General features: G+C 41.3%; 2 protein-coding genes and 1 long non-coding RNA gene across 6 annotated transcripts; 1 reads left to right on the top strand and 2 right to left on the bottom strand.

The window, feature by feature from the left end:
• Positions 1–13,750: 13,750 nt before the first annotated feature.
• Positions 13,751–107,534, bottom strand: RPGRIP1L (RPGRIP1 like). Of its 2 annotated transcripts, XM_035025200.1 has the most exons (26): positions 105,543–105,907; positions 103,934–104,025; positions 102,009–102,153; positions 98,401–98,699; positions 94,962–95,064; positions 93,512–93,655; positions 83,997–84,102; positions 81,755–81,901; positions 80,413–80,486; positions 74,559–74,698; positions 69,502–69,608; positions 69,147–69,197; positions 68,284–68,463; positions 67,424–67,541; positions 62,895–63,347; positions 59,699–59,850; positions 56,824–57,202; positions 53,929–54,119; positions 53,737–53,820; positions 49,631–49,732; positions 48,617–48,770; positions 47,288–47,361; positions 31,211–31,394; positions 23,647–23,731; positions 17,831–17,964; positions 13,751–16,058 (listed from the first exon to the last, which is right to left on the bottom strand). In XM_035025200.1, the coding sequence occupies exons 2-26, from the start codon at positions 104,016–104,018 to the stop codon at positions 15,913–15,915; spliced, it is 3,837 nt and encodes a 1,278-aa protein (XP_034881091.1). In that variant the 5' UTR covers positions 104,019–104,025; positions 105,543–105,907; the 3' UTR covers positions 13,751–15,912. The 2 variants fall into 2 exon arrangements, with proteins under 2 accessions (XP_034881091.1, XP_034881092.1); XM_035025201.1 differs by lacking the exons at positions 13,751–16,058; positions 17,831–17,964; positions 23,647–23,731; ... (19 more) ...; positions 98,401–98,699; positions 105,543–105,907 and adding an exon at positions 107,462–107,534 and having other exon boundaries at positions 102,002–102,153.
• A 243-nt stretch (positions 107,535–107,777) lies between these two features.
• Positions 107,778–480,798, top strand: FTO (FTO alpha-ketoglutarate dependent dioxygenase). Of its 2 annotated transcripts, none has more exons than XM_035025197.1 (9): positions 107,778–107,869; positions 211,214–211,291; positions 225,747–226,371; positions 240,849–240,992; positions 266,828–266,907; positions 273,703–273,846; positions 281,246–281,365; positions 322,490–322,614; positions 478,465–480,798. In XM_035025197.1, the coding sequence occupies exons 1-9, from the start codon at positions 107,825–107,827 to the stop codon at positions 478,616–478,618; spliced, it is 1,515 nt and encodes a 504-aa protein (XP_034881088.1). In that variant the 5' UTR covers positions 107,778–107,824; the 3' UTR covers positions 478,619–480,798. The 2 variants fall into 2 exon arrangements, with proteins under 2 accessions (XP_034881088.1, XP_034881090.1); XM_035025199.1 differs by lacking the exon at positions 478,465–480,798 and adding an exon at positions 323,514–326,755.
• Positions 435,195–442,537, bottom strand: LOC118023783. 2 transcript variants are annotated; one of them, XR_004682892.1, is made up of 3 exons: positions 442,451–442,537; positions 442,192–442,312; positions 435,195–435,277 (listed from the first exon to the last, which is right to left on the bottom strand). It is a non-coding gene; the product is annotated as an uncharacterized LOC118023783 (long non-coding RNA). The 2 variants fall into 2 exon arrangements; XR_004682893.1 differs by lacking the exon at positions 435,195–435,277 and adding an exon at positions 441,555–441,638.
• Positions 480,799–500,170: the final 19,372 nt, after the last annotated feature.

The raw sequence follows: 500,170 nt of genomic DNA, 5'->3' as shown, positions 1-500,170 counted from the left end.
CCGCATCGGGCTCCCTGCTCGGCAGGGAGTCTGCTTCTCCCTCTCCCACTCCCCGTTTGTGTTCCCTCTCTCGCTGTGTCTTTCTCTGTCAAATAAATAAATAAAATCTTAAAAAAAAAAAAAAGATGCTATTAGAGTGAAGTGAGTTGAAGCTGTCACAGAACTGGCCACCGAAGCCACAGCTGGGATCTGAGATGTGGCTGAGAGGACAGGAGGCGGGGCCCCACAGGCATCCAAAACGCACCCCATCTGCTTTGGTTCTATTATCACAAATTGATTTAGAGTCTCTGGCTCTGTCTCTATCATTTTGGGGAGAAAACACAATGATCAGACTTGGGAGTGCTGAGCAAGAGACGTTGGAGGATCTCTAGCCATGGAGAAAACATGTGATGCCGTTGTACGTTCGCTGTGTTAAAACCTTTCATTCCAAGATTTATTTTGTTGCTTGTGGCTCCCTCCTTTTAAGGCTTTTCTTTCTGTACATATGCCAAGAGTTTTCCCCTCTGTATTCCTGCAAGACGGTTCTGGAGCTCCAAGGTGTCCTTTTTGTAATTCCTACTGAATTTTTTAAAAATTGAGAACTCTGTTCCATTTACTGTAGATCATTATACCAATATAAACTCAAAGACATTCAGTGGGTTCCTGACATCAGTCTCCAAGTCTCCAGTTCCTCATTTTTAAGAAACTGATAATAACTCCAAACCAGTGTTTTTCACGTTGGCCTTGTTCTACCCAATGTATGCTAGGATGCGTCCTGGTGTCTGGGCTTAGTTCCTGAGTCCTTAGTTGTTTTAATTAATGCATCACTATTTTATTCCCACCCACCCCCTCAGCTTTGTCTTCTCCTGCAACCCCTTCCAAAGCATTGTTAGCACTCTCATGTGCATCCTTCCACATTCTTCTCCCTGCTCATATAATCATCTTTCACATTTGTAGGTCATAGGGTCCGACAGTGCTCCCATTCTTCCTTGCTAGTGGAATCTTGACTTCATTTGCAATGCAGTGTGCTTAATCCTGGTAATGGGTCATGATTGGTCCAAGCCAATAATGATAGTCCTTTCTCCATATCTCCCAGCCTAGCCTGCAGCTAGAGGTGGCCACATGACCCAGCTCTGGCCAAGGACGTGATAGCTATGGGTGGGGCTTCCAGGAAAATTTTTGATGACTCATTTAGAAGAGTCTTTGCCCTTTGTCCTTCTTCCTGCCTGTATGTTGCCTGTGGGTGCTATAGGCGTCTCATGGCCATGCAGTGATAAAGATGGTGGTGTAAAAGGATCTGGGTCTTTCAGAGCCCTATGGAGCTGCCGAAACAGGCTAGAAACTGTCTATATTCAGACTAGCCCTCATGGAAGAAAAACAAACTCCTTTGTTTAAACCACTGCTAATCTGGTTTATTGTTACCTTGCATCCAAAACATTGATAACTGATACAAGTTGCATATGCAAGCACACACAAATATTTTGGTCTTCAATTTACAAAAGTACAATCATACATATTTCTCTTAGTTTACAGAATCTTGCTTTATATCCTGCATAATACATAATGGAAATTTCTCCAAGTCAATGGGTATAGTTCTAATTTATTATTTAAAAAATATTTTATTAATTGTCATGGATAGGTAATACTGGTACATGGTTCAAAATTCAAAATGTATAAATGGAAAATGGTGTGGTCACTTTGAAACACTAGCAGTTCCTCAAAAAGTTAAACACAGAGTTACTCTATGTTAGAAATTTCACTCCTAGGTATATACTGAAGAGTAATGAAAGCACATATCCACACAAACAACCTGTACATAAATGTTCATAGCAGGATTATTTATAGCCCCAAAGTGGAAAAAAAACTAAATGTCTTTCAACTGATGAATGAACAAAATGTGGTATAGTCATACAATAGGAATATTACTCAGGGGGAAAAAAAAGGAATCCTGACGCAAGCTACAATGTAGATGAACTGTGAAAACATTAATGCTAATGAAAAGAAGCCAGTTTCAAAAAATACAATATTGTATGATCATATTTATGTGAAATGTGTGGAATAGGCGAATCCAGAGAGATAGGAGATTAGTAGTTACCTGGGGCTAGGGGTGGGGGAGCTGGGAATGGAGAAATATCGCTAATGTGTAGGTGGTGTTTTTTTGGAGTGCTAAAGATGTTCCAAATTTTCATGTTGGTGATGGTTGCAGAACTGTGTGAATATATTTAAAAAAATCACTGAACTGTACACTTTATTTAAAGATTTATTTATTTATTTTAGAGAGAGAAAGAAAGAGAGCATGAAGAGTGGGGGCAGAGAGAGAGGGAGAGAGAGAATCCTCAAGCAGACTCCCTGCTGAGCACAGAGCCCACTGTGGGGCTCGATCTCACAACCCTGAGATCACGCCCTGAGCAGAAATCAAGAGTCAGAAACTTAACTGACTAAGCCACCCAGGCTCCCTGACTCCTTCTTTTAAATAGTGCCATAGTATTCAATTTCATGACTGTAACATAATTTAGAGTATTTAGAGTATTTCCAATTTCTGCCTTTCCAAAAAATGATGAAATAAATAATCTTGTCCAAACATCATTCCCTACATTTGCCAGTACATATTTGGGATAAAATGGTATAAAATCCTAGAAGTGGAATTCTTGGGATTAAAGGATAAGTGTATTTTTAAATTTTGATGGAATTGCCAAACTGATCTCCACAGTATCTGTGGGAAGTTACCCTCCCACTAGCAATATGTGAGTGTGTCTGTTTCCCAGAGCCCCAATAGCACCGTGTGTTACAACATTTTTGATCTTGTCAATCTGGTAGTTGAAAAATTATATTGCATTGTGGTTGTAATGCACATTTTTGTTATTGTGAGCACATTAAGCAACTTTTCCACATCGAATACCAACACGTTCAATAAAGTTAATGTTATATTCGTTCATTAAGTCATCTGAGTTTTCTTTTTTAGATTTTATTTATTTATCTGACAGAGAGAGACAATGAGAGCAGGAACGCAAGCAGGGGGAATGGGAGAGGGAGAAGCAGGCTTCCCGCTGAGCAGGGAGCCCGATGCGGGGCTCGATCCCAGGACCCCGGGATCATGACCTGAGCTGAAGGCAGACGCTTAACAACTGAGCCACCCAGATGCCCCCATTTGAGTTTTCTGGAAATCGTTCATATCCTTTATCGTTTTTCTATGGGTTTTGGTCTTTTTCTTATTGTTGTTTTCTTTAGGAGCTCTACTAAGGAAATTAGCTGTTTGTCTCATTTTTAGCAAATATTTTCCCAAGTCCTTTGATATTATGGTTGGTTTTGGGTTTTGTTTTTTTGTTTTTTTGTTTTTTTTTGCCATGAAGAAAATTTTACTTTTGGATATAGTCAAATTTATTACTATTTTCTTTTATAGCTTCTGGATTTTGTGAAATGGTAAAAATAATTATTTCTAGTGCATTTATGGTTTCACTTTTTAATATGTAAATATTTGTAGAATTTATTTTGCTTTAAGGAATGAGTAGGGATCCAATTAATATTTTTCTAGGTGCCTTTTTAGTGGTTCTGACTCCACTGTCAAGTAATCTACTTCCCTCCACTAACTTGGAATGCCACTTTTGATGTGTCAACTTCTTCTATGTATTGTCTGTGTTTCTAGACCTTGTGAGTGACATTGCATTCCTGGAATAAACACCTCTTGATCATGACTTGTTATATTTTTAACTTGGTGTTCAAGTCTATTTGCTAATATTTTACTTAGGATTTTTTTTTTTTTTAAGATTTTATTTATTTGACAGAGACACAGCGAGAGAGGGAACACAAGCAGGGGGAGTGGGAGAGGGAGAAGCAGGCTTCCCGCGGAGCAGGGAGCCTGATGCGGGGCTCGATCCCAGGACCCTGAGATCATGACCTGAGCCGAAGGCAGACGCTTAACGACTGAGCCACCCAGGCGCCCCTTACTTAGGATTTTTGTTTGTGTGTGTGTGTAGTGTTTATTTGGTCTACAGATCAATGATATATCCAGTTCTTTAAAAGATTATGGAAGTTTTTCTTCTTTTTATATCTCTGGAACACTCTGAAGGCATTAAAATTATTTAGTCCTTGAAGGTTATTAGAATTCCCTTGTAAAACCTTCTGAGCCTGGTGCTTTTTGGAATTAATACTTAAAAAAATATTTATTTATTTATTTGAGAGAGAGAGAGAGAGAGTGCATGGGCAGGAGGGGCAGAGGGAGAGGGAGAGAGAATCCCAAGCAGACTCCATGCTGAGCATGGAGCCCATAGTGGGGCTCCATCCCATGGCTGGGGCTCAATCCCATGACCCTAAGATCACGACCTGAGCTGAAATCAAGAGTCTGACGCTTAACCAACTATGCCACCCAGGTGCCCCTGGAATTAGCATTTTTAATATTTTATTTCTTCTGTGGAAATTGATCTTTTAAGCTTTCTTTCTTTACCAGGGTCAATTTTGATAAGCTGTATTTTTCAGAAATTTATCCATTTCATCTAGGTTTTCAATGTATTTTCAAAGAATTAGACAATTTAGACTCATGATATTTTAAAATAACCCGATTCAATAGTTGATCTCCCATTATTTCATTTGTACTTGTGCTTTCTCTCTTTTACAATGATTAGGTCCATTTTGTTGATTATTTCATAGAAGTATTTTATTTACTAATCCTACTATTTGGTTTTTAACTCAATTACTTATGCTTTTATTTTTATTATTTCCTTCTCTCTACTTTCATTAGACTTACTTTTTGTTTCTTTTTTAACTTTTGAGATAGATATTTAATTCACTTATTGTTATGCTTTTATTTTCATTCTTATGTTTAATCTATGCATTTTCTTTGCTTTAACTGTATCTCAAAGATTCTGATATATAGGGTTTTCATAATCATTATTTTTCTAAGAAACTGTTCGATTTTAATTTGTATTTCTCCATTGACTAAGGAATTGCTTAATAACATTTTATTTCCAGATGGAAAAGAACTTGTGCCTTTTGATTTTATTTTTCCATTTTATTACATTGTGATAAGACAATGTTGGTTTACAATATTTTTATTTGGAAGAATTTATTGAAGTTTCCTCGGTGACCTCATATATGGTCAATTTTCAGGAATGTTCCACATGTATTTGAAAAGAAGAAATATTCCCTTTCATAAGGGTGAAGGGTTCAGTATGTATTCATAACATCTATCTTGGGATTATGTTGTTTAGGCTATATATACCTGTGCGTGCGTGCGTGTGCGTGTGCAGTTACATAATTTATTTTCTTTTCCAATTTGCCCTGTGTTGAACTGAGAGTGGACCTATAGCCTGTTCTAATTAATGTACTTCCTTGTATTTCTCTTCTTATCTCCTGTATTTATGCGTTATGAAGGTTGTTGCTCAGTTATGGACACCATTTATATCTTCACTGTGAAGCATGGCCTTCAGTATTATGAAAGTGTCCTTCTTTTGTCTCGTTAAGCACTTTTCCCTCCACAAATTTTATCTTGTCAGATGTCAAGTTCACAATTCCTGCTTTCTTTATGTGCATTTGTCTAGTATAGTTTTGCCCATCCTTTTAATTTTATTGCACTTTGTTTTGGAAGTATCTCTCACAGTGTAGAGTTGGATTTTGCCTTGTGAGACAATCTGAAAATATTTTTCTTTTCATAAGTTTGTTAAAGCCATTCACATTTATTGTTACAACTTAAACGCTTGATCTTAAGTCCTGGGTGATTATTTTATGTTGTATTTACTATGCATTTTTACCACGTGTTTGTCATTCTCTGGTCTGTTTTCTTTGCTTTTTAACAAAAGAAATGTTGGTGATTAAAATGATTTGTGTTGGGCGCCTGGGTGGCTCAGTTGGGGGGAGGCTCAGCGACTGCCTTCAGCTCGGGTCATGATCCCAGAGTCCTGGGATCGAGTCCCACATCGGGCTCCCTGCTCTGCGGGAAGCCTGCTTATCCCTCTCCCACTCCCCCTGCTTGTGTTCCCTCTCTCGCTGTGTCTCTCTCTGTCAAATAAATAAAATCTTAAAAAAAAAAAAATAAAATGATTTGTGTTTTTGTTTTAGTAGTTACCTTTCCACTAATATGTTTATGTAACGCCCATGTTTTATTTAGGCTTCTACTGTTTGGTTTGTCTGCTTTAAATGGTGTCTTTGGCCCTCCCCTTATAATCTATGTGAAATCAATGAATTTATTCTACTTTTCCATTTTTCCCCTTTTCCTCTTATTAAAAAATTATGTTATCAGAGCACATAACACCTACATACTATTCTTCCACCTTGTCTCCCCCTCTGGTTGGTCTAAGACCTATAGTTAAATATAGTCAGTGCTTACCACGGTCCTTCTAACAGTTTCTCCATTCACTTCTTAGTTGGATGAAGGTGGTCTTCTAGTAGATTCCTCATGAAGAGCTCATTAGTACCATATTCCCCAAATTCTTGCATGTCTGTAATTCTTTTTCTATAAACAAGCACATGAAAGGATGCTCAACATCATTAGGGAAACACAAATCAAAACCATAATGAGATACCGCTTCACACTCATAGGAATGACTATTAAAAATGGAACAAGGAAAATAACACGTTTTGCAGGGAAGTGAGGAAATTGGAACCCTTGTACATCGCTAGTGTGAAGGTAAAATTGTTCAGTTCTTATAGAAAACAATTTGGTATATCCCCAAAATTTAAACATCGAATTATCCCATGACCCACTTCTAGATATACACCTAAAAGAGTTGAAACAGGTAATCAATCAAATCCTTGTACCAAAATGTTCATAGCAGCACTACTCGAAGTAGTCCAAAGGTAGAAACAACCCAAATGTCCATCAGTGGGTGCGTGGATAAACAAATTTTGGTTATGCATTCAATGGAGTATTATTCAGCCATAAATGGGAATGAAGTACTGATATATGCTACAATGTGGATAAACCTAGAAAAACAGTATGCTAAGTGAAAGAAGGCAGACACAGGTCACATATTGTAGGGTTCCATTTATGTGACATATCCCAAATAGGCAAATCCATAGGAACAGAAAGCAGATTGCAGTTGCCAAGGGCTGGGGAAGGGGATGATAGAGTATAAATGCTGAATGTATACAGGGTTTTGTTTTGGAGAGATGAAGTGTTTTAGAACTAGATAGAACAATATTGTGAATGTACTAAATGCCACTCAGTTGTTCCCTTTAAAACAATTTCATGTTATATGAATTTCACCATAGTAAAAATTGTTTTTCAATAGCCTTCATATTTGAAAGATTATCCGAGTTGGATAAAAAAAAAATCCTTGGTTCAGACTTGTATCTGAGTTTTTGGTAAGACTATTTGACCACTGCCTAGCTTCCCAAGCTGCTCTTGAGAAATCTAATGCCAACCTGACTTCATTTTCTTTATAAAAGACTTGTTCTTTTGGCCAAGAGGACCAGATTATTTTTTTCTTGATTTTGACTTGAATGTCTAGTTGTTTTATTAAGATATGTTTCAGAGTTGGCTGTTTTGAAGCAATTTTCCTACATGGTGGGCCATTTCAATATGTAGACTCAGGTCTTCTTTTATTTCAGGAGAGCTTTCTTGAATTATAGTATTGTAAGTTTGTCCTATTGCACTGTTTTCTCTTCAGCATCTCTATACTTATGTTCGTCTATTTTATCTATCATTTTCTCACAGATTCTTTTTGCCTCTTTCTTTCATTTCATATTCCTGGCTCCTTTCATTTCTACCCATTATCTTCTATTGTTGGCTTTCACTGGTATTTCTCTTAGGTACCTTATAATTTAGCCATCTCAAGGTTAATTTTTCTTTTCTTTCCCAATGTCAGTTCCCATTAGTTCCAGTTTGTCAGTTTCTATTTTGAGTTTTTAAATTCTTGATCTATGTTTTCTCCCCCCATCTGCAAATGCTTCTTTAATTATAATTAGCTCATGTTGGAATATGGTATTATATTTTCTTTTGCATCAGGGCTGGTTTTCTTGATTCCTTCTGGGGTTTTTCATCTACTGAAGTTTTTCTTCAACTTTAAAAAAAAATGGAAGTATAACATACATTCAGGAAAGTAGGTAGCTGATAACCTGATATTTCACTTTCCCCCTGCACTTACCTTAATCCACCATCATTAAGAATCTACCACATGCCAGGGGTACTGTACCATTTTCTGTAAATAATGTCATCCTTTTTGCCATCTGGTGAGTGACCCATAGTTTCCGAGTCCGATCCTACTGTTCTGCTTTCTAGGGCCACTCCTGGTACTTACTTTTAGCCTGGGTTCCCCAAAGGCAGGGCTGAAACAAGGACTTGCATGTGGGAACATTATTTGGGAAATGATCCCAGAAAGGAGAGACTGGGAGAAATAAAACAGAAAAGCCAAAGCAAAGTTGTGTTATCAAGATGATCACCTCTGTGAGGGATGGGGCTTGATCCTGCTGGAACCAGCAGAATGCACTTCAGAGGGATGGACAGGGGGAGTATTTATGCATTAGTTTATTATTATTTATGCATTAGTTCCTGGCTCCCATTGGTCGAGTTCTCTGGGGTGTTGACTCCCTTGTTTGTGAATAAAAGATGAAGGAGGAGGATCTGAGGTAGCGCCCAAGAAGGGTTTCATACTATTTCCTAATGGCTTCCACTGTTTCAGTTAAGTCAGCTCTCAGTCTTAGTGTTGTCTTATGTCTCTGACTGCTTTTAAGAGTTTTTTTGTCTGATTTTCAGCAATTTTTATAGAATGTGCCTTAAGTGGTTTTCTTTGTGCTTACCCAGCCTGGGCATAATGAGGTCGTTCTTGTAACTGTGCCTTATATGTATTCTGAAAAAGTCTTAATTATTATCTTTTGGGATATTGATTCTAATGCCCTTTTTCCTCTCCTGGGTCTTCAGTTATTAAGTATAACTGTATAGTATAACTTTCCACACAATCCCATGTCTTTTAATACACCCCCCCTTTTTTGTTACTTTTCATGCCTCAGAATGGATATATTTTTTAAAAGATTTATTTTTAGAGAGAGAAAAAGTGCACAAGGACATAGTGGGGAGGGGTAGAGGCAGAGGGAGAGAGAAATCTCAAGCAGACTCCATGCTGAGTGGGGAGCCCAATGTGGGGCTTGATCTGACAATCCTGAGATCATGACCTGAGCCGAAATCAAGAGTCAGACACATAAGTGACTGAGCCACCCAGGTGCCCCAGAATGGATATTTTTTAATAAAATATATTTTTTTTACAGTTCAGTAAGTCACTTTTCAATTGTGCCTGATTTGCTGTTAGATCCACCTGGTGAATTCTTAATTTCATTTATTGTAATTATAGTCTACATTCATTTATAATATTTCCAGTTGTTTTCTTTCGATAACATCCAATTCTATGTCAAATTTCTCAAGATTGCCTTTAACTCTATTAACATTTTTAAAAAGACTTTATTTTGAGAGAGAACAAGCATGAGTAGGGGAAAGGGCTAAGGGAGAGGGAGAAGCAGACTCGCCACTGAGCAGAAAGTCCCGGGTGGGGCTCAGTCCCAGGACACTGGAATCAGGACCTGAGCCAAAGGCAGACACTTAACACCCTGAGCCAACCAGGCTAACTCTATTAACATATTTGGCATTGTTTTTAGAGGTTCATAGATGATGACTTCATTTTCTGAGTTACTTGTGGGAGTTTCACTTGTCTGTTGTCTTAGTCTTCAGTCACATGGTCTTGTCTCCTCATGTGCCTAGTTATTTTTTAATGTGGACCAAACATTGTACATAAAGAAATGCAAGGATAATTTGAGCCTGAAGGAATTACTGGGGGTCTAAATTCTAGTCTTTGGTGGACTCTAAATTTCTAATTTTTGTTCTTCAAAGCCCAATGAGTCTGTTGAAAGCTCTGTTCAGCTTTGCACCCATGTTTTTAAATTGGCAGATGCCTCTAGAAGCAAATGAGCTTTAATGTCTGGCTCGCCCTCTGGGCTTCCCTCTGTTCCCAGATCTTGTTCCTGTGATTCCTTACAGCCTAGGTCACTGGTAGCATTTTGATGTTTTCAAATGCTTCATGTATAATACGAGTGTGTGTATAAAGTCAGATTTTCTAGTTATTCTCAAAAGGGATGCTGGTCCAAACTATCAAACTCATCATTCCTAGGGTAGAACTCCAACCTGCCAAAAAGTTTTCTTATTTTATTTTCTTATGCAATATGGATACAGGAGAGTTTAAGTAAAACTTGTTTTTGATTTTCCTAGACAGGCCAGGAGGGATAATCATATAGGTGGGGAAGAGGTTTGGGTAGCTGACAGGGTTTCTCAGCTCAAGAGTATCCTCTTCTTTTGCTGCAGTGAAGTTTCTTTAATAAAGGGTCTTTTAATGAGAATGATACCATTGAATGATACTATCTTGTTCCACCGGGGCCCATAGTTTCAGCTGGTTCTTTCTTTCACTACTGTGTTTCCAAGGATACCTCCCCTTTCAAAGTGTCTTCTTCTCTTCCAGGTGTCTTCCTAAGGTTACCACCTCTGGTTCTATGCACTTTCCAAGCCCCTTTCTTTCATTTCTCCAGCAGTCAATAACTCTGCCCCACCAGGCCTCAGACCTGTTCTCAGCATTTCCCCACTCAGCATGGCCTTTGTCCTACTGAGGGAACTTGAGTTGGTGTTACCTGTGTTCTACTGCCACTAGAATCCTGTCACACTCTCTCATGTTTAACCCTTGCCTTACTCCCCCTCTGGTGTGGGCTTCTGAGCTGATGTTTATTTCCCCTACTTACATGTGAAGTGAAGTTTGTAGAATTTTCTTTCTCCTAGTTATATAGTAGGAGTGGGTAATTTCCTGTCCTATTAGAACCCAGAATAGTAACACATATTTTTAACTTTTAGATAGTGTTATTTTTTAGTTATCTTTTTGCTATTTTCTAATTGTACTGTAGTTTGCTTCGAGAAACAGTCTACAAGATTTCAATTCTTTGGAAATTGAGGCTTCCTTTGTGGCTGGGTACATGGTTGAATTTTTTTTTTTAATGTTTCATGGGCATTCTATATTTGCTTGAGTTTAGTAAACCTAGTAAGCACATCTTCTAGACTTAATTTTTTTTTTATCTATCACAATTAAAACCTGGTAAAACTGATGTGGCCATAATGTTTTGTCCATAGTTCTGTCAAGTTGTTGCATCGTGTACTTTGAGGCTATTCTGTTAGGTGTATTTATGTTCAATTCTAATGAACTTGAACCAGTATAAATTGTCCTTTCTTTGTCCCTTGTTTTCCACCTTGAATTCTATTTTGCCTGTTACCTTGTTTCAGTGTTAACGTAAGACATCTATCTCGTTTTATAGGCTGTCTTTGCTCTCTTGGTTCGAAAGGGCTCCCTCATCTTGGGTTGTGTGTGGTCTCTTCAGTTTTCTTCTTAAAATCACCCAATTTCTCCTACTGTTATGATAGCATGTGTAACTAGGACAAAACACATTTACGCCGAATAAAGCTTGATTTTAATTACACATTTCCTTAAAAAACAACTCCTTACGCTTCAGCTCCTTACCAGTGATTCCTGAGAGCTTTGTGAGTTCCAGCCTCTGTTGCTTCACTACAAAAAGCAAAGATACACAGATTAGCTTGCTGTTTCCTCAGTTTCATAATGGCTGACTAGCAGTGCCCCTGTCATGTTTTTTTTTTTTTTTTAATATTTTATTTATTTGACAGAGAGAGACACAGCGAGAGAGGGAACACAAGCAGGGGGAGTGGGAGAGGGAGAAGCAGGCTCTCCGTGGAGCAGGGAGCCCGATGTGGGGCTCGATCCCAGGACCCTGGGATCATGACCCGAGCCGAAGGCAGACGCTTAACGACTGAGCCACCCAGGCACCCCCCCCGTCATGTTAAATTAAGAAAAAGGCTTCACACAAAGGCAGATTTTGGGAATGCCAATGGAGCTGGCACCAATGCTGGTATCTAAAGTAGTTGTGGCACCAAGAGAAGAGAAGGGAGAAAAATGTGCCGTGACTGACTAAAAATGAGTCTAGGTGGGAGGAAATGTTCAGTTGAATATAGGTGTAAACAGAATAGATGACAGAAGTAGAAAGGTCAAGATAGCGAATTTGCCTTACAAAGAAAACTAACGGTGTTCAGTGAAGAGAGGGGTGATGCCGTTACAGGGATGAGAAAGGTCACTCTCGACAGAGAGTGAGAAGGGGCATAAGGCAGAAGACAGGCCTGTTGGTGTCCACCACAGAAAAGAGGCCACATTCTAACTCTGAACCAGATTTTTACTTCAGAAAAACTGAAGGAGAAACATGGTTTAAAGATATAAGTCGATGTTATATGGAAAATGAGAGGGTAAGAACAGAAGGCGTAACAATACCAGGAACATGGGCCCCATTTTCCAGGAGGTTAGACTGTAAGGTACAGTCCACTAGTGGCGCTTCGAAATGGAACCAAAAAATCTTGCAAGATAAAAGAGATTAGGATGAGGGATGCTTTCTAATTCTGTATTTTCAGTTTTTAAAACACTTGTTTCTATAGCTTTGCTATCTTTTTAGTTTTCTGGTTGACCTGGAGGTTGTTTTTGTTCTGAACAAAGGGGATGTAAAGCTGTTTGCTCCCATTCATGGATCAAATTAGGCATGTTGTCCAATCTATAATAAATCATGGGTTTAGTTTTTCTTTGTTAAGGTAGTCAGAGGCCTTCAGGCATGAGTGACTTATTGAAATGTACTCTCATAGTTGGGGATGAATTATGATCCTGATATTGTCAATCACTCGGTAATTTGATATCCCCGGAGCTCTCCCCTGGTTGTTTTGTACTACACAAAGATGGCATTTTATTCTCATATTTGTCCACAGACATGATTCACATTTTGCTATCTAGTGAATAAGGAATTCATTCTAAATTCAGCAATGGTGGCAGTTTGACTAAAAAAAGTTATTTTCCATATCCACAAAAATGTTAATCAGATTCTTGTTAGAACATGTGTAAGAAGTGGTTTTCATTGTCAGAGCTTGATGTCAGATTACTAAAATAATTTATGTTTTGTTGTGGGAACACGCAGAACCTCCCAAGTCATATGACCACTTCTGAGCCCACACTTCTTCATAACACGTAGAAAGTATTTGTGTTTTGTGGTAACAAATGAACGGCAGGAACAGCAGAATTTCAATGTGGCTGTTCTTTATTTGATTAAATATATTCTCTATTTATTCTTAAAAAAACTAATTTAACTTAAATGGCAATAAACCATGATAATTTAGAAAACATGTTGAAATTGAGAGTGAAGAGAAATGTTCTCTATGTAAACCGCACTGCAAACCATAAAACTTATTTTTGTCAACTGCTTCTCATGACAGTGGCTGGGAATTTGACATTTCTACTACAGTAGGCAAAAAACCATGTAAAATACACTCTCCCACATACCACATCACATCTCTATTTGTATTTCCAAACTAAAAGCATTACAGCCCCTAAAAGTGCTGAGTGTACTGTGTACATTTACACCAAGAGCTGTAAGTTCACAGAAACCTTGCCTTAAGCTGGTATTTCTGTGGGGAGGCCACTGTTAGCACCCCCTCTCCCGCTCACCATACTTAATGGGTCAGGCTTGGCGTACCAAGGGAAAACCATTGCTCTGTAGTCCAAAAAGGTGGTGAAGCTTCTTCAATGAACTCTGGTCAGCGCAAAACAGGATAAAAAAACTGTTCTCGAACAGACTATGAAACCCACTTGGAAGCATCCATATGATGGCATTCAATACCACTTACCCACTTCAAAATATGTCGGCAGCTATTCTATTACTTAAGAAAATGAGCCTTGTAAGAATTTACGTAGTTGGAAGGTGAGTTATTTTAAAACTGGAAAAGGAATCTTTAATAATCTCTACGGCAAACATGTATGTGACAGAAACATGGCTAGTTCTCTAATCGTATCTGAGGTATACATTCCACCCAGCTGACGAGGTCTCAGAAGTTCCCTAATAAAAACTCCCCCTCTCTACTTAAAGATCGTAAGAAGTCAGCGCAATCCAGTTCTTTTCCCTGCAGAAAGGGTATTTAGTTTGGGATGTAACGTTTTAAAACAATAATACAAACCTCCTGGGAGAATACCACAATAAATGTCTCACAAACCACTCAGTTAATCCCAGGGTATAATCCGGCTGTTTTAAATTACTGCAGGGAATATCATGGCCCTTAATGACACCGTAACTGCATGAAGCCAAAGAAAGCTAGAAAGAGAGGCCAAAAAGATGAGCTCAGAGCCAGCTGAAGTGACAACAAACATGTGGCTGTTTACTAGGATTGGAGAGGTTTAGTCTGCAGATGTTTGTGGTCTCTAGAAGGTTCCAGAGGAATGAGTTATTATGAAGATTTGCAGAGTTTGATGAGAGCAAGATTCTTCTTGGAGATGGCGGGCCCCAGACAGGGAGGCCCAATGGTAGAGACAGAATTTATAGATTTCTGTGGTCAGATCGTACTCTACTGGTCCCACAATGTACATCAACAAATTAATATTGTACGGATGTCATTTCAAAGCCTCCTAAAGACGAGAGTCATTATTGAAGCCATTAGAGCACAGATGGTTCAAACTATATGCAGATATTCATACTTGCATTTTTGCATTATAGCTGCTTTTTTTTCCTGTTGAACTGTAATGAATTGTCTCATAATCTATTCCATCTTCTTGCCATTAGCAGGCTTTGAATGTTCACAAATAGGAGCAAAGAACTCATTTTCCAGAGCTTTAATCACACAAAGAGGGAATGCCTAATTCTCTAAATGAAATGGTCTGTGATCACTGAAGCAGAGATTTAATATATCACGGCAAATTAGGTAGATTTTAATAAATTACTTATCTCCCTGAATACTTTACATATGCTTAAGAAGGAACATAGCCTGTTTGCAAACAGTGAAAACCCACAGCCTATAAAAATCCTTTGAAGAAAATGACAAATAAAAAAGTAAATTAAAAAATGAAATGCATTATATCCTAGACCTCCAGAGACAATTCCTTTGCAGCATTGATTCACAGCTCCATTAAAAATATCAATTAAATCCTTCAGTGAGATTGGGTAAAAGCTAGAAAATTAACTTTCTGAGCTGCTATTCGAGGATCTGGTTATCCAGATACACCCCACCATTGTACAAGCTTGATGTAAATTTAAAAAATGATAAAAAAGATATTCCTTTCAGGTCTAACTAAGCATATCAGAATTTGAGCCATACTTCAAATAATTTCCTTCTGTGTCATAAGCTAAGTTTTCAAAACATGAATTTCATGTATATTCATACATGTATCTATCTATCTCCTCTTTACACACACACATCCCTGGATCCCATTTCACCATAACAAATCCATAAAAATCATACAAATGGGAAGAAGTGTGATTTTAAAGAAAGAAAACCAAAAACTTGCAGTAATTTAATAAGTCGGTGCCAAGTCTCATTCTTTATATTTAATTGATAGAAACTGCATGCATCAAAGAAAATGCATACTGAGGTTTAATGTGCATAAAATGGATATTAGCATTTTAAAGAGGAAGATTAACACATTAATCCAAGTAATTTTCATATATTGCTTCTAATAAAATCTTCACAGTATAAAACTCTTAATGAGGCTAATCATAGGCATTCCATTTAGTGGGACGATTAGGGATAACATAAAAGTATTTCTTTTCATAGGTTTTCTAAGATTTATCCTTTTTGCTTATTAAAAATAAAAATGGGAATTGCATGTCGGTTCTTCATAAGGAAGTGTTGAAAATGCAAATAGACTTTCTCATGCTATCATGTAGGTATAAATTATTGAGAAGGTACTGCCCATGGTGGAGAACTGAAGTCCTGAGGGGTGGCAGTCATGGGAAGGAGGGAATAGAAAAATAAACAAATGGAAAAGTATACAAAACTTGAACACTACCAACTCAGGCCTCCCCCTCCCTGCGTGCCATGAATTATAGATTATATACACCAGACTAATTACAGAAATCTCATCTCAGAGCTTTCATGTGAGCGTTTACTCAGGAGCAGGAGATGCCTCCGGAGCAGCTTCTTTCAGCCTCCAAGTCATCTCTGTATTGCTCGTAGACAGATTGCAGGGCATGGAGCGCTTCGACGGTTACCCTGAGCTTGCCGATACGTCCACCACCTGCCCGTGCATCCAAGACTAGGGAGAAAAATGGCAGAAAAGTGTTACTATCATTTAACAGATTTTTCTTCAGAGAGGTTACGTGAAACAGGAATTGCAAACATGAAGACGACTCTATGAAAGTCCAAAGTTCACTGGCACCTCAGAAATCTGTAAATTAAAGCCTGTCCTGTGTGTAGGAAGATACACATTTCAGGTGTACTATGTGTGTGCATCCTTACTGCCCGTGGAGCTCAAGACTCATGATATCTCCTGAAGCTGACCTCGTGGCAAGGCTGCAGGATGACGATTCCCGCACAGGATCAGAATTTCTAAGTTAGAAGAAATAAAGTCTAGAAGGGATCAAGATATGACAATTCCAAAATATTTTTAAGGAAACCTTTAAATGCAAGTTGGTATACAAAGACTTAGGTGGAGACCTGAGCAGGCAGGGAGGTCACGGGGCACGAGTGGTCCTCAGCTCATTCCCGAGTTTCCTTACACCTCTTCTTCGGGACTCCTCACTGCTCTGTCTGGCATAGAACACAGCATTAAAATCCTGACCTGACACCTGAGTGTTTAATTTTTTTGACTCTCTCTCAAAACATGGCCACAGAGGCTGTCTGTGACAGATTAGTGTGGCCATACGTGGATTCTCAGAATGAGACGATGGGCTGCTAACCAGAACTGACTGGAGAAAAGATTAAGAATATAAAGCATAGATCATTTTCATCACTTTTCTCAGACTCTCTTGGTTCTGGTTGTCTTTCAGAGGGTTTAGGTTAATATTTTAATCCTCTCATCTTCTTTTTCTGTGCCAAACAAAGTTGTGACAGATTGTCACGTAGTTAGATATGTATAGTTTATAAAGATTTCCCAGGATAGGTTTCCGATTTGGTTAATTATCTGGCTTGATGTTGACTTGTGAGCATGTAACACATATACAGGACAGACATATGAACCGCAGCCGAACTATGGGGTAACAGTGTCTGGCACTTAAGAGGTGCTCAAGTAAGTGTTCAGTGAATGCACGAATAAATGAGCAAACAAGCCATGTACAGTTTTCCAGAGATGGCTCTGGTAACTTAACACATGCGACTAGGTCTCAGCCTCATTGGCCCTTTATTGTGTACAGCCCTGGCCATCCTCATGATACTGTCAAACGTCTGATTTGGAAAGCACAATTCCTTCACCGTGTTCTAAATATATTATATGAGAATCTGGAGGGTAGAAACTAAGCCCTGATGGGACTCATGCCTTTGAGGTGAAAATCCAGGAGAGTACATTTTGTCAGGAATCCTTTACTCCTCTCTGAATCCTGCTAGGAAGTAAGTGACCGTTACGACTTGGAGTCATTTGCAGCGCCTCTACCACCGGATTGTAACACTGAGTTAAAGAGAAGCCTTACAAAAGACACTATAATGATGACTCAGAATAACATGCCTTGGTTGAAATAAGGCTTGACAGCATGAAGCTTCCACAAACAACATTAAAAAAAAATCCAATGGCCACATTTTTGTCACACACTCACCCCCAATACTAACAAAATGAGTAATTCCTTGTGAGGTGCAATTCATTATTTTAAAATTTCTGTTGATTGAAAGGAAGGCAGAGGGGGAGGGCGAGGGAGGGAGGGAGGGAGGGAGGAAACAGCTTCCAGCTTCAAAAAAAAAAAAAAAAAAAGCTTGAGTTGCAAAGGATTCAACCAATGTGTGACTCAATATCCCTGCAGCTAGCAAAAAAGAAGGTTTTAATAAAGAATTTGGATTTCAGCATTTGTTGTACAAATTGAGCAATACTTCCACCCATACCATCGATATTTTGCTCGATGATGTCTCTCCCTTCCTGAAACATGTCAGCGAGGTCAATGTTAGCAATGCCAATGTCCTCGCACTCCAGATCCTGTTCATCCTCTGGAGGGTCACTGACCACCGTGAAGCGAACACTGAGAAGGGAAAAAAGAGAAAATCCCCACAAAGTAAGGAAAAAAAGTCACCATGAAACACAGCTCCCAAATGGGGTTTTATCACTAAGTATGAAATCTCAAAGTTTCCAATTATTCCAATAAAAAGCAAATTACATGAGGTTAGATAAGTTATTGCATGAACTACTAGAATTATTATAGCATGCCCAGCCTTCAAATGAACATAAATCCACTTTTCTAAGCACTGATTAACATTTAACGCTAGAATCTGAGGAAATTACTAGGCAAAGAGAATAACCAGATGTTCTCTCTAATACACACTATCTGATCGTATTGTGACACATCTACTTTTAAGGCTAAAAGGATCACGTGAATAAAGACCACGGAGATCAGGGCACCGTTTTCAAAAGAAATGCAACATTTTCTGTAGAAATGTACAACTTCAGAGTGGCTACCAAGCAATTTATCCAACCCTCTGTGTTCTATGAAATACAGGGACCATGCTCCCCAGTAACATTCTGAGTCACGTTAGATAAATATTGTAGCTCTGCCCAACAGCTACACGGAATGTTTGTACTACTTCAGCAATCTTTTAACTTACAATCCTAGCATCCAAGTTTTATTTTACTTTTAGACACGTAATTGTAGGGTTCCGATGGAACTGATTTGAATTAGTGGCTTGTGTTGAGGCCAAACACACTTGGATTGACCAAATGACAGGAATTTACAGTTAAGTACTCTTTTGATATGTCTTGGCAGCGGAGCTTAAACCATGGATACTTGTAAACTACCACTTTAACCATTTTCAAAATGTAGCCATCCCAAATCAGAAACAAAACATGAAACTTGTTTCTTAGATCACATTTTGAGATGAAAATCTAAGTCTCTGAGAAATCATGCCTTGAACAATACATGCAAATAAAATCCTTTCCAAACACAGGTAAACATGATAGTATTTTTAACTAATTTGCTGAAAGTAAGCATTCGACATTTCATTCCTTTACCAAGTCCCTGTTTTTAACCAGCAATAAATTTTGATTAGAAAATAGAAATCCCAGGACACCTGGGTGGCTCAGTTGGTTAAGCGTCTGCCTTCGGCTCAGGTCATGATTCCAGTGTCCTGGGATCAAGCCCCACATCTCCGCTGAGCAGGGAGCCTGCTTCACCTTCTGCCTGCCGCTCCCCCTGCTTGTGCTCTCTCTCTCTGACAAATAAATAAAATAAAATCTTAAAAAAAAAAGAAAAGAAAATAGAAATCCCTTCCATTGAAACCAAATGCAACACCTATTCACACAATAATTGTGAGGAATACAGATCCTGATTTGTAACTGGCTGAGTATTTTATATGATGCATAAAACAAAGGGATTAAGACGGAGTGGTTAAAGGGCATCCATTGTGAGTTCAAATTTAGCTCTTCTACTATTAGCTGTGTAATGTTAGAAACATTACCAAACCTCTCTGTTCTTATCTGTAGAATGGGAAGGGGAATGTCTGTCTCACAGGGCTCTTATGAGGATCAAATGAGATGATACATGTAAACAGTGCCTGGAACATGTTAAACATCGAGGAAATGTTTGCTCTTTTATTACTATTATTTTTAATCTAGGTAGAGCTGCTTAAACTTCTACATTTCTAATGGAAGAGAAAACGAAGACATGGGGAAGACTTGTTTCAATTGAAAACTGAGACTGCCAAATTATACAATGACTGTATCAGTCAGTTAAACAAGAAGAATGGTGATAAAAGTAATTGTCCTAAAATGAATATGCTTGGAAGACTAGGACTTACAAGTGATATCTGATGCACATTTTACATCCACAAGACTTACAGAAAAGACAGAGGCTATGCAGATTGTCCTAATATTGTTAAGTGTTATCCTCCTATAATGTCTCATATTTAAGGATCCTATCTCTATCACTTTACAAATGCAGACCATTACCTCCACTGAACATATGAGAATTCTGAGACAAAAAGGAAAAAAAAAAACCCTTCTAAATGCCAGGGAAAGGGTTAAAAACCAAAATTCAGTATTCCTAGCTTTAAATTCTATAGAGAACAAAATGAGATGTCAAATACGAAATTAAGAAATTATGAAGTTTAGCTAAATAGGGAAGAAGGTACACTCAAATAATCTAAAAACTACAATTTGGCTTAGGATAAACTGCACATAAGATATAAGACACATTTTCTGTTTCCCCTTTAAGCCTACCAAACAAAGAGGTGGAAATCTTGCTTGTTCCGTGTCCTAAAGAGGCTTCCAGTCCAGGCTGAGGACCAGGGAAGACACGTGGGGTAGATTTCAGGTGGAACCGGAAGTGCCCTGGGAGCTGCTCCTGCCTCCCCTTCTCCCCTTTCCCTCCTGCAGAACTCTCCCCTTGCTGACCTCCCTTGGTCCTAGACACAGACCTCTATGTCTTCCTGCAGGCCCGCATTCCCTCTGCCTGCGATGATCCTCCTTGCATGGTTCACGACCTGGCTGGGTCCTCTCGTCCCCTCACTATCCAGCTTACTGTCACTGCCTTAGGCCCGCCGTCACTGTTACTTTCTATGTGAGCAACTTGTTTAACCCTCTCTTAACAACTTACTGTAAAATGTAATTGGTTTATTTGTTTACTTGTTGTTGTCTGTCATCCTCAGTGGGACGGAAACTCTGTAAGTGCAGGGACTCCACCTTGTCAAGCATTTCGCTCCTGATACTTATGTAGGGGATCATAAAGATTGTTGAATTACTACACGAACTGCAAAACGGACGCTCCTATTGAAGGCTGGCTCATTTGAAGCAGGTCAACTGGAGGAGGCAGGCCCTGGGCTGGGCATCAAGATTTAGACCTCAAATGTCACTTGCTGTTATTTAGGAAATCAGAAAGCACTAAAACTCCTTTCGTTTAACATTTTTGATTCTTTCCTCATTCTGAAATAATTCCTTTTCATACAAAACAGGATAGAAGACCCTAGGGGTTACCTGTGAGTTTTACATATCGGAGTGCTGATGGTTATGGTGGATCTGCTCAACAGAACATGTTAAAGAGAAGAAATGAAACCAAAAGAGAACCTTAAGTCAGTGTCAAAATGATGACTTCAAATAAATAATTTTTAAGTCCTGCTTCAAGGTGTTACCTCCCTTTGAAGGTGACACTTGTATACATGCAAATATGGCCAGGGCCAGGTGCAAAGGTACTGTATGTACTTGTTATACAACGTACATAAATGTATGTATGTCAGGGAGGACTGGCCAAACTTCTCTAACTGTGACTTTGTAAGCTGCCTCCATGCCTCCATATTCAAGGGGTGTGTGTGTGGGGGGGGTGGTCCTGCCTGAGAAAGCGAATTCTTATAAACTAGCAGCTACTTTAAAACAATGTGAAGTAATGGGACCCGTAAGTATTTGCAAAAGGTGAGAACATTCACTGGAATAACAACCCCCTTTTGGCTGTGGAAACTTGTAAACATAAACTCCCCCTTTCTCCTGAAGAAAATGATACTGTCAAGGGAGAAAAGCAGGCACGCCCCTTCTCTCCTGTGATGGCCCCGTTCCTGCCACAGTGGCCAGTGGTGGTCCGGGCATTTCCTCGGACCCCATCCCCTGGCGCCAGTCCCTCTGCGTCTCCAGTGCCTCTCTTGGTTTTTCTCAAAATGACATGAACATTTGTATCTCTGGGGATCATTTAGAGATTTTTAGAGAAACAGGGATGGGTCAGTGGAAGTCATTATGTTTACTGTGGACTTAAAAAAATTTTTAAGACAATTCGGCTACAAGGGGGTAGGTCTACTGAGCATTTACATTTAAATGTAAATTTAAAGCAGAACCTGTCTTTTTAAAAACACATTTAAAGCAGAACCTGTCTTTTTAAAAACACACACTTTTGAGGCAACAAAATTGCTCTCCCCTGATGAGGAGTACTACTTATAATATGTTCTAACATTCCAGAAACAAAATGAACACAGAGGTAGACAAATCAGACTGGAAAGATTGGGAAGTCCAGCCCAGGGTTTGTCCATGGGAACAGAGCTCAGTCCCGGACAGTAACGACCCAGCCTGTTGATCACAGAGAGGCATTACACAGCACTGACCAATGACATGGTCAGTGCTGTGTAATCACTTGTGCCCTGGGATAACCCTAGAACACTGATGGCATTCAGGGGGCCTTCAAAGAAGCTCAAGTATACAGAGTAAATAAGTAAAACTTGAATGATTATCTACCATGCTGGGAAATACAAAACTTCAGGCTAATTAACAGGGTTTTTAGCACCCCTTCTCCAGAACTGAGATCCAAAGAACTGATATATGTATTTCAAGGAGTTAATGAAAAAGCTACTATCAGATCCTAAGAGCTAAGAATTCCAGTTCCTTTCTTGAAAGATAAGATCAAATGCTAGTTTGTAAGCTCTTTTGAAAAACAATGTCTTGGGGAGCCTGGTTGGCTTGGTCAATGGAGCATGCGACTCTTGGTCTCAGGGTTGTGAGTTTGAGCCCCATGCTGGGTGTAGAGATTACTTAAAAATAAAATCTTAGGGGCGCCCGGGTGGCTCAGATGGTTAAGTGTCTGCCTTTGGCTCAGGTCATGATCCCGGGGTTCTGGGATTGAGCCCTGCATCGGGCTCCCTGCTTGGCAGGGAGCCTGCTTCTCCCTCTCCCTCTACTATTCCCCTGCCTATGCTCTCTCGCTCTGTGAAATAAATAAAAAAAAAAATCTTAAAAAAAAAAAAGAAAAGAAAAATAGAATGTCTTTAACCTTCCCTTCATGCCCTCTAGGAAAGGGGAGAACTTGAGCCTCTTTCTAAGGTGGGCAGGGGCGAGCTCCATTTCTGAGGCACTAAGTGTGTCATCTATGGGCCACAAAGGCAAGGAGAAAGAGACAACAGAGAGATAAAGGGCCCATCCTGGCCAAGGGAGGAGAGCTAGCAAATGGGCTGATGGGCAGCACCTTACATAAGTTCTCAAACTGTACACATGGGAGCTCACACAAAAGCAGGAAGTTACTAAGATCAGGAGTTTTCCTTCTTAAAAGGGTATCATTTCTCTACTGAACTAGAATCGCAAAATCTTCTGTTAAGATTTGCAAAAAAAAAAAAAGGCATGAAACATAACATGAAATGATGAATAATTAAACCATGATAGTAAGGTAAAATTAGTCTGGAAGGCTGATGAGCTAGTACAAGTAATAATACTGACATCACTACTACTTACATTGATGACAATGAATGCTTATTGCGCACTCTGTGTCCAGCACTATTCTAGCCATCTGCATATGTTATCTCGTGGAATCCTCACAACCACCCTATCTGGTATTATCTCCATTTTACAGATGAAGAACATGAGGCAGAGGGTAGTTGTCCAAGGTCAGACAGCTAGTAAGTGATGAAACAAGAATTTATACTCAAGCCATGTGGCTCCAGAGCGCACCCTCCTTGCAATCATGTCATGCTCTTTACCATTATACTTGAACAGTAATGGGATACTGAGTACACACTGTATGGTGTTTTGGTTTGCAAAGCACTGTCGGATCTTTACAGTTGCTCTGTATGGTACGCAGGGCTACTTTATTGCTAGGAGGAAAGAGACCGAGAGGAAACATACTCATTCAAGGACACAGGGTGAATCAGAATTCTGATTCCGCATCTTGAGCTTTCTTTCACCACAACCATGCTACAGAGATCTACTTTATATAAACCATCCGATAATGTAGAATGCTCACATGTACCTTCTGTAAGGCAGCTCTTGTTTCAGTAGTATTGCTTTTAAGATGTCTCTCTTTGCTTGGTTGTTTTCTTTATCCACGTAGATCACTATACCAAAAAAAAAAAAAAAAATCCACAGAAAGAAGTCACTCAGGAATATGCTACATTAGTACCATTCTGTATTTGTATAAATACCTGTTTTTAGAGACACGAGTCATGCCACCTCACTTGTATGCCTGGGAAAAGAGAGCAGCTCTGGAAACCAGAATCAAATCTGAGCAGTCATGTGATCTAATGTCATGTCACGGGCAGGTTTATGTGCACACTGTCAGAAAAGATACAAGCAACATCTAAGAGTGCCACATCGCTGTCACTGCCTGTTAATGGCACTGGCAGTCATGACAGTAAAAGCCAGCGGTCTTTATTGCTTTGTATTTGAGGGATTTACTGCATTTTCTCTCACCCAAGAAGTGAGTGATAATGATAATGTATGGCAGAGAGCTTGTCCTTCCTGACAGCCTCGGTAATTTAATCCTTCTCTCCTGCCACAACATGCAATAAAAGAGGCATCTAGTGTATTGGGTTGAGGAAATCCAGAGGCTGACGTTTGCTGATGTTCGGGGTGGGGGGGGCGGTACGGGAGAGAAATGTAGGGAAGGGAGAGAGAGGCTTTTTAGGGTATGAAGTTTGTCTTTGGTTTTTAATGGTGCGTGTTGGGGGGCCCTGGGGTGGCTCAGTCGGTTAATCATCTGACCCTTGGTTTGGGCTCAGGTCGTGATCTCAGGGTCGTGGGATGGAGCCCTGCATCAGGCTCTGCACTCAGTGGGGAGTCTGCTTGGGGATTCTCTCTCTCTCTCCCTCTGCCCCACCCCTGCTCACACTTGTGCACACACTCTCTCTAAATAAATGAATCTTAAAAAAAAAAAAAAAGATACATGTTGGCATGCAGGAATGTGGCCAGACTTTACTTGGCTGAAATACGAGATGAGAGAGCCGATCTAAAGTCCCACCAGGAAGAAGGCGGTGAACACTTGAAACTGTAAATAAGCACCTGCGCTTTGGGAAAATGGCATCTCAGAGTGCGAACACCAGTTTCCAACCTGATTATTTTTTCTCAGCTCGGCAGCCATGCAGCATGCCTTAGCTTCTGAAGACATTTCTTTTTCAGATGCCATTTTGGAGGTAAAGTGCCCCTGTGACCAGATCTCAATTTAGAGACTATCCCTGATCAAAAGTACACAAAGGGTGAAAGATACCATGACAATTCCAAAGCCAGACTCTGCTGAGAACGAACATATTTCATCCCGAGAATGTTTCCTTGGACAATTTTAGTCCAATCTCAAATTATGATACTATCAATTCATTTAATCATTTGGCTCAGTTGATGTGCTGGGCACTGAGTTAGGCATGCAGGGTGGGAGACACATCAGCGTCTGTGTAGGGGTGGGTTAACGGTTTAAGAGAAGTGAGAACCAAAGTCAAACAACGGCTCTTAGCTTGTTGCTACTGCATGATGCAGTACCAGTAAATTATACAGGTTATACTAATTATACAGGTTACTGAGTTTTATAGGAATCAGAAAAGATAAAAGGTTCAGAGTATTTTGTAAGTATAGTGCTTTGCTTATCAATGCTAAAAAGGCTTACTAAGAGATGTGTTCCACTAATGCTGGGAGACTGGACCTCATTTTGGCCACCAGTACACCAAGCCAAATGGGAACTTTTTCCCCCGAAATAGGACTTTTTTTGTTTTTGCTGTTAATCACCAATTCAAGATGTGGTTCAGCATATCTTTTTGACTTCAGAGTTCTAAAGCTTAAAAGCCATAATGGTCTACATTATTTTTTTTGTGATAATTTTTTGGATAATTTCCCCCCTAGTTTTATTGAGATAAAATTGACTTATAACACTGTATTAATTTTAGGTGTATAACATAATGATGTGATGTATGTATATATTACAAAATGATTACCACAATAAGTTTAGTTAACATCCATCACCTCACTGAGTTAACACTTTTTTTTTTTCTCTGATAAGAGCTTTTTAAAGATCTACTCTTAGCAACTCTCAAATACACAGTAGCCTTGTTAACTATAGTGTTCTACATTATTTGAAGACAAGGGTTATCTCAGTGATAAAGAAAAACAAAAAAGACTGAATTCAAAGTCCAGCAACCAGATAGTTTTGCAATTAAATTAGGCCAGTTCTGACAAATCTCAATAGCGTGAAAAAATTTTTTTTTACTGTGGTCAAATACACATAATATAAAACTTATCATTTTAACCATTTTTAAGCATACATTCAGCGACATTAAGTACATTCATACTGTTGTACAACTATGACTACCATCCAGCTCCAGAATTTTTTCATCATCCCAAACCGAAACTTGGGTCCCAGGTTCCCCCAGTCCCTGGTAACCTGTAGTCTACTTTTTGTCTCTATGAACTGGACTCTTCTAGGTACCTCTTATTAAGTAGAACCATACAATATTTGTCCTTTTGTGTCTGGCTTCTTTCACTTAGCATAATGTTTTTTAAGGTTCATCCATGGCATGTATCCAAATTTCACTCCTTTTGAAGACTGAATAATGTTCCATTTTGATATACAGATTTTGCTTCTCCATTCATCTGTTGATGGACATTTGGGTTGTTTCCAACTTTTGGCTATTGTAAATAATGCTGCTGTGAACATGGGTATTCAAGCATCTGTCAGGGTCCTTGCTTTCAATTCTTTTGGGTAGGTATCCAGAAGTAGAATTGCTGTACCATATGGCAATTCTATGTTTAACTTAAAAAAAAAAAAATCTTTATCACTGAAATTGGTAAAAAAAAAAAAAAATGGTATAGTTGGGACACCTTCTGCTTCTGCTTCATCCAGTTGGCCAGCACACTGTATTTCCTATTCTCTTAACAATGATACAAAGTGACAGCTATCATTTATTGAGTGATGTTTATGTACTAAGTACATAATACTCAAGTACTCAATACTTTTCTTATGGCAATCACATGTGTTAAGAACCATACTGTCCCACATTTGACAGATGATTAAATAGACCCAGAGAAGGTAAGTAATTTGCCCATGCTCACCTAGTTAGAAAGTGGCAGAACCAGAATTTGAATCCAGCAAAGTCTGCCTCCAGAGCCTGCCTTCTTAACCTCCATGATAGAACTTCTCCTTAATATGAAGCCAAAACTTTTCCTGCTGTTAAAGCTGCAACCATGTTGTCAGCACAGATGGGAGTGTGAGAGAGAGAGTTCTATACCCGCATCAAGGGAAGCCACCTGATCCTCCTTTCACTTTCACAAAGGGATATTGCTTGGGTACAGCTGGTCCAGGTGCCTTAAACAACTCTCTTGGGCTGAACGCTTTTTAAAATTCTTTTCTGAAAAAACTCAAGCTCCTTACCCATCAGCTTACTTCTCCAAAAGTATACCAAATGTGAAATCCAGCTCTCCTGCTTGCATAAACAATGCCTAGAATACGGGCGTCTTAATCTAGTTCAGCGATTCTCCGCCTTTAATGTACGCCTTTAATGTACCCTGGGAAGGCTGGTTAGAATGCACATTAATGAGCTCACCCTGAGTTACTAATTCAGCAGGCCTGGGGTAGGGCCTAGACTGTGCATTTTTATCTTCACAGCAGCTTGTCACACACTGAGAACCACTGTGTAGCTCAACATCCCTTCGCCTAATTTTTTAATAGGATTAGCAACCAGTGGACAATTTGTGGTGAACATGTGTGGAATCGGGACACTGGGGCCACCTCCAGATCAGGGTCCCAAGGATATCCATTTGGTGTTCGGAACTAGATGGTTAAAAAAAAATCTACAGTTTCAAAACTTCAAATAGATCTTTTTTTTTTTTTTAAGATTTTATTTATTTATTTGACAGAGAGATAGCGAGAGCAGGAACACAAGCAGGGGGAGTGGGAGAGAGAGAGAGAGAAGCAGGCTTCCTGCCGAGCAGGGAGCCCGATGTGGGACTTGATCCCAGGACCTGGGATCATGACCTGAGCCGAAGGCAGACGCTTAACGACTGAGCCACCCAGGCGCCCCTCAAATAGATCTTTTAAAAAGCAATTCTGGTGATTTAAAAAGTATCAGAACTCTCTAAAAATTAAGCCATTTATCTTTTTTTTTTTTAAAGATTTTATTTATTTATTTGACAGAGAGAGACACAGTGAGAGAGGGAACACAAGCAGGGGGAGTAGGAGAGGGAGAAGCAGGCTTTCCGCTGAGCAGGGAGCCCGATGCGGGGCTCGATCCCAGGACTCTGGGATCATGACCTGAGCCGAAGGCAGACGATTAATGACTGAGTCACCCAGGCGCCTCGCCATTTATCTTTTATTTTCATTAGAAATCACTGGTTTAGGACTTGCTAGATTTTGACAAAACTTACTGAAAGCATATGTTTCAAAAAAGGTACAAAATAGTAGTCCAAAGACATAGGCTGATTTTGAATTGTCTACCATTAAAAACCTATCCTTCACTTCTGCAGTTTGGAAAAATCCTTACATTCTTTATCAGTGTCATTTGGCAGAAGAAATGCAGATGGCTTAACTACAAAGGATTGATAAACTGTTTCTCAAAAAACTTTTTCTGTTGGAGTGTTATCATCCTCCTAATCCTTATCTTTGCCAAATTTCTCTTCCTATTAGTGACAAAATGTAAATTCTGTATTATTTTCATCTTCTGAATTAAATGTTAATTGTTCCAAAACATAGACTGTTCAGTGCTCAGAGACTAAGGACCCAGATCCATATAAGTCTCATAAAAACTTTGGATGATTTCATTAATCTTTTTTCTTCCCACTGTCAATTCCCTAGAAGGCTTTATTCAGCCCAGACAACATTCTTCAGACCTACCATTAATCTTATTTTTTCCAAACTATTTTCTTGCTTTCTCAGCATTCTCTGGGCAAAATTTTCAGGCCCAATAAAATACAAATGTTTTGTTCATGCGACAAATGTCTAGCAAGTGAATTCAACTTTGTTTTTTTTTTCCCCCCGCATTATTTTTTCCAGCATTTCCAGCCTAAAGAAGATGCATTTTTGTGTAAGTGGAACTGGTATTAACACCTCTTAATAAAGACTGAATCAAGCTATAAATAATTGTTGGGATCACTAGACTAAACCTCTCTTTTTATGTACCTAATTTAGGCCTCAGGATACAAATCCCTTTTGAAAAGATTCAAGCCATAATGCAGGGTAAAAATCATTGTGAGGTTTGGTCAACCTCTCAATTGGTATGGTGTTCAGATAGGAGATAGCATGTACTAATTGTCCTTTAGATTTTCCATCTGAATTAAAAAGTCAGTTTGGAAATAAAATTACTTTCATTAACATTTAATAAGATTTGGAAGATGTAAGTCTACATTATATTGACCTTTTACATCAAGTCACAAGTGAATGGCAAATTATTACAATAATTAGATGAGATAGTTACTTATTAACCAAAGATTCAAGGAGATTCTCCTGCACTGAAGGTGATGCAAATACGATAATTTAAAAATAAACATTTTCACTGTTATAATTAAGTGAAAACTAAAATAAAGCCTCCTACAAGGTTATTATTTCTCAAATTTGCTGATGACCTAAGACTACATTTTTTCAGATATAATAGATAAAAAACAGCATTATTTTGCTTGGAAGCACAAAATACATTCCTCTCCCTTCCCACCAGGAGGGGATTTAAATATCCTTACAATTCTTTTCAATTAGCCTTTAAAATTCTCATAGTCAAATCTCAATAGGTAGGAAGAGAAGGGGAGAAAAGGTATAGTAAACATTTCCATGGAATTCATTTCTAATAAATTATTGGTTTTCTTGTTGCATTCAGATGACTAATTATTCATTAGAAACATAAGCAACTCTTAAAATACCAATTAGAGAATAGGGTATCTTGCAGTAAAAGGAAAAAATATACTGAGCAAATGCCAACCAACTAACAAAAAGCCCCCCAGAGCCCTTGGTTACCATGTGAGAACGTTACAAAATTCAGGACACTTGAGCATGTGTTAACAGGTTGCATCCCCAGAATGATTTGCATTGCTTCTTAAGCAAATAAAAACAATCTGCTGTACAGCAGGCCAAATTTCTCAATGTACAATTTCTAAAAAGCAATTTTGTTGTCAGTCCAACCAAACATTCTACTGCTGACCTTTAAAAAGAGTAACACAAAAGCCAGAAGAGTTTGTCTCTTTTTTTGGGGTATCTTCGTTATAATTAGTTGTCTAATTAGTTCTTCCATTAGTAATAATATTTTGATATGGTTTACTTTTCTGAAACTTTGCAGGTAAAAGATCTCTAGGAAGCTTGAGAAAATATTTTTGGAAATGTTTCTGTTATATCAAGTCAGTGAAAGGAAGGAGGAATCAGATTCTTGTCCTGATCACACTATTTATTTCCCCTGTGATTTCTCAACCTATCTGTCATTATAGGATTATAGAATTTGAGCTGGAGGGGATCTAAAGAGCGCCTGATTCAATAGATAAGAAAACAGGATACCATGAGATTTAAACATCTTGCCCAAGTTCACATAACTAATAAGAACTGTGGATACAGGGAAGACTAGAACAGATTTGTGGATACTCATGATTATTGTCTCAAGCAATGACCACATTTCCAAAAGTAGCAGGTGTGTGCACATGCACGCACACACAAAGCAACCATGAGCATTTGTAATCTTACTGCATGATTGATCAGTAGCATGATATACATACAATCAATAGCATGATTGCACATATTGATTAAAATACCATTTATAAAACTGGTGAGAAAAAATATCAGTGTTCAACTCGCATAAGATGGCCTGTTTTTGCTAAAGATAATGCAACACTCCATCTTCATGGTTTGTTTTAATATAGGGCTTTAGAACTTAGTAAGCAGTTTTAACATAGGGTCATGTCAGCTTGATATGACATTTTACTCCTCTTTAATTATACACTGATATATACTATTCTTTAAAACATCTTAAAGTTGGCTGATCGAAGAACTTACAGGGTACCAGTTGGGTCTGACTTAGATGTCAACTAGCTGATAGATAAAGCCCTCAAAGAGAAAACCGGCCTGCAGCTATCAGTGCACGTGTGGGCTAAATCAGGAAAAGGTATTCTAAGAATTCATGTCATTCAACTAAAATCCTGAACATATAGACACTGGGAAAGATGTATACGTATATTGCAAAACATCCATGTGCTGACACTGATCAGAAGGGTAGAAAAAAATTAGGTCACTGAATTGTGTGAATCATATGATTAAAAAGCTAGTACTTTTTCCTCCCTGTGAAATATTGTACTTTTTGATTCAATTCCATTATAGACCTAGGTGACATTTTTCTACTGATACTATAATATAGCAGGAATGTCGAGAGACATTGTTTTTCTACCGTTTTTTGTTTTCTCTTTAGTATTACTTCAAATTTAATTTCTTAATCCTTATGCTACAGGTTTGACTTTTATTAATCCATTCCGATGAGACTTCCATGACTTTATGTGAACATTAGAGAATTATACTTTTTCCTTGTTCCTGCAACTACCTTCACAGATTAAGACAAAAATGAAAGTCTGTATTATAAAGGAACCATACATACCATTGCTATAATTATAGTAGACCCACTGCCCACTCTTGGGTTTTGGAAGTGACACAGGTGTCTCTTCAGCAGGAAGACTGTAGAATCTGCATTCAACGAACAGCCGCTGGATAGCGTCATCTGCAGTTACTCGAGAATCATTAAGGCTTAGAGCTATGATCTCAATCCGAATTTTTTCTGATGGCTGATTAAAAACAACAACAAAAACAACAAAGAAACATAAAACAAATGAGCAAAAACTTTCCTCTTTTTCACTATCAATTTTAAATAAAACATAAAGGCCAATGGGTTTCTTTTTTGGAACGCATTGTACACTACTGTATAGTTACACATGATAGATTATTCACGACAGAGAGAGACAGAATGAGATTCTAATGCCCCAGGGTTTGAAGTTAACAGTGTCATGGCAATAGTCTCCTGATTTACATTTGAGGCTATAAATACCCCACTAGTAGTCTATCAGGGGCGAAGATTATGAGATCTTCATCTCCGATTGCTTTCAGAATGACAAGTATCAGTTGGCCTTATTTCAAACTATGTAATGAAGTACATGTTTATCACTGCTTTTATTTAATCTACAGTACCTGAGAAAGTTTCGGTTATTCAGAGATCAAAGCCTGTTGAATACTTTATAGCCATTATGCTAATAAATGTAGCTATATGAATCCATATTAATAGAGCAGAAACTATAGTTCATCCTCTTATATATTCTGCCATAGCATATTTCACTCAATAAGTACTGTTTTCAAACAAAAGGAAAAAAACTGTTATCTAATTTACCACACATTTCCTTGGAATTCATTTTTTATCTCATTTTTACCCAATTAACAACTAAAAATATATTTCTTTTACGGTGTAATTTTCATTTCAATCCTTACTTAATAGATTTTGGTGTCACAGACATTATTAAACAAGCCGTATATGTTTCCTTGAGTAATGATTTAAAACAAACAACAGACTATGACTTAAAAATTAGATCACACCAAGACAACTCCTCGCTTAAATATTTGTTTTTACCATTTTAAATTTGTGCTTCATTCCCTTTTCCTAAATCCCTCCTTACTAAATTCAGATGCATGCTACTGTAAATTATATAATTTCAAATAATAATTAGAAAATCCTGAAACTAAGACCTGTCTATAAGACCAACTTTTAGGAACTTACTGTCAAACATAAATCAGTGTGCAAATTCAACACAGTGATTACTTAGATATTTCAAAGCATGTAATATAATTAATCAAACTGAAAAGCATAACTATCTTATTGTAAAAATATCCCCATAAAGAACTATTTCTATTGATGTCAAACCCCCTCAATATTTGATGAAGTAATTTTACCCCATTCTTTCAAAAGACATTTTCTTTTATTATGTATTCTAAGACACTTTAACTAAAAACCCAAATCTGAATATTTCAATAAGGTTATTTTATTATTCAGTAGATTCATGGAAATTTTACTAGGATGACAGAGAAAATTCCACACCATTCTGTCTCCACTAATACAGGTACAAGGCTGCAGCTGGCAATATTACTAGGATTAGCATAGTATGATGAAATATTTAAAGGAAAATTTTTTCTAAAACCTAATAAATCAAATGACTGCCAAATGTCATTAAAGTGATGGTCTTTGACTTGAATATGCTTTTCATATTCAAATTTGAAAAGAAAGAGATGAAAGCCTGGAAAGGTTACTCGGTTTCAACTAATAACCTCAAGCCCTCTCCGTTCACGTGCATAAAAAATGAAGTTGGCTCCATTGTCTAACCTCACTTCAGAAAAGCCCTTCTCTGCTTGCTGAAGACTAACATGGTAAAGAAAATATTTTAAGTGATACTATTTTTTCCTTAAAACGTATGGTGGTTGTCAAAATACCACACACGAACACCCATTTTATAATTGTACTTCAAATGCAGCACGATTAAGCCTTTTACATGACTTGTAATTTGAAAAACTCAGAATTGTTGTAACACTAACTTCTTATAAAACATTCCTGTTCGTTTCTGCACAAAAGAATTAAAGGAAATTAGCCATAAAAAAGGCAAAAGAGGCATATACATGGTTATTTCTACACTGTGAAAAGAAGAATTTAAAGTTGTTTATCATAGAACCCAACGAAGAGGCAAATGAACTTTTAAATAGCAGGGGAATCAAATTTATTTAACTGGTTATTTTATTAATAATATATTAAGTATATAGTTCCCATATGAAAACTTGCATTATTGTAAGAATGTATTCAGGTTGTTAAATAAGACTATATATAAAAATACAATTCTAAATGAAAGTAGATTACAGCCAAAGAAACAACCCAAAACATCAATACCAAACAAACCAAAAGAAAACCCACTGTATTATTCAAATAAATAAAAGAGCTTTAAAATTCCTCACATGGTATCACCTCCTTTCTGGTCCAGTTTTTTGTTGTTGTTATCTACCTGCCCCCCCCCCCCCCCCCCCCCCCCCCTACCTCCCTCCCATTTCCTTCCAATTTCTCTTTTATTTTTTTTCCATTTTATTTTTTTTATTTTTTTTTTTTTTTTTTTTTTTTTTTTTTTAACTTAAAATACATCAAAAAGGGGATAGGTTCCAAACCGTATATATTTAGGGAAACACACTCTGAATAAAGAATTTTCCAAACATGATACATTTTGGCTACCGGGCTAGCCAATTTATTTTTCAACATTGGAACAGTTCTGGTCGTGTTCTTGCCTCTGTGAATCAAAAGTTCAACTAGATTATATATAAAGATTTTGAAGATTAGGAAGCACTTCAACTGCATAACTGACAACTCCAACTTAGTGTCAGAAATGAACTCAAATTCCCTCCTCTCCCCCAAGCTCATTCATCCTCTGGAGCTTCCTATCTCAGGTGACACTGCCATCTACCTGGTCACCTACAACCAGGCAACCATGGAGCCACTTGCGCCATCCCCATTTTTCATACCCACCACATCCTACAGATTACCTATTCCTGTTCATTTTACTTCCTAAATATCTCAATGATTCATCAAATTATTGAAAGCTTATGATATTTCAACATTGTATCAGCTACTAGGGAGATACAGACAAAGCAGGATATGGTTTCTTTTCTCATTTTTATCTCTAGAGAAATTTCTTTAGGTTCTCATCTGATCTTGGGGGAAGAACTAATTCAACAGCTTTCTAGTCTTAGAATGCAGTTTGATAGACTAACAGGGGAGAAATCAGAGGGAATCATAAAAGATAATTGGTTGCAGAACTGTAAGCAGATGGATGGTATGAGACTATCAGCTCAGTGATACAGGGACTATTATCTTGCATGTGGTATCACTGGTGTGGTATGTAGTACACACTCAGAAACAAAGTGGATCTACTCTCAGGGCTGTAAAAGAGGTGAGGCACTCTTGCCCTTGATCCCTTGTCTGCAGCCGCAACTACTCTTCTCCTGGCTGAATTCTCTCTCTAAAAACCAATCAGGTATCACCTTCCTGCTTGAAAACAATTAACCTATACTCTAGCCATTTTCCCGGACCAGTGGTGTGCTGTTTATATAGCTCAGGTTTTGCATGGAAAACCTTCTCTATCAGACAAAATTCTACTTATTTTAGGCCCTGGGCCATACATGCTGTCCTTTTATGATAGCATCACTCATCTTCAAGAGCAAGCTGGTTCCTCCACTGGACGGACCCTCCCTGCAGTTTTCAGTCACATTTTGCTGCATAGATTTCTTTATCTATCTGCCTCTCTCTGGAGACTGTGAGCTCCTGGAGACCAGAACTCTATCTTAATAATCTTCTGCTATTTAACATCCTATCTGGCACACAGTAGGCTTTCAATAATCAGTTAAAGATACAGAGTTAAGGGAGGCTGAATATCTTTTATATATTCAGATTATCTTTTATATATTGCCAGAAATAGGTTAAGCTGCAATTATTAGTGTTTTCTCTTTTAACAAATATTTATTGTGTCTCCCGTGTTTGGTAAGCTGGTGATGAAAAACTGTTGAAAAATATACAGAAATCTTGCTGTTCTAGATTTTAGTTAAATAAGAGTATTTCAAAGACAGGTCAATATTGTGGAATTGAGATGGTAGGTTACTATTATTTCAACTTTTCTGCATGTTTGAAATTTTTCATAATAAAACAATGAAAAGAGTTCCATTAGGAGACTTGGAAGGGATAACAATGTTCAAATGACTAAAGCGAAGCCTCTGCAGAAAGATGCATAATACTGTCTGTTCAGAATCACTAGAACATGACGGGTGTACTTCAGCAGGGCACCAGTCGCCTTCACGTATAGTATGTTTACCATACGGTATAGGCTTTAGGCCTTTCCTGTTTCCTTTTTTTTGAGAGAGAGCTCCCACGAAGGGTGTGGGGCCACAGGTGGGGGAGGGAGAAAGAAAATCTCAGACTCGACCTCGGGCCTCCATTTCATGACCCTGAGCCAAAATCAAGAATCCGACACTTAACCAACTGAGCCACCCAGGCGCCCCTCCCGTTTTCTTTTCTATATGTGTGGACGTTTGTTACTAAGTATGATGTTACTTTTTTTTGTCTCCTTCACCAACTGCCCTATTAACTTCCCTAGTTAGCAAGATGTTGACGTCAGCATATAAAAAGAGCATTTAAAAATTCTGATTGTGGTGAACAGAGGTAATAGAAGTCACTCAAATATGAACTGCAAGCAACTTATTTTTAGTTGTCTGTATAGATGGACACTACATATTATGTGATTGAATGATCTAGAAATGTGATGACAGCTAGTATTAGTCCCAGAGAAAAAAAGTTATAGTTCTCATGATTTTGGCTCAATTCCACTATTGCTTTCCTGACTGATGCTAATTCACTTTTTAGGCCATATATTTCTATACTATTTACTTAAGCTTTTATTGGTTTGCTTAAATTTTTTGTTTTACTTCAGAGGATCATGCTGAATTCTTCCTTTGGTTTCCACCATCAGAACAGCCACATTGGAGTTGAATTGTTAGGCTCCTAAAAATTAATTATACTTGGGGCGCCTGGGTGGCTCAGTCGTTAGGCGTCTGCCTTTGGCTCAGGTCATGATCCCAGCATCCTGGGATCGAGCCCCGCATCGAGCCCCGCATCGGGCTCCCTGCTCAGCGGGAAGCCTGCTTCTCCCTCTCCCGCTCCCCCTGCTTGTGTTCCCTCTCTAGCTGTCTCTCTCTCTGTGTCAAATAAATCAATAAAATCTTTAAAAAAAAATTAATTATACTTGACAGCCCTTAAACATAGTATTCCTTAACTGAGAATGGCCTATGATAAAGGTTTTGCAACTTGTATCAATTAGATTTAACTCTAACTCTGGTGAGATTACCTATGAATTTTATTTCATTTTAAATTTCTACAGTGTATAAGCATTTCTGTAAAATTACAAAGTACAGAAAATAATTTGGCATATTCAAGGACTCAACATCTTAAACAGATGTTACCATTTTGCTGTAACTGATTCAAACTTTTTTGTTGTTACTGAAGAAATAAAACATTTCAGGTGCAGGTAAAGACCCCACCTCCTAGTTCCTTTCTTTCCTTCCTCATTCCCCCAGAGGAAACCAGTATCCTGAAGGTGATGTGTATTACTCCCAAACATGCTGGTATGTTTTCTGCAACATATGTCTATTTCCATAAACAACATATAGTATTGCTTTCTGTCTTTACATTTTATATTAGTGGTATCATCCTCTATTAATCATTTTGCAACTTGTGTTTTTTTCACTCAATACTATATTTAGAGATTTATTCATGTTTATAATTAAAATCTAATTCATTCATACTAGTTGTTATACAGAATTCCATTTATATGGCATATATAACATATAGTCCACTTATCTTTTTTTACTGATAAACAATTGAGTTGTTCACAATTTTTTGCTATTAGAAACAATATCGCATTGTCTATCCCTTTATGTTTTCCTGTGTATGTGAGTGATTCTTTCAGAAGAACTAAGTGAGAGAGATGAGAAATTCAAATTACTCCTCAAATGGTTACATGAATTTACATGAGTATTATATTTATCACCATAAAAATGTGTGGGGTGTGTTTGTGTGTAAATAAATACAAACAAAGCCTACCTCTTAGGAGCCACAGTAGGTAGAACTTGGTACTTTACAGTGAAATGACAGATACAAAATGGTAATGGAAGGTGGTGATCTATATCTATGCCCTTTAAGAGCAAACTTTTAATTGGGGTGAGCTCTAAAAAAAGCTCAAAATAGTTGGTTCAAAAAGTCAAACTCACTGGTACTGGCAGGCCATATGTAAGTAGGGTAGGAGTGCATACTGCTTAATGATGGTTCTTACAATTTCTCTTCTTCAGGCTGGGGGTGGGCAGAGTCATCACAAAACTTCAAAAAAAAAAATTTTTTTTTTTTTTTTAAAAACTCAACTCACACTAGGCTCCAAAACTTCCTCTTATTAGGAATCATACCCACTCTTCACACGTGTTTTGACTGAAAAGTTTTTGGTTTCTTAAAATAATTGCTCTTTGGGAGAAATAAGAGTGAAGAGAAACCCAAACTGTGGAGATAACGTTTTCAACAAACAAAACCAAAAAAACCCCAGCTTTCCTCTGTGGCAGTAACCTATCTTTTCTCATTGGTTCTGTGAAAGACCTATACTGAACAAATGTGATAAATATTGAAAACTTCAGTGATGGAGATAAAAATGGTGCTAGGGTTAAGAGTGCTTATTTTTAGAATATTTTCATGGTCTCCCTTATACACCATGTAAATTACTGCATCTATAATGGTCAGCAAATTACAGAAGCTTGTTACCACATGTTCTAAAGCAATGGCTGGAATATTTTTTCCTGTCCTAATATACCCGAGGGATAGGACACATTTCCATCATTAACTGTGGCTGACTATGGCAATAATGTGAAGGAAGGAGAGAATTTTAAAAATTACCCTCAATTTCAGGTGATTTTGATATGCCATTCCATTTTCACCATCATTGAAAACAGATGTTAGAGTACAGTGGCTCTCAATTTTGGCTGCCCATTACTATCACCGGGGGAGCTTTAAACAAAATTCGGATTTAGCTGATCCGGATGGAGCCGGGCCCTGGCATTTAAAAATGCTCTCTAGGTGATCCTAGTGTGCAGTCACAGTGAGAAGCACCGCTTTTCCCTCAAATTGTTCTCAAACTCTAGCATACCCCAGAATGACCTGAAAGGCTTGATGACACACGGATTGCTGGGACCCAGTCTCTGAGTTTCTGATTCATGAGGTCTGGGGTGGGGTCCAAGAATTTGCATCCTCACAAGTTCTCAGGTGATGCTGATGCTGCTGGTCTGGGGACCAAATTTTGAGAATCACTGCTCTAAACCAAAAAAAAAATTCAACCTACATTTGTTGACCCTTTCTAAGATATTTATTAAAAAGCTTCTACAGGGTGGCTCAGGTGGTTAAGCGTCTGCCTTTGGCTCAGGTCATGATCCCAGGGTCCAGGGACGGAGCCCCACTGGCTCCCGGCTCAGCGTGGAGTCTGCATCTCCCTCTGCCCTTCCCCCCTGCTTGTGCTTGCTACCAAATAAATAAATAAATAAAATATTTAAAAAAAAAAAGCTTCTGGGGCGCCTGGGTGGCTGTCGTTAAGCGTCTGCCTTCGGCTCAGGTCGTGATCCCAGAGTCCTGGGATCGAGCCCCGCATCAGGCTCCCTGCTCCGTGGGGAAGCCTGCTTCTCCCTCTCCTACTCCCCCTACTTGTGTTCCCTCTCTCGCTATGTCTCTGTCAAATAGATAAATAAAATCTTTTAAAAAAAAAAAGCTTCTATAATATTCATATTAAACTGTATTTTAGTTATTATTTAACATTTTAGTACAGAATTAGCTTACAAATTATTTACGCTCTAGAAGCAATCTACACTCATCGTTAAAAATAATCCAACAATATAAATCCTAAAAAGTACAGTATAAAAGTTCCTTGTTTTCTCCTAACTCAGGGGTTGGCAATTTTTTGCTGTAAAGGGTCAGAATGCCAATATTCTTTTGCATTGCAGGTCATATGGTCTCTGTTGCAAATACTCAGCTCTTGTACAGTGAGTGTAGAGCATAGGCAATACATATTTATATGTGATGGGTGTGGCTGTGTTCCAATAAAACTTTATTTACAAAAACAGGTAGAGGGCTGGGTTTGACACATGGACCATAGTTTTCTGACCCCTGCCCTGACCCATGTCTCAGAGATACTACTAATGGTGTTCGGATTACATACTTTCAGACATTTTCTTTGCTTACATAAACCTAAATGTTGTGTCTTTATGCTCATATAAAAATAAATATGTATGTATATACAAATATTTCCCATTTTTTGCTTCTTTGTAATGAAATTATCAGTGAGGTATAATTTCTTAACCATTAGTTTGGCAAAGGTATGATGTGGGGAAGCAGGAATTTTTATCCATTGTTATTTTAACCAGAAATGTTTGTATTTTATTTATTTTATTTATTTATTTGAGAGAGAGAGTGAGAGAGAGCACATGAGAGTGGGGAGGGTCAGAGGGAGAAGCAGACTCCCTGCCGAGCAGGGAGCCCGATGCGGGACTTGATCCAGGGACTCCAGGATCATGACCTGAGCCGAAGGCAGTTGCTTAACCAACTGAGCCACCCAGGCGCCCCTGGAGGGACTTATTTAACCTACTGATAGGATATCATATTTAATTCTGAAGTGGTTTAATAATTTTTAATACATGAATTCTTAAAGTAGTGAGTTGCTTTATGCCACTTTGCCCTTCAAATCTTTAAAACATATTTTGCTGAAGATCATTACTGCAATCACCTGGTAATGCCAGCTCATATTGTTCAAGAGGACCTGGTTTCTAGGTGGAATTGTAATTTAGTCCAATTGAATATGGCAGTTTTTATAAAACTGCTATTAGTAGAAACAGAGACAGATGTAAATATGCAATGCACAGAAGAGTCCATTGCTCTTTCAGCGTGTGAGTTCCCATTCTTACCTGTGGGCGCACTTTAAGAAATCTGTAAATTGATGGCCATACATTTCGTTGTGAAGATGGAAAGCTCCATTGCTTAAATGATAAAACTAGAAATACTTTGCAAGAAGGATTGTTAATTCTTTTTTTTTAATATCATGGCAGATGCAAATTTTTGGTTTTGATGTCTATTTTAAGGACCTAAAACAAGGCTTTTAATCAATGTATTATACATCAAATTGATACTGTTAACTTCTGATTATTCAAATTAATAAAATATTCATAGAGAAATGTCCAAAGTTTTACATTTCTCAGGCTCCCCCCTTTCCCCCCTTAATTATCATGCCTAGAAGCTTTTTAGTAGAAGCACAGTCATCAGGCTGACGGAATCTGACAGGCCAGCAAGGCCCAATTACACTGGTGCTCTGTGGTACTTTGATGTCCTGCAAACGAAGAGAGATAGGGGCAAATTGGGTAGCACATTATGTTAATGACTTGATTTAATCCAGCCACTAAACTTTATGTAGCCTGTTAAAAAAGATGCTAACACTAATTATGCCACTTTGGAAAGAAAAGGAGGGGACAAGCATTTCACTCTGACAAAGCGAAGCTCATAAATGTTGTAAATGAAATGAAACAAAATGAAGTAATCCATGATTAATTATACATCACAGACACGGAGAGAAGAGGAAGAACCAAGTAATATGTCTAAGTCCTGGGAAATCTGTTAGATTCTTTTAAGGATCAACATTTCTAAGGAGCTGTGAGATTCTGAATCATGAAAAAAAGAAACTGTGTGATCTTAAAGTGTTTACACAGTGTAGCAGGTAATTCAGATTCACAGTGTAACTGGCATAAATGATACTTATCTAGGACACTACTTCTAGTCTCACTTTTGTGACATTATAGGGTAGAGGCAATTAAAAAAAATCTATCAAGTGGGGATAACCACAGAGTAGGGTTCTCTAATTACTTTTTAATTAGTCTCTGTGCCTCTAATCTATTCTTTACATTATTGATAGCATGCTCTTTTAAAATGCGATTCAAGAGTGTAAACTCCCTAAGAGCAAGAGGATTATTTCTCTTCTTCACTGCTATATTCTCAGCGCCTAGAATAAACCTTGGAACGCAGCAAGTGCTAAATATCTGTTTAATGAGTAAGTGATCTTCCCCCTCCCTTAAAAGCCCTCATTGGCTGCTCATAGAACTTCAGGATAGGCTTCAACCTTCTAGGATGATACACAGAGGACTTAATGCTCAGGACATGCCTATCTTTTCAGCATATTCTCCTGAGCTTCCACAGGTGTACCATAATGTAGCCCATCCTAAAACCATTCTGAATTCCAGAAAGATCCATGCTCCACAGTCTAATTCTTTTTTTTTTTAAAGATTTTTTTTTAAATTTATTTATTTGACAGAGAGAGCACAAGTAGGTAGAGTGGCAGGCAGAGGGGAAGGGAGAAGCAGGCTCTCTGCTGAGCAGGGAGCCTGATGCGGGGCTCGATCCTAGGACCCTGGGATCATGACCTGAGCCGAAGGCAGCCACTTAACCGACTGAGCCACCCAGGCGCCCCAGTCTCTCTAATTCTTAAGTTATCGTTTCTTTGACCTATAATGATCCCTCCATGACCCTTACTAATTCCTAATCATCTTCAACACTTGGCTCAAGCTTCACTGACTTTAGGAAGTCTGCCTTGATGAGGGTCCCTCATTGTTAGGTAACTGCCTGAATGCTCCCATAGCACCCTGTGCATTCTATTCTCCTAGCGCTAACCACTATGCATTGATTGTGTTTCCCCTGCAGACTGTGACTTCTTTGAAGCCAGGGACTCCTTCTTTTATGACATACAGTAGATGCTAATGAACGCAGAACTGTGATCATAAAAGGACATATTACATAGGATGTGCTTATTAGCACATAAGAGCCATTCAGTAATACCTTCCTTCTGATGAAAGCCATGTATCACTGTCCTGAGATTTCTACCTGAAGCAGTTCTTGAAGAAGAGGTAAAGAAAGAAACTAATGAGCCACGAGGATTTTTAGGCTTAAAAAAGGTTTTCTGATAACAATACCTTCATGAAAGTTAACATCATCAACAATTGGACAGAATGACATCCTGTGCCTCCTGACATGATGTACTGGAAAGGACGTAGTACTACTTTTGTAGTATTCCTACCAAAACATATAACTGAATCTAATATGAGGAAACATCACATAAATCCAAATTGAAGGCTATTCTACAATATAAATGACCTGGATTCTTAAAAAATCTTAATCTGAAAGAACCCACATAAAGAAAGGCTGAAACCATCATCATGGAATACAGAGGCTAATGAGACAGGAAAGCTAAACACAGTGTGCGATCTGGATTGGATCCTGGACCAGATTAATCAAATGCTATAAATTATGCTACTGGAACAACTGGCAAAATTTTAATGAGAACTGTTGATTAAATAATAGTATTATATTATTATTCTGAAGTATTTAAGGGTAAAGGAGCATGACTTCTGCAACTCTGAAATGTTTCATTATAATTATGTATGCAAGAATGTGTATGTATACATACATAGGTGCACATACACATATATAGGAGAGACAACAGAAATCATAAACAAATGTACTGAAATGTGACAGCTGATGAATGTGGGTGAAGTACATTTAGGAGTTCTTTGTACTACTTTTGTGATCTTTAAAGAAAAAAGGTTCCATGACTCATATTGAACGACTGTTAAAGTAGCACACAGAAAAACTGGTATAATCACTAGAAAACACTAAATTTCATGATTTTGATGATCTCTTGAGGTTTGTTCCTATGTTTACAGATTAAACTATTTTACCATATTTGGTAAATAATTTTTTTCTTTTTTAATTAAAGATTTTATTTATTTGACAGAGAGAGACACAGCGAGAGAGGGAACACAAGCAGGGGAAGTGGGAGAGGGAGAAGCAGGCTTCCTGCTGAGCAGGGAGCCTGATGTGGGGCTCGATGCCAGGACCCTGGGATCATGACCTGAGCCGAAGGCAGACACCTAACGACTGAGCCAACCAGGCGCCCCCATATTTGGTAAGTAATTTAACACAACTAAATATCACCTATTAACATAAAATACTGGTTAGTACTTTCTCCTAAAAGTAGAATTTTTAAAAGCATGTGGGAGGTGAGTAAAGGCAACTGAGGCATAAAGCATTGCTTACAGCAGTTGCTTCGTTTAAATGATATTCACACATTTGAGAAAGCATCTTAAACCATTATAATAAATCACATTTGGAATGGCAGTCAAGACTGTAGCAGGCTGTAGCAAAGTAACACAAATTACTTTCCCAGGAATAAGAAGAAAAAAACCTCAGTTTATTCTAAAGGAAAAATAGATGTGTACGTTAGAACTAGTTGGATATTTTAGAGGGATAGTTCTCTTTCACTAAACATCTTTGTTAAATCGAAGTGCCTTATTCTGTCTTAGTCAAGGGCATTGAACAATTCCACTGAGACGCTAGCCATGTTGCCAATACACATGGTTCCACTGAATGAAGGATTTCTCAGCCTCAGCACGATTGACATTTCAGGCCAGATAGTTCTTTGCTGTGAGTCCTGTGCATTGTAGCATGTTTGGCAGCAACCCTAACCCCGACCTATTAGATGTCAGCAGTCCCTCCCAGTCTGACAATCCAGAATGTCTCCAGACATTGCCAAATGTCCCCTGGGGGACAAAATACCCACTCCCCCCAGTTGAAAATCATTTGGTCTAAGATGCTATAATTTAGATAACATTTTCCTATACTTTCAAAGTTACTTTTGAATGATGAATACAATGTTTAGAAAATAAAATTAACCATTACAATGTCTCCCTAGTATCTATTGGATAAAATCCAAAATGTTTAGCTTGTATCTAAAGTCTTCTACCCTCGTATATAAAAAGGCTGCTCTAGTTAGTGTATTCTTGACTTCTGAAACACACAGGCACCCCTGCACTAGAAGTGCACATAATTTTCTCTCTGCTGCCATATATACGCATCTTTGAGATGTCACAGTTAAAGCAGAACACCCCTTCTTACTGTGTGATTGACCATAGCTGAAGGGATCAGGGTATAGAACTGATAAAGATGGACCCAATCCAGAGGCTAGGCATGGCTAATTAGATTTTTCTCCTTGGGGCTGGGCATGTTTGTATGGCTATCTGTGGGCAATAAACAAGGAAAGCAGAGAAAGTCAGCTTAAAATTAGAAAAAGTAGACATGAAGCCCACAAGAAGGCAGATGGGCCACCTCTGGGCATATCTTCCATAAAGCCTACTAAAAAGTCACTTCAAATTTCTCCTTCCCCTGGACTTCCTTAATTAGTGGCAAGATTATCAGCAAGTCACTTTATCTCTCAAGAGCTCAGTTTATTCATTTGAAAAATGAGAAGGGGAGCCAGAAAACAGCTAAGTATTCTTTACCTCAAATATCTATTACATTAATTATTGGTACTGTCACCTGACATTGTTTTATATTATAATTTAACAGCTGAATAACTACTTGAATTTTCATGAACACATCTTCCCAGTTAATGAAGATGTTCCTTGAGGGCAGGACCAGAATACTGTGTTTACTTCCTTAGGAGAAGTGATGACAAACTGCAGACACTGAATCCCTGGGAATCACTGCGTTATGACAAGAGGGATGAGTGTTGCTTGTACTTTGACCAGATAAATACATCCCTCAGTAAAACCCCAGGACTGATTCAGTATCTCATTTCTCATAGTCTTATGTTCAAAAGGCTAAATCATATAGGTGTTCAAAAATCTTGATGAGTTAGGCAAAGTCTTCCAGAAGAACTATTGACACATGAGAAAGAAATGTCTGATTCAAACATGCAGGCTTACTACTCTTGATGTAATGAATGGATGGTTCTTAATAAAATGACGTCATCGTCAGATTTTTTAAAGATTGACTGATTTGAGAGAGAGTGAGCGAGCACTGAGTGTGAGCAGGGGGAGAGGTAGAGGGAGAGGGAAAGTAGACTCCCCAGTGAGCATGGAGCCCTGAGATCATGACCTGAGCCGAAACCAAGAGTCTGGTGTTTAACTGACTGAGCCACCCGGGGAACCCCGGATAGTTAATTTTATCTGTCAACTTGACTGGACCACCAGATTTTCAGACCTCTGGTCAAACATTATTCTAGGTGTGTCCATCTGGCTGTTTTTGGATAAGATTAACATTTGAATTGGTAGGCTGAGTAAAGCAGACTGTCCTCCCTAAGGTGGATGGGGCTTTCTCCAACCAGCAGGAAGACCTGAAGAGAACAAAAATGGTGAGAACTCCTCTTGCCTAATGGCCTTCAGAGGCAACAATGGTCTTTTCCTGACTTTGAACTTGACCTGAAACACTGACTCTTCTTAGGTCTCCAGCCTGCTTGCTTTCTAGCTGGAACTGATGCCATCGGCACTCCTAGTTTTAACAGCCCGGAACTACACCACTGACGTTCTGGGTCTCCAGCTTGCTGAATACAGTTCCTGGGACTTCTCAGTCTCCATAATGACGTGACTCAATTCCTTATAATAAATCTCTTTATATGTACATATATTTTTTTTAAGATTTTATTTATTTATTTGAGAGAGAGAGAATGAGAGACAGAGAGCATGAGAGGGAGGAGGATCAGAGGGAGAAGCAGACTCCCTGCTGAGCAGGGAGCCCGATGCGGGACTCGATCCCGGGACTCCAGGATCATGACCTGAGCTGAAGGCAGTCGCTTAACCAACTGAGCCACCCAGGCGCCCTATATGTACGTATTTATACGTATATATCCTACTGGTTCTGTTTCCCTGGAAAACCCTAATACAAATGGCTATGAAGCTAAATTCCACACAAGGGGCTCATTTTCCCTTTGATTCCCATCATCAAAAATTTCTAATAGAGAGCAGAGAATTTCTATTCGTTAGTTTGATAAATAATTTAACAATTTCAGGTTTGATAAAGCCAAAAAGCTAAATTGAATTGAACTAAATACTACAATTAAAAGTCTCTGGGCAACTATATTTAAGATTCCTTCCTTGATTTATTGATTTTGAACAATAAAGATTCCACATATCAGGATGCCATGTGTCAGGTGATATTATAATTAATAATGATAATAAAACTTTGGACAGATGAACTGTTCTGCTTGTACTTATCAATCATCTGTTTGTATTTGGGTTTGTTCTGCAGAGAGGTTAAGCTAAGAATTTTAAAAGTTGAAAAAAGTATTCCAATTCTTACCCATAAAGTAGAAATTCCAAAAAAAGGAGTACAATTAATCATTTCAGGAAAATCAACGTAGATGAATAGAAAAAGCTAGGGCCTTTTTACTTTACTTATATTTACTTTATAAAAACTACCCCTCCCCCCTTAAAATAAAAAAAAAATGCTCTGGTAAGGGGTATACTTTCCACATGAATTAAAGTATAATTTTCTTTTCAAAATTTCCTTTTACATACTGCTTTTCAGCAATGTGCTACAAAACAAGTACACCTATACAAGAAGTACACCTTCTATGAAGGTTTAATTTTTTGGTGGAAATAACTTTATCAGTGGACATATTTAGTGTATGAATGAATTCACACTTGAAGTATTATAGTTTTAAATATCCCATTTTGAATTCTTAAAGCTCAGATTGGATTTTGTTAAAAAAAGATTTTATTTATTTATTTGAGAGAGAGAGCACGAGCAGGGGGAGGAACAGAGGGAGCGAGACAAGCAGACTCCCTGCTGAGTGGGGAGCCTGCTGAGGGGCTTGCTTCCAGAACCGTAAGACCAGGACGTGAGCCAAAATCAGATGCTTAACCTACTGAGCCACCCAGGTACCCCTCAGATTGGATTTAATACATCTTTGTACAATCCTTCCGAAAAGGAGTCAGGGATGTCAACTGGTTTAAGCAAGTAATTATTAAAGCTGCTGCTGATAGGTATTGTTAACATGTAAGCAAAAATAACACAAGTTATGACCCATTACAGAATGAAACTACATATGAATTTTTTTTTGTACTAGATGATTACATGGGTAAGATTGTGAGGATACATAAAATTTTCCCAGAAATATTTTTGCCTTCAGATTTACATATGCGAAGACCCATACACTATGAATGAAAAGCAGCTTTATTTTGTAACATTTCTAGCTGGCATCAAGCTACTGACCTGTTTGATATTCTTGGAGATATGACCTGGAATAATACACTCATCACTGTCAGATGCTGATCTGTCTTCCTCATCTGTTAAAAAATAAAATTTCAGTGGTTCAAGTCTGTTAAACCAATTATATTTATACCTTATGAAATGGAGGGAAATATAAGGATAACCTTAAAAGGACAATATGATAATCATGTCTAGACCTTTCTTAGCAGCAAAGATATTTACTCTTACATTATATTTTAGAAAAGATTAAAAAAATGACTTAAAATCCCAAGTTTAGTTTTAGTAGAAACAAAAATAATAAAAATATACCTTGCTCTGAAATTCAAAAATAATCTCTTTAAAGAGAAGGACAGGATAATAGGTGTTTTCTAACAGCCTAACCAATTACATTGTGCAAACATCAAGTTAATTCTTTTTTTATTTTTATTTTTTTATTATGTTATGTTAATCACCATACATTACATCATTAGTTTCAAGTTACTTCTTACATTTAGAAACATTTAAAAAAAATTTGCAGTTTTATTTTTTAAGATTTTATTTATTTGCGAGAGAGAGAATGAGAGACAGAGAGCATGAGAGGGAGGAGGGTCAGAGGGAGAAGCAGACTCCCTGCTGAGCAGGGAGCCCGATGCGGGACTCGATCCCGGGACTCCAGGATCATGACCTGAGCCGAAGGCAGTCGCTTAACCAACTGAGCCACCCAGGCGCCCCGAAAATTTGCAGTTTTATTGTGGAAAAATTGCCATATGAAAAACTACACATATTTAAAGAGCAAAATTTGATATTTTGACATATGTATAATTCTGTGAAATATCACCACGATTAAGATCATGAACCCATCTGTCACCCTATTAAGTTTCCTCATGCCCCCTGTAAACTCTTTCTGTATCTCTCAGTTCCCATTCGCCCTTCCCTACGCATCACCTAAATGCTTTGTCACTATAATTGCCTCGTCTAGATATTTATATAAATTAAATCCTGTTAAGAGTTGTCTTGAGTTTTTAGTTTTAATTTTTAAAAAGTTAATTTCTCCAGAATAATTCAGATGATAGTATAAAACCCAAAGAAAACATAAAGCCACTTAAAACGTAAATTGGGGACACGGTCAGCAGTGAGTCGTGGATTGCACTGTGGCCCTGCAGGTTGAGATAAGAAGGTTTGCAACAATTCTGCCTGCCTTTAGCGGACTACGCTGACCTGTCAGTCAAGACATAGGTATCATGAAGTAGATCCACTATTATGTGAAGATGTCCTAGGAGGCACGCTCTAACAGATTAAAGAAAGCACACAATTAAGTAAATAATGGTAATTAAAGAAAGGAAAAAAAATCACCTTCTGGTTCCAATTCCTCAGTTATTTCTGTTTCATCTTCAGAAGAAGTCCAGCTTCGATCTGCAAGTTGACCCTCAGACAGGAAAGATACATCATCATCTTTTCCTTGTTGAATTTTCTCTTTTACCTTAGCTCCACTGCTTTCTTGAGAAACCTGAAGAAATTGCAAGCACACTGATAACACTGTTGCTTAGATCACGTGTGTGTACTTGCTGAAGCACCTGACTCAGAAAGAATGTAAGCTTGAGACTTAAATATATGGACATGCATTATATGTAAGTGATTCATTAGAAAAACCATCACTAAAGTTGCACAAATGATAATATGAAGATAAATGAAAATATTATTAAAAGCCAAGGATGAAAAATATATTAATATCAAAATGAATTTTACATTATTACTCTAATTCACATATCTACTTATTAGCAGCTAATATCAGCATAATTACAACACTGGTCGATCTTTCTGTCCCCAGGAAGTTATACACAAATATAGGATCAATGCTTTGAGTTCTTGATCCATTTTAAATTTTTTTTTTTTTTTAAGATTTTATTTATTTGAGAGAGAGAGAATGAGAGACAGAGAGCATGAGAGGGAGGAGGGTCAGAGGGAAAAGCAGACTCCCTGCCGAGCAGGGAGCCCGATGCGGGACTCGATCCCGGGACTCCAGGATCATGACCTGAGCCGAAGGCAGTCACTCAACCAACTGAGCCACCCAGGTGCCCCCTTGATCCATTTTAATACAAAGACAAAGCTTTTTTTTTTTTTTTAAGATTTTTATTTATTCATTTGAGACACAGAGATACAGAGAGCGAGAGAGAGCGGCAGTCAGAGGGAGAGGGAGAAGCAGGCTTCCCGCTGAGCAGGGAGCCCGATGCAGGACTCGATCCCAGGACCCTGGGACCATGACCTGAGCCCAAGGCAGACGCTTAACCATCTGAGCCACCCAGGCGCCCCCAAGACAAAGTCTTTTACGAACCAAATTAAACCTTTCAAAATAATTTTAATACATACCTCAGGGATATGTGAAAGAGTTGGCATATTAGTTTCTATTTCTGGCGTATGCTCCACTACTGATGACATTTCCTTCACATCTTCAGGAGGAGGAGGTATCTCCTTTTATTGATGTGAAAACATGCATATGTGTTATTTTGTATTTATTACTTTATTACTAAATCCTATATATATATATAAATCCTATACATATATATAAATCCTATATATATATAAATCCTATATATATATACAGATATACATATATACACACTGTATATATATATATATACATATTACCCATATGACCCTAATTTTAGTTAGCATATTTCAGTAAAATGGTTGATAGTCATCATGGTATATATACTGTTGTTCATTGAAGCATTGTTTATAATTGCAAAAAAAGTGAAAACAGTGCAAATGTCCAACAGTATAGGGTTAAATAAAATATGGTATATATCCAAATACCTGAGTTCTTTGCAACCATGAAAAAAATGATAATGCAGATCTGTACTTACTGACACTGAAGAGAGTACCCGATACAGTGTTGAGTAAAAAATGCTAGTTACAGAATAATACATATAGTTGTATACTGTTCTGTTAAAAAACAAACATGCAAACAATGTGTATGTTCCTATGGGAATAAGTATGGAAGGAAATTCACTAAAATTCTATCTCTGATATATAGATTTGGGGAAATTTAATTTTATTTTTAACGTTTTTTTTTTCTTATTTGTATTTTCTAATATTTTCATGATGATTATACATTACTCATGTAATTAAACAATATTGCATATGTGAAGATACATACTTTCTAGGATCAACATTATTTTTTAACTGTATCAAATATCAATTTATGGTCAACCATTTTCCAGGATTCATAAACTGGTTTATTTTTAAAATATAGCTTATCATTTTTGCTAGTTTAAAATTAAACATGTCCAATATAGAAAATGGGAAAGATAAACCAGAAAACAAAAGAAATTAATACAAGTCCATATTCTCATTACCCAATGATAATATCCATTAACAGGAGATTTTGTTACAATTTTTTACCTTTTCCTTTATGATTAATTTTTAAAAAAATTCTTTCAAGTTGATTTTAAAGATTTATTTATTTGAGATGGAGAGAGAGTGAGTGAGGTGAGGGACAGAGGGAGAGGGAGAGAGAGAATCCCAAACAGACTCCCTGGGGAGTGCGATCCCATGAGATCGTGACCTGAACGAACGGGTCAAGATGTTCAATGAACTGAGCCATCCAGGTGCCCCTTTATGATTTTTTTTTTTAAAGATTTTATTTATTGGGACACCTGGGTGGCTCAGTCGTTAAGCATCTGCCTTCGGCTCAGGTCATGATCTCAGGGTCCTGGGATAGAGCCCCGCATCGGGCTCCCTGCTCGGCGGGGAGCCTGCTTCTCCCTCTCCCTCTGCTGCTTCCCCTGCTTGTGCACTCTCTCGCTCTGTCAAATAAATAAAAATATAAAGAAAAAAGATTTTATTTATTTATTTGACAGAGAGAGAGACACAGCAAGAGAGGGAACACAAGCAGGGGGATTGGGAGAGGGAGAAGCAGGCTTCCCGCCAAGCAGGGAACCCAATGTGGGGCTCGATCCCAGGACCCTGGGATCATGACCTGAGCCAAAGGCAGATGCTTAACCAACTGAGCCACCCAGGTGCCCCTTTATGATTAATTTTTAATGCAAATAAAAAACTTTCTTGGTTACATAGTGGTAATTATAAATATAATATATCCTGTTATATTTTAAAAAAACCTTAATATTACAATATAAAATTTTCTCCTGGTATGAAACTTTGGGTAAACATTTTTAATAAGATATAATATTAAAATGAATGGATGTATCATAATTTAATGAACCATTTTACTGGTGTTGGACATTTAACTAATTCACTATTTTCAGCAATTGTGACTAACATTACAACAAACATCTCCATGTATATGTATGTCTTTTTTATACTTATAATTATTTATGTAGGAATCCAGCTACTTGTGTTCAAATTCCAGATCTAATATTTTGCCCTTGAGCAAGTTACTTAAGCTCTGTACATATTACTTTCCTGATCTTTTTTTTTTTTTAAGATTTATTTTTATTTGAGAGAGCAGGAGAGAGCAAGGAGGGGAAGGGTAGAAGGAGAGGGAGAGAATCTCAAGCAGGCTCTGCCCTGAGCACAAGCCTTGCACAGGGCTCCATCTCACAACCCATGAGATCATGATCTGATGTGAAATCACGAGTTGGACACTTAACAGAGTGGGTCAACGAGATACCCCTTACTTCCCTGATCTTTAAATGGCAATAATTCTAGTATGATCATAAGGTTGTTCTTAGAATTAAATGAATTTGTGGGCATAAAGCATTTAGTTCAGTGTCTGACACATAATGAGCACTCAGTAAGTGTTTGCTGTTAAATATGGCCTGAATAATAGTTTCTGAATTCATTTATTTAGCACATATATATTAAATGCACTGTATATGCCAGGTATCACCTTAAGCTCTGAGGAGAAAAAATATTTTTATTTTTTAATTTTTATTTTTTAAAGATTTTATTTATTTGAGAGAGAAAGCATGAGAGAGAGAGCACAAGTGGGGGGGGGAGGGGCAGCCAGAGAGGGGAAGCAGACTCCCCACTGAGCTGGGAGCCCAACGTGGAGCTCAATCCCAGGACTGAGATCATGACCTGAGCTGAAGGTAGACACTTAACGGACTGAGCCACCCAGGCGCCCCAAGAAAAAATATTTTCATCTGGGTGTTGTTTACCCAGGTGTGTACATAGGGAAAAATTCATTGAGAGGGGGCTTAAGTTTTGTATCTTTTAACTATTTAAGAGTTATATCTCAATTACAAGGAAAATATTTTTTTTAAAGATCCAAAAGAGATGATGGTGACTTGAGTGGTGACAGTGGAGATGATGTAAATACAGGATATGTTTTGAAAGCTATAGCTGACAGGTTTTGTGGATGAACTGGACGTAGGGTGTGAAAAAGAGAATGACAAAGGGATGCCTTCAAAATTTAATGACTATGGGGCTGCCTGGGTGGCTCAGTCATTAAGCGTCTGCCTTTGGCTCAGGTCATGATCCCAGGGTCCTGGGATTGAGTCCCGTGTTGGGCTCCCTGCTCAGTGGGGAGTCTGCTTCTCCCTCTGTCTGCCGCTCCCCCTGCCTGTGTGCGTGCTCTTTCTCTCTCTCTGGTAAATAAATAAAATCTTTAAAAAAAAAAAAAATTTAACGACTATGCAACTGGGTGAATGGTTCGTCATTTATTGAGAATGGGAAACAATGGAAGAAACATTTTGGAAGGGGGATGTGAAGTCACATTTGGTTTGTGACATGTTAAGTTTAGATTCCTATTACACAACTGGATGCATATGAAATAAGCGGGGAGAAAATAAACCTGGAATTTGGCAGCAAGATCAAGACTGAAGATAATAAATATGAGAGGGATTGCATCTAGATGTTTAAAACTATGAGACTGGCTAAGACTGGCTAAGACCTGTGAATGTAGATACAGAGTGAGAAGAGGTCTAGGTCTGCAGTGAAACTGCTGAGGCACCTCTACACTGAGAGATTTGGTCTGGGACAGTGAGAAGAATAACTGGTAAAGCTGGAGAGAATCTAGAAAGGCATGGTGTCCTAGAGGCCAAGTGAAGAGGGAGCAAGTATTCCACTGTGTCGAATGTTACTGGGAGATAAAGATGGGGACTGAGAACTGACTACTGGATATGGCAAAATCAAAGTCATTGTGCACTTAGCAAGAGTGGTTTTAATGAGGATGAATTTTGACTAGAGTGAGTTCAAGAAATGGTGTGAAGAAAGGGAAACAGAATTAAGACTTTCTGAAGAGGTTTCTTTTTTTTCCCGTCCCATAAATGGGGGAAGAGGATAGGGTAGTGGCTGGAGTTACAAATGGAGTCAAAAGAGGGTTTAGATCAGAGTAAGAAGAGTAAACATTTATACACAGCGCCAAATTAAGAGCTAACATTAAAGGAAAAAGAAGTATTTTATTCACTGGTTTCCTTTGAAATCAGGTAGGGTATACAACACCTACATCATTTATTTAAAATATTTGGTATGAGAGAAAAATATCAGTATTTTCAGTGTTTACTACTTACAGAACTCTGTTGTGGTGTGATATCCACAAAAGACACTTTCTTATCTACAGGTGTTAAACGCTGTCTTGGTTTTGGTGTTGGTGCCTAAGATAAATCAATATGTCAAACTGAGTATGATGAACATACACTTAGATAAAACTACAACTATTTTTTCTTTCTTTTTAAAATAAATTCAAAGTCACTGTTACTCACAACAACTAATGTGCTAATAGAGGATGTTGGAGGTACTCTTTGAACAACTTCTGACTCTTCTTTGCGTATAAAATTTCCTGAGTCTTTAATTGTTATAGATCCACTTGGTGGAAGGTAAGCAAATTTCCATTTCAATATAACATGGATGGTTCCTGCAGGATGCTTTTTATCATCTGTTAACTCAAACACTCCTGTCAAGTTACAAAAATACTTTTAATTAATGCTAGAGTGAAGTTTTATTACCATAAGAATTAAAGAAGAAGAACTACCCACAACTTTAAAAATAATTTTGGCTTTTACTCACACCTCAAATGGCTTAGAGAATAAAGACAAAATAATCTATGATAGGTTCATCTCTGAAGCAGACTCCTTTCAGAAGTTAAGGCCTTAGTGATAATACTGATTCCAAGAAGAGAAAATTAACTTATAAATATTTTAATTCACTGAAATTAAATTCAGAGATTATTCAGAATTCTTAGCCTTCCTCTAAGACATTATCTGGATTATAGCTCAAGTATCAACCTCCTTTTGCCTTAAATATTCTTGCAAAAGACTTGTCTCTGTAGAAAAATATATTAAAACTTCAAAATTTCAAATAATTTATATATCTAAGGAAGTCTTCATATTACCACATAATTTTATCATAATTTTAAATATATTTTACTGGGATTTGTTAAATTACTCCAAATTAATAGCAGCACAACAAAAAATGTCCAGAAAATAGACAAACTGCCCAAAACAGTAATAAAAAGTATCACCTAGCTGCAACTGTAATACAGAGTCACAAATTTTAGTCATTATATTAAGGTTTCTTTTCTTTTTTTTTTAAGATATTATTTATTTATTTGAGAGAGGGAGCACGAGTGGGGCGAGGGGCAGGGAGAGAAGCAGGCTCTCCACTGAACAGGGAGCCTGATGCGGGGCTTGATCCCAGGACTTCGGGATCATGACCTGAACTGAAGGCAGACGATTAACCAACTGAGCCACCCAGGTGCCCCTTTCTTTATAAAAAAGAAAAAACTAAATAGAAATTCTGGAGTTGAAGTTATAATTACTAAAATGAAAAAAAAATCAGTAGAGGGTCTCAATAGGAAATTTGAGCTGGCGGAAGAAAGAATCAGTGAACTTGAATACTGACCAACAGAGCTTTTCCAATATGCAGAGAAAAAAATGAAGAAAAATGTACAGAGCTTCAGAGAATGTGGGACACCATTAAACACAAATGTACATGTAATGGGAGTCCAAGAGGGGGAAGAAAGGGCAGAAAAAAATTGAAGAAATAACAGCAGAAAACTCCCCAAATTTGGTACCTAACAGTACCCTACACATAAAGAAGCTCAACAAATTCTAAGTAGGATAAGCACAGTGGGATCCACATCATAAACATCATAGTCTGTTTAAAGCCATACATAGATACACACATACACACACACACACACACACTAAAAAGAAGATATTGAAGATAGTAACAAGTACAAGGGAACCATAATAATAACATTTCTGATTTCTCATTAGAAACAATGCATGCCAGAAATTAGTCACCTGATATACTCAAAGTGCCAAAGAAAAAAATAACTGATGACTAAGAATATATATATATATTTTTTAAAAGATTATTTATTTATTTATTTGACAGAGAGAGAACACAAGCAGGGGGAGTGGGAGAGGGAGAAGCAGGCTTCCCGTGGAGCAGGAAGCCCGATGTGGGGCTTGATCCCAGAACCCTGGGATCACGACCTGAGCTGAAGGCAGACGCTTAATGACTGAGCCACTCAGGCGCCCCTGACTAAGAATATTATACCCAGCAAGACTATCCTTCAAAAAAATAAAAGCAAAATAAAGACATTCCTAGATAACAATTGAGAGAATTCATTACCAGCAGACCTGAGTTACAAGACATATTAAAGGAAGTTCTTTAGGTTGTAAGGAAGTAATACCAGATCTCAAATCAACATAAAGGAACAGAGACCAATAAAAGTAATCATTTAGGTAATTATGAAAGACAGTATAAATATATTTTTTGTCATTTCTTCTCTTAACTGGTTTAAAAGACAATTGCATAAAACAATAATAGTAAAATTATATTGTTGAACTTAAATAAAGATAAAAAATATATCATCATAACAGCACAAAGGAGAGAGTGGCAATGGAGTTATACTGGAGTATGGAAATAACACCAGACAGTAACTCAAATCCATAGGAAGAAATAAAGAACACCAGAAATGGAAAAAAAAAAAAAAAAAAAAAAGGAATACCAGAAATGGTAACCATGTAAGTTAATGTGAAAGTCTCCTATAATTATAGATATTCTCCCCTCTCTTGACTTCTTTAAAAGACAAAAAGTTGGGTGCCTGGGTGGCTCAGATGGTTAAGCATCTGCCTTTGGCTCAGGTCATGATCCCAGGGTCCTGGGATCGAGCCCCGCATCAGGCTCTCTTCTCGGTGGGGAGCCTGCTTCTTCCTCTCCCTCTGCCATTCCCTCCACTTGTGCTCTCTGGCTCTATCTCTCTGTCAAATAAATAAATAAAATCTTTAAAAAAAAAAAGACAAAAAGTTATACAATGCAATAATTATAACATTGTATTGTTGGATTTATAACATATATAGGCATTCTTTACATAAATATATGACAATAATAGCACAAAGGAGGGGGAAGGAAATGGAATTATACTGGGGCAGATTTTCTATATTTTGATGGAGTTGTCAGCATTAATTTTAGACTGGTAAGATACATATTGTAATCTGTAGAACAACTACTAAGAAAATAACTAGGAAAAAAACTGTAGGCCCAACGTTTAAGATTATCTGAGAACTTAGGAAGGTTAGTCATATCCATAACTGAAATATAATTTAGGTTTGTTTTTACAATTTCATAGATTCAATAAATATGCTTACCTGAGATACACCTGTCATGTGCCAATGAAATCAGAGGCACATTGACTTTTCCTATATATATATTCTCTTGAGTATCACTATCATCAAATACATAAAAACTCAGAGACTCTGACTTAAGGTATCGATCCAAATCCATATTCATTGGCACAGGGAAACACATATGATCATCAAACTGTGGATCATTGCTACTGGGAATGATGGCTGTATCATGGTCTGCAAAATCAAAAAACTTGTACACAACATATGGGTGTGGCTGAAGGCGGCTTGCTCGGGACTTCAAGTGGCTGCAACATCTGACTGTAATATGAAGTTCATTTAAGTTGCCATCTGTGGAATCAGTAGAACTGAGCTGAGCAGTTTTGGGTGCTTGCTGACTTGACTGGAAAAAAATACATATTTATATTATAGTAATAATACAATGAAAAGATAAATAGCAGCTGCCAAATCCCAAACAAAATAATTTTGTAAATGGACAAAAAGATGTGTATTTACACTTCATAGTGAATTTCTCAGTAAAAGACCTGATTCTTAGTCAAAACTAATATTCCCTAGAACATGTGTGAACAGGTGATCTTAAGCTATTAGCAATAAATATAGATGACTGAGCATACATGTAGAGACTGTTGTTAAAACAAAATAAAACCAAGAATTGATATTCTTTAATTCTATTTAATAACTAAGAGTAAAGTGAACAGATGAGTCCAAAGACAAATGTCCTCTAGTTCACAATTTTATTAAGAGCTAATCCTTCAACTGCTCCAGCTATTGTGATCATAACTCACTGTTCTGTAAGAATCCAGTGAATTTGATGGAGCCCACCCAGAGAGATTATTTCATTATATTTGGGTTGGCCCTCATCTTCAACCAATGGTGTTTGGGGACGCAGATACATGGCCTAAGATTATCCAGTAAACTGAAGTTCAACTAATATAAGAAAAAGAGAATAGGGTCAGAGATAAACATTGGACGGCATAAAAAGTTAGGATTGGGAGGACATTTCAGAAGAAAGATGAGTGAAAGGAATTATAATGCAGAACTAGAAGCTACTCTATGGCCCCTTATGGAACTATTGTTCACGTAGCCGGTGCATAAGTGTTTTAACAAACAATTGCCCTAATTAACTTGTTAAGCCACCATAGCTGATGCCCTGGGACAAAGAAATGTTAGTGTTCCTGGGTCTTGTTTAGTTTAGTGTTGGAGAATTCTCTATTTTCCACAAAGGGGCTCCTCCTTCACTGCATTTCTGAATCTGGATGGAGCATCTGGAACCTTTGACTCCAGCGAAGTTTACTGGAGAAGGCAAAATAGACCCAAACTCATAATGTCCTCAGTAGAGACATCTGGTGGTGTGCAGAGGAGAAAACTGAGAAGAAACCTGTATTCTGCTATAGAATGCTAAGTGGAATGATTTAAAAAGTACCCCCTCTGCTTCTTACTCCAAATCTACCCACAAAAGCTGGAATTCCAACAAATGACTCACCCAAGCCAGAAAGTGGGAGTCTAAAAACAATTAAACTACAAAACTAAATAAATAGCCTGGTCTATTTTTAATTCTCTTTTCCATTAACAGCATTTCCCAACGTCTGTTCTGAAGAATACTAGTCCAGAAAGATGATCTCTGGGAAACAGGTGTCATTCTTTCTTAAGTTTGGGAATCGATGTTATATTAGTCATGGTTCTTTAACCGAAAATTATAGAAACTAATTCCATCTAGCAAATACAACAAAAAGAGACTTTAATGCAAGTCCATATGGTTATTTCATGGAATTGTATAGCAGAAATGTGGGTGGGCCTTAGGAAGGTAAGAGGACTGGAAAACCACCAGAATTTACACTCGATCTAGTGGCCATTTTTCTCTGTATGCTTGCTCATTATTCTTTCTCTCCAGACCCATTTTCTTTCCTTTGCTGGTTAACATGGTAGAAGATGGCTACCCCACAGCTCCCAATTTTACATGTTCCAAGCACAGAGAGTCTTGCTTTCTCTTGAAAGCAGAATCCGATTGGCTTAACTGGGGTCAGGTGGATACCCCTGAATCATTAGTCATAATTGAGTACAAAGTGGGAGAGAACAGGACCACCAGACATAAATCCCCATAGACTGGGAGTGACAGTGGTCCAAATGAAAAAAGATAATTATGATTTGAGCAGGCATTCCAGAATGTTTCAACTATATTTTATCCCTTTGTTACTCAAATGCATACTTTAAGCTTTCCTCTTGGGATTCTTGTTATACATGAGAAGTCAAGGACCCTATTTCACTTTGCTCACTTTAGTACTTTCTGCATTCATTGGATCATGGAATTCTTTTGGAAGTATGGCCATTAAGACTACATGAAACACAGTTTGGGAAATGCTGCTCTGAGGAATTGCATTTAAACTTCCAATTCAGAGTACTGCAATTCTATTTTTCAAAAGTACCCTGGGTTGCACAAGGGAGTTCCTTTGTGGTGATGGAACAATTCTGAATCTTGCTTGTGGTGGTAGTTACATGAATACATACACATGATAAAACTGCACAGAACTCATAATACGCGCGCGCACACACACACACGAGTGCATGTAAAAACTGATAAAATCCGAATAAGGTCTGTAGTCTAGTTAATGGTATTGTACCAGTGTCAATTTCCTGGTTTTGATAATGTACTGTAGTTATGTAAGATGTTACAATTGGGAGAAGGGGGGTGAAGGGTACACAGAACTTCTCTGTACTGTTTTTGTACTTCCTGTAAGTCTATAATTATTTCAAAATAAAAAGTTAAAAAGAGTCACTTGATGGCTGTGAAAGAAAATGATTTTGGTTTAAAGCATGACATAAAAAGACATATTATAAAATTTCTGTATCATAAAAATGTCTTAAAGTCCAACCAGCTCACCCATTGCATTTGCTCTGGCCCCTTATAATTTGATGTTATATATCCCAAAGCCTTTGCTCGTTCTCGATAAAGTCGAATTGCTTGATCCATGGGAATCCGTAATCTGAACCAGTATTCCACTGTGCCAAAATTTGGGATGTCTCCTTTAGTTCCTACAAACCAATGCACAACTCACTGTTAAAATTTTATACTGAGTAAAATAATATATGACTTGCACAAATGATGTGTGATTGGCAAAGAACAGAGCTAAAGAAAATAAAGTTTCTTCTGCAAGTATGAGTTTCATTGTATGTTAAGTATTATTAAAGATCTATGTCAAATTATGTTTGAGATATTCCAATTTATACTATTTCAATCCTTCTAAAATATAAAGAAAAAAACTAAACACTGTATTAAATACTCCACAGATTCTTTTTGATGCTATAGTAGCTTGTTTTTAACAAGTTGTACTCAATGTAGACTGAGAGATACAACAGGAAATCTCAAAATTATAAATATGAAATTCCACATCATGATTCAACTTTTGAGAAGTCTTTGGCCCCTTCCCACTTCTCTACTGTGCCACAGGTGCAGGGACAAATGCCATAGCTATGCCAAATATATGCCGGATGTAATTCATACTCGCATGTTTGCCCTGTACACCCTCACTCTTCTTTTCAACTCAGGCAGCTCTTCATCTCTCTTTCTCTTGAAGATTTCCTCTACGGCTCCTGGGGGAATTAAGGGTTCTCTGCTTCCTTCAAAGAGGGGAAGGATATGTCCTCTCATTAGGACACGGATTCCTTTCACATAACTATCTGTTCACCAGTGTATTTCTCCACCCACACTATAAGTTTCTTGAGGGTAAGGACTGTGGTTTCCACTGATATATTCCTACCAGAGGGACTAGTATACAATGGTACTCAACATTTGTTGAATAGATGATATTCTATACATAAACTTTCCTGAGCATACCATATTATTAAAACTATTTCCCCATTCTCTTCTACTTCATCAATTTCTTTCTCACTAAGGGATCATTCTCATCAACATACAAACATGATTGAGATCTGCTATCATTTAAAAAAAAAGTTCTAAAATGAGAATATTAATGGATACACATATTTGCTTGTATATGCTTAAAATTTCTTTGGGAGAATTTGCAACCTTTGGTGAGGGGTTCCAGGGTAGCTAAGGGACAGGGTAGCTGAGGGAATAGGAGAGAGAGATTTTATAGTATAAACTTTTACACCTTTTGATTTGTGAATCATGTAAATAATATGTTAACCCTGTGATCGATCAATCAATAAATAAAATCCCTCCCCAGAAGCTAAGTCACCCTCTTTTCTTCTTGAAATGGTTTCTTTACTTGGCCTCTTTTGGAAGTATGGCCATTAAGGATACTGTATGCTCTTGGCTTGCCTTTTAAATCACTGGCCACTCTTTAGTTTCCTTTGCTGGTGTCTTGTCTTCTTCCTGAACTCTAAACTGTGTGGTTTTCCAAGGCTCAGTCCTTGGCCACTTTCTCCCCTTTGTGTACATTCACTATATGATATTACCTAGGCCAAACGCTTAAAATAGATTCCATATGGAATCTATGGACTCCTCCTTTCATATGTTTATCCCTGACCTTCCGGCTAGGGCTAGTGTATCCAACTGCCCACATGCCATTTCCACTTGGCTGTCCAACAGGCAGCCAGTCTTAACTTGTTAAACAAAATTCTTGATTTTCTTCCTCAGATTTGTTCCTTTCCCAGGCCTATCTCAATAAATGGGCTCATGATTCTCCTTGTTGTGCATGCCAGAAATTCTTGTCTTCTCCATTACCTTCATTACTCTCCATTTGATTGATAAGCAAGTCTTAAAGTTAATCAAACATAAACTGAAAATAACCACTTCTTGTCACTCTTCTCATTACCATCTTAATCCAAGCCACTATCATCTTTCCACAGATTAATGCAATAGCCTGATAACGGTCCTAGTTTTCCCTCTTGGCCCCGACAGACTATTTTTCCCCAGCATCCAGGCTGATTTTTTAAAACCTATGTGTGATCCCGTCACTTACCTCCTCAAAACTCTCCAATGGGTTTCATCACTCAGAGAAAAAAAAATCCATTTGCCTCACCATGACCTACAAGTTTCTAGAGCATGATCTGGTCCTTACATTGTGTGTGTGTGTGTGTGTGTGTGTGCTTTAAAGTGTACTTTCCTTTTTTTTTTTTTTAAGTTTTTATTTAAATTCCAGTTAGTTAACATACAGTGTAATATTAATTTCAGGAACAATTTAGCGATTCAACACTTCCATACATCACCCAGGGTTCATCACCAACAAGTACCCTCCTTAATCCCCATCACTTATTTCCCTATCCCCCACCCACCTCCCTTCTGGTAACCAGCAGTTTGTTTCTCTAGAGTTAAGAGTCTGTTTCTTGGTTTGCCATCCCCCTCCCCTTTTTTTCCCCCTTTGTTCATTTGTTTTGTTTCTTAAATTCCAAATATGAGTGAAATCATATGGTATTTGCCTTTCTCTGACTGACTTTGTGTAGTCATCCTTCTATTGCTTTAATCACATTTCTGCTTTAGCCACTGGCCTTCTTGCTGTTCATCCAACATGTCATGTTTGTCCCTCCACCTCAGTACTTGCTGTTACCTCTGCATGAAACATTCTTCCCCCGGATCCTGTCATGGATCTTTACTCAGGTCTTTATCACTGTCAACCACCAGGGAAGTCCTTATCTGAATTAGCAACCTTCCATCTCTCTCATTAGCCTGTTCATTTTTCTTCATCTGATGAAATATATATTTGTTTTATGGCCTGTCTTCCCCTCTAGAAGGTAAGCTACATGATGGCAGGGGCTCTGTCTGTCTTACTTAGCAGTGACCATTGTATTTCCAATGCCTAGTAACAGCAATAACATAAGCTCTTAAAAAATATTTGATGAATGTACTACAATTAATGTTTAATCAAAAAAGGGTATTAATATCGTAAATAAATATTTGCACTTATAAACTTTTAAAAAATTAATAGCCATTGCAATTGACATCACCAATGACATTTAGGATAGTCCAATCAACTGTGGGCAGATCAATTAGGGGACACTGTCCCACCCTCAAGGCATCTTGAATCCCTAGGAGAACACAGTAATGTAGAATACCATATTAATATATAAACCAAATTAGTGATTCAAATATCCAAAGCTTATAAGATTGTACTTACCAACCAAACTTGCTGTGCAAAATATTCGACCACTTTTTTCTAGAATTTCATGGAATCTCAACTGACCTGCCGCAATTGTTTCATAATCTGTGCTGTAAGCTTGGTGGACCTCAAGAGTGATAGTATTCTTCTGAATATATTGTAAAAATAAGTCATTAACATGAACGAGATATTGAGAAGTGAAGTTATATTCTGGGTGAAGGCCTTGCACTATGGGAGTTGTCTGTAGCTCAAAATCATAGAAAGCATAGGTACAGAAAGTGACAGGCTCTTTATCTCCAGATGCCTGTAAAACTTCAGAAGAAAAGGTTACTTTGTTGATATGGATTTCAAATAGGTTTTCGCCTCGTTCTAAGTGAACGGTTTCATCAAATTCATCAACGGAGTCATCTGGCGTGATTTCTGGTTTAAATTTATATTGCTTGGTGCCATAGGCAATATCCTTTAATTGGGCTGCAAGAGAAGACACACAGTTTAGATATTTTAAAATATTGACATATGAATATACAAACTGGCTTTTGAAGTGGTATGAAGTCTTAACTGCTTTTGTGAAGAGTCTCAGTCTTAAATTCTATGACTACACTGTTTTTCTGTGAGTAATGTTGTATTCTACAAAAATTCATCCTTTGTTTTGACATCACTTATTAACAACAAAATTACAACTCAAGTTATAATACAGCCTGTACCAGGGGAAAGGAAAAAGAAAAAAGAAAAAAAGGCTTTTGAATGAACAGCTGAGGTAAATATTTCGATTCTCCTTATTCCTCTGCTTCTGCTTTATTATATTCTCTCCTTTAAAGTCAGTTTCTCTTTCCACTGGCTCCTTCCCTTCAGCTTATTAAAATATCCACTTTTCTACTTTTGGGGTGATGGATATGTTTATTGCCTTGATTGTGGTGATGGTTTCACAGTGTAGCCATGGGCCCAAACTCACCAAGCTGTATGCCTCAAATATGTGCAGTTTTAAAGTATGTTAATTGTACCTCCATAAAGCTGCTTTTTAAACAGATATATCTCTTTCTAGATACACATTTTATCCCCATGTTACATCCAAATTTCTGGAAAAAGTAATGTATGCTTGTGTCTACAACTCCTCATCTAACAGACACTCTTCAACCTCCTCCAAAGAGTATCTGCCCTACTTTTCTCATGAAACTGCTTCAGAAAAGGTCACCAATAATGAAGTAATTGTTAGATGGAATAGACTTTGGTTCTTGTATCACTTGATTTCTTTGCTTCCTTGACATTGATGGTCACTTTCCCTTTTATGAACCTCTGTCCTACTTTGGTTTCCATGTCATCAGCTGCCCTGCTTCTCCTTCTACCTCTCTTGTTTTTTTAAGGGGTTTTTCTTTTTCTCATAGTTTGCTGGGGGCCCTGTTTTTATCCTTTTGTTAGTCTACATATTCTTATGGGTAACCTCCATCTTTTATGACTTCTGCTACTATCAATATGCAAAGACTCTCCTTTTTCCACTTTTTTTTTTTTTAAGATTTTATTTATTTATTTGAGAGAGAGAGAATGAGAGACAGCATGAGAGGGAAGAGGGCAGAGGGAGAAGCAGACCCCCTGCCGAGCAGGGAGCCCGATGTGGGACTCGATCCCGGGACTCCAGGATCATGACCTGAGCCGAAGGCAGTCGCTTAACCAACTGAGCCACCCAGGCGCCCTCCTTTTTCCACTTTTAATTCAGATTTATTTCCTGAACTCCAGACCCATACATCTCATGGCTTGCTGGGCCCACTGTCTAGATATCCCCTAGCTACATCAAACTCAACATATCCAAAATAGAATAGAGCCAATGTAGAGTATTCTCTTCTAGTTATTTCTGTATTCTGAATCTCAAGTGCTGGTATTAGCATTCATCCAGTTGCCTAAGCTTGTTGTTACAGAATCGTTCTAGTTTCTCTTTCTCTTAACTGTCCCCACATCCATAGGGTCACTACTATTCAACACTGTCTCCTAAGTCTTTCCAAGTTTGTCCCTGTCCATTCTCTGTCCACTAATGCTACCTTACCTACATTCCCAGTGTTTACTACCCAGATTATTATGGCACCCGAAGTGCTTCCTTCCTTCAAATCTTATAACTATAGCATAATCTAATAACTATAGCATAATCTCCAAAATGTAGTTCTGGGTGTATTACTGCCTACCTTAAAAATTGCTTAGTGGTTTTCAGGTTATTAAATTTCAAACTCTTTAAGGTGGCAAACAGGGCCTTCATGATTTGGCTCTTCCCAGCCTTACCTGGAGAGATTCTCCTCCTTTTACTAATTATGAGTTCCAATTAGATAGATCTGGGTGCAGTTTTGCAAATGAAAGGCAGTGCTTCACATTTAGGGCATTTTTACCTGCATCCTCTATTGTCTGGAATGCCTTTCATTGCTTTTCCTTAGTGGTGAATTCTGTCATCTTTAAAGATGCCAAACCTACTTTGTGGAGTCTTCTCTGAATCTTCAGGTTTAAATAGGCATTCTCTCCTCAATGTTTCCTTGGTATCTTTTGCATTTTCCTAGCTTCACACTCTTCATGGTCAAGTATAACTGTCTATGTATGTGCTCTTTCTTTTAAAAAAATATTTTATTTACTTATTTGAGAGAGAGAGAGAGTGAGCGAGCGAGCATGAGCGGGGGGAGGACCAAGAGGGAGAGGGAGAAGGAGAAGTAGAATCCCCGCTGAGCGTGGAGCCTGAGGCGGGCAGGGGCGGCAGACAAGACAACGCAGGGAGATCCCAGGACCCGATGAGATCACGATCCAAGTCGAAGTCAGACGCTTAACCTACTGAGCCACCCAGGCTCAGCACATAGGATAGCTATGTGCTCCATCTTATGAGTTCCTTGAGGATGGTACCTGAGCTTTTTTCTTTTTTCCTATTTGGATTCTCCCTGCCTAGCACATTGTTTAGGATGCATCAAGAGCCTGAGCATGTTTAAGGAATCAATCAATGAATTTAGGGGACAGACGAAATATGTTGGTGAAGATTTAGTAAGACTAAAAGCGATGAAAATCCCAAACTATGTGATCTCCTTGTTATTCAGGAAAATTCAATTAAGCAAATATTTATTGAGTTCTACTTGAAATAAAAGGTATATACTGCTCTTTGACTTTTAGAAAACACTGTTCGGGCAGATAAAGATATTTATTGAACCCTTCTACTTAAAGCAGTGGTTCTCAAAGTGTGCTTTGGGAACCCTGAGGGTCCCTGAAACTGCTCTGAAGGTTTGTGAGGTCAAACTATTTTTAAAATAATCCTGACATGTCACTTGCCTTTTTCATTCTTATTCTCTCACAGGTGTTTAATGGAGTTCCCCAGACTACATAATGTGTGGTATCATAACAGGCTGAATGCAGAAGCAGGTCTAAAAACCCAGCTGTTTTCTATTAAGGTATACACCAAAAAGTCTGCAAAGACGTCAAACAACTAAAAAAATGTAAAACAATTTAAAAGAATGTCACTCTTCTCACTATTTTTTTTTTTTGTATGGAAAGTACAGCTTTTAAAAAATAAATACTGTAATTTATGTTAACATGTAATGGGTTTATTATTATTTTAGCATGACGTAAAATAAATATTTTCAAAATTTCTCTTTTAATCCTTAGTATGGTAAGTAGAACCCATATAAGCAAGAGGACTTTGGGATCCTCAGTAATTTTTAAGAGTGTAAAATTACTGCTGGCATCAATCATTCGAATTAAACATTGTATGGCAGGGGACATGAAAGAGAAACTCAGTACTTAGCCTCACAGAATTTATATTGCAGTCACAGGGAATATGCAAAACTCCAACAGTGAAGAACACTTACATAATATAATCCCCACACATATTTTTTGGTACATAAGAGGAAAAATGGGAAGTACTAAGTCTAGTGTTTTTCAAAGTATAGTTTTGCACCTGCATCTGAATCACTCGGAGTTATTTCTAAATATATAGAATCATGGACCCCCAGATCTCTAGGGGTAGGTCCCAGGAAGTTACATTTGAAACAAGATCCTCATGTGATTTTCATGCTTGCTCAATTCTGGAAACCACTGCAAGGACATTTCAAGTAGAGGAATGGCTAGGAGTGATGGGAGCCAGCTTCCTGGCAGAGGCATGCATTGCATTTGGTTAGATTTCCAAGCAGGGTAAAAAGGGTATATGTTGGGTAAAAAGGAGGCTCAGGTGGAGCAAAGGTACAGTGATAGGACTGGGAAAGGTGAATCTGACAAAGAGCAAGCAGACTTGTTTGGATGACATACATAGCTTGCTTAGAAGAGAAATGAGGAATGGGGTGGTGAAGTTAGTTCTGCGGTACTCCATAAAGTACTCTGAAATTTTGCCTGCAATACTGAATTTGGAAAGCAATAGAAAATTACTAAAAATTCTTGAGTAGAAAAGAATCAGATAAAAACCACCTTTCTGGTAAATTCTCATTACAGCTCTGAACTAGAAAAAAACAGAGCGAAAGAAATCATGAATGTAGATTTGGATGACATTTTCAACTCCCGTAAAATCCGTTCACCTAGGTACTGTGGACAAAGAATTGTACCTTCTAGTTTCTGAATGCGTGCAGCTCTGCTATCAAGAAGATGAACATATTGTTCCACTTTGAGTTCATAATCTTGCTGCAAATTTTCCATCTTCTGGGTCACTGCTTCAACTTCCATCTAAAAAATATGAGATAACAAGTTTCAATACTTAGGATTAGTTCCATTTTCATTTTTTAAAGCAACTCTGACTCAAGCATTTCCTAGATCCTGGGGATCTCGGGAGCTGTAAACCATGATTTTCTGACCTCAAATAGCTTACAGTTTAGAAAATTATGCTTGGCAATGTTCTTAAATCAGAAACAAAATTAACAAGACCCCAGATTCCTTCTCCTGGGGGTAATTTTCCTGTTTGTTAAAGGCTAAGATAACATGTGGTTGTGGCAGGAGAGCTACGATGCATTCGCACGATGTGCTAATACAGCACAGGTAAATTCATGGCTGCTGTTTCTGCTCTAAAACCAGGGCCTTTAAAGAATTATTTGTTTTTGGGTGCCTGGGTGGCTCAGTTGGTTAAGCGACTGCCTTCGGCTCCGGTCATGATCCTGGAGTCCCGGGATCGAGTCCCGCATCAGGCTCCCTGCTCGGCGGGGGGTCTGCTTCTCCCTCTGACCCTCCCCCCTCTCATGTGCTCTCTCTCTCTCATTCTTGCTCTCAAATAAATAAATAAAATCTTTAAAAAAAAATTATTTATTTTTAAACTATTTACTCTAAGCACCTAGTTACAAGGCCAAATTCCAGCTTGTGGTAATACATGGTAAGAGATTATAACCGATGATAATACATAATACTGCTTAGAAAAGTAAATCATCAGTAGAATATCATAGGAAGCCTGTTCTCCTGTCTTCGTGCAGCACATTACCTGATAATCTTTATTAATTTTATGTTGCATAATCAGCATGTTTCGTGTCTTTTCAAGTTCTTGCACTGTTTCTGCATGAGTTGCTTGTAGCTCTCTCATGGAGCGTTCTAGATCTTTGTTAATTTTATTGTCTACTTTCTCTAAAAAGGAAAGGTCTCCATTTTTTTGTGATTTCTGAGCCTAAAACAAAAACATGTTTTATTACTGAAATAACAGTTTCTAAAACGTATCATGTGAATTAATATAGATATAGCAAAGAATAATCATTAATTAAAAACAGATATATTTCCATTTTCCATCAGGAACAAAACCATCCTGATACAGAAAATATATGTGGATAGTCATCTGGAACGATTACAGAGAATTCAAAAAACACTTTATTACTTCATGACATAAAGAAGAATCATGTACCTTTATTTCCATTTCTTCAACTGATTAAAAGCTACACTGTGTTGATCTAAAGGGAAAGAAATGTATTTTCTCGTGTCTTCTTATAAATAACAGAATATCCTAGGACTGAAAAATATCTTCTGGTAACATTTATAATTCAATATTTTATTTAAGATAATAGGGTGTACCAAGGTCTCTTAGGACAGAAAATTATTGATTAGTTTTATAGTGAGGTGTGTAAAAGTGAAATGTTTGTTACAGTTGGAGAAAGTGCTTTAAATAAGAGTTTTTGAGGTCTATTTTAATGTAATTTTGATGTCATTATGAAATATGTATATGCTGTAACTAAATGTCACCTGACCACTTTCCTGAATAATTCATTCTCCAAGTATAAGGGTTACAGACAAGGGTCATCATTATGCTGAAACAGTTATATGTAGACATGAAATTCATGGTGAAGTTCAGAAAGTTACCTTTATAAGCAGGAGAGCTTCACTCAATTCATCAGCATTAATATCACTCTCCTGCAAAAGACAGAGTAAGTAAAAGCTCACAATGAGATATTAATGAAAAGTACAAGAGACATTCCAACTATGCAGATTATCCTCATGGAGCATAAACTGCCTGATACCATGAATTAAGAAACTAAGTATAAGAGACATTCCAACTATTCAGAATCTCCCCTGAAGTGTAAACTGCTTAATAACCATGAATTAAGAAACTAAGTAATACATTTGTAATCTTTTGCTTTGCAGCATAGTTTCCTCCTGGCATAAAATATTGAGATAAAAATTTGGCGTTTATTTCCTAAATAAGAAAATAGTTCACCTGGTTGTAAAACTTCAGGCGGTGTTTAAGGTCATCAAGTTGCTGCTTTTGTTCCAGATACTGTAACTGTAGTTCTCTGTTTTCTTGAATGAGTTTCTCATTTTGGTCTTAAAAATAAAGTTGATACAATTAGAAAGGTAAGAGAGCATGAGGCATAAGAACGCATTTAAAATTAATTTAATTCCTGATATACACCAAGCTCAAACTAGTATTGCTCTGGTCAGAGAGGAAATTGTGCTAGCACCTAGACAAAGGCAGTGAGAGAATGAGGAACAAATGAACACTATCATGTGTCTACCATATGATCCAGTTGCTTATCAAAAACTGAAGACTTAAGTTCACAGCATTAATACAAGGAAATTGTGGCCTCTGGGACTTCAAAGGAACATTCTATCTAAATACCTAAGAAAATATGTTTCTAAATCTATGATTTTTACTTACTTATTAAGGGTCCTGAAAGGCATGCAAAAAAATTTGTTTTTGTCTTTTAGTGTTTTAATCGACTTCCTTAAGTTTTCTTTTCCCAATTTAGCATAAAGTCCTTTTATTAAAACAACATAATTTCTCTGGTAATAACTAAACCCATAATTTTAATCAACTACACTTTGAACAAATCTGTTAAGATAGGAGAAATGGATTCTCAGCCAGTGTGCATGGTAGCATCAGTAATAATTCATGTGTGCTCTTTATTCATTGAGTTCGTGCTGTTAATTGGTAGGACATGGACCCAGAGCTCTTGTTAAGGAGTAGAGATAGGTTACATTCGCCCAGACACTCATTCGCCTAAACCCATAAGCAACAGCACAGGGTAGAGCTACAGGAGACAGTAAATCCATAAAGAGACTAATTTTTTACTCCCTGCATTAAACATATGCTTAACTTAAAAGAAAAAAAAAAAAGCTAGCTACCAAATTTATTCTTTAGTCTCATGTTCTTAAGCGTACTCTTCAACAGAGTTCATTGTGGGGGTCAAGTATCCTTTTTGGCTCCCTGTAGCCTAGCTCTAAACCATGTCATCCAAAGTGTCTCCACTGATCTCATCCTATTTTCACAGATTTGTGTTTATCAAAAGTCCTCAATTCAAGTTGTACATTTTTGTTTCCATTTCTTACAAAAAAGCCAACACATTTGCCAAGAATTCCTTACATGAATATATTTGCACACTGAATGCATTTTATACAAAAATACATTTCTGACTTCTATAATGCTTTGTGTTCCCCAGCTAGAAATGCTACATGTAAGTGAAAATCGTAAATTACACAATTAAGAAGAAGGGGACTAAATTTGGATATTTTTAATGTCACATATTTCCTGGCAAACTAAAAGGGAAAAACACTGTGACTCTGGGGTATGCAGAGACATTTTAATATCAAATATATAAACCTTTTTCATCTTATCGATAAAAGGTTAAAAGGTTATACTAGAGGATAAATTGCTAATACTCAGTGACCTAAATGAGAGAGTTTCCAAATGAGAACAGTATTTGGAAATTTTGAAGGTAAGGGTCAAATACCTGTCTTTAAACTAAAAATTAGGATTAATAATAAATACGAATTTGTAGAGGAGATAAACAACTTTTTCGGTTACAGAGTAGAATAAGAATGCGGAATGCTTTATTTTATGAGGTTAAAAAAATCTAGATAGGAATGGTTAGGTAACAGAAAGAAGGTAAATACAGTAAGAAAAATGTAAAACCAAAGGTCTTGAGGATGATATAATTTCCTTCTCTGGCCTGCAAGAAGTGTTACGGGTTTTGAGAATGAGGTAAAGGGTAAAGGACATGATTACTCCACCTTCATCCAGACAGTGTATTTTGATTTCTAGTTTTATGCTCTAATTTTTCTATTCTTTCAATATTTCAGAGCAGGGTCCTAAGAATGATATGCTAGTAGGTATAAATAAACTTATTCAAATGTTTCTTCCTTTGCTGGTTTCTGTTTCCACAACAACGTCCCCGTTTCATTGATCGTTTTAAACCTAGGGTGTTATTACTGAGAAAATAACTTATTAGTGGAAGATGACATTACTAAATACCAGTACCTTTCTCTCTACTAAATTTTATGTAGAATTATCCGCAACATTTTTCCTTTCTCAAACTGTTTATTGGGGATAGAACTCCTGGCTCTTTAAAAAGCACGGAGACGCTGTAGTTCAAAAAAGAGATAGACTTGCTGAATTATAATATGAAAAATCAAAGCATCCTGTACAAGATGAAAAATAACCTCTTTACCTTATGATTTGACAAAAAGCAGGTTAAGCTAAACAGCATTTTATTTAAATGAGATAACATTTTACGCTTTCAAAATTATGTTCTTCAAGCACACCATTAATAAGCAGAGTGCAGAGAACAATTCAACTAAACAATTTTCAGAGCTCCTTTGTGCTAATATCTTCAGCTGTGATCAATATAACCATATGCATTATGCTGAATTATGCATTTCAGCTAAAGATAGAAAGGAACTTTCAAAAGCAGGGCCTTTAAACACATGCAGTTAATTTAAGCATTAACCAAATGCAAACTGCATTTACATATCCTTCTCCCACATATTCACACAATCTGAAACTAATTTGTACCTTGAATAAAGAGGTAAGTATTCTCTAAAAATAATTTGCCAGTTAGATGAATGACTCTAAGAACCCAGGGAAACATCTTCTGGCAAGGAACACTTGATACATGAAAAGGTAAATGTGTGAAGAGACTTCAAAGTAAAATGAAACAATTTCAAGATCTGTAATACAAAAAGGAACTTTCTAAATATTAAAAGACTTCCTCATACAGATCATTTCAGTTCTTTTTGTTTAGTATTTCCCTGGAAAAAATGGTTCAAGACTGTAATATTTTTCTTATAATCTATTGTAACATTTTCACAAAAAACCCCCAAACCTAAATCATTAGATCTATACATTTCAGGTAGTCAAGCGAAATAACTAAAATAACAATTGTATTAAAAAGATTCAGTTCTAGCAATTTTTCTTAACAAAACATATGAATAAACGTGTAAAGATTTGTGTAGAAAGATGTTTATGATACTTAAAAAAATGGAAGGTATTTAAAAATTCATCCACAGAAGACTGTTAAACAATCTTTGGTACATCCTCACATGGAAAACTATGACAGCCATTATAAATGATGATGATGTGGATTTACATTTATACTCAGGAACGATTTCATAATAGAGTAAATAAAAAAGCACATTATAAAACAGTATCTACGCATATAGAAACAACTCTGGAAGGACACACATAAAAATATTAATAGTGATTATCTTGTGGTTGTGTGATTGAATGACTTTTAGAAAGTTTTTTTTTGTTTACTGAACTTTAATGTTATACATTAATTATTTTTAATCATTCAAAAAATCCTAAAAAGACATAAAAACTAGTAAAAAAAAGATGAGGAATGGATTAATGGTGGTTTAAAATAACTTAGCAACTGTAATTTTAATCATTTAAAAGAAGCTTTGGAATTAATTCAACAACAACAGATAGGTTTAAAAAAAAAGCCCACCAAGTTTCTATCTCCTTAAGAGTTTCTTTCCAGAGACCAATTCAGATGTTTAGAGATAAAGAGCTTTGGAATTTTTAATATTTAGGGAAATACAGAAAGCACAGAAATAAGAGAGGTTTTTTTTCATTTCTCTTCCTTTAAGAATGAGCAGTTTATATTTGTCTTCGGAAAACAGGGAATACAGAGCGCTTCTGCTTCCTTCAGTCAGCAAGTATTTACTGAGCAGCTACTAAACAAAAGCACTGTTAAGTATCACATGAAAGTCAGGAACTATATATCTTTGACATCAAAACTTTTAAATACCCACCCAGTCACAAATCATGTCATCATCTTATTCTACTCACAATATTCCCAAGAAAAATTCATAAATAATTTTTCATAAAATTCAATCACTTGGTAGATAAATACTGCTTATATGTTTCACCGAAATTAAGACTACATCGATTTCAGACTTCTTAAAATATTAAAAAAGGTCAGGCCATAATTTTAAAATGTTATCATTTACAAGATGCATCACAACTTGAGATGTCAAAATGGGAAAAAAAAAAATCTCTCTTATAGTTAATAAAATATGGCATTGTGATCTAAATCAATATATAGAGTACTGACAAGATATGTAATTTTTATTTTTTAACTGAGCCTGCGTTAAACTTTGAAATGCTCTCATGCAACAGAATCGCAAATGTTCAAAAGAAGCAACCTTATTATCACATCACTTGGTTTATGTAGTGGATGAGCAACAGATACAACGTTTGAAACAAATAATTCAATTCCCCTGTTGTGCATTTGTGTGTATAATCTAGTAAATCAGACATCTACTTTAATTATAATTATTTTATTTCCATGAGATGAGAAGGGTGAGATCTGTGACTCGTATATGAAACTTATTAATGATTATTATTTTAACAGGGACATCCTGACAAGTCTTCCTGGTATTTAAGTTCACTGTCACAGAGTAGATTTAGACATCTAATTATCACAGAGATCTTCCCTGTTCGACCTACCAAAACTAGCAAGCAACTACTTCTGCTCCTCTGTCATCTTACGCTGCTTTGTTTTCATTCCCACTGCACTTGCCGCCACCTGACACGTTGCACATTTATTTAATTATTGTCAGTTTCTCCCTATTGAATTTATGTTGCATGAGGGCAAGGCTTTTGTTTTACTCATTGCTGTGTCCCCCAGAACTTCGAACAGTGCCTAGCACATACTGGTGGCTCAATAAATGCTTGTCGACTGCTGAATACAGCAAGGCTTGACATTTAGGAAAACAAAACAAAACAAAACAAATGAAAGGCAACCTGAATAAAAGTATCTCTGGTGAAGAAATAACTCCTTTGGCGTATATGCTAGGCTGAGTAAATGGAAATTTTGAGCGACCAATAAACTCATGAAAGTGGATGGCTGTTAATGCAAGCGATGTCCCCTACATGGAGCAAGGTGCCTGGCAAAACAGTAGGCGCCACAGTCGGCGCTGACTGAGCCGGTGAATAACCAGGAGTAACACAGATGTCTGAAATGAATAATTCAGTAGTTGTTTTATGTGTACCTCTTTCAGTTTTGAATCTGTCAAGGATTTCAGTTTTGTCTGTTAGGTCAGATTTTAAGGCAGTCTCGAGTTGAGCGATCTGTACTTTCAGCTGCTGTTCCTTGAACTTCCATTGCTCTTCGTGGGCAGCACTGAAGGCACTGCAAAAACACACATGACATGCAAGGAGAGCCTGGAAATCGGCCTCGACCGAAAATACGAAAGAGAAAAGCTTTTAGTGGTACAGAGACCACTGTCATCATGTCTTAGGAATTAAGTAAACATATGCTGGTCTGCTGCTGTTGAAACCAAGGCGCCTTTCTCAGGCTGCGGTTAGCAAACATGAAAGGGTTTGTGGGATGAGCAAAGGAACTGGCCTTAATTTAGAGCTCTACAGTCAGAGAAGTTGGCAGTGTGCAGCTTTTGTGGGACTAGTAAAGGAATTTAGATACTGTACATACTCCAGAGGAATCCGCAATTCCAAACCTCAGCCATCGGCTTCAGATAAAACTCTTCTCTCCCACATACAAACCCTCTTAATACAGAGAACAGGGGCTCGCCACCTGATCTTCACTGCTAAGATCTGAAACTTTTACTGAGTCTGTGCTAATAACACATTCACAAAATTCTGGCCATGAAATGATAACACACTGAACGTTGAGACAGTAATTCTGCTGTGAAGAAGTAGTGATAATGTAGTTTTTGTCCTAAAACACAAACAGCAACAACAGACTAAGAACAAAGTTTTACTTTGTTCACGACTAGGATGAAAACCCAGCGAGAACACCCTGGTAAGAAGGATGAAGACAGAAATGTTATTCCTCAGTAAAAGTGCAGCAGTTTAAACTCTCGTTACAATCTACTAGTGATGAAATCCCAGCATCTATTTGCGCCAGTGCTGATAAACTGAACACTGGTGCTAGACCAGTTGCACTGAAAACACTCAGAGAGATTTAAAAATGAAGGTCCTGGAGCCCAGGAATTCATAGTTTTATAAAGCTTCCCCAGGTGATAGCCAGGTTTTGGAAAAACTGATCTTGATCTGTATTTCAGCAGAAAACTATTATCTGCGAAGCTTGATTTGACTGAATAATTATCAGCAGCTTTGACCCTTCTCCTTGTTTTAAACCCGGTAAATGAAACAAAAATTTATAAAATCTGGTTTTGTACTGATGATGAAGTGAATGGAAGAAAAACCTGTTATTGAAAATTGCCCTTAATGTTGCTCCCAGCTAGTCTCGAGGTTTTATTCCAAGAGAGATACTATTCTGGGAGGCATAGCTTTCAAAGGAAAAGAACTGTGTGTCTATTTTACATTTTGAATATTTTTATTGCATTTAAAATAATATGAACATAAAAATAAATGGAATTCTAGAAGTTTCTCTAAATATGAAATCTGTTCCTTCTATCAATGTTCTCATTTCACATATGGAATCTTAAGAAATGCATGGACCTATATACCAGTATTTCAAGTTAATTTTATCAGAGGTACAATTACCTAAACTTACATGAAATCCAAACAAAGTATGCACTTTAAATATTAAAGAATATTCCTTTACATTTTCACTTTTTAAAATAAAGAACAAATACAATTTTTGTGTCTGGTCAAATTATGTAAACTAAACACACACACGTGTGTGTATGTGTGTGTGTTTGTGTCTTGTATTAAAAACATGTACTACCCGGAAAAAAAATTAGCATGATGAAGTAGGCACAATTATACATCATATCAGACGCCAAAAATTGGGAACAGTAGTGTTCCAATAGCATTAGTACCAGCAAAAAGATCACCAACAGTTAATCTGGCAGAAACATCAGAAGCTGTATGTGTTTAAATTAAGAACAATTTAGCAGCCTGGTTTTTCCAAACCCACAAAATACTAGTGTAAATCAGCGTAAGTCAATCTGAATTTGGTCCACTGCTATCTTCCCTCTAAATTTAGGATTACATTCCACTGGAGTTTCATGAGGAATTCCTTTTGAATTTACTGTACTCCTCTATGCTTGGAGCCGTCTGTGTAACTATAAATGGAGAACCACATCTGGCTCCGTTTTCTTTGTAAAGGCTGTGTACATGATTAAATCTGCATATGAGAACAGTTTGAGAACCTTTTATTCATGAAAATGTTTTTGTATATTGCCTACAGTGACAACGTGTGGGGGGGGATCACAGTTGGTCTGTGTGCACATTTCATTGTTACATTCTGTTGCAGAAGTGAGAAAATGTCAATCGAATGCCCACTGGTGCCTGTGGTCACTGCATGGCCACTGGCAGTCATGGGTCAGCATCCACACTGCTGAACAACAACACGATCAGACAGAAATAAGAGTGGAAGAATTTGTCTCCACCCTAAGGCCTTTTTTCTTACAGAAGAAATTCCATGTATTCCAATGTCTAAGGGCAACCTAATGTGAGAGAGAGGGAAGGATAAGCTCTACGTCATCCACAAAGAAATCCATAGGTACTTTAGTTAGGACCTAATGGAAATTAAATACGTATTTACATAGGGATATCTCACGTACTGAAAGAAAACGATGCTCCAAATGTACTCAGTTTGATTTCTGGGAAGCACCAAGTGCTCCCGTTTGATCGCATGAGCTTTCATGGTTCCTAGAAGATTGCACGGGACAGGTGCTCACTTCACAGAAATGGAGCCCAGAGAGTCTATGGGTGGTCAGCAGAGCTCCATTAAATTCTGGATAATAGATGCCTACAATTTACATAGTAGAAACCAATTCTTAAACAGTTAATACCATCTTCAAAAACTAGACCAACTCTTTTTTAAAAGCAGGTATTAGATGAGTGTCTCTTTGGGAGTCAATACCTTTTAAAATCACCTCTAACAGATTCCCTGGATCCTATCTCAAACTGACTAAATCTGAATCGGATGGTGGTGGGAGGCAGGGGAGGGAGGTTCCAAAGGTGGTGAAACCTACATTTTGCTGTTTTCCAGGTTATTCATATATACTATAGTGGAAGGACTATTGTATTCATCAGTTACACCACCCTAAAACTATACTAACTTTAAAAATGGGACATAGCTTTACAATATTGTAGTATAAAGTTTCTCTCTGACCACACAGACTTAACTGCAAAAAGTTTATTATGAATTTTTAAATGGACTATTTCTTAAAGTTATACTTATTTCTTGGCATTGTATCAAAAATGTTCTCGCATATTAAAACAAGCTCATACCAAATGCTAACATGAGGGTTTTATCTTACCAGATGATTCTCTAATATGCCATATGTCAAGTAATAAACACATTCAAAATTTCATTTGGAAAAGGAAGATGAGAATGTAATCTGCAAATCATATTTTTCTCCTGAAAACTAGCCAATTTTGAATAACAAACAAATGCTCTCCTTTAAAAAACATGCTATCACTATGACTAACCAAACAGGGAGTAAAATTTATTTAGTTTTTGATGAGCACTAGTTGTTGGCAATGATGAATAACAGTGCCATGAAACATAAAAGCTGTAAAGAATCTTAAGGACAACGATGATTTTTGTAGAAGCTTCTCCAACTCTGCTTCTGCAAACATATTATATATTAAAAATTTGTATTAGAGAATTTTATGGTTCTATTTCCTATCATATGTGCTTGCTGGGTTTTGTGCTTAAGTGACATTAAGTTTATTTTTGGCACAAAATGTTTTGACACTCATTACACACATTTATTTCCATATATCTCACACAAAATTCAAGTGTAAGCAGTATAACGAAGTCTGTTTTTAATGTGACAGGAAAAAAATGTAGCTCAAGCATAAAACATTAAAAAAACCCTTCAAAGTCAGATTTACACTCTCAGATCATCTTCTAATATGGAGAGATAAAGTTTCATGGTGATAAAGTAAATATGAGAAAAACATGTCTCCCTCAAAATTTCATTTATGCATTATTCCCGGCGAAGTTTAATGTTTTTTATTCCCAGAAGGTATATTCAGTAAATCCTCAAATTGGGAAGTAGAAAATGTATAAGTAATGGCCAAATGGCACTTATTTTCTTGTATTAAGACCATGTTAAATTATTTGAAATTACAAGATGTTGAAGATAAATATAAATCAATAAAAAATTCTGGATGTATGGTAGTTCTATTATTCCATGAACATTTCCCTTCCACAGAATCAGTTTTCCAATGCAATTAAAATCAGAGAGATAGTGAAGCACAGTGAAAAAAAAATTCAAGTTTTAGAGTCAACAGAATTGGGTTTGGGTCCTATACTGGAGTCTCAGCAATGCTGTGTGAATCTGTACAAGTTTCTTAATTTTTCTTGAGTCTCAGTTCCCTCATTTCTAAAATATGGGGATAACATTATTTTCTCTGCCCTATAATGCAGTGGTTGGGTGATCTACATACTGAAATTTGGAATTTTCGAACACGTAACTACTAAATACTTAGATATATCAATATAAACCTTGTATTGTTCTATAGAAATGAAAATATAAAACAGGAAGCATAATAAATGCTTTAGGTAAAATTAACCGGGGCTGATGAGAAAGAAGCCAGAACAAAGCAAATAAGGCCAAATGATCTGGAAGGGGTCCAAGGTGGATCCCACATAAAGATTTTTAGCTAGCCTATCCTTGCTGGAAAGCCCTAGGTATTATTTTAATTGATGTCTGAATCTGCTATTGATAACTCTTAATATAATGAGCCACTGTGCAAAGATAATCAACAGTAGTAGGTAAACAACATAGATGATCCATGCCACTGGAATGATGTCTAACAATTATCTAGGTATCTTTTCAAAGTAAAAATAAATAAAAGCCTAACCCTGCACTCTTTAGGTATGATTTGCTTAATTTATAAAATGTAAATTTAGTTTATAAAACATCCAAAACATGCAGTTAAAAAGAGGTGTCCCTGTACATCAGATGGCCACTTTCTGATGTTTCAGAATATGATCAATAGAAGCAACTGTTGAATATCAGCTCTAACACATATCTTCCAATATATGTATTAAATTTACTTTCATGTAAATTTGTATTTATCCTTTATCAGTTATTATATATTGAAAAGACTTAAAAATACACATGTATACACAGACACAAACACATACACATAGATATCTGAACTGCTTAACTAAGCTTAGCTGCGATGTAGAATTTTGTTTCTAACATTATCAGAAGGGTTTAATTTTTAAAATACCATCACCATGAAGTAGATTAAAAAACTAAACTGAAGTAGCTCTTTAAAATTTATCTTGAGGGGTGCCTGGCTGCCTTAGTTGGAAGTGCGTGCGACTCTTCATCTCGGGGTCATGAGTTTGAGCCCCACATTGGGTGTAGAGATTATTTATATAAGTAAACTTAAACAAATTTATTTTGAGATAAAGATACTTATGTTTCTTTTTATAAGGAACAGAGATGATTGTAAGTGGACACCTTTGTTTTCCACTAAGAGGATCACTCTCAGCTAATAGGCTGGGTAGCCCAGTGGAAGAGACCAGGGCTTGGAGAGACCTTGAAGAGTGTAGGCAAGTTACTTAATTCTGTTTTATTTTCATTGCCTGCAAAATGGGCATTTACACTACCTACATTTCCAGGTTGTTGTGAGAAATTTATAATAATGTATTAAAGAGTAGTTAGCACAGGGCCTGCTTGCTTACAGTCTATATTCAATAAATTGTAATAGCAATTGTTACTGGCAACAAAGTGATATGGTTTTCTTGTAATAGACTAATGCTCAGCTTAAAGAACTTCTTACCAATGCCTAGAAAAAGCTTATTTTTCTTTTATAACATATATATATTTTTTGCAATCATCCATTGCTAATTCTTTAATAAATATTAGATATTCTGACACCCACTGCTTTGATATATAAGATCTCAAACAAGAGAATGAGAGAACACATGTAATCATGATTTACCTGTTATAAAGTTTATCATAGTTTTCCTTTAAAAGTTCCCGTTCCTTTTCTAAATCATTAATTCTATCCTGCAGCTAAAATGAAAAGAAAATGACACATTAGGTGATTATCGAATAAAATCACACAGGGGTAAAATAACATGAGAGGAGGCTAAGATGTTTTAGTCTTGACTTCTAAATTGCAGCTGCTAACTAGTCAACTTTTATTGTCTGTATTTAATTTAGCATTGATTTTTTTCCAAGTTGTTAAGTAAACATGAAATTAATATTTCTGTTTTAATTTAGTAGAAACATATGCATTGCTTTATGGTGACATGTGCCAAAACTCAATAAAGAATGTGTTAAAAGTTTGCTGTGAAGTCTGGGAAACAGTATTTTTTACTTTCCTCCCTGATGAATTCCATCATTATATTCATTTTGTATTAATTTTCAATTGGCCCATAAAAAATAAAAGGATTAACTTTTCTTTTGGTTCATGGTTCAAACAAATTGTGTCAATCACAATTCACTCTGAAGACAAAATTTCTTTTGTTACCTGGAATTTACAAAGATCCAGTAGCACATCTTCTAAATAAATGAATGAATAAATAAAATCGTATACCTTGTTTTATCCTAATGAATATTTTTAGAAATAAACTCAGGATAATCATCATAGCTTTACGACTAAAATGTAGCTTTCTGTATTTATTCCTAGCATTCATGTTTAAGTTTTATTCACCAGTATATTTTGTAGTTACAACCTTTTCCCGTTGGGGTCAGTATTCTTAAAATTCATTTCCATGTTCATAATTCCCTTTTGATGCTAGTTTGAGACACAGTAAGGATTCTCTAAAGATCAGAACAGAATGTAGGTATCTTATTTCATTGCCATTCTCTTTAAGAACAAGTTTAAAAGACGACAGAAAGAGACTGTGCTAGCTGGGAGGCATGAGTAGCAACAATAATAGAGAGATGAGTGTTCAAACAACTTCCTAGAAAAAAAAGGAAATAATTTCACAGAACTGCTGACGTTGTAGAACACAATATACTTCTCTTCAGAAACAGATGTGTATTCGTCTAATGTGGTCTTGGTATCTCAAATGGCTAATCAGATGTTAAGGTTGAGAAAGTTAAGTTCCACAGGTAAGTTGCAAAATGTTATGTGTTCTTTTTCCTCAAGAGTCAATCCTTTAGGTAAACAGTGGTTATCAGCACATTTGTAAATATTTTTAGGCACTGAGTTGTCATGTAGTTTAGGATCTTTAAATAAATGTACTCTTTGGAATGTCTCTATTTTACTTTTTCGAAACAGTGACAGAGAAGTTTGAATGCAAGGAACGGCTAATAAATTTTTCGGAGCTTACCTCTTCTATTCTTCTTTCAGAAAATGTCATGGAATGTAACTGTTTCTCAAGACTGCAGCATTTTAAACGCTGCTCTTTGAGTTGCCTGTTTAGTTCATCCCCATTTGCCATCAAGGCATCATGGCTGATCCGGAGACTTCTTTGCTTCTAAAAAACAGAATCTTTTTTAAATTAATTTTGGATTCTGCATTAAATAAGTGATTACAATTTTATAAGTGAATTTACTCCTAAAGCTCACATTATACAATTCATTCTTCACCTCACAATGTATATGTGCTACTTGTCCATGGAGACACTCTTGACCCAAGTGTATCATTAGGGGAAAAAAAATACAGAGTTTTCTTAGCACAGAGTCACATAATGCAAACTTTTTGTCCTTTATTTTATTTCCTCCTAGTTTTTGACTGGTTGATTAGTGACCAGTGAGTAAATTAGTTTTAGCAAATTTTTTTTTCTTTCTGCTGTGGTTACAGTGGTTGGACATGCTGTCTAAAAATGCTGCCACATGGGTCAAAATAAATGCTGACCATAGATAATCAAACTTGAAAGGATTTGTCACCACAGCACATAAACAGCCTAACAGAAGGTTGTTTTAATACAATTAGGTTGAAATTTTCAATTCAGTAAAATAGTTACCGAAGTCTTCTTAATTTTTACAACAGATTTTTATTTTTACTTATTTATTTTTAAGTAATCTCTATGCCCAACGTGGGGCCTGAACTCACCACTCTGACCCAACCAGCCAGACATCCCAATTTCTTAATTTTTAAAATGGCATTTATGAATGTTTTAAATTCAAATGTATGTTCTTAAATGCCTCATGCTTTTTTTAAGAGATAAAAAGATGATCATACTAAAGTCTTTTCACAGAGACCATACGACCATAACATGTAATGGCTCATCTGCTAACTAATTTCACTTACATTCTACTGAAGTTCTCCAATCACTTAAAGGAGACATGGCTATGAGTCCAATTTTTGTTAATCTTGGTATTATCAGAGCACGCTATCTTTAACCAGCTTTTCCTGGGCTTCCTACCTCATTCATTGAAGCTGTTGGTCTGAACCTCTCAAATCTTTACCCAATATCAATCCCTCGGAGAAGAACCTGTGTCGTGGCAGACACTTGACCTAACAAGGGCTTTGAACAAATACCTGGCAGCACTGTTAAATGGAAGCCAAAATGGTCAAAGTGACAAAAGAAGGTAAGCTCGCTTTTTATTTCCTTTCCTAATTCCCCATGTTAGAAACAGCCCTCAGCTCCATGTTTTCTTAATCTCCCTCTTCTACCTATAGGCAGACAGTGCTATTATCTCCATTCTCCAGTTCCTCTTCTCTCTTTCATAAACTCTCACATTTATGTGGAAGGCAGTTATTACTTCACATTTAATCAGGGGGGAAAACACTAACCAGAATACATTTTTAAAATATTTATCTAATTCAATAGTAAATTTAGGTTTCAGAAGACCCTATGCTTTCCACCCATTTACTGCTTTCCTTGTCTCAGTACTTCAAAGAAAGTACTGCTTAATATGAGTTCTGCTCATCTGGAATGATTTGGAGTTCATTAATTCCAGAACTTATGTTAATTATGCAGTGCCAATAAATAGGAATCTTCTGATGGCACATTCCTGTGGGGCCACAGTCCTAAGGCAGCCGGGATGAAGAGTCCCAAGTATTGTCAACCTGAATGGTCAAGATTTAAAATAAGTACCCTGATAGTTGACATGATGGGTACTCAAATATTTTGTGATAATGGTAGATAGTGACAAAACAAAACACATTAAAGAAACATTGAACAAAACCTGATTACTCGTATTTTTAACTTGATCTATCTTGGATATCTCATAAATGCTTATAATTGAAGATAGATGGAAATACATCTAACCAGTGCTATGCGCCCATATGAATTCAGATAAAAGGAGTTAAAAATACATTTTCTTGGCATGAGATAATATATGATAAATAGGTTTTATTTTGAGATGACACAGATATTTATGAAAAGTCCAAGCAGTTATTTCTTTAGTCATTAAGTTATAAATTACAAATAATATATGAAGTGAAATCATACACATTTAAGAAAAAGAGCATCTTTAAAAATAACTTTTTAGTGTTAATAGCATTCTATTTAAAAAATACAACTTAAACACTATCTTTGATAGCGTATCTATGTATACACTATGTATACACATAGATAACTTTGTATTTATGTATTACCATAATAAAATAAATGATCACAGTACCTCTTGAAGCTGAATAAATTTTCCTTCCATTACTGAAAGAGCATTGCTTTTCTCCACTAGTTGTTTATGAAGCTTAATCATTTCTACATTGTCCCGAATGTTTGACCTTCAACAATGTGTTTAAGAAAGAGAGACAGAGTAAAAAAATGCAAGGCAAAAGAAAAAAAATCTGTGGTTGAATCACAATTTTTCATTGAAACGTTACCTAGATTTTTAGTTTATTATACACTTAGGATAGATTTATTATTTAAAACCAACCAATCAGGGCGCCTGGGTGGCTCAGTTGGTTAAGCGACTGCCTTCAGCTCAGGTCATGATCCTGGAGTCCCGGGATCGAGTCCCACGTCGGGCTCCCTGCTCGGCGGGGAGTCTGCTTCTCCCTCTCCCGCTCCCCCCTCTTGTGCTCTTTCTCTCACTCTCTCTCTCAAATGAATAAATAAAATCTTAAAAAAAAAAAAACCCAACCAATCATTGTTCTTTAACTTCTATACTCATAGACTCTCAGAGTTTGAAGGGAGACTCAAATTTGAGGACCTGTGTCTCCTCTACAACAACTGATAATAAGCACTTAAAACCCTTTTACAGCATCCTGAAAGATGGTGCAAAAGGACATCAGTCCATAGCACAGCAATCCTCCCAACCCCCAAACTTCATACTTATTTTAAGGAGGACGATCATACTATTTTTCCCTAAGAGAAAAATATGAAAGACAGCCACTCATCTTCCTACCACTCCCTTGAAACAAATGGTATCATAAGATTACCATTTATTGGAGTTTCCTCCTGGAGTTTCAACTTTTCAAAATATTTCCCAAAAAAAGTGACTTAGCATTTTATACTAATAATGCCCAAAGCTGGCATTTAAATATGTTGCAGATGTGCCTTTAGCTGGAAGAGATCATTTAACGTCCACAGGGTATATAGAAACTCTATATGCTGCAATACTAGTTTGTATTTTTCCTACTGAGATTAAAGCAAATGTAGAATTTAACAGGAAGATCTTGTTAAAGGTTAATCATGGATCTAAATGAATATCCGTTTTCAAAAGACATTTACTTTCCCAACAGAGAAAGCCTCCTTAATTTCATACGTTTTACATTCAAAAGTATTTTAAAAATTGTGAAGCTCAGTTTTAGACTTCATTTCTTTAAAAAAATAAACATAAAAATTTTAAATTCAGAAACTTATTTCAGGATTTAAAGTAAGTAATTTTACTTCCAAAACTTATCTAGTATACACATATTGGAAAAATTGTCACAATGCCCTACTGGAACCAGAAAATGGACTACAAAGCTCACACATCTGTAAACCAGCTGAGGACTTGAAATACTTAATTTTCCTCTTTGATATTTGAAAGTTCATTGTATTTTGGCATCGGACAGTTAGTTGTCCTCACACAGAAGATAAACAAGTCCAAGAACCTGGATCTTACCCAGGATACAGTCTTAACACAATGTTAAAATAATTATGTGTCTAAAACACGTTATCTAGTAGTTCTGAGCACACATTCAGCAGTACATTCACTATTCTTCCCCACAGCATGCTCTTTACTCACTTAAAAAATTATAATATGAAGGGAAAATATATTTTACATAAGTCTAATAAAGAAGATATTCACTTTTTCATAATTAGATGTCAAAATATAACTTAATGTGCTTTCCCCAGAATTACTTGGCTTGACCACCCAATGGTGAGTGACAGTTATTGACATGGAAGGACAGAATGCTATTCAAATAATTTCAAGTCTTTTCTTATATTTACAGTTGTCTCTGACATTTTATTCTTCTTGTTTTTAAGTATTTTAGTATTTTCAAGAAGATATACATATATGTGTGTGTATATATATACATATATATGTATATATATATACTTGGGTAATAATTACTTAATGATATTAACAAATAATTAAGCTCCAATAATCAATTCAGCCACACAGGGTCATAGAAATAACAGGTTTTAATTTTGAATTTTCTTTGTTAGGCGAAGGCTGGTAAGCATCTTTCAAAAACTTTTCAGTGTGGTTTAACTGGTGGATGTTTTCTTGAATATTTTCCCAAACTCCTTGAAGATTAAACTTTTCAAAATGCCAAGAAAAGTGACTTAGTATTTTACGATAATAATGCGCAACAGGTGGGTACAAATACAACTTCAGTAGCAGTTAGAGAACAACAAAAATAAGGTGGTCCTTTAAATAAAAAGTCAGTTTGCTTGAGAGTACACCTAATCTGGGATAATGCAACACCTGTAAGTCTTTAATGATTATTTTCAAGTGTCAGTTTTAGGGGCTTTATCTGTAAGAATCATTATTATGATTCGGTATTTTTTAAAAAAGATTTATTTGAGAGAGCGAGTGAGAGAAAGAGCACACAAGTGGGAGGGGCAAAGGGGGAGAGAATCTGAAGCTGACTCAGAGCTAAGCGTGGAGCCCGACGCAGGGCTCAATCTCACAACCCTGAGATCACGACCTGAGCCAAAACCAAGAGCCACCCAGGTACCCCTATAGTTAGATACTTTTAGAAGGTAATGGTGGGAAGGAAAGGATGGCCGGCTGTTCAGCTGAAAGTGCTAAGACATAAAAGATCAAAATCAACAAAGTGATAAATGTGGTCTGGCCTTTAGGAAGGTGTACAATGGAAAATCATCTCAAACCTGACAATCGACTCAACATTCTTCATAGATAAAATAGGATAAAAAAAAATAAGGGTTGATGGAGAGGGAAAAGAGGGAAAGGAATGTCACAAAAAGCTGACAAAGAATGTGAGGATGATGGAGGCAAGAGGGGGCTGGAGTTGGTGCTTAGAGGCTTGTCCTAGACCTCTGTGTACTAGGAGGGCCTCAGGTTGGTTTCCTTTGAAAAACAGAGATGGGGCTAATTTTATAAGCAGTGTTTTAAGTGACCACCACATCATGCTTTCTTGCTCTCTTTCATGCATGGTGATGGGAACATCAAATCTTCAGGATGATGATGTTCTAACAGAAAGAACAATCCATGGTAAAAACATTCAGATGAACTCTGACAGTCATGCAACAATTCATACATGCTGCATTACACTTGGTGAAATGATCTGCAAACAGATATCAAGCAGTCTAATTATGTGCTTTGTAAAAATAAATTTCTCAAATTTTTCAACAAGGATTTTGCAAAAAACCTTGGACAATTAAGTTGGAAAATGTGGTTTCTTTTCTTTTTCTTGTTTTTTTATAGACATATTATTTAGAATTATGATCAAATCTTCTAAAACTATTGGAAGAGTTGTTGGCCCATCTCTAGATTAAAAACAAACTGAAATAAATTAGATTTTATGTTGAAAAAAGTAATCCAGTTCAACAACCTATGTGCCAAGTTTCCCTCATATAATTGGAAACAGTCAAGCAAAAAATTCTGAAAAAGTAATTTCTAATGGAAGCCTTGAAAACACTTGACTCCAGCTTTGCTACTGGGTGCCATAATAAATCCAGAAACTTAAAACCTCAGATACACAGGAGAAGGAAAAACTTTCAGTGGAGCTATGTAATGTATAGTCTAATATGAAATCTTGAGAAGCAAAAATCTTTCCTCCAATGAAAGTTTCTTATACTTCATTCCCCAGGCATACAACTCTCTCACACTACCTCCCTCTCCCAGTGCCCATCACCATTTTACTCTTTGTTCCTGTAGAGTTTATGAATGCTAAAGAAAGCCTCTTGATTTTTTGAGACAAAAATGTTATAATGTAGTATTTATCACCATTTAGAAGAGGAGGCTGTAGGATATAGGAGCTAGGCTATGAGATTCTGGAAAGTAGTTGAGTAAAATATTTATGACAGAATGAAGAGGCTCTCTTTGTGTTTTTTCTTTTTTTTAAAGATTATTTATTTATTTATTTGACAGCGAGAGAGGGAACACAAGCAGGGAGAGTGGGAGAGGGAGAAGCAGGCTTCCTGGTGAGCAGGGAGCCCGATGCGGGGCTCGACCCCAGGACCCTGGGACCATGACCTGAGCCGAAAGCAGATGGTTAACGACTGAGCCACCCAGGTGCCTCCCTGTTTTTTTTTTTTTTTTTTTTTTTTTTTTTTTAAGAGGCTCTCTTTGAATCATAGTTTTAGGCTGACTAAATTTGGGGGATAAGGTTGAAAACAACTTTAGGTTTATAACACCTCTACAATAATTTTTTTTTTTTAAAACAGTGGCAGACATTCTGTAAGTGTATTGTTAAAAGAAATGTAGGTCATTCATAGCTTTTACTGGGGTACACAGACAATAGTCACTAGCAAGGTAACACTACTGAGTAAGATTACAGAAGGTTGCTAGTAAATTAAATGGAATAAATTTCACTAAGAGAGCTGAGGAAAGTTTATTTGAAAGGTAAAAGAGACAAACTGCTACCTGAGTTCATAGGTGAAAATAATGCTCCCTGATTTAAGATTGCATAAAGGAAAAAATTTGTCTGTGTATGTTTATTTGCCTCTGGATCATACCTTTCTTGTGGTGGTGGGTCAAAACAGAAATCAGAGCTCAATATTTTCTTACTCTCAATACCCACAAGGAATGGAGAGAAACAGTTTTGTCAAGCACTCTACATGCAAATAATCACTCTCTTATGAAGATGGAGGAGGCACTCCCAAGGACTGGTTGGAGACAGGAAGAACTGAAATTCTGGCTGATTTTCTAAAAGGGATCACTCTGAAGATCAAGTTTAATGGATTCCAACTAGTAGTGGGAATCTGAGAATTACATTCAATTTATCAAAAAGCCCAATGGGAAATGTAGGTTTACTAGCAATTAAGTTGCTGAAGTGAAAGTTTTATATTGTTTTTATTTTTTGATAAAATTATACCACGTCAGTTCAGTGACGCAGGTTACTTCACAATTATCAGAAGCAACAATTGGCATAATATAGGTCTTTGATGAATAAAAGGAAAAAAACCCCAGTAAGTTGATTAAATTAATAAATACCGCTTACTTAGTAGATAAAAATCTTTCAGAAACACAAGGTCCCTAGGGACGAAAGTGTGCTGTTTACACGGTAGGGCACCACGTACGCATTTCAGTCTCTTTACTTTACAGCTGAGGTAGCTAACTGAGGCTTAGCGAAGTAAAGAATTTGACCAGAGTCCTTAGTTGAGGGAGCCACCAGTCAAATCCAATCCTAAGAGATTACTTCTTCCCGTTCTTCTAGGTTGTCTCCTTCCTCGGAGATATTCCTAGTTCTAGCTGTCCCTCCACTTTCAAGTATGCACTAATTCACTAGTTACTATAAATTGTGATAATTTCTGTGGTTCATATGAAGTGCTGAGAAAATACATCAAGCTGCTATCCCAGAAAAAATCTTAGATACAATAATGATGATGATAATAATAATTAATAATAATAATAATAAAAACATAGGGATACTTTCCACTGGGCAAATTCTAAGGTTTTCAAAACAACAGCAAAAGCTTGGTGGATATATTTTTTAAAAATGACAGATCACCTGCCTGTGTAATAATAATGTGTGCATGGTTATCCTTGGCCCCAGTTACCCTTCCATCCAAGGACCAGATGTGCCCTCTAAATTAGGGGGCCGGGCAATCAGACAAATACAAATTGAGGGGCATTCTGCAAACAACTATCAATGGGCTGGAAATGGGGAACCACTCTGGAATAAAGGAAACCTAAAAGACATGACAATTAAATACAATACATGACCCCTAGTTGGATACTAGATCAAAACCAAGCTAAACAAACCAAAACCAGCTATTGAGAAAACAAAACAAAACAAAACAACCAGCTATAAGGGATACAATTGGGAAATTTGAATAGGGACTCTGTGTTAGATGATGCTACTGTATTGTCAAGTGTCTTGAGTATGACAGCTATACAGTGGTTATGCAGGAAGATGTCTTTGTTCCTAGAAGATACTTAGAAGTGTACAGAGAACGAAATGATACATGTGTCTAACTCTCAGATGGGGGCGTGGGAGGGAGGGAGGGTAGGAGGGAGAGAGGGTGGCGAAGAGAGCAAAGTGCTCATGCATGTGCGTGTAGAACGCAGAACAGGTTTCTGTCATTCACAGATACACAAAGACATGAAATGTATGTAAGTGTTCACGTGACTATTCCTACGACTTTTCTGTAGGTGTGCAATTTTTCAAAATGAAAAGCTGGGGAAGAACTTAAGAGTGTCAGGAAGTAACCCTGTGTGTGCCTAGAAGGGAAAGATGGAGCCCCTAGAGCCAAGCTGTTTCTTACACTGCATGGCTGCAAAAGGATTCTCTAAGATATGACAGTCTGCTGTCAACCAAAGGGAAGAGGGCCAGTCAGAGTGTCTGGAACATTTATAGGTTAAATTTCCCCCACTGGGATATGATGGAACTTACATGATTTTTAATTAAGAAGGTAAACACCCTAACATTTACTAAAAAAACCACTTAGTACAAACTAGTTACACATTTGGTAAGAGTATAAATATTTTTGGAGTTGAAAAAGCCAATAAAAGGTAAAATCATTCTGATTTTAATGTTCACGTACATGTGTTCACTGGTTACTGCTTTGCATTTAATTTAAGACGGCCTTTTTAATAAGCAGAAAATGTGCATTTTTATATTGTTTAAATTTTAATATGGATTTTTGTTCAAAACAACACAGACATTCAGGCTACTTGTAAATGATACAAGATTTTTTGCTAATGAGGCATTATGTAGAACATATGCAAAAATCACAACTCAGTCTTCCAAAATAGACCACAATAACAGGAAAAAACATGATTTTAATAAAAAAGAACAGCACTGGGCTTTTACTTCAAAGCAATTAAGGGCTTTGGATAACCAAAAGTTTATGTCAAGTTGATGCCAAACCAAACTGGTCTATTAAACACATACTATGAAGAGTTTCTGTAATATTCTATGAAAAGGCTCTTTGCCATAAATATCAAGCACCGCACTCTGAAGATTACGACTACGTTAGGTTCATGTTTGAGAACAAGGAGGCCAACATCCTGATCAGACTTCTAGAATTTCAAATTTGAAATAATGTATCCGTGAAAGAGAAGTTTAAATATGTTTTCCATTTTGTGATTTTTCTTTACAGTAAATTATACCAAGTTTTATATTCTCCCCGACCTTTTTTTCAACAGTTTTCCATTAGTCTCAAAAAATTGTTGTTACACATAAAATTTTGAGCTATGTGTAAACATACAAGAAAAAAAAGACTTAAAGACCTTTATTGGAAGTCATTTCTTCAGTTTTCAACAACTGTATTTCAAGGAACAATGTGCTATTTACTAAAGGTACCTTTCCTTTCTAAGCAAATAACGTGGTTTTCAATTATTATAAAATCAGTGAGGTAGGATACAAATTGGCTTATTTCTTTGGCCTCTGCAACAAAAGTTCCTTTACCTATCAGACTCATTTTGTCTTACTTCTAATTCCTGATGTGACAAAAGAGACTGCTATCAAGTGAGTAATATAGCTCCCTAAGGAGGGCCTTAGTTTAGTTTTTAAGGTGAACTCGTCTAGGTGTGTATGTTGGTGTCTCTTGCTGACAATATTTATAGGAGAAACCATGCATACCTGTCTATCACTCCATTTCTTCTGCTGTTCTAGTCCTGGATTGAAGGACTTTTGGATCTGTCTTTTAATGAACACTGAACACTTCAGTTCCAGACGATCATATCCCTTTGGAAGAGGCAATGGCCAACACAGTGTCCATCTTACTCTTTGGGAATTCAAGAAATATAACAGAGGAAGTAGTCTCTGATAACCTAGTACTCAGCTGTTGAGTAAAGGTGATAGGGGTGGGCTCTAAGCTTGGGCTTGGTCTAAGCATAGAATTTTTATATTTAGATAATATCTTAAATATGGCTGTTAGCAATTTATTAAGATCACATTCAGCGTTGGGGTCTGGTCTTTTATCACTGTTCCTCATAAGGAATCATGTCTTGGTTTTCCAAGAAGACCAAGTCTAGTCAGTTCTTCTACCTAGGGGAACAGAGATAACTCCTAGGTATTCAAGCTGGTTCAAAGCCAGGGTTCAAATTGTATCACCTAATATAATTCTCAAAAATACTCATGTTTCTTTTGCCCTGCCCTTAGAAGGGCATATAAATATCACTAAATATACAGAATTTTATTATGTAATTTAACTTTGTATATTATCAGAGATAATATTAATCAAATACTAATAATTTGAATCTTTGAAATATAAAGCCTCATATATTTTCAGCCCACTTTATTGTTTTAAAAATAAGTCTCATACGATGCATCTTTTCCTAGTTTTTTCAAATATTACCATGGCAGGTTAGTTTGTTAAAGGAGGATTAAACTCTGAATCCAAAAGGAGAAACCAGAAAATCATATTGGTTTTTCTAAATGAGAACCTAGCCACATAAGCATTAGATCATATACACTGGAGAGGGGAAAAACAAATAGAGGATCGAGGTCTGGTTTAAAAAACATTAAGAGAGAAATAAGAGACATAAGAGATGTCAAATGCAATGTGTAGACCTCATTTGAATTCCACTTCAAACAAACAGGGGAAGACACGCTCAGGAAGTATGAATATAGACTGCTTGTTAGAGGGTATCAAGGAATTGCCGTTAATTTTTTCACGTGCGATAACGGCATGGTGTTATGTTTAAAAAAACTGCCGATCAGGGATATATACTGGACTTTTCCTAGGAGAGATGACATCTTATCTGGCTGGGGTTAATTAACTGAAGAAAATAAAGGTGAAGGGACAGGTGAAACAAGATTGGGCACATGTTACAGATTGTTTAAGCTAAGTGCTGGGTACCTGGCAATTTAATGCACCACTCCCTCTACTTCTGGGTATCCTTGGTTCAAGAAAACAAACAGAAAGGCAAGAAAAGGAAACAAAGGGAAAGAGAAAAGGAAGGAAGGGGAGAACGACTCAAGGAAGAATATGGTAAGAAGATAAAATCTTGTTGGAAACACAGTGTGGAAGTACAAAACAGAGGAAAGGTATTAGGAACCAAAAATGACAGAGGAGGCTGGGAAAGAAAATACAGTACATTATAAAATATCCAAAATGAAGAGGCAGCAAGGAGACTGCTGAAGGGGCCCACTGGACTCCACAATAATCAACAGAATTTGAAGCAAATCTTGAATGTTAGGAGAGGTAACAAACATCTTTTTGGGACTAAAAAAACTGGTACCATGTTATGGAATTTTTTTACCTTTGAAAAAAATTATATGAGGCTGGACTTATTCACAAGATGTGTCAACAGCAGGGTCCTTGTCACACATATTTCCCTTGGTAGGTGCAACCAAATGGCATCAGAACTTCCTACAGTTATGGTAAGTGCAACAAATGGACAAATGAGTGGGGGAAACAAGATGAGGCAGAGTAGGTTAGGGAAAAATGCCCTTCCACTCGAGCTGTTGAGAGCAGTTAGTAGGTCTAGAGTAGGCTTATATGAAGAATGTTAAGTGAAAACATGATTTTTAAAATAGACTAGACTTATCCTTCTATGGCACATGATAAAGTATTTTAAACTAATTTTGACCTTATCAAAGTGATATTTCTGTTTTAACATACCTTTGATCTGTAGCCTGCTGTTCTCGAAGCTGAAGAAGAGATAACTCAATTTCATTTTCTTTTCTCCTCAACTGAGTTTTCAGGATCTCAGCCAAGTGCTCTAACTCTTCAATCTGGCCTCTCTGTGACTGAATAACATTTTCTCTGAAATAAAGAACCTTTACAAGAATTTGTAGTTTGAGGAAAAACCTGCAATATTCAAGATCAGTAAAAAGAAAGTTCTTCATAATAAAGAGCAAGCTAAAAATTTTAGCTCAAGTGCCTCTGCATATAGTGAATAGTAGATTAAATGGGACGATTTAGAAGTGCATATGGAATAATTCAAAATACTGCTTTTTATACAATAATGTCCTAGACGATAACCTGGACTTCGGTTCAATTCAATTCAATTCAGTATTTATTGGTTACCTACTATGTGCTCCACAATCTGCGCATCTTCAGATAATTTACACGCTTTTGTTCTTTCCTACGTACATCTGCCTAGATCACTCAATTTAACACTTCAGAGAGAGAGAGAGCAAGAATTTGCAAAATATAACAGCGTTTGTTTTTTTTTTTGCATGTATTTGTTTAACTCTACCATGTTTGGCAGCATCCCAGTGTAATAAGCCTCAGGAAACTCCTATGAACCCTGTTTTTTCAGCTGATTAGCAGGTAACAAGATTAGATTTAGTCTTTTGCTTTTATTCCTTTGCAGGCTAGTCATTGCTGTAACTGGTATTTAAAATATTCAAAAGAAGTAATTTGAAGCCCATATTATTCTTAAGCAACTGTCTAAAGTGTGATGTTATTTCATGTTTTCTTTCCTCATTCAGAATTGTTACTTTTTGATGATCCAGGTGAAGGCCTGTAGGAAAGGTGGAACCTTATCTTCATTTGTGTGACTCACAGACACTGAAACCATGAGGCTTTGATTAACTGGGAAAGTAAGCTAAATGTGGCAGAAGTAACTTTTTTGAAACCATAGTATGATGAAGAATGCAGTACCATAGAATCACAGTGAAACAAAATCTGAAATCCATATGTATTTGATAACTCCAAACTTTTAAGCCACTCCCTCCAGTTTTTTTTTTAACCGCAAAACGGCTAATTAATTCAGTATCTAAAAAAAAATTACCTGTAATTTTTCTGAGAATGGATATGTTGCCCCTAAAGCTTATACTATTCTAAATGACTGGGCTTTATGCCATTCCTTTGGGGAGAAAATTATAATATAGAGGACTATTCTATAAACCCCTCCACTGATGTAGTTGGTTAAGTTGTTCATTTTCCTCATTTTATTGGAAACATGTTATATAATATCTGTTCTTACCCCACAGATCTAGATGTATTTAGTGGAGCAAATTATTTGTACATAAACCAATTGTGTTTAAAATAAAGGAAAGGGAGGGATCAAAAAAGACATGATCAATAAACAAAGTTCTAAAATGACCACAAAAAGAATACATACAAATTTCTTATTTCTCCTCTGGCTTCTTCAAGTAAACTGTTGCCATATTTTGTAAGCATGGGTTGTAGAGTTTCTGCTACATCGACATCTTGGAATCTAATACCTAGAAGTCAATCAGCAAGATTATAAAAGTGAAGTTGGGAAAGAAGGGCTCCTGATCTGCTATCATGAAGAAATTTGCAATGTAAGAACATTTCTTCAGTACTGAGAGATGTGCTCTATAGTACAGAGAATCAGAAACCCATTGCCAAAGGGACCACCATTGGCATTAAATGGACACAGCAGCAGGTGTTGCAAATTAAACAAACTCTACCATGGAAACCAAATTACTAGAAATATTTTGATTCAACTTAGAACAACTAAATTCATTTCTGAAAGAACCAAGGTCAGGGCTTTACAATAGAAGCTAAAGTATGAAGGAAAAAGATTTCAAAATCTTGACTTTTTTTAGTATTTTTGATATAGATTTTTTAAAAAATTTTTCAGTAGTTATTCACAGTCCTTGACCTTATATATTGAACCTTGTCTTCATTTGTGTGACTCACAGATACGTGTAAGTCAAAATGTTTCCTGTACTTTCATTTATTCCATCTCAATAAGAAAATCCATATTTAAACAGAGATAATTCAAAAAGGGATCACCAGTGAGATTCCTTCAAATAAAACATTTTGCTGCTGCCCTTGAAGTATTTTTCTTGTAAAAATAGGTACATTTTTACAAGTCTAGTCCCATTGTTAAAAATGAGACATAATTTTAGTTATATGACTTACACTTACAAAATAAATTACTAGAGCTTAAGGTAGATAAAATTATGACAAATAATTCAGATTTTTAATGGAACATAGTCTCAGATATAAGGTACAGATAAAATTCATTCTTTTAAGAAAGTTTATTTTTAATTAGAATGGAACTATTACTTGCTATTTCCAAAATTTTCAACATCTATTGTTGTAGTCCAGACTAAAGACCAGAAAAGGCTCTGCCTAAAACCATTAAAATAGTTTACTGTGTTAAAATTTGCCAATTCTGGCAATAATGCTAATTGTTAAGCTTTTCCTACATAAATCATGGAAAAACTAAACATCACTAGAAAAATTTAAAAATCTACTTATCCTTAAAATAGTCTCATTTTTTTAAGATTTTATTTATTTATTATCTATCTATCTATCTATTTATTTATTTATTTATTTCACAGAGAGAGAGAGAGAGAGAGCGAGAGGGAACATAAGCAGGGGTAGTGGGAGAGGGAGAAGCAGGCCTCCCGCCGAGCAGGGAGCCCGATGTGGGGCTCGATCCCAGGACCCTGGGACCATGACCTGAGCCGAAGGCAGACGCTTAACGACTGAGCCACCCAGGTGCTCCATCCTTAAAATAATCTTAAAACTTATTGTGTACCAGTGGTTTGCCAATGGTTACATTTTAAAGCATACACAGCTTATAGGAATCTTTGTTCTACTGGTTCTTCACAATAAGGATTGTTTCTATATTACAATGATCACACCTTAAACCAGCACTTTCCATTCCTTCTCTTGACCAGGCACATATAGAAAAATGGAATATGTGTACAGCAGCTTGGGGGCAAGGCTGCCTTAGCCAGGGAGAGTCTAGTGAGTGTTCTCACCTAGCCACGCTACCCTGTGATACTTCTGACAAGTATGGCGCAAGTCCCAGGCTCAAAGGTGGTCTTGAAGAGGCTATTAAGATTACTAAGGTATCAACCCTGATGATGGTGTCTCAAGTTTACTCAGAAAGATAATGGTTGAGAAAACATTCATCACTATCGAGTGCTTTGTGCAGCTTCTACATCTTGGACTCTGTACCAAGCAGCGAAAAAGGTCTGAATTACTAAGAGTGTATAACCACAAGGAGAAATTTGAACTTTCTAGTCACATTTTAAAGACTGTGCTGCTCTGTGGCTCCTTTTTTCTTTTCCCTATAGGAGGAAACTTCCACCAGACTCTTCTATTTAAACAGCAATTCATAGCAGTAGATTAGTTTGCCACGTTAATCTACAATTTGGGCATTGCATCTTTATTTAGTATCAAAGACCTTACAGACCTTAGAGATCATCTTGCCTTGACAGATGACCAAACTAAGGTTGAGAGAGGGTAACTGACTTTTGAAAGGTAAAATACACTACCATGGAGTTGCCATCTTTTGACCTTTTTTCTCATCTGGTGTTATAACTCCATTTTACAGATGGGAAAAATAAGGCTCTGAGAGGTCAAGTGCTCTCTTCCAAGTAGAAAGTTAATCAGCAGCACAGTGTATTTCTTAACTTATAATGTGCTATGACTGCTTTGGTTATATCAAAGTCCACTGCCAGTCTCACAAGCTAGGTGTAGCTGAGCCCTTTCATTGTGCAGCTGCCTCCTGCCTATATGGAGGCCTTACTGAGTTCAAGGGAACTCTGCCTAGGGAAGAGATAGTGTCCATATTTTGGCTTGGAGAAAAAAACAGAAGAAAATTTTCTCCTTTTCTGTTTATATGGCATTTTTTGTCCTCCTCGATGGATTGAAAGTTTTACACGATTTTTTGTGTCCCTCAAAATGTTTGGTCTTTATGTGAAGCATGTTCCAAATGAAGATCAATTGCAGCTACAAATTTAATTCCTTCCCTAGTAGTTGAAATTTAAAAAATGTTACTTAAAATATTTATTGACTTTTCACCTCATTGTAAATAAAGTTTGTCCATGGGTGGGGAGAGTTGGGAATTTTTATTAGAAATATTTAGGTTCTTCCTACATTAAGTTTCATCTATGCAACTGAACTGCTTTGTGTGGGTAGGTTTTAGGTGATTCATTCTCAAAATGAGGAAAGTGATTGACCTATGATCATTTTTGGAGATGGAGGAGACCTTTATGGTCACTTGCATAAATCCTTTTATTTTACATGGAAGGAACAAGTTCAGAATGATTAGATGACTTGTCCAAGGTCACCAGATAGTAAGTAGAGGAGCAAGAACACAATTTTTTAAACCCTTGTTACGTGCACGCTGCATTGTCATGCTACCTCCATCCGATGAGAGATTTAAACAATTCTGCAAATTTTCAAAGAGGTCTTTTGACAAAGAAGTTAATTGTGATCATTCAAAACAGAAAGTGTGATCATAAATAAGCAAACTAGCTGGTTTCCCCATTTGCCTGAGTCAATGTGATTTCCGTCTGCAATACAGAAAACCAACTCAAACTAAACTCCTATTTTATACGGTTTCACACACGTCTCTCATATCAGGATAAAAAATTATGTTCAGTGTTTTACTCAACAAATATTTTCATGTTAATATTAGCATTTTATCAAAACGCAAGTCATAAAACTATTTTCCTATTTCTAAAGGTACTTAAAAACCTGAGAAATACAGAAATACTGTGTGTGTGCATGCATGTTAAAACAGCCTACTAAAAGACTTACATTTAGGATTTAATATAAGCTTATTTTACCTTTCCTGGGGCATTCTTGTACGCCTGCATTTTCATGCACTTTTCTACGCCCAGTGTTAACACGAGATTGCACATAATTGTATGGGGTTTGCCTGTAACCCTGGATTTGAAGTTGCTGTTTGGCTGAAATGAGTCTGTTTTTGAGGACTTCATTCTGTCTTTCAAGCTCATGAACTTTCTCTTGCAGCTGCTCCATCATTTCTTCCATTTCCACATCTCGTCCCAGCCGCTTGGGGCCGCCACCAACCTGCTCATATCTTTTCTTGTCATTAACTAGCCGTATTAACTTGGTGGCCATTCTAGGGAAATAATAAAAAGATGAAAAGGAATGTGAGAAGTCAGCATAAAATGCATTCTGTTGAAAGGAACATAATCACTGTGAGGACTTCAGTGCAGAACCTGAATAATAAATTTCAGGTTTTGATGTAACTATTACTGCCTGTGAAGAATCCTTTGATGATAATTGAAACCACTGGGCAACAATCTGCTTTATAGCACTGACAAATAACAGTTTCCTAAGGCTTATCATTTAAGGTTAGTAAAGAGAGGACACATATTTACTCCATATGTTCCCCAAATGCAATTTTTAACGCATGACCTTATGTAGGAATGCTGTATGCACTTAAATGCAGCTACAGATTGTGGATGTGGTGGGTTATAGATGTGAGCCACAGTAAGTTACAACTTTTGGAAAGTGTGTTAAGACTATGCAGCATTTAGGTGATATGTTTCAGGTGAACTGTTTTCAGGTTCTCTAAGATTAAGACACGTTACGAATACAAAAATGTTAGGATGCATAGGTACACACAGATAAAAAGCCCAGCGAAAAATTCAGAGAAACCGAAATGTGCCACTAAATGTTGCTTAGTGCCCAAGAAACATTCATGTTTAATGGTAGAAAATACTTAGATGCAGAAAGTATTACTTTAATGCTACCTTTAAATTTAGAGAGAAGTTGTGCTTTTGATATCTTAGGAGTTTATACCTTTCATTCTTTTAAGTTTTGATAAAAACTGGTTAGACAGAACAAAAGACAGAAAGGGCACATGGGGGTGATGTAATATACATGTACGGAAAACATGCCTGACAGTGAATGGAAAAATCTTGGCAGGACAAGAAAGAAAAGGTGGCTTTGATGAGAGACACAAGTTCAAGACTTTACAAAATTGGTCGCACATCTTCAATAGCTGATTCTAGTTTACAGTGAATCTATTTTTATAAAGAGCCAGACGGAGATTGAAAATAAAAACTCACTTCATTTTTCTTTAAACGGGGTTTGCTTTATTTTAGCATGGTTATGGACAGAAGCTTTTACTTAAGAGAACAAAAGTGAAATAAAAAAATGCTTAATAGCTTTGGGATGTCATAGAACAACCTTTTTTTGCCCTAAGCAGAGTCCTCTGTAAAAGCAGTAGTAATACATGTCTATCTACACTTCTGGCTACTCGGCCTACAGCATGTGGCATCAGGGAGAGCTATGCATAACATAATCAGTTAAGATTGTTTTCTCTTTCCCTTGAAGCAAATCCATTAAACATGCTTTATAAGGGATACAGGATAATAAAAACCAAGATCCAAGAGTACCACAAACACCCTAGTAAAATAATCAATGGATTAGTTCCTTTTCCACCGAATCCAGAGGATGATATATCATTGGGAAATTTGGGCAGGTATCATAAGCCCAGCAGAGCCACACATTCTATCTAGCCCTTTAATGAGTTTAGGATCCTTTGCCCCGCCCGATGGTTTAGCCATAGAAATATCGTTGCTATCTAACTGAGATGTCAACCTAAATATCTGAATCTTTTGTTTCAGAGAGACTATCACGGGATAGAGATCACATTCAAAAGACACAGGTATAATATAAAAAAAAAAGACAACATAAGGAGAATAATAAATGACCCAAATTTTTAAGGAAAGAAAAGCACATCAGTAGAGTGGTTTTAAATTCCTTCAAGGATGTTCAAGTCAACTTTTTGTCAGGAAACAAGATTACATGTTTGTCCAGTAAAAGCAGTAATTTTCATTTGTTTGATGTGCTTATTTGGTGGTATTAACGCATTGTATGTGATCTGGTAAAGTTTGAGTACTTACTTAAAAAGTTGGTTTATCAAATCTACATTTATGCTAATGTGATACTAATTGCATCTTAAGGATAAATTTAAAAGCAGTTCTGGGGCATCTGGCTGGCTCAGTTGGTAGAGCATGCGACTCTTGATCTTGGGGTTGTAAGTTTGAAACCCCATGTTGGGTGTGACGATTACTTAAAAATTAAAAAAAAAGAAAAAAAAAGAGCAGTTCTACATGTGCCTCTAGGTAATGTCCGTGGTGTGAAATTCAGGAGGATTTTAGAGCTTTGGGTCACAGTGGTCATTGGATCACTGCTCTCAGGGCTAAGTAAAATAACATCGCAGGAGGTTAAATGGCTTGAACATAATACCATAGGCCAGTGGCAGAGAAATAATAGAACACATGCATACAGCTGGACTCCTAGCCGAGTCCTTTTTTCATTAAACTACATGGCTCATTATTAGGTTGTTTTATATTTTCTGGCTAGGACAAATTGCTAATGAGGTCAAGGTTGTGAATTCAATTATTTTACTGACCAATTAGGCTTACAAAGGAAAAAAAATTGTTCAGTGGTCATAGAGTACATTCCTCATTCCGATAGGACATGTGTGTGTTACTGGTCAGAAAAGGAATCAGGCAAGTGAGTCACATGTCTTGAAAAAAGACATTACCATGACTCAAAAATGAACTCAAAGTAAAAGCGCCATACACAGTAGGTCAGTGGGTCATTAAAATAAAGTCCACAGAGTAGAACCTGAACTAGAATCACCCCTTTAGGATGCATTCTAAGCAGAATCCTCCCCCCTCACCCATCTTCTTTCTTCCATAGCTGTCTCACCTTTTCATTTTACCTAGAACATGAATATGAATACAGGCCTGTTGAAGCTTACAAATAGGAATGTGCTTTTTTGTTTTTAATGCCACACATTCATAAGATAGTCAAAGTGTTTCTTGAACAAGAAGGTATGAAAGAATATCTACTCTTAAGAAGTTATCCCAGCAAAAATTTTTTGCACACAAATCAAGTGATAACGTTTCTTCAGAAACAGTAGAGACTCTTTTAAATAGAGATTCTAGACTCATCCAAGCAAAGTTAAACATGTTCCAACTATTGAAGTGATGTTCACATTAGTAAACCCCAAATCTTAAGGGAACATGCATTCTAACAAATTAGAATAGCTAATTACTTTTTCAAACTTTCATTTTAAACCAAGGCATTTAAAAAACAGATGCTTTGGTCATTTGATTAAACTATAAATATTAAACCATAAGTTATTTATAGATATGATATACTTGTGGCACTCTTAGCTATTAGCTCTTTCTTTCAAATAGCAACTTCAGACATAATAAACACTCATCATCTTTTTGGTTTATTATTCTAGTTTTTAAGATCTTCCATCTTTAAAAATTGTATTTATTTACAACCTGCCTTGTTCCAAGAAAGATTCCAGGTGGAGTTTTCAATTAATTTTATAAAAAAGCATATCCTCCAAACTTCACAGAGTCAGGAGAAAAAGCTAAAAGCTTTTTATCATAACCTTTTAATTTTATCCTCTTGCTTGCGGGCATGCTGTTTAAGCAAAATGTTCTCATCATGCAAACGCAAAAATCTGTCTTCCAGTTCCTCACGACTGATACGTGACACTGCCTGGCGAGACTTCATTGTCCGTGTTGTTGAAGTTTCTGTAAAAATGCCAAGGTAATTAATAGTGGGATTACTTAAAATAGTCTCTTAAAATGATAACTGTTGATATTAATATAATCTCTGACCCACTCATCTTTCTTCCTTTGTGACCCACTATTAAGATTGTTTTAGAAAATGTTACAGTGTTGTTTACATCACCAATCAGAGGGAAGAATAATAATCTTTGCTATTAAAAGTTTACATGTAATATTAAGGATTTGAACAATAGCAGTATCCATTCAAAATGGTATTTAGATAACCATTCCTTAAGAATGTAAGATGGAACCCTGATTCAATAAGACTTTTCAACTTATATGCTCAATGTTGAAAAAAACAAAAGATTATCTAAAAGTATTTTTTTTTTTTTTTTTACAGAGGCAAGAGTTATAATTTGGTGAACATAGCATATTTTTCAGAGCTATGTATGGGTTTTGGGTTCTAGAAAATAAACTGTAATTTGCAAGTACAAACAACAAACCTTCAAAAATCATTTATAAGCTATCTTACTTTTTTTTTTTTTTTTTTTAAGATTTATTTGACAGAGCGAGAGCAGGAACATAAGCAGGGGGAGTGGGAGAGGGAGAAGCAGGCTTCCCAGCAAGCAGGGAGCCCGATATGGGACTCAGGACCCTGGGATCATGACCTGAGCCGAAGGCAGACACTTAACGACTGAGCCACCCAGGCGCTCTATCTTATGTATTTTTAAAGAACTTTTATGCCTTTTAACATGTATATATAATTTTTTACATATGCTTAAATTTGGTATTTTCCATATCACTGGCTAATTTGCATTAATCATCCAAAAGAAACAAAGAACAAATGGACAAAGGTTAAAGCCCCTATGGCGGGTTACTGAGGACAAGAGTTGAACTTAAGGTAGCAAATTCCAATAAACAGCTTTGCACAATTGACATTTATTTGTATTCGAATACCTGGTACTCCACCAAAGATCTAAAGCAAAGCTTGAACATACTTTTTACTTTCAAAAATAAAACCTGTATAGTCAAATTTATCTTTTTCAATGAACAATGCACTGACCGCCTTTCTGTGGTAGTTCAAGGTGGCCACTCGAATTGTTCTAATTAACAGGGGTATGAAGACACCTTAGTGGAATATATTTGATATCACAGCAGTCTCAATGACAAATGCAGTAGCATGACAGCAGAGCTGACACCAAACAACAAACAAAAACACAGCTCTACACTCTGAATTGTTCCTCAAAGCTGTGTTTTTCATTCTCAATTTGAAAGTGACTTTTTAGCTCTAGGGCAACCACTAAGTGATAAAAGGATAAAGGAAACCTTTAATGTATAGTAATTTGATAAAACAAAGTCAGTATCACTTGGATAAACAAACCATTTTGAGATACTCTACTTGAAAGGCAAAATTTTTTAAATATGGCATTTCCCCCCATATAAAATTTAAACATAAAGAAACATTTTAATGGTGAATGTGATTTAAACCAGGCAATTCAGTTTGGAGGCTTGATACTCTCTGTGTAGTTTCTACTGATGTGTGGAATTTTAAAAAGATGATTTATAACAATTCTTTATCAGAACAGAGGGGGATTTTACATTTTCTATGAGCTGTTGATAATTGATGCATGCAGTAAAATACCATATGTTGTTCTAAACTCTCCATGTTCCTGTTTAGTCCAATCAAGAGCTATATAGTTACTTAAATGGCTTCGTTTGTAAGGATATCAGAAATATTTTAAATTAAAAGAAAAGAAGTTACTGATCAAAGTTCATAACGATAATAAATAACAGCTGGCCATACCTTGTAATCCTCCCATTCCAGAGAGGTTTAGACCTATATCTTTCACAGGCAGGTCTCCTGCCGTCTCATCAGTGGGACGAGACATGGCCTATCTGTGGAGAAAAGAAAATTCAAGTAAGATCTTTCCAAAGTGTAACATTAACTATGCAATGGAATGAACCAAATAAAATGAATAAAGCATTATGACTTTAACGGACATCCATTGTCCAGATGTGCTGCTTGAAGAAGGTGAAAGCTTCTATTTTTTTTTATTCTTATGCTAATCCCCTACATTACATCATTAGTTTTAGATGCAGTGTTCCATGATTCATTGTTTGTGCGTAACACCCAGTGCTCCATGCAGAATGTGCCCTCCTCAATACCCACCACCAGGCTAACCCATCCTCCCACCCCCCTCCCCTCTAGAACCCTGTTTGTTTTTCAGAGTCCATCGTCTCTCATGGTTCGTCTACCCCTCCGATTTCCCCCGCTTCATTCTTCCCCTCCCGCTACCTTCTTCTTCTTTTTTCCTTAACATATATTGCATTATTTGTTTCAGAGGTACAGATCTGAGATTCAACAGTCTTGCACAATTCACAGCGCTTACCAGAGCACATACCCTCGCCAGTGTCTATCACCCAGTGACCCCATCCCTCCCACCCCACCCCCCACTCCAGCAACACTCAGTTTGTTTCCTGCGATTAAGAATTCCTCATATCAGTGAGATCAAATGATACATGTGAAAGCTTCTATTTTAAAAGCAATACTACATTCAATTAGTGTTCCTTTCACCAGTATATTTCCTATAGTTTGCTTAGGAAATGAGGTAAGAATATCATTCTTCCTTCTCTCTTTTTATTTCTTGATCTGAACAAAACCAATTCCCCCAAATTTAAGAAATACTTCCTCTCCGTCCCCCAGCCCCTTCTCTGCCCCCAAAAGTAAGCAGGTAACTTGGAAAAAATCTAGTCAGAAAACTTGATTCAAATGGTTGTTCTATTATTTAGTAGCTGGTCGAGTCACCGAATCTCGCTGAGTTTCAGTTCCTTAATTTAATTTTATTATTATTTTTTTAAAAGTCATTTTACTTTGTTTTATATACATATATATAAACATTTTATTTATTTGTCAGAGAGAGAGAGGGAGCACAAGCAGGGGGAATGGCAGGTAGAGGGGGAAGCAGGCTCCCTGCTCAGCAGGGAGCCTGATGCGGGACTCGATCCCAGGACCCTGGGATCATGACCTGAGCCAAAGGCGATGCTTAACCGACTGAGCCACCCAGGTGCCCCTATATATGTATTTTTAAGTAAACTCTACCCCCAACACGAGATCAAAAGTCACATGCTCTACTGAAAACTGAGCCAGCCAGTTGCCACAGTTCTTTAACTTTAAAAATGGAGAAAATAACAGCTATCTCACAGAGTTATTCCAAGGGTGAGATGGCAAATTAAAAGCAGTTAGCACATTTGCCTGGGACGTCAATATTACTTGAATATTAATTTTTAGCTTGGTGTACAAGTGAGCGGTCGGTCCAGGTTTTGTCAAAGATGTTTCATAAATTCACCAGCGGAGTTTGTCTTTGTTCTGTCCTTTCTTTGTTGCCATGAGGCCTAGTCCCAGGGCTTCCTACCTCAACATACAAGCTGTCCAGTTAATTCTGGCATCTTTACAGTTCCTATTCTTCAGAGATGCACCACAGTAACTCAGTTTTGTATGAGGTTATTATAAACGGTCCATGCAATGTCTAGTATGTGGAAAAAAAAAGATTTTATATTTTCATTTCAAACCACCCCAAAAGCCAAATGAAGATGCCCTAAGGCAGAGGTACGCAATCTCTAGAATGTTGGGCCTAGAATGTAAAGTCCAAGAGAATATCCAGCTTATTTGTCTTGTGCATCTCTGCACGGTATTCTCAGAGGCCAACACAGAGCTTGGCACATAGCAGGCATTCGCTAAATAGTTGCTGAATGAATGGAACCCATGGAGCTTTAGGGTCTGTAGACCCAAGAGATGGTTTATCAGATCTTGTATGCATATGTGTATATGCAATATCTTTAGGGAAAGGGTTCATAACCTTTATTATAACTCGTCAAAGGTCAACTGCATTTAGCTGTGGCATAAACAATGAACAGACATACACCTGAGGGATCACTTCCTACTTCTTTTGGAAACATTTCTACAGGAAAGATCAGTTTTAGGAACCAAATTATCAAGCAGTTTAAACATAGGACACTTGTGAAAACGATTAACTCTGCCATGGTAGAGTTATGGTAACTTTTATAACAATGATGGTGGTGGTGGTGGTATTAACATTTACTTAATGCTTACTAAAATGTGCCAGGCGCTCTTCTAAGTGCTCCGATAATACGAATTAATCAAATATCTCACAATATCCCTGTGAGGTTGTTACTCAAATGATTCCTTCTTTACAAATGAACAAAACCAAGACACAGCTTAGGTAATTTGCCCAACGTCACACATCTAAGAAGTGGTCGTCTGGTCATATTTTTGATTGTCATGATTGGGAAGGTGGAGGGCAGTGTTACTGGCATCTAGAGGCCAGAGATGATGTTAAACATCCTACAGTGCACAGGAACCACAACAAAGAATTGTCCGGCTCCAAATGTTAACAGCGCCGAGACTGACAAACCCTGCAAAGTGCTGTCACACCTCTTCAACACCATCTAATGTTATCCCTCCTTGCTCACCATGCTCCACTCAACTTTCCTCCTTTAGGTTCCTCAAATCCACGGTACTCTTGTCTTGCCCAAAGCCTTTGCATTAGCTGGCTCCTCATTCTCTGGGGCTCAGCTCAAATGTCACTTCCTCAGAGATGCCTTCCCTGATCACCTTCTGTCAGAGTACTCTTCCTCCCAAATTCTTCACTGTTTATTTCCATTGTAGCAATCATCTCTAGCTAAAATTATCTTATTTGTTTACTAGCTCATTACTAGTCTGTCTCCACTAAGAAAGTATAAGCATCTCCAGATGGGTATCAGCCCTATTCACAGCGGTAGGGAAGAGTGTCTGGGGCAAGGTGGGCACCGAGATTAATATTTACTTAATGATTAAATGAATACCTGGCATTGAGACTAAAATGGTAAACAGAATCCCTGCCTTTATGGGGGTAATAAGCTATGGGGGTAATCAGACGCTAAACACATAATTATAAATAATTAAGCAAACAATAGGCCATTCAGGAGTCTTAAGGGTCTACCAACCAACCCTTAACGCAGGGCTAATGAAAGAACTGTGTTTATGTGCCCTTCTGCTTGAAGGACTTGGATAGGCACGGCAATTAGCATCAACTCTCAACAGCTAGGGTTTATGGCTGAGATATATATAAAATTTCAAACCGGTGCTGGGCGTGGGGATAATGCGCGGGCTGTGATTCGGGCCTGAGGATGTGGTCTCGTGCTGGGCTGCTTTTCACGCGAGCAGAACTCTAGTGCCTTCTCTAGGGCGCAGAGCAGACCCCAGGACCCCGACCCGTGCTGCAGGTAGAGGGTGGGCCACCTCCGTCCCCCTCGACTCCCCCGGAGTACTCACCGCCACTCTCTCCCCGCAGCTAGCTACGGTTGCTATAGCGCCGACGGCGTGTTGGTCGGCTGGCCGAGAGGAGCACGGGAAAAACATGGCAGGCTCCGTTGCCTCCTGGGAAATGTAGTTTTGCTCCAGCCCTAGCCCGCCCGCTCGCAGAGGAGCTGTCGGCCCTGGGAAATTCTCGAGCCCCAAACCCCGAGGCGCTCTCGAGCGCCTCCGCCTTGCATCCTGGGAATGGTAGTTCTCGTGGCTCGGACGGAGAATGGCGCCGGGCGGGAGCAGGTCGCCGAGAGAACTACAAGCAGGAGGCGGGGTCCAGGGAGAGGGATCTACGCGGCTAGCAGTGGCGAAGGCAGTTGTAGCGGCAGCATGAAGCGGACCCCGACCGCCGAGGAACGAGAGCGCGAAGCTAAGGTATGTCGGCCTCTCGGGAGTCTGGGATCCTTCGTGCACTTGTAGCTAGGGGCCGGGAACCGGAAGGGCTTGGTTGCATGGCGAGCGGACGCAGGGTCTTAAGCCGAGGGATGACAGGGCCTTGTCAGTAAGGGAACCAGAGACATTGGGGGATATACATACATTCATGCTGGTCGGGATGCAGGCCTAGTCCTGTTGGATCTGCTCACCAAGGAGAATCACGACACCCATTTCCTTTTCCTGCTTCTGCGCCTCATGCCTTGGTCAAATTTGGAGCTACGCTGGTGCCTCAGTTTACCGGGATGACCGTGATCGTAACAGTTGTTCTTTCTCTTCAGTAATGGTTTCCGAGGACTGAGATTGGTTCAGATGAAGTATCTGTGCGGTCAGAGGTGTTTATTTGGAACAGTTGTCTTCAGTGGCTGCCTGTTGTCTTCAGCACAGCGGATATGAACCTAACTACAATCCTGTTTTCCACCTTTGGGGTTTAGCTTCTGGTAGTTGCCATTCCATGGATGGCAGTAATAAACATCTACAGCGACTTCTTCTTTTTTTTTTTTTTTTTTTTAGCTTTTATTACATGTCAGGATCTGCGTTAAGTTCGTAAAATTTATATTATTTCATGTTCTTACCATAGCAGATTGCGAGATAGATATTATGCAGATGGAGTACCAATAGTCCTGTTTTACATATGAAGACTTAAGGTTCAGAAGAATTGGGTGTTTTCCTTTCTCTCACTCCCCAAATCAAGCCCTGTTGGTTTGTTTACATATGTCGGTAACCTGTCCACTTTTTCTATCTCCACCACCTTGGACCAAGCTACCATTATCTCTTTAATGGATGTTGCAAGAGTCTCCTTGCTGGTCTACACTTACTCTACTCCCTAAAAACTCCCTTGTCTCCTTCCACACAACCAGTCTCTTTTGCACACTATGGAGAGTGGTATTTTCGAAGCGCAAATCGAATCATGTCCCTTTCCTTCCTCCCTCCTCTGCCAACCACCTGTTTAAAAATCTTCCATGACGTTCTGTTGCCCTTAGGAGAAAGAGAAGACTTCACGTGGCCTACAATGTCTTGCGTGGTTTGGACCCTACTTATTTCTACAGCCTCATGGGACCTGACACTCTCCCTGCTCTCTACCCATCAGCCACTTTGGCCTTCTTGAAAGGCCCTCTTTCCTGCTTTATCTGGTTACATAGCCTTTACACATGCTGTTATGTTGCCTACTCTATGTTAGGCAAATATTAGAAGTGAGGACCAATGGTAACTAAAACACACAATTCTTGCTCTTGTAGAATTTAGAATCCTACAAGTGAGTTTGTCTTAGGGCAATACTTCTATGGATTTAAAATATAAAGTCTGGGAGCGCCTGGGTGGGCTCAGTTGGTTAAGTGTCTGCCTTCGACTCAGGTCATGATCTTGGGGTCCTGGGATTGATCCTCGCATCGGGCTCTCTGCTCAGTGGCGAGTCTGCTTCTCCCTCTCCCTATGTGATTTCTCTTGCTCTTATTTATTAGATAAATAAAATCTTTAAAAAAATATAAAATCTGTCCTATAATGACCTGAGTTGTAACAGGGTTTCGCCAGGGGCCTGAAGTTTTCTTGCTAGAGTCTGCCTGTGAAATAGACAGTATACTAAAGATGGATTTAGAGGGGGGAGGATCCTTCTGCATTAGTCTACAGCAGTGCAGAGAAAGAGGTCAATGTCACCCAATGGCGTTGTATATGATGTCTTTCTCACCTTTTAGCTTTACATTTATGTAAAGACCTGTGAAAATTTATTGAGCATCTATTATTTACTAGACACTGGGATTATGACTTAAGCTAAGATAGAATCTCTGGACAAAGGAGCTTTTACTCTACTGAAACCTTACCCTTTGCCTGTGTGATAGTGACCTGTCATCCACCTTTTATGGATGTGGAAACTGAGGCGTGAGGAAATCATGACTTGCCCAAGGCAAGTGTGGAACTAGGGCTCAGAACCAGGTCTTCTGACTCAAAGCTTTTTTCCATTTTCAAGGTGTGAAACATGTTGAATTGACAGAGCAAGTTGTCTTCTGGTGTAAAGAATTCCTTTGATATTTATTTGAAATTTACTTATGAACATATTATTGGTTAGAACAAAGTATAGGCAATTAAGTTTTAAATTTTAAATAGAAAATGGTCAGTTACTCATGACTTTATTTTCTAATCAACTTCATTGAGGTATAATTCATGTACAATAATTTGCACCCATTTATAGTGTACAATTGACGAGTTTTGACAGGTGTATACACCTGCGACACCACCATCATAGTTGACATAGAGAACCTTTCAGTCCCTTCTAGAAATTTCCTCTTGATTTGTAGTCAGTGTCCCCCCCACTTTGGCTCCCAAGCAATCATCAATGATGTTTTCTGTCACTGTAGATGAGTCTGTATTTTCTAGGATTTCATATAAATAGAAACAAACTGTATGTACTGTTGAGCCTGTCTACTTTCACTCAGCATTTTTGAGATTTTTGAGATTCATTCATGGTGTCCTGTGTATCAGTAGTTCATTCCTTTTTATTACTGAGTGATAGTCTACTGTGTGGAACTACATGTATTGTTTATTCATTCACCTGTTGCTGAAGAACATTTGGATTGTTTCTGGTTTGGGGCTGTTATGTAAAAAAGCTGCTATGACCATTCATGTATAAGTCTTTGTCTTTGTTTCTCTTGGATAAACACTCAGGATTCCAATTGCTCAGTTCTTTGTTTAGCTTTACAAGAAACTGCCAAAGTGATTCTGACATTTTCATTAGTTTTTTAGGGCTGCTGGAACAAGTTACCACGATCTTGATGTCTTAAAACAACAGAAATTTATTCTTAGTTCTTTTTTTTTTTTAAAGATTTTATTTATTTATGTGACAGAGAGAGACACACACAGCGAGAGAGGGAACACAAGCAGTGGGAGTGGGAGAGGGAGAAGCAGGCTTCCCGCAGAGCAGGAAGCCCAGTGCAGGGCTCGATCCCAGGACCCTGGGATCACGACCTGAGCCGAAGGCAGATGCTTAACGACTGAGCCACCCAGGCGCCCCAGTTCTGTCTTAGTTCTAAAGGTAAGTCTGGATGCGGGGTTTTCACAGGTCCTGGTCCTTCTGAAGGCTCTAGGAGAGAATCCTTCCTTGCCTCTTTTAGCTTTTGATGACTCCTGGTATTTCTTGGTTTGGGCAGCATAACTTCAGTTGGCTTCTGTGTTCCCATGGCCACCTTCTCAGTGTTTTTTTTTTTTTTTTTTTTGTGTGTGTGTGTGTGTGTGTGTGAAATCTCCCTCTCCTTTCTCTAGTAAAGACACGGTCGTTATATTTAGGGCCTGCCCTAAATCCAGGATGATCTTAATCTCAAAATCCTCAGTTTAATTACACCTACAAAGACCCTTTTTTTCCAAATAAGATCACATTTACAACAACTGTGGATTAAGTTTGGACATATTTTGGGGAATGTTATTCACACCCAGTACACCATTTTATATCTTCATCAGCTGTGTACGAGAATTCCAGTTGTTCCATGTCCTCACCGATACTTAGTATTGTCAGTCTTTAAAATTTTAGCCATTCTAGTGGCTGTGTACTGGTAGCTCATGGTGGCTTTAATTTGCATTTCAGTGACAACTAATGAGTTTGAGTATCTTTTTTAAAAAGTTTTTGAGGTATATCTTATGTACTATAAAACCTCTTTTAAGTGTACAATTCAGTGATTTGTAGAATGTTTAGAGAGTTGTGCAGTCATCACCATAATTGCATTTTAGAACATTTCCATCATCTCCCAAAGAAGATGTATTCATTTGTAGTTTATTCTCCATTCCCACCTCCTATTCCTAGGTATCCACTAATCAATTCTCTTTTCTCAAAGTTGCCTTTTCTGGAGGTTTCATGTAAATGGAGTCAGACAATATGTGGTCTTTTGTGTTTGGTTTCTTTCACCCAGCATAATGTTTCGAGGTTCATCCATGTTGTAGCATGTATCAATACTTTGTTCTTGTTTATTACTAAATAGTATAGTATTCCAGTGTATGAATATACTGCATTTTATTTAATCCATTCACCAGTTGATGGATAATATTTGGGTTGTTTATGCTTTTTGGCTATTATGAAAAATGCTGCTATGAACATTCATATTCTACTTTTTGTACAGACACATATTTTCCTTTCTTTCGGGTAGAGGCCTAGGAGTGGAATTGATGGTCACATGGTAAATCTGTATTTAACGTTTTGAGAAACTGCTGTACTGTTTGTTTTGGTCTGAATGTTTGAGGCCTCCCAAAATTTTTATGTTGAAATCCTAATCCCCAAGGTAATGGTATTAGAGGTAGGGACTTCTGGAGGTGATGAGGTGACTAGGAATGAGATTAGTGCCTTTATGAAAGAGGCCTGAGAGAGCTCCTCATCCCTTCTGCCATGTGAGGACACAGCCAGAAGTTTGGAGTCTGCAACCCTGAAGAGAGTCCTCACTTTAACCCGACCATGCTGGTACCAAAATCTTGGACTTCCAGCCTCCAGAACTATGAGCAATAAATTTCTCCTGTTTATAAGCCACCCTGTTTGTGGTATTTTGTTATAGCAGCCCGAATGGACTAAGACATTGTTTTCCAATGCGGGTGCACCATTTTATGTTTCCACCAGCAATGCTTGAGGGTTCCAGTTTCTCCACATACTTGTCACTTCCTGTTACTGTCCTTTGTTATAGCCATCTTAGTCGGTGTAAGGTGTATCTCATTGTGGCTTTTTAAATTTTTTTAAAAAGATTTTATTTATTTGAGATAGAGCTTGTGAAAGAGAGCATGAGTGGGGAGGGGGTGGGGACAGAAGGAGAAGCAGGCTTCCCACTGAGCAGAGAGTCAGACACTCGATTCTATCCCAGGACTCTGGGATCATGACCTGAGCCGAAGACAGATGCTTAACTGACTGAGCCATCCAGCTGCCCCTCATTGTGGCTTTGATTTTCATTTCCCTAACGTGTAATGATGCTGAGTTTGTCATGTGTTTATTGACCATGTATATATTTGTTTTTGTGAAGTGGCTGTTCAGATCTTCTGCCCATTTTTTGGGTTCAGTTGTCTTCTTAATACTAAGTGTTATGAGTTGTTTATATTTTCTAAATGTAAGTTCTTTGTTGACAGTATGTACTGTGAACATAGTTTTCCAGTCTTTTAGTTTACTAAATGGTTTTTTGAGGAGCGAAAGTACTTAAGTTTGATAAAGGTCTAATTTATTGATATTGCTTTTTATCATTAATGCATTTTGTGTTATATCTATGAAATCGTTACCTGTCCCAAGGTCACAAAGGTTTCTTGTTTGCTTTTTAAATTAAACTCGATCATCCCCATAATGGGTAATATTACTTTTGGTTTTCTTTTCTCTTTGAAATAACTTAGATTGTGTTTTCTTCTTGTGATTGCTTATGCTGTAGACTTTTATACAGTGTCCAAGTCTGGAGGGTGAATGCAAAGGCTGGACTAAATGTTATCTAGTTTTCCAGATAACGTTTATTTGATCTGTGTTAAAGCCTAAGAATGCACCAAAGTATATTCATGCATTTTTAAAATGAATTTTTCTTGTAAGACATACAGTGGCATGGTCCCAATCAGTATTTGGTAGTCTCAGTTGGAACCACGGCCTTTAAAATTTCCTTGCTGCTGGGATGGAGGGTTGGCACCCCGTGCTTCAGTTTCTCCAGCCAGAAAATGGAGTCAAGCATGGCTTCTTGTGCGGGTTGCTGTGAGGATCCATCGTGATGAGGTTTGGCCCCTGTGCCAGGGACACAGTAGACTCGGCTTGGAATGAGTTTGGTTGTCCAAGGGGCCCTCTACTGATCCAGGGTTGCCCCCATGCTTTTGTTTTTCACAGGTAACATAATTTGTTATTTTAAAATAATTCAAAATTCATAGAAGGCTGCAAGAGCAGAACAGAGAGCTCTCACAGTCCTATCATGCAGATTCACAACTTGTTAACGTCTTGCCACATTTGCTTTTTTGCTTTCTCTCTCCCTATATATACACATGAACCATTATTATTATTATTTTTAAAGGTTTTATTTATTTATTAGAGAGTGAGCGAGCAGGAGCCAGAGGAGCGGCAGAGAGAGAGGGAAAGGGAGAAGCAGGCTCCCCGCTGAGCAGGGAGCCCAACGTGGGGCTGGATCCCAAGGCCCTGGGATTATGATCATGACCTGAGCCAGAGGCAGACACTTAACCGACTGAGCCATCCAGGTGTCCCTGTTATTTTTTTTAATGAACCATTACAGAGCAAGTTGGAGACCTCAATCCTCTTTACCCCTGAACACTTCAGCATTTATCTCCTAAGAACAAGGACACTTTGTTATATAGAAACATAGTGAATTGTCACATTCAGAAGAGTTAACATTGATAAAATATTATTCCAAAGTCCATATGTAAATTTTGCTAATTGTTCTAGTAATACCTTTTATACTTTTTTTTTTTTTCCTGGCCCAGGTTCTATTCCAGGACCACACATCATCTGTAATTGTCATGTGTCTGGTTTCTTTTAACCTCCTTTAATCTGGTCTCCTTAATTTGGTTCCTCATGCTTTCTTTCATGACATTGATATTTGGGATGAGTAAGGCATTGTTGACATTTGTGATGAGTACAGGCTGTTTGTTTTGTAAGCTATCCCAGTATTCCTGTTTGTCTGATATTTCCTTATGAGGAGATTCAGATTATGCATTTTTGGCGTGTGTATTTCTACAGAAAGATAGGGGCCATTAGAGATCACACATTTACAATTCACGTATTCATCCTGCCTGTAGATGTGTTTTCCTTGGCCCAAACTATGTTTGAAAGTTTCTGAATTATTTTCTAATACAAAGTGGTGATAAAAATCTGGATGTCCAGCTTTCTTGAAAAACTAGACTCTGGCGACACCAGGCATGCGCTGCACTAACTGGAGCTGAAGAATGGCTGCCCCTTGAGAGGGGAAATGGACTTTGCATTTTGCCGCACTCCAGCTTTGCCCATTAGCAGTTTTGAGTATGGGGCTTGAAAGGCAGCCTCCTAGAATCAAGTCCAGCTCCATCACTGATTTGGGCCCGCAGCTTCATTGCTCTGAACCTCAGGTTCTTCACCTGTAAAATTGTGATATTTATGGTCATGGTGAGGATTAAGTGAGATATATGTAAAGCACCTAGAACATTCCTGGCACATATTAAAAATAAAGGTGGTTGTTACCACCATCATGTCATCGGCCTCAGAGTTACCACCTATCCGGTCCCTGTACATATTTTAGCCTATGTTCAGGATATTCATCCAGTACACTTACATCGACTGTCTAATTGGACAGATTTTCTCAATTGGGGTTCCACTAACTTCTCTCCTGTGCATCCCAAATGGTATAAATTACGTACCAGTCTTGGGAGAATTGAGAAAATAGTCATTCAAACCATTTTCTGTGTTCTGTGGTTCAGATGAAGAATCTGGTTAAGTGCCAGGTAGCACTTACCTGGGACTGGGGGCACGTGGGTAAATATGGCGAATTTGGTTCCTTGGAACTGGCTGCCTTTCCATGAAAGGCAATAATTAAGTACCAACAGTAGAGTGGTGAGTTTTGTCATGGTAGCTCCCATGGAAGCTCCCATGTCCCATGGGAGCAAGGAGGATGTAATGTGCTATGGAGGTCACGGAATTCCTTCCTCAGGAAGATCTATTTAACTTGGTCTCGGGGTTATGGAATTCCTTCCTAAGATCTGTCTAAGGATGTATCCTTATGAGAGGCCTGAGACTCCTTTAGAAGTTGTTTAGAAATATTAAACCTGTTCTTTTTTCTAATTCCAATATATTTAACAGTGTTATATTAGTTTCAGGTGTACAGTGTAGTGATTCAACAATTCTATATATTACTCAGTGCTCATCATGTAAGTATACTCTTAATCCCCTTCACATATTTCACCCATCCCCCTACCCACTTCCCCTCTGGCAGCCATCTGTTTGTTCTCTGTAGTTAAGAGTCTGTTTTTTGGTTTGTCTCTTTTTTTCCTTTGTTCATTTGTTTTGTTTCTTAAATTCCACACAGGATTGAAATCATATAATACTTGTGTTTCTCTGACTTGTGTTTTGCTTAGCGTTATACTCTCTAGCTCCATCCGTGTGGTTGTAAATGGCAAGATTTCGTTCTTTTTTTTTTTTTTAAAGATTTTATTTATTTATTTGTGAGAGAGAATGAGAGACAGAGAGCCCGAGAGGGAGGAGGGTCAGAGGGAGAAGCAGACTCCCCGCCGAGCAGGGAGCCCGATGTGGGACTCGATCCCGGGACTCCAGGATCATGACCTGAGCCGAAGGCAGCCGCTTAACCGACTGAGCCACCCAGGCGCCCGATTTCGTTCTTTTTTTATGGCTGAATAATATTCCATTATATAGATACACTACTTTTTTTTTTTTTTTTTTTTTAATGAGTAGGCTCCATGCCCAATGTGGGTCTTGAACTGGTAACCTTGAGATTAAGAATCTCATGCTCTTCTGACTGAGCCAGCCAGGTGCCCCTACACCACATCTTCTTTATCCATTCATTTATCCATGGGTACTTGGGCTGCTTCCATAATTTGGCTATTGATACAGCTGCTGTAAACATGGGGGTGCATGTATCCCTTTGACTTAATGTTTTGGTATTTTTTGGGTAACTATCTAGTAGTGCGATTACTGGATCATAGGGTAGTTCTGTTTTTAATTTTTTGAGGAATCTCTGTATTGTTTTCCATAGTGGCTACACCAGCTTACATTCCTACCAACAGTGCAAGAGGGTTCTTTTTTTCCCATATTCTTGTCAACACTTGTTGTTTCTTGTGTTGTTGTTTTAGCCATTCTGACAGGTGTGAAGTAATATCTCAATTGTAGTTTTGCTTTGTATTTCCCAGATGATCAGTGATGTTGAGCATCTTTTCATGTGTCTGTTGGCCATCTGGATATCTTCTTTGGAGAAATGTCTGTCATATCTTATGCCCATTTTTTAATTGGATTATTTGTTTTTTGGGTGTTGAGTTTTGTAAGGTGTTTTTTTTTTTTTTTTTTTTGTATTTTGGATACTAACCCTTTAGTGGCTAAGTCATTTGCAGACATCTTCTACCATTCAGTAGGTTGTCTTTTAGTTTTGTTGATTGTTTCCTTTACTCTGCAGAAACTTTTTATCTTGAGGTAGTCCCAGTAGTTTATTTTTGCTTTTGTTTCCCTTGCCTCAGGAGACATATCTAAAAGGAAGTTGTTATGGCCCATGTCAAAGAGGTTACTGCCTGTGGTGTCTTCTAGGATTTTTATGGTTTCAGGTCTCACATTTGGGTCTTTAATCCATTTTGAATTTATTTTTGTGTATGGTGTAAGAAAGTGGTCCAGTTTCATTCTTTTGCACATTGCTGTCCAGTTTTACCAACACCATTTGTTGAAGAGACGTCTTTTTCCCGTTGCATATTCTTGCCTCCTTTGTCAAAGATTAATTCACTATATAATCATGGGTTTATTTCTGGGCTTTCTATTGTGTTCCATTGATCTATATGTCTGTTTTTGTGCCAGTGCCATAGTGTTTTGATTACTACAGCTTTGTAGTATAACTTGAAATCTGGAATTGTGATGCCTCCAGCTTTGTTTTTCTTTCAAGATTGCTTTGAGGGAGGGGTGCCTGGGTGGCTCAGATGGTTAAGTGTCTGCCTTCGGCTCAGGTCATGATCCCAGGGTTCTGGGATCGAGTCCCACATCGGGCTCCCTGCTAGGCGGGGAGCCTGCTTCTCCCTCTGCCTCTGCCTCTCTCTCTCTCTCTCTGACTCTCATGAATAAAAAAAAAAAAAAAAAAGATTGCTTTGAGGGGCACCTGAGGGGCACCTGAGTGGCGCAGTATGTTGAGTGTCTTGGTTTTGGTTCCGGTTGTGGTCTCAGGTTCTTGAGATCAAGCCCCGCGTTGGGCTCCATGCTCACTGCAGAGTCTTCTTGGGATTCTCTCTCTCTCTGCCCCTCCCCTCCCCCCAAATAAATGAATAAATCTTAAAAAAAAATTGCTTTGACTATTTGGAGGTTTTTTTTTCCTGTTTGTTTCCATACAAATTTTAGGATTCTTTGTTCTAGTTCTGTGAAAAATGCTATTGGTATTTTAATAGGGTATTAGAACCATTCTTTAGTCATGGAGTGGAAGGTATAGATGTTGAAATCCATACTAGTTTCAAAGGTTCTTATGTTGTCTTGGGTAAGATCATCTTTTTTAAAAAATACTGAAAATAGAACAGTTTAGATTTATTACTGAGAGGGTTATATACATTTAATAGGAACATAATTTAAGTAATGTACATTTTTATCAGTGAAGGAATATATCCAGAATAAGCTTGTTGTTTCAAATAAAAATTATTAAAAACAGTCTGTTTTTGGTGGCAGTTGTCTTAATATCATTTTATAAGGTAAACCTTAAGTTATACACTCTAGTGAGTTCTAAATATAATAGCTGAATAAAAGGAAGTTTGTTGTTTATGTATGTACTCATTAGGTCTTTTTACTTCAAATTTATTTTTTTTTTCCAGTTTGGCATTGGATTATTTTGCCAGTGTATCTGTTGCTAACTTAGGAAATTAAATGTAGAACATTTTTGGTGGTGGCCAATGACCAGGGGACTTAAAAAATTAAAACTTCTCCTGGCAGATTCTACTCTGTGATTTTTTTCCCCAAAAGTCTTTCTTTATTTTTCGCTTGATCTCTCTTCCAATGTATGGGTCAACCTTTAATCACCGCTTGGTAGTTTTGATTGCCTTCTCTAGATAGAAGGGTTAGTTTATTTGTTCATGGTTTCCAAACCACTTTATATACCTTCCTTGGAAAGTCAACTAGCTAAACCATTGAATCACTGTGAATTCTTGTCACTTTGTATGATTTCGAGGTCTGTTTCTTAACCATGTTAGTGTTGGTTTTGAAAACTAAATTTGCCATTTGTGGAAAGTCTTAAGACACTTTAAACAACCATTAGCTTCTTTGAAGATAGCATTGGTGTCCGATTCATCCTTCCATCTCTTCCGTGTACCTAGCAGAGTGTCTTGCACATAAGAGACATTTATATGTATCTGTTAAAGAAAGATTGAATGGTCGAGAGCCTCCAGTGTCTGATACAGGTTATGTGTGACCCTTAATAATTATCATGTCAGATCCCTGGCTGCCGATTGGATTTTATTGTGGCTGAGTTTGGCAATGCACTTACTGGTGTTTAGACTGTATGCTTTAGGAAAGGAGAGATGCTGTCTGGTTAGTTTGGTTATTCCCCATTCTATCCCTGGCACTTAGCATTGTGCCAGGCACATAGTAAGTGTTCCATACATATTTATCAAATGAATGAATGAATTCTGCGAAGCATCACCTGTTGTTGGTCATTAGGCTTTCCATTAGTGAGAGCTGAAACTGGAACCTGAAAGAAATAATGGAAAAGGGTTAAGGACTTCATGGATTTTAAATTACTTGTCATAGGTGTAGGTATAGGTATTAATTTTGAGAATCAGTATTCTTTTTTTTTTTTTTTTTTGAGAGAGAGAGAATGAGAGACAGAGAGCATGAGAGGGAGGAGCTGGTCAGAGGGAGAAGCAGACTCCCTGCCGAGCAGGGAGCCCGATGCGGGACTCGATCCCGGGACTCCAGAATCATGACCTGAGCCGAAAGCAGCCGCTTAACCAACTGAGCCACCCAGGCGCCCCGAGAATCAGTATTCTTCTTTTCAGCACATGCTTAGCAACTGCCAGCAATTGTTTTCTAGTGCTCTTTTTCAAATTTAAGATGCTAGTTTACCCTCGAGGGTTAGTGTATTTTGTAGTTGTTAGTTTATTATGGTAGATTTCTTGATAAAATTATATTTAAAGTGTGACTTTCTAACCTCTAGAAGACAGGAACTTTACAGTTGAGATGGTACTTTTAGAACTTCAGAGAAAGATACAGTTCAGAGGTAGATTTGGAGTTCTGCTAACCACATTCACTTGACCTTCTGTTATACACTGATTTTGTATTATTTTATAAATCTGTCTCACCAGTGGATTTTCCAGTGTAAGCTAGGAGGAATCTTGGGGGCTGTTGGATTGGATCAGGAAATGTTCAGGAGATGATGACTTGCATTGGTAGGAGCTTGTTTCCAAACCTTTGTCCTTGGCATCGTGTTTGTCTGCAAGGCCAGTGCATGTTTGAAAGCTGACTCTTGAATAGGTGCTATAGGCTTGCATTTTTGTTTATGCTATGAGCATCTGCCCTGTTGTCATGCGCATCATTTATTTGCTCTGTAATTTTGGAAATGACACGCTTTCAAAATGACCATGCCTTCCTTGCTGTTAAAGAACGGCCATATGACTGAGTGGCAGTCGAGATCCTTACAGCTGGTAGAAACCAAGTAGAAAACTCAGTCTGAAGGACCAAATTATGTTGCATCTGGTCTGAGGAGGAGATGTGTTGCCAGGGCCTGAGTGTTTTCATAACTGTTTGTGATCAGAAAATTTGGAGCTCTGATTTCTGCATTAGCCCTAAGTCTGCCCTTTGGCACCTTCATTTAGTGACTGGATCATTCAGAGCTGAGCCTCAAGGGCCAACATTTCTTTAATAATCATATAAAATGGGCTGATGTGGCCACCTTAACTCACTCTGCTGAACTGGGCATGATTAAAGTCTCAAGGCCGTATTAATATGGATTTTCTGTTTCTATGCACAGCAGTCCATTGTCTCAAGTGTTTTCCAGTTGGCCATTTTTTTGAAAACAGAAGGCCGAACATTTTGCTGATGAATCCCCGCCCCCCCCCCCCCCCCGCCCCCAGCACAAACGTTCTGTTTTTGTTTTGTTTGTGCTTGAGAATAGCACTGGACAAATGCAAACATTCCAGTTTATGTGGCCTCTAGCCTGTTGTCATGTCAGTCTTGTTACTTAGGTAAATAGTGTGCAGTTTTTTGTTTGTTTGTTTGTTTGTTTTGCAGAATCAGCAGCCACTGTGCTGTGAGCACTTTTTGTTTTAGTCACATTATTGACGGGTAACACTATTAATGAGACAATAATTGGGAAATCGGAGTCATTGTTCTCATAAAACATGATCCTTGTAGTGGAAGCAGCCCGGCAGAGGCTTTGCATATGCAGACTGCAGGGGAGGAAAGGATGAGTAGCCAGTGTGCCCAGCTTTTAAATTCATCAGACCCCTGCTGCTTAAATTGCCCCAGCTGTTAATGCTGGAACCATTACAGTAATGGACTCAGCAAATGAAGGAGAACGAAGACACGCACACTTTATTACCAGAGGGGCAATTTTCTCTTCATCTGTAATAGCAGCAGTGCTCATATTGATCAGACCATCAAGATACTAATCCTCTGTAAAATTACTTGTTATAACTGAAAATGTGTTAATCCAAATCAGTCTGTGTCCTGACTGTCTACTTACTATTGAATACAGACTATTAGATGGTTTATTTTTCATGATTTAAAGCCTTTGCCCTGAAAATGGTTGGCGTTTCCCTCGCAACACTGAGTGCTTAATCTTAGCTATAGCCCAGGGTTGTCTTTTTGTTTTAAACAGAACATCACCCACTTAATTAAGGAGTGAGTGTCTGTCTTGCTGTCTGAGTTATGCTGGTGTTTTATGCTCCTCTGGATTTATTAAGCATCTTGTTTTACATTCAGTCTGTGGTTTGTGCTGTAAATAAAAATAGGCCTATCTCGCACATATTAGAAATTTGCAGGTAGCAAATGTCAATAAGTACCAGGGATGTAAGGTTCTTTGATTTATATTTCAGGCACCACATTGTGCTTTGTCGATTGAACCCATAGGCAGGATGCATCCTGGTGTCTTCTGTGTAGCAGATGTGTTTTTGCATCGTTGTCTGAGAAAGTTTATGGTTATTTCTGCATCCTTGGTTCAGTAGATTGCTTTTTAGACAATGAGGCAGATCTACTCCCCCTCCTTGTGTTTTGTGAAATGACTACAGCTAGGAATTGTTATAAGACCTGTTAAAAACTGAGTTCTGTCGTCCTTAATATTTAGGATTATAGGAATTACTCCCTAAAATTTCCATTTTTTCCCATTATAGTTTCTGCCTACAGTATATGTTTATCTGTATACAGACTCAGACGCCCTCTTGGTAATATTTTTATTTATTCTCCTGTACTGTCATTGCTCAGAGCATTTGTATGGCATTCTCTGTAGCATTCATTCAGAAATATTTAATTAGTACTCTTTGTGTGACAGGAATTGTGTTAGAGGCTGGAGATTCAAGGATGAATAAGATACAATTTTTGCCTTTGAGGACCTCGGCTCAGTAGGTGCATAGGCATATGAATAGCAAATGGTGAAATCCACTTGTGAATGTAGTTCCTGGGAGCGGATACCAGTTATGGGTGTAATAGTAAAATCAGCCTCATCGATTTTTCTTGAGGTGTTACCAAAAGCAGAACTGTGCAGTTTAATCACGCTTAAGACTTGCATCTGAATGATTCCTAGCTGTTGGGAAGAAATCTCTTCTCACTGGAGACTTGTTTACTGCCCCCTGGAGACAGTCAAAGGAAGGATTTCCAAAAACGTTTTGATCAGTGACCACATTTTTGGTTATGTAGTTTCCCATGGAGACTACTTTATTTAAAGGGGATAGTGCTTATTCGATTGTTTATGTTCTGACATTTATATTATAAATCAGTCTTGTTGCTTTAGAGTATAGTTTATCAGGAGAGACAGTAGCCTGTTGTGGTTAAGAGTGTGGATTTTGGGCCCAGTCTGCCTTGTTTTCCCCCTAGCTTCCCAATACTTACTAGCAGAGCGATCTTGGAGTCACCTCATCTCCTTCAGCCTCAACTTCATCTGTAAAATGGGGATAATAATAATTGTGAGGATTAAATGATTTAATATATGTATTTAGAATAGTGTTGGGTGTATATAAGTGTTTCATAAGCATTAGCTGTTGTTATTACCAGAGGTGTGACTTAGGTAATAAAATTATTTTTAACATGTGGCTAATGAAAGATAACTTTGTAAATGTATGACCACAATATGTGTGGCATATAAGATAGTTAAGCATTTCTTATTTAAAATATTATTTTTTTCCTGGTAAATGATAGTTTGTTATATTAGAAAAATTTGAAAATACAGAAAAATACGAAGAAGGGGGGAAAAAAAGCCTATAATTTTCCAGAGATAACCACTGTATTTGTATATTGGTGTATTTGTTAAAGTACTGTATTATTATTGTGCCTGTTATATGTATAATATATTACTTTGAGCCCAGTTTTATCTAAAATATATTTATGATACATATTTCTATAAGGTATTTTAAACAAAGCTGTACAGTATTTCATCATATGGATTTTTATTATCTAGTATTTCATCTTATAGATATTTTTTTCCTGCTATTATAAATTATCTTTCAGTGACACAAATCTTTGTGTGAACCTCTGGTATTTTCCACAGGATAAATTAAAAGAAGGCAAATTGTCAAGTTAACATTTGTAAAGAGATTTGGTTTGCATTGTCAAATTGCCACTCAGAGAGGGAGTGCCAGTTTCTACTATAATAAACAGTGCCTAAGAATATATATTTGTTACAGCCTCTCCAACACTGGGAATTATCATAAAGTAAAAATATTTGACAATTTGGAGATGAAGTAGGAGCTCATTGTAGAGCTATTATATATATTTTTTCTAATTTGTATTTTCTTAATTACTAAGTATATGGTTGAATTCCCTCTCACTGTGTTTATTGGCCAAAAATATATTTCTTTTGTGATTTGTTTGTTTAAATAGCCTTTGTTCATTTTGCTAATGTGTGTTTATCTTTTCTTATTGACTTGTAACAACACTTCATAGATTAGGGATATTATTTGTTAATCAAGTGATGGAAATATTTTTCCTAGTTTGTTTATTGCCTGCCTTTTACTTTTGAATTTTTGTTATTCAAAAGTTTTTCAACCTAAATATCAGATTAGTCATTTGTATGTCCTAGTTATTTTGTGTTTAAAATTTTTCATGTCATTCTTGTAGTGCATTGAGAATTTAGTTGGTGTATAAAATGGAGTAGATGTCTAACTTTTTCCTTCCAATGGTTAATGAGTTTACCCCCTGCATTAATTGACTAATTTGAATGCCGGAATACTCAGATCTGCTTTTTTTTGTTTGTTTTTATTTTGTTTTATTGCTCCGTTTGTTTTGTCTGTTGTTCTTGATACACCATTTTAAGCACCAGAGTTTTAGGATGCCTTCCAATTTCTGGCAGTACAAGACCCCCATGACTATTCCGTGTTTTTGGAAGTTCCTTGGCTCTTCTTTTGTATGGAGAAGACAACAGTTTTTCCAGATAAACTTAAGAACTCACTTTTTCAGGGTCTCCCAGGTACATCAGCCCTTTGGTTTATAATTGTTATTGCATTAAATTTATAACTTAATTTGGGAAGAACTGAAATAATTATGGTAAAAATTTTTTCTTATTCAGCAGTGATATTTGTCTTTTCATTTATTTAAGCTCTCTTTTATGTTCCCAGAATGTTATGCAATTTTATTCAATTAAGTATTTTTTATTACTTTTTGGGTTTATTACTGGATATTTACATTTTTGATTACTGTTTTTGGTTATTACTGCAAATGGGTTATTTTTAAATTATATTTTTAAAGTGGCATATGAGAAACTTATTTTGTGTGCTGTTGTAATTGGTCACAAGATAGAATGATATTTTTTGGGTTGATATTCTTGGGTTTTCTAGGTATATACTAGGTAGATAATTTAATATCTGCAGATAATATATCTGCAAATATAATTTGGTCTTTCCCCCTTCAGTAGTTACACTCTCCTCTCCTTTTTTTTTTTCTTGTGTTATTACATTGTCTAAAACCTCTAAACAGAGGCAAAAGAAGATAGTCATGCCTTTACTAGTTGTGTTTTAGGATTCTCGTGGTAAGTATAATGATAGTTGTTGGCAATAATCTTTGATTTTTAAGTTTACTTTTTTACTAGGGACTGAGGTTGAATTCTTGTTGAATATATTTTTGACATTTATTTAGATGGTAAATGTCTTTACTTTTACTGATAGAATATAACCTATTAATATAGTTTCTAATATTGGTTCCTTGGCATAAATCCTACTTGGTCACATTATATTGGCTTTAACATACTGCTCAATTCAGCCTTTTAGTATTTCATGTAGGAAAGCAAGATGGGTCTGTAGCAGTGATTATCAAGGATGCTGGATGGTAGTACCCCCAGGGGGATATATCAGAATCTTAAGTGAGGCATATTTAATATATATGTTATGGTCATAATTCAGACTACAGTTAGTAAAATTTACTAAAGCTCTTTTGGGTGATGAGGATAAGCTAATGGGACAGGGAAGATATTTACCTCTTAAAATATTGGGGAACTTTTCTTTTTGTGCTTTCTTTTGTCAAGTTTTGGTATCATAGATAAACCTGTGTCATAAAATGAATTGTACCATTTTCCTCTTTCTGTGCTCTGGAGCCTTTTAAAAAGCATCAGAATTATTTTTCCCTTGGACATTTGAACTAAATGACTTGTAAAACTCTTCATGTGATATTGGGGAAGGCAATTTTGGGATAGCTGTTCCAATATCTTTTCTAGGTATTGGTCTTACATATAGTTTTTTTCCTTTTGAGTAAATTTTGGTCATTATGTTTTCTCAGAAATTGAAGTTTCATAGTTACTGGCATGGCACTGAACAGAACATTCTCTGGCTTATCAGGTAGAGTTGTGAAGTTTTAGAATTAAAAAATTGCATATTCATTTTTTATATCTCCTATAGAACTTTAACTTTCTGTATTCATGTACTCTCTTCAGAACTTGATTATATTTGCTTGTCGATTTTTTGAAAACTGTCTCTTGAATTTGTTTTGCTAATTCATTAATTTTTACCTCAATATTTTTTCCTTCCTTCTGCTTTGCTTAAACTACTTTTTATTTTACTAAATGCTTGAGATAAATAGTTGGTTCATTTATTTCCTTTTTCTTTAAATATGGGAAGCATTTCAAAATCCTAAAAATTTTTTTTCTGTGTTCCCTTAGCAATTTGTACATGTTTTTGTAGCACTTATCACTCAGTATTTCTCCCCCTTCCTTAGTTCTACGGATTATATTTTATCTTTTTACTGTGGTGCAGGCAGAATCTTGAGCACAACCCTATGTAGATAAATATGATTTAAAATATAAAACTTTTAGGATTCTTATCCACTACTTTACTAACTCTACTTACCAATAGAGTATCAAGTTTTTTTTGGAGGAGAAACTATTAAAAATTCACACACACACACATACACACACGTTCTCTGAAATATCTAGCACAGAACTTTGTTGACAGATATACAATAAATATTTATTGATTGAATGCTTTCTGAGACTTAATTTTCAAATGCTCATTACTAAGAGAGCCTTAAGTATACTAAGACCTAGGAGTCCTTCACCCACCCATAGAATTTCTAGTTTACTAGGATTAAAAAAATCTTCTATTTTACTTGGGGTGCCCTAGACAGCCACATCACCACATGGTGAAATGGATGTGCATTGCTTGAGGATGTAAACCTTTTGGTTCAATCACGTTTCCTCTGCAGAAGAATGCTGGAAACATACTCTTTTCTCCAAATAAAGACTGGAAAGCTAGTGTAATTTATATAAATTGATAGCAAATTATAAAGTTGATAGAAATTCTTTTCCATTTTTACAAGACTTAGATCAGTTTTTTTTTTTCTAAATTCTTATTTGGAGGAAAAATAAATATGATTATCTCTTCCCTTTCAGTTATAGTTAATTATAATTTCATTGCTTCTCTTGCACTGAGATTTATTTTTATTTTTAACTTATTTTGTTTATTGCTATGGGGGGTGATATTGTATCATTGTCTCTTACTTAAGATTGCCCATGTTTTTGGGGAAGTGAATGCCATCTGATAAAGTCAATCCTAGATTAACAGGTTGATTTTAAATTGCTAAGTGCCATACAAATGCAGAGTGATTGATAGATTTTTGTGTAGTTATGAAATATTTTCTTTTAGAATAATATTCATTGAAGGACTTCATGTAACCCCTGATATTTTTCAGTGTTGTGGTTTCTAGTAGAGCATGCGGGACTCCTCCCATGTCCTCCACCCCCATATTTTGGCAGTTCATTGCAGCTGGAAAAAGTGGGCATAACTTTCTGAAAATAAAGATACCCTTTAGGCTGTTTTTAAAGATTCCTGTGAGACTTTGTATCTCAGATAATGGATGGTAAATTCTGTTTGGTTGTTTTTAAGCCCAAACTATGGGGATTTACAAAACAAGCTTCATCTCAGAGAAATGAAAACTAATTTGATGATATTCTGTTAGATCCACTAATCCCTGAGGAATTGCCTCGAGTTCTCCCTCTTTCATGAAGCTTTTGGGGAAATATTTCTTTCATCTCTTTCCTTGCTGACCTTATTTCCTATGTCAGAATGTATGGTAACAACAGTAAGTGTGCATATGGTATACTTACTGGTGTATGGTACCCTACATCTTGACGCTTGGTCATTTTAAATATGGCATCCTATTATTGTTTATATCTGTTAGTGTTTTCTGTAATTCTCTTTTCCCTGGAGAGATTATAAGCTCCCTCAGGCCAAGAACCACATTATAAATTTATCTTATATATCTAGCAAGGTGCTAAAGATATGGTTGGCTCTCAACATTTCTTGTGAAATGTAAGTGTATATAGACTGGAAGGTTTTTTTTCCCCACACTTTATAGAGCATTTATTTATCTCTCAACACTCTATTTGTTCCCCATCAGCAATAGAAAATATTTTGTTTAGAAATGTTTTGCTTAAAACTATGTGATAAAAAAATCTCAGGAAACTGTATTTGTGGAACATAGGAAAATCTTAGATTTTGGTGGCCCTTTGCCTATCACTGTGTTTTTTAAAAGAGTTGTATCTGAATCACCCATGTGTCCGGATTCATTTTACCATTTCATCTACTGCTCTTTCTCCTGTTTTTATTTAAGACTATAAAGTTACTTTAGTGTAACTGCTGCTGTCACCTTTGCCCTTAGCTAATCAAATAGTTTACCTTGAGGGAAGCATTTATCTCCTACTTTCATTATTATTATTTTTGTAGCTGTAAAGATATATATTTTATGTCTGCAGAAGGCTGTAACAGTGAAACGAGGTATTGATCTGCTGTATTTAGCAATTTCTTTCCACCTTGCCATCAATAGCGTGTCAGCATCTGTCTGTACCGTGGTTGACCTCACAAATAGCTCTTTATGCTCCCATTGGATTCAAATGATATAGTATGCTGAAAACTAAATCAATGAATGATTATAAAGTTTTTAGTATTATTTCATGACCTGGAGGCAACTGGTACTCCTTGCACTGAACAGCTCAGTATACAGTGAATATGGTAAAATGAGTGTGTCTGGCTTTTGTTCAGCTGAGCGAAGGAAAGCAGGGCACCTCCTTGGGTTAGCTCATACTTCTAAGCTGATGATCTCAAAGCAGCACTTAGGCACTTCATTGAAGCATCCTGCCTCATGGAATCAGACATAGAGAAGAGGAGTCCCTCCATCGAGCTTTATTCTCCACCCTCCACCACCATGAGCATGTAGCAATGTTTCTAAAATTATTTGAACAAAAGGCTAGAGCCTTTTGGTTTCATTTACAAAAAAAAAAAGGTAAAATTAGATGCTGTGTTGTCATATCACTGAGGGCCCAATAAAAAGTCTAATGTTACAAGGAGGGAGAAGAACCTTTGCTCGGTCTAATGGGACTATCTGGAACAGCTACCAGGATACAGTTGTTGAGGCCACATTCTCGATCCCAACTCCCCCTGTGGAAATTCTCATCTCCACTGATCTGTGGAACAGTTGAAATAGCAGGAGTCACTGATTTGACTGAAATTAAATTTGGACAGAATTTAGCAACTTTTTGTAAATTCTTGCTTTATATATGTGGGTGAATCATTTAGGTAGTAAAATTTGGGCTATATGGAAAGGTGGGAGGAGGTGATAGTGAATGGGGGAAGTGGAGCATCGTAGTTGTCCTCCTGATCTCTTGAGGATACGAATCAGATGTATTTCTCTCCAAGAAAACGCCATTCTGGTGCATTCCCATTGTGCATCAACGCAAGAGAAAGTTTGACAAGGAGTATGGAGGAATTCATGCATCAGTGCATTCCTCAGACATTTATTGAGTATCTACTATGTCCCAGGTTGGAGAGATTGGATATGAAGGCTAGCTCTTTCTTTTGAATGTTCATGAAAAACTGTCCTGCTCAGCTTCATCTAACTCAGAATGAATGTGTCTGTGTGCCTTGTCTTATTCCTACCAACTGCCATTCTCTAGCCCCCCTCCCCAGGCCTCCCCAGGCTCCAGATATTTTGAAGAGGGGCAATGAAGGACGGGTTTTATGACCACAGGTTGATGTCAAGCCAACTTCTCCTTCTGTTTGTCATCTGCATGAAAGGATGAAGTGGGGGACCCCTTCATGCAAAGTCACAGAGCAGGAAGACCCAAGGAGGCAATTTAGCCTAGCTCTTGGAATCTGAGGTTGACATAACAGATTGAGGACCCACACTCTGTTTTTCCTACAGTATAGATCTTATTGATATTTTAATAATTTAAGCATTGGACTTAACCATGTGAAGTTTTTCTTGAGATCTGCCTCTCCTAAATTCTTGGTTTATTTTTGTTACTCCTTATGCATCTGTGACTAATTGATCAGCTACCCTGGTTTTGAAGGCATTTAAATTTTTGTTCTGTATTATCCTGTAGGAATATGAGTGCCATTAGTGGACTCCAGGGGTGTCTAAAGGAGTACTTTCTTTTATTTGTCCTGTATCTGTTCACATTAAGCTTTGAGGTTTGCAACTCAGGTCTAAAATAAAAGGATTTGGGGAAGAAGTTCCTATCTCTGAATTCAGTCTTTATGATTTCGTGCACCAAATATGCCTGAATATGAGGTAAGGAATTTTCCTCCTAAAATTATCCCCCAGGAACGAGAAATCATTTCTTATCAAGTCTCTTTTGTTGCAGAATGCTCACTTAGTTACTTTATTTTGAACAGTATTATTCAAGTAGTTGTCCCAACAGTATGTGAATAAGCACTTGTGGCTTGCGCTATTTCTCTTGATCAGAACTACATATAGTAATCTGGGTTTATACACCGTAATTTCTGGTTTTGCTTGAGAATGGAAGGTTGATATGTGCTCATACATTACTTAAAATAACTTGTGTTTGGTTTTCTGAGTCTCTGTGTTAGAAACTAGCTGTGTTCTTGTTGCTACAGCATAGGGCAATTGGTTGACCTCAGTCTGTACAGGCTTTAATGATGGGGTGTTTTGGCTTTGTTCCCTATCGTTGGTAGGTTATCTCCTCTCCCCAGGCTTATTTAAGGCAGGGCGAGTGATAGCGATCAGGGCTTAAAGAGTGACGTTAGTGCTGGAGTTGGTGTGGACCAACACCTTTATATAAGGTTCATTTTCAAGTTCATTCCATTAAAGGCTGTCTCTGATGAGGGCCACTTATGGCTCTATTTGTGGATAGAAATCCTATTGTTGGTGAAAAGGGTATAAGAAGACCTGTCCAACTTAATTCTTAATCCTAGCCAGTCACTTTTAGTGACAATCACATGGCTTCTAAATAAGACGAGACATTTCTTTTTATTCAATAAAGATGAAATCTCTGTTAATATATATTAATACACACACCTGAGTGGGATCATGTAATTCCATTACATAAAAAACAAGATTTCAAACTTAGAATTGTGGATGTGTTTGTGTCATATGTGAAACTCTGAATAATTTGTGAGTGATATTCTCATTAAAAACATTTTAAAATATGTTGATAAATTACTGAGTACTTAAAATTATATTGCATTCATTCAATAAAATTCTGCATATATAGTTATATTCTTATGCTCTCATAGTAATATGGTAATGTTAAGATGAAATGAGTCCTTTTTAAGATTATTTTCTTTTGTACACATTTGTGAACTTTTCTAGAAAACTGACACCAGAGTTGTCCTGTGCCATGTTGAATTATATACTTTATTAGGAACTCCCTAAAGGAGAAGAAGTTTATTTTGCATTTTCTTTCCTTTTTTAGGATCTGAGAATGTGTATATGTCTGAGGCTACGTATGTTTCTAAAAGCATGGCATGCTTAAAACCATGGCTGAAGAGTTATGCTTAACTGTATACTTTGCATGCATTTGTGATTTGCAATAGGAAAAGAAGTCAACTCGGAGACAGCTTGAATGGCATGCTGTCAGTTGGAGCTTCATGAATTGGCAGTGGTCTCATTTAGGACCTTCAGATGTGTCTCTGCCTGGACAGAATGAGAACGTTTTGCATGTTCTGGAGGAGACAGCCACTCCTTGCTGCTTCACAACAGGCAGTGGTGCATGACAGTTGCCCTTCATCGCTGGCTTCTTGGAGCTTAACCTCTGACCCTCCACTTAGTCGCTGTGCAGCAGTTGGAGCAGGTTGGAGATAGTGGTGAATGACGGGCATTGGCCTGCAACGTGCTTGTCATTATTGGACTGTCAAAAGGAGCCTGCCATTGGTTTCCATCAAGGTTTGAAGCCTCTGTGCAGCAGTCCATATTACTTAACTTCCAAGGCTGTCAACAACATGATCAAATGTGCATAAAAAATCCAAGGGCTGAATATCTCTTCAATCAGGAGATAGGAAGTTTTCCCTCTTTTCTTTCTCTCTCTCTCTCTCTCTCTTCATTTTCCTTTTGGTTGAATATATTCAGATGGCTTCCACAGGGCCAAGAGGTTGAATCTGTTGCCACGGTGAAAAAAGTGAACTGTTGTCTCCTGTGGTCTGAGCTTCCGATAACACGATGCAGATCTGAGCGGCTCTGCTAGTTAAGCTCAGCCCTGTCTTGAATATTCTGTCAGCTTTCAGCCATTGGTTTAAGGGAGGAGATGCCAGCCCAGTGGTACCTGGGGTTAGCTGACAGGATGAAGCATTTACTCTGGTCTTTGTGTGGTATTGCAAAGGGATGGAGAGGTCCGTTTATGTGATTTGTGAAGCACGGATTGAAATTTCAAATAAAGAACGAAGGGGGGGATATCGGTGGTAGGTGATGATTATCTCATTTAAGACATTTTTTTCTTCTTATGGTAAAGAAGTTCAAACACAGGGAGTCTAATTGGCTGGGACTAAGTCTTAGACACTTCAGAGGTCAGTCTCAGGCAGTACCTTTCTTGGATATAGAAAATTAATGGCAGTGAAAGCCATCTCTTCTTACAAATTTGAAACTCTGAATTAAAAATCATCCCAAAGTGGAGAAGGATGAGGGAAAGCCCAACAGTGTACTTAAAGTATATGAAAAGTTCTGGTGACTAAATTTGGTTTGCTTCTAGTGTTGTGTAGTAGATGGCAGGAGTCCAGAGACGTGAATTTTAGTTTGGCTTCTGCCATTTTCCAGCCGTGTCACCTTGGAAAAGTCCGTGAACCCCTCAGTTTCTGTGTCTTCAGATGATGTTAGTACTAGGAATACTAACGTTGTGCTGAGCAAGAAAGGAGATCCTGCTTGAAAAGTACTCCAGGACCTCCGCAGGTACTTCTTGATCTCTTTTTTTGTCTTTTAGCAGGAAAGACTTATTAAAGATTTAGCAGAGTGCTGTCCTTGGCCAGATAAAATATTCTAGAACCCAAAGCAGTTGATCTTTGCATTTCTACTCCACCCCCCTCAGCCCTGCCCATTAGCCTGATTTTAGTTCAGTAATACCCCATTTTAGTCAAGCACTCAAACCACAGATCTGAGTGGCCTGCCTGCCTTCTCTCTCCTTCCTTCTCTCCTAGTCACTCATTCATTCACTCACTCAACAAATATTTTTTGAGCCCTTATTATGTGCCAGGTACTGTGCTAAGTTGTGGAATCTAGCCATGAACTGGGCAGGCAGCACCTGTCTTCATGGAGCTCAAATGCTGTCGGGAGAGACAGAAAATAAATAAGGAAACAGGTGTCTACTTTTGGTGATTCTAAATGCTATGAAGAAAAATAAAGCAGAGTATGAGGGTAAGAGTCCTTTGGGTTGTCAGGGAAGAGCTCTCAGTGGAGGATTCTTTCCAGCAGACAGAACCGACTGAAGGAAGGAGAGAGAGTGAGTGCTGGGAAGATGTGGGGAGGGGCTTCCGGAAGAAGGAGGGCAGCCCTTCTCTCTCCTGCTTCTCATCCAGTTGGTCACCAAGTCCTGGCCTCTGTCCTAATGTCTTTCCTTCTTTCATCTCTTCATCTTCATGCCAGCCCTGTGTTCAGGCCTTAGGCCCTCACTCAGCCTGCTGTTTCTCTTCCATCAAGTTCTTTCTTGCCATCTTGAAAGGTCTGAAGTAGCCATGTCACTCCACTGTTTAGAATTTCTCAGAGATTTGCTCCTGGCTGCATGTTAAAATTCAGACCCCTGGGCTTGCCAGATGAGGTTCCTCTTGTTTCAGTCTCATTTATGATCTGTGGCGCCGACCCCCTGCCCCAACCCTCTCACCTCCGCCACCTCACACCTGATCCTCCCTCTGTGAGAAGGTGCCACCTCCCTGGAGACGCCAGCCTTTGTGCCTTTACAGACGCCCTTCTCTCCCCGACCCCCCTTTTCCCATCTCACCGGCCCCTAGGAAAGGAGAAAATGCAAGCATTTCCTCCAGTGCCACCTCCTCTGAGACTTTCTCTGATTCCTCAGTCCTCAGTGTTTTATACACTTGTTAGCTTTTACCTCACTGCACCCGTTTATCTGTTTGCTTGACTAGTTGGTGAGCGCCTTGAAGACAGGACTGGGTTTCCATTCATCTGTTGTAGTTTTAGTACCTGGCCTGGTGTCCGGAAGAAAATGGACACTCAGTAAACCGTCACCTGTTGTGGAATAATCTGCAGAGATATTTAGAGACACATTTATCATGGAGTTTAACTATCATGAGAGCGGGCATAGGCCTTTGGAAGAGCTCGTCAGTCAAAGTATTCCATTATTTTTATTTACTTTAAAAAATATTTTTAAAGATTTTATTTATTTATTTGATAGAGTGCGAGCAGGGGGAAGGGCAGAGGGAGAGGGAGAATCTCAAGCAGACTCCATGGCGAGTGTGGAGCCCGACACGGGGCTCGATCTCACAACCCTGAGATCATGACCTGAGCCGGAATCAAGAGTCGGAGGCTCAATTGACTGAGCCACCCAGGTGCCCCTTACTGGGACTTCTTCCCTTAGGCCCACCTTAAGTAACCAACCTAGTTGTAAAAGGAAAAGGAGGGTGGAACACGAACACTTAGAAAATAGAAACATTGTATCGACTTCCCAGTAATTACAATAATGCCAGGATATAGTGTCTCCCAGCAGGTTAGTCTTGAATAAACTTATGTTGATGTGTCTTCTGCCAGGGAAGATAGTACTGGATTTAGTATTCCAGTTCAGTAAGTAAATTTTATAGTTTGTCTGTCAGTCCATTCATATTTATATTTTCTAGATAATACTTTATGGAGTTATAATTTTTTACATTTTTTTGTTATATTAGAAGCATTGTAGTGCCAAAGCACAGTAGACACCATTATATGGATGTAGTAACTTATTTAACAATGCCCTGCTGTTGACCATTTAGCTGATTTCATTTGTTTTTATTAGCACAAATCCTGCCGTGTTTAATAGTTTGTTCAGCCATCCTGAGTGCCTTTTTTATTTATTTTTTTTTATGAAGAAATTCCTAGAGAGAGAACAGTAAGGTCAAAAGATAGGACTATTTTTTAAGGCCCTTTGATGCATATTGCCTTATTACCTTTTCGAAAAGGTGTATAAATCTTTGTCAAGATAGGTTGTAAAAAGTATCTGGTTTTATAGTGTGTTTCTTAGATTACCTGCAAGTGAATTTGGGATCTCACTGGGGCTTTTATTTTATTTATTGTTATTATTTTTTTAGAGACGGGAGGTGCAGAGGGAGAGGAGAGAGAGAATCTTAAGCCTGACATTGGGCTCCATCTCATGACCCTGAGATCATGATGTGAGCTGAAATCAGATGCTTAACCGACTGAGCCACTCAGGCGCCCCGACACTGGGGATTTTAAATGTACGAGGTGATCTCGAGAAACTACTGGCTACCAAGAGGAGATGAAAGAAGACATTGAGGAATAAAATCTCAGGTGTTGCCCTGGAAATGGCAGAGTGGTATGGAGGCTCACAGCTATACTTGTGACCTGGGCCCTCCTTGGACTCTGCTGCAGGAGGGGGGTGGGCTGAGAAGAGCTTGGCCCCTTTTAACATTTATACATTTATACCTTTAGGTAAGATTTCTTTCAAATTAATAGTTCAAAACTCTGACAAGTTTGAAAGGTACTGATTAGCAGATCACTTAGTTCACTAGTGCTATTTTCAGACTTGTGATTCAGAATGGACCTTGTTTCTGCCTCTGCTGTTTTCTTGAAAAGTCAGTGTTCTCATTTCTTGTTGCCTTTTTAAGAAAAGATTTGTTTGTTTATTTGTTTATTTTTTTAAAGATTTATTTATTTGAGAGAGAGAATGAGAGAGAGAGAGCACATGAGAGGGGGGAGGGTCAGAGGCAGAAGCAGGCTCCCTGCCGAGCAGGGAGCCCGATGCGGGACTCGATCCCTGGACTCCAGAATCATGACCTGAGCCGAAGGCAGTCGCTTAACCAACTGAGCCACCCAGGCACCCCTTGTTTGTTTATTTGAGAGAGAGAATGAGAGCACGAGCAGGGGGAGGGGCAGAGAGAGAGGGAGAGAGAGAATCCACGAGCAGACTCCTTGCTGAGCGCAGAGCCAGATGCACAGCTGGATCTCATGACCCTGAGAGCATGACCTGAGCCAAAACCAAGAGTCCACTGCCTAACCCACTGAGCCACCCAGGCGCCCCTCCTTGTTGCCTTCTTAAAGGAACCGTCTTGCTAGCCTGCAGGAGGGAGGAGTGGCCTCCAGAGTTAGGCATCTCTACTGTCCCTGCTGCGCTTTGCAACTCTCCTGTGAACCTGCTCGGGGTCTGTGTGGTTAGGGCAGTGTGGTGTCAAATCACTTTCCAGAGCCAGCTCCACTGTCGGAACTGTGAAGTATCTGTTTTAGGCTAGGTAGAGGTTCAGGCACCTTAAGGGCAGCCACTTCTTATCTTGCTTTTATTAGTATTGGTGCAACATGCTCTAAAATGCGATGACCTGCTCTCCTTTCTGATAAAAAGAAAATGACCTGCCTGGCATGGATGCGGAGAGAGGTGCCCGAGGCCGATTACATTGTCCCCTCTCATAACAACAGCAGGTTAAAACACACACACACATACACACGTGCACACACACACACACGCACGCACGCTTGCACACAGGCCTGCAGATTTCTGTTTATCCATGGAAATGTTTGACATTTTTGGCTCCTGATGAAATGTGCTGGATCCAGAGGAAGGAATGAATGAGTAAGGAGAAAAAGGAGTCTAGCTTCTTAAGAGAGATTTGCAGACACGAAGGGACTTAAATCGCGACCCTGGAACAGCCTGTTGGCAGAGCCCTAAGACCCGAAACCCTAGAGGGAGCTCCTTTTTCAGTCTGTGTTTTATTCTAACCTACATTTATTTAGAGCCAAGATCTCTAACATGGCTTGGCTGACTTCTCTAGAAGTGAACTAAATATAGGCCTACCTGTAGAGTTTATAGTCTCTGAGGAGATGACAGTGTGGAAAATTAGAGAGATAATTACCCACTCTCCAGCAAAGCAGGATTTTCTTCTCAGTTAAATGTATTTACTTACATGCTTTTGAGGACAGAGTCTGCGAACTCTTGGAAAAAGTTGTAGCTATTCTGAGATGTTTGGTGTAATTTAAGCCTTTTTTTAGACAATAATTGTGTGGTTTCACCTGTCATCTTGAAATATAAATTATATAGAGATAACATGAAAAGAAAGTTGTGTGTGGCACTTCAGGTAGCTCAGAAAAAGATTTGAGTTTGTCTTGTGTCTGTCATGGCCACGCTCTTTGAGTCGTTATAAAGCACATTATATAAGGATTTACTCTTCAATTTTTTTAAATTTTATTTTATTATGTTAGTCACCATACATTACATCATTAGTTTTTGATATAGTGTTCCATGATTCATTGTTTGAGTATTCCTCTTCAATTTTTAAAAAAAAATTTTTTTAAGGATTTTATTTATTTGACAGACTAAGAGCATAAGCAGGGGGAGTGGCAGGCAGAGGGAGAGGGAGAAGCAGTCTTCCCGCTGAGCAGGGAGCCCGAATGGGGGCTCGATTCCAGGACCCCGGGATCATGACCTGCGCCGAAGGCAGATGCTTGACCGACTGAGCCACCCAGGCGCCCCTCCTCTGCAATTTTAAATCGCAAAATGTAACTTCCTTTAGCCAGAATAAGAGTTTTACATTAATGGAAGACTGATGGGCAAAAAGGTAGAAAACTGTTAACAATAACAGTAATAAAAGAACAAAAGCAATACTGAACCCACATCATATAAGCACGCAGATTCTACAAATTGAAGCTGTTTTTGGAAATTTGTTTAACTCCATCCTTTGAATCAACTCATGACAAACCATTTTTCAAAAAGTGTACAGAATGGACAAAAACATTTAAAAAGCATTTCTTGTTGTAATGGTATTACTAGGTCAAATCTTAACAGGGCAATTCCTTGTCAGATCTCTCTCTCCTCCCTAAGATGTGAAGTTTTGCGCTTGTTAACATAATTTGCACGTGGTAAAAAAAAGGCGGATAATACCACAACTTCAGTTTCTGGATTTCTGGTCTTTTATTTAGGCTTCTTATGAATGAGAGATTCAGTCTCTTCTTTTTTAAAGGAAGTAATCTGTATTCCTAGCACTGTTCATCCTGTTCTGCAATGTTATGAATCCTTGGTACAAAATTTGAGAAGAAAAGACATTCTGTGGTAATGTAGGGACTCTTTAATTAATTTCCAAAATGACAGTTCTTTTCTCCCAGAATAGAAGAGTGTAGTGTTCACTTGATTGCAAATCCCAAATGTCTACAACTCAGGTTGGGTGGCCAATATCATGTTAGAGTGGATGTGCATTAAAGTATTTCATGCATTTGCTCAGTATGAGTTTGAAAAACCCTACTACATGTGACAATTCCCATTTATTTAGTTAGTTATTTAAAGGTTTTATTTATTTATTTGTCAGAGCACAAGCAGGGCGAGCAGCAGGCAGAGGGAGAAGCAGGCTCCCTGCTGAGCAGGGCTCCATCCCAAGACCCTGGGATCATGACCTGAACTGAAGGCAGACGCTTAACGACTGAGCCACCCAGGTGCTCCCAACAATTCCCATTGAACAGTGGCTTAACCATGACTTTTCTCACATCATAGAAGGAAGAAGGAGGTTCTTCTGGAGCAGTGGCTTAATCATTATAATCACGGACACTGGTACTTTCTAGTTTGCTGCTCTGCCATCCTAACCAAGTGGACTTTTTGGCCATTAGCTAGTGATCACAAGGTGGTTGTAATAGGGCCAAACGTGGTGTTCAAGGCAGGAAGAAGAGAGTGGGAAGACACAATATTAGGATTGATAAGAGAACTATGTGTTTGGTCATTTCTCATATATATTTGGTCTTCATCCCATATTCTCAGCTCACTGCTCCCCAAATTCTTGGGATTCCTAAGTGGTGAGCCTGATCAAGGTGTTTTTTTGTAATGTTAATGAGGTGACCTTTGGAAGGCACCTAAGGTGGGGCTGAGCATAAGGTTAGAGGGTTGGAACTTTCCCATTGTCATGTCCTTCCCTCGCCCCCCATTCAGAGAGCTTAGCTTTGGGGAACACAAGAGGATTTGGGGCACGTGGCGTACCTGGAGGGAGTGCAGCAGCTCCAAGCTCCTTTCTCTATACCTTGCCCTGTGGGTCTCTCCCATCTGGCTGTTCCTGAGTTATATCCTTTTATAATAAGCCTGTAATCTAGTAGGTAAACTGTTTCTGGGTTCTCTGAGCCACTCTAGCAAATTAATTGAACCTGAGGAGGAGGTCATGGGGACCTCCGATTTATGGCCAGTTGGTCAGAAGTACAGGTAACAGCCGGGCTTGTGACTGGTGCCTGAAGCCCATGGTGGGTGTGGGAACCTCCAATCTAGCCAGTTGGTCAGAGACACAAGCAGTAATAACCTGGGCTTGTGATTGGCTTCTGAAGTGCAGGGGGTGGGGGCCCAGTCTTGTAGGACTGGACCCTTAACCTGTGGGATCTGAAGTGCTCTCTAGGTAGGCAGTGTCAGAATTGAGATGAATTCTCAGGCACCCTGCTGGTGTCTGGAAAATTCCTTGGTGCTGTGTAGGATTCCCTCCTGCCACTGGAACTGGTATCAGAACCAAAAGAAGATAAGAGAGAGTTTTTATATTAGGACACTCTTTCCCACAGGCCTTCTAGCAGACTTCTCATTATGTCCTCTTGGCCAAGTCAGGATTACTGGCCATTCTTGGTTGCACGAAAGCCTGGGAATTTAGTATCTGGCAAAAGGGAATGAAATTTCTGTGTGTCATAGGCTGAATGTTTGTGTCCCCTCACATTTGTGTGTTGAGTCCTGATCCCCAGTGTGATGGTATTTGGAGGTGGGGTTTGGGGGGAGGTAATTAGGGTTAGATGGGGTCATGAGGATGGGGCCCTCAAGATGGGATTAGTGCCCTTAAGAGACATCAGAATGCTCATATGGTCTTTCTCTCTCTTTCCCTCTCTCCATCCTCACCCTCCCTCCCACCGTGGACACAGAAGTCCTTTGAGCATGCAGTGAGATGGGGCTGCCTCAGAACGAAACTTACCTTGGCAGTACCTTGATGGATTTCTCAGCGTCCACAGCTCTGAGAAATAAGTTCGATTATGCCATCCAGGCTGTGGTGTTTTTTTATGACAGTCTGCGCTAAGAAGCCTTACCTGGCTTCTGGCGCTCTTGATCCATTGCTTGGAATTGTGCTTATTGCTGCCCTGTTCATAGGGATGGAGAAGAAAGAGGTGGTGAGCAGGCAGCCAGTGGTTTCTGCCACATTCAGTTAATGTATGACTGGAAAGGGGACTTTTATCTTTTGTTCCAGAATGGCCAAGGAATGTGGCCTTTGTTAACCATATAATACAACCTTTTGACACAAACACATATAAAACCAGGATTAGAACTTGGAATCATTCATGCAACACATTTAATTAACACTTCCAGCATTCCAGGTTGGTGCTTAAAGCTGAGGATGTTGCACTGAATAAGATGGACAGTCCCTGAACTCATAGGGCTTATAGACAAGTTGGACAGAGAGATTAGAAAAGAGACCCTTGCAAAATAGTGGCAAAAATGCTTCGAATGAGGGGAACACACAGTTTGCTGTGCAGTGAGTGGACGTCCACTCACACTGATGTCGGGGGTCAGGGAAGGCCTCCTGGAGGAGGTCACATCCTTACCCATGTCCTGAAGCAGGACTCCGTTCATGCATTGACCACCCTCTTTTTGTGCAGGTATTCTTGAAAAATCAAGGCAAAACCAAGTCTGCTCCTCATGTGGAAGCTGGCAGTTGGGGAATTCCGCGTACTTCTTGGAGGGTAATTGAAGGAGCAGCTCAGGAAGCGGCACAGCACAGGGTAAATAGCATCGTCTTCGAAGCCAGCCAGACAGAAGTTTCTGCCTCTAACTGGCAGTGTAAGAAACAGGTCTTTCCGGAGCCTCAGTCTCTGATTTTATAAAATGGGGGGAAATAATTCATCTCCGTGTAGACGCCATAGTAGAAATGGCCAGCACTGATGTGGCACGTGCTCTTTATCACACTTGATGTACATGTTCCTCCTGTGAAATCTTATTATTAGCTCCGTTTTAGGTGAGGAAAGTGGGGACAGAAAGGTTAAGTGATGCACTTGGAGGTCTGCAGCTGGTGGAGCTGGGTTGGAACGCGGGCCGTCTGGCTCCTGAGTCCGCTGTACGGGAGAAAAAGTCGATTGGACTCCTCTGTACTCTGCCGCAGTGGACTACCACCTTAGTGTCCTCCAAACCCTCCGCCATCAGTGAACAATTTCTGCCCGTACCCAAGTCAATATGGATTCCTTTCTGGAAATCTTGGGATCATCCGCTCTGTCCCCATCTATCTTTAGCCGGGCACCGGTCTCTCAGCCCGTGAGCCGCTCTAACATCTCCACCCTCCTCATTCCTGCCGCCTCTGCAGATCATCTCAAAATACCTCCTTCCAGCCCAGTTGCAGTTGCCGCAGCCTCCTCCGTGGTTTTCTCACCGCTCTTCTTCCCTTCTCCCCCAGCCTCTGTTTGCGGAGCCATCTTCTGCTTAGCTAACCAAATGGTTTTTCTCATTATTGGACTGGTAGGAATTCATTGTAGGTCTTAGTTAAATGTATTCCCATTGCCCGTAGGCCAAGTCCAAGTGCCATAGGTGTGTGGGTTTCCTTTTAGTCCCAGGCCACTATCTAACTTACCCTTCTCCTCCCAGCTCTGCCTCGCCTTTCCTCCCCCTTCCAGGTCCCTCTGTTTACTACTTATTTCGTCAGGGACACCCCTTTCAACTTCAACGTCAACTTCACTTCGTCCCTCCGACCCTCTGTCCTCCTCTGTCCCCCCAGTTCATCTGAGGGCAAGTCCAGCTCCTCCTTGAGATTTAGCTCTAAAGTTTCTGCCTCTGCAAATCCTTCCGTCCGTTGTGCCCATTCATCAGGTCACTTTATGTTTCATCGCTGCATTGGCGTACTTGGTCTGTCTCTTTGGTGGCGAGTCCCTGGAGTGTGGGAATCCTGTCTGCATCTGTTTCTGCAGAGCGCAGAGCAGTTTTGGAAGGCCTATTGTGATATTAATTTTTTTTTTAAAGATTTTATTTATTTATTCATGAGAGACAGAGAGAGAGACAGAGGCAGAGGGAGAAGCAGGCTCCCCGCAGAGCAGGGAGCCCGATGTGGGACTCGATCCCAGGACCCTGGGATCATGACCTGAGCTGAAGGCAGACGCTTAACCAACTGAGCCACCCAGGCGTCCCTTGTGATATGTATTTTTAATTTTGCAGGATGGACACGTTACTGATTTCTGTGTGCGGGAGATTCATATGCGGGCGTGCGCGCACACACACACCCACTCATATGTGTGTGTACGTTGGGTGCTCGTTGTTACCCAGCAGCAATTTGAGCCTTCATTTGTTTTGCCTGCGTGGAGCCCTCTAGGGAAACATATATTGGTTCTCCCGGCTTGACGTTCCGAGGAAGCAGTGTGTATTCAGTGATGTCTGTACGGTTTTGCATGTAGTTTTTCCAACAGTTTTTTCACCACATTAATAACATGCTAGAAATCATCACATTATATAGAGGGATTCTAATAGGAAATAACAACTCTCACCTTTATTCCTCCCCAGCTTCCCCACTTAGAGATGACCACTCTTTTTTTAAAATATACAATTCATTTTTTTAAGAAGCTTATTCACAGGGTTGTGGGGCCATCACCACTGAAATTTAATTTTAGAACATTTTCATGTCTAAAAAAACCCCCTTATACTCATCAGCTGTCACTGCCTATTCACTCCTATAAACCAACACTCCCAGCCCTAAGCAACTGCAAGTCTACTTTCTTTGTTTATAGATTTGCCTGTTAGAGGCATTTTATATAAATGGAATCATTTAATAATTAGCCTTTTGTAACTGGCTTCTTTTACTTAGCATGACCTATATGTTTTCAGGGTTCATCCATGTTGTATAAGTACTTTTCTTTTTATGGCTGAATAATATTCCATTGTGTGGATGTACCACAGTTTGTTTATCCATTCATCACTTGATGGACATGTGGGTTGTTTCTACTTTGTGGCTATTGTGGATGATGCTGCTATAAACATTTGTGAACAAGTCTTTTTATAGAGATACGTTTTCATTTCTCTTGGCCTTATGCATAGGAGTGGAATTGGTGGAGTCATGTGGTAACTGTATGTTTATTTATTTATTTAAGAGAGGGTTGGGAAGGGGAGAGGGAGAGAGAGAATCCAAAGCAGATTCCCCGCTGAGTGTGGAGTCAGATGCGGGGCTTGATCTCACGATCTTGAGATCATGACCTGAGCCGAAACCAAGAATCGATGCTCAACTGAATGAGCCACCCAGGCGCCCCCATATGTTTAACTTTTTGAGGAACTGCTAGACTGTTTTCCAGGGCAGCTGTACTATATATATTACATCACCACTAGTAATGTGAAAAGGGTTCCAGTTTCTTCACATTCTTGCCAACACTTGTTCTTGTCCATCTTTTTACTGCTCTCATTTAATTCTCATAGTTCGATGAGCTAGCCAAAGAAAAATATTCTGACTCTTATTTTATGGATGAAAACTTCAAGTTGACAGACAGATGAATGAGATGCCTAGTATGTGTGTGAATAGAGGGGGAGAAGAGGCATGGATAGTTCAAAACAATAGATCATCCAAAAATAATTAAAAAGTTTTTCAATCAGTTATTTAGAGCTATGTCAGGGATTATATTTCCCATCCGCACCTTTTTGTTCCATCAGTGTGATTGTGGTTTTCTTACGTGCATTTTTTTTTTAATTGAGTTATAATTCACATAACATGAAATTAACCATTTTATGAGATGACAGCTCTTGTTCATGGGTATTTCTGGTAGTTAAATATAAAAATATTTAATCTTTAAAATCTTTAAAAGTATTTGCATATGTTTAAAAATTCTTTTTCTTTGTTGTTTATTAAAAAAGCAGAGGGAGAAATACAAATTTGCTCTCGAGAGAGCCATTGTAGATATACAGAATGAACAAGAATATAAGGACCATAAGGCAAACCAAAAGTCACTTGTTTTGAAGTAATTAAGATAATTGGGTTGCCTTTCTTCCATCCTTTAGATACAGTCTTTTCAAAATTAGAAAGATCTGCCTGCCTTGTATTCTGACATGAATATTTAGCAGTGTCATCTCTAACCCTAGGATCACACAGTAAATGTTAACAAGAAACACCAGAACTTGTGTTTTTCCTGTCTTATTGTTTTCCTACAGGAATGGTGACAGCTAGAATGGCTTTATGACATTGTGCCTACAAAACCGAATGTTACATGTGTAGCTACCTGGGTAGGTGTAGAGTGTATTTTTTTAAGAGCTGGACATACTGACTGGATGTCATCAGTTACATCTGTTTTGTAATCCTGAAGAATTTTATATATCCTTTGACAAAAATTGCAAATAAGGATTCTACAATTAATTCTATTTCCATGTTAGGTTTCTGTGAAGTAAATGGAATATATTCTGAAAATATGAAACTTCTCATGTACACACAGGTGGGAGAAGTGCTTTTATATAATATTTTCAGGGTTTTTGTGCTTATTTCTTCTCATTGTGCTACAATTTTATTTTTTGGTGAGGAAACATGCACATTTCACTTCAGGTTTTTTACTCATTCTGTTTCAATTCTCCATCTCCTATTGCTTGTTTTCAAATAGAGACGTGGTTTCTGTCCACTTCGGAGAATCATGAGGGCCACTGAAAATGTTATCTGTGGCTCAGCTGACAGTTTTTACTGCTGATCTGGTGGTTACCAGGTCTGTCACTTTTTCAGTGTGTTTTAGAGTCCCTGTGTCTCCCAAGACTCTTTTCTTCCTTCTGCTGCCCACCTCACCCTGAACAAAATTGCCCTGTATATTCTAGTTATAAAATAATTAATACATATACATTCATCCATCCAGTACTGGAAGGTTTCCAGAAGAAAGCAAAAGTCATTCTTAATCTTGCTTCCCAGACAAACAGAACCACTGTGAAGATTTTGGCCTGTGACGGGGCTTAGTCAACTATGGCCTGTGGGCCAAATCGGGCCTGCCATCTGTTTTCATAGGGCCCGTGACCTAAGAGTGGTATTTACATTTTTGAATAGTTGAAACAAAATCTAAAGGAGAATAATATTTTGTGATATGTGAAAATAATGCGAAATCTAAACTTGAGTTTCCATAAAGGAGGTCTTATTGGAACACCGTCATACTCACTCACCTCCATATTGTACACGCCCTCTTTCACGCTAAGATGGCGGAGATGAGGAGCTGTGCCAAACCAATGGCCTCCAAATCCTGAGGTAGTTACTGTCTGGCCCTTTACAGAAAAAAATGTGCTGATACCCGGTCTATAACCTTCAAGACTTTTTCCCTGTGCATTTATGTGAAGATGTTGTGTGTGTATTTTTTTTAAACAATGGAGTCATCCTGTGCGCTTTTGTAATCCACCCTTTTTATGGAGTATCATGTTTACCAGTAACTTCTGTTAAGTTCTTTTTGTTTGGCGGCGCCCAGGTGTTTCAGTCGGTTAAGCGTCTGCCTTTCGGCTCAGGTCAAGATCCCGGGGTCCTGGGATTGAGCCCCGTGTCGGGCTCCCTGCTCACCTGGGAGTCTGCTTCTCCCTCTCCCTCTGCCCCTCCCCCGACTCCTGCTCATGTGCTCTCTCTCTCTCTCAAAAAATAAAATCTTTTTTTAAAAAGTTCTTTTTGTTTGTTTTTTCCACTGAATTGAAATGAGAACCACTACTTTTTTTTTAATTTAAAGATTTTATTTATTTATTTAATTAACAGACAAGCAGGGGGAGTGGGAGAGGGAGAAGCAGGCTTCCCGCCGAGCAGGGAGCCCGATGCGGGACTCGATCCCAGGACGTTGGGATCATGACCTGAGCCAAAGGCAGACGCTTAACCAACTGAGCCACCCAGGCGCCCCAGAACCACTACTTTTCTTGTGTTTGCGTTAAATAAACCCATTAGATGTTACCTAGGAACAGTGGTAATAATAGTGATAACTGAATCCCTTGAATTGATTTTAATTGTTTAAAGAATTAAAGAGATTTTTTTTTTTTCTGCCTGACTCATGAGATAGGTAGTGGTGAAGCTACCAAGATGGTCATGAGGAGCCAGGATCTTGTTAGCATCCTGCTCTGTCATTCTCGGCGTATAATTTCCCTGAAAGATGGTGAATAGACTCTCGTTGCCGTGTGACAAATTACCACAGAGCTTCAGGACTTGAAACAACAAATATTTATTATCTTACATCTTCTGTGGGTCATCAGTCCAGATATAGCTTATAGCAGCATGCCTCTGGCTCCGTCAGGGTCTCTCATAGGCTGCACTCAAGATGCTGGCTGAGCCTGAGGTTATTTTAAGACTCGAGTAGAGTAGGAGGGCATCTGTTTTCAAGCTCACTCTTGTGGCCCTTGGCTGGAGGCTGTTGGCTGGACGAGACATCAGTTCCCTACTACAAGGGCCTCTCCATAGGGCAGTTTCCAGCGTGGCAGTTAGCTCCCCGCATATTGTTTCTGAGTGAGAGAGAAGCAGACAGGAAGTTACAGTCTTTTTGTAACCTAATCTTAGAAGTACTACTTCGGTAGTATTCTGTTTGTTAGAAGTGAGTCACTAGGCCCAGCCTATGCTCAAGAGGAAGAATTACATGAGGGTCTGAATACCAGGAAGCAGGGGTTATAGGGGGCTCTCCTAGGGGCTGCTTACATCAGTCAGCGTCAAGTTTCATTTAAAGCTGGTGGATAGGGGCACCTGGGTGGCTCCATCAGTTAAGCATCTGCCTTCGGCTCAGGTCATGATCCCAGGGTCCTGGGATCCAGCCCCACGTTGGGCTCCCTGCTCAGTGGGGTGTCTGCTTCTCCCTCTCCTTCTGCCCCTGCTTGTGCTCTCTCGTGTGGTCTCTCTCTCTGTGTCAAATAAATTAAACCTTAAAAAAAAAAAAGGTGGTGGATAGACCCTCAGGCATTGGTCTGAGGTCCTTGCACGAAGGGGAGGGTAGAAAGGCTTTTTTTTTTTTTTTTTTTTTTAAAGGAAAACAACAGTAGACTTGCATTTGTATTTCATCAGGTAGAATTATGCCACATGACTACCCCAGCTGCAAGGAAGTTTGGGAAAGCAAGCTTTTTGGGTGTGCCCATTGTGGCCCAGGTCATAATCAGGATTTTGTGGACAGAAATAATTGTCAGAATAGACGCTGGGTGGGCAACAGAGGGTATCTACTATACCCACCATCTAAGGCGGTTGTAAGGGTTCAACAACCCCATGCTTGTCTGGTTTATAATATGCTCTCAAACTAGCTGTGCTTATTGCTATTGCTTATAAGTTATATAAAGTAGCTTTGGAAGTTAGCTTGTTGATAAAACAGGTCCTCTTGCATTGATACTGAAAGAAGTAGCACAGAAAGAAGAAAATAGACATTTATCGAGTACCTGGTATGTGCCAGGCATTTTATTAATATGCTGATTTAATCCTCATAATAAACCTGTGAGGTAACGGGGCGCCTGGGTGGTTCAGTCGGTTAAGTGTCTGCCTTTGGCTCAGGTCATGATCTCAGGGTCCTGGGATCGAGCCCCGCATTGGGCTCCTTGCTCAGCGGGAAGCCTGCTTCTCCCTCTCCCACTCCCCCCTGCTTGTGTTCCTGCTCTCGCTGTCTCTCTCTCTCTCTCTGTCAAATAAATAAATAAAAAAAAAAATAAAATAAAATAAACCTGTGAGGTAGGTTTATTTGCACCATTTTACAGATGAGGAAACCAAGGCCCCATATTGTTGAAGGAGCACATGCTTTGAATGGGTTATAGATAGATTGTAATGATCTCTAGTTTAGCTCTTAGCTCCTGGAGTGGGCGATTGAGGATTGGGACAGCTGGATCCTCTGGGCCCTATCAGCTGCAGCCCCAGCAGCCTCTTCTAGTTACTCCACGGTGCCTTGCAAATATCATTTTTTACATGCTTCATGATGTGGAACAGGTTTGAAAGTATTGCTCTTTCAGCGAGTAGGTAGCAGAGCTGGAATTTGAACCCAGGTGTGTGTAGGTCCAGAAGCCTTCCTTCTTTCTATGACTGGCCCTTCCCTATCACTATAAGTAGTGAATCTTGGTTAGGCTGAAATAGGAGTTAAAATCCAGCTTCATTGAATACATAAAGTATTGTGTTTCTTTTATCCTTACATGCTTCTCTTTTGATACTTCTCATATTTCTTCCTCCCTTGTTTTTAATATATACTTTATATATATCAGATGCTTATATATAATGTATATATTAGATGCTTATATATAATATATATATTATGTATATGTATATCAGATGCTTAAAAGGGGGTTTAAAAAGAGATTAAGGTGTAAGATTATAAAGTTATTTAAGTTATTAACATTATTTGCTATTTCGCTGTTGTCTGAATGGAAACTTACTTGGCCACTAGGTGTCTCCTTTTGGTTCTGTTCGTTCTCCTATGTCACACTCTTAGGAGCCTAAAAGGGATATAAGGAAAATTAGATAACACAGGATTAAAAAGTGAGTGGGACCTGGACTCTGATGATTCCAGCTGCCTTTTTTGTCTTTTATTCTGTACTTCTGTTCCTCCTTGCTCATGGGCTGATATTGAAGTCATAGATCAATTCTCTGGAAACTTAGATGAGTCTTTGATACCTCCTACTCATTTATAAAAGTATAGTAAAGTGGGCAGAAAGAACTGTGCTCTAGATCTAGACACACTAGGTAGTAAAATAATCCTACGTGTTTGCTGAGTATTTTAGGGACAATTTTAATAACCATTTATTCTCATGGGAATAGTTGTGCCTAGAAGGCAAATAATGATTGCATTGTTGATATAAATTTCCCTGTTCTTTGATAGAGTAATACTGGCTGTTATCTACCTGTGTTATCTCCTGTATTTCTCGCAGGAGCCCTACATCATTGCCATTCTTCCCTGATTTTAGAGATGAAGAAATTGAGGCTTAGAGATTGGTTAATTTGGCTTCAAGTTTAATAGAGCTTGTTTGCTTTCAGATTTTGTCCCCTCCACTTGGAAGTTGTTTATTCATTATAGTAGTGAGGAGAGTTCGATTTAATTCAATAAAATTTTAAAGTTCCCAAGAAATAATTCAGCCAGAAGCACTTCTGGAACCGTGGTTTGGTTGTGAGCACACAATTCCCGTTTTCTGCAAGTTGTCTTGTAGAAGTGAGCAGTGTGCTCTGGATGTGGGCTCCCTTCAGGAAGGCTACAGGCTCTTTGCAGAATTACAAATTGTGTACACTCAGGGATCACTTCCTTTCACTTGCCTACAAATGCAGCCCCCATTATCATAGAAACAGCAGGGCATTTGACAGCTCGGGTTCAGACCTGGTGCTTCATAGAATGCAACATTCTTCTTATTCAATTAGGGGCACACTAAAAAGATGGAAATGCAGCTCGGCCTAGGGTTTTCTGAGACTGCTGGCTGATGTGTTCTCTTTTACCTGAATTTCGATTCTGCATTAATTTCCGGATTTTGCCAATTGTCTTAAAAAAAACATCAGCTCCTGCTAGGTTTTCTTTAGTCTCGAATAATTTAATTGTGCTTAGTATCTCTCCGGTTGACTCCCCAGTTGTGGTGGTGATTTCTGCAGACCACAGGAAAATGTATAACAAATGTGAGATGAGAGAATGTTGTCAGGCAGGTAGCATTTTCTCTGGGAAGTCGGAACCGGGAGTGGGAGCGGTCCCCAGCGCTAACAGGCACACCCCCCAAGATTTGCCTCCAACACTGTCACTTCTCTCTCTTTGTTCCCCTCCCCGACTCACTTTCTGCCAGGGATTTGTGACATATTTCGTAGCAGATCAAATGAGCCCCTGACACCTGATTGCCGAGTGCTTCTTGTTTACAGTTGCTTTCCAAGGACACCTAGACAAGATGGAAGGCTTAACGCGCAGTAATTAAATTTGCATCTGCTCTGTGACAGGGCTCAAAGGAGTTTCTTCCCCTCCACATGTGAATCTCATTGCAGAGCTCCTACTGTCTTTGACCATGCAACATCTAAAAAGGCAAGATGTGGACAGGTAAATAAACATCGATTCAGTCTACTGCCTGTCATTATAATGATGAATATTAAATAAAATCGCTGATCTCCCTTTCTTACTTGACTTTCTACTCTTCACCTACTTGTGTAGCCAGATTTATAACTGGTCTTAAATTTAAGAACTGTGGCTTGGAGGTGATTTTTTTTTTCTTTTTAATCTTTTTAAAGGAAAACAAACATTGCTGAACAATCTGGATTGGTTTAACACCCTTTGGATTGTACATTTCTCACAAATGCTAATGAATAATTCAGTAAAGCCAAACACAATCTGCTGGTGGTATCCAGTGTTATTCACACTTGCTAATGAATAATTCCCTTTGGCTTTTATAGAGCAGCTCTGAGGAGTGACTTCTGAGACTCAGATGGGTTATTATTGGGCTATTTGTCAGTGTCCTTGGGGCATTGTGAGCCAAAGTCCAACTTGGCTATCCACTCCACATCCCCTCTCTGATTCTTCTGGGAAACATGCCGCTCTTTCTGTCTCAGCCTTTTAGCCCTCAAATGTCGCTGCGAGAGAAGCAATGCTCTAACAGGATTCAGCTCCGCTGTAATTTCATTGAGTCACTTCCTTCACTGTTTCATTCAAATAAAGAAGTGTTTATTGAGCACCTTATGAGGTGCAGACTACTGAACATGGCATTGTGTATGTACCAAGGTAAAGAGGGATTTTATGTGATAAGTCCTTAAGGAGAATGTGGGGCATTGTAGGAGAGGCATGGAGTCCCGGAGGAAGATGCTCAGGGTCTTTTTGTCAAAATGATCAGTTACCATGTTCTTATTATGTCCTCAGGTATGCATCTCAATGCATATTTGCTATTGATGGTGTCATGGGGGTTATATTGCTTTGGATAAGCCTAAAAATTGATTAATCTTGGAACTGCTTACAGGGTAAGCCCTATAGCATGATTCCGGAGACAGCTGGGTAAGTCTTGTTCATTTCTGCTGCACTGGAATCAGGAATGTGGTATGGCCTGGTTTTACTAGCCTGGAGGGTCTAAGGATGGTGAATGTGGATTTATCTATGCCTGAGTGGTCTATAGACCGTACCTTCGCAATCAGACTGCATAATATAAAACTGTGAGATCAGTGAGGCACATCTAGCTGTAGTGAGATTGTCCCTGGCATCCTGTGTCCGCTTTAGCTTTTTCTGTTCAACTCCTGGCTTTCCCCTCTTCTTTCTGAGCACACTGGAAGATTATAACTACCGGCTTTCTTATAGTGAGGTGGGATCCTGCCATTCCTTCAGACCAATGAAAGGTAAGAGGAGGTGGCAGGTGTCATTTTCTGGTCAAGACATTTAAGAGCTGATGTGACACTCGCAGGCATTCATTTTCTCTGCCACAGTGACCTTGGGGGCTCTGTGTTCTAGACCGTGGAGTCTACATTAGGCTGGGTCCGTGAATGACTGTGTGGAGTAGAGCCCAGCCTCTCCCCCATTGGCCCATATTGGACACAGAACTTGAGCAGTATGAACCTTTGTTGCATCAAGGCCCTGAGATTTGGGAGTTTATTCACAATGTAGCCTAGACTGTTTTTTTTTTTTACTAATCCAGAGGGATTAGTGCAGGGAGAGATGTGTGTACGTGTGTCTGTATATGTGTGTTGTCCAGGGCCTGGTATTCCGCAAGATTTCAGCCAGCTTTGTGGGATCTAGTTTCAATTGGGAATTGAAGGGTAGATGTAATTTAGGGACAGAGAAAGTTTACCTCATCAATGAATCTGTGGGAGAAATAACTTTGGTATAAACAGAGTCATGGAAATAAGAGAATAATTAGTAGGAAAAACCAGAGTTGAGGCTATTGTAATTTGTGTAATTCAAAATTAATGAATTTTAAATTGTGTCTAGCATGTTTAATTAGTAAGATTATAAACCTGTAATTTTTCTCTTTGCTTATAATTTATACCAGAGACTGGCCCTCGAGCTAAGAAAGGTTTTTACATTTTTAATAGATCATAGAGACAAGAAGAAGGAGGATATTCAGTAGGGGACACATGTGGCCCACAAAGCCTAACGTATTTACTATATATATATATATATATATATATATATATATATATATATATATATAGTCTTTTATAGGAAATGTTCGCTGACCCCTGGTTTAAAATCTCCACACACTGTTATCAGAAAGTGTCACATTCACTAAAATGTGAGCTTCTCAAGAATCAGGAGTCCAGGGTTTTATTAGTCTATGTGTCTTTCTTCCCAGCATGGTGCATGGCAGCACTGCGCAAGCTCAGAACAAGTTATTTGATTAAATTTCACACGGAACACGGGAGATAAGACATTTTAGAGGGTGAGAACTGGTAAGCAATTATGGAAAGCCATAGGTTTGAAGAAATAGAAGTTTTCCTCCTCTGTTCTCTTGGCTGTGACAGTTTTGGATTTTTCTTTTTTAAACCTAATGTGTATGGACATTTATTTCATTTTATACTCATTTTCAAATAAATGTCATATCTTGAAAGGTTTTAAAGATGTTGACTTATACTCTGGCATCACAGTATTGTTAGAGTCTTCTTGTAAATCTGTTCATTGTCGATGTTTTCTCTTCCCCCCACAACACCCAATTCTCTCTCTCCCTCCCCCCCTTCCTTCCTCTCTTTCTTTCTTTCTCTTTCTCTTCCTCTCTCCCTCCTTCCCTACCTCCTTCCTTTTCTTTCTTTTTTTCTTCCTTCCTCTCTCTCTCTTTCTTGTTTTTTTGTTTTTTTTGGATAACTTTCATGCAAGTTTCTATAGGTTCACTCACTCATTCATTCATTTGCTCACTCATAGACCCAAACCCACAGGAGATGAAGGCATGTCCACGCAAAAGCTTTTACACAAATGCTTGTAGCAGCATTATTCATTATAGCCCAAAATAGAAACAACCCCAAATGTCCATCAGCTGATAAATGGATAAACAAAATGTCATATATCCCTATGACAAAATATTATTCTGTAATAAAAAGGCACGAAGTACTGATAATCCCTGCTGCGGCATTGATGAGCCTTGAAAACATTATGCTAAGTGAAAGCCAGATACAAGAACCTATATATTGTGTGATTCCACTTATGTATAGGGTCTATTATAGGCAAATCCATAGAGACAGAAGGCAGATTAGTGATTGCCTGGGGCTGGGAGTGGGGCAAGGCAGGGGAATTGGGAGTGACTGTTGGTGGGGGCTGAGTTCTTTTTTAGGGTAGTGGCGAAGTTCTAAACTTAGATTGTGGTGACGGTTGCAAAACTCAGTGAATATACTAAAAACCGTTGGGAGCGTACACTCTAAATGGATGAATTTTATGTTGTGAATTATATCTCAATAAAGATATTAAAAATAATTATGCAGTAGATTGCTCATTTTTTCGTTACGCTGCTGATTATTGAAGTAGCAGTTAGGATTTGAATCTCTTCTGTTGTCCCTTGTTGAATTAAAGTTTTCTGGAAACAAAAATTGATTTATTTTCAAATCCCCTCTGCCCCAGCTATTTTAGATGAATTTATTCCACCTTATATACTGGCACATGTGCACAAAGACATATGCACACGAATATTCACTGTGGTATTATTTGTAGTTGCAAAATGTAAGAAACAGTTTAAACATGCATCACAAGGGACATGTTAAAATATTAAGGAAGGTGTAGCTGGTGAACTCCTCTAGTCCCATTAAGAAGAGACAGTTCTCTATGTACCAATATGAAACAGTCTTCAGGATACTTAAAGCAAGACGCAGAATACTTTTTCCTATTTATATAAAATACTTGTATAGAGTATTTCTGGAGAGATTCAATAGCAGTTACCTTATCAGGAGGGAAAGTTTGGGTAAGTCAAGGAATAGGACAGTGACAGTCTTTTGCAGGGTTAGCCTTTTTTTATACACTTTTCTTTCTTTTTTTTTTTTTAAAGATTTTATTTATTTATTTGCCAGAGAGAGAGAGAGCACAAGCAGTGGGGACGGCAGGCAGAGGGAAAGGGAGAAGCGGGCTCCCTGCTGAGCAAGGAGCCTGACGCGGGACTCGATTCCAGGACCCTGGGATCATGAACTGAGCCAAAGGCAGACGCCTAACTGACTGAGCCACCCAGGAGTCCCACACTTTTCTTTTCATAGCAGCATTATTCATAATAGTCAAAAAGTGGAAACAGTGCAAATGTCCCATCAACTGATGAATGGGTAAACAGAGTATGGTATCTCCATATATGGTATCTCCATATATGCACAGAAGTAGAATAGCTGGGTCAAAGGGGATCTGAATATAAGTCAATTTTGTTTTGGGGAATTGTAACTCAAGAAGGTAGTATTTAAGTATTATTAAAAATATTTTAGGGGCACCTGGGTGGCTCAGTAGGTTGAGTGTCCGACTCTTGGTTTTGGCTCATGTCATGATCTCAGGGTCATGAGATTGAGATCTAGTCCTGTGTTGGGCTCCGCATTCAACAGGGAGTCTGCCTGCAGATTCTCGCCCTCTGCCCTTCCCCCCCCAAAATAAATAAATCCTAAAAAAAATTGTTTTAAAAGTTGATTCCTATCTATAGCTCAGCAACCAATCTTGCATATGTTTGTGCATACCCCTTTTTAATCCACGTGGAATAATTTGTTTGAAGATTCTCCCCCTCTCAAGTACCTCCCCCCCCCAGCCACTAATGATGGAGCAATTACGTGGTTCCACAGTAATTTTAACACCATCTTCTAACCCAGCTGTGTGGCAGCAGTCTGTCTTCAGGGCAGGAATGTGGCTTGCAAGGGACAGTATCACATTGCCCACAATTATTTTAACGTCTCCTGTGAAATGATAAATGAAGTTTATAGTTATAATAAAAGTAAACCCATTTCCCCCAAGGTATAAAGAGTTTGCAAGTAAAATTCACATAGTCAGATGTGCTGCTTTTTTTTTTTTTTTTTTAAGAATCCTGCATTGAGGGCTCAAAAAGAAAAAAAAAAGAGGGATAGGTTTTCAATGTGGGCATTTATTCATCAAGCCCTATAAGGATGTGAAGTATGAAAATGTTATAGGATTTATGGTTGTATGAAAAGGTTATGAGATTTATAGCTGCCCCTCTAGGAACTTACAGTTTTTGTTGTTGATATAATTGAAAAAATTCTTCCAAGTTTTGCATCAGTGTGCATGCTTTATAACATTAACGTCATGTAATTTGCAAAATATCTGCTGGGATTTTTCATGGTCCTAGGAGGTCCTGTAATTTGGCTGTAACTCCTGCTTATTATTATTGGTGCCACTTTGGTTTGAGTCTTTCCTAATTACTGTAAATCCTCCAGCCTATGCCCAGTTACTGGGTAAGACTGCCACCTTGAGAGGTGAGCATCTCCTGTTCACAGTATTTGACACAGTGCCCATTACGGTAATTTAGATGTCTTCTTTGCAAAAGAGCTCACTGGGCTAAGTCTCCCCGTTTTCTCAGCTGGGAAGTGTGGGATTGTAGAAGCAGCTCCCCTTCTCCCTACATCTGCAGCTTTCTGCTATCCCAAGAAGCTAGGACTTCCAGGCTGTCTTCCCAGCTGCAGGAGATCCGGCTGCTGTGTTGTCATTTAAGAGAGTCTCCACTTCCGTGGTGTTCCTGCTGCTCGCTACCTACTGACCCCCAGCCAGTGCTGCTCCTGCTGTCCTTCCACCATTTGTGTGACAGGGCACCTTGCTTTGTGCAATTTTGTCTTTGTTTAATTTTTATATCTTCTGTGCTTTGTTAGTGCAGTGGGTTTGGAAATGTCTCTGACTTAAAGAAACCCTGCTGTGAATCCTCTCCTAATCCCTTTCTCAGGGAGGTCCTACATGGGAATTTTATAAGTTGAGGTAGATGTTGATGATGATAATAATGGTGATGAAGAAGTGATATGTCACTTAATATGGACTGTTTGTACTGTTTATTTTTTTAAAAGATTTTCTTTATAAGAGAGAGAGAGAGTGTGCGTGTGGGGGTGGGGTGGGGGGGAGGATTGAGGGAGGGGGAGAAGCAGGCTCCCCGCTGAGCAGGGAGCCTGATGCGGGGCTCGAACCCAGGAACCTGGGATCATGACCTGAGCTGAAGGCAGACGCTTAACGACTGAGCCACCCAGGCACCCCCCTTTGTACTGTCTAGCCTGTAAGGAACCATACTGCTTTTTTGAGCCAAACTTTCCCGAAGTACAGCTGAACCATGGCGAGGCCCAGAGAGTTTGCTGGCTTGTCTTCAAGATTACTCAGCTGTTTAATTTAGCGCTAAATCTGTATGTTAGAATTTCAGGCCCGGAGCATTTTCTATAAACGAAACTGACTTGCAGGCTCAAAGATAACCTTGAACTTTAGGGGTTGTCGAGAAATTACTGGTGAGTCAGGACACACAGCACTCCATTAAAATACCTCAACAGTGAACTACTTTGGGAAAAAAAAAATAATGCTTAGGTATTTAAAATTGTATTTCCCTTCATTATAATCAAAGGAAGTTAACATCTTGTAAAATATTTCTGATTGTCTTTAAATGGTCTTCTAGGTACTTCTACAGCTTACCGACAGCATGACAATATTGCTGATAGTGATCTTCCTCTTTTTTTTTTTTTTTTTTAAAGATTTTATTTATTTATTTTAGAGACAGAGCACAAGAGCGGGGAGGGTCAGAGGGAGAAGCAGACTCCCTGCCGAGCAGGGAGCCCGATGCAGGACTCGATCCTGGGACTCCAGGATCATGACCTGAGCCGAAGGCAGTTGTTTAACCAACTGAGCCACCCAGGCACCCCGATCTTCCTCTTGATAGTATTGTTTGGTTAGACTGACGAGGAGCTTGTGCTAGAACAACTTATGCAAACCCGTTCCGATGGCTGTGGGCAAACCAGAGGCCACGTCTTTCCTAGGTAAAAGGGCTGACCTGTTACCATGGCTAGTTGGCGTGTACAACATGTGTTAGAAGAAGTAATTATTTTTAGCCGACTGACTATGACCAAGATTAATAGCTCTTGAAAGAGCTATAATGAAAGACTGCCCCAACTGGCTTCTACATTATTCTTTATTTATCCTGCTCTCATCCCTGTCACCTTTGGGCATCAGCCAAATGTCATTTATGTAAGATTTGCCCCTTGGATGTGAGAGGCTCCTCTTTCTTAATGATGGGAGGTGATTGGGCTGCAGGGCTGAAGAACTTGGACAGTTGACACGACCCAGAGGAGAGTCCCTGCAGGTCTGTGGGAGTCACAGGAACAGGACACTCACTCCCTAGGGAGGAAGAACATGAGAATATTCAGCTGTCTGATTCAGATCATTGAGGTATACTTGAGGGATTATAGGGAGTAGTTCAAGGACTCTACTGTCAAGTCTGTAGATTTCAGTGACTTTTCTCTTTGCAGCATTTCAAGTTTCCTATTCTGAAGAGGATTTTTTTTTTTTTTGACTGAAATCATCAACTATTTCTAGTTTCATAAAACATGGAAATCTCCATGTGGCAGAGACTTCGAATAAATCCCAAACCCCTGTTGCCTCCTCCTGTCATGGATTTTCCAGTGCAGCCAGCTACACAGAATCCAGTCTGTTGTTTCCCAGTGTCCTCTGCAGCTTTGGTGTGGCCAGGCGACTCACAAGAGCCTGTATCCTGTGGTAGTTTCTGGGATGTTTCTTTATTTGAGAAAGGTGGTGTATGCCCTTTGCCCTTTTCTTCTTAGGCCCTGCCTTTTACCCTGCTGCCGAGAATGTTCAGGGCAGCATTGGGATCTTGAGAGCGAGGGCCAGTCCTTAGGGGTAGCAGATTGGGTCGGCTGGCAGGGGGCTCGAGTCTCTCCGGACAGTAGGAGAATCACCACACCAAGTCTGGCAGAGCCACTGTCCTCTTGGATTTGCTGTCACTTGCAAGCCAAACCTAATCCTAGATAACACATGGTTTGTACTCGTTGCAGTAGAGGAAGATAAATCCCAAGCCCTTAGACTCTTGCTCTCCTTCTGAATAACAGTGTCGAAGTCGAAACCGTTTCCTCACCCTTCCTTCTTTCAGTGCTACAAGTTAAAGCAACCTACAAGTTAAAGCAACCTAAAAAAGATAATGCATTCATTTATTGAAGAACTAAAGACACGAGAGATCTATGAAAGATACATGAGAGCTAAATTAGCCAGAGGGCTGGACCAGGAGATCACTCATTTAGTGAGATGTTTACCGGGACTGGTCTTCGTGGCCCTCCGAAAGACTTAGGTCGGGGAGCCGTCACCCCTCGCCAGTGTTGGTGACAGCAGCAGCTTCTTTTCTCAGCTTAGCAGAGGGCCTTGGGGATTCAGCCTCATCTGCTTTCATAAGGACCCTGGGAGCTTTTGAAAATTTCAGGTTTCAAATGTCAGGTCTATTGAGTGCTTTCAGTTCCCTTGTACGATAGCACTGTTTCTATTTTGCCTGACTCATTGGTTTTAGGCCACAATGTTTGCATGTGGCTGTCCTTTCTCTCATATGATCCACATTAGATAAAATGTACTGTATTAGATAACAGCGGATTGCAAATTATTATTAACACAACCGTTTTAAAAGCGAGGCGGAGACGTGTAATTATTTTTCATGACTTTGAAAACTTTGGAAAGAGAAAAGCAGCTCTTTGGTTCACTGTTACATTAGCATTTGTAAAGTGAACCGAGAGAGGTTTTCTGTGCAGTATTTTTCCTTGCTGTCTCTTGCCTTTTAATTTGGAGAATAGCAGGACCTTGTCTTTTGTTCGCACACGGAAAAGTCCATTCAGCTGGAAAACAGAACAGTGTGCTCTTTGTGTACTCAGAGCCTTTGAATGCTTTTGGTCACACACTAGTTGCTGTTTAACTACAATAAAATTGTGACCAAAGGAGATAAACATTTAAAGGATAAATGACAGGGCTGTTAATCTAAAAGCGAGTTTTGTAGCATTGTTATTTGTAGCTAATAGGTATATAGGCGAGAGTCATGGGGATGACTTTTAAGTCTGAAACTGGTGAAATCGTTTCCAACCAGTAAAAAGAAATGTCACTGGATATTTTTAATGGCTGATCATTTTGCATTTTAAAAAGTCACTTGAACGTGTCTAAACAGTCTTTAGAAATTTCTAGGAATTTACCTGATGTATTTGCTAGGCTTGGCTCTGCCGTGTGTGTGTGTGTGTGTGTGTGTGTACAGATATACATATATATGTGTATATATAGATACATATATACTTCTATATACATATTTTATATAATGCCAAGTGCATTATATAAGAAAAGAGCCTTCAGGGCTTTTAAAAGTCTATGAATTGAGAACTTGATCTGTCTTTGTGCCTATAAAGCATTATAATTTGCCTGCCCCTTTGTGGAGGAAAAGCATTTTTGAGAATTTCCTTTCCCTCTAGGAATGCAAAGGATAAATCTCTGTTTCTGCCCCCCTCCCCCCGCCCCAGCTAAAATCTGGGTCTTTGGCATATGACCCTTTGAGAAGAGCTGATTTCAGTTGTGGTGAGGGTACCTCAGGTATTGGAGAGCTGTTTAATTTGGAGATAGGAAATACACAGGGTTCCTCTTGCGATCGCCTAGTGCTGGGATGTATTTTGTCTTACCTTCCTCTTCCTTTGGATTACTCATCCTTTTTCCAGGGTACCTCAAAATAAAATACATCCAAGTACATTTTACAAATGTCTTTTCCTCTTCTGCATTCACATCTCATTATAGCAGGCATCTTCAACTTTGCCCACCTACAGGGGCCACAGAGGGGAAGATGATTAATAAAAGCGGCAACTCTGTCTCAGTTTAGGAGAGACAGCAGGGACTGGTGGTTCTGGTGCTGAAACTAGAGGTACGTGCACTACCCAGAGGGGCCAGCTATAACTGAGCTTCAGTGTGAACATGGGCCCAGTGTTTGCAGATACTCTGTTTTTGAAAGAAGCTCAAAATGTGGATTTTTATTTGAAAGCTCTTTATTGTAAAGAGCTCTCTGTGAATTGAATTTTAAGACTTAGATGGTCCACATAAGCCACACTTACTTCCTCAGGCTGGAAGCAGCCTAGGCCTGCCCTTTGTGATCTCTATTATTTAGAGTGGTTATGTAACTAACCAGAGAAGAGATTTGAGGATTCCCCTTCAAGGAAGCTGACCAGCCCGAAGAAGAATATATAGGTTGACATTTGGGGATATCTAAAGAAAAGGCCAGGTTTCCAACATACCGCCCTACAGCGGGGCCCACCAACTGACAACCTCTGTTTCTGTACACACGGCTTCCAATTCCATTTGTATGGCTTCGTTTGAACTTACACCTGATAGGCAGGCATCATCAAGTATGGAGGAATGCCTCCAAAAAATAAGACAGTACAAAGCAAAAAAGAAAAAAGAAAACAAAAACCAGAGGGAAGGGAATACAGAGAAATAATACGATGTGGAGAGTTAAAGACAAAACTTCAAAACAAATTATAATTAATATCCTTAGATGAGAAAAAATATTACTTACATGAAACAGGAACAAGATGTTAATCAAAAGGAACATTCATATTGTTAATTCTCTCAGTTGTGATAATGTATCATGGTATTTTAAAAGAGAAGTTGTCTTTCTGTTTAGAGGTACATACCAAAGAATTACAATTGAAAGATAATGATGTCTGAGGTTTTGAAGCAATTCAGAAAAAAAAAAGGTAGGGTCAGAGAATAGATGAGTTAAGATGAGTAAAATGTTGATAATTGTTGAAGTTGTGTAGTGAGTACATGAGAGCTTATTATACAGTTCTCTCTACTTTTATGTGTTTAAAATTTTCCATAGCAAAATATTTTTTTAAAGGAACATTTAGAGAGCAAAAAAGAACTCTCAGAAATTAAAACTATGATTGTAAAAATCAAAACTCCAATAGGATAAGAAACAAAGTAGAACTCAGAAAGTAGAACAAAAAGATAAAGCAAGATATAAAAATAAAGGGTCAGTCCCAGTGGTCCAGTATCCAACTCTAGGAGGTGTAGAATGAGATCCAAGATATCAGAAGAGAAGAAATGATCAAAGAAATAATATAAGGTAATTTCCTTGGTCTAAAAGATATGAGTGACTTTTGAAATCAGAAGTGTCCATTGAGTGCCCAGCACATGGGATGAAAACTGACGCACCCAAGTCCTTCATCATGAATTTATGGAACCCCAGAGAGAAAAAGAAGGCCCTCATAGCTGACATGTAGCCTTCATTTCTGTTCTCAGGTACTCTAGGGTCCAGACCTCTCTGGGTCAACTGCTTTCAGACAGAAAACCATCCCTCACTTGGTCAGGGTTGTGCTGCTTGCCTGTCTATTGGGATTGAGAGGAAGGATGTGGGGTCTAACCTCTATTCATAGACTTCTGACCAGGCTTCCTGTTTTCACCTCCACTTCTGAAATGCACTTGCTGTCAGAGGTACCCGGTTCCTGTAATTCCTGAGCCTTCCTGGAGATGGTGGTGTGAATCAGCTCACTACTTACTGGTCTTCCCCGTTCTCCCCCCATCCCTGCCCTGCCAGTAGGTTTCGACTTTGCCTGTTCTGTTATACCAGTTAGCGTCCCTTTTCTATCTTCCATAATGTGGGGTTGACATTTTTCATCTGCTGATACCATTTCTCTCATTCTCTTGGTTTTGGGAGGAAGCTTAGTGTGTGTTTTATATCTGCCATGTTTAAATGGAAGTGAATTTGTTGTGTTAATCATTAATTTGGGCATTAGGGTTTCTTTTCCTAAGATTTATTTGGAAATCAAAATAAAGCAACATTTAATATGTAGAAAATAATTTCTTCCTTAACATCTTCCTTGACTACTGTCGCTCACATAGGCTTCTTCTACCTTCTCTGAAATACTGTGGCCTTCAAAACCTCTCTCTCAGTTTAACGATGAATTCTGTACTGTTTTGGGTCTTACTCTCAGCATTCAGTGTGTGTCTGTACCTTGTCACCTAACTGGATTTTGTAGCCTCTGAACATAGAGCAATGTGTTAGTCTGCTTGTATTCCCTATGGCTCCTGATAAATCTGAATTCAATAAATACTGGCTGATTAAAGCATACTACTCCAAGTTTTATTACTTTGATTTTGTATGTGTTATATGTATTTCTATTTCAGTGTCCTCTGAGCTTCTTGCTCAGAGATCGGTAGGAAGGAGTAAGTATAATGAGTAGACTTTGGGAGCAATATTGTTGAGTAAAAAATGTCATTGTTGTACAGCTTCAAAAGTATTTTACTGAACTTGTAAATTTTCAACTGTATTTAGGAAGAGGAGACATGGAGACCTGACTAGTCACACCGAGGAAGGGGTGATCTGGGGCCTTGATTTCTGATTTTGGGCTTCTGGAGAGGGCCATCTCACAGTGTGTTCGCCTAATGACGCTTGCCTGTAACCAGACTTGCGTTTATTTCAAATTCTTGCCTCTTAGCACAGGATAGCCTCAGTCGTTCAGGGTATGCCTCTCTAGTATAAGCAACAATGCTGTCATTTTCTCTAAAGTCACCTTCTTTATTAAAGAAACTCTTTAATAGTTCCGCATATTCTGTAGTTATGCATTTCTGTGAGTGCTTACCGACCCCAGCAGTGTTTAATAAATTATTGAACTTTGAAGAACCTTTGAGAAGCAAGGGCTTTATGCGACTGAGCAGCAGACATGAAAAAACACTATCCTCCAGAGTATCTAACAGACAGAAATAGAGGCTTGATCAGACAATATAAGCACCGAGTGAATGATGGTAATACCATGAAATATTTACAGCCGTAGAGCGTGCTAGGGTGGGGAGCAGAGAGTGTGGGTTTTTATCGTTTTGGGTTGAACCTGATGCCACACAACTCACCATTCTATGATCTTAAAAGCAAAACAGAAAGAAAAAGAGAGAGAGGAAGGAAGAAAGGAGAAGGGAAATAAAGAAGAAGAGTATTGATTTGGTGCTATTTTGTTGTTTGCAGGAGCTTTTCACAAAAGTAAGGCTCCTTTTGTAAAAAGCAACCTTACTAAGAGCCAAGTTTTTAATCAGTCCTTAAAAGAGACTAAAAAGTCATGGTTTCTTGCCACTACAAGTTTAGAGTTTTAATTTAATCGATATCTCATGATTTAACATGCCTTAAAAGCCCTCATTTTATTATCTGTAAAAACAGAGGCTTAAATAGCAAAAGCACCAAATAGCCTAATATGTTCTTAATTTCAAACACAATATGCCATTTATTTATTTTTTCATGCTGTGCCATTTTAAATTGGCTTGTGGTGAATTTATTTAATAATGATCCACAGAGAAAATTAATGTAATGGAAGAAGTGTCTGGATTACTTAGGAAAGATCTGGAAGATATTTATGTGAGTGGATACATTTAGAGAATTTCTAATATCTTCCAGGATAGAAAGGGCTAAAATGAACATGTCAGACCAATTTGTTTTGCCCTTCTACATGGAATTTTGTACGTAAATTATTCTTTGAGAAATAAACCTTTTTAGATTTAATGGTTTTACGTAGTGTTATTGAAAATATTTGTTGTTATGATGAATAAAGTTTGACAAGAAATCATTTGATTTATTAAATTTAATTTTACCCATGATTTATATAAAAAACCCACAGGTTGCATTTGGGAGGTATTTTAATGTCATGTTTTTGCTTTTGCTTTTTAGGGGTAGTAGAAAGAATAGAATCATGTATTAATAAGGAAGCTCAGATTGACCATAGACATTGGCCTTTCAGGGGGATCATCTGGCTTTGTGCGCTTTGGTATTTGTCATCAACTCCCTGGATGTTTGATACGTGTTATGCTGAACTGGGTTATTCCCCTGATCCACACTGACAATTTTGTGTCACTTGTAAAGTCAAGGTAATACAGTTGGAAAGGAAACTTTGGTGAGGCACTCCTTTGCATCTGTAATATTTTGCCTGTGGATTATAAGGGAACTTTGAAGGGAGTTTACTGTTTGTAATGTAGGAACCCATTGCATACAAAGAAGTTTATGGTCTAAGGACCCAGTATCAGTGAAATGTGATATGGCTCTGTTTGTGAAAGAATGTTATTGATTCCCAAATTGAAACCATAGAAGAAAGATAATATTGGTATTTCTTGTTTGTTGCTAAAGTGAAGACTTGGAAAGAATTGGGATTTTAGAGTTCGAATGATGTGGATTTAAATCTTGCCCCTGCCACTTACTTGCTTGACTTCTGGCAAGTCATGGGCCTAAGACCACATTTTCTTATCTCTAAAAATGGGACTAAATATAATTCTTAGTAAAAAAAAGTTTTTGAGCGTTCAGCACAATATTCAGCACATGGGAGATACGTGATAAATATTAGCTCTTTCCCTTCCTCTTCACTTAAACCACTTTATCTAGGAAGTGAAACATCGAAGTTCTTGATGGATAGAGTGAGGGAGGCGGTGAACCGGAGGGCCACTTGAGGCCCGTGGACAATTATGTGAGATTGGTGAGAAGAGGGTGTGTGTGTGTGTGTTGTGATGGACAGGGAAAGGAAGGATGATGTGATGTTGGTGATTGGAGACATCATCTGAGCTTCTGCTGTTCTCTGCTGCTCAGGATTGGAGTAGAGAGCATAAGCAAAGCTGAGCATTTATTTCTTCCTATTGTCTTCTTGAACAGCGCACTGTTTTCAAATGGAAAACGTTAGAGATGTTTGATCCCATATAGGGCAGTTCAGAGGATTCTCTGTTCTTAAATTCTGTCTCTGACCATAATACTCTGAGTGGGAACACATCACTGATACTTTTAGCCAGACTGAGATCGATAACAGATTTCCAGGTGCTACCTGGGTATTCATTCAGCAGGTATTAACCGAAGCCTATTATGTGTGCAGTGCTGTACTGGACTGGGGATTTAGTGGTGACAAACAGACCAAAGCCCCTCCTTTCGTGGAGGTTAACATTCTGTCAAAGGTAGGGAATAAGTAAACAGTACTAAGGATGATACCTACATAAGACCATGTCTAACAGTGATGAGCAGTATGGTATGATACTGAGTGAGGGGAGGGGCTGCTGTAGATCGAGTAGTCTAGGTGGCTTTCCATGTGAGATCCGAAGGGTAATGAGGCTGTTCACTCCAGCCACAGGGACATGGCTCTGGGGTGCTGATAAGCTTTGCATGTAGGAGGAACAGAGAAGGTCAGTGGCCAGAACTTAAAGGAGAAAGAGACAAAAGAGAAAGAATGAGGCCAGGTCACGTTAGGGCCTTCGGGCTGTGGTAAAGATTCGGGTTTTATTCTAAGCCTGATGGGAACCCATGGGAGGGTCTTAAGATGGAGAGAGTGTGTGTGGAGTGCCTTCGTCCGATTTGCATTTTCCAAAGCTCACTCTGGCTGCTGTGTGGGGAATATTGGAGGGCCAGAGCACAATGAGGGGGAAACATCAGGAAGAGAGAGGCGCTCAGCGCTTGGCCCACGTAGTGATGATGGGGGTAGAGAGGAGGAGAGGGATTTCAGCTATATTTTAGAGGCAAAGCTGACAGGGTTTGAGAGAGTTTTGAAAGAACGGAGGAATCAAGCATAACTTGCATGTTTTTCGCATGATCCCCTGGATTGTGACCACATACCAAGACCAGAAGGCTGAGCGGGGAGCAGGTGCACATGTGAGATCAGGTGTTCTCCTTTGGACATTCACACACCTGGTGCCTTTTTGGCATCCGAGGAGCTGCCAGTGAGGTTGTGGGGTAGGCAGAATCTGGAGCTCAGGGCTGGAGATCTAACTTTGGGGAGTCATCAGCATGGAGCTAGCTGGTGGGTTTAAGCCTCGGAGCTCCTCTCTTGATGATTCGTTGCTGTTCCGTAGATTGTAATGTATTTTTAGGCCCCAGCTTTCCTGAGCCAAAGTGTTACTCCTTCACCTTTCCTATTATTTCTGGGTTGCAGTGCCAGACTGTCTCCAAGCCCAACAAACGTGTTCCTTCCAGGCAAAAACAGAAGATGACACACACCATGAGCCAGATTTTCCATGACAGACTTGTAAGGAACAAGATAATCTCATTGTTCCTCCTGCTACTTAAAATAAAGGTAATATTGATTTTATAGTAGCAGTTCAGGTCCTAAGGCATGATATTGATTAAGCATCTGACGCGAATTTGCAGGGTAGCCTTCTAGACCTACAGCTACAGGGCATCCCCCCACTGGGTCAGGCCTCTGCGCTGACCCGCTCTGTTATAAGTGGTGTTTTGCTTAGGAATTCTTGACCCTGTTTAGTCTTGGCACTGTCCAGAAGCATTTATTTTACCGGATAGATGGCTCAATCCAGCCTGTTACCTTAATCTGACCTTAAAGATGGAAACTCTTTTGTTCTTAGTTATATATGAAGACTGATTTTGACACTGTTTAGAATTATTTTATCAGTAGCAGTGGATTTCATGTTGAATCTTTAGCTGTAAAACTTCAAGTAAAAGGCTGTAATCTGACTTTCCTCCTCCCCTCTCCCCCCCCAGTGCTACTTTGGAGCAAGGCTCACTTTAAGGATTTTTTTTTTTTTAAACGGGAAGGTACCTCTTTTAAAGGTGCCATTATTAAGCCCATGGGACTCCTCAATTTTAATGTTGCATCAAGGAAAGTAATTTCCTTGTGGTTATTGTGGTATGAAGCATTCAACATACTCCATTTACAGGTTAGGTTTTATAACGTTTACACATCAGATTCTGGGGATATTTTGAACAATTTAATAACAATCAAGGGATAAATTGTTTACTGGCCTAAAGTATATAAAGAATCCCCAGATATCATCCAAAAATAACAGTTTCATAGAAAAAGCTTTGACTTTATACTGTAATAAGACTCATATAGTTTCCCCCTGTGTCGAAATTCTGGCTGGATTGTTCACTGGGTTGATTTGAGGTTTAAATGAGTTAATACAGGTTAAGGCCCCTTAGTATGGTATATTAAATGCTCAACTGAAATTCGTTAGTATTAGCTGCTATGGTGATGATATGAGAGCTATTAACTCCTTTTCTGTCGGCCACAATACCCAGCACAGGCCGAGGCACATAGTGTATTTAGATATGTTTCAGCAACTGATAGATGTTTCCAACATTTGGGAGTTCCTTCCACACTGGCAACATCACAGTGAATTTTACGTCTTTTCTAAAATGGTCTAAGTACATGACATCCTTTGATCCTTCACACGGTTGCTCTCAGGAGGGGCTGCGTGAATTTTGACCATTTCCGTATCTGCCTGTCTTCTTTGTTAGCCGCCAGATAGAGCTCAGGTTTTAAATTCTTTGCAGTTAGAAGAGAGAATAAATGTTACCATTCCTAGTATGGTACTGGGCGCAGAATAGGTAAATGCCATTTGACTCAGCATCATGACTGCTGGGCATTTCTGCCTTTAGGGAGACAATGCTGGAAAGTGGGGTTGTGGCTCCCTTTGAGGTAGAAGGTGAAAGAGTTATTTGCTAAGTTAGTAGATGATGGAAGGGAATCTTAACGCTTTTTTTGAAATTTTCTGATTGTTGCACAAAGGGGCAATTCTGTGTCGTAGAACCATGGTGGAATGGGTAGGCAGCTTTGTAAATGGAGAAATGGCCTCTGTTTGGCTCATGAGCAGAGTCATTTTGGGAGTGGTTTCTGAGTCATCTGAAATATGCATTTAATCTAGACTTGTGGCCTGCTGGTGAGGCTGCTGATTTTTTATGATCTCGAATGTCTTGTCCATGTCAAAACTTGCCTTGTTTCTCTGTTTACTTTGAACCAGGAAAATGGTCATGACCACATTTGGAATTCCTCCTCAAGTGTGCATTTGGTCACATCACCCCTGGCTACCACCAGTACATGACTGTTTATTTTGGATGTCCTTTTCTGATGTTCAGCTAATTTAACCCACAATGAAGTTAATCCTTGCTACTTTGGAAAAGTACAGATTTACTTATTAGCTGCTTTCAGAGACATTTGCATTTTCATGAAAGGGAGCATATAATTCCACCGACTTTTGGACCCATCTACCCACATAGGCAGTGGATGCCTTTTTAGTCAGGATTAGGGAGAGCATTAAATCATAACTGTCCTGAGTTATCTGAAGTCCTCTTTAAGGTTAATAATGAACATGTATGTGACAAAACATGGGCAAGTATTCGCTTTGGTCCATTTATCTTGCCTCCTTGTAAATGAGAGAGACGATCAAGCTCTTTTGGAATTCAGGTTAATACCTCTTTCCTTGTACGTGTAGCATACTGACTAAACAGCATGGATGCCACATCCCCACCGCCTGGGCTTGAGTCCTGGCTCTGCCACTGACTAGCTGTGCAACCTGGGGCAGGTTACTTAAGTTCTCTGAACCTCAGTTTCATTACAGTAACTACCACTGAGAGTTAGGAGGACAAATGAATGAATTTATGTAAAGCATTTAGAGCCCATATAGTAAACAACTAACTAGTAACTAGTAACTAAACAACTAGTAACTGCTATACAGTGTTAGCTGCTGTTTTTTATTACCTATTGGTCATTGCACAACTCAAAAGGTGAAGGTGTAAGTCATCAATCAGGGCCATTTATCTGGGGAGATACTCTAGGCATTGTGTCTAGCCCTGTGGGTTTATATTAGGTAGGACAGGTTACTGCAAAAAAAAAAAAAAAAAAAATCGTATCAAAATACTATATAATGGCTTGGACACAGTAAAACTTTGTTTCTTGCTCATGTAACAGTAATAAGTATATGTTAAGCAGGTTGGTGAGATGGCTTCCTCCGTGCATTCATGTAGAGTTGCAGATGGAAGGAAGTTCTATCATCTTCAGTACATTGCTTGTAAGGTCACCTTAGGTTATTTTCATTCCAGCCTGCCAGAAGGGGAAAAGAGCATGCAGAAATGTGTTTAGGAGTTCTCTAGGGCCAGACCTGGAAGTGGCACTCATCACTCCAACTCACATTCCAGTGGCCAGAACTCAGCAGCTACCAGTCTTGGCCACCGTCTTTCAGGGGTCTATACAAATGTATGAGCCCTGAAAAAAATGTCTTGACTCCAAATCCAAACAAAAAAATTGCAGAATTGAAGTGAATAAATGTTGAACTAAGTGTTTATGAAATGTAGTCTTATATTAGCTTCATAAGTTGTTATATTTAGTATTGTTCTTGCATTTGAGATTAATTTGTAAGTTAGGTTTTCCAGCTTCTCAAGAATTTCCAAGTACTCCCAGTGATTACTGAGAAATTACAGTCCATCATAAATGAGTTTCTCAAAGCCAAATAAATTCCAGTGCAAAATTATACAAATCCACTCAAATTTTTCTATTGCAAAGAAACTTTTTAATGTAAAATGTGGGTTCAATTTAATGTTTATTTTGATGTTGAGTGGGGCCTTCAGAAGTAGTGATGATCCTGGCTTATGAAAGTCTTTAAACAGTTCTGTTATTGAGTTTTAGTATATGCAGACACATTTTGGTTGCTTTGAAAAGGTGTGTGGTGGGAGTGACTAAACACATTTTGCATTTTGAGCTCAGGTGTCCACCCCCCACACCTTAGGGTCCTCTTTTTTTTCCCCCTTCTCCTCTCTTAGTTTTTTAATGGATATTTGCTGCTGTGATATCTAAGAACATAAATTACCCTACATTTAATAAGCCAGGTTCTTGGTCTTAGAGATGCCAGAAATCCATGTCTTTCTCCTGCTAATGGTTTGGTGAAAAGAGATCTGCCCTACATTGGCCAGATCTCTTTTCGCCTGTCCTCTCTTTTCGCCTGTCATGTTGGAAGGCTAGGGTTTGATTGATCTTCCTTTTGAGTCACCCCTGGCCTCTTGGACCATGGTTTCCTCTTCCTGAATTCTCTTATTCTCCTAAAGTGAGGCACTTCTGAACGGACATTTGGGAAATGTAGTTTCTTTCAAAAACCTCTTTTTATGATGGATGGATCTTGTTGGGGGTTATTTAATTATAATAGCTTTTGGTTCTTCTGTTTTTTGGTTAGTCCTGCCAACTGGAATTCGCTTACAGAAGCAAAATGTCCAGGATAGCTCTGAAGGGACTTTGATGTAGATTGGGGCTATGGTATAGCCTTTCTTGAAAAGGATAGGCAAAATAAGAAATAGGGCAGTGACTTCTGATCCAGCATTGCAGGGATCCTTGAGGGTAGAGAGCAGGACCTCCAGAGTGGTCCTTTCCACCCCAGTATATGGTAACTGCATCCTTTCAGTTGCTCAGGCCAAAGATCGTAGACACATCCTTGACTCTACCTTTCCTATTCCACATCTCATCTATTAGCACATTCTGTCCCCTCTGTCTTTAAACTATGTTTAGAATCCAGCCACTTCTCATAGACCCTGTTTGTACCATTCTTCAAGCTGCCAGCATCTCTGTCCTGGATCATTGCAGTTTCTACCTAACTAGCTTCTCCGTTCCTTTCCTGCTTCTTTCTACATGCAGCAACCAAAGTCAGCTTTAAGAAGAAAGATTCAGATTATGTCACCCCTCTGCTCAAATGTTCTTATGGCTCCTCAAATAATAGTTACCCTATAATTGAGCAATTCCACTCCTAGTTACCCGGGACAAATGAAAACATAAGCCCACAGAAACCTTATACATAAATGTTTATAACAGCATTACTCATAATATCCCCGAAGTTGAAACAATCCAAATGTTCATCTGAGGATGAATGGATAATCGAATTGTGGTATATCCATTCAGTGGACTATTATTCAGCAATAAGGAGGATGAAGTAGTGATACATGCTACAACATGGATGAATTTCGAAAACGGTGTGCTAAGTGAAAGAGGCTAGTGACAAAAGTCTACTTATTATATGATTGCATATCCAGAATAAGCAAATCCATAGAGAAAGAAAAAGATAAGTGGTTGCCAGGAGCTGGGGAGAGTGGGGTATGGAGTGACTGCTAATCGGTACAGGGTTTCTTTTTGGTGTAATGAAAATGTTTTGAAATTAAGTTGTGGGCATGATTGTATAGCTCTGAATACACATTCTGAATCATGTACTTTAAAAAGGACAAATTGTATGTTATGTGAATTGTATCTCAATGAAGCTGCTATTAAAAAAATAACAAACAAACCCAACACCCTTCTGGCTTTCTATCTGATCTGTCCTTTGACATCTCTGATTTCATCTCCTGTCATGTTCCTCCTTTCTCATCCACCCAAACTGGCCTTCATTCTGTTCCTCAAACAAGGCAAGTGCTTCTTGCCTCAGAGCCTTTGTACTTGCTGTTCTCCCTTCTTAGAACCTTCCCCCGCACCGCACCCCAGACACATGCATGGCTGGTTCCCTCACCTCCTTTAGGTCGATTGAAACACTGGATTCTCAGGAGGGTTTCTCTGATTACCCCAAAATAGCACTCTCTATCTCACTGCCTTTTGGTGGCCTCTATTCCCTTTGCCTTTTCTTATTTTTCTCTATGTCACACCATCATCTGCTATCTTACAGATTTTGTTTTTTTTTGGTCTGTCTTCCTCTATTAGAATGTAAACTCAGGAGGTGACTTTGCTTTTGTTCATTACTGTATCTGCAGCAATGTAGGCCAGATCTCTTTTCACCAAACCATCAGCAGGAGAAAGACATGGATTTCTGTGGCAGTGGTGCTGTTTGGGGAATTCACTGTATTTGTGTTGATGTTCACTATATCTGTCTGATGCAGCATTAGCAGTTAACAGCCTGGAAATAGTCACTATGGGAAAGGTAGTTTTGGTTCAAAGGGTGGAATGGAACTTCTCAAAGTTACTGTCAGATAACTCTTGCTTCAGATTGGTAAGTTTTCCTATTTTTCTAACCATTTGCATTATGCTAATATATTATGTAAAGCATGCTAACTTTTATATATGCCTTGTGGATTTAAAGCCTTTAGTTTTATTTGGTCTTTTTTTAAAGAAAAGATTTATTCAGGTAATCTCTCTGCCCAACGTGGGGTTCGAACTCACAGCCCCGAGATCAAGAGTTGCCTGCTCTTCTGTCTGAGCCAGCCACGCACCCCTAGTTCTATTTAGTCTTAATTTACCACCCTCTGTTATCTTTTCCTACCTTGGATGCTCTGAAGGTTTAATTTTGAACAAGTTTTGCGCTGGAAGATAACTGGCAACAAAAATACAATTCTGGAAAGCAACTGATTAGTTTGGTCTTTGATTTGGTTTTAGAGGAGCTTATTTTGAGAAAGACCTATTCTTCCTTAGGGATGCAGAGTTGGGGAGAAAATAAAATAATGTATTTATGCTATAAAGAGCAAGTATTTAGTTGGGGGAGCCCTGAAAATTGCATTTCTTCTACCTGTCTCCTTTTCCTACGACTGAGCATAGGTTAAAGATCCTGTCAGTTGCCCTCAGTCTGTGAGTTAAAATGTGTGAGTCACTAGGTGGCACTGAAGCATCGCGGTTGAGCCAGCGAATGCTTTTTGGCATCTTGCTCCAGCCGACTGGATCTCTAGGTGTCAGGGAAATTGTTTTATTGGTAAAGGGCATAGTGTAATATATTCATCTCCACCCTAGGCAGCTATTTAATGCCCTGAAACATGCCCCTCTTGTGGCCATGGCCTGTTAACTGTGCTTATTTGGTGTAATAATTAGCAGAATTTCTCACTAACAGGGCTACTTACCAACACCTCACCTCTTCACTGTGCTTTGGTACGTGATAGATTGTACATTCTGTGGAAGAAGTTGGGAAGGTCAAAGCTCGACCTCTGTCCGACAGGGCTACTTTCTGCACATTTGTTCAGAATAGGTTTATATTAACTTGCTTTTGAGCTTCTTCAAACCAGAGCTGAATAGTGTAAACATATTTGAGCTTTTATGTAATGGCCCAGTGAAGGTTTGTAAACACAACACTGTTAATTTTCCAACTCTTAGAATGATACAAAAATAAATGAATGGTTGTCCAAATAATTGGAGGACGCTTGCTCCTTGGCCTGTGTGCTGGGAGCGTGTCACAGAACAGCGGGCCCGCCGCAGCACCACATTTTAGGTTAAAATGGGAGGAGAAAATTACACGTGGAATTTTCATTTTTTCCATGGTTGTAAGTTAGGCCCCATTTAATTCTTTGTGGTTTTACAAGCCCGCTTAAGCTCCTAATATTTCTACGCCAACAATTTTAGCATTTACTTTAGAACATGGTCAGAGTTAACTGACAGAAGACCAACCAGGAGAAAATAGGTTTAAGCAGGAAATACTTCAGTTGAACCACTACCTTACCCTCTGTGACCTTAGGCAAATTGTTTACCTTCTTGGTGCTTTGATGCTCTCATTTCTTAAAATCCAGCGTATGATATGCACCCTTTTGGAATGCGGTGCCAGGTAAAATGAAGTGAGAACTCTTCAGGATACCTTTGTTCATATTCAAAGCTCCAGATAAATGTCAGATGTTGTTATAATTACTTAAGAAAGTCAAAAGAATTTTTCTTTGTTGATTCCAAACTGAGTTGTGGAAACTTTAGTTAAAAGAATGGAGTAACATAGTCCTAGGGTCTTCCCAGCTGCCACGTCCGTGAAGGTAATACGTATTCTTTCTGTGCTCTGTCCAGGCTTTGTTTACAAGTTTCAGCTCCATTCTTTTACCTATGTACAGGTAGTTTCACTTGGTTGGTCTGCCTTTATTTAAACCCACTTACATGTTTGGATTTAGTTGCAGGAGACAGAAACTAGTAAGATAGGAAAATAGATTCTTACAGAGTCATTGGGAGAAATGGGCTCATGACCAAGCCTTTAGGGGTGGGCCTCTGAGGCAGGGCTACAGCCTGGCTTGCCAAGTGGGCCAGTAATCTGTCGCACCCAAGAAGGCTGGAATTAGGAAGTCTCTACTAGAACTGTTAATTTTTAAGAACTCGGCCCAGTAGCTGCAGTCGGGGCAACAGGAAGGTCCCTCCATTACAACCTATATTTGATAAGCTCAGAGCTGATAGCCAGATCCTTGGGAAGTCATTGCAGAATCTTCAGTGTTTCCATGATTCTGTTGCCTGCAGAAAACCTTTAAACAGCAAGAAGATGGTCTCCATTTTCTTCCTGCCTTCTGAATCTCACATGTGGCCGTTTAACTGGCAGAACTTATTTCTCACCCCGAACCTTAACTGCAAAGGGTCTGGGAAATGTAGTTTTAACTTTTCATCTTCTGCCACGTAGGGAGGCACAATGATAGCAGATTGGAAAGATGCAAGTTCTAGTCCATCATATCTACCTCTTTCCCTCAGCCTGTTTAAAATCACATATCTATCCCCAAATCCGTATTTCATTTATAGCCAAGACAGAGCAACAAGCTTAGTAGGTCCTCAGTAGATGTGTCATTAATGACCTTGACTTCTTTACTTCCGTGTATGGTTCCACACTTTTTTTTTTTTTAATTAAACAGTTTGGTACTGCATTAAATTCCAGATCTATCTACTGTCTACTAGCTCTTGATTCTTTTTCATTTCCGTTGCCATGTTGTTGTTTAGGGCTAGCTCATGTCTGCCCAGGCTTTCCAGTAGTCTCCTTATATGGTCCCCTGGACTCTAGTCTTGGTTTCTTTTAATGCAAGCATATTATTAATAGATTACTGTTTAAAAAACAAAACAAATTAAATAGCACACTTCCATTATGTTCCCATCCTTCTCAAAAGCCTTTTGTCAGTCCTCGTTACTACATTCAGGATAGAATCCAGATTCCTTAGCTTGACTTTTGGGATCTTAGCATTATTTTTCATTTTCCCTCCGTTGAGACTAATTTTTAGCCAAAAAGGTCTAATCGCAGATGTCTGGGAGTCCTTTACCATTTTTTTCAGCTCTCTTACCCTTACTACCTGCATTTAATTTTTGACTCTCTTCTTCCCATTTCTTCATGTCCTTGTTCATGTTGGTGCACTGTTATTCTCTGCATTTTTTATACTTCTATAGCACTGTTTACCCTGGCATTTTTTTTGCTATTACCTGTATTGTTAGTTTTCCTCTTATGATTATATATCCTCTTTTTCATGTAGACAGTATAAATATTTGTTATGGATTGACTGACTTGTTGATTCTTCATGGTTTAGACATTTACTTGCTTGGGAAAAAGGGGATGTTGAAGGGTTAGGGTGGGGGTTGAAGCAACACTCTAGCTGTGTGATTTTGTCCTTTTGATTTCTGGTGAAAGGACAAATTAACTATTTGCTTTGAGCAAGCTAATGCTATGTTTTGTGGATTTTAGTGTTTGAAAAGGGCCCTTGGCTGGAAAACCTTGGAGCTGAGCTTCTTATCCCTGTTTGCCAGGCTGGATGAGCTCCATGTCTATACCGCCCGCCGCATTGCAGTTTGCTTAAGAGCGGGTTGTGAAATAGCAAAGGAATTTGTCTGTGGTTTCTTGCCAGAGAGGAGGAGGAAGAAAGGATTCTGAGTAAATCAGACATGCAAATTAGCAAGGCCCATGGGCCTTAAGTAAATTACACAATAGGGTCCAAAGAAATTCAGTTTGTCTTCTTTCTGCTTTTGGTTTGTGCAGGGTGTGTGTGAGAAAGGCAGCTATTATAGATTTGCTTTAAGCTAGAATTCTCAACTTTTTGGCTTCAGAATTCTTTTATACTTACATTGCTAAAAATCATTGAGGACCCAAAGAGCTTTTGTTTTTATGGGCTGTATCTATTACTATTTACCATATTAGGAACTAAAATGAGGAATTAAAAAATATTTATTAACTCATTTAAAAATAACAAAAAACATCCACCACACGTTGACATAATTTTTTAATGAAAAATAACTCTCCAATACAAAAAAAATTAGCAAGAAGAGTGGCATTGTTTTTACTTTTTTGCAAATCTCTGTAATGCCTAGCTTAATAGAAGTTGGCTTCTCATACCTACTTTTGCATTCAGTTGTTGCACTGTGTTGGTTTGGTTGAGGTATATGAACCAAATCCAGCCTAACACAGATGCTAATGGAAAGTCGAGTATTTTAATTGCTTCTTTAGCTATTAAATGGTGATGTTCTTCTTTGATATTACACCAAAATTCAACAAGTCATGCTTTCTTAAGGGTTAGTTGCAATGTAGAATCTTAAACCATGTCACTTATCATTTCCTTCTCTGTTATATTATTATCTGTTGATCTAGTTTGCACTTTGAGTGGATCTCCTACTCATGCCTGATTTTGTAATACCATGCTTTAGTCATTTGGATAATTATAGGTTCATTGATTTATGCAGATCTTCCAAATGTTGACATTTATTACACATTGTCAAAAATCACATTCATTAATATCATCATTGATCTTATCAGAAGAGTCTTTAAGAATTAGGTAACTGTCAAGTGCAAGGTGTCAAATACAGATTTTCCAAATTTTTAATTTTTGATTGAAAACTCAAATTTTTTCACTGGCAGCAAATATGATAAGTTGAAATGACAGGCTCACTTCATTAATTTTTGAGAAAATGTCTGCCATATACCAAGTCTGATTAACCATATATATATATATATATATATATATATTTTTTTTTTTTTTGTAAAAATGGTGTTCCATGAAAAGAGTGGCTAGTTCAGTCTACAGCTTGAATAACCACACAAGTGCTCTCCTTTGAGACAACCATTGTACTTGGATATTTATCAGAAGTGCTTTATACTTCTAAAGTATACAAAGTATACTTTATACTTTGTCACACAGAATAGTAAAAAGACAGCTACTTAACATTTGAGATTTAATAAGATTAATAATGTTCACTGCTTCATCAGGGACATTGTTAAGTGAAACTAACTTTTTTTCTTTTTTCTCTCGCTGCTGGAACGCGTGGTGGTGAAGAACCCAGTGACTAGTACACTTTGGTGCTATGGCTCGAGCTGTGTCAGATCACCTCCAGTTTTACCCACCGTTCTTTCAAACCGCGAGTGCTAATGTCAACACAATGGAAAAAGCAAATAATAGGATTATTATGAAAATAGTGTTGATATTTCAGACCCTTTGGTGAGCCACGGCACTAGAGCGTTAAAAATTTGAAGAACAGGATAAGAGCTGTATTGGTTGTATCTTCAAGGCCAATTTCCCTGTCACGCCGGAGCTCTGCTTCAATGAGGCAATCCAGAGGAGGGAATTTCTCTATTTTGGGCTTGTCTTAGCCCAAGGTCTCATTCCTGGGCCTTGGGGGTTTTTAGTTAGGGAGCACAGGGAAACGCTCTACCAGCTTCTGGTGATCATTAATGTTTAGCAGATCATTCAGCTTGTGTTTTTGTTTTTCTTTTGTTGTTGTTGCTGCTGTTAGAAAAAAATGATATGTACTGTTGTAATGACTGAGAGCACCATTGGACCGCCTGTTTGGGACATTAGTTCAGGCAAGGCTTCTCTCAAAAGAACCTTTTTTGGGCCACGTGTGAAAATTATTTTAGTCAGTTGGCCTCATTGACAAGCTTTGGATCGTTTTATTGGTTAGTTTGCTTATTTGTTTATTTTTACAATTATTTGGAAGGCCATTCTCCTTTCTGCTTCTTGAATCACTGTCAGGCTCTCAGATCTCCCGAACAGCATCATCCCTTCACTGGCGTGAGCGTAGCCTGGACTTGAGGCAGCGATTAACTGATCATGTAATAGAAGAATCCCAATTTTCCAGTTTCTTTTTTTCTTTTTGTAACTTCTTGGGTGGTTGGGGCATATTATTGAAACAATTATTACATTTACTCAAGAGTTTGTCTTTTCTATTAAAAAAAAAAATTCCATCTGAGTGCCTCACGGTGAAGAGGAGGAGATTGTGTAACCAGAGCCTCCTCTTAACTGGGCTTTATTGTTAAAGAAGACTGATCCCTTTGTGTTTCAGCTTGGCATGCAGAAACGGTTTTAATTTAACAGTTCAGCTCCTTTAATAGATCAATTCTCTATTGTGTTTTGAATTTGGTGCATTCCTAGTTTAGTCTCGAAGCTATGGGCTTCATTGGAGGAATGGGGATGGGGGTGTCAGAGAGGCTTAGTCCTTTTGGGTATGATTTATAGTTTTATCCCAAGCCTCTTATTAATTAATGTTAGACAGGGAAGGTAATTAACATTTGTAAGCACCCGCTGTGTGTCAGACGCTCTACTAGGGGTTTTGTCCATCCTCATCTAATCCTCAAGGTGACTCTGATGCGTGCTGGAACTGCATGCTTTTCTCCCCCTCCGTCATGCTACTATCGGCCAACTCACCATTACTCTTGACTGGACTTCCACACCCCCATTGGTCTCCCTGCTTCAGCTTTCCACAGCCCCTTCCTCCTCCTAACCCATTCTCCACATCAGTTGGGCTCATGTTTTAAAAATACAAATCAAATTGTGTCACCTCCCTCCATAAGGCCCTTCAGTGATGCTGCATTGGCGCACAAAATGAAATCCTTATACTCTGGTTGACAAAGACCCCACATGATCTGGCTTTCGGCCTGCATCTGCGAACTCATCTGCCACACTCCCTAAGCTCTTCCACTGGGCTCTAACCTCTCCGGCCTTTTTTCTATCCCTGGAGGCCACCAGGCTGGTTCTTTCTCAGGGCCTTTGTACCTGCTCTTCTTCCGATGTGGAATGCTCTCCCTAGATCCTTCCTCTGGGCCTGGCTGCTGCTTGTGATTTGTGTCTTACCTAAAACGACACCTGCTCAGTAGAGCTTCACTGACCAGCCAAGCTACAGCAGCCTCTCTCTGTGTATCATTCGTTTTATTTTCATTAGATCACTCAGTGCCGTGTGGAGCGAGGTTCTGCTATCAGATTGTCTAGGTTTCAGTCTTTGCCCTTCCGCCTAACTTACGATGTGACTTTGGGCGAGTTACTTAACCTTTGGGGGCTTTAGTTTTTTCCTCTGTAAAATGGATGTAGTAGTATGTTCCTTTCTAATGAGAATTAAATAAGTTAATACTTATTTCTTGTAATAGTTTCAGACACACTGTATATGTTCAAGAACCGTTAGCTGTTATTATTTTAATGTGGTTAGTGTTAATAAAATTATTTTACATTTTCTTATTTGTTGGGCTATTTTTCTTCCACCTAAATATAAGCTTTATGAAGGAAGGAGCCTTATTGGTTACATTCCCAAATGTACCCCAGAGCCTAGAACAGTGCTTAGGCACTCACTAAAAATTTGTTGATTATTAAAATCTAAGTATCATTATCTCTATTTTAGAAGTTGAGCAGTCAGGGCTCAGGATGATAAAGTAACTTACCTAAGGTTACACAGCTAGTAATAACAGTCTTGGGCTTTAGACTGAATCCTGATTCCAAAGACCATGTTCTTTCCATTACACCACGATATCTAAGTGGATATTTCTTTCCTTCAAATTCTGTCATGTTTGGCACATGATTTCCAGGTTGCCTTTTTTATATAAATCCTGATGTGACTCATGAAATGGAAATAGCCATTTGTGCGAATATGGGGTGTCAAGGCCAAGAGTTAGATCCAGAGGGAAGTTCAGAAAGTGAGATGTATGCCAGCCCACCAAATAAAGGAGGTGGAATACAAGTTCTCCCGACTCCTGCCATGGGAATGTGCAAGTTAGTGACCTTGGGGGTTGGGTTGCTTGAGGAGATTTGTCTGAATGGAAAGGATCCCTGAACTCATAAACCTCTAGGATGGGTTCTTGTACTTCTGTCATCTTACTCTAGTAGGGTAGAGGCAGAAGTTGAGAAATTTAAGTCTTGGCTCCCGCAGCTTCTGGGAAATAGGCTTGAATCTGCCTTGGTCACTGATAACACATGATAATGGTCCTTGGTCTCTGGGGGCCTTCCTGACTCATTCTTTTAAACAGCCTTTTTTGGGGGTGGGTGAGGTATGGAAACAGCATGAGAGTGCATGACATAGGAGAAAACACAGATTGTGGAGATTGCCAGGTTGGGGTTCAGATTTCTGCTGTGCCACTTTTTGGCTGTGTCTTTGGCATATAACCTCAGTTTCCTTGTTTATACAATGGGGATTTGTATGAGAAGGAAAAGAGAGACTTTGCCTAAAGTGTCTTGTGTAGTGCCTCCAGTTTGGATCATTGACCCTTTAGAGAATTTAATCAAAGCTATGGATCCTCTCCCCAGAAGTGTGCTCATACACCCAAAATTTGGCATTTCATTTTGTGGGCTTCATGGAGCCTCTGAAACTCAGGTTAAGAATCCCCACACCATGGGGCGCCTGGGTGACTGAGTTGGTTGGCTGGCTGACTCTTGGTTTCGGCTCAGGTTATGATCTCATGGGTCATGGGATCGAGCCCCGTGTTGGTCTCCCGGGACAGTGGGGAGTCTGCTTGAGATTTTCTCCCTCTGCCCCTACCCCCACTCACACGCTTGTGGGTGCGCTCTCTTTCTCTCAAATAAATAAGTCTTAAAAAAAAATAAGAGACTTCCCACACCTTTTCTTTTTATGGGAAAAGCCCATGTGTTGTTTTTTTCTTCTTCTGTTTTTCTTAGGCGCTAGACTAGTGTTTGGCTTCCTATCGTCTCTTATTAATGTTTGTTGAGTGAGGGAATTTAACTAATTTCTGGGTTCCTTAATCACCCTGAGCTTGATATTTGGTTTCCTTTGCTGTGGGGCTTATGCCAGCTTCGTGACTTAGTCTGGGCATGCCAGTAGCCATTGCCCTGTGGCAGTGAATATCGGAGCCTCCGGTTTTGCCGTAGGTCAGCTGTAGAGGTGGGCTCATGAAATGCTTGGGAAATGTTTTCAGTTTATAATAATGTATAAATGTCAAGAGCCAGCCATGGAGGGATGGCCCCTCAAAGTGTTTGGGCACCATCACAACATGTGAAATTTTGCTAATGCTTCTTTATTAATAGAATATAAAATCTTAGGGCTAGAAAGTCTTAGAGATCATTTAATCTAATTCCTCCAGATTGATGAAGTGATTTGTCCAAGGTCAGTTGAGCTAGTATAATGGCGGAGCTCAGGGCATGTCACGCTCAACCTATACTCCCTCTCTGCCCTCCATCAAATGAGTATTTTTCAACTCTTCTGAAGCCAGGAACTTCTGATTTCTGTGTGGTGTTTTGTTTTTGTTTATGTTTTTTTGCCTTTTTTTTTTATTTGACAGAGAGAGAGAGACAGTGAGAGCGGGAACACAAGCAGCGGGAGGGGGGGAGGGAGAAGCAGGCTTCCCATGGAGCAGGGAGCCCGATGCAGGGCTCGATCCCAGGACCTGGGATCGTGACCTGAGCTGAAGGCAGACGCTTAACGACTGAGCCACCCAGGCGCCCCTGTTTTTTTTTTTTGTCTTTTTGAAGATTTATTTATTTGAGAGACAGAGAAAGAGAGAGCACGAGCGGGAGGGGTAGAGGGAGAGGAGAGAGAATCTCAAGCAGACTCCATGCTGAGCACAGAGTCTGATGCAGGGCTCGATCTCGCCACCCTGATATCATGACCTGAGCCGAAACCAAGAGTCCGATGCTTAACTGCGCCACCCAGGTGCCCCTGATTTCTGTGTGGTTTAACAACCTTTGAGACTAAATGTAGCCATTTTAATGCTGAATAACATTACTGTCTGAAATTGGCTTACTTATTTGTAAATGTTACAAATTCCTCTTCCTCTATCCTCCCCAAATGTAAACCCCGCATGGACAGGAATCTTGTCTGTCTTACTCAGTGTACTATCCTTAGAGCCTTATGTCTAATAGTTGTTTAATAAATTCTGCTTGAATGAATGAGTGAGGAGTGTTCCCTGGCAGTTTCCTTAATAGTGTCCAAAGAGTTGGGATTTCCCCTCATTTTTATCAGGAATTTGGCAAACAGTGATTGAACCTACTATATATACCAGACTCTGTACTAGACACAGGAATGAATAAGGTATATATGGTGCCTGACTTCAAGAAGTTACGGTTCAAATGAAAAAATAACAAAATCACAAGGAGCAGATAAAATTTGGCTTACCGTATATTTTTAAATTTAATTTGAATGCATGCTTCATTAATTCCTTTATCTTTTACCGACCTGCTTTGCCCACTTTAAGTGCCTAGCTTCCGATGGTGTTTGAGTACAGATTTTAGGTTCTGTCAGTCAGTGCTTTCTGTGTATGGTTGATCATCACTTCACCTCAGGGGCTTTAGAAATGATGTCCATGTGCGCACAGGCGTCCAGACCCTACTCCTGGAGATTCTGAATGGGTAGGGCTGGGGTGAGGCATTGGAGCTGTACTGAAAAACACGAACTCCTTAAGCAGCTGTCATGAGCAGTCCGATCTAGCAGGATACCTCTGCTCTGTAGGTGAGTATTGAGCTTGAGTCCTTCCTTGGTCTTAGAAACTGGGCCTGATATTCTGTATTGGTATCTTTCTTTTCCTCCAAAAACTTTTATGTTCTTTTCCCTCCATGCTTCTTTTCCAGGGGGCTCTGCAAAGTCCAGCAGTGTGTTTGCTATCCGTACACACACACTCTGAAAACTCCCTGAAATCATGTAGGTAAACGAGTGTGAAACATGAAACAAATAGTCTCGGAACTAGTAATAGCCCCGTTTGGTTCTTCTTGTATTTGTGTGTGTGTGTGTGTGTGTGTTAGCTCTTTGAGTAGATTCAGCATATAAATTGAATATGGGTTGGTTACTTGGTGACTTTCAAGAGTGATTTTTTTTTTTTGTGGAACAAGGGAGATGGATTTGTGTTTTTCCAGGACTCTTGTTCCTAGACTTGGCAGAAAGATAGCCAGGCAAATCTCAGCGGACTTGAAAATAGGTGAGCTGTCAAGGTGTTGGCAGTGATGGGCTCCTCTGGGTGGGACTCAGGGCAGCCTACCAGTAAAAGGAGAGGGAGCTTAAATGATTTCACATTGGGGCTTTACTTATTATAATTGCTCCAGGTGCTAAATTGGGTGTGACAAATCTAACAGGTAATTGCCAAGTAGGTTTCATTACCAGCCATTGATGAGATCAATGATGTTCCTTTTGTTAAAAAACCGAACCAAACGAAAGAAAAAGGCAGATTGTATTTGGAATTAGAATTCAGATATTACAGATATGTTCACACATATTAAAACTATTTCAAAACTGTGCCAGTTAATTCAGTTCAGGTACCTTTGTCAAGGTTGGGGGCTGCAGAACAGGGAGAAGGGGGCTGGGGTTGTGATGTATGAGAAACCATAAAAGAGGTTCGGATTGGTAAGCAGAATTTTTTCTTATAGAAGTGCTATATATTAGATGGCCTTTGGAAAACGCTCAGCTCTAGATACCTGTGTTAGAACTAAGATTCTTGATGTTATTGTTGACTCTGTTTTACTTCTATGGATGTGACCAGTCTCAATAGATTTCATTCATTAGTCACTTGGTTGGTGTTTTGAAAATATTTTTAAAAGGCACACTGAAGCACAACAGTAAAACTTGAGGATGACATTGCTGCAGTGTTTCATTCATTCAACAAATACTTGTTGAGTGTGTCCTTCATACTGGGGCTTCAGTGATGAGTAGGCAGGACAGCAGGGCACAGAAAAGGGATTTTTGCCTCCTTGCTTCACTACTTAATCCTAGTCACTAGAACGATGCCTTGGACAAAGCAGGCACACAGTAATTACTGAATGAAAGAACAAAGGAAGATCTACTTGATCTCCACTTTCACGGGGCTTACCCTCTAGTGGAGAGACAGACAAACAGTAAGTACAGAAAAACGGAGTATATGAACAGGAGTGGCCGGGGTGAGGGCACTGGTTTCGATAGGATGGCCAGGATTGACCTGGTTTGGAAATGGATCGATAAGAGACAGTCTTGCAAAGCTGGGGTGTGGGGGGAGTATCATTTAAGGAACAGAAAGAAGACCTGTGTGACTGGAAAAGGGTGAACGGAGGGGAAGGTAGACAGGGGCTGGGTCAAACTGAAGAGTTTGGGTTTTATTCTCTGTGCATTGGGAGCCCATTAAGAAGGTAGAAGGTTTTAAGCTACAGAACAACATGAACTGATGTCCTTTTTTAAAGAGGTTGTTCTGATGGCCATGGAGAATCTACCCTAGGCAGGGGACCAGAGGAAGACCAGGAGGAGGCTCTCAGAGCCTTGTAGGAAAGAGAGGATGGTGGCTTGCCCCAGGGGGGTAGCATTGGGGATGGAGAGAAGTGGAGGGATGGGGAATGTATTTGGAAGAGGGAAAAGCTGTTTAGCGGTCTCAGAGAGGTCGCAGTGAGAAAGGCGACAGGCACACATAAACACACCTACCCCCCCCTTTCCATGATGAACCTTCTTTAAAAAGTATTTGTCAGATTATGAATTATGGGCCTTAAATGAGAAACCTCCTGATTTGGAAGCATGGGGAGTACCAGGAGAGGAGAAAGCGCCGTGTGAGGTGCTCAGGGTGTGGCCCTGCTGTGGATCTGTGGTTCCAGGCATTTTTGCTGGTGTGGATTCAGGGCCGAGTGGCAAAGCACAATGTGTATCTTTTGGCAAATCAGAGCATAATGAAAATAAAACCAGAAAATGCAGCTCTGGCTCCTGAGTGAAATAGGATTCAAAAGAGATTATCTCAAATCTAGTTTATGAGATAATGTGCTTTCTTATGAACACGAGCATCAGTGATGCATTTAGAATGTCTGATTTATTATTCTGGATTCTTTTTGACTACTGTAAATGCAGTGATCCACTTGGATAGTCTCTGTTACTGTGAAGTTTTAATAGGTAACAGTCAGAAACAGAGAGCACATAAAAGCAAACAAATGCTAATAGCTGGTACTCTGAAACCATTAACTTGAAGCTGGTTATTCCTGACCTCAAGCTGGAGCAGAAGGTGGCAGACAGGCCGAATGGGACTGAACAAGTGTTCTTTAGAGACGTCGTGCTTGTACAGAGCACACATCTTCAGCTTCCGGCGCACAGCATTTGCTTTATCACCTGTGTGTCTTTGTGAGGAGCTTACTGTCCAGGCCACCACCCCCTTACAGTTCAAAGGGAAGAGTCAGCTCTAATGTTGGAAGAGGTGAAGCAGGACAAGGGGCTCCTTTTTTTTTTTAAAGATTTTATTTATTTATTTGAGAGAGAGAATGAGATAGAGAGAGCATGAGAGGCGGAGGGTCAGAGGGAGAAGCAGACTCCCTGCCGAGCAGGGAGCCCGATGCGGGACTCGATCCCGGGACTCCAGGATCATGACCTGAGCCGAAGGCAGTCGCTTAACCAACTGAGCCACCCAGGCGCCCAAGGGGCTCCTTTTAATGAAAAATACAACCCGGTCTTTGCTAGCTTATTTTGATTTTGGTAGTAAGTAAACTCACCGCAGAAGCGACCCTAACTAGAGGCCATCTCCTACCACACATTTTACAGATAAGGAGACTAAAGGTTTGCCTGACATGAAACACTAGGTACCTGTTGGCCCAAGGAAAATCAGGCAACTAGAATTTGGAAAAAAAAAAAAAAAATTAACTCTTCTTTTGTGTTAGGTTTAGGAATTGTTAGTAGGAGAAACCTGCTTGTTCATTTTATTTTATTTTATTTTTTTTAAAGATTTTATTTGACAGAGAGAGACACAGCGAGAGAGGGAACACAAGCAGGGGGAGTGGGAGAGGGAGAAGCAGGCTTCCCGCGGAGCAGGGAGCCCAATGCGGGGCTCGATCCCAGGACCCTGGGATCATGACCTGAGCCAAAGGCAGACGCTTAACGACTGAGCCACCCAGGCGCCCCCTGCTTGTTCATTTTAGACTGACTCATATAGTTGGAGCAGATTAAATTTGAGACCTAATGTTGAAAAGAAAGGGGAATGACATAGGTGAGAATGGGTGAGATTAATACTATGTTGGCAGGTGAAATTTTTTTCCAAGCTTTTGAGTTTCCTGCCCTCCCATTTTATCTCACCTGCAAGTCTGGTGTATTTCACTAATCCCATAAACAGCTTTCGTCTTAGACTGTCCCTGGCCTACTAGGTGAGTCAAGTGAAATTATAGGTAAATCAAGCCAAAAAGTAGAATATCAGAGGGAAGGCAAATGAGCCTAGACTCCATAGTGAGTGGTGGAGAAGGATCAGAGCAGTCAAGGGCATGGAATGATTTACTGTTGCTGGTTTATGACCGAGCACATCCAGAGATATGTTTCCCTGATTCTATATGACTGGGTAATTTCAGGGCTGGTCCCTTTGCTTCCTGTCTCACTTGAGTCCCCTTCCTTCACGTAACCATGTATTGTGGCTCATGCTTTTGTTCAGAGTGGCAGGATCACTGGAAAGAGCAACAAGAAGCAAACTGGGCCATATTTCTTTCCCAGGAAGTGACGTTCTGTCAACATTTATAGAATATGTGCTCTGCGGTGGGAGCCAACTGTATAGATTCCTGAGTTTAGGAAATTATAATCTGAGGGGTCTTCTTCAGATTTAAGCCTCAACTGAAGTTTGTAAATTCCTTCTCTTAAATCTTTGCTCTTTCTTTACCCTTGACCTCCAATTCCGTTTTCCTCTCTGGCTATGTGCTGTTCTGCTTTTGATACCGGATTGACCTTATTCGTGCTCAACCTCTATTTCCATTTTTCTCTCTTTTGGGAAAATACCTGGTACCGGATGCTGCCTTGGTCTCACGGGGGCGGTTACCTCCTGGGGAGTAGGGAGGCCTTGAGTATGTGCCTCTTGTAGATACACTGCACTCAATCAGTAAGTGTGCAAGTACATTGTATTTTCCCCTTCCAGCATATTGTGAAAGTAATAAGAACCAGGTGTTTGAATAAATTAATCACATGCCAAATTTCATTTTGGAAATGAGATATTTTCGTGTAAGACTGTAGTACATTTGTAAAAGCTGTAATATATTTCAGTGATGAAAGCATCTTAAAATCTGTCATAGCTGTGCACCTTAAAATTATTATGACCTGTATTTTGTGTGGCATGCTCATTTATATACATAAAAATATATGAGTATGTATATGCTCATTTACATACATGCAAATATAAAGATACTGTCTGAGCAAGGACCTTGTGTGCCAGAGTTTAGCCTGAATTGAATTTTATGGATGAGAGAGATACCTTGAGAATGGAACCATTGGCGTAACCTCGTGTGCAATCTAACTAGCAGGCAGAGCTCTAATGATCTGCAACATGAGCTCAAGATCTACAATATCTTCAGAGAACTCGGGCACATGCATATTTCCCCCCCTTCTTAGCTCGGTTGTATTCCAAAAGCAACAAGTACTACTTGTCTTTTCAGAGAGCTGTCATGGAGCCCTGAGACTCTTTGTGGTTCAGACTTCATGTGAGTAAGTCTCCTCTTCACCCTCAGCCTAGAAAAACTTTACAGTGCTCTTGGAATTCGATGGACATTTCCTAACTTTGAAGCTAGAGAAGGCTCCCATTTCTCATTAGACAATTTTTAACATTTTTTCTGCTCTGACTCCATGATGCCAAAAAAATCCTGCATGGTTACTTTATTTGGAGAACAGTATATGGCCTCAGACTCTTAAGATCATGTCTAGTTTAGATAATCATGGCAACTGCGTATGTGTTTTGGTCTTTTCTCTGCAGCCTTTCTGAACTTTTTGCTTTCTTCAGATTCTCCATGTTCTTGTTTTGCTTTCTGACTTCCACAATGCTGTGCCTAATGTTTGGAACAATTTTTTTTAAAAATTGTGGTAAAATACACATAACATAAAATTTACCATTTCACCTGTTTTTAAGCATACAGGTCTGTGGCATTAAGTACCTTCTGATAGTCATGCAGCCATCACCACTGTCGATCTCCACAACTTTTTTTATCATTCCAGTATGGAAACTCTGTCCCCATAAAACACTAACTTCCCATTTACCTCTCTTCCCAGGCCCCAGAAACCACCATTTACTTTCTGTCTCTATGAATTGGATTGTTCCATGTACCTCATGGAATTAGAATCATGTATTATTTGTCCTTTTGTGACTGGCTTATTTCACTTAGCATGGTGTTCCTCAAGGTTCGTTCATGTTATAGTATGTGTCAAAATTTCCTACCTTTTTAAGGATGAATAATATTTTATTGTATGAATATGCCACTTTGTTTATCCATTCATCCCTTGACGGATACTTGGGTTGCTTCCACTTTTTGGCCATTGTGAAGAATGCTGCTATGGACGTGGGTGTACAAGTATCTTTTTGAGACCTAGCTTCCAATTTTGGGGGGTATATACTCAGAAATGGAATTGCTCAATTTTTTGAGGAATGTTCAGACTGTTTTCCATAGTGACTGCACCATTGTACATTCCCACCAACAGTGCCCAAGGGTTCCAGTTTCTCTACATCCGTGCCCACACTCTTGGTCATTGTTGTTGTTGGTAATAGTCCTCCTAACTGTTGTGAGATAGTATCTGGAACCCTTTTGACCACTGTTGCTCTCTGCTTGGCTCATACCCACTGATGTTTCAGTTCTCAGCTCAGATGTCACTTCTTATGGAAAGCCTTCCCCAAGAACTCCCTATCCTATTCAAGTTACTTGCCACAAAAGTTACTCTTTGCTTCCTATATCATAGAACTTCCTGCATTTGATTGTAGTTTGCTTGTTTAATTGTCTGATGCTTCTCTCATGCGGTTGAGTCCCATGAAAGCAGGAATATCTGTCTTGAAATATCTGTCATGATCACTGTTGTGTCTCCTTGGGACCTGCCTCTGAGTAGAGGTGCTTGGAATGTGTACCTTTAGGTTTAAATAAGCATTCCCAGTGTACTGTGCAGGCTGGGCCTTGTAGATAAAATGGGTGAAATCAAATCCCAGGTGTGAGATTTACTAGCTTCTGGATTTGAACCAGGTATTTTATTTGTCCAAGTATTGGTTTTCACTTCTCTGAAACAGGGATAATGATAATCTGCCTCATCCTCATAAGATTTTCGTAACAATGAACAGTTAGCTTAGATTGAGGAACTGATTACCACCAATTAATAGGAATGAGATGAATGAGAAGAAATAGGAACAGAACTTTCAACATTGTCAGTTTGGTGGGCAGTGACATGGACTTAAGATTAAAAACAGGAGAAAGACTTCAGGAAGGTAGGAAAGGAGAATGTTGACTTTGATTTGGGCTTATTGAATCTTAGGTGCTGGGGGGACTTGTGTGTTGTAATATCCCGGAGATAGTTTTAAATACAGGTTTGGGCTGGAGATGAGGATTGGAGCATTATTTTTAAGGAACGTGTTATAAGAAGATGAGATTGCCTAAAGAAAGACTGCTTTGAGGAGGAAGAAGGGTAGAGAATGTCTGCTATGAAGGGCAGAGGAAGAAAGACCAGAAACAGATGGGAAGGAGGGAGCTTAGGCTAGAGGAATATAAGGAGAGGGAAGGCAGGATGTTATTGAAACCAAGGGAAAAGAGGACTTTGAGAAAGAGATGCAGGTAACTATGTCCAGTGCTTCCCAAATGACCAAGAGGGTGATGCCGCATTTTAGTAGATAGAATTGGTCATTGACCTTGGGAAGAATTGTTTTGCTAGAATTGGCAGTGGTAGAAGCCGTCATAGCAGGGGTCAGGGCAAAAGAGACAGTAGGACTTCTGGGCATCCATCTTCTGTGGTTCTTCAGGAAGTTTGGTAGGGAAAAGAAAGATGCAAATGGGATGTTAGCTGGAGTGGTGAGTTGGAAAAGCCAAGAGTTTAATGAATTAATTAACTTTTTAAGGTAGCAGGATTTTTTTTTTTTTTTAAGTCTGAGCTAACATAAGCACAAACGATGAAGAGAAAAGATCCAGGAAGAGAAAGAGATTGCTTGATGATGTCAAATAAAACTGTGGTGACTGGCACATAACCCCAAGGATGGCAGGAAGGAATGGGCCCGTGAGGACAGGCAAAATTATTTATCTTTTTAGTCTATTTCTAAACTTTTATTAAGTATAATTAAACACATACACTAAGTATGTATTAAACACTTGTGTAGTGTTTGTTTTGTAATTGCACATACATTTATTTCTTTACAAATAATAACCCATTTGATTTAATCTTCATAACAACCTGTGAGGTAGGTATGATTTCTGTATCTCTTCTATAGATGGGGAAATGGAAGCACAAGGTGGCTAAGCTAAGTAACTTACTCAAGTTCACACAGCTAGTAATTGGCAGAAGCAGGATTTGAACCAGTAAGGTCTAATTTTAGAGCCTGAGCTCTTAACCATTATTTTAAGCTATGCTCTCCTGTCTTTTTCCCTGGTGTTTGGAGGCTAAAGAGATACCTAGTTCCTCTGCAGATAAAATCTGAATAACTAAGTGGAAAGCCTGGTCTTCTGGTTATTACATCTCAGATTGGAGTTGTGTATTTCACAGCATAAATAGATTTCACATGATGGTTAGATTAGGTTGCAAGCCTTAGCATATTTGTAGGAGAAGAATAACTTTAGATTATTATTCACTTTTTTTTAAAGATTTTATTTTAGAGAGAGAGAGAGTGCATGCATGTATGCAAGCTAGGGGAGGGAGAGGGACAAGCAGACTCCTGCTGAACCAGAGCCTGCTGTGGGACTGGATCTCACCACCCTGAGATCACAACCTGAGCCCAAATGAAGAGTCTGAGGCTCAACCAACTGAGCCGCCCAGGCACCCCTATTATTCACTTTCTATCAGGAAAGCCAGCAATGGTAATTTTTCATTAGTGATATAATTGGAAGACGAAACTTGTAAATGAACATATTGAAGTAAGATTAAATGCATGCAGACGGAGTTAGAGAGTTTTATGCAATGTCTTAATCATGAAATTTCGGTAGTAAAGAGTGTGTATTGACTTTCCGGAATCCTGAGAATGGATGAATGAAAACAAAAAGAAAGAACTACTTTGCATTATGCAACTAAAATAGTTATTAAATAACTTATTCTTTCAGGTATTTTTCTTTAACTTTTTATAACTGCAAGGCAAAACTAATAATTGATATAGCTCTGTCAGCTGCTAAGGGATTTTTGTTGTTGTTGTTTTTAAAGTAATATATCATGTCCTGTATAATTCACTTGTGACTACACGAGGGAAAGTATTTAATGTCTGATTATGCAGCACTTGCTGTGGAAACAGCAGAGAGCCAGAAAGGGACAGTAGAGAGCTAAGGATTATTTAATGGACAGTCACTGAGGTCACTTACTGATGTCTTTACTGCAACATCATGTACATCTGCTTTCCCATGGCAGGTTGTTTGATCATGGTTTAATGGTTAAAGCTTTGTAAAATTACAAAGAAGTCAGAAATCCTACTGGTCTCAAGTGTTATTATTTACAATTGGACTGCTAGCAAGAAAGTGTTTAGGTTGATTATACTAATGCTAAGCTGGGCAAGACACAAGGTGAAGTCTCACGGAGCTCTGTCCTCTGACCTTTGAGTAGCCTTGTAAGGTATGAAATCTCAAGGTAGAAATTCCTTGAAGATTGAAATATGATTGAGGGAATGTGACTTTTTCATCTAAACAGGTGTGGCCAAGAGGAGAGTTGTTCTCCTCTTGGAAATGTAAGAGGTGAATTATTAGGTCCTTGAAGCTAGAATGTTAGGTACAATGGCTGTGAAGGAGTTTTAATTAATCTGTTACCTCTCTTTTGTGGTTTGGAATTGTATTGTCCTTCTTCTTGTATTTGTCTCCAAAATTATGGGCAGTATATGGATTGTGAAGAGTCTTGGGTAAGTGATTATCTCTGTTGGAGGTACTTGGAGGTGGCTCAGGGAAACTAGTTTACATGGTAGTTTGTCCAGATGAAGTCAAAAGAGGCTAGAATTCTTCTTTCTAAGCCATTATCCCTGAGTAAAGAATCCAACATTTTATTTTGTTAGAGGTACTTTTTGCTTTGGTAGCAATAATATATTCTTCACATATGTAAAGTACCCTTTTCCAAAGTTCCAGTCCTTTCTACAGTCACTCCCCAACCTTTATTTCTTTTTAGATCTTGTTTAGCTGATTTTCATCATAGGAATTTTTTTCTTCATGAAACTTTCTTTTCCTTTTGAAACTTGGACTGCATTCTTAAAATTGATGATAGTAAAGGGTGGGAACTTAAGATCAGGTTGGTGAGACAAATAGGTTTTGATACTCAAATTATTGTCTGAAGAGCTAATGTATGTATTTTATATCTGTGGTTTCACTTATGAAAAAAATTCTTATAAAAAGATTTCTTGTCAGAGTAATTTACAAGAACAAGGAATGCTATTGCTAACTTTGTGGAATACTTGGGTATGAATTACCGTGAAAGGTGCTGTCTTAGAGAGGGCATTTTAAAAGTGCTAAAAAGTGTAGTGTTGCAGCTTGATGCAAGAGGTGAACTCTATTAGGAATTGAGTAATTTGTTAGAAAGGTGCTCATAATAAAAAGAAGGAAAGAGAGATGAGAATTCTAACTAATTAACTCGTATAATGCCCAGATTTATTGTCTTTACATGGACACAAAGTATAGATTCTTAGACCTGGAACAGGCAAAGATAAATACCCCAGCAAAAAATGAACAAAAGTCATGAACAGGCATTTCAAAAAGAGCTACTGCAAGGGGCACTTGACATATGAAAAGTTACTCAACCTGATTAATAATCAAAGAAATGTAAATTAGAGTGAACTTGTTTTCTCATTTATCAACTTGCCAGAGATTGAAACGTTTGATAATAATTGATGTATGTGTGAGTAAATGAAGAAATGGGTATTGTCTGTTAATGGGCGTGAAAGGGATACGGTTTTCCTGGAGGGCAATTTCACAATATGAATCAAGAGTCTTAAAAGAGTATACCTTTTGACCTGGTGAATTCCTGCTAAGAATTTTTATCATAAAGAAATCATCTGTGCCTTCTTGTCAAATGGTGCAGTAAGTTTAAAGCTTATGTATGCCATCTACTCCACACACATGGCAGTGATTGCTAACACATTAAAAAATTAAAGGTAAAAAAGAGTCATAGGTGGGCTTATAGGCAAGATATTGTTGTGGACCAGAAAGAGAACTAAACATAAAGGGATAAGCTGGATTGAAGACATCGTCCTGCAAAGGCTTCGGGTGTGGAAATAAAAAGTAGCAGTTGTGACTTTAGGTCCTGTGGGGTTATGGGGACTAGAAGTTTACTTCTTGAGATGGGCAGAACTAGGTTCACTGCATAAAGCCAGAGGTGGAGGTGAAGTATTTCTCATAAAAGGGAACTCAAAAAAGACCAATGTGTCAGCGAATAGCTTATGTGGAGCGATGGGTTTTGAGGAGCAGGAGAAGATAGATAGACCTTTAAGAATAGAAACTCAGTCAGTCTGATTGATCATGGAGTAAGGGGGGGGGAGAATGTGGTGCCTCAAATCACCATGATATGAGCCTTGGCCTTGAACTGGCAGTACAGGGATCCTTGTGGAGGCAACCACAGAATCACCATGGAGGGAAAGGTGAGCACAGAGGGAGAGAGAGAGGAAGGGAAAAAAAGGGCAAAGACAAAAAAAGCCATCCACTCAGAATTAGCCTTCAAAACAAAATACAAAAAAAAAAAACTTGAAGAAAGCAAAAGCACTTGTGTTGAATATTTAACGTAAGCGATGAATCACTGAATTCTACTCCTGAAAACAGTATTACACCATATGTTAACTAACTAGATTTTAAATAGAAATTTGAAAAAAAGTATAGCTAACACACTCAACAATGAGAACAAAGAATTATTCCAGATGAGATTAATTTTATAGAAAAGTCAAAGCCTGGAGTGCCTGGCTGGCTCAGTCAGTATAGTATGTGACTTTTGATCTTGGGGTAATGAGTTCAAGCCCCACACTGGGCATAGATACGCTCACTAAAACAAAAAAGGAAAGAAAAAAAAAAGTCAAACCAAAATAAGCATGTTCAGATGTTCGGGAGACTTAAAGGGATAAATAGATGCATCACATTAATAAAGAGGAAAATTTAAAAAGCCCCCAAATATGCATAAATGGAACAGGAACAGCTATATATGAAAAAGAGCCAGTTCTAAATTTTGGAAATGAAAAGTAATGTCATAGAAATAATAAACTCAATAGATAGGGTGAACTTTAGATAGAATTAAAATGAGAATTGGTAAATTTGAGGAGAGCACTAAGGAATTCACCTAGAAGAGACAAAAGATTAAGAAAGGAAGAGAGAGAGAGAACGAAAGAGAGAGGGAGAACAAGAGAATGAGAACACACATGCAGACTTGCAGGATATATTGAGAGGTTCCAACATATATCTCTCAGGAGTTCCAGAAAAAGACAATGAAAGTCATGATGGAGAAGCAAAATGTGAAGAGCTAGGAGTTGAGAATTTTCCTGATATAATGAAAGACAATGAAAGATATGAGTTTTCAGATACTTTGAGCAGGACCATCATTTTGAAACTGTAGAATACAAAAAAATCCTTGAGATTTGCCCCTCTCTCCAAATGCAGATTATTTACAAAAGAGTCTTATTAGCAACAGATGCTGGAAGATAGGAGAAAAAAATCTTCGAAGTGCTAAGGGAAGATTATAATTAATTTCAGTTTTAAAAACTGATGAAAAAATATAGGTATTTTCAGTCATAAAAAAGGATGAGGAGAGGAGAGTTATCATCCATGGATTCTCACTAGAACTGTTACAGTTTAGTAAGAACAAAAGTGAATCCAGAAGGAAAGTTTTTAATACAGAAACAGGGTTACCATAGAAATGGATGGAAATTCACTTAATTATTGGTTTAAAATACTACTTTTCTGTTTTAAAATAAATACAAAACTAAAACTCTGGAGAACAATAATGAGAATGTGAGAAGAAGCAAATCCTGTGTGATCTGGTATTAGGGACTCAAAAGAGGGTACACAACTGGTATTCCTGATTTCTAAGAATGATAAAAAATATGATACATTTGAGAGCTAACTTAGATGAAATGGATACATAACTTGAAAAATGTGCATTACTTAAATTGCCTCAAGAAGTAGTAGGGGGGCGCCTAGGTGGGCTCAGTCGTTAAGCGTCTGCCTTCGGCTCAGGTCATGATCCCAGGGTCCTGGGATCGAGCCCCACATCGGGCTCCCTGCTCAGCGGGAAGCCTGCTTCTCCCTCTTCCACTCCCCCTGCTTGCGTTCCCTCTCTCGCTGTGTCTCTCTCTGTCAAATAAATAAAATCTTTAAAAAATAAAAAATAAAAAAAAAAGAAGTAGTAGGAAGTTTGACTGAAGTGGTGAAAGAAACTGAATAGTAACCAAGAGTCTTATGCTCCAAATGAGAACAGGTCCAGTTTTGCAGGCAAGATATGCGTATTTCAGTAATCCTCACTTTCCCTCCTCTCTTTTTTCAAAACCAGTTTATTGAGGTATAACTGACATACAAAAAACTGCATGTATTTAAATTACATGACTTGGTAAGTTTTGACATATGTATAGACTTGATGAATATTACGCATTACCTCCCATAGTTTCTTTGTACCTCTTAGCGATACTTCCCTCCAGCCCTGGCCCCAGTCAACCACTCATCTGCTTTTTGTCACAATTGAATAATTTTCATTTTCTAGAATTTTACATGAATGGACTCCTCCAGTACAGTACCCTTTGTTTTGGCCTGGCTTCTTTCACTCAGCATAGTGGTTTTCAGATTCATCCATGTTGTTGTGTGTATCGGTAATTCATTCTTTTTTTATTGCTGAGTAGTGATTTTTGTATCAGTACACCACAATTTCATTTTCTTTTTTTCATTATACTCCAATTTCTTTATTTGTTCACTTGTTGATGGACATTTGGGTTATTTCCAATTATTGGCAATTACAGATAAAGCTGCTTTGAACATTTATGTACATGTGCCGTCATGTTGTAGGTCTGTATCTAACTTTTTCAGAAATTGGCAGATTGTCTTCCACACTGATTGGACCATTTTATTTTCATGAGAGCAGTGTATTGGAGTTTTAGCTTTGAAGGTTTTAAGAGTAGAAGTTCTTGATGAAGTTTATATATATATTTTTTCCTTTTATGGATTGTGCTTTTGGTTTCATGTTTAAGAAAACTGCCTTCCCTAACCTAAAGACTTAAAGAATTTATGTTTTCTTCTACCAGTGTTATAGTTTAAATTTTATCTTTATTTTTTTATTTTTTATTTATTTATTTTTTTTAAGATTTTATTTATTTATTTGAGACAGAGAGAATGAGAGAGACAGAGAGCACATGAGAGGGGGGAGGGTCAGAGGGAGAAGCAGGCTCCTCGCTGAGCAGGGAGCCCGATGCGGGACTCGATCCCGGGACTCCAGGATCATGACCGGAGCCGAAGGCAGTCGCTTAACCAACTGAGCCACCCAGGCGCCCTATCTTTATTTTTATAGTTGGGTTTTATATTCATATATTCATTTAGAGTTAATTTCTATTTTTTTTTTAAGATTTTATTTATTTATTTGAGAGAGAGAGAGTGAGAGAGCACAAGAGGGGGGAGCGGGAGAAGCAGACTCCCTGCTGAGTGGGAGCCCGATGCGGGACTCAATCCCGGGACTCCAGGATCATGACCTGAGCTGAAGGCAGTCGCCCAACCAATTGAGCCACCCAGGCGCCCGTTAATTTCTATTTTTGATACAAGATGTGGATTAAAGTTCTTCATTTGTTTTAATATGGGTATCTAATTCTTCAAGAATTATTTGTTGGAAGGATTTTTTTCTTCTTCCACTGAATTAACTTTGAATCTTTCTCAGAATCCATTGACCACAAACAGGTGTGTCTACTTTGGGATTCTGTTTTGTTCCATTTAATCTGTTTGTCTGCTTTATGCCAGTACCACACTGTCTTGATTTCTGTAGTTTTCTATAAGTCTTGGGAGGTAGAATGAAGTCCTTCAACTTTATTCTTCTTTTGTAAAGTTGTTTGCCGCTTTAGGTCTTTGCATTTCCATATAAATTTTAATTGTGTTAATTTTTACAGAAAAAGCCTACAGGGATCTTGGATTGGGATTACATCATTTTGGGGACAGTTTGACATTTTATTGAGTCTCCTGAGCATGAACATAGCATGTCTCCACATTTATTTAGAAATTCTTTAATTTCTTTTAGCATTGTCTTGTTGTTGTTGTTGTTTCTTTTGTGAGTTTGGAAAACCTTTTGCCAGATATCCCTAAGTAGTTTTTAATTTTTGATGTTATTGTAAGTGATATTTTAAAAAATTTTAGTTTCATTTAGTTGGTTGCAACCTTGTCCTGTAGGTTGTATCCTGCAACCTTGCCGAACTTACTAGTTCTAGTTGCTTTTTTAGTAGAACCTGTATGATTTTCTATACAGGTGCTTATGTTATATGCAAATAAGGACAGTTTTACCTTTTCTTTATTTCTTCCTTGTCTAGATGCCTTTCATTTCTTTTTCTGGCTAAGCTGCACTGGCTAGAACCTTCAGTACAGTCTTGAATAGAGGGATGACAACAGATATCCTTGCCTTTTTCCGGATCATACAGTGAAGTCATATAGTCTTTTCATTGCTAGGTATGATGTTAGCCTTATGGTTTTCACAGATTCCTTTCTCAGGTTGAGGAAGTTCCCTAGTTTACTGAGTGTGTTTGGCGGGATTGATGTTGGGTATTACCTAATGTTCTTACTGTATCAATTCATATCACCATATGGTTTTTCTTTATTAGTCATCAGTAAAGCTGATGATTCATAATACGAATTATGTCAATTTTACACTGTTAAACCTCTGGCATTTGTGGAATAATACATGATGATGTATTATTTTTTTATGTGTTGTCAGATTCAGTTTGCTATTTTGTTAATAATTTGCATATTCATATTCCTGAGGAATATTAGCCTGTAATTTTATTGTAATAATTCTTGGTTTTGGGAATTTCATTAATTTTTTTGGATGAGTTTGTATAGAATTGATATTTCTTTATGAACTGTTTAATAGAATCGGACAGTGAAGGTTCTGAGGTTAGAGTTTTTTTTTTGTGTGGGAAGTTTTAAAAATACAAATTCAATTTCATTAGATATGGGGCTATTCAGGTTATCTTCTTCTTGAGAAAACCTTGGTAATCTGTGTTTTTCCATTTTGTCCAAGTTCTGGAATTATTTCACTCAAGTTCATAATACCTCCTTATTTACCTTGTAATTGGCATGTTGAGACTTCAGTGTTTTTTTTTTTTTTTCTTATCAGTATAGCTAGAGATTTTAAATTTTCTTTTCTCAAAGAACTAGCTTCTGGTTTCTTTGATTTTCTTTACTTCTCTGTTTTCTATGTCATTGATTTCTACTCTGGTATTTTATAATTTTCTTTCCTCTGCTTACTTCAGGTTTCATTTGCTCCTCTTTTTCTATTTTTTTCCAGGTGGAACCTGAGGTCATTGATTTGAAACCATTTTTCTTTTTTTTTTTTTTTTTAAAGATTTTATTTATCTGACAGAGAGATACAGTGAGAAAGGGAACACAAGCAGGGGGAGTGGGAGAGGGAGAAGCAGGCTTCCCGTGGTACAGGGAGCCCGATGTGGGGCTCGATCCCAGGACCCTGGGATCATGACCTGAGCCGAAGGCAGACGTTTAACGACTGAGCCACCCAGGCGCCCCTCATTTTTCTTTTTTTAATATAGGCTTGTAGATATAGCTATATCCTGGAAATTTTGAAAACTTTTTTCATTTTCATTCAATTTAAAATAGTTTCTAATTTCTTGTTTGGCTTCTTTTTTTGACCCATGGATTATCTAGAAGTGGGTTATTTAGTTTCCAAATATTTAGGGATTTTCTAGATCTATTTCTGTGATTTATATTTAATTTCATTTTGTTATAGCACCACACACTCCCCCCCAGCTTTACTGAGGTATAATTGATATATAACATTGTGTAAGTTTAAGTTGTAAAATGTGATGATTTGATATATGTAAGTATTGCAAAATGATTACCACAATAGGGTTAATTAAAACCTCCATCATCTCACATAATTACTTTTTCTTTTCTTTTTGGTGAGATCATTTAAGATCTGCTCCTTTAGCAACTTTCAGTATTGTTAACTATAGTCGTCATGCTGTATATTAGATCCCTAGAACTTACTCGTCCTATAACTAGAAGTTTGTACCCTTTGACCAACATCTCCACATCCCTCCTCCCCCTTCCCCCAGCCCCTGGCAATCACCATTCTGCTTTCTGTTTTATCATTTGGCTTTTTTAGATTCTGCACATAAGTGAGATCATGCAGTATTTGTCTTTTATCTTTCTGACTTAGCGTATTGCCCTCAAGGTTTATCCATATTATCCCAAGTGGCAGGATTTCCTTCTTTGTCATAGCTGGATAATATTTTATTATATAGATATATCATCTTTATCCATTCATCCATAGATGGACACTTAGGGTGTTTCCATATCTTGGTTATTGTGAATAATGTTGCAGTGAACATGGAAGTGTGGATACCTCTTTAAATCCTGGTTTTATTTTTTTGTTTTTGTTTTTGTTTTTGTTTTTGGACATGTACCTAGAAGTGGGATTGCTATGGCATATGGTAGTTCTATTTTTAATTTTTTGAGGAACGTCCATATTGTATTCTATAGTGTCTGTACATTCCTGCCAACAGTGCATAAGGGTTTGGATTCCCTTTTCTCACCAAGACTTGTTATCTCTTCTCTTTTTGATAATATCCATTCTAACAGGTGTGAGGTAATACCTCACTGTGGATTTGATTTGCATTTTCCTGATTAGTGATGTTGAGCACCTTTTTATGTTCCTCTTGGCCATTTGCATGTCTTCCTTGGAAAAATGTCTATTTAGGTTCTCTGCCCTTTTTAAAATCAGATTTTTTTTTTTAAATTTTGCTGTTGAGTTGTATGAGTACCTTATATATTTTGGATAATAACTCCTTATCAGAGAGATGGTTTGCAAATATTTTATCCCATTCCATAAGTTGACTTTTTTTTTTCATTGTTTCTTTTGCTGTGCAGAAGCTTTTTAGTTCCATATAGTCCCACTCATGTATTTTTGCTTTTGTTGCTTGTGCTTTTCTTGTCATACCCCCAAAATAATTGTGAAGATCAATGTCAAGGAGCTTTTTCCCTAATTTTTCTTCTAGGAGCTTTATGAGTTCAGGTCTTATGTTTAAGTCTTTAATCCATTTTGAGTTAATTTTTATGACTTGTGTAAGGTAGGGGTCCAGTTCCATTCTCTGCATGTGATCATCCAGTTTTCCCAGCACCATTAATTGAAGTAACTATTCTTTGCCCATTGAGTATTCTTGGCTATTTTGTCAAATGTTAATTGACCATATATAGTTTATTTTTGGGCTGTTGATTCTGTTCCAGTGCTCTCCGTGTTTGTTTTTATGCCAATAAGATAGTGTTTTTATTACTATACCATTGTAGTATAGTTTGAAATCAGGAAATGTGAAGCCCCCAACTTTGTTCTTTCTCAGGATTGCTTTGGCTGATTTGGGGTCTTTTGTGGTTCATATAAGCTTAGGGTATTTTTTATTGTTGTGAAAAGAGCCATTGGAATTTTTTTTAAAAGATTTTATTTATTTATTTGATAGAGACACAGTGAGAGAGCGAACACAAGCAGGGGGAGTGGGAGAGGGAGAAGCAGGCTTCCTGCGGAGCAGGGAGCCTAATGCAGGGCTCGATCCCAGGACCCTGGGGTGACAACCTTAGCCAAACCAAGAGATGGATGCTTAACTGACTGTGCCAGCCAGGCACCCCTGCTTCTTCCTTTTGATTTGGATGTTTTTTATTTCTTTTTCTTGCCTACTTGCTCTGGCTAGGACTTCTATAATATTTTGTTTTTAAAGATTTTTTATGTATTTATTTGACAAGAGAGAGGGACAGCGAGAGAGGGAACACAAGCAGGGAGAGTGGGAGAGGGAGAAGCAGGCTTCCCAGCTGAGCAGGGAGCCCGATTTGGGGCTCGATCCCGGGACCCTGGGATCATGACCTGAGCCGAAGGCAGACGCTTAATGACTGAGCCACCGAGGCGCCCCTCTAGTAATATTTTGAATAGGAGTTGTGAGACTAGGCACCTTTGTCTTGATTTTAGAAGAAAAGCTTTAAATCTTTCTTCATTGAGTATGATGTTAGCTGTGGGCTTGTCCTCTATGGCCTTTATTATGTTGAGGTACATTTTTATCTATACCAAATTTTTTTAAAAGAGGTTTTTTTTTTTAAATCATGCCAGGGATACTGTATCTTGTCAAATGCTTTTTTTTTTTTTTAGCATTTGAGATGATCATATGATTTTTATGTTACATTTTATTAATGTGGTCTATTACACTTATTGATTTATGTATACTGAACACCATTGCATACCAGGTATAAATACTACTTGTTTATGGTGTATGATCCTTTTAACATACTGTTGAATTTGGTTTCCTAATATTTTTTTTGAGAATTTTTTTACATCTGTATTCATCAAGAATATTGGCCTGTAGTTTTATTGTTGTTGTTGTTGTTTTGTTTTTTCTTGTAGTATCATTACTGGACTCTGGTATCAGGACAATGCTGGCCTTGTAAAATGAGTTTGGGAGTGTTCCTTCCTCTTTAATTTTTTAGAGAAGTTTGAGCAGGATATTCATTATTTCTTCTTTAAATGTTTGGTAGATTAACCAGTGAAACCATCTGGTCCTGGGCTTTTCTTTGTTGGGAGTTTTTTGATAACTCCTTGAATCTTTTTACTTGTTACTGGTGTGTTTAGATTTTCTATTTCTTCATGATTTAGTCTTAGTAGGTGACTGTTTCTAGGAATTTATACATTTCTTCTAGGTTATTCCATTAATTGGTATATAATTGTTCATAGTGCTCTCTTATAATCCTTTCTATTTCTGTGGCGTCAGTTGTAGTATCTCCTCTTTCATTTCTGATCTTATTTAGTTGAGTCTTTTTTCCCTAGTTGGTGAGCTAAAGGTTTGTCAGTTTTGCTTATCTTTAAAAAAAACCCTGAGCTCTTAATTTTGTTCTTTTCCATCGTTTTTTTGAACTCCATTTCATTTCTTTCCATTCTGCTTTTGGTTATTTCCTTCTTTCTGCAAACACGGGCTCAGTTTGTTCTTCTTGTCTAGTTCCTTGAGGTATAAAGTTAGGTTGCTTATTGGAGATCTTTCTGTTTTTTTAACTTAAGCATTTATCACTATAAATTTTCTTCTCAGAATTGCTTTTGCTGTATCCCATAAGTTTTGATATTTTGTTTCCATTTTCATTTGTTTCAAGATATTTTTAAAATTCTGTTTTGATATCTTCTTTGACCTGTTGGTTCAGGAGTGTGTTATTTAATTTGCTCATATTTGTGGATTTTTCAGCTTTCCTTCTGTTACTCGTTTTTAGTTTCATACCATTCTGGTTGAAAAAGATACTTGGTTTCATTTCAGTTTTTCTTTTTGTTTCTTGTTTTTTTGCTTTTTAATTAGGTAAGACTTGTGTTGTTGCCTAACATATGATCTGACCCGGAGAATGTTCTGTTTGTGCTTAAGAAGAATGTGTATTCTACTGCTCTTGGATGGAATGTTTTATATATGTCTGTTAGGTCCATTGGGTCTAAAGTTTAGTTCAAGTTTAATGTTTTCATATTGGTTTTCTATCAGGATGATTTATCCATTGTTGAGATGGGGTAGTGAATGCCCCTACTATTATTATATTGTTGTCTGTTTCTCTCTTCAGATATGTTAGTATTTGTTTAATGTATCCAGTGTTGGGTGCTTACATACTTATTGTTCTAGTCCCTTGATGAGTTGACTCCTCTATCATTATGTAATGGCCTTCTTTGTCTCTTGTTAAAGTTGAATTAAAGTCTATTTCATATATGTATAGCTACCCCTTTTCTTTTTTGGTTTCCATCTTGCGTGGACTTTTTCCATCCCTTTACTTTGAGCCTATGTGTGTCTCTTGTAGGCAGTGTATAGTTGGGTCTTTTTTAAAAAATCTGGTTAGCCACTCTATGTCTTTTGATTGGAGAATTTAATTCATTAACATTTAGAATGATTATGAATAGGAAGGGGCTTACTGATGCCATCTTATCAATTGTGTTTTGGCTGTCTTGCAGTTCCCTTATTCCTTTCTTCCTCTCTTGGTGTTTTCCTTTGTGCATTGATGATTTTTTATAGTGGTGTGTTTTGATTTCCTTCTCTTTGTTTCTGTATCTACTCTAAGGTTTGGCTTTATGGTTTCCGTGAGGCTTCCATAAAAGATTTTATACATATAACAGACTGTTTTATGCTGATAACAACTTAACTCCATCTGCATACAAAAACTCTACCCTTTATTTTTTTTAAGATTTTAAGTAATCTCTACACCCATCGTGAGGCTCGAACTCACAACTCTGAGATCAGGAGTTGCATGCTCCAGCAACTGAGCCAGCCAGGTGCTCCAAAAACTCTACCCTTTTATTCTTCCTCTTTTATGTTTTTGATGTCACAATTTGTCTCTTTTTATATTGTGTATACATTAACAAGTTATTGTAGCTATAGTTGTTTTAATGCTTTTGTCCTTTAACCTTTTTACTAGAGATAAGTAGTTAACACATTACAATATTACAGTATAACTCTAATAGAGCTCTGAATTTTACTATGTACTTTACCTCTATGTTGTATATTTTTATCCTTTGAAATAAATAGCATCTTTTCATTTCAGCTTGGAGAATTATTTATTTAGCATTTCTTGCAAGGCATATGTAGTAGGGAGGAACTCACTCAGACTTTGTGTGGGAAAGTCTTTATTTTTCCTTCATTTTTGGAGGACAACTTTACTAGGTGTAAAGTATTTTTGATAGTTTTGGTTGGCATTTTTTTTTCAGCACCATGAATATATCACCCCACTTTTTCTTAGTTTGTGAGGTTTCTGCTGAGAAATTCATTCATAGCCTTGTCAGAGTTCCTTTATAGGTGACAAGCTTCTCTTGCTGCTTTTAAGATTCTCTTTGTCTTTGATTTTTGACAGTTTTATTATAATGTGTTTTCAGTTAGATCTTTTTGAGTTGAAATCTGTTTGGGGGTCCTAAAAGCATCATGAATTTGGATGGCCAAATCCTTCCCCAGATTTGGGCAATTCTCAGACACTGTTTTTGGGAATAGGCTTTCTACCTGCTTCTCCTTTTTTTTTTCCTCCTTAGACTCCAGTAGTTCATATTCTGCTTCTATTGATGGTATCTCATAGCTCACGTAGGCTTTCCTCACTCTTTTTTTTTTTTTTCCCCTTGTTCTCCCTTACCTGGGTAGTTTCAGAGGTCCTGTTTTCTCCTTCACAGATTCTTTCTTCTGCTTGATCCATTCTGCTGTCCATACTATCTATTGTATTTTTTATTTCATTCATTGTGTTCTTCAGCTTCATAATTTGTTTGGTTCTATATCATTTCTGTCTCTTTGTTTAACTTCTAGTTTTGTTCATGCATTGTTTCCCTAATTTTATGGAATTATCTTGAAGTTCCTTCAAATAGCTATTTTGAATTGTTTATTGGCCAAATCACAGATCTCCATTTCCCCAATTTTTTCATAGTCCTTGAAGTCTTGCATTGCTGACTCCTCCAGTCTTTACTGACTGACTTCCAGAGAGAAATACCTTCTATCAGCCCTACTAATGATTCTGAGGCTTTTGCAAACCTTCCATGGATATCCCTGTCCCACGCTTTTTGCTCCCTCTTGTGGCAGAATTCTTAAGCTTATATGTCTTCTCTCAATCCTGAAAAGCACCAGACTGAGTACTGACAGCTTGCCTTTTGCTTTTATGTCTTCTCTCAATCCTATTTGTTTCTTTATATTTTAAGTCAATTTGTTATAGGCAGCAGATACTTGGATATTTTTAAAAATGTAACCTGGCAGTCACTTCCTTTTAATTGAGTTGTTTAGACTGTTTATATGTAATGTGATTGTTGATATGGTTGGGTTTAGTTCTGACATTTTACTATCTACCCTTTGTTCTCCTTTTTTCTCTATCTCCCATTTTGAATTGATTTTACATGATTCCATTTTATCTCCCTTGTTGGCTTATTACCTGTAACTCTTTGTTGTTATTTTATGGTTGTTTTAGGGTTTCTAGCATCCATCTTTATCTTAATAGAATATTTCTTTAAGTAGTACTATTGCACTTTAAATGTAGTTTAAGAATTTTATAACAATATACTTCCATTTCTTTTTGACCATTGTGGTATTGTTGTTGTACATTTAACTTCTACATATATTATAAACCCCACAATGTACTATTATTTTTGCTTTAAATAGTTATCTTTCATAAAGATTTAAATAGTGAGGATAAAGTCTTTTATATTTCCAGTGAGTTACTATTTTTGATTCTCTTCATTCCTTTGTGTAAACTCAGGTTTCTACCTAGTGTCATTTCTTTCTGCTTGGAGGTCTTTATCATTTCTTACAGTGAAGCTTTGCTGGTATTAAATTATTTTTATTTTTCTGTATATGCAAACATGTTTATTTTGCCTTTGTTTTTGAAAGACATTTTGGCTTGCTATAGAAACCTAGTTGACAAATATTTTTCTCTCGGTTATTTGAAAATGTTTTTTCACTGTCGTCTGGCTAACATTGTTCCAACAAGATATTCCATGTAATGATTTGTTTCTGTGTACATACTATTTCTTTTTCTCTGCTTTTAAGATTTTCTCTTTTCACTGATTTTAAGTAATCTGATTATATTGTGCTATAGTGTTATTTCCTTATTTTTTTGTGCCTAGGGCTCTGTGAATATGATTTATAGTTTTAATCAAATTTGGAAAATTTTTGGTCAGTTCTTTTTCTTTTTCTCATTCTCTTTGTTATTCTTTGGTGGCTCTAATTACATGTATTATACTGCTTAAAGTCCTCTCACAGCTCACTAATACTCTGTTAATGTTTTTGTTGTTGTTGTTTTTTAAACCTGTGCTTCCTTTTGGGTAATTTCCACTGATATGTTTTCATGTTCACTGTTCTTTTCTTCAATGATACCTAATCTGCTTTGAATCCTCTCCTGTTTGTATTTCATCTCAGATGTTGAGGTTTCCCTGTCTAGAAGCATAATTTAATTTTCTTTATTTCTTCTGTTTCTCTACTTACCATGTTCAGTCTTTTTGAGCTTATGAATGACAGTTATATCACTTTTTAAATTTTTATTAATTACTTTATTATTTTTTAAAGATTTTATTTAGTTATTTGGTGGGGGTGGGGTAGGGGAAGAGGGAAAGAATCTTCAAGCAGACTCTGCACTGAGCGTGAAGCCTGATGCAGGGCTAGATATCACGACCTGAGCCGAAATCAAGAATTGGATGCTTAACTGACTGAACCACCCAGGCGCCCTCACTTTTTAAAATGTACTTCTAATTTTGTCATTTGTACCATTTTGGAGCCAGTTTCAATTGATTTTTCTCTCCATTACTTTGCCTTATAGTCTTAGCTAGCTTTCCATGGTTGTAGTTTTTGATTAGAAATAGTTTGATCCTTTCAGTCTTTTTTTTTTTTTTTTTAAGATTTTATTTATTTATTTGAGAGAGAGAGAGGAGAGCACATGAGCAGGAGGAGGGGCAGGCTCAGTAGCGGGCCGGATGCGGAGCTTGATCCCAGGACCCCTGGATCATCACCTGAGCCGAACGCAGATGGTTAACTGACTGAGCCACCCAGTAGCCCCTAATCCTTTTAGACTTGATTTCAGATTTTTTAGGAAAGAGCAGAGGAGCAGTCTAGGGTCACTTTTGTGTTACTACTGAGGCAAAATCCTCCCGAGAATTTTTTCTGATGTTTTGTGGATTATGAGATTATTTACTCTGGCTGAATTTTTGGTCTGCAACAGCGTAGGCTCCCATTATTGGAAACAAAAGGAAATGCTAAGTAAATTTCTTAAAAGAATTTCTTGACAGCATTGTAGAACTACCAAAGCAGCCAAGGCTTGGGTGTCCAAAATTAGTGCTATAAACATTTGTTTTAAATTTTAAAAATAGGATTGCTTTTAATTAAAATCACTTAAGATTTTTGTATTTATATGTTCTTTTTAAGTTACAAATTGAACAGTTTTTAAAAGATAAAATTTTTCTAGCCTCCGAGTCGGTGTGGGACTGTAGTGGAAATGACCTCGTACTTGGGAAATGAGAATATGAGATGTGATTTTCTCATGACCAGTCATGTAATCTCTTGCCAGTCACCTTTTGTCTCTGGATGGGCTTTTGTTTCTTCATCTGTTCTAAAATTTTACAATAATTTTTATTTTTATCACCAGTGTAGCTAATTGAGGCATTTTATATATATAAAATTTTATGGAGACCTTTTACATGTTTCTGCTGTAGTTCACCCAGGTAAATTAATATCTGACTTTCTCATGTAGCATTAATTTATGGCATAAAGTGTAATTTGATGGGTTACACATAGATTATTTTATAGATAATTCATAACTACTAAATAAAACTCATTTCCCAGAATAAGGGAGTAAATAACAGTAAGTGGTTGCCAAAGTGTATTGAGGGTTTTTTATGTGCCAAACCCTGTTCTTAGATCTCTGTATGTGTTCATTCATTCACCTCCCATAGAGAAAAGAGACTATTCCAAATTGTTTATCTAGATGGGTAGAACTGGCATTAGAACTATCTTTTGGCTTCTTAATTCATGCTTTGTTATGCAGACCCCACCCCCTATTTGAATGTGATTTCCTTATTATCTGCATGGGTTATCATTTGTAAAATGCACTAATATATGTAAGTGATTTTATTTCATCCTCATAGCGCTCTATGAAACAGTGTTTTACAGACGAGTAAACTGAAATCCGGAGAGGTCTATTTGAGTGTACCACATATGGGAAGCGATGAGTCTGGACTCAAATTCTACTCTCTCTTCCAAATTCTGTTTATTTTCACCATGCCATTATTTTCAGCGAGCATAGGAAAGTGAATACTGAGTTTCTTGAAGTGGTTGAAGTACTTTTTTTTCCCTTTCATTTAAAGCAAATATGGCATACATGTATATGAAATATTTATTTATACTTCTTTTGGCTTAGCTATTTTTTTTACTCATCTTTGTGGCTAATGTTTTGATGTGTCTTCCTCAGGGAGGTTTTACTTACTCACTCAACGCCCTGCTTAAGTACTAGGTCAATTTTCCCACTTACTATCTGAAACCCTCAGAAGATCAGGTGATTGTTTTTACACTAAACATTCATAAGCCTTTATTTGTGGTCGTATGTTGAAAAAAATCAGAGAACAAAGTTAAATTTTTATCAAACCCGACAAAATACGATTCATAGGTGAAAAATTATGTGGAAAGTGAAAAATGGATAAAGAATAAGAGTAGTTAGCAGCATAATCTGATGAGACTGAAGAAAATACATTTTATTTATAGGTGAGATACCCCCTCCTATTATGAATCATAATCCGGTTAATCTTTTTAATATAATAACTGTACGATTCTCAACCATGTCTCTCTTTGACAAGATTTGCAAGCTCAGATAGAGCTTAACTTTTCACAGGAGTCAGAGGCTTAGGGTTAAAGTTCAACCTCCAACTTTAAACCTTTATGGTTTTGAGTTGCAGTGTGTTTTTTCTTCAGGTCTTGTGTGTATGTTTTCTTTCCTTGCTAGAGCTCTGGAAAGGGGCGTAGTCCTCATGGAAGGGTCTTCATGTCCTCCTCCTACCAGGTGGGGAAGCTTGGGTTTTGCACTCTCTGGCTTCTGTGCGGCATTTGTGAGCAGCCTGACGTGTTTGACACCAGTGTGACAGCAAAGAAGTGTGTGAGCTGAGCAGTGTGAGGTAGGGTCCAGCTGTGTGGATTTTATCTGTACATCAGGCCAAGGAGCAGCAGTTAGCCAGATCTGACAATCAAACACGGGCACCTTCTCCCTCCACTCCAGAGTGCATTTTAATGTTGTGTGTTTACCGACTAGTTGGCATTTGACACAAAAGAAATTGTCAGAGCTGGGCATTTTTTTTCCCCTTCACTCTTTAGTGTGTTGGTCTATGGTAGTTTCCCCCAGTATACCTTATTGCATATCACAAAAATATACATTTTCTAAAACAAAGTAAGAATCATGGCGTCTGCATTTTTATACTGAATTTTACGTTAAGAATTAGTAGGTAATATGTTTGAGTTAATAATAGGTAATGTGTTGAATAGGCAGTATGTTTACATAGTTCAAAAATCAAAACAGTACACCTGGAATGTTTTGAATAGCCTTGTTTCACCCAGGTCTCCTTCTAGTCATTTCTCACCTCTACCTCATAGGTAACCACATTAATAGTTTGTCACATATCCTTTATGTTTCTGTATGCACATATAAGCAGATATTCTGTCTCTTGTCTTTTACTTCCTAAGATATTCTGGAGAGCTCTATATTTCTCTAACAGGGAAGCTTCCTCATTCTTGTTTACTGTTGCATTGTATCTCATTGTGTGGATGTGCCATGGTTATTTAACCATTCTCTGTGGATGGACACTTGGATTGTTTCTAATCCTTTTGTTTAGTTGAGATAAAATTTACATTAAAAAAAATTACATACCAAAATACTCATTCTTTTAAAGTGTACAGTTAAGTGGGTTTAGTATGTTTCCAAGCTTTTGTTCTACAAATAGTGATCCAGTGGGTAAACTTGTACATATGTTCTGAACATGGTGCAAGTATATCCATAGAAAAAATACTCAGAAGTAGGAATTGTCAATTACTGCCCATTGGTATTGTACTAATTTGCACTCTTGAGCATGAGAGGACTTTTTCTCCGTAGTCGTGCTCAGAGTGACTTTGCCTTTTTATAAAGCAATTTTAATTCTTAAGAAATATGTGAAGTTCATGAACTACCAGTTTAATCTAATATTAATTCCTGATTGATTTCACCAAGGTAGAGATGACCAAAAGTTCTTTTTAAGTTCATAAATATTATTGTTTATAATTGATCTCATTAGTTAACTGGTAAAATTGTAGGCTGTGAATGTTGATACACAGAACAGATTATAGATGTATGGTCTTAATTGGAGTGATTTCTGGATCCACATTCTTTCCTGCCATATAGATATAATGATGTTCACAGTATCAAAATTAAAATTTCCAGTGGAAAGAGACCATTTATATTCTCCTTGCTCTGTAATAGGAACATTCCTGTAGAATTTTATCCTTTTGATACAGCCTTCCAAGTTATAATGTTTTATGCCTGTCTGATACATTGGACTTCAGCTGAGCTGGGAAGTAGGTTGTTTTTATAATGATGTAGTTTAAGTTTTAATTATAAATAGAATTTCAGCCTCCATTGATGCCTGTTGATCTATGGAACAGGTCTGTTGCTGTTTAATCTCATTAAGGTAGAGTATTTAATTCCTTAGAGGTGTTGACCTTTGTGCTCCTTCTTATACACAGATTAGCTTTATAGACTTGCCTGAAGAGGTCTTCAGGTGGTATGTATGTAGGTATGTATGTATGTATGTATATATTTATTTTAAGGTGGTATTTATAAGGTGGAGCCGTTTCAAGGCTTGAGTTTTCATGTGTGTTTGAATTATTCAAGGATTTTAATAATGGGTTAAATTTTGTCTGGGGGCATTTAAGTATTCTGTCTATAAAAAGGCCTGGCAAAAGAGTCATAGGAAAATATGAGCTTTCCTGAGGTCAAAGTGACAATTGCGGTATAGATTTTTATTAAATTTGTGATGAAGTGCATAAATGTGTAAGTATATGCATGGAAATATCATTAGTTCTTTCTATTCCCCAAGTAATAGCTAATGTTGAACACAGATAAGCCACTTAACTGACGATTCATCTAAACTAATGGTTTGTGTTAGTATTCTAGGTTCTTCATAAAGGTAAATTGTTCATAGTTTAACTGATAAGCCAGTCTTACCATTGTAGATGAGAAAATACCTTGAGTCCAAGCAGAAAGCTTTCATTAAATAAATAGACCAAAATTTTGTATGAGTAAACTTGAGTGTTTTGCCTCTGTAAGATCAACTGGTTGCTATATTTCTATTCCTTTTTTCTTTATTTACCTTGGATAATTTGCAGAAAGATACAGAAAGATTTAAGTTCTGCCCAAAAGGTGTTTTCTCTGGACTACTCTGATGGGTCTGTGAAAGAAAGGGTAGGGGAGGGTGATAGGGTCACTGTGTCTGGTTGAGCAGGTTGTTGACTGCATAAAGACAGTGTCCATTGGAGCAGGTGGGGGCTCAATTCCAGTTTGTGTTCATCAAGCCATGCGCCATGGACTAGGGCTGCAATGACCCAGAGCAAGGCGTACCATTTTGTAATTCCTACAAAGGTGCTGATAACAGCCTGAATATGCATCTTATTATAGTTTTATTTGAAAATCAGTTGTTTCTGCCTTTTCTGTTTTTTTTTTTTTCCTTTGAGAAATTTTCTGTAGTATATAGATAATTCCTATGGGAGTGTATGTGTATATACACACACATATAATGCCATTTATATGCCATGTGGTCTCTTTCTCTCTGTCGCACACGCGTACACACACACACACACACACCATATATGTTAGGTATTCTTTGGGAAAAAAAATCCTTCAGAAGGAGGACATCACCTTATATATATTCGATTCTTTATGAAATATCCTATAATATGGGGTCCTCTCTTAGTTACTTTGTTTGAACAGCATGGTACTGTTTGGGAAGACATAGAAATGGCCTCAGTGCTAGCTGTGGATACTTAAAAATGTTTCTTCATAAAATTGGAAAAGAAGCGAAGATGCTTAACATGGATTTAGTACTTATTCTAGAAATGAAAGATCACTTTTAAAAAAAGTAATACGTAAGTGGATACTGTATCAAATAAATGTTTATAGGATGAATAAATCTTCCAAATATCCTGACATTCTGTAAATGGTACTGTGGTTTGATTTGCTATTTCTAGTGTTTGTGTGATAGGAGGATTCAGAAGCTGCTGTGTCTCAAACACATTATACAGACAGGAAGGTTTGCTCTGGAAAACTGTATAGGGATCTCAAAAGGTGAGTTTAGTGATGAAAAAGACGATGGTGTTAAAGAAACATGTCAAGATTGGTGAATCAAATTGTTTCATGGAATATGAAAGTGAATAAAATCATTATTTCTAAGTTAATGCTTTATGCAATGTGTAATTTAAATGTATGTAATTAAAGTAATACATTTTATAATAGGCGTTTGGCTAATTTCTATCTCTAAAAGTTTCTATATTCAGGTTGTCCAAGTTTTTCTTGGTATTGTCTTACTGGAAAAATAAGGGATTGTCTTATATTCTGATCACTTTATATTCAGTCACCTATAATCGTTATTATTTCTAAACAGAAACTGAGGCTTCTTGAAGAGCTCGAAGATACTTGGCTTCCTTATCTGACCCCCAAGGATGATGAATTCTATCAGCAGGTAAGATCTTTTCATATTTTTATCAATTTGTATTGATTTGTTCTGATCTAAGAAGCAGCTGTGCTCTGGAGAGGTTAAATGAGAAGTGAAATGGTCTGATTTGGTCATCCAGTGACTCCTCATCACCCACAGAACATCCCAGTTCCTTCACGATCTGCTTCCTGCTGTGAACCTAGGGCTTTGGCACAGTGGACTGCTTTCTTCATCCCCAAACATTCCATGCTTTCTTCTACTTCCTTGCCTCTGCTCCTTCTGGTTCTTCTGCATAGAATATCCTTTTGCCTCTTACCTTGTTGCCAGATGGCTAATTCTTCAAGACTTCACTTAAACATCCCCTTCTTTGTGAAAGTTTCCTTGATTTACTTTACCTAAAAGTAGACTTGAGCACACTCTGTTCTGTGCTACTTGTACCTTCTAAGTACCTCTATCCTGCCTATCGCATTGTATTGCGGTTATGGGATTCCATGTCTCTTTCCCTGAGGTAGTCAGTACTCTTTCAATTATAAGTGATAAAAACCCCAACAGACTCACTGTAGCAAAAGAGGAATTTATTTTATTTTATTTTATTTTGAGATTTTTTATTTATTTGGCAGAGACAGAGATAGCGAGAGCAGGAACACAAGCAGGGGGAGTGGGAGAGGGAGAAGCAGGCTTCCCGCTGAGCAGGGATCCCGATGTGGGACTCGATCCCAGGACCCTGGGATCATGACCTGAGCTGAAGGCAGACGCTTAATGACTGAGCCACCCAGGCGCCCAAAAAAGGAATTTATTGACTTTCTTAACTTAGATGTCCAGGAGTACATGGCTGAATCCAACTTCTCAAAAGGTGTCATCTGATCCCTGCTTTTCTCTGTGTCGTGGTTTGGCTCTCCTCTGTGTGACTTCGTGCTGGCTAGGCTCTGACGTGCTAACGTACATAGGAGGAGTCTGACAGCCCAAGGGGTATGTGGTCTTAAGCACGTGGGATTTTAGAAGAAGGTAGCCATTTCTTTTTTTCTGGTTCCATCTGATTTCCCTGGGAGTGATCTTGTTGGCCTGGTTTGAGTCCTGTGCCTATTCCTGAGCCAGTCATTGTGTTCATGGGCGTGAGATGCTCCCGTTTGCCCAGCCTCGTTCATGCACCCACTCGTGGAGTTGGGTTCAAATATGACCATTTCCACTACAACTGCATGGACTGTGAACTGGAGATGGATGGTTTCCCCACAGGAAAATTGGAGTCCTGTTCTCAAAGAAGGAGGGGAAGGCATTTTGGGCAGGCACTAATAATACATATTCATCTGTTCTTCCCTACCAGAATGTAGGCTCTTGGGGATAAGAATGGGGCTCCCTCATCTTTGTTTCTCTGGGACCTCCCATGCAAATGTATATGGCTGATTCTCAGTAACTGCTGAAGGGAGACAGGAAAGAAGATGTTTACGCATCTAGCATTCAGGTCGCTTGACTTCTAGTTCACTCTCAATTCCAGGATGTTATCTATCATCTCCATTCTCATTAGATCTTCACTGTCTTTCAGTCCTTTTATGGATTGCTCTAGTTTCTCCTCTTTGTCCCTCTTTCTTAATCCTTAGAGCTATAGCACACTTTCTAAGCAAGACATAAATCTGAGCATGTCAGCCCCCTGCTTCAAACCTGGCAGTGGCTGCTCATTGCCTGGCTCTTGCCTTTCTAGTCTTATCTCTCCAACTCTTTCATCTTGTTACCTGCACTGGACTTCGGCAGGACCTCAGACTAGCCAGACAATCTCATGTTTTGGGCCTTCTTGCTACATCCTCTGCTGCCCTGCCTACTCCCTTTCCTTGGTGAACTCCTGTTACCTGTTAGCCAATGTGTCATCTCTTGTAGGATGCTCCCTGACACCTCTGCACTGCAGAGGCTTGTCTCTGCTCCCTCTTGTGTGCACCCGTAGTACTTTATATGTACCTTCATTATCTCCATGATTTTTATGCTTGTCTCCCCCATCCTCTGTACTTTGTATGGCACCTGGCACCTAGTAGGTATTTAATTAATTTGCTTGGATGGATGAGTGAATCAATGCATGCATTAGTTAATTTTAAAAGCAAGTTATATAATCATGTTTAGTATGCTTTTAATTTTGTTTTTATACACATACACTTCTCCCCAGGGAGGTAGCATCGGGAAAGGTTTGCAGGGTATATACAGAAATATCATATGCCAGCATGGTAGGGTTTTCTAGTTTTCCAAATTGTCTTAAATTAACATGTATTCTTTGGTAATCAGGAAAAAAAAAAATCCAAAGGACCCTTAAAACAAACCCACAAAATACGATCAGTTCTTAAATCCTTATTACTGTTTTTATAGCTAGAAGCCATCTGGTGCATGATTACACACACTGTTCTAAAGCAGCTTCTGAGCCTTTCGGCTTTGGAATGGTGCAAGTAGTGGTAGTACATGAAGAACTAAACACAGAGGTTATCAGCCACTGTGCTCAGAGCCAGCCCTACACTGGGGGATAAAAGGAAACTCAAAGGCAAACAACAACTATCAAGGCTGCTCTTTTATCTTTCCAAGACCCACAACAAGTCTGATACCAATATCTAATCACCTTAAGTGCACCTTATAATAAGGGTTACTGCTTCAACATACCCTTAGTAAAGGAAATCTATTCTCTTAAAAGATGAAGGGAAAATACTTTTTTTAAAAATTTTTATTTATTTATTTATTTTTAAAGTTTTATTTATTTTATTTATTTGAGACAGAATGAGAGAGAGAGCACATGAGAGGGGGGAGGGTCAGAGGCAGAAGCAGGCTCGCTGCCGAGCAGGGAGCCCGATGCGGGACTCGATCCCGGGACTCCAGGATCATGACCTGAGCCGAAGGCAGTCGCTTAACCAACTGAGCCACCTAGGCGCCCGAGAAAATACTTTTTTAATGACATGAACAAATAGACAGTTCAGACCCAACGTGGGGTCCTTTCAACAGGCCCTGGCCACAGGAATGCCATTCCAGCTGCTAGTCACAAAAGCAAGACTTTTTGCAGCTTCCCTGTTGGGTAGGTGTGTTTACTCTTACAGTGTGCCGTTCAGTCCTCACAAATCCTTCGTGCATTTATGCCACAAATGTGCATTCACTGACTGCTCTTCTTCAAGCTTGCAGTGTTTGAGGTAGGTATTATCTCCTCTCCTAGAAATTTCTCTTTAGATCCACACTGAGCTCCATATCTGAGCGGCAGAGGTGGTCCAAGCCCACATTTATCTGACTCCGAAGGCCCCTGCTCTTTCTGCTCTGTTGTGTGCCTCCCAGAATACTGTACTCAAATTTAAAACACCTTCAGAGATGTTTTTTGGTTTCATCTGATAAGACCATAGAGAAAAGAAATAAAACACCAACAAATCCGAAGTAGAAAAGTGGAGAGAACTTCTTTGGGTTCACCAGAGAGCACAAGGAAATGAGGAACTACATAGTCCAGAACAAACCCTGGCTTCCAGATCTCTGAGTGCTACCTCTTGTGTCCAGAGAAAATACCTCTCTCCTCACTACGCCCCCTTGCTTTCCATTACTGTGTACTTTCCACTCCGCTTGCTCATCTCCTTGCTTTATGTGTATTTGCTCATTTACATCTTACCACAGCCCTCTGAGGCAGGAGGTTTTTTAAAATCCCATTTTAGAGATGAGAAAACTGAGGCACAGAGGGGTTTAAAATTTTGTTCAAGGCTTTTAAGAAACAAGAAGTGTCAAGACCAGGTGGTCTGACTCCTGGATCTGACCCTGAGCATCATCCTACTGTATCTCTTGGTGCTTCTGGTATTGCTCTGCTTTCATCCCCACGATCCTACACCTCTCTCTCGATCCCTGCCCTCCCCTGTGACCTCCAGGGCTCCAGTTCCAACTACCTGCTGGGGGGCTCTGCCTGGAAGTCTTGCAGGGGCATCTAACCCAACACAATCCATATTCATTCATTACTGACTTCACTGAACATGGATACTTAGCTTCCCCGCCCTGTGCAGGTAATGTTGTAGGCATTAGTAGTGAAAACCAAGAGAAGATTCCTCCTTTGAGTTTATTTTCTTATGAGGTGGGACAGGGGGAGGGAGCAGAAATAAAAAGAAAGCTAGAAAATGAATGTTGGAAGGGCAAACAGGTATGGAGATGAAGTAGGTCAGAGGGCACCATAGGATGGGGGACTGCAACTTAGGGTGGTTGTGGAAGACCTTCTCATAGTGACGTTTGAACCAACCCCTTATGGAGGTGTGGGAGCAAGCTATGTAGATACTTGTAGTAAGAATGTTCTGGACATAGGGAAGAGCAGGGCCCCTGAGGTGTATCTGAGGAGAAGCACGTGAGGCCAATACACCTGGTGCGAAGTGAGAGAGTTGAGAACAGAAGGGATGAGATCAGAGAGCCATGGCCTGATGATACGGGAACTTGCCGGCTGTACCGGGCATGTCGGTGGTGACTCTGAATGACACGAGAAGCTGTGAGAGGGTTTGGAGTGCAAGTGTGACAAGCTCTGAGTCACATTTTGGTAAGGATCCGTTTTACAGGGAACCTGCTGTTCATTCTCTTCTCTAGTGGCCACCCTCCTGGTGCTGTTCACCAAATCAGAAATCGTGCTGTCCTCCCCTTCTACCCATTGCTTCAGTCCCTCATTCAGGCGCTGGGCCCTGGCAGGTCTGCCTCTTCATAAACCCTCAGGGTGTTTCTTCTTTTCATTCAGGCCCTCATTTATCATCTCAGACCAGCACAGTTTTCCTATTCTCCTACCTGGTGTTCCTTGTGCCCTCTCCAGTACCATCAATATTGTGTTCCTCTCAATAGGTCTGACTTGTCACTCCTAGTTTTCTAAATTTTGTTCAGTCTCTCTTGCCTGTAAGGTAGAGTTCACCCTCCTCAACATGTCCTCTAAGGCCACTGACCGTATGACCCCAGATTACCTCTCTGTCTCATCTCTACCCGTTGCCTAACATGGAGTCCAGCCATAGACTCCGTCATGCAGAGTCTCTTGCTACACCCAGGCTCCGCTGTGACCTTTCATCCTTCCCTGTTGTGCCTGTTATTCCCCAGGGTGTTGAGTGCTTTTTCTGTCTGGCGAGCATCTACTCACCCTTGAAGACCTTGCTGAAATAGGACCTCTTCTTTTTTTTTTTTTTTTTTAAAAGATTTTATTTATTTATTTGACAGAGAGAGAGAAGAGCAGGGGGAGAGGGAGAAACAGGCTCTCTGCTGAGCCTGATTTGGGACTCGATCCCAGGACCCTGGGATCATGACCTGAGCCGAAGGCAGACGCTTAACCGACTGAGCCACCCAGGTGCCCTGAAATAGGACCTCTTCTGTGAAGATCCCGGGAAATGCCATGTGTTTGACTTTCAGAATGTATTACAAATCCAGCTCCCTCCCACCGCCTCTGGCGCATTTGCCGTGCTCTTTCTGAAACCTCAGTCAGCACGTTACACTTTCTTGCTCAGCTTCCCATCGTGTTCAGAGTAAGAGCCCAGGACGTACATTTACCCACAAAGCGCAGGAAGAGCTGGTTCCCGACCGCCTCTCCCAGCTTGCTCCTTGCTTCTGCCGCCCCTCCTCTTGCCACTCTGGCATTCTTGCTCTGAGCATCAGCCAAGCACACTGCTGCCCCCAAGGCCTTTGCGCTTAATGTTCTCTTAGCCTGGGACTTTCCTCCCCCCCAGGTACCTGTGGGGCTTGTATCCTCATTTCTTGCATTCCTCTGCTCAGATGTCACCTTATCAAAGGCCCTCTCTGACCAGCCTGTGTGAGACAGGAACATTCACTGCTAGCATTCTCATCCTACTTACCTTGGATATTTTACTAAATAAGTAACTCAATAGTAAATTCATAAAATACTATGTATATTATGAGCCACATATCCTATTTATTTATATACCATCTAATTATAAATATGAGCTCCTGGAGAGCAGATCAAAGTTTCGTTCTCTTCCTGTTCCCAGCACCTCATGCTTTGCAAATAGTACGTGCTCAATAAATGTGTGTTCAATAAGTGAGAATTTTCCAGATTCCCTTCCTGCTTCTTTATTCCCTGCTCCCATGGAGTATTTTCATACTTCCCTTGTGATAAGTCTTTCTTTAGCTACTGGTTTTTATTTTTATCTATACTCTTAAACTATGAGACACTGTGAAACAGGAGCTATCTTGTTTATATCATTGTATTTATAACACTTTATACCGTATCTGATAGAGAGCAGATATTCAGTAAATTTTAAATAAACAAAAAATGAATCACTGAATTGGGGCACCTGGGTGGCTCAGTCAGTTAAGTGTCCGACCCTTGATTTCAGCTTGGGTCTAGATCTCAGGGTCATGAGTTCAGGCCCCACGTTGGGCTCCAGGCTGGGTATGGAGCCTACTTAAAAAAAAAAAAAAAGAACTGATGAGTGAGTGAATGAATGAACAAACATCTCAGGGTCACTTTGTAGCAAACCACATGTTATCCCAAGACTCAGTTGTGATAGCTGTAGCAGGGCCAATGCAGTGACCTCAGAAGAGAGCCTCCTTTGGGAGATAGCTCAGCGCAGCAGGAGGTTGGCCGGTTGGGCCAGATGTGTCCAGCCCATTTGTCTTGGGATGGCTACCAAGCCTTAAGCATGTTACAATGAAAATGATATAGAAAATGTTATGACTGATAATGTATACACTTCTATAGAGTGCAAAATACAAAGTGTTACCAGCAAAATCTATTAACAGCCAGATTAGAAATAGAGTCCCTTGACATCGCAACACTTTTTAAATGAAGTACATTTCCCAAGTCACTTGAAGATTTTAAAGTTGATTTTTTTAAAAACGATTTTATTTATTTATTTATTTGAGAGAGAGAGAAACAGCATGAGTGGGGGAGAGGATCAGAGGGAGAAGCAGGCTCCCGGCTCAGCGGGGAGCCCGATGTGGGACTCGATTCCGGGACCCCGGGATCATGACCTGAGCCGAAGGCAGTCGCTTAACGACTGAGCCACCCAGGCGCCCTCACTTGAAGATTTTAAATTTAATTTCACTCTACTGAGGGTTGAGTGCCACTGGTTTCATGTAGGTGAGCCTCCTGGACAAGTGGTATCTTACTCATTTAGCAACATGTCTGTCCTCTCTGTATGATGAAATTCTTTCAGAACCATCCCTTGATATGAGAGGAGAAGCAGTAGAATTCTGACATAATGGTTTAAAGTAGGTGGAAGGTAAAGCTTATTTTCCAGAAAACCTAGCATTCCACATGTTTCGGCCATTGATAAAGGCCTGGCATGTTGGTGGTTTATATCTAAAATACCTTTCCAGCTGCTTATTAAAATCATCATTTAGATCACGAAACTTTCTGTACATCTCAAGAGATATATTAGGTGACCAGACAACTATTAATACAACTGCATGACTCTATACTCCCTGGCAAAACTTTAATGGGATTCAACAACAAAAAATTCTGACATATTTGAAAATCTGCCAACAGCTGTTCCAAATTCTTGTGTGATATCTGCTGTTTTACATGTACCTGTCCAAATGGAAAGGGAACTTACTTGTTTGCCAGAATGAATTAATATTCAATTATTTAACGTTCAGCTCTTTTCCACAGTTACTTGTAGTTCTCTTTAAAGAAACACTACATGGTGCTTTTAGGTGCCAGGCACTAGTCTAATTACTTGATAAATAATTAGAGTGGGCATTTAGGATGGAGGGTTTTCTCTCAGATTTTTTTTTTTTTGAGATAGTGACCAAATTAGCCAGTTCTTATTATTTGTATTTCTTGTGTTAAAATCATAAGTTCATAGAGCATTCAGCAGCATTCCAAATGAGATTTAAATTAGAACCAGAAGTTAATATTGAAACATTTTGAAAATTCAGGGTCATCAAAAAGAATCTACTGGCAAATATAAGATATGTCATGAAAATTAAGAAGTTTTTTTTTTTTTAAAGATTTTATTTATTTATTTGACAGAGAGAGACAGACACAGAGAGAGCATAAGCAGGGGGGAGCAGCAGAGGCAGAGGGAGAAGCAGGCTCTCTGCTGAGCAGGGAGCGCAATGTGGGGCTCAATCCCAGGACCCTGAGATCATGACCTGAGCCAAAGGCAGATGCTTAATGACTGAGCCACCCAGGTGCCCCGAAAATTAAGAAGTTTTGAATGCAACATCTTTTCCCTGATTTTCCAATTTAAAAAGCTTTTTACATTTACTTTGGCAAATTTGAAAAATATACAGATGTCTAAAAAAGAAAATTAAAATTATGCCCAAGTTCAGCACCCAGAGATAACTACCATAAACTTGTGACCATATTTTTCCCCCAGTTTTCTTTTCTGTACTTATCTGTATACATTTGTTTTCTTTTTAAGCTGAGATCCTGTCATCTCAATGTCTGGTTACTAATTTCTTGTTTAATAGTACTTTGTTATTTATGTTTTTCACAAAACACTATAGAAATTTTTCTAAAGTGTGTCACATGAATATACCATTTTACCTCTAATCCCCTGTTGGGCATTTTGGTGGTTTTCAGCTTTTAATTATTATAAAGAACAGTATGATGAATATCCTTATAGTCTTGGTACATTTCTCTAATTATTTCCCTATGATAAATTCTTAAAAGTAGGATTACTGGATGGAAAGATATGAGGATATTTAGGTTCTGGTGAATTTTGTCCAACTGGCCGTAAGCAAGTTTGCAGTAATTTGCATTCCTAATCGTAGACTACCAGAATACTTGATTTTACCTCACCAGCAATGTGTATTACTGTGACAAAATTTTATTTTTTGCAAATTTTGTAGGCAAACCAAATTAAATATGATTTAATACAAATTATGTTAATTGATGTTTTTCCCTGACTTTGGTGCAGTTCATTTTTTTTCTATATTTAAAAGTCTTCTCCATTAATTTATGTGTGAATATCTCTGTTAATACATATTATATATATGTATATATATTTATATATGTATGTATATGTACATATACATATATTTAAATTTGGAAATGTTTTTTATTAAGAATATTAAGCCCATTTTTGCCATCTAGATTACAAATAGTTTTTTCTAGTTAGTATTTGCCTTTTTATTTTATAATTCTTTTTATGCAAAAGTTTAAAAGTTTAAAATTTTGTATATTCAAATGTATCAATCTTTTAAAAACAGTTTATTGATGAGCTGTGTGTATGTACAATTTACATACCATAAAATTTACCTTTTAACATGGTACAATTCAGTAATTTTTAGTAAATTTGTCGAGTTGTACAGCCATCACCACAGGAGTTTTAGAATATTTCCAAATCCCCAAAAGATCCCTCCTGCCTCTTTGCAGTTGTCAGCCTTCTTTCCCACTCCCGGCCCAGACCCTCACTAATCTGTTTTCTATCAATCTTAGATTTTTTTATTCTCTTACTCTTAGAGGCAAGTCTTGAGCACTTATATTGGAGTCAGGCAAGGGCTTGGGGATATAGTGGAGAATAAAACTGCTACCATGTCTTTCTTCTGGGAGATTCAGTCTTGCAGGAGAGATTATTAAACAGATAATAGTTCAAAGAAATACGTAGTTATGGATTGAGAAGTGTGTGTTGAATGATAATGGGGGATATATATTTGAGGTGGGGGAAGTTCAGGGAAGGATTCTTTGAGAAAGTGGCCTGCAGGATGAGAAGGGCCTGGCAGGTACAGATTTGGGAGGAAGAGCCTGCCCTGAAGGGGAGGTGTTGAATGATGGCCTCTTGAGGCCTGTAGGAAAAGAGGCCAATGTGGTTGGAGGGGAAAGGACATGAGAGATGAGTGAAAAAAATCCCGGGGGTGGGGGGGGTGGGATACTTTCCCACATCATTATTACTGTTTTGTTTTTAGAATGCTGTTTTTAATGTCAAGGTATTTACTTGTGATACTCATATGGTTATGTGAATTTCCCGGGTCCTTAGAGTTATTATTCCCCTGTGTTAAATCCATCTTCTGCAGTCTCCAGCCCTACTGTATTTTGAATGATGGCCGCAAGCTGTGTGTAGATTGTGTGTGTGTGTGCGTGTGTGCATTATCTCCAGTCTTCCTCCTCTCCCAGTCCCAGAGAGAGTGTGTTCCCAATTATCTTACTTTTCGCTAATATTTTATACTGAGGATTAAAGAACCCAGAGTTGTTAAGAAATTACGGAGAAATTTCCTTCTTGACCGCTGCTGTTCGATGTGCTTCAAGTATACCGAGGCCTCTGGGACTTGCTCAGAGAACCAGGTTAGTGATAGAATTAGAGTTTCTGCGCATGGTTCCAGAATATTCCGTTGTTGCTTACTAGACTGCTGTCTTCATAAGCTGCATAAACAGGAAGTACGCTATTTCTCTTTTTATTTTTCAAAGGGATAAACGAATATAGAAACTATAAATCCTAAATGCATCCCTGGCAGTCTCACTGGCCATTCATAGTGGTGGGCCACATAACTCTGCTTTCTGTCACTTTAAATTTATGATCCCACACCTCAGGTAGGCACTCTGAGAAGCAGGGCAATCCTACCACGCTTTCCTAGTAAGGTCATTTTTCCATATGCAGGCTTGACGACTTCATTTTTCTTCTGCCTGCATAGACTTCCTGCTTACCTTCTATTTCCTGCATTCTGGATCAGGCAGAATGGGCTAGATAATGCTGTAGTAACAAGCAACCCTCAAATCTCAGTGGCTTCCCCCAGCAATATGTCTTACTCATTCTACGTATCATTTGTGGGTTGGCAGAAAATCACTACCCATGAAAGTAGTAACTCAGGGGTCCACATAGCCACTAGCTGGTGACTATGCCAAAAAAGAGCGTTCTGGAGGGTGTGGTACTCCCTAAAGTGCTCCAGGCTAGAAGTGACAGCCGTCATTTTTCTGGACACAAACAGTCACATGTTTCACCCAACATGAGGGGGCTAGGAAGCATAATTCAACATTGGATCCAAAAAGCTGGGTGATGGCAGAGGAGTCCAGAACTATCTGGCAAGCAGGCCACGTGACCAGCCCACATTCTTAACTAGTGATTGGTTTTGCATTTTCACTGTGAAAAATTGAAGTGCTCCCCTCTCTCTCCCTCTAAAAACTCCCTGAAACTTAGTCATTTGCCTATTATCAAGTTTATAGTCCTCTCTGAATTTAGATCTTCTTTCTCCTTCCAGTTTATTCCGATACAGGAAGTTTTTTGATCACATACTCCTGTCAGGAACAAATTTTAAGCATATACAGTGGGGTCCTACTAAGTGTTTAAGAATGGGCTGTCTGGGAAAAAATAAACCAGACTCGATTTTTAGTGTTTCCTGATTTCTGTGGTGTAAATACTTCTCCATGGCCAATTTCAGGCTACCAACATGTCACTGAATGTGCAGTTGGGAGGCGATGTACACAGTAGGCTTTCCCAAGGGGATATAAAGTGACTCCAGCACACTACGGATAGTTATTCATTAAATAGACGTAAGTATTACTTGTATACTTGTGTCTATTTTATAATAGAACTCATATTAAACGCATGTATATGTGTTTATATATCAAACACATATATGTACACATATTTTAGTAAAGCTTGATTTTTTTTTTTTTTTTTTTTAGATTAAAAACAAAATGGTTCTGCCAGCTTCCCCCCACCAACTCTGGCGGATTGCCATACAAACCCCACTGGTCATTCATATACTTCCCTTGGGAGACTCCCGCTCTGGCCACTCAAGGATTTTGCTCCTGTAGTTAATCACCCCGTGTCCTGCAGCAGCAGCCTCTTCCCAGGAGTATCCTGGCAAGCTCTGGTGTGTCCCCCCCGTCTTCCAGCACTGAAGATGGTCCCCCGATCTGGTATTGCCCTTCATCAACAACTGCGTTATTCTGTTCCCCTTCAGAGCGTGACCTCGGAGATGGACATTTAAGCACGGCGCCTCCACTGCTGCTCTGTCATTCCATCCCCACCACTCTGCGAAATCACTCTTGTCACGGTCATCATTGATCTCCATGCTGCCACATCTCGGGGGTCATGTCTGTCCTCATCTCACTTGGCCTCTCAAGAGTGGTCGCCTACTCCACCCTTGAAGTGCTCCTGTCTTTTCACTTCTGCATTAATACTCTGTCCTAGTTTTCTCCCTCAAAGGTCTCTTTTGCTCCTTTCCTCTGAAACTCAGGAAATGGCCGTGGGCCCCCTTCTGTGTTCATGCTGTTTCCCTGGGAGGGCTCATTCATTTCCAGGCCTTTAAAAACCACAGGTGTGCTGACAGCTGCCTCCTGGATTTCCAGGTGTGTCTCTGCAGTTGACCCCCCCCCACCCTCCCCACCACTTCTACGTGAAGATTTCGTAGGTATCTTAATGGCTACAGCTCCAAAAGGGAGCTCCTCCTTCCTTCCGATTCTTCTACCTAGCATTCCTGTATTGTCCCAGTCTTTTTTATTTAAAATAAAAAGGAGGGGTGCCTGGGTGGCGCAGTTGGTTAAGTGTCCAGCTCTTGGTTTCTGCTCAGGTCATGATCTTGGGCTCCGTACTTAGCATGGAGTCTGCTTGAGACACTCTCCCTCTGCCCCTCCTGCTTGAGCGTGCACGCATTCTCTCAAATAGATAGATAAATCTTTAAAAAAAATGGTAAGCTGTTTATTCATTTATTAAATCCAGAAATCTGAGGGTCATCTGGAACTGCTTTCCTTTCTTTACCCCTCACATCTAGTTGATAAGCACTGCTTTTTGCTCTGCCTATAAAATACGTATTTTACCTGTCTCACATTTAGACCATCATCTCTTTTCTCCTGGATGGTTGTAATAGCACCTAACAGGAATTCCACTTTCACATTTGCCTCTTTCCAATCTGTGCCCGATATTGTAACTAAGAGTGATTTTTATAAAATGTAAATCAAATTACTCTTCTTCCCTTGGGTCCTCTAGCACACTTCGAGTCAAATCTCGATTCCCTACTTTGACCTCCCAGGCTCTGTGTGGTCCAGCCCCTGCCTTCCCTTCAACCCCACCACATGTCTCTCTGCCTTTGGCTTTTTTCCTCTAGTAAAACTGGCCTTCTTTTTGTCTCTCGAAAAGTCTGGCCTCCCTCCTCAGTACCTTTGTGGTTTTTGGTCATTTCTCCGGGAAGCTCTCTCCCCAGCTTGTCACGTGGCTGGCACCTCCTTTTCCTGAAGATCTCAGCTTAAATTCCAACTCCTTAGAGAGTTTTCCCTCATCTATGACAGATTTCCCACTGGTTTGTTTCTGTCCTAGTACTTAACGCAATTCGAGACCACTTTTCCTTATTTATTACCTGATCTGGTAGAAAGCTCTGTGAGGGCAGGAACCTTATCTCTGTCTAGTTTTTGGTAGGTGCTCCGCAGACATACATTGAATGAAAAAAACGTATGAAGGCATAAATGGTCTTCCCTGTTTATCATATAAATGGTAATCATTGATGAAGATATAGAAGGAATGTGTCTCAAAAATGGTGGGCAGTACAGTACTGAGAAGGTACCGATCAGATTAAACTTTACGGGGGTAAATGTAAAATCCTGTGCTTTGGTTAAAAAAAAAAAAGTCCATTTCATTGTACAGAATCAGGGAACTCTGGTTTATCACCCATTCATGAGTCTTAGGAGCCAGAAGTGGTGGCTGAATAGGTAATGAAGTCCTCCACTGTGACAATAAATCCATGTGTTTCCATATTAGAGGAGGGATCATCTTACAGTATTCTCCTCCAGTGACACCAGTAGAATGATCACAACTTTCTCAGTCGCAGTAGAACCCCTCATTTATTCACTCCTTTATTCAACATTTGCCGAATACATTCCGGGCACTAGTATTATCGTTGTAAGCAAAATTCTCCTGGCTCTAGTGTTCGTGGGACTTGGTATCTAACTCCCTACGAGAAGTGATTTCTCCCCCAGTGAAAGTATTAGAGCAGACACCAGTTTGTCATTTATTGGGAGGCAGGGCAGTCTCGTGGTTCAGACCTCCTGCCTTGGAGCCAGACTCGAGCCCAGAGGCTCCAAATCCCAGCTCCACTGGGTATCAGCTATGTGACTCCCGGCAAGTGTTTAAATAAATGTCTCTGTGCCTCCAGATTCTCCTGTAGAAACCAGAGACAGTAACAGTACCGTCACGTAAAGCTGTGAGCTGCGAATGAGTCAACGTGTCTGAATCATTTAGAATAATACACGGCACTTAGTAAGCACTTAATAAATAGGTAGTAAGCAGTTAATTAATAAAATCGTGTTGTCCGGAGGGCCAAAGGTTGGAAGACAGATTGAGGGCAGGGAGAAGTGGCTGTAGAGGGAGCCTGGCAGATTAGAGCACAGATGCTGATTATTTTGTTTATAGTCAAGATGAATGATTTGAGCTGGGACTTGAAAATCCTGCCTCGGACAGTCGATGACATTCGTTTCACGTCGCCTTCCGTGTGAGGCTGGAGAGATACGGGTCCTGTTCAGAAATGCTACCTGACGGTTGTTTTTTTTCCCCCTCCGAACGCTGACCAAGCATCACAGTTCTGGAAATGAGAAGCTCCTAGCTCTCCGTGAACACATGTTTTTGCTTTGGTTTTGTTTCAGTGGCAGCTGAAATACCCGAAACTGATTCTCCGCGAAGCCGGCAGCGTACCCGAGGCGCTCCATAAGGAGGTGCAAGAAGCCTTCCTCACGCTGCATAAGCATGGCTGCTTCTTTCGGGACCTGGTCAGGATCCAGGGCAAGGATTTGCTCACCCCGGTCTCTCGCATCCTCATCGGCAACCCAGGCTGCACCTACAAGTACCTCAACACCAGGCTCTTCACGGTGCCCTGGCCGGTGAAGGGCGCTAGTCCGAAATACGACGAGGCGGGTATCGCTGCTGCCTGTCAGACCTTCCTCAAGCTCAACGACTACCTGCAGACAGAGACGAGCCAGGCTTTGGAGGAACTCGCTTGCAAAGAGAAAGCTAATATCGATGCCGTGCCGGTGTGTATCGGTCCAGATTTCCCCAGGGTCGGGCTGGGGGCCTTTGACGGGCAAGACGAGCTGGACATTAAGAACAGAGCCGCATACAACGTCACTCTGTTGAATTTCATGGATCCCCAGAAAATGCCGTACCTCAAGGAGGAGCCTTATTTTGGCATGGGCAAAATGGCCGTGAGCTGGCATCACGATGAAAATCTGGTGGAACGGTCGGCGGTGGCCGTGTACAGTTATAGCTGTGAAGGTACAGTCTGCTCCGGGAAGACGCATCCCCGGGCGTCCGCGACCGGAGTTGGGGAGGCTCTGGAGGCGTGCGCGTGCGCATGCGCGAGTGTGCGTGTGCGTGCGTGTGCGCATGCGCGAGTGTGCGTGTGCGCGGGTGTGTGTGTGTCCGTACACAGGTGTCGTGACTCCTTCCTAGGTTTGCCACACCCAGGTATCTGCAGAGTATGCCTCTTTCTCGTCCAGTGGTGCCGTCCAGCTCGCTGTTACACTGTCCTCAGACCGAGGACTGCCGCGTGTAACCACTACTGCCGTTCTGTCTTTCTCATGCCCAGGAGAGCAGCGTCTTGCTTTCACACAGCCAGGTGCCTTTCTGTAAAGCTCGGCGTACACCGTACAGTTGCTATAATTAACGTGCTGATAAAGGGCCGGGAAGACGAAAATCTGTCATCTTCCCAGGTTCCCACAGGTGCACATTCTCAGTCTTGCCAAAATACTCTATTGTGGTTGACATCACTGTCTTGATGGGAGCGATTTGTCAAATACGGACTTGTTCGTGGCTTCATACGGATTTGACTACTGTCCTTCCTTGCCAGAAGCAGTTGAAGTGGGTTCTGTAAGCAGACAGTCCTCTGTTTTTAGGAAACTCTCCAGCCACCCCCATCAGCTCTGCAGTTTTAGACCTAAAAGGGGTGCTGTGGGCGAACTTGTTCTCGAAGTTTCTGAAATCTGGCCCCCTTGGAACAGAGAACATAGGCTACCTTTTTGTGGCCTCCTGGAACTTTACTTCTTCTGTTGCTCCGTTTCTGTGTGTTTAGGGTGTCCATTGTTTTTCAGCCCAGGGTTATAAAAAGACAGTTGAACGTATCCAGCACAGCGTGACCATTGCTGACTTTGTTCTTTGCCTGATCTTTTGACAAAGGAATACAAGACACAGTATTAGCTCTTTTGTCTGTTTATCTCTTCTACCTGTTTATTGAAAGATGCTTGGAAAACCAGAGTTCTAGACATCCCATCAGGGAGCAAACTGGAACTTTTAAGGGTCAGTGCCTTCTGAAAACTGTTTTTTTAATTGGTTGTCATTATCGCTTTGTATGCTTTTTGTTTACTAAAATGACTGCTTTATAAAAGGGATTTTAAAAAGGAAGTTCTCATGATTCTCTTTAAATTTCTTCCCATTTCCCAATCTCAGACATTTCCTCAGGACAGCTAAAATATCTTCTAGCTTTAACTCACGTCTTCAGCCCGGAACAGGGAACTAGTTTAGCGGTTGGAAATTTCGCCAGTTTCCCTGGCACCTCAAATAACGATGCTGACCTAAGAAAATTGCTTGGAGGGGATTTGATGCTGTCCTAATGGAAAGAACTGAGATCTTCTGATCTTTGCTAAGGCGTTGCCAGGGATTTAAGAACGATCACATCCAAGAACTCTGATGGGAAGGAACAATGGATCCAGTTTGTTAGTTTCCTTCTGAAGGAGGCAACTCTCTGAAGCTGAGGCCGTTGAGGCCTTGGTATGTGATAGCTCAAACTGCGACAAGGATGTCTTTGTGCTCCCACCTCCTCTCAGCCCTACAGTTTAATAGTCCTTTTGTACTCTCAGAGCGTGGGCGATCAAGTCTTTTTTGAAACCTAGAATATCATTCAGAAAGGAATTTAAATTTTGAATGAATGGTTTCTGTCGTTGGCAGTAGTTAAGACCGATAGAGTATACAAGTATACATAAATACGTAAAGGTTTATCCTTGCAACTGTCATCTGGAGGAGGGAACTGCAGAATTAGAATCTGTAAGAGCAGCGTGGTTCCTTTGTTCTCTTAGAACAAATCCGAGAGAATCCCAGAACTCTAATAATAATAACTGCAACACTAGGAGCTCTCATTTACTGAGCACCTACTATGCTCTGGGTGTTGGTATAAGCATTTTACATGTATTAACCTGTTTTATTTTTATAACAGCCCTATCAATGAAGTACTGCTATTCTCATTTTACAGATGAGAATACCGAGGCACAGAGGGTTGATTACCTTTCCCGTGGATATACAGCTACTAATCAGCAGAGGAGGGATTTGAACCCAGACATTCTGGCTTCAGAGTCCTAACAGCTATGAGTAGATGTTTCCTATTCTTGCAGTATAGTTCCCTCTGGGATTTGGGTTTTTAAAATGTCCACCTCTGGAAAGGTGAAGGGAATGTTCTCCTTCTTCTCCTTAGCAGGTCTCATATTCTCTCCTCTTCTGCCTGCCACCTTGCTTCTCTCCCCCCGCAGCATCTGCTTGTAGCTTCCTACGCATGCTCTCAGGTGATTGGAATGCATTAGATAAACTTATTCTATGAAGTGGAACCTCTCTCTAGGCCTCCAGTTGTGTGTGTGATGTTGAGTCAGATGGTTTACAAAGCATGTGCCTTGAAACTTTTGGGTGGATGCATTTCTTCCAGGTGACAAGTGATATGTTTACTTCTCTGGCCTCCCTGTAATTCTGCCAGAGGTATGGTAAGGGTGGCCTCGAAGAGAGCCATTTGGGTGACAGTCACGGTCGGGCTTAGGAAGGGCTTGAAGGTGGCGAAGAGAATGGGAATTTCAGATGACGGTACTGTCTTCAGAGTCCCTGAATGTGTTTGCCGAGCAGTTGCTAAAAGAAATTCAGTTGGCTGTTCTAGACAGTAGGGAGGCTCCAGAGGTAAATCAAATTCCCATGCTTGCCTTGAAAGGACGGGTAAAGTGTGCTTCTGTGATTGTAATTATGCCATCCGGAAATATGAGATCCGGAAGAGACTTGAAATCACCTTGTTCAAGCATCTCATTTTACAGATGAGGACACTCAGGCGGGGAGAATGGCAGTGACTTGTCCAAGGTCACATAGTTCCCTAGTGACAGAAAAGTGTCACGTGCCACAAAGAGTTCATATAAAATGCATTGGGAGTTCAGAACAGAAGAGATTACTTCCTGCTGAAATTAAATTCAGGTGAAGCTTAAGATCCTTCAGGACTTTGCTCTCAATACCTTTTCCTAGTGAAATCTTTCTGTAGATTTATAATGAGCCAGTCATCCCTCTTTGGTTTATTTCTGTGAGTAGAGGTCATTGAGAAGTAATTTGTATAGGATACGTGTAATTATATACTGAATTCATTGGCTTCACAAGCAGTGCTAGTTAATAGATATCCCCAGTAAGAAGATTGAAATGGTACAACATTTAATCAGGAATGGCTTCAGGGAATCGTGTGTAAATTGGCAGAGTATTTGATTTTCCTATGCTAGCTTTGCTGGCAATTGCTTGTTACTCCTAGATGTTAAAAACAAACAACCCCCCCCCCCCGCAAAAAATATGTACATATACATGCACAAATTTTATCAGGGAAGGCATTAACAACTCATTGCTTACTGTAGTCCTACACTTTGTTCTCTGACTGGAATACCTTCAAAAGGATCAGGTGAATAATTATTGGTTACTGTTTTTCGTACATTTGGAAGGAAACATTTTCTGCAACATTGTCTTTATAGGAAAGACAATTCTTAAGAATTTTAACTAGTGCCAAATATTGCAGATTCTTGATATTATTTTCCAGATTTCCTAGGAAGGGCAAAGGAGGAAAAGTGAGAGAGGCCAATCCATGATTCCTGCTGAGTATGTGATAAGAAAACAGGACTTTGTAATAATTTTCTTGGAATTCTAGGACTCCCATTTCATGTCTTTGACTCAGGAAAATTTGAATTCATTTAAAGATAGAAATTCATTACCATACTTTACTTTGACTTTGAAATGAGTAGCTTCATATTCCTTAGCTCATCTTTGAAAGCATGAAAGGTTAGATCGTAACTGCAGGTAGGGGGTGGGAGCATTCATAATTTTTAAAAATGCTGTGATATTTAATGTTTTCCTACATCTCCTGGCATCCCTGTTTGAGGTCTCAAAGTTCATTTGACTTTGTTTCATTTTATCATGCCATGTGCTGTTATTTTTTTTTAAGATTTATTTATTTATTTTAGAAAGCGAAGGGGGGAGGGGTGGAGGGAGAGGGAGAGAGAGAATCTTAAGCAGACTCTGCACTGAGTGTGGAGCCTGACTGACATGGGGCTCCACCTCATAACCCCGAGATCATGACCTGAACTGAAATCAACAGTTGGATGCCCAACTGACTGAGCCACCCAGGCGCCCCTGTTAGTTATTTATGAAGTCACTTACTTTGTTCAGTAAAACTTGTTTGGTGGTCTAAGTCACACTTAATCCCCATGAAATTATATATGCATTGAACAGTAAGCAGCCACTTTTTGCCAAGTGCTCTTCTAGATGCTGAGCATATAGTCAGGAACGAAAATCCCTGCCCTCACAGAGCTTATGTTTTAGCAAGGAGAGACAGCAAACAAACAAACAAGAAGGTTGTAAACAAAGGGGACGCACAGGTGTACAGTTTTAAATAGGAAAGTAGACTTCCTTTTGAAGGTCACGTTTGAGCTAAGACTGGAAGGAGAGAGTGAGCGGGAGGAGACCAGCCTGGGGGAGAGGGTATACGGGAGGCCCAGCGATGGAACATGATGTTGAGATATTTCAGAAGCAGCAAGCACGGATAGAATTGAGTGAGAGAAGAGGGGGAGTAACAGCAATGAAGACAGAGAGGAAAGACTAGGGGTGCAGAGTGGGCAGAAGCTATTACAGAAGTAATACTGTAACACAAGGTCCTGGGCTTGTCCAGGGCATGGCATGAGATAGGAGCCGTTGTGGTTTCGAGTGGAAAAAGGGAGGCAGCGCTGGAAGCAGGACAAGGAGGCTGTTGTAGTAATCCAGAGTAGAGAGGGTGGGCCAGATTAGAAGAGGCGGAGGTGATAAGGAATGTTCATACGATGTCATGTTAAGTGCTGGTGAGAGAAGAAGACCCGTAGTGCCATCTCCCAATTGTCAAGGGAAGGCCAGCCAAGGAGAATGGCTGATTTCCCCCGCTCCCTCAATAGTTTTCTTGTGGTATAACTTACATACAATAAGCTGCACATATTTAAAGTTTACAGTTTCATGAGTTTTAACACACCTGTGAAACCATGACAATAATCAAGATAGCGAACATATATCCATTATCCCCAGAAGTTTCTACCTGCCCCTTTGGTGATCCCTAATGATTAATGATGTTTCATGTGCTAATTGGCCATTCATGTATCTTCTTCGGAGAAATGTTTCTTCAAGTTTTTTTTTTTTTAAGATTTATTTAGTTATTTATTGTAAGGGGACGAGGGGTGGAGGGAGAGAGAGGGCCCCACACAGACTCTGTGCTGAGCGCAGAGCCCAATGGGGCTCTCTTCCACAATCCTGAGATCACAACCTGAGCTGAAACCGAGTCAGACTCTTAACCGACTGTGCCACCCAGGCGCCCTTGTCTCTTCAAGTTTTTTGCCCATTTTTTAGTTTTGTTGTTTATTTAGTTGTTGAACTTTAGGAGTTCTTTATATGTTGTGGATATTAATCTCTTAACAGATACGTGATTTGCAAATATTTTCCCCAAGAATGGCTGACTTTTTAACGATGTATTCATGTGATGAGTAGGAGATGAGGACAGACTGGAGTGGAACAAGCTTTATTGTCTAGGACATTAATTGGGCAATTTAATTCCTTATTACTGAATGACATCATTTATGTTAGCACCCCAGATATGCTCCTTTCCAGTGTATTTTTCCCCCAGCAGTAACCACTGTCCTGCTTTCTGAGGCTGTACCTTAGTTCTGTGCATATTTAAATTATGAATTAGAATTGTAAGCTCCTTGAAGGTATGGTTTGTGTCCTTGTATGTGCATATAATGGTAGAAGAGTAAGTATTTTTTGCCTAAAGTTAGTATTTTTAGTTGTGAGTGGTTTATGCTGTTCATCTACATTCTGGCAACTGTACGATAACTCTGATTTCTGCAACTACAGTATCTGTTTAGAATTGGGATTCTTTTGATTGCAAATAGCAGATACCTGGCCTAACCAGGCTTAATTTAAAAAGATCAAGAATTATCTCACTTAATAGGAAGCCCAGAGGTCTCACTGGCTTCCAGTGGACCTGTTTCAACAATTAATAGCGGGGTCAATTTCCAGTTTCTTTCCCTTCATCCTTCTGCTCTTCTTAAGCTATTGCCTTCCTCCCTTGGGGCTAGCAAATTTCTCATGGCCCCCAAATGCCTTCCCCCAGCTGTTGTGGCCACATAGCTTTTCTATGAGCTTTGAGAAGGACAAAAACTGGGTGTTGGACAGGTGCTTTGAACTCTGGGTAAAGCTTTGCTTGAAGCTAGATGAACAAATAATTATCCTCTTTTGGTTAATCCAGCTTGGTTCTGATCTTCTATGTTATTTACAACGTGAAGGTTTCTTGTAAATCTCTACCACTCTGTCCTTTCCTGAGGCTGCCCAAGGAGTTACAAGCTCTATTGTTAGAAGGTCTAGCTTGGAGAATGTATTGTTTGAGAAGTATCTCTGCTTCCTTTTCCCATTTCATATTTTACCTCAGATAATGTAATGGTTTTGAAGCTTTAGCTAAGAGCCCCCAGAACAATTTTTCTCTCCTTTTCTCACTTTTGCTTCCCCCCCGCCAAGTCCATGAAACATGATATAATAAGGTTCTCCTATGTATGTGAATATTTATATCTTAATTTTTTTTTTTTTTCAAATGCTTAATCTGAAAGCTGACAGAGCCAGACATCATGTTGAAAGGCTTTAGACTTTTCGGGAAAGAGTTTGCAACATTTTCCTAAAATCCCAGAAAATTTATGATTAATTTTATAATCTATCTATGTCAAGGGACTATGTTTGTCCTGAATTGCTTGTTTCGAGGCATCTGAGAGCAGCTTCCAGCTCCTTAAAGACTATGAGCTGGGACTGATTAGGCAACCCCCCCCCGCCCCCAAACGTCTCTGAATTCATTTCTTCAGACCATTCATTCCTCAGTGGCTGGGAGGGAGTTTGCTCTAAGTCAGCAGCAAGCTGGACTGTTTGTTCTTTGCCCAATCAAGGAAAGCGTTGCTAAATTGCAGAAGTCTCCCAGGCAGCTTCTCCTTGGTGAACGCTTCTTTCCTTAGGGACATGCCCTTCAGGAGCGTTTCCCAAATGTTCTTGGGCTTATGCCATTTGCCATCACTTTGGAAACCTGTCCAGAAAATTACACGAGGTCTGCACGCAGAAGTGTCTACCTTCCAGAGGGATCACTCTGAAAAACGGATCTGACCTATGAAAAAGTCTTTCATGTCTATCATTGCCCTCAGTCTAAATTCCTTACCGTGGTTCACAGAGTGTCCTGGCCTCTGCCCCTCGATCCCCACCCCTCCAACCTCTTCTCTTGTAATTGTGTGTCACTCGCGTGATACACTTGCAATTTTAAAGAATTAATTACGTTCTTGTACACCTGTCTTGCCATTTCCCTCCCCAGAAGGTATCTTCCCAGCCTCACACCCTTACCTTCTGACTCTTCTCCCTTTTTTCAAAACAGATTCTCCATCCCAGACACTGGAATATCACAGATTAGCACAGGAGAGAGAAAGCATCATGAGGTTTCGTACACCAGCTGACTAGCTGCAACTTCTGGGTTTCTCCTGCCTCAAGATCTGGGACATGGTTAGGAAGGGACCTGCTACTGAAGCCCTTCTGGGTATGGGGTTAAGGAAACAGAGAATATAATTGCCGAGGCCAGAGTCTTAGAAATCTTAGCACTTGGCCAAGGGAATAGGAAATCGGGCTATTAATGTGTGGTGATGATGAACATATATTTACACATCAGGGAAATTATTGACATACAGTATTAATGGTATATGTTATTAAATGTACAAAATTTCCAGCGATGTATTTTATTTGATTGGAACTGTCCTCTCATCCTTCATGCTCAGGTTTCTGTCTTTGTTTCCTATGTGACAGTGGTTGCATACAGCTTGGAAAAATACAAACCAAATATTTGATGGCACTTATCTTTTACTAGATGGGAATTAATTGTTCTTCAAAAACTAGTTAGCATAAAAAAGACAAATTGGTTAATTTGGGCAGGGAGTTGGTATTGTAAACTTGACATTTAAGTTTAGCATTCTTTTGTATTTTGTTACATTTTATACTTCTTGAACACTTTGGTTAGTGGGAGCTGGGAATGCATCAAACACACTTGAGACATGCACAGTCCTTTCAGTGTTACTGAGGTTGAAAGGCAAGTAGGAACTTCTTGCCTCTGCTTGTTTCCAGAATAACACGAAGCAAGAGTAATCAGGTGCAGTTGCTCTAGATAACTGGAAGTTGCTTTTATTGAGACAGTGAGCAGCACTGTACTTATGCAATAAAAAATTGATCAGATGAACAGCTTCCCTCCCTCCTCTGTACACAGCCCAAGGGGGAAACAAACCCTCAAGAAAACCTTATTTTAATGAGCACATTTCAAAGGTGCTAGATTTATGGGAGACATCAGGAAACACTGATTGCAATTACTGTCTCTGTTTGTCGTTCCAGGCTTTATTTGTGCCCTATTGGGACGAGGGGGTGGGGGAATAGCAGATAGAGGGGAAAGTTGTCAAGCAGCGCATTAGCCTGTGAAGATCGTTGCTTAGCAGAATAGCCATACTCACTGGCTGGAAACCACAACAGCATCGTTGTCATTGTAATTTAGAAACCATTTCTTTTTAAAGTTCAGTAAGAGTTGATTTCACCAGAGAGAGACATATGAAAAACCTTCTTAAGGTATTTCTATTCCTTTCCCTCTTGCTACCTCCATTGTCATTAGGGTGCTCCAGAAGGAAGCGGCCAAAAGCCCTAGGGTATCACAAATATAAACATACGATTTTGCCTAGCAGTATTCTTTTGCTAAATTGATCTGCTTATCAAATAATTTAGCATTAATTTACTTTATTATGTTGTATGCTAGTATTAATCGCCTGACATCATTATTTTATTCAGCCTGGCTTCCTTGCTAACACGTGCAGTAGACATCTCTGTCAAATCACAAATATCAGGACCCTAGAGCAGGACTTGGCCAGCGTTTTCTGAGTAAGGGGCTGGCCAGACGATGGATGTTTTTGGCTTTGTGGGCCCTATGGTCTGTGTCTTAGCTACTCAGCCTCCGACCCTGGGGAAATGAGTGGGCGTGACCATCTTCCAGTTACTTTGTATAAGTAGGTGATAGGCCTGGTTTGCCTAGGGGTTCCAACAAAGTTCAAAGATGTAAATGCCTGTAGGGGCCAGGCAGGTACTGCCAGTGAGGGAAATGGCTGACGGGGACAGCCACTAGCAGAGAGCACATGCCTTGTCTAAAAGGGGCAGCTGTTTCTTAGCTCGGCCCTGGCTCGGGGATACCAGCTCTTGTAATTCAAGAATAGCTGGACATTTGTGTTTTTATGCAAAGCACTTATCTCAGTTGGCAGCTAACTTAGTTAAGAAAATGTAGTGCAGGTCAAATTTACTCCTTTTGTGGGCCCTTTTCTGGTCGTTAAGATCTAGTTTTGCAAATTCCAGAATTTTCAGGCGTAACTGTATTATAAGACATGCCTAGAGAATGTCATCAGACGTGGATAGCAAATATCTAGTTTTGCCGCTGCTAACTCCCCCTTCTAGTGCCAATGACAGATATTAGTAATTGATGATATCACTCTTTCCTGCTAGCTTGGAGAAAAATTCAGGATAATTCTGTGCCAGGGCTCACAAAAGCCATGACCAATGAATGAGTTGTGTCCTCTGATATGTAAGGTATTTGTCATTCCTGTTCTAGAGGGTTGTCCTTTAAATATTTTTGGGATTAATGTAGAAAAATGACTTTAGACTTTTTACTGTAGGACTTTATTCTTAAAGAATACTTGCTAAAAGTTGCTCCTAACTAAAGAATGCTTGCGAAAGCATGTATCAGAAATAACAAATAGGAAGAAAAAGGGTAAGATTCTGTTCAAATGGGAAGATCAGATTTTAAAGGTTTATGTATTATTTTATTTTATTTTATTTATTTATTTTTTTTAAAGGTTTTATTTATTTATTTGACAGAGAGAGACACAGCGAGAGAGGGAACACAAGCAGGGGGAGTGGGAGAGGGAGAAGCTGGCTTCCCGCCGAGCAGGGAGCCCGATGCGGGGCTCGATCCCAGGACCCTGGGATCATGACCTGAGCCGAAGGCAGACGCTTAATGACTGAGCCACCCAGGCGCCCCTTATGTATTATTTTAGAGAGAGAAAAGGTGGGGGTGGGGGTAGTTGGGGCAGAGGGAGAGGGAGAGAGAAACTCAGGCAGACTCCCTGCTGAGTGTGGAGCCCGAGGCAGGGCTCAATCCCACGATCCTGAGATCATGACCTGAGCCGAAACCAAATGTTGGACGCTTAACCGACTGAGCCACCCAGGCGCACCGTGGCAATATCAGATTTTAGATTCAAACTTAAGGAATTCCTTAAAGGTCATTTAGTAGCATTCCTTCCCTGAACTTGGATTTCTGGTCTGGCTTTTTTCCCACCATACCTGTGCAAAGTAATATGAATAGTTATAAAGGGGGTTTCCTCCTTTTTCCCCCTTCTTTTACTGCCTTTGGCCCTTATGCCCAGTTATTGTAGCGTTAACATGTTCAGAATTTAGGAATTCCATATATGGAGATGTGCCATCCAGGACGCACATATTTTTGGATTGTGTGTGTGCCATGAACATGATATGGCCTAGGTGAAACATGCTTCATTGCCCATTGTGATCACAGGGAGCTTCGCAACTGTTTGTCTTCCTTTATCACTTCTTACTCTTCCCTTTGGGAATCTAGACCCTACTTGTCTTTCAAGTTTGATCTTCTCCAAGAATTCTGCTCTACCCATTCTAACCTTCACTAAACCTGTCCCTTCTCTAAACTTCTTTACTGTTAAGACCTACATACACTAAATGAGCAGTGTAATGCTTTATTATGTTATTTGATTTAATTTGCAGGGTTCCCCCCCCCTTCAATTAACATTTTCTTTTTTCCTGCCATCTAGCCCAGAAAGGACTGTGAATAGCTGTGAACAGAGCATTTTGTTTTTAAGTAAGCAGTTAAGTACAATTGAATGCCTTCTATGTGCCAGTTAGTAGAGCTCTAAATCTGGATGAAACAGAAAAATGGACCCTCCCCTTAAAGACCGGAATCTAGCTTCTAATGGAATTTAAACTGTCCTTTTTCTAGTAATCAGTGATGAACATTTATAACTTCACTAGAAAGAAAGCTCCACTGGGGCAAAGCTCTTTGATTCATTCATTGATAGAGCCCAAGTGTCCAGGTTGGTGCCTCATATATAGTAAGTGCTTAATAAATATTTTGTAAATGAACCTATATTATAAATTTTTATATAGGGCAATCCCTGCAGGACTGTTCATGTAGGCAGATCACATTGTATGCCTTTCACTTCATTTACGTGTCTCTCCCTTCCTGTACCCCAGACACGTTGTTCTCCTCCCAGAAAAGTCAGTCTTGAGTATCCTTCTAGAATAGAATATCCTTCTAGAATAGAATATCCTTCTAGAATATTACCTGTATATATATACACACCTGTGTGTATATGTTTGTATTTTTTTATACAGATTATAGCCTGTCAGTTTCTTTCTCTTCAAAATGTATCAGATAGTTTTGTATCAGTGTATAGTCATATTACTTTTAGAGGTTACATAGTATTTTATTGCCTGCACATTTCATAATTTATTTAACCAGAAACTTATTGATGGATATTTAGGTTCCTTCCTTCCTCCTTCCCTCCCTCCCTCCCTCCCTCCCCACCTCCCTTCTTTCCTACCTCCCTACCTCCCTCTTTCCCCCTCCCCCCTCTCTCCCTCCCTCTCTTTCTTTCTCTCTTGAGAGAGAGAGAGCGTGGGCAAGCATGCGTGCCCGTGAGTGGGGGTAGAGGGGCAGAGGGAGAGGGAGAGAGAGAATCCCGAACAGGCTCCATGCTCAGTGTAGAGCCTGGCTGACTTGGGGCTTGATCCCATGACCCTGAGGTCATGACCTGAGCCGAAATCAAGAGTCAGATGCTTAAATGACTGAGCCACCCAGGCGCCCCTATTTAGGTTATTTCTGATCTTTTGCTCTTATAAACAGTGGTACAATAAACATCTTTCCTCAAAAGTCATTTTGCAACCTCTGCAAGTAGGAATTTGAGGATACATTCCTAAAAGTGGAACTGTGGGATTCCTTTAAGTTCAAAGTGTTTATGCATTTATAATTTTGATAAGTATCATCAGATTGTCCTTTACAGAGAGTGTGAGTATGCTATTTTGCTACACTCTTACTGATACTATATTTATCAAAGTGTTTGATCTTCTCTGATCTGATAACTTAAAAATATCTGTTGTGGCTTTAATATGAATTTCTCTTATATGAATAAGTTTGAACATCTTTTAAATGTTTACGTACTTATTTCCTTTTATGTGTTCTGTCTTCATATCTTTTGCCCATTTTTCTGTTTGAGTATTGATCTTTATCTTATTGATGTGCAGTAGTAGCTCTTTATATATTAAAAAGTATTTCCCTGGCTATGCTTGCTTGTTTATCTTTCCATGTGATTTGTAGAATCAACTTGTCTAGTTACCAACCCCACGTAACTAAAAATCCATCCTGTTGGTGTTTTTATTGGGTTTGTGTCAAATTTATAGATAAATTTAGGGAGAACTGACATTCCCATGGTGTTCAATTTTACATCCCAACAACATAATATGTCTTTACATTTGTTTAAATTTTCTTTTGTGTCCTTCAATAATATTTTTAAGTTTTTTTCTTATAGACAATACATGTTTAAGAATCTTGCTGGATGTTTTAATATGCACACATTTGTAAGCTAGCATTTTCTTTTTTTTTAATATGCATTTAAAAAATTTTTTTTCAGGGGTACAGGTCTGTGATTCATCAGTCTTACACAATTCACAGTGCTCACCATAGTACATACCCTCCCCAGTGTCTATCACCCAGCCACCCCATCCCTCCCAACCCCCTCCACTCCAGCAACCCTCAGTTTGTTTCCTGAGATTAAGGGTCTCTTAGGGTTTGTCTCTCCCTCTGGTTTCATTTTTCCCTCCCTTCCCCTATGATCCTCTGTCTTGTTTCTCAAATTCCTCATATCAGTGAGATCATATGATACTTGTCTTTCTCTGATTGACTTATTTCACTTAGCGTAATACCGTCTAGTTCCATCTACGTTGTTGCAAATGGCAAGATTTCATCTTTTTGATGGCTGCATAATATTCCATTGTATATATATACCACATCTTCTTTATCCATTCTTCTGTTGATGGACATCTAGGCTCTTTCCATGGTTTGGCTATTGTGGACATTGCTACTATAAACATTGGGGTGCACGTGCCCCTTTGTATCACTACATTTGTATCTTTGGGGTAAATACCCAGTAGTGCGATTGCTGGGTCATAGGATATGTAGCTAACATTTTCTTAATTTGACTATTGCTTGGGATATATTTTTCCTGGTTGATTGGCAGATAAATAATAATATTATTTGCAAAAAAGCACTTTTTCTTATATATATTTAAAAAAAACCTTTTCTTTTGTCTGATTATGGCTCATTTACTATGCAACTCCAGAGAGCACACTTGTGTTGGTTATTCCTTCCAGAGTAGTGATGAGTCATTGTGGTGATAAATGACATTATTTCCTAATTCTTAACTTTGGGAAGATTTCTAATGTTTCCCTATTAAAATATGATACTGGCTTTGTGGTTGAGAGAGATCTGTATTTTATTGTGTTAAGGAACCTGGCCACTTATTATTTTATTGATGTTTTGATTATGGAAGGATGTGTTTTACTGAATATTTTGTGTATCTCTGGTGACTCTTTGTTTTCATCTAAGAATATGATGAATTTTAAGTGTAAGTCTTTGCATATTGAACTATCCTTGTATTCCTGTGATAAGTTCTACTTGGTCATGGAATGTTATTCTTTTAATATGCTGTTGGATTTGGGTTCTGTTTCCCTATATTTAAGAATTTTGCATTGATTCTCAGATGTGAGATTTGTGTGTGTGTGTTTTCTTTTTGGATTTTGATACATATTCTGTCTTCATGAAAAGAATTTGGAAACTTTTATTTTTCTATGCTCTTAAAAAATTTAAAGTATGTGGAAATAACCCACTCCTTAATTGTTTGGTAGAATTCTTCTTTGAAACTCTTGACACTTATGTTTTCCTAAGAGATGGTTCTTTATCTTTATCTTTTTATGGTTTCATTAGCTTTTCTCCCCTTCTGGGGATGATTTTGGTAGTTAATATCTTCCTAAAAAAACTATCCATTTAATCCAGATTATCTAATTTATTTGTGTGGACTTGAATAAATCATCTTTTAGTGTTCTTGGTATCTGTGGTTATTTCCTCATCACTTAAAGATTTTTTTGATTAAAGAATAAAAGACACGTTAAAAATATTGAAAGAATGTGTTTTTTTAAAAAAATATGATGTAAAAGGATATAGTTCACTTCCTATCCATTTTTTGTTAAAACTTAATTATTCCTGAGCTAATGATTATAAAACCCAGAACCTGAGATGAGACATTTCCTTTCTGATTCCATTCTTCTCTTTTTGACAGGCCCAGAAGAGGAAAGTGAGGATGACCCTCAGCTCGAAGGCAGAGACCCTGATACTTGGCATGTCGGTTTTAAGATCTCGTGGGACATAGAGACTCCTGGCTTGGCAATACCCCTTCACCAAGGAGACTGCTACTTCATGCTTGGTAATTAAGGAGGGTCAAAGCTATATCGATACTCTAGTGTCTAAGTTTTAGATTACTGGCTACAAATTTGGAATATGTCTTTTTTTTTTTTAAGATTTATTTATTTATTTTAGAGAGAGTGTGTGTGAGCGAGTGGGGGAGGGGCAGAGGGAGAGACTCTCCAAGCTGACTCCCTGCCAAGCGGGAAGCCCAGCGTGGGGCTCTGATCTCACGACCCATAAGATCATGACCTGAGCCGAAAGCAAGAGTCGGATGCTTCACCGACTGAGCCACCCAGGTGCCCTTAGAATGTGTCTTTTGAAACAAGCTTTTCAGATATTTTATAGCGATAGTGAATCTTCTGCATGGAACTAGTATTTTTGTTTTTATTCCCTCATTTTTCTAGGTATTGTTCATTTGTAAAAGTTGCTTTTTTTTTTTCTCCCCCGTTCTGATTGTTTATGGAGTTCCCCAAATGTGCTAAAACGTTTCCAGGACTTTTCATCAGAATTACTCAATCATCCAAATGAGCTTATTAGTGTGAGGTAGTAAAATGATTTCCCTGTCTATATAAATTCTTAGTGAAAGTTTTTTCAGGTTTGAATTTAGTTTCTTCTCAGGAGTGGCTGACCGGACAGCAGGGCCTTCCTTTCCACTTGTCCACGAGGTCTTTGGGAGCAGGATTTCAGCTGTGCTTAGGCTAACCCACGAAGCTGTGGCATTTGTGCAGCTTTTGTTTTTGGCTCTTTGCTCTGTTTTGTTTGGGGTTTGGACTTTCTATTTGTTTCCAACGCACAGCATAGAGATGGTATCCTTTCTTACTCCTGCCGGGGGCGGGGGGGTCTACTCGTATTGGCCTTAGAACTGGGGAGCCCCAAGGCTCAAAGTGGATATTTATGAGAAGAATTATTTCTCAATTAATTGAGTGTATGTAGAGGGCCTGCTATGTTCTCCATGTTGCATAAGGTTCTGGATGGATGGATAAAACTTGGTCCTTGCCTTCTAGAAAATCAGAGTTTGGATTAGCTGTTTAGGTCACTAACTCATTAAGCATTTTCCAAATTTCAGTCATTTACATGTTAGCTTCAAGGTTCTCGCCATATCCCTGTGCTACCTGTACTGTTACTTATGTAATATTTTTCTCTAAATAAATTCACTTTCTTTCACTGAAGTGGATTTACCTTAGAAGGAGGTTTTGTAACACTCTCTGAAGCGGAAGACCAGTATCACTTGGTTTATAATTGGGAGAGGTTTATAAATATAGAGAGAAAGTAAAACAGTATTAAGGACCTGCTACTTTTGTTGGCTGAAGATCCGGAGTCCTGTTCTGTCTTTGTTAAAAGAGATACTTGTCGCTGTTAGAGAGGTGTTAACTGTATGATGGTACCAATCAGAGCCTTTCTCCTTGTCAGCAGCAAGACGGGAGGATCATTATGTAGGGAATTACTTTCCCATGGTGTGTGATTCAGTGGTGCTTAGCACTGTGCCCCTTTACCTCTTCAGTTCTTCTCATGGGCTGATTACCACCTTTGCTGAACGCTGATCTAAGCAAGCCCTGCATCTCTTGCTTTCCATTTGCATGTTGCTCTATAGTTTATGATTCAGTTTCACATAAGCAGCCCCATTCACTCTGCAAACAAGCTTGTGAGGGAGATGGTATGGAGATTGTTCTTTTCTTAACTAATTTGCCTAAGGTGACTGGGTTGGTACAGGGGATTAGGATGGTTTGCAGGTTTCATATGCTTTTAGAGCTTTTCCTGCTCTAAAAGGGACCATTTAGACTTGATTCCATTACACTGAAATCTCTATGTGGGAACATTTTTAGGTTGAAGGTCATCTCTTCCTGAGACCCTCTCCTTGCCTCGTGAACTTAGTTTTTATTTTGAAGTCTCTGCCCCATCAACGAGCATCATTTGTAGGTCACAGATTATTACTCATTTTTTATTTTATTTTATTTATTTATTTATTTATAAATTTATTTATTTATTTGACAGAGAGAGACCCAGCAAGAGAAGGAACACAAGCAGGGGGAGGGGGAGAGGGAGAAGCAGGCTCCCCGTGGAGCAGGGAGCCCAATGCGGGGCTCGATCCCAGGACCCTGGAATCATGACCTGAGCCGAGGGCAGACGCTTAACGACTGAGCCACCCAGGCGCCCCCTATTACTCATTTTTTAATGTATCACCCAGATATGGATATTTACCTTGAGTATAAATGGGTTTTAGTTTCAGCCAATAAACCACTTGCCTTTGGTTACTTTGTTCAGGAGTTTCTATTAGCAGTTTGTATCTTTAAAAGAAGTGAGAGTCATTTGGTGCCATTCTAAATTGCTATATTAATTTTCTGCATATAGAAATAATAAATATATATTTTAGAAGTTCATCTGCCATCCATTTATTTAAGAACATCTTGTGTGTTCTTTTCTGATTATGAAAGTAAAATACATGTTCATTGTAGAGAAAAGAAACACTGGAAGGTATGAAATGAAAGAAGAATATAAAAATCAGGTTCAGACCTGTCTTGGTATATTCTTTTTCAGTCTTTTTTCTATACATATGTATATCTGGAATAATAGTAGTATGTGAATAACCACATTTACTGGGGACTAACAGCAAGTCAAGCATTCTTTTAATCATCTCCATAACACTAAAAAGTAGATGATCGTTAAATTGCGCAAGAATCAGTTCAGGTTCAATTGATGTAATGACGTCGCCATGGTTACACAGCTAGTAGGCTGTGTGGATTGGAACTTGTTCTTTTGTCCCATCTGGGCTCTGACACCCACGTCAAACCACCCCCTTCCTCCTATGTGGGTGCTGACCCCCACACTGGGCTCCTGGGGCCCTCCTCTCTCTCCCTCACCATGATGCCTGCTTCACCTAAAAGCTTTAGGACTAAATTTTTCTGGAAGGAAAGAGAAGAAGATGACAAGAGTGTTATGTGTGTTTCTTTCTTTTCCCTTTCTTTTTAAAGTTATGTTTCTCTTGCCTCAGAAATAGATGAATAACAAAAATACTATATGTTATAATGAATATACATTTTGAAATATACATTTGTCCCTTTAGCTACTGTAGGTGATAAACCAAAGAGAGCATTATTATTTTATAGGAGCTGATACCCAAGACCTAATACCCGTTCCTGATTTCCCAGCTCCTGTGTTCAGATCCAGGGGAAATAGCTGGTACCTTACTGATCTGGGCCAGGCACGGCACAGTGTACCCAAAGTGTGCTTTTAGAATATATTCGTTTAGAATGTATTTTCTTTATTATTTATTATTATTAAAGAAAATTATTCTTTGCTTTATTAAGATGTCACAGTCAATTTCTAAAAGGAGCTTTCCTCCATCTCCTCTTAAATAAAATCAGGCAAAAATAAAAGCAACCGTAGTCTGTTGCTGCCTTTTTTCTCTTTACTTTTTAGAATCCAAATCCTACAAGGAGCCCTGTGGAGGGACCTCGGCTGTGTGCTGATACCTGAAATCTGAACTTCATAGCACTTATGAAAAGGAAACAGTTTAGCTCCATTTATAATAATATATTGGTCTACAGAGGAAGTGCAGGCTGAACCCTGCTGTCTCAAGTAAATACTCTAGGGGTTTGATGGGGAACGTGTCGGGTGCCTGTAATAAATCCGCTGCCCATGGAAGTAAGTCAAGGCCCTCCTGGCAGTGCCTAAGGACACGCTTAACCGGGGTTGTCACGGTTTTACTTTTAAATTGGAATCTTTGCCCTAATCTCAGAGTTAGACATGACCAGATTTGCAAACAGATTTACAATTTTCAATAATTTTCCAACCAGGACTTCAAAATACACGTGGGGGGGGGAAATACATGCTGGTCTTTCTCAGAGTAGGATGATTTACTTTGCCCCAGATGTTTTCCATAGACTGAATGTAACCAGGGAGTTAGGGACTTAAAAAGTGGCTTAGAGACAAACTGTGGGTTTGTTTTTTGTGGAACAGATTATACAGTTCAAGGGACGTCAACCAAATTACGTTCATTAACCAGGAGCCAGGTGTGGAGATGGGTTGTGTCAGGACAAAGGTGAGTGTTAGGCAGACATTTGGGCAAACCTCCTTTTTATCTGCCTCCCCCCGCCTTCGTTTATTACTTTTTCCTTGTCACTGTTCATTTCTCTGTTCTCTCTGGCTTCTTTATTTTCATTTCCTTCAATCCAAATTAAATCTCATTTTCAAATAGCTATCTCAAAGCTTCAGCTGCCAAGTAAAATTTCCATGGCCAAAAAAAAAAAAGCAACGTAAATTGAAATGCATGCTGCTGCTTTTTTTGGTTTTGCTTTCCTTCACCAGCAGTTTGGGGCAGAATGATGAAAGGCCATTTCCTGTCAGGTGACCGCGCTCCAGACTCACGGCATTGTCTCTCTTGGCTATGTGCTCTTTATCTTTCTCCCGAGTACTTCTTGATACTCGCTTCCCAGGGTTCCTGGGAGGCCAAAGAAGAAAGTGCTTTGCAAGCTCTGATTTGCACGTGGGGGCCAACCGTGAAGACTGGGAGCGGGGCCATGGCATTACGGGAGAGCCAGCGAGGCGAGTGGGTGACAGAAGAGCGCTGTATGTTGTGTCCTTATCCTGCTTTCTGCCAGTTTGGCACGTCACCGTTCCATACATGTGTTTCCATGACCACATAAAGGAACCGCAAGGAAGGGCCATCTCTTCACCAACTGCTCTGTGAAGGGGAGAAGAGTTGAATCAGAGCTCTGTGGTAACCACACTCTGACCTGGGTTGAGGGCTGAGTTTACCTGTAGAGCCTGGTCAGTAGTGTTTACGGATCAGGTTCACCACCTCTGAAATACCTATGGCTCAGAGCAGCAAGACCCAGAGCACTGTGAACATTTGATGTGGTAGAGCCTGAAGATATGCCCTGCTTCTATTTTTGGCGTCAACATGAGCACTCCAGTTGGAGTCTGTTGCCCTGTGAGCAGGAAGAACAGAGGCTTCTAGGAGTTTAAAGCCTCTTGACTGGGGCTCCTCTGGGACTTAACTTGGAGACTGTGGTATCTTTGTAAATCCTCCAGGTGTCCCTCAATCCTGCCCTGATTTAGACGTTTTATTCTAAGGAAAAGCCTTTTGTTATTTCTTCCTCTGACCCCATTCCCTTCCTCCCCCAACTCCTGACTGACCAGCTGAAGTAAAAAGTACCTATAATTTATGGCTTAATCATAAATTCTAAATAATTATACTTTATTACCTCTCATGGGTCTTGAAACGTAGGTGCTATGTTCTGCTTTCTGCCAAGGCAAGGGAATAATAGAGAGACAATAATAAATTACAACTTAAGGCGGCAGTCGGAAAGCTTGAGGAATTGCCATTTCAGTGGAAAGTGCTCGAACAGCCAAATGAGCACTTGTCATGTTTATTTTCACTTTGAAAAGTAGAAACATGACAGCATGGTTTCAACTGCTCGTCCGGTACGAACTTGTGATGTTCTTTTTGCCTTCTCAGCAACTACAGTATTTGCTTCTTGCTCGTCATGTTTTTGCAGGGTTGAGGATGTATCTGTCCTCCTGAAACTTTAACTCTAACAATATACCCCCAAATGCTGACATTTTCAAACTTGTGCCTTTTGTCTTGATACCTGATTCTTTTGTATTCAGTAGAATTGGGGAGAGGACATCTTTTGTGGAATTTGCTCCAAGGAGAGGAGTCCCAGGTACTTAAAAGGATTTCCCTATCTCTTATACTTTCTTAGCGTCTCTGTGCATATTTCTATATCACTGATGTCTTGAACTTTACTTGAGGTGCATGAGTATCTACTGAGGGCCAGGCGCTGTGCTGGAGGCTTTGATCTACTTTCTTTCGTATAATAAGTCCATCAGGTAGCTAGTCCTCTCTCTTGGATCCCTGTTTTTTTTTTTTTTTTTGCCAGAAAAGAAAATTGGTGGGCATTGCCTGCTAATGGGTGTGTGGGGGGTTTTAGGGGTCTGAAAATGCTCTAAAATTCATTTGTGGTGATGGTCACATAATCCTGTGAACATGCTAAAATACATTGAATCATATGCTTTCAATGAGTAAATTATTTGGTATGTGAATTATATCTCAATAAAGCTGTTTTACAGAAAGGAAAAGGAGGCTTCGCGAGGTAAAGTAACTTGTTCAGGGTGATAGACCTAGCGAAGCTTGCGTTAGAATGCAGGTTTTTCTGAGACCAAAGCTCTTCTTTCTTACGTCAAATCGTGCAACTCTACTAATTACATAGTCATGGGATCTTTCTTCTTTCAAAATGTGGAAAAAAATAACTGAACAAGTAATACACCAATACACATATATTCTCACTGTAAAGGATTCGAATACTGTGGAATTATATAGAATAAAATTTGGAAGTTCTCTTTTACTTTCTTGTGCTTTTGTAAATATTAACATAAATATCGTTATGCCAATATGATTTACATATATATTGCTGCCACTTTATAAAAAACAGCACACAAATGGGACCTTATTATGTATATTATATCTGTTACTGTAGTACTTGCTTTCCCCTCCCCCCCCCATGATATGTTCTGGAGATCTTTCCCTGTCAGCATCTCATTCATATTGTTATCATTATTATAAAAACAACATGTGGACTAGGGAATAAAAATGCTAACATTGAGGATGATCTAAAACAGAAAGTGAAGAACTCGTTGCCACCTCTCCCCAGGTTCCATTTCTCAGAAGTAACTACTTTTTGGTGTATTTGCATCTTATTCTTTAAGTGATTACCTCCTTAACTCTTAAACACGTGCTTAATGCTGCTCCCTCTTCATCCAGCAGCTTGAAGCACCATCTGTTCCTCCATTAAGAAAAATGTGAAGAGAAGTGAAAAATGTGGATGGGTCTCCGACACTCTCTCACGCTGGCAAAGTTTTTCTTTTTTTTTTAAGATTTTATTTATTTGAGAGAGAGAAAAAGAGAGCGAGAGTGAGCAGAAGTGGGGATGGGGGCAGCGGGACAAGCAGACCCCGTGCTGAGCGATGAGCCTGATGCAGGGCTGGAGCCCAGGACCCTGAGATCCTGACCTGAGCTGAAGTGAGATGCTTAACCACCTGAGCCACCCAGGCGCCCCTCACTCTTGCTAAGTTTTATTAGTTAACATTTACTTTTAGTTTTTTGGTTTTGTTTTGTTTTGTTGTAATTGGTTACCTTACAACCGATACATAGGGAGGCTCTTTCTTGACTTTTCGGGGGATGAAAGTTCCCTTCAGCCATATCATTAGTTTTACATCGTTGAGGATTATAATGTCTACACACTAATCTATACTTTTGACAAGACTGCCATGCTTTCTTTGTACATGGAATCTGAAATTTGAAAGCCAGTACCTAACAGTGCTTGCATATGCGTCCTTTATTGCAAAAAACAAAAACAAAAAAAAACAAATGTCAGGTCAAGATTTTATACCAAATCAGAGGCCCAGAATCATGCTCCATTTTAGCTTGCTGTGTATTTGAACCAAGACTTTCTTGTTTGGCTCTCCCTCTCCCCCTGGAAGTCGTAATTGCCTTTCTTTATTCTTATTGAAAAAATGATGCCATACTGCTGTCTCTGTGTCACATGATGTTTTTTCTTTTCTTTTCTTTTTTTTTTTTTAAGATTTTATTTATTTATTTGACAGAGAGAGAGAGCGAGAGCAGTAGGCAGAGGCAGAAGAAGGCTCCCCGCTGAGCAGGGAGCCCGATGCGGGGCTCGATCCCAGGACCCTGGGATTATGACCTGAGCCAAAGGCAGACCCTTAACGACTGAGCCACCCAGGCACCCCACATGATATTTTGTCTTAGTGCTTTTTCAAACCCACCGGTTATAGTTATCATACTGAGATTTCTTCTCATTGTGGTCCTTGGCTATTCAGTTTTTTATCTGGGTCTCATGTCTTTCCCTTTCTTGGAATTTTCAAGAAAGGTCTTCTATCTACTTTATTTTAGGTTTCTAAAAATGTGTAACCTCTATAGCACCTAACACAGTACTTTGAACATGATGGGTGCCTTAATAATAATTTTTGAATTAATGAGTGGATGAATAAACCAAAGATTGGTATACTCCCCTGTCCCCCTATATCATGGCAATAAACTTACAGGCAAAAGGAAGTATTTATTCTGTCCTTGAAAGCTCCTAGCTGGCAAAGTTTATGAAGTCCCTCCCCCCACACAGGTGACCATTCATTTAATATTTAGGGATTTCCAGAGACAGATTTTAGAATTTTCCTTGATAGTCCATTCCTTTAGCGACGCATGCTTTGCTTCCTAATATCTAGTCCAAATGACCATGTGACATCACAGAATTTCCCAAATTGATACAGTGTCCAGATCAATCTGTACATTCATTCTCTTCCAGATCATTTATTAAAAAAACTACTAAAGGTAACAAAAGTGTTTTGGTTTCTCTTAAGCTGAGGATGGGTGATTTACTACGAATTTTGAGATCCTTTTATTCTCTCATATTTCATCTAGTCAGAGTCACCCTGTATCAGGATAAATCTGCATCTGGTTTGGTTGGGTGGAATTTTTCCCTTTGGCTGGCAGTCTTAATATGCCTTCTTTGGCTCTTAATTTATATAACATAATTCCTAAAAGCATGAGCTGTGGAAAAGAAGTTTTTCAGACTTTTAATTTGATTGCATATCCTGTGCGTGTTCTTTGCCACTTCTGCAAAGATAGGAAGAATGGCCATAAAGGAAGTTGTTTTTGTTTTTCTTTTTTTAATTGATTCTTCTTGCAGGTTTCAGTTCAGGATGAGACTAGGAATGAGTTTCACATTCCTGACATGGTCCCTTGGCACATTTCAAGGCCAGGCATTATACCCCATGATGGAAGATTCCTTAAATTCTTCCTGTGGAATAATTCTTCTAGGCCCTATAAACATTGAAAAAATTTTTAAGAGACCTAAATTATAGTCCCCAGTCAAATCATTGTAGTGGCTTTGTCCTAAAATTCTGTCCTAAAGTTGGCTCTGGGACAAACATTTTTCCTTTTCTTTTGTTTACACTGTTCCCTCCACCTTGTCGGTTTTTTCTCTCCATCTAGGTATATTTATTTAGGACGACATTAAAAAATCAAATAGCCACAATGGCAGGGGCACCAACCAGTGAGCGTGGATGCATTAATTCTTTTTTCCCCTCTGGACATAACTAGAGTTAGGTTTTTTGAGAGCCACTACTGTATTCTATATATTCTTGCACTACACACAGCACTTAATGCCTTGTACATAACAGGAACTTACCATGTATTTGGAAAGAACACCGTTTCCCTCCCCACGCATTAGCCAGAAACCACAGCTATCATCCTCAAGTACCAGTGGAAAATTAGATGTGAGATAGGAGTGAGTCAAGAGGGAAGGCAAAAGGTATATGGAGGACCAGAACCAAGAGGTTTTTGTTTTTTTTTTTTAATTTTATTTATTTATTTGACAGAGAGAGAGACAGCGAGAGAGGGAACACAAGCAGGGGGAGTGGGAGAGGGAGAAGCAGGCTTCCCACTGAGCAGGGAGCCCGATGCGGGGCTCGATCCCAGGACCCTGGGATCATGACCTGAGCTGAAGGCAGATGTCTAATGACTGAGTCACCCAGGTGCCCCCAGAACCAAGAGGTTTAAGTGGCTTCTTCTGTTTCATTCATTCACTTTATTGGTCCACACGGAAGCAGTGGGCAGAAGTGATGGCCCTGCGTCTTCAAAAGGGGAGAGCGAAGAAAACGACTCATTCAGGTTTACTCGTTTAAGCAACCTCTGACCCTTCTCATCTTTCTGTTTCCCAGGAAGAGTTACAATCTGGAAGATTAAAGGCAGCCCTTGCCAAAGTGGGATTAAAGTTCATTTTGCATATTTAGAAAACAAAAAAGAATGATTAACCTCAAGAATCTGTTCTCTTGGGACACCTGGGTGGCTCAGTCATTAAGTGTCTGCCTTCGGCTCAGGTCATGGTCCCGGGGTCCTGGGATTGAGCCCTACATCGGACTCCCTGCTCAGCGGAAAGCCTGCTTCTCCCTACCCCACTCCCCCTGCATGTGTTCTCCCTGTGTCTCTCTCTGTCAAATAAATAAATACAATCGTAAAAAAAAAAAAATCATCTATTCTCTTTACAACCCAACAACAAACTTAAGCATTCCATGAAAGTTAATTTAGAAACAAGATGGGGAGAGTCGTGTGTCCTGAGGCCACCTTCACTTCTGTACTTGTTTTTGTAGGAGAGTTTTCACTCCCATGGAATACTGTATTTGGGGGAAGGTTTACAGAACCATCCAAAGCTCATACCGCCTTCACTGATGGTTATGTGCCATCGTTTTCATTTGGGGAATGAATGCTTCTTTTCTGAGGCTCTCCTCATTGAACATTATCCTTTGGATCTTTCCAAAATAATGATACTTACTGTTTTATTTTTTATTGCTACGTACAAAAGTAGTAATATATGCCATCCAGTCAAAGATACCATCGATCTGAAGATGTAGTCCAATTTCAGAGATACTAAATATGAAGAAAAAATGTGTACCTTGGAATTGATGAAATACGGTACGTGTTCGCTTTAAAGAATTTACAAACAATAGGAAAGTGTAAATACAAATACATCATGTTATTACCTTGCAGGGATAATATTCTTCACAACTATTTGGTTTAATTCCATCTAGTGTTTCTTTATATACTTGGAAATATGTGGGGATTTTTTCTTTTTAGAAAATATCATATTAGATACAATATTTAATACCTTTTTTCCCAATACTCACATATCTTGAGCACTTTTCCTTGTTAAATATTCCTTGAAATGTGATTTTTTAAAAATGGCTTAAATGTTACTCCCGTACTTTGGTGGTTTGATTTCCAGTGTTTTGATATCATGCATACTGCTGCGGTGAACATCTTTGTACATATATCTTCGCAGCTTAATCATTTCTTTAGGAAAAATTACTAGAAGTGGAATGCTTAGGTGAGAGGAGGGTATAGCTATTTTAAAACTATAATATTATATTGTCAGACTGTCACAAGACTGTTTTCAATGTACATTCGCACCACAGTGTATGAAATGTGGCTATCAGTTACTACCACCAGCCTCCTTTTCCTCACCCTTGATAATACTTGGCATTACAATTTCAAAGTATTTTGCCACTTCAGTGAGTAAAAATAACATGCTGCTGTTTTAAATTACATTTTTATTATTTATTTATTTATTTAAAGAGTTTATTTAAATAGTTTATTTATTTATTTGCCAGAGAGAGAGAGAGAGAACACGCGAGCACAAGCAGGGGGAGCTGCAGGCAGAGGGAGAAGCAGGCTCCCTGCTGAGCAAGGAGCCCGACGCAGGACTCGATCCCAGCACCCTGGGATCCTGACCTGAGCCGAAGGCAGACACTTGACCAACTGAGCCACCCAGATACCCCAATGATGATGATTTTTTATACTTGCATTAAATAACCATATTTGAAATTATTTAACTACTTTTATGCTCACTGGTAATTTTTATAATGTGGGTTTTTTTTTTCTTTTAAAAATCTATTTTTTAAATTGAGGTATAATTGACACATAACATTATATTAGTTTCAGGTGAAATGATCTCCACAGTAAGTCTAGTTAACATCCATCACCTTATATAATGTGAACCCGAATACAGGACACCTCTTTTATAATAGAGTTGGGAGGGCAGAAAGGGGAGCTCTCATGCCCTACTAACTCATCCTCAAGTCAGATGCCTGTAGGAAGATGCTCCTTTATTGCCCCAGCAACAGGGAGGAAGATTATCCCCTTGCCCCACAACAGCCCAACCAATGAGAAACTGCCACAACTCACCAATGAGAAATCGTCACCACCCTAAACCCTCGCTTTCTTCCAGTGGACTTTTGTTCAAGCAGCCCCTCCCACCTCTTCCTCTTCCTCTATAAAGTAGTGTTCCTCTTCTTTGTTCTCTGAAACTGTCTGTGGTTTTGCCATAGTTCATGTGTCCCAAATTGCAATTCCCCTGCCATTCTTGAGGAAACCCATTTTGTTGGTAAAGTAACTGGCTGTTTTATTTTCAGGGTCAACAGTAACAAGAAGTACGTATATTTTGGTGATAAGAAATTTTAAGATTTACTTTCTTAGCAATTTTTCATTCCATTACATCCCCATGACTTCTTTATTTTATAACCAGAAAACTGTACCTCTTGAACCCCTTAACTCATTTCCCCCACTCCTCATACCCCATCTCAGGCAATCACCAGTCTGTTCTTTTGTATCTTTGAGCATATTTTTTTGTTGTTGTTGTTTTTTGTTTTTGTTTTAGATTCCACATATAAATGAGATCATATGGTATTTGTATCTTTCTGCTGACATATTTCACTTAGCATAATGCCCTCAGGGTCCATCCATGTTGATGTAAATGGCAACATTTCATACTTTTTTATGACTAGATAGTGTTCCATTGTATCTATATACCATAATTTCTTTATCCATTCATCTATCAATGGACAGTTAGATTGTTTCCATATCTTAGCTGTTTTAAATAATGCTGCAGGGAATATGGAGATGTGTATGTCTTTTTGAATAAGTGTTCTTATTTTCTTTGGGTAAATACCAAGAGGTGGAATTGCTGGATCATAGAGTGAATCTATTTTTAATTTTTTGAGGAACCTCCACACTGTTTTCCATAGTGGCTGTACTAATTTACATTGCTATGAACAGTGCAAAAGTTTTTTTTCCACAACCTTGCCAACATTGTTATTTCTTGTTTTTTTGGTAATAGCCATTCTGACGGGTGTGAGGTGATATCTCATTGTGGTTTTAATTAGCATTTCCCTGATGATTAGTGATTTTGAGCATCTTTTCATGTACCTTTAGAAAAATGTCTATTCAAGTCTTCTGCCTATTTTTAATTGGATTGTTTGTTTTTTGCCTCTGAGTTGTATGAGTTCTTTTTTTTTTTTTTTTAGGATTTTATTTATTTATTTGACAGAGAGAGACACAGCGAGAGAGGGAACACAAGCAGGGGGAGTGGGTGAGGGAGAAGCAGGCTTCCTGCTGAGCAGGGAGCCCAATGTGGGGCTCGAACCCAGGACCCTGGGATCATGACTTGAGCCGAAGGCAGACGCTTAACGACTGAGCCACCCAGGCGCCCCGAGTTCTTAATGTATTTTGGATATTAACCTCTTATCAGATATATGATTCACAAATATTTTCTCCCATTCCATAGGTTGCCTTTTCATTTTGATGATGGTTTCCTTTGCTGTGCAGTGCTATTTATTTATGAATGTATGTATTTGAAAGAGACAGTGGCGGCAGAGGGGGAGAGAGAGAGAGAGGGTCTCAAGCAGACTGTGCTGAGCATGGAGCCTGAAGTGGGCTCTGTCTCCCGACTCTGAGATCATGACCTGAGCCAAAATCAAGAGTCAGTTGCTTAACTGACTGAGCCACCCAGGTACCCCTGTGCAGAGCTTTTTAGTTTGATGTAGTCGTACTTGTTTACTTTTGCTGTCATTGCTTTTGCTTTTGGTGTTATATTTAAAAAGTCATTGCTAAGACCTATGTCAAGGAGCTTACTGCTATGTTTTCTTCTTATACCTTGGTTTTAATTATTTAAATAAAGCATAGGCTCTAATAAGTTTTTCATGAAGGCTAATGGCAAGGGAATTGTGGTAGCTTATATTCTCCTGAGTTTATATATATATATTTTTTATTATTATGTTATGTTAATCACCATACATTACATCATTAGTTTAATGTAATATTATGATAGATCTGTTTTATCTATGAGTCCATCTGCCAAATACCCTTATGAAAGAATTGCTAGACTCTGTTCTGCATGCCCACACTACAGTAATTTCAATTGACACGGTGATTCTTCTGTTATCTATCATTATCATAACATTATTTTACATTAAATTTTAGTTTAATACATTAAACATTAGTTTAATGTAATGTAGTGTTCCGTGATTCATTATTTGCGTATAACTCCCAGTGCTCCGTGCAGAACGTGCCCCCTTTAATACCCATCACCAGGCTAACCTGTCCTCCCACCCCCTTCCCCTCTAGAACCCTCAGTTTGTTTTTCAGAGTCCATCGTCTCTCATGGTTCATCTCCCCCTCCGATTTCCCCCCTTCATTCTTCCTCCTCCTGCTATCTTCTTCTTCTTCTTCTTCTTTTTTTTTTTAACATATAATTTATTATTTGTTCCGAGTTTTTATATTATCTGAGAGTGACTTTCTATGCCTTCACATGCTGCTACCTCCTTAAATAGCTATAGGATTCTTGCATAACAAGCTTCCTACCTGAAAACTCTAGATATTGTCCCCTTGAGCTCTGATATTTGATGTTAGAGAGATGTCTGAGGTCATCTTCATTTTTATTCTATTGCAGTAAATTATGTTTTTTCTTTGAACATTTGTCATATTTTGTATTTAATACTTGAACAGAATATGTTTATGTACTTCAAACGTCATTTTGTAGTACAGAGTCCTTTCACAACTTTGGGAAATACTCTTCTGTTAGTTCTTTGGGTTCTTTCATATGTCCTTTTTCTGTTTTCTTTCTAGGGTTCTTCCTGTATATATATTTTGGTTTCCAGAATCTGTCCGTCATTTATCTCTTCTGTGACTAATTTTCATTTTCCCTCCAAGTTCTAGGGGAATGTTTTGAGTTCCGTCATCTACTTCAACAATTTGAGTTTTTTGTAGGCTGTGTTCTGTTGTCCACTCTATCTTCCATCATTTTCTTTGAAGTGACACTATTAAAAAAATCAACTCGAAGCAATCTTTCCTGATCGCAGACTCTTCCATCTTCATGTCTACTTGCTCCATTTTCAGATGCAGTACCTTCTTAAATCAAGTGTCTTCTTAAAATACTGAGCATTTTATAAAAAATTTGTCTTCTCAGTTTGAGTAAAACCTTTTGAGCAGAGATAGTTTCAAAGTAGTTCTTTTCCTTCGAACTGCAGTGTTTTCACATGAGTCTGGTGATTTGTCCCTCTCTGTTTCTCCTTATAGAAAGAGGAGTAGTACTAGTTTATAGGCACATTGATGTTGAGATTGTTTCTTTTGAAAACTTGGCATACATTCCTGGCCAAATCCTTCAGTCGAAAGGAGGAAGGATGGAAACGTATCTGTCCTTCCATGGCCAGATAAGAGATTTCATGAACTGGAGTGTCTTGTGTGGTGTAGATGCTTGCCATATGGGCAAACCATGACCGCTTTTGACCATCCTCGGTATACCTGCTTGCTCCGGTTTCTCACCTCAGCAATGCCAGGCTTCTTCTCAAAGTAGCAGTTTATACCAGCAACATGTCCTGGGGTCTCTGAGTACCACAGGTTGCCTGCATTTAAGGCCACCCCGCAGAGGCAAGAGGTCTGCCCTGTGGGTGCCTTGTAGCCGGTCGTACCCTCCCATTCTTCTTTTGAGTTCAAGGGAGAGTTCTGCTCCCGGGATTGGCTTGCTGTATTTACCTGGAAGCTGCTCTGTCAGCGTAGACACTCAGGAGGCAGCCCGCTTTGCCCCTTCTTTAATCTCATCCCGCCTAACCGTATCCAGAAACATCCCTTGCAATTTCTGGCATATTAAGCACCTTTCTCTAATATTTAGTGCTGACAAAAGTTTTGACCTAACTGAATAGTCCCCTGACCGTGTCCTTGGGGAAGCTGGGAATGGGGCAGGTCGAGAGGCCTGAGTCTGTACCAACATCTTGCTGGGAAGCTTCCCCTCCCCACTTTTGTTGGCTATTAAATTCTGAATATGTTCTCAGTCATGGATGTCCCCATGTCTAGGAAAAATAAGGTCATAAATATTAAGATTGAGCGATGAGAATGGACAGGTAAGTAAGAATGAAAAGCTTCAGTGACTGCGTGAAGCCAGGAAGATTGGATTTCAGTATTGGGCCTATTTAGCTCAGAAGTGTGCCTTTAGCGAAGCTCCTGATGGTTACTTTAAGAAATTTGGGATGAAATAGCCCAGGTAACACACTGGACAACAAAACCAAGGAAGTAAGGGGCTGGGTTAAATTTGGGGTGACCAACTGTCCCGGTTGGTCCGTGCAGGAAGGGATCTCAGTAAGTGGGGTTTCAGGAGACTCGTGGGCATGAATTGGTCACCCTAGCGGAAATTATGCCTTTGCATCTATGGTCTTTTATATATGAGATGAGATTTCATGCTACAGTGGATGTCCAGAGCTCTTTTCACCCACCGACAGAGCACGCAGCATTTAGCCAGCAAAGAGTGAGAGCTTATTTTCTATTTGTTTTGTTGAATAAATTCTACAAACTCAGATTCCACTTGAATATAGAATCAGTCCGTTTTTAGCTGTATTCTGAAATAACTCTGGCAGATAGACATTCTTTCATGTTTTCTTCCTAGAAGTGATGAGGAGGCGTCTTTTGTAAAGCTGGAAATGTCTTTAGCGTATCTTTTAAGAGGTACATACCATGAAGCCAGAGCCACTTAAACAGACTTAGAGTTTTAGATAAATTAGAAGCTCGTGAGTGAAAATTACAAGGTTCTTTCTAGAAGCCATAAAGGATTAGAGACAATTGGGAGCAATTTCAAGAACTGTTTGATTAGGAGGTTGCCAAGGATTTCAATAAAGGTACGGGCCTCAGTGTCTTAACTTCCAGTGTTGCGTTTGCCACTCGGCTGCATCAGGCTAGTTGCCCCTCAGTGGAATAAAACCAGTGTTCATTAAGATATTTTCTCTCTGGGGCGCCTGGGTGGCTCAGTCAGTTAAGCGTCTGCCTTCAGCTCAGGTCATGATCTCGGGGTCCTGGGATCGAGGCCCGCATCGGGCTCCCTGCTCATCGGGGAGCCTGCTTCTCCCTCTCCCCCTGCTCCTCCCTCCCCCCCGCTGGTGCACTCTTTCTCTCAAATTAATAAAATCTTTTTTTTTCTTAAAGATGTTTTCTCTTTCTTTATGATGTCCGTGGATCCTAGTATTAATAGCGTAGGAGCAGTAAGACTTCTATTTGGGTAGATGAGAAGGGCATTTATGTATTTCTTAGAAATTGATTTCAACCTTTATGGGAATCTGGCCGAGGGAACCTTCTCCAACCTCTGCTTTTTGTTTTGTTTTGTTCTTTTGATGCTGAAGCTCCCTTTAGGCGAAATAGTCCAGGTTAACCAGAAATCCTCAGGTGTGTCCTTAAACAGAGGCCTCAGAGGGGGACAAACTGTGAGAGGGAGACTTGTCCTTTAGCCTCTTCATCAGACTTGGAGCCGTGCTTCTGAGTCCATCTGCTGAGGTTGGATCAGCTTTGATCCTCCATTCCTTCCTTGTCCTTTTCTTTGAATTTAAAACTCCATGTTTGTCACTGTTGTCTCCATCCTCACCTTTCACTGCATTTTTTAATACTGTTTATACAACAACCTATTGTTTTGTGACTTAATCATCTTCAATCAATTTTTCCTGTGAAAACCCCCCAAATTGCTCTTAATTTCTCTCTCTCCCCTGCTTCACTTATCTAGTTTATTAGCAGGTCTTACTGTTTTTCTCTAAAACATTCTGAATCTGATGACTGCTCACCATCTTCCCCTCTGTCCCCGTGGTCCAAGTCACCATCAGCCCGCATGGATTATGGCAGCAGCTTCCCTGCTGGTCTTCCTGCTTCAAAGCCTGCCCTTCTCAGTCCTCCCTCTTTTCCAGAAAGCTGCCAGAGTGGTCTCTTCAGACTTGGATCACATTTTTTTCCCTGCTTAAAATTTTCTAATGGTTTCCCATTGTATCTAGACTTAAACCCCGGATTCTGACCATGACCAACGGAGGCTGCCTTCATCTGTTCAACTTCCCCTCTCCACCTTGAGCAGCAAGCTATAGTCTCAAGTACAACCAGCTTGTTCCCACCTCTCATTCCAGACATTGACATTGCCTGGATCTTCGTTATTCAGATCTCCGGCCAACTTAATTCTCCCCAGCCACGGTTCCATATACAGTAGTGCATCATTCCGCACACCCCCACTAACTCTTACTCTTCTTAAATTATCCTTTGTTTTCTCCATGGCAACTCATATCTGAATTTCTCGTTTCTTTACTTGTTCTGTATCTCCCCCATCATAATATAATCTCCATGAGAGCACGGGCTCCGTTTTGTTCATAGTGCTTGACCCAGAGTAGTTGCTCATCCAAATATTAAATCAAGTGATGCAAATAAGTGTTTTCTTTTGCTATGAGAACACCCTGGGAGAGTAACTGTATAGTTATATACCTGTATATTGGTCTCGAGAGTGTGAGCTATGGAGTCTTAAAGAATTTTCCAAAGACTTTTCAGTTGATAATTAAAAAAAAAAATAGTTTATTTTTTAGAGCAGTTTAAAACGGTTCCTAGCAAAGTTGAGCAGAAAGTACAGAGCGTTGCCCAGTACCTCTGTCTCCATGCATACACAGCCTTTCGCACTGTCTGCATCCTGCACCAGTGTGGTGCGTTTGTTATAATTGACATCGACACATATATACATATATACAATATACATCGACACATCATTATCACCAAATCCATATTTTACGTTAGAGTTTACTCTTGGTGTTGTATATTTTATGGATATGTTTTATAGATTTAAAAAATGTATTATGACCTATATCTGCCATTACAGTATCATACAGGATAGTTTTACTGCCCTAAAAATCCTCTGTAATCCCTTATTCATGCCCTCCCCCACACCCAACTCCTGGCAACTTTTTATTTTCTCTGTAGTTTTGTCTTTTCCAGAATGAAATCTTACAGTATATAGCCTTTTCCGACTGACTTCTTTCACTTATTAATATGTATTTAAGTTTGCTCATTTCTTTTCATGACTTGATAGCTCATTTCTTTTTAGTGCTGAATATTATCCTATTGTCTGAATGGGCCACAGTTTATCTATCCACCTACTGACAGACATTTTGGTTGCTTCCAAGTTTTGGTAGTTGTTGATAAAGCTGATAACAGATGTTATAAACATCTGTTCATAGCTTTTTGTGTGGACATAGTTTTCAACTCATTTGGGTGAATATCAAGGAGGGCAATTGCTGAATCTTACCGTGAGAGTATATTTAGTTTTGTAAGAAATCACCAAACCAAATGGCGTTTCAAAACAGCTGTATCATTTTGCATTCCCACCAGCAGTGGATGCATGTTCTCTTGTTCCATTATTTTTGTCAGCATTTGGTGTTATCAGTTATCAGTGGATTTTGGCCATTCTAATAGGTGGGTAGTAGTATCTTGTTTTAATTTGTACTTCCATGACAAATGATAATGAGCATCTTTTCATATGCTTATTTGCAACCTGTATATTGGTGAGGTGTCTGTTCAGGTCTTCTGCCCATTTCTTCAGTAAAGGTGTTTGTTTTCTTGTTGTTGAGTTTTAAGAGTTCTTTGTATTTTGAATTACAGTCCTTTATTGAATGTCTTTTGCAAATATTTTGTCCCAGTTTGCAGCTTGTCTTCTTCTTCTCATGACAGTGTCTTTCACAGAACAGTTTTTAATTTTTCTGAAGTGCAGTTTACCAATTATTTCTTTCCTGGGTTGTGCCTTTGGTGTTGTAACCAGAGTCATCAACATGCCCAAAGTCATCTAGATTCCCTCTTATGTTATTTTCTAGGAGTTTTATGCATTTTATATTTAGATCTATGATCCATTTTGAGTTAAATTTTGTGAAAAGTGTAAAATTTGTGTCTAGATTCAATTTTTTTTTTTGCATGCAGATGTCCAGTTGTTCGAGCACCATTTGTTGAAGAGAATATCTTTGCTCCACTGTATTGCCTTTGCTCCTTTGTCAAAGATCAGTTGACTGTATTTATGTGGCTCTTTTTCTGGATTCTCTTTTTTTTCTGTCCGTTGATCTATTTGCCTGTTCTTTTGCCAATAAAACATTATCTTGATTACTGTAGTTTTATAGTAATTCTTGAAGTTGGGTAAATCAATCTTCCAACATTGTTCTTCTTCAATATTGTGTAGGCTATTTTGCGTCTTTTGTCTGTCTGTATAAACTGTAGAATCAGTTTGTCAGTATCCCCAAAATAACTTGGGATTTTGATTGGGATTGCATTGAATTTATAGATCAAGTTAGGAAGAACAGACATCTTGACAATATTGAGTCTTTCTCTCCATGAACATGCAATATCTCTCCATTCGTTTAGTTCTTTGATTTTGTTCATCAGGGTTTTTTGGTTTTCTTTTTTCTTTTTTTAATAGGGAGAGGGAGGGAAGACAGGGAGAGAGAGAATCTTAAGTAGGATCCATGCCCCAGCATGGAGCCTGAAGCAGAGTTCTATCTCACAACCCTGAGATCCTGACCTGAGCCGAAATCAAGAGTTAGATGCTTAACCGACTGAACCACCCGCGTGCCCCTTTGGTTTTCTTTATGTAGATCCTTGTACATATGTTTTTACTTTGAAATTCCACTTATTCATTAGGAAAGTGATTGACTTTTGTATATTAACCTTATATCCTGCAGCTATGCTGAAATTGCTTATTAATTCTAGGAGGGTTTTTTTTTTGTTGAGTCTTTTGGATTTTCTATAGAGACAGTCACATCATCTATGAAGAAGGACAGTTTATCTCTTCCTTCTCAGTCTGTATACCTTTAATTTTCTTTTTTTGTCTCATTGTATTAGCTGGCACTTCTAGTGTGCTATTGAAAAGGACTGATAAGAAGAGACATTCTTGCCCTGTTCCCAATCTTAGTGAGAAATCAAGGTTAAGTGTGATGTTAGCTGTAGGTATTTTGTAGATGGTCCTTATAACATTGAATAAGTTACTCTCTAGTCCTAGCTTACCGGGAGTTTTTATTATGGATTTGTGTTGGATTTTGTCAGATGTTTTTTTCTGCATCTATTGATATGATCATGTGCTTTTTCTTCTTTATCCTGTTGATGTGATGGATTATATTAATTCATTTTCAAATACTGGGCCAGCCTTGCATACCTGGATAAGTTTCACTTGGTTGTTGCATATAAGTCTCTTAAGATGTGTAAAAAAGTATATAAAATATACATTGTTGGTTTCTATTTCTAATATTTTGTTGAGTATTTTGGCATTCATGTTCTTAGATATTGATTTGTAGTTTTCTTGTAATAGATTTGTCTGGTTTTTCTATTAGGGTATTGCTGGTCTCATAGTGAATTAGGAAGTCTTCCTTCCATGTTTTTCTTCTGGAAGAGTTTTTAAAGAATGGGTATAATTTCCTCCTTAAATGGTTGGTATTATATGTTGGCTAATTGAACATAATTAAAAAAAAAAAAGAATTCACCAGTGAACCTATCTCGGCCTGGTGCTTTCTGTTTGGGAAGGTAATTAATTTTGATTCAATTCCTTCAGTACACATAGGCCTATTTAGATTATCTATTTTTTATGTAAGTTTTTGCAGATTGAGTCTTTCAAAGAATTGGTTCATTTTTTCTTTCTTTTCTTTTTTTAAAGATTTTATTTATTTATTTGAGAGAGAGCATGAGCAGTGAGGAGGGGCAGAGGGAGAAGCAGACTCCCTGCTAAGCAAGGAGCTCAAATGCGGGCTCTATCCCAGGACCCTGGGATCATGACCTGAACTAAAGGCAGGTGCTTAACCAACTGAGCCACCCAGGCGCCCCAAGAATTGGTCCATTTCATCTACATTATGTATGCCTACAAATTTGTAGGCATAGAGTTGTTCATAGTTTTACTTTATTAGCCTTTTAATATCCATAGGATCTGTAGTGATGTTCCCTTTTTTTTTTTACATTAAACTTTATTTTTATTGAAGTATAACATGACATACAAAAGAGTATGTAAATCAGGAGTGTAGAGCCAGCTATACTTAGTGTGTTTTTTTTATTTCTGGTATTAGTAATTTGTGTTTTTCCTATTGTTTTTCTTAGCCTAGATAGGGGCTTATTGATTTTATTGGTCTTTTCAGAGAACCAGCTTTGTTATATTGACTTTCTCTGTTGATTTTCTGTTTTTCATTTCATTGATTTCTGTTCTAATTATTATTTTTTTTCTTTTTCTTTTAGATTTAATTTGCTCTCCTTTTTCTAATTCCCTAAGGTTGAAGCTTATATTATGGAGTTTAGATCTTTCCTTTGTAATATATGCATTCAGTGTGTTATTTTTTACTCTTCAAAGTGCTTTGGCTGCATATCACAAATTTTGATGTTGTATTTTCATTTTCATTTAGTTAAAAATACTTTAAAATTTCTCTTGATATTTCTTCTTTCACCATGGTATTTAGAAGTTCTTTAGTCTCTTAAGTATTTTGAGATATTCTAGCTGTCTTTCTGTTACTGATTTCTAGTTTATTTCCTGTATGGTCTGAGAGCAGACATTGTATGATTTCTATTCTTTGATTTTTTTTTTTTTTTTTTTTTTTTTGGGTCCCAGAATATGGTCTGTCTTGGTGAATGTTCCATATGAGCTTGAGAAGAATGTGTATTCAGCTCTTGTTGTATGAAGTAGTCTATAGATGTCAGTTATATCCAGTTGATTGATGGTATTCTTGAGTTCAACTGTGTCCTTACTGATTCTCTGCCTAATGGATCTGTCCATTTCTGATAGGAGATGTTGAAGTCTCCAGCTATAATAGTGGATTTGTCTACTTCTCCTTGCTGTTCTATTAGATTTTGCTTCATGTAATTTGACTCTCTTATAAGGTACATACACATTAAAGATTGTGATATCTTCATAGAGGATTGACCTTTTATCATTATGTACTGCCCTTTTTGTCCTTGGTAATTTACTTGTTTTGAAGTCTGCTCTGTCTGAAATTCATATAGGTACTCCAGCTTTGTTTTGATTATTGTTAGCACAGAATATCTTTCTCCACCCCTTTATTTTTAATTTATATGTGACTTTATAGTAGTGAATTTCTTTTAGACAACATATAGTTCTTGTTTTTTTTTTTTTTAGTTGTGTTTTGTTTTTTCATCCACTCTGACAATGTCTGTCTTTTAATTGGTGTGTTTACTCCTCTGACATTAAAAGTGATTATTGATATAATTGGTTTAATAACTACCTTGTAGTTACACTGATCAGTAGTATCTCATAGGTCATTGATGCCCTTTGATTTGCTATTTGTTGCCCTTGTTCTTTGTTCCGATTTTTCTCTTTGGACATCATTTCTTCAGATATTTTTTTTCTGTCAATCTCCCTCTTTTTTTATTTTTAAAGATTGATTTATTTATTTGAGAGAGAGTGCACATGCACACGGGAGCGGGGAATGGGCAAAGGAAGAGGAGAGAGAGAATCCGAAGCTGACTCCACACTGACCACAGAGACTGACTCAGGGCTAATCCCACAAACCATGAGATCATGACCTGAGCTGAAACCAAGAGTTAGATGCTTAACTGACTGAGCCACCCAGGTGCCCACCTGTGTCATTCTTTTTATTCTGAGAATCAAATTATAGTTATGTTACACTGATCAGTAGTATCTCATAGATCATTGATGCCCTTTGATTTATCTGTAGTCTTTATTTCTCTGTGTACTTCATTTTTGGGTAGTTTCTATTTCCATGTATTCTAGTTCACTGATTTTTCTGCAGTGTCTAAAGTGCTATTAATCTCATTCAGTGTGATTTTTTAAATTTCAGATGCATTTTTCATCTTTAGAAGCTTCCTTTAATTTATTTATATGTACGAAAGAAGTATATATGAAAGAAAGATATGTATACATCTTATATATATGTGTCATATCATATATGTCATATATATCTTTCATTTCTCTTCTCCGTTACTTTTTTTATAAGATTTTAGTTTTTATTTAAAGGTTTTATTTATTTATTTGAGAAAGCAACAGAGAGAGTGATAGAGAGCACAAGTGGGGAGGAGAGGGAGAAGCAGGCTCCCCGCTGAGCAGGGAGCCCAACACAGGCCTCGATCCCAGGACCCTGGGATCATGATCTGAGCTGAAGGCAGATGCTTAACCGACTAAGCCTCCCAGGTGCCCCAGATTTTACTTTTTCAAAAGATTTATTTTTGAGAGGGAGGGGGAGAGAGAGCACGAGGAGGGGGAGGGTCAGAAGGAGAGGGAGAGAAGTGGACTCCCCACTGAGTATGCAGCCTGATGTGGGGCTTGATCCCACGATCATGACCTAGCCGAAACTAAGAGTTGGATGCTTAACTGACTGAACCACCCAGGTCCCGCTATAACATTTCATTTTTAAGTAATCTCTATACCCAACGTGGAGCTCAAACTTATAACCCTGAGATCAAGAGTCATAAGCTCTGCCAACTGAGCCAGCCAGGCACCCCTCTTCTCTGTTACTTCTCAAGTGGATGCTGGATATTGTGAATTTTATTGGGTATCTGACTGTGTTAAATTCTTTTGAATAGTGTTGGACTTTGCTCTAATGACTAAACTATTTGGAATAACTTGGGTACTTTTGAGGCTTGCTTTTAAGCTATTAAGTGGATCTAGGGCAGCCTTTGATGTAGAACTAGTTTAGCTCTACTACTAATGCTTTTCCAAGGACTCTATCCATTATCTCATGTAGTAGGAGCCATTCTGACTGCTGAGAACACAAAATATCCCCAGCTCTGTGTGAGCTCTGAGATTTGTTCAGCCTATTGTTTGCTGATGCTTCTTTTCCTGCCCTTGGGAAGTTCTCATTTCCACCTACACACATTAGTGCTCAGCCATAGACTTGGAAGGAACCCTTCTACAGATGTCTGCTTGTTTTCTCTCTGTATGGGTTCTCCTATTCCAGTATTCTGTCTTACAATCCTTGTTGCCTGGCTTTCCTAAACTCCAGTCTCTCTCTTCACAATTCCACAAGAGGGAAAACTGAAAACTCTGGGTTCTGCCTGACTCCCCCCCACCCCCCTCTACTCTGGCTTTGAAACTGTTCCAGGTTTGTAAGCTAGGGCAATTTTAGGCCTCACCTATTTTGTTTTTCGATCTTTGGGATTGTATCTTGCTCTCTTTTCCAGTGTCAGAAATGTTTGTTTCCTATTGTTTTGGTCCATTTTTATAGTTGTTTAAGGTAGGAGGGCAAACCTTGTCACTGGTACTCCGGAATGTCCAGAAGCAGGAGACCTTCAGTTGACATTTTGCATTTCCATTATTTTGTTTAGAAGTTAATTTTGCTGCCCTGTAAGGGGTGTGGTGCTTTTGCCATTTAGTTTAAATCGTTATGAGTGTTGGTATCTTGGTAAGAAGCCTCTGTTACCTATGTAGGAAATCACCCAGTGCTGGGGAATAGTACTGTTCCACTCTCTTCTTTGTAATAGAGGAAGTGATGTCCTAAGCAGAGGTGATAGAGATGTTGCCTGACGTGTGGCATCATTTCTTAGAGTATGCAACAACTTGGCCGTTGGTTTTTCTTCCACTGTGTGTGGTTTTAGGCTTCTTCTTCAGCTGATGAATTCACTACCTACTCCATTCTTGGGCTGTGAATCCATAGGCTTGAATTCTGACCTGAGTGCCAAAACATTGCCAACTGCTGAGTTGGTTGGTTTTTTGCCTGGAAAAGTTGTTAGGGCAAAATTGATACTTTGATTGGGGAGAGAAAGAGGCAGATTTTCAGATGAAAGCTGTTCCACCCCAAATAGTTTAAAAAATTTTTGGCTTATTATCTAAAGGCATGGGTAGAATTTGATATATCATGAGAATGAGAAAGAAGCTCATAAATAGTAAACTTAGTGATGGGTGGGCATCATAAGACCACACATAAGTAGGGTGACCATGTATCCTGTTTGCTAAAGACAGCCCTGAACACCTGTTGTCTTGGAATAATTAACATCCCCTTTTGCTCTTGGAAGTGTCATGGTTTTGATGTCTCTCTCTCTATACTTATATACACACAAAGTCATCCTAGTTGTAAAGAATGGTTTAAAGAATACAAAGTAGGTGTTAATTCCCTGGTTATTGTCCTTGAATGATGGATTTACTGTTTACTTTGTATTTTTGTTGAATAGTTTATAGTGACTAATAAATGTGTGTGTGTGGTTTTATTTTTTTTTAATTTTTGGTATTTTTCCTATAGATGATCTCAATGCCACCCACCAACACTGTGTTTTGGCTGGTTTACCACCTCGGTTTAGTTCCACCCACCGAGTGGCAGAGGTAAGTGTTAATAAAAATGTGATTCAAACTTAATTGGATGTGACAGCAGTGGTTGAATGAGCAATTTTGCATAGAGTTTTGGAAGAGTATTTGATAGGAAAATTGCTTCCATCGAACTTGACGTTAGCCTTTATTTACTTGCTTTATTAGCTTTGAGTTGTGTGGGATACAGTTTTAAAAAATGTGTTCACAGCATGGGATTAGTATATTTTGCTTCTTTAGGATTCTTTTTCTTGGAGAAGGTAAAATGCTATTGGCAGGTGTTGCTAGCTAGAGATTGTCTAAGGGGTTTTTATCTGTCAAGGTCAAGGACAGGAGATGGCCAGAAGGAAGTGGGGAGGGGGCGCCTGGGTGGCTCAGTCGTTAACTGTCTGCCTTCGGCTCAGGTCATGATGCCAGGGTCCTGGGATCGAGCCCCTCATTGGGCTCCCTGCTCAGTGGGAAGCCTGCTTCTCCCTCTCCCACTCCCCCTGCTTGTGTTTCCTCTCTCGCTCTGTTTCTCTCTGTCAAATAAATAAAATCTTTAAAAAAAAAAAAAAAAAAAGGAAATGGGGAGGGTTTGTGTGCTTGTGCATGTGTTAGCTGTGACCAGGCTCCGGTGGTTGAGAATTTACATTTCCCTTAACTTTTGGGTCAGACTTCTGGGCATGTGAATGTAAATTAAGGAGAGAGTTACAGTGGTGCCCAGTAATTTCTGAGCTCCCCAGTTGAGTTCATAATCCAGACTTTAGTGCTAAATTCTGCCACCACTTGCGGTGGCTGATGGTCAGCTGATTAGACCAGTTCAGAATGGAAACTTAGGAGGTGGGAAAAACTCCTAGTAGTCACCCTGCGGTACTGTGTGATCAGTTAAGGAAGGTTCCAGAGAGCAGGGGAATAATCATGAGAAGGCCTACAAGTTGACTTCATATCCAAGCTTGTTATCTGTGCTTTGTTTTGTAGATTGACTTTCCATCGTGCCACAGGGGGACCAGGGTGGGAAGTTCGGCAGAAGGGATACAACAAAGTGGCAGGGGAACACAAGCACAAGTCCTTCTCAGTCCCGAGACTGAGTCTGTAAAGCAGTGGCATGTCGTATGGTAATTAAGTGGCTTTTCTCGTGGACTGGTCATGTTGCTGTAGGCCAGAGAGGGCCTGAGTATCTATTAAATCAAGATGCCATCCAGCCCATGAAACATGCCTTCGTCCCTTTCTCCTCATGTCCCTTGTCCCCTCTCTTCCATTCGCTCATCCAAATATTTGAGTGCCTGTCACATGTCCAGTGGCAAGATGGGCTTGAGAGAGCCATCAACATCATCCCTAGTACATCTGTGGCCACTCCCTTTGTTGAACTTCCATTTTAGTTGGGGAGACAGATCCCAAACAAATAAACACACGGATAATTATCTGAGAGACCTGAAAGTAAGTTCTGTTAGGCAGTCGGGAAGGAAGGACTGACTGAGTAGAGGGAGGAATAGAAGGAGGAATGTGTGTATGGACAAACAAATGAACTCTTTATTGGATGCTTTCGCTGTGCCAGGCTCTTGGCTGACTCTCAAGCCTGGGTGATTTGGGGATGACATTGCCATTAATAGAAACAGCAGTTGAAGACATTGGGGGAAGACAGTAGTTCATTCAGTTTTGAACAGGCTGAGTTGGAGCTGACCAGTGGAGCGGTCTGGCAGATAAAGGCAAACAAGGGACTAAAGCTCTCCTCCTCCCCGTCCTGCAGTGGGACATGCCTACACAGAAGCCGTCCAAAGGGGCCCTCCAGAATACAGTTTGAACAGTACCCCTGTGCCCTGATTTCCTTTTTTCCCAGGTGGGCCAATTTTATGAGGATAGCAGTGCTTTCACAATATCCTGAGGTTCAGCATTTTCTGCTTTAATCACAGCTGTATTTGTGTCCTCTAAGTTTTAGGCAACATTGTGAGCATTAATTAACTTTTAAATAAAGAAGTGGGTTTGTGTAGTGATGCTCTTGGGAGAAACACATTATCTCAAATCTATGTCTTTTATAGTCTCTGTACTTGAGTTCAAGCTACTAATTAGACACCTCCACTGTGAATGATGTAACAATCTTGCTTTCTATATTATATATCAGGGTCAGCAAACTGTGGCCCATGGGCTAGCCAGCTGTTTTAATAAAAAAATTTTAATTGAAACACAGCCACACTCATTTGATTCCATATAGTTTATGGCTGCTTTGGAGTTACAAAGGCAAAGCTGCAGAGTCGCAACAAGACCTTAAGGCCTGCAAGCCTAAAATACTATCTGGCCTTTTAAGAAAAAGTTAGCTGACTTTGTTTTATGTGATCTTATGTATACAGGCTTTAATAATCACCTTAAAGTAAAAAGTAATTTTTGAAACATCACCATTTTAAGGTAACTTTTTATTTCTATGGAAAGTCAAAAATGATAATGTTCAGTGTTGGTAAAGTTACGGTGAAACAGGTATATTCATATACTTCTGGAAGTTTTTCTAATTGGTATACTTTTTGGAAAGCTATATGGGGATGTGTATAAAGTACCATAAAAATATCTTTGATCTGATAACACTGTTTTTGGGAGTCAAACCTAGGAAACACTTCAAAGAAAGATAACACACACACATATAAAAATGTTTAGAGTGACTAAGAGTAGTGAAGAGCTGGAGAGAACTTTAGTGCCTCTGTAGTACATGACTAGTTAATTAAATTAGTATCACCTCAGTGAGCAACCATTGAAAATACTTACTTTGAGTACTTACGTACAGAGAAAAACAGAATAGACACTGATGTGTACATTCTGATCACAGCCGTGTGGAAAAACAAAGAATCATGTGCAATAAAAATAATTAAAATAAGGTAAGGTGACAGGATTATTATTTTATCTTACTTAAAAATTTTTATTTCATGTCGTATTGTTGTCAGTAATAAAAGAGGGAAAAGATTTTTTTTTTCTAACATGAAAGTTACATTATTATTTCCCTCAAGAGAAGAGATGGAAAAAATCCATGCAGTGTTGTAGCCCTCACTTATTTTATAAATGTCCTCTCCTTCATACAGAATTAACGTGGCATGTCTTATCTGTGCCACACAAAATGATTTGCTGTTTTCTGTCCATTCAAAATATGTCAGAAACAGATTGTCTTAAGGAAGTGATGTTCTGAATTTCATTTTAGTTAATCAGAGAAGAAATCTATTTAGTTTTTCGGTTACATGTGACTAGATTATGTCTGACAGCTCTCGACTTTTATTGGATTTTTTTCTTCTGGTTGGAAAGGAAGAAATCTGTTTTTTTAATTTAAATTTTATGAATTTTATATATAATTATATTGTGAATAGGTAGTTACTCAAACGATTCAAAGTTCAGAAAGTACCCAAGAATAAATAGTTTAAAGTCTCTTCCTCCTAAAGCCAACCAGCTCCTCCTCCCCAGAGGCAACTAGTGTTATCAGCTTCTTGTTATCCTTTCTGTGATACTTAATACATATATAAGCAAATATGTGTTTAATTAAAAACATTTTTTATACAAATGGTAGCCTACTCTACATACCATTCTGTACTTTTGTTTTAGTAAGCCTTGGTGATAACTTATCAATATGTAATTCATACTTTGGAGTAGGCAGTGGTTTTTTTAGATATGACACCAAAAGCACAAACAACCAAAGAAAAAGTAGGTAAATCGGACTTCAACAAAATGAAAAACTGTTATGCTTCAGGGGCACCTGGGTGGTGCATTGGGTTGAATGTCCAACTCTTGGTTTTGGCTCAGGTCATGATCTCAGGGTCATGAGATTGAGCCCCATGTCGGGCTCTGCACTCAGCATGGAGTCTGCTGGAGATTCTCTCTCTCTCTCTCTCCCTCCATGCTCTCTCTCCTCTCTCTACAATAAATAGGGGCACCTGGGTGGCACAGTCAGTTAAGCATCTGACTCTTGGTTTTAGCTCAGGTTGCAATGTCAGGGTCGTGAGATCAAGCCCCATCTTGGGCTCCATGCTCAGCACTGAGTCTGCTTAAGACTCTCTCTGTCCCTCCCCACTGTTCTCTGTCTTTCTCTCTCTCAAATCAATCAATCTTTAAAAAACAAACAAACATACAAATAAATGAATCTTAAAAAAACAAACAAACCGGGGCGCCTGGATGGCTCAGTCGGTTAAGCGTCTGCCTTTGGCTCAGGTCATGATCCCAGGGTCCTGGGATCGAGCCCCACGTCGGGCTCCCTGCCCAGCGTGAAGCCTGCTTCTCCCTCTCCCACTCTCCGTGCTTGTGTTCCCTCTCTCGCTGTGTCTCTCTCTGTCAAATAAATAAACAAAATCTTAAAAAAAAAAAAAAATTAAAAAAAAAAAACCAACCCTATTATGCTTCAAAAGGTTCCATCAAGAAAGTGGAAAGAGAACTTATAGAATGCGAGAACGTATTTTCACATCACTTATGTCACAGGGTACTTGTGTCTAGAGTATATAAATAACTCTTACAACCCAATAATTAAAAAGATAAATAATCCAATCTTTTTAAATGACAAAAGATCTGAAGAGACATGTCTGCAAAGAAGATGCACAAGTGGCCAATAAACACATGAAAAGATTGAACATCATTAGTCATCAGGGAAATGCAAAGCAAAGCCATATTGAATTATTACTTCACACCCACTAGAATGGCTACAGTCAGAATCACAGTGACAAGTATTGGTGAAGATATGCAGAAATTAGAACCCTCCTGCACTGCTGGAGGGAATATAAAATGGTTCAGCCACTTTGGGGGACGGGCTGACCTTTCCTCAGAATTTTAAATACAGTTACCTCAGGAGCCAGCAATTCTATACCGGAGAGAGATGAGAACTCATACGTGAATGTTCTTAGCAGCTTGACTCATAATAGGCAAAAAGTGGGAGCAATCCAGATAATGAATGGAAAAGCGAAAGCGGTATTTGCATACAATCAAATATTATTTGGCAGTAAAAGGGAAGGAGTTACTGACAGGTGCTACAACATGGATGAACCTTGAACTGTCATGCTCAGGGAAAGAAGCCAGTATGATTTTATTTTTAGGAGCGGTCCTGCATAGTCAGACCTGTGGTCACAGGAAATAGACTGGTGGTTATCTGGAGTTGGGCAGGTTGGCAGGAAGGGGGCAGCAGGTGACTGCTAAGGGGTGCCATTTGTTTTGGGGAGGTGACCAAAATGTTCTAAAGTTAACTGTGGTGACGGTGGCATAACTCTGTGAATATACTATAAACTAATGAATTGTATGTTTTCACGGTGTGACTTTTGTGACATGTGAATTATGTCTCAAAAAAGTTGTTACCCGTCCCTGCCAAAAAACAAAAACAAACAAAAAAACGGGCCTTATTATAGGTTCTGTACAACGGATAAAACTCTGAACACCCAGGGAAAAAAGTTCCCTCACCCCTCCCCCGCCCTTTTTTTTTTTGCCTGCCAGTATGGCTTCGCTGTAGTTTATTTAACAAGTCCCCTATTGATGGGAAATTTAGGTTATTTCCAGTCTTTTCAATAAATGGCATTGTGATTAGTAACCTCTTACATAGGTCACTCAATACTTGGGAAAGTAAAGGTGTGAGTAGAGCATGTTTATAGATAGACCGTCATTTTAAAAGAGGTTGCAGGAATGGCTCCAGGACAAAAGTGAGTGGTGATTCAGCTTTGCTTTCTGTTCTTTTCTTTGTAGCAAGCTGGAGCTGCCTGCTCTTGTGCTCCTAGCACTCTGAGATCTTCATATACACATTAGTCAGGCTTCGGTATTTGGCACTGTAACTTTGTTTTTCCCAGGCTTATCCGTGACACATTGTGTAACATGGCAGTAACCATAGAAAGAATTTTTGTACCAGGGCATTAGCCTTCAAGGTTATTTCTGAGGGATCTGTTTAAATTATGTATGTTGGAAGAGAAATACTTTAGGGATACATTTTCCTCATTGGGTCGAACGGGTATTTATAGCTTGCTTTTTATCATTCTAGGAAATCATGTTGTCATCAAAACCAATGGATGCACACTCCGTCTGCATCCTTTTCTTTTCTGACATACATCATTCAAAGGAGGGGTTGTCCATTTGACCTCTGTTTTGCTCCCACAGACAAAGAGAAGGATGAACTAGTTATCTGTGCCCTTGCCAATACCAAGGCACTAAGTTATGCCTTTGAACATGCCTTGAGGGCATGAGCCACATATTCTCCATTATTTGAAGAACGTATTCCGCCAAGGACCGCAGCTGCTTGGTTTTTGCAGAAAAGGAAAATGAGTTCTTTGCCCTGTGTTTATAACTTCAATTTTTTTTTTCCCCCCGCCGTTACTATTCCCTTTTGTGGGCTGTTGATTCGATCAGTCTGGTTACCTTTCTTTCCCATTGTTAGATTCAGGGTACTTAATAACAAAGTCAGTATTTTTGACTTCTTGGTTGATTAGTTATTCATCCAAAAACTACTTACTAAGTTTCTTTTACATTTAGGACTTGGTTCTAGATACTGCAGTATCTGTAGAAAAAATTTATGTAATAAAATGGTGTGTGTGTATGTATATACATGTGTATATATATACATATAAGTATGTACATGGTTTTAGCCTCAGAGAGCCTACGGTTTAGTGATATAAGGCCCACATCATAAAAGAAAATCAACAAGGTGAGTGGCCCAAGTGAGGCTAAGCACAGAGCCCAGGGAGCAGGCCGCTATAGTAATTCTTAGGTTGAATATGGGCTGAGCTGTGGGGGCAACAGGTGAATGTATGGAAAAGGGACAAATGTGAACATCCCCAGGAAGCATTGTATGGTAAACTTGGATTTTGCTTACAGTCTTGATTGCTGGTTCTGTCTCTGCAGTGCTCGACCGGAACCTTGGATTATATCTTAGAGCGCTGCCAGCTGGCTCTGCAGAATGTCCGTAATGAGGTGGACAATGGTGATGTTTCTTTGAAATCCTTTGAGCCTGCAGTTCTGAAACAAGGAGAAGAAATCCACAACGAGGTGAGACTTTTCAAGAACTGGGAAGCTACTTGCGAGCTAACAAGTTGATCTGCCATAATTTCATATGGGTATGAGCCCTGAAATTCCTCAGTGAGAGGCAAAGAACAGTTTAATTACCTACAACGACAGCAGTAGCCAGAGTATCTGCATTTTTGTGCCAGTTCTGTAAGCCTCTCTCTGCAGGACAATGCAAAGTGGGCCCATAATGTGGACGCATGCAGGGCTTGTGTTATAGGAGAGGAACTTGAGCCAAGGGAAGCTGAATCTTTTATAATAGGTAGTGAGCATGCCTGACCTTTGCTCCAAACCAGACACTGTCTTTATCCTCCAAGGCTGTTAGCATCCCTGCCCTTTGTTCTGGAGGAGAAACTATATCTTCCAAGGTTGTTTACGCTACCAAACATTCTTGCAGTAGGAGGCTGAGGTGGAGGGAAGTCAGTGCCTTGCTCACAAGACATGCAGAAGCATGAGACTCATGAAGAGTAGTCTTCCCGCAAAGACCAGAGGGGTCATGGGTGGGCCCTAAGAGCAAGTGTCAGTGCCTTGCTTGTTATTTACAAAATGAGGTGCAGTTCTGCAGTCAGACCAGCAGGATCCCACCATCCAGGGTTTCACAAACTTTGCTGCTCTCAGTAACACCCTTTCCGCTGTTCCTTTATCTTTGGACCGTCCATGTTGTGGTCTATTTAAGGCTTCTAAAAATTCCGCTCATTTGTTTAAAAAGATTTATTTATTTATTATTTTAGAGGCAAGAAAGAGCGGGTAGAGGGAGAGAGAGAAAATCCCAAGTGGACTCCCCGCTGAGCACAGAGCCCGACTTGGGGATCGATCCCATGACCCCGAGATCATGACCCGAGCCAAAATCAAGAGTCAAATGCTGAACTGACTGAGCCACCCAGGCGCCCCGTAACTCAGCTCATTTTTTAGGTAAATACATTTCTTTGAAAAGGAGGCTTTGCATTACCACTGTAAGTAGAAGCCAGCATCACCAGGCAAAAGAGAAAGGAACCAGGGAAATCTTGCCATTGAAAACAGAGCAGTGTTACCACCTTCCAGCAGGTGCTTTTGCTGGGAGGAGGCTCTGAGCCTCAAGTCTCCGTTATCCATGGGAGAAGGGAGATTTGCATACAACTTCATGCATTTTCTAACAGACATTGAATATTATATTTCAAATGGGTGAATTTTGTCATGGGTAAATTATACCTCAAAACAAAAAACATTAAAAGGAAAAAAGGAGATTCCCAAGGGCTAGAGAACTGTTGAAGGTTATCACCAACCTGCGACTTTCTCTTTGCTAGAATTGGAAGGATTGATGGAGAATTTGGAATATAAAAATGTTCTCTTTCGTCCTTTCAACAAGTAATGACTGACCTTGTGTCTGGTATCTTCTGTGTGCTTTAAGATATACTGGTAAGTAAAACAGTCGTTCTAGTGTAGGGAGATGACAAGTAATAAACTTAGTGCATCTGTTCATCTGGTAGTATGTTAGATTGAGAGAGCTAGAAAACATTCCCACTGAGAAGATGTGCCGCAGGCAGGGGCTTAAAGGACATGAGGAGTGAGCCATGTAGATATCTGGGGAACAGCATTTGGGCAGAGGGAGAAGCCACCGCAAAATCTGTGATGTGGGAGAATGCCTGGTGTTTCCAGACTAGGTAAGGGACAGTCTACCATTGTGACTTGAATGGCAGGAGTGGAGCTGTGAGTTAGAGGACATGAGGTCACAGAGGTGGTATTAGGGGACTGGAAGGCAGCAGATCGTATCAGTCCTTGGAGGTCCCTATAAGGACAACCACTTTCCCGTTTACTCAGAGGGAAATGGGGAGCCACTGAGGGGTTTGGAGCAGAGGACAAACAGTGTCTGCTTCCACAATATCATAAAATGTCTTTAAAGAGATATTTAGGGGCGCCTGGGTGGCTCAGTTGGTTAAGCGACTGCCTTCGGCTCAGGTCATGATCCCAGGGTCCTGGGATCAAGTCCCTCATCGGGCTCCCTGCTCTGCGGGAAGCCTGCTTCTCCCTCTCCCACTCCCCCTGCTTGTGTTCCCTCTCTCGCTGTGTCTCTCTCTGTCAAATAAATAAATAAAATCTTTAAAAAAAAAAAAAAAGAGATATTTAGGATCTTATGAACTGCTCCACACTTTGTGAAATATTGCCATAATCTCAAGAACCAAAGGCAAAGGAATTCTTCCTTATGAGCAACACTTCTGATGCTCATAAGCTGCACTCAGGACTGACTTTCTTCCCTTCATTGTGCCTGATAAGTGTCCCATTTTTTTCTCTTCTCTGTCCTTGCTAGAGACATTGTTGATAGCTAGAACTTCAAGGGACATAGGCGTTTATGGGCCTGGTGACCTCACTGAAATTAGACTTGGGAGCAAAGTTATGTCTTTCTCCATATTTGTAGTAAAGAAATTCTAATCTGGAAATGTAAGTCTTTTCCTTCTCTACAAACCTTGCAATGTTAGGATTCAGGCTAGTAGAATGGGTGTCCCCTTTAACACTTACCGGGGCTATTTTTGCCCCCTGTCCTTCTGGTCTTCTTCTCTGACTGACTGAGATGTTTTGTTATCATCAACCGGTGGGGGCGGTCTGTAGCAATCACCCTGTTTGTCTAACAGAATATTGTCATCTGAACCCATTAGTCTCAGAAAGTGACTGGCTGCTTTTGTCATTGTATACGTTAGCAAAGCGGGATAGAGCTATATCAGAAGCCTTAGCCCCTTGAGACTGGTTGAGGGTTGAAGGGAGAGAGAGAGATCTTGCATCTGAATAGCGTGCATGCTCACCTTGTCCATCCCCCCAGTCTTTGATTCTTCAAGGCCATCCCCTTAAAGAATGAATTCCATATGTCAAGGCATATCGGCAGATACTACTCTTCGGCCATACATGCTGGCCTGGGATGGAGCCCTGGTATGCTGCCTTTCCACTGGGTCCCGTTGTTAAGCAATAGCACACATGTCCGTAATAGTTCCCTCGGGTTCTTTATTGTTTGCTTTCCTCTTTCTTAAAAGCCATGTGCCTCCGCTGCACCAGTTATAGGACGAAGCCCTTGGTTTTATGTGCTGCGGGCTTTCAGGCTATGTGTGTGTAGAAGTGGCTCGTTTTCCTTAGAAGCCTCCTAACTAAGTGATTTGGGACTTTGGGGAGTAGAACTGAAGACCTTAAGCTATTTTTTCCTAATTTGAGATGCTTAGCAAAGATTTTTTTTTTTTGTCCAGTCGGAAGCAGAATCTTGCTGCATGTTTTTAAATATTCTGTTTTCCTTCTTAAAAATAGTTTGGGTCAAGGAGCGCCTGGGTGGCTCAGTTGGTTAAGCCGCTGCCTTCGGCTCAGGTCATGATCCCGGGGTCCTGGGATTGAGCCCCGCATCGGGCTCCCTGCTCGGTGGGAAGCCTGCTTCTCCCTCTCCCACTCCCCCTGCTTGTGTTTCCTCTCTCGCTCTGTTTCTCTCTGTCAAATAAATAAAATCTTTAAAAAAAAAAATAGTTTGGGTCTGGTCAAACCTGCATCTTCTTTAAAGTTACTTTGAAAGGGCCTTTAAAGTGTGGCTTTTTGTACACTGGACATTAGCATCTCTCCCTGGTCTCACATCTTTCTCAATGAGATAATTTATTTCAGTTACTACAGTGAGACATTAACCCCAGCGGGCCTGCTCACGCATCTCATGAGGGAACTGCGCGAGCTGAGCTGGGGCCAAACCAAGAGCCCACTAACTTGGCAGAAGAAAAGTAGGTGACAGTTGCTTTACCTGTAAGAGAATTGAGATGATTTACAATATATGGTAGCTCATAAATATGATTTTGAACTTTACTGTTGAATGCCTAAGGTTTCAGGTAGGCAGGTTTCTTTCCCTTCAGACTTTTCTTAGACATCTTTTAGAAGAAAAATGTTTCTTGACAGATCTTTTAGATTGTTCCAGGTACAGGTTAGTTATGAGGGTTTGAGGAGATGGTTTTCCGAGTCAGTTATGAAGCTGACACTGTTGTGGACATATTTTCATATTTCTCTGATCATTCAGACGGCCCTTCAAGAACTTGCAAGGCCTCTAGGTTGTCAGTAGGCTTTGGGTAAATTCCAGGGGGCATTGCTTACCTTTGTGTTGCATTGGCCCAAAAGATTGTATCATAGTGAATTTCCTTTAAGGGCATGTCCAAAATCTGGGAGTTTGGTTCATAAGCATCATGAAGTCAGAGAGAACCTCAAGAGAGTTCCTGTGTGTTGTCTCCCTGAGGCTCACATCTTTGGGGATCTGCGTCACCCGTGGCGTGTCCTTGGCCTCAAGTCAGCCACAGCCCTCCTGATGGCTTGTCTTTTATTTCTGCTCTGATAGTTATGAGCTTCCCGGGGGCACCATACCCTGGAGAAGGGATGGGGACCCTACTCCTAGCATGCTTAGAACTTTATTGGTCAGTTGCTGTGGTTGGCCTTTGATTTATTTATTACTTATTTTGTTTTTTATTTTTTAGCCCTGAAGAAATTCAAGCTTCCCTTGTATTCTGAGTCCTGACCCTTCAGCTTTTATGCAGCATCCACCCAGCAACTTTTCCTTTCTGATCCCCACAGTTTAGGGAGGAAAAAAAGTTAAAATAGCTTTTTTTGCTTGTTCATTTGTTTGTTGGTGGTGGTTTTTGTGTTGTTTTTGTTTTTTTTGTTGTTGTTGTTAACTCAAACTCTGAATCAAGGGGCTGGAAATCTTTTTTGCTTCCTTAATTACTTTTACGAAAGCAGCCAACGGCTTCTCTTTGGCAGTGGGGGAAGTGGTGAGGGTGACATTTGCTTAAAATCCTGTCCTGTTTTTTACCCACGACACTGAGACGAAAAAGTCAGGTTCTGGAGTTGAATAAAATGCATGCCAGTGGATTTGATGCCCAGAAAGATTGTCATCTCCTGGGCAGTACTTCAGCTCATGAATAAACCTCTGCTGGGAGGAAGTCCTCAGTGGTGAACTTTACTGACTGGCCCAGTGGGAGGGGGGTGGGCGCTAATTGACATGGATGTTAAAACTTTTCCTGCTAAGAAAATTTTATCAGATTGTGAGATCCTTGGGGACAACAAGTTCTAGGCCTCATGGCCTCGTTCAGTTTGCTTTCTTAGCATCTAGCAAGTGCCCGGCATATGGTAGGCTGTTCATTATTAACCCACTAAGCCTCACCACAAACCTATGTGGTTGTTAGGTAATGATCCTTATTTACAAGTGACCTAGCCATTTGGTAGTGGAGCCCTTATTCTTACTCGTGGCACTGTCTGCTTCAAATGATAGCTGGGCACCTAAGGAAGAGGAAGTCGTGACTTATTACAATGGACCGGGTCTTTCTTTGCTTTCTTGTCTGAGAGCGGAGTCTCCAGGTGTGCCCCTCTCCTGCCTTCTGAGTTTTAAATTCCTGAAATCTAGACCCTGATAGATGAATGAACTAATTACATAGGATAATCGATTTTCTTTCCAGGGATACCACAGTGTCCTCAACAATGGAAATAACCGGCCTCAAGATAGGAAAACCTTTTAAAATCTTTTCAGCTCTCCCTGACGTAGGGCGTGATGCCATGCTGATAGGCTGTTCCTGAAGCGTGAACACATTTCATGCAAAATCTCTTAAAAATAAGTCGTCTTGTAATAAATAACGTTGTTAAACCTGTATCTTCAGAGTTGAACTACACTTGTATTCGCTCTCCTTCAAAGCAGTCAAGTTTACAGCTGTCTCTTAATACCACAGATAAGGTTCAGCAACTATTGTCTTAATATTGTCTACATTCCTTTTTTTTTTTTGTTTAAACAGCTTTAACTGAAATCAGTTCTGCATATCAAACAAACATTTGGTTAATGTAAACTAAAACCCTTTCATATGACTGGGTGTTCTCAGGTTAGTTATTTGAGCCATTTTCACCATTGTTAAATCTTCACAAGTTGCTTTTGTTTGCCTCATGAAAGTTCAATATGGATAAACACAAAAATTCTTTGTGGTAACAGGTAAAGATTATAATAGTTTGTCTGTATAGGGAACACGATTACCTGAGCAAAGTCAGACGACCCAACATTAAGCTGTGAAAGCTCTACACTTCTTTAGAGGGCAGAGGTAAAAAGAGTTTGGGGGATGAATAGACTTGTACTTTGACGATAAAATTTGATTCTTTTCAAGTTGAAGATGAGTTTTTGAATATATGGAAAGTGGATAGAAAATAGTTTCTTACCCTTCCAAAACTTTACTCAGCCTCTCATCTACATATATTGGGATTGTTTCAGTTGCAAGGGACAGAAAACTCAGCCTGAATTGGCTTAAGTAGAAAAAGGCTTCAGGAACAGCTTGATCAAGGGCCAGGTGGTATCACCGCCTGGTTTTTATCTTTTTATCTTGCAGTTGCTTCCTACTTTGTTGTCTCCATTTTCCCCATTTGTGGCAAAATGGTTGTAGAATGCTCTTCCTGAATCTTCTCAGTCTTCAGACTTACTGTGATTGAACATACGGTGATTGCCCCCATACCTGATTCTGTGACTAGAGAAATGTGGTGGGCTGATTGGCTGACACTTGGGTGGCACACTCCACCCCTGGTATTGGGGTTGGAGCTCTCCCCAGACCACATGAACTGGGGAGGTGGGTCATTTACCAAATGAATAGCGGGGTTTTGCTAGAATAGAAGGAGGAATGCTAAGGTGGCATATAATAACCATAATAATAACCATAGTAGGTTCATAGGAAGGAAAAGCAATTATTAATGTCTTTGCTGCTCTTTCTACCTATTATCATGTGCCCTGAGTTGAAAAGTAACAATTTGAATGGCTGTTACTTTAATACACACCCCCACAATTAACTTTGTATTATTTCGTTATAAGGGCTAGGATTCTCACCAGCTCCTCCTGGCCCATAGTAAATTCTTTATTGGTTTTAAATTTAAGAAACTTGAAATTGATATCTCTTAATATGTGTCTGTGTTTTGCTCTAAGTACTAGTCTTTAATAAAGATGTTTAATAAAAACTGATTTTGATCATATCTTCCCTACAGAGTGCAGGCTGCTCTATACTTTAGGATCTCAGTATTTGTGTTTTGTTTTGCTTTTTTTTGGTAAAATTTATTTTTATTAATTAATTTTTTTTCAGGATTTGTTGATGAACATATAGTTTCCTCACGTCTGACTAATAAATGTGATGGAAAACCCCTCCCCACCCCAAGCTGGGTTTTCTCGCTAAGAAGACCTCAGTTTTAAGACTGCTCTTTTCTTGGCTTTGCAGAAATGCTCTGGAGACTCCAGGTTATATTGAAAACTGGTTAGGCTGAGCTTTTCTCACCTTTTCTCACCCTGTGGCAATTAAGTGACTGGCAGAGAATCGAGTGACGACCTTGTTGTCCTTGATTGTCCCTCACGAGGGCATTATAACAACTGCCTTCTCCTTATGGTCCCCAGGTCGAGTTCGAATGGCTGAGACAGTATTGGTTTCAAGGCAATCGATACAGAAAATGCACTGATTGGTGGTGTCAACCCATGACTCAACTGGAAGGACTGTGGAAGAAGATGGAAGGCGTGGTAAGTACATCAGGTCCGGGACCATATTTTCTGGGATGCTCTGCTCTGTAACTCCTCTGCTGCCTAATTTGCATAGGCAAATACATAATTCATTATTCTAAACTATTGAGTCAGGTAACTCTTGGTAAGGAACAGCCCCAATTTTGTCTGTACAAGCTCAGTTTAGTTCAGTGAGCGTTTTATCGAGTATTTCCAACATACAAGGCACCATGTTGGACACATGCTAGGAAGTGACGTGGAGGGAACAATAGTGCAGCAAGAAGATTTAAAATTCATTTGCCTTTTCAGACTCACCAGGCACCGTTCTAAGGGTTTTCCCCGTATTAACTTCTGAAATTCATACAATAGCCCTACGAAGTGTAGAAACTCTATATAAGAGTCTTAATTTATAGATGTGAAAACTGAGACATTGAGAAATTAAGTGCCTCGCCCAAGGTCAGAGAGTAAGTGGCTGAGCAAGATGGAGACCCAGGCAGTCTGGCTGTATGGCTTGTGCTCTTAACCACTACATTCAGTTTAACAAGGAGAGAGACGTGAATGTAGCCAGGTGTTACATTAGCTAAAATGAAAGCCTGTAATAGAGATTAAAAAAAAAAAAAAAATCACGGTCCAGAGGAGGGAGTATTAAATTCAGAGCACTGGACCCGGACTTTTGTGAAACAATAGATGTGGCTTTTGGGGACTTTGGATGGGGAGGAGTAGGGTCAGATAGGGCATTTGGAGAGGAACATCAGGCTCCAGGAAGTGCACTAACAAGATGGCAAGTGGGGAAGGACAGCCTGCCCTGGAGCAAGGTGTCAGGGGATGTAGTCGGAAGTGTAGCTGGAAGGAGAGTTGAGGCCACTTGCAAGTTTTGAATTGTCTTAATTTAAATAATAGTAATAGCAGACTCTTATGTGATACTTATGAAGTACCAGGCACTATTCCGAATGTTTTATATATAACTTATTTAACTTTTATGACAACCCCATGAAGTAGGTATAATGGTTCTCTATTTCATAAACCAGGAGACTGAACCACAAAAGGTTTACATAACTTCCTCACGATCATACAGCCCCTGAAGTGGGGGGACCTGGGATTTGAGCTCAGGAAGGCTGGCTCCAGAGTCAAGCCCTTCACTGCCTCACTGTCCTGCCTCCAACCCGTCGACTTGGGAACGTAGTGGAAAAGTGATAAAAGCCTGCCCAACTCTAGGTAGTACCACTGCACAGACTTGGAAATGTACTGGAAACAGTGAACTGGTCTGCAAAAATGTGTAGCTGCAAAAATGTGTATTTTATAATAATGAAAATATCAAGTCATAACCCTGAAGCGGTCTTAGTTTGAAAGTCTATGTCAGAATCCGGAAGTCCTTGCTTTCCAGACATCTCCTCAGATCTTTAAATGATGCCTTTTCATGGATATATGTCTGAGGAAGGAATGTTATAATCCTCCTTTTATTGTACTAACAGTATCACAAAAATGGATTCCTCCAAAGACCTGAGTCTCAGTGTAAAACTGAGCATTGTAAAACTGAGTTGGAGGTAATGAAAAGTCCATGCCTTAATCTCCTTAGTTAGTTCTGTTCCTAAAATTAGGCTGTGTGGTGTATGCTTCATTTTTATGGGATGTATATATAAAGGCAGCTTCAGTTTCAGGGAATTTTTTACTGTGTTATTCTGGTTTTGTCCATTTACATATGAGTTAGAAGAACCTCTTTATTTGCCAGACTTTGACTCTTAAGACATCAGGTTGACTTTGGGATTGTAATTTGACAACTCCGCAGATTAGAACATTTGAATTGGCAAATAAATAAGAAAGGAACTCATTGATTTTGTTAAAAAAAAAAATTCTTTGCATTTCTTTTTGTTCAAGGTTTTGTTTTGTTTTTTTCTTCTTCTAAAGAGTAGTCTTTGGTGTTGGGAACTTACTGATTACATTCATTATGAATTCATTTAAAAGCTTTAGTTATAATTTTTTTTTTTTTAATCGGGCCATGGCACATTAGTTAGATGGAATATCTTCTGTTTACTTTATGACTCTTGTGCAAAAAATACCAAGAAGAAGAGCAATCTTCGGAGGGCTCCAGAGCGAGTTTCCTTGCAGTTGGTGGGGCATTACTGAGTGTTCCCAGTGAAATCAATGGCCCCAGTGTCTCTCCTCAGCCAGCCTCAGGGTGATCATTATCAGCTGAGTGAAGGTTTGGGCCAAGATAAAAGGGATGATACTTCCAAATTAAATCTAAGCATGGCTTCAAGCCTCTTTAAATGACCTTTAACAAATTCATAATAATTTATTTTTGCTATTGGGAGAGACAGAAGATAAGGATCATTGGGGAAGTAAAGTCTATGGTTCTGGGGCTCTGTTAGTGCAGTGCCATCTGGTATTTGTGTACTGGGGGGCGGAGCTGGTGCTGGGCGCCTAGAATTCCTGCTTTGCACCAGCCCGCCTCCCATGTTCGCAGTTGCAAGCAGTAGGGGGCAGTGTTGAGCCACCAGTTTGAGGCCTCAAGATGCTGGCCTTTCAGGAAAATGCATACAAATGTACCATTAACTGTCAAGAATTATCCCTGTTGCTTCAAGTTAGCTGTAATCTCCAAGATTCCCTAACACAGGAAATCAGTTGTGGGTTAACAAATTCAACAGCAATTTAACATAAAAAGTGCACATTTGGGTTCTGTAGAATTAGACTAATCTGAACAGCATTTCTGAACATACTCACTTTGCTTCCAGGGAATATATTACTCAAAATTATTATCCTTTTAGACAAATGATTCTTCTTTATCTCTGTGCTTTTATTTTTTTAATTGTAAAATCATGTGTGTGTTATGGAAACACTTCTGTAATTAACGTATCTTGTCTGTTCTGCACCATAGTATCGATCTCTTTTGGTGAAAACAAAACAAAACAAAAAAACCTCAGGCAATATGTACATTACTTTTCACCTTTTGCTTATGAGTAAAGCAACCTCTGACGGCCCTTGTACCAGGGAAGAGACTGGTGTTGTGATTTCTCTCTGTCTCGGTGTTCTTTTTCTTTTTCCACCACTTTGTGGTTGGAAGGTGTAGTCTCAGGTTGGATACAGAAGAATGGAAAATGAGCTTTGCAATCGCATTTCTTCCCTTAATGGTAATTGCTTCTTCACATGTCATAACCATATTTCAGAACGTTTAGTCCACTGTGTCTAAAACTCCCCTAGCCTCTACTTCCCATTCTCTGTTCCAGCAAGCACTGTTTTTAACACAGTTTATTCTCGCCACTTCTCCCCCCCACCCCCAGGATAGTTTTACTCTGTGCTTGCTCTTATATGTAAATGTTAAACCTTATATTTGAATGACATTCTGATAAAATACCACATTTTCCCTGAATATTACCTCATGAATTTATGAGCCATTAACCCCAAAGCAGCACAACCCTTTCGTATAACCTAAGAATTTAGCCTTGCCTTTTCTTCTCATCTTTGCTCCCTGTTCAGGATGGTCTTATTATAACCCTGGAACGCTATTCAGATATTTGTATTTTATTTTATTTTCTTAAACCAACCCACCACCTCACAACCAAGATTACTGTATTATGAGGCGACTCTTCAGGATAAGAGAGAGTTACCATTTGAAAGAAACTGTACAAGCTTTGCTTTCTGGGTAAAGAGAAATATGAAAAGCCGAAGTCTCCTGTGAGGTGAGGAAGTCTTGCTGTAGCCAGAGATTCAATGGATAGGCCATTTGTCTCTCAGGGTCTGGTATCGCACTTTGCAAAACTGACATTTATTTTACCTATAAAAATGTTTTAACACCATCAAATTCACAACGATACGAGAAAGAATGCTAGGTGTGATGTCCTCTAAATTGATGACATTTATTCATTTCCCTTTGGCCTTAAAAAACAAAAGGTTAATTTAGTATAATCCAATGGAAATATTCTAGAATAATTTCCAGAGTAAACATTTTCAGAAGTACTGATGATTGATATACTGGAGAGAAATTTCTTCATGCTTTTTCTTTTCTTTTCTTTTCTTTTTAGTGCTTCTTTCGTTTAGGAGAGAAGAGTAGAATCCTGATCGTTTTGAATGTTTTGCATTTCCTGTCTTGACAGTTCTTCGTGCTGGGATAGCAGTGTGTTTATATGGCAGTTGGCCTTTCTAACCTTTATTGACTTTAGTGGGAAGGAGCCAAGACTGGAGCATTTTAATGTATCCGTTTTGAAACACTGTAAAACACAATATATAATTATGTTGGGTAAGCTATAGGCTGCATTAAATTCTACCCATTTATGTTAAAATTTGGCACAGGAGAGCAGAGAGACCTGGAAAACGAGTAGGTGTTTTATTTAATTCTGTTACCAGTTTCTTGTTGTTAAAAGTTTTAAGAGAGAAAGGTACTTACAAATGTAAAGGTTGTCCTTTACAAGTTTGTTATAATAGTTTAATTTTGAGATGAGTCATAGGTTTTTCCTTGTCATTTTGGCCTGTGTCAATCATCTGGGAGAGCTCATGCCAGGAGCCTGTCCACGGCTGTCTGGTGGAGCCTTTCCTGGTATAGCTTACACAGTCCTGGGCAGTGACTGAGCCGAGGAGCAGTTTGTTTGTTTTTGGAGAGATTAATGAAGCTCTCATCACAATGCTTTAGATTAAATTCTTTGTAGCTGAACAGAGGAACAAGGCTGCTTTTTCGTACACTGAAATATACACTGGGTATCCCAGTATTGGCTATTCTATTACAGTTCAATTAGCTAAGTTCATTTTAAGCTTTCTTCTAAGATTAAAGATTTTGGGGGGTAGGAGGAATAATAAAATTAAAATTACATATTAATTTTCTGCCCATGTTAATAGTGAAGTTACCAACTCATATTCATATACGTCTGTGTAAATATATGTGTGTGTATATATATAAATATCTCCCCTTTTAGTGTTAATGTATATACTGAATTATATTTGCAAACATAATCCTTGCTTCCATTTTTCAGAAGTAGCATCACTGATAAAGGAGCAGAAGATATTATAGTAATTTAGGATTTGGTGTGAGATGTCTGGTGGTTTTAAATTAAAATTTAAGTTCCCTTCTCCCTTTTCTGACTGGTGCAGTGCTGAGTGGCTCAGGATAAGCACAGATTGGAGGCAGGTTAACAGTCACAAGTATCCAATAATTCAAATTATGTACACAGACACTGAGTTTGGGGACCTCTATATTTAACTTTGGAAATTTGGAGGAAAAAAAAGAAAAAAATGTCACTTTTCAGCTACAGTGGCTAAAAATCCTGGGCTCACCTTTTTTGTTATCTTAAACGTGTTCACTGAAGGTTGCTGCTTTCCACCCTCCTCCCTCCCCAGCCCCCCACCGCTGTTCCCCACAGCGCATCGTTCTATTAAGAGTAAAATATCTGAGGGGAAATTGTATGTGTAATTTAGCAATGAATTTCTAACAGGTTTTGATTCCTTCTTTGATTGCCTTCTGGATTTCTCTCAGAGTTTTCCAGTTTTTCCCTTAGTTGCTGCAGACTTAGTAATGAATTAAAAAAAAAAAAAAAGCATTGTGTATCCTGTCTTTTTGGGGAAAAAAATTTACAATTCCAAGAGAATTCAGGCTTAAGCTTGAGAAACAGAATGTGCATCGAAAGCACAAAGGACTGTGTTTATGATTCTCTTTGAAGTGTTTTTGCAACTGGATAAGGAAAATTTTAGAAACCGTCTGATAGTGTTCAGGGTAAATACTTAAACCCCTTTAGAGAATTTCACACACAGATACTGTGCAGCAGAAAAAAGGGATACTTATGTTTCTTAAAGCTGCTACAGCCTACAGCTTTGTACTTAAAGACAGAGGTGTTGAATAGAATTCTACTGAGGATACATCCAGTGACAATATCTCCGGGAATATCAGAGCAAACCAGTGGGTAGGACTTTCTGTTTTTAACCCTTACTTGTGCTGTATGGGAGTTGAGCGTTATTGGTACCAAGCACTAGGATGTGCCTGTTACATCCCAGGAATGTGAAGAGGATCGTTCAGGTGCCTCTGCTCTGCACACAAGAGGAACAAGGCTAAAGAAGCCGAAAACAGCGAGACAGAGTGACGGAAGCTGGGAAACTCCCAAGTACGAGCCTTGCCATCTCTCTTAACTCTTGTTAGCACACGCAGAGAAAACCTGGAATAAACAGCCACAGTTTCTCTTTTAGCCTCGATTCCATAGGCTTTAGCTACATTTTGCTAGCCTTTGTTAAATGCACATGCACACACACACGTGCGCACACGCACACACAGGCACACGTGCACGTTTCACACATGTTCTGTTTTCTTTTCAAATAGACAGATTTGGTTGTTTTAAGTAATTGTAACCACGCCAGATTTCAGATTGATGCAGAGGTGTGAAGATCCTGCTTCTTTCCCCTGGGGGGGTGCTCTTGCAGCCTTGGCTGCTGGCATATCTTTTGGATTCCTTTGACTAGCCAACCATCATAGCATTTCAGATATGAATCAGAACTCTGGGTGCCAGATTGGGGTGTCAGTAATTTCCATTTTTTCCTGGAAAAGTTACAGCCCCAAACAATTCTATACCTTATTTCTTCTAGTTCTTTTGGAGGGTGGGTGGCTGAGGTGGGGAGTAGGGCATTAAATTCAGCTCTAGTCTGTTGTTTATCTTATTAGAAAGACTTTTGAAATATTCTAGAAGAGTCTCTGTTTAGAAGAATGAAGTTATGTTAGAAAAAAATCGGCAGGCCTACAGTTTTGAAAGAAAAACAAGATCTCCACAGGATGTATGCTAGTTGTTGGGAACATTATCAAGATTATAGGATCTTTTTTCCCCCAAGTTGGTTAATGAATGGTCCCTAAAACTGTTACCTTCTGAAGAAAATTGTTACGATGATCAAATGAAAAAGTATATAACATATAAAATACTGTACACACACAGGCATCAGCACTGGTGATTTTATTTTATTTATTTTATTTTTTTTTAAGATTTTTTTTTATTTGTTTGACAGAGAGAGACACAGTGAGAGAGGGAACACAAGCAGGGGGTGCAGGAGAGGGAGAAGAAGGCTTCCGCTGAGCAGGGAGCCCGATGCGGGGCTCAATCCCAGGACCCTGGGATCATGACCTGGGCCGAAGGCAGATGCTTAACGACTGAGCCACGCAGGTGCCCCGATTTTATTTTATTTTTTTAAGGATCTTATTTATTAGAGAGAGAGAGAGAGAGAGCACGAGCAGGGGGAGGGGCAGAGAGAGAGGGAGAAACAAACTCCCTGCTGAGCGTGGAGCCCAACGTGGGGCTCCATCCCAGGATCCTAATAAGATCATGACCTGAGCCGAAGGCAGACGCTTAACCGACTGAGCCACCATGCGCCCCACCACCAGTGATTTTAAAAGGAAGTGTCGACAGTCCTCAGTTTAGGAGCCCTTACTTAGAGGTCATTTGACTAAGTCCCCCTTAGTGACAGCGTCTCTCCCCTTTTCTCATCTCCCTTCCTCCAGAACTGGGGTCAGTCCTGGAGCTAGAGGGACTCAATGAATTGGAGCCCATTGCTACTCTCGTAATGTTTCTACCCCACTGTGGGCTAAATACTTTGGGAAGCTGGGCTGGGAATCTCTCCATATTTTGCAAAAATGTCTCTATGGAGAAATGTGCTCCCAGTGCCAAAATCTGACTTACCAGAGAGCTCTGGGAACACATTAAGTCGGCCCTTCCGTGCATTAAGGGTAACAACCATGATCCTGCTCTCTTTTCATTGACATCTGCAAAAGAATGACCTTTTTTTAAACTAAGGGAAACTTGATATGTTGCCTTTTCAGTATTCCTGAAAGTATCTCTGTGATCATTTGTAGATGATGTTTTTAACACCATCTTTTCCCCTAACATGTAAATTATGATTGACTTTTTTTTGTATTTCCTCTATGTGACCTCAGCCCATCTGGAACCACCTGTGACGATCTCATTTGTAAATTTTTCCTTGATGTGTATAAAAATCTCAGATAACTTCCAACTTGTTTTTGATTGATTGACAAAATTAGCCTTCAAATAAAAATCTGGAGTACTATGGCAATACTCAAAATTAATTTCTACTGTTTCAGACATATCTGCTTTGGTCATGAAGACTTGGAACAGGTGGTAGCTTGATAGTGTATATCCCTTTACTTAAATATTATTAATTTAAATGAGCAATTATGAAATACCCAGAATAATGCATCAGATCTTTAACAGATGTTGGGGGATCAAGAGGGCTTGTATTTTATTTAACGTCATATACTTTTCATGCAGTTAATAGTGAATTTTTTAACGGATGGAAGTGGTGGGATATTCCAGTGCCTGTAATAAATTATCTATTATCTGGGTACTGGGGTCTTGATGTCTTGGAGACCTGAATAGTGGTTGGGCAAGGTGGACCGTGTTTATTAGCTATTTAGTCATAATATCTCAAATGTAACATATCTCAAACCAAACTCTTGATTCCTATAATCTCCAGGTCTTTCTCCCAGGATCACACAGTTCAATAATTTGCACTGTCCAGTTACTCAACCTGTAACCTTGGAGTTCTCTTGATTTATCTCTTGATTCATCGGTGAATCCTGTTAATTCTGTTTTCAAAATATTCATGATCTGGCCACCCTTCACCACCCTCTGTGCTACCACTTTCGTAAGAACCACCATCATTTGTCCAAATAGCCTCCCTGCTTCTACCACCCTGCGTCCATCCCTGTGAGAGTGTTTCTTTATTTTTTTAAAAGATTTTATGTATTTATTTGTCAGAGAGAGAGAGAGAGAGAGAGTGCACGCACAAGCGGGGAGAGCGGCAGGCAAAGGGAGAAGCAGACTCCCCGCTGAGCAGGGAGCCCAATGTGGGACTCGATCCCAGGACCCTGGGATCAGGACCTGAGCTGAAGGCAGATACTTAACCGACTGAGCCACCCAGGCATCCCTAGAGAGTGTTCCTTTAAAATATAAGTCTGGTATTTCACTCCCCAGCCCAAACTTACCAACACGTGCAGACATCCCTCTTCCTCTCAACGAGCCTAGAGCACTACAGGGTCTGTCCGCCCTTCCCCCAGAACATTATTTCTCCTCCCTCCCAGCCCCCCACTCACCCTCCTACTGTCTTTAGAACATGCCCAGCCTCCTCCTGCATCATGGCCTTTGCATTTGTTGTCACCGCCATCTAGAATATTCTTCCCTCTGTTAATTTGCATGACTCACTCCCTCACCTCATTCAGGTCTCTCTGCTCATGTCACTCCTTGAAGAGTTTCTTATGATAGAGAGTACCTTATCCTGTTCCACTTTGCTTCCTATTGCTCTCCACCATCTGCCATGATCCTCATTTATTGTCTGCCTCTACCTAATATCCCTGTGAGAGCCGGACTTTGTCTCCTTCATTGTGATTTCCCTAGCTCCTCGAACAGTAGGTACCTGACACTTGTTGAAGAAACAAATCGATGTGAGGTCAGCGTTCCGGTCCAGCCATTTCCTCCCACCCATGTTAAACAGCATGGCCTTTAATAAATTCTTTTTAACTCTGTACATTTCCCTAAAATGTCAGGTCCTGCTTAGCAGGAATATTGTGGGGTTAGTTTCATTTTTAAACAAATGTAACCCCCCCAAACAATACCCCCAAACACCTTTAACATTTAAAAAATTAATAATATCGAAAGCACAGAGGATGCCTGAGAAGGTCCTAGTTTTATGCCTTTGGCATTTACTCTGAGAAGATTGAGCAGTCACTGGCAAACAACTTATGCAAATATGAAAAAAATTTTTTAAATGGGAGGCGTAAGTAGCTTATTAGCAGCCGTGCTGCTAAAAGTTAGAATCGTGGTGTTTCGTCTCATCTATTGGCATTATTTGTATTTTAGATTTTCCTGTTCTTGGAAAACTTAATAGAGTAAAATTGTCAAAAAATTAAATGAGTTCCCTAACAAAGCTTGGACTTTTTATTACTAATTTCCGAAAGTTATATAGGGAAAGCAGTGTATACTGGACAGGTTTTGGGCACAGAACTAGGGAAATCTCTGAGGAGTAAACTGACTTCCGCTAGACAAGCTGAAAACTGATTAAAATATTTATCATCCTTTGGGTATGCAATAGCTTTTGATGATGGAAGGCATATTAATATTCATCTTTGCTGCTTGTCTACACTTCAGACAGATCCTCAGAAAGGATGTTCAGATGACCAGTTTTCTTTCCTCACCAGGAGTCCTTGAGCCCCAGTACAGCTTGGAACCAAGAAATGCCTTGTGATGTGATTGAGCTTTTCCTCTGGGGGCTGGGGCTGGGGGAATACAAACCAGGAGAGACCTCTGGGCTGGAAAGCTTTAAAGGATTACTGCTTTCTCACAGGAAGTCTTTTGCTAGAACAAAGGGAAAAGTTTGGTTGTAATTTTACAAGCAGCAGAACTGCTACTGCTGAGTTGAGTCCATGAGGCAGCCCTGGCTCCTTGAGTGAAGTGGTGGGGGATCCAGGCCTTACCAAGGGTTTCAATGTGCATGCCACTGGAGGCTGAAGATTCCTCACTCCTTTCCCCTACGTTTGTTAAGGAAGAAGGAGAGAAATCAGTGGTGTTGGCTGCTGACCCCAAGGTCTTCTGACTGGTTGTTCTGGAATGTTCCATCTCTCTTTGTCTTGAGACAGAGTGAATATATATGGGATCCTCCTAGCCAGGCATAAGGAGCACAAGGTGGCCTGCTGGGGTTCTCAGGATCTATCTCTAAAATGTTTTTTTTCCTTTGTTGGGAAAAAGAATCTGGCTCAGTTAGTTCAGTTAGCTAGGTAGTGTTGTTTTCTGTCTAGATTGGAATAGTCTTGATTACATTTCAAGGGGGAGGGGGCAGCAAATAAGGGCTCTGAAAGAAACTGACCTCCTCACTGAGTGGTCTGCAAAGCCTGGAAATTGATAGAATAGTCTCATAAAAAAGGCTGTTGTGTTAAGACCCTTAGTTTCTGTCTTTTAAATCTGGAACATTAACACCTTTTGCGTTTTCTTTTTTGTTATTCCACACTGAGATCTTTTGATGGAATGTACCTTAAAAAAAATTGGGACCGTAATGATATTTGCAACCTATTTTAATAGAGTGGCATCAAAAAAGAAATATTCATTCTTCATTCTAGTCATTTCCTCATTCATCTGCTTCACTTTGTGCAGATAAGTGTGAAGTTCTACAAAAAGCCAGGCCTTCTGTCTCCCAGGTTGATAAGGCACAAGGCAGTAAGTAATTCAGAGGAAGAAAAATCAAAGGGGAGAGTGGATTCTGACATAGGCCTTTGGGAATACAGAGGATTTTGATAGATGGCAATGGGTGGAGGATATTCAGAGATGCTAGAAGCAGAGACATCATGGTGGGAAAACACAAAATCTGCTCACAAACTTGATTAGACTGGATGGAGTGTGGTTTGTGTGAGTCCAGTAGTGAGAGATAAGATTAGGGAGATTAGCAAGGAGCCTTTTCTAATGCATTTCTTTGCAAGGTACAGTGCTTTCACCCCTTAATGACTGCCTTCCTCAAACAGTCATGGAAAGCCAAGTGCTAATCATGGGCAGCTAAAAAGAAAATGAAATCTATCCTATGATCTTGCATTGGCAAAGGGCAAAGCGTCAAAATTCTATTATTTGTCCAAATTTCAAGACCTATCTGCATCCCGAATACGGCAAATAAGCAACATTGTCCATTTGCGGAAGGAACTACAAACGAGTTGATGTATTTTCCTGCCAAGGTCTTTTTTTTTCCCTCACAAATTGAGTGTCAGCCTCATAATTTTGAATTTCGGTCAGAGGCAGGTCTTCCCCTGGGTGAGCCATTTCTGATTCTCTTCCTCTTTAGGTCTCTCTCATTTTATTTTACTTTTTTGATATGGGAATTGAGGTCTGGAGGAGGCGACATCTCCACCCCCTCTTGGAGAGGCGACAGTTTTGAGGACTTAAGTACTTGCATAAAAGTCTTTTGAAATACAGCCAACGTGTCATTCATGAGTTATTTGATTGGGTTCAGGATAGCGGGTGTGGTAATCTGTCATTTCCACTGCTGAAATCGAGTGGTTTCTTTCCCACGCAGAAGCCCCCCCTTCCTTTGGCTGATAGCTCCCCATTCGTGCTTGGACACCCCATGCTGCCCTGTGTTTGCTGGCACGTTTTGGCTTGTCAGTCATACCACTTCAAAGACTGAGTCCCCGTTCACAGTGTAAATGGTGGTGGTTCACTCTGGGCTCTCCCACCTTGATGGATCAATTTCTGCTAGACTCGCCTTCTTTCCCTCTTATGTGATGTTGTGATTTCCCAGTGACGGGTTTTATTACTTTTTAAGGCACGAGGCGTTAATTCTTGAGTGACTGATAACTCTGTGACTTTGTTCTTCAGACGGGGCTTCTGCGGGATTATCTCAGCTTTGATTCTGCTCAGGAATCTAAGGTCTGAAGCGAATTTAGAGGCCCCCGTCTCTCCGTACATATTGGTGAGATGAAGAAACGAAACTATGGGACTGCTGTTTCATTTTACTAGAGAGCCTTCTGAAAGCCACACGCAAGTGACGCTTCCCCTAGAGAACCCAATGGGCTTCGTGCTTTTTAAAATGCTATCTTCTTGATATCTCTTGGTGTCTCTTTCTTCCTCACAATGCCAAAAGAAACCGGTAGCAGCGATTTGTCATCACTTCATTTCTTTCAAGGCCTGGAACCTTTGCCCCATGCTCTTTATGTACCGACTCTACTGGGGTGCTCACACTGCAAGGCTTGGGCAAGAGGCCCAGCTGCCGTGGAATCTTGCAGTGTCAGAGAGCATCTTGCAGAGCCGAGAGACGAGCATCCCTTTCTCTTCCTTTTGGAAAAGGAAGGGCCCAGAAGGTACAGAGGCCTGTCTGGGGACAACAGAGCCAAATGCTAGTGGACCTAGAGCCCAGATTTCCCCATTCCCAGTTGAGCGTTGGCCACCGTTCCCATGTCTCCCAGTGGCTGTGCCTTCTCTTCTCTACCAACTTTCAACTGGATGCAAGTAGCAGAATATAATGACATGAATGTCGCTCTGGACCCTTCTCTCCGCCCTGTATTCGGGCCCGGCAGATCAAAATTTGGCTCTTTCCTGTCGAGGTGGACATACTGTTTTTGCCTGGCCAGCATCTGTTTTTCCTTCTCTAACAGCATCTGGATGTTGCCTCGTGGACCCACTTCCTACGGTGTCTCCAGGTCGAGAGGTGCATTGACTTAGTCTGGCTACCTCATGAGCATGTGGTGAGCTGTCTCAGGACTGTTTGCTGATGCCTGTACATGGTGCAGAATTCGACAAGTACAGAATTCTAGCATGTGAATAGTGCAAAGTCAGTCTTTCTCCCCACTCCTTCCCCCAGCCACCCTTTTCCCTTCCCTGGAGCCCAGCACCCTTCACAATGTGTTCTGTACCTTTCCAGAGACGTTCTATATACTGACAAACCTTTATGTGTTGTTTCTCAAATGAATAACGCTCTGCTCAGAGGTCTTTCCATATTTGTACATTCTTTTAAACGACTGCCTGGTTTTTCATTGTGCGGTTTCATAATTTAACCAGTCCCCTACTGTCTTCAGTCTTCTGCTTTCACTAATAATGTTGAAATGAATATTGTGATACATAAGGTTTTCACGTATACCATCTGTGGTAGTATCCAATAGCAGAACTGCTGGATCAAAGGATATGTGTATTTTTAGTTTGAAGAGGGACAGTCAAATTGCCTTCCATAGAGTTTGGGGCAGAGTTTGTGCGTGCGTGTATGTGTGTGCACGTGCGCGCATGCACGCATGTTTATGTATATGGGTATATGTATATATGTGTAGAGTTTATGTGATATAGGGCTTGTTTTCTCTACTTCCTCACCAATGCAGTATATTAACAGACATTTTGCAACTGTGACTGGTGAAGACTGGTGTCTTGCAGTTTTCATTTGCATTTCTCTCCTTCTTGCTTTGCAGATGAGGAGACTAAGTCTCAGAGAGATTAAGTGACTTTGCCAAGGTCACAGAAGCAGTGAGTGACAGAGCTGGGGTTTGTGTTAGCAGAGGCAGTCTGGCTCCAGAGTTTGCTCCCTTAATCACCAGAATCTAAGCAAAAGCTCCATTCTGTTACTTGCAACCAAAGACTTCTGATTGAAGTAGAGGTTCTCTAGCAAGGAGCGCTCAGATTTCCTTGGCAGGTCAATGTGGGCAGGTTGTTCTCTTTCACCAGGGAGTTGTGTGCCAAGTCAGCTGAATCAGGCCAGGTGATCTGAGCCATTGCCATGACATCCAGGGACATTAATCACATGGTGGAACTACGTTCCACACGGGGAGTACGTGGCCCTCTACCCTGCCGAGTCTACGGGCTCTGTGCTTTAGCTGTTTGTGTCATGATTTACTGTGATTTCCTGTGTCATGATTTACACCTGATTTACTGTGTAAAGTTAAGTTCTCATTGGATTCTATTCAGGACTGAGTTTCTGTTGTATTGCGATATACTGAGCCTCCTTGGCCTCTCCGGCTTGGTTTCATTCTTGCTCTACCTGTAAGTCTTTGGCGGGTCATTTCAACAGTGCCCCTTCTCTGTTCAGGGCCTTTTCCTGCTTGGCTCCAGAAATGTGGGTCGAAGCCTTTAGCCTAGAAGGGTTTGGAGAAGACTGAGATTATTTGGGGAGTGGTGGGAATTCTGTTTTCAGGTAAGGGCGAGGACGAAAAGAAGTCTCAGGAGGGGTGGAGAAGTTTCCTCTGACCCCCTCAGTAAAGCATGTTGGTAGACTGTGATTCTCAGGAGCTGGGTGGGGGCCCCTCAACCACTCTAGATCCCTGCTGGGTCTCATCTCTTGCTGTGTTGTGAAGTCAGCTTCTGTCGCTGGCTGTGTCACCAAGTCATTTCAGTTTGAGCCTCTATCACCTTTGAAGTCCACAAGCTTAGGTATTTTTGGGTTAAGAGGTTGAGCTCTCAAGTGAGTCAGGCTAGGGTTCAAGCCCTGGCTCTGTCCCTTAGCTGTGTATGCTCCTGGGCGGTCACTCCGGGAATCTCAGTATCTCCATCTGTAAAATGGGGTTAATGGAAGTGCCTCCCTTAGGGGATCATTGTGAGATTTGCCCAAGGTGATACATGCGGCATTTTGCACATTGCCTGGCATATTTTTAGCATTACTGATTTGAATCTATCCTCTGTTCATTCCTCCTGCCATCTGCTAATTCCCTGTCCCCTTACCGCTCACCCGATGCGTTCCTGTAGCTCTCTGAGACCCCCATCTCAGCTTACGTTGTGTTTGCACATAACCTGGACTCGCCATTCACGCCTCTATTCGAAAGTCATGTTGGAGAGGCTCTTTCTGTATCGTTTTACCCTGCTTTATTTTTCCTCAGAGCACTTACTAATGTCTGAATTTATGTCTTATATACATGTTTCTCTGTTTCCCCTGTGCTAGAATGTCAGCACCTTGCGGACAGGGACTTTGTCTTGTCTAACGGCTGTGTTCTCAGTGCTCAGAGTCGGAACCCAACATGTATTTGTTGGGCAGGCGGAGACACAGATGCTTTACAGGCACGGCTTCCTCGGAGGTGCCTCGTTTTATGCCCCCTGGTGCTCTGTACACGGTATTTGTTGATAGCCTGCTGTCCCTTCTTCTTGGTTTAATCCGTTTCACAAACTGCCTTGTTTAAAAATGTTCGGTAGGGCGCCTGGGTGGCTCAGTCGTTAAGCGTCTGCCTTCGGCTCAGGTCATGATCCCAGGGTTCTGGGATCAAGTCCCACATCGGGCTCCCTGCTCAGCAGGAAGCTTCTCCCTCTCCCACTCCTGCTGCTTGTGTTCCTGCTCTCGCTATCTCTGTCTCTGTCCAATAAATAAAATCTTAAAAAAAAAAAAATGTTCGGTAACTATCCATTACCGACTGCAGAAACCTTATCTTTTCAGCCTTCTCTGGAATATAATTTGTCTGCATTAGAGGCATTCAGCATTAGGATGTACGTAAGAGACCCTTATGCAACTTTTTAAAGACATGAGCACCGTCTCCAGGGACTTGGGTTCCATAACTAGAGCTTTCTTTTCTTTTCTTTTTATTTTTTATGTTATGTTAATCACCATACATTACATCGTTAGTTTTTGATGTAGTGTTCCATGATTCATTGTTTGCGTATAACACCCAGTGCTCCGTTCAATACGTGCCCTCTTTAATACCCATCACCAGGCTAACCCATCCCCCCACGCCGCTCCCCTCTAGAATCCTCAATTTGCTTCTCAGAGTCCGTAGTCTCTCACGGTTCGTCTCCCCCTCCGATTTCCCCCCCTTCATCCTTCCCCATTGCTATAGCTTTCTATCTTGGCTACACATTTGTATCATCCAGGATTCATTTTGTAAATATATCATGTGAGCTCCACCTCCAGTGATAAAGATTTAATTGGTCTAAGCTGTGGCTCCCAGTTGATTCCAAGGTATTGCCAAGTTGCTGTATGTTTGAAAAGCCTCACAGGTGAGTCTGACATGTGCTCAGGATTGAGAACTCCTTTTCAACAGGTATTTGATCTCTTAACCAAATTAGCTTGATTGTGTGGATGAATATATGAACATATTAGCAAATCATCAGTAAAGCTGTCTTACTTTAACTGGCACAAATGTACCTGCTATGTTTCCTAAATTCAGTGGAGGACTCAAGAGGGAAATAGCCACATTTATAATTCGTATATAAGGTGGAAAATGATGTTGATAGAAGATACAAACAGAACTATGAAAGTTTGGAAGATGTTGGTAGACGTAGGCATCTGGTTGGATGGGATCTCAGAAGGCTTTGTGATTGGCAGGGACTTTTGAGTTGGGTCTTCTAGAATGGGCAGAATTCTGGAAGGTGAAGATGGGGATGGGAAGAGATTCCTGTGGAGGGAACAGTATGTGTAGTGTAGAGGCAAAGACATGCAGGCTGTATTCAAGGCTCCTACAGTGGGGCTGGCAGTCCCCCAAAGCTAGGCTCCTTCTAGAGTTCTCTATCTCAGGAAGTGGTACCACCACCCACCTAGCTCTTCATGCCAGAAGTTGAGGAATCATCCTTGAAACTCCCCTCTTCCCATCCCACATAATCCAGTCTGAGAACTTTTATCTCTAAAATATCTCCTGAGGCTGTCCACTTCTGTTCATGTCTGCTCCTATGAGTCTAGTCCCAAGACACCACCCTCACGCCCTTGGGCCGTTGCAGTAGCTTGCTGTCTGGATTTCTGTATTCTTCACAGAGCAGCCCGGGCAATGTTTTCACATGCAGATCCAGTCATGCCCCCTCCCTGTGTAAACCCATTCGTGGGTTCCAATTACTGTTAGGATAAAGACTGCAGTATTTTATCCTTGGCCCACCTCTCCTGCCTTATGTCCCCGCCAGTCTCTTCACTGTCCATATTCCTTGCCATACTGGCATTTTCTCGATGAATCCAGCGCAGTTGCTACCTTCTTCAAGAACTTTGCACACGTTTCCTCTTCTTCGAATGTCCTTCCCACCAACGCATATATAGATATATAGATTATTTCTACTGATTTTTCAGATCTCACCTCAACTTGCCACTTCCTCAGAAAAGCCTCCCTTGCCCTGTCTGACTAGGTCAGTCCTTATGCTGTATTTCCTTATTATCCTTGCGAAAGCCATGTCCGGCTCACTGGCTGGAGGTGATAAAACTTGGGAGCACTTATCTGTCTCATGAAGATCCAGTGTTGCTAGAGACATTAAAATAGCTGAAGTGATTTTGGGTAGTTAATTTATGAATCTCATTAACCATCCCTTGACAGAGAATGGGGAATGGTTGATCACGTTGTAAAATAGAATGTGAATAGCCATGCTGTTTCTTTGTCTAAATGCCTCCCAATCATTGGACAAGCCAATTCCACAGTATCAATTTGAGTACTGTTATCTGCGGTAAGACAGCCCTCATCAGATTTTCCTTGTGGGAGGCAAGTCTAAGATGTATAACCATCCTATGGAAGCCTTACGATTCAGCCAGTGCCCTGTCTTAACAGGTTGTGAGCAGATGAGTGAATTAGTGAGGATGAGCTGCCTCGGGTGGAGCCCCATTACACCCCCTCTGATGCTGCTTTCCTAATTGCAGTGTCTCCAAACGTCATTCAGCTTAGCCTTCAAGAAAGGCCACGGTTCCCAGGGTGGTCATACTTTTTTTTCCCTTGCCAGATAGAGGCAACCCTGGGAACCATGGTCACCAGCCTCTTCCGGTCAGAAAGGTCAGGAGCCATCGTCCTTGTTACTGCCACATGCTTGTCTAGGCTGGGAGTCATGTGACAAATCAGGGACTCTCAACAGCTTGTATATTTTGGCACGCGGGAGCCCTGCAGAATCTGGACGGTGGTTTCAGAAGAGTCATTTAGATGCCATTCTCTCTCACTCTTCTTGTGTTGATGCCCAGAATCTCAATCCAGCTTGGAGGGACCAGGAAGTTTTCTGGCCCAGGGTCCCTTTGGCACATGCACAGGAACCCTCATGCTGACTGAGCTGGAATCTCCTGGTGAGAAGTGATTTGTTGTCCTGATTAGAATGTAAACACTTGCCGCAATTGAGTTTTGTCTCTTATGTGAGTTTTATTATAGCCTCTGTGTTTATAAACACGTCTCAGGCATGAGGGAGAAACATGATAACCTCTAAGCCCCCGAGAGCGGATCCATTGGTTTTCTGTATTGGCCTAAGTATCTAAGAATCCCACAGCCCTCTTGCTCTTACCAGCTGGCCTGGGATGGTGCCCAGATTGCCATTTTGTGATTGTTTCATCCCTCTTCTGTAGTAGAGTTCATGAAGTCTTTTGACAAAGTGCGTTTCATATTCCGCTGGCATCTAGTAGAGGCATGTGAAGTCCAGGTAAGGCTTCAGTCCAGTCCGACAAACAGTTACTGAAATTTTATTTTATTTTTTTAAAAGATTTCATGTGTCAAGGGTTGGAGAAAACCAAGAGTTGCTGTACTGGTGGAGCTTAACATGCCTGTAAGGAGATAGGCACACACATATGTAAGGCATGGTGTGGGATGTGGAACAAGAGGTAGAAACAAAATGTTGCAAGAGTGCCCTAGAGAATATAAGTCCGACAGAGAAACCTGGAGAAGCCTTCATGGAAGTGGAGGCGCCTTTTGTTGTTGTTGTTGTTGTTGTTATTGTTGTTGTTGTTGAGGTGCCTTGAAGAGTGAACTGACTTTCAGAAGTCAGAGTTTTCCCAGGTGAAGAAGAGGGACGGGTCCCATTTTAGGCAGGGCAAACAGTAGGCACAAGGACACGGTTCCAGAGAATACTAGGGCACGTTGGCAGAATGATATAATACCTTGTAACCCGCTGTGCTTCAGGTACCTGTTTGGGGTGAAATGGAAGAGGGGGGACAGGCACCTAGGAACCAGAGAACAAGTGGAGAGAGGAGAATGGGGTCAACTCAAGAAGGGTCTTGAATGATAGGCTTAGAAATTTGGCTTATAATCTGGAGCTCGTGGTGGAAGTTGCATAGGGAGGTGGGGGCAGTCAGACCCATTTCCAGAATTGTACCTGGTGGCACAAAGATCGTTGAGAGGAGAGGCTGGGGCCACAAAGACCTGTTAAAAATATTCTGAGGAGAAATAATGAGGTGCTGAGCTAGGGCAGTAACGAAGGGAAGAAAAGGGAGAGCTGAATTCCGGAGTTTGGTTTTTAAAGAGGGACATACAACTTCACCATCATTCGGAGGTTGCAGTTGAGAGATGAGGGAGAGTTCGCAGGCAGCTTCACAAGTAAATCTGGTCGTAGTTACTAGCTGGAGGATGATACCATTTACCAAGCTAAGGAACAGAAGAGGAGGAAGTTTGAGGGCGTATTGAGTTTGAAGAGTGAGTAGAGCATCTAAGAAGATCTGGAAATAGTGGTGTGGAGCTGGGTAGAGACGTCAGAGCCAAAGTGTAGATTTGGGAGTTGGATTTGGATCTTCGGGAGGCATTCCTTCTGGGCCGACCACGTGCTGGGCAGTGTTGTCCCCTGTGTGGATTTGTGCGGGAAGCACCTAACACATGGCCGTCATCTACAAGGGAGACATATTCTAAGAAGTCGGAGTGTGTGAGAGAGAATATAGGTTCGAGAGTAAAGCGCATGCAGGGCCGAGGGTGGGATGACCTCGGAGAAATACAGGAGAGCCAGGGAAACAACCCGAAATGTCAGTCAGAGAGGTTGGAAGAAAACCAGGAGTCGATGGTGGGACTGAGGGAAATTACTAGTGTCAAACCCCGAAGAGAAGTTGTAGAGTCAAGAATAACCCTCCTGGTGCATTCAGCATGGAAAGAATGTTGGTTGAATGGTAAGGGCAGAAGGACATGGTGGGAGAAGCTAGGTGAACCCATCTATACATTTCTGTGGTCTGAGCTGAGAGGAAGTTTTCAGAGCAATTTTGTCTGTCAGAGGTGTTTATGGGTCAACCTGAGGTGCTTGAGAAGAAGCACATTTTAGCCAGATGGGAGTATTGCAGTTAGCTTTCTCCTGACTTCCTCCAGAAATCGGCCTGCAGACATTCACTTGCCTGGTAGCTGACTCCAGAAAGGCTGACCTGAAGCTGTAAACATTTTAATTTGCAAAGCCATCGTTGTATTAAATCACAAATGGGAGGCAATTTAGCAATGCATCTCCAAAATTGCACTGGGCGCTGGCTGTGGTTTTGCAATTTATGTTGAAAACTAAAATTGAACTCTTGTGGCATAAAAACGGATTGTTGATTTGGTGATGAATTTGGCCTCTAAGGCCAGGGAAACTGTTAATGCTGTATATCAGTTATAAAGTTGTGGTAGTGGCGGTACAGCAAAATGAAAAATCAATATCGTAAGTACAGGATAGCTCTCTTAAAATCCAAGGTGTGTTTTGTTGCAAATTGCATGGAAGAAGCCGACCCCCAAAGGGACAGCCATACCTTCATTACTGCACAAGCATGCGTCTGTTGCGGAAAAGCCTAGGAAAATGGTTGGGCATTTTTTTATAGTGTCACTGGGGGTATGGGGAGAAGGAGCAAATCGTTGCAGTTTTGAGTAAAACCTCACTTAGAGTTATGTGTGTCCTCAGGCAACCTCAGGCCATAACCTCCAGAAAGGTTGTGTGGTCAGAAGCCAGGAGACCTGGGTGATACTTTAGCCTTTGCTGATCACCTGCTGGAGTTAGGTCTCTCCCCTCCCTCATGGGTTCTGTGCTTTCGCGTGTTAGCCCTGCAGAGATGCATTGGCGCCTTTCAGTGAAAAAGGAGTGTCTTCCGTCAGCATGATTGCGAATAAGACACCTAAGGGGTTTGTTTACGTTTTCCATTCCTAGAAGTAGGAATATACTTTTTTATTGAGCCTGCTGCATATAGAAGAGTGTGGGGTGGTGGATCCCTTTCTCGTTTTTTGCCTTTTGTTTTGGCAAAAGTGAATGATCTCTGCTTGCCATGGCAAAATAATTGCCCTCAACAGACTGCTGTGGGCGCATAGAATGTTGAGGGTAGACCCTTCTACAGGTAGGGGTGTTCAGGACCAGGAATGACTGGATGACGGGTTCGTTTTAATTGGCATTGGTACCGTGGTGAAAAGCAGGTATCTCAGAATCCAAGCAATGATTTATTCTGTGACCCTACCTGCCATTTTCCTAAATCGAGCTGGAATTACTTACGTATGATCCCTGATCCAGTTGAAATTTTGCTACCGACATCTCAGCCTAGTATATTATGAAGTTTTAGCTCTATAGGTCAAGTCTCACTTGGGTCCAGAAGGATCAGATCCAGCTTAAAAAAAGTATTGGTGGACAGCAAACAGTACCTCAAGTGGCCCTTTGAAACCGCTTCTGTTCTCCGTGACTTAGAATTAGTTGAGTGTTAGGGTTTGTGGTGGGCTGCCCTGGATGGATAGGCAGAGGTGGTGATTCATTTCTTTCTTTCCCATCTATTTTGCTTCTCCTCATTTCAACTCATGAAATGAGTTGTGTGGTCTTTTATGATAGAAAGATTATTGTAGCCATTTTTTAAGTCCCCTTTTTTGTGATCTCTCTTAGGAGCTGACTCTTTGCACAAGAAACACTTCTATCTTGTCAGAATGACAGTGATTACCCCACAGTTTGGATCATCTCCAGCAGCTTTGTTCCTTGAAAAACAAACTTGATTTGATGAATAAAAGTTTGGTGTATTTGATGAGTCAGAGGGCAGGAAAATGTCCTTGTCTCTGATGAGGCTCTTGCAGTCAGGCACATTGAACATCAGGGATAAAATAAACCTTCATCTCCGAAGGGAAAACCCTGGAGCATGAGGACTCTTCCCACTAGAAATGCTGTAAATCTTGCAGACCATGTAGGTTTTCTGTTTGGGGCAACATCAAAGCCCAGTGACTTTAGAGATTAAAGTGTGTTTGACAAGCAAAACTTTCCCTGTGCCCCACTCTTTACGAGATTTGGCCTGTCTCTTCCCTTTGTCTCATCTCCGTATGACTTCCTTTTTTCCCAACAAGTGGGAAGCCTTGGCTCCTCAACTCCCGGAGCAGGCTGCCATGGTTTCTTCCTGTAAAGCCGGCAGTCCCTCATCCTTCTAGCATCTTCCAGCCCCCACCGGTGAGCAGCTCCTTCTCACGGTCACTTCCCAGGGACCCTCTTACTTGTGGAGGGCTTTCAGAGCCTTTTGCTGGCTGTAAGCAGATCCAGCAACAGGAAGACTGTGATTTCCCTCAGCTTAGAAACGGAGTTCATCTTTTACCTTAGGATTTCTATTTTCTTTTGAGACCATGTTCTCTGGCTGGCTTGGAAGACGTGCTTGGGTTTTGTTTTGTTTTGTTTTTCTTTTGTTTTTTAACCTGTTTCTAACTGTGTTTGGGATGTCTCTGGGCTTTCCCCTTTGCTGACTGAAAATAAGTGACCATATTTTCATTCAAATATAGAGAATTCCTTTTCAGATAAATTAGATTATCATTGAACAGAGTAAAAACTCTTCCTCAGTAACATCTTTTTTAGAAAGTAAGGTGCAGTAAGATTTTGCTTATTTAAAAAAAAAAAAAAAGGAATAACTGTTTTAAAGGCACTGTGCTAACCGTGTTCTCCAAAGTCAGACATTCCTGCCTCCCGCCAAGTGCCTGTACGATCTGGCCTTTCGCTGCTTCTCAGGGTGGTCAGAGAGCAAGAGGAGGACAGATTGGGGAGGCCAATGGCTTTAAGGGTAAACCCCACCGCGTAAAATCTCGTTACTGGAAACACGCTTTGTGTTTAAGGGTAGGTCTTCCCCAGGGGAAGGATGGCAATGGTGAATGGTTAAGGGACTCACTAAAATATCTTAAATTGTCTCCGTTAAACATGTAGCATCCTTAGAGGTCAGGCAGAGCTGAAACTTGAACAGCTGTACAACAAGCATCTGAGATTGTTTTTAATTGTGTCCCCTTTCTCTAACAGCAGTCATTCTTGTTTATATTGTCAAGAACCTTTCCACCGAGCACAAGCGCACCATACTTGAAGGTCAAATGCTTAACCCTTCCGCATGGTTACAATGAAAATGGACCCTTTTGTTTTCATGAATGTATACCCCAGCCGCCTATACGGGGAGAATGGGGGCCTCACGCGTTCACCGAGCTGAAGTAACTTATTGTCAAAGTGCCACAAAGAGAGCATATTTTTGTTTCCACGCAACAGTTGCTCGGCCTTTCTTTGCCTGTGCTGCACCCAAGCACAAGACAGTATGCCCATTTATCAACAGGCGGAATTTTTGGGTACCATTTTGTTCCTTTGACCTGTGTTACTTTTTACTGACCCGACCAAATTGCTTAAAATTTTTCCCCTTTCTGCTGTCAGTGTTTAAAGCTGCTTAATGTGTCTGAAGTGATCCCCCCCCCTTTCTTTTTAACACTTTACATTCCTGTTTACCCCAGCACCTGTTACTGTAGTGAACCATGAAATCGCAAATGTTATGCAGCTCCCAGCGGCCGATAATACTTTCTTAAATAGGAATAGAGGATCTCCCGACTCTGGGGTGGGGTACGGAGGTGAGTAGCAGTGAGCGCAGTTGTGCATGCGGTCATGGATCCGTGTCCATTTGTTTGTGGGGGCCAGCCACGAAAGTATGTGCGTGTCTTTATCTGTGTGTCAGGCAAGAAATACTTCTTTCTCTGCTCCTTAAGAGTTAACTAAAACTAAAGGGGCCAGTGCGGCAAAACATTAAATATGAGCCTCCAACATGAAGGCTTCTTTGTTACTGAAACAAAAATACCACAGCAGGTGGTTGACTTGGACACAGGAGGGAGGAGGAGGCTCAGTTGTTGCCCATTTTTCTAACCCTTTCAGGATACCCATTGTCTAAACCCTAAAGTTAAAGTGTCCCCTGCTCAGTCTCATGGAGACAGTTCCAGCATGAAAGGCCTGTGCCCATTACCGGTTTTTCTACAACGGTTTAATCTCGGGGTCTGGAATGTATAACCACTAAGCAAGGCAGGAGAGGCAATTATCTCTAGAAGATGAGCCAATAATATCTGCTTATCAAAGCATAAAACTGTTCTGGCTGCAGCAAGTTAGAGTTCATCAGGATTTCTTGCCAACAGCCGTAGTATTGTTGCGGGTCTTAAACTGTATTACTCAAAGCAGAAATGTGGCTTTTGTTGCCCCTGGGGCCCCCAGAGCAACTTTGTGGTGACCACACTAACCTGTTTAAAGCCGAGGTTAAACTCTGCACAGCCTGTCCCTGCAAGGTGTTGCACTGGGGGCATGGCTTTTAAAAGGGATCCATAATGGAAGCTGGACTACTTGGCTTTCTTTCCCTTAAAAACGAATGAAATATAGTTAGAACTCTAGAACTCAGAGCACCCTAGGTGTTAGGCGGTAAAGGACAAAGACAGCGCGCGGGCAGATTTCTACAACTGCTCCCGCCGAAGAGCACCAAGTATCCCATTCACGTGCCATGTCCCTCCGTGTTCTTGTTGAGCTATCCCGCTTGTTTGTGTTAGTCCAAATCACAGTTGGAATAATTTAAGCAAATGAATGCAGTGGTGTGATAGCTTTGTATTATAAATTCCCGAGAAGTCTGGAGCTGAAAAGCTTGTTTCCATACACTCCAGACACAGATTCCGATAAATGAATAGCTGCTCCTTTGATTGTGTTCTTACGCTGATTGCTCACGTGAACATTGGCTATATTCCCAACGAGGAAGAAGCTACACTTCTGCTGAAGCCACACTTTTGTGTCTAATGGCGACTGCTTGTCAGTGGCACGAATCATATCCCAAAGTTGTGTGTGTGCGCGCGCGTGTGTGTGTGTGTGTGTATGTGTTTGTTCGTCTCCTCTGAGTAGATACGTGCCAGGTAGCAAGTCATGCTGGCGTTAAGACTTTGCAGACAGTTGTGTTTCCAGAGCGCGTCCTAGGCAGGGACTGCATTTGTCTTAAGTAGATGTTATCAGAGACAAGTGCAGCAACTCTGCTCATGTGATTTTCCCTGAATTCTCTTTCCCTACCAGACTATTACTTCATTGAGAGTTTTTAATAGTCACATTGTCAAGAGCATGAGCGGCTTCATTATAGTGAGTCTTACTTCTGACCTCAGGAATCTTAAGAAAAATAAGATACTTCTTAAGAGTGAGCAGATGCATGTGGTGAAATTTATTAGTTCTGTTTTTGGTCTTACAGGTCTTCATTTTAGTTTTTATTTCCTTCAAATGAAAAGGAGAAGAGTACTTAGCCAGACGAGTGTTAAGTGGGAATGTTAAGGTTACGATAGACTGTGAACACGACAGTCGAGTAGATAACTGCTTTATGAATGACTTTTGTAAGTCAAGATCAATTCTAAGAGCTATGTTGAATTCAACAGTTGTTTTATGCAACTCCCTTGGTCACCCCCACGCTGTGTATGTATTTTATTTCCCTCCTACGATTGTAAGCACCTAGTGGCCAGGTACTGTGACATTAGGGATGTCTTCCAGATAGCAGAGACTCAAATTAGTTGACTTACTCCATGGAAATTTGCCCCTAGGAATTCTGCCCTGTGAGTTGAGTGTAGACGCACTGGTCCTGGAGTTAGAACGCCGGGTTGCTAGTCACAGCTCAACTCCTATGCTAATTGTGATACCGAACGAGTCATTTAGTTTAGCTGAGCCCCAGATTCCTCATGTGCAATAATGTGGTTAATAATATTTACTCTACCTAAATCACATAGATTTTATGAGGATTAAATGAGATAACATTCATGAAAGGACTTTATATGATATAAATCAGTTTACACATACATATGTTTGCTTCGGTCACTGGTATCGGATCCCAGGGTTAGATTTGGCTCTGTTGCTGACTAATGGTGGAAAATTTGGCAAGTTGTTTAATCTTTCTGCTGCTCAGGCTTTTCATCTGCAAAACGGAAATGATAATACCTTTCTCTCATAGACTTTGTTTTAGGATTCAGTGGTACAGTGCGCAGGAGCAGCCCCTGGCATGTAGTAAGCGCTGGGTAATGTTAGCTGCCATTGCCTGTCGTCACCACCGACAGCAGCCAAAGGGATCCGTGCTAAATGACACTGACTTACCTGGTATCAATGCACGGTTAGCATGGACAGGGACGAAAGGGAGAAATAAAGACCTAGGTTAGTCTAAAGACCGTGATCAGTGTTAGTGCCTTTACTGTGGCTTTAAGTGGGACTCTACTCGGATGTAGCTGACACTCACTGGGGCCTTACCACGTGTATTCTAAGGACCTGGTGTTAAAAATTGAATCCCGTTTACCCTCTAGAGTAGATGCTAGAAATACCCTCATTTTACAGATGAGAATACTGAGGTACAGAGAGGGTAAGAAACTTGCTCATGGCCAACTCGAAGCCACTGAGGGATTGGGACTCTGGAGCCTGGGTTCGTCCTCCCTGTGGTAAAACCCACAAGGACAAGAGTGACTTAAAATTTTCTCTTCATCGCAGCCCGGAGTTAGGAAGCCTCATCAGCTTTGCTTGACTCTGAGTTCTGTACCGCCCGGTTCCCAGCTCAGATGCAGTGATGTTTAGTTTAAAGGGCAGAATGGGGTGTGTGTGTGTGTGTGTGTGTGTGTGTAAATTTTCCCATATTCTCAAATCCTACATCTACATTTCTCTCCAGCTCTGTCGCCCTGTTTGATAAATGCCCCCAGAGCATTGCCAGCACCACACATCTAAAACAACTCTTCCCTCGTGGCTCTGGGGGTTATTGACTCTCTCGGTGGTGCTGCCGTCTTCTCATCTTTAAAATAAAGGTGCCTCATACAATGGTGACTGTTGGATTAAATGGGATGATGTGGATAAAATGCTTGTTGCGACACCGAGCACATAGTAGGCCCTAAATAAATGTACCCTCTTGCTTCTCCTGCCATTGTGAGGAGAGCAGTTCTCTAGGCCTGGGGGGCAGGAGAAGGGTCCCGGCTGGGCATTCTGGCCTCACTCTCACGGGCAGTTAAAGTTTCCACCAGGGCTTTGGTTTGGATGTTACTGAGTGTGGGGGTGGGCGGGGGGGTGGTGGGTGGGACGGATAAATACAAAGGAGTGAATTATAACAAAGAGCCTTTTCTGCTTCAGTTCTTGTGTAGAAAACATATGTTCAGTGATGCAGGCAGCAGTTGGGTTAAAGACACACTGTAGGGCCGCAGACAAAGGGCCCGCACTCTTCCTGCATTCACAATGTTTCCAAACATATTCACTTGTCTCACTTGTTAGGGACTGGGCTGTCAGCTGGATCCTCTTGCAAGTGTGATTTCTTTTTCCCCCGTTCCCTTTCAAAGGCCTCCCCTCCCCTTCCCCGCTCCCCCAATGTTTTACACTTCATATAATCCAGTGTGCATGACAGACCCCTTCAGCCTTTGTGCTACTGCTGTTTGGGGGAAGGGGAAAGCTGATCTGATGGAGATCTTGGGTAACTCTTCACTTGCCCAACGATGGGAAGCAGCTAAGCCACTTTTAGGCCAAACGTCACCAGTGGATCAGTTATGGAGTGCTCGGTGTAGCTAGCCATTCTTCACCTCCAATTAACAGTTAGGCCAACGACTAGATTAGCACAGGGAGATTCTTAGAAGCGGTGGCTGGGAGTCGGGGGCCATGTGTATGTTGTGCCACGGTTGGGAGAATTGTTGCTTTTTTATTTGTGGAGTGAATAGTTTCTGATGAAAAGACACAGATAAGGCAAGGCACTGCTGAATTGGGAAGTAATTGGGAAGAAGCCCGCTGTCATTCTCGTGTTCATTATGTGAGATGTATGCAGATGTCCACATTTAATTCTGGATCCAGGGAGTATCCCTGTGTGCTGTGTTTGTAGTCTAAACCTTTTAATTTCTTTCTCGAAGCAAGGCAGCTAAGGTAGGGGTTTGTTTCCATGGATGAGATTTCAGGAAGATACTTTCATGTGAATTTCTTTTCACTATCTCTATGTATATATTACATATGATACTTTTACATATAATCTGTTAGAGCTTCCACTGCAGTGAGCAGTCAGCTAGACATGCAAAGATTTCGCATGCTCATGCCTCTGCCCCTGAGGTGTGTGTTATTCTGGGGCATTTCAGCTCCCCAAACTCAGTTTTCCCATCTGTAAAATAGGAATTACATTACCATCATACCCCATGGAGCATTCCATGAATAAAACAGGAAATATCTATCATATAATGGTGGGTGAGAAGGCTTCTTGTCTTTGTAGAAATCTCGCAGGGTGTCTTCATTGCTACGTTGCCGAGTCAGTTTCAATGCCTTTGTGTTTTTTTTTTTTCTTTCGAGCCTCTTGCTGTTGCCCTCTGTTTCATGAATTGTTTACTGGTCGAGTTGCTCATCCTGGAAAGTACCAGCATGTTACGAGGAAGGAGAGGCGGCGGGGAGGCAGAAAAAATTGCCATTGGCTTAGAGCTCTAAATGGGCTGTTAGTTCACTTCAACAGTAGGGGCAATTACACTCCTGCTAATGAATAGGCAGTCAAGTGGAATTTCCCGTATATGGTGTCTTCTGGTGGGAGGATAATTTCACCACCTAAAAATCCTCAGACATAAAACATTGTATAAATATTTTCTCGTGAAAAGTGCCAACAGTCATCCCCGGCCAACACACCTCCGACCTGACAAAGGAAACTACCGATGATGGTATTACAGTTTTTAGTGCTGTCACTTGAAAATCCTGGAAAGGAAAACTTCACGGAAATGTATATGCATTTCCCCTCAACCTGAAAATAACAGTCTGCAAAGATTTTCGTAATGGACAGAGCTAGTAGACTGCAAGTGGGGACAGCATTGCACCCGAGGTCTGCCCACCAGCATTCCACCTTCTCCTTTTGCCTGGCGTAGAGTGTCACCCAGAGCCAACAGTAGAGCATCTGGAAAATAAATTGGTATTTTTTTCCCCACATCGAATGGATTCATTTCACAGAGTGATGGGAAAGGGAGCGGGGTGGGGAGTGTGATAAGAGTGTGTTTGTGAGGCTTTCCTCCCTGGTGTACAGCTTTCGTTGTCTTCTGGTTTTTTAAGAAAGCTAGTGCCTCAGAAGCCAGAACGATTCCTGGGCTCTCTTGGTAAGAATAATTACGCCGTTTCTTCCACCTCTGTGTGAATCAGCTTTATGATCTAGACCGCGCGCAGTAGTGACTAAGAGTAGACTCTGCAGAAGCAAACGAATCTATTAGGCTACTTGGAAAACAGGGGGGGAAAAGAACAATGATTTTGTAAACTCCATAAAGGTCAAAAAAAGGCTTTCAGTAAGTATGCAGAGACTAGAAATCAAATCCCATTTCCTATCATAAGAAGCCCGTTGTTTTAGCCACAGTAGTTAATGTACTGTATGTGAAAGATTTAAGACTAGTTGGAAAGCTTTGCTTCTGTTTTATTAGGCTGCTATTGAAAAGCCAACAGCATAACTTCGACTAGGTGCTTTGAGATTTCTTAATGGGCTGTCGGGGGCAAGACACCAGGGCTGTGCTATACTAGCTCTTTCCTGTACATTAAAACAACAGGGGCCAAGTGATCACATACAGAAGTATGAATTACTTGATGCTTTCTCTGTTCCATATGGCCAGCCATGTCTTTGGCAATTAATCATGGACAAAATCCGTCGAGTGCTCTCTGAAGCATTGAAGTCAACATTTAGTTGTACCTGTGCCAGCGGGAGCAGTGGGGTTGCAAGCGCGAAATAGCAGGATGAGGGGCTCCTGGCGCCAGGGCCCAAGCAGCTGGCTTCTATAAACACTCCTTTTCCCTCTTCACCTTTCTCTCTCTCTCTTTCCTCCCTTCTTTCCTTCTCCTTTCTTTTTGCCTTCCTCTTTTTTTCCTCCCTCTCTCCCTCCCTCCCTCCCTCCCTTGCTTTCTCTGTTTTTCCCTTCCTTGACAAATATGCGGGCGGTTTTCTGCCATCGCCCGAAACACCAGCGTTGCCAGCTGGAGCTCTGAGGTCCAGCCTCCATTCGCTGACCCAGCACCCCATGTTAAATGTGTGCGGCAGGCCGTCCTTCCCTCCAGCAGCCGGGGCATTCCGGCGGTCACCGCCACGACGGTCCTGAGAGTTTGTGCGGCACCCGGCCGGCTGCTGTGGTTCCTGCGCTTTTCGTGAAACACACGAGCTATGGTGATTTCTGCGTTGGTAGGAGGACAAAAATGGGAGGTCCTGTGAAAGTGCTTTGGGGGAAAAAAAACCAACTCAGTAATTATTCAGATTCATGGCTGTGGTATTTTAGGATATATATATATATAAATGGGATCCATATCTTCTGGGATCATTTTGCCCCAATTTTTTTTACACATAATGCTGCTGATGACAGGTCTCCAGCGTTCATTGAGCATTTTGTGCGTGCCAAGCATTGTGCAGAGTGCTTTCGAAGCGGATTATCTCATGTGATCATCAGAAGAGTAGTTGGTGCTCTTACAGACACCCCTTCACAGATGAGGAAACTGACCAAGGGAGCATTTTCCCAGCATCCTCTGCCCACCAGCATCATCCTTGATTACTCTCCGGGAGCTCCCTTAGTTCAACAGCACATGGTGGGAAAAGGCGAGAGTATGGCTTACTAGTACATTTTTGAGGCTCCTTTGGCAAAAACTCTGCTGAAATGTTCACTCAAATCAAGTGGGTCTTTGAGATGAACTGAATCAAGTGGATCTGTAGGTGGGACTAAAATAAAAGGCTGCTCTGTAGGCAGCCTCTTGGAGACTTCTGCCTTTGTGCCTTCCGTTCAAGACGGTCTAGCTCCTCTCCTGCTCTCCTTGCTGAGCCGGCCTTGAAGGGCGGAGGCTGGGAGGGGCGGGATGGAGACAGCAGCCTGAAGTAGTCCATAGACGGGGCAGCCAGCGGTGACTTGGTGTTATCTCTCAGCCGAGGTCATCCAGGATGTGTCTTCTCAAATTCAGGAAACAGGGGAAAGAAAGTTTTAACATTGTGTAAACATTAGCACCCCCAAAACCCTCCTGCTCCCGGAGAGGGAGATAAAGTCGGCAAAAAGGCTGCAAGGCGTGTTTATTTGTTCTTCTGGGCTCTGGATCCCAGCATGCTAGAGATCGTCGGTGGTGCCCAGTCCAGTTTAGCAAATGTGAAGGCATCACTCAGCACTGAGCTCCGGAGGCCTCACAAAAGAGCCGTCTTAAACTGACAATCAGTAAATGAAGGAAGACCTGAGATCGACCTCTCTTTGATGGGACTAAGGCTATCTCGGTGGGTTCTGTGCCTTTCTTCTTTAAAAAAAAAAAAAAAGGAAAGAAAGAAAGAGAAAAAAAGTGTTCCTGGACTTTTGAAGAGGGGAGCCCTGGTTGGGTTTTTGACAGCCCGTGGCAGTGTTGATGTGAGGAAATAGCTTTCCCAGCTGATAACATCTTAAACCAAGTTTCTTCACAAGTTGAACCTTTAGCCCTCTTTATCAGTCCGAGCATATCTTAGTAATTTGTGTGTGCAGAGGGGAAATACAGCCCTAACGTGAAAAGTGTTCGGCGGGGCATTTTCCCCATAATGACGGTACTGCTTTTTTGGCGCTGGTGAGGATTGGGAGATGGGAAGGCGGGAAAGGCATGCAGTTCTGGCATCCTGGTGTTTATATGGCTTTTGAAATGGGAAAAACAGCAGCAGATTTTTTTTTTTTTTTAAATGAACTAAAGCAGAGGGATTACCAGCCATGTTTGTGGAATGCCTTGCGTTTCCGTGCATTTCCTTAGGCAGAGTTCTCTGATTTGTAAGAAGGATGGATTAAAACAGAGTTTCAGAAGCTGTTACCCCATCTCAGAAAGGAACCAAAAGAATTAATGACTTCTGTTGAATTATTAGTAAGAAGTAAATGCTGTAATTTTCCTTTTAAAGCGCAACGTGATTCCTGTCCAAAAACCTTGTATGCTACAAATTCTGTAGATGGCATGTCCGTCCATGTGTGCTTTCCTTATGGTACCCCAGAATTAGGACATACTGGCAATGACTGAATGTACAAATACATCCACCAAGAATTAGCTGAATTGCTTGGTTTTAATTGAATAAATTCCTACTTGGGAGATTTTTTCCAAAGTTTGAGATTGCTTTTTTTTTTTTTTTAAGATTTATTTAGAGAGAGAGCATGAGCGGGAGGGGCAGAGGGAGAGAGAATCTCAAGCACACTTCCCACTGAGCGCAGAGCCTGACATGGGACTGGATCCGTGACCCCGAGTTCACAACCTCAGCCCAAACCAACAGTTGGCCACTTAACCGACTGCGCCCCCCAGGCGCCCCAATTTCGAGGCTTCTTAGAACCTTAGAGTTTTGGTTTTTCTTTTTTCATTCTCAGTCAACCTCTTTCCTTCCCTCCCTTCCTCCCTCCTTCCTTGTCCTCTCTGGTTGTGGATTTCTTTTTTGGCTTTATGCATAAAGTTTTGAGCCAGGAGAAGCTGAAAACACTGGGGAATTCTTACAGGTCCTTAGGATACTGTGGGTTGCCAGAGTCTGAAGTAGATTTTTTGTTTTTGAAATGGAGAAAATGAGACTTCTTGGCTTATTAGGAGGGTCTGGAAAGATTACATGGGATCCCAGTGTAGTAAAACTTTTAGATGTACTTTCAGATACATCCTTCCAGATATGTATTGCCCTTCTATGTGGTCACCTGGGGATTGCATAGCCTTATTTTTCTTGATGCCATTGTTTAAAAATCGTTTCCACAACGTTTTTCTTAGAATTCTCATCAGGTACAGTTTGCATCCAACCAGAGCTTGTCTCACATACTGTTTTTGATCTCAAATAGTACTCTGTGGCTTGATTGTTCATCTTATTTACCAGACATGCTCTGGCATGTCATTTGCTTTCATTTATTCAACAAGCATCTCTCAGGAATCTGTTTTCATGACACAGTGCCAAAGCAGGCACCTTGGAGGGTACTGGGAGGAAATGGGCAGGGGCCTACTGCTCTAACAGAGCTCCCGTTCTGGAGGAGGAAGCATCCAGTGAGTAAATAAGAGCAACAGAGCGTGGCATGGTTTGTGAGATGTTCAGCAGTGCCACGTAAGGAGGAGTGACCAACTCTATGTAATTGGGAGGAAGGATTCGGTTCATGGAGAACTTCATAGAGGAGGTGTTATTTGAGGTCTTTCTTTCTTTCTTTCTTTCTTCTTTCTTTTTCTGTCTTTCTTTTTCTTTCTTCTTTCTTTCTTTTCTTTTCTTTCTTTCTCTTTCTTTCTCTCTCTCTCTCTCTCTCTCCCTCCCTCCCTCCCTCCCTCCCTTCCTTCCGTGTTTCATAAAGAATTAGTAGTTACTGGCCAGTTATACAACAAGTAAATGTATCATGTAGAACAGCCATGTATTTTCAGGGAACTGACATTGGTTCTAAATGGATTGGGAGATGGCAAGACATAAAATTTGAGAAGTGACCAGGAGTGTTGTTTTGGTGTGGTTATTTTGGTCAGGTTAAGAATTCTGGCTTCTAAAAAAAATTAAGGTTTTTTGTTTGTTGGTTGGTTGGTTTCTTTTTGGTCTCAAATGACAACAAATGAAGCATATATGAACAGAGCTACTCTGGTTTAGGTGAGGTTTTGGAGGTTGAAGCTCCTTGTTTCCTTTGACCCTGAGATAGCCCTCTTGGAGGAGGAACATTCGTGAGGGGGTGAGATGGATTCAGAGAGAGGGTAGTTTGGATGCCACTTCATGGTCCAGACGAGAGATGGGCCTGAACTTAGCCTGTGGCAGTGGGGAAAAAATAAGTTTGAGTCATATTGAACAGAGAGGAATGACAGGATTTAAAGTTTAGGTACTGGGAGTGCAGGGAAAGGAGAGGGAGGCCAATAGGATGAGCCCTAGCCATCTGGATTGGGCAATGGAGTTGATAGTGGTGCCATTCGCCCTTCTAGGGAAATACAGGAGAAGGAGCAGGTGGATGAAGAGGGAAGCGATGGGAAAGCAATGATAGTTCAGATGTGGGCAAGCTGAGGTTGAGACTCCATGTTTGAAGGGTATATTTAAGAAGAGATAGGCAGTCAGGGGCTATATGGGGCCAGAGCTCGGCTGAGATGATCTGTTCAAAGTCATCAGTCTACAGGGGAACCTTAGAGACACTGGAGGTGGGGGTCACTCCCAGAGAGAGCAAACAGAAGACTTCAGATGAGAACCAGGGCTCTTGCCCTGGGCCAGCAACAGTTGAGGAACCCCCAGAGGAGATGAAGAAGGTCAGGACACGTATTGGATGGTAGCCTGAGAGAGAACGGTGTCAAGGAGGACAAGCACTGACTCTAAAAATAAAATCCGCCAGCAGAGGGTAAAGATTTTCTACCACTAGGGGGATGCAAGTGCCTCTGGCTCCTGGTAGAGGCTGCTTCTGGTGGTGATCCTTCAGTGGTTCTTCTGGTGGTGATCCTTCAGTGGCTGCCTGATGGCCTTTTCAAATGTTCCATGTGAAGTCATAGATACTGGCAGGAATGTTTTCGTTGAAATAGTACAACCTAGCATGAGACTGATTCATGAGTTCGAAACAATACGAATCATAGTGGAGTATGTCTGGGCACCTCCTCCTCACAAGAACCTATGGAGAGGCTCTGGTGTCTTCACCATTTTGCAGTTGGGATAAAGGCCCACAGCTAGGAGGTGACAGCCGGGATCTACCCAGCTAACAGCCTGAAGAATATTGCCAGTCTTTTCCTGATAGGCCAGCATTTTCATCAATTTCTGTTGAAAAAGAGTTACTAATGAAATGAAATCTAACCCCCAGAGCATGATTTCTAAACCCCTGATTTACTTGCCTTCTATTTTGAGGAGAGGAGAGGGAGTGTTTTCGGTAACAGGAGACTGTTTAAAAATTGGTACTTGTTTGAAGACAGTTCTGTGTTACTACTGTTGGGAAAATGGGCTATTAACATTTCCTGCATAAAGTCAACCCTTAAGGAGCCAACACTAGTATAAGGAGAAAAATATCACTGTTAATTCTTGTCAAAAGAATGCTCTTTGACACTCTGAAATTAACATTTGTGCAATGGCTTCTTTTCACTCTAAATTTTATGAAATACTATAATTAAGGGTCTGAATGCTCAATCTAAATTCACCCATCCTTTTCTAATATCTTGAAAAGATTTTTTTTGGTAACAGAATTTGTTTCATAATCTAGATATAGTTCTATTTCCTACTCACTACTTATTTGGATGTATTTATATGTACATTTGCTTTCTGCATTCTTTGTGGTCCTAAAAATGTGATGAAAATGAATTTTAACAATTAAATTTTATAAGATTTTCATATGATGATATTGACTTTTGGGGATATACAGTGCTATGAGTTTTAACATATGTATAAACTCACGTAACCACCACCACAGTGGGGATACAGAATAGTTCTGTCATTCCAAAAATTCCCTTATGTTGCCTCTTTGTAACAAACCCTCACCTATGTTGATCCCTGGGAACCACTAATCTGTTCTCTATCCCTGTAATTTGCCTTTTCCAGAATGTTAAGTATATAGAATCACACAGTGTTTAATCTTTGGAGACCAGCCTCTTTCTTTTTTGTTTATTTTTTTATTTTTATTTTTTTTATTCTTATGTTAATACCCATACATTACATCATTAGTTTGAGATGTAGTGTTCCATGATTCATTGTTTGTGCATAATACCCAGTGCTCCATGCAGAATGTGCCCTCCTCAATACCCACCACCAGGCTAACCCATCCTCCCACCCCCCTCCCCTCTAGAACCCTCAGTTTGTTTTTCAGAGTCCATCATCTCTCATGGTTCAGGAGACCAGCCTCTTTCACTCAGTATTACTGAGATTCAGACAAGTGGCTGCGTCTATCAATTGCTTGTCCTTTTTCACTCCTGAGCAGTATTCCTTTGTGTGGATGTACCACAGTGTGTTTATCCATTTACCCTTTGTAGGGCATTGAGGTTGTTTCCAGTTTGGGGCAGTTATGAGTAAAGCCGCTATGAACATTTTTGTACCAGTTTTTGTGTGCATATAAGCTTCTATTTCTTTAGCTAAATCCCCAGAAATGGGATTGATGGGTCATATGTTAAGTGTGTATGTGTAACTTTGTAAGAAACTGCCAAACTGCTTACCACAATGGCAGTGTTTTGCATTCCCACCAACAATGTATAAACTTTAAAAACTTTTTTTTTTTTTTTTTTTTATTTGCCAGAGAGAGAATGAGAGACAGAGAGCATGAGAGGGAAGAGGGTCAGAGGGAGAAGCAGACTCCCTGCTGAGCAGGGAGCCTGATGTGGGACTCGATCCTGGGACTCCAGGCTCATGACCTGAGCCGAAGGCAGTCGCTTAACCAACTGAGCCACCCAGGTGCCCTAAAAACTTTGAATGCTATTTTAAATGCTCTTGGGTTGAGGTTGGCAAATTGTGTTTCACAGTTCCTTGGGGTTTTGAAGAGATGCCCCATGACAAAGAGAGATTCTAGGTCCTCCATAGCAGCTTCTTCAAAGAGAACTGCTCCAGTTTTGTTTTGTTTTATATATTGAGTTCCCTGTAAGAATACATTTGGGGAAAAAAGAGGTTTATCTGTGAAGTGTTGGAAAATCATTGTAGTAAGGTGGTGCATCCAGAGCTTGGGATGTGGACCATGGGTGTTAACCACGGGAACACTAGGTGGCGCTCCAGGACTCCGCAGATAGTGGGGATCACGCTGAGAAAGTGGACCCCCTTTTCAGCTCCTTTTAAGTCCCCATCTTTGTGTCAAGGAGGTCTTCGTGTCTTTAACTTTCACCAAGACTTGTTAATGGCCTCATTCACAACAACACAGTAGGCTTCGGTCCCAGAGCCTTCAGCAAGCAACGTCTATCTAGAATGAAATCAACATATAGCCTTTTTTTTTTTTTAATTTATTTATTTAAGGGTGCCTGGGTGGCTCAGTTGTTAAGCGTCTGCCTTCAGCTCAGGTCATGATCCCAGAGTCCTGGGATCGAGTCCTACATTGGGCTCCTTGCTCCGCGGGAAGCCTGCTTCTCCCTCTCCCACTCCCCCTGCTTGTGTTCCCTCTCTGGCTGTGTCTCTGTCAAATAAATAAATAAAATCTTAAAAAAAAATTTATTTATTTGACAGAGAGATAGCACAAGTAGGCAGAGCGGCAGGCAGCGGGAAAGGGAGAAGCATGCTCTCTGCTGAGCAGGGAGCCCAATGCGGGGCTCGATCCCAGGACCCTGGGATCCTGACCTGAGCCGAAGGCAGCCGCTTAACCGACTGAGCCCCCCAGCTGCCCCTAGCCTTGTTTTTAATATATTATTTTTGCAGTTATCTTTAAAAAAAAAAAGATTTTATTTATTTATTTGACAGAGAGAGAGAGAGCACAAGTAGGGGGAGCAGCAGAGGGAGAGGGAGAAGCAGGCTCCCCGCTGAGCAGGGAGCCCGATGTGGGGCTCGATCCCAGGGCCCTGGGATCATGACCTGAGCCAAAGGCAGCCACTTAACCGACTGAGCCACCCAGGCGCCCCTTTGCAGTTATCTTTTCGTTTAAGACAGGTACCAGTGGTTTTCCAATTTTCTTTTGAAGCTAATTTATTTTATACTTTAAAATGTGGGTCATTTGAAATAAAAATATCAAATATTGTATACCTCATTCACAAACGTGGCAAGAATTTTGAGACTGTGCTAGAATGACTGAAGTTCAGGAGACTCTGCACTAGTGGGACTATTTATTTAAATAGACCTCGAAGTGAAGCCTTTTTTTTTTTTTTAAAGATTTTATTTATTTATTTGACAGAGAGAGAGACAGCGAGAGAGGGAACACAAGCAGGGGTAGTGGGAGAGGGAGAAGCAGGCTTTCCGCGGAGCAGGGACCCCGATTCAGGGCTCGATCCCAGGACCCTGGGATCATGACCCGAGCCGAAGTCAGACGCTTAACGACTGAGCCACCCAGGCGCCCCGAAGTGAAGCCTTTTGTCAAGTGGAGAGAGCACCTTGGTAAAGCACATAACTGTCTCTTAGTTTATTGTATGAGTTTACAAGTTTATCTAATAGTAAAGTCTCAAAAGACAGTCTTCTGTTGCTCTTAGTTTTTGCAATACTTGTTTTTCAAGTTCCTTCTTTATTTACTGATTTGACAAATATTTATAAAAAATCATTAGGCAAGCACTGGGATGCAGTAGTGAAGTAAACAGACAGGGTCCCTGACACTGTGAAACTTGCTTTCTTAAATCCTTTCTCCTTCGCCTCTCAGAGGCTGATCAGGGAAACCAAGGGCCTCTGGATAAAACTTAAATGATGCAAAAGGTAAAGAGGAGATAAATGACTTCTTTTAAAAAGTTATTTTAATACAGTCACAAGGAGAATTTATTTTATTTATGTCCTTGGAGTCCTCTTGGATGTGTACTTTTCTATTTGAAACATTTTGCTTATTATTTTGGTAAAATACTATGTACCTATAGACATAGTGATAAACCACAAGACTTTCTGAGGTTCCTTCCAACTTTAAGTACTTGAGGTAGGGCATCACAGACAAGGGGCGCTGCTGTGGCCAGAGTACCCACTGATGCCGGCACCTCTCCGAAATTAGACATCTTTTACATTAGAGGTCACCAGTGAGCAGCTGCCTGAGTTCTGTTCAGTCACTGACGTTTCTTGTTTGGCTGCGTGGTGTTTTAACAGTTTAAAAAAATGAATTTCCAGCATGTACAAGTCAGGAGATCTCACGTAAAAAAAAAAAATCAAGACAGATTTCTTGTTTATTTTGAAAATTCACGAATCCGGCACCATCGAGACAGCTTTTCAGAATGGCAGAGTTGGCTGTTGCTGAACAGTGACTGCCTTTTTTGCGCAGAGCACAGGCTCTCATCAGGTCATCTTGCTTAACTCATTCATGTTACCTTTCTGGCTCTGGTGGGTATTTGCATTTGCAACTCCTGCTTTAGCCACTTGGAGCCTGGGCTTCATGCAGGAGAAGCAACTAGAGAATATGAGCGTTCCTCCCTGTGCTAGAGGGCTAATAATATCATTGTCCTTGAAGCTCAGAGTGTCCAACTGGGTATATGGCCTGGTCTAGTAGATGTAATTCTGGACCCAGGAGGCAGAGATCAGGGTCCTTTTCTGGGCTAGTGCTAGTCACATTATCTTGGATCCTTTAACAAAGGAGATACTATTTCCTATCTTATCTTTCTGTATCAGTTAGGGTTTTTGACTGTAAGCAACAGAAACAGATTCTGGTGAATTCGAACCAAATGGGACTTGATTCAAAGGATATTGGATAACTTCGTGGTATCCAAAGAAGAGGAATGATCTCTACTCAGAAAGTTCAGGAAACCAGGAATACTTTGAGGACCATGGGTGGTAGGAACCAAGGAAATTGATAAATGGCCTCCAAGATTTTTCCCTTTCTTTGTCATTCTTCTTAAGTGTCTCAAGTCCTGGAAGAGCGAATCAGGTTGGCCTGGCCCACATCCTTCATGGGAGAGAGCGGGACACTTTATTTAGTTGGCAGTCTCTCTAAGACTGCATACAATAAAAGACTTCCCTAAGAGAAGGTTTGATGTTGTTACAGGAAAGGGGGACGGGGTCTGGATAGAAGGCAGCCAGACAACAGATGTTCATTACACCTCTTCTCAAGGCTGTCATGGAAGGCATTCAGTATACACTGCCAAATGCCATAGAGGAGTAAGGAAGTAGAATTTCAAGTTACGTGAGGACAAAATGGTGAGTGTGCTCTTTAAATGAATGAAGGCAGTGGCATCAGTCAAATAAGCACCAGTACAAAGAAAGTAACAGGTTCATTCCTTTTAGCATTTGCTTTGGGTATAACACCTCTCTGAAGAAGCCACACCAACTTTAAATGAAAAATATGTCTAAATCCTCAAGATTTCTATTCCAGTTACATGAAGATAAATACGTGCGATGAAAAGTTCTAGCCTTCAAACTTGAAAGGCATTTGCTTGCTCACATTTCAAGTGCCAATAGAATCCTCTATATTGTTTTCTTGTTTCTTACATTACATGAATTTGCACATTGAAAACACATGTGTGCAAAACGAGCATACAGGAGTGAGTTGTAGATAAAATTGAAATGACACTTTCAGATTTGAGTTTTGATGTAATGCTCCTTGTTAGGGTGAGCGGGGTATGATGTGTAGGGCTTCCACTATTTCTAAAGGCAACATCTGACGTTTTCCAATGCTTGGTAGAAGCTGGAGTGTTTTTGTACTCACCTGTGAGCCTAATTTGTCTTAAGGACCGTACCCGTGACCGTAGAGTAAGTGATTCTTCCTCAAATCGGAAGGCTGCTGTGCACAAGAATCCCTGTACATATCATTTGAAATGTCGTGGATTTTTAAAGCTAGAAGGCTTCATTGAGACTGAATTTGATTTTAGTACTCTTATTGTTTCTTTCTTTGCAAGCTTTTGATTTGCAACAAGCAAGGAAAATGAGTGAACCAAAAAAAAAAAAAATTGCTTGCATGGCTGGAAATAGAAATTAATGATTCAAACAGGAGAGGCAGTGCAGAAATCCTCAGCTGGGTGGCAGGAAACAGAGTGAGAGAAAGTCAGAGACTGCTCTTTTTTAAAAGGCAAAACAAACAACTCACAGTGAAGTATACGTGAAAATCATTTCTAATAATAGCTCATGGGAGGCAGTTCCCAGGAAAAAGACTGGTGGTGCACTGAGGAAATTAGAGTGAGAACACACAGTATCTCGATGTGTTACTTAAGGCAATGGAGCTTTCGGGTTTACCTTATGTGCCTTGTACATTGATTAAATACAAAATATATGCTGGCCATTTTTGACCATCATTTACTGTATTGATTTGTTAGCAGGGGAACTGTAATAAAAAAGCCATTGATTTACTGTCCTTATTTGCTTATGGGCTTTTTTTATTATTAATTTTTCCTGTTCTCTCTTTTTTTGGACCATTCCTTCTAGACAAATGCTGTGCTTCGTGAAGTTAGAAGAGAGGGGGTCCCCGTGGAACAAAGGACTGAAATCCTGACTGCCATCCTTGCCTTGCTCACCACACGTCAAAACTTGAGGAGGGAGTGGCACGCCAGGTCAGTTCTCTGATGAAATGGGATTTGTCGTCCCTGAAAACACCGCGACATATTTGGCTGAGCCCTTCCTCGCGATGGGTCTTACACCTCTCATTGGAGGGGCTGTGAAAAATCAGCAGGTTACAGATGCTCTCAGCCAAAGTTAGCTCTCCTGCTCACGGTACCTACTACATTAATTGTAATAAGCCATGATGTCATCTGTAGGTGTATATGATTTATCCCCGAGTGTAACGTTTCGCATCAATGGTTGCATCCTGAGCATAACAGAATAGAAGTAGCTGATGCCGAAGGACCCTTTTAATCACGGCTCTAAAAGACTAACATTGCTGCCTCGTTAGGGCAGATGTCTGGGAAATTCACACAGTGCTCCTACATCACTCAGTGAGAGGCAGTTTGCTTGAAAGTGGTCGATTTATCAAATCCCAGTTTTAGAATTGGCCAAGTAGGAATTATGTTGGCTTCAATCTAGTTTCTTTGCTTATGGACTTACCTGTGGTTAGAAAGCTGTTACTGGTAGAAAGTTTCTATAAATCATGAGTTTTTGCAGAATTGAGGCTTGCATACTCTAGATTCTGTTATCCTGCTCTTATTTGAGAAACAATTGATGGGTGGAAGGTAGAAACTACTTCCCCCAAACGTTAGGGTTACCCTTTAGATCTGCACTTGGTAAAAATTGCTGAATTATCATCTGTCTCTCAGCAAGAGGGAGAGGAATCAGGAAGATCATTCTGAATTTTTGTCTCTGAGTCTTATTTGAGGCTTAAAAAATCCTGTGTGCCTGGGAGTCAAGAACATTGATAGACATAATATTTCTCCAAATGAGTTCATGCAGCAGAGTTTGTAATAATTGGTGGCTTTACTAGTAACAGTTATCATGAAAACTGGTTTGTCTGAACAAGGCTGAAGATGAGCATTTTCCAAGAAAGGAGACAGTTAAGAGTATGAACTGTGCATTCCGACTGGGTGTTGGAAAGCTGCTGCTCAGGTATGTGTATTATCTCTAAAACTCAGACTTGCATTAAAAGAATAATTTCAGAATTCACCTTGATACTCACCCCTTCCCCTCTTTTTTGTAGTGTAGTCAGATCAGAGTAAATGACAGTTTCAGCTACAGTAATTAAATAATCTCCAATTTAACTTTTCTTGTATTCCAATTTCAGCATATATATTCATTAAAGTATGCATATTTTACTAAATACTGGAATATCCGTGCGGGGACATCTAAGATGTGTTTCTCTGCGTTTAACCTTTTATATCCCCCCCCCCCCGGTGATTCTTATTAAATAGGAAAGAGAGAAAGAAAGGAATTTCCCTGTAATCTCTCTTCCACCACCTCCCACCCCCACCCCACCATCCCTCCAAAGACAGCACAGCCCAGAGACCAAATGTTGAGGATGGACGTCTTCTGTTGAGTGCATTTGGTTTGTTAACAATAATTTCCTAGTACACCGAATCATCAGACAACATGCCCAAAATGGCCTGTTTAAAGGAAGTCTGGTTTCAGCATTTCTGGCCCTTACTGCTAACAGTTTAATCAGGAGCTGGAGCCAGTGTTGAAGTTGATGGAGTCTAGCATCTGAAACAGAAATTCTCAAGTCCTTTGTGGTAGGGGAGGAGAAAAGAAAGAGCTTAGCAGCTGACACTCTGCAGGCCCCTTTAAAACTAAACACCTGAAAGCAAATTTCAAGAGGGTCATGTCTTGAGAGCTCAGAAGGAAAAGTGTCTTCAGAGTATTAAATAACCATAATCCTCCCCCCCACCCCTTCTCCACCCTCATTTGATGTTTCCCATCCCAGTGACCTATCTAAAAGACTCATCCATATGATCTGTATAAACAGACTGTTACCATACACCTCTCTTTTCCTCATCAAAGCATCCCCTGACCGTCTGGAACCGGGCACTGGCCCGAGTAGCCATCAGGCCGGTGGTGGTGAAAGTTATAAAACATCCACCACCGTGCTTCCCGAGCCGCCTGTGTTTTAGAGATTGGCCCATTGTGTACTTTGGAATTACACGAGGAAAAATGTGCTTTGACAGAAAATAATTAGCGCTCGCCAAAGGCCAAGCAATAGGTTAGAGTATTTTACTTTCATCAAAGCTATCAGGGGATCAGTTAGATTAGATAATAGAAATTTTTTCCTCTGAAAGTTAAATACAGATGACTCTAATTACCTTCTATTGCATGTTGGAGAATGCGTTATGAATAGTACAACTTCAAGAAATGTAGGTCAGCGGAGATTTTCGTGGGAGGCCATTGTCATAAAGGGCCCCCGCCCCCGCCCCGCAGGCTCCCCTGCAGTAATGATATTAGGGAGAATATTTTAAAGCCGAACTTGTAACTGGGTTTTAAAATACTTGTCTCTCTCTCAGGCCAAGAGCCGAGCCATTGTTTGGGACTCCCTGAAGTCTCTTAAACTGAAAGCATATGTTCCCCGTAATTTAGCTTTTTGAGGAAAGTGTCACTTCTGCCTGACTCGGGGTAACCGAGTTTGTCACAGTGTCACACAGCCCTGCGATTCCAGAGGCACAGCTGAATGCCGTGGGTTTCCTTCCCCAAGCTCGGTAATCCCAGAAACAAGGCTCTCCAAATAGGCTTATTAGGGCTGTCTATTCACTTCCCCCGAGCTGAATGATCCAAAGTACATCAGGAGAAGCTGTGTGAATGCAGGGTAAGTGTTAACAGAAGTGGTACAGAATTTCTGAAGATTTGGCTTTGTTTATACAGTCCACTCTGCCTGATGGACAGCTTGTTATAGCTTTTAAAGAACTGGGCAAGCCCTCTGATCTGACCCCTTCTTGACCTCCGCAGCCCAAAGGTCAGTCTGTAGCTAATAAACCCTGAGGTTCTTAGGGTCTACTGTAGGAAAAGGCAGAAAAAGAGCAGCTGCAGGGACTGGGTGTCCCGGGTGAGGCTGCGTGAGGGTCACTCTCTGATAATGAAAATGATTACCAAATTATATGGAGGTTTAACCGCAATAGTGAGAGAGAAGAGGGTGGAGCCCCGCGTATTAGGTCTGATAAATGAACTGTGAAGAAGGCCCATCTGGCTCTCAACGTCTTGTCTCCCCCTCTCTCCCTACCAAGGGGAAACATTTTAAAATAACAGCAGTACATATAGACTCAATGACCCATGCAAGGAGCTGGAATGGATTAAGATTTAATGGTGACAGTGGAAGAAATTATCATTTGAAAAGTGCACTGAAGAAAAGGTACAGCTCCATGTCCCTGCCCGAGTTGTTTTTCCTAAATAAAATAATAGCAAAACATCGGCGCCTTGGTTTATTTTCCGCAAATCCGTAGCGCCTTTCCTCGATTGTGGAGAATTTTGAGGGCATGTCTGTTGTGGAATAATTATCCGTAGCCAGCCGAAGGAAAGGAATGGGCTTCCTTTGCCTTGAACACATCGGAATGAGAGTCAGATATTTTATTTTCAGCTTGCTCGCTCAGTTGAGCGAATGTAGGTAAATCAAGCGTTTGAGAAAATGCTCTACAAAAAAATTGCGTTCCACTTCAGCCTCTGGCCACCGAACATTACGCATGTTTGGATACTGAATATCCGTGTCACTCCCAGACACTGTTTTGTTCTTACCACAACTTCGGGATTTCTTGTCTGTAAAAGGAAGACAAAAGCACATAATGTTAATTGAGTAGATGGGGTTTTTCCTTTCTTTATTCCTTTTTCAAAGAACCATCATAGCGATGTTAATTTTTGCCAATAGTGGGCGGGTCATAAGCTGCTTGTTCACGTACTGTTAATTGATAAGAGTAATCTACTTAAAGCTCTCTCCCAGCTCCCTGTGAACATAGAGTGTCCTGGCTTCCGACCAGCAACGTCGGGCTTCACAAAGCTCCGTACTGCTCCTTGGGAGACGGCGGGCACAGCCTGTGACTCTGTGCTCTGAAACAATGAGTTGAGTCCATTAGCATTTTTGTATGTTTCGTACACGTACCACACACAAAACACTGCGTGAGAGACTGGGCGTGAGAAAATGCGTTCGGCAGCCAGTTGAAGCATGTATCTGGGGATGAGATTCTAGCAAGTTCCCAGAAAGGGGCCATGAAGGCAGTGGAAAGGAAGGCGGGGGAACCATCATTAACCACAACAGAGTGGCAAGTTGCTCCAACCCACTCAGGAGAGTATTTCACTGTAGACATCTTTGCAGACTAGAATTGCTGTACTATTGAAAATCCTCTTATGGTAAACTACACTGTCTACATATACAAGTGTCACCCAGACGGTAGTTATATTTAAAATAGAAACAAAAAGCTTCTAAACATTATCTAAAGTCAGTGTATGTTTCATCTTGTGTTTTGACTTGACCTTGTCTGCCTGGGGGGAGTTAGAGTGAACCGAGAGCTAGGTGGGGGCTAACATGGGGAGTTGAGGAGCACTTGTAGAACGAACGGTGCTTAACTTGGAAACAGTGCCTTTAAATTTTTGCTAAGTAAGATGCAAATACAAAAAAGACGAAAGCCAGGCCATTAGCGGGTTTTTTTTCCCAATCAAGATATAATTCACTAATTCACAAAATATAAAATTTCATGTAACATAAAATTAATCATTTAAAAATGTACAATTAAGTGATTTTTCTCTTTTTTTTAGTATATTCACAAGATTGTGCAACCATCACCATTATCCAATTCCGGAACATTTCCATTACCCCAGAATGAAACCCCAGACCTGTTAACAGCCACTCTCAATACCCCCCCACTTCTCCCCATGGTCCCTGGCAAGCACCAACCTACTTTCTGTCTCTGTGGATTCGCCTGTTCTGAACATTTCATGTAAATGGAATCCTACACTGTGTGACTTTTTTGTATCTGGCTTCTTTTACTTCACACGGTGCTTTCAGGGTTGATCTGTGTTGTAGCCCTATATAAGTACTCCATTCCTTTTTATTGCCAAGTAACATTCCACTGTATGACTAGACCACATTTTGTTTATCCATTCACTGGCTGCCGGACATTTGGGCTGTTCGGCTATTCTGAATCACCCTGCTGTGTACATTTGTATACAAGTTTTTGAGTGGCACGTTTTCTGGTCCTCTGAATGTAAACCCAGGAGTGGACTTGCTGAGTCATACCATCGCTTGAGGACTTGCTGGACTGTTTTCCACATCTGCTGCCCCCTTTTACGCTCCTAGCAGTCATACACAAGGCTTGCAGATTCTCCACAACCTCACCGCCGCTTACTTTCCTTTGTTTTTTGGATTATAGATATCCTAGGGTTGTTACTGTGGTTTTGATTTGCACTTCCCTGATGATGAATGATGTCTTGAACATCTTTTCGTGTGCTTATTTAAGACCATTAGGTTCTCATTAGGGGATTTAAAAACATGGCCTATGTAAGCACTTACCCCTTTAAGTGGGAAGGAGCTCACGGGCCTGTTAGGGGTATGTGGCATATTGAGGGAAGGGAGCTTTAAATGAAGTTGTCATGAGAATACAGCTGGGCCCATTTCCCTGCTCCCTGGGTAGACCCGGCCCTTTGTTTATTTGCAGGTGGCCCCGCTTATTTGTTTTGGGAGACCCCCTCCCCATTCCTTCTCCCCTTCTCATACATCTCCTCCGTTACAGCGTCTCTGAGCATTGCACACTGGATGGGAATGTCACTGATTAAATGGAAACACTGTCTACGTACAGCTTCTCCACTTCTAGGCTCAAATAGGATTTTCAATAGTCCCGTAACAGACAACTTCGTTTGGGTCCAAGGAGCCTTTAAATGGTGCTGAGAACAGTTTAAAAAATGTTTATGGCAGTTCCTTAGAAAAACTTTCGGAACTACTTGCTTCCAGTTAAAATGAACTCGCTAGATCTAGATGGCTTTATATGCATGTCCTCCCCATATTGGGCTTTGTCAGCTCAAAAACCTGCCAAGTTAGCCCTTTTTCTGGACAAGAGAACCATTTTATTATTGACCATCTTATCACTGACCATAGTCACCATAACCTTTACCATCTGTTTACCTCTAGGACTGGATCCACTTTGGATGGATCCATCTTCATTAGGGTTCCAAAATCTAGCTGTTGCAACCTTTTCTAAAGCAAATCAGCGTCAGAACTGTGATCTGGGTGCAGCAAGTAAAGCAGTTTGTGGAAATTACTTCTGTGGATCCGCTCTGGTTCTAAGACTCGCACATTAAGGTTCTCTCTGTGGAAGTGTGGTCTCTCCTTTTTGCCTCCTGACTGGCCTGAATTATGTACAAAACTGACAAGTCGATCCAATCCAGTTTAGCGATGAACTATTATTTATTGAGTGCTTGTTATTTACAAACAACTATGCTAAATGCTGTGGGAAATATAAAGATGAGCATGGTACAGTATCAGTTTTCAAATAATGTGTCGTTGAATGCAGGGGAGGGCAGGACAGGGTAATGGGAACACAGTGGCTAGTCTGCAGATTTCCATTCTTTTTCTGCAGGCACCTGGAAGATGACTTAGCCCTGGAGCCTGCCCCAAGGGAACTTACAGTTTGCTAGGAGCTTACAAAAAGGAATCGCCTGATATGTATTATATATGTACTTGATTTCGTTTTGACATTTTTTTTTTGTCGATCCTACAAGAATGTAAACTTGGTGAGGGTGGGGGATTTGCCTGTTCACCAACTGCAAAACCTGCAGCCCAGATCACTCCTCTGTTAGAAGGAGGAGTGCCCTGGATGGGCAGGGACCCTGGTGCCCGTTTACCACAGACCCCTGCATTTAGAACAGTGCCTGGCACTCAGATTTATTCAGTGGCTGGCTGAATAGACTAGCTTTCCTCTCAACCCATTCCTGTATTCATAAGTACTCTGAGTTCCTTCTTAATTTTGAAGAGGAATGGCCATTTGAGATGCCGGCCTGTTGCTTTTTTGGGTGCATATTCATCTCCTCGTGCCAGAGGTGGAAACCTACAGATTGGATGTGAGGAGAGATCTCTGATATATAGTTCTTTGGTGTCTAAGTCCCAAGACTGCACCCTGACTCCTGCTTCCGGCCTGAGCGAGGAAGGACGCTGTGTGTGCAGGCTGATTCGGGTACTTGAGGAAGAACCCAGAAGCGAACACCATGGAATTGAGCTGGGACCAGGACAAACAGACAGGGTCTTGCTCCTGAGGCAGCTGTTCCCGATCCCTTGCCGTTCCTGGAAGTGAACTAGAACTGGGGGGAGGGGAGAGGCCTCCCTAGAACAGTTTCTCTGCACAAGAGGATGATTTTTAGGCCAGGAGGGGCAAGTTGAGTGTAAATGTGACCTCAGGGGCGCCTGGGTGGTGCAGTCAGTTAAACTGTCCTACTCTTGGTTTCAGCTCAGCTCATGATCTCATGGGTCGTGAGATTGAGCCTCGCATCGGGCTCTTCACTCAGTATGGAGTCTGCTTGAGTTTCTCTCTCCCTCTCCCTCTGCTCCTCCCCACCCCCCCATGCGTGCTCTCTCTCCCTGTCTCTCTGAAATAAATACATTTTTTTTTTTTTAAATGTGGCTTCCAGTTTGCATTTTACCTGCTCCAGGCAGTTGCTTTCTGCTGGTTACCTGCTAATATCCTGATGTGCCTTTCCTGGTATCAGCGCAGTGATGAGCATCAGCCTTGGTGGCTTGACATTTGGGCCAGAACTTGTTTGCCGTCCTCGAGAACTGTGGTCACACGAAGTGGAACCACCAGCCCTGAGGACGGGCTAGGGGATGACGAGGCTGTTGTTACTGTCTTCTGAGACAACGTGTGACGGAGTCGTCTGACCATGGCAACTGCTGTCACTCACATTAGAGAGAGGGGCTGCTGCTCCTTCTGGCTGAGTTAGTTGGAGCTAGAAGTTGCGGCGTCCAGGGTCCAGTAGCTGTCCACTGCAACTGGCTGAGTTTGGTTGCGGGCTTGGGGGAGGAATAAGTGAAGGAGCTTCCTGGGAGAAACAGGGAGGCACTGGCCTGCCAGTTGCCATCCCTGCCTCTCCTTTTTAATGCATCTGCCCCATCTCCTTTAATAATTGCAGTCTCCACTTTCTGCTGCCCTTAGCAGAAGAATGTCCTTTGTGTGTCCAAACCAGATTACTCCATAAAACCTGGTAACTCCATAAAACCTCCTCATAAATGTGTAGGAATTGAAACATTGTATAAATTTAGAGCAAGGATTAAATGAGTCTAGAGCTAGGGTTACCTTTTTTTTTTTTCCGAGATACAGCAACTTATCTCAAGGAGGCCAGTGTTGTTAATGTTATTACCATTGTTACTGTCATTATTTGAGCAGTTTTATGGGAGACAAAAGCCAATTGACTTCTGCACATCTTATTTGTAAAATCAACACACAGGCTTCAGTGTGAGCTCCACTCCTGGCAGATTCTGACTGTGATTGGTTGCGGACTATTTCTCACAGGCAGTGCTTCTTAAACTTTTTGAAAAAGCATTGATGAATCCATTTATTTATTCAGCAAATACTTACTAAGGGCTTGCTGTTTGTCAGGCACTGTTCCGGGTGCTGGGGATGCACCAGGGAAGCACACCGATGAAAGTGCCTCTCTCATGGAGGACAGACAGCTGTGTGCCTATGGGCGACTCTGAAAATGTCTTTCGAAAAGTGTACGTCAATTACCGTGTCCTGCATATTCAACGACACTCCGTAGAACCAAAATATGATCCTGCAGTCGAGAGATACAACATTCTCTTTCCTGACCTGCATCATAAAACGATCACTTGTTATAAAACTTGCTGTCCTAGTTCTGGTGAGTCGTATTTGCGTGAGCCATTCGCAGAATACCAGTTTCTAAGGAATGCCATGCTGGGGAGGGGGGGCCCACAGCATTCATTTCTCCTTAGACAATCTGCACTCTGGTTCCCAGTGACTTTTCAGAAAAGGTGTCACCTTAGAGGTCTTCGCTTTGGGAAGGCTCAAATTCAGGCCAGGTTACACTCACAAGTGTCTCTTAAGAGAGAAGCTGTGCCTATCTCTGAGGTGGGTGGGGGATTGCACGTGTTAACGCACTCCAGTCGTTAATAAGCGGTGGTTATGGTTACCGTGAGTGACCTGTCAGTCATGCATTGACTCAGCAAATATCTATCGAGTGCCTAGCTGGTAGCAGACACTATCACAGGCCTTGAGGTTATAGAGATGAGTAACACTTGACTAGGGAAAATGTATTATGCAATACCGTATAATTAAGGCTGTGAACGAGTTTCAGTCAGGATACTGTGCAAAGAAAGTGGGAAGAAAGGGAAGAAAGTGGCCGGCTCTCCTGGAGTGTTCTTGTGTGACCCTCATTATACGCCCAGCCACTGTTGGGGGAGACTGCTCCGCTGCAAGTGGGTAGGGAGAGATTTGTCTCCAGAAGGGGTGAGAACTAGGGGAGAAATCTCTATGTGATTATGGGTCATGGGATAAAATCTGGGCTGCTTTCCAGAGGGATCTAGTTCTCAATGATAGATGGCGGGGGAGGGGGGGGCGGTGCTTTGTTTCAGAGCAAATGTCATTAACATGGCATGGAGGTTGGGAGCATAGATTCTGAGCGGGTTGCCTGGGTTCTCCCTCTCTTCCCACTTTCTTTGCACAGAATCCTGACCTGAACTCTTTCACAGCATTTATTATACTGTATTGCAGAATACACGTCTATAACTCTAAGCAATTATAGGGAAGTTACCTAACCCCTCTGAAGCTCCGTTTTCTCATTTGTAACTTGGCGCAGGGGATAAATAATATTTCATAGGGCTGATGAAGAAATCCCATGTAAAACACCCCAGAGCAAGTACCTGCACCATACTAGGTGCTCAGTAAAAATTGCCCACCACCTTTAGATCAAAACAGAAAAGTCAAGAATAAACCCAGCCACATTCATCCTTTGAGAGCATGCCCGCACGTAAAACCCCAGCCTTGTGGTAGGGGCCCCACCTTGCTGAATTGGCGTAGGGATGCATACTAGATGGATTTTGTCCTGCGCTAAGCACCGTCACACACAATTGACAGAGGCCTGAACTCCAGTTTGAATCCTATCTCCAGCTGGCTACTAACTTGGGGCCTGTCACAGACACTCAGGGTCCCAGCAACTTCATCTAAAAGAGCAGCAGCTCCATCCAGGTGACCTGGAAGGCACCTTCCCACTGGACAAGGTGCGGCTCTGTGAGTTAGATCCCAGGGAGCAGCTGGAGGTGGGGTAGGTGTTCCTCCTGATGGCTTCATCCCTTCTCCCTCCACTGTCCTTGAAACCTGCAGTTGTGCTCATTTTAGTAATAATAGCAGCTCACATTTATTGGGGATTCACTAGGTTCCAGGGTTTTAAATGGTTTAGGAGGCAAGAAAACAGAAGCAGAGAGATGCAGAGTGACTTGCCCAAGGCAACACAGCTAATGGTGGGAGTGGAAGTCAAGCCTTTGCGGCGCAGCTCAGACCCGGGCGGAAGGCCACTGTAGGAGCAGCCAACGGGGCTTTACAACCACTCATAGTTCATGTAGTTCTTTGATGTGGGTCCCGCAATACAGGGATCACAGTCCTTCCAGGATCCTACCCCGTGTGGAGAGGGGCACGTGTGTATCTGTAAAGGTGTATTTCCTCCGGCACTTAAACGTGTTTGGCACTTTTTTGTTGTGGGTGCCCCTCTCTCTAGAAAGAAGTAATTTCCAGCCCATGCTTTATGAATCTCCCTGCCTTAAGTCTCTTCAAGGAACATTATTACCTTTATAGCTATGTCCTTCTTTTATATTGGTTACAATCTTTTAGAACGTGGGAGTAGGGGCGCCGATGAGAATATCAAAGTTTAGCCTCCAAGAATCTGTAAATCCTCTAAGTGGAGTAATTTGAGGCCGGGTTGGTGAGTCAAGGCTGATTTGAGTGGGTTCCCTTAAGGTGAACGGGGAGCACAGAATAGAGCTTCTACTCTATGATGGGTCCGTCACCAGCTATACGGTGTGTTTCTGTCCAGGAAACCATGTACCACGCACGGAGAGTCATGATCTTACTCTCTCTTGGGATGTCCGCAGGGCATTTTACCAGTTTACGCCCTAACGTGTATTCCAGGTTCCAGATGAAAGTTTGACTCTGCATTCAGCTGAGGAAGTAATGGGGGGCGGGGGGAGGAACAGTCCTTCCGGCCTGTAGGGGACACTGTTGTATCATACATCAGAATGAGTTTCCGCCTCTTGTCTCAGGACAGAAAACAAAACAAACAAATCAAAACCCAAAAATAGGTCAATCGCCTTCACATTACTTACTGAAATTATGTGAGCGATTCCAGTGTGTTTAGAACAGTCACTGCTGTCAGGGTATCGATCAGGCCTCTTCGTATCTGTGCACGAAAGGAATCGTTTAGCGTTTCTGTCCAAGATGGGAATGATTGGCACTTTTCTGATTAGCTTTCTCTCCATACTCTCTTCTGGACAGGGTACTTTTTAGTTCAATAAACCGTTAGGTTTAGTGGACTTATCTTCATTTTTCACTAAGACATGCCCACGTCAAGTTGAAATGCTCGAGTTCTGTCGTATTCTAAATAAACATCGTAAGCCTTTTGAAGGGCATTTTGGGAGTTCCGAGTCTCTTCTTTTTATCCATATCTTTTTCTTCACTGGAAAAAAAAAATGCTATTTACCGAGAAAATGAAGTCATGTCTATGAGGCAGGCCTGTGTAGGGCTCGGTCTTAGCGCCAGGAAGCTTGCTGCCAGATGCTCAGCACGGCTCTCCGTTCGGCATGCCTCTCTTCCCAGACTGTAGACAGCCTCCACATCCGTCCCGGTGCCCCGTGGCCTGGCCAGCAAAACCTCCGCCTTCCCTGCCCAGCTCTGGCCCCTTCCCTACCGGAATACGGGCCCTGGAAGGCGATTGTAATTAACCCTCGGAAAGCAGAGGTTTTGCTAAGGCAGCGTGCGCAGTAATGATTTTGTTCGCTTGCTTCATTTCCAGTTTCACCATCAATTACGCCATGTGTTTCATCCAGTTGGTGCTACCCTCCCAGTGTTAATTATAACCTACAAGACTGTTACAGTTAATTTTATGGCAAGCATATTGTCTCTTCAAGGCTCCAGAGCAGCTCATAAATTATCTTGAAGGTAAATGTAACTTGGGGAACTAGTTAGGAAAATTCCATCCATCTCGCTGAGGAGCCGCAGCTGCTGCTGGCAGCTGCCTTGTGAAGGAACTACGGCAGGTCAGGCTGAAGAGGGTAGGCCCAGGCTGTCACCGAGGAGAAAGGCTGTCCCGGCCCTGTCAGACAAGTACCTTCTGCCAATCCCTGGTGGTTTCACTTTGCAGGCAGGAGGAGGCACGCAGCACGGGTGGATGGTCCCCAAGCTGTCTGTATTCATTACTTTACAGAAACTTGTTGTAGGGAGGCAGGTCCGGAGACCTTTCCTCTTCTCTGTTGTCATGATGTTAGGCATCATCTGCAAAGTGCGAGAGAGATAACTCTATAACCAACTCTGGGCCTGGGCCGGGTGACGGCGGCCCCCGGAAGGCCCGGGGCTTCAACGAGCCTTTTATTTGTGGTTGGTATTGTTCATATAATCTGATAAAGTGAGATTTCACTGTGAACGAACATACTCTAAAATTGCCTACTAAATAAATTAGCAGGTTATCTTATTGGGATAATAAACACACTCTTTTTTTCTGTTTCCTCACACGACATCTAAGCTTTACATTTCAGCCCTCGGGGCTTTAGCATTATTATTTTTAATGACTGAACACAAGTCTTTCATTTAGCTTGTTTGTAGAGTTACTATAAATGATCTTTCTGCTGTTGGTTCTTCATTTGAAATTCTGCATGTTAGGCCCGCTTGGAGAGCTCTGAGGAGCCCCTGAGAACCGGGAGCTGTATTAAGCGCAGCATCTCCTAGCACACGGCGAACAGGCTGTGGCAGGGAGGTCGGAGACCGTGTGTCAAGTCCCGAACCTCCGTTCCAGTTGGAGCAGAGCATGCACGAACGGTGCTCCACAGCTCTGCCTCGTCCCTGAGCTGTTGGTTTCTCCCTGCGTATTTCAGAGCATTTTCACGTCTACCCAAAGACACGCAAGACCATCAGCCCTGGGCTGTGTAACTAAGAGAATGAGACTGATGTTGAGGGGGTTCGGAGGCCACATGCAATGCTGAGATTGCGTCCAAAGTGGCCCTGGGCTTTCCCAAGGAAGTGTCCTTCTGAGCGCTGATAGCAGCACGATACCTGGATATTTGTGAGTTTTCTAGTGAATTCAGGCAAGAGGTTGCAAACCCAGATGAACGAAGCCAGAGCCGGGGGGCTGGGGGGGGGGGGTTGAAGTGAGCAGGAGGGGCACACCCTGTCGGAAATAGACAGCAGCTCTTCAGCCTCGCAAGGAGGCTGAATCCATGTTACTAGGTCCTCTACATTTTCAAGAGAAGTAGAAAATGGAGATTGTATGTACTTATGAAGTCTTCTATTTAAATGTTAGCAGAAATTCTTTTTTTAATATGTATTTTTTAAAGATTTATTTATTTGAGAGAGAAAGGGAGAGAGAGCGAGCACGCATGCGCCTGTGAGCCAGGGGAAGGGTAGAAGGAGAGGGAGAGGGAGAGAGTCTCAAGTAGACTCCATGCTGAGCCTGGAGCCCACTGCAGGGCTCATTCTCCTCACCCAGAGATCACGACCCCAGCTGAAACCAAGAGTCAGATGCTCAACCGACTGAGCCACCCAGGCGCCCCAGTGTTAGCAGAAATTCTCATGTTGTACCTTAACATTCAGGTGAATTAATCAATGCCTGTTTGGAGACTGGGTGGTGTGGGTAGGATTCTGATACAGAATGGCAGTCCTGCCTGCTTTCAATGAAAACTCTTTGCAGCTTTCTCACACTTCTCAAGAATAGAGACAATGACCCCAGCCAGGAGACCAGAATGCCATCTGGGGACTGCCTTCTGTGACCTTGTAACATGGTTCTACTCTGTGTGGGTTCTTGCTTGGAGGAAATATTTGTGTGTGTGTTTATTTATTTATTTTGCCTCTCACTTGGCGGTCTCTCGTCTTTTACAGAGAAAGCATAGGAGAGTTTTTAGAAGTGAATGAGGTGTATGTGGTGCTCATTGTCGCCATAAAAAGGATGTCTGCCAAAATGTTGGCAATTTTGAATCTGATGAAGGGTTTGATTCTCGGGGGGCGGGGATGGGCAGGGACTCCACAGCATTTCTCCTGTTGCACCCCCCGGGTTCATGCCTTACCCCCAGCTCCACCACGAGAGACCCAGCTGTTCTTTCATGGCTCAAAGAGTCATGTGGTCAGAATAATCTTTGAGTCTCACCGGTTCGGACTGATGCCCACATGGAGGTGTGGTCTGGGACGTTGTTAAATGCATGGGGGTTTGATCTTCTGGAGAAGAGGAAAATATAAAAACAATTTCTTTAATAAAAAGCAAAAAGTAAACGTAAACCCTGGCCGCCGCTGAAGTCAGCTCTTACGCATGCGTGGCTGAATTTCATTGTAAATATTTCATAAGGGCTGTTAGAATGCAGCCAGGTTGACATCACAGCCCCGACTGTACCAAAGGAGCCATTTCACTAAAATAAGCCAACATTTCTAAAGAAACATGAATTTCTAATGTAAAGTTAACATCAGGTCAGAAAACCCTCTGGAAGAAATGTCTGTATCAATGTTTATAATCTCTGCATTTATGGATTTGCAGTTTGTGCAAAAAACTCCCAAAGAGACTTTATTTTGGTTAAATAAGACCAGCTTGTGAAATAGTCTGTATATCCAAATCCACCCTAACCCAGTGTCTTGGCAGCCTTTTGTATAAATAATGTCTTTTCCAAAACATGTGTATTTGAAAAAGGAAGAGGGAAATTAAGTGGCACACCGTGTCTCTGGGTTGCCGTCAATTGACAGGATCCTAGAAACAGCAAGTGAAGACTGACAGTTTGTTCATTCGTAGAGCAAATTACAGAGCCGTACGTTAATTTATTGATTTAATTGAGGCATGGAAGGTTGCCGTGAAGAACAAAATGTTCACCCTCCTTTCATTTTCCTTCTTTTTTTTTGTAATAAAAGTTTACTTAAGCGTGCCCCCCCTTTTTTTGTGATTGTTGGTATGTCATACAAAATATGTATGAGGTTTAGAGGCACTTGGCAGAAAAGAAATGAAAGGATATTCACATTTTGTAAAAACTTAATCCACGTTCACAGATGGTCCTGTTCAGGTGCTATTTTAATTATGAGGTAAAGAACAGCCCCACACAGTTGGAAGTCGTCTTAATAAATGGAGAGGGGCTTTTTGTCTTCAAGCGTCAAAAAGCCTTGTTACTGAGAAATTTAAATACTTTGTGTTATAGGGGAGAGTCTCAAAATGCCCAGGATACTTGGAGAAAGCAAAATGATGGGCTCTTCTAAAGATCAAATGAGTTCACTAGAAACGTTTTACAAGTGTGTGGCTTTGAGCTTCCTTAATATTGGTCGTTTTATTTTTTTTTAAGATTTTATTTATTTATTTGAGAGAGAGAATGAGAGACAGCACAAGAGGGAAGAGGGTCAGAGGGAGAAGCAGGCCCCCCGCTGAGCAGGGAGCCCGATGCGGGACTCGATCCCGGGACTCCAGGATCATGACCTGAGCCGAAGGCAGTCGCTTAACCAACTGAGCCACCCAGGCGCCCAATATTGGTCGTTTTAGCGATGGCTTTTCCAGTGGTACATGTGTGCTGTGGATATGTTCATGTGATCAGAGGGAAAATAAACAGAATAAATTGCAAGTAACATTTAAAAAAAAATTTAATCCCTAATGGAAGTATTTCCTTAGGGTTCTTAAGCTCAAAGGGCTGCTTTGCCCTTCAAGTGATAGAGTGGTCCAAAGAACTAATAATAATTCAAATGCTGCTCTAACTTACAGCTTGCATTAATAACACACAAATAGAACAGTCTTCTTATTAAATATTAGTAATATAATAATGTCTTACTGTCTTTCCCTTAGTGGGGAATTATGAGGACCTCATGTTAGGACCTCAGTGTCCTGACATAGTTAATTATCCATGGAAAATGGTTTTCAACCATCGCCATTGTGAGTGATGCAGCTTTGTTGTTGAGGGCTTATTAAGCGTTTGCAGACTCAGGTGCACTGTACCTGTGCAGTTGCCTACAGAAGCAAACAGCTGTGTTTTCTTTACCATATTATACATCACATAGAGCGTCTCATTTATTATAGCTGAGCTAATGATGCAAGCACAAACCTCTATGTCCCATTCTCTATGGCAATAATATATTTGCCGTGGAGATGTTAGCTTGTTTTTCATAAGTAATTAATCTTTTCTTGTACCAAATGTATCACATGAAAACGGGTTAGCGCCGGGGTCAAAATACATTTAATCTGGTCTGCAGAGATTGGGCGAGACCTCTGGATAGAGTGGCATTTTTTTCTCTCACAAGGGCCTCACCCTGTCTGCAGTCCACCCACCAACACGACGCTCACATTACTAGGAACTTAGGTTGCTAAAAGGGAATCGTTTTCAGTCCTTGAGCACCGATCAGGATTCAGACCCGAGTACGTGCTAAGTGAAAGAAGCCTAGTGACAGTCACCCATGTTCAGTCCCTTGACAAGGCTGCGTACTGTCCACACAGATAGTTGTGGGTGGTGGGTTTCTGTCAAATCCGAAATGCCTCCCGGTTCCTGCATAGGTAGGCCCTTCTCAGGTGTGCCAGGGCCTAGCTCAGACACTCCTAAATTGTCAAATACACTAACCGGGGGCACACACGGTTTTTTTGTCATACCCTCCTGAATACTTTTAATTTTAAGAGTATTTTGTTTTGGATTAGAAAAGCATAATTAGCATTTGGAGCCATGGTCCTCAAATGATATTGTTGAGGACAAGAGTGAAGTCAGTCTTGAAGTTTTGGGGTTAAAAATTTTTTTTAAGTTAATTTAAAGAAAAATGCTGGAAATACAATGTAAGGTGGTTCGTGGATATCGCTAGAAATCATGACGGGGGATCACATCATCAAAGTGTAGGAAACACTGGCCTTACACACCGAAGGGGTCAAGAAACATGTATCTCAATCATAATGATGCTGTTGATTATGAAGAAGATGAGGATGATCATCATCATAATTTTTTTTTTTTTAAGATTTTATTTATTTATTTGAGAGACAGAGAATGAGAGAGAGCACATGAGAGGGGGGAGGGTCAGAGGGAGAAGCAGGCTCCCTGCCGAGCAGGGGGCCCAATGCGGGACTCGATCCAGGGACTCCAGGATCATGACCTGAGCCGAAGGCAGTCGCTTAACCAACTGAGCCACCCAGGCGCCCGATCATCATCATAATTAATGATAGCAGCTAACTTCAATGACTCTTTATTCCATACCAGGTACTCTTCTAAGCGTTTTACCCATATATCCTTATTTCCTCTTCAGGCCAACCCAGTGAAGGAAGTGCTACTTTTATTTCCATTTTACAGTTAAGGTATCCAAGACCCAGAAAGGCTAGGGAATTTACCAAAAATACCATAGGTTGTAAGTGACCAAATCAGAACTTGAGCCCAGGCAGTGGGGATCTGGTGTCCTCTTTTTAATCATTGCATTTTCCTACATCTTCATGGCTTGAGAAATACTACCTTCTGTCTGTTCTCTAAAGAAGAAGAAGGGTGGAGAAACATGAAAACATACAACGCTGCATATAACGGTATATCTATTACTTATGTTATATAAATAATATGGTATTTGTATTTATATTACTTGTAGATATTATACATACTCACGTATAATATAATAAAATGTAGTGATCCTCCATGTGCTGTGAGGGCTCTAACCTAGCTGCTGCTGAGGCCCTGCTGTGACTATATTCTGAGTTTTGGGCTTCCTTAGCATCCTGGATGTATACTAGAACACATGCCTTAGAACTTGAATTTCTTTATTTGAATTGATGAAAAAGGGCGGGAAGGCAGGGAGAGTATTACCTTACTTTTTCAATTACTGCCAGAGAACCTTCCGAATACGTACTATGTGGGGAGAATTAACATTTATTTCTTACTGTCCCAGGGCCTCTGGAGCAAAAAATCTTTTTTTTTTTTTAAAGATTTTATTAATTTATTTGAGAGAGAGAGAGAATGAGAGACAGAGAACATGAGAGGGAGGAGGGTCAGAGGGAGAAGCAGACTCCTGCCAAGCAGGGAGCCCGATGCGGGACTCGATCCCGGGACTCCAGGATCATGACCTGAGCCGAAGGCAGTCGCTTAACCAGCTGAGCCACCCAGGCGCCCCTGGAGCAAAAAATCTTTGGCAACTTCTCTATTTCTGTACTTAGAAAACCATCCTAATTCTTTTGCCTATTCACTTCAAATATATAGAAATATTATTTAATCTTGTCTGAAATGTAAAGTGAAAATCTTCAGCAAATAGCATGGTTATATGCCCAGAAAGAAAAGCTAGAGAGTTAGCCTATGAAAATCAATCTCAACTCTGAACAAATGCACTGAAAGGAATAAAAGAACATAGCCCACAGGACCCAGATGTAGGTGGGAGTTAGGTCTCCCAGGTCCCAGAGCCAGACCAGAGGCACACATTTGAAGTTCTTCCGTGACCCTTGCTTTATCTTGATTGAAAGTCCCAGAAAAATGCTCAAGCAGGCAAGAATTTGCATCTTTCTTTCTCGTCCGATGTTTTTCTAAGGCAAATTGCTCTGTTTTCTTCGTTAGTATTTATGACGAATTATATTGCACAAGGAGACTTGGTTGACTTGGGTAAGGCGTTAAAGTGTGGAGAAATGTGTAAACTGGGCCACTTAGGACACCCACCCAGTGCATGTTTCCCAGTTAGCCTCCCCGTGGGCCAGAAGTCCACACAAGCAATTACTTGTGAACTGTGAGGTGCTCAGGGAGGAAAATTGCAGAACAAAGTGGGTTGGAGGAATTTATACTTTTGTCATTTCCCGTTGAAGCCGGGGCCAAAACTCGTGTCTTGCACCATTGTGACCTACAACCATTTAATTTGCTAACAAGACTTAGCTGATCAGGATCTGCAGCCGTCTCCGCCAGTGTAATCAGAACAAGAAGCCTGTGGCTCTGGAGAGCGAACGTCGTCGATCTTTTATTTGGCGGCCCTGCCGTCTTCCCTCTGGCAGGCGGAGACGGAACAGAAAGGCTGACATTTGGAGCCACTGGAATTGCGGCCTAGTAATTTTGAAATACCCGTTTTCCCCCGTGTGATTTCGTCCCTAAGATTGCTCCGGCTAAATCTGATACAGGTAGGAGCCAAGACAAACAGTAACCATTTATGGCCACCCCGACCAGTTTGAATTTCACCCTAATGTAAAGCAAAGAGAGTTTTTGGCTTCATTTCAGGTGTGTAACAGGGGTAGAAAAGGCGTTTAAAATTCAGCAGCACATGTTACCCTATGTTTCCATAACAACCGCAGACTTTTATGTTAGAGAAGCAATAATATAAACACATAGGAATCTTGGAACAGTAAACTATTAATTTACCAAATATAAAAAATCCAGCATGACGGGGCTTTTATAGCCACAGAAGCCATGAGGGGGCCCAGCATCCTGAGAATTTCTCCATTATGTGGCAGAAAGTACTGCCGGTTGGTTTAAATGAGCAAATCTTTTAAAATTGTAGGTACAGTGTCAGTTCTCCACAGTACATTCTTCTGAAACAATGTGTGGTGGTATCAGCTATGGCTGATTTCTTTTACCATCTTGAACTGGTAAAACACCCTCGAGTAGCTGCCCCCAACGCACATCTGTAAAGGAAGTGCATTTTTGTTTTCTTCGTCCATAGCTTTAGACTTAAGAGTGAAGTGAAGGCTGGGGTCCTGCGTAAAGTGTGGTGCCCAGGGGTTGGCTCTCATGCCTGCCAAGGAAGAGGTGTTCACAGACTGTTGATATATGTGGAGAAGGTTCACAGTTTTCTCTCCCACCCATTTTGAAATATAAAAGAGACCAGGGAGAAAAGAGGAGAAAGGAGCTGCTTGACCACATCTTAAGAAACAGGAGTTAGTAACTAGAGTCGTTGAAATCACCACCAGGAGAAACTCAGTGTTCTTTGACTTCTCTGTGGGGGAAAAGAAATCATCTTCTTTTATTTTTTATTTTTTATTTTTTTTTAAAGATTTTATTTATTTGACAGAGAGAGACAAAGTGAGAGAGGGAACACAAGCAGGGGGAGTGGGAGAGGGAGAAGCAGGCTTCCCGCGGAGCAGGGAGCCCGATGCGGGGCTCGATCCCAGGACCCAGGGATCATGACCTGAGCCGAAGGCAGACGCTTAACGACTGAGCCACCCAGGTGCCCCGAAATCATCTTCTTTTAAAATATGTATCACAAACATGGCAACCTGTGCATGGGTCTTTGATTCGAAAAGAAGCATGGTTCCCCCCTGCCGCCCCGAAACCTACCTCCGAGTGTGGATAGGGTTTTGAAGCTTTTCCTGGAACAAAATGACGTTCCCTTGTCGTTTAAGGTGAGAGGATGCACCTTGACTGAAACATGGTTTCATGAGATAACTATCATTGAATATAGCAATCAGTGGAAGAGAAGAGGAGGTCAAAGGGAGGTAGGCTGTGCCCTAAAAATGAAGCACAGAACTCCCGAGAGAGCTGCATTCAGGACGGGCCCTGGTATGGCTCTAGGTTAGAGAAAGGGCTGCAGTTCTCTAAATTTCAGAAAACGGAGAAGAGAGTCTCCACCCTTCCAGCCAGGGTAACATGTGCAACTTGGCCTCCCCGTAGCCTTCACAATGGAGCCGAGCCAGAAGCGACCCAGTGGGGACATTGGTTAAAGCAAGGTGCGTGCAGTGTTTTTGGCCCAAAGGCATGATGGAGGCTCAGTTCAAGGTGCTGAGGGAACCTGGTCCGTCAGGAGTGAGGGTGGGAAGCACAAGTAAGGGTAGAAGGGATGTTTTGTAAAGACCCGATTTATTCCCGAGTCCTTGGTGGGCCTCGTTTTGGGGCACAAGCCTGATTTCCCCTGGTTGTCACCTCTGGCAGGGTTAGTAAGAAGGTTTCTTGCATTCCTGTCAGCGCTTGGCCACGTTGAAGCATCTCTTGGAGCATTAGTGAGATTGGAGTCTGGCCTTAGTCTTGAGGATCCTTAATTTGTGTCCGACTCTCCAGTGGCACGAAGATGGGTGGGTGGTTAAGAAGAAAGCAACGCGCCGTTCATTTACTCAGAAGGTATTTAGTGAGCACTTACTATGTACCTGGAACAGGAGATACAAGGAGAAACAAAGAACACGGCCTGCCTCCTGTGCTGGTGGAACTTAGGGTCTAGTGGAGGAGAGACTAAGGTGAGCAAGTAAAGAAGACAATGGCAGATGAGGAGGACTGTGGAGGAAAGGAAACAGGTGAGCAGTTGGAGAGGGGCTTGGGGCTTCCTAGGGATCTCCGAGGGAGCCCCACGGGGTGGAGCTGAGGAGAAGGAACCAGCCAGCCAGACCAGAACACCATGCCTGAGGGAGAAGAAGGTGAGAGGGGGTGGACATGCAGGAGGGGTGAGACCCTAGGGTGGGGGGACAGATTCCATTCCATAATGGTGTTTGTTGACTCAGAATAAAAAGGAATCCACATTCCGTTTACAGAGTATTTTGAAGGTTTCCTCGTGTGCCCAGTGCCTCGGGAGGCCTTCCAATCCTAATTATGTCAGAAAAAAGATGTTCTCGTGCGACAAAGTACATGGCGTCGGCCATAAGCAAAGCATGAGCTCCTTATGAGTTGGGAAGGTTTTCATGGAAAGAGGGAATCAAAATGGAGCTCAACAGGCATTGAGATTGAGCACCTATCGTGTGTTGATGCTTTATACGTATTTTTTCACGTTTATTCCTCATGGTAAGCCTCCAAAGGTAAGGTACTGTTCTCTCCATTTTATAGATGATGAAACTGAAGGCAGAGAAAACTAAATAAAGATAGTTATTGACAAAACTTTAACTCGAACCAATTTAGCATGTTGGAAGAGAAGCAAACCCTAGCAATCACGACCCACTAACTAAAAGGAATCCTGTCTTCTGTTGGATAAATAGCAGCTATGATATAGCTCCACCCCCCATGGATGTGCTAAAATGTCAAAACAAAAGGATCTGTGTTTGTTTTTAGGGATGTAGAGCAGCAAGAGGGCCCCTAGGGAGCTTGTGGCCTGTTCCGAAACTGGCTTGGGGAGAGAATCGGTTCAGCCAGCAGAAGCAGTGACATCTACTAAGTGGCAAGAAAAGCAGACCTAGTCCCTGGGGAAGGAGAGGAGACTTAACAGAGGAAGTAGGGGCCAGGGATGACCTTGCAGGGTTGAGGAGGGCACCAGGGGCAGAAGGACGCGAAGACGCCGGAGGAGAACACATCGTCACTAGGGTTACTTCCGGCAGGCGAGGAGGCACACCGGAGCCACGGAATACCCAGTATTGTCCTCTTTGGTCTCGGGATCTCTAACTGACCCTATTGAGAAGTTGCTCCTCTACCATTCAGATGTTTGCCTCCGGGGTCCTCTCCTTAGGGTATCTTTTGAGGCATGGCCCTGGGGGGAGACAGGTCAACTTTCCGGCGACCTTTTTTCAACTGAGGCCATCTTCCACTAAAAGTTTTCTTCTCCTCTGGCTTCAGCCAGCCTGGCATTTCTGACAGACGTGTAAACAGATGCACGCATTGTTGCTAATGACAGGTGATTATAAGAGGCATGGGGGCCAAGGTAATTAAACCAGGACTTGACAGGAACATTTGGCAATGCGATATTTCAGCATTAGAAGTTTCTTTGCAGCATGCTTTCCCCCCTTGGTTTGGTGGAGAGAATTTATTTTTGTTCTTGAGAGTGTGGTGCTTTGAGATCTGAAACTGTCCTGTCTCAACTCCTGGCTCGTTGGAGAGCTCCGGAAAGCGGTTACCAGTGGAGTGTGTGGGGCTCTAGCCGGTGTCTCAGACTCTTTCCACGGTCTGCTCCGGAGCAGGAGAGGGAATAGGGTCTGTGCCCGAGTGCGGGGATTGTAGCTGACCTCTTAGGATGTCCCATTTGATAGTGATAATGCCCTGGAGAGAAACGTGAATTATTTTTATGCCACTGTGATTTCCTCTTCTCTCCCCACCACCTGGTTTTGCCTGCTGTCATTCCCATGGATAAATCCGAAAATGGCTTTCTCATTCTCTTGGCCCCCAGATTCCTAAAGTTCAAAGTAGGGAAAAAAAATCTCAAATCACCAGTGACCTCTTGTTACAAGGAACCATAGTAGAAACAATCATCAGGGTCATGGAATTTGTTCGTTTGTTCATTAGATTTAAATGTAATTAAAAACACACACTACGTTCTCCTTGCTGTCAGGATCGTTAGGAATGCCAGTTTTGACACTTAGAGACTACTTCCCGCTCATTGCCGATGGTGGCCAGCTTATGATTCTGTGTTTGAGGGAATTCTGTCTTCTGTTGGATAAATAGCAGACCTTCATGCAGACTTAACATTGATAGTTTTGACTGTTGGGCAAGCCGTACGACTAGCTAGATGACTATAGTAACTGTGGTGGCCCGCTTTCTCCTAATAGTGACAGCTAACATGGACTGTTTATCATCGTCCTGGCACTTGTCTGAAATGGGAGTTTCTCCTGAGCAGGTTAGTTCATTCCTTTGCTGCAAAACCAGCTTTTGAATGCTCTTGGTCTAGTGTATATCTGGCTGTGGGGAGAGATCAGTGAAGCAGACCAGTCAAAGAAGGCCAGCTATGGAGCAGGATAGCTGTTTCTGTCCCTCAACCCATTTTGATTTTCTCCAGGGAGGGGCATAGAAGGAGATGAATTTGTGAATGCAGTTTGGTTGATGCCGAGCGATTGTGAGTCTTTGTGGGGTTGCCCCCTCCAGCGTGGCAAGCTCCCTGCCAAGCTCTTGCATTCTCATGCTGCTTCAGGCCACGGTCTGTGTGGAAGCCGAGGCTTTTTTTAAAGCTTTTTCAGATAGGTTAAAAGGTGTCCCACCCCCGGTGTATTAAAAGAGAGAGAGAGATTAAACTCACTAAGCCTGCCATGTTCCCTCTAAAATATCAAGTCAAGATGATTTTTAAATCCAAAGTTACCAGGCTTCGGGGGTTTGACCTTTAGTGCAAGCAGCCTTGGAACTGAGGAGGAGGGATCCGAGCAAAAGACTGTTGGCCCACAGGCCGGTGGCCTCAGGAAACCTGCTGAAGCCAAAGTGAATTGTTGCCTTTCTCTGCCTTCCGGCCAACAAAGCACTAACCCCACATAAATACCCAAACTGATTCATAGGCCTCTGGAGTCACCTCGGAGGTCCAGGTGGCAGACCTTTCTTCAGAGTGCCTGCTTACTGAGCAGCCTCCAGCAAGCTCTCTGGGGTGACAGAGGTCCAGAAGGCAGGGTCTCTGCCCTCAGGAGGCTTAAAATCAGATGACTACTGCTGCAAATAATAACTCTTAATGGAACTTTTAATAAGCACTCAGGTGCTTTTCATATATTATTTACTCAGTTAATCCTGAAGAATGACAGCACTAGCTAGTCCTTAGTGAGTGCTTCTCCGTGCCAGGTACTTTTTTCAGTGCTTAATGTGAATTAACTCAGCTATCACAGTGGTATTTTTTTTTTTATTACCCCTAATTTAACAGGAGAAAACCAAAGCAAAAAAGATGTTAAGGAACTTTCCCAAGGACACAGGGGCCCAGAGGCAGAGGAGCTGGGATTCCAGAGCAGGAAGTCAGGTCCCAAGGCCGAGCCCTCTGTCCCCCCCCCCGCCTCCGTCCTCAAGACCCATATTAGGATCCCCTTGTGGGCATGTGAAACACAGGTTGCAGGTCTTCCTCGGGCAGGGCTGGACAGTTCTGACAGATTCTCAGGGGGTACTGATGCCCACAGTGCTATGTCCAGCAGAAGCAAGCAGTGGAAACCCGTCACCCTAAAGCAAAGAAGAATGAGATGTCGTATTATTAATATAAACAGAGCGCTAGGAGAATACCAATGGCCGTAATATTTATTATTTTATTATTGTCATTATAGCAGACATCTATTGAGTGCTTACTCTGTCCTGGGCACTGTTTTCTAACCAGGTAACCATCGTAAGTGGTACTACAGGTTATCTCATTTAATCTTTACAACCTGTGAGGTAGACACTACTGTTTGCTCCATTTTATGGCTCTGGGAAACGGAGGCACAGTTGACAAACTTGCCAAGGTGCCAGGATGAGGCTTCAGTCTACCGCAGCGTCATTCCAGAGCCCATGCTCTTGACCACAAGGAGAGTGGCAGACTGGTCGCTAAGGGGATTCGGAGCCACATCCACAGAGCCAGCAGTGTATGGGCTGGCCCCGGAGGAGGGGGCGGAGGAAAAGCTTCCCCGAAGGGAAGGGAAACGTGCAAGGGCCCGGGAGCATGAAAGGGCAAAGTGCGATTGGGAGAATAGCATGGAGACTTCTGTGTAAGCTGCACGGGAAGAAATGAGGGATGGTGTAGCTGGAAAAGTAGGCCGAAGGCCTTAAAGATGAGGCGTTCATGGTGCTCAAGCATGGCTTTGTGCTTTTGAGCACCTGTCGGGGGCATACTCTTGCTCAGAACTCACCGGGACACTTCCGGACAGAACGATGGGGTCATTCTTTGTTAAAGGTGCTTCCGGGCCTTCTCTTCTCTGCGTTTCATAGTTTGAGAGTGTCAGAATCCGTTCAGAGGAGAGTTTGATTTCTGAGCCTAGCAACCCTGTGACAGTGACTCATGCCCTGCCAAGGGAGAAGAGAGTTTTGTACACAAGCCATGTCAAAAACAAATGGGGGATGTGTGTCCTCGTGGGTGAGTGTGTCCGTGTGCGAACCCATGTACCACCCTTAGAAAATGCCTGCCGTGGCACTGGTACGATGGGATCGTCGGAGCTGCCAACTTGTTTTATTTCTGTTGTTGCCTGGCAGCCCCTGAAGGAGGAGAAGTATGAATTTTTATCTCCCATTTACCAGACTTTCATTATATTGTGCTTACAGACACAGTGTCAGCACATAAAATGTTAAACATCACTGGTCTGAAAGAGGCTCCCATTGTCTTACCTCTGGTGCTGGGGGAGCCTTGCTAGCCTTGCCGTAGTGGTTCTGTCAGTGTAATATGACATGAAGCATTTCTCGGTAATGACAGACATTGAATATGAGTGACAGGAACTCTGACCGCGAGGAATGGGTTCAATTACCAGAGACGGGGGGTTACCTGAGATAAAACCAAAGGGCCCAATTGTGCTCGGTTTCGACCCCTTGACTCCCAGATCCAGAGCAGCGAAGACAAATGGCTGATTAACCAGCCCCTAACCCTCCCTCTGCAGTGATAAACTTGTTTGGATTTCTCTGTCCGAAAAGGAAAAAAAAAAATCTATGGGGGGCATGTTTCTAAAGGAAATATGATCAGAAACCAGTAGGCCTGGTGCTAGTCATTTTTGTCTCTTGCAAGCACAAAACCCAAAACTGTCCTACTATCGTGGAGTGGATCTACGACACGGTGTCCAGAAATCAATACAAGATCAATGATTGCTCTCTTAACCGCCCCCCCCACCTTTCCTTTTGTAGCAGGAGCCACCCTGCTCCCCATCACCTGTAGCCAACCTGACGCCAGTGTCAGCGAGAGATCCTGCCCTCCGAAGCTCTCCTTTTTTTTTCTTTGCTCCTGCAGGCTGCTCTGCTCAGCATCGAGTGCAGCTCTCTGCTTGTTTATAGTCCACTGCTTATAGCCCCCAGATAGAGTTCTAGCAAGCAGCCCAATTAAACTGTCGCAGGCCGCCCTCACTTGACTAGCTCTGCAGAGTCATTTAGCCAACGGACATTCCTGACTATTAAAGCTAGTACCAGCATGTCTCCAGAGCTGGAGATAAAATGAACGAAATTTGTTATTCTGGGCTGACACTTGATCCCAGCTGTTGAACTAATGCTATTGCACCTGAAAGTTTTTCTTTATGGTAATTGCTGTCTGTGTTATTATTTCATAGACTAAATTGGAGAAAATTGCAACAGGTATTAAATTCTTTGAGCTAATTCGTGGGAGTTCTATTGTGCCTTCTTCCAAGGCAGATTCCAACTTCTCTTCAAGGCCGGGAAGATGGATTTTGCCAGCCAGATGCACGGGCTTGTGTTTCATTATTATCAGAGACATTCCAGTTTTAGGTCTGGTCAGGCATTTATCAGCTTTACCTGAAATCTGCTTTGAAATCTACTTTTGGTACTAATTCAGGCAGCATATGTTGGGACTGGCCCTGGGGAATTCCATGACGATGACCAACGCTGACAGTGATCAGTCTGGTTGATCCATGACACATCCTTGGTAGAATCATTAAGTCTCTTGCACTGTGTAGGCTTAGGGAAACGGGCCATGTGAAATAAGACTTCCCACAGGGCCCCTTGGGAATCCACCACTCGACGTGGTAGTTCTCGAATGCCTCAAGTAGTCCTGCTTCAGTGAGAGCCCACTGAAGTAGGGTCGCACAGGTTTGGAGCCTCTTGGCCCTATTACTGGTTCTCACTGCCTCTTACTGTTCACTTTCTCCTCACTGCCTGTTACTGTTCACTTTCTCCTCTTTGGCCAGGTCTCATCCCAGAGTTTGGGGAAATCATCTGTAGACTTTCCATAATAGCACATGAGCCATATTCAGAGCTGGGCGCAGTCTCAGGGGCCTCTTTCTTGCAGGACATAGAGCATAGGAAACCGTGTCTTTTACAGCATTCACTTGTCCATTTAGCTCATGGTCAGCGCTAATGGTGAGGGCTCGCGACGGGATCCAGAACGAGAATTCAGATCTGGCTGGTAGTGGAAGCACTATGCTTGCCTTCAAGTTCATGCTTGTGGGGGGCGTAGGGGCAGTCGCCCCATGATGTTGTCACTTTCATTTCTGTCTGAAGACCACAGCTGGCAGACCTAGCAGAGCTCTTTCAATTTCAGGAGCATACTCACACCTTTAGAATCCAAAGGCTTTGTCCCTGTCCCCATTAGGAAGCAGTAGACAGGCTCTACTCCATGTTTTGATTAGAGGCAAATGTGAGAAGCTGAACCTACAAGTAAAGGAAGATAGTTGTATGGCTGTCTGCTACACTTGCTTTGTCATTCGACCGACCCCCATAGCTAGACAGTCTGTAGACCGGTTCACAGTCCCCTGATATGAGGATACCTGGAAGCCTATAAAGAATCATCTGAAAGTCCTACTCAGGTGCTTTCTTTGCCAACATGGACATCTGTCCTTTGAATGCCAAAAGCTAGTATCGGACTATCTATGGTAGACGATTTACATTGCAAGTTGAAGCCCATAGAGTTTGTGAGATCTCAAACCTACTGCATGTATTGTGGTCCACATTATTTTCAGTATTCATAAGCTTTGTTTAAGCTACTTTGAAAATTGGATTTGAAAACTGAAATTGAATTACTTTAATTTACAGCAAAGTTCAAAATGAGAAATATGTCTTTTCTGTGCCCACTGAGAAAATGAAAGAAGTATTAGTTTTTAATATATATATGAAATGCGTAGAATATATATAGAGTGCCAAGTATAGAATGTGTTTTTAAATCCTGAGAGATTTATTTTCTTATCCTCAAATCCAGTAGGAAAAACTGGCATTTTCTTTAAAACTAAACCAAGACTAATCTGTGTTGCATTTTTTAAAACGATTTTATTTATTTATTGGAGCAAGAGAGAGAGAGAGCATGAGCGGGGGGAGGGGCAGAGGGAGAGGAACAAGCAGACTCCCCACTGAGTCTAGCAGGGAGCCTGACTCGGAACTCAATCCCAGGACCCTAAGATCATGACTTGAGCTGAAGTCAGACGCTTAACCGACTGAGCCACCCAGGCGCCCCTGTGTTGCGTTTTTTAAAATAATGAAATGCCTGAGTTTTAGGTATTTTTAAGCAATATATTCACAAGCCTACACTGACTTGCTCTGAGACCCTTCAAACGCACATTCATCCTTGTCATGGGCATTTGAAGATCCTAATGATACCACAGTGACACAGGGAAAGCTTGTTACGTAATCACTGCATGTGTGCATTTCAGATCCAGAACTAATTCTGCATGTTTCTGCCTCTGTCTCTCTAGCATGAGCAGTAAGTGCTTCTCTCCAAATCTTACCTGGACTTCATGTTTTATATGTTTTGAGTTACTGTTGGGTCTTAGATTGTTTGACTCGTTTTGTGTGGATTGCATGGAGAACGTGGTGGTGACCTCTGCAAATGAGCCTGTATGAGAGCTTGTTTGGCAGCCAGTTATGATAAGAGTATATAGAAAAGAAGAGTCCGAATTTGGAAGTTCCCTGGGATGGGGGCAGCAGAGAGGATGACTGAGATTTGGGCTCTCAAAAGGCAAAATCAGAGGAAAACAAAGACCTTTCTCGGTGGTACTCAGAATTCATACACTGAGAGCCAGGTCAGTATAGTAAAAAGATTCTTAAGATGACAGGTATTTGGATGAGATGAGGGTAATGCATAAAAAGGAAGGACTCTTGAAAGTTTAGCCTGCCTTTTATATGCTCCCGTTTAGAGAGTCAGACCTTGTATTAAGTGCCTTGTGTCCACTGTAACCTTCCATCTCCTTCTCCGAAATTCACGGAAGTAGAGTATATCCTCACCTTCCCAAGGAAGAAACTGGGCCTCCCAAGGCTAAAGTGATAGTTGCCACTGAGTATTTTCTAAGTTGTTTTAGAAGGTGGGACTTGAACCTGGGACTGTTGCTTCTAAATCCACGGTACCAGTTTTGGATTTGTGTCTCTGTGAGATCAGTGGTTCTTATCTTGGAAAGTAGAACTTTCGGCAAGGAACTTCAAGCAGATTGCTAAAATTCCTCAGTTGTTCCTGATAATCCTACCAACTCATTGCTAGGCTTTTGATCACTGCTATGAAAACTAAACCCTGCCAGGATATAAAACTAAGTATATTTCTTAAAATTTAAACTTTAAACCAGATTTCATAAGGGTGAATTACTTAGAATTGGTTGAGTTCCCTGGCACATGGGTCATTGTAGGTCTTCGTCAAGACCAGGGGCTGGCAAGCTTTTTCTGGAAAGAGCCAGACAGTAAATATTTTAGGCCCTGTGGGGCGCACAGTCTCTGTCACAACTGCTCTGCTCTTATAGCGAGAAAGCCACCCTAGACGATATGTAAATGAGTAAGTGTGGCCATGTTCCAATAAAACTTTATTTACTAAAGCACGTGGCAGGATTTGTGGCAGGATTTGGCTCATGCGCCATACTTTGCCAACCCCCAGTCCACACCCTGAGGAAGAGTTATGTTTAAGGGAACCAGAACACAACAAATGTTTTCTTTTCATTTATTAGTTGTTTATGTAGATTGCTGGTGAGAAAGATGTCTTCTCAGCATAATTTGAAACCCTTTTCATTGGCTTGGATTTTAAAGTTGTTTTTTTTTTTTAATCTCTTGTTTAAGCACATGTTAAATGTGTCCATGTTCTTTCCATTATATATCTTGGTTGCCTTCCCAGACTTCAAATTGCAGTGAATTTATCCCCAAATGATGTTTGGTATCAATTCTCAAGATGCAATTTGAATGTAGTCTGCTTTTATAATGGAAAAAGTATTCCAAATCTTCATTATTTAAGTTCCACAGAAAATAATGAACTGTTGAAATAGCTATTATTCAGCACTGCTCAGGTATACTGCATCCTTTGTTATCTTGTCTTACAGCTTCATATCAGTTCAAAGAATAAAGGAGTGTGAAGATTTAATTTTAGGGCTGCATATGAGGCATTAGATTATGATTTCTAGCTAAGTCAATGCTGAACTCAGATTATATTATAATGAAACTTTTTTTTTTTTCCACTAAGCATTTTCTAACAGGTAAAACTACAAACAAAAAACCAAAGAACAGTTTATGAGTCTCAGAATTACTGATTGCAGCAACTGTAGCAGTTTCCTTGTTGTTGGGCCATTTCTGTATAATGACCCCCCTTTGATCAATCCTCCCATCGTGAGCCACCGTATCACAGGGATTAGGGCCTCAGTTTACAGAGGGAATTAGGAGTGGTACTAGTGATAACAGTAGTAGTATTTAACTGTGGCGTGCTTTTTCTCCTTAAAACTCACCGTCCTCACCCTCGGGCAGCCATGTTGGAGAGGAGGAAAGTTGCCATCAGAAATGGCATTCTTAACACCTCAGCTTCGTTGCTACCTGCTCGAAGGTGTGCCTACTGACCCCTTGTCTTACTGTAAAGTAAGATATACTTGCGTTCTCCGATCCGGCACTCTCCATGTGAAATCTCGAGTTACCTTCCTTCTACCTTGCCTCTGTTTTCTAGAGTAACAGCATAGGGCAGTGAAAAAAGTAGGACTCTTGCAGCCCAAAGCCCTGCTCTCTTCAGCGAGCCACCGAGCTTCTCTGACCTTTCGGTTTCCTCTTGTGTAAAATCAGAATGATACCAACCTTACATTATAGAGTAATTTTAAAACTAAAGGAGGATATATGTGTAAGTGCTTTGTAAATTATGCTGATTGTGTCTGAGTTATTTTTACTGTTTAACTAGCTATCTGACCCTGGCCCGGCCTTGTTCAGGAGGTTCCTCTGCCGTCATTAAAATAACCAAATCCAAAGCCCTATTCATCTTGGAGCATAACACGTGGAGTTGCCCATGTGAGAAGCAGCTTAATTGCAAATCAACTGGGGTTGCTATATGACAGAATGCCAGTGGGCACTGTTCCCATTGTGGTGAATAAATGTTACCCCTGGAAACCCAATGTCAGTACTGAAATCAACATGTAAAATTCCCAGCACCGGCCTTTGCAACTTCTGATTTGGGACTCATATTTGAAACTACTGTTTGTTTTCTCAGTGTACGTTTTCATACATAGGGCAGATCTTTCTCTATTAGCATTCCTTCAGGATCTTTTGTTGATCTTGGTTTCTGTTGCTCTGGAGAACAGTTGCCTCCCAGAAGGTCCCTAAAGTAAATGTAGATACGCCATGAGCCTATATTTAGAATGGGTGCAAGCCAAGAGTAGCCTCTAAGTTTGGTGACCGTCTTTGCTTGCTGATGTTTACATGTGATGTGATCACGAACAGAAAGAAACTTAATTTTATGTATGCAGAGATGAGGGACAGGTGGGTATGAATGTAAGGCTGTGGTGCCTTCTGCCCATGTCAAATGAGCTAAATCCTTCCCAAAAAGCCGGCCAGGAAAACATATGATACCATTTGCAGTGGTAGAATGTTGCACGCTGTTCTTCTGTAATTATAATGGCCTGATCCATGTGGGGTGGGTGAGCCTGGCTTAACAGTCATTAATCTGCTGAATCTTAGTATCAGCGGTCCATCTTGAGGAGCAGCAGCACTTGGCTGGATGAGTAGGGCTTTGATTTCATTGTAATAAGGATAGCTTTGTTAAAATTCTGCTGCTCGGTGGTGCCTGAGGATTCTGGGAAGAGAAGGTTTTCCTCCCCCCCCACCGCCCCTCCCTTTTTTTCTTTTTTGCGTCGTGGGGATGAATTGTTTCTCTTTCTTCCATCCCCTAGGTTACTATTTATGCTCTCCCTTGATCTCCTGCTTGTCCCTTTATTTCTCCACGTTGTGAAAGTTTCTTTCTGTGTGACCAGGAGTCTGTTTAGCAGACCATATTGTGAGTGAAGGGCCAGCGTTTGTTGCCTGATTTTGGCAATGCTGGGCAGTCAGCTGGGATGTAATTAAGACTCTGAGAACAGGCTGTCTTCTCCACGGGAAGGGCATGTTAGATGGTGCTGGGATTTGGGGCTGTCAGTTTGGCCAAGGCTGGAGACAGAGAGCTAGGGACAGAGATATTTCCTTTCATTTATAATCCCTTTATGTACAGTGTATGCACTTGGCAAAGTTTACATATAACCTAGTGGCTAGAGCTTACAAGCCAACGCAGTGAAATTAGCATATGTTACATGTATATTTCAGTGATATTTTAAAGCAAGCGCATATTTCCAAAGTGAATTATGCATGGACGACAGCAATAGGGTTGTGTTGCGCTGGGTGTCAAATCCCACAACTTTTTGTCGAGACCGTGGATTTTACACTAAAAAGGCAGAAAGACTAAACGAAGTAAAACAGTTTTAATTTTTAACAGTTTGGTTCGGCCCAAGGAGCCAGGCTGTGACAGATATAACTGACATTTGAATAATTGGATTAATTTAAAGAAGGGCAAATCCAGTTTTGACGGTTGTGCTTGTGTGTGTACGTCGTCTTCTTTTTTTTTCTTTTTTCTTTTTTCTTTGCAAGGATGGAGTTGTGTGGCTTAGGTACACACTCTCTCTGATGCCGAGCAAAGCTGGAGGAAACTCCACAAGATTTATAAAATTGTCATCTGGTTATTTTCTTTTACGATGCATGCCTGTGTATGTGCGTCTCTTCACATGGTAGTAAGCCTTCTTCCTATTTTGTGTAAGAGAAATGCACAGTGTGTACTTTATTCGGCTGTGTCGGTGACCTGTATATTGCATACACCAGCACATTATATGTGCTCTTGTTAACTTAATAAATACGGTTGGAGAAAAATGTTCCCCACTTCATAGGCCATCTAGAAAATGTGCAGACAAGCAAACTCACTATGACACTGGCAAGCCCTTTTCGTCCCTCTATCACCGTGTTATGAAACATCACAGTGCAGCAGTGGAAACCGCCTAATTTGGTATCTGGGGTATCAGTAGCCAAATTCCACATGGCTGAGTCCTCAACCCTAAATTCCTTCAGGTTTATGTGGCTGTTTGAGCTTTGTGTGTGAAGATCACCTCTGCAATTTGAGATCGAGAAACCAAGTATGACACCACGATACCCTCCCTCCCCCTCCTTTAGAAATTCTCTTAATTAAATAGGCCACCTAAAATCAGCACACCAAGACTAGAACTTGTGGCAGTCAGTCTTGAATTGTGGCTCTGGGCTGGCTCTAAAAGCCTTTTCCCCAGCAAGACATTAATAGACATTAACACTTGGGCAAGAAGTGTTGATGTGTGGTTTATAATGTTAGCACCCAGTTAGGCTGGTATAACACATGCTGTAGGAATCTTGTACCAACACACGTGTGTGTTGAGTCAGATTAATGAGAACCATAAAAGGAGAGACATTCCACTCAAGCTGTGGACTTCATCCCATCCTCCCTTTACCAAGCAAACCTGGTGCCCAGCTGGTTGGACTTTTTTTTTTTTTTTTTTTTCGGTATTAGCATAAAGAGGATGTTGGAAAGTTTTGCTTTGCCCTGTTGTTATGTGATTGAGTAGCCCCATGTGTTAGTCAAGACTTCACATTAAAACTCCTTTTCATCCAGTGCCATTCAGCCTGAGAGGAAAGGAAACTTTCGAGATGCAACTTAACTGCCAGGCACACATTAATATTTCCCTCCCTCGGCTTTACCCGGCTCTTCTTCAAGTGGTTCTGGATGGTTCTGAGACACTTTCTGGTTTACTTTGTAAATGGGGCAGTGAAGCATTCTTGTCTCTTGACTGGCTCTCCTTAGAGGATTCTCAAAGCCTTTTAAAATTGTGTGTTTTTCTGGGGCAGCCTTGAGAGTCCCAGGAGTGGAGTTGCCATCTGTCCTTTATATTAAAAGAATCTTCTGTATTGTATACCTGATGTGCTTGTCCCAGAGATAGATGTTGTTAATTAAAGGACAGCATTTGTCCTTTATGTGAAATAAATCTCTCTTGCCTGAAGAACAGTTTTGCAAGCTTTAGGAAACAGTTAGGACACTTTTGCCTGGAGTTCTGGTGTTCGCTGAAGGTCCACGGCCCAGCATCGTTCATTCAGCCTTCACTAGAGATCAGATGTGTAGAATAGGGAAGTGCTTTGGTTTTTTGCTGGTCTTCTAGTTAATTCAACTACTGAGATTGTTGCCTTTTGTAGAGGTGTATGCGAATGAACGTAATGTACAGTGTTAATGGTGACTTGTGACTTTTTGGTGGAGATTTACAAATGGCAAGTTCCCAGGCTCATCCACTGTGTCTTTCTGGGGCAGATACGACGGCCCTCCTGTCCTCCAGTGCCACTTCTCCACTTTGCTACTACGGAGTCTCTGTTCCTATACCCTCAGCCCCAGGGAAAAGAATAATGCAAACATCTGCCCACAGCAAACCGAGCCAGAGTTCTGTCAGATCATAGAAGACGTACAGGGGAGAGAAAGCACCTCCCTTAACCTCCTGGCTCTCTGTCTCAAGAAGCGCAGAAAATGGCTTAGATTTGTAATATGGAAAAGTGGCAAGGGTAATGTGGCTCTGAATTACTGTCTAACAGCCTGGTCCTGTCAGGCATGGAGAAGGAGGGCGGCCAGGGTCTTGTCAGGGCCTCGCTTCAAGGAAAGATCACACCAGCAGAGACTGTTGACTGAAGGCCACTTCCAGGGCAGAGGAGACGAGAGGGACCCAACTGTCCTTTTGTTGGTGGGAAAGGCCTGGAATCGGCTGTGCCGGAGTGAGGAGACTAGTGGATTGGCCCATGATATTCTGATGACAGAATAGTCCAAACCGAAGGTCAAGTTCAATATGCAGTGATCCACCTTTCAAAGAGGAATCACATTAGATGTAATTCTCCATCATCCATTCTTTTTCCCCCTCGTGATCACACAGATGAGAGTGAAGTGGGTGCAGGTGGAAAGCCCAGTGGGTGTGGTGGCGGCCGCGACACACAGGCCAGTGTCTACACCGTCTCCAAGGGCTGTGGCTTTTCACATGCAGGCAGTCGCTGCTTCCTGGGGCTGGGAGAAATCCTGCGATTCTTCAGTAGAAGCTGTGGATGTGACGCTTCGGGCGTTTTCAATGCTGGCAGGCGTTTCGCTGTTTTCAAGTAGCGCAAGCCGGAGAAAGCTCATGTGTGGGAAGGATGTGCCTTGTGGGCTCCTGGTTTGCACACACACATACGGTGCAGGGCCAGTATCAAAGCGGGGGTGTTCGGATAACAAGCTGACGATGGGGAAGTCTTTTTTTAAACAGAGAAGGAGACAGCCTCAAACGACGATTAATATTTTGGGGCATTTGCCTTTGAGTCTTTGTGTACTGCCTACGCATTTTATATGCATGCTTTAAAATAGTTGTAACCCTAGGACCCTGCGTTTTTCGCCTCCCATTATAGGCAGTTTCCTTACAGAATCTATAACGGCCACAGCGTAGTCTACCAAGGAAATGTATGCCAATTATGCAGAATATTCCCCTGTTGTTGAACATTTAAGTTGCTTTTGACTTGACAGCATGGTTGTAGTGTTGCAATTACCTATCTGCTCGTGCCACTTTTCCTTGTTTTGGATTATCTCCTTGGACTCCAAAGGATGGCTAAGTCAAAAGACAAGTGTGTTTTTATGGCTTTCGGTATATATTGCCAGATAGCTTTCCAAGGGTGTTGTACCAGTTTACACTACTATCAGCAAAATAGGAGGATTCAGGCTTTCGACATAACCTTGCCAGCATTATTATCTTGTACAGAACCCCCCCCATTGGTAGGTGAAAATGGGACTTCCACTTTCTTTGAATTTACATATATTTGAGATTTTCCCATAAATCTGTTGACTAATTGTATGTATTCATAGAACGTCTGTATTCACTGACGCCAAATTTTGTCGAGGTTTTGTTTGCTTTTTATGTGTGTATTTTTTTTTCAAGTTCCCTCTGTTAACAATTGGTAAGTAATTCAGGAAGAGCCTCCTTGGCAGGGCCCTCCTCCAGGGGACCCCCCGTCTCAGCACTGCTGCTGCTGCGGCTTTTAACTGTGCATTAACTTGGAGTTGGGCCAGGGCCCAAGCAGGATCCCCTTCCTGAAGAGGGGCTCTTGTGTGTCTGGTGAACCACAAGCTCAGGGCTGTATCTGCCAATGTGTTTTTGGCAGAGCCATCTAATAAAATCCCATCCGCACTGTTCTGGGAAATGCAGTCACAAATTTGGATGATGATTACCTGATGCCATTTCTTTATAACAGCTAATCTCCATGTCTTAAGTGGTTTTTGTCCACTGCCTCCAGCCCCCTCCCCCGCCCCAGCCCTCCTTCCCCACTCTGCCTGGTGCATGTTCTCGTTACAGTGTAGATGATCTATATAATCTGAGTTTCTTCTAGCACGGTCTAACAGAAAGGGCATGAGCCAGTAATACGGACACAGGGGTTCTATTATTGGCTCTGCCCTTTGTTTAACGATAGCACGACAACAAGAACTTAACGAGTGCCGAAATACTTCTTGGCATTCTTGATACATTATTGAATCTTTGTATTGAATCTCTTAGATAGGAAGTGTTATTACACCCATAGAGGAGAGGAAACTCAGCAAGATGGCAGCATACTTCCTTCTTCTGAACTAAAGAGAGTTTTTTGTTCCTCAACCAGCAAAATAGAGCCGCTTTGCTTTACCTCCCAGGGATGGCCTGGAACTAAAACGATGTCATGTGCACCTTAAGTTGCACTGAGTATCGAAATCCAGGGCATGTAATAAATTGTAGTTATTAACTAGTGCGTGCCTCTCTGGCGCTCCGCTTCTTCACTCATAAAATGTAGGTGCTGCACCAGATTATTTTCATTGGTTACTTCCAGCTATCACATTTCCTCATTGGCTGCAGACTCTCATCTTGGTGGAAAAAAAGCCCGTGGTCCCCAAGGGGGGTGTGCATCCTGCATGGGAAGTCAGCTTGGCCTTCCAGGTGCATCTGCCCTTGGAGCCTTTTCTTTCTGGGAAGGAGGTGTGAACTCTTAGGAAGTAAGTAGGAGTTTTACTCCTTGGTGTGCACAGAAAGTCCAGGGAGATTCTCGTAGTGGGGTAAGTGGAGATACCAGTATGCATATGCACTTGGCTTTGGCTCCGAGGATATTGTGATCTCTTAAATATAAATGGGGGAGTAGACCTTATTTCACTTTCTCCTTACACCTTACCCTCCGGTGGGAACTCAGTTAACCAAGGTGGTTAATAGAGAAAGTATGGCATGGAGTCAGATCCACACAGAAATGCATTCAGGCTTAATTTCATACATACCTTTTTTTTTTTTTTTTTTTTTCAAATAAGGATCCAGGATCCCATATGGCACTTAGCCTCCTAAACAAAGATCATCAGCCCTAGACGAGAAGCAGGTGGCCTGGCACAGAGAGCAGAGGTTATTTTTTGCCGCTGGGCTCCTGCCATTTCAGAGTTTAATGGTGGCGAGGCGGCACAGCAGGAGGCTGACCCCAGATGCTCTCCCTTTGGTGGGATGGAAGAGTCCCACCTCGTCTGCGGGGAGTACATTTGATCAAATCTAGGTCACAGTTACACTCCCGGAAAAGTCTCTGTCTAAACTTCTTCCAGTTTGCTCCTTAATTGCTACTTCCCAATCTGATCAACGTGGAGTGAAGGAACAGCCTTAATTGTCCACCTATCCTGGTATCTCTTATTAAATGCCTGTGATGGTGATGATGATGATGATGATGATGATGATGATGATACTCCTGGCATTTTCTTTCAGGTCAGCCCTGGGGCAACAGGTCGAAAAGGCTTAGTTTTAAGGATGGTGTTAGGGACCAGAAGTTTGGAACCCTTGCTTGTACTTCTGGCTCTGCCTCTCCCTAGGGTTCAGCTTCCCTGTTTATAACCTGAAGAGGAATTTCAAATTCAAATGCAGGCAACAAAGATGAGTAAGAAGGAAAAGAAGGGCAGAGGGGTAGTGATCGGAAAGGAACATGAGAGAACTTTGAGGATGGCGGCGGCGATGTGTCTCTTGATTGGGTGACGGTTACGTGTAGGCATGTATACCTTTTTCAGAACTCACTGAACTTACACTGAAGATCTGTGTGTTTTACTGTATGCCAAACACATGTACAAGGAGCAAAATGCATGGGGTGGTGAATTGGGGCGCACATACTTTATTTAATTGATGAGCTCTGGCCAATTGCTTCTCTGCAGGATGTGGGCCCAGTGTGGCTACGGTTTCAAGAAAAGCCAGAAATTTGGATATTTTTCTAAAATCTCAAGATATGTAGACTTGTGGGCCCTCTTGGGTCAAATGGAGCACCAGTTTGTGCTCTCCAGACTGGGGGCTTCTTAATTCTCCCCTGAGGATCATTTCAGCTCCAGCATTGAATGATTCTGGCTTGCAAAGAGGCCTTGGACAACAACAACAAAAACTTGCTTACCTCTCCATTTTCTTCACCTATAAAATATTGATCATTCATAACTAATCTTTATAGGGATCTGGTGAGAAGCATGAGGTACCATATACAAAACCACTTTGAAATATAAATAAATAGCATATAAACACAAGTCCTTATTACCTTTATTATTGTTATTTTAAAGAACTAATTACATTTTTAGAATTACCGCTGTTGAACATTGAAACACTGAGCTTTTCAAGGATGGCTGATAAAAACGTCAGCAGTTCACCGGGAGTAAATCGCAGGCCTGCAAATGAACATGCAGACTTTTCATTATCCTTGGAGGGGAATGTCTCTCTGTGGTGTGTGACAAAAAGTGAAGGGGGTTCATTTGTATGGCTGCTCATATAAATTGCAAAAACTCTGGGAGCCGAAGTTCAAGGTATGGCAGTAGCATCTAAGGAAATGAAGCTGATGCTGTATTAAAGATTCCTTGTCACACGCACTCGCTGCCTAGGGATGGGAATGCTCCAGCCTTGTCACTGACATTTTGCGAACAAGCAGCCTGTATTGGATGGTGATAAATGGATTATCTTAAATGTCATTCTGCACTGTTTTAGAGTTGCAAGGAGAGTTTTGATATTGAGTTGTTGGTTAGTATATTCTGTTCCAATCCTTTATGATGAAATAATCTCCTCAAGTTACATCCAGAAATGTCAAAGTTGCTTATTTCTTCAATCACCCGTGGCAGTTTCTATTACGAGATATGCAGAGAAGATTGTGTAGTAATGTCAAACTATTTATAGCACTGTTTCCTGGGAATCTCGGCTCTCCGGGAGTTGTTTGTGTCTTTAATACTAGAGATGTGTTTTTATATTTATACAAATTTTTCTATTTCCAAATTGACTTCAGCTGAGGATGTTTCACTAGTTTTTTATAGAGAGTCCATTTAAAGATTGGTATTAGCATTCAAAAACTAAAACTAAGGCCGGTCTAACCCTTTTTAAATACAGAGATTCACTTCATTTGGTTTTAAATATGGTAAATGTGTGTGGGGGGGGTGGGGGGGGGTGTGTATCACAGCTGTGTCCTAAACATTATATGGGTGGTATAATCATAATAAATATATAAAACATGCTGTTTATTTAGGGTAAATCAGTATGTAATACTTTGGCAAAAGAAGTTTTCTTGATTATTTCATGCTAAGGTATACATTATTACGTTTTTAGTATTTCTTTGAAATTCCAGGTTTAATAACATTATTACTGTTAGACAGCATATAGTCATTTGTATAACGATTTGGTCCAGTGTGTTCGTATGGAAATATGCACAAAATAGATTTTGAAAGCATGTCTCAAATTTTATGTGGCAAGGTTATTCTAAATACTGGCTTTCCTTGCAAAAGACAAGCTTTTTCTAGACACAGATATTGAGATTATTTAGTATCTCTGTACACAGTGACTCCCTTCAGCCCTCTTACTAATCTTATCCCCATCATTCCTTCTCCACGGTCCTTAAAAAAAAAGAAGTATGTAAAGTGTATTTTAAAAAATCAAAACAGTATACATAATATTAAGTTAAACCGTATAAAATTACTATTTTTGTAGATCAGAAGAGTCACATAGCAGCAATTTTGTATGGCTCATCCTTACAGCTAATAACTTCTATCATGCTGATAGTTTACTGTATGCCAGACATGTGCTGGATGGATATAAATTTATTCATTGATAATAGTAATCCTATGAGTAGGTACTATTATTACCCCAATTTACAGATGAAAAAGCTGAGGTGCAGATTGATTTAAATAATGGTTAGAACCAGCAGCCTACATCCAGCATCTGCACATAACCATTACTCTGCATTGCCTCCCCAGAAAAGCAGACCTCCTTTGAGTGCCCGAGCAAATGTATGGCTTTGCCCTGTGAAAAGTAATGTAATCAGCTTGGCATGTAGCCTGTTAGATCTGCCTCTTGCATACTTGCATGCATTTATATATTACCCATAAAAACATATGGTATTGGGCGCCTGGGTGGCTCAGTTGGTTAAGCGACTGCCTTCGGCTCAGGTCATGATCCTGGAGTCCCGGGATCGAGTCCCGCATCGGGCTCCCTGCTCGGCAGGGAGTCTGCTTCTCCCTCTGACCCTCCCCCCTCTCATGTGCTCTCTCTCTCTCATTCTCTCTCTCAAATAAATAAATAAATAAAATCTTTAAAAAATAAAAAACAAAACAAAACAAAAAAAAACATATGGTATTATTTTGCTCTTCCCTTTCTCTTTTTCTGTCCTAGGCAGTGTCTTATCCTCCTTTCACCCCTTTCTCATCCATCCCTTCTTTCTCTTTTTATTTTTTATAAAATGGTATAATCCCTTCAGTTCAATTTGTGTTTATTTACCATAAACGGACTTAGAAAGCTACTCACGTTTGTATGTAGAAATCTAATTAATTCCTTTTGACTGTCCCACAATATTTCATAATGTGGATGGCATATCATCCCACTTCATTTAACTACCTTGCTCTTGATCACTATGAATTTTTATTTATTTTTTTGCTATCACAAACCATATTGTAGTGAATGCACTTTTTCATGCCTCTTGGTGTATGTAGGGACTATTTCTGTAGCCTAGATCCCAAAAAATGGTATGAATAGGTTAAATGTGTGCACATTTAGGATTTTAGTAACTGTTAAATAGCTCTCTAAAAGAGCTGTACCAATTTACATTCCCATCAACTGTGTATGAAGAATTGATATCAATTTATCACTCTTGATTGTTCTATTTTTGCCACTATGATAGGTGAAAAATTTTGTCTCGTGGTTCTGATTTGCACTTACCTGATTACTGGTGAGCATCTTTTCACATTATTATTGAACATTTTACTTTTTCTTCTCATTTCGTCTGTTCCTATCCTCTACACGCTTTTCTATTAAGTTGTTTATCCTTCTTTTTGATTTGCAGTTCTTTATATGTTCTGTATATTAATTCTGTTCTGTGACTTACATTTTTGCCTAATTAGCAAAATTTTATGTTTTGAAATACAGGGCTTGCTCCCCTCCTGTTGTCTTTTTTTATAATTTTGTTGCTGTTCTCATGGCTTATTCTTTCAAACATATTTTAGAATCAGGTGGTCAGATTCCATTTAAGAAATCCTGTTGGGATTTTTATTATAAGTGCATTGAATTTATAGATTTCTATGTTAGAGAACTTCAGGAACCTTGTTTCCTTATCCATTGAAGTGATGCATCTCTTCATTTGCTTATGTCGTCTTTTGTGTCTTTAGGTAGAGTTTTAAAATTGTTCTTCCCATCCTTTTACACTTATTTCTGGGTATTTTAGAGGGCTTGTTGCTACTGTAATGGAATTACACGTATGTAGGATAGCTGCTGGGAGTTTTTATATTTATTTCATTACTTTATTAAACTCTTTTCATAGTTACAGGAGTTTTTCAGCTGATTTCCTTGGAATTTCTAGGTAAGGAATGATGGAACATAAGGTAACGATGATGTTGCCCTTTTCATTCCAACACAGATACTTTTGTATTTATCTTCCTTCCTGTCTTAGCTGAGATTTCCAGCACGGTGTTGAATAGTAATAGGGTTAGTAGCCATCTTTACATTTTTTTCAGTTGTTACTGAGGACAGTTCTGATGTTTCACAAGTCAGTTTGAGATTCGCTGAGATTTCTGGTAAGTACTTTCTATCGAGTGAAGGAGTTTTTATTCTCATTAATGCATATTGCATTCATTTGGATCCTGATTTTTTAGGGGGAGATAGGTTGTCTACTGAGATGACCATCTGGCTTTTTCCCCTCTAATTTGTAAATGTGGTATATTACATGATTAGATTTTATACTGCTGAACCATCCTTGCACTCCTAGAACAGACCTTATTTGATTGTGTTGTAATATGCAGATGGACTTGATCTGCTGGTATTTTATTTACTGTGTTTATATCCATTTTCACAGGTGAGATTTCCCTACAGAGGTCTTTTCTCTCTAGAGACTGTAGTTAACAGGTCTTAGTAGACTTCATCCATCCTTACCTTTTCTGTGAAGTTGACCCTTTTGAAGTTTCTCCAAGGCTTGACTGGCTTTTGGTTATTTTAGCATCAAGACTTACATGCGGTGTCCCTCACACTTTTGAACTTTATTTCTATTTAAATCTTTCCAGAGAAAAGGCATGAGTTTGCTCTTTCAACTTTTTTGCTTTTGGCTCCCAAGCTTCTTTGTGGGGAGAGAGTATGAATATTTTAGTGAAGCATGATGCTGCACCTTTATGAAACTTGTAATTGCCCCCTTTTCATTTGGCAAGTATAAATCTTCCTCTTCATTCTTTGCCATTGAAGCTGTAGGTTTCTTTAGTCCTAATTTATACCAAATGTTCCCCTATTTTATAGTGACAAACACCTGGTCTGGAGAAGACAATATTATGTCATTTTTTTGCAAGAATGTCAAGTATGTGGCATGCCTACCAGCACTCCCCCTTCTCCTGCCCATGGCAGATGTCACTAATCTTACTGCATTTTTTCCTTCTCAGCTCTTACAGAGTCTTTTCAGCACAGCATACTGAACAGCTACCACCAGTCGATTGACACTTGGAACGTAGATGAAACCTCTTGCTGTCCCTAGTGTCATGGGAAGGGCATAGTGCGGAAGCCGGGAGTCCTGGGTCATTGCAATACTTAGGCCTCATTTCCACAACTATCCAGTGAAGAGATTAAGCTGGGTGATCTCTGTGGATCTTCTGTTTTGAACCTTTTCTGATTCAGTTTACACATGCTCCTTCAACACTGTTTCAGGACCCCAAATTTATTTATTTTCAGGATTTGTAAATCTCTGCTGAAGGTCACATTTGGAATTGCGAGGCCACCATTTTGCTGTTTTCTTGTTCAGTTACATGCTTTTGAGATTCTAAACCCGTATGCTCTTCAGCTAATTCTATTTTTGTTGTTTAGTACTTTCTCCTGCTTTTAAAGTTAATAAATGCTCATGGTAGAAAATTCAAAATTATATAACAGTATAAGAAAAAGATAAAAATTACCTGTAATCCTACCACCCCGAATTGTACTCTTTTTCACAGAATATAACCTTGTGATCATTTTCTCATTAATTACATTTCATTCAAGAATAATTTACCTCAAAATATACAATAATGTGTTTAACCATATCTCTTTTTTCACTTTTTTTTTTTTTTTTTTAGAGTGGGTAGCAGGAGAGGGAGAATCTTAAGCAGGCTCCAGGCCTGGCGTCAAGAGTCGGATGCTTAACTGACTGAGCCACCCAGGCGCCCCTCTTTTTTCACTTTTAAATATTATAATAGATATCTAATCTTTGAGCCTTTATTGAATACATTTCTAGATATGGAATTACAAGGTGAAAGGAAGTGTACATCTTAAATTCATAACAAATCATAGTACGTGATAAATGCCTGTGCAATGAATGTTTATATAAAAATTACCAATCTGATTTTCAGAAAGATGTTCCAATTTACATTTTCATCAGCAGTTTTTGAGAATGCCTCTCCCTTCTCGTGTTTGGGAGCGTGGAATATTACCATTTAAAAAAAAATCTTGGGGCACCTGGGTGACTCAGTCGGTTAAGCATCTACCTTCAGCTCAGGTCATGGTCCCAGGGTCCTGGGATTGAGTCGCATGTCAGGCTCCCTACTCAGCGGGGAGCCTGCTTCTCCCTTTCCCTCTGTTCCCCATTCATGCTTGCTTTCTCTCTCTAGTGCTCTCTCTCTCTGAAATAAATAAATAAAATCTTAAAAAAAAATCTTTGCCAAATTTATAGGCAAAAAGTTACATCTCATTTCATTTCTTTGTCATGACTATGGGTGGACATTTTTCATGTTTCCTGGCTGTGTATATGTGTGTGAATTTCTTGTGTCTTCTGCCTATTTCCCTCCCTTCTTTTGAGGCATACATGTTGTTAATAGATACAAAGTTGCCAGCTCATCATCATCAAAATTACAATTATATCTAATTTACAATTGTAACTAACACTAGGAACAAAATCCCAATATAGAGGTAAAGAAAGAACTAAGAGGTCTGTACATCTGATATGACTTTGCCATCACTAACTCTGCTTTCCTGGGTTCCATCCTAAAATTAAGAAGTGCTAACCTCCGAGCCAACTCTTCCGGTAATTTCTGAAGCTTTTTTGTTGCTTGCCTCCTTCCCGTTGATCTTCAGTTTGCCCTCTCCTTGGAGCCATTTGCGTCCGCAGGGAGCCTGAAGCCAAAGCATACTGGCTCAGTACGTCTCATCTCTGGACTTGAAAACTTGGCTTCCAAGTTTCTGATGCTCACCAGCAGAAGGTCACTCATGGCTCTTCATGCCATCGAGAGAACCAGACCTGCTGATCTCAGCTCTGTGCATGCCCTTCTCGAGTCAGAATATGAAGACAGTAGAACCAGTCCCCTTAAGTCTAGAAGAACTGGTTGATCATGAAGTGAAACCATACGACTTTGCTCTTTTCTGTTGTGACTGCTCATTATTTCTCACTAGAATCCCTTGATTTATTCCTCATCCTTCTAACTTGATGCCATCGAGGTCATTTTATCAAACAGTTGTGAAATTAGTCCCTGACCTCTTTGTGCTGATGAGGTTACTTAACAAGACTTTTGCTACCTGGAAACCAGAGTGGCTGAAAACAGAGGCCTGCTTACACATTTGTCACGTTCCACACTTGTCACACGGCTTACACTCTGCATCCGGGCTCCTAGCTGAGGGGGCTGGGATGAAGGAAGAGGGGCTGAAGCCCAGCCCACACTCCCCTCTCCAAACTGGGAGACTTTGCTTGCTCACAGGGGGACCCTTTTTCTCATTTGCCCAAAAGTGCTGGAAAGGCTTGCAGAGGCCCTGATCAGCACCTTGGATGACTTACAAAGCCCCTCTCGTTCCAAGCAGGTTAGGATCCACAAAGCTGTCTGTAAAACCTTTTGTTTGGGGGCACCTGGGTGGCTCAGTCAGTTAAGCGTCTGCCTTCAGCTCAGGTCATGATCCCAGGGTCCTGGGATCGAGCCCCGCATCGGGCTCCCTGCTCGGCGGGAAGCCTGCTTCTCCCTCTCCCGCTCCCCCTGCTTGTGTTCCCTCTCTCGCTCCCCCTGCTTGTGTTCCCTCTCTCGCTGTGTCTCTCTCTCTGTCAGTTAAATAAATAAAAAAAAATCTTAAAAAAAAAAAACAAAAAAAACTTTTGTTTGTAAATTCAAAGTGGCATTGAGCTTGTATTTTGGTTCGTTCTTATCATAAGTCTAAATGGAAAGTTCTTAAGTAGAGAAACAATTAAATTTAAATAGTTCAGTATACAACCGTTTTCTTTCTTGTTGCAATACAGTTGGGTTTTTTTCCCCCCTAAAGTAACCATAACTGGTTTAGATTAGATGCAAAAGCCACTTTCTGATATACTTCGGAAGTACAGAATTCTAAATTCCCACAGATTCACATTGGACACAAGTCTGAACAGAGTGTGGCCAGTTTTCCTCACAGAGAGATAACATGGGTTCTGCACAGTATTTCAGGCCCAACGAGCTGTTATTAAATTTGGAGGTAAAGTTGTGTCAGCTATACTTCAATTAAAAAAGAAATTTTTTTTTTTTTTATTTGGAAGTAAAGTTCTAGTGGTATCTGAAGGTGAAGGCCCATATTCCTTTGTACTCCACAAATCACTGCACCAGAAAAGCACAGCCATTTCCCCACGACGTAATGTTGGTGGACACGAAGGAAAACCTGAAGGCCTGCTTTTAAGAGCCGTTCTGAGGGTAGTTTTAGTATCTCGATCCTGGGCCTCAGAGAAGAGCTCAGCAAAGGCTCAGCCCACCACACGGTCTTATTAGAAAGCATCATGGAGGAGGAGCTGGGGTTCCTCTCACCCTCGCTGTTGGTGAAGGTTGAGGGGTGCGCCCGGGTGAAGGGGCACAGATACCTCAGCTGCACCTCTTCCCTCTCATCTGCCCCAACTTGCAAATGCGATGCAGTCGAGCGCCGAGCGCCGTATGTGAGACTTGGAGTTTGCTTTTCGTGGCGGAAATCAAAGCCTGAGTGACTTTTCTTAGGCCTTTTATTCAAATACCACAATCAGGGAACAGATGAGGAAAAGCTCCCCGGGGTGATATCCCCGTGCTCTCCTGCCGCAGTTGGAGGTGTTTCAACGCCAAAGCCTGCCTGAGAGGCTTCGGTCTCTGCCACAGGGCATCCAGAAGTTACCTCTCCAATACCGGCCTGTGAGAACTTGCCCCTCCCCACCGGCACAGACCCTGTCGCCAAGTGACAGAATGCCCAGAAATACAGCTCTGCTGGAAGCTATGGCCAAGAAACAGAGAGTTTTCTAGCTGGGCTCTCCAGCTGTGGAAACTTCGTCACCTCTCACCTGAATCTCTGATATGTTTTGCAAATGAGGAGCTGGTGAGAAAATATGCAGCTTGAAGCTGGCAAAGTTTTAAGTGGGTAAAGCTTGCAGTGTTCAGATCACAGCCCCAAATTACTTAAGGGCTTCTGCTAACATGGAAATAAGGCTCTTTTCTGCCGAGAGATTGGGTATTCAGACAGATTTTTTTACGGAGGAAATAAATATTTCAACATGCAAACACTGCCCCAGCGGGTGGTGATGCTTCAAAACAGGGTCAGAGGTCAGGTTTTTTGCTGTTTGTTTTTTGGGATGGCTCCGAGTTTAAAGGTGTTGCACGTTACCACCTACCCCGAGCCTCACGTGGTAAAGTAATTACTGCTAGCGGGTGCAGAATATGTACATTCATTGCTAGTTCCGAAGATCTTGAGATTTCTCTCTGCTTTTTTTTTTTTTTTTTTGGTGTGGTCCTCATTATAAAAAATATATCACAAAGAACGATGGTTTTTCTCTATCGTAACTAAAAAAGTCAGGCTGAAAATGTGTGTCTGATAGGTCAATTTTGAACAGACTTAATTTTGGGGTAATATATAAGAGTAAATAAAAATAGAATATTTTGGGGCGCCTGGGTGGCTCAGTCGTTAAGCGTCTGCCTTCGGCTCAGGTCATGATCCCAGGGCCCTGGGATCGAGCCCCGCATCGGGCTCCCTGCTCCGCGGGAAGCCTGCTTCTCCCTCTCCTACTCCCCCTGCTTGTGTTCCTGCTCTCGCTCTCTCTCTGAGAACAAATAAATAAATAAAATCTTTAAAAAAAAAAAAAAGAATATTTTTTCCTTTAGAGGAGAACGGTATGCTTCATTTTCCTAGTTTGCCCACAGAACATGCAACAGGCCCCTAGGGAATCGGGTACCTGGAGGAGAGGCTGACCCAGTGGTCACAGCCAGTCTGAGTGGACTGGGGCCAGATGTCTTCGGGCAAGCCCAAGGATGTGTGGCGCATATTGTTCTGAAATTCCAACACTGACCCACTCAGTGTGGCAGAATTTTGGTCACAGCTGGAGTTGTTCGATAGGACTAGGGGCTTCTGAAATCTCTTTTTCTCTGCCTTCAAATAGGGAAAAGGATTATTTGCTGGGCAGTTAATTAGTGGTTACACCAAACAGCAGAAACGGTCAGCTCAAATCCATACAGGGGCCTTCAGGTAATGTCAGTGAGTGGCACAGGCTAGGGTACAACGTGACAGGGACTTGAGGGGATAACGTAGAACCAGAAAGCACACCTTCAGCCTAAAGAGGACAGCCAGTCCTTTCCTCCAGCCAGTGGCTGCCATGAAGGCCATGTGGGCCCATTGTGGTGGACTTGCCAGATTTCTTTTTTCTTTCCCAAAAAAAGCCAGAAATCCAGATTTTTTTTTTTTAAAGATTTTATTTATTTATTTGAGACAGAGAGAATGAGAGAGAGCACATGAGAGGGGGGAGGGTCAGAGGGAGAAGCAGGCTCCCCGCTGAGCAGGGAGCCCAATGCGGGACTCGATCCCGGGACTCCAGGATCATGACCTGAGCCGAAGGCAGTCGCTCAACCAACTGAGCCACCCAGGCGCCCCAGATTTTTTTTTTTTTAAAAGCAAAACATAATTATATAAAAACTTGGGCAACTAATTTTCTTAAAGTTGAAAAGTAGAAGTAACAGCTGGGTTTGTTCTACAAGCCATTTTTGTGACTTCAGCTTTCACAAATCGAACAAAGGAGGAGCTAGATGGTTGGTGGCAGAACCTTCTCATTCTCCAAGGGAGGTGTTTATGGCTTGGTACATTTCTGAACAATCACTGTTTTGCAGCTTCAAACACCATTGTGAAGAATACACTTAACTGAAAATGAGGGCAGCTTGTCACATTTATGTCTTTTTTAGTGACATAGATCCTTTGTCAAGGCTGACTTAAGGGAGTAGAGTTCCAGAAAAGTTTATAGGACAGAGCCACCCTTAGCTTTCCTTTCTTGCTGACTTTTTTTTTTTTTTTTTAAAGATTTTATTTATTTATTTGACAGAGAGAGACACAGCGAGAGAGGGAACACAAGCAGGGGGAGTGGGAGAGGGAGAAGCAGGCTCCCTGCAGAGCAGGGAGCCCGACGCGGGACTCGATCCCAGGACCCTGGGATCATGACCTGAGCTGAAGGCAGATGCTTAACGACTGAGCCACCCAGGCGCCCCTCTTGCTGACTTTTAACCCATCTCAAAGTAATTACTTCTCTCCTCCTCCCCTGCCTCTGGCATCAGCCTTTGGAATGTGGTTATTCTTTAAAGTTCATTCCATGGCAGGACATTATTCACATTTCCTTTCCCAGAGCTACTAAGGCATCAATAGAAGACAGTGTTTGTACCATAGTCAAACAGATAAATCATCACTTAATGTGTGCTTTTGAGTAACTACTGGTTTAGTAACGATCAGATAGATAAGACCTTGACTAAGTCAGTGATACTGTCTTACGATTATTTTAATACTGTTTCTTTTGGGCCGTCTGTTACCTTTTCTCCTGGCGTCTGACTTTCTTGGGCAGAGAGAGGAATGATGGAAATCTGTTTGTTTTTCAGGGCAGAGAGGCATGGTGGTGAGTAGAGAAGTCACAGTGTGTCCTCAGCTGCCACTGATGTCCTTCCAAATAGGTGAAGTTTAGTGTAAAACCTGCCATTAACTCTTGGCCCCTGGCAAGAGTGGTACAGGGTTGCCTATTTGTTCCAGTGGGTGTTGGGGGGGGGAGGGAGGGCAGCAATTAGTCAGTGACATTTATGACCGATTTATAAAACACAAATGAAATAATTGGTTACAAAATCACTACAAGCCTTCACTTGTCTTTCGCAAACTTGTTCTCAACACATTGTGAAACTTTATGAACACCCTTTACAGAAAGCAGACAGCAGCCAATCTGAAGCGAAGAAGCCAAAGTGCTCAGCTTGGGGAACCGCTGGGGGACGAGAAGATTCTCAAAGTTAGGTTTCCTGTTCTCTTCCCAAACCTCCGTGTTACCAGATCTGGGCAGGGAATCACCACGGTTTTGGTGTGGGATGCGTAGATCTGAAAAAGAAAATCTTTCCCACTCCATGCGTGGGAGCCCTTTTTAAAAGGTCTTTGATGAGATTCAAGTACAGGCTGTTCGTAGGGTAGTAAGGGAGAGGCAGTGCGCGTGCTGGTGGCCTTTTGCTCGCCCATTATAATACCGCGTTGAGGCACCATTGGGGACGAAATGCCAACGTTAACACCAGATGCTGGCCCCTGGGTGATTTTTCTGTTTGCATGTCTTTCAGTGCCTCACCTCCAGTCCTTTGTCTTTCCATTCTTTCGCACCTCTAGAGAGAGACATTTGCTCAATTAAATGAAAAGGGGAGCCCGAAGCTAACACTCAGGGTAGGTGTATTGGGGTATCATTTAAAGCTAATTTTTAGAGTTTGTCCATGTCTCTGATAAGGACGTTCTCGGCTTGAAACCCTTAGTTTTAGGAGAATCTGTTTCCTTTTGTTGTTCTTGTTGTTTTAATTCCTCTGAAACATTTCAGGCCCGTGATCAAACAGGGCCTGGCTGTCTTTTATTTTTCTGCACTCCTTTGCAAAATTCAGAAAAACTGGCCGGTCTAGTTTAGAGAAGAAAGCGAATGGGAGAATGTTTTCAGCAGGCATTCCAGTGCCAGATCCTTCGCTTTTAGTGATGGACTGTTCTGATTTTGAAAATAATTTTACACTGCGCGAACACTCTGAACGTATAGTTTTCTTCTCAGCCTGCTTAAAATAACAACCACTGTTACCCACTGCCTGAAATTCACTTCCGTGAAAAATGTGAGTGAAATCAAAAAGGAAAAGCTAACAGTGGACAGTACTCGGCAAAGCCAGGTCAAGCCGGTTTGCACTTCCCCAGAGGACACTGTTGAGGATTTCACTTGTCTCAGATGGCGGCCTGCTACTTTGTGAAGACCAACCGTGTGTTCCCTTCCGCAAAACTCAACATCCTCCCAAGTGCTCTGGATCCTTCGGCCGAGCCTTCGTGTGGCACACGGGAAGGGACAGGTCATAAGTATGCAACAACTGACGTGCAGTGTTGTCTTCTGCAACAAATCCAAAAAAAGGGGTGCTCTGATCTCAGGGTTGGGAGCTGATTCCTGATTTCAGCCTAGACAGGTCTGCTTAAAACTATAATCAAGCTGATTGTATTGCCTTGGAATTCTAATTTCCAATTTAGGGTTTTGCCATATAATCTCTAGTAGAGTGTGTCTTATCTCCATGAAACCCAGAGTCTTTATATAAACGCTCTGGATTTCCTTCCAGGTGTCTAGGCCGAGCCGAGCTGTGTCTTTCGGCCAAGCAGGAGAGACTTCTGAATGACTGGGGTACATGGAGGCAGTGTTGTGACGTCGCTCTCTTTTTGAAAGACCAACTCAAATTCTATATGCTGCAGCTTTGATCCTTTTCATTCAATTCTAAGTACACTTGTTATTATAGTAACTGTTGTTTGTATGTTATTTTAGCTTTTTACTTAGGTAGCTATTTAGCAATTTAAATGAAAATGTAATTAGGTTACATCTGTTTTACATGCACGTAATGCCACGCAGATGTAAACTTCTATTAAAGCCATATTTTCTTTTTGGCAAGAAAAGGCAAAAACAAGATTGCACCAGTCATTGGAGGACGTCCTGCTCTTTAAAAAAAAAAAGGTAGTATATACAAAGCGCTGTGGTATTATTTATGTGGTGGTGAGAATATATCACTTCTATTTTTTCAAAAAGTAGGAGAACAAACAAATGCCTTATAATTTATCTGGATACAGAGTTTAGCAGGACAGTGTTCTGTGGGTTTGTGCAGACGGGTGTATCCATCTCTACGCCACGTGCTGTGGAAAGGGCCACGGAGCCACCAGGAGCCTGACTTAGCTCTGCTTTAAACGGACTCTGATGAAGCCACTTTGCATTTCTCGGTTCTTGTTAAAATCCCCAGGAGTGTTAATATTTGCCCAGCCTGCCTCTCAGGCTTGTCGTGAGGGGCAGATAAGATAATGAGTGTACAGGCATTTTGAAAAGTGTAAAATGGAATTGTTAGAGACTCTTAGTAGTCTGTTTGTGTGAAAACAGCCCCTCCCCTCTGTTCCCCCCACATTTTTGTGTGTACAATGGGGATTGAACTCAGAAATTAAGTCTCCCGTTTTGGGAACCCCTGCCTCCCTTATAGCCCGTTAATAGGATTTATAAAACATCATTTCAGACAAAGTCACTTATCTTATTTGCTAACGAGACACAAAATTTGGACTGTCTGGAACCAGGTAATATTTTAAGAGTTGCCCATTTGTTCCATACACGTTCAGCATTTCAATGCAGTCATTTTTAATGGTGGTTTTTATGGTATCAATAAAAATATTTTCATATAATTCTTCCTTGTAAATATGGTTAAACTTTTAGCTTTCTGCTACTTGGTGACCTGTTAAATAACTTAATGTACTTTCAAATTGATTGTTCAGTGCCAAGATAATAAGAAGCCAGGAGGAGCCAGGTTTATGGCATTGCTCTTTTATGTTGGGGCCTTAAGCTGAGCTATGAAAAAAAAAAAAAAAGTCTAGCAGAGTTTGCAATATCCAACTTCTTAGAGTTTTTTCATCTCTGATTCTGAAAGAGAGAGCATGAACTGTAATGCTTACTTCTCTTTTGTACCTGTTTTAAGAGGTTAGTGTTTTAGATGGCAAGGAGAGGAAATATTCTCTCCATGTTGTGTTCTATCTACCATTTATTGAGCACTTACTATGTGCCAAGTGCTATTCTAAATGCTCCATGCATTATTTAATCCTTTACAGTGAACTCATGGGGTGTAAGTAGTGTTGTTATCCCTCATTTTTGAGGGAAAGAAACTGGAGCCCCGAGAAGTTAAGAATCTTTCCCAAGGTTATATAGCTAGCATGCAGTAGAAGAAGGATTTTAACCTTGGCAGTCTGGCACCCAGGCCTAGATTTTTTTATCCACTGTGCTCCCTTATACCTCATATAATACCGGGGCTTTTCTCGTTGCTGTTGTTATTTCTTTGTTTTTATTGTTTGTATCATCTGAATCAAGCATCTGTGACCTGGAATGGATCTTAAGATATTCTTCCTCCCCGCCCTCTATTTTTCCCGGTTCAGAAAAGCATATTTGGAAGACCTAGGTGCCACAGAAATAAAAATAAATACGACAGAGTACTCACGGTACTTATGTAGTATAGTTCATATAGAGGGGTTTGGGTCAGGGAGTCCGGCTAAATGAAATGCCGAGGAGGATGAAGTACATACTAAGGATTCAGCTGATGTGCTCCAGGAGCACCGGCGAGAGAGTAATCAAGGTCGAGGGAAGCTTCTCATGGCCGGGGCATGGAAGAACGTGTAGGGTTGTGCCAATAAGCAAAGGAGGCAGGCGGTATTTCAAGTTTCAGGAAGAGAATGAGCAAAGACTTGGAGAAAAGGAAAGGCAGCCTGGCCTGTTGGAATTGTTAAAGCCCAGAGGTAGTGGAACCTCCCCTGGGCCCTGGCAGTAGGAGCACCACGCCGGAAGGAGAAAGACGTTGCGGAGATAGGGTGATGAGATTTGGCAATCGATTAGCAACAGGGAGGGAGAGGGAGGATTTGAGGAGGGTCCTGGGGGCTCTAGCCCAGTAGGCTGGTAATGATGTTACTTATAGAAGGCAGCTCGAATTTAAGACTCATGTATAGGGAGGCAGAATCAGGTAGAAGGTAAAGAGCACGGACCCTACATTCCGAGTCCTGGGTCTGAATCTGTGCTCTGCCACTTATTGGTACAGTGACTTTGAGCCAGCTGCTTGTTGAATTCTGTGTCATCATCTCTAAGATGGAAACAATGTTAATATTGATCCCCTAATGCGATTGGAGAAAAGTTAATGCCTGTAGAGTGCTTTTAGCACAGTGCCTCTTGGCATACATTGAATAAATAGCAGTTAGCAGCCTCTTGGGTAAGTAGGCTTTTCTACCCATTTTATAGATGAGGCTACTACAATTTGGGTAGGCCGATTCCCCTTCTGAAGTTCTGTAGCCAGAGATCCCCATGCTTGCCTCTTGGTGCTATGCTCTGTCTGGGAAATTCTTGGCCCTTTGCCGCCCTCCCTGTCAGTGAGCGACAGGCTGAGTCTTGTAGCCTTCCTTCCATAGAGGTTGGACGTAGTAGAAGCAGGCCCTGTTCCTGCTGCTACTTTATGGCCATCCACTGAGCATGGATTATGTGTCTGGGAGGCTATGACATGTGTCACATACACTTCTAATGACCGAATGCAGATTGTCGTAGTCTCCCTTTACTTTATTTCTACACATTACACATTCATTTTCTCCGGACCCTTTTGGGCACACCAGAGGGAGTTGTAGCCTTCTGGGTGTGCCCTGCAGAATTGTCAGGGCCATAGAAAGTGTCTGTCTCGATGATCCGCTAGTTCAGGAAGGCCACCCCAAACGTACCCTAGTCTATAACCTGCATCTCAGTGTGTGTCCTTTTCTTCTCCTTTTCAGTGTGCCCAAGTTAAGCTATTAAGTAGGTAATACACCATTAAGCCCAGATCATGGTATTTGGGAAAACAACACCCAGGCCTCGTGAATAGCATGCACTGTTAATTGTTAAGCAGCCGGTGCCGGGGGCCTGACCTCGCAGCGCTTGTGTTGTGACAGCTCTTTTGCATTGCGGAGGTAAATGAATATCTGCCATGATGTTAGGAGTCAGGGATGGGTCTGAAGCCTGGACACAGTATCAGATCGTGTTTCATCGAGAGAACAAGGTTGATTTATCGCGTTACACTCGGGTGAGGTGGACCCGGCACCACTGTACCACATGCTTTTTTGTATTCCCTTGTCTGCTAAGTATGCAAGTACAAACAGCTTTAACACAATTTTTTACCTAGAAAGGAGCCTGGGGCTGCATCCAAGTACATTTAACATATGAAAATTGAGCTGCTTTGAACTTGTATGTTTTTGATAACTGCTTGGTATGCTTCCTGGAGGATCACCTGTAGGCTTTTCTCTCCAAATCCTAATCCCTTTGATTGAGTGCCAGGACAGATAGCTCTCATTGAATAATTCCAGCCTCATAATTCTTCCTTCATTCAGAGTTGAAAGGGAACAGCTCCAGATTCAATAGGCAAATCCTCAGATTTAGCTAAAGTAATTCAAACACTTTAAAACTGAAATTGTTTTGTTCTAAAATAGGGTTCAGATGGGCTACCGAATGTTTACACAAGCTAGTTGCTGCCATGAACTGCAGGATGAGGAAGAAAAACACACTTGTCTCCACCCCTTCCCCCCCTCCCCCACTATCCCTGCCTGGCTCCTCTCCTTGCCATCTCTGTGACCAAGAAGGACAAGAAGTTTGAGAGTTCGAAGTTTCAAAGCAACACGGGCATAAGAACATACTTGACTCTTGTTTTTCTCTCCTCCATAAAGACCTGACTGAACATTCCTGCTCTCCCTCCCCAGCCCCCGTCTCGGAGGAAGGAAAACAACCATGTTCTTTTTATCTTTACAAATGTGCCTAGTGGGGGCTAATCTAAACCAGTTCAAGATGCCTTTATTTAAAACTGTTGAGAGGAACGGAAGGTGCTGCCGAATTAGAAATGAAGTAGCTTTTGGGCCCCTTGGCCATCCTGCTCCTGCCCTGCCCCCTGCCCCCTTTTTGGCACCAGCCTGGATCTCTGCTGAGGTCTCTGTTTTCGAGTCCTTTCAGAGATCATGTTTACTAAAAGATTGTTCCCCTGAGTTGGACATCCTGTGTCTGTCCTATTTGGCCAGAGAGTGCTTCTGTTGGGAAAAACCATCTTCTTTCTCTCTGTGCCTCATGCCCTATTTCAGAAGGGAGCCTGAAAAGCCATTTCCATGTTTCGCGTGCGACCGGGCCCCGTGCGCCTTATCGGAGTGGGCGTTCCCTCCTGGGTCAGTGATACTTGCCCTCTTCTGGGCCACCAGAAGAAGAGAAGGACTGTAACCCATTATCAGAGTATTGGGGATTTGAGTGCCCCAGTCAGGTTGAACTCGAGGCAAGGCCGGGAGATTGATTCTCTCTCCTGGCCATGTTCCCACTTAATGAAATGGGGCTACTTCCCTAATCACTGATATCGAACCTTGGTAAAGAAGATGGTGTATCAGTAAAGCAAGAGATGCTACGTGGTTCTAGAAAAGCTTCCCAGACTGGAGGGGAGGGCACCAAATGATGCAACAGTGATGCACACAGATCTCATCTGAACACATTTTATAGCCTCCTGTTGGACTGCAGGTTCTACCCAGATGTGTCCTGGGACTTGACCCTGCTTGCCTTGTGAATTTTGACCTACCGATGGCACGAATTTATTAACAGTCTTCTTCATTAGATCCTTCCCGTTCCTCCTTTTCTGTGTCTCTCTTTGGAAGGGTTTTACAACATTGTAATCATTTATAATTTTAAAATGCCTCTAATAATGCTTAAAAACAGCACTTGATTTTAATGAGTGCTGCTTAACCATAGAAGGTTTGTATCTGCATTACAGTCGATCCTTACAACAATACTTTGGAATGAAAGTAGAAAGTTTATGACACATTTTATTATATTCCTAAATGCGAAAGAGGATTCTAATTTAAAAATAAATGGCTATACTTTTTAATTCTCATTTAGCCTCTGTAGCTGTTTTAATATCCCTTTATGGTTGACTGGTCTATGTTTTAAAACAAGTTCTTCAGGGACTCCATGCCCATTAGTCCCTGGCAATAAAATCTGAACTTTACTAAAATAAAACATGATGCCATGGAGCAATTAAGAGGAGAACTTTCAGAGATGACTGTGAATATGAAATACGGTGATTTATTTTATTAATGGATTTGGGGAAAAGCAGCCCACCTCTTTTAAGCTCAACTATGTGTATTTGGGGGTTTTTATATTTTTAATTTATTTCTTTGTTTCTCTCAGGGCAGTAGGGGGTTCCATAGTGGGCTCTTAAGGTATACCAGTCCTCCTCCCAGAGCCTGCTATTTCTGAATATGATCCTTTATTTTTTCATTTTATATGGAAAAGGGGGTGATGTCACTTAGGAAAGCATTTTTCCCCAAAGTGGTTTTGGGAACCAGAACCTGGTGATGTGTTATTTAAAAGCGATAATGTAGTAAAGCTATGCTTTGTGCTTGAAATAATTGTAGGATTTATGGGATGTATCCCTAACCTGTTCAGTTTTATGGAAGGACAAAACACAGGTATTCATTTCATCAGAGTCTCTGAAAAACTTAGAAGCGCAGTTGACAGCTCTTTCTCAAACATTATAATAACTTCTTTGTTTATTAAATAGAGTTGGGAGTAGTCTAGGACTCCTGCAGTTTGGTAGTTATTTAATTTGCAAATGGGATTGGCCTCCCTAACCTTTGAAGGAATGAGTTACTTTTAATGTTTTAAAACTTTCATTGACTCTCCACTGCCAACTAAAGGATAAGGTTCAGGTTGTAAAAAGCCTTACCTGACTCTCAGCCTCCTTTCTGTGACCCCCCACCCCTTTCCCTCAATGGTGGGTCTGCTCCAGAGCATTTACTGTATCCCGAATTTTCCATCGACTATACTTGTTATTTTCTTCCCCCGCTCTCCGTGGACTCCTTCTTTACCTCATCCTACCTGCAGTCTTCCTTTTTCTCCCATGCAAATGTTTCCTGTCTTAAGAGGGCTTTGGATGCCAGCATCCAGGGCTTCCCCGTCCACTGCTGCAAGATGTGCGGAACACGGCCTGCATGGCTGTCTGCAGCCGCCCTGTTGGCATCCCTCCCCCACCCGGCACGTTGACCTCCTCTCTGGTCCATGGCACTGTCTACAGATCTTCATTATGGCCCTTGTCATGTTCAGCTTAGCTCTTCGTGTAAATGTTTGTCTTGTTCACCAGACAGTGAGCCTCTTGAGGGCAGAGGTTGTCTTAACTATCTCTGTGACCCAAAACTGCCCCAGGGGAGATGCACAGGAACTGTCGGATGAATGCCTGAACACATGTTTTCCTGCCTTAAGAAATGTCACGAGATGCCTAACTTAAGAAGTTGGATGAATAGAAGCCTCTTTTCTCTTTTAAACGTCATTAGTCAGCTCACATGATACACTGAGGAAACCTCCTGTTAGAGCAAATGAACACCGAACACAGAGGTCACCGGGAGCCGGCCACGGGCCTGTGGCTGGTCAGGGAGAAGCGGCAGCCTCGAAACTCGAATCTTTTGGTATCACAGCCCGGTACCCTGACAACCGTCCCGGGGTTACAGTGGGGCAGGCACGTTGTGTCGCCTACCGGGCAGCCTGTCCCTTAGCTCTCCCCTGCCTTCTTCATCCCTGCTAAGAGAAGCCCAGTTTTGTTCAGCTGGTGGTTAGAGACCCCCGCATTTCAGGGAGGTTGGCCCCTCTGCCAGCCACAGGGGGGTGAGTCCCAGTCAGGTGAAGCCAGTCATGGTGTTTTCTATTCCCCTGGGCCAGATGCTCACGTTCCCAGCCTCCCTGGCAAGCTGGGGGGGGGGGGGACACACACGGCACAAGTTCTGACCTGGGAGCTACGTGGAGAAATGGGCCAGGGGTTCTGAGGAGGGATTTTCTCCCTGGTAAAAAGACAGAGCCTCATGAAGGCATCCTGCCTTGGCACACAGTGGGCAGACAGGATTCTGGAGCCTTGGCCACCAGCTTGCAACCACGAGGTGACACGTATGCAGATAAAAAAAAAAAATAGTACACTAATGCTCGTAGAACAAATGGAAGGAAAGCCTGGATCCACAGTGACCAACGTCAAAGCCTTTCACCTCCAGACTTCTTAGATGAGTATCCTGATGGCTTAAGCTTTTAAGAGAGAGTTTCCTGCTACTCGAAGCAGAGGACATCCTAGCTGATTCACTTGCTTTGAGACGGAAAAATGAAAGTGGAGACAGCATTCTAAGAGGAAGATAAGTGACCGGGTCAAATGTACAGAAGTCAGGACAACACAGTAGTCAAGAAATCTGATGGCTGACTTGTACACTGATGTTCTGCGCCGGGAAGACCCACCCCACCAAGAAGCCCTGCAGCGTTCACGAGTCGGTCACGAAACACTGAATTCGTTTCTCTGATAGTCTTGGCACTGCACAGGATGTTGAGGATGCAGGAAGAAAAGACAGTTTCTTGTCTTTAAGGAACTTTTTCGTCCAGTAAAGGAGACCACTGAGTAAGCAGACCATTAGCTAAGAATATGATAATTGCTATCTTTTGATAGGGGTACATTCAGGAAACTCTGGGAATTTGGAGGAGGGCCACAGAACCCTGATGGGCCAGGGAACAGGAGGGAACAGGAAAGGTTTCCTGGAGGGGGTAGTAGCTGAGCTGAGTCTTGAACAGGAGGAGGATATCGCCAGGCAAAGAATGGTGGGGAAAGGGGAGATGCGATATTCAAGACAAAGGGAATGTGCGTTAAGATAAAGAGACACGAGAGAAATAGAACATTTGGACACCGTAAATCTTTCGCCAGATGTGATTTAGATGTTTTTCTTTTTCATTAAGATCTGGCAAAGCTGGTAATAGCTACAAGTGTGTTATATTATGCTGTATACTTTAGGTATTTAAAAAGTTCTATAATTGGGGGGCGCCTGGGTTGCTCAGTCGTTAAGCGTCTGCCTTTGGCTCAGGTCATGATCCCAGAGTCCTGGGATTGAGCCCCGCATCGGGCTCCCTGCTCGGCGGGAAGCCTGCTTCTCCCTCTTCCACTCCCCCTGCTTGCGTTCCCTCTCTTACCGTCCTTCTCTCTGTCAAATAAATAAATATATAGATAAATAAATCTTTAAAAAAAAAAGAAAAGAAAAAGTTTTATAATCATTTTAAGTGAATAAATGAGACATGAGAGATGAAGGCAGTGCATAGAACTATCCTTTTCCCAACGTATGTTCCTCAGAAGTCTAGATCCTTGAGACGTTAAGTGATTTTAAGCAGAATTAAAGAGGGGGTGGTTTTCATCGTCAAATAAGTTTCGGAAACACTGGGTTAAATAAAATTGAATAGTCTTCATCTCTGTAAGAATTCCCAGAGCCTTTAATACTCTCACGTTAATTGTTACTGTCCAAAAGGAGGCTACCACCTGGAGCATTTCCCGAAATACACTTGATGGTATACTCTTTTTCAGTTAACCATCTGCAGAAGTGAAGCTCTGGGAAGGATTGGTATAGACTACTTCAGAAAGCTTGACCAAGAAAGAAGATATAAGATGACAGCTAAAATGAGGGATGAATAAAGGAGGACATTTCATAAGATGGGAAAGTCAAGAGCTTGTGTATATGCCAAGGGCAAAAAAGCAGTAGTGAGGAAGGTTACAGACACAGGAGCAGGGTTGCGTGATTGGGAGGGTAAGCAAGGTGCTGGAAGTTACAAGAAGGATGGCCTATTAAAGGACTCTGCCAGCATCTCTGTTCAAGATGTCAAGATTGTTATAATCTTGATCAGGGACTTGATATATATATATATATATACCAGAGTCTACTTTACTGAATTTAGTTACCAATTACTATTATTCCAGTTGCAAGAGACAGAAGACCCAGCTCACATAGACTGAAGTAAAAAGAGTTTATTGGTTCATGTAATTGAAAAGTACATGGTAACTAGCTTCAGGCATAGCTGAGTCCAGGGAATAAGCATATATCACCAGGACCCATCTCTCTGCTCTTAGGTTCTTCTTAGTTGGTTCCATTCTTAGGTTCTTTATGGCTGTTGTTAGCTTTAGCCTCTTCTGGATGCAGGATGGTTGTAGCTCCAGACTTCACAGCTTCCATCACATCACTAATACCATCAAAGGAGAAATGCTTCTCTTTCGCAGAAGCCACAGATTCTTACCATGCCTTCTTAGTCTGAATGAATTATGTGTCCATTCCTGAAGCAGTCCCCATAACCATAGGGAGATAAGGCATATTCTGATTATCTTAAATCAGTCAGTTCCCAAGCACCCTCACCCCCCTACCCCCACCTCCAGGTGGTGGAAATTCCCAAAGGAAAACCAAGAGTTCTGTATCTCAAGAATGAAATGTGTTAAGAAGGTAACGTCTTCCCATCTCCAAAAAAGGAAACTCCCAAAACAGGGCCCTTAGGTTTTATGCAAGACGATTTTAAATTCTGAATGTTAGAATGTTTAGGGTCCTAGATCCGACAGCATGAATTAGATCCCTCCATTCGGAGCACCCAAGTAAATGAAGGGTGTTGACAGCCATCGTGGGGAATGCTGGTGCTCACTGAAGACGTCCTGCAATAAATCCTCTTAGGAAATAAACAAAAAGTAGTTTTTGAGAACCCAGCTTTCACCAAAGACCAGAACCTGTCAGCCACAGGCAGAAGTCATTAGCAGGATTTATATGTGCCCGTATCGAGCATTGAGTCAAAGGGAGATATGCAGCGGGGATTTCTCTCTTCCAGAAACCCGACAGAGGAATGAGGAAGACTTTCTGGGTAAAGTTTCAGAGAACCTAATGCATAAATCCCCTTAACAAACACTGGGATTTGGGTTTGTAACTCATCCCTCTCAGCTTAGGTCCTATGGAAGCAAGCTGCCCTGGCTGCCACAGGGCCAACACAACCAAAGCGAGGAAGAAAGGGGTAGAATTTACGGTGGAAATATGGAAACTGCTTAAAATGGTGACACGTTCACATTGTGGCCTATTTCTGCTTTGAGGACACTTGGTATAGTTCCTGGAGCTGGTGCCAGAGACCCCACGAAAGCAGCCAGTTGCTGGCTGGTCGGTATTGTCCCCTCTCCGTGATTTACAACTTCACTAACCTTCACTCTTCCTTTCATACAGACTATGCCAAAAATCAATTCCCTCCAACTCCGTTACAAGGTGGAATGGGAAAGTCTGGATTCTCTCCCGTGTGCATCACAGACGATATCGCTAACTTGCTAAGTTTCTGCCTCACCAGGAAACTTAAAAAACAGCACACGTTTTTCCCCCCTCTGATTTGACACATCTCCTTCCTGTAAGTACCTCTGGCTTTGAGTAATGTAGCCAGAGTCTGTATCCAGACAGCGTGCCATGATCTCTCTGTACCTATTTGTTGCAGTAGACATAGAACCAGAGCAAATGGTGAGTCCCAGAGGGAAAGATCTAGAATGCAGCCTGCTGAATAAGAGAACAGGAATGATCTTGTGTGATGATAATAAATGCTGGGCTCTACTAGTGCTCTGGCCATGGATTTGGCCACCATTCAGCAGCCTCCATGGCTGGCTCTCCACATGCTTTTTCTTTTCTTCCTCCTGTCTGGTTGCAAACTTATTTTGACTGAGGATTTACTTGTCACCTTGTGTTGACATTTCAAGTTATTGCATTAAGAAAAACACAGGGCAAAGCAAACAAGCAAGTATATTCCAACAGGTCACCAGGCAGAGGAGTCCTACTCAGATTTCAAAGAAAAAGAGAGGGGTTGGGGTAGAGCATGGAGAACAGATATATTTATAAGGGGGGGGGGGGAATCCTCCTAGCTTTTTGGGCCCAGGTCAGATCTTGAATTGTGGGTATTATTCTCAGCTACCGGTGATTCCTAGGTCTGCTAAGGGGGATTCTGGTCCAACTGCAGTTGCTGTGTAATTCTATGGAATCATGCTATCGTTCTGATTTCTCTGATTATAAGTGACTGCAACAACAAAGAGAATAACTTTGCTTTAAGAACCGTTTCCACAGTGTCTCCAGGGGACAGGTTTGCTTTGGTCTATAAATTCCCCAAAGGCAAGCTGAGACTATGTAAATTAAAAAAACAAACAAACTGGGGCGCCTGGGTGGCTCAGTTGGTTAAGCGACTGCCTTCGGCTCAGGTCATGATCCTGGAGTCCCGGGATCGAGTCCCGCATCGGGCTCCCTGCTCGGCGGGGAGCCTGCTTCTCCCTCTGACCCTCCCCCCTCTCGTGCTCTCTGTCTCCCATTCTCTCTGTCTCAAATAAATAAATAAAATCTAAAAAAAAAAAACAAAACAAAAAAAACAAAAAACAAACAAACAAAAAACAGAGCCAATGACAACCCATTCTGTGGTTTTATTTGATTTTCCAGAGCACATGTCCATCAGCCTGTTGTAGACAACACAGTATGATTGAAGCACAGCACTAATCACTCATATATTGCATTTTAATTGGTGTACTGTGTGGTGAACAGTCAGGTCAGAACCACTAGGTATACTTTTCCCTCTGAGCTATTTCTTTGATTCATCAGAATTTGTAAAATACAAGTCAGGCGGCCTGCACCGTGGGCCGGGCTTTGCTACTTATCAGCCTTGTGACCTTGGATAAGTCACGAGATAGCTTTGGAGCCCATTTTCCTCAACTCTGAAACGAGGGGTTTAAGCTAGACAAGATCTACCCCCGTAGCCTTCCACTCCTAGGGTTGGCCACTGCAAGGTGTTTTCTAGTCTCTGGAATCTCATTACTGAAACCTGTGACCTGACATCTCTTTGGCAATTGAGCCTCTGCCTTATGATCTATGACAAAGATGATTTTTGTCTAAACTTTGGAGTTCTGAAACTGATTTCAGTGAATTGCATCATACATATTTTTAACTAGCTTATATTTAATGAGAGAAAGAGACAGAGACAGAGAAATAGTAACAGCAATTTAAATAGTTCTTTCCTTGCTCTTCCATTCCTTGAGCATTTGCCCTGAAGTCAGTGTGAGACAGAGTCAGGAATCTGTGCCCACCTCTCCTGAGGGTGAATTTCTTCCTATTCTGAGTATGAGTCTATACCTCGAAGTATGGTGTTTTCTGTTTTTTTGTTTTTTGTCTTCACAATATGGCCCCTAAACATAAGGCAACTGTTTGGTGCTTAGCTGATCATTTGGTGCTTCACTGAAGAAATATTTCTGTTCCAATGATGGAGGAAAACCTAGCTGTGTTGGGCTTACTGAAAAATGGTCTATTGAGCTACAAGTGGCAGGTAAATATTTGTGTTTAACTTAACGGATTTTTGAGTGTAATTTTTGACTCTTCCTAATTTTCGCTTACTCCGATGACTTTAGGATTTGCTACCCCTGCTCCCTAAGCATAAGATAGGACTCAGGTAGGCAGTCCATTGGATTTCCTGCTCGTTCTCTGCTTCTAATGGGCCTGTGCAATGATGAGGGTGGAGTTAGGAGAGCATATCAATCCACCCATTGTACTTTATGGCGTTTAAGGCCACTGAACTAGTTGCCCAAGACTCAGTCCTTCCCAGCACCCCTTGGGAACTAGCCTTTCAGTATGTGATCACAGGGCTGTCCTCTCAGGCAGCGTGGAAGCCGCCAGCTTCACGCCCAGCCTTCCAACCCCAGTAGGCTTTGGCTCCAGAAAGGGCTTCCCTTCCAAACACAATGATTGGTAACATTGTTTTCCAAACACTTCAGGAAAAAGACAACAAATTTCTGCTTGAATGCTTGCTTTTTGCCACCTAAAAACAAGTAGGAGAAAGGTACCAACAGGAGTGTGGTAGTTTCTTTATCTGGTTATGAAGCTAGATGCATTTTGAACAAATTCTAAGCAAACATCTATATTCCACTTTTAGCCTCTTCATCCTTATTTTCCACTTGGTGGTGGTTTCATGGAAAGAGATCTCCGCTCCTCTTAAATACCACATTACCCTTTAGAATTCCAGAAGCACTTCAGGTCTTCAAAACTCTTAATAAGCAGTGACTTTTACAATTATTTTTAAAAGCACTGATCCTTAAATGTTTTTCGGATCTTTTAAAAATGTATTCATCATAAGGCCAAATATACCAAGTGCTGCTGATGATAGGGGAAAATTAGAGCCTTCATACATTGTTGGTGGGCATATAAAATGGTGTAGACTCTTTGGAAAATAGTCTAGAAGGTTCAGCATAGGATTACTATATGATCCAGCAGTTCCATTCCTAGTTACCCAAGAGAAATGAGAGCCTATATCTGTGCAAAACTTACACACAGCTGTTCATAGCAGCGTTATTCCTAAAAGCCCAAAATGGAACCAACCCAGATGTCCATCAAATTGAATGAATGATCAAAATGTGGTATATCTATACAATGGAATATAATTTGGCAATAAAAAATGAGGTGTTGATACATGCTACAGTATGGGTGAATTTTGAAAACATGCTAAGTGAAGACGCCAGTCACAAAGTACCACATTATGATTCCCTTTATGTGGAATGTTCAGGATAGGCAGATCAATCCAGACGGAGAGTATATTTCGTGGTTATCAGGCTGGAGTGGGCAGAAAGGAATATATTAAAAGTCACGCAAGTGTACTCTTTACATGGGTAAAATCCTATGGAATTTGAATTATATTTCAATAAAGCTGTTACCAAAATTTTTTTTAATTAAAAAACAAGAATTTATGCGAGATCATGTCATTTCCCTGCTTCCCTCTCACATCTAGAACAAAACCAGTCTCCTTACCAGCACCTGGTTCTTGCCCCCCGCCCCCCCCCCCCCCCCGCCACCTTCATCTTGCCACATTGGCCTCTATTCTGTTCTCCAGCTCATAAACTGTTTTTGTCTCCAGGCCTTTGCATTTGCTCCTCCCTTGGCCTGATGTGCTCTGCCCTTCTGACCTCTGAATTTTTGTCATTCAGATGTCACCTTAGAGAGGTCCTCCTGACTACCTTTGGTAAAATTACCTCTCCATGCCCTGCACAGGCAGTTGCATCATCCTGTTCTTTTCTCTTCAAAGCACCTAACTGTATATCTGAAATTCCTATTTGTTTGTCTGATGATTTAGCCTGTGTATCCCACAATAAATGAAACCTTCTCTCCTGAGAGCAGGGACAAATATTTCTCCAAGGCCTAGCCCAGTGCCTGACATATGTGCACTCAGTAAATATGTGAGGGATGAATGAATGAGCATTAGAGCATGCTCTGCTGTCAGCTGAGAGTGGATATCCCTGTTTAGTTATGGTGGCCCCCTGCAATAGGACTTGATCAAAGCCATTTACCTGGGCACCTTTACTGCCTTTCTCTCTTGTATCCTATTAGAGGGGAGGCTGAAATGCCAGAGGGGACCCAGAGGCATGGGAAAAAACTAATGGACCTTGAAATTGTGATCTAATTGAGAGTTTGCAAAATATTGTTCATAATTCAGTCTACTCCCTTCCATCCATTTAGTCTCTAAAATACTCTTTCTCTTCTTAACACTTCTGTAATTTTACATTGTATTTATGTTGACTTAATTTTTTTTTTTTTTGGTCTATAACATCATACTGGAAGCTCCTCGAAGGCAGGAAATTGTGATTATTCCTTACTCCATGTTCTCAATACACATATGTCATGTGTCTCTTAGGCACACAATATACCTTGACTGTCATTTGTAAACTCAGATAACTCTGACTTCAGGATGTCAAATTAGATTGTAGAGTTTCATTCTGGGAACCTGACACTTTTTTCCCATGCTTATTTTACTTTGTAGAGTAATTACACTTCAAGTTAATCTTTAAGGTGTTTGGAGTGTTTGAAGGTTACCTGCAGAGCACCTGGTTTGCTCACGAAGTAAAGAAACACAGGCTTGGGTTGACTTTCCACAGGAAGCAGGTGGGCTCACTTCCGTGTGCTCTCCCTTGGGTGGCTACCATGTGGAAAGTCGACAGTCCTACCATTTTACACGCAGTCTTTTGCTGGGTCCTGGGGGAAAGAGGAAATACTATGAGATATATTGGCCCGGGCTTTCCAGTGGTGACCCCTTATGGAATGCTAGGAAGAACTGAAGAGATAACAGTGCCTTTTTCTGCCCTTTAGCAGATTTGGAAGGGGGGCTCTGAGACCGACTTGGGACTGGCTAGCCTGAAGAGTTTCTGGCCAACTACTAATGCCTCCTCCAAGAGTTGTTGGTTTGAGCTCCAAATAGGATCATGCGGCCCTAGATATGGATGTATGGGAAGACAGGATCTAGCCAACATCTGTTCCTGTGCTTGAACAAAAATAAGTTAATTCATTGACATCACTTGCCATCTATTTTCGCCTACTTATACTCAATTAATTCTTAAGCATACAGTAGAGAAATGAGCTTTATGTTGATTTTCCGGTTGTTACATTTCCTTCCCTGGCCTTACATCTCCATGCAAAATTCTCTATGGAGATACTGTCCTGGGAAATATGAGAAATAGTTTAGATTTTTACAGAGGACTCTGTGTCTTCTCTCTCTCTCTCTCTCCACACACACACATCTCCATCCTATGTTTGATAGTCTTGCTATAAAAAATGATCTGAAGTCATTTTATATTCTGACATCTCTTTAGTGGATGCCATGGTTAATGTTATTACTTCCTAAGGAAGAATATAATTTCTCTGAGAACATTAAGCTGTATTACTCTGAAACAGAGAACAGTAGCCTCTGTACTTTAATTCTTGATAGGATAAAATAAGGTCCATCTTACATGACTTATAAAGACTACCTTATATTTGCATAACACTTCATATTTTTTAGGGACTTCCCTCCAAAGTTTTTGTTGAAACACAAAACACATTGTAACAAAACTGATGTTACTTTTGATTTCAAAGTAATAGATAATTGTTATTGTGTTGTAATGTTTAAAAATGATAATTGAGAAAATAAATAATAAAAATGGTAATTAAGAAATCGGCTCGAAAATGTTTAATTAGCTTTACTTAGCATGTTACACCTTTAAGGAAAACACTCTTAAAAATTTCACAAGTAAAGCAGCAGAATTTCCTGTGTTGGGTTATTCTTTGGATACAACTATCTTCCAAGCCAAAACGAAGATACTGTTGGACATTATTACTATGAGCTAAGGTACCCAGGGAAGTAGGGTATAGCTATCCAGGTTATGAAACACCCATGTTAGGCACCGTGTACTATTGAATGGGTTTACATCCTTAGGAAAAGAAGACAGATACAAAACAGGATATATGTCACACATACACATGAGAATTTTCCCGTAGGCCAGATGACCCCCCTTCTGGTTTTGATACCAGGCACTGACTCTGTGATGTGATGTGCTATGAAGCTATGTAGCCTGATGACATGGAAATTTAGTGGAATACCATAGCATTGTGGGATCTCTCCAGGCAGTACCAGGTTTCTTGTCTTCATATCAAGGTAGATGTAAAAGGCAGGAGAACCTTCTTTCATCCCATTTTGTTATAGTCTTCATAGGACTTGGCTTAGTGTCTTATGTATATGTAAACTGTGTATATAATTATCATAATAGTTATATTATTAGCTGTATAATATAGGTGTGTCCTAAGCACTGTGCTAATGTAAGACGGGTAGTATTACTTATATTATTTAATCCATATGAGAGTTCTTTGAGGAAGCTAATCTGACCATTTTACAAATAAGAAAATCAGAAGACAATAGAAGTCAAGTCATGTGCCCTGCTTACCTAGCAGGCTCTCATGCATTCATGATTCATGAAGCATTTATCAAGCAACTACTGTATATTATTAGCATTGAAGATACAAGGGAGGATCAAAACCAATCCTTGCCTTCAAAGAGGTTAAAGAACTATATTGGAGCAGAACTTAGTTGTCATTTCAAAGGCAAAGGAACTCAAATTGGGGAGTTTGCTGGCATCTGCCTTAGGACTATGCAGCCAAGATAAATGTGATCTATAAATATAAGCATCAGTGTACGAGTGGGAGGAGATATCCTAGAAAACATTTTTTCAACTATGTCTATGACTCTTGGGAGCTCCTCGTTCATTATTAAGTTCTTTGATGACACCGACCATTGCACAGGAATCTCTTCCCAGAGCAATTTATAAATTTCAAATAATTTTTATGGTGGGTAATTCCAGAAAGGGTTAAAGTTAGCTTCTCTGGGACACATAATGGGAAAGTAGCTGAACATGATTTCAAAGGGATTTTTTAGGAGAGAATTCCAATTATAGAGAAGTAATTTCCCTTTCTAGCTTACTAAGCTCTATTTCAGACTAATGCAGTTTCAAGATCCATATCCCTTCTCCCCTTATTTCAACAGATATTTTGAATATGAAAATCTTATGTCAAAACTTAGCTGAAGCCTTCATCAGGCTTTTGAAAGGCTAAGTAAGAATTCTGTTTCTAGGAATAAAAAGATTAGGATCAGAAAGATTCTTTGCTGGCTAGAGTCCCTTTTTGGATGGTAGTTCAAGCAGTCTTTAATCATATTTTTGTTGATTATTTATTAGTTTCCCTGGGAAATCAAAGACTCAGTAACGTAAAATGTGTTTTCCTTAAGATATTTTATGAATCCGAATCCAGGGTAAAGAAATAATGGAAAATACATTTCCTTTGCTGATATGGACTAACTGGGAATTAAAATACCTTTCTATAGTCAGTGCCCCACATGGAAATGCTAAGTACCCTCACTGGCCCGATTGTACCAACCGCAGTTTCTGCCCAGACAAAACTCGCATGCCATTGGTAGATAAAGAGAGTGCTTTGTCAGTAAATCAAAACTGTGGAGCACTAGAACTAATTTAAGTAAGGATAGGTTTTGGGCCAGCTGTTTGGGTAAAACCCCACATTGAACCAAATGGGAGATGGATGAAACTTAATATGTGTGTCTTCCAGTCATCAGCCTAGAGTGTGTGTAACGCAAGCTTGTGGTGTTTGTCACTGTGAGACGTGTGAAGGCAGACCTCCATTCTCAGCCTCATGGGGCTGCCAGCTTGCGGCAGCTTTAGTCAATATTGGGCTTGCTCTTGGGGGAGCCAGACTTTGGCTAGCTTCCTGATGGAGGTCAGGGAAGCTGCGAAATGTCTTTACTTTCTTTCCTTGTACACATCATCCCGATCAAGTGAAATCAAAAGGCATTTTGGGGGGGGGGGGAGATCTGCTGGAGTTAAACACAAAGAAAATAGGATGCATTTTGTGCTGTTGCGACCGGTGTCATTTAGGGGGGCTATACAAGGTAAACACCCATGACAAATGAGAAGACAGTTGAGAATAAGGATGTATGTCTGGGTAACAGAAGCAGCTGACCAGGGCGGTGAAGAGCATGACTCTGGGGCCAGATGGTCCGAGTTCAAAACCCACTCTGCCACTTACTAGGTACGAGAGCTGGGGCAAGTTGTGTAGCCCTTCTGTGCTTGGATCTTTGTCCGTGAAGTGGAGATGTAAAACACCCACCTCCAGATCACTCAGATGTCATCTGAGACATACGTAAGAACTGTGACCTAGAGAAGTAGGCCAGGAGGGCTATGAGAAGGTCGCTTCTCTGGGTTTTGAAGCCCGTGGTAGAAATGTCTTCATTAAGTTGAACCAATACTGGAATATCTTTGACACTATAAAAAAAAAATGTCGATTTCTTACAGTTCCGTTACTAAAGAGGGGCTCAGTGGGACCGTATGGATGGAGAAGGAGATTGTTCTTTTTCTGGAAAAAGAAGAAAGAAGACCCACCTCGTAGGATTGTTATGAATTAATAGCTGTAAAGGTGTTTAGAATGGTACCTGGCCCATAGTTAGCATTATATAAGTTGGTGATTGTTATTATAGATCAGAAGTCAGAAGCTCAGATGCCTACAGGACCCAGGAGCACCGGCCACTGATCACTGGCAGCAGAGACCATTGGTGTGGAGATGAGAGTGGTCAGGACAGTGATGCCTGCTTGTCCGCTGTGGCCACCGCTCCACTCGGCCCTGGCTGTGGCCTTACAGGAATGCTGGTCCAGTGTTGCCATATCTTCTGATATTTCAGAAGACACTGGAAGTCTGAATTTTGCTGAAAACCTCCCAACTCTTAAATCTTGTTGATTTATTTTAAAGCCCTCTACAAGCCAAATAAAACCCTGTTTGCAGGCTGTGGGCCACCAGCTCATGACATCGGTGGTCTAATAATGAAACATTTAAACATCGCTTATAGAAGCCCATCTGATGAATTTCTTATCACACTTTAAGTCAGAGGTTCATTTTGATTCTGGAAATATTCATGGAGTTCCTACTATGTGTCAGACCCCGTGCTGGTGCCGAAGATATAAGAGAGATCAAGACAAGACAGTCCAAGGAACTCACACACTTTGTAAGAATTTTGAAGAGAAAGCAACGCCTGGCACCTAATAGATACTCCATGTTGGTTCCCAGCTCCTTCCATTACCTCTGCTACGTCTAGACCCACCCATTCCAATGCGTGCTTGAAAGCTGATTTAGGTTTTTGAATAATATTAGTGCGATGCAGTTTAAAACTAACAAATCGACCAACAATATTGCAGAGATATTCTACTGAAGTTCTGTTCCTTTTAGTTTCCTGCTTTTTCTCTGATTAGTCACCCTCTTTCACTTGGTACCACTTCATTACTTATGGGCATGGACTTGGACTATGATGTTTTTCCATTGCTTGGATGTTGCTTCACACATTTCTCTCATTTTGTCTTTGAGAGTGTGAACTTCCTTCACACTTCCAAGGGCGTTCAATGGAACACTAATCCTGTGAGCTAATTCAGTGTCATTTGGAAATAGGGAATATTATACATCCCCTCCCTTTCTTGGAGATTCACAAAGCCCATTAGCAGAGCCCATTAAAGGCTCCGAGGAAAAACTGCAGTTTACAAAGCTACTTGATAAACCTTGTCTGAATAAATACTTCCCAAATATATTTGACCACGGCCTACCATCCCCTCCTTTTCCCCACTTAACAAACGTACCTTAATATGCCAAGTTACTGATCATTGTTTGGCCCACTCAGGGAAATGCTGGATTACCAGATTATAGTTCCTACTAGGAACTAGAGTTTCTTTCAATTTCTTCTCTACCCCAGTATGCACAGGTAAAGACATCTCCAAGAGCTCAGACTTTATTTTTAAGGAGTCTAGCAAATTGAATGTGGCAGGTGCCTAACAATTGAACTATAAATCTTCGAGGAAAGAGACTGTCCCCTTGTCCTCTCTGTGCGGCACCAAACACGGGGTCGTTCTGCGGTGGGTATGGAACAAATGTTCATTAGCTGACCAGTGAACGCCCTCAGCAAAAATGTTCCAGGAGATGTTAACAGTAGATGAATTCAGATAAAGACTAGATGAGTGGTTTGGGGTACTATTCCTGTAACTTCTCTGCAAGTTTAAAAGGATTTCCAAATTTAAAAAACTTTTTTCATCTATCAAACCGTGTTCCTAAAATGTGTCAATTATACCTCCCTTAAAAAAAAAAAAATTGCAAATTGGCAAGCCTGAGAGATAAGAGCAAGCAAGAAAAATGGAGGATACCCGTGAGCAGGTCAGGAAAAGGGAATGAAGAAGAACAAGTGCACAACAGAATCAGCAGGTTTGGGTTTTCACAAAGATCAGTGCCTGATACTGGGGCTAAGACGGTGTCATCCAAAAGCCCTGTTCCCAGGCTGCATTCCAGATTGGGTCTGCCCAGGTCTCCCACCGAATCTTATGGCCATGGAATTTGCCAGTATTTTCAGCCCCCCCAACTGTCAACTCCTCTACGACCCCCCCGCCCCACCTGCCTCCTGTGTGGGTGGCACATTTTGGCCTCTCTGCTTCAAATCCAGGTCAGTAATCTCTGCCATCATGTCGCTTCCTCCAGGACTCACCACATCCAGCCACACAGCTCAGTGCCTCATGGCAGGACTCCACCTGACTCTTCTTTAGAGAAAGAGGAATTAGCCTCAGATTTGAGGGTTCAGCGGTAAAATGACGTTTCCTACACTCACAGACCTGCATACCAGCGAGAAACTTGAGTTGATTTTAGACTATTGCTATGAGCCTTGTGCAGGCCCCAAATGACAAGGGAGCATGGAGCTAATTAACCATCCTTGTAATCCTCAGGAGCTCTCTCGTGTCTTTTTGGTTGTGGGCAGAGCGCTAATGCTTTGGCTTTAATACAATTCCTTTCCTCCCAGCTCTTCACATTTGTAAATCTTCAGTAAAATGTATGTGGGAAATCAATAGGACACGCTTCAACCCAATTACAATAGTCGGAGGAAGACCATCCTAGCCTTTAAAATCGCTCCCGTGGACGCTAATATTTTTACAACCCATCCCTGAGCCCTCATGCCCACCTCCTGATTTTTATGAAGGTGAGCACTGTAGGACAGTTGAGAGTCACAGGATTTTACATAACTTAACTCCTAGGTGTGTTTGGAATGAAAACAAAGATAACCCTGTTCAACAGTGAATTTGTGCCTCTGGGTGAATGGCCAGGTGTTCTTTCAACTGAACTGTGAGACTAATTTCTTCCTGGCCTCTGGAAACCAGCTGAAGCAGTGGGCCAGCTGGTATATCTTCAATCTTGCATACCAACATCTTTCTCTGATTCACAGATTTCCTTTATCCCCAGCACTTCCTCTGGTATGTGCATCCCCGACAGTAAGCGATATCTCTTATTGGATTTAGGCATTTTTCAATCATGAGTCTTTTGGGGAAAGGAGTAGAGGAAGGACGGGGGTGGGGTGGGGTGGCTACATTAGAATATTTCCAGAGTGAGCTGTGCTTTAATCTCACCTACCTCCAACTCTTGAGCATCAGATGGTCTCCACATTCCCAAGGAGAGGACACTGAAGTCAGGGAGGATGGCGTTAGGAGCATGACTCTTTTTAGTATTTAAATGATCTCAGAGGAAACAAAGTTAATTTACATCCAGTTGTAACGCCCACCATGACTAGAGTATAAAACAATAAGAAGCTACGGAGATTCTTATCTAGAGGAGAAGTTTGTTTTTGGAAACTTTCTGATGACTTTGATTTGCGAAGCACAGCTTTTCCATATTAATCGACTCACTTTCCAGTGATCCGAGCTTTGGAGAGGCCCAGAGATCTACCTGGTGATTCACAGAGTAAAACTTGATACTTGGAAGCAGGAGTCTATATACCTGACAGTCTGGCGGTTCTCAGATCCCAGATCATATCCGTAATTTATTTTCCCAAATAGCTGTGACATACAAGATTCTCCATGCACTAAAAAGGGTATTTGAAAGTCACAAGTAAGTGGCAGAGGACCTCTGGTGACTTGAATGTGTCCACCTCCAACAGTGTGTGCCCGTTGGCACCCCTGGTATAATCTGGACCTATCTTACAAGTATTTTAAGGGAAACGCATTTGTCTTTGCTAGTGATACGTACACACTTCAGTTTTCGGGAGGCTGCAGCGCTTCTGTTGAAACCGTGCCTGTCTGTTTTTGAGATGAAATTAACAGGAGCCTTCCAAAGTGAGCTGCACCATGATGCAAGCCATGAACCTCCTTTCGTCTGGTGTATGTGAGAATTTCGGTCCACTGCACCAGGCGGTCAGTGTCAGGGCTCAGCTAGCTGGCAAATGCCATTCTCAGCCGTTCACACAAACCTAGCTTGCCTGAAGGGTGTGCATTGAAACATATGCGACTTTTCAGGTACTTTTATTTATTTATTTATTTTAAAGATTTTATTTATTTATTTGACAGAGAGAGAGCACAAGCAGGGGAAGAGACAGGCAGAGGAAGAGGGAGAAACACGTTCCCCGCTGAGCAGGGAACCCGATGTGGGGCTCGATCCCAGGACCCTGGGATCGTGACCTGAGCCGAAGGCAGACGCTTAACCGACTGAGCCACCCCCAGGCGCCCCCTTTCAGGCACTTTTAAATGTACTGGACATTTCAGTTGCAGATTCCCTTGAACTGGATCTTAGCAGATATTTACATATTATAAAAACAATGATGTTTCCTGCCAAGTACGATAGCAGCTTTCACTCCTAAGAGTATATATTCCTTATACTGTTTACACACAGAGTTGACTGTTGCAGGAGTTCTTTGCCCTTGGTGACAATTTTAATAGTTGAAGCACCACCTTAAAAAGCAACATAGATTAATTTTCAAAAGGGAATTTCTAATGGTTCATAACTCATAATAAAATAATCAAGCTATACCCATGGCAAAAATGCCTATAAGGGAAAGGGATGGGACAAGAGCGGGAAATCTGGACTAGCTTTAAAAAAAAAAAAATTTTAAATTCTAAGACTGGAAAAATACAGCTTAAAAAATAATGTGAATAACGACTATTAGTATTCGTTGAGTGTTTACCCTCTGCCAAATGCTCTGCCTTGTGCTGTGTGTCAGTTTTTACATTTCATCCTCACAACTCTCTTATGAAGTGGGTGTTTTATTATCCCTGTTAGATGAGAAAGCTGAGGCTTCCCAAAGTGTCTTACAAGGTCATTCAGCCTACAGCAAGTAGGGGAAACAGAATTCTGACTCAACGCGGTCAGCCTTCGAGCGGTTGCTCTTGGCCATTTTTCTTGCCTCATACGTCATTTCTTCCTACAGCAGAGGTCACAGACTGAGAGCCTGTAGGCCAAATCCAGACTCGGGTAACAGTAGTTGCTGCTGAGCAGTTCCTATGTGTCAGGATTATTTTATGCACCTTCATTTATTCTTTCATTTGATCCTCAAAACAATGCCACGAAGTCAGTGGCGGTTAGTATCCCCATTTTACGTATGAGGAAAACTGACGTTCGGGTGATGTAGTGGGTCCCAGATGTTAGTGGGACTAACATCCAACTCCAGGCAGTCTGGTCCCAGAAGCCACTGTCTTAACCATCATGCTAAGAGATGCACTTGTCTGCCAACATTTTAAAACCGGAATATTTCACACTACACACAAAGATGTCCAACTTCTCTCGGAAAACCAAACAAGACAGAAGATTGGACAGTACTGTTTCCCTTCCACTAGGCAAGAGTCACTTGGCAACGGTGGGTAGCGCTCATGTTAGAGGGGTGTCTCCCGCCGCCACCACCCCCTTTCACTGCTTTACTCCTGGTGACTCACTTGGACTTTGGAGACTGGAGCTGCCTCTTCCGGTGGCCTGTCTGTTGAATGTGTTTTGTTGGATGTGTTTAGTTGTTCAGTGCTAACGGCATCCCCGCTGAATAGCAACAGCCTCTTGCTCTGTCCCCCATCCCCCAGAGAAGGGTATTGTGCAGCTCTAGCCTTTGCACCCAGCCATGTGGGGAGCCCGTGAGACTTAAACCCTTTTCTCTCTCCACCTGGTTGATAGCACTCTGGTGATGTTTGGTGGGCCATAACCAAGCTGGTAACAGCATCTCCAGGCTTTGGCATATAGCTTGGTAGGCTGTCGTGCGACCCAGAGACCCCCAGGCTCTGTCCGTGTCCGAGCGAAATACAACTCTTAACACCCAGAAACGAAGAGAAAGAGTTTGGCAGGTACATGCATCCTTCACAAACTAGAGATTTATGTATTGAATGGGGCTTTTCTAAGAACTCAGTCTTGATGATTTGTTCCATGTTGGGCCAAACCAGTGTATTTATTATTGGTAAGATAATGAGTGGCATTCACCCAAGGGTAATCCTTCCAGGGATTTTGATGATGCAGTAAATCATGAGTGTAAAGCCTGAGTGGTTTATGCCATTAAAACCTCAGGATAGAATTAGACTTGTAATCACCACTTGCCCATGTTTTGTCATTTATGATAATTATAGTAGTAATAATCCGTGTATTGTTGAGAAGTAGCAGTCAGAAGCATCCATCAATTTTTTATCGACACCAAATCAAGTTGATACTTCATCTTTGCTGCAAAAATGTAGATTGCACCAATTAGTCTAAAGAAATTGGGCAGTCATTAGCAATGAAGTAAGCAGTTAATCTACAGAATATTTCTGGTTCCTCTGATGCCAACAATCCCTCTTAATTATGTGGAATACCGTGAGCATCTTTGGGACTCTGTCCATAGTGTCATTGTTGGCTTAGATTAGAAGGAACATCCATGGTCCCTGATTTTATTTAGGAGAATGCACTATTACCTTCCAGCCCCCACCTTGTACCCTTCTGCACTTCCAGGCAAATTTATTCTGAAGCAGGGCACTCAAATCAAAGCAGCTGGCAATTTTTTTTCTTATTTAGAAATAGGAATTTTCCCCAGTGGGCTGCTTTCAGGGATGGTACGTTAGCTCACCATCCCATACTTGTTAACTGTTCTCATTCGCCTTACCCAAATCATGGAATAATCATCTCCTTGAAAAGAAAGAGAAAAAAAAAGGAAGGAAGAGAGAGAGAAAGAGAGAGAGAGAGAGAAGAAAAAGAGAACGAAAGAAAGAAAGAAAGAGTCAGAATTTAAAAGAAAATCCAACTAGTTGTGAAGAAATCCTGGTGCTAATGAGCTTTCTACATCTGCCTCACGTCTTTTCCCCAGGCTATCCCAATCTCCGTCTCTAGACATTTTCATTCGGCTTTGCCCATAAATTGTACTAAGCAGCTGAATAATGTAGTGTGGAAATTGCGAATATACATATTTTTTCTATTTAGGAAGTTTGGAAAAGGAAGACTAGGAAAGAAAGAACTCACCCCTAACCCCCAACCATGACACCAACCTCTGTAGCTGTTTTTTGGTAGGTTTTATTCCAAACTCTTAAACATACACATATGTTGAATTTTGTTGTTGTTATTGTTGTTGTTTTGGTGTTATTACATTTGATCCTTGAACAGTGCAGGGGTCAGGAGTGCTGATCCTCTACACAGTCAAAAATCCCTATAGAATTTAATTTTTAACTCCCCCAAAACTTAAAATAACCTATTGTTGACTGGAAGTATTACCAGTAACATAAACAGTTGATGAACACATATTTTGTATGTTACATTTATTATATACTGTATAATTACTATATACAATAAAGTAAGCTTTAGAAAAAAAATACTAAGAAATCATAAGGAACAGACTCATAGTACAGTGTCAAGTCTACCAAAAAATAAACCACATAGAAGTGGACCTGCGCAGTTCAAACCCATGTTGTTCGAGAGTCAGCTGTATAATGGGGCACCTAGGTGGCTCAGTCGGTTAAGTGTCTAACTCTTGATTTTGGCTCAGGTCAGGATCTCAGGGTTGTGGGATCAGGCTCCGGGCTGGGCCTGGAGCCTGCTTAAGATTCTCTCCCTCTGCCCGCCCCCCCCCCTCCCACAAAGAGTCAACTCTATGGTATTCTTTTTTTCACTTGTCATAGTAATTTTTTCACTTTACTAACAATTTCAGTAATCATTTTTCATGTGTGAATAGTACTCCATCAAATATAGGGTATATATTTCTCCATGTTTTGGATTATTTCCCTGGGGTAAAAAGTGAAATACTGGATCAAAATTGGTAAGTTTCTTTATAACTCTCGATAAAATTGACAAACTGTGCCCCAAAAGCATTGTACCAATTTTAAAACCTCCACCAGTAATATGTAGATACCAGTTTAATTTTAGTGAATGAGATTTAAATTCAGATGTGTTGGCATGCTTGTATCTAAGCTAAAAATATAATTGGTACCCCTGCATAATTTAGCTAAAAATATAAATGTTACCCCTCCATAATGGACAAATGGGTACAGTATCAAATTGTGCTCTGACTCAAACTTGGCTTAAACAGGGCAATTATTATCTCATGTTACAGGAAGTTCAGAAGTAGGACAGCTGTAGGTGTGATATGATCGTAGACCCAGTGATGTCACTCAAGACCTGGATTCCTCTCTTTTAAGCTCACCATCGTAACCTTTACCCTCATGCTGGCTTCCTTCATGTCTCAAATGGCTGCAGCTGCTCCAGGCATCACATCCAGATGTTGAAACAACAAAGATGGAAAGAGATCAACTCTTCCAGTGCCTCCTTCTCAAGAGTGAGGAAATCCTCCCTAGAAATTCCCTGTTGACCTTCTTTCCAGTCTCATTGCCCATATCTGGGTCAGATGTTCAGTGCTAAACCAAAACGTACCAAGGGAAATGGAAACACCATCATTGGCTTTGTTACCCAAGATTTACTCATGAGCTGGCAGTGGCTTCCATTTTCTCTGAGTCAAAGACGTGAATAAAATAGGGGCTCTGTTAGCAACGAAGAAGAAGGGAGTGGTTGTTGGGGAGGTAATCCATAGTGTCTCCCAAGACACCCTGAGTTTTTTCTTCAGTCTCTGGCGCACTCTTAGAACCATGTAGAATTCTGTACTAACAGTTAATGCATTTAATGGATGTCTGCAAGATATATGCAAGTCCTGGGCTTTGGCCTCTGTGTAAGGCCCTCATGTACCATGACCGTGCTTCCATCCCTTACATGTTCCTAAAAACCTGCCTTGGTGCTGTGCCCTCCTCTATTTTTATAAATCTTTGGTATGTAGGTCTCGTATGGGAAAGAAGTAGAACTGGCTTTCTGTTAGAGAATTCCTGTTTGGTCGAGATTGGACATCTAGCTGGGCCATTGTCAGGGCCTCTGCCGAGACCAAAGGCTTACAGAAAATTCTCACTGAATTACTGTCAGGCTCCGTACCCCTTACCCCACTGCACAGAACAGCGTTTTGAACGTTTCACTGCTCATTAGCACCTCCAGTGAAAGACCAGGGAAGGGGAGGGTGCGGATTGAGGAATTCGTATCAGTCAAATACTTCTTGTTTTGTCTCGCTGGAGAAAGGGCTGAAATTACTGCCTCAGAGAGTGCTTTGAAAATCATCTCCTTTATTTCTCCACTCATTTTCCCCCTAATTGTACAAATTATCAGCATTACATTTTAGTTAAAAAAAAAAAAAAAAAAAAAAAGAGCGATGTAGAAAACACGTCCCTGGGTTGAAGAAACCAGCCTAGCTACTGCAGCCTCAGAAATTCAGCACTGTTTTGCATTTCATGTACACAGTTGAATCATAGGGTACAGATACAATCTTCTTATTAATGCCTGACTTGCAAATATTTTTTGGCACCAGAGACATCAAGGTGATCTTGGATCAAACCTGCCCACTCCTTTAGCCAAGTAGATGAAAGTCCAAAATACACCCATTTCCTACCACGCCATGATGGAGTCATTGCTTCAGTTGTAATTCTGGGTGAAGACAAAAAACAAAACAAAACACCCACCTACTGTACTTGTATACTTTTTATTTTACAGTTTGTGAGGATTTTTTTACAAGATAATTACATGTTCTAATTATGAGATTACATACATTTCTACCACTTATATAGTCAAGTGTAATTATACCAACTACTTGAACAGACAGTGATAAAAAATTACTTGAAGCAAAAATTATACATCAAAATGCCATTTCAGAAAGGCTTTTGGAGCATATATGCTGCAGGTCCCAGGAGAGGTGGATGAAGCTGAACGCAGTAACCTCCAATAGCTTAGTTTTATACTGGTTACGGCAGCAAGAATGACTCGTATCATTTTGGACGATTGCTCTTTTTAAAACAGTTTTCAGACATAGCACCCCTGATGTATACCTTTGCTACCTGTGCGGAAGCTGGCTGAGTTCTGAGTTTGTCTCCTTCTTACCCTCACCTTCTCTCCCTCCTCCTCCCCGCCCCCGTACTTCCTTCCCCCCGCCCCCTTCCATCCATCTTTCCTCCTCCCTACCCCTGCCTTTTATCTAGGGGCCTGGAGAAGGGCTTGAAACAGTAGGCTAATGGGGACAAATGGAGTGGATTCCTGGGACATTATTTCCCACTCAAGTAATCCTTGGATCCAAATGTTTGAAAGCCGCTGACTTAGAAGAGTTCATGTTATCCTTAAAATTGTCTAACTCATTCCTCAGAGGGTGGACTACATATAAAGTCAAGATCCATTGGGTTTCACGGCCTTTAGGAGCAGTTTTAGCATGGTGTCGTTGTTGTGTAAGAGAAACAAAGTAGAGAGAGGAAAGTAAAACAGACTGAAGTGTAAGCAAAATTAGGAACCTTTACCATGAAGTATGATGTTACAGACAGTTCGGTAGAAACAGCATGCTATTTATTATAATTGTTTCTTTCATCGCTGAAAACAAAGTATATTGAAAGGGTAATTTTTCCGCGAGTCAACTCCTTTCCCTGGGGTGTCTTTTTTCAAGACATTTTTTTTTTTTTTAAGCAAAATGTTTTAAAATAGAATTTTAAAACTTTTTTTGTGGACTACTGTAACATTGCTAGGACTTCTCCAGAACCTTTCCATCCCTTCACATGTTCACTCATTCTTGATTTAAAAAAAATAATAATAAACTTCCTAATCACCTATCCTGAGTTTACAACTCAAAGCAGTTTGTTTTTGGTTTTTTTTTTTTTTTTTGACTAGCTAGTCATGTTCTCCTAAGGACAGCATCTCTGAGGTGTGCTGTTCATCGTCCATATGGAGCGAATTAGAGAGAGAAGGAGGGGAGCTGCCACTGTTTCTGATTGGTTACGGTAGTATTAAAAAAAAATTGACTTGCCCCGCTTTGGAGAAGAAAGATGGATAAAATGCTCTTTGAACACACTAGTCTTTTTTTTTTTTTTTAATGTCGGTACAGAAGGGTTGCATTTATATTTGGCTTTCCAGACCTGTCTCTTGACCTTCTAATTACTTTATTTGGAACAGCACTGAGGGTATAATAAACCTGGAGGTTGCCTCTCCTTTGCTTTATCATAAATTAAAGCTGCTGGTTTGTTGAGGTGAAAGTGGAGGCAGAATGTTCATTACCGCTCAAGTGACGGCTTGTCAATAGCAGTGCTTTTTAGTTTGTTCTCGTCAGCACTTGCTGTGCATTTTGTTGGGCCGCTGGGAAATAAATACAACAAGATTATACGTGTGGAATACCACAAGAGTTCACGGAAAAAAAAAAAACCCACAAATGATAAATTATACACTTGGTAGAAAGTGACATGCTATCTTGTGCTATTAACAACCAAAGATAATTGCAACGAATTGTAATTGCAGTTTGCAACTTACAGTACAGTGTGTCCAACATCAATCTTAATAGTGAACAAAGCAATTTATATTAAAACTTAATTCACTTGGTAACTTTCTGCTGTATACACGGGAGCTAACAGATGTAGCTTTTCAGAAAGTTCAAAGGCATTTGAAACGTGGCAAGAAATGCTAATGCAGGAAGCCTTGGAGAAATATTGCATTACTACTTGTAATGAAAACAAATGTATGTCATTATCTCCTACTTTGTGTTTATTTAATAAAATATGCAGTTTGCATGTTGGTGAATTCAGTGTTTCTGAATGGATATGGAATGATGTTCCATTCGGGAATCAAAGGCCGAACAGGACTCCCAATTATCATCTAGTACAAATAGTCTGCTTTACTATTTTAGCAGCATGCCCCTTAATGCTTCAGTAGGTTTTGTATGAGGTGTAGCAGCAAACTGGAGTAACTTTATTCATGACTTTCCTTAGATTGGATGTCTTTGAAGCAAGAAAGGGAGATCTCCTGGAATTACTTAAGAGAACAAGCATATTTGTTTTGTGAGCTTGACTGATGGCCAGTTGAGCAGTTGAGTGAAATCTCTAAACTGATTAGGGCTTTAGTTCAAATAATCTTCTACCTTTTTCATTAATTTATTCCTTAATGCTATTTTGCTGCTCTTCTACCAAGGATAATAATCTCACACTCGCTGACCTCCATGAGTGGATGACCTGGAGCCCATAACTAATCTTATTTACTCTCCTGACCAGCCGAACTTCATTTACCTTGACTGGATAAAGAGCCTTGCGTTGCTAAGCTTCCCCTCCTTCGTAGCTTTCTAGTTAATCTACAGTGAAGGGAAGATGATAGGCTTTCCCAGGCAAGAGCCAGAAGCATCTGGGGACAGTGGAAACTTCAGGCCATTTCTCTTCCTTTCTTGAGTCCCACTCTCCTAATGCAGATTATTTTCATTTTGAAAGTCAATTTCCAGCCGTGGGCTATATGAATATGTTGTTGGATTTAGGTTTAATTGTTGAGTATGCATACATATAATTTTATATCCTGCTTTTTAATACCAAAGTGTTTCCCATGTTGCTTCATAATTTAATAATTATGCATTTTAATGACAATAATTCATTAAATTTGTATACTGTTTTTTCTAATCATTCCCCATTATTAAAAAGTTGGGTTACTTCCACTTAGTTTCATTGTTACAAATATTGCTGCAATAAAAATTTCTTTAGATTTTTTTTTTTTAATTTAGATTGTTTCTTTGGAAAACATTATTAGAAGTGTAATTATTAAGCAAGAGATGTAAACATTTGTGTGGCTTTTTGCCCTACATTACTAAAACAGGTTCCTGGACTAGTTTATGGTAGTTTATATTGCCTCCGCAGGGTTGGAGGAATATATAATTTTATCGTGGTAACATTGAGATTTATCCTGGTTCTTTCATTTATAAACTAAATTATATTGGGCAAGTTACTTAACCCCTCTGCTTCATCTGAACCTCATTACTCCCCATCTGAAGAAAGGGGATAATAATGGTGGTTAACTCATGGATCGTTATGAGTATTATATTACTTTATGTATGTAAAATCTAGGGAATAGTGTCTGACACATAGGAAACACTCAGTAAAGATGAGCTGTTATTGTTACTATAATTTCATTTTTCTCCTAATTTAATATCACCTTCTATTTAAACTGCTGTCTTTAAAGGAAATGTTGTCCATTGAAGCTAAGTAGTCAATAGACTCCATAAGCAACTTCTACCTGTATTGAGTGAGAACTTTACATTGCTTAGGCACAATGAGCCATTAGGAAGAATTCTGTAGTAGTGTGAACATTCTCACACTACTGTAGCTAGTAGCTGCCCAAGGTAGAAGCTAGAGATTATTTTCTCAAGACCTTCTTTTAAAAAAAAAAAAAAAGGAACGTGGATGCTTTATGTTCCCTTCTGATGATAAGTTCTGTGTTAGAATTCTTTGGTTGCAAGCAACAGAAAGCAATGTTTCAGGAGGGGAAAAGGCAAGAGAGCAGAAGGTTCTCTTTTGGGAAGGATACAGGGTTGTTCACAATAGCCACAAAGAAGAGTAACTGGGGAGGAGAGGCAGCAGTGCAGCTGCAAGGGTCCGGGGAGGGGGAAACACAGGCACTGTGCCACAGTGGGAAGGAATAGGCTCTGCTCTGCTCAAGAATCAAAGTCTAACAGGGCCCCGCCTGGATCTTATGCCTGCCTCGTGGCTAGGGGAGCCCCCAGCACCTTGACGACAGTCCCACAAAGACCGCACACTCCTGGGAGAAGAAATTGCCCAAAACAAGATGGAGTCCTTGTCCTCGAAGAAGGGGAAATGGGCGCCAGCTGCTAAAGATAACAAAGGTACACTGAATTTCTTAAAAGACCATATTACTGTAGTAATTCCTCAGCTTACTGCTAATTTTTCTTAATGATTAGAAAAACAACTAAATGGCTTACAGACACCAGGCAGTATTTGGACCACTCAGGGGCCGTTGCCTAGGATATTAGCCTTAGCGGTAACTAATTTTTAATACTCAGGATGACATGGAGGGCCCACATAAGGCATTTTGTAAGGGAAATTTCTCACATTTGGCTGCAAATATCACAGACCTGAACAACAGTGGCTTCAACCTCAGAGGGATTTCTGTTTCCTCCATGGGAAAGAAATCCACAAAGAGTAGGGCCATTATGGCGGATCCACATCACCAGTGTTCACAGCTCCTTCAGTCTTTCTGCTCTGTCCTCCTTTTGGCATGGCTTCCGTCTTCAGACTTCCTTCATGGTCACAAGAAAACCACAGCAGCTCCTAATAGGTCACACACATTACTGGTAAGGAGAAGGAAGAAAGGGAGGGAAGGCAGATGGGCCTGGTCCTTGCGTCACCTCCATCGCCCTTGTAAGGAACTTCCCCAGAAGCCCTACGCAACAGTGTCTGCCTAGATTCCATTAGCTACAATGTAGTCACTTCCTCACCCCTGTTGATAAAGGCAGCAGGAATACTCTTCAGCCGGGTACATGGGTACATTGCTACTCCCAGCAAAATCAGGATTCTGTGAGCGAGGGAGAAGAGGAGAGTGGGTATCAGGATGGCAGCCTGTGGTTTCCGGTGCGCTGAAGTGAACGGTCTTCAGCCCCGCGAGCTTTCCTGCCTGTCCCGGCATGACCGACGAGCAGCCAGGACAGTGATGATGACGCATTTTCCAGGGCACGGAGAGAAGTGAGCGGATTGAATGATGAAAACTTTAGGTCATTAAATAAAGTTCCAACATTTTCTTCTGGCCCAAAACATTCACAACAAACTCGGTGGAACAGGAATTGAAGGGAAATGTGCCATGCCATTTTTCTTTAGCCTTTTTGCAATGCAACAGGACAATCAATACAAATCTTTGCAGTAATCATATATTGATTTTCCTAGAATATAACTCCATTTAAAGCACTTTTATCCCCAAGAGTAGAAACATTGGAGGCTATCAAAGGAGGAAGTAGGTTTCCTTGACCCCATCTGCAGTGCACAATTGATTAACAGAGGATAGTTAGAGAGAGAGAGACGGAGGGAAGAGAGAAGTCACCGAAAGGTTAATACTAGCTAAAGAGAAACACGATTATGGGACATTAGGCTTTCGGTAAAATCATAAGGTCGGCAAAAGATAATGATACTATCTAAAACTGCATGAGATTTTGAGTTCTTAGCATCCTCTTACTGTGCACCCCCACGCCCCACCAACAACCACAGCTGAATTTGGGGGATTGACAAAGCTGTGAATGCTCGGGGACTGATGGCTATGTTTAGGTTCAGGGCTGATAAGCTGGCTTGATAAGGGAATGAGTGATACTGTTTCAGTTTTTCCTGAGTCATGTGGTCAATTAAGTACTAAACTCAAACTTGAACGTATATCAGATTGAAGGTTTCTTTGCTTCAAAGCTAAAAGAAAAGGAAAAACATTTCATTTACTTGCTTTTTTATTTTTTTTAAGAAAAATATTTTAAAACTGTCCCTTTTATTCTGTTTTGTAAGAAAACAAAAGACAAGAATACCACTCCCTTCCCTCCTCCTCCTCCTCCTCACTTCAAACCCTAACGATAACCAAAACAATCCACCTTCCACAGATTCCCAAGAGTTTAGGTCTGCGGCTGACTATTTCTGTGCGCAGATGTCTTCATCCCAGAGACAAGGATAGTAATTGGATGGTAACGTTGAAAAAGACATGCATGCTCTGCTCTGGGATGTCGCCAAAACTGAGGGTGACACCTCCAGAAGCAGTCCCGCGAGCTACCTTCTCTTCCACACTCCTCCTGGAAAAGGCGAGGGGGTGCCCTGGTGTTCACTTGTTTGCAGTATATCGTCCTCGGCGTGTTTCCCTAAATCCCTCTTGTCCTTTGTATCAAGGCTGGGTTCACACAAACAAGCTCTTGATTAAATTAGAAGGTGCATGCAACCTCATTATCCTTCTCAGTGGGTTGTACTTGATACTGTTTATTTTACTAGCAACTTCTGGAGTTTGTGTTTTGCTTTGTTGTTTTTTTTTTTTCCTTTTTTTTTTGGCTTGAGGCAAAGCAACTAGTACACGTTGTCAGATAAAGTATCTTATCTGTCAGCAGCACCCTTGTGAATTAATCATAATTCAATAGGCTTACTAATCAAGATTTGAGATGAATGTTTTGATAGAGCAATCAGATTTGTCTAATCTGTCATTATTTGACAGTCGTTGCAGGCAGAGTATGAACTTGGCAATAGTAGACCTGTCTCTGATCCCTTTGGCTGGGCCCACTGGTTGGGTAGCATCACTGATCGTAGCTGTGGACCCAGGCCTTGCAACCAATTAAGTTCCGTATCTCACTCCTCCCCACCCCCACCCCGCCAGTCCTTCCTCCGCTCCCACCAGTATTCAGAATACGTTGGGCGGAGTTCCCTTGTGAACCTCATGCCCAAGTGATCAACAGATCTGGGGGCACAGTGTTCCCATTGTCATTTTCGTCTGTGAACAAAGGTGTGCCAAGCCAAGCGATGAATCTCAAGGGTAGTTTATGGTGTCCCTTGCAAATAGTGGTCAGAGAAAAAAACAATAAATGTAACAGATTATTAAACGTTATTGATCATAACTCTTACTATGTCACATGCCTCTAAAATCTGTGCTCCATTTGACAGAGTTACACATTCTTGGGGGGAATTTACACCATAGTTTACGCATTTATTCAATTTGATTGTATAAATGGAAGCTCTTATTGTAGATTAATATTTTGTTGTACATAATGTTTCAAGTTCTGGGATAAAATTCGGAAATGATAAGTTACACTGTATATATTACATGGTAGTCACTAATGCATTACTGTAAGAAAATTAAGGATGGGATTTTTTTTTTTTTTTAAAGATTTTATTTATTTATTTGAGAGAGAGCACATGAGAGGGGGGAGGGTCAGAGGGAGAAGCAGACTCCCTGCCGAGCAGAGCAGGGAGCCCGATGCGGGACTTGATCCAGGGACTCCAGGATCATGACCTGAGCCGAAGGCAGTCGCTTAACCAACTGAGCCACCCAGGCACCCCGAGGATGGGATTATTTTATGGAGGAGTCTTTAACCAGTCTGTTCCTTCTCCTCCCCTTGGTTTATAGAAGTGTAAAGATATTTCCTCATTATAGGAAGCTTGGAAAATTCCAGAAAATCTAAGGGGAAAAAAAAAAATCTAGATTTCCTGTAATTCCATCAACTCAGAGTGAGTCAATATTAACAGTATTTCACCCTATTAAAACTAAATGGATGACAGCACAAATACCTCAGTGGGTGATTGCCTGCCACTGTCATCCACAAAATATAACTCTACCTGGTATATGTTGTTGTGGTATCTGTGGACCACACCAGAAGAAAATCCAGAGGAATCCAGGACAACGCTACTTCTCTCAAGATCTCTGTTTCTGCGAGGAAAGTGTATGGGGAAATTCACTTAGGCTGTTAGTGCGTCTAACATGTTGGAAGTGACAACTTTTCCATTTCAGAGGCATGTCACAATCCTTACTAAATGAATGCTAGCCACACTTTGAGAGATTTGTAGCCTGGGTGATTCCGACAAGGGACAGCGGAGAGTTACCTAATTAGACTCTAGGTGTAATTATGTAAGGCGGTCCCCGCAGCAGTGGGCTGTGTGTTAATTAACTTTCATGCTGAACATGCAGTAGCACCTGAACAAAGAATGGTTCACAGCTGACGAAAAGCTTTTTACTTTACCCTAGCTTTAGTCTTCTCCTTCTAGAACTTCCTTCCCTGTCCTCTTTTTTTTTTTTTTTGAGTTGACACATGAGGCATAAGGGCAAGTTATTTTGCAAATAGTTCATCATCTGTCCCTATAACTCCCCTGCTATTCTCCTCCGTAATTCCAGCACATTCTCTGGGATGATCTTTTACATGGCAAAATGTGTCTGTATTTGTTTATGTCTTTATCTGTCCTTGGTTTGTAAAATCCGGAGGATTTCCCAGCCATGATTTTTTGGCTCTCCAGGAAACTCCAAGGTCTCTCTTCGTGATGAAGAGAGGAATGACTTTCACTGAACCACGGGATGAGCTCTCATCCCGTCAGCGGTCTTGTGCCATAGTCCTCCTCGGTTGCTCCCATCCATTCCAGTCTCTAAGGAGCAACAAGGGGAAAGGCAATGGTTAAAGAAGATTCTTTCTTTAGTACATTAATCCACGGCTTCCTTCGTGCTGGCTTCTGCTGTCAACTACTGCCCGAGTTCTTAACTAACGCATCAAAGTAAACTTTGCAAATCCATATAAATCAACTCTACATGCTTGCCCGAGGAGAGACGAGGTCATCACATAAGCACTGTGTGTGGATAGTGGCCAAGTGATTTTCCAGTCCTCTCACTGTTCGCAAGTTGGGAAATCCCATTCTGAGGTTCTCTGCTCCTTCCAATCCTGCCTCCTTGACATCTCCCTCTGCCTTCATTCTACTAGTAACAAAGTCTAGGATGACACACGGGACCATTCCGTTCATACAGGAGATGAATGTTCTAGAATTCTACTTCTAAAATTCTATCTACGGGAGCATGAAATTAACGCAGATCAAGGAGTTGCCAGAAACGTTAAGAATAGATTGGATTCAACACCCTTTTTTATTCTAGTACCTCTTTACCAGTTATGAGAAAGAAATGTTTCAATTTTATTTTATTTTTTATTTTTTTAAAGATTTTATTTATTTATTTGACAGAGAGAAGCACAGCGAAGAGGGAACACAAGCAGGGGGAGTGGGAGAGGGAGAAGCAGGCTTCCCGCCGAGCAGGGAGCCCGGTGCGGGGCTCGATCCCAGGACCCTGGGATCAAGACCCGAGCTGAAGGCAGACGCTTAATGACTGAGCCACCCAGGCGCCCCAGAAATGTTTCAATTTAAGTACCAGCACTAATAAACAGGCTCAGTTTTTATTGTCTTATTGGAAGTAAAGAGTAATAAAAACCTTTGTTGTATGAAAAGCATTGTTTCAGAGCTCTGTGACCGTACGGGAAAGGCCTTCGAGTGGTGCCACCCTAGTGAGGATAAGGGACATTTGAACAATTTCAGTGCTACCTTTGCATAATTTTCAGTTGGATATCTAGTGAAACTCTGTCCTCACTGTCATCTCCCTTCCCCCGCCATCCAGTGTGGATCAGGTCAAGCCTGTATAGTCAAAACCAGAGCAACCAATTTTGACCCAGTCACTTGCTCTTTGCAAGATTATGTTTGGTGCATCAGGAATCCACAGTAGTCTCAGGCATGATTCCTGTCCCCAGAGAGTTTACCATCTCTTTGTGAAGATAAAACACAAAAAACCTGAAAAGTAAAACTACAATGAAGAATCTAAATAACAGTTTGAGACAACACCAGGAAAGATAGATCACATGACTCTACATGATTGTCAGATGCATTTACAGATTTCTTGTAGAAGAACAATGTTCTTCAACCCTTCTGATAGTAGGGGCTCATAGACACCAGTTGTGAATTCTGAACTGAAGTATTATTCTGTAAAAATGCTTTTCAACTTTGAAATGGCAGTGCAAAAGAAAAAATCTGGTCTATGTAACTGGTAAAGAAACAATTTTAGATTATTATTGAAATAAAGACATAAAATTGAAAAATTCCCATGAGTCGCATGGACTTCTGACAAAATGCCAATGCACCTCACAGACCCAGGGTAGGTGGTCATTTCATTAGTCCGTTCCAAACTTAAATGGTAGGTTCATTTCAAGCTACGTAGGTAAGATTAAGGGAAAAGATACATTTCAAGTAAGGCAAGATACAGACAGTGGTATGGGAAGAGGTCCTTTCAATTAGGTAGAATTTATTATGAGGGGCAGTATAAAATAGTATAAACCAGGTTCCATGTGTTAGACTTTCTGACTGAAACAGAGTGTTTGAGAAAATTAGACCAAATATGTGGGAAGTACTAAGAGATAGATGCCTGAGTTCTGGGAAGCCTTCAGCAGTTTCCAAAGCTGAGAAGTGACATGGTGCCGGAGATATTTTAGGGAAGATTAGTTTGGAGGCAGGGTGGGCATGGATTTGGGTTGTTCTCGTTTAAAGGGTTGTATTTAGAGAAAACCTGGGTTCCTAAAGTGAGGTGATGTGGGCCTGCATTCAGGCAGAGCGGTGATAACAGAAGACAAGTCTGAATTTCAAAGGACCTCTAATGTAAGGACTTCATAACCAATTGGTTATGGGAATGAAAAAGAGGAAAGAGTTAAGGGGGGGTACTCTGATCTCAAACTTGGAAGTAAGTGGCCGTTTGCGGGGAGGGGGTCGTGTGCTCCACCCCTAGTGGAAGTATAGGGTGAAGTGTTAAGGCTCCAGCCCTGTAAATAGCTATGGGCGAGACCCGAAATGCAAAGAAAGAAGCACAGCCTTGACATCCTCCTGGTTGTGAAAATTAGAGTTACCCTGGGAGGGATTATTTGCTCCTTGTGTCAGCTCAGTGGCCTCAGATATAATCATACCTAAAGTACAAAGCCAGTAATTGAAAGAGAAAAGATTTCCAAATATCTTAGGGATTCTGCTCTTGTATTGTGGGTTAGTAATCACCTTGACTTTCTTCTTACAGGGCTTGTAGTTAAGGGCTTGTTCGTGCCCTCACCAATTGACAGCCAGATTCCCCCTTCGTTCTGTTTAGGTTAAAAGATTTTTACATCACCTTGGTTTTCAGAAACTGACAAACTGCCAGTGGCCTGTCAGTGGTGGACTGACTTTTTTTCACCTGCTCACAGAGATATTATTGTATTCAGAGAACTCGTGCTTTTCTTCAGTGATATGACTAAGCCTATGTAATCTTTGAAGAATTGGGCACTTTCTGTCTAACAGAGAAATGAAGGTGAGGCTGTGGAGCTGGGAAATCTCGGGGCAACACCCTCAAGTTTGAAGCATGAGGGAAACTGAAGCCAAGCCCATTGCCCAGATCTCGAAATCTAGATGTGGGCAGAGGTTGAGTTGAGTGCATTCAGCTGTCCTAGCATAAAACTTTCTTTATAAAACATGAATTCATCCCATTCCAGAGAATTGGGAAAGTCCCATGTGGGTTGGACATGACTGAGTCCTGTGAGCCCCGAGCAATGTGACTTTTTAATAGGTGAATTGCCTTTAAAGATTTATTTTTTTTATTTGGGGGGGGAGCAGGGCAGAGGGAGAGAGAAACCCAAGCAGACTCCACACTGAGCGTGGAGCCCGTTGTGGGGCTCAGTCTCACAAGCCTGAGACCACGACCTGAGCCAAAACCAAGAGTGGGACGCTCAGCCGACTGTGCCACCCAAGAGCCCCTAGGTGAATCTCCTTTAAAGTCTTCACAGCTCTTGGACTGTCTGACTTGTGATGTGTGCAATATGGTATTGCCTTGCCCACACTGTAGCCACCTCAGCACACTTCTGAGCCACAAAGGTATAAAAGGGGTGCGGCCAGGGCCCACTGCCACTTCGTGAGGGCATAGCCACGCTTGCCATATTTCTAAACCAGTTATGAATCTGAAAATAAAAACTTAAAGGCGCTACTCATTTCCCCTATTACTGAATGGTATATGTGAAATCTTGCATTCACCTTTTTAAATAGGGTTTACGATAAACATGGACTTCCCTCTCTCTGGGAAGGCAGATGTTTGTCTAACAAGGAAATAAAGCTGCTCTCAACAGTACTTTCCTAATAAAAGATCTAGTTGCTTTTCCATCTTAAAACCCGAGTTTAAGAGCTTTTTATGATTTTAAAATGAAAAGAATTCCCTTACTATATAGATATAAAAAAAAAAGTGATGGAAATTTTTTGCCAAAAAAAAGGTACCTTACTTTGCCATCTCAGTGAAGCCTGTTGGCCTGAGTGCAGTGGAAGGAGGAGGCTTTTATTAGGAAATAATCCTTTCCAGTTCTGTAACAGTCCTTATCCAAAAACTCTTCCCCAAGGCTGTGGACAGCTTTGTGCCCCGGAACCTGTTTAGCCACAGGTGGGGGATGTACTGAGCTTTTGAAACCAATAGGATGGTGTGAACATAAGACCAGGCAAAAAGAGTTGTTCTAGTAGTTGTAAGATCTTAAAAAGGGTCATTAATGCTTCCAAGCCACTAAAGTTTCTTTAATTCTTCTGGTGCTATCCTTTTTCATCATACAGTCATATTTCCCATTTGCACATGAATGAGCTTGAATGAATTTGTAATAATAAGCTGGTGTCTGCGCTGTGTATATTAGGGTCTCAGCCCTCATCATCAGGGTGTGATTTGGGAATGAAGTACCTTGAGGCACCAGCAACACAAAATCGGAAAAGTAAATCCCCTCCAAAATAATAGTATATGGTCACCATGCCAAATGTGTAGAGTTTGGGATCATCTACTTCGATACCATTTTTTGTATTACTGTAACCACTGAGTTTAGAAAGTACAGAGTTGACTCCAAGTTTTTCCTTGCAGTTTGAAAGAATGCACACATCTCTCAAAGTGACTGATATTCAGCAGGAAGTGCCTTATTTACTGAACAGGATCTGATCTTGTCAGTTTTGTTATTTTCGCTCTAAAACAAGACACATTCTTTGGTGAAATTCTCTACTTTTATTTCAAGGTATTCCTTAAACAAACTTAGAAGGTAAGGAGCCACACCAGTATAAAAATTATAGGTATAAAAATTCAAGCATCCAAAAAACCCAGATGTCGTTTCCAAGACCACATAGCCATTCACATCCAGAGATGAAATGAGACCCCTCCGAGGCTGCTTCTTCATTTCAGTGGGATCACTGTGGTTCTGGCCCTTCAATCGGGCTTATGGCAAGGGGGGAGGGGAGGTCTCAGCTGAATGCAGAGTCTTCATTAGACGGCCTCTAACTATGTCTAAATGTGACTTCACAAAGATCTCTTAACTAGACACTGGGTACAACGACTCTTCCCCTGGGAGAAAAGGGTCTTTAAGATATTTTGAGGGGAGGAGCAGGGTTAAGAGGTCTAATCCATAGCTCTAAATTCCCGTGCTTGGGGGAGCTCATTGACATGGTAGGTTTTAAGGGCTTCTTTGGAGCCATTATGGTTTGTCATGCTGAGGCCCACTGGAGAACACTTAATTGTGGAGTATTATCCCAGTATGTTGCAAGGCCTTTTTTGAGCTCTTTGCCAAAGCGGCTCGCTACCACTTATGGGAAACCTTGGGAGAGTTTTGAGGCACGCAAATCCAAGAACATTCTTTAGGTTTGTGCTTTTAAGTTAAATAACTGGAACTGTCAGAGTTTTTAAATCTTCCCGCCATCTCCTTCCTCTCTAAATCAAACCTCAATTGTACATGGATTGCTGGGTGCTGGATATATGTTGAATACATTTCTTTCCCTTTCTAATTTTTTGTTTTTGAGGTTGGGATTTTTCTTGGCAGTGGTGGTAAAGATGGTGTAATGAACAAACATTATCACATCCAGGGGTTGCAAAGCCTTAATTTAGAAATGTAATCGAAATCACATTGTTTCATGTGGAACCAATTCATTCTTGTCTCTTTCCCCCCAAGGAGTGAAGGAAATATCTCTGATACATGGTTAAAAACCTGATAGATTAGACCTTCAGATAGGTGGGTGGATTAAGGCAAAGCAAAAGAAAAGGCTCATGTTTTCAGTTGTCTCTCCTATTTTAAGGTTCCTATTGCCCCTCAGTATTCTGAATTTACCAGATTAGTCCTAATCTAATATATAGTTCTTTAATGTTTTAAACATTTTGGCTGGACTCAGCTCCTAGCCTCCATGTTGCCTATCTCTTTTAACATCTCTGCATGCATAAGAGGGCATTCATTAGAGCCGGATTGAGGGAAAGACACCAAAAGACCAGTCCCCATTTCTTGGGGCTTGGGAATGCAAGGCCGTAGCATTGAGAGCACAATGAATTGAGAGGATCCAGGGGTCAAAATTCAAAACCTTGAGCCTTTTTTCAGAACTCCAGGTTCATTGAGAATTGAGTTCATTTCTGAAAACACTGAAGTTTGGGGGTCTCTAGTTCCTTCTCGTAGTTTCCCACACTGTAAAGCAAAGTGAAGCTATAAGATCAGAAATAGTTAACAGAGTCTTTGCGCCAGAGTATGCAGATTTCTCTGTGATTTGGGTTTTTACGAGCTCATTGCCCTGGTTCCTCTTCTGTACATAGAGCTAATAATACTGCTTTGTTTCTTTCTTTTAAGATCACCAAGAGATCTAGATGTGTAGTAATGCAGAGGACACTTAATGAAGGCTGTTAACTACGAGTCCTCTTTGTTATGGGAGATATTCTACCAGTGAAATAAGGGACATGATTGTTTTGGTAGGACTCTGTTATGGATACAGGATATCTCAGACTTGATCTTAGGAATAGATTGGGAGGTCGTCTGTCTTTGATTTCTGCATCTCCCTGCATGTCTGCTTGCTTTCCTCTCACAGCACACCAACTTCTGTATCTTTGGTCCACACGGCTGAAAAATGGCTACCGCTTCTGGGGCGATCACCTCTGGCTAGGGGGTGGGGCCCCACTGAACAAACGTGGCTGCCAGGAACCTGCCACCGAAGCCATGCGTATTGGAGAGGTCAGTTCCCAGAAAGGGGGAACGAGGGACACAACCCTGTATGTTTCTACTGTGCCAGTCCTTTAAGGAGTAAGTTAAAGTACCTGCAGTTTTTCGTATTCCTCAGAACAAAGCTGCTTTAGGGAATGAACATAAAATTTTAGAGCAGGAGAGGATTTTAAAGTTCACCCAGCCCTCCCCTCTGTGTCCCATTAAGGAAACTAAGGCAAAGGGAAAGTGATTAATTTTCCAGAGGTTCTACAGCGAGTTAACAGTGTCCTGTGCTCGTGCTTTTAGGTCAGAGCTTCTAATGCATCGCTCCTTCACTTTCTTCTGCCATGTCACAACTGTGCTTATTTCAGATGTTATTTTTTGCAATTGCCTAGAAGTTTTTGAATAACAAGGAATTTATATTTATAGTCCCTCATTTAAATAGATGGTTTTACATTGTATAGACTCCTCTACTCTAGAAAAACACAGGTAATATTTATGAAGACAACCTAGAAATACGTGGAGAAGTGCTTCTGATGTACCGTCACACAAGAACAGCAACATTATGGTTAGGTAGCCCTAAGATTCAAAAATAGGTAAAAATTAGGTAGGTGTGTGGCTGTCAAGTAGGTTTGTTAGACCGGTGGTATTATGTATAACTAAGTTTTCCTTAATACTGCCATCAAATTATTTTCAGAGTTTTAGGGAGCACGTTTAATAAGAATACTTCTCCTCATCTTAGAGCTACTTGAACCTGTACGCCCAATGTTCTTGCTCATGGACGTGAACTCTCACCAATGTAAGGCACACCTGGCACTTTGATTCCAGTAGTGAACACATTGAGAGTGCAATCCTCGTAGCTATGGCTACAGCCGCGTTCACGGAGGGTCTGAGCGGAGGCTTGGCCCCAGAAAAATGACGCACAGATGCAGTCAGAGGGTAAGATGTTCTCAAGCACAGATAGAAGCAGGATCTAGGAGTTGGGTAGAAAGTCGCATCATGTAACTTGACACCAGTGGGCTTCAGAACAGGTGGCGGAAGCTTAGAACATTTCAGTGAAGTTCCTTCCGTGGCCATATCAGATGCACCAAGATGGCGCTCAACCTGGAAAGCTCTCCCACCCAGGAGCCCCTCCCCCGCAAATTTCACTGTCTGCTTTGGGTCGCAGAACCGGGGGAGAAAATCCAGTCCTCTTCTTCGACACCGTCGGATTTCTGATCTGCCCTCGTGGCAGTCAGGGACAAGAGCAGCCAGCAGGACTGTGTGGGGGTGGGGGGAGGGTACTTCTGGTTGCACTGCTCCTTCTACTTGAGAATCAGGGCAAGCTGGGTTTTCAAGGAGGATGAGAAGCAGAGGGAAGGGATCCCAGCTGAGCTGACACACTCCCCGTGCCCCACCTGTCGGGTGGCTTTAAACTGTTCGCTCCCCGACCCCAGGAGCCTGCTCTCTCCAGCTACCTGTACACCGCGGAGCTGAGCACAGTGCCACTGGGCTTTAATGAAGGCAACGTTTAGTGAACTTGGTGAGGAGAGAAGGAAGGGGGGAGAAGGAAGAAAACCGAGGCCGAGATGGGGCCAGAGACGCGGGGATGGAGGTAGGTAGCGTTTTCACCTCTGCAGGATTAGCCAGGGTTTATCCCAATCGTAACCTCCCCAGAGATTTCCATCATGTCTTTAGTCACCTAGTAGGCCTCTCACTTCCTGGAGGTCTTTGTTTTCGGTATTGAATTCCAGTCTGCGTGTTCTCACTTGAACTTCCTTTCTTCTGGCCCGGGTCAGTCCCCGGTGTGCAGGATTGCCATGGGCACTGGCTGGCCAGTGCCAGAGTGATGGGAGCCAGCGATTCCTACCTTGGCCTCCCTTGTACATAGGTGCTCCTCTCCGCAGCTGCACTTAACGGGGATTTGGTGGAGCTCGGGCAAACCTCAGTTCAAAGCAGAGTTCACAACTAGTGAGCGAACCACTTATAATACTAACAGTGAAATAATTGACTTTAAAATAATCCCGTTAGGGACATGAGATGCGGTGGCTTGACCTTTTATTAATATTCTTTTCTTTCCAGTAATAACAGCTGTGAGTCAACAACAGTCAAATGTGGTTAATTTCCTTAGACTCACTCCAAAGGAGAGGTTCCATCAGTGGCTTTGAAATCCATACGGGATGAAGAAAAATCATTTACGTGGTAAAAATCTCAGTTACGCTAACCGGATTAAAGACATTCTACTGAATAAAAGAAAAAGGTGACACATCGATTATTTGAAACTAATTGTGGATCTGTTTAGGCATACAGAGAAATCTACCCTGAACTTGTAGTATTTCTAAGTTCTCTTGGAGCTTACGTTCCAATGCGGGGGGCCCCTGTTAAAAAAATACATAAAGAAGATCATTTCAGAAAGTGAATGAAGTGGGGTAGAAGCGTGAGTAGTGGTTAGAGATTTGAGGGAAGGCGTCTCTGAGTGGTGACATTGAAGATGAGATCTGAAATCCAAGAGGGAGACAGCCCCGTGAAGACATGGAGTTAGTGTTCCAACAGCAGGAACAGCAGGTGCACAGCAAGTGCAAAGTCCCTGAGGTGGGAATGGACTTGACCCCGTGGAGGAACCGGAAGCATGTGGGAGCAGCGTTCGAGGGGGAGTAGAGGAGGTAGGAACAGTCAGAAGGAAGGCGGGGCCATAGGAAGACCTCTAGATTGTATTTGAACTACGGAGAATACTTTAGAAAGCTGAACACTGTTCTAAGCCATCACAAAGGGAAAAAGTGCCTGAGGTGGGTGTTTTATTTAGTTCCAAAGAAGAAAAGTGCTGCGATCACCCCCCTTTATATACCTCTCCATTGAGTTACACAAATATTAGTAAAATGAAGTAATATTTACAAAAGCGCTTTAAAAATTTTAAAGCACTGTAATTTAAGGATATTGTCATCATTAAAGTGTTTAACATAATCGAGGGTATTATTACTTTATTGTAGAAAAATCCTGCTAAACTTGAAGCGAATTCTCCCCCTATTAGATACCCCTCCTGGCAATTCCCTGAGACCTGTGTTGCTATGTAAAGCTTCAGTTGCCTCTTTTCATATCTTGTGAGGGTCTAAGGGAGGAGGATTCCCGCTGCGTAGACCACAGACCCTCGGGAGAGAATCACTTTTTGGTGCCCTGGTCTCCTGTGAGTCCACGGGGTCAAAGGTAGGGCTGTCCTGAGACTGTGACTCCCAGGATGTCTCCACTTCTGGGGCCACACCAGCTAAACGGAAATTATGAAAATATCCAGGGCCAGAAGCTAATAAATAGGAAGTGACAGGCATGGCATATTAGGGGATTATCACATGCACTGACTGTCCTGCAAGACACACGATGAAGGTGGAGGGCGTCTCATAATCCCCCTGAAATGTGCTGCCCGATGTGCTGGTGATACAAAAGGAAATCTGGTTTCTTGCAAGAAGGGAATCAGAAGATTGATGTCCCCTGGATGACCGTTCCCTTTGACGTTTATCTGCTTTTTTGGTGACCTTTGCTTTCTAAATGTAGTTCTTGGCTCTGACCTCGGGAAAAGATAAAGGAATAAGTTCCAGGTTTGTTCAGCGTTACCAGGGATGACTAAGATCCGAGTTTCTCAGCCGATGTGGGTACAGGATGGCTGTCGTCTGGGCCTGGCGGCCTCCGTGAAGAGGGCCTGGCGGGGCTGCTGTAATCATGGGCTCAATGAAAGCAGAAGTCATTTTGAAACCTCTTTACTACATGACCCCACCCATGCTGCCCAAGCCATAGACGTGTGACACAAGTTAATTGAGCAAAACAAGGGACTGGCATACAGTTGGCACATCTGTTCTTATTAGGATCAGAAAGAACAATTGGATGAAGATCATTTCAGGAAAAAGAAAAAGGCATATGTTACTTATTGTTTTGGGTGACTGTTTCTCTGAGAAAAGGAGATGCCGCGTCATTAATAACTGTGGCACGCCATACCAATTCTAGTCGGCCTGATAGATTAAACATGCGCCCTCTCTCATTACTCCAGCAGCATTGGCTTTGGCCCCAGCCTGATATGTATTCCGTGCACAGTCAAGCCTCAGAGTTGACATCTTCTTCTAAAATTGTTTGGCTGTAATAAATATAAAACTTTCACCACTGATGTAAAGCATTGCTGGTTGGCATCATTTCCTACCCCCTTTTAATTATTCCTGACACTGTGGAGAAACATCTAATATAAATCTGTAATGTGCACTGATGACAAACTACACGGTTGGAGGACCGTGTAATTTCTCCACAATTAATTAAAGTGCATGGAGATTCCCCCCCCTTTCTTTCTTTCTTTCTTTCTTTCTTTCTTTCTTTCTTTCTTTCTTTCTTTCTTTCTCTCTCTTTCTCTCTCTTTCTTTCTTTCTTTTTTTTTTTTTTTTCCTCCAGCAGCCAGATGCCACTGACTGGCTCAAATAACACTGCTGTCAACTGTAAAAAATTAAGATCCAAACCGTAAGAAAGGTACTTAGATAAAGAAACCAGATGCCGGGATATTTGCGATCCCCGCGTCCATCTCGATGTAAGCCCCCATTGTTCGACATCTGTAACTCCACAGCCTTCATTACGCGCGGAACCCGGCGAGTCTGTCAGCGGCCTCTTTCCTCCCGCATCGTCACTTTGGTAAATCTTTTATTAAAAATCGAACGGTGCCAATCAGCAAGGGGAAGAGGGACACTGGGGGCCTGGCGCAAGACGGAGCGGCGGCCTGCTTCCCCCGTAGCGCCCGCTGGTGTTTATGGGCACGTGCGTGTGGTCACTCAGAGAGAAAGAAAGAAAAAAGGCGCTGCTCCCATTTTGGGCGGATCTACCACCTGGAATTGATGAAAAGCAAATTAATTTTCATTTTCAATTAGGAATACAATTAAATCCAAAGTGTGCTGGGCGTGGGGGGGAGTGTAATGTTTACGGACAGCCCGTGCAGCGGGAGGGCTCCTGGTAAAGACCAGATGAGATGAAATACAGTTCTTTGTGTCTTTGCATTTAATTCATTAAAGTGTTAAGGTGGTGGCTGGGGCTGCCTGCCTCTGCATTTTACCTCCCCAGGAGCCGCCCCTCCTTCCCCTCAGGCAGAATTTGAGGACCAGGGAAGAGGGAGGGCCAATCAGGCCTTAGAGGCTGCGAGATAGCCTGGCCTGTGGGGCCCTGCCCCTTGTGGGTCTGCCTGCGCTTTTTCCCAGGGTTCTGCTGTGCATCAAGGATGTGTGGGTGTTTTAACGGACAGCCTGAATGAGGAAACAGGAATTCGGCTTTGCCTTCTGCCTCCAGCTTGCTGGCTCTCTGTGACGAAGCGATACCTGGCAAACGGATCCCCCTTGCAAGTCTGGCCATCATCAGAGATATTGAGTGATTGTGTGAAAACAGTCTGGCTGGTGAATGCCTCATGTCACAGGATCCTCGCTCTTTTCACTTGACTTTTTCTCCACGTTCAACTGCCGCCTTTTGTTGGGGCCACTGAGTGGGGGACTGTGGGGCAGACAGGATTCCTCCCGGCTGCCTGGGGAACAGTTGGCCCAGTGTGTTCATCACCAAGGGTGGTAATTTGGGGAGCTTTGACCCTGATTTTAAGGAAAGTCAATTATTTGTCAATTATGAGACCTAGAAATTCAGATAGAGGACTCCGATGTTAAATGCTCAGCTCTCTGGTTGGGGACAGATAACAGCGTATTGGTGAAGATGAGTATGAACAGAAGTTTGCTCTCCCCGCCTACCTGTCTCCCTCCCAGGGCAGCCACGCTCCGCTTGCCATGGGCATGTTGCTCCGCTGATGGGAATCTCCTGACAATCCATCTCAGAGATGAGCTTCTTGGAACAAACAGTGGGCGATAAATATTTTGCCTTATGAGTAACAATGAAGATAGCCTCAGATAATAGTTTACATCTTTCTAAAATTCTTTAGGTGATGGATTAAGAGAAAGAGAAGGTTCTGGGTCATGGAAACAGCTGCTTTTGGTGAAAGATTATCCAGAGCAGCGTGGTCACCGCAAATCCCCTGTGTTCCAGTCCATATTTTACTTCATACCACCCCCACCTTCCTTGTCCCAAAGCAAGGGTTTACGTTTCCTCCCCGCATGGTATTTGTGCTTTAAAAGAAGATTTTATTACTTCTGCTACAGTGGAATTTCTCTTTTTACTAGACAGTTGGCATGACCACAGCCTGAAACCGCGATGGAGTTGTTAACACGCTTGGGATCAGTTTTTCCCCCTTTAAAGCCTTTCTTTTATTTTCTTTATTTTTTTAGAAGGGGGGAAAAAAAGGTCCAACAAATCAACAGAACTATTAACTTTCTGATTTATTTGCTACAGAGAGCAAAAAAAGTCAATGTGAAGTGACAGAAACACCAGCACCAACAGTAGGAAAACATTCTCTGTGCAAGTTTCCAGCTGAAATCGTACCACAACCAGTTGGTTATCTGGAGATAGACATCTTCAATTTCCTGATTGCATAATAGAAATGGGATTTCTTTTTCCTCTCCAAAAAGGCATTATCCATAACGTCAACATAAAGTTGTCTGTGCTTTGCGTTCCAGAAAGCCCTCCTCTCGGGAACGGGCTTAACATTTTCTGCATTGCTCACAGTTTCCACCATTTCTCCCCCTCCAAGGGGAAAGGTAAGTGTTGCTAACATGACGAAGGCCAGGAGAGGTCTTCGGGAGTTTGCCAGATCAACCGTGGCCACCTGGCAGATAGCATGGCATTGAGTAAATAGACACATTCCCCCACCATAAAGCCAAGTAGCGCCGAGAACATTCATCTGGTTGCAGATTGTATCTAATGGTAGCACAGCCAGCATACATGATTGCTTTACTAGTAACTCAGGTTGGAAGTCTGTAAGGATTTGAGACTGGGGTTTGGGGCAGTTCAGGACAGTTTGGACACTTGTCCTGGGTGGAGACGGGCCAGGCTTTGCGGTGGACCTGCCCTCCTCATGAATGGCACCAGCGATGTGTGGTCTACATGCTTAACGAGTCTTCCCAGTGCAGTTGGTGACAAGGCACTATGTTTTCCTCACCACCTCGCCCCCCTCCCCCCAAGTTTCTGATGCCCCATTTCTGAGACAGAAAATTCTTGGCTTTGGCCAACAGCTTACATCACTTTTGCACTTAAAAACGCCCATGATCTCAAAAGCAGCCCTCGTTTTTAAATCACTTTGTATATCAATACTTCATTTTATTTAATACAGTGTTTTAAAATTATATTTAAAAGGCAGCCTCTTTTGTCTCATGTGCCCTTGGCTGGGAAACAAAGGAAGTCTCTTTTAAGAGGTGTTTTATACTTTATAACTACTGAGAGAGAACATAGTTCTTTAATAGGTATATATGTAAGAGAGTTCCACATTATAGGTTTTCAGAGATTAAAAGCTCTGGAACAGGGCTGTTTGATAACATCTTTGAAGGGCAGAGGAGCAAAATGGAAGCCTCAGAGATTTGGATGCCGGAAACAGAACACTCCCTAAACCTGTGGGCAACAGGAGCTTTTCTGAGATCATATTATTCTCACCGATAATAGCGTTCTGCCTTGACGGTGGGTGAGGACTGTGCAGGATGAATCATTCTTGTCTTCTACTTCATGGTTATGGGCATGTAATATGTTCTTCATTGAGCCAGGCAATTGACGGAGACGCCAGGGCATTTAAGACTTGAGTCTACTGGAAATGAGACTTGCATTCTTGCCAGAAATGGATGCTTTTGTGTGTCCACCACCATCACACATCTTGACTTTTTTTTTTAATCCTGACTCTTAAAACAATAATATCAAACAACTCCAGGGGAAAAAAGTTAAATATTTCCATATGAAGAGCTGATTAAATTTGTATGGTTTTCTTTTCAGTAAAAATTAATATGTGATGAAACACAGTGCAGCTGGATGGCTCGTTTGGGCTGATACGCCCGCGTTCTCTGATCTCTGGACCCAGCAGCTCTCAGAGCCAGTGCCCGGTGAGCCTCCGTGCCGTGGCCAGATGCCCATTCCCGGGGCATCCCAACTGCAGGATGCAGGCGCTAAACACCATCAGCAGTCACCTGGCTTATGTGTCCTCTTAAGTCACATGGCTCTTCAGGGGCAGGCTGAGTCCCTGGGAAGCATCGCGGTCGATAGGGGACGTTTGATGTTCCGTTATTAGGATTCCTTCAGTTCAAGGTGGGGGAAAGAGCCTGGCTGGGAGGTGGGGGAACGTAGTGGGGAAGATGATTTACTGGCTCAGTACAGTTCGATCTTGCGTTCACATGAGGTGCCTGTGACCTGTGTCCTCTTGCTCTGTATGCTGCTTCTACCTCCTTCGTGTTGGTCCCCCTGTCGGACTCTCCTGTCTGGGTCACAAGATGGTGGCCAGCAGCTCTGGAGCTGCTTCCGTGTTCACATCCCATGGGGAGAAGCAAGGGCCCTGTCCCGGTGTTGCCAGCACAGGGACTCCTTTGCCTTGACGGTGGTTTGGGGGGTAGGGTACTGCCAGGGCTAGAGTGGACTGCACTAGAAGCTTCTGGGCTTAGTCTGGGAAGGTTTCCTGGCGGGAAACTAGGACAAGGTTACAGCTTGAGTTGGTGACAAAACAAGAACATCCCTCACCTTTGCTGGAGGCCATTCCACGAAACCAGTTAAGACAGGGAAGTAGACCTCTTTGACCAGGAAACTTGACTCGCATTTATTGCTTCTGTTTTCATTCCCTTTAAAATATGAATAATAAGAGGAAAGGGCTTCTCGATCATTTGTGTGGATGTACAGGCTTGACTTTTGCTTTGCCCAGTGTTTAGAGTTGGGGGGGTGGGGGACTCTTGCTGCCATCATCAGTGGTCAAAGGTAATGGCAGCATATTTTTCTTCAGCAGACTTGAGGGAGATGAAACTCTCCTGACGCTTCTATGCTTAAAAACCATGCCCATCTTTCCCCTCTGCCGCGAGGAAGTTGCCAGCAACTCAGGACTCCTCCAGGCTTGGCCTGCTTTGGCGCTTGCTTGTCACACCTTCTTGGGGCTCCCCTTAACTCTACAATAGGATGGCATCTCCTGTCTTTCAGCCTTTCTTCTGATGCTTCTTATCTCTAGCCACCCTCCATTTCTCTCTCCCAGAAGTCTGATATCTCTCGTCATGGCCAACTGTGATCAGGTTTCCCTTTCTCCTGGTTTCCCAAGATCATCTCCTGCTGGGTCTCGGTTCAGAGTTAACTTGGTTCTGTGGCCTCACCACCCGAAGCGAAACTGCCCCGAACCCCCTCTGTCAGTGGTGACTTCCAGAGTGAGGTCAGGCACGGGGAAGACGTGATAGGCGACATTCACTGTGGGGCTTCTTCTGTACGTTCCTCAGATGCGGATGGTAAAGGTGCCCCCCACCCCCACCCCCCACTTAGGGACTTCAATTGTGGGATAGCGAAAAAGACAAATTTGGCTCTCAACGTTTGTCAGGCTCCAGGGAAGCCGTAGGTGTAACAGAGCTATTCTAGATCTCTATTTGTCAAACTGTTTACTGTGGGCTCCCTTACAGCACCCCCGCCCCCCCTGCTCCCCTCTCCCCCCCAGAGAACTAGTCTACAAACAAAGCATTTACCCTCCGAGGATTCCTTCCTAATTAAAATTTTACATATACTAAATAAACCAGGGCACTTTTGAAATGTAAATCTGCCATTTAAGTAGGCAAGTTAAATCAGCTCCACCTACCTTGAGACTGGTCTCTCCTTCCGCACAAAGCCACACACTTCCCGTCTTGCCTTGACTCCGGTGCGGCTCACATTCCCTGTGTACTTAGATCCTGGTGTGGGTGGTGGTTGTTGTTGTTGTTGTTTTTCCCTTGAACACTTTCTGCAGTTCAGTTATTTGTTGTAATTATCAAGTTCATTTTTCTCTAATAGATGTGATTAAGTATATTTAGCACTGTGTAATGAGTTTTCTGCCTGGTTGCATCTTAGCTAATAAGGAATTCCTTAGCGGCATCTCTGACAGCTGCTGCAGATCCCAGGCCTGCGCGGCCACGAGGGACCTTTTCCATGAACTGCTAGCATTAGAGAAATTAGCTCCATTACACTCACCATAAAATCGAGGCCGGGAATTTGCTTACTAATAGAGCCTCAGTTCAACTAGAAACTAAAGAAATGGGGTGGCCAGTGGGGAGGAAGGTAAATGCGTGCGAAATGCTGGTGTGCACATTTTCATTCGTGTGTGTGTTCAGAAATTTCCAGCCGTCCCTCCGGTTTATTTCAAGAGCGGGACCGGAGAGCAGTGTGCCAAGCCGATGGGCTTACAACAATGCGATTCAGCAGGGATGGGGCCGGAAGTCTGTTACTGCGGTGATGGTAGCACCTGGTCGTCAGGGCCTCTGTCCTCACCGAGCTCAGAAACCTCTGGGTGTGTTTCTGGCCACCGAAAGTCCTTGCCATTGTTGCAGGCTGTCCGGATTCGTAAGGCTAAAGTGCTGAGGACAATTAGTGATTGGTGAGTGGCTGCCCTGATGTATCGTTGCTTAGCAACAGTCTCTGAATTAAGTCTCTGGAAGGGGGATCCAGGAAGAGACAAGACAGGAAGATGAACTAGGTACCATTTCAATGTGTAGGTGAGTCGGCAGCGCAAAAAGTGTAAAAGATATTTGTAATCATAGAAATGGCTGAGTGGGAAATGGGGGATAAAGGAAAGAGAAGACAGAATGTAGCTTCTGTCTTGCTAAATAAAATAAGAAGAAGTGGCAGTTGAACCAGCCCCATTGATGGAAGAGCTCATTCTCCTTCTTTGACACTTTGACTCTGATTCCCATGCAGGGAAGAACTCGGAGAACATTACCCCAAATGCAGCCTGATGGTTCAGGGAAGGAAAAGATGGAGAATGGAGCTGTGCCTGATTCTTGAATCCTATAGTACAAGCTTAACTTAGCATTCGCTGGTTCAGACCAGCGAACTAGGATTAACCGGGGGACAGGGCCCAGTTTTGATGAGGCCCTGCTTGCGGAACCAGCCGGACTTGGCGTTCTCGTATACCGATGCTCAGTCTTGCTCCATTTGAAGTACGGAAGTATCTTGAAGGAGCCAGGCACAGCAAGCATATCCATTTCAATAGATTCAGCTGAGTTTAGACTCTCAGCTGACTGAGATATCACCCTGAACTCCATGATTTAGTGAGCTGGTTTAGCCTCTGGAAGGCCAGATGAGCAAAAGAAAGTGGAAAAGCAGTAAAAGACCTTGATCCAGATACTGAGCCTTGTTAAGGGGAGGCCTTATCTACATACTGAGCTCTGTCTGGAGGTCTGCAAAGGTCCAGGGACTCATTACTGTTAGTGAGGGCTGTTTTGCAATTAGTGTTGAAACACTGAGATAAAGAAAGGATATATAGGAATTAAAAACAGATAACGTAAACACTAACAAAGAGTCCTAATCCCCTTGACTGAGTGTTTTGCATGTTTACCTCTGATCAGAATTCTTAATAATATCGAGTGTGTTGCAATTCAATAAAGATCCCCTAGGAAGAAAGGGGTCGATTCTCAGGATTAAAAAACAGAACAAAACGAGAAAAACAGAAACAGAAAAAACTTATACTCCTATCTTCTATTACTTTAAAAACAAAAAATTCGGAGAATACAGAATAGCCAGTAAACTACCTAGGAAAGTTTTGTTTTGGTTTAGTTTGGTTCAGGTCACCTGTGGGCATAATTCAGTCTCCCATTATCTAGCGATTGGAAGGGTTTGTCCAGGGCTCAGAAAGCAGATTTTCTGTCTTCACCTATGACTTCTTTTCTCTCTGAAGAAGGGTGGTGGCAATCAAGAAAGTCTTTGCCCTCCTGGCCCAAAGTTCCTCATTGGAGAAAGGAAGCTGATAACCAACTCTGATTCGTGCCTAGTACCTATAAAGGGCTCCCTGTCACAATAGAGCACTGTATTTTCAGGACAATGTATAATTATTTGGGGAAAAGCCAAAAATGATGGCTAGCGCATGATAGTAGATAATAACATTCTGTCTAAGGGCCTGTGGCTCTCATTTAAGTATCTTAAGCTCCGAGTGCTTTGTGCTTCTGTGTTCCCACCTCCAGCTCTCATGCTCTGGTTGTTGAGCACCCGGCTTCCCTGCTGGATTGTAAAGTCTGGGAATACGGAGTGGGGGTGGCGGGGGAGGGCTTGTACCTTGCTTTCCACCGACCCTTTGTATCCCTGGCCCCCACTGTGGGTTCAGCTACATGGAGGGAACTCAGTCAGTGTTGGCTGAATTTGTTACCTTAGAATCTAGCAGTGGTCACCAGCCCCCCATCCTGATAGTCACAGCCTTACGTAATCCCCACCCTTTCAATATGGGCTGGACTTGGTGACTTGCTTCTGACGGAGAGAATAAGGGGGACGGTTAGTTCATAAAAGGCAATGTGGCTACTTGCAATCCCTTTCTGTCCGGACCACTTCCTCTGGGGGAAGCCAACTGCCATGCTGTGAGCCACCGAGGCCTCCAGCCAACAGCCACGCCAGTGACCTTGGAAGTGTATCTTCCAGCCCTAATCAAGCCTCAGATGACCGCAGCACCAGCTGAGCAGTTCATTGCCTCCTTGTGAGAGACCCGGAACCAGAGCCACCCAATTACCAAACCCCTGACCCCCAGAAACTACTAGATAATAATGCCGCTTGTTGTAAGTCCTTAATTCGGGAGGGAGGGGTAATTTATTACACAGCAATAAATAACAAATACAGTAGCTGATTACCACAAGCATCACTTCATCCACTTCTCCCATTAGAGAAGAAGGAAGATCATCCTCAATTCTTGGCCCGGGGCTCTGGGCATCCCATGCTGAATTTGACTCTGTTGGGGTGGCTCTTCCCAGTCTGTCACTGTGCTTTATTTCTCCCTGGCCTCTCTGTCACACACAACCCTGTTAATTAGGGGTCTTTTGATTAAAAACAAATTGTTTGATTGTCTCTAAAAGAAGAAAAACCCCACGAGATTATGTTAATGCTTTGTACATTTGCCGGCTATATGAATGCACATTTCACTGTGGCTTGAGGCTGAACATGGCAAGAGGATGAGTCATGTCCTAGGCCTAGCAATGGAATACTTCTAGGAATGCCGAGAGGATAAAGACACCAGGCAATAAAGCACTAATACACCGATGGTCACAAATCACAGTGGAAGGAACACATCTTCAGAGGCATCCTGCTGTAACGGCCCTTACAATGGCTGATTCACTAAAGAGACCCATTTCCAGGACCTCATCCTCGAGCATACACACAGCTTGCCATGTACACGGATGGCCTTGTGTGGCCCGCCTAAGCCCAGCGGAGGAGAAGCAGAAGTCATGGAGGGGGCAAATTCACTTTGTAACAAAGAAGCAGCTCTGCTGGGCCTGGGTCCTCTGCCCTTTGGGGGAACGGGGCTCAGGAACAAGAAGGCACAGGAGCCGGCAATAGAGAGCCCCAGTCACACTGTCAGGATGCTCCCAGGTTTAGGGCGGACTCCAAGGAGGAAGAAAGCCAACATGTTCTTTTTCCATTTGCCGCAGGCCGCAGCAGGAAAGCAATAAAATGCTGATACAGTCCCCTTGCCGGTATAACTGATTTAAGTGGGAAAAGGGAGACAATCTAGCAGAGACACCAGAGATTATTTGGCTTTTCTCCAGCTTCTGTGTACCAACAGGAGAATGACGGAACAGTCGGTCGTGTTTAGCGCCTTCATTCGCCTCATCCTCCCCTTGGAAAAAAAAAAAAATTCTTCCTTTGTATGCTGCCACTGTGTCGATTTTTGTGGTGGTGGTGGTGGTTTTAAATAGGAGAACTTGTGAAATGAGACTGCATAAAAGATGGACTTGTTTTATATATGGGGGATATTGCCTGTCCTTCAGATCTATGTGTCTCGCTTATGGAATGAACCAAAGTAGGACAGATAAACTAATATTTTGTATAAGCTCAGCCAGACAATACAGATGATAAAGATGTTTCATCTTCTTATGCATGCAGAAAATATGAAAAATCGTAGTTTACACATATTTGCTCAATTCAAGTGTAAAATTGGGCCCCTCGATTGCCCTGGGCCACAGTGGCTGTGTTAAGGAAGCTCGATTTACCTTGCAGCCGAGTGAAAAATGATCAGAATATTAGACTCATCTAGCCCACATTAAGGAGCCATTGCATTTCCCGACAATTTTATGCTATCTCAATATGAAAACAGAGCAATTTCAACTCATATCAGGTTATGATCGGCAATTACAGTTGCATAATTCACCTAGGCGCCTCTACGCAGGGCCTTTATTTTCCCTCTTGGTGACATTCCTGAGAAAGTGCCTGATAAAAATGTCATATATCATCCCAGCTTTAGGACTCGTGAGGGGGTAATCTGCCATGCCTTGCTGAGCCCATATTCATCACTGGATTTTTGACTTGGAGGGGTCATGGCACTTATAATTTCCTGTTTGTTATTGTCCTCGGCAGCCCTGACAAGGGCTGTAAACGCGGGGTTGTAGGCGGTGGTTAAGCGCCGTTCCGGTGGGGCTCATCACCGGCAACAGCCGTGCATGAGTGTGGCTCACGCTGTAGTTGGCGGTTTCGAAGATAATTAGATTTGATGTCAACATTTCTTTATCACCTGCATCCTTTTGTGCATCTGTGTGTCAAGTTGTTATTTCCGGATTTATTAGCACCCTCAGAGCTACTCTCTATCTGTCAGCCTGTGTGCTGTTTGTGTTGACAGTTGTAAAGTTAATTACTAGTACTAATGAGCATCGGGCTTTTGGTGGACATGGCGTTTTGGACATTTAAAACTATAATTAGTTTTTTTTTTCTTTGTGTAGCGCTTCAGTACAGAAAAAAGTGTTCAGGGGGTGGGGGTGGAAAATACCTTCCTTCCACTCCATTTTGACATTCTGTGTGCAGTCAACTTATCTTTTATTCAGAGACTCCAAAAATTCAGTTCTGTTTATTTTTAAAATAGACTTCTTTGCATTGTAACTCCATGAATAATTTCTTTTGTTCCTTATATCTCTTCCAGCTTGATAATGTGACCGTTCTGTGTGCCTTGAGAATTAAGGATAGTGATGGTGGAATGATGAAAAAATGTGCGGGGTGAATGCTGACCTCCACCCAACCGGGCTGCAAAATCTCCACTTAGGCCTCTTCCTCTTTTTTGAACCTTAACTCTGGGCTCACCCAAAAGATTCTGTGAATGAAGAAGCGTGGAGAAAATTAAAAGAGTAATCAATAGTTCCCTGGGTGGCTGGTCCCCGGCTAATAGTAATAGCGAGTACTTACGTAGTGTTCATTCTGTGCCAAGAGTCGTGCTAAGCTATTTATGCCAGGGTCCCTTGCTCAATCCTTACCACCAGCCTAAGAGGTCATTTACCGCCATCTTCCTGGTACAGATGGGGCAACTGAGGCTTGGGATAGGGAAGGAACCTACCCAGGGCCTAACAACTGGGCAGTTGTGCTGGGATTTGAACCCACCAAGGCAGCTCAAAGCCTGGGCTCGTGACTCCTACTCTGTAGACACCGAATATGCTTTCAGGAAAAATTAGCAGACCCCTGGGGCATGTATTCTAGAACAACAAAGAGCAATCAGTTACTAAATCAGATGGGCTCATTTGTATTTCACTTCCAGTCATAGAGGGATGCTAGCTTCAGTGTAATGGCAATTATCTGTGGCATGTACTTTATGGAGGGATTTTGTTTGGTCTGTTGCGGCAGCAAAGCGCCACTCCCTTGCTGCTATTCATATTTACTTTCTATTCATCATTATCTGCCATTTTGCTAAATAACTGTCCTTCCCGGACATAAATCATCCATAAAAATACTCCGGCTCAGAGAAAATTTCGCCCTGGCACTGCAATGATGAGATAACCATTTTCATCTCTTGTTGAAGCATTGAGATTTATTGGCTTTCGATGGGCAACAGACCAGGCATCACTCTCTGCTAAACAGACTCCCACTTGCATTTATTCTTATTGCGTTTAGCGATTCAAAATGGAGCTCTCGGAATCCCTCGAGGGTCCATTCCCAGCCTGGGCGGGGTGTTATTACTTTATATTAGATAAGGGAAGGACACACAAAGAAACATGTGGTGATTCGGATGATTTTTTATTTCCGTTTAGCAGTGATGACAGAATGTCATAGTGAAATGACTTCAAAAGTCATTTTTCCCCACTGCCCTGGTTCTGCAGCCTTGTCCCTTGAGGGCTCTTCCATTGTACAGTGTTATTAATTCTGCTAACTTTCAGACTTCATTGCTGACAACAGGCCTCTTGGCTTTCGCAGCCTATTACATTAAATTTCCCATCAAACCATGTCAGCCTCTGAGGTCACAGATTTCGAGAGAAGCTTTAGATATTTTGCCATCTGACTTCACGGGCAGGTGTTTTCTAAATTGCTTTTAGGTTTGTTTTTCCAGTGTCAGAAATCAGATTGAACCTATTTAAAAAAACTCAGACGGTGAGCGCTCATCAGGGTAAGAACAAAGCGGAGTTTGAGGCACGCCTGAACTGGAGAGTGTGCGTGTGCGTGTGTGTGTGCGCGCGCGCGCCCGCAAACGTGCACTTGTATTTCGGTTGACCTTTCAAAGGGAAAGCAAAGCCTTCCAACCAGACTTCATCCCCGACCCCACCCGGTGAGTAGAGTGTCTTGTTGACGATCTGTTTTTCTAACACTTACTGAAGCCCCCAAAGACGGCGTGGCTGCCCTGGTGAACAGAGCTATGCGCCACTGACCTTGACTTTGGAGGGATCTGTGAACCTGTGGAGTGGCATTAGAAGGTGGCCCTGGTTGAGGACTAGCATGTCTTCTTGCAGGGTCCTCGAGCGAGTTTCAGGTGGCCATAAAAACGCAGTGTTTGTTTTGGTGGGTTAGTTTGGGCCTGCTGTTGTGGGATGCCAATCAAGGAAACGCAGAAACCTTCCTCCCCCAGCAACATGGCCACGGGCACCACGTTGCTGTCGGAATTACATTCGGAAGGAGCCCTGTGGAGGGAAAGGGAACTGGGGGCTCCCTTTAAAAATAGAAGAGAAATAAACGAGCTGCTGTGTTTTTGAAGCCGTCAGTTCGTGAAAATGATTAAAAATCATTTGGCACACCCACTGTACCCTCGCCGTCATTATTAACGGTCAGTTCCAGCTAGTATTTCTGCTCTAAAAAAAATGACAGTGTTAAAAGCTCTGCCATTGCTGTTGGGATTTCCAGGGCCGGCACTTAGCAGCCTTGGGGTCCCTTCACTGAGTACCGGATGTGTGCTCGGGAGTCGAGGAGGAGGGGGGACCTCCTCTCTGGCTTCCTCGGTGACAGGTGTTAAACACTTGGGCGCCTCACCTGGGAGCAGGAGGCGGCGAGAGCTTGGGCGCCTTGCCGGAGACGCTGCGGTTCACGCTGGCCTTGCCCCCCTTTTTTCTTTATCATTTCTGGAGCCCCTGCAGGCTGCCCTGCCCTGAGCCCCCCATGAGCCGGGCCTCCGTGTGGGAGGAGGTGCTGAACCAGGCTGGGGCCCGAGAAGGATGGGGAAGGCGAGGCCGTGTCGCTGTTCTGTTTCCCCTGCTAGCAGCCAGAAGGAGAGAGAATCATTTGTGGCACTCTGGGGACAGTTTTGTCACCCTGACAGTAATGCTGTTATGCGGCGGCTTGACACACAGGATGAATCCATAAAGACAGATAAGTAACTGCAAAAGTGGCTGGGGATCAGGCTGAGTGCCACCACTCACCTGCAGTGACAAATAGATAGTCATGAAGGATTGGAAATCCTGCCCAACACGGAGATCTGTCAGCAGAGAGATGGAGTGCAGTCCCGGTGACAGAGGCAGCTGGAGGAAAGCGTGCGCGCGCACATGCGCGCTCCTGCAGGGGGTGCGAAGGGGTGAACTGCAGAGCTTGGTTTGGGGGTGGGGGCGGGTGGCCAGGCTTTCCTGGGAGGGGGGTGGGATGCTGGTGCAGGTGAGAGCAAAGGATTTCAACTCTGTTTTCCTTGGTGAACTGGAATTGTGGGTCTTGGGTCTCTTTATTGGTAGGTTCAGGCATATTTGGTTAAGAAGACTGTGCTTCGTTTCCGTTTTCCCTGGGATTTTTTTCATACCAATAGGGGTCCCCATCTGCAAATGAAATGAGTCCAAGTTTTGATAGTTAGCAAAATATTACTGCTAAGCTTCTGGTGTCAGAGACACCAGGCAAAGGGCAGGCGGAAGCAGGGGGCCGCGTATTTATCTTTTATGTTGGAAAGGTTTGTTATTTCTGGTTGGGAATCTGCTTTTCTTCAATGGTAGAAATTCTGAGGGACATCGCTGGAAAAAACAAGCCGTGGGCTGGATCTGCTGTCTCCCACTTGGGTTTGAGATCCAAACAGCACTGCGTCCCGCAGTCGTGAATCTCACTGTTGATATGATGCAGAATACGCTTTGTTTTCATTATTCTCGAGGTCGTGAATGCCTGGCTGTGCCCTATGAGATTCCTGGGAAGTTATGGAATAGATTTGAGGTGAAAATAAGCATAAATGGTGAGAGTAAAAGCTCCTCGGGTCACTGTCAGGGGTTGGGACAGAAGCCTCGAGATGTAGCACAGCCATTTAGAAACTCTTTTCTTTCTTTAACCTGCCGAGAATATTTTGGCCCCCGGGGATGAGCATAAATATATTGAGGACCCAAAGGTTTCAGACAGGATGGGTCCTGTGTCTTACATGCATTTTAGCAGGAGGTGGGAATGGAAGCAAACCAATATCCAAGCATCTGTTTTCTGTAACAGTGACCAGGATTGTTAGCATTAATAAGCTGGCTGCATGCGGGGTACAGAGGATCGTCTATCAAGTCCTTGTTCTGACTGTTTTTAATGTAATAATTAAAAAAAAAAAAAAAAAAAGGATTTACAGTATCCAGCTTCTTCTCCCCCTCCCTTCGAATGAGTCCTCTTGCCATATTCCTGTGCTGTCATCTTTGGCCACCTGCCTTTGTCATAGGTGGAAATGTACTTGATCTAGCTCAATTGTACTTACTTTTTACTTCTGGGAACTTAACATGGGGTACTCTTGTATCTGAAACTCTGTTTCCTCCAGAATGGTTTTGTGTAGCTCCAACTATTACAACTACTGTTACTATTACTACTTCTGTTTGAGGGCTATGTACTTGAGCATTTACTCTCCTGTCGAGGCGGGCCCTCGCCACTTTGTATTTCTTTAGAAAATCCTGGGCCCTGCTTGTTGGTTTTAAGATACTTTGTTTTAGCTTGTAATTTTTGGAGGCTAAGACTGTTTTGGGGCAACTCAGCTATAATGAAAACATTTTTTGTTTTGACCCTAGGTTCTCAGTGTGACATGTTTTGACCCTATCATTCTAACCATGATTTAAATTCTGAATTTCCAGGAGCCTTATTAAATATGTCAATTTGTGCACCAGAATGGTAAATGTTCCTGTGAACTTTGACTCCTAAAGGAAACTCTATTTCGAAAGAATAAAAGATTTTCCTGATAAATATGTTCCTCATTTTGGACTAATACTTTCAGTCTGAGTGCTGGAATGGGGAAGGGCCAACCCATTGCCTGGCCCCACTTGCTACCTCATTCGGGGATGCGATTTTACAACCCCCGGCATTAGATTTTTATTTTGCCAAGATCACTTTCGCAATGGGATATAAATCTCCTGAGTGCACGCCTGATTACGTAGGCCTGCACGTGAATAAGAAAGAGAGTGAACCACCTGCCATCACGGGAGTGCCCAGAACCATGCCAGATAGCTGGCACTCAGTAGGCTGACAGGAGCTCTGTGGCTGTTTTTCGTAACTTGGGAGCTAAGGTCACCCTCCCTCCCAGGGCCTTTGCGATGAAATGCAAGCCAGGGGTCTTGCCCCAGCTACGTATCTCCTCACTTTGATTTGCGCAGACGCTCTTAGAAGTTGTCTGCCTCCCGCCCGCCTGTCTCACCGGATGGCCATGGCAGGGGGCGCCCCAGCCAGCGAGAGCTGGGTGCGAACACTTGTCACAGTTACTCTTTCTGTTGTCCTTTGCTGCTGCTCAGTGTGTGTGCCAGCTCTGGTCAGGACCCGGGGTACTAGCATTTGTCAATACAAAAGTGTCCCGTGGTGCTAATACCCTCCCTCAGTTTTAGCTCCAAACCCACCGTCTCCAGGAGAGCACTTCGGGAGAGAAAGTTCTCCTGTAGGGTTTAACTTACCTGGTTGTTGGCTCTCCCTTTGTTCCCCAGGTCGAACTCTTCAGAGAAAACTGAGCAACCTTTCATACTTTCCCAGGAATGGAAAAATTGTTTTGGTAATAAGATACAATTTTAAAAGATGGATATGCCCAGCCCATTTCGCATCGGGCCCATCATCATGTGGTATTACCTCCGCCTCCTCGAAGTCCTCCCCACCGTCCACCCCTGGTCTGAGCGGTCACGAGGACCTTTGGTGTGTTTGGGGCCCGTGGGCCAGCAGCAAGCACCTTTAGAAACGATCAGGAGGAGACCTGGCTCAAAGAACTTACCCAGCCGTGCTCTTTAGAGCTGACTAACCACTTTTGCACACGTTCTTTCTCTTGAGCATAGCAGTGGTACGGTTTTACCATGGGGCACCTCGGAGGTGGAGAGACCCCACTGCCAAGTGGCTGGGCTGCCACTCACCATAGCACTTTTGCGGTCCTGGGAGACACTGGGCATTGTTTTCCTGAGTCCTTACAGCAGTCCGTGTGCACTAACGAGGTGGGACAGGTGATGATGTCCCACTTTGTAAGCGGGGAGGCTGACGCTTAGTGAGGCTGACTGGCCCTCTTGGGGACACAGCAGGTAAGGAGTGACACAGTTGGGAAACGTACCCCAGACCTTCCTCCTCTTAGACCCACACCCCTTCCATTACACCAGGACTAACTCCACAGTCCAGAAAAATCTCAAGAACAAAGCTACTCTGAAGGCGCCGTAGAGCCTCACCCTTCATAGGATTCCAAATTCCTATGACAGCCAAGCTGTAGTGCCCTGGGGGAAAACTCCGGAAGGGAAGGTCTCCCTTGGCCGGCTCTTCAGGACCAGGCAAGGGAGGGCGTAGCAGAGGGCCCCACCCCTAGGGCATGCTCACCCACCCAGTTGGCAACACGGAGATGCTGCTGGTCTAGACCCACATCCGGGCACTGCTCACCTTTCGCTGACTCATGCCCGGAGTGTTTGCAAAGTGCACAGGCTGTAACCCAGAGATGGAGCAGATGTACGGAAGAAGAGTGTCAGGCGTTGCTAGGGACCAACAGGCAAGGTGTCCCTGTCAGTGGGGACAGAGAGCAGACGCTGAAGGCAGGAGCCTGCGCCATGGAAACCTCCCATCCCCGAAGCGTGTGCTTGGCTGGCAGGGGAAGGCTGCCACCCATCAGACTGGGCTGCATTTGCAAAGGTCAGGCTTTAATTACATGCACAGTTAAATGGAGATACTGTAGAGAGGTCACACTCATATTTCTTTGGCCTTCATTAATGTTATTGCTCTGTCACTTTCTCTCTCCTCGGGTTTGTAAATGAAAGTTCCTTTAATACATTTAAAAGGATTATTTATTTTTAATTGTTTTACCTCTGGAGGGAGAGGTTATTATTTTTTTTTTTTTGAGTAGTTAAAAAAAAAAAGAAACAACTTTGCCTATGCATTTCTTGCTAATTTATTTCAAACCCTGTCCTTTTTATAGTCTTATCTACTAATGGTTTTGATTAAAACACAAGCAAAAACCAGCCAACATGAACAGGTTGAATGCCACATCTGTGCAGAAGATAGCAGCTCTCTTATTTATGGCTCCAAGAAATGGAGCCTAAATTAAGCTAGCTATTGCTGGAGAGTGGATAAACGGCCATTATGAATTATCCTTAATTATAGCGGTTTCCTAAACTAATAAACCTGCTAAATCTTTATTGCAAAGGTTAGTTTACGCAGTGCATATAAAATCCGCATGTGCTCCGCATCAGCCACCAGCTGTCTGACAGTGGGTTGCGATTTTAGTGAGTGTTCACATAAATTTTATGTTGGTTATATTAACAGTCAGTCCATATCACTACCCACAGATGCCAGTAGACATAAAAATTGTTCTCTAGTGAGCCTAAATATCCCTAGAAGCTAGTTGTGTCTAATGTTCCATGTAGTATTTGTACGTGAAAGCACCAGATTGGAGAGTTATTTACAGATGAATATTTCAATCCAGTTAGTTCATATAGGCCTACTTAGCCTTCTTTGCTGGTTTATTTGTATGCTAAATAATTCACCAAAGGTTCTTGTTTACTTTCTATAGTAGTTTCTATGAAATGCAAACAAGGGAGCCAACTTTAGGTGTTCAAAAGGCTAAGCAGCTCTGTGTTTAGATGCAGGTCAGAGCAGCAAAGGGGGCCTTGCCCATGGGCTGTCACTCTCCTTTACACATCCTTCTTTCTTCCTTTCTTCCCCCACTCTTCCTGCTCCAGATATAACTGGAGCTTGCTGCTTTCATAGGAATTTTTGGCTGGGCTATCTTTAGTCTAAATTTATCTTTTTCAATACCTGCTATATGCTACCTTCGGCTTGCACAATTAACCACCCAACGCCAGCAGCAAAGAACACATTCTTGGCTTGGAGAAGCTTCCCCACAGTCCTCCGGGCTGACAAGAATAGGTCAGTTCTCTTCTATTGAAATGCCCTTGTTTTCTTCCCTTTTTTTTTTTTTTTTTGCCTTTTCCTTTTCTTTTTCTTTCTTTTCTCTCCCATGATTTTTTTTTTTTTTTCCTGGTGCATTTCCAAATCTTAAGATTTGAAAGGACAGCAAATAGGACCTTTCTCTTTTCCTGGAAAGCCCCGAGCCAGCCTGACCCCTGTCACCCTGAAGGACAGAAGAGCCAAGTCCAGCTCTAAATGATGTAGCCTTTAGCAGCCCTCAGAATATCTGTTCACCTGGGTGGGAAGGATCATTGTTTTCTGGTGAGGTGACAGTTACCTGACCCTATTGTTCACATGTCCCCATGGCTCCGTTTATATGTGAGAAATATCTATCTGCCCCTACATTTTGCAAATGTTTATGATCCTAAACATTTGCCCCTAAAGAGATTGGAAAATAGCCTCCTTCATTTTCAGCCCGGCGCTGCCAAGATCATGAGAGAGTTCAATAGCAGTGCTAACTTTTTATTTAATAATATTGATTTTATCATTTTTACTACTTACAATGGGGATTGGTCGGCTGATAGTTATTTGACCTCCCTTTGTGCATGGCTGTGGAGTGCTTCGTGAAAGCTATTGACATATATCTCTCTTCCCCCACTCCTCTTCCAGTGGCCCATCTCGGCAAATAACATTGAGATGCAGTAACTGTTCCCTGATATTGATTTCAGATTGTGTTCATCACACCCTTCCCGGGGCCAGGCCAAGAGCAGCAGTCCTGGTTCTGTAAACCCTTGACTACTTCAGGCTGAAGTATCATTTCCACCTTCCAAGCAAGAATATCAACCATATATGTTTCAAAAAAAAAAAATTACCCAGGAAAATGAAAGTGTGTTTTGATCTTGATTATTTTTTACGCATATATCATTAAACTGATCTCGTCTAGTTTTATGTTGGGCTTTTTCTGTAATTTTTTTTTTTTTTTTTTTCCCTTAAGGAATACTAGGAGATCCGTGGTTCCCTGAGCTGGTAGGAGGAACTCTGATTATATTTTAAGCTTCTGGGATTCAGAGTTTGGCACACTCAGCCAGACCCAGGGCCTCTTTGACCTTCGGTTCTCAGCCAGCTGGGGTCATTCTCACCACCTGGGCCTAAAAAAAAAAAAGTTCCATGTTTTGCCACCATGGAGTCAGTTGAGATGGCAGCACATTTAAAAGAACCCGAGGTTTAACGTTCAGGGGGCAGCCAGCCTAATCCAGTGATTATAATCACTTTTATCCATAGGAAGGACATGACACGTAGTCTGGGTGGATTTGCATACTCATTGAGAAAAACACCAAGCACAGAGCAAATAATACTGGAATCCTAAGTTTTATAGGCAAAAAAAAAAAAAAAAGGCAATAGAGAATCTGCACCAAGAGTGATTATATCTGGGTGATGGGACTGCAGGTTATTTATTTTGTCTTCGGGCATTTCTACATTTTCTAAATTTTCTTTTGTAGTTAGAAAAAAAAAAATTCCACTCAGAAGTGTTATTTTTGAAAATGGAGAGGTTACTAGAAGGATTGGAACTCTCCAGAAGATCCCCGACCGCCAGAGTGAATGCATTAGCCGAGGTGGAGATTAACTGACTCAGTGCCGTGCTAATCTTGACTCTGAGAGAAGCAGGACAGACATCGCTCCCATACCAGTGCACCTGCTAGTTCTTATTTGGTGAAGCCACTGGGGATTGTGCTAGGCTTTGCCACTGAAGTGTAAGCGCAAACCAGTTAGGAAGGAGGGCTTTGGAGTCAGACAGACCTGGGTTTGATTCTTGGTCCTTTCTTTGACCAGCCATGACTTCGAGCGAGCGACTTAACATTCTCTGTACCTCAGTCTGCTGATCTGGAAAATGGGTTATTTGAGAGACTTAACTGCCACAGTATATGTAAGCTTATAACATACCGCCTGGCGTCTAGTAAGCAGTCAGTAAGTGGTAATTTGCATTGCTGGCATCTGTATAGCAATTTCCTCATCAAACCAGAGCCATAATGGGAATTAGCATAGTCGCAGTCTGCGATTTTTTTCTTTTTTTTCCTCCATAAGCCCAACTGGGACTCAATTAAGATCTATCCAGTGTCTAATACATGTCAGATTTCCAGGACAAACCTGATTGCGTATAGCACTCTTTGATTAGAGGCAATTCGTTTTTAAGTGCATATCTAAACAAAATTTTGGCTGAATGTTTTTGGGAGGATTTTTAGAGAAATAAATGTTTCTATCAGGAAAAGAAGTTACAGGTCTTTAATTAGGGTTCTGAAACCCCCAAACACAGGCACACGCACAGATGCATGCACGCATGCACACACACACACACACACACACACCCCGCCTTTCTCCAGCAAGAATTCTTCCAGAGCAATGCTAGAAAACGTAACAGGAGCCTTTAGAATATTACCTTAGTTTTGTTTCAGGGCCAGTTGTGCTCTTCTCGAGCATTTTCCATTTGTGTGGTCGGAAACACTTCCTGAGACCTCGGGTGGCGTCGGATCCTTCCCTGCAGGCAGCCATCTTCAGGACTAAAAGCAGAGCATAAAAAGCAGCTAAATTAGAGCCTTTACACAGTTGCTGGAACTGGCTTAATGAGAGACAGCGAACATTTTGCAGGCTACTGAACTTCTGAAATGTGACAATCCAAGCAAATGAAATCATGGTACCTTTCATTGTAGTTTAATTGGACTCAAACTTGGCACGAGGGGCTGCTGAAAGCTGTATTCAATGAGATAGACAGGAATTGTACAACAACTAATTCAGCCCACACAACACATCTTACAACTGTCCAAGCTCCACACTGTGCTCAGGACTGACTCTCGTGGTCAAGAGAGGGAGAACGGCCGCGCATAAAAGCCGAGATCAGAAGGCAGACCCAGTCCTGGCATGGTGAATGGCATACCTGTCACCGTGAGTTATGCACTTGAAATAACTCAGCCTCGTGGCAGCCAGTCCAGGCCAATTTATTTTAAAGAGGCAAAAAGGAGTGAAACAAACTTGGGCCCTCTCTTCTGCCTGTTAGGGTGTCAAGATATCAGTGTCAGGGAGTCCTCTTACCAGAAGGGTGAGGGTGAGTTGAGCATAAACACGAACAAGGAGGGAAGTAGGCATGGGCCTCCCATTGAGTGGAGCGAAATGGGAATCCCGGTCGAGTAACCCAAAAAGCAGGAAATTACCCGAGCTGTCAGGAAGGGGACCAAAATCCTGTCAAGCAACAGTAAAGGGAATGGGAACCACGGGAGGGAAAGGTACGTTGGGAGGGGGGATGATGGGAAGACGCAGATCGTTTTAGGATGGGCATGTCCCGAGCCTGGAGGCCCTGGAAAGTTCAGAAGGGGATCTTGGCTTCCTTGTTCTGTTCGCGCATTGCATGAGTTCCCCGCCCCGCCCCCCTGGGGTGGAACGGACTCTGTAATTCCAGCCTCTTCTGGTCTGACCGTCCCACCTACCACTCGAGTCCACGTCCGCTGTGGTTATGGTTCTGGGTTTAGCCAGTAAGGCTGGGAGAGTGGACAAATTGGGTGCCTGCATGTAACGGGCCATCCTGGACATTGATTTTTGAAGGTTCATTAGATAAATGCTGACATCACAGATTGATGTCTCTTTAAACCAGTACCTAGCGCAGGACCATCGAGGGAATCAAAAATATTGATGTAACATGTTTGAGTAGAAGGCTCACTGGAGAATTCCCGTGCCTAAATGGGATCCATCAATTTAGGCTTTCTTTAATTATTCTAATTTCTGTGCGCTGCATCAGGCGGGGAGTTTGTCTGCAGGAACTGGTTTTTATGGGGAACGCTGCTCCCACTTTAGGGGCCAAGGAAAGCCAGACGGGGGCGCGCGTCTATTTTTCATTGTTGTTCGAGCTGCTGTTTAGTAATTAAAATTTTTGATCATAGCCTAATTTTCCCATACAGTGTGGCCATGGAATTGACAAGGGACTGATTAATGGGCCGACCCTGGGGCCAGGAGGCTGCTAGGTTGTTCTCTTGTGGAAGGCATGCTGGCAAAATAAAGTTGATGGTTTTGTTTGTGTTTAACCCTTCACCTTGGCACTATCAATACATTGAAGACATCATTTGTATCTGCAAGTGTTTCTTTAATTAAGACCTTCTAAAAATCTTTCCTATTGATTCATTCCATTATCCTATTGATTAACTGCAGTGGATCATGTACTTGGTCTTCAGCGGAAGGTAACAGTCTCCGCCGTCTGTCATGACTATAGATGCAGACCACAGGCAGCTAGCATCCAGCGCCCAGGGCTGGCAGGAGTGCCTGGCGTTCTAATGAGGCGTCGGCGGTGGCTCGGTGGGGCTCGCTGAACACCACTGAGAAAGCCAGTTGTCTCCTGCTGGAGGGGTGGCCAAGCATAAAGCGTTCCTTCCAGTTATTTATACCTCAGCCGCTTAGCGAGCAGTGTGTGGAGATGGGGTGGGGGGTCCTGGCAGGCTTGCATGGGGGATGGGGACAGAGGATTCTGCTCTGCATCTGAACTGGGAAATCTGGAGCTTTGAAACAAAAAGCAAACCCAGAAATCAAGATGCCAGGCTTGCTTCCGAGACAGGCTGTTCATCTTCCTTTGCCCCCACCCTAGCTTTGCCCCGGCTCTAGCTTTGCCCCCGCCCTTATGTTAATCAGCCGGCTCCCAGACAGGCTGCAGGTGCCACAATGGGCTTCCTGTTTGAGAGGAGCTCCCCTCTGCCTGGCTCAGAAGAAAGAGCGGGCCGCTGTTGTACCTCCTGCCGTTGGCCTCGGATCTAAATCATCCCCCGGTTTTAAAAATTAAGAAACCTGTGGCTGAATTAGCTCTTTAAACTTGGTGTTTTGAAATATTCCTGAATGTTGACAGTCACAAAGAATGCTCCTGGCTGGGGTTTGAGGACAGAAGGACTTTGGTATTGTGGGATATGCAAAATTACATGAGATCGTGCACTCAAAAAAGAACGGAAAGCACCCAGCACATAGTAGGTGCTTTCTCAATACATCAATAATTGTTGACCTGCCAACGGTTTCTTTTTCTCCTCCCATACATGTCCTGTTGCATCCCCCATGCCTTCATCCTGCAACTAGACCAGAGCAGATGGCTTTCTCAAGAGTCAGGATGCCTCTTTACCCAAATGGAATCCAGTAGAAAAGAAACAGTGTAGAAGCAGGGCTGATGGACAGGAGCTAGATTAAGTTAGAGAGTAAGATGGCTCTCTGTTCTCTTTAGTAAGTGGATGCATTAATTTTTACTCTCAGAGTGAGAGGTCCTAAGACTTTGAAGCATCTCACCTCAGCAAGGTCATAACGGTCTTCATGGTCAAGCTCGGCCTGGGTTTTCAGTAATGCCTGTGGTCCCCGAGTTCAAGCCAGTGGCTTCTTTGTCCCTGAGAAAGGAAGCAGAAAGCGCCCCCGGGTGTGGTTGGGGGTTGAGAAGGTGGGAATGGGAAAGCTGGTGGTTGCCAGAACTCTTTTTTTTTTAATATGAGTATTTAAAATAAGCATTTCCACCCTTATAGAACTTTAAAATCAAAATCGAGTGCAAATTCATGGCCGATTTGTGTTTCTCCTATCGGCTGTTATTAATTGCCAGTTGTTTGTGCCAAACCAAATGCTCAGTTTCCCTTGGCACCAAATTTCATGTTTTGGGTGTCCTACATTCTGTCCAGTGGGTTAACATTGTATAGTGGACGAACTGTTTTCTCAGGCCAGGGACCTGACCATCCCAACTGCCAGTTCTACCCTTGTAAACTTTTGCAAATGCCTCATTTCCACATTTCTGTAAAATATGTCGTTGTGTAGATACTCCAGACTCTTCTCCAAAAAAGGAAAGAAACTTATTTAGATCTACATGGACTTTTCATAAGGTAAATTATTTAGAAAATCATAGTAACATTTTTAAGGCTCAGTACTTCTGAGTTTGCTTTTTCAATGAGCATGTTTTAAGTTAAGATATTTTATCTGTGCTAATTAAAATTATTTTTTGAAAATCCAGAGAAGTATAAGACAGAAAAGAAAAACCTCCTATAGTCCCCACCGCCTTACGATAACCACCAAGAATGTTTTCGTGTACTGTCTTCCAATCTTTTTTCAGTGCATTTATATGTACATATATATATTTATATATATTTTTAAAGCAAAATTTGGGCCATAGTATTTTATAACCTGCCTGTTTTCACTTCCTGTATCACAGGCGGTTTTTCATTTCTTTAAACATTCCCTGGGAACATGATTGTTAATAGAAACTTGTATAAATATGCCGTCTTTATTTAATTTTCTTCCTACTGTTGGACATTGAGGTTGTTTTCCTCTTTTTCCCTTATCATATGAAATGCTGGGATGAATATCCTTGTCTGAGCATTTTATGTGAATATTTATCACCTTCGGATAAATTCCTTGAAATTGAATTGCTGGGTCAAAGGATGCACACATTTTTAAGGCTTCTGACACATATTACCAGAATGTTCTTTCAAAAGGTTGAACCAATTATATAGTCTCCCGCAGCAGTCTGTGAGCATGCCTGTTTTCCTGCACCTTCCCCGGCACTGGAAAGTGTGTGTGTGTGTGTGTGTGTGTGTGTGTGTGTGTGTGCGCGCGCGCGCGCGCGCTTGCAAACTGTTTCAGTTTCATAGATTAGGAAAACAGTGTCTCCTTGGCTGCATTTACATCATTTTGATTACTAATGAGGTAGAGGCTTTTTCTCATATTTAAGTAGCTATTTCTGTTTCTTCTCTTGTGAAATAATTTATCCGTGGCTTTGCCCATTTTTATTGGAATGTTTGGCTTTTTCTAATTGATTTGAAGAATATTTTTCTTTTTTTTTTATTATTATGCTATGTTAATCACCATACATTACATCATTAATTTTTTATGTAGTGTTCCATGATTCATTGTTTGCATATAACACCCAGTGCTCCATGCAGAACGTGCCCTCTTTAATTACAGGCCCATTTCATAGATAATCAGATTAGGTTGTTATAATCAGGTTGGATTTTTCAGGTAGATGTTAAGCAATATTTGGAATATCTGTTGATAATGGCAATGTCTTGAATGTACTTCTCACTTTTTAAGAAATAGTGAGTTTTAGTCTGATAAAAAAGATATATGAAAAAGAATCTGACAGTGTCAATCCAGCTTGAGTTAACTATCCCAGGATACTACCAGCATTTTATTACAGTTGTCAAAAAAAAAAAAAAAAAAAAGAAACCAACAATTTTATTGTTTTGATTATTGAGATCCAGCCACAGATCAACTGAGCAATTAAAATCTCTAAATAACATTCTCTGAATTGTCAAACAAAGGATTAGTTCCCAGTGGAAAGGACTTTTTTAAAGAGGATAGTTTTCTCTGTAATGTCTGTGTCAGTAGATGGTTGCACTAATTGGAATATACAGAAATATTTTACCAGTTTAACAATGCACGACATCCTAATAAGATTGTGATGACAAGCTTTTCTTTTTATGAAAGGTGATGTTACTGCATGCTTCTAATACACATGGGCTCATGTGTCTTCTTATGACATGTTATAAATGAAATTTTTAGGAGAAATTAATCTGTTTTAGTAAATCTTTCCTGGATGTGAAATGATTTTTTAAAAGCAGGACAACAGATCTTCAATTTCTGTTGTTTTTCTTTAAGTACTTGGAATAATATATTTTAAGGAATCTTGGGGTTGAATAGAAAGGGATCACAATTAAATGCATATTAAATTGCTCATTCCAAATCCCACTAATCTACCACGAGAATATGTGAAGCCAGGTTCTCCTGTCTTCCTTAGTTCAGGTGGCTGGCTGAGTGCAGGCTTGGGACAGTTAATGACAATCTTCCAAGACAAGCAGGACTTAACATCAATATCCCTCTCCCTGATAATCTATATACTCTGGAGGTGGTGAGCTCTGGCAGGGTTTTGATGATTTTATGATGGCTTGTGTATATTTACAGTGTGTTTAAAATACTCTTTTTAATTATCATTTGAGTGACAAAGCTTAATCTTTCGATCTTTATCTGCACCTCCTGGTGATGTATGTTTGTTAGGTAACTAAAAAGCGGGAATTTAGCAAAGCCAGAGCTTTATGCCAGTAATAAGGCTGAGGAGTCAATAGATGATTAACCCGCCTTTCTCCTCTTCTTGAGAATAAAGGAGTCACTTTATAAAATCTTTGAAGGTGGCCCAGATTTTTCAAAGCAGCATCCTAGAAACATATAATAGCTATACAGAAATGAGCAACATCTGAACAGCACAAAGCAAGCATGTATGGAAAAGAATATCAGAACATCATTTGAATACTGTTTTCAAACACACTGATATAACTGTTGATAGCCTATGACACAGACCTTGAAACTGTCCATGTCCTATGTATTTTATATATACATATCTGTTTGTTTCTGCATGTTTACACACATCTGTATATTGTATATACATAAATACCATGTATGCTGTGTATATATTATATACATATAAATTATCATATAGAGTTAAGCAACCTGCATGATTGGATACTGATATTTTGTCAGATTTTGGAGGCTAAATAAATAGGATACAATCATTATTTAGCTTGTCAGAGCCATTCCTTAAGATGCCTCCTTGGTATTATTTCATTTGAAACAGGATGAAAGGCTAGGATTAATATTCCTTGCTGCACATAAGTAAAGGCGTGTGTGTTAGTAATGGATGCTTAGGATTTAGAATTAAATATTGAAACTGTGTCTTAATTTTCCAGAATGATGAGGCACCACCATTGCCCTTTCCGAAAGCCCTTGTTTCTTATAACAGTTGGTCAAAATTTTAAGCAAAAGCAGAGCAAAACAATTTCAGTTAGCCAGCCTATGTGGTTATTGGCATGTGTAATTCACTGGCAAAGTTATGAGCATCATCGTCGTTACGTATAAAGGAACTCCAGGCTGCCTAAGGTTCCTCTCAAAGAAGTCTTAAAAATCAGGGATTGATCTGCAGATTCAGGAGGATATTAAAAGCTGCTGTTGTGCCTGAATAAGATGAGCATTCTATATTAGACTGTACTGGAGATGGCCCTCACATGGCCAGGTGATTTTATTGACATCTCAGAACTAAGGACCATAAATTCTGCTATCAGGCAACATACTATCCTGAGAAATGGACATCATAAATGCTGGAGCTGCCTTTGGCAGCCCAGTAGACACAGCATGGAGTCAAATAAAGCATTAAACCCCAGACCAAGCCCAACACCTACAGAGCTGTCAACCTATTTTAGCCTTGATATTGGTCAGCTTGGCTGCCATTGGTAAATCGTCCATTCTCTTGAGCAGTTTTTCTCTAGCATTACGTATGACCAAGTATGCATCCCTAGCCGCCTTGCCCACCAAGCTGCTAACATCAAGGTGATGCTTTTCATAGGGTTGCCACTTTGAAATTTAGGCAGGAGTAGGACAATGTGGAGTTTGTGCCAAGAGGCCAGCTAGACAGGAGAGAAAGCTTGCTGAGTCCCCTTCAGTCAGGCAGGCAAGTGTCCACGTTCAGAGAAATCTTCAGAGGCAGAGGATGGTATCTGAAAAAAGCAGATAGCAAGGGCACAGGTGGGTAAGGGGTTGGGTGTGGGGAGCTGAGTCCGCAGGAAGAGGCAAGAAAGGTCTAGAGGCCAGAATGGCAGGCAGTTGGATCAAGAGTCCAGATTAGTGGATTTGGGAGGAGAAGATCAAAGACTCAGACCAAAGTTCTGGGCCAAAAGGGGTCAGGAGACCAGACCAAAATGTCTTAACAATAAAAAGCAGAAATCAAATTAAGAGATGGGCAGTGATGTACCAAGGGTGAGCAGCGGGAACTGTCCGCCCAGCTCTACCTCTCCCCACTCCTTGCTGGCAATAAAGCCTGCATTGTCTGTAGAAGATCTAAAAACAATAATAAAACTGACAAGAGCCAGTCTGCTTTTCATTATCACCATTTTCTGTCAGTTCTAAACAACACCAGTGATAGAGGACTCCTCTCTACAAAACTCTTTTGTTGATCTCCTTTCTACACAATTTCTGAATTATTTGTGAAGCTTTCTAATATATATATTTATTATTTTATATATATTTTTAGATTATATATATTTCTAACATATGTTATACTATATATATGTAGGCTTCAAATTAGCACATTTTTTAAAAAGATTTATTTATTTATTTTAGAGAGACTGTGTGAGCCGGGGGGTGGGGGGCGTGTGAAGGAGAGAAAGAATCTCAAGCCGACTTCCCACTGAGCCCAGAGCCCAACGCGGGGCTCGATCTCATGACTGTGAGATCATGATTTGAGTTGAAACCAAGAGTCGGATGCTCAACTGACTGAGCCACCCAAGTGCCCCACATTAGCACATATTAGTAACATACCCTTTAATAAATGTAGTATTCCACATAGACATTAATTCAGAGGATTCTCAGTTATAGCATCAGCAACCGACACACAAAGACTCAGCTATGCCTGTCCATTTCAGAGTAAGTTCATTGCCATTTGGAATTGTTTGAGCCCGCCTCGTGTGTAGTTCATGTCTCCAACCACTATGGTACCACGTATTCCTGCATCTACACAGTGGATTGAAAATGAACGATGATAGGCAGCGATTAAGACAAAGAAACCACAGTTGGGGATCCTTCGACTCTTGTCGTACCATGTGGCCACTGAAGTTTGTATTTTGGTTTAAAACAGTGAACCAGTTTACAGACTACTCTGGGTAATAATGTTAATTTGGTGAATGAAAATTTAATTCTCCACACAGACTCTTTGACTGAATTTGAGTAATATTTTTCAGTTGAAATTTATTCTTTCATTGTTAATTACTTATTTGAAACTAAAGAATAAATCAAGACCGTAATTATTATCTGAGTATTATATGATTGTTACTGAGAATAATTTTGTTATATAGAGGAGAGGGGTGTAATAAATGATGTTCTTCGGCTGTCAGGTATGCTAAGTATGTCCCTGGAGATGGAGGAGGGGGGCTGTTCACAAGTGAATTCATTGGCTGCTAATATAACCCGTGATAATAAGGAGATATAGGCACAAGATGGGCCAAGCCAAGAATGAAGCTTGATTCCAAGCTTTATGATCTGATATCTCCCCACATTCTCTGGGTCTGAACTGGCCTCAAAGTGAAGCCTGGGCTGACCCCACAAAAGGAAATATGTAAGTAAGTGTGCTGAGAGTCAGCAGAGCAAACAGATGATGGACAGACCAGTTGTTGATGGTCACCCTGGGGAGAGCATGTAGATGCCACCCACGTAACTACTGTGGAGTGGGGTGACTCATGAGACAATACTAAAGCAACTCCAAGGCCCTTCTGCACTAAAATTCGGAAAGCAACATGGCAGAATTGTGGAGGAAGCCAAATAGCCAACCAGCAGATGGCTAATGATGACAGAAGTGGGCTGGCTCTTCTACAGCCCATGGACTGGAGCAGGACCTGGTAATACAGAGGATGAATCAGGCCAAGCACGGGGAGGTGGGATTTGTTTCAGCCTGGAGCATGTGTGTCCCATCTAAAGGGTGCTCCGGCCAGTTATCATTATGGGGGAATATTGGCCCAGATAAGCAGATCTTCCCATTTCTCAAGCCAAGACAGAAATCTGCATCTTTGACCAAAATCTCAGCCACCATTCTGCACCTTCTGTGCCAGAACCTTACACTGTTGCAGGTGGCTGTCACTACCAACCATAGGATGGTATTCATGCTTTGAAATACTAGAGAAAGCTAATCTTCGTGCTTATAAAAATAGTAGAAGCATCCCTGACTGTTAAAGACAGTAATGGAATGACTGTCTCCAAACAGTCACGGCTTATAGTCACCAAGTGCCAGGGACGATATTACCCTAATAAGAAAGGCTGCCGTTGATCCAGCTAGTTGCTGTGTGCCAGGCTTTTTGCCATGCACTGTATATCCATGATCCCACGGGGGCCTCACAGCATCTCTGAAATAGATATGTGTAGCCCCATGTAGAGATAAGGAAACCTAGCATGGTTTTGTACTTTCCCCATGGTCAATCACACAGTCAAGACGCCAACCCAAACCTCTATTAGATTTCAAAGCTCAGGATCTCAGCTACTGTGGCTCAGCGGCCGATGGCGAGGGCTTGTTAGCCACACCAAGAAGCCAGAGCTGGGTTGCCTTGACTATCAGTCTGCAGGGCCCACCGCCCAAGAGCCTTGGTGACTTCCCCAGAAACACAAAGAGACTCCTTAGGTGGTTTGGGGGACCTGCTGGCTAATTGTTGTTTGAACACCAAAGTTTGCCATTATCCTGGTCCTGTTAGGGAGCATTCTCTTGAGCAAACCCAGGGGGAAGGGGACTGACTTATGTACAGTTTGGCCTAAAGCACTTGCGCCTGTGTTCTCCTGGAAGAGCATACTTTGACTTATGCATTGCTTGCTTAATAGACCACAAAAGTCAACATCCCGCTGGAAGAACAGCTCGTGCTTGGAGGCGTCCCGGGCTCCAAAAGATCCTGTTGAGGCAGGATGTTGTGTGAAACCCCCAAGTGGAGCAAAAACCTCATGTCTCCTCATTATAATGTTAATATTTTTAAAAGCTGCAGAGACTGCCTCTGTGCTTTCTACCAAAAAAGGGATTGGGTTTTTTTCCCCCCCTTTTGGCTTTTTGGACCTAGAAGCACATCAGCTTGTGAATGTGTGTGTGTGTGTGTGTGTGTGTGTGTGTGTAACAGAAGAATGTGTCTCTTGTCCCTGGGAATGGCAAGGCTGCGGAGCAGGTGAAGCCAACTTGTAGAGGGGAGGGGAGGAGGTGACTGACAAGTTTGTGCACATTGGGAAGAGACCCAAGGGCTTGTGTGTGACCCCACACCCTACCCCCCCTTTTCCCAAAGGGGGCAATTAGATATTATTTCAAATAGTTTACTTACTACATCCTCATTCCATTTTCCAGGAACCCTGTGGGATGTCCCCAGTTGCTCTTATCCTCCAGCCCAATCTGGGGTTGGACTTGTGTGAGTGACGAAGCCAGCCATGCGGGTATGGCATGGCAGACACAGAAATGAAATCCAATCTGACACCCAATCAGAACACATTCTTGAGTGGCTGTGTGGCCCCAGAGTGGCCAGTAGACCCCACTGGCCACCTGGACAGTATATCTCAGCAAGCACTGGCCATGTTCAGTCCATGCCAAGCCCTCGTGTCAGTGGCCAAAGAGGAGTTCAATTTGAACCAAAAATAACGAGCACTATCAATCACTAAATGTCCCCCAAACACCATGGCATTGTTTAGAGATTGTGGCATGCATAGGGTAGTAGGAGGCATCTAATCAGAAACTCAAAATGAACAGCCTCTCAGAACAGATGGGCAAACTCTGTGGATTTCCTTCCTTCTGAGAGGAGAGGCCATTATTTAAATTTATATACAGTGGAAGCCACTGGAACCCCATCCTGATAATTAAATCTGGATGATCACGACACCCAGAAGCATTAAACAGTGACCTTCTCAAGTCCGACCTGAGCAGAGATGCCACATGGCCCGGGCCAAGGACACAGAGTTCATTCAATAGGCATTTCAGTTTTGGTGCTAGGTTGGTAGAGACATGGCAGAAAAACAGACTGATTTCCACCAGCTTCCACATGTCCCTTCAGACTGGGGATGTTAACTCTTCTACCTCGGCTAAATCCCACCCGCCCCTTTGTTTATCTGAGAAATTAATTCAGTCAGATTCTTCTACCTAAAGAATCATGGAAGAGCGTAAGAAATGTGGAATATTGAGGAAAGGGACATGGCCAGTAGGTAATACATTCTGAACCGCTGAGTAAAGGGTGGTGTCCCTCGCTCCATGCTGTTCACCTCCTTTCAGTAAACCTGTAAAAAAGCAGACCACCCGATGCATCATGCAGTTTGGATCTCCGTTCCAAATTCTCTCACATCTCAGTCCTCTCCAGATCTCAGTTCTTAATTCTCACGCCAGAGGCTGGGAACTTAAGAGCAACTCCATATGTTGGGAAAGCAACATTCCCACCAATTCCCAAGTTTTTTGTGTAGGAAACACGACCTCTAAGATTTGGCCATATTGAGTGAAACCTGGAGCTCAGAATGTTCAGTCTAGAATTCTGCTTTTGGTCAAGGTATTAGAGATTCAGGGTATATGCTTAAAATGTCCTTAACATCACCTTCAGATGGGCTTCGAGGTCCCTCATGCTCTCTGAATTTATTATACTCTTGGACTTAGGCAGGAGAGAGCCTTATCATCATTTCAGAGTTTGCTGATAGTCTGTAACAGAAAAATTATGATTAGATTCAACAAAGATAGGGAACCATCCTGTTTCTCATACAATTTCAAGAATCCTTAAGAGTCAGTTTCTCATGATAAGCAAATTTTAGTTTAAAAATCTTTATGAGGTGAGAGGGATCATTCTTCATGCCCTCGTTCAGGTTCGAGGAGCTCTCTTGATGGCAACGAACAAAAAACCTGTAAATACAAACTTTATGAGAAAGGAGAAAGGGTCGCAGTTTGGGGTTTGTTTGTTTTTTATTGGGTTTGCCTTCTTAGCCCTTGAGCAGGAAACAGAACATGTCACATATATATATTTTTTCTTAATTGTAAGAAGTAAATACTCTGAAATGTATTTTTTTAAATTGTGATTATATTACAGCGGTTTCTGTGTACCATAGATTAGATTTTTATTAAGGGTTTTATTAAATAACTGGTGTTTCACCAACATCTAATTAAATCTTCTATCTAAATTGAACAGAAAATTATGGGCGAAAAGAAAGCATTTGTAGCAGACTTTATTACAGATAAGACTATTATTTGTTCATCTTAAGAATTTGAGATCAAATTTACAAGCAGCATCCTCATCAAATTTCTTTTCTGGGCTGCTGAGCCTGGCCCCTTGAAAGCAGCCCATTATCTCCACCACCCCCCTTTTTATTATAGTGTCCTGGTTGTTGGCAACACGCCCGCTGTTTAAGGTTACTTTCATTAATTAACCGAAAGTTAATTTCTTTGCAAGCAAAATCTCTGATCTCATTATGTTGTCTTTAAAGCTGAAAGATTCAGGTTTTCTGGTCTCCTTTGATGGCACAATAAAAAGCATGCCCTTTATCTTAAGGGAAACTGTCTCCAGGGTTTAATTTAATAGTCCTTGAAATAGTTACAGCACAGCCAGGCGGACTACAATAATATGCCAGTTCTAGAAAACCTTGGCTTTGTCATGGTTAGAGAGCCCAATGCCTGGTACAGATGTGGACCATGAGGCATCCGTGTCCACATAAGTTCTGCATTTTACCTCTTTAGATCTCCTGTTTGCACTCCCCGTTATATATCCTATCTGAGAATAGATCAAATACCAACGCCAGTGTTCCTTCCAAAGCGTGCCACTGTCCAGCCATCTACTTCTCTGGGATTTTGGAGGTTTGGTGGTGTTGACATTTCAACTGTTTGCCTTTACTGTGTTTGCTAAGCTGCCTTTTCTCTGCTGGGAACAAGGCAACATGGGTGCTACAAAGAGTTTGGGGTAGCGGTTTAGAGCCTGGCAGGCCTGGATTTGAATGCCAGTCTTTCCTTGGACCCTCTCTGTCCTTGGACAAGTTCTTTAACCTCTCTTTCTAAACTTCCAGTTTTCTTACCACTAAAGTTGGAATAATTATGTAGAGGAAGAAAATTAAGTAAATTAACTGGTCCATACCAGGTGCTGAGCCTGTGTGGTCCCCTTCCCTTGACAGCCTTGTTCCTGTCTCTGCCAGCTACAAACGTGTTTCTAGATTGCGGGTTCACTTCTGGTATTTGGAGGCCGGCCTCCAGATTGCTACACCAAAAGGAGCCATTTGGGGAGACGGCTGGACTCCACAGAGCATGTGTGGCGTGGGTTCGATCAGTGGGTTCTGTATTGCCCCCAAATGCTCCTTTATGGACTTGGGGACACGAAGAGTGTGTTCTCTTTGTCTCTCCGAGTTAGCTTCATCTCACTGATGACATCTCGTTGCTTTCTGGAGCATTAAATTCAGTGAGTTGAGAGGGGCCCCAATGTCTTTTCAGAGCCGCCAGGTACAGGTCACACAGAGGGGACACAACTCTTCAGGTAGCTCAAGTCTCCAGAGCCATCCAGATACATGGAGAAGCTATTTGTATCCCACTGAGTCCGGCGCCATGGCGCACACAGCTGAGATTTACGGAAGCTGGCGGGGAGGGCCGCTGGAAGCGGGTAATGACATGACCCGACATGCTACTTCAGATGCCTGGGAGACTGGGCCTGGGCCATTTGCATACGTCACCTGTACCAATTCCTAATGAAGGATGCAATTGACTCGACGCAAGCAGGTCAAAGTTACTTAGGCAGAAAATCCCAGGTCTCGGGAAGAAAAGTCATGTGCCTCTTGGGCCCGTGGCAGGAGTCAAAGGTCCAAGGTAATGTATTGGCAAAGATCCCGTACGCCCTGGTGCCTTACTTTACTGCTCCCCCATGCTTTTAGGCAGAAATATTGTCAATGCTATTGATTAGTTGATCTGATAATCCAGCAGTCTCCCTGATGTGTTAAATTTCCTACTTTGGGATGACTGTAAGTGTGGGGAGCGTGTTTGCTTCAGTTCGGGGGACTCTCAGTGGACCTTGCTTAGACACTGCTTCCACAGTGAAATTGCTCCGGGCATGACAATTCCAATTATTCTTTTGGCTGTCACATTTAACCCTTCCCAAGATAGTCTTTCCCTCGTTCTCCATATTTTCTAGCCTTACTTTAGATTGGCATAAAGCCTTATTTAGATTGGATTAGATTGGATAAAGCCTTACTTTAGATAGGGGAAAAAAACACTGTCTTCTGCATGGGGCCTCTAGGGTCTCTTGATTTATTAGTATGTATCCCATTAATGTGTTTAGATTTTTATTTCTTCATTTCCTTTTTCGGTTGTGAGCACGCTCCATCCTCCGCATCTTCCCCTCCATCACGAGCCCTCTGTGGCACGAGTCCTAGTTGCCTTTCTCTCTGGCCTCTGTGGATCTTCACACCTTCCTTCAGCCCTATCCCTCATTTGAAAAACACATAGCAACTCTATGAAAGGTATGAAATTCAAAGCGTCCAAAGAAAGGATGACCTCGGGTGAGGGCGGTGGAGTTTTCTAGAAGAAGCATAGCGAAGCTAAGTAAGCTGGCACCACATTGTCCAAGTTTGTTTCTAATTATGTAGGGCCTGGTCTGGGATGGCTAGAGACTTACATGCCATCTGGTGTGTCTCTCTTTAGTGGTTGGTTATTCATCCCACCCTCAGTCTGCCTTCCGTCTTCCAGCTCTTCAGCTTTGTCGAAGGGGCATGAAGGTACCCTGGGAAATCCGGACTGCCACTTGGAGAAATCATGCCTCTAGCCATTTGTTCTGCATCCGGGCTTACCGGGCTTGACATCAGTTACACTCTCTGCCTTGGTACAAAGAATGTGGGATGACTCCCTTAATCCCCTTTGCAAAATAATAATAATAACAGCAACGACAGTAAGGCCTCTAAGCAGAGAATGTTAAGCCTAATTCAGAATTTTTAAGAGTGGAAAATGAATCATAAATACCTGAGAAATGAGGTTCATAATGGAAGCCCCAAGAAGCCCTTTAACCTGGGCAAAATCCTATAACACAATTATAAACAATTTCACGCCCGACTGGAGCTGTTATTTGAGCAAAACTAACCATTTTTCTGCATGCACTAAACGAACCACGAGATCTGTGTATCCAGCTGCAGAAAAACGTAGGATCCCCCATTCGGTCTGCATGTAATCAGCATGCTTGATGGCAAGGACATCGTAGGATCAAAAGAGTTAATAATTGGATCCTGCCCACAGCAACCACACAATTAAGGGCAAGATTAGCAGAGATGAAAAATTTATTGTAAAAATGCAATGCGAGTCTGAAACACAAAATGATTTCACTGAACATTTGTTCTATTGCCATAATCCTAATGATCAACTCTATTACACTAATAATAGGAGAAAAACTAATTGCAGTGAGGACAGGACAAATCTTTTTTAATCTGCGTTGTCATCCCAACTAAGTCCCAACCCATTTGTATTAACCTTTGCTGACAGAGTCACATGATGGACATAATTTCTTATAATTTACCAGCTATGGATCTAACCTTTCTTCATCAAATATTCATAAAGGCAGGATTCTCAATGATTTTCTGTCTCTCTTCATATTTACAGCTTGTTGTCTTCTTCCTTTTTACAGTAATTTGGACACAATTGAAGTCAAATGGAATTAAAGTTAAATGCCTTTAGCAACTAAGGTGCCTAAAAGCAAAGCCTTAGGGGAGGGGGTCGTGAACTGAAGGGGGGGAGCTTGTGCTCCCAAGACCCTTCCCATCTCAGAGGAGTTCCAGCGGGCTGCCTTTCCCCAGAAGGGAAAAATGAACTCAGCCAGAGAATAAAATACCCTTGCCCTCTCTTGCCTTCCCAAGAGTGGCTCTCAGGAAGGCCTGTTTTGGGGGGGCGGGCAGGAAAGCCCCAGGCCTTCCTCTGTATTCAGGGCTTTCTGGAAACCTCAGCTGCCACGGCCGGACTCTGTTTGAGCAAGTGTACCCGCAGGGGCCCAAGAAACAAGCCAGGGGCTGTCATGGTGGACAAGAAAGTCGGTTGGTACAGTTACTCAGAAAACAAACATGACTATCTGAAGCCATTCCTGAGAGCCCTTTTGGTAGAACAACATCTCTTTCCACTTTGCATCTTTGTTGCTTTGACAGTTGTTCCTTAAGAGGCATGTAGTTGAAAGAAGTTTCATAAAGCTTAGGTGTTTAAAGTGAGTATAGTCACGGGCCCTTTATTTTTATTCTCCCCCTCACAAGGCTTCCGTTTCAGTGGGATAGCAGAAGTTTGGAGAAGCTTCGCCATGCTTCTTCTAAAAGAACTCCCTTTTTCGACGCCAGTCCTCAGATGACCCTACCTTTACTAAAGCAGTTCAGAGTGTTGTAGGCAAAATCTCCCTTAAGATGCAAAGGAACTGGGGCGCCTGGGTGGCATCTGACTCTTGATTTCCACTCAGGTCTTGATCTCAGGATTGTGAGATGGAGCCCCAAGTCCGACTCCATGCTGGGTGTGGAGCCTACTTTAGATGCTCTCTCTCCCTCTACCCCTCCCTCACTGCCCCCAGCCCACCCCCCTCCCCCCGCTCGTGTGTACTTTCTCTCTCTCAAAAACAAACAAACAAACAAAGATACAAAGCAAATGTTTTACCTGGTTGACTTCAAAGCCCCATATTGACCAAGCCAAGAATTTCCTTCTTGCTGAGTTCCCAGAATTCTGACTGGTAGAAAGGAAATTAGAACTGAAGGCGCTTGTATGCTTTAACAACTGATTCACATCCCCATCCCCAGCTCTGAGGTATTTTGTTTTCTTCGCCATCAGTTAGCATCTTAGTATCTTTATCCATGTTTAATCACATGGGTAATACACAAATACGGTCACTTGATTCAAAATTGAGGGCACCTGGGTAGCTCAGTCGTTAAGCGGCTGCCTTCGGCTCGGGTCATGATCCCAGAGTCCTGGATCGAGTCCCACATTGGGCTCCCTGCTCAGCGGGAAGCCTGCTTCTCCCTCTCCCACTCCCCCTGCTTGTGTTCCCTCTCTCACTGTCTCTGTTCTCTATCAAATAAATAAAATCTTAAAAAAAAAACAAAATTGAAAACTGATTCAAAATTGAAAACTTCATAAAGTGCTCTTAGACCCCTAGCCCCGGTCTCTGACCTTCTTGCCCATCTAGGTATTTTTCTGTGCATTTACAGATATATAGATGTACTGGGGATAAATACGTGTTTTCTTTTTTCATTTCCATAAATGGCTTTTATGCTAGTACAAATCAATACCGAACTTGGTTGTGTTACTCAATACATCTCATGTTTGGAAATCTTCCCATGTGAGAACACATAATATAAATCTGTTCTATTCTACTTAATTGTTGCAGAGAAGTCCATAGTATGGATATACCATAGTTTAGTATCATTCCCACAATGGCAGACATTTAGGTTGTTTCCAGTTTTAATTTATAAGCAATTCTGCAAAACATCATTATCTGTTTGGAACCAAGATAGTTCAAACAGTTATTTCAACAACATGCTAGCTTTTGCAAATACAGTTTTGAGAATGCTTGTATTGACCTGAGAGCTCAAAACACTTTTTAATTTTCTCTACCAAGCCACATTTCCTTTCTGATGGTAAGGACAAAAACAGTTATGAGGTATTGGGCGTCCTAAGTGCCCCACAAATAAATAGACATTCCAAACGGCAGTGAATTAAATGTTTTTGGTAGGGGGAAAAGTGATAATCAGCTGTCAGAAAGGCCCAAGTAAAGCTTGTTGTACAAGGAGAGCATCATTATGGTAAGTTTTCTGACCCAGATTCAGAGGTACAGAAGGTCAGACTGTGTCCCCTGAGCTACCCTGCATATGGGAGGAAAACCCTTATTATGATAGCATTCTCCTGCATGGTATTGTGTTCTTTCTTTGCCGTATTGGCTAATGCTAGTGTTGTAAAGAGGTATCACTGATTATGTGAAGGATGGTTTGCCGAGTAGGATATGCATACGTGCATGATCTTTTTTTTTTTTTTAAGATTTTATTTATTAGAGAGAGAGAGAGAACGAGTCAGGGGGAGGGGCAGAGGGAGAGGGAGAAACAGACTCCCCGCTGAGCAGGGACCGTGACATGGGGTGCGATCCCAGGACCCTGAGATCATGACCTGAGCCAAAGGCAGACGCTTAACCGACTGAGCCACCCAGGCTCCCCTACATGCATTGTCTTAATAACCATTCCTTAGTCTCTTACAAATGCCACAGAAGGTATCAGGAAATTCTTTTAACAGATCAGATCATTTTGCCAGAAGGTTGGAGGGGTCTCATGAAAAGGTTTACCAGGATCTCAGATACTGCCATTCCTCTGGACTGAAACTAGCAGCTGCTGGATACCCAACAGTTCCCTCCAGGTTGGTGGGAGCCATAAGGCGTATAGCCAGTCAAATGCATTTGTAGAAGTGCAGAATGAAAACTTCCAATCTGAGTAAGTGTAAATTAAGGATTCTGGACCAGTTTTTAAGTAGTTCCCATTATTCAGGGTTAGGGAATAACTCAAAATTGGCTTAACAGTGTTGTCAAGGAGAGGTTGGCTTTGATGAAAACAAGCAACTGACTTGAGAATGGCATATATATGGAAATTATCCTCCTGGAGTACATGAAACATTGGGTATCTCATATTCTTTCAACTTTGTTTCATGCTGTTAAGTGGCTCAGTTTTTCATCCTATGTCAGACACTCTTATCCTTATCTTATAAAAGGAAAGTTGAGTAATTCTGCCAAAAATTAATAAAACCTAAGAAAATAAATAAATCAGACTTCTCCAAAATTAGAAACATTTGTGCATCAAAGAACATTATCAAGAAAGTGAAGACAACCTACCAAATAAGGACAAAATATTGTAAATCATGTATCTGATAAAGGTTTAATGTCCAGAATATATAAAGAGCTCCTAAAACTCAACAACAAATAGGCAAACTAATTTAAATACAGGCAAAGGACTTGATTAGATATTTCTCCAAAGGAGATATACAAATGGCAAATAAGTACATGAGAAGATCTTATCATCATTAGTTTTCAGGGAAAGTAAATCAAACCACATTGACAGACTACTTCACACCTACTAGGATGGCTATACTAAATAAAAAAAAAAATAGTGTTGACAAGGATATGGAGAAGTTGGAACCCTCCTACACTGCTGGTGACAATATAAAAATCACACAGTACCTTTGGAAAACAATCTGGAAGTTCCTCAAAAAATAAAATGTAGAACTACCTGCCATATGACCCAGTAATTCCACTCCTAGGTATATACACCCAAAAGAAAGCAGGAACTCGAAACAGATACTTGTACACCAGTGTCCTTTGCAGCATGATTCACAACAGCCAAAAGGTGGAAACAACATAAGGGTCCATCAACAGATAAATAAAAGGTACTATATGCATACAGTGAATTATTCAGCCATAAAAAGGAATTCAATTCTAATACGTGCTACAACATGGATGAACCTTGAAAACATTACACCAGGTGAAATACACCAGACACAAAAGGACACATATTGTGTGATGATTCCACTTACACAACTATCTAGAAGAGGCAAATTCATAGAGACAGAAAGTAGACGAGAGGTTACTAGCTGCCGGAGAAGGAGGGAATGGGAAATGATTGCTTAATGGGTATGGAGCCTCTTTTTGAGACAATGGAAAAGTTCAGAAATAGTGGTGATGTTTACACAATGCAGTTAATACCACTGAATCGTATACTTAAAGGTAGTTGAGATGGCAGATTTTATGGTATATATATTTTCAGCACAATAAAGAAAGTTAACAGAACCAGATATACAATGTAAGCGTACTATCTACAGTTCCAGAGGTAGCCAATTAAGGACCTAAAAAATACAGAAAACACTATTTTCGGTTATTCGTTGCATAACAAATCACTCCAGAGCTAAGTGGCTTAAAACAGCCATAGTCATTATTTCTCACAGAAGACTCTGGCTTTGTGTGTGTTGACTGGGGCTCAGCGATGGAAGGTTCTTCTGCTGGTCTCACCGGGGATCTGGGTTTGCAGGGCTTCTCTCTCTCCAATGGGGTCTCTACAGCCAAGACCCAGCCTTCTTGAGTCGAGGCTCATGACTCCCAAAAGCAAACTCAGAAGCTGTCAGGCTTTTCTAAGGAACTGTTGGAACATCACCTGTGCTCTGGTGTATTTAAAGCAGGTGACAGGAGTGACTGCCAGAGGCCTGGTCCACTGGGGCCATGGCTGGAGACAAGTTCCCACAAACCCCACTCGCACATGCACGGAATAAGGGTGAGCCAGGTCTTCGCGTACCATCGCAGGAAGCCAACAGATAATATCTGGAGTCGATAAGTCAAGAAACAGCAGTGTGTGCATCTTAGTTAGAGATATGGAAGGGAACCACCATTAGAAACAAGTCCAGTGGTGGGAGACTCTTTTTTTTTTTTTTAAGTAATCTCTACACCCAGCATGGGGCTTGAACTTATGACCCCGAGATCAAGAGTCACATGCTCTTTCTCCTGAGCCGGCCAGGTGCCCCTAGGTGGGAGACTCTTGCTTTTACATTATAAACCCCCCGCCCGTATCATTAGATGTCAGACTGGGAATGTACATTGTTTCATTAACATCATAGGCTTTAGAACGTGGCTCTGGGGCCAGAGTACCTGAGTTCATATCTCAGCCACATCACTCAGTCTCTGACCTTGGGCAAGTTACAAAATCACCCGGTACCTCCGTGTTCCCATCTGTAAGATGGGGATAATAATCGTCCCAACCTCATGGGTTATTAGGGTTATGTGGAAAGACACTGAGAACCCCATCTGGCACAAAGGAGATCCTTAAAAAAGGTTTGCTCTTAACCATTAGGACGTTAAAAAAGAAAAAGCAAGCCCACGGTGAACGAAGTTTCCCGAGACCTGGATTCTGGTCTCTGGACTCTGTCACTAATGTGTTGAGCAAGTCTGTTCACCTCGCCTTTGACGAGGAGGTATGAGATAAGGATGAGATCCTAAAAACAGAGGTTTGTCCAATTTGACGTCTGCAAGGGCTAGCCATGGCGGTCAAAAATGACCTTGCCGGGAAAAGGAGAGCCCCCTCCCTTTTTGGAGAGAGCTTCGGGTTCTTTACAGTTGAACCTGTTCCCTCATCTTCTGACCGTACCCGCTGTGGAGAAATAACTCCCGGACTCACTCGCTGCCTGTCCAGAGACCTCTCTCCTGGGAGAGAACTTTATAAATCATTTTAAGTTAGTGGCCGTAACTCCCAGGTGCTTACATGAGACCAACTGGAAAAGGACATTAACTTGGAACCAATTAAATTGCTTCTCGTCTGCATTTGCTGACCTCCCGCACGAATCTCTCCCAGAAGGCTGGGCACGTGGTCAAGCCTGGGTGAAACTGTAAAGAAGGTGAGATTGGGCTTCGGAGACCCCCACTTCTCCCTCTCCCCCCCCAGGGAACGCAGAGCTCACGTGCTTCTCCGTCACACCAGGAAGCTGCGCGATCTGAGCAGTGGCTGAAAATATTCTCCTCCTTAGAAATAAGTTGCACCGCATCTGGCCTTCCCCTCTCTTGGCCCCACACACTTGCGGCAAGGGGATTCATGGGGCCCTTTCTGGCATCGGTTGGGGGCCAGAGTGAGAACACCGGGCTACCCTGGTGCTGCTCCGTTCACCCCCCGCCCCAGGCCGGCCACCTGCCCACGGCGCCCTTATACACAGCCCCGGCCTCGGAACTTACCGGTGGCCGCCTTTGGGCACCGGAACCTTCATGAGTCAATCTCCAGCTAGAAAGTGCAATTTAAATCAGGCACAGCAGGCTTCCCAGGTCCCATGGTCTCACTTGAGCTAACCTATTGGCTGGTGCTGCAGAGAAAGCATAATGGGCCCTCAGTAAGGTATTCTGGGCTCACTCCCACGGGGTCTTGGCTACAGAGCCGTTCTTCCAAAAAAGTGGAAATTCTAACTTAGCAGTCTGCTGAGAAGCTGGGCTCCCTGGCAAGGCCGGGCAGGGGGCAGGAGGTTACGGCAGCTCATCAGGTCCTTGCTGTGCTGTCCCCACTCACCGCTGAGCCCTGGCCCGGTCCCAGCTGACCCCACTCCTGTAATGCTCAGTGAGGAGCCGAACTTCTCCATTAATCGGCCTGGCTGCAGGAGCTGGAAAGGTGACTTGTAACAGGCCTCTTGTTCCCAGCCTCCTCTATAATGACATTCCGCACAAGCAGATGTCCTTTGATTCCTGATGATCTTCTGAATTTTGGCAAATGAGAAAGTGCCCAGGATCCGCAGTGAGGGCCTAAGGGTGTCTTTTTCCTGCGCAGAGCCGAGCTCTCGTCTTGCACCCCACCCCCATCCCTAGCTGGCACGTGGCAAGGACGCGGCCTCGCTCGTTTCCCGCCCTGGTCAAAGCCTTCTTCCCGGAGCCAGGGGGCCATGAGATGAGACGGCCAGTCCTGGTCCATGCTGGAGTATTTCCCAGACGGGACTCCGGGGCTCTGGGGCTGTCTCAGCTTGACAGATGAGAAAATGCTGCCCGAGCGCCCTTCCCAAGGTCACCCCACAAGCAAACACCGGGGCTGGGAGAATGAGATCACCCTCAACAGTGAAGGAAGGAACTGCAGCCCCGGCTCTCCCAGTGTGAGACTGGGCCGCGGCCCCTTCAGGCGGCGGGAGGCTGAGACCATCAGTAATGACTAGAGAGCGACTTGGCCCTCTGCTTGCTTTCTCCTCAGAGATGCCCAGGTGGGAGAGTTGTGGTTGTGATGATTAATTAATAAGCCCACCCAGTTAACCACTGGGTTTGGAGGCCACTCTATAACCCGGAGGCAGACTCTCTGGCTACTCATCCTTCCTTCCCGAGGCTCCGAGGGGCTCTGCCTGCTGGCCACGCATGGCCCACAGCACAGCCAAGGCTCTGGTTGGGGGACTTCGGAGTGTGGCCTGCCTCCTACTGAAGTGCAATTTTTAAAAAACTCCTTGCAAACCAAGTCACTTTAGAAGCAAACCCAGCACAGACTCAGAGGCCTGTTCGGTCTTCCGTGGCTCTCAGCATATAAGATTACCCTGCTTCCTCAGCCTGAACCCACAGGCCAAGAAGAAAAAGAAGAGCATAAATTAGATGTGAGTTGAGTTCTGAAGATACACATCAGGTGAACTCAGGAATCCAGGAGGCTTTGGCCTTATTTCTTCTTTTCTATTCCATCGCAAAGCAGGAACAAAGCATCAAAGGCATTGGGACGATCAGGTTCAGAGCCCTCCTCCCTCCCAGCTCCCCAGTGTGGGGAGTGGCCTGTCAGCCAGGAAGGAGTCTTAAGGAGGAGATTTGGCTTCATCAACCCAGCACTGTGGATGGGTCAAGCAGAGAAGCTTACTCTCATGAGATGACCCAATTCCTCAAGGAGTCTAGAAGCTTTCTGCCGAGTACTGGGCTAGAGCTGCTATTACTCCTCTGCATGAAACCCTCCTGTACTTTCCCATCTCACTTAGAATAAGATCAGGCTTTACAGTGGCTTCCCAGACCCTGGACTCCTCGGAACCCATCTCCTCCTTCCCTTCGTCACTCTCCTTCAGCCACAGCGGCCTCCTCGCTGTCCCTTAGAACATGCCTAATGGGTCCCCCTAAAATACTGTTCCCCCGGAGAGATGGCTGCCACAACCCTTGTGTCCAGCACCCTTCCCCCGCCTCTCCAAAGCATTTATCTCCAGCACAAACGGTCTTAGTATCTATTTGCTTCCATTTTGTGGTCTCATCCTTCTTCCTTCGTGTAGAATCTTGGTTTTGACAGAGAAAAGAAGAGGGTAGTATATCTCCTTAGAAACCTACACTCACCAGCCCCTCCTGCAGCCCAGGGACTGAGTTCTCATCAGTGAGAGAGAGGTGGAGGGTGGTTGCCTGTCCTCCCTGAAAAGAGGAGGTAAGCGCACATTTTCCCCCCTCTCTCCTCTCTCCTGCTCCTTGGGGCTTCCTGGGACTCAAGATGCAGTGGCTGGAGTATCCAGGACCATGAGGTGAGCTTGAGGATGGTCGGTGTCAGCTAAGAAAAGCAGAGCCAAAAAGTACATGGAACAGCCTGGGTCCTAGGTATCTCTGGACTGCTGTCCTGTGACCTCCTCAAACTCCTGAGATGTGAAAGAAAAATAAACTTCCATCTCCTGTAGCCACTGTTGTTTCCGGGCCCTCTTGCTGGTAGCTCCATGCAAAGTTTCTAACTGATACACGTGCTTATTCTCTGTCCCCCCAGCAGATGGTAACCTCCATGAAACTTGGGATTTTGTCCTAGTTCACTTTGATATTTCTAGATCCTGGTACCTCCTAAATATCTGTTGAATGAATGAATTAGGACTTGCCTGCAAAAGTAGTTTATGAATCAAAGTAACAGTGACTGGGAGTACTTTTCAGTTCAACCAATAGAGGAAATGCAGCTAAACAGAAAAATGCTGGCCTAGCCATGACCTCAGTTCGGGTCCCAGCTTTGTGACTTACTGGCCACGTGACCTGGAGCGAGGCCTTGGCTTCATTGTCTCCCAAACTGGGTGACATCCCTCCTTCCTACCCTCGTAGTGAGGGTCACACGAGATAAGGTATGTGGAGGTTAACTATATGGATATGTAAAATCCCAGTTTTCTAGAGATGGGAGAAACCTTAAGGATTGTCTAGCTCAACCCTTCATTTTACAGACCTGAGTCCTGGTGACCAGAAAGCCACGGCTTTGCCCCAGGTCACAGGGTAAGGTAGTGGCGGGACTGGAGCTTGAATCCCACCCCTCCGACGTTCTTTCTCCCGTACGGTCCTCCTTGTCAGTGGCTAGTCATGGTATTATTATTCCTCCTCTGATTGTGCCTCAGACTTTGACTATCATCACTAGACAATTGGTTGTGTAGCAGGGAAATCAGTTCTATTTTAAAGAAGTAGGTTCAGATGCAAGTTGTTCTCGATCATTTCTGTGCATTCTACTATATTTAATGTGGCTGCAACGTGCCAGACTCTGCTCTGGGCTTGGAAGAGACGGCAGAAATCCCTGTCTTTGGGGGGTTCATTTTACACACACACACACACCAAATGGTACCAGGTATTGTGTAGAAAAATAGTGCAGGGAAAGAAGATGGGGAGTGCTGGGCCAGGGGCTGGAGGGAAGGGGGTTGCTGCTGTCTTGGGAAGGGCAGTCAAGATAGGCCTCACTGATTGGATTCTGTTTGAGCAGTGGGGGAGCAAGCCACAGGGAGGCCTTAGGGGGAAGAATTTTCAAGGTAGAAGAAGCAGCAGATACTAATGTCCTGACAGTGTTCTTTGCCTGTTCAGGGAAGAGCACATGACCAGTTACAGACCAGGGCAAAGGGAACAAGGGGACAAGCGGAAGGAGGGAGGGCCAGAGAACCCAGTGGGGAAGGGGTAGAGATCACAAAGGGACTTACAATGCGCACCATTGTAAGAATTTTGACTTTGCCTCAGCTTTTAAGCCAGCGTGGAGCATAAGCTCATCAGCAGGCTGGTATTGGCATTTCATTTCGGCCCCCCATTTTCTAGTTCTGAATTTGACCGCCCCACACTGTCGGTGTTGGGCTACACTGGGTTTTCTACTGTGCGTGCTCTTGACCCGTTAGTGAGTACTCTTTAAAGAAGAGGAGAGAAACAAAGGCCCAGTAGCCTCATGCTCGGAATAAGGTTAAAATAAACCTGAGCGATGTTTCTCGGCATCCCCAAACCAATTAAGCGGGTTACACGGAAGTATTTCTAAAAACAGTGGTACAGTGGAGATAGACTGACAGGTGAGCAGATGGGGAACCATCAACTCAAATTTATTTCACAGCTTACAACTCAAATGAGCATCCCAAAGTCAGAACAGCTGGCCTTTTATTCTGTAAACCATTGTCCTTTGCTTTGCTCATCTCTCAAGAGTATGAGTGGATTAGGCTCCAGTGGCTGTCTGTCTGTCGGTCTTTGACTTTGCTGGCGGGGCAGGCGGGGAGTAGGGTGAAAATCCTTTGTAGGAACCAGGCTTCTGATGTAAATCAGATTTCTCCATAATGCCTGCTTCTTGCATGGGTTATGAAGTTTCTAGAGTCTGCAAATCAATGACATTGGCCCTTTAGCTTTCGTCTGCAGCACTGTATTCATGACCTACGTGACCATTATTATCTGATCGGGAGTAAATGGAATTTAACCAGATAGCCAAAAAGCAAACATCTTCAGATCCGTAAGAAGAAATATATATAATTTTTTTTTAATGTGACAGTCCATGTAAAAATCACAGCCACCTTGAATTTCTGCTTATATGTCGTTCTGGAATCTTTGTGAAGTTTGAGACTGTCCCATGCAAACTTGACTTAAGTTTCAGGTGACAGGGGTGCCCTGAAATTGGGAAAGGGTTATCTTTTGTCCATCATGGTCCCTTGTGGGGTCCTGTGCTGACCGGACAGTGGAGAAGCCGTATTCTCTGGCTGAAAGGAGGGCTTGAGACTAGCCGGTGGGGGTTTCGTTCCAGTAATTGCATCAAACTGGACCTTCTGCCAAGCTGCAAGGAGAGCATTAATACCACTCATTAAGACCTGTGCCTCTCCACTTCCCTCCCAATGGTCGAGTCACTGGCAGAATATATTTTCCTCCAAAGTGTTTGTTTTCATTGTTGCCCTTTAAAAATAATGAGTTCATTCTATTCCCTCGCAAGGAAAGTTACTCTAGACTGCTTTGAAATTGTATATCTTTTGTCGGGCGCATATCTGCAGTGATTCCATAGCTTTGTGAGCCAGGGAACCCAACCCGGCCTCTCTTAAAGCTCCTGACCAAGCGGGCTCAGACTGGATACATATAATCGTCCAGCCTAGTTGACCCTTATATTGTTACCCTTGACCAGGTAGAAGTCAGGCAAGTTTCAGGTGACCCTATCATGTGACCAGAGAGCAAAGGTCAGCAGCTCCTAAATGTCGAGCTGTCAAGGTAGCCCATTCATCACTATGATTATGGCACCAGCAAGCCGACAAATGGACCTGGGGATGAAATTGTTCTCAACCCTCCACCCCCTGGCTGTACACCCCAGCGGTGGGCCAAGCAGTCTCACGTATTAAGTGGTTCCCCAGGCCTGTCAGAGTCCCTGAAGGAAGGGAAGGACTGCAAGAGACCTGTCCTGTGTGCCGGATCCCGGGAAGTCACCTGTTGCTTGCTTAAGGGGCCAAGTCGCTTGTCTGCAAGAGCCAGCTCTGAGTCTGGTGTCCTCTGAGATGGACATGAATATAGTGCGAGTTCTTTATGGGCCCGCGTGTTGCCCCTCCATGTTCTACTTTAGCTTCTTTGTGGCCCTTTGTGGCAGGTTAACTTGGTGCAAACTGGCCTGATCCGAAGAGTCACCTGTGAAAATTCAGACTGACCGGACCCTCCTCTGGAGGGTCTGACTTGGGGCTAGGTGTCTTTGGAAAACCGTATTTTTAACAAGGGCCCAAAGTGATCCTTTTGATGTTGGCATTTTGGAATAGTGCAAAGAGCTTGAGGTTTGGAGTCAGGCAATTTTGCCAAAACCTGACTCTGTCCTTTGTTTGGCTGTGAAATCTAGGACGAGTTAGTTAATCTTCTGGGCCTCACTTTCCATTTTGAGGACCAACGTTAATTTAAATAGATGTATAAAGTACCTGGCACTCAGTATTTATTATTGGCTATTTGTAATGTTTTTGTTAGCATTATTACTATCCCTTTGATCTGAGAGAGACAACACCGGAGGAGCATTGGCATAAGACAGAATTTCTTTATCGTTGTCTCCCACAGCAACAAACACGATCTGAAATTTTTAAGCAAGCAGTTTCAGAGGGGTAAGGAGACGTGAGGCTTACACAGTGTCACCACATGGGTTGGGAAGAAGCTGTGGAGGAGGCGGCTGATACCGGCAGTAGAAGGGGAAAGGGCCTGGCCCTCCTGGGCCTGGAAGAAAGTGTGACCGTGGCCTGGAGCCATTCCATCACCAAAACATAGCCCCGATTTTTATACCGGCAAGAGGCTCTTGTGACCCATGTCTCTTCATCTCCTGACCTCCCAGAGGTACTAACTGGGCACCTTTATCCTTACCCCAGAGTCTTCTCCTCTTTGATGGGGCTTTGCCATTGGCCAGAGAAGCTCTTAGCAGTGTTTGGAGTGGAAAGAAGCCCTCATTCCATGAGCCAGAAGGGTGGGAAACCCTTATCAAAGGAAATTTCTCCTTGGAGTCCCAAGTTGGAACTCTAAATGTTTTGTGGGGTTTTTTTTTTTTTTCATTTAACAAAATAAAACCAAAAACGCTGATGGTCATGGTTATTGGGCTATAAAGTACATTAATGTGCCATTTCAGAGAAATCATAGGTAGTAGAAGAATTGGGAACCATGAAAACCACTGTTTATGTGGAAAGTGCCTTTTGAGTTCCAAACGAAGGTGGAAAACACAAGTCATTTCCAGCAGCTGGGCCATGGCCTGTGCTATTCCCTTCTCTTCCCAGTTGGGTAGACAGTATGGACCCACGCTTGGTACCCTGTGAATATGCTGACTGCCTATAAGATCCAGACAGGAGGGTTATCCATGCTGAACAGCACAACGATTTCTGGAAAAAATGGCTAGATGGCCATATGGCTTTAATGGCACAAGCATTCACAAGCATTCACAAGCATTTTGGGGATATTTGGTTTTTAACCCACCTCAGCAGACTCTTCTGTTAGGCTCTTCACATCTTCCCTGAAGTGTGAACCCCCAGAGTAGATTCTTACACAACTAGAAGTGAAGCCAAGCCTTCTCTCTCAAGTGGTCATGGTTGAAAACTACTACCAACTAGAAAGGTACATTGACCTAAAAAAAAGAAAAGGAAAAAAAAAAAAAAGCTGACCTGTGGGCCAAAGTTTGGCTTTTCCTCGCTCTGATGTGTGTTGACTTTACTGATCTGGAAACATTAACATGTGGTCCAGAGGCAAGAGGTTAAAAGCCTTTCAAAGAGAAAGTGAACGTGTCCTTTGTTGAAACTCATTTAGCAGTTGGATTTGCTTAGTAGTTCTGCAGTGGGTAAACTGAGTTCTAGCCATTTAAGAAGCCTCTTTTATAACACCAGCTTTGCCTATCGGTCATAGGCCATTGCTGCTGTTTGTTTTTAGAGGGGCCCACAGTGCCGTGATGGCCATGACAGAAAGTCCGAGAAGACAAATTATAAATGTGTTAGCTCACTTCTTTTGAAAGGACTTGGAGTGTCAAGCCGAGATTATTATAAACTGGACCACAAACTCTTCTTACCACTGACGAAGACAGATTATTTGGGGCAAAGCATGAGAAACAGCCCAGTGAGGAGTGGCCGCTCCCTCAAGGTTCGATCTGGAATGTCGTGTTCAAGGTAGACCTCACCGAGAGTCAGAATGACGTGTGAAAATCCCTGAAACTGTACATAAAGTACCGTCAGGGATTTAGATGGGATGGTATATGAAAAATACTTAGATTTGAACACCGGAATCCCCCTGGAGGGCCAGATGCTGTGACTCATGGTCCCAAAGAGAATGGGAAGAACAGAGAAAACTTCGTGCCCTCTGTTGGTCTCCTGCTCCCTCCACAGCATAAAAGGCCATAGAGGAGATGGTTGCCCCCATTACCTCATTACTTCCTGCTGTTTCCATGCTGATCCAGCCAGTTGGGTTTTGCAAGTTAAATGTAGATTTAATGTGAGGCCATACCAGTTGTAGGCTGCGTGAGCAAGGCCTCCAAAGGCTCCATGCTGGCTTATATGGTTTAAGGGAGTGCATTCTGATGGGGCTGATAGCCTAAGACAGACTCCTGTTCATCAGCCGGAATGACGGTCAGCTCCTCCTTGTAAATTACAATTCTGGAAAGAACTCTGACTTGGAGAGAAGTGCACTTTTTTAGTTCACTGGGTATTTTCTGGTGAAGTTGTTCGTTTAAATCATTCCAGTCTTTAGAAGTGTGAGCTCTTTCATTTTTATTTATAAGCGTTACGAGCACCTCTGGCCAACATTGCATAATCAGCCGGGTTTTTAAAGCAGGACCTGTATCTGTACAGAGAGGAATGGAATATTGAGTCATATTTACACATTTGTGTGGTGTTTTACCTATTTTAAAGGGCTTTTATGGACCTATTTGGTTTTATCTTCCCATAACCCGGTGAAGCAGAGAAGCATTAACTTCATGTAACAGCAGAGGAGATGAAGAGGTTGAGCGATTTTTCTCAAGGTCACCCCAGGAATATAATTAGAGGCAGCTTATGCTCCTAAAAGATGAACATGTATCTTTCATTTCTATAAACCATAGATGCTTATGCCGTAAGAACTGCCAAGTCATCAGAGCGAAAAGGAAGTTTTGTCAGTCGTTTGCTGTGATAATAGTTCTTCTAGAACCTGAAGGGAAAAAAAAAACAGTTTTGCTCCTCCTTTTGCCCTGAAATGGTTTGGAATCTCCTGAATATCTAAATTTGTCAAGAACAGCTAAATAGTCTGGGGACGGGGCCCGTTTTAGTCCAAACAGAAGCACATGAGAACAATGGAACGCTGTGGAAGGGGTAGCCAGCCGGATGCCCAGGCCGGGCCCAGCCCCTGCTCCCCCATTCCCCCCTTGTTAACCGTGGGTAAGGCAGCCCTCACTCGAAATGGGGATTGAATACCCACCTCCCCCATCTCTCTCAGGTTGTAAAAAATCAAATTAAGACAGTGCTGTGGATTCAGAGTCTTTTGTTTAAACAGCGTACAAAATGTAATTGTTTTAAGCAGGAGTTGCTCTTTGCTCTCCTGTTTCCCATTAAAGAATTACCTCTTAGGAATTTATTTTTCTTGTCTCCTCAACGGTGTGTGCCTGGTAATATGTCCCCATCAAGTTCTCATTTTTTGTATTTTTTTTTAAGCTTGCTTATCTTGATGACTCTCTTAGCAGGAATCCTTTCTCCTGAAATCTATATCACGTCACCAAGAGTTATGGAAATGTTACCTGTCCTTCTTTATTTGTTGCAAAATTTAGGGACAAGGAGGAAGACCGTATATGTTTTCTTAAAATCAATGGCCAGCACATTACTGTAAAACCTATTGATTAAAAACACAAAGTATAATGTTAGTCATTTAGTCTGTGAAGTGGTGCAATAAGGGAAGAAATTTATCCTTTGACTTTTGCATTAACCTTTTATTGACTGCTTGCATACCCATAATTAACACACACTTTAGCTAAAGTGGTTAATTTTAGCATGGCGACCAGTGTTCACTAATGTAGTCGCCATCCCGATCACCCAGATGCAAGTGTGGCCCTGGGGGAAATCAGGGGTCCGGAGGCCCCATGTGAGTGACACCTGTGGGCAGAGAAGGGGGACCTCTGGGCAGCCTGCTACCGGGCCAGCCAGTGGGACATCTCTCAGTTGCTTCCTGTTAGGACACCAGGTCGTTCAGGGAGAACCATTCCTACGTAGTGAGAGTTTTGCGGGGTGGCTCACAGAGTCCTTGGAATCTCAAAAAAATGTGAATTTGGGAGGGAGAGAGATGACGTGTTTATTATTTTCCTTTGCTCCCTTTATAATGCTTCATGAAAGGGGTCAGGGTTTCTGGTTTGATCCAAGTTTATTTGCTAGCCAAAGAAGCATGAAAAATAGGATTTGCTTTAGGATGGGAATAGAGAGGACAAAGTCGAAAGAGAAAAGAGAACTTTCTTACTGCTTAGGTGGGTCCAGAATGATCTACTCTCCTTGGGAACACTGAGTTTTGGGGAATTTTTTTTTTTTAACTTTCTTGAGAAACGTCATCCAGCTGTGGTCATTGAAACTGGTTTATTTGCATGCAGAGACCTATTTGGATGATACCAGCACACCCTTGTTTTCTGGATAGGCATTTGTCCCAAATAGACATACCGTTGGAACCAAAACCAAAAGCCAGTGTTTTCCTGCTTTCATACCTGGATGATCCCCGCATACACTATGCTGTGTCAGCAGCAGCATCTCAATTTAGAGACAGGACTGTCCATATCCCCTTGGCAGGCAGGCCCGTGGCAATGGATATTGTAGTAAAAAGCGGGGAAATAACTGACAGGTGGGGAACATGTCATCCAGGACTCTTTGGTTGCAAGTGACAGGAAAACCTAATTCAGTCATGGCTCCTGAAACTAAAAAAAGTCTAAGCATGCCTGGCTTCAGGTGTGGCTTGATCCAGCTACAAACGATATTGCCCAGGACCCAGCCCCTTGCTGCACCTAGCCAAATGACTGTGGCTCTCCCAGATGGTGCATCCTGATAGCTCACAGGAGATAAGAAAGGCTTTTCCTGCAGCTCCCATACCAGTCCTCTGGTTTTGCTCTCCCTCTTGCCCTAGATTGGGTCATATGCCTCCCCCTAAACCTCTTCCTGTGGCTGGGAGAGTGGGATGTGCTCATTAGGATCAAGGTCAAGGCTCTCCTCGGGCTGTAGCGGTGGAGACAGTCCCACCCAAAGCACGTGGCCAGGCATGGGGAGGGGATGGATTTCCCTAAGGGAAAATTTCAGTCCTCTTGGTGGAGAAGGTAGGGATGGACGCAGACTGCAAATGTTTGCCGTGGTCAGCATTCCTAAAACATTTCCTAAGAGAACTTAGGGCCCCTTTATTTTGCAAGGAACTCTAGAGTATGTGTGCTAAGAAACAATCTGACTTTCTTCCCTATAAATGCCAAATCAATCTGGAAGAGCCACCGCTTAGAAAGTCTGATGACAGCACCTTTTATTAATTCTAGGTCTTCAGATACAATGGTTGAGTCTTTCTGAATCGGAGCATTTAAGCCTGTCACTGGGAGGTTGTAGCAGCTTGAACACATAAGCCTCAGCGTCCAGGCATATCACATGGTGATAGGATTCAGCCGCAGGCTCAATGTGATTCGAGCCAGAAAGAGCTGCTTCCATATCTCCAGAGTTTCTCCTAGAAAAGAGCCGGTCCAGGGGCCGCCCACTCAGTTAGTGGGTAGGGAGAGCGTTGCCACAGGGACGACACAGCTCTATTCTTGGCATTATCATCTGTCCGTCACTAGTCCTCGGGGTGGAAGTAACGGTGGATAATAATATTTAATATCTGTTGAGTGCTTACGATGTTCAGGCGCTGTTCAGAACACCCTGCATGTATTAATTCATTTACCCTTCACAACAACCCCATAAATAAGTACTGTTATGACCATCCTCCTCCTCATCATCATCCTCACTCCCACTGGACAGGAAGTTGAGGCTTAGCTTGCAAGGGTGAGAAGCCCGCCTGGGATGTCCTGCCCCCAGACAGCAGCAGGTGCCCAGTGTGCAGAGAGCGCCCCATTCGCCACGACGCTTCGACCTACCTCCTGCCCCATCGTAGGAGATGAGCCAAAAGGAGGCAGAACGAGTGATCTGAGCAGGAGGAATTAAAACTGAAAAGGGGCGGAGCGCCTGGGTGGCTCAGTCGGTTAAGCATCTGCCTTCGACTCAAGTCATGATCCCAGGGTCCCGAGATCGAGCCCCACATCGGGCTCCCTGCTCACCGCGAAGCCTGCTTCTCCTTCTTCCTCTGCCCCTCCCACGCTCATGCTCTCTCTGGCTGTTTCTCTCAAATAAATAAATAGTCTTAAAAAAAAAAAAAGAAAGAAAGAAACTGAAAAGGGGCTATGCCTTCAAGCCATTCTCGATCCCTTCTCTTTCAGTCCCGCAGTCTGGCATGATGTAGAACCAGACACTAGGATTTGAGGCGGGGGGGTGGCCCATCCTCACCCGTAGGTAAAGCATCACCTCAAACAATGAGTCCTCTGCGGGGGCCCTGTCACTACCTTTTGGAAATCAGCAAGGAGCACGGGGCATTAAAAGAAGTTGGAAAGCGACCTTGAAAGCTGTGAATTAAGAGTGTGAAGAGACCCCACAAAGGCCTCTACCTCCAGCCCATGGGGAGCCAGTGAGGAGAGTAGCCAGTCCATCCTTTGCTCCTTTCAGTCACGCTGGCCACCTTCATGTGCCTCCCTCATGCCAGACACATTCCTACCCAGAGCCTTTGCACACACTGTTCCCTCTGTTTGGGTATCTCTCATCTCATATTTGTATATCCAAATTTGCCTTATTCTTTCTTAAGGACTACAGAATTTTTCATTGTAAGGATATGCCTCCCAGCGCCAGCCTGGGAAGGAAGTCGTTCTCACACCAGCCAGGCCCTTGTTTGGGGCAGGAAATCACAGAGCAGCTTCACCCAAAGGAAAAGCTGGGGGATGAAGTGTATACAACACGGCATCAGCAAACCTGTGCAGCAGGCTTTAATATTTTTAATACTTTCTCAAAGCGAAGGGGCAAACCCATTTGACAGGTGAAAAAGCATCTCTATTGACTTTTTACAAACCTTATGATATTCTAGGTGGATCGACACTTATCATAGGCCTTTAATCTGCCAGCCGGGATAATGTGTGCGCAGATAATTTATCCGCTGAGAGGTTGAGATGCTCAATTTGGAATAACTTTCCCTACCTAGTAAATTGAGCATTACTCTGTGATCCTGAAGCAGAGAGAGAGCACAATTTGAAAAGCCTTGCCGAGTTTCTTTGTAATTAGTCGCAGCTCCCCCTGAATATTAATTTGCCTCCATCCCCTTCATGTGATTTAGAGACCGTGGCTAGAACGACAGAGACGCACCCTCAGAACCACGACCCCAAGAGGCACCGTCTCAAACACCTATCACTGAGAATGCACCCTCTGTTCTTCGGCGCTGTGTGGGGCTTATCAGTGCAAACAGTTTAATATTTATGCTAAGAGGATTGTCAAAAGCAGCTTCTGTTGCTTTAATTCTTGTTTTAAATAAATAATGAGAACATTTAAACACATTACTCTTCTTGGGGCCCTGAGGTCAGCTAATCTTATTATTTATGAAGTGATGTGCTACATAATAGTACTTAGTGCATGTTAACAGATGCTATTATCAGGGTCTGATGCGGAGAGCCGAAGATATATTGGAATGTTATGTGTAATGTACGACGGATTGAGTGCATAGGATGCCGGCAGAGCAATTAACCACACGAGAAAATAGGTATAAAGTTGAAGTATGTTTTCCCGTGGGGATCCCCTCACCATTAATAATTCCCCAGAGAAGAAGATGTCTTTTAGCTAGGAACCTACTCTACCATCAGGTTCGGAAATAGGGCCGGGCTCTTCCCTCCTTTGATGTCTTCGTAGTTCGTCCTCCACAGAAGACAGATCTTGGGGATGGCCACTTTTTAATGGATTTCGAGAACAATGCAGAGAAGGTGGGAATGGGGAAGGACCCACGCAGCTCCTTCTCGAGTGTACTCCTAGTATTTCTTTTGGGTACACATGCTTCCCCCGCCGTGCGCTCCAAGGGAGTCGGGAAATTGTTCATTTCTTATTGCAATTTGTGTTTCATTCTCTCTGATCCTCATTTTTCTGACGAATAAAGCTAAAGCCACTGAGCTTTCCCAGACCAATTTTAAATAAGCTGGTCTCTCAGAGAGGTAGATGCCTGCCAGGGTGGGGATGATGCCGCCCCAACTTTTTTCCTACAAGGCTATAATTTAGTTGCATATGATAATTAATTTCTCTACTATTGATGAATAATCCATTTAATAAAAACCGTGATTTAAGTGTTTTCCTTAGGGAGTAACTCTTGCTAGCCTTTTAATTTAATTTTGTGGAAGTTTTCCCCACCTATTCATCAGTGGAAATGATTATTAACCTCTATTTGCATATATCCTTATAAATCCGTCTCTCTTTGGAGTGCCTTTTTCTGAGCACAGCAAGCTGGGACACTTGTAAATCTCTAGAATCTCCAGAGTCAATCCCGGCTCGTAATATTGTTTAATCTATTCTTGGACGTTTTAATGCAGTAAATTCAATTTAATCTTTCCCAGTAATCTAGTAATACATCAAAATCCCACAAACATTTAAATCTGATAATGGCTTAATCACACACTTTAAATAACAGTTGAGATAATGAAAAAATAATTCACCATTTTAAAGCCAGAGTAACTGAATTTCCCTGGTGATTGGCTTCTGTGGAGCCACTAGAGATAATACAAAGCTGGGAATTGAAAAAAGAAAAAGAAGTTCCAGCACCACGAAGAAGAGCTCTTCTGTCTTCTAAACACCTGCATTGTGCCTGGTGAGCTCATTCTTTCATTTCATCACTACCATTGCGAAGCATTGTCTTTGGAGCGTGTGGCAGTGTCGTTCCAAACTGCCCATGAATTTGGGTCTTCCAGGAATTTCTTCCCATGGGTTAATTGCCTCTTCCTACTCTTCCAGGTGTCAGTCCCGAATTGCTCGAACCTTACCTGTGGATCAGAAGCCAGAATGTCGACCATATTGGGAAAAGGATGATCCTTCGATGCCTCTGCCATTCGATCTCACAGACATCGTTTCAGAACTCAGAAGTCTGCTTCTGGAAGGAAAACCCTAGAAGGAGCACAAGTCTTAGGTGCAGGAGGAAAAGTGATTTTTGGCTTCCTTCCTCCAACCTTGCCGTGGGCTTGGGCAAGGGCAGTATGGGTAGACTTGACCTTTAGATCATAGAACCTGGGTCCCCTTAGAAAGAGTAGGCCATGGAGCCCATGAATGTTAAAATGTTTAAAAATGGCACAGTGTTATAATCTGATTTGGTACGAAACAAGAACCTGCCCCCAAAATACTGTTCCCCACTTGGATTTTTCATGGGAGCCATTCAGCTCCTAAAGGCCGAGGCGGCAGGGGTGGGCTGTCTCTGGCAGATCCCAGCCTACTTTCCACCTTCCCCAGCCTTTTCAGAAACTCTAGAAGACTCTGAAGTCAACCGGGGGAAGACAGAACCTAGATACCATCCCCGCCCCCATTTCTCACCACGCCCTCTAGAGGCTGCGCTGTCCAATATGGTAGCCCGTAGCTGGGCGTGGCTTCTTAAATCCAGTTTCCATTGTAATTAAAAATTCCGTTCCTCAGCTGCTTAATAAGGCCACACGTGTCTGGTGACTCGTGTATTGGGCAACACAGAAGCAGAACATTTTCATCATTGTGGAAAGACCTGTTGGATAACGCTTCTCTAAAAAGTCTGAGAGCAGGAAATTCTCTTCTCCACTTGTCTGTAGCCACCATCCCCGTAGGTGGGAGGAATGAAAAGAGAAACGCGTCATTGGAGAGCGGCCACTGTCCCTTCTGTGAGCCTGACCTAAGTAGAAGCCCGAGTTATGAGTTCTGTACTCTGCCCCCAGGAATGAGGAGGTGGTGGAAATTAAAATACACCTGACGTCTGTCATTGGGAAGTTTCCCTGAGCTAACGAAAGAGACAGCCCTGTTTGCATTGCTTCATGGATTTAGCCCGCACATGCATTTTTCTAGAATTCCCTCATCCATGTGTAATGACAGGTGGGATCGAGGCCCGAGGAGCCCCAGTGCCCCGTCCTGATGACATCCATGCATCAGAGAGGCGACACGTATGCCCTGGCTTTAAAGTGCCTGGATCAGAATGCGCACTGGCTCCGTGACTTTTGGCGTGTCCCTGTGCCTCAGTTTCCTTACCCATATGACGGGGATACTAAAGGCACCAACTCACAAGGGGAAGAGTAAACAGAATAACCTAGCTACAGGTGTAGAACAACTTCTGACAGGTAGTTAGCTACCCAATAAATATTAGTATTCTTCTGTATCCGTGAGCTGACCCGATGTAGGCGTCCTCCCCTCCTTCCTCTGCCCTCGTGCTGATTTTGTCTCGTGACGCCATTGTCACATCTCTCCCTTTCTGGCTTGGCTCCTGCCCTGTGGTGACCCCAGAAATCGCGAGAATAGTTAGCCCCTCACCCCAGCCCGGGGCCTTCTCTTGTAGTGGTTTACCGTAGTGTGGAAGCTGAAAGGCTCTTCTGCCCGCTGAGGGGGGCGCACGGAGAAGCAGACTCTCTCCGGCCATCAGAATCCCCCGGGTTCAAGGTGGCGTTCACATCCACGGAGCTGGCTGACCGCCAAAGGGCCGCCTGACACAGAGCGGCCAGGGCTTCGTGGTCTGGAGCCTTGGTTCCCTCGGACCATGCATGAATTCCCTGATGCCCTGAGCCCCGTCGGTGAAGGAGAGAGGGAGTGCGGGCTCATCGGGCTGTCGTGGAGATGACATGCTTTCCGGGAGGTACGGAGCGTGTGACACCGAGAAATCACAGCCCCGGCGCCCGGGCCACGTAGCCTCTGCTGCTGTATTTACCGCCCGTGCTTGTCCTGTGTTACGTTTCATGAGGTGCCCATATTCCGGAATTGGGAGATTCCCTACAAAGTACCAACGTGTGCATTCTCTCTAGAACTCAGAACATCTAGCAGCTCTCGCCCTCCGTCCTGGCGTGGCAACGAGCTAGGTGGCGTCTTCTCGCTCTGCGGGGGGGACGTGAGCCCTCCCTGGCCCCGGGTGCTCCCTGTTATCATTTATCATCACCCTGACCCTTAGTGGTCAGCACTCTCCACACCTGCTTGCTTGCACCCCTACGGGAGAAATAGGTAATCATGTTTAGTGCTTTCCCCCATGTGTGTATTACTCTTGAGCTCTATTTGTGGACTCCTTGTAGTAATGTCTTGTATGTGATAAAACATTCATAAACAATAAAAATATTAAAAGGATAAGATAAGAAACTGAGAGAGGTCCTGCTCTTTTCCGCTCGCAACACTAGTGGGTGGGCCTGCTTCCTTGGCTTGGGTAGGGTTAGGCAGAGATGGTTCTCGAAGTCCTCCAGGCGGGGCCAGGTGATGCACTGCCAGGGTGGGAGAAACCACTACCTAGAGTGAATCCGAAAGGTGAGATCTCATTTTCGCAGAAGAGGTGATGGCTTTCAGCAAGGGTGAGCTCGGCGTGGGTGAGGATGACGTATGCTCTGCGGGGAGGTGTCAGGTGGGTAGAAGGAGGGAGACAATATGAAGGGGGCTATGGGGGGGCAGTGGCCATCAGCTCAGTTCCTGCAAGGCCAAAGGAAGGCCTGTTGCCCCTGACAGCTAGGGGAGGACTTTCCTGGGAACATGGGCCACCTGTGGGGTTGAGGGAGTGGACAGCCCCCGGACCACCTGGAATCAGCAGGCCCCCCACCCCTTGCTTCCTGCCCGGCTTGCCCACCCCCTGGTCCCAGCTCTCTGGAGAGGTCCCGATGCACTAAGATGCTCCTGACCTCCCCTCCCTACTGCCCTCCCACAAACCTTCCTTGACCACCTAGCACCGCTCAGCGGGCTTGGTGAGCCCTGGACGTCCAAGGACCCGTCCCTGCCTTCCAAGGGCTCCTCTGTGCCAACCCCCATACCGAGTGCTGGGGACACGCAGTGACCAAAATAGTAGGGAGACAGACGGTAAACCAGCAAATCAGTAACAAGACGGTTTCAGATGGTCGTAAGTGCTGGAAGGGAGCCCACTGGGTGAGGTAGGGGACACAGCGTTGCTGGGGACTAACGAAGGGTGGCTCAGATCAGGAGGTCAGGGAAAGCAGGGGACAGGGACGTGCACAGGAAAGTGCGGCAGTCAGGTGCCCAAGGAAGAAACCGGCCACTCTCGTGGCCGAAGCAGGGTAACCAGGAGTGGGGGAGATGCAGCCTGGGGGGCGCGTGGACCTGGTTCCAGGCACCGGAGAAACACCCACGGGGTCCACGTGAGATGGTGCCGGCTAGCCCGGACTCCAGGGTCTCCCCGAGAGAGCAGACGGTCCGTCCAAAGGCACAGCGTTCTAACTGGGACTCCCACGCGCTGGCCGAGACCTTGAGATGGGGAGGTTGTGCTGGGGGCCCCTCCGGGTGCATGAGGGGTGCCCCGCCCTGCTGCCTCACCCCAGCAGCTCCTGCGGCCCCAGCTTCCCTGTCAGGGGAGCTTGCTAGACAGAAAAGAGCGGGGTCATGGCATCACTTGTGACACAATTTTAGTAATAAGCTTCTAAATCCGTCACCAACTGAATTGAGGGATGTTGGAAATGAGATTCCACAGGCCCTATTTAATGGACACCCCACCTTCAGCAGAAGGGTTTTTGCCTGTTTCAGGGGAAGGTTATTTTCGAATGCAACTGGTTTTGGTTTTGTTTTTTTTTTCCCTTCCCTGCTCTAGTTAAGGCTGATTTTACCACTGGGCAAATTGCATACATTTGGATCCATGCCACGCTAAATACTGTTTATTCTGGAGATCTGTCAGAGGCAAGTGCATGGAAGACAGGGGGATTCTTATTTGAAAAGGCAATTCTCCTTCCAACAGCTTGAGCAGGAGAGGAGAGAGCGGATCAGGATGTGCTGATGTGGTAATGCCATTTATCCCGTTTGCCTTTGTTACTTTGTGATTAAATGGTATTTTTAATTAAGTCTCATTGAGAGCCATAGGTACCACGGTGGTGAAATCAATTTGACAACCATAAAGGGGGAGGAAAGGCCCGGTTGTGCTGTTGGGAGCGGCCGCAGGGACGCCAGGCCGCCGTAGAAGCTGGGGTGGGGAAGGGGAGAGGCGGGAGAGGCGCAGGTAATGACTTCCTGCAGGACTGGGGCACCTGCAGCTGCTGGGACCCGGAGGCCGGCTTCCCCCGGCTGCCAGGAAAGGATACACCGGCCTCTCTCGCACTCACCGGAGAGACCCCCATATGTTCCCGGGCCGACTGGGGGCCCCAGGAAAGCGCCTGCAGGGTCTGCTGCTCTGCCGGACTCTTACTAGTAAAGAGAAAGCCTGTGTCCAGCGCCCCGTGCGTACTGCAGCCTGGCTCCCCGGCAGCCCTGCCCACAGCCCTTCACCCCCAGCCCCTTCGCACAGGTCGAAAACGCGTCTCCTCTGCGCCCCCGTTTGATTTATCCCTCTAGCATCGATCAGCTTTCCTTCTGATTCCTGGGTGGCAGTCGAGGCTTCTGGCTGCTGGCTTCCCCACTTTGAATCCTGGTCCTGTGTGTGACCCAAAGGCTACCATCCTTTCGAACCTGTGTTTTCTTGTCTACGAAATGGGGATCATAGTAATGAATCTACCACCTGATGTCGTTGTGTAGATTTGATACTGTGCATAGGGGCGCCTAGGGGGCTCAGTCAGTGAAGCGGCTGCCTTCTGCTCGAGTCATGATCCTGGGGTCCTGGGATCGAGCCCCGCATCGGGCTCCTTGCTCAGCGGGGCGTCTGCTTCTCCCTCTGACTCTATCTCAAATAAATAAAATCTTTAAAAATAATACTGTGCATACAAAGTGCCTGGAGTAGCAGGTCTTCAGTGAGGCATGAGCTATAATGTTTGTTATCCCAGTTTCCTATGATAACCATGGTAGCTTTGGGACTTGGGCAAGTCCCTTGACCTCTCTATGCCCCAGTCTTTGTGTATTTGATGGGATGATGGTAACGCCTAGCTCACTGGGTCGCGCTGTCACCAAGGTCGCTCACGTTAAGTGATTCACATCGCGTCTCGTCCTTCGTGCCAGAGTAACACGTGACCGCCTGCATGTTCCCATTTGCCCCTCACAGCTTCCGTTTTTTTCCTAGGCAGATGGCTTGGAACTTTTTATAAATGAGATCCTATGAAAAATGATTCTCCAGTCCTGCCATTACTCCAGCAGGATTAGGTCACCCACTGCAATTTGAGATTTGCTTAAAAAATTCTTGCCATCACCTTCTAATGGATGATCTGTGTACAACAATTGTTTATTGACTCTGAATGTCTGAGCACCAGGGTCAGTCTGTTTCAAGGGGAGGGAAGCCTTAATTAACTCCCAGCCTTAGACTCAGTGATTCTTTTCCAATGATGCAGTTCATGACTTGGCTTGCATTTACTTTTCATCAGTCCTGAAAGAATCGAGGTAAAATAGTTTCCTCCGCACATGTGTGTCAGGCTAAATGGATAACAGCAGATACAGATCTGTTTTCCTGTCTGCACCTGCCTTTAGACAAAATTCATCAATTTTACAAAAGCCACTGACTAAACATGGCACCAATACAAATGAAGTGGCTTCCAGCGTGGGGGGTTTCCTGTTGCTTTTAATCGGGTAAGTGCGGTGGCTTCCTGCGGAGCCATGGGAAGTGCCGAGCGCGTGGGGACCGGAAGGTCAAGGCCATGCTGCAGGAAGTTTAGGAGAAGCCCAGTGGTGGTTCCGGACCCTGTGCGCTCCGAGCCATTCGGACCAGCTTAGTTAGCGACGGTCCACGCTCAGGCCCTCTGCAGCCTTGCCCGGTGTTAGAGATGAGAGAAAAGACCAGGGATCAGCATGCCCTTTAGCGGTGCCCATGTTCAAGGGCATCCTGCTTGCCCTTCCCAGCGTCTGGAACAAGGAGAGGGTCGGCAAGCAGAATCAAACCCCTCGGGAGAAGCTTCTGGGCACTGCGCGGGGCACCCCGGATGGAGACGGCCGTGGAAGGACTTGTAAACGCTGAAGCCCCGTGCAAAGGCAAGGAAGCAAGATTATGATTATTCTGTGAGATCGGTTGGATTCGGGTGGGCAACGGAAGGACTGGCGTACATTTCCATCAGCTTCCCTCCTGCAAGGCCAGAGTAACACAGCAGCAGTGCTCGGCTCACAGTGCGGACCCTCCGCAGGCGGCTAGAACATGGGGGGAGTGTGAACGCCTTCTGCACACTAGTCTCAAAGAACAGTGTCACGGCCCCTTTTGAAAGTTTTTCAGACCCCACAGCGCCTGGGTGGCTCAGTCGGTTAAAAGGTTAAACAGCTGACTCTTGACCTCAAGCTCAGGTCTTGATCTCAGGGTTGTGAGTTCAAGCCACGCCCAGCATGGAGTCTACTTAAAAAAAAAAAAAAAAAAAAATTAAATCTGTTTTCAGATCCCATGCATCCTGCAAAAATTCCCATACCTGCAGATAGGTATGTTCAGCGCCAGGGCACTGAGATGGAGGGAGCATGCTTTCTTTAGTTTCTTTGCAAAACTGTCATCCCCTGCTGAAAACCCCGCCCGTCCTTCCCAATAGGGAATCCCATTTTTCACTTTGGAGTGCGCACAGTTAACCTCGCAACCCCAGCACCCCAGAAGGGCTGAGTCGGTTTCTCAGAGCAGCTCAAGCTACCCCTCATAACTCGTCCAGCACAGAAAACTGGTCCTCTGGTCACCCTCCTGCCCCCCGCCCCCCAACGCTTCAGACAGAGATTTCCAGTTGATTACGCCTTGATTAGAGCCGGGGAAAAAGCAGGCCAGGTATATAGGATTCCCATTGTCCTCCCCTCCGCGGCTCCCGAGCAGGGTCAGGCGGAGCGGCCCCTCGGTGAGCATGTGAACAATCAAGCGCTGTTTACCATGGACGTTTAGTTTTCTTTTCTCGAAATCAAAACAGAGTTTAGTAGGCAGCGTATTTCATACATGCCTCTTGATCAATGGAATGATCTGTCAGAAGCCATTAGAGCTCCCATTAGCTTGAATGCATTCAAAGCTAAACTATTGGATCATTGAAGGGCCACAGTGATTGTTTTTAATATACTGTACATTGATTTCTCCCTGTGAGCAGGAACATAAGTTTGAAACTAACTGTGTATGACTAAGGCTTCATTTGCTGTCTCCAGTTCTCTGTGAAAAGCATGGTTTCACTTCGACCAGAAATGTCTGTGTATAGTTTTTAAAGAGATGCAGACCCTGTTAGAGTTCCCAAGGTTTAGACTGGGGCGGGTTGTTATTATTATTTTTTTTTTCCCGAGCTTTCTCCCGTTTCTTTGTGCCCATTAAGTGAGTTGTGCGTGCAGAATGGGAGAGGCATCCCTGCCAAGGACCTCAAGTGAAAGGCAGTGGGGGAAATTTTTCTGAAAGCATGAAGCCCCAGCTGAGGCCAACATCGAAGTGAATTTGACAGCCTTGGGCCAGCAAAAGTCTGCCAACGCAGAGCAGCGGAAGTGTGGCTCTGTCAGGGGCCTCCTCACTGGGGCAAAACTCGTTGAGCTCAAGGTGGAAGAGGCAGGTGGGGAAGCGAGAGCTAAGGCCCCGGGCCTGCCTTGGGCTGCCATATTGCCAACACTTGGTTGACTCATCTTTTCCACCTTAGCCGAAACGGATCCTTCGAACACTTGTTGATGCCCTCCTAAATACCAAACTCTGTGCTAGGTAGAGACACAATGTCCCTGTCCTGCTCTTAACCAGCATTTCCAATCTCAGCCCCTTGCTCATCTGAATCCAGAGCCTGAGAATAAGGAGTTTGGCCAAAGAAGCCATACTTACCACATTTGCAAAGGCCTATCTCCCAAAGAGAAGTGTTTACACATCGCACCCATTTTACAGATGGAGTAGTTAAAGCCCAGATGGGAGAAATTATGTTATTTAAGGCAAATTCTAGGAATTGGATTTCAAGCTCCTGGTGTGTACTAAGATTTGGGAAAAATATGAACATTCTTGGACCCGCCTCCCAAATAAACCCAAATATGTTGAAGAAGAAGACAGTTCCAGATGGCTCACAAAAACAAGAAAGGCCTACCCCTCCGATTCCAGCCCAGAAAGAAGAAATGTTGTTAGTCGGAAAATAGTTTGTGTGCCATTCATCCTTTTTCCCTGGGGCCCCAAAGGTCCACGAAAGTTTGGTGATTTTGAACTACCCAAACAGGCCCTTGGAATTCATGGTGCAGGATATTAAAATCAAAGAGGCCAAGATGGATCACCCAAACACACAGGTCAAGCAAAAGTCCCAGTAGTAAAATCTAGAGCAGGAGTCAGCAAATTGCAGCCTACGGCCAAATCTGGCCCGTCCCTTGTTTTTATAAAATAACGTTGTATGGGAAAAGAAGCATTCGAGGGCAACTCTATGAAGGGGCGAAACAGAATCAAGAGCCAAACCCAAGGCTCTTCCTGAAGTAAAGATGCCTGCGTGATGCAGGCCGGGGGAGGCCATCCCGAGGGAGTGGACAGCGGCCCCTTGGCTTTCAGGTTTGGGCATCTCGACTCCGCAGAGGACAGGTCTGCAGGGGAGCAAGCCCAGCCTGAGCTTCCAAGTAGAACTGCCGAGCAGACAGGCAAAGGATCTTGTCTGGGTGCTCCTGAGGCCTCTGCTCCTATAGCAGAGCTGGGAATGATTCTAATGCCTCATTAGGAGAGGTCGTGATCTGGTCTCTGATTTTTTGTTCTTCCGGGGATGGGGGGTGGGAGGGGGGTGTCTCTGCTCTCCAACTTACCGGGCTGACTAATGTGTCATTATAAAGGGTCAGGAGAACCCTGTTGCTCTTCTCCTGCAATTGACTTCCTACCCAGGAGCCTCTGGCTCTTAGCGTTTCCGAGAAGGAATTCCAAATTGCTCATTTACCTTCTGACGTGAGAGTTGAAACCAAGTTGCCAAGTGTCCATGGATGTGTTCTCCATCCCTTGATGCGCTGTTCTGTTCTTTCCACCTCCGAAAGCTTCTACTGTCCAGACTCTGCAGGAGTGCCCCGGGTCCTTCCTTCCCCGTGGCCTCTCTTGCCACCTGGATCCTTGACTCACTTGTAAGTCACTCCATGTGGACCATTTTTGCTCGTTCTGTCACCGGAGAGTTTAGGAATATGATTTTACTTGTCAGATTTGGCTTCCTTAGTGGACTATCAAATACTGGAGGGAAGAGCTCACAGCATCGAATCTTCCATTTTAGTGCATTCTGTCAAATTCAGAATAACACTCCCTACCCCCAGATCAGTTAGTATTTATTGGCTACCAATCCACCGAACTTTTATCCGACACATAGGAAGGACTCAGTGAGCACCCCTTGGCCGGCTGTTAGAGGGAAATGAGTCTGATCATCACCCTACGGTAGTATCTCCACTAGGACTTTCTGGCCACAGCTTGCAACCTACCCCTAACCTCTCCCCCAAGCCTCACCTCCCCAAACTTGCTTCTCCCCTTTGTTCCTGCCACACCCGATGTTGTACGACATCCTGAATCCTTCCGTGGCTCTGATGCTGTGTCTTAGGTATGCTGGCATGAGCCCAGCGGACCTCAGTGGCAGGCAGAGGACCAAGCTGAGCCTGGGTGGGGCCGGGGAGAATTTGGCCAGCAACATTCATGTGCCAAAGAGGCATTCGATCAAGGAGGTGCCGGGAGGGTAGCCAAGGCATCAGAGCTGGTGGTTGGGGCTTGGAAGCAGGGGTCTACAGGAGGCCAAGGAAGCAGCCCAAGGAAGGAGCAAGGCAAGGCCTCCTCCAAGCAGGGGGCACTCAGTGGGGACCCAGGCCCAGCAATGTCTCCAGAGAGCAAAATCACAAACAACAAGCCACCTTGGCCCATGGAGGTTGAGGGAAGGCTGGAAGACCTCGGCGGACACGGACCTGGAGCCGTGGGCTCGGGTTGACAATTTCAGACCCCACTGGCCTGGGGTCATAAGGCCAGCAAGACACTGCTGTCAAATCATTGACATTTAACCCAGGTATGCGTGCTCGGCAAACACAAACATAAGGGCAGAACGGCCTGATGATTCCCTCCCCAAATTACACTCGGTGGGTACACAGCCCGGGGTGGAAGGAGACAGGACCAGCGTCTCTGTTCCCTCATTCCGGAAGTTACCACGTGGCTTAAATCACAAGCCGGCTGCTACACCTGGTGTTCCGCTGTAAAACCAGAGAGAGGACATGCAGGTGGTGAATGAGCCCATGACAAGATGGCCAATAGCATTTGCCATTAGAGAAATGCAAATAAGACCACAAGATGTACCCCTATGCGTCTATGACAATGGCTGCCATTTTATTTCATTTTTAAGATTTTACTTATTTATTTATCTATTTGAGAGAGAGAGAGGCTGCAAGCGTGAGCAGTTGGAGGGGCAAAGGGAGAAAGAATCCCAAGCAGACTCTCCACTGAGCGCAGAGCCCGATGTGGGGCTTGATCTCACGACCCTGAGATCATGACCTGAGCTGAGGTCCAGAGTCGGACGCTTAACTGACTGAGCCACCCAGGCGCCCCTATGGCTGCCATTTTAAAAGTAGTGGTAACACCTAATGCTGGCAAGAATGCAGAGAAACTGGATCCCTTGTCCACTGCTGGTGGGAACGTAAGAAGCCGCAGCCGCTCTGAAAAAGAGTTGGGCAGTTTCTTATAAAACTAAGCATGCCGTTAGCATGCGACCTGGCAATTGCGCTCTTGACCATTTGTCGCCCAGGAGGGAAATCTATATTCACACAAAACCTGTATGCACATGATCATAGCTATTATTCATAATAGCCCCAAAATATAAACAACCTTCCGGGAGTGAATAAACATCAGTACATCCACGCCATGGAATACTACTGAGCAATAAAAAAGCAATCAACTATCAATACACACAACAACTTGGATGGATCTCAGGGGACTTATGCTGATCACAAAATCCAATCTGTTATATGCTGGAAATGTGTATAAATAAACGATTCCATCTATTATATAACCTTCCCGAGCTAACAGAAGTATAGACCCGGAGAATGGCTTGATGGTCGCTAGAGGTGAGGGATGAGAAGGAGGGGCTTCTCGGGGGCAGCACGGGGGAGCCACGTGGTGCTGGAACAGCTCTGTACCTTGATCGTGGTGGTCACATGAAGCTACACAGGTGACACGATTGTTGAGAACTGTCTGTGTGCACGCACCCACGCACGCACAACCCCCCCCATGGAACTGGAATCACCTCTCAGCTCTGTCGGTTTCTTGGCTTTGATGTCCTGTATCAGTTGTATGAGATGTTACAATCTGGGAAGACTGGCTGGGACTCCCTGTACATTTTTTTTTTTTTTGCAACTTTTTGTGAGTCTGTAATTGTTCCAAAATAAAAAGTTAAAGTTAAACAGGGGCGCCTGGCTGGCTCAGTTGGTAGAGCATGTGACTCTGGATCTCGGGATTGTGAGTTCAATCCTTAACAGGGACCTAGAGCTTACTTTAAAAAAAAATTAAACAAAAAGACAAAATAAAAGACAGTGTGCCAATTTCCAACATGGCGCCCCCGTAGGGGACTCCTAGGAGGAGTTGTACATGATTTCGTGTGTGGATCCCTCCTAAGAGGGGACTCCACGCCTGAAGCACAAAGCTCGCTCCTGCTTGTACCTCAGGACAACGCCCACCCTGCAGGAACCAACTTCCCCTGGGCTTTGCTGCCGTATCCTCATGAATCCTGCCAGAAGGAGACCCATCTGCCCCCACTCATTGGCAGGAGACTTTGACCTTTGGTCATCTGAAATGGCCTATGGGATGCACGGGCCGAGGCTGAGCTCCTAAGCGTCCTGGGAACCCTGTGGCTGGGGACCCAGCTAGGAGCTGGCAGAGATGGAATTCAAACCCAGGCAGTCCGGCTCCAGAGCCAGGGAGCACTGACCCTCCGTCTCTCCCAGCTTGACCTTAGCACCATTTTTCAGTTCCGCCCAGGTTCTTGGTTCCACCAGCCATGAAAGACACTGGGGCCTAGTAAAGACAGGAGGCAGAGTTCCTCCCAGCCACGGCCATCTGAGAGGCACGCACTCTAGCACAGTGGTTAGAGACCTGAGCTCGGGGGGGGGGGGGGGAATGTGACCCAGATTCCAGTCCCAGCTGACGTCCCCTCTGCATGCACACAACGCACACAACGCACACCAGCATGACCGCGCACAAGTTGCTTAACCTCTCTGTGCCCCCTTTTCCCTTCTTCTGATTGGGGCTCCTAAGAGCACCCACAACATAGCGTTGTTTGAGGGTTAAAAAAGAGACAGAGAAAAAGGACACAAAGCTTTGAGCACAATGCAAGCCTCCCCACAATTGCTCAAAAGAGAGAAACGTAGCTTTTCCAATGAGAAACTTTGCTCTTTGGTGCTGGGTGGTTACTATTTGGGATCCAGGGGCAGTTTCTTAATGAGCCTTATTGTATAAAAGAGCAATTTCTGATCTCTGATGAAAAACAAAGGTGCTATCTCATGAATCCCCCAGTTTGAAAGCAGTCCATGCCCTTCGTAGCTTGGAGGCGATCCCAGGAACACGACCCCTCTGAATGAACTGGACGAGTGAACAGCTTTCAGAGATCAGGTCTACATGAGAAGGGGGATCTAGGAGGAGGATCACCTGTAGAGATGACGGGGATGCTAAAGGCACATCGATTCTTAAACTATTCTAGAAGCTCCCCTGGTAGGGTTTTGGAGTGAAATTGATGGATAACACCACCCCCCAAATTTTTTAAAGAGTATTTTAAAATTTGTGTTCAACTTCACAGAAAACTGGAGGAAGCTTTTATATTTGTTCTCACCTCTCTGAACTCATCTCCTATGACTCTGTCCACCCCCACTCTCCACCCCTGCCATCTCTGTCTGCACTATTCACTTTGGCTTCCCTGCACCAAGGAATCACCACGGGGCCTTTGCCCTGGCTCTTTGGTCTGCCGGCACTCTTCTCCCAGATATCCACGCAGCTCCCTCACCTTCTTAGACTCTTCCTCCACTGTCACCTTCAAGTGAGGCCTTTCTTGACCCCCTTCTATTTAATGTCTCTGACATCGGGATGCAGCAGTGACATGTCATAGTTGAATTTGCAGGGTTTTAGTTCTTCTTTCTTAATGATACATAAAATAGTCTTGCACCTTATCATCAAGGGCATCTTTGAACTGACAAAATATGGTGTTTAAAATTCCCACCTCCCATTTATTCTCAAGTACAGGTTTCAGCTGGACTATTGATAAAGATAATAATGTACATTCTTAACCTGCGATAAAAGGATTCCATTTGGGGTCAGCTAACAGTGGGTGGGGGCATCGCGTGTGCAGTTGGTTCTAAGTGCATCTGTGCTGGAGGGAGGGAAATGTTTTCATTTCTTGATGATTCTTGCTATTCTCTTTAGAATCTTTTCCTTGTCTTCCCTCGGTTTCTCTTTCTCTCATGCTTGCTGGGGGGATTTCTTTTCTCACGCGAATGTTATAAACAACAATAAGGCAAAACCTTCCCAGTGACTCGGTCTTTGAAAACTGACATCAAGGTGAATGTCTAGAGGAAATCTGGGGCTGCCACGGGCAGTTTGCATTTAAACAAGTTGTGACTTTGATTTAAGAATTTGGCTTGATGGGTAATATATCCAAGGTAGGAGATGGTGTGTATATCCTGTTTCCATCAGAAATATCAAGTTCTGTGTGTGATGTGTTTATTTCTCTGAGTGGTTATGTATTTAATAAATAATGTGTTTCAGTGGGGTATTATTTTCATCTCGGTGTTTAATACCTCCACAATATGTCTCGGATTCGGGGTTGAGCGGCACCTCATAAATTATGAGCTGTTATTAGCTGCTTTCTGGTTACATCTTAATTATCAAGGCTGAAAAGAGAGGGCAGACTTTTATAAGCATTCATATTTTCTGTTTACAAGGCTTTTACTGGCGTCTAATAAATTTAATTACCTCTAATAAGAAGAGGAAATGAAGTTCTATTTAGCAAATTCATAGCTTTGAAATGCATCTTGTAGCTTTATGAGCTCAGCAAGCTCCAGGAAGGTGAAAGCCGGTGAAGGAGCTGTTGCGAGGTTAAACTAACTGCAAAACTGTTAAATTATTTTTTGTTTCCATTTTATTGCTTCACCTCCAGGGTAAACTTCAGGCTACCTGATAAAGCAGCCTCGCAGGAACTTAAACTTTCCATGCCTTACCCCACGGGGCCGAAGCAGATTCCTGGATTAAAGGTGCATTTTTCAGACATAATGTGAAATTTGGGAAATTGATCGTGCGTTGACCTACTTATTTCCAGGAGCTGTTCATTCCTGACTCCTTTGTTTTGCTCATATTATAAATCTATTGTTCTTTTAGGAGGGCTCCCCGCTGCTAAGGGGGTGGAGGGGGGGAGTCAGTGCCGTGAAGACGAGACGTGGGGTGCCAGCCCCTCTGTCATCTGAAATGAAATCCACAATGAACTGGACTCGGGCTGCGGAAAAGACAGATGACTCAGATTAACCACTTCCTGTGGAGGGTGGAGGGTGGGAACACGAAGACTCCCGGCTTATCGAGATCGTGTTTGGGGAAGCGGGATCCTATAAAATATTTAAAGCCTTATTTTATAGGCTATCAGATGGTTAATTTGGATTTATTTTCTTGGTCAGCTATCTTCCCAAATGACCCTTTCAGGCATCTTGCTTTTCATTTATTGTTGTAGATGAGCAGAGAAGTTTCTGGCTCTGCCTCCTCTCCCCAAAGTGTGCCCACCTGTCTTGTCACCAGTCAATGAATAGACAGCGCTTCCCGAACTGATTTGGAAGCTTGATTTTTTTAATATTCTAAATTCTAATTTTTAAAGGAGAATCACCTTGAGCCTGTTTAAAGGAATGAAGGGTGACTACGGCGTACAGGATGAGATTGAAGAATTCAGGAAAGCTCAGAGATGCTCGAAGAAGTCTTGTTTCTGAAAGGGAGGGAATTGGGTTGAACCCCAGAGGTTCCTCTTGAGGGGAGACCAGCAGGTCCACATGAGTAGCATGAAGGTGATGTAAGAGGAGCTTGGAGTGTTCGCATCTGAAGGCCTCCGTTTTCTCTGTGAAGGAGGAGGCAGACATTTGCTGAGGGCAGCAATAGAGAAGGATGTTGGTAGGATGTGATTCAGTGAGGGAGAAGGTTTTGATTAAAGGGAGGTGGAGGAGCATCTGGAAGAATGGTGGAGTTTGTCCAGTACGTCCATAACCTGGGTGCTCCTCATCATCATGGCAGGCCGCCATCTTCCCTTGTGGGTCACGGCAATCTGTCTATTGTGTTCACTACTTTGTCTCTGGTACCTAGAACAGTGCCTGGCACAAAGGAGACGGTCAGTAAGCACTTATGGGATAAATGAATGAAGGTTGGGGGGCTCATTGGCAGTGGAAAGAAGACCCCCAGCCCCAGGAGACACAGGAGAATGAGCCGAGAGAAGGAAATGCAAGAGGTGAGAGAAGAGACTGGGAAAGATGAGGACGAGCGGGATGCTGGGACCTGCTGGCCTCAGGGTACCAGGTGGGTGCAAGACATGAGCCCAGGTGCTACCAATGTCCTGGGGAGCTAGAAATGTGTTCCCCAGCTCAATGTTTGCCCAAGAGTCCAAACAGAAGGCTGCTAGAGGAGATTCTCATACTTTGCCCAGTGAGGTAGGCACTCCAGTGTTGGCTCAGAGAGCTTCCATCCTCCCTGGGAAACCAGGGGACCCTCAGAGCTTGGCTGCCTCGGTCATCCTAGGGAATAGCTGGAGAGTATCTTAGGCGGCAAGAAGTGACTAGAGCCCTGAAGGACCCTTGCCCGGGTGGCTGGCGGGGAGAGGATTGACCACCAAACATCTGGAGGAATTAGGCCTTGATGACTTGGAGATTGAGCCTTTCCTTGATGGAACCAGAAACCATCTGTGATGGCAACAAGTGACCAGGCCCATGAAGAAGGTCCTGCCCATAGAGCAGACTCTCAGAAAAGGTTTGTGGCATGGACAGAAGACCAAATGAATGATGTGACTGGGTGAACGCTTGCATATCAGAAGGACATTTTCAATTTCAAGGCCAACGAGGGGGGGCATTATTTCCCCTGGACTCTTCTACGTTCTTATATTTATTTATTTTTAATTTTTTTTTTTTATATGACAGAGAGAGACACAGCGAGAGAGGGAACACAAGCAGGGGGAGTGGAGGAGGGAGAAGCAGGCTTCCTGCGGAGCAGGGAGCCCAATGCGGGGCTCGATCCCAGGACTCTGGGATCATGACCTAAGCCGAAGGCAGACGCTTAACCATCTGCGCCACCCAGGCACCCCTATTTTTAATTTTTTATAAAGATTTTATTTATTTATTAGAGAGAGAGAGAGAACGAGTCAAGGGGAGGGGCAGAGGGAGAAGCAGACTTCCTGCTGAGCAGGGAGCCCGACTGGGGGCTCAATCCCAGGACCCAGAGATCACGACCTGAGCCGAAGGCAGACACTTAACAGCCCTAGTCTACATACTTTTAAAGAAATTGTTAGTAGTGTTTGCCTAAGACTTCAGACTCTCCACTTGCAGAGAACACGTTCATAGGACTTCCCAGCCTTAGAGCCATGCAATGAGGTCTGGCCAACGAGATTTGAGTAGAAATGTCACGTGTAATGTTCAAGCCAAAGCCTTTATTTGCTTGTGCAAGACCTTTGGACATCGTTTTCCTTCTGGCATATGCCACCGTGTCAGGATGAGCAGGATGGGCAGGACTCCCCGCACAGCCCATGATGAATGCACAGCATGAGTGAGAAATTTGGGGGGGGGCGGTGCTTGTTACCTAGCAATAACGTAGCCTATTCTAACTGACACACCTTCTGCTCTAATCTGAATCCTGGTTATAACTGTATTTCTAGAGGAAAGAGAAGGGAAGCCTATTTTTCAGCTACTGAACTTTTTTGTTTCCTTTAAAAAAAGTGTGTGTGTGTGTGTGTGTGTGTAGTAAAACATACATAACATAAAATTTACCATTTTCACCAGTTTGGTGACATTCAGTACATTCACGTTGTTGTGCAACCAGCACCGCCATCCAGCTCTAGAACTTTCTATCTTCTCATACTGAAACCAGCACCGCCGTCCAGCTCTAGAACTTTCTATCTTCTCATACTGAAACCAGCACCACCGTCCAGCTCTAGAACTTTCTATCTTCCCATACTGAAACTTGGTATCCACCAAGCAATAAGTTCCTATCCCCTCCTTCCCGATAACCCCTATTCTTTCAGTGTCTATGCATTCAACTATTCTAGCGCCTCATGTGAGTGGAATCATCCAGTATTCGTCCTTTTGTGTCTGGCTTATTTCACTTAGCATCATCTCTCTAAAGGTTCATCCATGTTGTAGTGGGGTCAGGATTTCCTTCCTTTTTAAGCTGAATAATACCCCGTTGTACGTGCATACCACATTTTGTTTATCCATTTATGCAACGGTGGACGTTTGCATTATTCTCACCTTTTGGGCCGTGTGAATCATGCTGTGGGGGACATGGGTATACCCATATCTGTTCAAACCCCTGCCTCCAATTCCTTTGGGTATGTCCCCCAAAGTGGAATAGCTGGCTGGATCATAGGGTAATTCCATTTTTTATTTTTTTGCAGAACTGCTATACTATTTTCCAAGGCTGCTGCGCCATTTTATATTCTCACCAGCAATGCACGAGGGGTCCAATTCCTCCACATCCATAGATAGACATACATCGCTTTCAAATGGGCGTGAAGTGGTATCTCACTGTGGTCCAAATTTCTTCTTGACCCATCCTTTGCCTAGTGGGAATGAAAGCATGGTTGGCATTGTCCCTAGAGATTAGAGAAATGTGTTCCGTTTGGCCCTGGGAATGAAAGCAGCACTTAGCAAAAGGATGACATGGATGAATTCAGTCTTTTCTACTGATTCTTCCTGTGGTTTTGGCCCCTTTGCAGATGCCCCTACTTACAGCCCCTCTTCCCCACTGATGCATGCACTTCCACTAACAAGAGAGTGAGACCTCCCAGGAGTATTTCCTGTTTAAACACAGGGAAGGTTTCACCCAGAGGAATAGGTTGCCGCTGGCACAATTCAAAATTCAGGGAGAAGAATTCTGGGGTGGGGCGCCCCTGAAATTAAATCACACAGACAAGAGTACATCCCCGAAGGGATGCCCCAGGCCCACAAGCCACATCCTGAGTCATGGCTGCATCCAGTCACCATGCTGCTCTTTTGTTTACTGTGTTTGGAATTAGGTTCTCTTGGACGTGCTCTTTAGATGACAGCATGACTACCTGACTTTATCCAGAAGTTTCCCAGAGAACACAGAAAGCGCAGCTAGAGAACTCAGCATCTTTATTGTAACGAAGCCTTTAATAGGACTGAAATGGAGCGCTCACATTCTGGGATGTTCTCAGGGCTCTGCCAAGCAATGGGTCTGTGCAGAATCTTTGAGGACTGACGTGGACACGGAAAGGCTCCATCATGGAGACCCTGGCTGGGGGTGTCTGGGCAGCCAAGCCTTTGGACTCCCATCTTCAAAGGTGACATCCATTAGGCTCTGGAAGTGCTCCAGAGTGATAACCAGAGTGGCCACCAGGCTCCTTAGCAGGCAAGAAGCTCCTTCCTAAGGTTCCTTCTTTCCCCACCTCTGGTCCCAAGGCCTCATGGCTCACCCCTTTTGGGAGAAAGTGGGTTTTTAAAATCAGTTAATCTCATAATTTCCAGCAGAGATAAGCCCTGTCCTCCATGACACTGGCCTTTGACACAAAGATGCAGACATCTTAACACTTCGTCTAAAGCAGGTGTTACCGGGTAACCCCATTCCCCCAGCATAGCAAGGAGGGTCTTATCTAATCTCTGTGATAAACTCTCCCAAAGAACAATCCTGGCGTCCACCTCTGGGACTACCAAGGGTACAAAAGTATTGGGGTCCAGTCACAGACCAACAATACTTCCTAGTTCTCAACCTACTAAGTGGCTTGTCTTTCCATAACTGCACAGAGACATAAACCAGATCATTACCTTGGATCCTAAAGAATATGTACAAGCCACCGTCCCATATAAACATTCATTAAGCACCTACCAAGACCTTCACCTCCTTCTAGGTCCTGTGGGGAGTCAAGACTCTGGCTAGACAAACCTTCAGCCCAGTTGGAGGAAGAAGGAGGAATACGATGGAAATAACATGATATGATTCATGATCAAAGCCTAATTCCAAAAAAAGGAGACTTCAGGAAACAGGAAAAGTGTCACTTGCTCTGGGCATTTTGTTACAGAATCCTGGAAACTCTAGGGCCAGGAGGATCTTGGAAATCAATTGATCTAATTTCTTCACTTTTGAGGAAGGAAGCTGAAATCCAAAACAGTTATAGGACTTGAGTTATATGACAGCGAGTCTAGTAAAAAATGGGGCCTCACCCAGGGTTCCTGACTTACAGACCTTAGCACGTGTCATGGAACAAACTGATGCTCTCAGGGGACCTTCAGTGCCTGAGCCTTTAAAGGACACCAAAGCATTGGTTCATCTTCCTTGATCTCACTGGGGCTCATGTGAGTTGGAAGCAGAGGAACTTTCTTTACCTTTAAAGACACAGGCCTGACTCACTTACGGCTGAAACTTGCCCGGGAAGCTGGCAGCATCCTGGCCGCCCTCCCTTCCGCTCAATCCACTAGCCTCTTCCTCGCTCGCTGGGTCAGCGCCATGCCTGCTCAGGCTGACAGTGACTCCCTTCGCCTTCTCTGATTTGCTGAAGTTAGTGGGTGCCCCCTTCTCAAGCTTAAGCCTTCCTTTGATCCCTGAAATTACTGCCAAAAGAGTTCATTTCTTTAAATTGAGATATAATTTATATACCATAAAATCCACCCTCTCAAAGCGTACAGTTCAGTGATTTTTAGTATATTCTCAGTTATGTAACTGCCACCACTATCTAGCTGTAGAATGTTTTCATCACTCCAGAAAAAAACCCCATACCCATTAGAAGCCACGCCCAATCTCCCCTCTCCCCAGCCCCTGGCCACCACTAGTCTGTTTTCTGTCTCTGTGGATTCACCTATTCGGGACGTTCCATATCATTGGAACCTTATAATCTGTGACATCTGTGTCTGGCGTCTTTCACTTAGCATACTGTTTTCAAGGTCCATCCATGTCGTGGTGTATATAACATGCTTCGTTCCTGCTAAAGGCTGAATAATATTCCATTGCATGGATAGACCACATTTTGTTCATTTATTCATTAACTCATGGGTATTTTGGTTGTTGCCATTTTTGGGCTCTTATGAATAATGACGCCACTAACTTTTGTGTGCAAGTTTTTACATGAATGTGCTTAAAGTTCTCTTGGGTTCTCTCCACCTAGAGGGGGAATCACTGTGCCATACGGTAACTGTATGTTTCACCTTGTGAGGACCTGCCAAACTGTTTTCCAAAGCAACTGCACCATCTTGCATTCCCATCGGCAGTTGGTGAGCAGTGTCTTTCTCCACATCTTCACCAGCACAACACTATCCATCTTATTGATGAAAGCCGTCCTAATGGATGTGAAGCCACATCTCATTGTGGTTTGGATTTGCTTCCGCCTAATGACTGATGGCGTTGAGCACGTTTTCCTGTATTTATTCACCACTTGTAGACTGTCTTTGGAAAAATGTCATCTTTTTTTTTTTTTATTAAATTTTATTTATTTATTTTGAGAGAGAGAGAATGAGAGAGAACACATGAGAGGGGGTAGGGTCAGAGGGAGAAGCAGACTCCCCGCTGAGCAGGGAGCCCAATGCGGGACTCGATCCCGGGACTCCAGGATCATGACCTGAGCCGAAGGCAGTCGCTTAACCGACTGAGCCACCCAGGCGCCCAAAAATGTCATCTTTTACTTGAATTATTTCTGTTCTTTATTGTTGAGTTATAAGAGCTCTTTATATGTTCTGGATACTAGTCCTTCATCAGATATTGACTTTCAAACAGTCTTCCGTTTTGTGGGTTGTCTTTTCACCTTCTTTTTTTTAAAATTTTTTATTCTTATGTTAATCCCCATACATTACGTCTTTTCACCTTCTTGATGGTATATTTTGAAGCACAAAAGTGTTTAATTTTGATGAAGTCCAGTGTATCTATTTTTCTCTCCCCTTTGGTTGCCTGTGGTTTTGGTGTCTTTGTCTGTCCAAAGGTTGTTTTTGTTTTTTTAAAGATTTTATTTATTTATTTGACAGAGAGAGACACAGCGAGAGAGGGAACACAAGCAGGGGGAGTGGGAGAGGGAGAAGCAGGCTTCCCGCGGAGCAGGGAGCCCGATGCGGGGCTCGATCTCAGGACCTTGTGACCATGACCTGAGCTGAAAGCAGACGCTTAAAGACTGAGCCACCCAGGCGCCCCTGTCCAAAGGTTTTTAAGAGCCCCCTTTAATTTCTTGTCCAAGACAACACTGGGCAACATTGGACGGCATCTGTACCTCTCTGTGTTAAAGAGTGGTCCTTTTCTGTTTGAAAAGGGCTCTCAAAGTGTTCTTTTTTTTTTTTTTTAAGATTTTATTTATTTATTTATTTGAAAGAGAGAATGAGATAGAGAAAGCATGAGAAGGGGGAGGGTCAGAGGGAGAAGCAGACTCCCTGCCGAGCAGGGAGCCCGATGCGGGACTCGATCCCGGGACTCCAGGATCATGACCTGAGCCGAAGGCAGTCGCTTAACCAACTGAGCCACCCAGGCGCCCCAGCTCTCAAAGTGTTCTTGAGGGATAACATGGAGGGG

This window comes from Mirounga leonina, unplaced genomic scaffold, assembly GCF_011800145.1.
Source record: "Mirounga leonina isolate KUSES-001 unplaced genomic scaffold, KU_Mleo_1.0 Mir_180, whole genome shotgun sequence".
In the NCBI taxonomy this organism is placed as follows: Eukaryota; Metazoa; Chordata; class Mammalia; order Carnivora; family Phocidae; genus Mirounga; species Mirounga leonina.
The sequence above is the reverse complement of the archived record's forward strand: the minus strand, read 5'-3'. Positions and strand labels throughout refer to the sequence as shown.

Coding starts and splice junctions, on each gene's coding strand:
- FTO (XM_035025197.1), top strand. CDS start 107,825: ATGAAGCGGACCCCGACCGCCGAGGAACGAGAGCGCGAAGCTAAG. Junction 226,372..240,848: donor GTACAGTTATAGCTGTGAAG/GTACAGTCTGCT, acceptor TCTTTTTGACAG/GCCCAGAAGAGGAAAGTGAG. Junction 266,908..273,702: donor CCACCCACCGAGTGGCAGAG/GTAAGTGTTAAT, acceptor CTGTCTCTGCAG/TGCTCGACCGGAACCTTGGA.
- RPGRIP1L (XM_035025200.1), bottom strand. CDS start 104,018: ATGTCTCGTCCCACTGATGAGACGGCAGGAGACCTGCCTGTGAAAGAT. Junction 98,700..102,008: donor CAAGAGGATAAAATTAAAAG/GTTATGATAAAA, acceptor TTATTTCCCTAG/AATGGCCACCAAGTTAATAC. Junction 63,348..67,423: donor ACGCATTCAGAAACTAGAAG/GTACAATTCTTT, acceptor CTTCTCTTGCAG/CCCAATTAAAGGATATTGCC.